The sequence below is a fragment of the Balaenoptera borealis genome, assembly GCF_965194805.1.
Source record: "Balaenoptera borealis genome assembly, chromosome: 14".
Taxonomy (NCBI): domain Eukaryota; kingdom Metazoa; phylum Chordata; class Mammalia; order Artiodactyla; family Balaenopteridae; genus Balaenoptera; species Balaenoptera borealis.
The window spans coordinates 79,147,020-79,618,566 of NC_138875.1; the positions used below are offsets into that span (position 1 = coordinate 79,147,020).

At 45.6% G+C, this 471,547-nt stretch overlaps 4 protein-coding genes and 1 long non-coding RNA gene across 53 annotated transcripts in view; 2 read left to right on the forward strand and 3 right to left on the reverse strand.

The window, feature by feature from the left end:
* Window positions 1-22,369, reverse strand: part of MED13L (mediator complex subunit 13L) — a 291,782-nt gene extending 269,413 nt beyond the window's left edge. For all 4 annotated transcript variants that reach the window (XM_082355688.1, XM_082355690.1, XM_082355687.1 and 1 more), the window contains exon 1: window positions 22,238-22,369. In XM_082355688.1, coding sequence (XP_082211814.1) covers window positions 22,238-22,309 — 72 coding nt within the window. In that variant the 5' untranslated portion in view covers window positions 22,310-22,369. The remainder of the gene's footprint in view (window positions 1-22,237) is intronic.
* Window positions 22,370-47,455: 25,086 nt separating this feature from the next.
* Window positions 47,456-367,416, reverse strand: SPRING1 (SREBF pathway regulator in golgi 1). 44 transcript variants are annotated; one of them, XR_014234478.1, is made up of 9 exons: window positions 367,142-367,405; window positions 358,128-358,284; window positions 353,790-353,941; window positions 353,277-353,390; window positions 145,513-145,817; window positions 113,861-114,044; window positions 107,050-107,164; window positions 56,335-56,383; window positions 47,456-52,903 (listed from the first exon to the last, which is right to left on the reverse strand). XR_014234478.1 is itself a non-coding variant. In XM_082355781.1 (7 exons), exons 1-7 carry the CDS (start codon window positions 367,250-367,252, stop codon window positions 137,214-137,216), a joined length of 789 nt encoding a protein of 262 aa, XP_082211907.1. In that variant the 5' UTR covers window positions 367,253-367,405; the 3' UTR covers window positions 137,199-137,213. The 44 variants fall into 44 exon arrangements, 36 of the variants coding, with proteins under 36 accessions (XP_082211907.1, XP_082211880.1, XP_082211892.1 ...); XR_014234479.1 differs by lacking the exons at window positions 56,335-56,383; window positions 113,861-114,044; window positions 145,513-145,817 and adding exons at window positions 56,247-56,310; window positions 240,469-240,526; window positions 268,795-268,860 and having other exon boundaries at window positions 47,456-55,602; XR_014234480.1 differs by lacking the exons at window positions 113,861-114,044; window positions 145,513-145,817 and adding exons at window positions 240,469-240,526; window positions 268,795-268,860 and having other exon boundaries at window positions 47,456-55,602.
* Window positions 367,417-367,502: 86 nt separating this feature from the next.
* RNFT2 (ring finger protein, transmembrane 2) lies at window positions 367,503-430,186 on the forward strand. 3 transcript variants are annotated; one of them, XM_082355733.1, is made up of 11 exons: window positions 367,504-367,696; window positions 369,335-369,505; window positions 370,023-370,081; window positions 375,169-375,647; window positions 377,676-377,752; window positions 381,152-381,252; window positions 384,430-384,583; window positions 419,080-419,229; window positions 420,547-420,612; window positions 420,749-420,850; window positions 427,223-430,186. In XM_082355733.1, exons 3-11 carry the CDS (start codon window positions 370,035-370,037, stop codon window positions 427,355-427,357), a joined length of 1,311 nt encoding a protein of 436 aa, XP_082211859.1. In that variant the 5' UTR covers window positions 367,504-367,696; window positions 369,335-369,505; window positions 370,023-370,034; the 3' UTR covers window positions 427,358-430,186. The 3 variants fall into 3 exon arrangements, with proteins under 3 accessions (XP_082211861.1, XP_082211859.1, XP_082211860.1); XM_082355735.1 differs by lacking the exon at window positions 420,749-420,850 and having other exon boundaries at window positions 367,503-367,696; XM_082355734.1 differs by lacking the exon at window positions 369,335-369,505.
* On the forward strand, window positions 384,603-404,663 carry LOC309611395. The gene is made up of 2 exons (XR_014234507.1): window positions 384,603-386,924; window positions 388,768-404,663. It is a non-coding gene; the product is annotated as an uncharacterized lncRNA (long non-coding RNA).
* Window positions 430,187-433,840: 3,654 nt separating the features above from the next.
* Window positions 433,841-451,666, reverse strand: HRK (harakiri, BCL2 interacting protein). The gene is made up of 2 exons (XM_082355791.1): window positions 451,221-451,666; window positions 433,841-436,568 (listed from the first exon to the last, which is right to left on the reverse strand). The coding sequence occupies exon 1, from the start codon at window positions 451,550-451,552 to the stop codon at window positions 451,277-451,279; it is 276 nt and encodes a 91-aa protein (XP_082211917.1). The 5' UTR covers window positions 451,553-451,666; the 3' UTR covers window positions 433,841-436,568; window positions 451,221-451,276.
* Window positions 451,667-471,547: the final 19,881 nt, after the last annotated feature.

Below are 471,547 nucleotides of genomic sequence, written 5' to 3' on the forward strand. Positions count from 1 at the left end.
AAAACAAGTAGACAGAAAATCAATAAGAATATAGAAAAACGTGAACACTATCAACCAACAAAGCCAAACTGACATTTATAAAACATTATAACTCAACAAAAAATACATTTTTTTTTCAAATGCACATGGAACATTCACCAAGAGAAACCATATGCTGGGCCATAAAATAAATACCAAAATATTTTTAATTTTTTTCTTCATTTTTTATTTATTTTTGGCTGTGTTGGGTCTTTGTTGCTGCACGTGGGCTTTCTCTAGTTGCGGTGAGTGGGGGCTACTGTTCATTGCGGTGTGCGGGCTTCTCATTGTGGTGGCTTCTCTTGTTGCAGAGCACGGGCTCTAGGTGCGCGGGCTTCAGCAGTTGCAGCACTTGGGCTCAGTAGCTGCAGCACTCGGGCCCTAGAGCATGCGGGCTTCAGCAGTTGTGGCACACAGGCTCGGTAGTTGTGGCGCACAGGCTTAGTTGCTCCTCGGCATGTGGAATCTTCCCGGACCAGGGATTGAACCCATGTCCCCTGCATTGGCAGGTGGATTCCAGGGAAGTCCCCTATCAATATATTTTTACAAGTTGAAACTTCTGAATAGAATTAAGTTAGAAATTAACAAAATACCTCTAATGCTCCCCTCTCCCACAAAATCTGTAAATAAATAATACTTATAAATAATGCATAGAACCACCCCCCAAAAAATCACAAGGGAAACTAGAAAATATTTTGAACGGAATATGAAAAAATATATATACCAAAATAGGAGGGGTACAAGTCAAACAGTGCTCAAAGAGAAATCTGTAGCTTTAAATATTTACATTAGAAAGGAAGAAAGATATAAAATTGCTCTAAGCTTCTTCCTTTGGAAGCTAGAAAAGGTGTCAATTAAGCCAAATGTAGATTGATAGAAATGATGAAGAAAAGAAATAAATGAAATATAAAACAGACTAACAATAGAGAAAACCAATAAAATGAAAAGCTGGTTATTTTAAAAGATCAATAAAATTGACAAACTTCTCACTAGGTTAATCAAGAGAGGGAAAAAAAGACAAATTACCAACATCAGGAATGAGAGATGAGAAATTACTTCACATCATAATGACACTGTAAAGATAATGAAATTACTATAAACAACAGTATGTCAATAATTAAAACTATTTAGATTAAATGGACTAGTCCTTTGCAACAATTACCAAAGTAACACACACACAAAGATCTGAACAGCCCTGTATCTATTAAAGAAATGGAATTCATAAACTAAAATCTTCCCTCAAAGAATTCTCCAACGCAAGATGGCTTCACTAGTAAATTCTATCAAACATCTACGGAAGAAATACCACCAGTTCTACACAAACTTTCAAAAAACAGAGGGACTACTTCCCAAATCATTTTTAAGAGACCAACATTACTAAGACCAAAAACATTACAAGAAAAGAAATCTACATGCCAATATCCTTCGTGAACACAGATTTAAAAATCAGTAAAAAAAATTAGCAAATCAAATCCAGCAATATATAAAAATGATAACATACCCTCCACATGGAGTTTATCTTGGGAATTTAAGCTCAGTTGCATTAGTTTGAAAGCCCATCAATGTAATTTGAATCAAGCTTAGTTCAAAAACCCATCAATAAAATTCCCCATTATAACAAAACAAAACCTGTGATCGTATCAACAGAGAAAACATTTAACAAAATTCAACACCTAGGGCTTCCCTGGTGGCACAGTGGTTAAGAATCCGCCTGCCAATGCAGGGGACATGGGTTCGAGCCCTGGACCAAGAAGATCCCACATGCCGCGAGCAACTAAACCCGTGCACCACAACTACTGAGCCTGCGCTCTAGAACCTGTGAGCCACAGCTACCGAAACCCGCACGCCTAGAGCCCGTGCTCCACAACGAGAAGCCACCGCAATGAGAAGCCCGTGCACCGCAACGAAGAGTAGCCCCCGCTCACCACAACTAGAGAAAGCCCGCGCGCAGCAACGAAGACCCAACACAGCCAAAAATAAATAAATTAAATAAATAAATAAATAAAATTCAACACCTATTCATGGTAAAAAGACTTAGCAAACTAGGAATTAAAGGGAACTTACTCAGCCTGATTAAGGGGATATTCAAAAACCTACAGCTAATATCACAATTAATGATGAAAAATTGACCACTTTCCACCTAAGATCAGGAACAAAGCAAGGATGCACATTCTTAACACACTTCTATTCAACTTTGTACTGTAGGTCCTAATCAATGCAATAAAGCAAGAAATAAAAGATTGGAAAGGAAGATAATAATAACATAATCTTTATTCACAGACAACATCATCATGTACATTTACAAAAATTAAAGGACTTCAGAAGATCTACTAAAACTAATACAGTTGACCTTCCACAACACAGGTTTGAACTGTGCAGGTCTACTTATATGCAGATTTTTAAAAATACTACAGTACTATATGATCCGTGGTTAGTTCAATCTGTGGAGGCAGAACTGTGGGTATGTAGGGCTGACTATAAGTTATACTTGGATTTTCAACTGTGGGGAGGGTTGGTTCCCATAACCTCCATATTGTTCAAGGGTTAACTGTAATTGAGTTTAGGGAATTTACATAGTATGTAAAATAAATATACAAAAGTTAATTATATTCTACATATTAACAGTGAACAATTTAAAAATAATATTTAAAAGCAATGCCACTTATAAGAGCATTGAAAAACATGGACTACTCAGGGATAAATCTGATAACACATGTTGCAGACCTGTACACCAAAAACTATAAACAATGTTCAGAGAAATTTAAAGACTTAAAGAAACGGAGAGCCAGAACATGTTTACGGCTTAGAATACCTAAAATTGTTAACCTATCAATTCTCCGCAAATTGATCTATGGATTCAACAAGACCACAATCAAATCCCTGCAGGTTGTTTTCTTTTGTTTGTTTTTTGTTTTTTTTAACAAATTGACAGGTTGACTCTAAAACTTATATTGAAATGCAAAGTACCCAGGAGAGCAAAAACAATTTTGAAAAAGAACAAAGTTGGGAATTTACCCTGACTTTAAGATATACTGTAAGGTTTCAGTAATCATGACAGTGTGGTAGTGGCAGAAGAGGCATGTAGATCAAAGGAACAGAATACAGGGAATTTCCTGGCAGAATTTCCTGGCGGAGTGGTTAGGACTCTGCACTTTCATTACGGAGGGCCCAGGTTCGATCCCTGGTAGAGGAACTAAGATCCCACAAGCCGCACTGCACACATACATTCAATACATTCAATTGATTTTTGACAGTGATAGGAAAAACATAGTCTTTTCAACAAATGATGCAGGAATAACTAGATATCCTACATGCAAAAAGAACTTCAACCCTTACCTCACACCACACAAAAAAAAACTCAAAATGGATCACTTAATCACAGACCTAAACCTAATAATGAACACTGTGATACTTCTGGAAGAAATCATAAAAGGAAATCTTTGCTACCCTGGAATAGCAATTAGAACTCATATATAGCTGGCTGGAATGTAAAACGGTACAATCATCTTTTTAAAGTTGAGCAGTACTTTACAAAGTGAAATCTGTGTTTCCCACATGATTCAGCAAGGGCACTCCTGGTTGCTTACAGAAATAAAAACATATGCCCCACATAAAAACCAGTACATGAAAGTTCATAATCATTAATAAATGAATGGATAAGCAAACTGTGGTTTATCAATACAAGGGACTACAACTTAGCACTAAAAAGGAATTACCTACATGAAGCCAGACAAAGAAGACTATATACTATATGATTCCATTTATAAAATATTCTAGAAAAGGCAAAATGAGTCTACAGTAACAGCAGATCAGTGGTTGCCTGGAGGTGGGAGGTGGTTTCGCAGACTACACATTAGTCAAAACTCATAAAACTGCACTTGCTTAAACTGGGTAACATTTTATTGTATGTAAACTATACCTCAATAAAGATCATCAAAAATTTATGTATTAATGGAAGAATCCATGGGAAAAAAAAAAATCTCTCAAAGAAAAAAATCTATTTTTAATATAGCCAAAGTAACCATCTTCTGTATCTCCAAGGTAACTGTGAATCTCTCTTAGAAAGATATTTTCGAAAAAATTATTTTCATGCCTAACTACATCATAACACTGGTTAATGATTTATATTTATTAACCTTAACTAAAAGAGAACTCGTGAAATTTCTGGGAACTGAACTATTTAATGAAGTTCATTAGTGAAGTTGGGATGATTTCTTACCCAACTGCAATAACAGACTATAAACACAAATTTATATTACTTTCTCAGTATAGCAGACATTGTTGGCTGCCGACCCAAACATGAACGGCTCCTTCCTCCACAGTAACATACACTCTACACTGCTGGGGATAACAATGTGCTCACTTGAAGAACTACATTTCCCAGCTTCCCTGAGGTTAAGCATGGCCAGATGTGTTGTAAGGAACTTCCGAGAAGTTTCCTTTAAAAGGAGGGGTGTGGCCTTCCTACATTTCCTCCGCCTTCTATCTAGAATGCCACCATGATGATTATAGAGTTTGAGCAGCCATCTTGGACAATATGCTACTTGTGATAAACTAGAGATAATGGAATAATCAAGAATGAACCTGGGTCCCTTGATTACTGAGAAGTAACCAAACCAGTTCTGAAATGCTGCCTCCAGCTTGCATGTATGCAAAAAAGAAATTTCTATCTTTTTTAAGCTATTTGTCTACTTTTTAATAAGCACATGATTATGTTACCATAATAAATCATTTCTGATGAGCATTTCAGCAACTGGCTTTTTATTTTTCAAAAACGAAAAGACTTTTAGTGAGGTGATGAATTTTTCTGAGACTATTACCGAGGTTTTTATCTTGCCCAGTCATTGATCAAAATAAACTATCTTAATTTTTCATTTTCCATCTGGTTTCTCTATTTGGAATAAAGTAGTCTAGGAGAGAAAAATCTGCCTATCCGTGGGAAGAAATTTTAAGCTGCCGTATTACTCCATTAATCTGATGAAACTTTTTAAAAATGTAAACTGTATTATCACTCCATTAATCTCAGGCAAATCTATATGCTCCAGTGATTTCTACCTTCATGCTTATGCTAAATTATATGGTCTACACTGTTAATTTTTAAAAGGCTCAGAAAAGAAAGAGACCGATAATGTTTGGAATAGTTAGGAGGAGCTTCACAGAAGCTCTAAAGGATTCAGACAAGAAAAGAAAGAAGAGAACACTATACAATGCACTGGTTAAGCGTTCGGGCGCTGAAGTCAGTGACTGGGCCCCATCACTGGCTGGCTGTGTGACCCAGGGCAAGTACTTTAAACTCTTGCTTCAGTTTTCTTATCTGAAAAATGGGAACAGTAGTACCTATCTCATCAGGATCTTGATGAGAAAATTTATGTAGCTGGCAAGCAGTTAAGCAATTACAGGCATTCAGTAAGTACTCTTAGAAAGAGCAAAATCTCTGAGATGAGAATGTGTATAACATGTAAAGATCTGACTTGAAATAAAGACTCTTGCTAGTGAATGGTTGGAAATTTTAAATAGAAAAAGAAAACAAAAGGCTTTTTAGAGATCAAATGCTTTTGAAAAATAAAACTCACAAAATATGTATGTCCGTTTGTATGAAAAGATGCTCATAACCTCATTAGGAATAAAGAAACTGAAAATTTTAATACTGAGATTTTCTTTGCTCAGAGTATGAACAATTAAAATGAGTAAGTTTCACAATAGGCAAGGATAGAAGAATTGGGCATTTATATATTGCCCACAGAAATGTAAACTGACACATCTTTTTAAGGAATTTATGGTTATAACTATCAAAATGCGTAACTGTACTGTTACAGAAAAAAAATGAATCTTAATGTTTCTCACAGTTGATGGTTAAATAAACAATAGTACATCCCGTCCTGTGAAACAGGATACAACTGTTTAAAAATAATAATAATAAAAAAGAGTGAAGTATATCTAAATTTACTGACTTAAAAATATTTTGAGACTGATTTTATGACTAATAGTTTTAAATGCTAAGCAGAAAAAGCATGTTGCAGGAAACGTTGGAGAATTAGCCCCTACCTGTAATTTTTTTAACTACAAATATGTCCATCATCAATATGCATATGCAATATGCATAAACTGTGGTGTAAGAGTGAAGTATATAATTGCACATTGTTGGAACATAATAATTAAAAAAGCAAGCTGCAGAGGAATATAGTTCATTTATAAAAAGTTCCAAAAACCAAAATTATATATATATGTATATATATACATACACACACTAAATACACGTGATTAAAACCTTTTTTAAAAAATAGAAGATGATATACATAAAATCCAGAATAGTTACCTCGGAAAGGAGAGGAAAGAGAATGGAAAGGAAAGATATCATAAGGACTTCACAAATGCTAAAATGTTCTTTTTCTTACTCTGAGTATTAGGTACATGGGTGTTCACTGTATCATGATTGTTTCTACCTTATGTATGATTTATACACACTATTATCTAATGAAAACAATTTTGAAACTGCATTGTATAGGCACACAAACATATTAAAAAAAAAACAAATCTGGAATGATAAAAATTAAACTACCGGTAGTTACCTCTATATGGGGGAGGAGAACCTTCATGTTTTATGTCAGATCCTCCAATATTAACAATATTGGATTATTAAATTATAAATTATAAAATTAATTAAATTTATAAAGTACTTTTCTCTTAAAAATTATAATTATGAAAATGGTGACCACATGGAAAATATGTTAGGCATACAGCTGAATAAAGAACTATATTTACCCTGTGACTATATCTACTTACCAAAAAATGTGCACATTAACAGGAAGAGCTGGAATTTATATGATCTAATGGAGTGCCTGGATTATGTGTAATTTTTTTATATGTAGTTTTAATTTCTTGGAAGTTTTATTTCTTGGAAATATTTTGTTTTTCATTACTATGACCTCACTTGGAGAGAAATTAAAGAAAAATGACAACTGCAAGAAAGCCAACTCTCCACCTTCAGGGTAGCCAAGTGAAAAATCTACCCACATGGGAAGGCTGAATGAATTACAGCCAACTGACAATGGATAGCACATGCTGTGCCAGTAAGTGCACTCAAAACAACTGGAGAGGATCCCCACCACAGCAAGAAGATTACATCAAAAGGTTCTGAAGTGCATATGTACATTTTAGCTCTTAACTGAGAACTGGTGCTGCCAAGTAAAAGTGCAGCAGGGTAGGGAAAGCTCCAGAGCACAGGGAGTCCAGGAATGTGCTGAAAAAGGAAAGGGGTATGGAAGGATGGGCAGAGAGGGAGAGAGGAAGGGAAAAGTTTTCCCAATATGCGAGGCAGAAATCTGATACGGCATAACAATTACACTCTCAGTATCTATAAAAATATTGTCCAATCAGAAAGCTAAGTGCTGAGGGAACAGAGAATAGAATGATAGGAATGAAAATTTAAAGGAACCCAGAATGAGAATGAAGAAGAGCACCAAAGATACACAGTTTTGTGGTCTTTACAAATGTCCTCTCTATTCTATCCACTATGCCAATTCCTAAAAACCGGCAATTTCCACAAAGGCAAGAAGAAAAATAGGGGTAAAAGTCTATTTCATCCTCCTACCAAAAATATCACTAATATGAAATTGATAGAAAAAAAACCTTTAAATAAAAAACTAAGTGAGGGCTTCCCTGGTGGCGCAGTGGTTGAGAATCTGCCTGCCAATGCAGGGGACACAGGTTCGAGCCCTGGTCTGGGAAGATCCCACGTGCCACGGAGCAACTAGGCCCGTGAGCCACAACTACTGAGCCTGCGCGTCTGGAGCCTGTGCTCCGCAGCAAGAGAGGCCGCGATAGTGAGAGAGGCCCGCGCACCGCGATGAAGAGTGGCCCCCGCTTGCCGCAACTAGAGAAAGCCCTCGCACAGAAACGAAGACCCAACAAAGCCAAAAATACATAAATTAATGAATTTAATTAAATTAAAAAAAAAACTAAGTGAAAATAACTCAAAGCAGATTTACAGAGGGAGAATGCAATCTGCTTTCTGAGTTTACCACTTTTTTTTTTTTTTTTGGTTTAATTCAACGTCTTTATTATTACAAGGGAATATACAGTGGAGAGTTGTTCTGACCTCTACTGCATTCCTTATGAGCCGGTAGTCAGCTGTTGGTCTCTACATTGTGTTTCTGAGGCTCATCCATGATGTTTTGAGCTTACCACTATTAAAAGCAGAGGCTCTATGGAACAAACGCTGATAGAGCCAATTGCTGTTAGGGCACTCCCCCCTCTATTTTCTTTCTTTCTATCAGAGTTTCTCCATGCCCATTTCTGATAATCAGAAATTCAAGGGCTCTTCCCCTACCAAAATATTCTTGATTCCCACCTACAACCACCACCACTCACAACCCACACCTCTGCACCTACCCCACCAGTCTTGCCTTCTCCTTTCTTCCCCAACTTTTTAATCCACCCCTCCTTTCTCATAAATCTTATTCTCAATTTAGGAATAAAATCTTGTTCCCACTGCCTCAAACCTTTTCTGAAAATAGGCAGATTACATAGGCTAATGTTTGTTTTTACTTTCTTTTCACTATCTCTTGTGTTTCTGCCCCCAGCTCTTGTCCGTAGTTAATTTTAAAACTTTTGAGTTCCACAAGGCTTAATTTAATAGCAAGAACCCAGGCTCAGTGAATACTTTCATATATGCCTGTGATCAAAGTGTAGGTCTTCTGCTAACAACTATAGCTCATGGATGTTGTCAACAGTTCTTCTTTGTTTTGTATAAACGAGAAAGCAAATGTTATAAAACCAAGAATATCTGTTTGCCATTTGATTCCTCTCCTATGACATACAATATTGGTCACCAAGTCCTGTCAAATTCTACCTCCAAAATACTACTTGAACCCATTTCTTTCTCTCTATTCCTACTGGCCCTGCATAATTTCTCAGATCTAGACTATTCTAAGAGCCTTCTCTCTGCCTTTGGTTTCTCCACTATTACAACCAACACTACACAGAGCCCACGTCGGTTTTCTCTCTGAAACATAAATCTTATCAGGTCATTATCCTCCTCAAAAGCCTCCAGGTATTCATTCCCCTGTGCATACAGAATAAACTTCCAGCTCCTTCATGTCATCCAATCTGGCGTCAAACATCACCTTTCAGGCTTGTCTCCTGTCTATTAAAGACTAAGCATTAAATAAAAATAAGTAAATTTAATACAAGAATAATTTCCAAGGATATCTAGAAATATTGTACGAGTTATTAATGTATTATTTATGTAATTATTTAGGTAACTGATAAATTTATTCATCTCAACCATATACTATTACCTCCAAACTCAAACTTCTACAAAACAGCTAAATAAAGTTCTATCCACCTAATGTATTAAAACTGGATTGAGCTGTTTCTATTTTCAATTCTAATATTAAAATGTAAGGTAGATCACAAGGATTTTAAATCAATAGTTATTTTCTAAAATGAATGTTAACATATATTGCCAAATTTCTCACAGTTTTCTGGAAGTTGTTAAAGTCAGCTCTTGGAGTTCTTAACAGTGTATCACATCTACCATATGAGAAAGTTTGACAACAAAATCAAAGTTACTGTAGGAGATAAGCACCTACCTTAGTGAATCCCATTTGTTTTCCATCTAGACTATTCTTTGAGTTTACCATATAAACTACCAAACCAGACTACTCATCCTAACACAGTCATTAGAAAAGTTTCCTAAGAACAAGTAAATACTTCTTTTTCAAATCAAATTTACAAAATTTACTAAAGAAGACAGTTTATTAGCTTACACATATCTAAGTATGGGTTCTCATGAGAATCATTCTGTTTAATTAAATGTTATAGGATCTTGCAGACAGACTCAAGAATAGCACCATCTGTCTGAGTTACAAAGCTCAGTTTCACCATGATAGCACCAAACAGCAACAAAATATTATTTTCATACATATCTCAAGTTAATTTATAGACAACTAAAGAATTTAGTCATTTGGGATCACGACACTTGATTCAATCCATGCAGATGATTACACTCTGTACACTCTGTATGTAAACGAATATACTTTGAAAAATGTTTTTAGTAACTTAGACTTTAGGATTTATATTTCAGAAGGTAAATATTTATGGTCTTTAGTAGCTATGATGTAGATTTATGCTCTGGTATAAATTCTAAATGTTAGACTGTTCAGGTGTTAAATAAATCTGTACAATTTAAAAGTGCCTATTATTTACTTAGCATAATTATCATTTAAGTAAATTTTCCTAAAATATCTATAGCTCTAGGATTATATTGCCACACTTTCTGACAGGATTTCAATTCCCATTTTTTAATGTGAAAAAGTATTTTAAGAAGAAAAGGAATTATAAATAAAATCATCTATGTAACATGAAAACCATTATTGAGAAAAACCTCATTGAATTCAAAAGCAGAAAATCATACTTGCCATTGCAACTCAATCTAAATAATATAGGCATGCCTGCTATAGGTAAAACATCCTCTGCACCTCCCCTAACACTGAATATTAAGGCAGACCATGAGAAATTAAAATCCTGAACACATATGAGTGCTAATCTTCGCCTGTGGAAGAAGCTGCTGAAGGAACATGTATGGGACACTGGATGACTTCCTAGGCAGTCTCAAATGAGTAAAGCAACGCTAAGTGGGAAAAGGTAAGTACTTTGGTCTCACAGACCAAACTTTCTGTTAAAACCTTAAGAAATTATCTCAATTTATTTATCCCAAGGCTCTTCTTTTTAATTACTTCAGTCTAGCCAAAAATGAACCTCAGGAGGATATCTAACGTTTGCTAGACAGACACAGACAGGGCACAACTTACAATTCTATTCCTCCTCTTATGATAATTTGCTTTGATCCCCAGAAAGCAAAAATGCCACCCCCACTTAATCTGTCCCAATATCTAGTCTTACCAATCAATGGGCCACTAAATCTACCTCCACTGAAACTGTACTGAAACAAAGCACACTGAAGCACTAGACAAAGAACCTGGGAGGCAACCGTACAAGCAAGGCTGGAACTCTTGGCACACATGCATAATGTATACATGCCAACAGAGTTGGCGCTTGAACTGCCCACCCCGCAGAGTTGAAAATCCACATGTAACTTTACAGTCAGCCCTCCTTATCCACGAACTCAATCAACTGCAGATCGCATAGTACTGTAGTATTTATTTATTGAAATAAACCCGAGTATAAATGGACCCATGCAGTTTAAACCCATGTTGTTCAAGGGTCAACTGTATATCCAAAAGTAGAGTTCTTCCCAGGATTTTTGCTCATCACCCGTAAGACCCCTATCAGAAGGCACTAAATTGCTGACTTAAGCAACAATTTAGAGCAGAAAGCAGAACTAAGAGAAGAGAGAAGAAAAGACACTGACCAAAGAAGTATACTTTAAAATTTATAAGACTTTCTGGGGTGGCTGACTAAACTGTCTCTAAAAGAAATTCCATAGGAAAAGGACCAAAAAAATATTACAGACAATGGCATCAATATCTGATTCATTTCAAGGGGGCTTATTTTGAAAAAGGCTTCTCATTTGGGCAGATGTGTACCTGTTCTGGTGTGACTAGCTCAAAATCAGTTTCATAACTGTGAAGTGTACAACCGAAGGAGGTGACATTTGACCTACTTCAAACAACCATTAAAGGAAAATAAAAACAAAAATGGTTAATAGTAACAAGCACATCAAGTAAAATGCACATTTTTTAGCTAAAAAATTTTTTAAATGTTTATTCAGGCTCAAGCTCAATATCTTTAATCTGTGAATTTAACAAGCACTCAAGCTACAACTGAGATTGTCCACACTTATTCATTTCTTATATGCTCACACCTTATTTCTCACAGGTGTCTTGCTCTTTTCCAGTGCTAACCCCATCACCTGGGTTCCTAATACCATTTCCAGCCAGATTGTTTCATCAATTATCAACTTTTCTTATATCTTTCATCTTTCTTTCCATCTCTCCACTACTGTTGCTACTAATGTATAAACACAAATGAGGCTCTTGCCTTCTGAAAAATTTCCTTCATCTACCTTTCAATCTCTTACCTTCCCCACTCCCACATGACTGCTTGCCTCACATCAACCTCCTTCAACTGAAAAGTGTACCATTCATTCATTCTGCAAGCCACTGTAATCCAGATTCTACCCTCAACAGTCATATGTAATGATTTCAACTAAGTACCAAGCTGCCCAAACAGCAAACTTCCTCATCTTTCACTCCTAACCTCTCCCCTTCAAGGTCCACCACAGTTGTCTTTGAAAATTATGATTATTATTTTTTTTTAATTTTTAAGTCAGATAAAGCAAATTATATTGCCTACTGAAAGCACATTAACATATATATTCATGACTTAAATGTCTAGGCTTCATGAGAAGTAATTCTGGATCAAAATCTAATTTGTTTTAAATGAACGAAATATTTTAAATGATAGGTTACACAGTTCAACAATTCCAATTTGTCTATGTAAGAGAGCAATCCTAGAAGAGCTTTTAAACATATTAGTAAATATAATACCATTTAACACACTTGTTTTTCCTCAATTCATTTCTCATAATAGTTTCTATATTGTCTTGGATTATCTCCCGCTTTTAGTTTCATATCCCATCTGCTCATTTAAGATTCACGTCTGTCCAGTTTCTGAAATATTTGTCACTTTAGTCATTAGCATTTTGTGTAATATAGCACTGTTTTTTTTAAAGTTCAGAACCGAATTATTTTAGAAAACTGATTATTTTAACATCACCATTTCTTAACCTAAATCAGCCTGCCCACACTTGAAATTTTCCACCTAACAAAAACCAGATTTCAATAAGTTTCTGTACTGTTTTTTAAAAGGAAACCAAGAAGCAAGACCATAAATTAGAAGTGCTCTCCTATATACCACTTCAGGAAATATTCTCAAGGACAGACCCAGAGCTGTCAACTGAGCTTCCAAAGAATATCCTTTGCATTCCCCTCTAGCAAGCCATATCCATCCATTCCTTCAAGATCCAGTTTAAAACTCCTCTTCTGAGTTTTTCTGGCTGAGTTACTATGCTATCTGTCCATGCTGCTTTCCCTCTGCACTTACCATCTACAATCTTAAAAACTAAATAGTATATGTAGGTCTTTATCCTACATATCAGACCCTTAGCCCTTTTGTAAGCCCAAGCCCGATTTCAATCATTTCTCATGTATGTACATGACTGGAAAATGAATATATATTGTCCTAAATTTCTCAAGCATAACATACAAAAAATTAATGCCTAAATACTAATTTATTGGTTACACCATCCAGTCTCACCCCCAATTCCCTTTTCACTTCACTGAGGCTCGTTAAGTCCTCATTTACCACACAAAATAGCAAGTAGAAAGTTTTTCTCTAGGGGTGAGTGAAAGAGGAAAGGGAAGAGCTAAAGGGCAAAGAAATACAAAATCTTTTCCTGATGACATCACAGAACCTATCACTATTCCCTACATTTTAATAAAAGTATATCAGTAAAGAGGAAGCAGCAGAGCAGCGGATACCTTCAGGTAGGGATGGGAAAATCGGCTTCAATCCTTGCTCCAAAATTGCTGTTCTTCCCATTGGGAAGGAACCGCCCTCACCTCTCAACACCCTCTTCAAGCCTCTCTTTCAGACAGCAGTCCTCTCCTAGGCCTTGAAGTGGGCCTAGAGTCTGGGTCATCCTCACTCCCACTGCCTGCAGCATCTAAGACGGGTTTTAGGGAGTGCCTACTCTGATTGCCAGCAAACTACTCAGAGGAAAGGTACTCCTAATATCCTAAGCTTTCCCATAAAAATGCTCCCATAAATAGCATTCAAGTTCTATAACACAAGTAATTAAGCACAATACAATAGGCAAACCATCATTTGTAGCAACAGAATTAAGGGTAGGTTTTTATGTGAAAGCAAACTTACATACAAATTAACTTTTTCTGATATTTAGAATGCTGAAACCCACCTACATGTAAAATTCTACACTTTGGATAAAAACTTAGGACACTATTCATATTCGACATGACTAAGACAAAAACTACAGATGGGGGAGGGACCTTCCTTCCTTCAACAAAGTCTAAACAATATTTTTAGATGTTGCCACATTATTAAATGGAAAATAGAAACTGGCTGGTAGCTGAGGATATATACTTTGTTCAAAACAAAGTAAGGGTTGTGACATGTGTGTCAAACTAAAACATGATTTAGTCTTTAAAAAGAAAAAGATATTTATTAAGTACTATTTCTGACATTCCCTGAGACAACTCTCAAAATGTTAATAGCACTGCTATTTAAAGTTCAAAGAGCACTCCAGAGCTGCCAAGGAATTAATAGCTTAAACTACTAAATAAGAGCCACGGTTCAATCTCCAGTCTCAGCCAGTCAGAGCTCAGGGCTGGTACAGCAGAATCACCTAGCTTATTAAAGACACCACACAACTGAGAATCGTATAAACAAGTGAAAAGTTGTTAACATCTAAAGATGGCTTATTTACGAAGAAAAACAGAAGAACAATTTAATCTTCTGCTCACGCCAAAAAAGCACAAATACAATATAGCTGCCATACTTAAAATAAGTAATTTTGCCATTCCAACTTCCTGGTTAACTGCCTAGGGCTACTCTATAATTTCAGTTGTAATTTGCCAGAAGTCTCTTCCTATTAACAAACATTATCTAGTCATCCAAAATACTTTTCTTAAAAGATACTCAAAATGATTTTTCACACCTCCTGACCTCCATATTTCCTTCAAGTTTATAGGAGGAACTGAGGCACAAAACCATTATGCAAGCAAGGAGATCTAGTCACTAGTAAAAAAAAAAAAAAAGTTTGAATACCACTCAACTTTCCCTATTACCAACCGGTTTACTACCCATTTTACTGAGCTCATGCAAAGTAATCTTATAACTGAAGGTTGACCAAAAGCCCTCTTATATGGCTTAGAGAATGGAAATGAAGGAATTCTGGATCAAGCCCCAAACAAAATCTCCAACAGGTTCCAAAATCTATAGGTTGCCTACCACATTAGACAAAACCTAAATACTAACTGAATTCCTATTCCTTTGAGGTATAAGCGTGTCTCCCTTGATCAGCTGGAATTCTTAATAAAGATTTTCTAGAACTCATCTAAAATATTACCAAGCCACAGTACATACAGCCTAGATAATGTATATTCAGAACACAGAGCTAAACAGCTAAATAAATGTTTAAAATAATAATAAATAACATACTGTGATCAGGACCTAAATGGGCAATGAGAAATCCCTTAGGGAACAAGGTGGTGAAGATAATAGTTGTCCAGTCATTCGTTCATTTAACAAAGAGTTAATTAGCACTTAACTGTGAAGAGAATGGAAAGATGACTTAGGGTCATAGCCCTACAGAAGCTCATATGATTATCAGAGGTAGACAGAAGGAGGTACACGGAAGGAACAAGAGTCACAAGTTCTATCTGTGGGAGTCTAGGAAATCTTCACAGCGGAGGTGACATTTGACCTCCTTAAAAGATGAGTAGGATTATGCCAGACATATACACGTGCAAAAAAACTAGGAGCTGGTTCCTGAGTTGGATATATGTATGTTCTTCCTTATTTCTCTTTAGGACATTAACATTCAATCATGAGAATTACCAACACAAAATGTTTTTTCACACCAATTATACTTTTGAATACCTTATTACCTCTCAAATTAAGCGCTGATGGACAGTGGAACTATATGAGGAAGCTTTAATGTGTCTTATGCAAAAATACTTCCTCAGAAATGTATCAATGATCTTGGGGGGGAGGGGGACCACAGTTTTCATGCAATTTAATACCTTTTACATGATCAATCTTTAAAATTTCCACTCAATATCATAAAGAATTCTATGCACAATTACATATTTTATTTGAAACGAATCACTTCCTCAAATTTAATTTTAATATCAAATGTCTTAAATATATCCAATTAATGTGGTGACTTAATACAAATTAAGAATTAATTATTACAGTAAAGAAATCTAGTCAAGACTGAGAAAAAATATTTACCTGCAAACCTACCTAATTCTCTTTATCTTCCCCTTTTCATTTTTTTAAGTTACAAATCTAAACAATGTAAAATAAAGGCACAAATGAAATTTTAAAATAATCAAGTCAGGAGGTTCCTTTAACAGTAATGGAATTTCACTGTACTGGAAAAAGTACAAAATGCAGAAAGCTGTCAACCAGGGCTCTGTGCTGTTTCACAGTAGTAGAAATACGGTTTTAATAAGTTTCTACCACAATTCATCTGGAATGAGAAAATAAACACTCAGAAATATACATAATAAACTATAGAGTATGAAAATGCCAGTGACATAAACATTCTCACTTGGACACCATTGATTCTTCTAATTCTCACCTAGAAATTAACGGAAAAACTTCATCTTTCTTGACTAGAATCCAAATGCACTCTAAAAGACATTTTATCAGCTTAAAAAAGGAAAGCAACTCTACTCCAACAAACATAACTAAAACATGCTAATATAAATGCAAGTAAAACAGAAGTTCCTAAAAGAAGACTATGATAGCCAATTTATGAGGACAGAATCCAACGATTTCAAAAATTAAGTAACAAAACACTGTAGTAGGATGGGGAGCTACCTCTGAAATAAACACCAACCATAACATTTTAAAAGCATTTAAAACTATTTTTGTATCAGCTAAAGCAAAGATAGAAAACTATACTGATGTACATAAGTGACTTTATACTAAACAAAAATTGGGCAAGCATATATATATTTCATTCATGCAAATGAACGTGAATTTACAATTCCTCATTTATGTTAATATTTACCAAGATTAATGGAAAATCATCTCCCCTATGTAATGAAGTGAATTCCCCCAACAGAACAAAGCTAACACCTTCAAATCTTTCGAATAAACAATGAAAGCTTATACTATAAAAGGAAATTATCTGAACAGGATCAGAAAGTTGTTAAATGATTCAAGTGGGAAGAAAAGTCTGAAATTCCAACACACACTACAAATATTGATTCATTGACTCCAAATCTCTAAGCAAGTCCTATGAAATAAATGTGAGTGCAAATTTTTTTTTTTTAACTATTCCCACAGCACATTTTTAGGCTATCTACCTAATTACCTCACTTTGCAATGCATCAAATGTAATTTCTCGAAATAGCAATGTTTATACAATGACAAAATAGGAATTCTGGTGGCTACAACACACACGGTTTGTAAAGCAGATTAGCACACAATACATTTTAAATAAGTGACACTAAAAGAAATGTCACAGAAATCCTTTTTCTCCATTTCTAATAAACGGCTGCAATGCACAGCTCAGTAACAATACCTAATATTCAACCATATTACTAATTCTTATAAACTTTTGTCTAATCTCTCTCACTAGCTAACTTCTGTGAAATTAATACATCACCCTCTTTCAGAAAAAACAACAACAAATCAGTACCTTCTACTACTATTTCAGAGGAGGAGATTATTATTTTCTTCTACTGAAAATAAGTGAAACCATTCAGAAAAATATCTAGCCTGCGAATTCCCTGGCAGTCCAGTGGTAAGGACTCTCTGCCAGGGCACGGGTTCGACCCCTGTTCAGGGAACTAAGATCCCGCAAGCCAGGCGGCATGGCCAAAAAAAAGAAAAATATCTAGTCTACCTTTGAATCAAACTTTGAGGAAGAGCTGAATTAACTGTTCATTAAAAAAAAATCCACATAAACAATCTTATTACTATTTACACTGAATTTCACCTCAATTTTAAATAATTTAACAAATATAACTATAGAATATGCCTATCTTTTGCAAATATATGATAAAGAGAATATAATATAAACTGGTGACAGTATCTTTCTTATTAATCTCAAGAGCAGAGGAGACCTTTGAAAGTGTTTGATGAATACAATTAACTCACAATTAACTAGGCTAAATTAGCCAGTGAACAAAAAAGATGAATCAATCTTTCCAAACCTAATTAATATAATCCACTACTATAACTTAATGTTAATTAAAAGAATGCCTTAAGAGATTTTTTTCTCCAAATACCTAACACAATCATGAAAAAAAAATGCCAAAATATTCCAAAGAAAGTGCTAAACTACATAAGCACCTGGCATAAACTCAACACTCATTGTCCTAAGGCACCCCTCCCCTGCCTTTATTCTCACAAAGAAACAGCCCCAACCTAACTTCCTCTCAATGAGCACTTCAAGCAATAACACAGACATATTTTGCAGCATACAAGTCTTAGGTACATTATTTTCTCTTTAAAATTATGAACTCATCACACGTACAAATGGCTCTTTAAAACGGTCCAGTAAACTGCTACACTATGCCTTAAATTGCTGTCTATTATGTACTTAAAAATATTTACTAGCAATTGGAGGTTAATATGGCAATTATTACTGGGTAGCTATTATTGCTATTAAAAATATATAAATACTGCAACACCATGTGCTACTAACAACAAAACACTGAACAGAAAACATACATTAGCAAATTATAAACATTTTCATTAAACAAAATGAACCATCATGAAAAAAAGATGCTTTACGTGTAAATACTAAAATTGGAAATTGGGATGAAAAAATACCCTGTATATTTACTGGCACTTGAGAAGATTAATCATTCCTTCTTCCTCATTTTCAATTGATAGTCCTCCCCATCTGGTTCTAACTCAAAAGAATAGATCTCAAAGTTTCTATATTTACAACTATCTTCCTTCTCTGCAAAAAATATAATAAATCTCCTCAGAAAAAAGAAAGCAGGTCAACAACAGATTACCTTAAAATCTTCAAATATAGAATGAGTGGTCCTTAATAGGAATTATGTACTAATGTGTGTTTCAATTGAGGAAGGAAGAATGATACCATCCCCCAACTACCCCATAGTCCGGAAGATGCTAAGCAAATAAAACAACATGAATGTGGAGCACACACAACTAAGAATTAGACTGCTGTGTGTCAAAGAATATATACTTAAATCTAGTTAAAGGACACAAAATCACTTTTCTCCATATCACCTCGACTGAGAAACAAAAGTAAAGAAACAAAACTAAAGATATACGTACATCTGGAAATTATAATATGTCTTTCCACAAGGGTGAGTTGACATACCATAGGGTGCACTGGTACACTTTCCAAAAGGGCAGATTTAACACACTTAACGGAATTATAACTGTGTGAATATATAACAAGAGTCTCCCGGAAATGTGATGGACAGCATGAGAAAACAGTTTTGAGTCACAAAGGCACAGCCAGGCATGCATTTAATGCAGTAGCTACAAATTTCACAACTGTAAGAATAAGAAACACATACAATGACCCATATCATATATACACAATGGCATCTTTCACATGTTAGGAAAAGGGGGCAGGGGGTGACAAAGAATTTAGGAAATGTGATGCCATGCAGCAGAAATATCAGAAAGCAAAATAAGTAAAGGACTGACAAAAACCTTAAGGCATCTGACTGTACAAATCAACTTTTGCTAAGCCATATGAACACCTCAAGGTAACAGAAAGTGGGTGGGTCATTACTGTGTTACAGAACTTTATAATCTCTAGCTTACATTTCAATCTACATTAATATGAGTATCTAGGTAAATTCTCTATAAGCAATACTTTTCTCTGCTCAAAAAAACTGCAGGCCAAAAAGAAAAATACATGCCATTATAAAGCACCAAGGGTTCTTATAATACATGCTTTATTTTGAACGGGTAATGATTTTATCTCCTTTGGAATTATTCTATACAATGTACTTCAGGCAACATATTTTTGATATTCCAGGTTGCTACTATATCTAATTTACAAGAAAATGCTCAATTTGGAATGAGAAAAATTTACAATATCAGCAGTTCTTTAACCCATTCGTAATTTTTTTAATTAGCACCAATCCACCCTCCACCTAAAAGAGAATGTAGACATTCTATAGTCCTTTAAAAAAATCAACCCATGCATTTCTGCATTTCAAAGTTGCTACCTAAAGAGCAATTCTGTTTAAAAAAGAAAAAAAAGTATATTCAAAAATCAATTCCTGGTTTAAAGAGGTTTAGGAGAGAAATACCCAAAGCACAAACCTTTAGTCAGTCATAAAGCACAGAGTCCGCTCCCACAAATTGTTTCTACAAAAGAATCTTAAACATCTTTATCTCTATCAACATTATCATCCTTACTTAAGCTTTAAAAAAAAAAAAAAAGAAAGAAAAAGAAAAAAGGTAGAAGAAATGATATATACTAAAGACTGGCTACACATGGATTTTCATTTGTCTACAAAACATACTGTATATAAATTAGCCACATATATACAAGCCATTACCAGTCAGCATGATATATGGTAACTTGGGGGATCTCTCCTCACTAATATTGGTCTACTTGGTTATTTTAATTCCCTGATAAAGTGTCAACGTGGTCACCAGCCGCCAAACAAAAACCTTTTAAATACCCCTTAATCAATATGTTTGCTAATCTATGGAAGTCCCTGAATCTGACTAATACTAAATGATAGACTGAGAGAAGAAAACAGGAGACAAAATGAGTTTTATTCCCATATATCAAAAGATCAAGGGAAAATTATCACAGTACGGAGAGTAAGAATCGCAACTTATAATTGAATTTTAAGATTAAATATCCGAATAAAAATGTTGGAAAAAAAAAATGACCTGATCCTTGTACACAAAGCACAGATACTATGTCACTCGGTCTTTGTAGGTAAAAATCACGTTTTGACTTTTTTTATCTGCATAATGAAATATATTTAATAAAATAAAGCTTCCATTTGAAAAGTTGGCAAGAATTTGTATTTCTCCACTAGTCGCAAAGAAAAAAAAAAATCTATGCTACCCATAATTAAATGTAACTAATTACAATTTGAACACTAAATTATTTATCCAGTGTAAACAAGGATTAAGAGGAAATAAAGCTCTATCTACAGCAGAAGTTACAGAAAACATTTCCAAAATGCATGTTCCCCAAAGCCAGTCCCCCCAAAAGGGTACACAACTTAAACTAAGTTGGGTTTTTTCAAGCCTAAATTAAACCGTTCAGCCAATTTTCCAATTATATTCTACGCTTGAAACATAATTGCCCTACATCTGTTTACAAATCTTTGCTCAATATTTAAACAAATTCGTAGTCTCCCGGGCACATAGCTCTACATACAGTAACTCATGCACAAAGCACATATTTAAAGACCACGCACTGCAATTATTAGCCTAAACGCCAGGTTTAACAACGTGAATGTTTTCAGAGCTAGGTAATACGACCCAATAAAAAGCAAAGATGGCATTTACCACCAAATGTCACTGCCACCGCCAGGAAAGAGTTGCTGGAGCCCTATGCATTTCTAATTTCGATGAACCTAGACGGCGTCGTCGGGTGCCAGGCTTCCAGAAGAACAATTGACACCCTAACTGCTTCAAGATTAAGGCAGGCGATTCAAATCCGAAGGAAAAGTTGTCAATTATCAGAGAGACAGCGCGAGAGAGGCGAAGGCAGATAAAAGCGATGTTATCAAACCGCCCAGCTTGTTGCTTTTGTGTGTGTGTGTGGATTCGTTGTTAGGAGAGAGAAAACAGTTTTTAAAAGACACAGGAGGAGAGAAAGAAGAAAAAGCTTTCTCCACCTTCCGTCGGCTCGGTGCAATGGCTTTACGGCTCTCCAGCGTAGTAAGCCCCGAGAGGCAGACGGCTGTCGATGTTTACAATCCCGGGAGCTTCGGGTGCAAGAGTCCTTTACTGACACAATCGCATTCAATCAACTGTTTTCGGGCGAAATTGCAGGTGTCATTATGGAATTTTTTTAAAATTCAAAAGGCGGGCGGGCGGGCAGCCGATCCGACACAAGGGGGAAAAAGCTGCTTATCGCAGGCGCGGGCATCACAAGGCAAAGCCTTCCACATTTAGGGAAGAAAAGGGGGGAAATGGGAGGGGAAGGGGAGTGCGATTGCAACAGAGGGTGGGCGTTCGAAGTGCGACCCAGAATCCGCAGCTTTGAGACTTCCACATGCAAATTCCACGCCGAGCGCCGCGCTCACAAATGATTTTTAAAGAGCCAAATAAACACTGGATGGGATCCAAGGCGAGGGAGAGACGATCCAAAAGGGGGAGAATCGGCGAGAGGCGAACGGCGGGGAGAGGCGAGGGAGGGGCGAAGTCCCGGCGGCGGGAGGAGAAAGTTGGTCGGCGGCGGAGGTCGGCGGCAGAGGTCGGGGACCCCCCCCCGACACAACCCCCTCCCCGCAGCCCGACTACTCACCAGCGAGAAGAGGTTGGAGTGACAATCCTCCAGGCTCGCCCCGTTCGCCACCCAGTTCGCTGCCGCAGTCATGATCCTCCGCGAGCCCGGCCGCCAGAGCGGGGCATGTCGGAGCGAGGCGTCCGAGGCGAGGCCGGGACGGGCGGCGGCGCCTCGCCGGGGAGCGCGGGGCGGCCGGGCCGCCGCCGCCGCCGGTGGAGGGCGCGAGGGCCGGCGGGCGGGCGGGAGGCGCCGCGGCGACGCCGCGCTGGGGGCGGCGGGCCCGGGCCGGCGGGGGGGTCCGCGGCGACCGCGCGGCTCCTTCCTGCTCGGGCGGCGGCGGCGGCTCCCGCGGCTCCAGCGGCGGCGGGGGGCGCTGTCCGCGCGGCCCGGCGCCCTCCCCGCCTCTCAGGGCCGCCGCTGCCTCCCGGGCCGGCGCTGCGGGCCGGCCGCCGCCTCCGCCTTCCCTGTTCCTCAGCCGCCGCCGCCGCCGCCGCCGCCTTGTTTATCTCCAGCCACCGACTCCCCCTCGGCCCCCGCCGGCGCGTGAGGGGAGGCGAGCCCCGGAGTCGCCGCCGCCGCCTCGGAGCCGCCGCCGCCGCGGAGCGCGAACTCGCGAAGGGGGGGGTGCGGACGAAGCCAGCGGGCGACCCCGGCAGCCGAGCGACGTCCCCTCCTTCCTCTTCCTCCCCCACCCCCCCCTCCTCCCCAGTCAGCCTCGCTTCTCCTCCCTCCCGGGGCTCTCTCGCTCTGACAGCAATGGCGGCCGCCGACCGCGGCTCGGCCCGCCATTGGCTGGCGCTGCGTCACGTGACGGGCGCCGGCCGCGCGGGGGGGGGGGACGAAGGGGGCGGGGGAGGGGCCGAAGCGGCGGCCGCCGCGGCTCGCGGGAGGCGCTGCTGAGCCAAGTGGGGCCGGATTCTCCGGCTGAGAGAGGGAGGGAGACGGAGACCGAGACGAAGAGGGAGAGAAAGAAGTGCAGGCGGCGCGGCTCTGGGGCGGGCGCGCGGGCAGCGGCCGGGCCGGCGGCCCCGCGCCCCGCCCCCTCGGGTGCACAGACCTCCGCTGGGCGCGACTGCGAGCCCCGGGAATGCCCGTGGAGGTGGCTGCGGAGGGCTCGGGGCCCCTTGCCTGTGCCCCGGACCGCCCCGGCCGGCTGGGTGGCAAGGGCTCGCCGTGGGCCAAGCAGAAGATCCAAGTGCTTCGGGGGTGTCTCCTCGAGGTCTCACTCCGTCCTCCGCGTTTTGCAGATGAGAAAACTGAAGCACAAAGAGATTAAGTCACTTGCCCGAGGTTGCACAGCTGGGAAGAGGAGGAGGTGGGATTCGAACCCCTGCACCCAGGCACAGCGCAGCTAAGGTCTTGCGTTAAGGTTTATAAGCCTCACCCAGGGAGCGCTTACTGTGAATACAGAAATGCCTTTCGAGCCCTTACTCCTAAGCACTGTGTGTATGCATTCATTCTTTGCATAAATGCTTCCTGATCTCTTGCTTTGTGCCAGAATATATATATATATATATATATTTTTTTTTTTTTTTTTAAACTACCAGACACTGTACTAGGGCTGGTTGGGAGCAGACCTTCCCTCCTGGCTCCATTCAGTCAATAACCAACATTTCTTGAGCATACGGCATGGGAGTCCGAAGGAATGCCAGTATAAGGAGGCTCTTTCCCAGCCCTCAAGGCGTGTGCTCCCTGGAAAGGTGGGGAGGAGATAACTTCATTAATAAGCCCCCAAACGTGGAAGAGCCATGTAGATTGGATTAAAAAAAAGGAAGAGTGGGAAAACAGCAGAAAGATGGAGTGTAATAAAAGGAAAGAAGTCTTAGACATGCGAATTGAGCTTTGGAACTACCACAAGTAACTGCTAAAGCAAAACCCAGGAGCAGCATGTTATAAAGTGTAGTATTATCATGGCTGACACTATGTTATAACCCACCGACACTGTTATAACGAATGTACCTACGTTATTTCACATAGTCCTCAGAACAGCCACATAAAGAAGATACTGTTATTATCCTTAGACTGTAAGTCAAGGCTCAGAAGTGCAGTGACACCTCCAAACTCTCCAGTTAGTGAGTGGCTCAAACCCAGGTGTATGTGGCTCAGAGCCCAAACCTGAATCCAGAAGGCTCTGTGAGCAGAGGCCTGTAGATGACTTTGGCACCCCCTGTTGTGTTACCTTGACCACCATGGTTCAACTCTCTGACCCTCATTTCTCAATCTGTCAAAAAGGGGTCCCAATTGCTGACCCACTGACCTCAGGCCAATTTTGTGCATTTCTATTAAGATTTGTTGATGAAAATGTTTAGGAAAAAACAGTCAAACCACTTTATCAACATGCATGGTGTTACTTCGGCCTGAGCAATCAGACAGTGTGATGGTCCATCATATCCAGGTGTGTTTATATCCCAGGATATCATCTTACACACCTGGTCACCAAATTCTCATTCTTCAGTAAGTTTTTTAAAAGTCTCCCAAAGCAACCTAATATTAGAAAAATGAGAACAGGACATGGACAGTTTACAGAGTAGGAAAGACATATGGCTTTCAAATATATAAAAAGATGTTCAACCTCACTTGTTGCAATGGACGGAATGTTGGTGTCCCCCTAAAATTAATACGCTGTAACTTTCCCATTGTGATGGTATTTGGAGATAGAGCCTTTGGCAGGTAATTAGGTCACAAGGGTATAGCCTTCATGATTGGATTAGTGCCCTTGTATGAAGAGACAGGAAAGATTTCCAGCCTTCAAACACTCTCCCTCCCTCCCTCCTAACCTCCCTCCATCTCACTCTCTCCCCACCTTGCCCCACCCCCCAACCCCCCTGCCCTGTGAAGACAGAACCAGGAAAAGGGTTCTTACCAGGAACCATATTGGCTGGCACCTTGATCTTAGACTTCCCAACCTCCAGAACTGTGAAGAATAAATTTCTCTTGTTTAAGCCACCCGGTCTATGGTAACTTGTTAGAGCAGCCCAACAAGCAGACTAAGACACTCATCATAAGAAAAACAGCAATTAAAACCATAATAAGGGACTTCCTTGACAGTCCAGTCATTAAGACTCTGAGCTTCCACTGCAGGGGGCGTGGGTTCAATCCCTGGTTGGGGAACTAAGATCCCGCATGCCATGTGGTGCAGCCAAAAAACAAAAAAAAAGCATAATAAATATTGACAATATTTTAAAAGCTTAGGCAACTGTGAAGGGAAGCAGAACTCTGTCAGTGGGAATATAAATTAGCACCACAGCTTTGGGTGTCAATTTGGAAAATATCAAAATTTATAATGGACATTCCCTTTGACCGAGCAATTCTACTTCTAGGAGGTTATCCTACAGAGATATTTGCACAGATGTATAAAGACCTGTAGTGCAAGGACGTGAACTATAGTACTGCTTGTAGAAATCAACTTACATGCCCGTTATTTGAGGAGTAGTTAACAGTATAATTTAATCCCATGCAGCCATTAAAAATAATGAGTTAGCACTATGTGTACTGAGAGTGCTAACTATCATTAGCACAAAAAGAGATTATTAATTGAGATATCCACGGAAGGTTGCACCAGAGACAATGGTAATATCAGTTGCCTCTGGGGATACAGAGTCACAGTGGGAAGAGAAATTACTTTTCACTGTACTCTTTACATTTTTTTAGCCAAATGTATATATTACCTATTCAATACAATAAGTTTTAAACAACACAAATCAATCAATAAAATTGAAAACAGAATAATCAATCAAAAAAGCAAATAAACAATGCAAAAGGGATAAAAACTTCATCTGGGGAGATTTCCTTGACTGTCAAAGCCAAGGCCCTGGAGTAGAAGAGAAAAGGTCAGAAGTGCAGTGTGCAATTGCCCTGGCAACATAAGTACAGAATGAGGACCCAAGGGAACCAGGTTCTAGTCTCAGATGTGCCACTGAGCGGCCCTGTTATCTTAGACGAGCCTCCCAACTGTTCTGGGCCTCAGTTTCCTCCTGTGTGAAAAGGCAACCTGGGTGATCCTCCATGCTAGGTCATTTCTAGCAAAGAAACCCTTGACTCTGCACTGTGGAGATGACTGATAAATATCTGCAGAGTCTTTAATAGAGAAAGCAATGGGAGGTGATGGAGAGCCTCAGGAGATAAGATCAAAACCAACCCAAACCCATACTGGTGACTAGGAAGCAGCAAGACACCAGGTACTTCTGAGTCCAGTTCCCCATGTGGGGGGCTCGTCAGAAGCATCCTTGTTCATGACCAAGTTTCCCCATTTGTGAAAACGCCTAACTGCCCAGGCAGGAAATAGACCGTGCCCCTCTGCACAAGTCTCAGGTCTTATTCTGAGAATGACAGTTTAGTTCCCTTTCATGGTTACCAAATGTAATGGCAGAGAGAAAATGGAAGCAAAAATATAACCAGAGGAGGAACCACCCTATTAGAAAGACCACAGGAAGTCGCCACAGCTGCAGGGTGGGAGTATTTTGTAGGAGTTAAGAATACAGCTTCAGAGTAAGACAGACCTGGGTTCCCATCTCTGCTCTGTGGTGCACTAGCTGTGCAGCCTTGAGCAGGTCACTTAAGCCCTGTGACCCCCATTTCTCCCGGTGGGTTGACCTCCCAGAGTGACCGCACAGGGCGAGGTCTTAGCACATTGCACAGCCCCATCGGCAGTGATCAATAAATTATAACAAGCACAGTCACTTGGCCATCCTCGAACAATGGAAAGTGGCACCCAATCACATCACCTGGGGTTTTTTTCCCTTTAACCTCAGCTTTATTAGATTTATCTTATTGTAAATAACAAAAGTTACAAAATGCTAGCTGTAACAAGTTAAACAACACAGGAGTATGCCAAGGAAAAAGGAACACTCTTTTCTCTACCACTGAGTTAACCAAACTCAACCAAATTGTTATGAATCCTTACTCTGCTTCCTACAAGCTCATACCAAATCATGCAATGTAAACACACACTCGTAAGGGAATTTTTTTTTTTTACTTTTTATGAAAAAGGGATCATGTCACATATATTACTTTGCAAGCTGCTTTTTTTTTCACTTAATTTATCACAAATATACTTCTAGGCCTATATATCTAGATCCAACTCCATCTTTTATTCGTTGTATAGTGTTTCATAGAACACCTGTGCCATAATTTATCCAATTATTCCCCTATTTCTGAACCTTCGGGTGGTTTCCAGTTTTTTCCTACTATAAATAAGGGTTCAGTAAATATCCTTATCCATATATCCTTATGTACTGACACTTTTATTTCTGTAGAATAAAGTCCCCAAAATAGGATTGCTTTTTTATTGTTAATAAATGTGTATTTTTACTGTTAAGAAATACAACCAGAAGTCTGTCCCCAAACATTGTAGCAATTCACACTCCCTCAAGCAATACCGGAAGAGAGGATACTTCCTCACCACCTTGCCAGCATTTGGATGTTGCCAATCTTGTTTTAATTTTTGCCAACCTGATGGTGAAAAATGGTGTCATTGCTGTTTGAATTTGCTTTCCCAAACTCCAGTGAGGTAGATCTTCTCTTAGGTCTCTTGACCATTTGCATTTCCTCTTGAGGTATTTTTTTTTTGCTATTCAAGTCAGCAGCTGAGAACAAAAAGAGAAACAAAGGCAGTCCCAGTGAGATCAGTCAGGGGTTTGGCACAATGACAAACACTGGTCTTGGGTCCCTCTCACATGGTGTGGACAAGGCCATTCATTCCATAATTCCATAAAGACACTTATAGACGCTTCCACGAAGCAGGCCTATCCTTTTCATTCCTTCATTTTCATAATTCAGTTTTTAAGTTGAGGTTTTACGTTCCCTCTGAGAGAATGGTCTTATACCAGTCAAGCTGTGGTGCCTTGGGCAATAACAGCTCTGCTCATAACCATCAAGGATTTCCTAACTGTTCCAACCCCTCCCCTAAGGCGGTGCAGAGGATGAAGTAAAAACAATAGCAGTTGTTGCTGGCTCAGAGCGCAGCTTGAGGTCTGGCGAAGGGCAAGAACTTTAGGGCTGGAGGACACCTGGTCCAGATCCCAGCCTTGCCACTGACTATTTTTTTTTTTTTTTTTTTTTAGTTGTTTCATTTCCCCAACTCAATAGTTTGGGTTATTTTACTTTTTTTTTTTTTTTTAATTTTATTTATTTATTTATTTATTTATGGCTGTGTTGGGTCTTCGTTTCTGCGCGAGCGCTTTCTCTAGTTGCGGCAAGTGGGCGCCACTCTCCATCGCGGTGCGCGGGCCTCTCACTATCGCGGCCTCTCTTGCTGCGGAGCACAGGCTCCAGACGCGCAGGCTCAGCAATTGTGGCTCACGGGCCCAGTTGCTCCGCGGCATGTGGGATCTTCCCAGACCAGGGCTCGAACCCGTGTCCCCTGCATTGGCAGGCAGATTCTCAACCACTGCGCCACCAGGGAAGCCCGCCACTGAATTTTTGACCTCTTGGACGGTGATTTAAACTTTCTGTGCCTCAGTTTCCTCATCCCTAAAGCAGGGTCATTCTTGTATCTGCCTCTTACAGCCAATGTGAGTATTCAATGAGTTACTGCACACAAAGCACTCAGCACCCACCCAACACATAATAGGTGTTCAATAAATGCCAGTGACTCTTCAGACCCAGAGCTTTTTATAAAATGTAGGCAGAGATGGAACTCCAAGAAACACCACCAAAGAGATCATTTAAGCCATGATTTGAGTTTTTAAAAATCCCAATGAGCTTAAATTAACTGTACTCAGTGGCATTTTACCTACACTTACATACAAAGGACTCTTGCTTCCGGTAGTGCTGATTTTTGAATGAATTTAGCAGCCCACGATAAATTGCTTTCTAATAGCCAATAATAAAGAAGTGTGTGAATGTCCCCTGAAATTTTTCTTTGACTACGCTGCCACTTGACCAAAAACAAGTGACCACATTCATAAATCTTCGGCCTCCACTAAGTTTACATATTGCACGCTCTGGCCGTGGCAGGTGGTGAAATGTATCACATGAAACTAAATTCTGCTCCTCTGGATGGACACACATACACACACACACACTCTCTTGGAATCTGAACGGCCTCACTTACGACAGCCAACTCTGGTTTTAGGGTGAACAAAATCACCTCTAAGAGAAGAGGGTGTTCACGAGGTGGATTCCATAACTTTTCCTCTCCAGGGCTGTGCAAGTGCGAATTCAATGCTCACGAAAGAAACGGCCTGCCCGGGTGGCCCAGAGCCAGACTGTGCACTGGGAGGGGAGATGCCAACTTCTCTGGCAACTGTGCCAGCCTATCTCACCCTTTCTGCTTTCTGTGCTCCTGGCCAGACCCAAGTGTCCAGGGGTTTTGTAAGGAAGAAAAGGTCTTTTCACTGGTGGCCTAAATCAGGGACTTCAGCTGAGGTCTGGATAGGTGAGAAGGCAACTGATGGGGCCACCCCACCCGTGTGATACTGCTCTTTGAGAAGTGACATCCAGGTCCTGGCATATTAGACAAAGGCCACCATCCTCCAGGGACCAGACCAGTTCCCTCCAAACTATCTGGCACTTTAACTTCCCAGCCTGAGAGGACACTTTTCCTGCTCCCTGGCACAGGGGTGCCAGCTCCTTGCTGGCTGGGTCCCTGCCTGGGGGCCAGATCTTGCTTTTCTGCAACAGATCATTTTATTTAAAAGCAAACCTTGGAAAGAGCACACTCCTTTGCTCAGGCAGCACTTTGGAGGCAGGAAAAATGCCACATGTGAAACTTGAGTCATCATTTTCTTGAGGTCTTCACGTGGCCTCAGTGACAGGTTCACTGGGCTCCTCCGGTCACCTGGGTTATAGGTTCTCAGCAAGGATGAGGCAAGCAACTCATATCTCCCGCTTGAGTCTCAGTTTTTCCTTTTTAAAATGGGTTGCCAACCTCTCAGGACGCTGGTGAGTTATAATCCATTGGTGTTTTTTTTAAATTGCGTACACAATTTCTCCATTTTCAAATGTGCTGACTGCAATAGTTGGTTGAGGACGGAAATGGAGTATATCTACAGAGTCACTCTGTTGCTATTGTCGGTACAGATCCCTTCCCCAAGGACATAAATTACATTTCATTCTCTATATATTGTTTACTTTATAGTCTCTTGATCTTACTTTGCTGACTTCTTGTAGATTTTCTGGTAGCTTGGTTCCCACTTAATCACAACAGCTTCTGTAAATGTTAGCGAGCTGTGTTATGGGGATTTGCTACCGGCATTTCACAACGGTTACTGAACATAGAAGCCCCTTCTTTATTCTACCAAAAATACCTCGGTAAATATTCCCCTCACTTAAAAAAAATAATAGACCCTTAAAACGATTTTCCAGTGAGCAGACTTTATTTCATGTTAACCATGCCATAACTCAAACCACACTTTGCGTTGTTCTATATTTGTGGCTTTATGACGAGGTCACTGTTTACACAGCACGTGCACCCCAATGCGCCTGTTCATTATAATCTAATCAGCCACTTCTCAAAATCCCAGCAGAAGATGGGCTTTCTTCTCCCAGGCACTGCCGTGTGGTGCAACCAGAAGGAGGCCAGTAAAGACATGCCACCAACCATATACCCAGTTACACTCCTACTTACTGTACCATCTTTTCAGGAGGGGGCTGTCTTCTGAATGTGCTTACGGAGCTCATTTTATGCCAGGTATCTACTTGTCAGAACTATCTTATGAGGTAGATCCTATCCCTATCCTAGGATCCTATCCTACCTGAAGCTTGGCCACTGCTGCCATCTGTACTAAGATGAGGTTAGAGGGCTCCCCCATGCTTAGACACCCTCTGCCCCTTATTTGGGCTTCCTGTCTTCTTCATAGGCCCACTGTGCCTCCCCACAAATGTTCCACAGGGGTCTGGAGCAATGCAGCTCTGCCACTTACCAGCCATCTGCTCTTGGAGAAGCAGCCTCACCCCTCTGAGCCTCAGTCTTCTCATCCAAAATGTGGGCATAATTATCCTGGCTTCATGGGAACATTGGTAATAATAATAACAAGCACGGGCATATTTATTGAGCACTTCCCATGTGCCAGGCCCAGGCCCAGGTACTTTAATACCATGAGCTTGTTTAATCCTCCTGTGAGGGAGATACTATTATCATCCCATTTTGCAGATTGGGAAAGTGAAGGCTGAGATGGAAATATCCAGAATGTGCCACCTCCAAGCCTAAGCCACTGGCCCCTCTGTTGCTCCCACCCCAACTATGTTCTCTTTTCCACACAGCAGTCAGAGGGAGCCTAATCAAACCTAAGTCAGATCATGTCGCTCCTCTGCTCTAAACCCTTCCAAGACTCCCACCTCATTCAAGGTAAAAGCCAAACACTCCATCAGCGCCTGCAGGGCCCTGTGTGACTTGGCCTCTTGCTCTCTTGCCAGAGTCCCCCATGCATACTCTGCTGCAGGCCCGTGACCTCCCTGGAGCTCTTCTCACAGACTCAGCCTCAGGGCCCTGGGCCTTGCAGGCCTCTCCTCCCCTTGGCTTAGATGGCCCCCACAGTGGAAAGACCCTCTCGGACCACTGTACCTAAGACAGTGTGCCCCATCCCTCCTTCTTACACCCCTCACTCTGTTTAGTTTTCTCTTAGCATCTAAAATCCCCTGACATATATTCGTTTTTATATATTTTTGCTGTCTCCCCCTCCTCCTATTAGAATATCAGGGTGATAGAATATAAGGTTGTTTTTTTTTTCTCCTCTTTGTTCACTACTGTATCCTCAGTGCCTAGAACATTGTTGGTGTTTAACAAATGTTTGTTAAACGAAGGAATTACAAACTGATACTAAGTAGTAAGTCCTTGGCCAGTGCCTGGCGCAGAGCAAGTGTCAATAAACATTGTCTGTTATTATCAGAGGTGTTAAACCACCTTGGGCCACAGACAGCTCTTCTCCATGGCAGGAGGACGGGGGCAGCGCCAGCCCTGAGCCTCACTCCACCTCTGTCCAGAAAAATCAGTCCCATGGGAGCTACCAAAGGGCTGGCTCCCCCCAGGAGCAGCTTAGAGGGGACAGCAGCCCTTCCTTGCCTGGAGGCGGGGCAGGGGTCCCAAGCCAAAGAGGAGGGCGTCTCCCAAGGCTTCTCAGGGGTCTGCAAAGTCACAGTGTATCTTTAATAGCCCGAGCAGACAGTTGCCCTCCAGAGCCAGAATCAGAGTCACATGATGTAGCCTGAGCATCTCAGGTGAGTTCTGTGCCTCACCACAACAGACTGGCCTGCACGGACGATTAAATTTTGTATCGTAATTCGATTTTCCCTGTAATTCTGAAAGTAACACATGCCCTATAAAATATTCAAGCATCAAAGAAATGTGTAATTTAGAAAATGAAACACGCCTTCCCCCAACCCAGGTCACTTACTGTTAACAATTCAGCGTACTGGATATTCATCTAGATTTTTTTCCCCCTAAGCATATTCTAACATTTGCTATTATTCTTATTACTTACAAAAATGGGATCATACTGTATACAGCTTTTGCACTTTGCTTTTTTCCCTTAATGGGGTTTATTGAGGTATGATCTACATATAGTAAAATCCACTGGCCTTAGTGTAGAGTTCTACAAGTTTTGACAAAACATCTAGGGTTGTGTAAGCATCACCACAATAGAGATTTAGTACAGTTCCAATATCCTCCCAATTGCCCCTTTGTAATCAACCCCTTCCTTCACCCCAAGCTCCTGGCAATGACTAAGCTGTTCTCTGTCCTTATGTTTTACCTTTGCCAGAATGTCTTATAAATGAAATTACAGAGTACGTGGCCTTCCACTCAACATAATGTATTTGAGGTTCCTCCATTTTGTTGCATGAATTAGTGGCTCCTTCCTTTTTGTTGGTGTATAATATTCCATTGTATGGATGTACCATATTTTGTTTACCGATTCATCAGTTGAATGACATTAGGGTTGTTTCCATTTTGAGGGTGATTACAAATAGTCACTATAAACATTCACACACAAGTTTTGGGGGTGAATATAAGTTTTCATTTCTCTTGGGTAAATACTCACGAGTGGGATGGTTGGACCATATGGTAAATATATATTTAACTTTATATGAAACTGCCAAACTGTGTTCCAAAGGGGCTTTTCCACGCTCCTTGCTTTTACTTTTGACTTAGCAGATATGTTATTACCTGATAATACGTATTTATTTGTTTGTGAAAAACGTTCCCATCAGAACGTAAGCTCCATGAGGGCAAGGACATTGTCTCCTTTCTTCACTCCTGCATCCTCTGCCTAGAACAGTGCTTGGAACATAGTATGTGCTCAAGAAACTTGAGTAGGATGAATGAGTCCTGAGCCCACAGACCTCCCTCCGTGTGAGGAAACATAGAACCATGTAATTAACCCACCAGCGCCAGCGCTGTGGATGTTGCTGTCTGGCTGTGTCTCACTTGTCTCCACTAGTTCCCTTGCTGTGAGTCCTTGGTACCCTCCAGTTTTTCACTTCAAGACAAGGCTAAATTGATGGGCTTGCACATTTGTTTGCAAACCTGTGTGAGTTTTTCATTAAAACAAATTCCTGGAAGTAGAACTGCTGAGTCAAAGGATACAAAAGATTGCAACTTTCATAGATTCTGCAAAAAGGTTACACCAATTTACACTTCTGCCAAGAGTGGAGGACATAGCCTGCTGCAAGAGATTACCTGCTTTGCCACAGCCTTACCTACAGTGAGGATGGCCAGTCGGGATAAGTGTTAAATCTTTGCTGCTGGAGGTGTCAGAGTCATCAAGACCAGGGCTTCCTGGATTTTTGGATTTCATACTCTCCAGAAAGAATGGTGGAGACTGACACAAGACAGCTAGCTTCTTGTTTTGCTAAGAAAAGACCAAAAAAAAAAAAGCATCAAGACTAAAATAAATCTATCTATAAAACATAGTACCTCCTATGGTCTTATAAATAAAAGGGTATTTCGCTCCATTGAAAAATTGGAAAGGCAAACTCTGAGAATAAAATCAGTCTAATTGTCATCCAGTTGGACTTGGTTTTTCCGTTTCACCGTGAATTGGGGAAAAGAATGGAAAAGAATGCAGCCGGGTCTTGCAGATGAGTTTGGATGGGAGCCTGGTTAATACCAGCAGGGCTGCATAGGTGACCCTGCAAGGCCTTTACCTGAGAACAACAAAAGGTAGTTGGAAAAAAAATGAAACTGAACGAGGGAAGAAATGAAAATGTTACAATTAGCTAATTGGACTCAGTTCTTCTGGATGTAGCTTTATCTCCCCCACTGTGCCTGGAGTTCTTCTCCACATCAAAGACCACTGAACGCCTGGAGAATTGGAACCAATGTTTATGGAGTGCTTTGAAGATGTAAAGTACTGTTTAAATGCTAAATATTATTATTATTATTACTTTAAATCTTAAATACCTTTTTTTGTGTGCTGGTGGGAATTTTTCATATATTTGCCATTTTTATTTTATGCTGAAAGGGAGCCTGTCTGTTAAATCACACCTCTATTCAGGCTGGGGTGGGGTAAGCAATCCAACATACCTTTGGAATACCGAACCAAATTCACTACTCTGTCCTTGTAAATTGTGTTCTCTGGGAAGATGAACACTGTCAATCCGATGCTGTCAGTTTATGTAAGAACATGTCTCAAGATCTAATTGAAATACAGTATCTTTCCAGGCAGGGTTGATAGAGTTATCACATTACAGATTTTATTTGACTCTGCATCTCAATTCATTCCTTTGTATAGTTTCCAGATTTCTTCATAAAACAGAAATTAGACACAGTCTTGACATTAGAATTTCACGAAGAAGCAATCAAATCCAAATTACTTCTAAGAAGGAAAGGACTATAAAAGTGATTAAACAAAATGAAAGGAAAAAACCTTCTGGAGGGCCTTAGTTCATGAATTAATTTTCTGATTTGGTCCTTGGGACAAATCCAACTTAATTTAGGAGGTTTCCCGACTTAAAACACAAGTAAAGACTTTTGCATCTGTGGCTACTAAGAGCTTAAAGGTAAATATTGTAAAGTTTGAAAGTTTTGTTTACTTTTCATCCTTTTTTTTTTTTTTTTTTGGCATAGAACTCAGACAATGAACTCGACTGGTCAGTATCCCTCTCATGTGTTCACCGTGTGCTAATAGATTTTTTTTCTTTTTTTGAGCATTAATGGGGAATTTTTTAAATTAAAAAATCATCAAAGCTTAAATGAATCACCCGACATGAAACTTGGATCCAGAATGAAACACAGTCATTGGGCCTTCGCAATTTCCTATGGTAACCAAAGACCAAACTGTGTTTTAAAAACTCTTCTAGTAATGAGATTCGCAAGAGGTCTCAAGTTACTAAGTGGCTTTGAGCCTCTTTTGAAACCAAGTAAAGGAAAATCTCATTAATTTGAACTGTGCTAATAATGGAATTTGTTATAAGTCAGCCTGGCCTAAGTTGCAGTTTACCTTTGCTCCACCTGTGAAGAAAACTTTATCGGCATAACCATGTAAAGATTGTGTAAGGAGCGTTTCATGTCTTTAAAAGAATAAACTGTTTTAAGGCTTTTAGCACCTCATCTTACCCAAAGAAATTCCTGCCAAATCCAGATGAGTTTTAAATGTTGATTAGAGCAGCCAGGAAGTAATACTACTTGGGAACTCTTTCTTTGTCAAATTCTGCTCTGTACCAAAAGAAAGAAAGGTTCATTTTGTTTAAGGATTCTAAACAGGTCTTTTAATGCAGACGGATCTCTTAACCTGCCCTTCATACATACTGTCATGAATGAATGAGGTTTTATTTAAGCAGTAGCAAAGATCTGTAATTACAACCACCAACAAAGGAAGGAACTCAATATAATGTTCTTTACCATGACACTTATGTGTGTCAGGCTGCGTGCTAAGCACTTTCTGATTTCTTCATGCTGTGCCTGGTAACTAATAGGTTCTTACTAGATGGTCATATTTACTATTAAAGTAACCTGTGTCTTCTTCCAGCTACAGGAGGACATTGACATCTATTGACCTCATGGGTATCAGTGGACAGATAAAGGATGGTCAAAGGAAAAGGAAGAAAATATACATAAATAAAGAAATGATAGATGATAGATAGGGATGGATGGATGGATTGATGGATGTGTGGGTGCATAGATGATAGATGGATGAATGGACGGATAGATAGATATTCACAAAGCAAAGAAACAAGGAGAGGTGGCACTTTGGACATGCTAGCCAGGTGTCAGTGAATGGTTTTATCTCCATCCAATCAAGAACTGTGGCAGGGCACAGTAGAAAGTTAGCCATGAACCAAGAATTACACAGCCCTCCTGGCAACTGCAGCAAGCTGGCTTAGGATTCTGTATTTGGCTCTCCTCTGACGAGGTTCCAAGGCCTTATTAAACTTTATTTAATCATTTCCCTATGGGCAGACATGTAGGTTGTTATAAGTGCTTTTGCTATTAAATATAAATGCTGTGATGAACATCCTTACAAATAGGCTCAATTCTAAAGGAAGTGAATAGATAGGTGGACGAAGGATAGATGATAGGTAGGTAGATAAATAGATAGACAGGAGGGAAGAAGGAAGGAAGGAAGGAAATAAACAGAGAAACAAATAAACAAGTAAATTGTGGTATGTCCGTACAATAGAATACCACTCAGCAGTGAAAAGGAATGAAGTACTGATATACACAACAACATGGATGAATCTAAAATTAATTATGCTGAGTGAAAGAAGCCAGACTTCTGTGTATATATATATATATATATATATATATATATATATATATATTCTTCCATTTATATAATATCTGAGATAGAAAGCAGATCAACAGTGGCCTGGGCGTTGGGATGTGAGGCAGACAGGAGGGATGACAAAGGCAGTCGAGGAAGCTTTCTGAGTGGTAATATATTCATCATCTTGATTGTGGCGATATTTTCACAGGTATATACATATGTCAAAATGTATCAAATTACAAAGTTTAAATGCAAGCAGATTATTGCATGTCAGTTATAATTGAATAAAGCTATACAATAGATGGTGATAGACAGACATTTGGGGGGTGGTACATTTTAAGGTCAACAAGAGAAAAGAGATCCGGCAGAGACCGGTTTAGTTTGTTGGGCTGGGGACTGGGGAAAAAGGCAGAGTCGAGTATAATATGGACTGCACTGGGACACCACAGTGTGGAGAGGTGTTTTGGGGGTAGCCTTGAATAGTAGGGCTTCTAGGGATGAGGAGATGGGCAAGGCAAATGGCCTCATATCTGAGCCCCAAACCACAGTATTTTCCGTCCACGGGATGGACCTGTTCTTGGCCCCTCAGCCCCAACACAGGTGGCCCCAGAGCCAAGCACTGTGCCTGGCACACAGTGGGCACTCAGTAAATGTTCGTCAATATGAACAGTCCCCATCGGAGCCCCATGCAGTCAGCACTATCACACAGGTGTCCCAAGGGACCCAGCCCTCCTCCTGGCAAAGGCCTGGACCACCTTCCCACTCCTGGCCTGGCCCTGCCTCTGTTCCCACAGTCCCCCAGCCTCTGGCTCTGCCTTCCAGCTTCCACTCCAGCTTGTCTCTTGGACATGATGAATGAATCCACTTCTCCAGCCCTACCCTGGGAGGTCCTCTTGGAACATGGATTCATTCTCTCTTCTGGCTTCCACTGATCCCCACGGTTTCTGTGGAAAGCAGGTTACCTAAGCTGGAGAGAAGGCTGGGGTAGCCCTGAGTTCATGCCTCAGCTCTGCCTCTCTTTAACTTTGTGTCCATGGGCAGATGAATTTCCCTTTCTGAGCCTCAGTTTTCTCATCTGTGAAACGGAGATAGTAAGCATTAATAGTATTGTCCATAGAGTGCCTGCGAAACGAAGGCATGAGGGGCTTAGCACACTGTATGGCACACAATAGGCACCGAATAAAAGCTTATTTCATTTTATTTTTTACAAAGTAGTTAGGAGGTTAAGAGCATGGGCTCTGGAGTCAGGCTGATCCAAATTCAAATCCCAGATAATTGCCCCTGGGCAAGTGACTTAATTTCTCCAAGCTTCAGTCTCCTCCTCTATAAACCAGAGATGATGCAAATGCACTGGTCAGCAGCCTGGCAGGAAACAGAGGGCGCACTGAAGTCAGGTAATCTGAGGGGAGTTTAATAGAGAGATTATTTGCACAGGTGTGGGCAGTGCTGGGAGAGATCAAGGCAGAGTGCAGTACCTGGGGCTAGCAGAGGGAGGCGCTGTTCCTGCCCTGGGTCCGCAGGAGCAAGGAGAAGGGTTAATTCCAGAACCTGGAAAGGGGAGCCGTATGGAGAGAATCACTCAACAGGAGCTGTGGCTTTTGGAAGAGGCACAGCCAGCCCATAGCCACACAGCAAGGAGGAATCTGGGGGATGAACGGCCCCAACTCATTGGCTTCCTTCCTCTGATCTCCTGCCAGCGCCTCTTCTCTTCTTGGGCAAACCCAACCAGAGGCCAGAATGCATGGGAGCCCAGTGGTGCCATTCACACAGGTCAGCCTCCTGGGCTCAGAGCAAGAGGTGAAAGGGGCCAGAAGACCTAGAGGAGCAAAGCGATGAAATCTAATATACAAAGGTCCCACCTCAGAGGATCAATGGGGTTAACTGAGTTCATATCCATACGGCATTTAGCACATAATAAGGCTTCGCTAAGTGGCAGCCCATGGTTACCTCAGAACCCACCCTAGCCTGGGTTCTTGAGGTTGGTATCAGGCCAGGCTTGACCCAACCTCCAGTGCTGGGAATGGAACTGAGCTGATCTCCTGCTACATTCTGTGTTTACTTAGAGAAAAGTTGGCAGCTGAGGTTGACTGTGGTTTTCTGCAACAGCTGGGGGGTGGAGGGGAGGCGGAGAGAGGGGAGCTGGAATCTATTAGGACTCCTGAAAGCCAAGAGACCCCAGAGCCCAGGAATCTGAGAAGAGTCCACGTCAAGGGCCGAGTTTGCCTGCATTCTCTTTGCCAAAGGGGCTGTGGATTTGGGGGCTGAGTGGTGAGCCCTGGGACCTCGTCCCCAGGAGGCCAGGCCACCGGGCAGCCCCCGGTGCTGGCCATGTGGAATGTGCCACTCTTGGAACCGAGGCTTTTGCTTTTTAAAATTGGCTTGTAAATCTCTGTATAGTTTTCAGGGTTTGGGAATTTTATTTTATCTGGATTAAAGTCATGTTCTGCTTTGGCATCGGAAGGCGTTTATGACTGTTAAAACAAGAAATGAAAAATATAGGCCTGGAATCAGCAAGGCTGCCTCCTGCCAGACTCCTAGGGATTTGTCTTGGGGGCCAGGCTGAAGGTTTTCTGCCCCTTCTCCCCTGACTGCTCTGGTCTTTCTCAGTCAAGCTGGAGCTGACTGAATCCAAGCAGCAAATACAATGGCTTAGGAGGGAGGGTCGTTAGGAAGAAAACCTCTATCATTCCTTAGATGAACTTTACCACTTTCCCCTCATTCTGTTTCCCCGCTCACAGCACACCCTTTAGGTCATTGTTTAAAGGACTTTCTCTCTGTCACTGTCACTTGGCTTCACTTGGTCTAGCGGGCAGATGGCTTAAGACTTTTGCTTCATCATTTTGAGATAACTTTGAACTCCCCAAATTGCAATTGTGGGCAAGATTTAAATAACTGCAATTCCAGCTTCTTTGGCCTACTTTGCCATCTTCTCTATTCCCTCTGGCTTTTAAAGCACACACACACACACACACACACACACACACACACACACACACTCACACACTTCTTTCCTAATGGCAAAATTTATACATGCTTCACGAAGAACATTGGAAGGCAAAGAAAAGCACCAAGGGGGAGAAAAAAGCAAAAAATCACGAGAGAAAATCACTCAAGCTTTTGGCAAAGATTGTTCTAGTAGTTTTCCTCCTATCCATCTATCATTTACCTATTTTTAATAGTACCACAGACTATGTGCAATCTTGTTGCCTGTATTTTCGCTTATATGTTGGGAGCATCTTTGTATTCCTGCAGATAAAGTGTTGTATTTTATGACAATAACAATAATGATTGCCATTTATTAAGCACGTGGTTAAGAATTCAGCCTTTGTAGACAGATTTGGGTTCCTATCTCGGCTCAGTCAATTTCTAGCTATACCTTTGGGCAAGTTACTTAATCTTGCTGGGACTGAGTTTCCTCGTCTGTAAAATGGGGATAAAGGGTTATCTACCTCAGAGGAAAGGTGGCTGGGAGGATCAAATAAAATTCTGACAAAGAAGTAAAAGCCTGGAGAATGAGTAGGTATATAGTAACTGTTCAATAACTTCTAGTTCATATTCCTACTGCTATGTTCAGCAGTGATCCATGTAAGACATTTGTATTTTTCTCTTCATGAGAGTGTTACATGCAGCATTCTAAATCAGAACTTTGTGTTCCACAGCATTTGTTTCATGGTAAGCAGCTAGATGATTTTAAACTTCTATCTTCCCCCAAGAACACGCGACAAAATTGGCAGTCTGTACTATGCAAAAATTCACCCAGAAATGGGAGAGAGGGACATTTGCACAAGCTGGGTTGTGTCTACAGAATTAGAAGGCACAGTTGGACTAATTTTAGTGCCTAAAAATTGGAAACATTGGAATCACGCTTCATAGGAAAGGCAAGTTCTCGAAAGTGGCAAAAGGAACCATCAGGATGGGTTGAATTGGGAACCGTTCCCTCAAGGTTTGGGCACCATCCCAATCTGTACACAGACTCAATGTGGCTGGAAGTTAAAAGGTTCAGGTGGGAAAGGGTTAAACGTCCTTCCAGTCTTCAGGTTAGAAGTGACTGGGGCGGTGCCCCTTCATTGTCTTGGTTTTCCCAGCTATCTGCTGTCCATTGTCTGGCCAGAGATAATTTTGATCCTGTGACGGGGCAGTTGCTGTGTTGAGGGCTTGCTGGTATTTTGTCCTTTGGGATTTCTGAGAGGCACAGGCCCCTGTGATTGGCCTCATGTGGGCAAAAACTGCACACAACTCACTTTGTATCTGAGGAGCAGAGCGGGGGCCTAGCTCCTTTTTGTCGCAGCCAATCAGGCCGGGGCTGAGAATTTATGAGATGAAGGGGAACCACTTTGAAGAAAGGCGCCCTTGTCTGCGGCCTGGCCATTGCTCGGTGGTACGCGTGGGGCGGTGGGGAGGGGTGGGCATGGCCAGAGGGCCAGCAACCCTGGGGATGGATAGGGAAAGAAAAGAATCCGAGAAACCAGGGTCAAAAGTCTTTCTGGGAAGAGGAAAGAAAACTGAGCAGGCCGCCTTGCTCCTTGCAGGTGTGTTCTCACCGTGCGGAGCCGTGGCCCTCCCCAAGGGTCAGGGAGGAAGGGGAGCATCAAGGCCCCTGCCTGCATTTGCCCGCAGCCCCCATCCCTCCAAGAGAGCGGAAGCAGAGAGGGTGAGATTGAATCACTTCTAGAAGCAATCACGGCAGCCAATACTCTAGAAGCAGTAATATCTCCACCAAGGCAGAGAGGCGCAGCTCCCCATCGTGCTAGCGTTACACCCTTTGGCCTCCGATCTCTGACCTTCAGCGCCCTCATCACTAAAAAGAGGTGGTTAATAATAGTCCCTTGCCCACGGGGCTGTTGGGAGAAATGTGTGCAACGCATTTAGCACGGCGCCTGGTATGTAGTAAGTGCTGAATAAGTAGAAGCTATTATTAATGGCAATATATTTGGTTTCAGAAGAGGTAGTCTGTTTTCATTAAAGCCAAAATTAAAGTCCATTCATTCACTTGTTCTTTCATTCATTTGTTCAGGCAATCAGTAAACAGTGATCAGGGCCTACTATGTGCTGGTTATTTTACTGGAGGCGATGATAATAGCCGCTATCACTTGCTTGGGGCGTACTCTGAGTTAAGCTCTGTTGCAAGCCCTTCACATATATTAACTTATACAAGCTTCACAAGCACACTGTGGGGTGGGTACATTTTCCCCCGCTGTCTGAAAGTACAGCGTTCCTATGACACCTTTGCAAGCCAAAACGGCTTAAAGCAAAGAAGCAATTACCTTAGGACACATCTTGCTAACGGTTGCACAAAATAAATCGAGATAAAGCACAGACGCTCACACAGTCCAGCGCTATGGTGACTTGATGCCGAGATGCCAAGCGTAGCTCCCGGGGAAGGAGACTGGCGGCACCACTCTTGCTGCTTGGGACACCTGTTGCCTCTATAAACAACCAAACAGCAAAACGAACACTGAACCCTATTTTGGCTTTTAGCCTTTTTTTCCGTAAAAGTGAAAATCCTCTTCAGATTTCTTTCAGTTAGCAAAACAGGTACTGATGTAGGTCTTCGGTAAAAGTGAAGTGGTGTTAAGCAAACTTCTGATAAGCAGGGGACACCTGTATTGAGAAGATGAACTTGGCCAAGATCACACAGCTAGTAAGATTAGGAGCTGAGATTTGAACTAGGGTCTGCCCACCTCTCAAGTCTATGTCTTAAACACTCTGCTAGCTCTAAACTAATAAATAACACATGATTCCTGCCCCACCTCCTCAGGGCAGTTCTGTCCACTAGAACTTTCTGCAATGACAGAAATATTTGCTCTCTGTGCTGTCCAATACAGTGGCTACTGAGGATTTGAAATGTGGCTAATGCCACCGAGGAACTGGATTTTAAAGTTTATTTAATTTGTATTAATTTCAATGTAGATTTAAATAGCCACAGTTGGCTGGTGGCTCTTGCATTAACTAGTACAGTTCTAGGAACTCAGAGTCTAGATGAAGAAATTCACATTAATCAAGGCAGTAGGTGTTATGCTATGGCTCTGCCCAAGTTCCAAGGGCATAGAGAAGAGAAGACAGCCTTGGCGTGGGGTGTGGCCTGGGACAAGGTCACAGGAGGCTTCCCAGAGAAAGTCATCTCTGAGCCAAGTCTGGAGGAAGGAGAAGTTGGCGGGAGGGGAGGTATTCTTAAATATACCCAAATATGCTGGATTTCACAACAGGGATGGTGCTTCGTCAGTACTTTGGTGGAGATTAAAACCTGTAATCAAGACCCAGGGTCTTCTTTGAGCTACGAGATAACCAGAGCTCACCCTCGAAGGATGAAAGAATACTGGATTCAGGCAAGTGTTCACTGTTTTTGTTTGTTTGGTTTTTTCTTTTCAGTTTACAGTATCAGCTTGTGTTTGGCATCTAACTATCACCTCTCTGAGGATGTGAAAACACCTGGAAAACAAATTTGAAAAATTCACCGGCTCATCAGAATGCTTTGTCAATATCTCGTGAAGCTAAATGTCCAAGAATCATGAGCCAGCTCTAGGCAGACAAAAGAGTAGTAATAATAATGAGGATAATGATGATAATAATGAAAAACAGTTACCACTTATTAAGACACTTACTTTGTGCCAGACCCAATGTTAAGTGCTTTCGTGTATTGATTGTCCCACACAGTCTTACAATCCATTCTCTACATGGCAGCAAAGTGGCCTTTTTAAGACATAAACTCTAAATCAGATCATGCTAGTCTATGGCTAAAAACCTTTAAGTGGCTTCCCATTATATTTAGAATGAAATCAAAGTTTCTTGCCCTGGCCTGCCAGGCTCGCCCCCTGTCTACTTCTCCCTAACTGCTCCACTCCCCACCTACGCACTAAACTCCAGACACATAAGATCCCTCTCTGATATAAAGTGCCAAGCTATTGTCTGTCCCAGGACATTTGCTTTTGTTGCTCCCCCAATACTCAACTCATCTCCCCACCCTAACCCTCCACTAGAATGAATGAGCTGGAGAACAGGGACCTTATTTCTTTGATCACTGTTGCATCTTTAGCTCCTACGACAGTAAGAACTCAATAAAAATATGTTATGTAATTGAAAGAAGTTCAACCGAATGTACTAGGTGTTATTATTCTCATGTAACAGATGAAGAAACTGAAGGTCAGAGTGGTTAATTTGCTCAAAGCCACACGGCTTGTGAGTTTCCAACTCCACAGCTGGAGGATTCTGTCCATTTTCTCCTTGTCAGCCAGCTGTGCTGAGGCTGCACAGCTACTTCTGGAGGACGAGCATCCTTCGAGATGCGGTTTTCATCCTTTCACTCTGCAAACAGCCCTGGTTTGCCTCACTTAGTCCTTTATTGCCAGGATCTGTCTATATAATAAGAAATCCTAGCCTGCAAAACTACCCAGTCTTCCTCTGGCTTTTACTTTATGTTTTTCTTTGATCATAAAAATGAGTATTGTAGACAGACTAGAAAGAATAGAAAAAATATATAAAGAAGCTGGGGGGAAGAAACCACTCATGACTTCACGACCCAGAGGCAAATGGGTTAATGCTTTGGTTTCTTGACTGCCAATCTTTTCCATGGTCTTTATAACAAAGTTGATCTCATCTCTGCATGTAATTTTGTGCCCTGCTTCTATCCCTTAATGCTCTATCTTCAGAGGGTTCTCAAGGCATTAAAAATTTTTCATAAGCATTAAAGCTAATGGTTGCATAATATTCCTTCACTTGTGTACACCCAGTTTACTGAACGAGATTTCTTTTATTTGAGGGGGAATTCCCTTTTCTCATCTTGCAAGTCAGTAAGCCCAAAACAGGGCTTAAATGTAAGGAGGCACACATTACAATTATGACTTAAATATAAAGAGATGCTTGGACAATTATGTTTCCCTTTTGAGATCAGAAAAAGGCATGTTTGTACTCCATCAGAATAATTATTGCTATTATTATAATAATATAATATTATTGTTATTATTATTATTATATTATAATAATTATTTTACTATTTCCTGAGATTTCATAGTATACAAAACCTGTGGATGCTCCAGAGAAAATCCTTAATTATACCTAAACGTCTTCACCCAAAACAAATGTTTTGGGCTGTGTTGACTCCCAGCAAATCCCCTATTTGTCACCAGTACCTTCTCAGCCACCAACTCTTCCTGCCATACAGCAGCTGCCACTGCAACCAGGAGGTAGAGTAAAAAAGGGCCAGGAATCTGGAGGCTGGAAACCAGGGCTCAAGGTCCAGCTTCAGGGCCTAACTGCATGCCCTTGGTCATGTCACTTCTCCTCTTTCCCGGAGAATGAGGACCATAGTCCTTGCTTCAGAGAACTGTGAAGGTCAAACGAGGGATCAGATGGGGAGGGTGTGTAGTAAACTCAAAAGAGCCATAAAGTTATTTGGAATGCTTATGATCCAGTGAGTTACGACCACAGTGTCTATTTAAAAAGACTTAAAGGTCAGCAGAGCCAATGTTCTCCAGCCCAAATCTTTAAAAGGCTGGCTCTTGTTAAAGACGATATATCAATATATAAACTGGATTAGCGGGTCCTCTGCTTGTGATAAATTCATGGGGATTTGAAAGAGTGGGTGTAGCAGGCTTTGCTGGTTGTCTACCCAGTATCCGTGTCCTACTTTGCTCTGTCCTAACAAAAGCTCTGTTTGGGTCAGGCATTTGCCAAGTAAGTCCCCATTCAGCACGTGACTGAGGGTAAACTGACTCCACCCCCAGCTGCAGGGGTGGGCCTGATTGGTCAAAGAATAATCCCTCCTCTTACCAGTGATTGGTTCTGCAGAGGCCATGTGACCCCACGCTGGTGACTGAGACAGTGGGCACGTGTGAGACATGTGAGGAAAGATCTCCTTGCTCCTAACAAAGTGTCACAGGAAAGGAGAGTCTTTCTTTTCCCTCTGGATGCCCCACCTTGAACTCTGGCCACCATCTTGCTATCAGGCTGGGGGATGAAGGCAACATGAAGAGGTGGAAGAGTGGCCAGAGGATGATGGTGGATGTGGTAATAATAACAACAATAATAGCAGCAAACATTTATTGAGCATTTAGGGCTTGCCAGGTACTATTCTAAATGTATTATGTGCTTTAGCTTAGAGGGGTGGTCATACCTATTTTGGTGGCCCGTGAACTAAGAATGGTGTTTACATTTTGTAATGGTTAAAGAAAAATAAAAGCAACAGTATTTCACAACACATGAAAATTATATAAAATTCAACTTTTAGTGTCCATAAATAAAATTTCATTGGAACAAAGCCATGCCCACTCATTTATCTGGTGTCTACGGCTGCTTTCATGCTACAAGAGCAGAGCTGAGTGGTTGGACAGAAACTACCAACTACCTTGCCAAGAGCAAAGCCTAAAATATTTACTACCTGGTCCTTTATGAAGTTTGCCTGCCCTTGCTTTAGCAGAGACAACAGCCCTATGAGTTGGTGTACTATTACTATCCTGTTTTTAACAGATGAGAAAACTGAGGCTCAGAGAGGTTAAGTAACTTGTCCAAGGTCACACAGCTATTACGAGGTAGACTTGAGATTCACTACCAAAAAGTCTGGCTCCAGAGTCAGTGTTCTTAAGCACTTTGGGAAGAACCTGGATTTCCAGTGAGATTGTTGAGATGCTGAGTCAACCAACCCCAAACCTGTCTGTTTCTGTTCTTTGCAGGTGAAAACCTCCTAGCTAATGCCATGAGAAAGCACCTTAAAGAGGTAAGAGCAGAAAGGGAAGGTAGGCTATCAGCTTCTTGGACCAACTGCTTTCTTTCCTCAGTCAAGAGAATAAAAGCTTTCTTTCTCCAGACGCTTCAAGTCTCCTCAAGTTCTTCCCTTTAAAAGGGATTATGAAGGAAATCCTATTTTAGAATTGCTGCTGCTTTTGGCAATCTGCAATATTAGCCTGATGAGGAATTACACTCGCTAATAAAGTATCTCAAGTTGGGTTGAGTCTAATTGTTGCAAGTGTTGGTTGTAATAGCCTGTCGCAGGGACTTCTGTGCCAGTGCATCCCTCCCTTGGCTACAGCCCATGTGGAAAATCAATTTCCTCTAAATGTTTGAAGAATGGCACAGAAGGACCTGATTTCTTTTCCCTCTGCTGGAATCAATCTGAAGACAGTGAGCCTATAAAATGAATGAAAATAGCTACAGTTGCAAAATGCAGGGTAGAACGCGGAGCTGAGCAAAGCCTGATCACAAGCTCTAAGTTCTAGACTTTTTGTCCTAAGGCCACAGACAGTACACATTTGTGTCCCAAACTGACGTGATCTTGAAAAGTCACAGAACAGAAAGGATCTGACTTCAACCCAGCAATTTCACTTCTAGGAATCTCTCCCACTGAAAAACTCCCACGAGTAAGCAAGAATACATGAACAGGGTGTTCCTCACAACCTGGTTTGTGAGGGTGAAAGATAATTTGTCCAACAAGAGGAGACTGGTTAAATAAATGCTGTTATTTCCAGGCTACGTAGCCATTAAGAAGAAACAGATAAATCTGTATGTATTCATGTGGAAAGATTTTTGTGATATGATATTGAGTGAAAAAAAGCAAACTGCAGACCAATACGTAGAGTATAAGTTTGTTTTTGTTAAAAAAAAAAAAAAAAAAGCCTATTCAACGACGTGCACATTTGTATGTAGATGATTCTACCTGAGTAGAGAAAGGTCTAAAAGGATATACACATGGTTGTAGATGGTGGTGGCTAAACCCAGAAGTGGGAATAGTGCAGATGAGAGGGAACACATCCCTTCTATAGATTTAGATTTTTTACAACAGGGTATATGACTTTGGCAATGGTAAAGGAAATGAAGAATTGGCTTTCCGGCATGTCTGAATAGCACTGTACTCACCACCATTTCTGAGGGTGCAGAGAATCAGGCCTCTATTCCACAGTGCTTACCATCCAATCAAGCCACAGATGCAAGGCTGTTACACAGCCTAATCTGACAGGTTGTAGCTCTTCTTAGTCTAGAGTTGTCACGAAGAGACTTCAACCTTAGCTATCTGCGTACCAAATCAGAACCAAACCAAAATGTCCTGCTACCAAGGCCAGGATTTAAAGATCTACTTCAAAAATTTGTGGCAAAAAAATATGTAACATAAAATGTACCATTTTAACCATTTTCAAGTGTACAATTCAGTGGCATTGTGTACTTTCACAGTGTTAAGCAACCACCAGCACTGTGTGGTTCTAGAATTTTCTCATCACTCCAAAAGAAATCCTCATACACATTAACAGTCACTCTTCATTCCCCTCTCCCCAGCCCCTCTTAAACCACTAACCTGCTTTCTGTCACTATGGATTTGCCTATTCCAGACACTTCATACACATGGAATCATACCACACGTGGCCTTTTTGACTGGCTTCTTTGGCATAACATAATGTTTTCAAGGTTCATCCATGTTGTAGCATGTATCAGTACTTCATTCTTTTTTATGGCTAATATTCCATTGTATGGATAGACCGCAATTCATGTATTCATCAGTTGATCGACATTTTGGATGATTTTATCTTTTAGATATTATGGATAACGCTGCTATGAACATTCCCATACATATTTTTGTTGAGCACCTGTTTTCTACTCTTTTGGGTATATACGTAGGAATGGAATTGTGGGGTGATATGTTTAACCTTATCAAGATTTGCTTTTAAAATCTCAGAAGGCTGGTCTCCTGACCATAGAGGACATAGCTTGAGTGGGAAAAACTTCCCCTAAGTTTCTCTATCACGTCCCCCGAGTCTAGGCGGGTAAGTACATAGATGAAGATAATTACTATGTAATTACCTTATCTATGCTTTAAACTCCATCTGCTAAGATCTCACTTTTAGAATATTCCAACTATCACTATCACATGAGCAACTGGGGAACTGTTATTCAAAGTACACTAATCAAACGGTTAACCCAGGATTTCTCATGTAAGTTTCACTTTCTGTTACACTTGTGGAAATTTAACATTTCTGACTATGACTAAGCACAATCGCACTAACCTTGAATTGTCCAAATACCAGACCAGGTGAGCAGGGTCTTGAAATGGGCTTTTGCTGAATGGTAGCTTGCAATAATCAGCGTATCTTAAGGTGGGCTTAACTTGGGATCAGTAAAGCCGTAGTAGTTAAATTGCTTTGGGACAGTAGGACCTGGGTTCAAGTCCCAACTCTGCCGTCAACTAACTTACCTTGGGAAAGTCACTTAACCCCTCTGAGTCCCCCAGTTCCATCCTCTGTAATATGGTTATAGGACATACTTCATGGCTCATTTGACAAACATTTATTATATCACTACACCTACTGTGCAACACATACTGTTAACCAGCACTGACTAAAACAGAAAGAGGTCCCTGGCCTTGTGGGGAGAGACAAAAAGTAAACATAACAATAAGTAATTATGAAGTAGTTAGATGGTGATACATTTTATGAGGAAAAAAGTAGACCAGGAGAGCTGAGGGAAGGTCTGCATTTTAAATGGTGTGATCAGCATAAGCCCCACTAAGAAGGTGACATTTGAACAGAGACTTGAAGAAAGAAAGAGGATAAGTCATGTGGCTATCGGGGAGGAAGAGGAACAGGTCGTGCAAAGGCCCTGAGGCACGAGTGTTCTGCCACGCTCACAGAAAGCAGAGGAAACTGGTGTGCCGGGCCTAGCGTGCATTTGGGGGAGAACGGAAGGAGCTGATTTTGTGGGCCATGCTGAGGACTTTCGATTTTACTCTGAGAGAGATAACGAGCCCTTGTAGGTTTTTGACCTGAGCTGACTTCTATCTCAAAGGCATTATTTAATCTGCTATGTTGAAAGTAGACCACAGACAGACAGGGGCAGCAGCGGGCAGACCAGTTAGGCACATACTGCAGTCATGCAGGTGAGAGAAGTTGGGGGCTTGGACCAGGGTGCTGGCACGGAGGTGGTGAGAAATGCCAGGTTCAGAATACATTCTGAAGGCAGAGCCAACACAATTTCCTATTGGGAGGATTAAATAAGATAATGCAGGCAAAATTCTCATCATAGAGCCTGCATGTAGTTCATACAAAATAATGGTAGCCACCATTGTTATCAAGGTGGGCAAGAGAGAACGTATTCAGTTTCCTGTGTGATTTGCAGTGAGTCATAAGGCCACCAAAGGTAACAAGACTTTAACATGATGAAGACAAGGGCTTCTGCACCTTCCAGAGAACTGGGAAGCCCAAAGCAGCAAAACCACATCATTTAGGCCAAAATAGAGATTTTAGGGGCAAGCTTTTCAGATAATTGCAAAAGCTTCCTTCTCATAGTGTGTGGAAGGCAACATCAGTTGGGAAAAATGTTTGTTTCGAGATTCCCTGGCTTTGGAAATATTTACTTGCAATATCATTGCAGCCCAGGTATTTATTTTGGGGTTTTCGATTGAATGCCTAACTCCAGAATTCCTTTTAAGAAGAAGAAGCAATCGCCAAGAGTCAACTGGATTCCTTGCCACTCACCTTCTCTTCATTCCAAATTCCAGAGACGAGACAAGAGTTCGTTTCTGAGGCTGATCAGATGGATTTTTCCAAGGGGGATGCCAGCATCACTCCTTGAGCCTCTGGTAATTATGCCTCCTGGAAGCCCTCTGCCAGCCTCTTCCCATCAGACATCTGGCCCCAGCAGGGAGAAACGGGGACCAAGGCACTTACTTTGGTTTTGACATCAGCAAAGGAAGGCTGATTAAATTCATCATGAGAGCAAATAAAACCTACCAAACCGTATCTCTCTTCGTTGTATCACCTGCATTTCTAGAGCTGGCAAAGGTCTCATTTCCCTTTTTTTTTTTCATTTTGCTCTGGATTAAGGTGTGATTTTTTTTTTTTTTTTACAGTTGTTTAGAAGATAATAATGCCAGTGAGATTATTGTTAATTATTTGTATCTCTACTTAATACTTATAAGTGTGCTCAGTTCTTGCGAGCTAATATTTGGCTTGTCAGATGTGTTAGTCATTGTAATTAATTGAGTCCATGTACATTTACTGGTGCCGTGGGGAGAGTTATAGGAACAGTAGCAGATATGAAAAGTCTCCACCACCTTGCGCTTATGCCTAGAAAGAGAACTCTGGGGGATTGGATCCTTCGGGTGACATTCATTCTTCACCTGACCTCTTTCCTTACTCCTCCTGAGATGGTCTTCTCTGTAAGACCCTCTATATCCTCTCTCTCGTGGCTCACTGTTAATTTCTATTGTACCACCAGGCCCACCTGCATTGTTTGCGGGGTCTGGTGCAAAATAAAAACATGGATCCCCTTGGTTAAAAATTATGTGGGATTTCAAGATGGTGACAGCAGAGTATTAAATCCAACGTGGGGCCCCGTGACTGCTTAGGTCACCTGCCGGTGAAGCCAGTTCTGCATACCACGATCGCCTTTTGCCTTTTCCCCAAAGGCATCTCCCCACCAGAAAGCATCCCATCCCTCTTCTCTACAGCTGGAACAGTGTGCGGCATCCAAGAGGGGCTCAAGAAATGAGCAAAAGAATTTTCCAAATGCAAGCCTGAAAAATGCAGAGCGTCATCATGGAGCTCCCCTGTCCTCCTGTGGACGGGACAGAGGGAACCTTCTGGAGGAACAGAAATGTTCTATATCGATGTAGGGGTGGTGGTCACGGGGCATAAACACTTGTCAAAACGCATCAAACTAGACTTCAGAGGATTGCATTACACCGAGTATCATTACACATCAAATAAGAAATAGCGTGCCTAAGAAACCCCCAATAGCTCCACATTAACCTCAAGATAAAGTCTGTTTTTGTTCTATGTCACACAAGGTCCTTCCCCAGGGGGCCATTCGTAGCTTTCCAGTCTCACCTCCAGCACTTCTGTGGCTCCCTATCTTTTAGCTGTGCTGGTTGCATCGTGCCCCACCTCTGTGCCTTCTTACTCAACTGCTTCCTGGCCACCCAGGGGTAAAAACTCAAATCCTAATAACCGGTAGGGCATCAGCACTACCTGCAAAGGACTAAGGAGCTGGACTGGAGTCCTGGAGCTTCCTGCTGTACTGGGTGTTAACCCTTCCATTTCCACATTACGGGGAAGCGGATGGAGTCCCAGGGGAGAGAGGGTGGGGAGAGAGGCACGTGGTGGGCTGCAGGCACTGGCTATTTACCAATCAATACAGAGGTAATCAAACACGTGACCTGGCAGAGCCAGATTCGTATGTGCCTCCTGATCTTCAACTCACCGCCTAAAATGCGGGCCAGTCCTTCCTTCTCTGGCTGACACTTTCCTCCTCCTCCTTCAAATCTCAGCTTAAGGGTCTTCTCCTCCACGAAGCCTTCCCTGACCCCATCTTCTCTCTTGATCTCTCCTTCCATATCTCCATAATAGCATCTAGCACGCTGTCCTAGATGAACTGACATCTGTTTTCTCCACTTCTTTAAGGCTGAGCTGGTGTCTTCCTATTCCCAAAGTCCAGCAAGGTGCCAGACCCACAGAGACCAGGGTGCACACATGAGTGAAAGGGTTTTCTTTTGGCTTTCCTGGCACATGGTGCAGACACAGATACACACGTGTGAATGGATGTGTGAACGAATGAATGAGTGAAATGTCCTCTTTACCTTATCTATAGTTCCTTTAATCGAGGCAGTGGGGAGACTTGGTACATGGGTTTGGTGAGAGGGTATCGCAGCAGCTAAGATCTCAGACTCTGGACTCAGGCAACCTGGAGAGATCCTAGCACTTGCTGGTTGGCATGCTCAGGCAAAGACTCGACCTCCCTGAGCATCAGACCAGGTCAGTATTGAACTGGCTTCACAGGGTTGTTGAGAAGCCCAAAGGAGACAATATCTGCAAAACACTTAGCCATCAGTAGCTCTGACTGAAAGAGAAGTTGGATCTTGTTCACCAGGGAGCCTGAATCGGTAGATGTGGTCACTGGATGATAGGAAAAGAAGTCGTCTGCCATTCGCAGCCATCCTCAAATAGGCAGCTCTGCCTTTTGTCTTCCATGGTCTACCTCATCTGCGTCAGATGATTGCACAACAAAAGTGAAAATTTCTCTGCAATAAGAATATAACTATTGGCAGATGTCACTGAACCGAAATCTGGAAGACAATAAAAATGGGCATTTCCTCGTTGGCCTCCACCTTCTTGTTTCTCTGTAGGAAGACTCCAATTTCAGCCCAGAGAGAGAAGACAGTGGTCCTCAATCACAAAAATAAAGAGAGAAACCAATGCACTGATTGCCTTCCCAATCAAACGCCTTGTTTTCTGCCTTTATGGATATTCTGTCCAAGAATAATTCTTGGCTAAACATGGCATAAATTGTCCCATTGCCCCCATACTTCCACCTCTTTCCAAACCACGGTCTCCCAACCAAGTCCTGAATTTCCAAGAAAAGGCAGTTTTGTATCCCGCCTGAGAACTCAGACTACAGAATCAGATTGGAGTTCCAATCCTACCCTTACCAGTTCCTGGCTGTGAGATCTTGGACAAGGCTCTTAACCTGTCACAGTTTTATTTTCCTATGCTGTCCGGCAAGGAAAGAACAATGTCTATATGGTAGAGTTTCTGTGAGGACTAAGTGACACTAAGTGGCAGAACTTGGTGAGATTTCATGAAGCGTTGGTTGTTATTATACTCATTGTTTTAAAAAAAGAGGATATGGGGGATCTTCCCTGGTGGTCCAGTGGTAAAGAATCTGCCTTACAATGCAGGGGATGAGGGTTCGATCCCTGGTCAGGGAACTAAGATCCCACATGCCGCTGGGCAACTAAGCCCACTCGCCACAACTACTAAGCTCGTGCGCCTCAACTAGAGCCCACGTGCCACAAACTACAGAGCCCACACACTCTAGAACCCGCAGGCCACAACTAGAGAGCCCACGTGCCCTGGAGCCTGCGCGCCACAACTGGAGAGAGAAAACCTGCACGCCACAACTAGAGAGGAGTCCGCGTGCCCCAAGTAAGAGCCCACACGCCACAACGAAAGATCCCACGTGCCACGACTAAGACCCAATGCAGCCAAAAATAAAGAAAATAAATAAATAAATAATAAATAAATCTTTTTTTAAAAAAGGATATGGGATGGCAAAAGTACTTAAAAATTTTATAATATACCCTGCAGACCTGCAAAATCAGGAAGACCCTCACTGAATAAATCATCTCCCAACGTGGTAGACTGAAAAATGCCCCCTCATGCCCCCGCCAAGATTTAGAATCAAATCCCTGGAACCTGGGAATGTGATCTTACTGGAAAAAGGATCTTTGCAGATGTAATTAAGTTAAGCGTCTTGGGATAAGAAGGGGCGCTAAGTCCAATTCAAGTGTCCTTAGAAGAGAAGAGAAAGGGAGGAGACACATATGAAGGCCACGTGAAGACAGAGGCAGAGATTGGAGTGATGGAGCCACAAGCCAAAGAATGCCAGCAACCACTCAAAGACAAGGAAGGATCCTCTCCCAGAGCCTTCAGAGGGAGCATGGCCCTGCCAACACCTTCACTTCTGGCCTCCCTCCAGAATTGCAAGCAAATATACTTCTGTTGTTTTAAGCATGCAGTTTGTGATCATTTGTTACAGCCGCCCCAGAAAACTAACACATCCTATGGCATCCTTAATGGGGAATGCAATACCTTGCCTCACAGGGCGGTTCTGAGGATGAAGAAGGGTGATTCTGCAGGTTTCCTGCCTTGAGCTGTTTGGGTAGAAGCTAGCATGGGGCCCTTACAGCCTGATCATTGAGAACAGACAGACTTGGGTTCAAATTCCAGCTTCCCTTTTAACCACTGTGCGATCTTGGACAGGTGACTCAACCTCTCTGAACTTTAGTTTCTTCATATATAAAATAGGAGTAGCAATATCCTTATCTCATGAGGTAATGGGATGATTCAGAAAATACATCTGATGTGCCTAGTATGCAGAAAATGCGATGATGACTCTTGGGGGGAAATCCACCTACTTCCATCTAGGCAAGATGCTAATGTGGTTATGGGGTGACTGTGGCCATGGGGTGTGCACAAAGCTAAATGGCATGAGCGGGTTGACCCTGTGGCCGTTCCTGGTTAGCATGGCTAGAAGGAAGGGCCTGACTGTCTCGAGGTGCCTCGTGAGGTAGCCCACACTCAGGCCTACTGCTTTATTGTTCCTGCTGAAATCAAAGGGGACAGAAAGCCTTGCAAGTCAGCCTTGTGCTTCCAAAGTGTCACCCTGTGTCTGCCAGGAACCTTCTAAAGGCAGTGACTTCTAAACAAGCAATATTGACTCCACAGCCATTCCTGCTCCTGCTTCCTGAGTAGGTCTGTGTTCAGAAGGCCCCGCCATCCATGACCCTCCTACTTACTGCCTAGAAGGGGCACATCCTTTCCACTCAGTTAAAAGGCCATTTTTCCAGTGAGAGCAGGTCATATTTCAAACTGCATTGCCAAGGTATCGGGAGCCAGTAAAAGGGGGCATTTAACACCGTATTTATTTTGACTGGCAAAACAGGTCATGGCTGTAAAAGAAACAGCTCTTGAGAATGAGGCAGCCTCGCCGGCTCTGGGCTCACTCTTTCTACCCACACACACGCTGTTTAAAGCATTCCGGCGCTGCTGCCAACTTTCCTGGCAGAGCTCTTATTTCTTTACATGTATGTTGCATTCCATCTGTTTAATGTGCTCTCTGTGCCATTCGTGGATTTTGGCAAAGGGCTGGCGAGGTGGTATGGCATGCTGAGGCTTGTTCTAAGCAAAACAGGGCGTGAGGCAGAGGGAGGCTGGAGGCCGATGAAAGGGTCCTATTTCCCCTTTGGTCCAGGGGGGCCCGGAGCTGCAAAGACAGAAGGGGAATCGCGAGCGGTTTTTCTCCAGATGTGGTTGAATCATGTGTGTGCCACTCCTGCAGCTCACCCTTCGGGGGATTTGGGGGTGTACTTTTACAGTTTGTGATACATGGACAGAAACATTCAAGTGATAGAGAAAGGTAACAGGGGGGAAATCGACTCATACTCATGAATCTGGGGTTTCCCTAGAAACCTTCTAAGGCAAAGGCCAGAAAATGCCAACACCTGGATCCGATAGGCCCAAGGCCTAAAGAAAACTGGACCCAATCTTTGCATTATTCTCAAGAACCATTAAGTACTTGGTTGGAGAAGCTGAGGCGACATGCTGTGATTTGGATCCTATTTCATCTACTCGGAAGACAGGAAAGCCAGGTTTATGCACCGCCAAAACATCTGGCGAATTCAGTTAAAAAGAAAACGCGCCACTCCAGTTGGGGGCTGGGGGGTGGAGGTGGGGACAAAACCCTTTAGAAACAGTTGTTGGGTATTGGGTGACCAAAACCATTCTGCTGATTGACTCAAATATTCACTTTTCCATCGGTTCCTGTTGAAGAGTTGAGCTCTTCAGAATGGGGAAACAAAGGCTCTGCCACAAAGATTCTAGGGTTAAAAGACACAGAAAGGTTCTCACCTTATGAAAAAGTTCGAGTGCACATGTTTTTTTGAGTCCAGCCAGGAGTGTGAACAGAATCCCCCTGTTAAGAAATGGAATTACTCACCTGAATCGGGAGAGATGACATGGTACAGGAAAAAATAAGATACAGCCTCCTAATAAGAAACAGCCACATGTGGAATAAAATTAGTGCGAGTTGTGTAATCCCAGTTGGCCAGTTGTAAGAACAGGGAGGAGAAAGGAGCATGGGGAACATGTTTCAGATGTGATTCAACAGGTCCTGGAGCCCGTCCTGACCCTCTGGGTTGGAATTTCTGACTCCCTTCTCTGCCTTGACTCAGAATAGAAAACCGTATCCTGACCGCGCGTTTCTTTTTATAGAATTAAACTTTCTTGCCAACTTCCTCCAGAGCACAAGATCATCCCTCGTCGGCTCTAAACAATACGCCAATCATCAGATGGAAGTGAGGGGGAGCATTGACCTGTTTGCACCAAACATAACCCAGGCCCCGAGCAGAAGACAAACAACGGGAACAGAGCTTGGCTTTCGTAGCCGGCCTGGTAAATACAACACGTCCTTACAGGTTGGAAAACCGTCTGGCTCATCTTTGTACTTTCTCTTCTTTCTCCCACTTCTTCTAACTTGGATCTCATCATTCGGCTTTGACGTGGGCCAAGTTCACATTTGCCAGATACCGAGTGGATAATGGATGGTTTGTAAGATTAGTAATAGGCTAGGGATGAGGAGTCAAGCAGCCAAGGGTATACTGTCTGTGCGTATTGAAATTACTTCTCTTGATCCCGATTTCCCACCCAGCCCTGGGAGGCTGGCCACGCGCTGATGGGAATCAGGGGGGATGGGAACAGAATGCTTTAGTTCCCATCCATTTGTTGCCATATTTGCACTGGCAGCAAGGTCCCCAGGATACCCGCTTGCTCTGGCAAATCAGTTAGCAGGGGTCATTTCATTTCTTGGGTGTAAGATATACTGGGGCTTGGAAGTCCAAAGGGGACGTTAGTAGAATGCAAAGTATTTAGTAGTCCCTCATTAAAAATTGATTTTGTTTTCAACGCTTTGAGGACGGAACAGTGAAGTTGGAAACTGTGCTTGTAATTGGGAGCAGGTCTCCTGCCAGATTCTAACAGCTTCAAGGGATATCCAGTTTTAGGTTTACAATACTACATTCTGGCTCATTGAAATTGCATCTAAACGTTGCCAGAATGTGTCATAAACTACAAAATCTGTACTGAGATGTATCGACATAATGGCTCTGTAGCCTTAAGTCAGAGGGCTTGGGGAGCAGCATTTGTTCTCAGCAGGATCATTCTTGCTTTGTCTCACAGAAGACTTGGGGCACCTGGGACAATTCTCATTCATGGGATTCCAACCCTGGTCTGACCAGTTCGCTCAGCTACTTAGGACACCACGCTAAAGGACTCTAGACACAAAGCATCTTCTTTCAGATCCTCCATTGACCAAGCTCTCTCCTGCCTCTGAGCCTTTGCACGTGATATTCCCCCTGCCAGGAACCCTATTCTCCTGGCTGATTCCTAATCTATCCCTCAATTTACAGGCTGATTTTTCATGGAAGCCTTCCCTGACCCCTCAGACTGGGTTCCTTTGTAGCTGTTTTAGTCCATTTGGGCTGCTGTAACAAAAATGCCATAGACTGGGTGTCTTAAACAACAGACATTAATTTCACACAGTTCTGGAGGCTGGGAAATCCAAAATCAAGGCAGAGTCAGTGTCTGATGAGGGCTCACTTCCTGGTTCATAGATGGCTGTCTTCTTGCCATGTCCTCACATGATGGAAGGCAAGAGGGAGCTTTCTGAGGTCTCTCTTGCAAGGGCACTAATCCCATTCGTAAGGACTCTGCCTTCATGACCTAATTGCCTCCTAAAGACCCCACCTCCTGATACCTTCACATTGGCGGTTAGGATTTCAGCATATGAATTTGAGGAGGACACAAACGTTCAGTCCATGGCACTAGCACTTATCAAAATTGTAACTTAAAACTTCTGTTTCATGTTTGATTAGAGCTGTAACTTCTCAAACTATAACGTGCACACGAATCATCTGAGATTGTGTTAACGTGCAGATTCTGATCCAGCTGACCTGGGGTGGGGTCTGCGAGTGTGCACTTCTAACAAGCTCCTGGGTGACACTGATGCTGCTGGTCTATGGACCATGCCCTGAGAGCAATGGTACCAACCTCGCTCAATCACAGTTCGGTGAGAGAAGAAAGCCTGACAGAAGATGAGTTGAGCTACTATCTTCTCAGTTCTCCTAAGGATGGTGCTTAACTAGAAGCACTGACTAGAAGTTAGTTCCTTAAACATCTTGTATGCCTCAAGGCAAGGTTTTTCAACAGCCGTACTGTTGACATTCAGGGTTGGATAACTCTTTGTGGTGAGGGGCTGTGTATTGTGGGATGTTTAGCAGCATCCCTGGCCTCTGCCCACTAGATGCCAGTAGCACCATCCCCCAATTGTGACATCCAAAAAGATCTCCAGAAATTGCCCAAGGTCCCCTGGGAGGCAACATTGCCCCTACAAGAACTACTGCCTTAGGACATTAGGGCATCATCCTCTGGCGTGCCCAGCTGAGAAGAGTGGGAAGTCAAGGAAAGTGTTTTGCCCATGGCTATAGTCCCATTGTCTAGCACAGCGCTCTGTATATGGCGGACCCTAAATATGCATTTGTTGACTGACTGACTGAATGAATGAATGAAAATAAATGAATGAAAATGAACTCCCAAATCCTGCTTGGCTGGTGGGTGAACAGAACTGCCTTCACACAGTCTCCAACCTCCGCCCCTCTCTACCCCTCAAAAAACAGTGAAACTTAGTGGGCCAGTTGTCATCCAAGGCACAATTTTTCTAAACGTAGCATTTTCCAAAGTAAATATCCTTTTGAAAAAAAAAATGAAGCTTCTCGCTTGAGATCTTTTTTTAAAAGTCTCCAGTGACTAAAATCCTCTTACAGTAAGTACCCAGAGAGTTGCATTTGCTTAAAGAAAAAAAAAAATGCCATTTTTAGTCTCAAGTGTAGAAAGTACTTGAAAATCATATACTTTTTTTCTTTTTGCATCTGACTGGGCAAATTATAAGATGGCAGAATTAATTTTGGTTCTAGATTGATACTAAAACTCCACCTCAGACTGAGGCCTCATGGATAAAGTAACATCAGGAACTTATTTGAAAAAAAAAAAAAAAATCCCTGTAGTAAAAACATCATGAATTTGAGGAAAAAACAGTAGTTGTAGGGTTTGGGAGGGGGGAGGGGTAATCTTATATGATTTCAAGAGGAAAATTGCAAATAAATAAAGATAAATCTGCACCTTGCTCAAAAGCTATGGACTGGGGTTCTATTAAGAAAAAAAGTGAATTCATTCAATTTGCTTGTTTCTACACACTCAGAGACTTGGAGACAAGTTTTCAAACCAAATTGCTATGTAGAAAGCAAAGCTGACCTCTCCCCCTTCTCTTTCAAACCTTTGGGCAACTGGGATTTGGAGCACTGAAGAGGTTTCTGGAAAAGGATACAGTGGTGGTGACATTCCAATGCTCTTCTAAGTATTATTCTTCTTTACTTAGTAGAGGCAGAAGATCTTCTTTATCTTGTGTGCTTACTCTGCAATCAACTGGTAGTGGCTGTATGTGTGGTTTTTGGAAAACAGTGCTATGATCAATTGGTGATGTCTGCCATAGGCAGAGTAGTGGAGAGTTGTGGTGAAATAGCTGAGTATTTGCCATTTCTGGATACTCATATGGTCTTCTCTATCATAGGTGTTTTAGGAAAAGGAGAACATCAGGAGAAGGTGCTGCACATCTGAGCATGATGTGTCTCACTCCATGTCACAGAGACACACCAAGACAATCTTTCAATTCAAGAAAGTTCCCAAGACAGACGTGACATAGAAACGCACTTCTGGGGGACATTTCCCTTCCTCCTCTGGACATGTTGGAAGATGATACCATATGTGTGACCCCCCCGTCTCAGGGTCAGTATGGCCAGGACATGCCGTTTCCCCCCATCCGGTTACCCTACATTCGACTCTGTCACCGTGACACCATATGCTGCCAAAACAACACATCCTCCTTCCTTGGAATAAAAAGGTCTTTTCATAAGACTTATTAAGTCTGAATATTAATCATATTCATCATTATTCAGTCTGCTTGCTGTCCACAATATTTAAATGAAGGGAAATGAAAAAATGGAAAAAGACAAGTTTAGGATTTTCAAGACACTGATGAGTAAGTAATGATGGGGAAGAAAGCAACAGTGACCATAAAAAAAGAAACACCTTAGAGTGAAAAAAAAGAATCCACAAATAGACTCAACTTTCAATATTAGTCTTTATTTCAAAAATAAGGGGAAGGATGATTAAAGAGATGAATTCACATTTGAATAGAGTCCAAATGACTTAAGAATTATTTGGATTCAAGTATTTCAGTTGGACAAGGAATATTAGAGTTATGTGATACATTAGGGGCTACAGTGAAATGGAAATATCTCTTTCATTTAAAAGCAATTTTCTGGCCTTTGTGGTCCTTGAGAATTTCCTAGGTTGTGAGTGCCAACCACCATCCCCCAGCTTTGCTTTGGACACATGGACTCCTATTTCAGACCCATTCTGTTTGGGGGGAAAATGGAGTTTGTATTCGTGAGAGCTCCTTTTTAAAATCATGTGGCTGTGAGGGAAGGCTTTCCACGGAGAGGTGAGAGGTCATTAATTTTGAATCCAAATTAGAAAATTTGGGTAATAATGATATAGCAGAATCACATCTGAATTTGGTGCTGGCTTCAGAACCTCCCCCTCATGGAAGATACCCACATGAGGTCCATCACTGATTAGTGGGGCAAAAGTGGAAGTGCCAGCTTGGGAAGACAGGAAGCAGGTGGCCCAGCATTTCTCCACCACATCTCAAAAACTGAGTGTATGTGATGGGACCCATCAAGCAATATTTAACTATAAACCCAGCAAATATTTATTAAGCACCTACTTTGTGCCAGGCCCCGTACTAAGGACCCTTACATATGGCATCTCATTAATCTCCCCACCCCACCTCAACCTCCAGCCTTGACAAGCAGAACCATCCAAGCAGACTCCTTCATCTCTCATTCCTAAATGTGGATTTGATAGTTACCTTACAGCAGGGTTTCTCAACCTCAGCACTACTGGCATTTTAGGCTGGATAATTCTTTGTTTTGGGAGATTGTCCTGTGCATTGTAGGATATTTAGCAGTGTCCCTGGCCACTACCCACTAGATGCCAATAGCATACCCCGTCTTAGTTATGACAACCAAAAATGCCTTCTAGACATTGCCAAACGTACTCTGGGAGAGCAAAATTGCCCCCAGTTGAGACCCTCTTCCTTAGAGACAGAATGATTTGAATCCTCAGGCAGCAGTAGATAAACATTCCTTTTATTCCCTCCTATGGTCTGACTCAGTGGTTTTCAAACCTTAGTGGTTTATACACAATACCATATATACCCAACTTTATGGGCAGGACATTTTCAAGGCTAACTTGACTGCATCCTTTTTTGCCTTATGTGCTGACATGAGAACCTAAAACCTCCTTTAAATTTAACACCACTGGTCTCCTGAAGAGCCCTGCAGTGATCACAAAGATCTTTCCAGCACAGAATCTCTCTCATGCCCAGGCCTTTCCCATGAAGCCAAAGGTGACAGCTGCCATTATTGAACACTTCCCCTGGTGTCCCACCATCTCACTAAATCCTCACGTCGACACCGTGAGGTAGGTACTTTTTCTGCCGCATTTCAAGAGGAGACACTGAGGCTCACACCGGTTAAATAACTTGTCACAAATTACACAGCTAGTAGACGGTGGAACCCATCTGATGCCAAACTGTATGGCTTTTCAGAAGAAAATATGCACAGCATACACTCAATAACTATTAGTGACTGTTTACTAGTGGGAAACAAATCTGTCTAATTTGATCACGAGCAGTTATTCAAAATTCTTTCCCTGAACAGAAGAAGCCTGATTGGATTGCGCAATCCTCCTAACCTCATGGCTAGCAAGGGCAGGGATATTCAGGATATATACGTATATACACCCCAAACTGTGTTTCTCTTCTAAAACACAAAACAGAAGCTACCGAAACATGCATTAACTAACTGTCAAAATAAAATAGATCATTTCCTTTGGAACTACGGAAAGACTGGAGTATTGGCAGGTACTATAAAATAATCACCATCTGAGATATCATCTCACACCGGTCAGAATGGCCATCATCAAAAAATCTAGAAACAATAAATGCTGGAGAGGGTGTGGAGGAAAGGGAACTCTCTTGCACTGTTGGTGGGAATGTAAATTGATACAGCCACTATGGAGAACAGTATGGAGGTTCCTTAAAAAACTACAAATAGAACTACCATACGATCCAGCAATCCCACTACTGGGCATATACCCTGAGAAAACCATAGGTCAAAAAGAGTCTTGTACCAAAATGTTCATTGCAGCTCTATTTACAATAGCCAGGACATGGAAGCAACCTAAATGTCCATCGACAGATGAATGGATAAAGAAGATGTGGCACATATATACAATGGAATATTACTCAGCCATAAAAAAATAATCACCATCATACTTGCCACATCGTAGTATCATTACACATTTGCTACTACATTTTCCCACATGGCTGAGTGCTTTTTGAGGTCAGGGACCAACTTACTCATCATCACTAGACCCTGGTCCCATACTACAATTGTTGAGTTAGTGAATAATACATGAATACACTTTTTAACCTAACACGCATACTTTATCTCCATTCTCTCATTAAATGTGGGTGGCATATATTTTCAAGAGCCTCTTTTTCATAGGAAGAGATAGAAGTTGAGAAAGATAAAGTGACCAGTAACAAGGTCACCCTGTGGAAAACTGTGGACTCAAGTCTCAGGCTTTGAACCCCAGATCTCATGCTTTTTTACAATAAGGGCTTCCAAGGTAAAGGTGGGTTGGAAACCCCAGGTGCTAGCATTGGCCCTGATGTCTAACGTTTCTGAACTGTCTTACTATGAAGCAAATTAAACATAGGGAAATTGCTTCCTACAAGCCTTTAATGTTCATGGATTCAGCCACACATGCTTGTGGAGAGAGAGAGAGAACAATGTAACAAGTACAGGTAGTTCTCATAGCAAGCTATGGGATGTGGGCATGTCCGTGGTGCCTTTTGGGTGGGGCACGAGGATGGCTGATCCCTTGATTCCCAATCTGAGGAATTATCGGCCTCTTCTCATATGTGTCCTTTGGCTGCCCTGAGTGGGAGTCCAGTGTTTATAAATGCTTTTAAAGTATTTAAGGGTCATCATTTCTCATCCAATCTGACCCCTAAATACAAGGATATTGCTTCATCTGGTACTAAACCAAAGAATAATGTGGGATAAACTGGCTGGGCAGAACTTACTGTATTGAGAGATTGTCTGTGGATGACCAACGTGGCTGCTTCCTAAGGGATTTTTGAGGGATGTGTGTGACTATCACCAAATATGCCGATTTCTGATCCCAAGATATACCTGAGAATTATTGGGAAAACATCAAAACCAGACCTTATGCAAGAGATCTATGAAGACATAAAACAAGAAAGAAAGACAACTTTGATATTTTTTTGAGAGCTAGGCATTGTTCTATGAAGTTCATATATACTAACTCATTTAATCATCAAACAAACATGCCTATTTGGTAGGTACTATCATTATTATCCCCATTTCACAGATGAAAAAACCGAGGTATAGAGAGATTCCATAATTTGCCCAAGAACTTAGCTAGGAAGTGACAGAACCAGTATTTGAACCCCAAGAGACTGGGCCATCTACACTAAACCACATTCCCTTCTCCCCAGCTAGGCAGTGATCCGCAGGAGACTTAGATTAGAGTTCCTCATCATTGTTTCCCCCAAACCTGACCCTAGGAATTCAATAAAGCTTGTTTTCACGTGAATCAACCTCTTAGATTGTTGACAAGGCAAAAAGAACAATTACACAGGAGCTCAACATTTCAAGCAATCTATAGCTTGGTAAACACACCAAAAGGAGTGGAAACAGGGTGATGAAATGAAATATAAATAGCCTTACCATTATCTGCAGAGCACATTATAATGCATAACAGTGGCTGGTCTGCTCTCTATAGAAAACACAACCTCTTTGCAATGTTTTGTTTGTGTTACTGTTTCTGTTAGTGTGAAAGGATTACAAATAAAGAGTTAAATATTTTAGTGAGAATTCTATTAATTGGGCCAGGAGTTGAATGTGGGCCTATATTTGTCCTAACTCTGAAAAATGCATTGCGAAGCCCAATCGTGTATGCAAGGTAGCAGGGAAAAGGCTTAGCCTGCTCAAGACAACTGTTTTCAAGCAAGTTGACAACCACTTTGCCAGGGTTCCTTTAATGAGCTAATTGCAAAGGGCTCTTAGGTGTTCACTGCAGCCAGTCCTGGAGGAGCTCTACTTAAGAGACACTGAATGAGTCATTAGCACCTGAAATACTATAAACACTATAGACTCTTAGAACTTAAAATGAAATGAATGTATCTGCCACTTCAGACTGATCTTCTGGAGCGGTCAGGACTTTTTCAATTGCAAGCAGCAGAAAACCAACTCAAATTGGCTTAAACAGAAAGGAATGTTTGTTAGCATTAGGCAGGGCTGAATCCCTGTGCTTAAAGGATGTCAGCAGGAATCTGACTTTGTCGTTTCCTGGCTTTTCTTCCTTTGTGTTTGCTCCATTCTCAAGCAGGCTTCCCTTAAATGATGTTAAAGCCATTCCTGGCAGTTTCAGCTTTACATTCTACCAGCTTAGCATCCCAGTGGAAAGAGAGCACTCTTGTTATCAATACTTCCACCAAAAAAAAAATCACAGGGCTAAGATTCTTTGGCTCTTATTGGCCCAGCTTGGGTCACATGTCCATCCCTGAGCCAATCCCAGTGGCCAGAACAACACTGTACTCTTATTAGTCAGGACTGGATCATGCCTACCTCTAAAGCCAAGACATGGGCAGGCCCACTTGGAGCCACAAGGATCAAGGGGGACAGGAGCATTTTCCCAGAGAAGTATCCAAATTCTGATTCCAGACAATGGGGGCAGGGGTACAGAGGGGGTGAATGCTGGGCAGGCAAAACCAATGAATGTCCTTGGAACCGTCTCTCTAAATTATCTCCAACAAGCAAGGTGTTATCAAGCAGAGAAACTTTACAAGCATAATTTAGATATTTGCTTAGATATCTGAGGTTTAAAATGTGACCTGTATTGGCTGCAACATTTTGGAAATGGTTTTCTGCAAATTGCACTCACCCACATGGCTTGAAGTTTGGGGGGTTTTCTTTCTATCTTTCTTTTTTTTGTTTTTTGTTTTTTCTAATTCTTGGAACTAGTCCTTAAAAAAAGAGGAACAGAAATGCCACAGAAGGATTCAAAACAGACAACTCTGAGAGCAGACAGAGATGGCAAATTAACACACTGTTGACATTCCTCTGGTCCTGATGACATTTCTTATGTTGAATAATATTCTCAGGGTTCCTTTCTGCCTCTCCATTTTTATGTTATCGACTTTGCTCCTAATTACAAAAGCAATATCGACCTAATTCAGAAAGAATTGAACACATCCAGAAAGCACCACAGTGAGCACATACACACATATACACCATTTTAGTTAGAAATACCATCATCCACCATTTTAGTTAGAAATATCTATTTAATGAGTACCTTGCCCTAGGTATAGTCCAGGAACCATCCTAGCCCCATTTCACAGATGAGGAAACTGAGGCTTACAGCATTCCAGCTGATAAGTGGTAGAACTGGAAACTGAATCTGATCTCCAAGCCTTCATCCTTACCCCCTCTATTACTCCTCCACTCTATCCTATTACCCAAAGATTTCCAAAATTAACCTTACAAAAAGGACATATTGTTCATAATGTTTTATGGCCTGCTTTTTCATATACCACATTTCCCCATGTTATTTAATATGCTTCTATGCAATTTTTTTGGACTGATTGAATCTGTCATATGGATGTGCCATAATTTACTCAACTAATTGCTGATTATTGGACATTTAGGTTACTTCTAATTTTTCAGGATTATATTAAATGCTACAGTGAGCCACCTTGGAGGAACATTTTCAAATACATCTCTGATTACGTCCTTAGGATAAATTCCTAGAATTGCTGGATCAAAGGGATTGGGTATTTTTAGTGTTTTAGTGTATTGCCAAGTTGCTCTTTAGGAAGGCAGGCCCAGTGTACAATCCCACAGCAACATATGAGTTTCTGCTTTTGCACTCTGTCCCATTATGTCTCTTCCTCAGAGATTACTGGTCCTTAGCTAACTGTGCCTCCCACCCCCTGTAATGGGGAATGGGGACCTTTTCAAAGTATAAATTGTTTAATAGTATTCAAATGGTTTAATGAAAATGCAGCGGTAAAAATCTGTCAGTAACAATTTGCACCCCTTTCATCATTACTGCTTGCGCTGGGAGAGTTCATAACCTGTTTTCCCCCAGCCTGTGGGACTGGATCCACAGTCTTGGCACAGGACTCTGGCCAGTACCATTAAGGTAACTCTGGTTACGAGTCAGGAGTTATGCACTGGCTTCAGTAAAGGAGGATATGAGGCTGACCTGCTATAATGATCCTAGCTTATGGCTGTGAGTGTTACGCTGACATGGCGCCCATCCACCCAACTTCCCTTTGTATGGAAACAGCCATGCTTTGAGGAGCCACTGTCGGTTATTTTGTGTCCCATGGTGGGTCCTGTAATGTAGTTGGACTCAAATCACAAGAGAATCAGACATCTTTGGGGGATTTGAACTTGAAGAAGTGAAACAACTGAAGGCAAGTGGAGAGAGCTGAGTCCATTGGTGGGAAGGGAAGAGTCTGTAGCCCAAGATTCCATGGCTCTATGTCAAGCCCAGGCTTGCAACATCAGAGTAGGGGCTCAGTATGTGTTTGTTGTTGAATGAATGAATGGATTTGCTTACAACGGATCTCTTTTTATACTGTGTTCAGTACTCCTTCCTCCTTTTTCTGGTAGCAGCACCCCCAATGGGTAATTCTAAAATGTAGTTTTAGCAGGAGGAAGGCAGATTCCACTTTGTATGAGTTGGTGCTGTCCCCTAGACCCACCTGAACTGAGAGGTAAAGTATAAACCCTTCAGCCCTTAGGGCCTCTCCATGGTGTGAGGCCAACATTCTTTTCCTTCTTCTACACACTCCTCCTTGGCTTCTTCCCATTTCCAGGATGTGCCCTGTACTTTCTGTCCTTTGTGCGTTTACTCTATTTCTCAAGTCCAGCATGTTCCTCCCTCTGTCTCTCCCTATGGAAATCCTACAAGCCCGTCACGAAGGCCACCTTTTCCAGGAACCTTTTCCTGATCTGCCTTCTTTTATTTTCTTCAAAGCACTGGTCAGGACCTAAGGCTCCCTTACTTGTTTATGTGATTATGATCTGTCTTCCCTACCATGAGGCTCCTGGGGTGAGATCTTGTCTGTCTTGTTCACAGCTGCATCCCCAGCTCCTAGAACAGAGCCTCAGATACTGTAGGGGCTCAAAAAACCTGTCTCAACTGACCCAGTCTTGGGGATGTCATGTAAGCAAGGCCAGTGAAAGATTTCACCCAGGAGTTGGGTACCTGCCCAGTCATCTGGTGGTCATTGGTCATGGCTGAGGGCTGCAGGTCTGCTTTGGTCCACCCTCTTCCTGGGACCCAGGGGCTCATCTCTTCTTTAATTCCAGAACTACCCTACAACCTTCTAATCAATTCTTTCTTTGTCCATGTGACTGTTTCTGCTCCTCCATCACAGAACCCTAACCATATACTGATCTTCATAACTAAGGCTCATTTGCTCATTTGCAGAGGAGGAAACTGAGGCATGGGTTTGCCCCACATCCCAGAGCCAGCATCACCTGTGGGCTTTGAGGAGCTTTTCCTGAGTTCCTGTTGAGTTTGGCTGGTCAATAGCCAACTCAGAACAAGACGCAGCCCTTTTACTCTGTTTTCCAAGTGCCCACCCTTTTGTTGGCAGCCTGACCTCCACCTGGTAATGAGGAAGCGAGTGTAATCCTCGGGAAGCAAAGGGCCAGGTAGGAGGTGCTGTATGCCATCTGGAAAGGTGAGGACTGAATTTGTTCCTTGGTGGCTTCCATAACTGAAGGAGACACAAAACCAAGCCCCTCTCTTCTTGGGCTTGGGTTCCTCCTGGCTCCTACACCTATTACGGTCCATCTGATGTTCTGGGCCCACATGCCCTTAGCCCCTTTCCACACTCCTGTCAACTCTCACTGGACTCTACAGAATCTATGACATAATGTTGGGATGATTTCTTGACCTGCCATCTGTCAAGACTCATGTCTTAGCATCATTCATTTATCAAATATTTATTGAGCACCTACTATGCATGGCCCTGTTCTGGAAAGTTGGGATATATCAGATCCCTGCCCTTGTCAAGCTTACAGCAGGAGGAATAAATAATAAGTAACAGATCATAATAAATGAGCAAATAATCTAGTATATTAAAAGGTTATAAATCCTCTAGGAGAAAAAGTCAGACAAGGTAAGGAGATTAGGAAGAAGTAGAGGGGCAGGTTACAGTTTTAAACAGATTATAGGCATTCCTTGAGATGTTGTGGGTTCAGTTCCAGCCCACCACAATAAAGCAAATATTGCAATAAAGCGAGTCACATGAATTTTTTGGTTTCCCAGTGCATATAAAAGTTATGTTTACACTATACTGTAGTCTATTAAGTATTCAATAGCATGATGTCAAAAAACGATGCACATTCCTTAATTTAAGAATACTTTATTGCTAAAAAATGATGACAATCATTTGAGCCTTCCGTGAGTTGGGATCTTTTTGCCAGAGTCACATAAAAGATCTCTGGTCACAGATCACCATCACACACACAGTGATGAAAATGTCTGAAATATTGTGAGAATTATCCAAATGTGACACAGAGACACGAAGTGAGCCAATGCTATTGGGAAAAATGGGGCCTATAGACTTGCTTGATGCAGAGTTGCCATAAACCTTGAATTTGTTTTAAAAAAAAAAAATTGCAGTATCTGTGCAGCACAATAAAGCAAAGCACAGTAAATGAGGTCTACCTGTACTCAGCCAGCGGTGGCCTCACTAAGGAGAAATTGGAGGAAAGAACAGCTGCTGCGTCACACAGGTGCCTGGAATAAGGGTGTTGCAGGCCCATAAGTGCAATGTCCCTAAGTGAAGAGCTTTAGAATCCAGCAGATCGGGGTTCCAATTGCTAATGCTCTACTTTCTGTCTGTGTGAGCTTGGGAAAGTTAATTAACCTCTCTGAGCCTCAGTTTCCTTATATGGGAAATGGATAAAAATTAGATAATACCCACAAAGCAGGTGGAACAGAGCTAATACTCAGTAAGTGTTAAAAACAGGCCCTGCCCAATCCCAGAGATTTGGGAAATAACTACAGGAAAGTCCGAGGTAGCAGTGGGCAGTAAAGCGTGATGATTAAGAGCATCAGCTGTCATTTAGTAGCCCTGTGACCTTGGGCTAGTTTATGTAACCTCAGTCTCCTCGCTTTTAAGTGGGATAATAATAGCAACGACATCAGACAGTCATTGTGAGGAATCAGTGAGCGAATCCTGGAACGTGCTCAGGAGGTGGGCTTGGCTCTGAAGAAGCACTCAATGAATGGCAGCTATTTTTTGGCCAAAACCATGGGGAGAGAGGCTTTCTTTTCTCCGTAGGATTGCTAAACTGGTAGGATGTGAGCCGGGAGCTGCTGGGGGCCATCTGTGGGAGGTCCCGCCTGCAAAGGAAGCCAAACCAGAGAAGGCAGAGCTGAGAGGTGGACAGAAAGTGACGACTTTTTAAAAAATGTAACTTTAAAAACTACCCCCCCCCCCCAAATTAACCCAAAAAACTGACTACCAGGGGCTTGCACCATACACACATTTAACTTATGCAAATCCAATTCTACATGCTCGCCTTGGTGATGAGGAAGTGAGTGCAGTCCTCAGGAAGCAAAGGGCCAGGTACATGGTGCTGGGTGCCCGCTGGAAAGGTGAGGACTGAATCTGTCCCTCAGTGGCGTCCATAGCCAAGGGAGGCTCCAAGCCAAGCCCCTCCCTTCTCCCCTCTGGTTCCCAACCATCCCAATGTTCAGCACCTTCGGATGCCCTTTTTAAAACCTCTCAAAATCTCACCAACCTGCTCATGAAACAGTTGCTTGAAAGAAGGCATAACAACAAAAAGCCACTATGAATTATTCTCTGCTTTTAAAGGAATTTTTTTTTCATTTCACTAGCGCTGAAAATCTAGTCATATGTCTTTGTGTGGGAGGTATTGTTTATTCATTCTATGGACAACTCCAGCTGCACTTTGGACGTGCAGGCCCTCGCTGTGACTCTGGAGCCCACCCACCCCAGACGTCTGCCGCCTGGAGGTCACAATGGAGCCGTTCTCAGTTTGTGGCCTGCAGCCCACTGAGAGGGTCTGCCGCTCCCTCCTGAAGGCCGTGACCTGGTCCCGAAAGGCCATCTCTTCTTCTAGTTCTTCCGAGAACGTAACAAGTACATCCATGGATTTCCAGCTTTATGCATGACTAAGTGCCACTTTCTAGGAAACTACTAACTGAGTTACTACAATTTACTACTCATAACTAAAATTAGTACGTTACTAGGCTTTACTAAGAACTCAGCTGCAGTGTTCTTCTTGGAAGTCTGGCTCCTGCTCCATGTTTGCCAACATTGTAAAACTCCTACTGCACAAATCAGAAAGTGGGAACTGGTGATGGAGACGGGATGGAGGGTCTTTGGCCATGCCTAAGTGAGCCAAAGGTCAAGAGAACTTGAGAACCACTCTTCTAGGATCTGGAAATTCAGAAATCCCCTCTCTGGGGTGCTTTAGTGCTCCCACAACACATTTCAGTAGCCCTGACATTGCCAGCTGCTCCTACATCATACTGACTCCACACATTTAAACCATGAGTTACCCACACAACACGTTTTAGACAACAAGTATCCGTAAATAACATTAAAATTCCAGTTCTGACCTCCAGATGCCTAAGACCTCCTTCATACATTTAATAAATATTCATTAAGACTTTAAAATGTATAAGGCATGTGTTAGTTCTGGGGCATTACAGTGATAATTGTCTGTCACATTCCCTGTCTGCATTAAGCTTACAGTCTGGTGTCAGAAAAAGACATGACACAAGTGAACAGCAAAGCAGTTATACAATTCTAGGGGCTTAAAATACTAAACAAGGTATTGAAGTAGAGAATAGCAGGGGAGGCCCTATTTAAACACCGCGTGTCAACGAAGGTGTTATCAGCCAGGTTTCTGTGGTTGCAAGCAACAGAAAATGATGCTGGAATTTGGTTGGAAGGATGTGAGGTGGCTCACAGAAGCAATGGAAAAACTAGACAAGGTGCAGGAAGAACAGGAACCAGGGAAATGCTGGGGATCTAGGGTGCAAGAGGAATGGAGTGTCTTAAATGTCTCATAGACAGGATTTATCAGGGCTGACCATTTCCCATTCCTGGTTCATTTGAGTCAAGGGCCCCTCCCTTGCTGGAGAAGTAGTGAAAGGGCAGGACACCTTGACTGACAGTTGTTCCAAGACCACATGGAACAGGGGGAGGGAAATAGGGGTTCTATGGCAGATCCCCTTGGCTGGCCAGACCAATATACGTCTCCACCTCCTTCCCTTCTGCGTGTTTCCATTGTCAACGCTAATGCAAGCTACTTCCTTGCCTTCCCAGCTTCCCTTGCAGGAAGGGGTGGCCATATGACACAGGTCTGGCCAATGAAACAAGCAGCTGGGGGTCAGGCAGAGGGTTCTGGAAAAGCTTTTGTTTCTGAATAAAAAGGGACAGAAGTTGCCAGTACCACCACTTCCCACTTCTTCCTGGTTTGAATGTGGAAAAAAAGCTTGGAATGGCAGCCATTAGCCTTCTTAACAACCATGAGAGAAAGCCCAAGAGAATTACAGAGATACTGGTCTGGATATTGCTGTGTTGCCAAACAAACTCTGGAATCACCTGAGACCTTTTTACGTGAGAAAAATAAACCACTTTTTTTAAGCTATTGTTTGTCAGGCATTCTCCTGTTACTTGCAGCCAACCATATTTTCAGCAAATTGTGGTAGATTGTATCACTGTTCCCAACCATTTGCTCCCTTCCCTATAGCAAGATTATACATCCCTGTCCACTGCCACATGAATTGCAGTCCCTCCCAGAGGTGTTCTATCCTTCCCCATCCTGACAGACTTGGACATGTGACTTATTTTGGCCAATGGAATGTCAGCAGATATGACTGTCTTTCACATGCCAAGTCCAAACTAAAAGCTTTAAGAGAGATTATGCATTTCAGTTGTTACCTGCTGTTTCTGTCAACCGCAAGGCAACTTGTCCCAAATGCAGGCTGCTCCTTCAGCCTGTGTCCCAGAATGAGAGATGCATGGAGCTGAGCTGCAGCAGCTGAAATGGGCCAAATCCGAAATAAATCTTTGTTGTTGTAAGCCACAAAATTTGGGGCTGTTTGTTACTGCAACAAAACTGACCAATACACTGAAAATGATGCTGGTACCCCAAAATTGGTATGGATGTTGGGCAGGCAAAATTAATGGGTGTCAACTATTGAAAACCTTGCTGAGAAAGTGACCAAAAAATGCTGAGGCCTAAAGCTTGCAAAGTAATCAGGCAGTCAAAGAATCAGGTGAAGTGTTCTAGGTCAGAGAATCACATGCTCAAAGATCTGAAGTCGGAAAGCACCTGGCATTTTTTAGGAATTGAAAGAAGGTCAGCATGGCTTGAACATCCTCAATCTGTTTCCATTTTCTCTATTTTCAAGCCTTTAGCTTGGACTCATGTTTCTGGTGCCACTCTCATGTCCTTGGACTTGCTGACCCAACTCAGATTCACTCTCCTTGACCATCCAGTTCTCTAAGGACTCAGCTTTCAGTTGTCTCTGGCTCATCCCACTCTTAGTTATTTGGAGTACCATACTTGCCCATTCCAGTTCTGACCCCATGAACAAAACCCCAGCCTGAACCCAGTGGAGACCCTCTGAAAACACAAGGCCAGGCATCAGACAAGGTGGGCTTTCTCCCCATCCCACTAGCCAGGCTCATTTTGTGGAGCTCCAATTCAGCACCAGGGAAGGAGAAATCCTTCCACATATCTCTTAATTAGTGGCCACACACAGCTCGTTAAGCTTAATTAATGAGCCTTTATCAACTTATTTCTGATGCCTTGGTGTAAAGTTGAATTCTACGTGCAGGCTGGGAAAACAGATGGGTGGGTGTGTCTGCGTGGTTCTCAGCCGTAAGTTGAATTCCTGGTGGGCACTCATTGGATCTTCAGTTTAAAACAGTCAAAATCCCAAGCTTATTAAACTGAATGAAAAATCTGCTCCTAAATCCTATGAAACTGATTCGTTTTAAGACACCTGCCTGCCCAGAGGTCCTATTGCTGAGGTCCTGCCTCCACCCTGCCCTGGAATGCTTCCCAGTGGCTTTCTGTTTCTCAGGAGGCTTCTCAGTTCTTTATTGATTCCCGAGAGAATTGTGTCTTTACAATAAATCTTGTATTGCTCGGGGGAGACTGAGTGGGTCTCTGTTTCTTACGTTCAGACTAGACCACCCGCTTTCAATTTTGCCCTCAGTTGTGTTATCCAGTAGAGCCCAGAGTGTCATTATCTGGAGAAGTACTGTCTCCCCACCCTAAGCTGATCCTTTGGGAGAGTGTTCAACTAGAAGGTTTGGCTTTTTATCATAGTGGAGTCAAGGTGAGCCTAGTAGAGAAGAGCTGAGGAAGGATAGGGAAGTGGAGACATGAAATGGAAACATGACAATGGAGGCTGCTGGATGGATGGAAGAGGCTGGCAGTGCTTCTAGAATTCAGAAACTGGGGTGACTGGGGGCCCAACTTCAGCCTTGCAAACATGTTTGTTTGGGCTGGAACTATGATTTTCAAACATTTGAGTGTAAATGCTTTGGGGTAGGAAAGCACTTTTGTTCACCATAGTCCTCACCACTCCCTATTATCTTCCATCCAATGCTTCCTTCCCTTGTCTGGCTTCTGCAGCCAACTGAGATTACCATCTGTGCTTTATGTAAAAAAAAAAACCTGGTAAGAAAGGGTTAGAAGGACTCTATCATTAAGTTCAACCCTGACTTCACAGTTGAAATCTTTCTACCAGAGTCCCTCCCACCTTATCAGCCTCTGTTCATCATTTTCATGCATCTAACTTGCTAAAGAGTTAGGTGCAAACCTGCATTGAAAGCAAAAGGAGCATCTCACATTGTTTTGGACTCAATCACAGATGGAGAACTAATACTTCTCACCAGTTGCTGAAGCTTGAGGAGGAAAATAACCTCGGGTGTTCCCCTTTGGAAGGGAGTAGGTTCTCAGTGGGAATCATTTCTGCCTCTGGGACCACCTGACTTCTCATGGGAGGAAAAGCCAAAAAATGCCTCTCTAAAGAGCGGGAAAAAGAAAATACACTTTGGGACTGCCATGATGGGGAAGCCTGGTCCAGGGACAGCGCCGAGGGCCGGGGGCAATGCGTCCAAGGCTGGTAAGAGACTCTTCAGCTGCATTCCCCAGCTCAGCCTGAACTTTCGACCCCATTGTCTACTCTAATTACTGGAACCAGCAGGATTAATTCCTCGACCTACTTTCCAGTCCTTTTTGCTGCCACAGAGGGATAAGGCCTCACTGGGTTTCTCTCTGTCATTTTAATGCAGCAGAACTCACTGAGAAGTTACATGCAAACTCAAATTTGAACCAAAGGAGCATCTCATTTCTTGAACTGAAGAAAGGGGCTCGGGATAGCTCCTTTTTAGCTGATTCTAACGTTCGGCTTCTCTAAAGTTACTCAACAAAGAGCAATCAAACACATGAAAAAAATCCCCTACTTTGAGAACAATTGGATATGGAGATAAAAACAAGGTGTCATTTTATATCTACTAAATTAGCATAAGATTTAACCTGATAATAACAAGTTTTGGTGAGGTTGTAAGAAACCTATATGTTCACAAGTTGCTGGTTGGCACAGTTTTATAGTACGGCAATATATAACAGGGGCCTTTAAAAACAGTGCTGTCCATTGATCCAGTAATCTCATTCCTGGGAAGTTATCCAAAGGAAGTGGTTCAAAAGAAGGAAAAAGCTGTATACATAGAGACCTTCCCGGCAGCATAGAGACAGGGGTGGCAAAATAACCTGTAGGCTGGCAAATCTTTGGACAAAGTTCAGCCTGAGACCTGTTTTTATATGGCCAACAAGCTAAAAAAAAAATTTTTTTTAAAGCATTCTGAAAAGATTGTTAAAACAAGCAAGCAAACAAAGGATATGTGAAGTGCAGACCCTGGAGGAAGAGAACACTGGATGAAGACCGTAAAACAACATGGGGAAATGTTTATAATAAGCTTTGCAAAATATGAATGGAGTGCTTGCTATGATATCAGCCATGTAAAAATATGTCATGCCATACAGAGAGGAAGAGAAGGCAGAAAATGAAACCTGTTGTTTGGGAGTAATTTTAAATGATTTATTTTTCTTAAAAGAATTCCTTCTTATTGGAAACAGCCCAGATGCTCAAGGGTAGGGAGTTTATTGTGTAAATGCTGTGTCCTTATGACGGAGTACTATGCAGCCATCAAGAATGGATGCTGTGGGTCTGTACTTACTGAGATGGAAAGATACTCATGACATATGTCAAGTGAAAAGGCACGTTATACAGCAGTATGTGCAGTGTGATCTCATTTAAATACAGGCACACCTCGTTTTATTGCACTTTGGTTTACTGTGCTTTGCAGATGTTACATTTTTTACAAATTCGAGGTTTGTAGCAACAGTGCCATTTTTCCAATAGCATTAGCTCACTTTGTGTCTCTGTGTCACAGGTTGGTAATTCTAGCAATATTTTCAGCTTTTTTGTTATTATATTTGTTGTGGTGACCAGTGAACTCTGATGTCACTGTTGCAAAAAGATTGACTTGCTGAAGCCTCAGATGGTGGTTAGCATTTTTTAGAAACAAAGTATTCTGCCACACACCCCACCCCCTCCTCACCACACCACAGGGCACCGCATGCATGCGGGATCTTAGTTCCCTGACCAGGGATGGAACCTGTGCCCCTTGCAGTGGAGGCGCGGAGTCTTAACCGCTGGACCGCCAGGGAAGTCCCAATAAAGTATTCTTAAATTAAGGTATGTACATTATTTTTTTAGACATCATGCTATTGCACACTTAATAGACTACAGTATAGTATAAACATAACTTTTATTTGCACTGGGAAACCAAAAATTGTGTGTGATTCGCTTTATGGCGATATTCGCTTTAGCACAGTGATCTTAGAACTGAACCCAAAGTATCTCGCCTTTACATTGAATACGGATCCATCTCTATGTATAAGGGTGGAGAACAATCTGGAAGGAGAGACATCGAATATGTTTACAGCAGGTATCTCTGGGTGATGGGATTTGGGGTGAATTCTTTTCTTTTTGCTATTTGAAGATTTAGGGGTTTTTTTTGCAAGGACCATTTATTATTTTTAGAATCAGAAAGTATTCTCATAAAAACTTCTTTTAATGTTGTTAAAATGTTTTTACAGTAAAAAATAAAAATGTGCCATTTACAACGCAGCCAAAGTCACAGGAATCTGAGTAAAAATGTCCCCTCCCAGCTGCTGGCCGCCTTGTAACACTGCCTCCACCTTAAATGCTACATCCTCCAGCCTGAGGCTCTCTGACACAGGCTTGAGGTCAGGAGGGGACTGAGGCTCTTGCTTTGGGTTCAAAATTTAAGGTGACACCAAAAAACTCAGTGGTCACGATAAATATTTTAATACTGCATTTTTCAAAAATTAAAATTAATGGGAAAAATTCATAATGAACGAAATATTAACATTTTAAATAAAGACAGGATCAGTATGACTGATTTTTCCTTTTGCCTCAGGGCACAATATGGCTTGGCACTGCACTGTGACTCTCCTTATTTAAAATGCTGATATTGGGGAGGGGGAAGGGGAAGCTGGGACGAAGTGAGAGAGTGGCATGGACTTATGTACACTACCAAATGTAAAATAGATAGCTAGTGGGAAGCAGCCGCATAGCACAGGGAGATCAGCTCGGTGCTTAGTGACCACCTAGAGGGGTGGGATAGGGAGGGTGGGAGGGAGATGCAAGAGGGAGGGGATATGGAGATATATGTATATGTAGAGCTGATTCACTTTGTTATAAAGCAGAAACTAACACACCATTGTAAAGCCATTATACTCCAATAAAGATGTTTAAAAATAAATAAATAAATAAAATGCTGATGTTTTATTCATTATAGATTTGGGAGCATCGATTTTTATTTTTTAAAAATATCATATTAAAATATTACTTACCTTGATCCCAATTTTTTTGGCACCCCCTTAATTGTATTGAAAAGCATTGAAATGTGCACTTTCAAAAGACCTTTAAAATATAAAAATTATATCTCAGTGGAGCTGTTTAAAAACTATTTGTGGCTGAAATTTGAATTTTATGTGATTTTCACATATCACAAAAGTATTCTTCTTTTGATTTCACTCCTCCAATTTATAGGTGTATAAACATTCTTAGCTCATGGGTGATACAAAATGGATGACAGTCCCAATTTGGTCCACGGGTCATAATTTGCTGACTCCTGAGTTAAAACATGGGAAACGCTTGACACAAAACCTGACGAGCAATGGTTTAAGCTTAAAGGAGCCCACTGGCCTCTCTGAGGCTGTTTCCTTGAACAGATGATGGGCTACCTGCCCATACCTATCGTATTAATACCTATAATACTTGGGGATAAGTTGGGGGAATACGGGCTATGCACCTAGAACAGAATTTCCCTTTGGGGTGTCAAGATTGAGTTTCCCCACATCATCAGGAGCAGGGGTGCTGAGCCAGGCCCCAGGCAGCTCGCTCTGGAGGCCCAGGGACTGCTGGACCAGCTCTGATCACTACTTCTGTTCTCATCACCCCTTTGTCTTATTCTGCCATCCATAATCCCCACTTCTCACTCATATTTCTCAGCAGGGTTTGTAATGACTGTCCAAGCAGCCGCCACCTAGCAGCTTATCTGCTTCATTACTGTGTGACAGGGCCATAAAACTGCAGATAACTCTGGCTCTCTGGGCGGGAGGGAGGCTGCCTTATCAGACACTGGCTACAATAATTAACCACGTGGGGAAATAAAAACAAATATTAGACAGCGGATGCCTCATATGTGACCGAAAGCCCCTGACTCAACAGAGCCTGTGGGTTCTGCTGTTTCCTTATCGCTCTGCCTCTGTTCTCACTGCAGTTTTCCTGAAATTTTCACCACCCAACCTCCTGTATCACCCACCTGTGCCCTTTGAGTAGAACACCCCATGTCTTAACCTTCCAGTTTTATTCAGCTTCACCTAGTTTTTCATGCCCTCCAATTCTTCCACTTCAATCTGTCACAGCAGACCACCAAAAAGTAAAATGGATTAATGATGCCTCCATCATAGGCTTTTTGGGTGGATTAAATGAGGCAAAGTACATGAAGGGCCTGGCTTGGTGCCTGGCCCACGGTGGGGCTTGGTGGACAGCTGTTAGTATCATTTCAGTAGATGTGTTAAATAGCAGTGCCTACGATTTGCAGGCTTGTCCCTATTCCCAGGGGTATGGACTGTCTATTGGTCAAACTTCATCACCCCAAATGCAATCAATATCTTGCCGTACCAAAATGGTTCATAATCAATTTCTTTCATTCATTCATTCATTCATTCATTCAACAGTGAGGGGCTTCCGTACCATGTTAAGTAATTTGGACTCTTCTATAGGCACTAGAGACACTGACGTTTTTTAAAAGTAAAAAAAAGAAAAAGAAAAAAAATAGACTTAGCAAAACTGTGTCACTGAACATCTAAGCGACGAAGCACTGTTCTAGACAAGAGTGACGTGTCAAGGAGCTGAAAGTTGAGAGAGGCGGCCAGGCACACAGTGCAGGGGGCTCGCCGGAAAGAGGAATCGGTTCACCCTAAAGGTTCAGCCCAAGGGGCTTCTTAGAGGGGGAAGAGTGTGAGTTGCCCTTGAAGGATAAATGCGGGGTGGCCCAGATGTGAAGGGGGCTCAGGCATCCAAATGCCAGCGCAAGGGAAAAGTAGAGACGGTCCTTGTGATTCTGGCATATTGTTACACCGGTAGCTCCTTCTTGAATGTAGTTTGAAAGGCTTGCTAGGTCCCCGCCTTTTTTTTGGTTAGACCCACAATGTCTGACGCTTGGCTGCTGTGGGAGGGCTGGCGAGATGCTGAAGCTTTTCTGTGCTTCAGTTTCCACATCTAAACGGTGGAGGTGATGAGAGAGCTCCGCAGGGTTGTCATCGGGATAAAATGTAACGACGCAGCAAAACATTTAGGGGCTAGTAAAAGCTAGATATTGTTATGTATATTTATCTTTACCAACTGCTCCCTCCTGCCTACTCCCCACCCACAGTCAAGAGAAGGGGGGATGGATGCTAGACGGTTACTAAATGATACTGACAGTTATCATTTATTAATGACTATGTCTCGGAGAGGAATCTGACTCCTGCCTTTTAGCAGCTTTGACAGTTGTGTAGAGCCTGTTAGTTGTTTACCCAATATCCATTCCCTCATTCTCCCTTGTTAACAGAATACAATTTTGTTTGGGTTAGCAATGTGCCAGCCTCTGAGGTTGGGTGGTGATGGGTCTAAGCCAGTCTGGCCATGTGACCCAGTTTTGGCCAATGAGACCAAAGCAGAAGGCTTTTGCTTTCTTGACAAATGAGGTCCCAGCTGGCATTGCCTCTGCCATCGTCTTCCTGAATTGAATTGGGAAAGTGATGGCTGGAGCTGTGGCAGCCTCAATGTGGTCATGAGCAAGTGGTCAAGAGACTCTCAGAGACTAGTCCTGACATGACTGAGCCACTCAACCAACACCACAATTTTTTGGCGAAAAGATAGACCCTCATGTGTTCAGCCATTGTAATGGTTTTGGTTACAGTCAGTGCCAAAGGTGATCCTGACTGGTTGAGCAGGGTTGCTCATGGACAGGCTTTCTGTTCAGAGCCAAGAGCACCAAACCAAAGCACCAAGTCATGGGAGTCTGGGGCCTAGAGCCAGGTTACCAGGCAAGCTCAGCAACTTAGAACTCCGGTCCTGGCAGTAGGGCCAAGACTGGAACACAGAGAAGCTGACTGCCCCTTTCCTAAGCCAGAAACTCGGCAGCAGATTAATTGGAGGAGGAAGAAGTGCCTCCATCCAACCTGGCAGGTTGGGGCATGTCGAGGTCAGAAGAATGGGTCTCCAGCTGGGACAAGAGGGGCTCAAACACCCTGACACCTGACTGGATCTGAGGTTCCCACTCTACCACATGCCCTGTTTCCTCAATAGACCTGGCATTTTGTTTCTCTGATTGCCTCTCATGAGGTCTTATTTTTACAACCTTCTCCCTTTATTCACTTGCTGCTCAGAATAAGGTAGAAAGATGGTAGGGCAGCAGGCTTAAAACTCCAAGGGGCTGTAGTTCCTTCTCCCCACTGCCCCCACCCCATGCATAAACATTTGCTGAGTGAGTGACTGAATGCATGAAGGAGCAGGTCCTGCAGATTCCATCCTGCTACTGTCTGTGCTAATCTGTAATAATTTCTATTTGACTTTGGAGGGCATTATATAATTTGAATTCTGCAAATTTACCTTCTTAATTAGGTTCTTCTTTGGCTAACACAGAACTTACTTTGCACAGATTGAGTGATGGCGGAGGGAAGTTTGCTAGGTGTTGGGATCGTTAGGTAGATAATCCATATATTGGCAGTCAAGAGCTGTCTATATCAGGAAGGTCAACTAGACTGATATTTGAAGCATGGGGAGTGTGTGTGCATATGTGTGTGTCTGTGTGTGCCTGGTATCCTCTTTCTGCATTAGCCAATCCATGGAAACTGGATCTACTTAAAACCCTACCTTCCAGCTCAGTCTTGGTCTAGACTTTCTGACCTATCCTGTCACTGTTCTGAGAGTTACAAGATAGTCTACAGCTTCAAAGATCCAGAAAGGAGTGTGATTACACCTGGTCCTGCTCAGACTTCAGGACCTCAATGCCACGGACTAGGTTCCCAGGTTAGTATACCAGATACAGGGATACTGCATTATCCTCCTGCTTGCCCAATACATAAAAGAATGAGTGAATGAATGAATGAATGAATGGTTGGATGGATGGATGGGTGGGTGGATGAACTCTATACAATATGTCCCGACAGGGAGATCAGCTCGGTGCTTTGTGACCACCTAGAGGGGTGGGATAGGGAGGGTGAGAGGGAGGGAGATGCAAGAGGGAAGAGATATGGGGACATATGTATATGTATAACTGATTCACTTTGTTATAAAGCAGAAACTAACACACCATTGTAAAGCAATTATATTCCAATAAAGATGTTAAAAAAAAAATGTCCCGAGTCTCAAATCTTGGTTCTTCAGAGATAATTGCTGATGTATTGACTTCATCCACCTGGATCTCCACTGACTGACCCTTCTGTTTGGGCTGGGACCGGGTTCACTTGGATCTTGATTAATAGGCTCTACTTTCCCCTGGAAAGAATCCCAAGTGCCCAACTCAGCTGGGGATTCTTGGCCCTGTGTGCCTGGGTCTAGGATGCCTGGTTCCTGGGCTTGTTTCAACGTTTAGACATTTGATGGGGCCTGGCCTGGCCATGTGCCTTTAAGCTGGCAGGTCTCACCCTAGCCACATGGCTAGCATTCAATCCAGATGAACCACTGACACTGTCAACTCATTCACAGCCTTTGTCATGGATCATTCACCTTGACCTGGTTAGCTTGGCTTTTGTTCCTAATATCCTCTAGGTATCTTGGCTCCAGCCCCTATATTAACCCCCAGATTGATTTATGTTTCCATATTGGCAGTGATCTCATAGTTCCCTCCGGGACAATGGGTCACACTTGACTTCCTACACCAAAACTGTGTCACTGAGCTCTGCCTTCTCTCCTCAATGAAGGTGCATGCCAATCCCTTTGATTACATCACCCTTGGCAGCTTTGGGTTAACATTCAGCCAAATCCAGGACCCTACACCCATAGCATCTTGTAGCCTTCTCTCTCCTGGGTCCATCTGGCCTTAGGAATGAGAGGAGGATGTCTACACCTGTGGATCTGCTTAGGTCCCCAACACCAGCCTTTCCTGATCTCTCTTGGCAGCGTTCCTTCATCAAACATTTATCAAATACCTACTATGTGTCAGGCACTGTACCAGGCCTGAGGGATTTAATTGCAGCCTGGACATATACAGTCATTACATGAAAACCTCTCAAAGAGACAGATATGTAAACAGGCAACTGCAATGCAGCTTGTTAAGAGCCAAAACAGAAGGATGAGAGCTCTGTGAACCATCACAGCACCTCCCAACAAGGAGAAGTCAGAACTAGAATAAAGGAGATGAAAATGGTGCCAGACGCCAAATGGGTTCCAAATGGAAACCCCAGGGAATTACTGCCCCAGAGTTCCCTGCCCTGGAAACCAGAGCCACTTCCTCCTCTGGGGGGGAAGTACTGATGGTCCAAGAATGGCAACCACCAAGGCCACGTGAGCTGGTCTGATAAACAGACTCTGGAGGGCCAACCAGGCACTGTCTGCACAGAGGGAGACTTTATCGAGCCCCCCCTCTCCAAAGAAATATTGCTCTAAAGCAAACATGGTGTTTCTGCCTAAAAGGAAAGAGTTGGAGAAATTACTGAAAACACAATGATGTTAAATTCTGCCCTGAGATAATGGGGACAGCGCTTTGAAAGAGCTCCTTGATTCTAAGAAAAAAATTAGAAGGAAGCTGAGCTCTTGTCTCCATGAGATGAGAAACCAAGAGACAATGCAGTATGGAAGTCCTGGGGTCCGACCAAGTTAAAGAAAAGAGCAAAATAAATGCCATAAAAGTAAGGTTTGTTCCCCTCTCCCACATGCCTATTCTTAGCTAATACTCACAGCATGGCACCTGGAAATCTGAACTCACTAATATGACCTGTGTGAGGAGAGAAAGTCTAAACGAGTAAGTAGTTCAAATGCTAGAATTTATTTGGAAAGAAACGATTTAATTACCTGGAAGAAAGTATAGTTGCCAAAGAAGGAATGTCAGGAAGTGGGGGAGGGGTCTCCTCAAATGAATGTAGGAAGCTTATTTGGTAATAGAACATAATTGTGTTCATGAAATGATGCCTGAAGTCCTCAGGAAAGTGCTTGCCCTTCCTCTTCCTGTCTGGATGGGCTTCCCCTACATCATATGGTCTGCTTTCTTGAGATGACATTCACTCTGCTCTTCCTCTTAGAACATAAGGTAGACAAGGTGCAGGGGGAGAAGCTTCTCAATAAAGGAAGGTCCAAAAATGCCATCCCTGTTATACTTGTTACACAATTTCTTTGTCAGAACCTTGCCGGATTTAAAGCAGAAGGATTTTATTAGGGGGAAGGTCCGTGTGAGAAAAAACAGGGAGGGAGCCAGGGAAGTTAGGAGGACCATCAGACCCCCAGTGAAGAGGAGAGGGAAGAAAGGTCTTGTGGGAAGCATCCTGGACCACCGTGCAGTCTGAGGAAGGTGCGGCAAGGCCCACGGAGCACAGCTGCTGTGCTCAATCATTGGCTGGGAGCAGCAGTGGGAACTTCAGGGCCAGCCCTGGGGCCCTTGATCAGTTACAAGCCCTGCGGCAAGAGGTCCTCAAGGCACATTGTCATGGTTGCTCCACCTCTCTTCATAGTTAGGGTGGCTCCAGTTTCCACTTCAGATCTGTGAAGGTCTGGATTAGGGGTTTCTGCATAGCTTTTGGGTATGAGAGGCAACTGAAGAGATAAAGACTGCATGCAAAAATATTTCAGTTGCTGAGATATTTCAATAGTTTCTGAAGACCATTGGGGTAAATATTTAAAAAAATCAAGGCAGAGCTTCTCAAGGGTAGTCCTCTTCTGGCAGAAAACACTTGGGACATCTGTTTAAATGTCTTTATTTCTGCCCAGACCTGTTGAATTAAAACCTTGGGGGGTTGAGAACCAGAGCTCTAGTAGATGCCATATTTATTGATTGTACAAAGTAAAGAAAAGCTTGTTTGAGTTTATTTACACCAGACCCAAATTAAATGATACCTATGTGAAATCTGACTATATTTTAATATCAGTCTTCCTGCTTTTTTCCCTTGCCACTGGTAGCTACATACACCCTTCTGTTTCAAATTCCTTGTTTTCCAAGCCCTCCTTTCAGACAGCTGGAAAAAAAAAAAAAGTTACAACATTCTCAGAAAACTGGGCTTCTGCGAAAGCAGTAAGATTACAATTGTTTCCCTCTTGTTAATTTGAGGATCTTAAATTATGCATGTTGTTGTGCTCACATTTGCATGTGTTCAATTCACATGCCTGAGCTACCAGTCAGCAAGATAAAATCAAGCATAATAATTTAAGTAACCTGTGTCTGACTTCTCCTCACCCAAATTTCAGGACTGACCGCCCTTGGGCCAAAGAATAGATAATTAAATCACTTGGGAAATGTAGGGGGAGTGCTGGTAGGGTCAAGAAAATAAAGACGGGTTCACCGAGCCAACTCCTGCCTCCAACCCTTCTGGATTGCCAACACTTTCTCCTTCCACGCCCCGCTGGATTTCATAACCACGAGGCCCCTTTCCCAGAAGCGACTGACTGCCTTGATTCCGATCCTTAAATCTAACCAGGCAGGAAGGCCAGAAGCGGAGTTTCTCTTCTGCCTGACGTGGGTAACCTTGAACATAAAGAAACCACCACAATACAGATGGTCCTGAAATTTGAACCAATGCGAGGCAATATGCAGATTAGGAAGTCGGAGCCACCTGTCCATTGGCTGATTGCTAGTGTGACGTCACAAAGGCCCAGCCCAAACGTGGTCAGAATTGCCCTGGGCAAGTTTCTGGATAAGTTGAAAAGCTTTATTATTATTATTATTATTATTATTATTATTATTATTATTAATGTGTGAGCCCCTTAAAAAAAATCAGCTGGTGCTGGTTTCCTGAATTTCCTGTTAGGGGAAAAGAAAAGTGCTCTTGTACAGCCAGAGCTGAAAGACGCAGGGCTGAAGAGCATTTTGTTCTCTGTGTGGCGGCTCTATCCCTTTACTTAGGGTTGACTGGTGTTTTGAACAAAAACGACATGAGGGAAAGCGGTGAATTCCAAATGAGCCATGGGGACTTCACGAACCTCTGCAGCTTAGTGGTTTCTGAGAAGCCCCAGCCTGACCCAAACTCTGTGAGCCAGCTAGCTAGTAGAAGTCTTTGGCTGTGATCTTGACTCCAAAGCAAAAGAAATGCAAGCATAGGAGGTTGGGGCCTCCCTGGCTTTTCCCTACCTCTCTTTGCCAGGTTCAAGGCAAAGAGAGAATCAAGTTCCCTGACTTGTGAGCTTCTGGCAATTGGCCCCTCAGTGTGAAGTTCCCAATTTCAATACCTCTGAAGAGTTGAAATCTATTAGAAACTAGAGAGAAAGCTTATGTAGAGGTAACAAAATAGATAACTTCAAGCTTCACACACCCTAAAAGCTTGTCCTTCTCAAACAATTGCCCTTGAAATGTCTGGCAGCTCCTATGACACTGCCTATTTGGTCTCCTAAAGCCACTAGGAATTTTTCCAACATCTCTCACCACAGGGAACCCCTCCTCCCCAAACTGGCACAGGCAGAGATGTGACACAGCTGAAATATTTCATGGGAATTGGGGGCAGGGGGACACTCTACGTTGTTTGTTTGGTTTGGCCAGATACCATTTTATCTCCTGGGAATAGCATCCATTTTTTTTCCTTTGGGGAATCATCCTGTCATCACTGTCAGTCTTTGTTTGAATGGAGGGGGAGCCCCCCACCAACTCTAGAGATGGGTATGTGTCCCATGCCTGGCGATTGGCATGTCCCATTCTCCTGGCTACACAGTGACCGATCAGGACTGGGCATGTCATGCATGTGTGGTCCAGTGAGGGTCAATCCTGGGACACTGATGGGAACTCTGTGAGAATAGGTGCTCTCTTTCTCACTGAGATTGCTAAACTGATAGAAAGCAGCCATGGAGCTGATGGTGACCATCTTTGCCCCTATAAAGAAGCTGCAGCAATCCCACTACTGGGCATATACCCTGAGAAAACCATAATTCAAGAAGAGTCATGTACCACAATGTTCATTGCGGCTTTATTTACAATAGCCAGGACATGGAAGCAACCTAAGTGTCCATCGACAGATGAATGGATAAAGAAGATGTGGCACATATATACAATGGAATATTACTCAGCCATAAAAAGAAAGGAAATTGAGTTATTTGTAGTGAGGTGGATGGCCCTAGAGTCTTTCATACAGAGTGAAGTAAGTCAGAAAGAGAAAACAAATACCGTATGCTAACACATATATATGGAATCTAAAAAGAAAAAAAAAAGGTTCTGAAGAACCTCGGTGCAGGACAGGAATAAAGACGCAGATGTAGAGAATGGACTTCAGGACATGGGGAGGCGGAAGGGTAAGCTGAGACGAAGTAAGAGAGTGGCATGGACATATATACACTACCAAATGTAAAATAGATAGCTAGTGGGAAGCAGCTGCATAGCACAGGGAGATCAGCTCAGTGCTTTGTGACCACCTAGAGGGGTGGGATAGGGAGGATGGGAGGGAGATGCAAGAGGGAGGAGATATGGGGATATATTTTATGTATAGCTGATTCACTTGGTTATAAAGCAGAAACTAATACAGCATTGTAAAGCAATTATACTTCAGTAAAGATGTTAAAAAAAAAAAAGCATCCTCAAAAAGTTAAACAGAATTACCATATAACCCAACCGTTCTGAAAATAAGAGTAGATGAATAGATAAAATGTGAGATGATAGATAGATAGGTAGACAGACAGGCGGGAATGTATAGATATGTCTGTATGTATTATTCAGCCATAAAAAGGAATGAAGTTCTGATATGTGCTATAACATGAATGGACTTGAAACATACTAAGTGAAATACACCAGACACAAAAAGACAAAAAGAAAGAGAGAAAGAAGCTATTCAACAATGAAGTCAATACTAAAAAAAAAGAGAGAGACAGATTTCTGATAATGTTGTTGGAGCACCTGGATCCAGCTGTGCCCTGCACATTTTAGTCAATGGAGCCAATATGTTTTCATTTTGGTGTAAGTCAGATCAGGCTGAGTATCTGTTAACTTGGTAAAAAGAGTCGTCTCTTATATATCCAACCACCAGGCAAGGCTTACTCTTACTCTCAAGGATGGATTTAAGGCTACATTAGACCCTTCCTGTGTGGTTTCTTACTGGTTCCTTCTGCTTAGTTGGTGGAGGGAGGGAAGTGTTGGTGTGATGGCATATAGGTGACAGATAGAGGAGACCGGTTCTTCTGGAGTGGTAGAGCACAAGGATCAAACGAAGGGTACTGGGGTTAGATAGGGCTGGGCAACTAACATCACTTCTCTGAGCCTCACTTCTCTCATCTGTAACACGGGAAGAATGAAAGTCTCTCCCCATTGTATGGATGTTTTATGCTCAGTGTCTGGTGCATAGTAAATGCTCAAGAAATAGCAGCCATTAGCTAATTCTAGACAACCCACCGTAGAAGAGATGGGTTCTCTTCCCCGGCCTCCGGTGCGATGTGGGGATAATGGAGGGGAGGGCTCTGAAAGCCTTCACTGTGGTTCTAACCAACAATTCTGAGCCTCTGTTGACACTGCCAGCCACAAGCTCCTGCTAAGCAGGCAGCGTGCACCTGCCACCTGCCACTCCAAGAAGGGATTTCAATCCAGCCAGAGCAGGCGGCCTCCATCCTAGGCCAGATCCTGGCTGTGTGCTGAGTACGTGAGCCCACCCACCTGTTCTGAAACCCCAGCTGGGCTCCGTTCTTTGCCTGTCCCACCTCCCACCCCCAGCTTCCTTCCTTGATCCCACACCTTCCACGCCATAGGCACTATGCTAGATCCACAGGGGGTACAAGGAAAGAAATCTGCATTAGTAAAGCACCTACCACCTGCCACACAATTGCCTTTGCTTATATGCTGGCCTCAGGAACCCTGAGAGCTGTGTTAAACACACCCATTTTACAGAGGCGCAAACTGAGCACTGCCCACCGTGGGTGATGGAGTCAAGATCTGAATCCTGGTGTGTTTCTTCAAAGTCCATATTCTTCCCTCTCCTCTCACATGCTGTTTACCACAATAGAGAGTATATAGTGGAATGATGTCACATGAAAAAACGTAGTGCACAGTCACACTTATGGGCCTTTATCCCAGAGAAATAAAAAGCAATGTTCACACAAAAACCTGTACATGAATGTCTACTGTGGCTTTATTCATAATTACCCAAAACTAGAAACAACCTAAATGTCCCTCAATTAGAGGATGGATAAAAAATCTGTGGTACATCCATACAATGGAATATTATTCAGTAATGGAAAAGAATGAGCTATTGATACAATGACTCAGATGTATCTCCAGTGAGTGAAAAAAGCCAATCTCAAAAGTTTGCATACTGTATGATTTCATTTATGTAACATTTTCAAAATAACAAAATGGAGAATAGATTAATGGTTGTCAGGGACTGGGGGAGGGGAATAGTAGCTATAAAAGGTAGTATGAGGGAGCTTTGTGGTGATGGAACAGTCTGTATCTTGATTGTGCTGATGTTTACACAGATCTGCATGTGTTAAAACTGCATAGAAATGTCCACATACACACAAACGAGTACACCTGAAGCTGGCAAAATCTGAATAATTGGTCAATTGTATCAATGCCAATTCCTGGTTTGGATATTATACTATAGTTATGCAAGACGTTCTCATTGGGGGAAACTGGGGGAAGGGTACATGGGACCTCCCTGTCCTTTTTTTTGAAACTTTCCTGTGAATCTATAATTATTTTAAATTTTTTTCTTAAGTTTAAAAAAAAAAAAAAAAGCATAGTTTCTAGCACAGAACGAGTGCTCAGTAAATAGCTGCTATAAATCCTACCAGGATTCCAGCTCTTATGTAGCCACGTACATGGAGGAGAGAGACAGATATATTAATAACTGACAGAAAATAGAAAGAAATACAGAAAATAGAAAGCAGAGATGTGAAGTAGAAATATACTCAGAGCCACATATATAATTAAAATTTTTCTAGTAGCCACATCCAAAAGGTAAAATGGAACAGATGCAATTATATTTTTTCAGATGAAATATTTTAATAAGATATTTTATCTAAGCTGATATACCCCATGTAATCAATATAAAAATTAATGAGATATTTTACGTTCTTTTTTTTTTTTGGTACTACGTCTTTGAAATCTGTGTGTAAATATAACACATCTCAATTCAGATGTTAAATTTTCCTTGAAAATACTTGATCTGTATTTAGATTATATAATTTATGGTTGAAAAGCTAGATTTGCATACCCAAGTTGTTCCAAACATACTTAAAGTTTTCCAATAACTGAATGCAATATTAGTTTTTTTAACTTAAATTTAAATTAATTAAAATTAAGTCATTTTAATTAAAATTCCATTATTCAGTTGCACTAGCCACATTTCATTGCTCAGTGGCTGCTACTGTGTTGAGCAATGCAGGTAGAAAGGGATGTGTGCTAGATAGAGGATTCCAGGTAAGACTTTAAGGAAGTGATGCATTTGAGCCAAACCTCAAAGGATCAGTATGATTTTAACGGGGAGAGAATGTGTCAAGTACACAAACCACCATGGACAAAAAGAGACGAAGTCTGCTGGTTGCCCACGCAATATCTATATCCCCCTTCTTTAGCAATCTAACTTTGATTTTGTTAAGTGGCAACAGACCAACTAAAAAAACTACATTTCCCAGCTTCCTTTGCAGATACACAAGCCATTTCCAATCAATAGTATGTGGAAAGTAATTGGGTGGAGCTTTCAGGAAAGCTTCCTAAAGATGGGTTGACTCAGCCACTGCACCCTTTTGCTTTTCTCTCTTCCTCTTTCTGCGTGCCTGGAATGAAGACATGATGGCTGGAGCTGCAGTAGCGATTTTGTGACCTTGATAATGGAAACCATGCACCAAGGATAATGGAAAAAAAAATGAACATGGGACATTGATGATTTTGAGGACATAGTATGCCAGGCCTGGACTTCTTTCTAAGTGAGAAGAAAATAAACCCCTATCTTGTTTAAACCACTGTTATTTTAGGTCTCTGTTACCAGCAGCCAGGCACAATTCCTAACCAATACAAGGTGTGAAAGTGACAGGAGAAAAGCAAATAGTTTGGTATGATTGGTGTTTCATAAAAGCATCCTGGGAAAATTATTTATTTATTGAGTACTACTCACAGGGCTTAAAAAGTACAATTTATGTAATCGTTGCTGCAATACAATTTTGTAGATGAAGAATGTGAGACACAGGGAGATTAAGCAACTTAGTCAAGGTTGCAGAGCTAACAGATAATGAATCTGGGCTTTAAGTCCAGGCAGTTTGACCAAAGGGCTGCCGTCTTGGATGAAAGTAAAGGAATTATGGCTGAATAATGTGAAGGAACTCAAACTGGGTTCAGAGACATGCACCTTGGCCTAGATGTTCAGGCCTCACTTGCTTTGGGGGCTTCAGGCCCCTGTGGGTCTCTGAACACCAACCTCAGCTCCTCTACTTGGATTTGCCAGGCCATGTCCCTCCACCTGACTGCACCCAGACTCTGGGCCATGCTTCTGGGATTTGCCTCCTACTTCAAACTGTGCTAAGTGGCCTCAGGGAGATGACCTCTTGTCTGGATATCATATTCTCTACACCCTGGTGCTGGGGCCAGCTCTCTGGTCTTCTCCCAAACTGTCTAACCCGGCAGGGAGCTTCCTCATTTTCACCCCAAGTGCACTGGCTTCCCCAGGGGCCCCACGGCATCATGGGTTGCAGTCAGCCTCATGGGAGCTGATGTTCATAGGTATGCCATGCCAGGTCTGCAAAGCTGATGTCTCTTCTGATTGGCCAGTGGTCATGCTGTGCCAGTTATTAAAGACTTGTAACATTACCCCTGCTTCGGTTATAAACTCTGTGTCTTCACAGTTATGGGATCTTGTACAAGTCACTTCACCTCTGAGTTTTAACGTGCTCATTTATAAAGAGGGACTATAGAATACCTCCTGTGATTCCTGAGACTGCAAAATCAGATTATGTCTGTAAAGAACTTAGAAGCACACCTAGCTCCTTGACAGTGCTTGGTAACTGGTAGTTACTAGTATCCTGCTGGCGATGTCACAGCTCAAGAGTGGGCAGGTCAGCGTTATTACTCCCTGGGTCTTGAACGCGAAGGAGGGAGCATCCTTGATAGTGAACAACTACAACCTCCCGGCTCTGAACCTCAGTCTGGTATAATGGAAGGAACGCTGGTCTTGGATTTAGATGATCTGGGGTCTGATTCCAGCTCAGCTCTGATGTGGGACAGGCTGTCACTGCCATCTCTGAGCAGCCTTCAGTGAGGGGAGTGTAGACAAAGGCCCGCGGGGGGCCAAGTGGGCTGTACAGATGGAAGAAGCGGGGGTGGAGGTGGGGGGAGGCTTGGGATTCAGATACGAGGAGAGGGGCAAAGGTAGCAGGTATGAGGCATGGGGGTGGAGAGGGTCCTGTCTTAAAGGAGGCCAATCCTAGGAGCCTGGGGTGTCTCCTAGCAACCTCGTGAAGGGTAGGGAGGTAGAAGTGAACATCTATTAAGCTCCAACTATGTACCAAACTCTCTCTATATATTATCTTATGTAATTTTAGTAACAGTTCAAGGAAGGCATTTTAATCCCCATTTTATAAAGACAGAGATTAATGCCAAGAGAGGGAGGTGACTTGCCCGAGGGTCATACAGCTGGAGGCAGCTGAACTGAAATTCAAACCCAGGCCTGACTGTCCAGAGGGGTGTCTTTTTCGGTTCCTTGAAAAATGTCAACTAAAGAATGCCATCTTGGGGTTTTCTCCTGCAGGTGCCTCTCCTCCGGGTGAACCCTCCCCAGCCCCCATCTGCTTTCCACATTGGCTCCTTCTTGCCCTGCAGGCTTCAGTTTAAACATCGCCCTTTGGGGAGGCCTTTCCTGACCACCCCCATCCCCCAAGCCCTGAACAGGCCACACCTGTCCACGTTATCCTCTCTCACTGAGCTGCTCACTGCGTCACAAGCACAATCACTTATTAACTTTTTGTTTGCTTCCTTTATCTAGACAAAGGCTTTACTTCCAAGGAGCTCACATTTACATGGAGAAGAAAGACACAGAACCCAGAAACCAATAGTTATCCAGGATGGTGATAAGTGTTGAGGAGAAAATAAAACTAGGCAACGGACTGGAAAGTGCCAGAGAGAGAAAGGGAAATTTAGATGTGGGTGGTTAGGGAAGGCTTCTTGGGGAGGTGATGTTTTTGATGAGATCTGAGAAGTGAGAAGGAGAAAGTCATATGAAAATCCAGGAAAGCATGCTCCAAGCAGAAGGAAAAGCACGTGCCAAGGCCCTGGGGTGGGAATGAGTTTGGTGTGTTCAAGAAGTAAAAGAAAGCCAAGTGGCTAGAGCTTGGCAGTCCAGGGGAGGGTGACAGGAGATGAGACAAGGCCGGGGCCAGATCATAAAAGGCCTTAGAGGCTGAGATAAGGAGTTGGTTCATTGTTTGTGGTTTGTCTCCCACCTAGACTGTGAGCTCCATGAGAGCAGGGCCCTTGTCCGTCTTGTTCACCACTGTAACCCTAGCCTCTAGCCCAGTGCTCGGCACATGGCAGGTACTCAGTAAATATTGGCTGAATCCATGGACGAATGTGTTCCCACACTGCCTCCTACATTCTTGACACGTTCCCTGTACGTATTTTAGCATCTCTTTCCCCCCCACCCCCGAGGCTTCCTGTCTTCCCTTTGGTGTCCCATGCATCCCAAACCCTAGCTTTGAGAATGTCCCTCAACCGTGTGAGATTATTTACCCACAAAGGCTCAGGGGCCCCCTTTTCAAGGAGACCTGCATTTGCATAGTGCATTTCAGAAAGCTCCCCACAAGCTTAATGACATCAAATGGTGGGATTTCAGGCCCGTATGTTCCTGTGCTCACATGCACGTGTGTATACCTCGAGGTCCTCAGTTCCCCCCTCAGATCAGTGCAAGAAGGCGACCCCAACCCACCAGCTACTAGGAAACTCGGTCACATCAATAATTCCTATGCCTTGCTCTACACCGGTGACTGGGGGAGTGGGAAGTTAATTAGCTTTGCTAGAAAGGGCCTGTGAAATGTTTGGAACTCTGCAGCCGGAGAACCCTGCACACTCAAGGTGCAATTCTGCATTCCAGCCCCAGCCTGGGCTCACTCAGCCGGATCTTACACCTGTTCACAGCTCTGGGTGGTATTTACAGACAGTAGACACTCGTGGGTCAGCAGGAGGACAGGAATGGGGACACCCCCGTGCTGCGTCTGAGTTGTCGCAGAGTTAACTTAATGATGAAACAATCACCATTCATTCTCCCTTCTCCTGGGAGTGCAAATGGCTTTATAAACACCAGGCCTAGGGCGAGCGCGAGGGAGGTGGGGTAAACGGCTTACCTTGGGTCGGGAGCGAGCCTTCAGTCCATTAAGGGGAGTCTGAGAGCAGAAGTTAATGGTCCCTCCAGGCCTGGTAGTTAATTCGGCCTTGAAAATAGTTCTCAAAATCCACTTGCTGACCACTTCGGCCCACACTGATCTCCACACCCTGCCCATGCCTCCCTGGAACATCTCCATTCACTGTTCCTTGGTCTGATTTACTCCAAGGCACCGGCCCAGGAAGTCACTGACCTTGGACTGGGTTTCTCAAAGTGGGGAGCACGTTCCTTCTGTATGCAACACAGGTGACATAACGCAAGTGAGGCACTCGCCTCTGGTCCAAAACTTAACGGGTTGACAAAAAACTCAGTCATCAAGATAAAATAAATACAGGCAATATAAAAAAAAATAAGATTAATGAAAAAATCCCTGATGAACATAATAACAAAATTTATAATAAAGACAGGGGTCTTATCCTTACTCAGTCTACTTGGACCCTCACTCAAATGACCTTGACCCTCATTGACATGACCTTGACACTCACATGGCCTTGACCCTCACTTGCACGTTCTTGACCCTCACTCATCTCTCTATATTTCCAGCCTTAATGCAAGATGATTTTAAGTGGTTCACATGCGAACATTTAAAATTTTAATACTTATGTATTTTTTTTTTAAATTATGGCAAGCGATCCCAGCTTTCTATTCGTGGTAGAGATATACCATTTTTCTTTTTAAAATACATTAATTTCAATAAATAATTTAAAGAAATTTATTTAGTGAATAATAGCGCCAGTGGTCTGTGGATGGTGCCAAGATCCTGGTGGGGGGATACTTGGGCAAAGGCTCCACCTGTGACCCCTCCGAAGGCAGGGCCAAGCTAACCTTCTCTTCTATTCCTTGTTGTATGAAGGTGACTTCTGATTTAAAGCAGGAGCTTAAGAAGAAGAGAACAGGGCTTATCAGTAGTGTGGCCTTGACAGTCACCAAACCTCTCTGAGTCCCAAACTCTTTACCTCTAGAATGGGGCTCACACTATTTGCCACCGTGGGCTGTGAGGTTTACAGGAGATGATTATAATGTGCTCAGTGGGACTCAACAGGGCCACATCTTGATTTTTGTGGGCTCCTTTCCCCGTTAAAAATACTAAAAATTATTTTTTATCCCTGCATAGTTATAAAGATGAATGCAATCTGCTTCAATTATATTCACCTTTATACCAATGCAGTCAAGGTATGCATCTTGCTTATTTCAAGAAGTAAAGTATTTTGGGGGGGGGGGGGTCCTGAAAGTACCATGGCCGCAGCACTGTGCTTGCTGTGCCGGATGGAGAGGTCAGTGCTGGGCACTACAGGCAAGCACTTAATCTTTTAATCTTCACAATGCCACAAGGCAGACATTATTAGCTCCATTTTATAGATGATGAAAAGAAGGCCCAGAGAGGCTGAGCAACTTGCTCAAGGTCACACAGCCACTGAGTAGCAGGGCAGAGATTTGAATCCAGATCCCCTGATTCTGGAGTCTGCCTTGCTGTCATGCCCCAGGAAGTGAGATAATCTGGAGGGCTGCCAACCCTGAGTGATTGTGTCCCTCGGTTATGGAAACTATGATTATATTCAGGGCCAGCTCCTGCGAGGCCCATAATGTGGAAGCAACCTGCAGGAGGACCCCAGTGTCCTGGCCTCTTGGTTGCCTGCTAATTTGGGTGGGGGCTGGGTGACGTGCTCAAGTTGGTTGTTTGAGAGTCTCTGGGCGTTTAAGCTGCCACCCCCAAGCAGCAAGATGTCCTCAGGGCCTCTGAGACACCGAGTACCAAACTCCAGCAGACCGGGTTGCTATTTGCTTCATGCTTCTGTGTTCTTCAAAAGGACAAAGAAAAAGAGAGAAAAAGAACTCTGGATGCAGACCAAAGCCACTCAGGTTTTCCGCTGTGTGTCCTCTTGCGGGCTCCTCAAGGAGGAGGTCCTGACAAGTGTCACCTGAACGAGGGGTCAGAGCCATTCCCTTCCACGCACGCGACACTGCAATTTTAAACAATTGTGGCTTGAGACAAAGATCCTCCCGGGGAAGGAAAATCTAACCGAGTTTGCAGTTTCCAGCTTTGGCGCTTCTTGAATTATACATGGGCAAAACCCCCTTGAAGGCTGCTTTTTAAGCCGTGAGGGGAAGGCATATAATTTTGGTCTCTGGCATTCTGCTAGAACACTTGCTGAAAATGGGGCCCCTCCCCAGCCAAGTGGCGTTTGCCTCGAAACCAAATGGGGAACGTTTGACGCCTCAAATAGCTTCAAGCTGCCAGCAGAAAGGATGCTGAGAGGATTGGTTCTTTTTCTCTTTGCCACAGTCTTGTCTCTGTAGGGCTTCTGTCCCTCGGAGGCCCTTCCCTTGCGGTAGCAGCTGTGACACAGACCACAGACATTCTCCTCCTTCCTGGCTGGGAAGAGGGAAGAGTGCTATATCCTTCCAGAAGGGGAGGCAGGGGACTGGGTCGGGGCTCAGTAGGGTCCAGCCAGGCCCATCTCAGCCTCCTCTGGGAGATGGCAGCTCCGGGTCCAGACTGCCCCAACCCCATGCTGGGTCCAGAAAGGTCGGCGCCATTCCTGGCCCCTGTAATTGGGCAAACTGTCTCCAGTGGCCTGGAGCTGCAAAATGCTACCCAGAAGCAGGGGCTCCCCGGCACTCTTCTCCCACTGGGATTTGCCCCAGGACAGTGGTCAAGGGCATTTGAAGGATCTGAGTCGGCTGGGGTCATTTGGGTCATTGGTGGCTTAAGAGTGTGGGCCCTGGTGACAGTCATGGGGGTTGGGATGGTGTTTAGTAACTTATTAGCTGTGTGAACCTGAGAAGGTCACTGCACCTCTGGGACCCTCAGTTTCCCTGTCTGTAGAATGGGCTGATTATCTACTTCAAAGTGTTGCTATAAAAATGAAACGAATGCTGAGTGCCTTTAGCACAGTAACTGGGCCGAAGCGCTCCAGAAATGGTGGCTATCATGATTATTTGCATGTTGAAGATAAGGAAATGACAAGTGGTATTAGTTCCCGTTGGTAACTCAGGGTGTTTGTGTGTGTTTGTGTGTGCGTGCGCATGTGTGTTCCAGTGCACGTATGCATGTGTGCCTGTGCCCGTGAGTGTGAATATGTGTGTCTGTGCACTCGCGCACAGGCTCCAGCCAAAGGTCAGGGGAAGAGCGTTCTTGTTCCTAGACACAGAAACTTGAGAAGGGCAAATACTTCATTATTTAGATTCAAAAGCTACTCATTAGGCGAGACTCGGGCACTTAGAAAGAAAAGCTGACCTACAAGTGTAAAATGTTATTATAAGTAATGACAATGATTATAGGATGAGGGTTGAGCAGAGAGAGGGAGCCGGAGAGGTTAATGTCCATTAACTACCACGAATTAGGAGATGGCGCTTCTGCAGACACTTCTGGGCGAAACCTAACGGTCTGTTTATTTACCTCACGGGGAGCTCTTAGCACATCAAAAAGGTATTTAAAACACAACCCCCCAACAATTAGCTTTAGGAAGAAGAGTAAATATGGACGCAATTTATCACTCCAAGAGAGCCCTGCTATCAGAGACAGATGCTGTCAGTTAAATAAAACAGACACTAAGACCCACCGGAAAGATCAACCCAGAAGCAATTCGCTAATTTGCTGATCAGCAGTGGACAGTAGAATTTTGGTGGCACACCAAAAATTCATGTCTTTCTGCTAGTTTTTATAACCTGAGTTACGCGTTCCTTTTTGCATCCAGCGGGGGAAAGATGACTCAGGAATGGGTTGAGGTGATTTCACTGGCTTTGTCCATCTTTGATTTAAAAAGGTAATAGAAGAGCCAGTGGCATTGGGACTTGACTGTAGGGGGACCAGTCATCCCGGTTTGCCTGGGACTGAGGGGTTTCAGTGCTAGAGCTGGGACAGTCCCGGGCAAACAGGGGTAGTTGGTCACCCTGCTTATGTCCCCTCCCCCAGGCCCCAAGTATGAGTATCAGTCAATCCTGGTCAGGGTAATAGTGGGCAGAAGCTGGCTTGTGGCTTCCCCGTTAGAAATTCTACCTCCCCCCATATGGCAAAACAGACTGTGAACCCATTAGCAGCAGGAATGTGGGATCACGTGGGACTAGTGCAGGAGAGCTGCACACACCGAGGTAAACGTCCAGGGAGACCTCTGATAGGCAAAGGCGCGGGGGTCCGAAAGCTGATCTTGTACAGACTGCTTTTAACTTCCCAGAGAACTCTTGTTGGAAAATTGCAGAGCCCGGTGACACTCTGCAGAGTCCAGAATCTCTGCACCCCACTCCGCAATATGTACCTGATCGTGTTATATAAGCCGGGGCAAGAACGCACACTATATACTCGAAACGCACATCATTCTACCATTTCAGCTGTTTCCACTGCTTCTGAGATTTCGTATATAAATATCTCTGTGTGTGCGTTTGTGTGTACATTTCTTGACATATTTACGAAGTCCCAGTTTGCCAACCTTCGGGGCATAATGCAAGAACTATTTTTCTTCCTAATCTGCTGTAATGACATGTTTTATTATACTATTTCAGCTGTTTCCATTGCTTTTGCTGTTTCATGTTTTATGTATTTTAACTTATGCTTTAATTTTACGACGTTGTGCCCTTTGGTGATTTCACAAAAGTTCACTTTGGAAAATCAACAGGGATTCACAGTGGCGGCCGTTGGAGGCTCTACCCACACACAGCACGGCACAGAGGAAAGAGGGTCTGAATACAGGTCAGGAAGCAGACACACTTGAAGGCAGACTGGGGAGGCCAATGGCTTACGGGCCTGGTGTCCATAACACCAAGATGTAGGGGGAACCTGTGTTCGCCTAGAGCTTCTGCTCCGTTTAGCCCTGAAAGTCTGGCACCCGGGAACCCCCTCAGTTCCGGACAAAGCAGGATGGTTGGTCACCCTACCAAGACGGCAGGTTTGATGCTTGAATAGGCTGGTTCTTAGCAGGTGGGGGAGCTCTTGGTGTGACATAGAAAGAGCCCAGAGTTTGGAATGCCCTCTTCTTAGTTTCAAACCCCAGCTCTGCCAATGCTATAATAGTCATTTAAATCTGAGGAAGTCACTTAAGCCCTCACTAAACCTCAGTTTCCTCATCTGGAAAATGGGGCTGAGAAAGTATATTGCGCAGAAGTGCTGTAATTGATGGAGGAAGCGATGTGTGTTCTACACCTACTACATAGTCTCCTGGTTCCCTGAACTAACAATGAGGGAGTCCCACCGGATGCTTTTGAAGTGCTCAAAATCCATGTCCTGTGGCAGAGTGAAGGGCTGAGGCCACCACCCAGACCTCCCAGTCTTGGGCACCAACGTGTCCCCATGCTCATTTAGACCCTTTGGCAGTGGGGGCTGAGGAGCACAAGAGGTGTAATAATAATAATGGTAATATATTATAATTATAAAGCAGTATATTTACATTGTAAAATATTTTATAATTATAAAATATTATAGTAATAATGGTAATACTAATAATGGCTTCTGTTTATTAAGTGCTTACTATGTGCCAGGAAAGCACTGTCCTTCCTCATCCCATGTAACCCCCCAGCAGGACACCTGCTGGGTAAGTGAGATCATAGCCCCTATTTTGCAGATGAGGAAATGGAGACCCGGAGAGGTGAAGACATTTACCAAAGGCTACACAGCAAGCAAATGTTCAATGGGACATTTGAAACGCCATCAGTGTTACCCCAATGTCCATGCTTTTTAGCACAATGCCCTGTAGCCTCCTTGGCTGGAAGGAGTGGAGCGTCACTTGGGGCTGTAAGGCATTACAGAAGAAATGGAGAGGGAAGGTCAGTGGGCAGAGCTGAGAAGCCCTCTGTTTGTCAGGCCTCGAACACTGGCTCCAGCCTGGAACAATCCCATGGTAGGGCATGGGGAGGGGCCTGATATTTGACACCTGCCTTTCTCCCTCCCCTTTCTCTCCCACACCCACTGCCCACCCTGGACCCTCCTGCCTCTGTGTCTATGCATGCATGTATGTTCCCTACTCAAGGGAACATAGTGACCTTCCCTTTACACCCTACATCCTCTCTCTCTGAAAACTCCTATTCACCCTGCAAAGCCCAGCTCCTTAATGTCCAGGCCCTTGTCCCTTTAGACTCCCATTAGTGGCTTCTTTACTGACTTAATCATAGCATCTGCCCGTGCCTGCCATGAAATGATGGAAAGTTGGTGGAAAGTTTGTTGGTCAGAGAAGTCTCAGCTGTCTTGCTCCCCCCATCTGGATGACAATCAGCCCTCGTGTTTCAGACCCTGACAATGTGCTATCACACTGTGTTTAATTAATGGAGCCCCAGAAGCATCATCATTTCCATTTTCTAGATTATGGGAAAGCAAACTACACCCTGTGGGCCAGCTGCCTGTTTTTGTAAGTAAAGTTGTGTTGGACACAGCTATGCTTGTTCATTTTTGTATGTCCACGGCTGCTTTCATGCTACAGAGACAGAGTTGAATAGTTGCCACAGAAACTACATGGCCTGCAAAGATATTTACTATCTGATCCTTTGTAGAAAAAGTATGCTGGCCTCTGTAAATCAAAGTAAAGACCTGAAGTTCAGAGAGGCTTAGCAACTTGCCCCGGTTAACTCAGCCAGCCAAGGACAGCCTTGGGGTTCAAACCTGGAACCCCAGGCGTCAAAGTGGTGCCCTTTCTATGCTCCAAATGCCATCCTGGCTTTCTTCCAAGTCCCCTTCCACAGATGTTCCCCAGTGCTCGGCATCAAGCCACACAGAGGAGGCTCCCTCCCACCTGGCTTGGGGGCCAAGTGCAGTAGCTGACAACAGGGCCACCTGGACTCAGGTGTGAGCATTTGAGGCGCACTGAGGCCCAGAAAAAAAGGGAGTGGGCTGGAGAAGATTTTTGGTTTTTACAGAATGAAAATGCATTTGATAAAGAATCTCACCTAGCCTGCCGATCTCATCTTCCAAGCACTTTACAGATAAACCCGTGGTGTAAAGTGAATCAATCCTTGCTTAGCTGCTCTGCTGTTTGCAGTTTCAGAGGGGCCAGACCCAGCACGGCTTGCAAGGGGCAGGGCCTTCCTTGGGTCTGGAGACCGCCCCTCAATGCAGGAGACAAAACTTCCCACATCCCACAGCCAAGCTCCTCTGGTGTCCCCCGCCCCTGCCCCCCACCCCTGCCCCCCACCAGCACCCACCTTCCCCATTTCAACCCTGCAGCCTCCCCCTCCCCAGCGTCTCCAGGGGTCTGCTTCCCCACCCAGCCCTGGGAGCTCTATTTCAATCTGAGATACAATTACAGATCATGTTCCTTTTCTTCCCCCCTTTTTCTATTTCATAAAGCCGTTTTGTGTCTCCACCGCTTCCCCCTTCCTGCATTCCTCCCATCTTAGTCTTCCCTCTCCCCCTCCTGTAGGAAATGTCTTGGATTCTCTCACTGGGGTGTAATGGTTAAATTGCTACCAGCTGATTAAACAGCAGAAGTTGAAGCTGTAATCCTCGGCGTTCAGGAACCCGGGGAGGCAGAGACGAGGGCCCTGACCCCTGACGAGGGCTTAGCCCCCGTTGACCCCCCTGCGGTGTGTCCGCCCTAGCTTCGCTCTCTTCATTTGTCCCAGGCTGCCCGACAGAATCCTCGGGGAATGGGCCAGGGGAGGAAAAGGAGAGGAGAGGTGGAGAGAGGGGAGGGAGGGGGGAGGTGGGTACCTCCCCAGCCCTGGCCCAACCTCCCAGGAATGTCCGTTCCCACCCTTGTCCCTTCCCTTCCCCCCACCCAAGCCACCCACACCCACACACACACACCCACACACACACACACACACACACACATTCACACACGGAGACATTCTCACATACACACTCAGGCTCACACACACCCAGACCCCCAGTCACACACATTCACACACTCACACATCCAGGCGCTTTCTCGCTCTCTGCAGAAAGCAGACCAGATGAAGGAGTGGGCCCACCTGCCCCGCCCCCTCCTCAGGGAGCCCTTCCTCCCTCACCTGCCCCACCCGGGGAAGGATCAGGAAGATAGAGAAGTGTGAGCTGGGAAGGGGGTCGGGGAGAGGGAGGAGGAGAGCTCTGGGGATGGGCGGACTCAGGCTGGACCCTGGCTCTGACAGCTGCGGGAGCCCGGAGTCAGGAGAGCCCTTCTTCGAGCCTCTCTGAGCCCTGTTCGCAGACGGAGGGTGACAGCCACCTCGCAAGGCGGCTATGAGGATGAAGCAGGTGAACGCAAATCATCGTGCCCAGCCCGGCACAAAGCGTGTCTCATCTCAAGCGGCCTGGGCTCAGGGCTGGGGTGGAGTGCAATTGTCGTAACTTTCAAACCACCCCCCGCACCCCGGAAATAGAAGCTGTGTGCCCCTGGGCTCCTTACTGGACTCCCGACCCTCAGCTCTTCCCCTGCAAACTGCCATCGTCATGCTTCCCCGACGGGCCTGTGACAACTGGATGTGACACTCCACAAGCCGGGACCTCGCGAGGGTGTCTCTCCTGTTCTGACTGACATGGTTGTCAACTCAGCCTCTGGGCGAAGAATAGCGGGGGGCAGTGGCCTCCTTGGGAAAGTTCATTTCCATGGAAAGTACAGTTCAGATGAGGGGAGGATCTGGCCTGGATTCACCCTCCTCCACACTTACTCAGAAGCCAGAGAGGAAAGCTGGGATGAGGCGGGAACTGGCTACCCGCACAGGGAACGTCTGCCACCCGTCCAAGTACAGGGCTCTTGGAAGCATCCTTTCTCTTTCCACAGGGGAAAGAAAAGCCTCTGTCTTAGGGTTCTCCAGAGAAACAAACAGAACTATCCATATGGAGACATGCGTGTCTCTAGAATTGTATCCATATAGATACTCTGTATGTAGAGATATAGATATAGATATGAGGCAGAAACCCTACATGTAGGATAGATACGATATAGATAAATCCACATATAGATTTAGATGTACAGCCGGCCCTCCTTATCCGTGGACTTCTCATCCGCGGATACAGGGGGCTGCCTGTATTCTCTGTGCTATGCCATTTTATGTAAGGGACTTGAGCATCTTTTTTTTGTTGTTTCTTCTGTTTTTTTTTTTTTTAATTAATTTATTTGTTTATATTTGGCTGTGTTGGGTCTTCGTTGCTGCGCGCGGGCTTTCTCTAGTTGCGGTGAGCGGGGGCTACTCTTCGTTGCGGTGCGCGGGCTTCTCACTGCGGTGGCTTCTCTTGTTGCGGAGCACGGGCTCTAGGCACGCGGACTTCAGTAGTTGTGGCACGTGGGCTCAGTAGCTGTGGCTCGCGGACTCTAGAGCGCAGGTTCAGTAGTTGTGGCGCACGGGCTTAGTTGCTCCACGGCATGTGGGATCTTCCCGGACCGGGGCTCGAACCCGTGTTCCCTGCATTGGCAGGCGGATTCTTAACCACTGCGCCACCAGGGAAGCCCTGTTTGTTTTTTTTGGCCGCACCGCACAGCTTGTGGGATCTCAGTTCCCCAAACAGGGATTGAACCAGGGCCACGGCATTGAAAGCACAGAGTCCTAACCACTAGGCCACCAGGAAACTCACATCTTTGAATTTTGGCATCTGCTGGGGCTCTGCAACCAATCGCCCACGAATACCAAGGGACAACTGTAAATATATATATGATACAGATGTCACATATACCTATACATCTATCTATATCTATATCTACCTATCTGTCTATCTACCTATCTATTGAGAGGGAGAGGGAGAGAAAGAGATTTTATTATAAGAAATTGGCTTGCACAATTATAGAGGCTGAGAAGTCCCACAGTCTGCTGTCTGTAAGCTGGAGACCCGGGAGAGCCAGTGGTGTAAGTTCCAGTCTGAGGGCAGGAAAAGACTGCCTCCCAGCTCAAAAATCATCAGGCAGAGAGTGAATTCTCTTTTTCTCCACCTTTTTGTTCTATTCAGGCCCTCAAGGGATTGGATGTGGGAGGGCCATCTGCTTTACTCAGTCTACCCATCCAGATGCTAATCGCATCCTTAAACACCCTCGTAGACATACCCAGAAAATGTTTAACCAAATAACTGGGCACCCTGGGGCTTCATCAAGTTGACACAGGAAATTGAACATCACAGCCTCCAACTGGGGTAGGAGAGAGCAGAGGAGGGGGCTGCTTGAGGGCTGAGCGTCAGGCCCATTTCTGTGCAGGGGGGTTGACTAGTGTCCCCCCCAAATCCATTTCTACCCAGAACCTCAGAATGTGACCTTCATTGGAAATAGGGTCTTTGCAGACACAGTTAAGCTAGAATTGAGATGAGACCATAGTGGATTAGGTTGGGCCCTATATCCAATGAGAATATCCTTATAAGAGAAGAAAAGGACAGACACAAGGAAGAAGGCCCTGTGAAGACAGAGGCGGAGACTGGAGTGATGCTCCACAAGCCAAAGAACGCCTGGGGCCACAAGAAGGTGGAAGAAGCAAGGAAGGATCCTCCCCTAGAGCCTTGAGAGGGAGTGCGGCCCTGCTCAGACCTTGATTTTCAGCTTCTGGCCTCCAGAACTGTGAGACAGTAAAAATTGCTGTTTTCACCCACCCAGTTGGTGGTAATTTGTTACAGCAGCCACAGGAAACTAATACACCCTGCATCACTGGTCCTATTTTACAGATGGGGAAATCGAAGCACAGAGAGGGGAAAGTCCTTTGTCCAAAATCACACAAGCTGGTTGGAAGTGAAGGCAGGATTCAAACCCAGGTCTAACTCTGGTCCCCGGAGCCTGTTCTGCTGAGTTCACCCAGGAGGGACATTTCTGCAGGGGTCAGATGTTGTGAAAGATGGAAGGGAAGGCAAGCGCTGGCTTCCTTTGCCCCCAGCTAAGAGGCTGTCAAGGTAGCTGTGCTGAGGGGTCTGACAGATGGGATCTCAGGGATCCTTTCCTAGGCTGAGAGTCCCTGGGCGGGGGCGGGGCCAGGGGTGGGGGTGGGGTCTGAAAATTCCACCAGTGTAATTGTGAGAGAAAGAAATTCTGGTCACAGCTGGTCTTCCTGTCTAGGAGCTGCCCTGACCTTGCTACTAAACCTGGGTATTTACCTAGAGGCAGGGCTGGGGCAGGTGCCCAGGACCTAGAATTCAAGGAGGCACTTGCTCTCGGGGTCATGCCAGGGCCCAGTCCCGGGTGGCATGAACCTGAGAGTGAGTGCCTCCTTATATTTTGCTTGCCTCACCCCAGTCCTGGCCTGCCCTGGGGGTAACTTATCAGAGGAACAGAGGGCATTCTGGGCTACTGGCAGCAAGTGGGCTGTGGAGCCACACAGATCTGGGTGTAAATCCTGGCTTTAGCCGCTTACTAGCTGGATGACCGTGGATGGGTCTGTTCTCTTATTTGAACTCAGTTTTCTCATCTGTAAAATGGGGATAATAGATTAAAACCTACCTCATCGGTTGTGGTGGGGATTAAATGAGTTGACACAAGAAATGCCTGGCACTTGGTTAAAGCTATTGTTACCATATTTGCAGCTCGGAAAGAGGAAGTTGGGGGGCAGCAACGTGAGTAATGGCTGCATCTGTTGGCAGATCAGAGGTGGCCAGCCAAGTGGACGAGCCGGTTGGGTGTAGCTTCAGAGTGAACGATAACTGGTAATTTCTTGTTTAAGAAAAACCCAGGCGCAGACTGGAAGGGCGAGGCAGCTGATGCACACAGCTCTTTAGGAATCTTCACAGCCCTTTGCAGGGAGGCACACTTGCCAGCCAATTCCTCCTGTCTGGACGGGAGCCATGAAGTTCCTGTGGGCACCGCCCGGACCATCTCCAGGTAGGGGAGCGCTGGAGAGAGAGTCCCAGGTACCCCAGTTTCAGCTCTGAGGATGTGAGCTGGTCACCTCCCAGTGTCCTGGCGTTTCTGTCTGAGCCAGAGGGGACATCGGGCTGGGTCCCTGGCGACAAGGACAGGTTGGGTTGAGCAACCCAATTTGTTCCTTATCCGAGCGACAGATCTCTTCTAAAGTTCAGCTCTGGCTGATGCCCTGCCCGTGGTGGAGGTTCCTGTCCTCACCACCATGAGTTCACAATTCTCCGGGCTGACGGCAGTGGGCTGCCAGGCCCCACAACTGCCGCCCACCCGGTGAGGAAGGAAGACAGGGCCTCACATCGTTTACCTGCTCTTACTTTTTAAGCTCATTGATTTGCCCTCCTGACCCAGACAGAGAACATCCAAAGCAAGGGGCAGGCTCCAGGTTCCTATTTGGGTATTTTTTTCTCTTAAGGGTGTGGATGCCCAATAGCCCAAGGCAACCGCCTCCCAATCTTCCAGCTCAAACCACAGCCCCCGCCTGCTTGCTCACGCCTGGCTTGAACCCAGCTCCTTAATCTGTCCCTCTGCCAGGCTCCCGATGTGAAGTTCACACTTCTCCATTAGCACAATTATCGCATTCTTAATGAGCGCGTCTATCGTTTATTGAGCTGTTACTATGTGCCAGGCACTGTGCTAAAAGCTTTCCTACGTTACCTCATTTAGACCTGGCAGTAACCCCAAGAGAAGAGGATTATTTTACAGATGAGCGTAAAATAATTATTCTATGCTAGAGGATTATTTTACAGAGAGAATGAGCTACTTGACAAAGCTCACCCACCCAGGGAGGCAGGGTTTGAAAACAATTCTGTCCGACTTCACATTCTGGGTCCTAAATTTCCCAATAAGCCATCCTGTACTTCAGTTACCTGCAGACTTCTCCCGCTCTCTCAACCTTGGGTCCGCATGTCCCCTAGGGTATAGACTCTGAGAGAGCAGAGAAGCACAGCTATCATTTTTTAAAAGAAATTATATAAATTTACAATTAAATAAATTCTATTAAAAACAAAGGAAATAAGTATTCAAAACTCCTCACTTAATCAATTGACTGCATTATTCTATTATCTATGCTCTTGAGATTTTTTATGTCTATTATGTCTGTATGGTGAAAATACTATATGGTATTTGCTATTGTACATCTGCATATCTTTTCCCAACTCTGTATTCAGTGACTTCATTTTGGTAGCTTGAAACTGGCCATGGCGGGAGTATTTACATCATTGTAATTGGCAAATGCTGCAAATCAGGGGTTTCCTCTGGGAAGTCAGTTATCAAAATTTTACCTGCATACCACCGATCACAACCTTTGTCGTAGGTATTAATCATCCCCTTTGAACAGAAGAAGCAGTTGAGGCTCAGAGATGCTAAGTGATTTGCCCAAGGTCAACTGCTAGAAAGTGATGGGGCTGGGATAAGATCCCAGTTCATGCCATTTCCACTGCACTGATACACCTTCATGTCTACTGAAGACAGGAAAAAAACCCAGAAGCTCACTCCTTTCCAACCTACCCCAACCTCCAGGTGCTGCCTTGTGTTTGGTGAGTAAAATCTGAAGGTGGTTGGAGACGCCAGTCATGCAAAAGGCCTCTGATTCAGAGAGAAGAGTGGTAGGTAAATCCTTGGCCTGGAAAGGAGGGAGAAAAAGAGACAAAAAGAGACAAGGTCAAGTTTTCAACAGACTGAAATCGCATTCCACTCACCTGAGCCTTCAAGAGCTAGTGCTAAGTTGGCCAGTTAAAGGTAATTTCATCTCTAGCGTCTCTTTGAAGGTTACTTAAAGAAGCCTTAAAAATTAATCTTTCATTTATCCCAAGAACAAAACAAAATTCCCACCCACTGTTTTCAAATGATGAGGTGCGGTGTTAAATTAACGTTATTAATCGCAGACTGCAACTACAGTTCTTCTGAACTCTGTGGACCCGGCATGGTTTGTTGCTTCTTTCAGTTACACATGTATTTTTATGTAGATTCAAGGTCCCTCTTGTGAAAGAATCATGAGCTCAGCAAATATCAGAAAAGCCTGAAACTCATCGGTTGGTAAATATCGTTTGTTCTGTGTCTAGGAGGGCAGAGACCTTGGCCTGGGTGCCCTTGGAGAGACCAGATGCTTGCTCCTGGGAATTTTATAATCTTGTTGGGGACTCGAAGGCAACCCTATACTAAATGGTTGAAGAAAAGTGAGAGAGGAGATGCAGATATTTAAAAAATCTGGAGGGCAATTCAACAACTATTATTCAAGAGAGGCAACCTCAAACAACACTTGGAAATCATTTGTATAGACTTTTTCTTTTTTAAGATTTTTTCTTTTGATGCGGACCATTTTTAAAGTCTTTATTGAATTTGTTACAATATTGCTTCTGTTTTATGTTTTGGTTTTTTGGCCGCAAGGCATGTGGGATCTTAGCTCCCCAACCAGGGATCGAACCCACACCCCTTGCATTGGAACGTGAAGTCTTAACCACTGGACCACCAGTGAAGTCCCTAGACTTTCAAGCTAGCAAAGTTAAGGGGAAAAAAAAACCCCAATGGTGGTCAATGCTGGTGAGGATTTGGTGAGCCAGTCAGTTTTCATTCAGGGTAAACGGTACAACCTTTCAGAAACAAGCCAGGTAGATAACGCTTATCCTGATCTTGGTGTTCACCACAAATGTCCTCAGTTGCTTTGCAGAGGCCTTTGCTGTTTTGTCCATCTTGGACCCCTTCTCCCTTCTTCTGGTAAAAGCATCCCAATATTCCTTGCGGGGATTACTCCCTCCACTCTCCATCCACCATAGTTCAGGAGGAACTGCTTTCACCTCTGGCTTGTACAGGTGTGTGGTAGACAGACTTCCAAGATCCCCCCTTGTCCCCCAACCCCATGATCCCTGTCTCTTGGTGTTTACACCTTTGTATAATCCCCTCCTCCTGAGTGTGGGATGAACCTAATGATTGGCTTCTAATCAATAGAATACAGCAAAAGTAATGGATGTCATGTCTGTGATTAAGTTACAAACGGTGGTGATTTCTGTGATGCTAGCAGGCAACCTCTAGTTCCCTCTCAGATTGCATGCTTTGATGAATAAGCCACCATGTGGTGAGGAACTAAGGGCAACCTCCAGCCAAGGCAGCAGTCAGTGAGAGTCTGAGGGCCTCAGTCCAACATCCTGTAAAAGACTGAGCCCTGCCAACAACCACTGAGTAAGTTTGGAAGCGGATCCTTTCCCAGTCGAGCCTTCAGATGAGACTGTGGACTCAGGGCTAACACCTTCATAGCAGCCTTGTGAGAAAATGTGAAGCAGAGGACCCAGCTGAGCTGTGCCCGGGTTCCTGACCCATGGAAACTATGAGATAATAAATGTGAGCTGTTTTAAATTGCTAGGTTTGGGGATAATTTGTTATGTAGTAATAGATAACTAAGACAGGGTAGACGTGCTCTAATCAACCAGAGCATTGCATTCCCCCAGCTACAATGATTAGTTCGGGGCTGTCCATGTGATTTAGTGTTAGCGTTAGGGTTAGGACTAATCCTGGCACTATTATAAGATCAGAGAGGGAAGAGATGCTCTGTCCATTGGTCTTGGAGTTGGGAGCTGCCAAAGACTACCTTGTGAAGAGGATCTACTTGAGAATGAAATAATATAGCACCATGAGATAGAGATTCCAGGCCTTGATGACACTGTGTGAGCCCCTAGATCCAGCCTTGCCTGAAACTTTCCCTATGGAAATTTTAGTTGTATAATCTAATAAATACTGTGTACTACTTAAGTCATTTTGTATTGGGTTTCTGTTATTTATTAAAGCCTCTTTTAGTCATTCATTTGATAGGTATTCACTGAGTTTTTACATGTGCTATTCTTAGGCAATTCTTTTTCTTTTGGGAAAGAAAATCTTTTCAAGACCACTCCCACAGAAGACTTCTTGTTATATCTATTTGGGCAGAACTAGGTCACCTGCCTACCTCTAAACAAATTACTGGCAAAGAGAAACAACACTGCCTTTTTTTGTTTGTTTCTAATTTAGACATGACCCATTACTGGGCCTGGACAGACTGCTATCCTGAAAAACATCAGGGGAATTTATCAAGAAAGAAAAAAGAAGGGGTCATTGGGCAAGTGACCAAGAGTGTCCACGACCATAATGATGATTATCTTAGGTCACATTTTTGGGGGACACTTACAACCCACCAGCCTCTGGGCTAAGCACTGCACAGGCATTATGTCATTCACTCTTTGCAGCCACCCTATGAGATATGTTCTACCTAGTACCCATTTTTTATGGGTTGAATTATGTCCTTCCCAAATTCATATGTTGAAGTCCTACTCCCCCCCCGCCCCCCTGCCAAGTACCTCAGAATGTGATCTTATTTGGGTCATTGCAGATGTAGTTAGGACTTCCCTGGTGGCACAGTGGTTAAGAATCCACCTGCCAATTCAGGGGGACGTGGCTTCGAGCCCTGGTCCAGGAAGATCCCACATGCCGCAGAGCAACTAAGCCTTTGCACCACAACTACTGAGCCTGCACTCTAGAGCCCGCGAGCCACAACTACTGAGCCCGCATGCCACAACTACTGAAGCCCGTGTGCCTAGAGCCTGTGCTCTACAACAAGAGAAGCCACCACAATGAGAAGTCCGCATACCGCAACAAAGAGCAGCCCCTGCTCGCTGCAACTAGAGAAAAGCCTGCGTGCAACAATGAAGACCCAACGCAGCCAAAAACACATAAGTTAATTAATTTAAAACATGTAATTAGATAAGATGATGTAATTAGATAAGATGATGTAATTAGGGTGGGACCTTATCCAATGTGACTGGTGTCCTTATAAAAAGGGGAAATTTGGACACACATAGAAGGAAGGTAGTGGGAAGAGATACAAGGAGGAGATGGCCAACTACACACTAGGGAGAGAGGCCTGGGACAGATCCTTCCTTGGGACAGATCCTTCCTTCCACAGCCCGCAGAAGGAAGTAACGCTGCCATCACTTTGATTTCCAACTTCTAGCTTCCAGAACTGTGAGACAATGCATTTCTGTTGTTTAAGCCACCCAGTTTGTGGTACTTTGTTATGGCAGACCTAGCAAAAGAAGACACCAGTTTACAGAGTAATGGCTGGGAAAGTTGAGTGAATTTCCCAAGCACTGATTCCAACCCAGGTCTCTCTGACCCCAAAGCCCATGGTCTTAACCATAAGTCTAAAATGGATTGTATACTGCAGGCAGCTGGGAGCTGGAGAAAGTTTGCATGGCCCGTCCGAGCCACGTTTCAGGTGGAATGTCATCATTGCAGAGATCAAAAAGTTCCTTTTTGTGTCTGTCGTCAGTCTCTTTTATCCTAGGCTCACTGCCCCTGGCCTGGTTTCTAGGAGACAGGCAGAACCCCTCCTAGAGGCCTCCTCATAAACCCCCCCTTGGACGAGAAGCAGGTAATTAAGTCCCTTCTTTTCTAGGACCTGTGGTCTCAGTCTTTGATCTTTCCTCCCTCTGCCCTAAAGCTTCCCCAGCCACTGAAGGAGGCGTGAGCAGGGTGTGAGAATAGCAGGGTGTGAGAATGGCTGGGCAAGGGCAAGTGTCCGAGGAGACCCAGGACTCACCCAGAGCCACTGGGATAAGGAAGGAGCACTGGCTGGAGGCCTGTCCTGGCCACACACGATGTAGCCATGGTGATCCCTGGACCCTCACCCACCCAGCGAGGGGTTGACGATGCTGTATCTAAGCCCCCTTCTTTGCTCCTGAGATCCAAAGCCACTCGATAGCTTGGAGCCTCTTCGTCCCCCACTTCAAAAGTTTAAACGTACACATTTATATATTGATAATATGTTTTTGGTTAAAAAGGAAGAGAGAGGGAGAGCGAGAGAACGAGAAGCTGCTTCTTCTATCTTGAGTCATCACCAAGCTCCTCTTCCCATCCCACCCTCAGCCCTGTGGCCTCCCCCCTCTCCATTCTCTATTCGGTTTGCAAGGCTGTATTCCTGCCAAATGAGTCATTGATGTGGGAAAGTTAATTTATTTTGGCAGACTTCACCATTGCTCTGAGAAATGGAGACTGTGCACCTACTGCCGCAGAAGACAGGTTATTGTGGTGATTCATTCATTCCTCCTTGCATTCATTCATTTATTCCCAGAGCACGTAATCATCTCTCACAGACACACGTGGGCAGACTCACTGATTGTTTTCTATCTCAGGGAGTAGATGTGAGGCTTAAATGAGGTAATATATGTAAAAAGGCTTAAATAATAACAATAATGACAATAATAATGATAATAGCTAATCCTCATTGAGCACTTATTATGTGTCAAGCTGATGCTAAGCTTTTTTTAAAATAAATAAGGCAATAAATTAAGCAGGCTTTATTCAAGGCCTTTAATCCTGACGCTGCTTTCTGGGGCAGGGATGATTATTATCTTTGTTTTGGAGATTCAGAGACTGAAGCTCAAAGGGGTCAAGGTGACCTGGCCACAGGCATTACACGTCTCATAAGTGGCAGAGGGAAGTCAAGCCCAGCTTCCTCTTATCATGACCCATATTTATAAGGTGTTGACCACGTGGCAGGCACTGGACTTACAACCTGCTTCTCCACTCCCAGCCCACTTGGTTCTTCACAGGAACCTGTGACGTCGGGACTGCAATCAGCATCTGTTTTCCAGCTGAGCAAACTACGTTTTGGAGAAGCAGGGCAACTTGCCCAAGGAGGCATGGCTATTACCCAGAAGAGCTGGGTGGAGAGCAGGCACTCTGGGCTCAGAAGACGCTCTGTCCTCGTTGTGAGCAGAGAGCCTGGCACTTAGCGTGTGTGTCCCGTTCTTGTTGGCCACACTCACCATCAGCACCATGGACACTCCTTCTGGGACCCTTACATTGTCGCGGGCACATAGATCCTGTGACAGAGACAGTGCCGTGTGCTCACCAAACCCCATGTCCTCATTCTCTAAGACACCCAGATGGACCCTGGCAGTTAGGCAGGTTCATGCCACTGAATTCTGACCAATGGAATGTGGGGTAAGTGATGAGGGTCACTTCCAAGCCTGGCTCTGAAAACAGCCCATGAGCCTCTACCTGCTGCTTAGATGCAGAGGATCCCATGGAAGATTCGGAGACCCTAGGGGAGGGTGGAACCACTGAACTGGAAGATGCCTGGGTCCCTGAGTGACTGTCTGGACACAAGCTCTTCCAATGAGCCATACTGGACTTTAATGTGCACCTCAACCTTTATTGGGGTACCCACTGAGATGGGGGTTTGTTACAGCAGCTAGACTACCCTCACTCATGCAGATATTACTGGAAGGGTTTTTGATACAATGAGATTCTGGTCTAGGGTTTCCTTGGGAAAGGACTCACCTACACCAGAACTCAAGCTTCATAAAAATAGAGTCCCCTGTGTCAAGTGCAGGGCTTGGCACACAGTAGGTCTTCAGGAAATATTTGTGGAAGTGACCAAATGCACCTCCCATCTCAGAGGTCCTTGGACCACTGGGAAGCTTCCTGGATGGTGATGCAGGAAGGAGGTCTTAATCATGCCACCTAATCCTCCATCCTTTCCCAATACTCATGCTAACTAACCTCATCTACCTCCCTGCATGTCCCCAGTACGGTGCTGGGGAGACAACCCCAGCAGTAACATCTAGAACCTGCTTGTCAAGGCTGACGTCATTCTACAAATATCAAGCTGACTTCATTCCATCCTAACTGGCCGTCAAATCTGGGAAAAGCCAAGCAGACTGGGCTCCAGGCTGCACACACTACATTCAGATGTTTACAGAAAACCAGTGCACGAGGATTTGCTCGAAAGCTAAATTTCCTCTTAGCCAAAGCCCAGAAATACCTTTTAAACCCTGAGCAAATAAGCCAGAGAAGAAGGCATTTTCCCTCTGACAGAGTCCTTAGAGCCTGGGAGATCTTCAACTTTGCAAGGAAGCAAGCTTGCTGCAAAAGGTGTGCTGCACCGCGGAGCCCCTCACCACTCACAGCCAGCCCCTTTGAGAACCTTCCCTTTAGTCCCAGAGCACAGGGGCACAGACAGCCACAAGCACCAACCCTGACTTCAGGCTGTGAACAGAAACCCTGAAATGCACATCTAGGTGCACTCGGAGAGATAATGTTGGCTCGGAATAAAATTAAAAGGAGCCATTGTTTTTTAAAAATTAACCAACCAAACAAAACCATTTCCCCACAGAGTGCTGAACTGAGTAAAATGTATGCTGACCAAAAGTTTGCTAGAGCCATCACTGACATTGAGAATACTATCTGACATTTATCAAGTACTTCCTAGGTGCCAATCGATGGCTTTCTACAGAAACCTCGTTTAATCCTCACAACACACTTCTGAGACAGAAATGACCATTATTACCTCTTGTACACATGCAGAGATGGAGGAGCAGAGACGTTCAGTAACAGGTTTGATTTCACAGAACCAGCAAGCAGCTGTGCCAGGATGCTCACCCAGCATGTCTGGAATTAGCCAGGTCCCAGTTCAAAGCCCAGCTCAGCTTGGCTGTATGATCTTGGGCAACTTATTTAACTTCTCTGAGCATCTGAAGACAAGAAGAGTAATAGTACCTAGTTTATAAATTTAAGTGAGATGATATATGTGAACATAGCTAAATGATCATTTGCTCTTATTGCATTTCATCTTGCATGTTGTTTTAATTGTAAGGCATTATTCGGGCTGCTGGCAGCTGGAAGCAGAGGTCTGCTCCCGTGTCTGGGTGTGTCAGAGACTCTGGGGTGCCGAGGCCAGGAAGCAGCCGATCAGAAGGGGCCTGAGAGCGTTGGCAGGGGTTGGAGGAAGTAGGAAGCAGCCATAGAAGGGTGAAGAGAGCTTGGCGGGATGAGCGATGAGACCTCCAAATCCACCAGCACAACCAGTGAAAGTGGTCCCCTAGATCACGTGTGATGTGGCCCCACTGGGTATAGCCACAAAGGCACCACTCCTTTCTACTTGCAGCGGGGAAGATGATTTGGCTGAGCAGGAGGGAAACTGAGCAGAGAGGAAAGGCTGTGGACTTCTGGGACGGTGCGGGCAGTGCCTGGGAGAAGGAGGGGCCAGCTGAGCAGGAAGAAACGGGCAGTGTATGAGTTTCCAGTGGCTGCTGTAACAAATGACCACAAACTAGTCTCTGTCTTAACATGGCCTTCTCCTCTATGTGCGTCTCCCCGCCTTCTCTTTTCTCCTCTTATAAGGACACTTGTCTTCAGATTTAGGGACACCCCCCCCAATCCAGGATAATCTCATCTTGAGATCCTTAACTTTATTACATCTATAAAGACCTGTTTTTCAAATAAGGTCACATCCACAAGTGGAAATATCTTTTGGGGGCCACCATTCAACTTGCTACAGGCTTAGGAAATAGAAGGGTTCATTTGCCCCCTAAAACTTATAATCATTAATGCTTCTAAACATTAAAAAGTACAGAACATAAAATAACAGACATCCATCTATCCAGAACCCCAATTTAATAGATGTTAACATTTTCCCGTAATTGCTCTGATCTCTGTCTCGGAAAACAAAACAAAAAAAAAAGATATAAAACATAACAAACACATCCCTTCCCTTCCTTCTCTCCTTAGAGAGAACCACAGTCCTGAATTTGGTCTTTCACTCTCGAGCATGTTGTTATACTTTCACTGCATGTGTATGTAACTTTAAACAATTGACAGTTCCTGTATGTTTTTAAAATTTTACATAAATGGTCTCACATGGTATTTATCCCTTTTTAAATCTGCAGCTTTATAAAGATATAATTCACACATCATAAAACTCATCCTTTTAAAGTGTACAATTCAGTGGCTTTTAGTATATTGACAGAATTGTAAAACCATCACCAGTATCTAATTCCAGACCATCTTCATTACCCCAGAAAGAAGCCCATACCTATTAACAATCACACCCCTGCTCCCACCTTTCCTTTCCCTCCTACCTCTGGCAAGCACTAGTCTACTTCCTGTCTCTATGGATTTGTCTATTCGGGACACTCCATATAAATGAAATATATGTGGTCATTGGGGATCTTTAGTTTAGCATAATGTTTTCAAGGTTCACCTATGTTGTAGCGTGCATGTATCAATATTTCATTCCTTTTTATGGCTGAATTATATTCCATTGTATGGATAGACCACATTTTGTTTATCCTATCATCAGCTGGTGGACATTTGGGTTGTTTCCACTTTTTGGTTATTATGAATAATGCTGCTGTGAACATTTGTGTACACGTTTTTGTGTGGACATGTGTTTCAATTCTCTTCAGTATATACTTAGGAGTGGAATTACTAGGTCACATGGTAACTCTATGTTTAACTTTTTGAGGAACTGCTGAACTGTTTTCCAAAGTGTCTGCATCATTTTACTTTGCTACCAGCAATGATAAGGGTTCCAATTTCTCCCCATCCTTGCCAATACTTGTTACTGGCTATCTTTTTGATTTTAGCCATCCTAGTGCATGTGAAGTGGTATCTCATTGACGTTTAGATTTTTCATATTTCTGTTGGTTAATGATATTGAGCACCTTTTCATGTGTTTATTGGCCATTTGTGTATATTTTCATTTGAGACATATTTATTCAAATCCTTTTGCCTATTTAAAAAATTGGGTTATTTTTCTTTTTATTATTGAGTGGTAAGAATTTTTAAAAATATATTCTGTAAAGATGCAGACGTAGGGCTTCCCTGGTGGCGCAGTGGTTGAGAATCTGCCTGCCAATGCAGGGGACGCGGGTTCAAGCCCTGGTCTGGGAAGATCCCACATGTCACGGAGCAACTGGGCCCGTGAGCCACAACTACTGAGCCTGCGCATCTGGAGCCTGTGCTCCACAACAAGAGAGGCCGCAACAATGAGAGGCCCACGCACAGCGATGAAGAGTGGCCCCCGCTTGCCGCAACTAGAGAAAGCCCTCACATAGAAACGAAGACCCAACACAGCCAAAAATAAATAAATAAATTTATAAAAAAAAAAAAAAGATGCAGACGTAGAGGATGGACTTGAGGACACGGGGGAGAAGGGGAAGCTGGGACAAAGTGAGACAGTGGCACTGACATATATACACTACCAAATGTAAAATAGATAGCTAGTGGGAAGCTGCTGCATAGCACAGGGAGATCAGTTCGATGCTTTGTGATGACCTAGAGCAGTGGGATAGGGAGGGTGGGAGGGATGCTCAAGAGGGAGGGGATATGGAGATATATGTATACATATAGCGGATTCACTTTGTTGTACAGCAGAAACTAACACAACACTGTAAAGCAATTATACTCCAATAAAGACATTAAAAAATTCTTTTAATTAAAAAAATAAAATATATTTCCTAATTAAAAATAAATAAAAATATATTCTGGATACAGGTCCTTTGTCAGATATATGAATTGCAAATATTTTCTCCCTTTCTGGGGAAGAGTGCACAAAAGTTTTAAATATTGATAATGTCCAATTTATTTTTTCCATCTGTCACTTTAGCTTTTACTTTCATGTCATTTCTAAGAAACCACCGCCGAGTCCAGGGTCATGAAGATTTATGCTTATGGTTTCTTCTAAGAATTTTACAGTTTTAGCTCTTATGTTGAGACCTTTGATCCATTTTGAGTTAATTTTTGTAGATGGTATAAAGTAGGGTTCCAGCTTCATTCTTACACATGTGGACATCATTCTTACACGTGTCCCAGCACAATTTGTGGAAAAGATTGTTCTTTGTCCACTGAATTGTCTTGGCACCCTTGTTGAAAATCAATTGAACAAAATGTAAAGGTTAATTTCTGGACTCTTAATTCTATTTCATTGATCTGTATGTCTGTTCTTATACTAGTGCCACACTGTCTTGATTATTTTAGCTTTGCAGTAAGTTTTGAAATCAGGAAATGTAAGTCCTCCAACTTTGTTCTTCTTTTTCTTTTGGCCGTGCCGCACAGCATGTGGGATCTTAGTTCCCCGACCAGGGATCAAACCCAAGCCCCCTGCAGTGGAAGTGCGGAGTCTTAACCACTGGACTGCCAGGGAAGTCCCCTGTTCTTCTTTTTCAAGAGTTTTGGCTCTTCTAGATCTCTTGCATTTCCATCTAAATAGTAACATCAGCTTGTCAATTTCTATGGAAAAGGCAGCTGGAATTTTGATAGAGATTGTATTGAATATGTAGATTAATTTGGGTGGTATTGCCATCGTAATAATATTATGTCTTTCAGCTTATAATCATGGGATTTCTTTCAATTTACTTAGGTCTTTAATTTTTCAATGGCATTTTATAGTTTTTAATATTCAAGTCTTGTACTTCTTTTGTTATATGTATCCCTAAGTATTTTATCCTTTTTTTGCCATTGTAAGTGGAATTGTTTTCTTAATTTTATTTCCAGACTGTTTATTGCTAATGTATAGAAATACAATTGATTATTGTATATTGATCTTGTATCCTACAACCTTGCTTAACTCGTTTTAAAGTTCTAATAGTTTTTTGTCTTTGCTTTTTGCATTTGTGGATTCCTTAGGATTTTCTATGTACAAGATCATGCCATCTGCAGAGATAGTTTTACATCTTCCTTTCTAATCTGGTTTCCTCTTATTTCTTCCTCTTGCTTAATTGCCCCAGCTAAAACCTCCAGTACAATGTTGAATAGAAGTGGTGACAGTGGATATCCTTGTCTTGCTTCTGATCTTAGAGAGAAATTATTCAGTCTTTCATCATTAAGTATGAGGTTAGCTGTGGGGTTTTTCATAGACACCCTTTATCAGATTGAAGAAGTTCCCTTCTATTCCTAGTTTTTGAGTGTTTTTTTTAATCATGAAAGGATGTTGGACTTTGTCAAATACTCTTTCTGCACCTATTGAAATGATTGTGTGGATTTTCCCCTTTATTCTATTAATATGGCACATTACATTGATTAGTTTTTTAATATGTTAAACCAATCTTGCATTCCTGGAATAAATCCCACTTGGTCATGGTGTATAATCCATTTTATATGTTGCTGGATTTGGTTTGCTTTGTTGAGAAGCTCTGCATCCATATTCACAAGAGATATTGGTCTATACTTTTCTTTTGATGTCTTTGGTTTGGGTATCTTGGTAATACTGGCCACATAGAATGATTTGGGAAGTATTCTCTCTTCTTCTATTTTTTGGGAGAGTGTATGAAGGATCAGTGTTAATTATTCTTTAAATGTTAGGTAGAGGGCTTCCCTGGTGGCGCAGTGGTTGAGAGTCTGCCTGCTAATGCAGGGGACACGGGTTTGAGCCCTGGTCCGGGAAGATCCCACATGCCGCGGAGCAACTGGGCCTGTGAGCCACAACTACTGAGCCTGCGCGTCTGGAGCCTGTGCTCTGCAACAAGAGAGGCGACGATAGTGGGAAGCCCGCACACCGTGATGAAGAGTGACCCCCGCTTGCCGCAACTGGAGAAAGCCCTCACACAGAAACGAAGACGCAACACAGCCAAAAAAAAAAAAAAAATGTTAGGTAGAATTCACCAGTGAAGCCACCTGTGCCTGGGCTTTTCTTCATAGGAAGTTTATTTAGTTACATATCAAATCCCTTAAAATTTAATGAGAATTTGTCAAAGGCCTAGCATATGGTCTAGCCTAGAGAATGTTCCATGTGCACTTGAGAAGAATGGTTTCTGATGTTTTGGGGTGAAGTGTTCTAGACATCTAAGAGGCCTGGTTGGTTTATAGTACTGTTCAAGTCTTCTATTTCTCTGTTAATCTTCTCCCTTTTGGATAGTACAGTACTGACGGCTCCAGCTTTTATTACTGAGTAGTCTAGTTCTCCTCGCATTTCTGTCAGTTTTTGCTTCATGCATTTCAGGGCTCTGTTGCCTCCGTGATTGATTATCATTATGAAATGTCCTTCTTTGCTTCAAGTACAGTTTTTTTTCTTAATGTCCATTTTGCCTGATATTTGTATAGCCATTCCAGTTCCCTTTTGGCTACTGTTTGCATGGTATATCTTTTTCTATCCTTTTACTTTCAATCTACTTGTATCTTTGCATCTAAACTGTTTGTCTATGTAGATAGCATGTAGTTGGATTTTTAAAATTCACCCTGCTCATTTCTGCCTTTTGAGTGGCATGTTTAGTTCACTTACATTTAATATAATTACCGACAAGGTAGAGTTTAATGTAATTACAGATGAGGTGTCTGTAATTTGTCTATTTGTTTTCTATGAGTCTATGTCCTTTTTTCTTACCTCTTTTTCTCTATTACAGCCTCCTTTTGTGTTAAATAGATATTTTCTAGTATACCATTTTAATTCCCTTGTTATTTCTTTTACTATATTTTTTGAGTTATTTTTTTAGTGGTTGCCCTGGGGATTACATATAACACCTTCATTTAAAACAATCTAGTTCAGGGCTTCCCTGGTGGTGCAGTGGTTAAGAATCCACCTGCCAATGCAGGGGCCATGTGTTCGAGCCCTGGTCCGGGAAGATCCCACATGCCGCGGAGCAACTAAGCCCGTGAGCCACAACTACTGAGCCTGAGCTCTAGAGCCCACGAGCCACACTACTGAAGCCTGTATGCCTACAGCCCATGCTCCACAACAAGAGAAGCCACCACAATGAGAAGCAGGTGCACTGCAATGAAGAGTATCCCCCGCTAGCTGCAACTAGAGAGAGCCCATGTGCAGCAATGAAGACCCAACACAGCCAAAAATAAATAAATAAAATAAATAAATTTATAAAAAAAAAACTTTATTTCAATATAGCTTGTTCTTTACTCCCTCCTTTGTGCATTGCTGTCTCAGAACACAATGCACAGAAAAATTACATCTTTCACATTATAAGCCCATTAACACAAGTTAGTACTTATGACTTTATGTAGTTGTCTTTTATTAATAATAATAAATAAATAAATTTATTTATTTTATTTATTTTTGGCTGCGTTGGGTCTTCATTGCTGCGCACAGGCTCTCTCTAGTTGTGGCGAGCGGGGGCTACTCTTCCTTGTGGTGCGCGGGCTTCTTATTGCAGTGGCTTCTCTTGTTGCGGAGCACAGGCTCTAGGCACGTGGGCTTCAGTAGTTGTGGCATGTGGGCTCAGTAGTTGTGGCTCGTGGGCTCTAGAGCGCAAGCTCAGTAGTTGTGGTGCACGGGCTTAGTTGCCCTGCAGCATGTGGGATCTTCCTGCACCAGGGCGCGAACCCATGTCCCCTGCATTGGCAGGAGGATACTTAACTGCTGAGCCACCAGGGAAGCCCTGCAGTTGTCTTTTAAATAAGAAAGGAAAAGAAAAATACATTTATGCATTATTTTATATTTACCTATGTAATTACCTGTACATGTGCTCTTAATTTCTTTCTGTGGATTCAAGCTAATGCCTAGGTTCCTTTCATTTTTAACCGGAATGATTAATGCTAAAGTATTTCTTGTAGGGCAGGTCTCCTAGCAATAAATATTCTTTGTTTTTGTTTATTTGTCAATGTCTTAATTTCATCTTCATTTTTGAAGGATAGATATACTGTGTATGGAATCCTTTGTTGGCAGTCTTCCTTTCGGTATCCTGAATATGTCATCCCACTGCTTCCCAAACTTCATGATTTCTGATGAGAAATCCACTGTGAATCTTACTGAGGTGATGGCCCACTTTTCTCTGCTTTCGAGATTTTCTCTTGGTCTTCCCTTTTGACAGTTTGACTATCTGCAACATATCTGTGTCTAGATATGGATTCTTTGAGTTTACCCTACTTGGAGTTTGTTAAGCTTCTTGGATGTGAGATTAGTTTGTTTTAAATCAAATTTGTGATATTATTATTATTCAGATATTCCTTCTGCCCCTTTCTCTCTTTTCCTTTTGGGACTCCCATTATGCATAGTTAGTACGTTTGATGGTATACCACAGGTCTCTGAGGCTCTGTTCATTTATCTTCATTTTTCTTTCTGTTGCTCAAACTGGATACTCTCAACTCACCTGTCTTCAAGTTTGCTAATTCTTTCTTCTGCCAACTCAGATCTGCTCTTGAGTCCCTCCACTGAATTTTTCATTCTAATTATGGCACTGCAATTTTCAACACAAGAATATCTATGTGGGTCTTTAAAAAATAATTTCTATCCCTTTATTGATATCTCTATTTGGCAATACCTCATCTCATACTTTCCTTTTATGCTTTAGACATAGTTTATTTTAGTTCTTTGAACAAATTTAAAACAGCTGATTTAAAATCTTTGTCTAGTAAGTCCCATGTCTTGGTTTTCCAAGGGACTAACTCCTGTGTATGAACCATATATTCCTGGTTTTTTGAATGTCTTATATTTTTTATAGAAAACTGGACATTTTTAGTAATATAATATGGCAACTCTAGAAATCAGACTTCCTCCCCCAGGGCTTTTGCTTTTGCTGTTTGTTGTTGTTACTGTTTGTTTAGTGACTTTCCTGTACTTATTCTGTGAAGTCTTTGATTTTTGTTGTGCATGGTCACTGAAATCTCTACTTGGCTAGCTTAGTGGTCAGTTTTTTATTGAACAGAGATTTTCTTAAATGCCTTGAACCAGTTAGTCTCCCAATCTTTGCTGAAGGCTTATGTGTGTTGGGGTATATGTTCCATGCTGTGGCAGGCAGTTTTTATAAATACCTTAAATACCTTCACTTCTGCTTGTAAAGCTCCTCAAGGTCAGCTAGAGTTGAGACATAAGGGCCTTCTAACGTATTTCTTGAGCATACACATAGTCTTGCATGCGTGCATGGCCTTCTAGATTCCCAGGTTTATATCAGAGCTTTTCAAAGCCCCCTACAGACAGCTGATAGCTCTGTTTTTTTGGTTGTTTTTTTTTTTTTTTTCTTTTTCAGTTGTTTGGTCAGCCTCTTTTTTTTTAATGCCATTTAAAAAATATATATGTATTTTTAATATTTCTTTATTTGGCTACATCGGGTTTTTTTAGTTGCGGCACACGGGATCTTCATTGTAGCATGTGGGATCTTCATTGCGGCACGCAGGATCTTTTGTTGTGGCATGTGGGATCCTTCATTGCGGCGCACAGGCTATCTAGTTGTGGCACATGGGCTTAGTTGCCCCATGGCATGTGGGATCTTAGTTCCCCAACCAGGGATTGAACCCACGTCCCCTGCATTGGAAGGTGGATTCTTAACCACTGGACCACCAGGGAAGTCCCTGGTCAGCCTCTTTTAACCCTAAATGGTAAATCTGCCTTGGGTGACTGTGATGTTAAAAAATTGCCACTGACTGTTTTTGACAAATGCCATGGCTATAGAACTGGGTGAGTTCTGAGTCAGGTCAGATAAAGAAAAGCCCTAAGAATGGAGCTTTCCAGTAAGCCACCAGACTGGTTAAATGATGACAGTTCTCTGGGAATGGGACTTCTGGGGAGCTCTAAACTCATCTGATCCCTCCAGCAGCTGCTAGGGGGAGGAGGATGGAATTAGGGTAAGTTAAAACATTGCGAAGCTCACTGTTGTCGCTGAAATTCAGCCATTAAAAAAATCATCTTTAGGTTGTTGTAAGCCTTTAGTTAATTTCCAGAGTCCTCAAAAAGTTGATTTTGACAAATTTTTTTATAGTGTTCTCATTGCTTTTATGGAGAGGCAGGATTTCAGAGGTCCTTTCCCATTCTGGAAGTGCTCCCATACATGTATAAAATTTAACAGTCCACTTGTTCTCTTATGGTTTCCTTTTTATATGTATGTTGAGACCAAATTTATTTATGTTAACTGCTGAATAGTATTTAATTTGTAAATAAACCACCATTTATTAATCTACCCTCTTAGTAAGAGACAGTTATTGTTTACTAATTTTTTGTTCTTATCAATAACACTATAATAAACATCTTTGCGTGTGTCTGTGTATGCATGTGAGAGCTTCTCTAGGACATACATGTAGAAATGTATTTGCTGAGGCATAGGGTATATGTATCTTTAGTTTTGCTTGATATTTCCAAATTTCTAATCCACTAGCAACTGCCAACCCACCAGCAACAAATAAGAATTCTAATTTCATCACATTCTTGCCAACACTTGAAATCATAAGATTTTGTTCATTTTTGAGAATCTAATGGGTGTAAAATGGTATCTCATTGTTTCTTAATTTGCATTTGGTGGAGGATATTTTGTAATGTAAGTTAAGGCTACGAAGAAGATAGATACTCTTCCAGCTTGGTAAGTTGTAGAAAAGCCAATGGGGGTTAGTATTCCCAGCGATAAAGGTATCTTTTAGCTATTCCCTCTGAGGCAAGACCCTAATGGGTGCCTTTGCCCCTCTCCTTCCACAGCTGCAGCTTCAGATGAGATCACAGCCCCAGCTGACCTCTTGACTGTAGTAAGGGATGTTAAGCAGAGGGCCAAGATAAACCTTGCCTGGACTCCAGATCCACAAAAACTGTGAGATAATAGATATGTGTTGTTTGAAGCCTCTAAGCCATGGGAATATTTTTAGGCAGCTATAGATAACTAAAAGAAAAGGACAGATTGCCAAACTTTGGGATTCTATGAGTCTCCTTTACTGGGTTTGGACTCCACCCCATGAGAGAGCAGGAGGGCCTTCATCCCAAAGACCATCATCTGTTTACTTTCTGTCCCCTGCAGGCAGGCACCATATCTATAATCTCAGTGCCCTGCATATTGCATGGCATAGCATGACTGATCCATCATTATGTGTCAAATTTTAAACTGATGAGTGAGCGCCAAGGCCCCCAGAGGATCAGGGAAACCCAGCTGCAAAGCACAAAGAGTCAGACCTGAAGACCCTCAGGCACAAGGTCAGAGTCTGGGGCTGAAATAGCCTGTTTTTCTCCTTTTATGAGGACCAACAAGGGAGCCCCATTGGAAGTGTGAGCATTACCCAGACCATGACGGTGTGACCATGGGTCCTGAGGGAGGCTTAGGCATTAGGAGCAGTGCAGGGCAGTGGTTAGTGCAAGTGCTCTGGAGTCCATCAGATTTGGCCCAAAATCCTGACTCAGCCCCTTCCTGGTTCCCTTTCATTGCTAAGCCTCAGTTTCTCATCTGTAAAATGGGGTTAACAATGGTGCTCATCTTGCAGGTTTGTTGTGAGGATTCATGAACACATGTAAAATTCTTAGCACATAGTAAATGCTCAGCTAATGCATCTCTCGAGAAACGTATTGGAATAGATCACCCAGTTGTGAGCTGGCAAACCCCAGGCACCTAAATTCGTGTAGACTGGAGCCCAGCTTTCCTTTCTGGGGCCACAGGAAGCTGGCTCCACCCAACATATGCCAAGCAGAGAAGGAAGCTTGGAGGGGTGCCCTGGGAAGTGGGGTGGGATGATGCTATCTATGAATTCACTAGTTCCTCTTTCTCCCTCTTAGGGAAGAACTGCTGCCCAGACCCAGAGAGGTATTGGAGACAAGACTAGTCTGACGTGTAAACAGAGTAGTAGTTGTGCCATGGAGATGATTGAAGGGGCACAGGGGAATCCCCCCTCCGACCCCCCCACCCCCAAATCACCAACAGGCCAGTCACTGCACCTGAGATTTCCACCATTCAGTCTGCTCCTAAAGGTCTCAGGAAATGTGATCTGTCAACTTACTCTCATCCAATATCTCTTTAGTGCCTATTGCGTACAGACCATTGTGGGAGAAAGATCCACTCACGTTTGGTAATTTTAAATGGTATTTGAGTAGCTAATTTGATCATCATAACAATGCTATAAAGCAGGTATTTATGATTCTCCCCATTTTGCAGAGGAGAAAACTGAGGCCCCATGAGGTTAAGGGTTAAGGGGCTTATTGCAATTCAAGCATGTAGTAAGTAGCAGAGCGAGCAGGCAAATTGGGTCTGGCTCCAATTTCTTGCTGTTTTTTTGTTTTGTTTTTTCATCCCTGCTGCTCTCAGGAAGTTTACAGAAAACAAGACAAGTCAGCCAATTGAGAAAATGGTCGAGGGCTTTTCAAACTTGGTGCCCTAGGGGTCCCCTGGGTACTGGGAGGTGGGAGAGGGTTGACAGGTGGGTGGCACTAGTCCTCGGGCTCCCCAGACATGGCGACAAGATCTACTCCCCTTTCTTCTATCTCTGGAGGTGCAAGCTGTTCGATTTTCCAGGAGAGATAATACAACAGGAAAACCAAACAAGAATTTCTTGAATACCTATTGTGCATTGCGCCTGGAGTGGCAGGGAGAGCCACTTCAGGGAGTGTAAGGGAAGCTTACAAAACAACCCACTTGTGAAAACTTGAAGAACAATAAAAAATTAAATAACGGCTCGATTTAGCAACAGATGAGTTGTCCCGCGGCTGCATCTGGTTCCCTAATTAATTGCTTCAGCAGTGACTTGGGTGGTCAAGGGGGAGCAAGGATCTGTTTAGCTGAGTAACCCAGCACCGCCCATGGTCAGCACAGGGAGCAGGAGCCTGGAGCCATGAAACCTGGGCCGGGCGGGCAGGTTTGGACGGGAGGAGACACAAGGGAAGGGACTCAGCGGGAGGTGGTAAGGACTGGCGAGGTGCAGTGTTACAGCAAGAAGCCTCTCTGAGCAAAAAGGGCAGTACCAAAGGCTGGTATAGCTCCACAATCACTGCAGGTCTGCACCCCGTGGATGAGGACCCACCCTTTAGAAAGCACTCCCCCGCCCCTCCCGCACCCCGTTGCCTCCCCCTGCCACTTGCTGGCATGCCGGACCCTGCTGGACAGGGCTCATACACTGGTGGGTCCTGCAGGCTGGGTGGAAACCCCAGCCCTGCCTCTCTGGAACTTAAATACATAGATGGTAACAACACCCACCTTACGGGGCTGCTTGGATGGTGAACTGGATAATGCACATAGAGGACCTGGCACCATGAGTTGCTGGCACATGGCAAGTTCTCAGTAAATGTTACTGGCTACTCTCTGCAGCTACATTTAACATGGGCAGCTGGGGAACAAGCTCGTCTTGGTTTTTATTCACTCATTTAACAAGCATTTAATGGGCACCTACTCTGTGCCAGGCACTGCTCTGGAAGCAGAGGCCAGAGCTTGAAAAGTTCATTTTCCTAAAGTAGCTCCCAGTGCACTGGGGAGATGGAGAGCAGACAATTCCAGTTCGGTGTAAGTGCTGGAACGTCTGCTTGGTAACAAGGAGGCGAGTTCACATTTATTGAGTACTTGCCGTGTGCCAGTTATGATGCACTTTACATGTATTATTATCTCATTTGATCTTTATGAGGTAGGACTTGATCCTTCCTTTTACAGATGGGGACGCTGAGGCTCTGAAAGGCTCTGAAAGGCCATGTCTTTGGCCCAAGGGCTCGTGACTCATAGGTGGCATGAAGTCTTGGCTATTATTTATTATTACAGCAGTCCTTGCTTTTGCATGGTTGTGATATGCATGAACTTCAGTTACCAAGTTTAAAAAAATAGCACTGGCCGCCCCCCCCACCATATGGTTCAAATTTCACTGACCACAGCATATTAAGTGTGAGTGATTGCACAAAGTACAAACTTTGCTGCTAGCTCTTCAGTTCCCAGATCACTATGTAAATCACTGATGTGCGTCACGGTCAGTGACCCGTCACGTCACTTCTTTCCAAGTCTGTTGGTGACTGGTCACTGAGCATCTGCCATTCAGTCGACATACGGACAGCTGAGCGTGTAGCTGTGTTCCCTCCCTGTCTCTCAGACATTTTACACAAATAGATAATAAAAAGAAAGAATTGGCCAACAAAGATGAAAGTGCAGTGCAGCAAAGAAATGAAGAAGTGAAGCTGGAAATGAGATTTGAATCAAGCTTCAATGGGGTTTGTCATTGGGGAACATCAGGGGTTGGGCTTCTCCAGAGAAACAGGAATAATAGATGATATATGAGGTATATATGTATACATATGAGATCTATGTATATATACACATATATATCAGTTATGCACAGATATGATATACTCTCCATAGATAGATAGATAGATAGATAGATAGATAGATAGATAGATAGATAGATAGATAGACAGATAAAGGGGGTTAGTAAGTACAAAATCTCCAGGGTAGGCTGGCCGATTAGAGAGACAGTTCATGCTGCAGCTTAAGTCTAAAAGCCATCTGCTGGCAGAATTCTCTCTTCCTTGGGGGAGGTCAGTCTTCTTCTGTTAAGACCTTCAACTGATTGGATGAGGCCCACCCATATTAAGGAGGGTAATCTGCTTTACTCAAAGTCTGCCAATTTAAATGTTAATTGCATCTGAAAAATACCTTCACAGAAGTATCCAGAATAATGTTTGACCAAATATCTGGGTACCGGGGCCCAGCCAAATTGATATAAAATTAACCATGAGAGGATTACAGGCTTATAGAAGAAATAGATCGTCATGGGAATGTTGACACTGTATCCATTTAAGAGCCTCTAGACCTGCTGCCAGAGGAAGACAGATTTACTGACATGAATGAGGGAAGTGGCTGTGACAGAAAGGATGAAGATATCCCAGAGGAAGTGAGGCCGGCAGGAACTCTGAGATATTTCACAACATTGAAAGTACAAAGGATAAAATGTTGGAAACGGAGCCAGTCTTAGAAAGGAAGATGACAATTTGCCAAGGCATATAAAAGATGCTCCCCCTGTATTATTAGTTAAACAACCAGAAGAAGAAGGCAACTGCTGTTCCAACTATTCTTGATAATTTTTATACAAGGAAATACCACACTTAGTTCTAAACGTTTGCAATGTTCTAAATTGAAGTATACTAAATACATGTTAGTTTTACTAGTTTTTCATTTCCTTAAACGTTTATAACCGACAGTAAGAGAGTTTTCAATGTTTTGACAAAAAATGTTAAAGGTCACAGAATAATCTTATTTTATCGCATTGATTTTTAAGATCGTTTTGAACAATTTCAGCTGCATGTTCTTACGGTCTGCATGACTGTGTAAAGCAAGGACTATCTGCTTTATTTGTAACATCACCATGATCATCATCATCATCTCCTCCACCAGACAGGTCTGGCAGACACCCAGGATGCCAGGCCAGGCGTCAAGTTCCTTTTGACACCTTTTTCTGACTCTGGACAGGGGACCTCCTGCAAAATCCCAGGCCAGCTCTGGCCAACCCCATCCTCCCTCGGCAGGGGTTTCAGGATTCTCTACAGCCTCAGGAAGTTCCCAAGGAGGAGAGCTCGGTTTACACACCAATAAAAATAACTCAGGGGTGATAAACAGCTCTGTGTCTCCAGGGCAAGCCACCCTTATGCAACCTGCCTTGATTTCAAAAGCCCCACATGGCACCAGGAGGCAACTTGGATTGCGATGTACACCCTGGCTGACGGCACAGGGAGGGAACCCCCGTGGCCACAAGGTCTGGGGACAAGTGCCTCTGGCTGTGACATGGGGTGGTTCATTCACAACAGAAGGCGCACAGAAATAGCACATCGATTGATTGGCTTCAATACTGATATTTCTTTTTTACTTTCTATTTTCGGTAAGGTATGTAAGTAGTGGATGGTCTTAGTAGAAAACTCAAAACACACATAGGCCAAAAGGAAAAAAATTAAAACCACCTATGGTCCAATCACCAGAGAGCACTGCTCTTGCCTTTACCCTTTCAGAGTTTTCTAGAAGCTATGTACCAAGTGCGTATGGTGCAGAGCTTCAGACCACAGGCTCTGGAGCCACTTTGTAAGTCTGTTGCACGGATAGAGGGTTTCTGTTTTCTCTCCACTGAGAAAGACAGCAAGAGAAAGCCCCTTATGGTTAAGTCTTTGGGTACATCCTTAATTGTTTCTTCAGGATAAATTATTGGGAGTGCAACTGCAGTGTCAAAGAGGATGCACATTTTGATGGATTTGTTCATTCCTTCCCCACTCAGGAACTGTTTAAAATGGGCTACGTGGGATTTCTGCTGAAGTAGGAGTTGGCAGCCTAACCAACCATCAGAGAGGAGAGGCCCAGAAGGGCTGAGACTCCCATCTAGGGCACACAAAAATCATCACCATTGGAATGTCAGCTCCACGAGGGTGGGGATTGTGTCTGCCCTGCTCACTGCTGTGCCCCTGCTCCCTGACCAAATCAACTCAGAAGAAGAACCAGAATTTTCTGGAACCAAGTGGAGCCCTGAGGTCTCCACATGGTACTGCTAACCACTGTCTTAGAGATACCACGCTGGATTCTTTCACCATGCAGCCTTTGTTAAATTCTATAATGAATAAAATATTAGCCAACGCACTTCAAAGAGAAAAGGAGGGCGCGAGAAACCCCCAAGAAGGAGAACGTGGGAACAAAGCAAGTCTGCTGCGAGAGGCGAAAATAAATAAATGCATCATTTGTATTGTCATTTGATTGACACGTCTTGAATCATTTATGGCGAGCTCCACCTCTTTCTAATAATATGGAAATCGGGAACATGTTGCTTTCAGTCATGATTATGAGTGAGTTTCAGAGAATGTTCACAGGCGAGGGAGACAGACGTAGGTGGCGGCACAGCCGTTAAGGTATGCGGTGATTTATGGGTTTCAGTGGGCGGCCGCCGTGGGCTTCCTGCACTGTGGTGGCCTCTGACAGTGATCAGACAGGGAAATGTCACCTGTCCTTGTAAAAACGATCACCCAGTCATCAAATATTTATCAAGCACCCACTATGCACCAGGCACTGTGCTGAATGCCAGGACTTTGCAGAACCCATCTTTCGCTTCCCTGGGACAAAATGCTGCACGAACACCTACTGTGTGCTGGGTCCCATGTTGGACGCTGTGCCAACAGAAAGGCAACAGAAGAGTCTGGAGAGCAAGAGGGATGCACAAAAAAGTAGCCACCTCTCCCACCTGAGCGGGGCTTATTCTTTTAAAATCATGTTTCCTGTGCATCAAGTACTTTGATTCTCCCAGAAGTCTTAGTGGCCACAGGCTTGAGGAGTCTTCTAGACTCAGACTGACCCAGCTTGGGCTCCTGGATCTGCCACTTACTGGGGAAAGTGACTCACCCTTCCCAAGCTCCTTTTCCTCCTCTGTAAAAGGGGTGCTGCCAGATAAAACACAAGCTGCCTTGTTAGTATAAGTATATCCCAACTGCTGCATGGGATACGCTTATACTAAAAATATTGTTCCTCTGGAACGCCAAACGAACTGGGTGCCAGGTGTTTTTGTCTTTCACTAAATCTGGCAGTCCTAGAAGGGGAGACTGTGATGGTGTCTGACGGATGCCTCTCAAGGACAGTCAACACTCCCAGTTCCTCCCAGAGTCGGGGGTGGGGGGCGGTGCACATCACCACTCTAAAGGGATTTTAAGCAAGGCACCAAGAGTATCCTTGAACAACTTCTCACTCTCCATCCCCAAACCTTCACATCAGGCAGACACCCAGGTCCAGCAAAGTTGCAGGTAGACAATCAAGTTTGCAGCTAAGAATCACAGACTGTCAGCTGAAAAGACCCTTAACGATCCCCTAATCCACCTTCTGATTTTGCTGAGGAGGCCTGGAGAGGTTCGGTCATTTATCTAAGGCTGGGGTCACAAAATCCAATGCCACAGGGGTCAGCCAGGAGCAACCAACACTGTCCAAGATGATGAGGAGTGGTGGGAACTGTGGCAAACTGGAGAGAAGGGCCCCTCTTAACGGGGCAGCAGCAGCGGCCTGTTTCCCACAGCCATGAGGGAAGGGGGCCCAGAGTGGTGAGCGTCTCTAAAATTCTCCTGAGAAGCTGGAAATATGCGGGTGTGTTTCATGTGAAATCCCTCGGTTTTGAAATGTTGGCACCTAACTGGAAATTCTTAAGAACGCTGTACAGGCCAAGGAAAATATATCAGCAGGCCAGATTGGGCCCTGGGGTCACCACGTGCAATCTCTGGCCTGTGCCCCACAGGACATCGGAAGCACAGCCAGGATTCCTCGGCCAAGGTAATTTCTATCACGCCAGGAAAAGGCCACGACATGGGAGGAGGGAGGTGGGAGTGGAAGTATGGGGGGAACGGCCAGAGGCTCCTACCCAGAGCCTCCAGCGTGAGTTAGAGAGGGAAATCACAGGCACCAGTGTTATTTTGTCTTAATTGAGATGGAATTCACAGAACATAACATTAACATTCACAAGGTCGTACAACCATCCTGATCTAGTTCCAAAACACTTTCATCACCCCCAAAAGGAAACTCCGTACCTGTTAAGTGGTCACTCCCTGTCCCCCCAACCCAGCCCCCGGCAACCACTACTCTGCTTTCTATCTCTATGGATTTACCTATTCTGGACCTTTCAGATAGATGGAATCCTACCATACGTGGCCTTTTGTGACTGGCTCCTTTCACTTAGCGTCATGTCTTCAAAGATCTTCCATGCTGTAGCATCCGTCATTATTTCATTGCTTTTCATGGCTGAGTAATATTCCATTGGATGGACCACATTTTGTTTATCCATCCGTTGATGGATATCTGGGTATTTTCACCTTTCAGCTATGGTGAACAGTCCCAAGGCTCACTTTTTAAGGGGAAGTAACCCCACCCTGGTGTTTAGGGACACAGGGCCCCGACGGACCTGTTATGTAGAGCAGCACAGTGCCTAGGGCCCAGGAAAATGTCTTCATTTCTTTGAAAATCAGAAGTAAAAAAACCTGACTTCCAGAGTCAAAGAAAATGTTTTAATTTTGAATTTGGCCTAGATTATATTTGTCTTTATACCAAAGAAGCCATAAAATGTAATTATGGAGGAAGGGATCCACAAAGGCAAAAGTGAGTAAGGCACACCAAAGTGGCCCTGCAGGGACATAGAAAAATTAAGGACCTGGAGTTACAGAAACCAGAGGGCGGCTCCTTGTTCTCCGACTCACTGGTCTTGGAGCGTGCGCACAGGGGCCAGGTTCTTTGTCCTGTTCAACGTGGCACCCTCCACTGCCAGAACAGGGCCTGGCACACAGTAGGTACTCAAGAAATACGTTTTGAAAGAATTAATTAACCTAACATGAATCACCGAGCTTCTCTGTGCCTTGACTTCCTCAACCAAGACATGGGAAAAATAATCTCAATCTCTGAGGGTGGATGGGAGGGAGAGAAGCCTGTGCCCGGTGCCAGGAAGGGAGAAGGTCTTCAAGAATCCACTTCCTTCCCTTTGTTTTTTTTCGGCAGTGTGGGGGCAGGGTGAAGTTGATAGCAGACTTACGAGAAGCAAATTTCCATCAAACCCGAGTTGCATTTGCTCTTGTCTTTCTGAGCAAATACATCAGGTATTTCGACATATTGGCTGAAGATCCCAGGGTCTGGGGAGAGGGAGTGATTAGCAGGCAAAACCACAGAGAAAACGGCAAGGAAAATGATGCCACAGAGAAACAAGTACTAACAGGGAAGGGTCAGGGAGGCAATGAGTGTGTGTGTGTGTGTGTGTGTGTGTGTGTGTGTGTGTGAATGTCTATAAGTGTGTTGTATGTGTCCGTGTGAGAACTATGTGTGTTTGTGAGTGCACGCACGTGCGTGTATATGTGAGGACGTGTGTGCACACATGGTGGGTAGGGCAGTGGGAGGGAAGGGGGGAAGGGAGAGAAAAGCAGCCCTCTGATCACAGACATGGGAATTCTGCTTTGACTTAAGTCAAGTCGAGGCTGCACATTCCTAGGGGCAGGCAGCGGGTGGGGTCTGAAAGCGGGAAAGGACCATATCTGGGTTTTGTCTTTACAAGAGGAAATTCTTTGCCCGAGGCAACAGTCCCCCCTGGGGTATGCCCTCCTCTGTGGGTGACTGGGAACTCCAGAGAGCCTGGGATCCTCTTCAAACCCAATTTGCATTAGAAATCAATGTGGGTTTTTTTTTTTTTTTTCTTTTTCTTCAGGCCCTGAGATGCCAAGACCCTCAAGCGAGTAATAATGATGCTTTTCAGACCAGGACTTCAAACTGCTTAGCTGTGATTAGTTTCCTTTTAAACACAGGAAAACTGGGCTGATTTGAAGGAATCCACTGACAGGTCAAAGGGAGGCTCAAGGAAACCTTGGCCCCATGCTGGGTCCCACTTACCTGGGGGCCACGGCACAAGGAGGCCCTGCTGGTTTCTGGACAGAAGTAAATTGAGTCTCTTATTGATGTCTCCAGGGCAAAACTCTGCAGGCCAAGGAGGCAGGCTACTGTTAGATCATTCCGGAAGACCCTTCTGTGGTCAGCTCTGTCCAGAGGCATCCGTGTGTCATCGAATAAGAGGCAGCTTATTGGTTGGAATAAGGTTTGAATCCTGTGAGAGTGACCTCAGTGTTCTCGTCTGTGAAATGGGGATAGTGTCCTTTGGCACAGGATTCACTGAGGACTAAGTAGATGTGGAAGAGTTTAGCACAGTGTATGGCGCAGACCTAAGAAGTCGTAATCGTTAGTGTCATAATATCATCATCATCATCATCTCCCCATGAAAAGACTACTTCCCTAGCAATGGAGATCCTGAGAAACTCAAAGCTCAATGATCTGAGGGGGCTAAGAAAACTCACCCCACACTCCTGGACCCTCCAGGTCACTTTTGCTGAGGGATGAGATCAACTCCATAAAAATAGCGACAAGATTTCCTGGTAAGAGGTCGCCGTCCCCCAGTTTCCCAGGGAATTTTGTGGGCTGAAGAGTTTCTGAGAAACCCCGTATCAAGAATGTTTGACTTCAAGATGGAACTTTTAAAAATTTACTCTCTGAAAGATCTGGACTAAGGCTGTGTGTCCACAGACCCCAAATAGGTGACTGGCTTGAGGGGAGTAGGTGTCCTGGAAAGGGATTGGGTTTGGAGGGAACCCCAGAGTTCTACAGACCTGGCTTCAAATCCTGCCTCTGTTGCATCTCAGCTGTGTGGGCCTGAGCAAACAATGCCATAGTAATACAGTCTCTTGGGATGACAAATATCAGACTGCAGGCCCATAGTAGGAGGTCCAAAATGGCAGCTCTGTTGGTTGGATCAATTCAATCAGTGAATGGACTGGTTTGAGACAATCAAAATGATTATGGTGAGTTGGGGGTTTGTTCAGTCCACACATGTTTACAAAGAAACTGTTATGTGCCCGATCTGGGGAACTCAATGGGAAATGAGACTGGGCCACCGTCTAGGAGAGAAGGATGCCATTGAATGGTGGTAACATATGTAGTCTGCTCGCCATGCCTCTCCTGAGAGACATTTGCTCAAGCAGAGGGTGGCACGCTCCTTTCCAGTGCTTCCCTGGCAGACGGGCCCACTGGGAGGGTGGACCCAATCACAGAGTCTTGGAACTGCTGTGGTGGTCTCCAGAGACACAGGGTGACAGCAGAGGGCTTTCCAATCCCAGACAAACAAACAAGAACAGAAGAAGAAAAACATTGCCGAACTGTCACTTGGGAGGGCATCCCTGCCTGTGGAACCTGTTTTTGGAAGGCTGAGGTGCAGCTCGGTTCCTCAGGAACCTCTCTGAGGTAAAATGACTCGCCCAGCATCACACCAAATTGACACGAGGCCCTCCAGGCCACGAGCTACCAGTCAAGAAGCCCCCAGAGGGCTGTTTACTGATGGAAGTGGGTCTCCCTCCCCCACAACGCCTCCACCTTACATCAAACCTGCAGCTGCAGAGGCCCACAGGGTTGGTTGAGGAGGGTTCCTGAGGAAAAGGAAAGGGAAGGGGAAGGGGCTAGTCATTGGGCCTTGGGTCTTCGGGCCCAGTGAGAGTTCTCTTGGGTTTCTCTCTGGTCAGGGGCCGGGAAGCAGCCCGGTCCTACAGCTTCCCAGGTGTGGTCCTGGCAGAGAGGAGATGAGCACAGATGAAGTCAGGACAGAAGAGGGCAGGGCGCGTGAGCAGTCTCCCCTGCCTCTCCCAGGCCCCCTGGCATGAAAGCCCATCCTGCCAAAGTAGCTGTTTTAGTCTCCTAGGGCTGCCGTAACAGAGTACCACAAACTGAATGGTTGAAGACACTAGAAATTTGTTCTCACAGTTGTGGAAGCCAGGATTCTAAAAGCAAGGCGTCAGCAGGGCCGTGCTCCCACCGAAGTCTCTAGGGGAGGATCCTTCTTTGATCTTTCTAGCTTCTGGCGGTTGCTTGCCATCCTTAGTGTTCCTTGGAGACACATCACCCCAGTCTCAACCCCTCCATCTTCCCATCACTGCCTTCCCTGTGGTCTCTGTGTCCAAATCTCCCTCTTCTCACAAGGACACCACCCTACTCCAGCCTGAACTCATCTTAACTAATCACAAACTATTTCCAACTAAGGTCACATTCACAGGTTCAGGGTGGACATGAACTGGGGGGACACTGTTCAACCCTGTTCAACATCTAAGCACTGGAATCGTACAGTCCTGGGTTCTGATCCTGCCTTTGCACTTACAGATTGTGGACTTGGGTATACTTCTTAATCTCGCCAGGCCTCTGTTTCAACATCAGAAAAATGGGGGTATAGTGCATGCCCAGCAGGGCCGTTGTAAAGATTTGAACTCATGTATGTAGAGCACGTAGTACGTCTCACAAAACAGAAGAGGCCTTTATCTTTATTGCTGCAGGACTCTTGTCTTGGAGGTGCCCACCCCCTGCAGCTGGTGTAAAGCTCTGGCTCCAGGTGTTTCCAGCCTGACCCACAGGCACCTGCCGGGAGCAGCAGAACGCAGGCATGGGGTCACGCGCAGTCTCCTGTCCTCACCTCCAGCACCCCTGTGCACCTGCCCGTCTTCTGGGCAGAGGTCAGGATGTGGCATTCTTCTCAATAGGCAAGCACGTGTCCAGGGGAAGCCAAAGGGACAAGGTGGTGTGATTCCATCAGGGAAACGTCCACAGGATTCCTTCTGTTGTTCCCAAGTTCCAGACTCCAGGCTGAGCCGGCACGAGTGAAGATGCATCTTCAGACCGGAAGCTGCCCAGGACATGGTATCTGGCTAGAGCTGTGCTCCAACAGCTGTGTGGGCATTATAAATCTCTCCCCTGGAGATGAGCACCGAGGCTCTCTATGTCTCCTGCTAATGGTAAATCTGTCAGCGCCCACAGTGCAAGACCTGGACTCTGAGAGCATCAAGGTGAGAGTGTCTGCTTCCCTCAAGCCTGTTCGTTGCACCTGCTATCTACTCCTCTCCAAATGTGGAAGGCTGTCTCCTTCTTCATTGAGAGCATCAAGGGAGTTTTAACTGCAAAGCAGACTGCGCTTCAGATCCAATTGAAATGCCTCTGAACCCAGGCTCTCACCTGAAAACTTTCTGCCATGAGGGAACCCTCTTCTGCAAGACCCTTGGTGATTTGGATGAGTTTAGGCCAGACAGTGTCCCTTGGGTATTGTGGAGGTTCGTGTGGTTTTTGTTGTTTGTTTTTTGGTGCAGTCTATCTTTAAATCTTCACTTTCAAAAAAAAAGTGGTCATTAGCCTTATTTTGATTTAGAGGATGGGAAATCAGAAGTTCAGGTCCCTGATTTATCACCTCATAGACGTATGACGTTGAACAATCCCTTCATCTCCCTTGGATTGCTCATTGTAGAAAGATGATCATAAAATCTTATTGGCGGGGGACTTCCCTGGTGGCACAGTGGTTAAGACTCCACGCTCCCAATGCAGGGGGCCCGGGTTCGATCCCTGGTCAGGGAACTAGATCCCACATGCAAGCTGTAACTAAGACTTCGCATCCCACAACTAAGGAGCCCATGTGCCACAACTAAGAAGCCAGTAAGTCACAACTAAGGAGCCCGCCTGCCGCAGCTAAGGAGCCCGCCTGCCGCAGCTAAGGAGCCGGCGAGCCACAACTAAGACCCAGTGCAACCAAATAAACAAATAAATAAATATATATATTTTTAAAAAATCTTATTGGAGGGATACAAGGATGAAATGAGATACTCCATGGCTATCAATCAGAGCTTTAGTTGGAAAGATCCTGTGGTGCTGCTGATAAATCAACTCCTTGAAAAACAAAAAGCTCTGATTTGTAGCACTTGCCAATTTCTATGGTGTAAATACTCCCATCGCTGCCAATTTTAAGCTACCGACATGACATTGCTGAATGAAGAGTTGGGAAGAGGAGTGAACCACTGGGTCTTCTGAGCTGAGATGAGTGAGCCCGCGTGAGTACAGCCCTGAAGACAACAGACACAAACTCTGGTTAATTTTATCACAAAAGAAAATGCACCCAGATGATATGGGGTAGCTTGCAGAATTTCCAGCTGGTAAATTAAACTTGGAGTTTGTGCAGCCAGGAGTTATACCCTAAATCACTGGAGAAGCAGTCTAATAGTGAAGATGCTGCTACTGTCCCCTCCGGCACAGCTACAGTAACATGTCTGTCATCACCAACAGTTCTGAACACTGGTCAATGCCGCTAAAACTGCAGCCACTGATATCTCTGAAAACACCACAGAGCTGCTCCTAATGCCATTCTCGCCAGCATAGAGAAGGCACGGGACAGGTGTGGTCCCTGCTTCCTCTCATCATTAGCTTCCATTTAACCTAGGAAGGTGCATCTGATTGGTAGATTTGAGTCACATGTCTGTGCCTCACTGCAAGGGGAGCTGGGAAAGTGAGCATATTAGTTTTCTGTGGCTGCTGTAACAAATAACCACCAATGAGGTGGTTTGAAACCACAGAAGTTTATTCTCTCACAGTTCTGCAGGCCTGAAGTCCAAATTCCAGGTGTTGGCAGAGCTGCCCTTCCTCTGGAGGTTCCAGGGAAGAATCCTTCCCTGCCTCTTCTGACTCTGGCGGCTGTCACTATTCCTTGTGGCTATGCCACTCCATTCTGTGCTTCTGTCTTCACATGGCCTTCTCCTCTTCTCTCTCTGTGTCTCTCCTCTGTGTGTCTCTTATAAGGATATCTGCCATTGGATTTAGGGCCCACTTGGATAATCCAGGAAGATCTCACCTCCAGACCCTTAACTTAATTGCTTCTGCAAAGACCCTTTTACCAAATAAGGTCACATTCACAGGTTCCGGGGTTTAGGATGTGGACATATCTTTTGGGGCCGCTATTCAACCCACTGCAGTGAGTATCTGTGTTTTCAGGTTCTAAAGTAGGCAGTGAGCCCCACCTCACTAGATGGGAGATTCCTTAATTATAAGAAGGGGGTTCAGAGGCTGGGCAGTCAGAAAAACATCCAATGTCTTCTAGAACTGGGGTCACAATATTTTTTTAAAGACTTCTTTTTTGGGCTTCCCTGGTGGCGCAGTGGTTAAGAATCTGCCTGCCAATGCAGGGGACACGGGTTCGAGCCCTGGTCTGGGAAGATCCCACATGCCGCGGAGCAACTAAGCCCGTGCGCCACAACTACTGAGCTTGCGCGTCTGGAGCTTGTGCTCCGCAACGGGAGAGGCCGCGACAGTGAGAGGCCCGCGCACCGCGATGAAGAGAGGCCCCCGCTCTCCGCAACTGGAGAAAGCCCTCGCACAGAAACGAAGACCCAACACAGCCAAATATAAATAAATAAATAAATAAATAAATTTATAAAAAAAAAAAAAAGACTTCTTTTTTAAAAATACTTATTTATTTATTTATTTATTTTGGCTGCACTGGGTCTTGGCTGTGGCACTCGGGATCTTCGTGCGGCATGCAGGATCCTTTGTTGTGCCATGCGGGATCCTTTGTTGTGGCGTGTGGGATCTTTAGTTGCAGCATGCATGCGGGATCTAGTTCCCCGACGAGGGATCGAACCTGGGCCCCCTGCATTGGGAGCTCGGAACCTTACCCACTGGACCACCAGAGAAGTCCCAGTCACAATATTTTTTCAGTAAAGAGTCAGAGGGTAAATATTTTCAGCCTTGAGAGTCATACAGTTAACTATTCAACTCTGCCCTTGTAGCATGGAAAGCCATAGACATTCTGTAAACAAATGGGGGGTGCCTGCGTTCCAATGAAACTTTATTTACAAAAACAGGTGTCTGTCTAGATTTGGCCCAAGGGCTACAGATCACTGACCCCTGATCTAGAACATGGAGAAGTGCTTAGTAAGTGTTGATTGAGTCTTCAATCCTCAGTGTGTTTGAAATGTATTGAACACAGAGGATGGACTCAGGACAGAAATTAATAAACAACTAAAACTCATCACTAATGCTCTGTGACCCACACTCTTGAATATGCAAGGGTGAAGAATTGTGGTATCTAACCGCAAAAAAAAATCCAGTTTGTGAGTTTTACCTGTTTTAGAGCCTAGTGCTAAATGTGGCCCACATTTTGAGCCTGGTTTCATATCTAGTGACAGCACCCCTGTCCCAGCCGGAGATCTGGGCGCCCATGATCACAAGGAGGACGAGGGACGAGTGTGGAGTGATTTACACAAATGAACCTCATCAGAGGAGCACTGGGGACAGGAGCCCGGCACGTCCTGCTGGCAACGGAGAGGAGCCATCGATGCCTCACGAGTGGCGAATCACATGAAATCCAGATTTCTACCTCCCGGACGGTAAAACAGCACAGGAAACAGTGTCTGAAGGGTAAAAGGGCAATGCTGGTGCTTATAGTAAAACAAAACAACAACAACAAAAAACATTGGTTTTGAAGGCAGACAGATCCGGGTCCAAGTCTCAGCTCCCCAGTGACCCAGTACAGCACCTGGGAAGGTCTCTTTACCTCTCCAAGCCTCAATTTCCTCATCTGTCAAATGGGGAGAGTTAGATCCATCCCACCCAATGGTTACAAAGATTAAAGGAGACAATTTTCATAAAAATTGTAGCACCCAGTGAATGCTCAGTAACTAACACTCAGTTAGTTCCTGACAAGGCTGTGAAATTAAAAGTGAATTTTTGAAGTCTGCACACCAGAACATACATGGCGAAGTAAGCATGCTCCTTCAAAGGAGGTCCCTGGGAAGCCCGACTCCTGGCCAGTCAGGCTGCCCGGACACAGCAGCCCTGGCACAGTATTTCGGGATCTGGCTGCTGACTAGTCTTCGGCACCTCAGCAGTTTGTCCTGACGTTTCCTCAGAGACAGGCAGGTCCTTGCTCTTGGAGAGTGGACTTGCTTTCTGGATGGAGCCCAAAGTTAAATGGAGCCCGGTCTGATGAACAAGGTAGGAGATGAAGCTGGCTGGAATCGCTCTGGGTGAGAAAAGATCCGTGATTGCAAAATAACGAGCAGGGGTGACTTGCGTGGCTTGGAGCCTGGCTCTGAAGGAAATCCCCAGAGAGGAGTTCCAAAAGGGCTTTAAGCATTGAGAGCTTTCCTGGAATAAGAGAGTAAGTCCCTGGAGAGATGACTATGGCAGGGGAAACACTTGTTTGGAAGGGCAAGTACTGGGACGTTTGTGGTCTCTGTACATTAGAGTTGTATCTTGTAAGATTCATTCATTCATCTATTCATTCATTCATTCATTCAACATTTGTTAAGCAGTAGGCCCTGTACTAGGCACTGGGTGTGGTGCCTATCACGACTTCATCCTTACCCTCAGATTTACAGCCACAAACAGACATTATTACAACCCATATAAAGGAACATCTAGACAATACCACTGTGATCTTTGCAAATGCTGCCTCTAGAGCTGTGCAGTGCACAACCTGTACAAAGGTACATGGAAGCCTTGCTTGAATGGGAGAAAAAATAAGGGTGTGAGTTATATGTGTAGGGTCAGGGAGACACTTGATCTGGATCATTAAGGAGGTAAAGGAGTTTTCAAGGCAAAAGGGTGGGGAAAGGGAAAACCAGACTCAGGAACAGTGTGTACCAAAGCACCGCGAGGAGTACAAGGTGGGTTCTGAGAATGCTGAGACATCTGGTGGATTTGGGGAAGAGGCAGGCTGGGGGCTGAGGGGACTGACTTCCTACACATGAGTCAAGATCCCCCAGGAGCTTCTAGGGGAGTCAGAGAGGCCCATGAATGTCAGACATTCCATTCCTCTGAGTTGGCCTCATGGCCTCTGCCTGAGGGAAAGATGCAAGAAAGCACACTGGCCTTGGTGTGGCACAGATCAGGTCTGGATCCCGGCTTTGCAGCTTGTAGGCTGTGTGTTCTCCAACCAGTCACTTAACCTCTCTGAGCAGGAGTTTCCTAATCTGCAAAGTGGAGGTCATACTGCTGGGAGTTGGGGATTCGGCAAGATTCAAAGTCAGAGATGAAATAGGTGTCGTAAAAGTTATTTTCTTTCCTCTCCAAGTTCTGGTCTCTGCCAACTTTTGTTTAGGGGACAGAAACCAATACTTAGGGTGCTGACAGCACCAGCCCTCTGTAGGTTGAGCAGGTAGGAGATTATTCTCTTTAGGAAAGTCTCCCTAGATAGCTGGCCCATTAGCATTAGCGAGCACTTTCTCTGTGTTTAGCACTGCCCTCGCTCCTCAGTGGTTTCTTAAAATGCAAATCTGCCCCTTTGAGTCCCCAGTGCTTGGGGGTAAAAGACGTTTACCAGCGTGTTCCATCTACCCCTGAGTGGAAGGGTGGGGCACAGAGAAACGTGGGTTGCACATCTCACCAGAAAGGGAGGAGCTGGGGATTGCTTTCCCTCCTGCCCCCAGAGATAGCAAGGAAGCTCCTGGGATTGCAGTTTGAAGGCAGAAGGAAAAGATCCCCGAGGGCATATGGAACCCCCCCTCCCAGCTCCCTTCACCGTATTGTGTGGGGTGCATTGTGTGGAGTCCAGCAGACATCCCGCATTCCCTGGGTCGGCTCTGTGCTCTGGGCTGGGACTGTAAACACCAGTGAGCCCTCAGGGACTCACAGTCCAGCTGGGAAACCAAAGTAAACAGATAAGCAAGGCACAGAGGCCAAGGTGATGTTGTAACGGTAAGCGTGATGGCTACCTGTTACTGCGCATTTACTGAGTCTGGCCCTGTGCGAAGAACCATGCTACCTATTATCTCCACCTTCAGGTGGCTATTAGTAACCACTTTTTGTAGATGAGGAAACTGAGGCTCAGAGGGGTGAAAAATGCCTTGCCCAAGGTCAGAAAGCTAGCAGGTGGCAGAGACTACAAAACCCAAGTTCTCCACTGCTATGTTATTTGGCCGGAACAGGAAAATTGGCCCACATGTCTGAGTTCAAGTGAGGTATTTTCCTCTGTTACCTTTCATTGCCTTTCACTGTAGCATCTTGGAAACAAAACACTCCGAGCCTCTATTGTCTCATTCATGAAGAGGGAGGCACCAGGCACCTATCTTAACCATAGGATTCTTCCCAAGACACCCGCCCTACTGCAATGTCTTCCCTTCTATGTGAGTGAGGGTCTAACATGGGAGAGAGAGAATATGAAATAAGAAATACTGCAACATAAAAATATGTATGAAATAAAGCCTCCCTTTAGGTGCAAAATGCGGAATCAAGCAAATCTTCCCAGTTTAAAAAAAAGGCATCAGTAATTGCATCATTTCAAAACCGAATGGCTTGAGTGAAATTTAACTGGTGGTGCGTAGCGGCCATGTGTTAGAGACATTTTAATGGATATAAACAGACAGGCTCGCCACCCCTTTCAGGGCTATGCTTGAATTAGTTGAGGTTTTAATTATGTAAAGATTTTCAAGAATACATTCCTTTTAAAACTGTGACCTCCCTCATGACTGTTGGTGCATGTATATAAAAATATGTAACCCATATAAATTATGGCTTCCCATATGGCTCCTTCTATGACTTAGTTGCATGCAAAGAACTGCCGTCTAGCTATCAAATAGTAATCAAATCCTTACTGTATGGAGTCCAAACCCCGCAGCAACACCGAATGCAAGTTGTCCCCTCCTTTCCCCTATTCCAAACTCCTAAACTCCCAGACTGCATTTGCTCTCTCATTTTCCCAGCTCTTAGTTATGTAGATGAAAGAAGTTTCTCTACAAAGTCTTTTCCCCCTTCCTCACTTGTCCCATCCCATGTCTGTATTGAATGGAGATTCTACTGAGTCTACAGGGTTAAGGACTTAGACCTGGGCTGGCAAACACTCTGATGGAAGAAAGGGAAGGAGGTAGAAACACCAGCATTGGAGGTTGTAGACTCTAGTCCGTGATCACCCGTTAGTCTTATCTCTTTGCATTCTCCCCTGGGCCCCACTATACCTTGCTGACAGCCATTCCTGGGTAGGGGTAATTCCCCAACACGCCCACCGCCCACCCTAGGCTGCCCCCTCTGCCTGGCCTGCCCATCTGCTCCTTCTTCACGAGTCAGCTCTTGCATGGTCTCGTCTATGTCCCTTCCCCAGTGCCCCCAGCCACACTTAGCCCCTCCTTCCTCTGGGGTCCACCCTCCACACACCCACATTCTTGACAACCACCTGCAAAGGTTTGTTTATAGTTCAGTTTTATCTCTAGGTGATGAGCTCCCAGAGATCAAGGACTAACTCAGTTTCATGCCTCGATCCTCAGCGCTGAGCCCTGCATACATAGTAGGTGCTCAATACATATCGCTACATAACAGATGCCCAAGAAAGGCTTTTGGAATTGCACAGAATTGAAAAGGAGAGTGAAAACGAAACATTCCAAGCGTAGGGACTGATAGTCCCCTGGGAAAGGCATAGCCAAGGCTGACTGCCCAGTTCCTCATTTGTAGCTCTCTTGTACATTCTGGGTGAGTAAGCAGGCACACCCTTGGTGTGCTCTATCTCCAAAGATGGCTGAGCAAACAAATCCCATCTCACATGCTCTTTTGCAGTCAGCGTTGCCCCTGCTCCCATCCAAAGGCAGGGTTATCTCCCCTCTGATTGAATCAGGGCTGGCCTCAGAATAGAACACAGCAGAAGTCAGGCTGGTCAGCTTCCAGACCTCAGCCTTCAGAGGCCTTGCAGCTTCTATTCTCACCATGTCAAGAAGCCCAAGCTATCCTGCTGGAAAGCCACACGGAGGAAAACCAAGCACCCCAGCTGACAGCCAACACCAACTACCAGACAGATGAGGGAGGACATCTTGGATCTTTTAGCCCCAGCCAAGATCCCAGCAGAGTGCAGCCACATAAGATGAAGAACTGGGCCCCATCTGAATTCCTGATCCACAGAATCATAAGCAATAAAATAGCTGTTATTTTAAGCCACTGTGTTGTGGGATGGTTTCTTATGCAGCAATAGATAACTGATACGTTAAGTTTTTTCTGAGTAAGCAAACAAATTGGTGGTGGGGGTTTTTGTGGCTTCTGAGCTGGGAGTTAGAGAGGGTATGACTAGAATTCAAGCTTTTCTATTTGTTTTTAGCTTTAAAATATAGAGGCATCCCTTAACCCGTGATCACAGTTAACCCCATCACCAGAATGGGGCAAATTGTTAAGGAGGCATTGAGAAGAATGCAGGACATTTCTGTGATCATCCAGCTGAAAGTGTATAACCTGAAAGTAATCATGAAGAAATATCTGACAAACCAAAACTGAGGGGCATTCTACAACTAACTGACCACTTCTCTTAAAAATCGTCAATGTCTTGAAAGACAAAGAAAAACTAAGGAACTCTTCTAGATTGAAAGAGGCTGAGAGATATGACAACCGAATGCCATATGGGGTCCAGAGTTTCCTTTTGTTATAAAGGACATTGTAGGGACAAATGGCAAGACCTGAATAAAGTTTGTAGATTAGATTATAATGCTGTCTCAGTGTTAATTACCTGATTTTGGTAATTACATTGTAAGATATCATATTGTAAGAGGATGTCATTTGTTTTTAGGAAATACACACTGAAGTATTTAGAGGTAAAAGAGGGGTTCTGTCTGCAGCTTACTGTGAAACGGTTCTGAAAAAAAATACATCTTTCTCTCCTATATATCTGTCTAGAGAGAAACAGAAAAGAATAAAGCAAATGTGATAAAGCGTTTACATTTGGAGAATCCAGGTGAAGGGTATATGGGAATTCTTTGTACTGCTCTTGCAACTTTTTTGTAAGTCCAAAAGTATATTCAAATGAAAAGTAATAAAGAAAAAGAAAGAAGCAAATTGTGGTGGGCACATGGTTGCCCCCAAAGAGGAAACAGTGATCCCTTCTGGGGGCAGAACTGCCCCTGGAAACGCCCGGCTCCGAGCTGACTTCTGCCCCTTTCCCGTCTCCCTCTCATGGCACACAGGGGAGCCACCGGCCAGCCTGGGCTACCGCTAAACTCACCCCTCCACCCTCACTCACGCCCAGGGTTCTCTGAAGGCAAGGCTGGGTTTTGGACTGTTCCCAGCGAGAATCCAAAGGCTCTGAGGGGACTGCTAGGGAAAGCTTTCCCTGGGAGCTCCCGGGAGCCCACGGTCATGGAGTCACAGCTCCGCCTTCCTTGCCCATCTGGATTCGGAGGATTCCAATCAGAGCCACAAAGGAGAGGATAATGGAGGTGAGGGGCTAGAGCAGCCGCCCTCTGTCAGGAAGCGTTATTGAGAGCCCTACCTGGGGTGGTCTCGCTGTTTTACCTGCCAGGGTCAGGCAGGGGTGAGAGGAGAGGATCTTTATGGCCCAGAAGAAGGGCAGCGTGGGTGGCATTGGGATCCGGGCCAACCGAGGTTCCCAGGCTGAGCAATGCCAACCGGGCATGTTTCTGGGCAGAACTTCCTTCCGGAGGGGAGCTGGCTGAGCAGGAAAGAGCCAGGAGTTTGGAATCCGAGAGCGCCGGGAGGGCAGTCTCTGACTCGCCCCTTCCTGGCTGGGTGACACTGGCCAGGAGACATCTCATAGCGCTGGGTGAAGGCCCCCATCTGCAAGGGAAATGATCAAACACACACTGAGATGTGAATGAAGTGTTAAGACAGTGCCTGGCACAAAGGAGGATCAATGCTTCAATTCCACCCACGCTTACAGAGCACAGACTCAGAGCCAGGCATAGTGGGGTCCTTGAGGGGGTGTGCTCTGCCCCTCTGACCCCCGAGAGGGGACGCCCCTCTTGCTCCTTCACCCTGATCTTCCCCCTCTTCCATGCCAACATCACCACCAAAGCCCAGGTGCTAGAGCGTTTCTGGGTTCAAATATGAGCCTCTCCTCTGAGTGACTGAGGTTAAGTTATCTAACCTGTATGTGCCTCGGTTTCCCCACTTGGAACCGGGCACAGTAATAGCATACACCTTTTAGATTCTTCTGGATATCAGCTGAATCCATCCTTGCAAACTAAATAATAGCAGTGACTGCTCGTATAGCAGTTACTACGTGCCAGACACAGATCCACACTTTTTATTAGTATCACCCCCATTTCAGAGATGAGGAAGGTGAGGCACTGAGATACTGTATAATTTGTCCACGATCACAGAGAGAAGAGACAGAGCTGGGATCTGTGTTCCTAACCCCTGCTGTCTCCTGCCATGGGCATACAGTAAGTGCTCAATTCACGCTTGCTGTTACTAATGCTCTGAGCTGGGGCCAGCTTCACTGATGCACCACCTGCACAGTTCCACAGGGCCTGGCACTTAGAAGGGTGACGCTTGTTAATGCTCTGTCGCTGTCTTGAAATTCTCAATAACTTTAACAAGGGGCCCCACATCTTCATTTTGCACTGGGCCCCGAAAATTCCATAGCTGGTCTTGCTCAGAATCTTATAGGAGGTGACCACCTCCTCCTCTTTCTTCCTCCCCCACCTAGACCGTGAGGTACCTTATCTCTCCATCCACCCTACTCCATGTCTGGCAGGTAGCAGGTGCTCCCCTTCTGGCCGAGAGGGACAGAGGTGGCCAAAGTCACAGCTGTTGTCCCCGCCCCTACTTCCTCTCAACACCCCAAAAATAGCTTCCAGCCCAGGGAACCTCAGGAACTGTCAGGGAAGAAACTTTTCTTGAAGCGTGCAGGGACTCTGGCCAGTGGCCACCAAAACCAGGTCTTTCCTGAATGGCAGGGGGAGGGAGGTGCAGCCAGAAGACATTGTAGCTCACTGCAACTGGGGAATCCCAGCCGGGCCCGAAAGACCCTAATAAACAGTTAATTATGATGCTGGCTCTGTAAACAGTGGCAGTGAGACCCAGCATAATGTGTAATTATGCCGGTTGGAGCTGGAGCTGGGCAGCGCTTTCTCCAGCAATACTGGAGGGAATGCAGATCTCAGGGCAGGCTTGTGGTCAGGGCACAAAGGTAAACAAGACCTTCCCTAAAGGCAGACAGGACTCAGTCCAAATGTTCAAGTACGGCAATGACGGTGGTTAAAAGAATTTTTTTCCTTTTTATATAGGGAGCAGGTAGTGGGGAGGGGGAGGGGAGGAACAGACATTTGTTCAGCACCTACTATGTGTCAGACTTGGTTTGGGGCCAGGCAGGAGGGGGCTTGGGCATTTCTGGGACCGGATGTCATGCCTCTCCCCTCCCTGCCTGCCTGCCCTCCCCTCCTCCACACACATTTCTAATAACTGATATTTTAAAAATTGAGGTGAAATTCACATAACACAAAATTAACCATGTTAAAAGTGTACAGTTTGGCGGCCTTTAGTACATGCACAACTTTTTTTTCTCTAAATTGAAACTAACACAGTTTAGTTAGTTTCAGATGTACAGCAAAGTGATTCAGTTATACATATATATATTTTTTCCTATTCTTTTCCATTATAGGTTATTACAAGACATTGAATATAGTTCCCTGTACTATACAGTAAGTCCTCATTTTTTATTTTATATACAGTAGTGTAGTACATTCACAATCTTCTGCAACCATTATCTCTATCAAGTTCCAGAACATTTTCATCACCTCAAAAGGAAACCCTGTACCTGTTACTCACTTACCCCCTGGCAACCACTAATTTGCTTTCTGTCCCTATGGATTTGCCTATTCTGGACATTTTATATAAACGGAATCATATCACACGTGACCTTTTGGGACTGGCTTCTTTCAGATTGCCTCATGCTTTCAAGGTTCATCCACATGGTAGCATGCATCAATGCTTTATTACTTTTTATGGCCAAATAATATTCCATTGTCTGGATATGCCACATTTTGTTTATCCATTGGTAGACATTGGGTTGTTTCTACTTTTTGGCTTTTATAAATAATGCTATGAACATTTGTGGACAAGTTTTTGTATGGTCATGTTTTCAGTTCCCTTGGGTGTATGTATGTATGTATGTATATATATATATATCTCAATACCTAGGAGTGGGATTGCTGGGTCATAGTGTTACTCTATACTGAGCTTTTTGCTGCTTTCTATGGCACCTGTACCATTTTTCATTCCCATAAGTAATGCACAAGGGTTCCGATACCTCCATACCCTTGCCAACACTTTTCTTTCTTTCATTTTTAAAATAATCACTGATTTCTCATGGGGGCTGAGGTAAGCTCCTGTCTGCCACTGGGGCTGAAACACAGAGCCATGTCTTCTGGAATTACTGGAAAGCCCTATAAAGGCCAGAGTGCAGGAGGAACAATTTGGGTCCCCCTAGAAACAATTCATCACACAGAAAGAGACAGACAAAAACAGCAGCTCCAAGCTACACCAGTCCTACGGGGCCTGGTGATGATTTCAACATGGCAAGCTGCCCCCAGGTGCCATGTGGGTGCCATGGGGGGAAACGGCTGTGTGTGACTTGAGAGATAGCATAGACCCTTGGAGCCCAGCCAGCTTTGCCACGGACACCTCTGCCTGAGTGCCACTGAGGGAGGCGATGTTTTGCCAGCTCTGCCAGAGCACTGATGGCCTGAGGGACCTGGCGCAGGGCAACGCTGACAAAATGAGGGGCCACTCGGGTACTGGGAGGTGGTGGGAAGAGGGCCAGCTTGTGTGCATAGTCACATGGTTTCTCCCACCCGCGAAGGAACCAAGAACAGCCGTGCCTTGCTTCATTGCGCGTCGCAGATACCGCATTTTTAAACAAATAGAAGGTTTGTGGCAACCCTGTGTCAAGCAAGTCTATCGGCGCCATTTTTCCCACAGCACTTGCTCACTTCCTGTCTCTGTCACATTTTGGTAATTCTCGCTATATTTCAAACCTTGTTATTATTATATATCTATTATGGTGATCTATGATCAGTGATCTTTGATGTGACTAAAGGGAAAAGATTACAACTCACTGAAGGCTCAGATGATGATTAGCATTTTTTAACAGTAAAGTATTTTTTAGTTAAGGTATGCACATTGCACACTTAATAGACTACAGTGTAGTGTAAATGTAATTTTTATATACACTGGGAAACCAAAAAATTTATGTGACTCGCTTTATTTCAATATTCACCTTATTGTGGTGCTCTGGAACAAAACCCACAATACCTCAGAGGTCTGTACTACTGCATTACGCTTGCAAGGGAAGAGAACCAGAAACATTTGGCAAACAGTGCTAGTGACTCCCATGTATAACTGACTGCAAATAATGTATTGTTTATAACGTATTGATATGTAAGTAATAATTACAGTGGCATTTATGAGTGCTTCCTATGTACCATGGACTGAGCTAAATGCATCCTTTCATGAATTCTCACGGCAATCCTGGGGTGTAGGCATTATGATCGCTAATGATTCTCGTCTGTTATTTAGGATGCTTTAGGCTGCAAGTTACAGACAACACAACTTAGGCTCAAATGGCCTTAAACACTAAAAGTCATTATTTCACATAATAAGAAATCCGAGGAAGGGCACACGCTGGGTGTGATGCTGGTGGCTGCATGATATCCTCAAGGTCACCATTTCTTCCCACCTCAGACTTGACATCCTCAGGGTTGACTTCGTCTCAGGCTGCAGGATTTGCAATGTCACATTCAGACACCATGACTGGCCAGCATCACCTTCTTATGAGGGAGGAGGAGTTTTCCCAGAAGCCCCAGCAGACTTTCCCGCGTGTCTCCTTGGCTGTCATTGGATCACATAACCACTGGGGAACCAATCACAGCAAGAGAAATGGGAGCCCCATGCCTGACATCCTCACTTGGGTAGAACAGGTTTTGGGGAGGTGGGAGGGGTGGGGTTAAGCACGGTGAACAGATCCAGGGTTTGAACCCGGAGCTGCCTTCCTCTTGACCTCCTGGATATTCAGGAAAGCAGCCCTGGCAAGGGTGGTCCTGCAACCGCTAGCCCAGGCACTCTCCACTCCTGATTTCCTTTTTAGCCATGGTTTCCAGCACCTGGGCACCATCCTCCTTCAATCCCCCCTGCCCCCCACCCCGCAGCGTCCAGCCAACCAGTGACCCCGCACGTCCATTCCAATCAGCCAGCCCAGCTCAGAGCCAGCCAGAGAACTTTCTGTTCTGCTCTTGATCATGTGTCCACCCGCATCAGCCTTTCCTGACTGCCCGCAGGGCTGAGGCCTCTCAGAACTGCTCCTGTGCAGTCAGACATATCTGGCTGATCAGCAGTTCTGGGCGGAGGCCAGCAGGGGCAAGGGCCTTTTGGATCCCGTCTGTCCATATGCATCAGCTGTTCCGGGCCGGCGGCTCCAGCACCGTCGGGCAACACGGCTGGGCCTGGCCCCATCAGTGGAGGGGGCCATGAGATTAGCACCCTGCCTCTCTTGTTTGGGAGGCTGAAGCCTGAGATTGGGCTTGCGCGAAGGCGATGGACAATGGCGGTAAGGGTTTGGGAGAAGTGAGAGGAAGGATGTCAGAGGAAGAAAAAAAAAGAAGAGAGAGAGAGAAACACCAGGAGATTCTAAGACAGCAGAGACCTCATCTTGGTCCTGTTTGCATCCACAACACCTAGCAGAGCACCTGGTACCAAGCAGGGGAGAGTTGGTCCAACTGGCCTGCAAAACAGAAGAGAGAGACAAGATGCTGAGCGCGAGGAGGGGAGGGACGGGGAAAGAGACACAGAGAATAGAGCAGGGCAGGAAGGGGTGAGTACAACCCGTCTTGTTTGTCTTTCCATCCTTTCACTCTCACAGCCCCCGGTTTACTGTAGCTGCTCCACAAATGTTTATCTTGCTGAACCAAGCGAAGAGGAGGAGAGGGGACCCAGAGTCGGAGAGGAAAGAAGACAGAAGGAAGAAAAGCCTGGGGTAGGGGGCTCCGCGGGGAGAGACATTGAGAGAGGGAAAGGGGAGGGGAGGTTAGTAATCAGGAAAGAGAACAGGCAGGACCAGCCCAGCAAAGGAATTGGAAGCGAAGAGGTGAGGCAGGCGATGGGAGCTGGAGCAGCCTCAGCCCTTTGATGAAAATGCACATTAGCAAACGTGCTGGGATCTGACAAGTGCCAACAGGTCCATCGCAGAGTTAAAAAAGTGCCACATCTGTCAGGGTTTCAATTTTTAAGTCAGCACTTTCCTTCTCCTTCTCATGCTGGGATTCTGCATCTGTGGTCTTTCCCGCGCGTCTCCTGCAAGCATGTGGGGTTGTCGTGGAGCCCTCCGACTTCCAGGGAGGTTGGGAGGGTGGGGTGAGCATGCCCGGAGGCTCCATGTGTCTGGGGGGAGGGGGGGTGTGGTTGCCCCGATGGCAGCTGTTGCAGGGGTGTCCTGCGGAGGGAGGGCACGGGAATGCAGGTAAGGTTTTCAGCAGACACTGGGAGGACCCAAGGCAATGAACCTCTGTATGTACTGGGTTGAATAGGGTCCCCCCAAATTCATGTCCATTGGTAACCTCAGAGTGTGACCTTAGTTGGAAATATGGTCAAAGACCTGGAGATGAAATCATCCTGGGTTTATGTTGGGCCCTAAATCTGATGACTGGTGTCTTATAAGAAGAAGAGAGGATGCAGAGACAAAAAGAGAGGAAGGTGATGGGAAGACAGAGGCAGAGATCGGAGTGATGCAACCACAAGCCAAGGAATGCCAAGGATTGCCTGGAGCCACCAGAAGCTAAGACAGAGGCAGGGAACCGACTCTCCCCTAAAGCCTCCAAAAGGAACCAAAGCCTGCTGACACCCTGATTTTGGACTTCTGGCCTCCAGAACCATGAGAGAATCCTTTCTGTTGTTTTACACCACTGAGTTCCTGGTAACTTGTCACAGCAGCCCCAGGAGACTAATACAACCTCCTGGCCTTGGGGGACCCATTTTGCCTGCTCTTGGGTCTGACGGGATGATGGCACAACTGTTACAGATAAGGGAGGGTTCCCGGCCCTCAAACCTGGTCTTGTCCAATCTCCAGAGCTGGAGAGTGACTTGTTTTCTCACCACCTGGGAATCATGTTTATTCTCTCCTCTCCAAAACTCAGGTTCCTGCTCTGGCAGCTGAAGGATCTGTCTCTGTTGGCTGGGGCGGGGTGGGGGGCACTTTCATCCAGCTGTGTATGCAGGGGCTAAGGGAGGCTAAGGGAACCACCAGACCCCAGAGGACCCGGGTGCCGGAGAGGGGCTACCTCTGGGTGCTCTTTAAGCAAAAGCTATGACCTCTGATCATCCTGAGCTCCTATCCTGCGACTTCCAAGGTATGTGAGCTTACCTTGGTCTTGCCTTCAACTCTGGCCTTTGAAAACAACCTCATCTGTAAAACGAGAAAGAAAATCCCTACTTCGTGCGGTCATTGGGAGAATTAAAGAAGAAAACGTATAAGAAGAGCTTAGACAAGGCCTTAGTAAATGGTGATGAGAAAGATGAAGATCTTTCCAAGCCTGTTTCTGTCTGGGCCTGAATGGTTATAGTGGGCCATAAAGAAAGATGGCCCCTGCCCTTTAGTAATATTGGAAGACTGCCACAAATGTGTGAAATTATTAGAAAGCCATTAAAATACACAACAGTAGCAAGTGACTGGGATTTAGTGCAGCCTGGCTGGGATCAGGTCTGACAGGGGGTCACAGAGGCGGTAGGTAGAGGAGGATGACTAACTCATCCAAGTTTGCCTGGGACTTGCCCGGGTGAAGCACTGGATGTTCCACATCCTGGGCCAATGGGGACGGCTGGTCACTCTGTGTGGAGGAGGTAACTTCACACAGGCCTTGAAGGAATCATTCATTCATTCATTCATTCTCTGAACATTTGCTGAGACTCACCATAGGCCAGGCTCTTTGAGGCACTGGGCACACTGGACACAGCCCCTGCCTCCAGAGCACTCGCATACGCATACTTGCACGCACACACCTGTCATTCAAGAAAGCATCTCCTGAGTACCTACTGGGTGCCAGGCAATCAGGTGCAGTAACAGCAAAGATAAGTGATGTCGTTTCTGATCTCAAGATGCTCACATCTACTTGGGGAGAGGGTGGCAGGTAATTCCCTCCAGTGCGGGAAGGGCTGCTGCAGAATTTGGTGGCTGGAGAGGTCTCAGGAGAGAAAAGGGACTCCCAACCCTATTAGGGCAGTGTGGGGGGGTTTCAAGGAATCTTCTGGAAAGAGGTGGCGCTGAGAAGCGGCAGGAGCTGGTCAGAGGAATAGGGAAGGGTGTTGGGGCAAAAGGATCGGCCAGAACACAGGTAGCCAGGCAGAGGCCCACAGGAAGCACAAGTATGGTGCTTTGGTGCCGAGAGGAGGCTCGGGCCTGCAGCAAGGGGGTGTCAAGATGAAGATGGGCAAGGAAAGGGCAGGGGAAGGAGGGCGTCTGTTTTGCAAAGGCACAGAGCATGGAGCTCTCAGGACATGTGGACGGGTCTTGACTGAAGGGAGGTGTTTAGGGCCTGTACCCACTCTGGCTGGGGACGGGGCAGCTGCCCTGGCTGCTGGCGCAGAGCACTGTGGGAAGGTGCAGGGGAGGGAGGACATGCATGCTTGGCTTCAGGACCAACAACTGCTGCGAGAAACAAGCAGAAGAAAGAAAAGTCAGGACAGACTGGACACCATCCTATGCTTGGGCCCCAGTTTGGGGGATTGGACGGTGGCACTGCGTCTTCCTTGGAGTTTGGGTCAGAGATGCACATTGCCCCTACTTGTCCTATAATTGTTTCTGCCCAATGAATAAACCCGTGTTGAGCATCTTGGAGCTGGGCCTCATTACTGAGAAGACAAAACTGGATATTGCGAGGGAGAGCGAACTGAGGGTCTCACATTGGGGCTCGAGGGGGCGTGGGTGGCCAGGGAAGGTCTCCCTGAGCTGACCCCCAGTGATCCAGAAGTGCTAGTCTTGGGAAGATGCAGGGAGAGGAGGAGTCTTCCAGGCAGAGCGAACAACAAGTACAAATGCTCAGAGGTGGGAGCAAGCAGCAATATGCAAGGAACAGAGAAGCCAGGATGGATGGAGTGGGAGACTGGGGGACGTGGGAGGTGATGCAGGTACAGAAGTGGGCCAGGGTCAGATCAAGGCTGGCAGAAGTGAAAGATGAGTGAAAAGGCTCTCATTCTCATTGGACACTGAGGCCCAGACAAACAAGCTACCTCTTGTGACACAGCAGATTAGCATCAGAGCTGAGGTTAGGACCCAGGACCCCGACTTTCTGATTTCCTCTTGATCTGACCCTGTTTCCCCCTCTGGGGAGGTGAAGACAGTGACTCAGCTGGCGGTGTTGGAGGAGACCTTTCAAGGCTCTGCTGCCACCCGCAAAAAGGCTTGGCTCGTCAGGGCAGTGGGGCAGTGCCCCCAGAGCCCAAGAGCCAGCCTGTGCACTCTGCTGCACAGCCTTTATGTCTGCCCCTTAATCTCCAGGCCTTTCAATTTCCCGATCTCAGATAATTTTACAGACGTGGTGTGTGTGGCTGGCTGTAATAACCGTCTGTTGAATAAATGACCCCTTCTGTCTTGACTCACAGGTAGTTAAACCTCATGCTGAGAGCAAAGGTGAAGTAGCTGGGGCTGGGGGCTGGGGGTGGTTTGCTTTGCCAGTGACCTGCAGGCTGTCTTCACTCCTGGGGGCTTCAATTCGTCATTGATAGAACATGACTAACAATGTTTATTTAACTCCTTTGGTGTTTTGGAACTACTTAAGCAAAAATATTTGGCGTAAGAAACACTTCCTGAATTCTGTTGCTGGGTCCCCCTGGTCCAGCTCCCCACTTTTCCTCTGCGGAGCCACCTCTCCCCTGCCACCCCTATGCACAGTCCCTGGGCTTCAGGGATCATGTGACTCTGGACTGGCCAATCAGAACCCTGCATTTCCCGGACAAAGGGAGTGAATCAGAAATGGGCATGTGGCCCAATCAGAACCAATAGGACACAATGATTTTTGTTACAGCCTTTGGAAAAGGCTACTCACTCTCCTCTTCTGGACTCGAACCTGGGAAAATGTGACAGGAGCTGCTGGCAGCCATTTCATGGAAATTGAGAGTGGAAGCAATATGGAGTTCTGGTGACATTTGTACTCCTAGATCCAACAGTGCCTGAAGCGCACCTCTCCTCTAGGCTTTTCAGTTGTGTGCATCAAGAAATTCCTCATTTTGCTTAAATCAGCTTGAGTTGGGTTATTGCCTACTTGAAATCTAAAGAGTCCTGATATGATCATCATGTAGATTGGGGTCAGCAAACCATGGCTCATGGGCCAATTCCAATTTGCTGCCTACTTCCCCCCCTCCATTAAGGACTTTAGTGAGATATAATTTACATAAATTAATTCACCCATTTTAAATGTAAAGTTTGATATATTTTTGTGAATATACACAGTCATGCAACTGGCACCAAAATCAATTTTTGGAACATTTCTATCCACTCCCAAGATTTCCCTCTTGCCCCCTCTTTTTTTGACTTTATCAGTAAATGAAATTATTATTTTTTTTTTTTGGGCTACGCCGGGCGGGTCTTAGTTGCAGCACGCGGGATCTTTAGTTGCGGCATGCAAACTCTTAGTTGCAGCATGAATGTGGGATCTAGTTCCCTGACCAGGGATCAAACCTGGCCCCCCGCATTGGGAGCACAGAGTCTTGCCCACTGGACCACCAGGGAAGTCCCAGTAAATGAAATTTTTAATAGCAGCTTTACTGAGATATGATACACATACCATAAACGTCGCTCATTTAAAGTGTACAATTCAAAGGCTTTTAGTACAGTCACAGATAGGTGCAACCATCACCACAGTCAATTTTAGAATATTTTCATCACTTCAAAAAGAAACCCCATATCTTTTAGCCATCAGCATCCCCCCCTCCCCCGCCCCCAGCCCCTTGATTCTCCCCACTCCAGTCCTAAGCAACTACTAATCTACTTTCTGTCTCTATGGATTTACCCATTCCTGACACTTCAAATAAAAGGAATCATACAATAGGAGCATTTTGTGTCTGGCTTCTTTCACTTAGCATAATTCAAGGTTCATCTGTGTTGTAGCATGTATCAGATGTACTACATTGCTTTTTATAACCAAATAATATTCCACTGTATGGACAGGCCACATTTTGTTTATCTAGTCATCAGTTGATGGACATTTGGGTTGTTTCCACTTTTTGACTATTATGACTATTATTTCCTGACTATTTTGCTGCTGTGAACATTAGTGTATAAGTTTTTGTATAAACATATGTTTTCAGTTCTCTTGGGTATATACCTAGGAGTTGGATTGCTGAGTCATGTGATAACTCTATGTTTGACCCTTGAGGTACCATGTTTCCCAAAGTGCTATACCATTTGACATTCCCACCAGCAGTGTATGAGGATTCTGATTTCTCCACATCCTCAACAACTTTTCAATTATAGTCATCCTAGTGGGTGTAACGTGTTGTCACCTGTTTTTGTAAATAGCGTTTTATTGGAACACAGCCATGCTCATCTGTCATTTCCACATTGTCTATGGCTGATTTTATGCCACAAGGGCAGAATTGAACAGTTGAAAAAAGATGATGTGTCCTGCAAAGCGTAAAATATTTACTATCTCGCCTTTTACAGAAAAAGTTCACCAACCCCTGATTAAGACCCATCCTTCCACTTTTCTGTAACAGGAAACTTAGGCCCAGAGAAATTATATCTCTACCCTGGGGCACACAGCCAGGACTGGAATCTTTCTGGGCCTCAGTCCCTACATTTATAAATCGGGAAACAATATCGCAAGATGCGGTGAGAATTAAATAAAGCAAGGTCAGTAAAGTGCTTAGCCCAGGGGTAGATATTCATTAAATGTGACACTTCCCTAGAAGCTGAGGTGCCCGACACCTAGTCTAATGGTCCACCCACCCCCTAATTTCCCAAATAGATGCTTTTTCAACTGGTTAGCTGGACCCAGCTGAGTTACTAGTGTGTGAACTGACACTTCCTTACCCTGATCTGGAGAAGCCTAAATGTGCATCGGACATAAAAATTAGATTCATGCTTCTGGTAATATCACTCAGCATGAAGAATGGAGTCCTCTTTCCTCTCCCACATCCTTTCTTCTCTGCTGTCCCGTGGGTGTCTGGCACACCATTGCTCTTGCTGGCCTGCAAGCCGGCTCTCACAGCTCTGCAGCCTTCACTCCTTCCTAGCTCTGTGTCAGAAGGTCAGCCCTCTCTGGTCGCCATCGCCACCTCCTGCCTGCATGCAGCTATGTACCATGGAACAGGCCACCCTTCCGTGGTCGAGAACGTGGGCTCCATCTGAAGTCAGTCAGGTCAGGGGTGGGATCTGGCCCCAGGACCTCGGATGCTATTCAACCTCTCTTGGCCTCAGTTTCCTTATCTGCATAATGGGGACAGCTGTGTCCACCTCTTAGGGCTTCCCTGAATATTAAAAGAGCTGAATGTATGAGAAGTCCAAAGTACAGTGCCTGACAGGGTTTAATAAATGTGTTCTTGGAAAAGTAGGGGTAGAAAACAGCAACTATGTTGCAGCTATGCAAAGCCCTTTCTGTACGTTCTTCCCATTTCACAGTGGGGATGGGGGCTCAGAGACATGAAGTGTGCTCCCCAAGTTTACAAAACAAGTGAGGGGCAGAGTTCTGTCCCTAACTTCCTGTGCCACCTCAGGCCAGGCCTTTCCCCTTTCTGGGCCTCATGTCCCCATCTGTCCCCATCATTGGACTGATGATCTAGAAGTCCTCATCCCGTTCTAGGTCTAGGGTCCTAGCTCCCTCAGGGTCCATCTCCTGGGAGGGAGGAATGGCTTACCCCTCTGTTGCTCATCTGGCCTCCTGACCAGCAGGCAGTGCCCACATCTGTCCCACTTGCTGCCCTCCCTTCCCCTGCCCCTCCTTCTCTCGTTTCTGCGGCTTAAGAGCATCACCTGACTCAGCCAGGGAGAGCGGGTTTGGGGTCCTACAGGTGTTTCTACTCCTGGCTAATTTGTTTTCACCAAGTGCCAGTCTGACAGGTCTGCAAACCTCTCTTTGAGTTGGAAATGGGGGTTTACTGGCACTGCTGCAGCAGGGTCCAGAAAGAATCTTTACTCAACTCAGATTCACGAAATGACTCCTCTTTACCAGCCCTCTCATGCGAGTCAGCTGTCCAGGATGCTGTAAAATATGTAGGAAGAGACCCCTGATGGGAACTTCAATCTTGACAGTCACTCTCCCTGGAGCTGCTGTCTCTGCCCACTTCCTGCCACCTGTTCCCACTCTTCACGGCTGACTCTTTCTCCTCCTTCAGGTCTTGTCTAAAATGTCACCTCCTCAGAGAGGTCCTCCCAGATTGCTGGTCTAAGTAGCCTCCTCCCTCCATTCCTCTCATCCTCATTTCCTGTTTGCTTCCTTCGGCACACTTAATCCAAGACAATTTTACACATTCCTGTTGATTTATCTGCATACTTGTTGAGTATTCCAGGTTCTGGGAGGGGGGGGGTGGAGGGGGCAGCAGGGCCCGTATCTGGGTTTTTCATCAATCTATAATAACCCAGCTCTGTCAGTGCCTAGCACATAGTAGGCGCTCAATGCCTTTTGGGTGAATGAATGAAAACCTTGTTTGGAGCAGTGAGGGAAGCCCGGGAAGCTGCTCTTTGGCAGTGAGAACATGCTGAGCCAGAGGGTCCTCCTGCAGGGGGCTGACTTCATCGCCAAACTTGTCCAGAGGCTACAGGGCTGCACGGAGGGTACTGTGTGTACAACTATTTTCACAGCTTTTCAGACTTCCGAACACGCTGCCTTCCCAAGAAAACACATTACACAGAGCCTCCCCACCCCCTCCTGCTCAGCCAGCCAGTGTCCCAAGGATCAGCCCTTTGTTTATGATAATAAAGCAGGGCCATGGCAACGCACTGTGATGTCATGGGAGTGTGAGGTCATAAATCCTTCCAGAGGAAGAACAGGATGGAGTGGACACAATGGATTCCGAGCCTCCCCTGGCCTGGCTGGGGCTGTTGCTAGATACGTTTTTCTTATACCGAGTGGCTCATTTCTTTTTCTTTTTTCTGTTTTTTTTCTTTCTCTCTCTTTTTTTTTAATCCCCCCCCAAATTAAAATAAATAAATAAAGTTTTAAAAGACTCTGAGTGGAAAGATTTGTCCCAGGAATTTCCTGTTGGCTAATGTCCAGTTAGCAGGGAACACCAGCAGTAATGTGAACAATGCTTGCTCCTCCGGGAAAACTTCCCCAATTCCCCAGTTTCATGGCTGAAACAGGGCAGAGCCTTGGAGAGTTACTGGGCTCAGGACCACGGGGTTTGCAAGGAAATCTTTCTCTTGCTCACTTTCTCCATCTTCCCTTCCACTCAATCCTTCTCTCTCTGGCTCCTTCTCGGTCTGTTTCTCTTTTCGCTAACCTCAATCTGTCCTACCTTCTCTTAGTCTGGTTTCCTCTCTCTCTGTTTCCCCCACGACTCTCAGTATGTCTCCCTCCATCTCAGTCTCCATCTCTCAGTCTCGGTCTGTGTTTTTCTTTCTTGGGGGTTCTTTCTCCTGCTGAGTTTGTCTCTCCCAGTCTCTCTTGGTCAGCCTCACTGTTTTGCTTTTTTGTTTTTTTGACCGCACCACGCGGCATGTGGGGTCTTAGTTCCCCGACCAGGGATCGAACCTGCGCCCCCTGCATTGGAAGTGTGGAGTCTTAGCCACTGGACTGCCAGGGAAGTCCCCCAGCCTCACTGTTTTTGACTCGCTGTCGATGTCTCTCTCTCTTGCTCACTTTCCTCTTGTCCTTCTCCTGTGCTCATGTTACTATAACAAATCAACATTTCTGACTCAGAGGACTGAAGGGGAGGCCCGCTGCCCAGGCTTTGTGATCTGCAAGCTGAGCGGCGAGGGGTCCAGGTTTCTGGCAGGGGGCTCCAAGTGGCAAGAGGCGCATGGATGCGGGACATCTGCACCCACTCAAGGAATTTGTTGGGCCTGTGACTTGGGAGCTGCACGCGCAACTGGAGAGAGCGTAGCCCGCAGTCTGCCAGGGCCTGTAGGCCTTTTGGCGACATACACCTCCCCCAGCCAGCCCCTTCTCTGATGCTCATTTGGTGAGGGAGGGAGAGGATGCGAGGCAGCAGGGAGACTCTTCCAGTCGCTGGCCACCCCAGGGCCCTTGTCCTGCCCAGAGCCTCCTTCTGACAACCCATACTGTGTGCTGCAACAGCCCCCATCATATTTCACCTAAACTCAGGTTTTTCCACCTCAAACCTATTGACATGTGGGCTGGATAATTCTTTGGTGAGGGCTGTCCTATGCACTGTAGGATATTTAACGGCATCCCTGGCCTCTACCCACTAGATGCCAGTAGCACCCCTCCTCCCAAATTGTGACAACCAAAAATGTCACCAGACATGGCCAAATGTCCCCTGGGGTGGGGTAAATAAATCACCCCGGTTGAGACTCGCGGTTCTAAACCATCTCTGCGCCTTTCCTTCTACCCGAATTCCTCACTCTCATCTTTTCCCTTGCTAAAATCATCCACGGCGCCCTATTATAATTATTATTACTATTACTATTTACTATTACTACCATAGCAAACATCTATCTGGGACTGTCTACGTGGCCAGGAACTGGGCTAAGTGCTTCGTATATGTATGAACTAACTCCCCAGCACCTATCTCACAGGGCTGGTGAGGTTGGTCATGATAAAGCAACGCCCCTTAGCCCAGGGCTAAGCCAGTAGTTATCGTCATTATTGCTACTGCATGTGGGTCTTAGTTTCCCTAAGCCCTTTCATGCCTCTGTGCTTTTGCACCTGCCCTTCCCTCTACTTGCACGGACCTCGCCCCCTTTCTCCACCTGGCACTCTCCCCCTCTTCCCCCAGGACCTGGTTCTGATCTGATTGGTTCTCTAAAGACTTTCCTCAGGGCCTGGAGCACCCTTGGGCTCCTCCATTGGAGGCTCTTATCTCTTTTTCAGCAGTTCCCATAGTGGACCCCTGCCCCCCCTCCCCCGCAAGCTGGGAGCTGGGGGTTGGGGCAGAGGCGATGGCTTACTCATCTCTGTGTGCTGGTGGCAGATGAGGTTGGGGCTTGGCGACCACTGAAAGTTCTGACGAGAGTAGGTCAAGTACCTTGGGTGGGAAGCCTATGATAGGGGCAGAAAAAAGAGGAGCCGGCCCAGCTCCAATTCTCCTCTCCCCATCTTGCTCCACACGGTCCAGCCGCCCTCTCTTACTGACTCCAGAGGCGGCCACGTGAACCAGGCCTGCCCAATTAGGGGACGTCCCGCCCCCCAGCCACAATAATTGGCTCATGGATGGGCACATGACTCAACTTGGTCCAATGACATTTTTTGGAACAAAGAAGACTTAAAGGCAAACCTGAGGGTCCCTGCAGCCTTCATGGCACCTGGAGGGGAATCCAAACTGAGAGAGACAGGACTGAAAGATGGAGCGAGAGCCCGGATGTCACTATTTGAAGCCCTGGGGCAGGTGATGCCTGAAGTTTCCACCTTGAACTCCCCACTTCCGGGACTAAAAATTTGCCTATTTCCTTGAAGCTGTTTGGAGTGAACTGTCTGTCCCTTTATGTCACACCCCCTGACTTCCAAACCAGTGCCCTCTGGGCTTCAGTGCCTCCTACAGTGCTCTTCCAAGTCCTCCTTGCTAGAGAGCCCTTCATGCTTATGATCTCAAACCCAAGAGCTCCAAAATTGATGAGGGACACCTGGGGGTCCCCTTAGCTGTGCACGCTTTTTGCTGCCTGCCCTCCCTCAGCAAACTCAAGGGGTTACTTAGATCAGGAACTGAAAACACATCCGCGGGTCCCCAGGGAGGAAGAGGGGACTGCCGAGTGGCTCTCACCTTGAGGTCTGTCTGCTCAGTGTCAGATCAAGACATGAGGCCTCCCCACAGAACAACGGCAGGCCGGGCGCGGGGGCGAGCTCACCTGGCCCACAGCTGCACGCCTCCCCGTGAGAGATGCACAGGGCGCTCCGACTTCCGCCACAGCCCCACCGTCTCCATGCACAGCCCTGGCTCCCCAACCCCACCCCCCACCCCTAGAGCTTGGGCAAAGGCAACTCACTGAGAAGTGAGCCGTGGAGGACGGGTGGGGGGGGCAGGGCCCCAAAGTCACTGATGTGGATGCAACTGCACCTTCCAAAATGAACCACAGATGGGCAAGTGTGCTCATGTGTGTGCGAGCCCAGTGCGTGAACTACCGTGCATAGCATGCCGCAGATCGCACGTTCATACTAACAGCATGGTTTGGACGCGCTAGAGACATGCCCGCATGCGCACGTGCACACATGCCTCTTGTGTTAAGCGCTTTCAAGCACCGCTCCACGCAGGATTCTGAAATCCTAAACCGGGAACAGACATGGGGCATGGTGCTGTTGGGCAGTGAGTGTAGGTAAAAACCAACAGACAGCCCTTCACGGTACCCAAGGTGTCCTCCACGCTGTCCAAATGTAACCATCCCCCGGTATCTGGGGTTCTGGAAAGCACCCCAAACTCAGTTGCTTTCCTACCACTTCCCACCCTCAGGCCCAGATGGTGCCCGCAATACAATCGAGGTATAACCCCCCTCAAGGCTGCGAGCCATGGAATAAATTTCGAGCCATGCTATAAACTGTGCTTTTGGATGTCATTGAGCGCTCCCGTGCCAATGACATCACTGTTTCCATGGCAACTAATGTAATTAACATGAGAGAAAGTGCAAGGAGAAAGAGAAAGGAAAGAGGGAAAACACCAAGTCTAACCCCAAACAGAGCAAATTACACGGTGCGGGAGAGGGAGGGGGAGTGAGGGGTCTATAAAATGTTTTACTGCCACTTGTTAGAAAGGCCCGACATAACTCTGTTCATGGCTGCAGGGGTAATGAGATCATGTGCAAACTGTATCTCTCGCAAAATACAGAAAGGGCTTTGTCGCCTTCACAGTTTATGGAGTTGAAACAGAGGGGCCTGCTCCAGGTGAAGCAGGAACACCTCCACCTCCCTCCCTGTTCAAGGTTCTTATTAAGCCAGAGTCTACTCCACCCAGGGCCCAGAGGGACTTAAACAGACGGCGGGTTTGGCCCTCTGGGCATTCACATCCTCAAACAAGCGGCAGGGACACATTGAAATATATCCAAGTGTGAAGCAGAAATGGGCAAAATGATGCAGCAAACACTTACACTTGGCTGTATATGGTGACGACACCTCATATCCAAGTCACACTTTCCCGCACCTAAGAGACCCGCGTGCATTATCTTGATCAAGCTTAGTCCTAGGCACCTCATGTTTTATACCCATTCTACAGATGAGCACATCAAGGCTCAGAGAGGAAAGCACACTTGGCTGAGTTGGCTGAGTCTAGAACCCAGCTCTGTCCAACTCCTGGCACAGCAATCTCTCTACCATCTCAGGGTCTTCCCAACCGTTCCACAGCTGTCAGCCAACTCTGGGTGGGGCTGGAAGAAACCCCTAGTCCAACCCTGGCTTTCATGCTGTGTGCAGAATAAGTAAAGTCATTCTTCCTCACTGCGCCTCAGTTCCTCCAGTTATCCATTACTTGGTGACATTGGGCCTTGCATGGCCCAGAAGGGCTGTGCCCTCTGGGTCCGTGGCCGGCCTCAGGTCAGAGTCAGCTGGGCCCACAAAAATGCCACCTGCAGGGCTCCATCCCATGGAGAGGTGGGGTTCCTCAGAAAGATTTGGGGTACAGTGCGGGGTGGGGACACTAAGGACAGTGAGGGCAGGACTGGCTATGTGTGGAGCCCAGTGCAAACTGAAAATGTGGGGCTCTTGTTCAAAAGAGAGGAACAGGGCTGTTAAAAAGCTTTTTCCTTCTCTCTTGACCTGAGTGTTTTTATTAGATATTCAATGTTGTGCTCTCTCGGGCATGGAGATACTTGGGGGCGAGTGCAGACCCGGGTGCCCAGGGCCCTGCCATGACTTGGCATGCACGCATGCGTGGCCCACTGGCTGCTGGATCCCCTCCCACCAGCCACCGGTCTAACTTGCTGTTCCCTGGGTAGGGTGGGGAAACTGACCAGGACATTTTCCCTTCCCACAGGCCCGTCACCCCAGTCCTGGTGGGCAGGTGACCCCACAGGTATTGCAGTCTCCGTGCCAGACACTGCTTAGCACCTGAACAGGAGTGTGCAATAGGCTTGCCCCCTCTGAGTTGCCTGCTGAATGCACCATGGCGCTGCCAGTCTAGGGTAGAGTTGGTTGCCACTCTGTCCCCGCTCTGAGATGCCACAGGACACCCACGCCCAACCCCCAACTCTGCCTGTACTGCCCATAGTCCTGCCAGGGACAGGGTGGCAGCAGTCACTGGGTGGGGCTGGGGAGCAGGCAGAGAGAATCCATTCTGGGGAGATGGGAAGGCAGCAGGATCAAGACCCCAAGGTCAAGGCTCTAAGCCCTCTGTGCATGTTGCATTGTCCCATCAACTTCCACTTACAAAAGAAATCCAAAGATAAATGTATTAAGAATTTCAAGATGGTGACAGCACAGCCTCAATCCCCAAGTGCGTGCCCTGTGGGATGGCACCTGTCGCCTGCCCATGCAGCCGGCCCCAACCATGAGTCTTGTCAGCTGTGATTATAAGTAAGATTTCATATGGTGGAAACAAAGAAAGATTCCCTAGCTAGAAAGAATGTGAATTGTAAATGATAAAAAGATAACCCCCAGGAGGAAAAAGAGTAACTTTACAGGACAGAAACCTGACAAACACTACCTCAGCCAGGTGATCAAGGTCAACATCAAGTGTAAATCAAGTTGATAGTGTGTACTCTTTATGTGATGTGAGAAGCATGGCACTTTACCTCTGTGGTCTTCCTCCCTAATACCTATGACCCCGGTCTAATCAAGAGAAAAACATCAGACAAATTTTAATGGGGGGGCGGGGCATCCAGCAAAATCCCTGACCAGTGCTCCTCAAAACTGCCACAGTCATCAGAAACAAGGAAAGTCTGAGAAACTGCCACAGACCAGAGGAGGCTAAGGAAACACAATGACTAAATGTAATGTAGTATCCCGGATGGGATCCTGGGACAGAGAGTGGACCTTAGGGAAAAGCTAAGGAAATCTGAATAATAAAGTATGGGTTTTAATTAATAATAATGTATTAATATTCATTCATTCATTGTGACAAATGTACCAGACTAATGTAAGATATTAATTATAGGGGAAACTGGGTATAGGGTATACAGGAACTCTTGGTATTATCTTCATAATTCTTCCAAAAATATAAGCTGTTCTAAAAAATGAAGTCTATTAAAAAAAGATACTCCCCCAAACCCCTTCCCCAAATCCCCCTGACCTATTTCAAGGCCTTCCTGGTATAGATGAAGGCAGTACAGTGAAGTGGTCACAATCATGGGCTCTGGAGGCAGGAAATCTGGGTTCAAATTCTGGCTCTGCCACTCTGCTGTGTGACCTGGGCAACTGACTTCACCTCTCTGAGCCTTAGTTTCCTCGTGTGTCAAAAGAGAGTGAGAGTAACAGGGATCAAAGTGGGAACTTCAGGTGAAGCTCAAAGTATGAAACCTGGCCAGGCTAGTGGTGCTGCACCCAGGGGTGGGGACCCATCTATGGATACGAACTAGCCAAGTCTTTTCCATCCACATTGGAGCAACCCTGGGACAGAACATGTCTTCTGAACATATCCACATACAGAAACGGCTTGATTTACCTGATGGCCCTATTGAGTCAAGGTGACTCTTAACTGGAAATGCCAGTTTACACCTGGTCACTGGGTTGTATCACTGGACTTCAGAAAAGATGGTATGATTGCAATCTCTCTCTATGATGAAGCCACATTCAAAGAGGAAGGTGGGTAAATCCAGCCCGAGGGACTGAAGTATTGAGGGGAGTTCCTCTCCTCCCCTCCCCATCTATGAACTCTTGACGATAATGTTGCTCACACTCAAGGTTGTCGTGAGGACTAAATGAGACAGTGCATATAGACAGCAGAGACCAGAGGCCTGGCAGAGGGCAAGCACTCAGCTGATATGAACTATTATTTACTGGCCTCCAACTAGGAGCTATGCCAGACTTGATGTTATTATCCCCATTTCACAGATGAGGAGACTGAGGCTCAGGGAGGATAAAGGACTTAGTCAAGGTCAAATAGGGGGTGGGTGGGGGACTCAGTGGTGTCCTTTTGAAGGATGGGCATCCTTTCCTAATTCCCACAGTGGTGATGGATGGACCAGCAGCAGCTCTGTGAGCAGAGAGGGGATTCAAACTCACACTTACGTTTCTCCAGAGACTGAACTCTGAGCTGGATTATTCTGTAGTAAGGGAGCAGCTCTACCTTCTGTATTTTCTATGTCCTCGGAACAATTTACTAAATCATATCCTTGGAGCTGCCCAGGGAAGAGGAGCTATTCAAATCCAAGGTGATAATTTTCCTTTGCATGCACAGTACAAGGTCTGCTGTTTGGGGCATTTGTACAAGGTGTGCAAACACTGCCGGCTGTAAATATTAATGTTGAGAATCATAGCTGGGCCATTATCAGCAAGTTGACTCACAGGTGGCCATCTGAAGGATGCAAAAGGCACCACTTGGCCCCAGCCGTCTCTGCCGCTGCCTTCCCTCTGGCTGGCCTGCCGTGGCCTGAACTTCCTATATTTGACCTTCATGGGCTCCGAGGCAGCCTGTTTCTGACTCCTGCAGGCTGCTGTGAAAATACGTTTCCTAGGAAGGACTCCGGCGCCAACCTTGCAGGCAGCTGGGATTGTTTTAAAAAGTTGCCCCGCCCACATTCCAAATTTGGAACCCAAAGGCTGGCAAGCTCCAGGCTTGGCCAGAGTGTTGTACTTCCCTTGCCCTCCACCGGAAAGTACTTTGTGCAATTATAGAACCCCAGAGGAAGAGAAGGAATTGTTACTCCGTTTGTGTTGGTTGGTGCTGCCTCCTTGATCACGTGTCTCAACTTCCCTGCCCCCCACCCCATAGCATCTGCCTCATAAACATTTTCAAGTCACCATGGGAATAGCGCCCATCCATTTCTCAGAGGCTCTTCCTGCACCCCCCTTTCCCATACATTTCCCCCAGCGCCCGGGTCAGATCTCTGGCCCCTGGAAGACCTCGGTGACAAGTGCACTTCGCTAGGGCACACTGGGGATGGGGACAGGGAGGGAACTTTGGTGGTTGTGGGGCCGCCAGATAACTTTGAAGGATGGAGGGGGGCATAAAGTTAGGGGCACATCCCCATTGAATCTTGGCCAGGATGGTTTTTCCCAGGGCTGCCTTTATTGACTTCTATAACATAGCAGGACCTCTACTGGGCACTGTATGTGCCATACGTTTCTTGGTAATATGGGAGGATTAAATAACGATGCATGGAAAGCATTAGCACCTTGCCTGGTACATGTTGCTGTTGTTGTTGTTTTGGTTAAAAATGTATGCACTAATTTATGCCAGAATGTGTCCTTTCCTCTCAATGCTCACCATCACCCACAAACATTTACAAAGCCCCCATCTGGTACAAACCTATCATGTACCAGATGCAGCGGGTAACACACATCTGTGGATGGGAACTTACTGACTGCTTACGTAGGTACCAGGCACTTTACCTGCGTTGCTTTGCTTAACTCCCCAAGAACCCTAACAGGGAGACAGAATGACCCCTACTTTATAGATTCGGAAACTGAGGTGCAGAGATGTTAATGTTTCTTGCCTAAAGGCAGAGCTGTGAGACCAGAGCCCACGGGCTTTCCTCTGTGGCACAGCGTCCTCGTGCAGAAACACAGTCCCTGCCTTCATGAAGCCATGGTCTGCGGTGGAGCAGAGAAATGAACATGTGGAAAAAGAATCACAGGTCGGAGTCAGTGGCCCAAGTGAGCACCTGTACGGGCCACGTGAGCCCAGCAGAGGCAGACTTCACTGGGAACAGAAGGCTTTCAGGAGGCACTGCCAAGCAGACGCGGGAGGATTTTGGTAGAAGCGAGTAGACAGGACACAAAGAAAAAACTGGGAGAATTCAGGTTATCAGTTGGGCTTGGGGGTAAGAGGTGAGAGAGAGAGGTAACTCTGATGGAGGACCAATTGCAAAGCCCTTACTAACTAAACGAACAAGCTCAGACTTTGTTCTGCAGGCAATGGGAAACCTTGTTTGTTTTTAAGGAAGACAGTGATTAAACAAACAAACAAACAAACAAAAAAACAGTGCCTTGGGAAAATCTATCCAGTTGTACATCATCACGGTATGTACAAATACTTCTACTACTACCTTTCATCAGTGCATTTCTTTCTTTATCAGTCACGCACTGTGCTAAGCCTGTTAATGACTTATTTTACTGTCCAAATGGCACTTTGTGAGAGGTTTTATAATCACCCCCATTTTCCAGTGTCCATCCCTCCATTTCCAGATGTTGGGGTAGGGTGAAAGTATTCTGCATTGTGGGATAGATGTGAATTGTGCGAGTCCAGAGTGCGTAGTGGGTTTAATAGTGTCCCCCCCCAAATTCATGTCTACCTGGCATCTCAGAATGTGACCTTATTTGGAAATAGAATCTTTGCAGATGTAATTAGTTAAGGATCTCAAGATTAAATCATCCTAGGTTTACGGCGGGCCCTAAATCCAATGAGTGGCGTCTTATAAAAGAGGAGAGGACACAGAGACAAAAGGAGAGGAAGGCGATGTGACTATGGAGGCAGACTGGAGTGACGTGGTGACAAGACAGGGAGCGCCAAGGACTGCTGGCAGCCACCAGAAGCTACGAGAGAGATGTGGAACAGATTCTCCCTCAGAGCCTCCAGAAGGAACCCATCCTACTGACACCTTGATTTCAGACTTCTGGCCTCCAGAACTATGAGAGAATACATTTCTATTGTTTTAAGCCACCCAACTTGTGGCAGTTTGTTATGGGAGCTCTAGGAAAGTAATACATATTTTGTTATGAGTGAGAAGACCTGGCTTTCTCTGCTTTGGTCTGACAGAGCGGAAGAGGGGACGGTGGACTGGACCCCAGTTAGAAAGCCTGCTGTGGTTGAGAGTGGCAAACAGGGCTTCGTCCACAGGAATATGTGCTCAGGGCTGTGCACGGTGCCCGGCACACAGAAGGGGCTGCAGGTATGCCTGCAAGAATGGGAACTGTCCGCCCTACTAGGTGCTGATCTATGAATGGGCATGTGACCACCTTGGAGACGGATTGAGTGAAAGGAGGGAAGTGAGAGAAGATAAGGGGTCTGGGTCAAGGTTTGGGGGCCAGAAGAAAAGCAGAGACTGCCCCTCTTCTATTTCCTTCAGCCATCAGACAGGGCTTGGCTAATTTGGAGGCTACGACCTCCATCACACATTTCAGAGGAATTTAAACCCGCCTCTTTCTCCAGCCCAGAGAACTAAGATAATCGGATTCCCAAACCCTCATCATTCACCAGAAGCATCCACACAACTCTCACAGCAAAGAGTCCTAAATGGTCCCTGTGACTCTGAAAGGCCAGAAAGCATATTTGACTTTTTTTTTTTTTTATAATTCTCATCTCTCAGCATAAGGAGAGATAGCAGATAGTTTTCAGATAGGCTGATTTTTTTTAATCAAAAGGAAATTAGAGAATAGGGAATGATGTCTATTTCTTATGGGGATAGTGGGAGCCTTATTCCTTGCTTGCCTTAAAATAGCCCGACAGAACGCAGCATTTGCATTATGCTCAGGGTCAGCTGCTCTGGGGACCACGGCCCAGCCTTGCCTGGAGTAGGGAGCAAGGGGCGAGTTTCGAGATTTACTGCATTAATGCTTCTCCAGTTTCTGTGGAGTAGCCACTGGAGAGAGGCTTGGCTGCGGATGTAGTGAAAGAAACACATGCAGAAACACAGTATCAATAACTAAATATAACTCACATCTGAAATGCCTTTCACTGCACCCAGAGTGCTTTTCAGATATATTATCTCATTAAATCCATACAAAAGTGGAGGGAGGTGGGGTCCTCTCTCCCTCCTCTTATGGAGGGATGGAGATTCAAAGCCCAGGCCTTGTGACTGCATGTGGTGTTTCCTTTCATCTATACCTGTGGTTTTCCACATGGCTTCACAGAGGACCAAGAGTCCATGGAGGTGCCCTGGGGGCAAACAGCAGGGATGGGCTAAGGCAATGCCAGCTGCTGTAACAAACTGACACCCACCCCCTCAAAAAAAACTATGACTTAACACAACAGACATTTATCTTTTACTATGTGAAATCCCAGATGGATGCTGCTGATTGGCAGGCAGCTTTCCACACGATCCTTTGGGGACCCCAGTTCCTTCCAGCTTTTGGCTCTGCCCATCTCTCAGCCTCAGAATCCTCTGCATTTAGCCTACAGATGGGGCAGTGTTTTACGGGCCAGGCCTGGATATGCCCCATCACTTCCACTCCCATTCATTGGCTAGAGCTCACCTACTCACAAAGGAGGCTGGGAAATGTAGTCAGTTCTGTCACATGGCTACACCTACCTGTAAAGGGGGCTGGGAAATGCAGTCTGGCTCTGATACAGGAGGAAGAGGATTGAGTGTGGTGAAGAGCCAGCCAGTCTGTTTCATGGGACCCTCCATTCCCACTCCCTGCTCCAAGCAGGGCAATTCCGATTTTATCTATTTTATATACAGCATTCTGCATAAGATTTAGTTTGGAATAAGGACCCCAGGACATAAAAAAATATGTCAAGGCTCTAGATAACAGGGTCGCTAGATTAGGGCCACTCAATTATCTGGACCACTAGGGGAGGTTATGAAAAACACAGATTCCTGGGCTGCTCCCTTGGCGATTCTGATTCAGTAAATACAGGGTCCAGTGCAGGTACAGCCAGTGTATATGCTGGGCTCCTCCACTTGCCTTTGAAAATTTATGAACAGATTGGTGAAGGATAAAGATGGCAGATGATCATGGTGAAGAAAGGATAGGAGATAGTAAAAAAAAATGCTGGTGAGGACATGGAGGAACAGGAGCTCTTGCACAACCACTTATCTAGTAAAGTTGAAATGCACACAGTCTATGACCCAGCAATTCCACTCCAAGTTTATGTTCTAGAAAAACTCTTAACCGTGTGCACTCATAGAGACATGTAACAATGCATCATTGTCATGATTGCCAAAAACTGGAAATGACTCAAATGTCCATCAGCGGTAGAAGGGATGGTCTACTGCACATTCGTACAATGGAGTACAACAAAGCAGTGAAAACGAATGAACTACCGCTATGGACAAGAGTATGTCTGAATCTCCCATTTTGTTGAGCACGAAGAAGCAAGGGAAAAAAAGAATTTATGAGCATGATTCTATTTATATAAAGTTCTAAATCAAGCAAAACAAAACGAAATAGTTTAGGGATGTAAACGTATGTGGCAAAACAATTAAAAATAAATATCTAAAGATTTTAGATGGTGGATACCTCTGGGAGAGACACACAGGGGTCCCTGAGACACTGGCTGTGTTCTATTTCTTTGCTTAGGTGGTTGATATATGAGTATTTATAATTGTATTTATAATTAATAAGTATTTTTATACTGACATATATGTTTCACGCCCTTTTCCATATGTAGGTCATCTCTCAGTAAAAGAAAATGCAGGGAGGGAAGGGGGGCATCTGTTGGTCCATATGGCTCAGGCAGTGCAGCACAGGATCAAGAGAACAGAAAGTCTCAAGATTCAGAAAGTCCCAAGTTCAAACCCTAGCTCTGTCCCCACTACCCGATTGCTTAGCCTTTGAGTCTCTTGGCTTCCTCATCTCTGTAATGGAGATGAAAAGCCTTCCTCATAGGAGAAAATGTACAATGTGTTTAGTCTTCTCCTTGGGAAAAAAATATAGAACGTGTTTAGCACAGGAATCAATACAGAGTAGGTGCTTAATAAATTGTAGCCTGCCTAGGCAAACAACACCTAACATGTTTGAGCCGACAGGTGGCTGGCTCCGAGACAGCAAATGCCAAGGACACTATGGTCATCATCATTGTACCAGCCTCATTCCTGTCTCATTTTCTGTCTCCATCTCTGTCTGTCCCGCCTTCCCCCATTCATCTCCTTCCAGTTAACGTCACTTGGCTGAATTTTTCAGCTGCCTTAGATGGTCGTGGAAGGAGGCGTGTAGACATACAGACACTAGACATCCCTGCTGCCATATTGCCTTGGTGTAGGTGACATTTGGTTCCTTTCATGCCATCAATGCCCATCTGGCATGATCTCAAGGAGCATTTCAGAGGCTCCTCACTTGAGTCCTAAGCTTGCGTACCGCTCCTGGGGGGCAACATCACTCCTTGTTTTCTTGGCTTCATCTTCATTCCCTACTTGGGATCCTCCTCAGTTCAACCCAACACTGTCCCCAAGGTCACACTCCCATTGATTTCAGCAGCAGGCAACAATTCTGCCCCAGTTTAAAAATGGTTGGAAAATACTGACATATGCCAATGGTGAAACTGTATCTGACCTGGCACGGGCAAGGGCATTCTTAAGGTCTGGGGGCCTTCAGTTTCAGAGACCTAGGGCATTTGTGAAACGTGGGAAAGATTCCCCAGAAGCTGTCTTGCTATCCTGATCACCAAGCCCATCCTCCAATGATGGCCTCTGCTTCCTTTATCCCTGACTACAGGTCCTCTCTGCAAAAGTTTTTGGGACAACAGAGACCATTTAAATATCTCAAACACAGAATTACCAGAAGGGCATCCAGGGGGTGTTAAGGAATATGTGCAAGATTCTGCGGTCAAATAAGTTTTGGAACTATCTGGTTAATAACAATTAAAGAGATGCCTTTACTGCAGGGCTTCTCAGAGTCTTTAATATGCTAATGTACATAAGAAAATCCAATGAAAGACTAGAAATGAGCATTTTCCAAGCTCCCCACAGAATTTCTTCTGAGACTAGTGTTCCCCAAAACACTACTTTTCCCCCAAAACACTTTGGGGAAATTCTGCTGTAGCTGGAATTTCAGATTGACGGCATAGAAATATGATTCCTGCTTTCATTGAGCCCACTGGACAAGTCTCCCCGCTGAGGCAAGGTGAGCCAGGCCCCTGGTGTTTCTTTGCCTCACTCTAACCAGCAGCCAAATGGGTACAGGGCCATTAACACCAAGGCTGTCAGAAGAGTTTATTACATTTTGTTACATGACCCTGGAAGGAGACATTATTATTATCAAGGGTACATAATAGTGGGCAGCTTTACAGCATCATGTAATTTCTGGATGACAAAAATGTTTCCCATTAGATCATCTAATTGGTTCCTTTGGTCAGAACAGGAAGATCCTGGCTGATCTAATCACACCCTTGGCTTTCCAGGCACACCTTCCTCCAAGGAGCTCAAAGGGCTTAGCTTTTATTAGGGTCAAAAGTCTTTCTGGAGGTGAAGGAGGAGGGTAAGGGGTGGTTTCCTCAACTGCAAAAAAAAAAAAAAAAAAAAATTCTTTTAAGTTACAAAAGAAGAATCATTCCCAGACGCCAAATGACAACTCTACTGGTGTAAACAGCTAACACAACCCTACAGCGGAAATTATTCCAACAACACTCAGAATCTTGGGTTTGGATGCCCATAGCTCAGGATATCCCAACCCCTGCCCCCTTGAAGACAAAAGCAAGGAGCCACGGAGGCTGCATTTTTTACTTTTCACCTATTTGATTTAGAATCACAAAGGCAGAAATGTCAATCAGTAAACAAGAGCTGGTTACAGATATTTTCTTTACCCACTGGTGCACGCTTTTTATTGAAAAGCACTACAACTTAGGGTCAAATGCCCTCGCCATTTACTAACTGTGTAATGTGGGGCAAGTTATTTAAGCTTTGTGAGCCTCAGTGTCTCCTCTGTGAAATGGGACAGTAATAGTGCCTACCTCACAGAGTCAGCGTGAGGATGCAGTGGGATGGACCGACGCCATGGGAGATGTTCAATAATGGCAGTTGTCATCATTGACCTCACAGAAGAAGCCTGGGTGTGAGAGAGATTCTGTGCTGGAAAGACCTTTGTGACCACTGCAGGGCTCTTCAGGAGACTGGTGGTGTTAAATTTGGTGTTAAGTCAATTTATCCTTGAAGATTCCCCGCCCATAAAGTAGGGTATATATGGTATTGTATATAAACCACTCAGGTTTGAGAACCACTGAGTCAGACCATAGGAGGGAATAAAAGGAATATTTGTCTAGAGCTGCCTGGGCATTGAAATCATTCTGTCTCTAAATAAGTGGGTCTCAACTGGGGGTGACTTTTCCCCACCAGGGGACATTTGGCCATGTCTGGTTAAGGACACTCTCATGAACTTCTGGTGGGAAAGCAGACCTGCCAGCCAGCTGTTCTGGGGAGCACTTTGGCAATAAGTAGCAATAGCCTTAAAATATGTGTGTCCCTTGACCAGCAATTCCACTCCTAGGGATTCATCCCAAGGAAATCAGAGAGTGTTCAATGTGTCACTTAGCTGTAATGATATTCACCACAGTTTTGGCAAAAACAGCAAAAGATGGGGACCTACTTGAATGCCCAACAATAAAGAACTGATTGAAAAGTGTGGTACTGACGCATGTAGGCACTACGAATGATGCAAAAGTGCGTGTGCTGACATAGAAAGATGTCCTTCCTGTACCGTGCAGAAAAAAGGCAGATTACAAGGAAGCAATGTAATACATCTAAAAAGTGTATATGGCTGCATATGTACAGAAAGAAGGCTGATGGCCAATAAACGTATGAAAAGATGCCTAGCTTCATAGTAATCAGGGAAATGCACATGAAGATGATGTGTTTACCCAGGAAATTGACCAAAAAAGAAAAAAAGACTGATAATTTCCAGTGGTGCCAAGGGCATGGGGGATCAAACTTTCTCATGCACCGTAAGGAGAGGTATAATTTGGGACAGTCATTTTGGAAAGGCACTTGATAATGTCTACCAACATTTAAATCAAGTGATCTATAATTTCATTTCTATGACTCTTTCCCACAAAAAAATGCTTGCACATGTGGACAAAGACATACACTTTGCATTAGTGACAAATTGGAAGCACCTAAGTGCCCATCAGGAGGGGAGTGGGTCTATAAATCACAGTTTGTTAATGCAATGGCATGTTATCCAGTTGTCAAAGAGAATAAGGAAGATCTGAATGAGTGGGTACAGAAAGCTCTCCAAGACACATTGTCAGGTGACAAAAAAAGCAAATCAGAGAAACATACACATAGCACGATCCTGTGTATGTTTTAAAAAATATTACGTATCTATCTATACATACATGCATGTCTACAAAAAACAAGACAGTGGACAAGTTCACACCAAACAGTTAATAGCAGTGACCTCTGTGGGGAGGGACTGGGGAAGAAGGAAAAGGGGTATTTTTTATATCCTAACTCGTCTTGAATAGTTTGCATGCATTCATGCAATTGGCTGAACTTGAAAAACAAACAAAGAACCATGGAAAGATGTTAACACTGGGTCTTTCTGGGTATAGGGGTTATGGGTGATTGTTTTTGTCTCTTGTGGCTTGTCAGGATTTTTCTGATTTTTCTACAATGAATATGGGTTATCTGTGCAATTTTAAAACTTTTTTTTAATTGTAAGAGGAATGATATTGTTTGAATACCTTCCAAAGGCATTTTAGTAAAGAAGCTACTGCAACTCAATAACAAAAAAATGAACAACCCAATCCAAAAATGGGCAGAAGACCTAAATAGACATTTCTCCAAAGAAGATATACAGATGGCCTACAGACACATGAAAGAATGCTCAACATCATTAATCATTAGAGAAATGCAAATCAAAACTACAATGAGATATCATCTCACACCGGTCAGAATGGCCATCATCAAAAAATCTAGAAACAATAAATGCTGGAGAGGGTGTGGAGGAAAGGGAACACTCTTGCACTGTTGGTGGGAATGTAAATTGATACAGCCACTATGGAGAACAGTATGGAGGTTCCTTAAAAAACTACAAATAGAACTACCATACGACCCAGCAATCCCAATACTGGGCATATACCCTGAGAAAACCATAGGTCAAAAAGAGTCATGTACCAAAATGTTCATTGCAGCTCTATTTACAATAGCCAGGACATGGAAGCAACCTAAATGTCCATCGACAGATGAATGGATAAAGAAGATGTGGCACATATATACATTGGAATATTACTCAGCCATAAAAAGAAATGAAATGGAGGTACCTGTAATGAGGTGGATGGAGTTAGAGTCTGTCATACAGAGTGAAGTAAGTCAGAAAGAGAAAAACAAATACAGTATGCTAACACATATATACGGAATCTAAGGAAAAAAAAAAAAAAGGCCATGAAGAACCTAGTGGCAAGACGGGAATAAAGACACAGACCTACTAGAGAATGGACTTGAGGATATGGGGAGGGGGTGGGGTGAGATGTGACAGGGTAAGAGAGTGTCATGGACATATATACACTACCAAATGTAAAATAGATAACTAGTGGGAAGCAGCCGCATAGCACAGGGAGATCAGCTCGGTGCTTTGTGACCACCTAGAGGGGTGGGATGGGGAGGGTGGGAGGGAGGGAGATGCATGAGGGAAGAGAAATGGGAACATATTGTATATGTATAACTGATTCACTTTGTTATAAAGCAGAAGCTAACACACCATTGTAAGGCAATTATACTTCAATAAAGATGTTTAAAAAAAAAAAAAAAGAAGCTACTGCAAGGTAGGATCTAGTTGGGACTCTCTTTCTCTTTCTCTACACACACACACACACACACACACACACACACACACCCCTCCACACACACACACACGACAAGACAGAACAGAGGCAGTTAGCTCTTCTAGAGGTCAAAGGACACCAAGAATGGTCTGCAGTGATGTGGCAGGGAGGGTGTCCTGGGGGCTCTGGTAGTTAAACACTGCCTTGTAGAAACAGGAGGGCTTTAATAGACAAGAAACCCTCCAGTAATTGAAATTCTATTATCTGTGCTGGTGGCATCCTGCTCTGGGGATTAATGACCCTTGTTATCAATTAATTCTTCCTGGATTCCAAGCTAGATATCGGCTGCTACGACTTAAGCGGCTTTCTTTTGCTTCTGTCCTTCGTGGACACAGAGACCTTTCTGTACATCTCAACAGGAAAAAAAGCTGTGTGTCCCATACATCTCTTAGATTAAGACCACAAACAAAGGAGAGGAAACTCTCCCTGATGTGGAAACATACCATCCACCACTGCCACCCCTGGTTGGTCTTCTCTAGTAAAGAAATGTGCTCTATGAATCCTTTTCCTCTGCTAGGTTTGCTCGCCTGCTGTCTAATGCATGTCTTTATCGTGAGCAAACTGCTCAGGGTGCATCACCTCTGTCCTCTAAGTAACCCTGGGAGGTAGCTGTGATGATTGCCATTACACAGATGGGAAAACTGAGATTCTCAGAGTCAGCTGACTCTGTGAGCCACAGAGATCGGGTTTGAGACCTGGAGACAGGGTACCTTATCTGCATCATCCCTGCCTTAAACTGATGAGGTCAAGGATGTGGGTGACATGCTCTGAGCTAATGAGCTTCCAGCCTTCTTTGTGGTGACTACAGCCCACTGTACCTAACCCGGGCCAGACACACGGGCTTTCAATCTCTGCGGATCAGATTGACAGAGACATTCACCGACATGCACTTTTCCATCCCAACAAAAGCTAAGCATGAACGCAGGGGCTGGGGTTAAAGACCTCTGCTCCTAAGGGATCACAGGCAGGTGCGGGAGACAGACTCTTAAACACACAACTTCAGTACAAGGTGGGACACGCTGTGGGGGAGGAGAAATGTCCAGGATTTGGGAGAGGTTGAGAGGGGCTTCTTGGAGGAGCTGATGGGCGAGCTGAATCTTGAAGAACAAACACAGTTTGCTGGCCAACAGAAGGGGGAGAAAGGTGATGCCAGGAATACGGAACTAAACAAAGCAGGGCATACTAGCACCAGCCAGCGTTTATTACGTGCTGGCTGTGCAGCTGTTTTCGTGGATCACCTCATTTGACAGTCACCCAATCCTACAAGAGAGGAACCATTTTGTCTTCATTTAAGGTGACTTGCCCAGTGCTGTGTAGCTCGGAGGGCAAAGGGGTGGATCCAGGCCTGTCTGGCTTGAGAGCAGGTGGTCCTGGCCTTCTGTATATGCCTACAGAGCAGTGATTCTCAGCGGGGGGTGCTCGGGCCCCCTGGGAAATCTGGCAATATCTGGAGACATCTCTGGTTGCCACAACTGGGGTGGAGGGTGCTACTGGCATTTAGTAGGTGCAGGCCAGGGATGCAGCTCAGCATCTGACAGTGCACAGGATGGCTCCCACCACAAAGCACAGAGGAGGCAGGGTGTCTGCTGCATGCTGCGCACTTGGTGCGTAGCTGGGGAAGATGACGCAGGCGATGACGCCATGGCGGTGGGCTGGGTAAGGTCCAAGTGGGGCATGGAGACAGGAAGGGTTTGAAGTAGGGGCAGATTTGCACCTTAGGACCATCCCCGTAGCACTGCAGGGGAGGACATCTCAGAGGAGAGAGTGACAGCCGTGTGGCAGGTTGGGGCAACAGACCAGGGTCCAGTTGAGATTCGTGGGCAGAGGTGGAGGGAAAGGGGTGGAGGAGACAGAAAAGCAGCTCCTTTGAGCGGCTGATGGGCTGACACTGCGTGTCCCACTATGAACGACGGTACATTAAACCCTCTAAATGAGAGTAGCGACCTGATTACAGATGGAGTCTACGGGCTCCCCCATCGGGATGCGCACAGATTAACACGGTTATTCAAGCAGCCGGGCGCTCCGAGCCGAGGGAGAAAGTGCTCAGCCCGCAGTCACATCCGGCCCGTGGGCGCTAACGCTCCCCTCATCTGCCCTTAGTCTTCCGGGGTCTCCCTGCGCACCCCCCACCCCACGTGCCCCAGTTCACCTGTCCTGTTCATTCCCCATCCCTTGCACCTGCCGATCTCCTCCCGCCTGCCCCAGGGGTGAGGCAGGGGCTGGCGGAAGTGCACAGACCCAGGCCTCCTCCAGGTGAGGACTCATTGTCTGGTCCCGCCCCAGGGGGGACCAGATTGGGGGCCCAATTCCTGGGGTTGGGGGTTGAGGTGGAATTTATTGGTGCTGCGGGTCCAGATGGAGCTGTTTGGTCTGAGTTTAATCTTTTTGCCTGATTCTGAAGATAGGACGTCCTGGAAATGGATCCCTGAGGACTCCCCACCCTGGGTTAGGCTATTGGTTGCTTCCTTCAAAAAGGCTTGAGTATCTGAGCCCTGGGACTTGAGCTGCTGTTGCTGCTGGGGTGTGTGTGTGTGTGTGTGTGTGTGTGTGTGTGTAAAGACTTTTGGGCATAAGCACAGCCTCATTGCCTCTTAAATCATTAGCCCCCGGCTCAAAAGCCATGGTCACCCAAGGACCCCCATGATCCTATCCTTCCAGCACTCTGACCCCACCTACTATTTTTCTCCTGTAATGACCCTGCTGCTCCAGCCAGAACAGGTTCTTCAACATCCCCCAAATGTACCCTGGTAACTCCCAGACCCAAACCCTTCCTGGGATGGGCTCCCAGTGCTCCTCCCCCAAGGCCCCACCCCCTGCCCTCTCCCTCTCAGGGGACTATGTTACCTTTCCTTCAGTCCCGCCTCCTCTCCAAGGCTTCCTCCATACTCTCAGCCCACACTCCTCCAGTACCTCCTATGACACTCACAAGTTTGGGGACATGCATTTCTACTCAATGGTTGTTTCTGGGGGCAAGTGTCTTGGTAGATGGGAGAGGGTGATGGACATGCAAAGTCAATATTTATCATTATTATTGTTGCTGTTGTTGTTATTTTAACTCTCCAATCTCCAAGCCCGCTTCCCTGCCTTCATCTCTAAGTAACCACTGATCTACTTTCTGTCTCTATAGATTTCGCTATTCTGGACTTTTGTGTGAACAAAATCATACAATCCAGGATATTTTGGGACTGGCTTCTTTCACTTAGCATAATGTTTTCAAGGTTAATATTTGTGGTGGTGTGAATTGGTCCTTCCTTCCTTTTTATGGTTGAATAATATTCCATTGTATGGATAGACCACATCTGGTTTATCCAATCGTCCACTGATGGCCATTTGGGTTGTTTCCACCTTTTGGCTATTGTGAATAGTGCTGCTATGAACATTCGGGTACAAATTCTAATTGTGGACATTTATTTTCATCTCTTAGAGTGTGTATTGTTTTAATTGTTTTCTTTTTTTCCTGGCCATGTTTCATTTATTTTGAAATTCCAAGTAACATTAAAACATGGAATGGTTGAGTGTGCGAAGAGAGAAGGCACGGGTTTAAATAAAGTGTCTTCCCGATGTCCCTCGAATAGTAACCCTCTCGAAGGGCAGCAATCCCATCTTATCTTTCTTTTGGATCCAAGAAATTGCTCAACAAACTCTTGTTAAGTGATGTGTGTGAATGACAACAACCCCTTGCTGAGTGATGTGAATGACTAAATCCAGTTCTACAAACATTCACGGCACCAAGTCCCTTTACACGCCTGCTGGGTGTAGGATACTGTAGAATGCAAATATCATGCCCATTTTACAGATGAGGAAACTGAGTGAGGGGCGACTGCCACAGCCCTGTGATCTGTGAGGAGTTCTAAAGACAGCTGGAGGTGTCGCCATTCGCCTTTTATTCTACCGGCCTTCCCTGTGGGAATGAGATGATGGGGGCTCTGCTTTAAACAGGAAAATCTGGATTGTCCCCACAAACACGTGAGCTGGTATTACTCGTTTTAGAAAAGGATCCTTTATTGTACCAAAGAACTGAGGATCCCATTCTTGGCTGGGTCCCTGGGGGCCTGTGCTCTTTGCGGTGCCACAGAATGCATCATTTTACACACCAGCTGGGCTTCTAAAGGAGTTGTAAGTCAAAGTTTTATAAATTGGATATTTTAGAGAATAGATAAAAGAATAAGACTGAGAATCCTTGGGAAGAACCTGTGCGTGAGGTGATAATCAGAACCAGATTTATGATTTCTGTGAAGACAAGAATCCGAGATAAATGTCAACAATGCCTGGAATTCTGTGATGATTAATTAAGAGCCTCCTCGGGTAATAGACACTGTCCTAGCTTTAAAGATGTCTTCTCATTTAAATCTAGCAAAAAAAGAAAAAGAAAACAAAAAACTTTTGAGTTAGGTGTTATTTATCTCCAGTTTAAGAGGTGGGGAAACAGAGGCTTGGTGATATTAAGTAACTTGCCCGATGTCACAGGGCTCACAGGTAGAGCTGGGATTCCAACCAGGCCCACCCTTTTGTGAAAGCTCCGGTTCTTTCCAGGAGGCAGTGCAGGGGTTGCTTGTGGACACTGAGGTCATTCTGCCCTGATGGAATCCCAGCCGCTTACCTTCCTCACTGTGCATCTGTTTCCTGGACTGTAAAATGGCCTGCAGAGACCCTCCCTCAACAGGCTGCTGTGAAATTTCTATGAGGTAATTTATTTAAAGCATCCGGCACACAGCTAGCGCTCCGTCAGTGATAGCAATCATCATGCTGAACTGCGCCGTCATGGAGCCATCAAGCCCAGCACCGGCATGCGTCAAGCACCTACGGTGTCCCGTACAGCCCGAAGCCCCCTAAGCACCAGTGCTGTGATTGGATCATCCGTGTTCCATACCCGCCCTGCCACTCACTCACGTGGGACTCAGCAAACTGCTTAACCTCTCTGGGCTTCAGACTTGGGGCCACAGATAGCACCACCGCAGAGGGTAACTGTGAGGAATAAATGAGCCACATAAAGTGCCTTAAACCAGGAATCACTCAAATGGTAGCTGTCGTTATTATTATAGGCTAGGAGATTTACAGATGCTATTTCAAGTTGTCCACGATCCTGAGTGTTTTTTTACAGAGGAGCCGGCTGAGACCAGAGAGGTTAGTAACGCTTCAGGTCCCACACGAGCAGTCCAAGCGGGGCCGGGGTCTGTGCTCATCTGATACCGTGCACGCCCGGCGGGCTACCTACCCCACAGCCATTCCTCTTTCCTGACTTGGTTTGTGTGTACACCACTTCATGTGTAGGGAATGAAGCCTATTTCTAGACCCAGGGGGCTATGTGGCAATTTGAGTCCCCTGGGAAGCAGACGTCAAGACAACAGACTGGCTCGAGAGATGTATTAGGGAGCCACCTGTGAAGGACAGAGGGAGGGAGCAGGAGGAGGCAGGGAGCTTTCAGATCACAGCGCTGGTCTGACACATGGGAAAGGATAGGGGGAAGGAAGGAAGGATTGGTGAAGAGAAGCCTCAGATTGCAGTGCGGCTCTGAGGGAGTCTCAGCCGGGCTGATGTGGAGTTAGAGTCCCATATGGGACAGAAACTTCCCAGCTCTAGGACCCCCACCAAATACAGTTACTATTCTGGAACAGCCTGGGGAGAGCAGGGTATCTGCATGAATGCTGCAGCAGATCTGAAGGTGCAGCACCTGCAGGCTGTCAGATAACTACCCTCATTGCATTAGGGAGATCTGAGTAGCATGCCTCCATGGCCACCACTGGTGCTTGGCTTTAGCCCAAGCCATTCAAAGTGATTCCACTCCCCTTGGCAGTGCCTGGTTTGGGCAGGAGTATGTGATGTGCCTGGACCAATAAGACATATGGAGAAATCTATTGGCACACTTGTGGGAAAAGTGTTTTTACCTCTTTCACTCAGTGCAGTTCTATAGGGATGTGGTGTCTGGAGCTGTGGCAGCCACTTTGAGATCATGAAGAGACAAACTTGAAGACAAAAACCAGCACGTTCAAGATGGTAGAGTGAGGAGTTTTAAAAAATGTGGGTCATTGATGGTATCAATGTATCACTGAATTAACCACTCTGGAATATTCTCCCTCAAGAGGCTTGCTATGTGAGATAATAAATCCCTTATCACTTATCTATTGCTATTTAACAAATTACCACTAAATGTATCAGCTTAAAACAACACACATTTATTATCTCACACAGTGTGGAGAGTCAGGAATCTAGGAGCAGCTTAGCTGGGAGGTTCTGGCTCAGGGTCTTTCATGAGTGCAGTTAAGAGGCTGCCCTGGGCTGCAGTCATCTGAAGGTTCAACTGGGGCTGGAGGATCCTTCCCCAAGATGGTTCACTCACTTGGCTATTGGCAGGAGGTCTCAGCTCCTCACCACATGGGCCTTTCCATAGGACAGCTTGAGTGTCCTTGCAATATGGTGGCTGGCTTTCCCCAAGATTGGTGATCAAAAGAGAGAGAAAGGAAAAAGCCACAATGCTTTTTATGACCAAGTCTCTAAAATAACCCATTGTCACTTCTACCTTTTTCCATTCACTAGTTGCAAGTCATGTACACCAGCTTACACTCAACAGGAGAGAAATTAAGCTCCAGTTCTTAAAGGGAGGAGTAGCAAAGAATTTTTGGATTTAAAGCCACTACAGTTACTTGTAGTTGGGTGTTCTTTACTTACAAAGATCCCAAAGACAATATTCTTTATACCCCTATGACATTAACATCTTGGGTGGCGGAAACTGTGTGCTGGGATGGAGACCCAAACCCTCAGAAGATTTTCCAACCTGGAAACTCTCCAGTTCCATAAGATTCCCATAGAGTGGGCCTTCCGAGTGCCACAACTAAGACCCAGCGCAGACTAAAGAAAGAAAGAAAGAAATTAAAAAAAAAAAAGATAGGCATACCTCTAAAATATGTCCTACCTAAAAATAAATGTAAAAATAATACATTATGAGGAAATATGAAAAATATATTACAAAGTATAAAGAATAATTCAAAATTCCCATGAACAGCACCTAGCTTAAGAAATAAAACAACACCCATGTAATGGAAGGCCCATATGTTCACACACCTGATCGAATTGGTCTCCTCACCCCCAGTGCGAAGCATTATCCACATTTCAGTGTTTTCCATGCCCATCACTTTCTTTGTATTTTAACTGCACATAGTGTAGCTCTGCGTAATCTATGGTATTATTTTGTATGTTTCTAAACTTTGTAGAAATGGGGTCATACTGAACAGATTCTTCTGAAACTTGTTTTTTTCTCTACATTATGTCTGTCAGATTCAACCATGTGAGGGTGTGAAGAAACTGGAACCCTCAGACATTGCTGGTAGGAATGTAAAATAGTGCGGCCACTTTGGAAAACAATCTGGCAGTTTCTCAAAAAGTTAAACGAGGAATTGCCTTATGACCTAGCAATTCCACTCCTAGGTATATACTCAAGATTATTAAAATAGGGACTTCCCTGGTGGTCCAGTGGGTAAGATTCTGCACTCCCAATGCAGGGGGCCTGGGTTCGATCCCTGGTCAGGGAACTAGATCCCTCCTGCATGCCGCAACTATGAGTCCACATGCCACAAATAATAAGTCCACATCCTGCAACTAAGACCCAGAGCAGCCAAAATAAATAATAAATATTTTTTAAAAAGATTATTAAAACAAATGTCTACACAAAAACTTGCATGTGAATGTTCTTAGCAGCCTTACTCATAAGAGTGAAAATGTAGAAACAACCCAAATGTCCATCAACTGATGGATAAACAAAAGTGATCTATCCGTACAACGGAATATTATTCAGCCATAAAAAGGAATGAAATACTGTTATGTGATACAAAGTGGACAAACCTTGAAAACATTATGCTAAATGAAAAAAGCCAGTCCCAAAAGACCATATGTTGTATGATTCCATTTATATGAGATGTCCAGAATAGGCAAATCCATAGAGGCAGGAAGCAGATTAGGGGTGGCCTGGGGTTACAGGTGGGGAGGAATGGGGAGTGGCTGTTAATGGGTATGGGGTTTCTTTGGAGGTAATGAAAATATTCTGGACTTAGTGGTGATGGTTGCCCAATGTTGTGAATATCCTAAACACCACTGCATTGATGTGTGAATTACATCTCAATAAAAAAGACTCAACCGTAATACACAGCCCTGGTCATTCATTTTCACTCCTGTATCATAGTAATCCATTAGTAGGAATATTCTAAATCCACCCATCCTCCCGTTAGGGACATTTGTGTGGTTTCTCTCTTTGTTGCTGTCGCAAGCGGTGCTGCCGGAGCATTCCCTGCATATTTCTTTGTGCACGTGTGAGGGTTTCTTGGAGGTACATACCAAGGAGTGTGGTCGCTGCGAGGTAGGGTATAGTCATCTTTAACTCCACACCACCCCTCTCTAAAACTCCTTGTGAGTCTGGGGAGAGGAGGCAAGGAAGCCAGCTCTGCCTCCACCCTTGGCCCCTGCAAACCACCTGAGGTCTCAGAAAATAGGGCAATCGAAATGGAAAACAAGTAACAGCAATCAAATGGTGGGCGGCTTCCCTGCCATGGTTCCAAGACCCGCCGGACAGGCAGCAGGGCCTCCCCCACCAGAAAATATTAACAGCATTTAATGAATATTCACAAGGATTCATTAAACATTTCCCCATGTGGCTGAACAAAACAGTGTTCAAACCCCCAAGCCATTAACAAAAAAGGAAGAAGAAATATTACAGGGATGATGTGCACAAGCTAGAAACGCCACAGGCAAGAAACAGCTGCTACTTTTTTTTTTTTTAACTCAACCTCATCTTCTTAATCTCACTGGTGTTTAAAATGTGCCCAGTGTCCTAAGCCTCTGTGACTTCTTTGAATAGGACAGTCCTGATTAATCGGACGATGGTTACATTTTTCTATTTCACATACACAGAAAGCTGCCTTTGTCACAGCAATAGTATTTAAATGAGACATTCCTGTTGGAAAGGGCTTTTCTTTGAACAACCTCGTTGGACCCTCATAGCTACCTGATGGGTGGTCTAAGTCCTACTATCATCTGTCATTTGACAGACAAGGAAACAGGTCCATGTTCATTAGTAGACTCACCCAAGGGCACTACCAAGACCATTATGTCCTTGGTGCTTTGGGCATCTTCTGAGAAAAGTTGGCCTTGTGACCTCATGGCCTCGCTACCCTGACCACAGCCCCCTGGACCAGGCGTGGGCTTGATCCGAAGACTGAGGCTCAGACGTGGTCTTGGGTGAGAGCGCTGCCCAACGGAGGTGGCTTCCACTGCACAGCAGCGAGAGAGCCAGGGAGACCTTCTCTCTGGGGGAATCTGAGGTCAAGACGTAGAACAGGCGGACAGATCCGCAGCACACAGCATGACCTAGTCTTGGAAGTCACACACTGTCACTTAGCCACATTCCATTCCTTCCAAGTGAGTCATTAAGTCTGGCTCACACTCAAGGGGAGAGGAATCAGGCTCCACCTTTGGACAGGGGGAGTATCAAAGAATTGGTGGGTATTTAAAACCACCCCAAGGCCCAAGTCATATTAAAAGGAAATGGTGAAAGTGGGATTTATCAATCCATTCGTTTTGCAAATATGGGGATTTTGATATCTTTGCTTTCCAATATGGTAGCCGTTAGCCACATGGGCGATGGAGCACTTGAAATATGGCTAGTGTGCCTGAGGCACTGTATTTTTAATTTTATTTAATTTTACTTTATTTAAATTTAAAGTTAAAAGCTGTTCAATCCACGACTGGAAAACTTTTATGTATGTTCGGCACAACTTGGGTAAGTGAATGGACTCTCTCCATAAATTTGATAAAATCCAAATAAGATTATTTCCCATGAAAATTTAGCATCCTAACTGAGATGTGCTGTAATATAAAATATACACTGGAATTTGACTGCTTAGTATGAGAAAAAAATATAAAATATCTCATTAACAGTCTTTGTATTGACCACATGTTGAAATAATATTCTGGATTGTTGGGTTAAAGAAAATATATTATTAAAATTTGTTTTGCCTTTATCTTTTTTTGCTTACTGAATGTGGCTCTTAGGAAATTTTAAATTACATATGTGGCCCACATTATATTTCTATTGACAGCACTGTAAGACGTACTAAACGTTATGGATTCCTTGTTCCTGCCTTCCTGGAGCTTACAGTCAAAAGCGAAAGACAGATAGATATTAAGTGATTAATGCAAAGAATAATGAGTGTTACCAGGCAGAAATCAGGGAGCCATGCGAGTTTCACAGGGGACCTGATCCAGATTGGTCTGTCTCCAAAGCAAGCCTGTGATTTGAGGGAAGGAGAGAGTTACAAAGCCCAGGGCTGGGAGCCGTGGGTGCCAGGTGAGGGGTAGAGGCTCTGTGCTGGGGGGCGCAGTGCCAGCCCTGTGGGTTTGGGGCCAGAGGAAGCGGATGTGCCAGGAGCGTTGCCACTTTGATGTGCAGGTGGTGAGGCGGCAGGGAGGGGCTGGGCTGCCATCAGCTGTCAGGTTGGCACTTGCTGGCTCTGCCCACACACTAGCCGGGCTCCGGAGGCCCCCGGGCCTCTCTGGGTGTGGCTTCATGTGGCTGTGCTGGAAAGCACCTGGGAAAGCCAGAGCACTGAGCAGGGGGCTGGTGCCGGCTCTGATTCAGAGTGTACCCTGAGCTCCGGCTCCCGGGCTCCTTCCCAAGCATAGGCCAGGAGGTAACTTTGACAACTACGCTAGGACTGGACTTGAACAACTAGGACTCGTTGGTCTTTGCTTCTGGCCAAAGTGATGTTCACGGCAGTCTCAGATGATTCAAATTCCATTGCCACCTACCTGGTCCCTTGCCACATCTTTCCTTCCCCAAACCTGCCCTTTGCATTGTCACCCAAATTCTTACTGTTCCTAAAGCATGCAAGCATGTTGCTGCCTCAGGGCCTTTGCACTTGCTATATCCTTGTCCTAGAATACTTCCTCTCAGAATTTACATAGTTGGTGTCTTCTCATCACTTAAGTCTTAGCTCAAAGGTCACTTCTGTCCCTGACCACCCTTTCTAATATTACCTCCATGCCATGCCTCTCTGTCTCATTTCCCTATTGGATTTCTGTTCATATCATACTCCTCACAATCAGAAATTATCTTCTTTGTTTATCAGTTTGTTGTTGTCTGTCCTCTCAACCAGAAAATAAGCTCCAGGAGAACAGGGGCCTTGTCCAGTGCCTAGAACAGTTCCTGGCATGTGCTCAAAAAATATTTGTTGAATGAATTCATTCATCTTCCTAAAACTTGGATCTGAAAACAATTATGGAGACCTCATAGGAATGTGAACAAATGTTTGTGATGAAATGCTAAGTTAAAAAAGGAATAGAAAATGATACTCTCTGATAGTGTATATGTAAAATATATAAGTGCAGGGACAAAGAAGGAAATGTACAAGTGGGAAATAGCTGTATTTTGGGGGTGTAGGACTAGAGGGGATTTCTATTTTTCAAACTTTTATTTAATATGGTTATATTGTTTTTTTAATAACAGCTTTACTAAAATATAATTCATACACCATAAAGTTCACCCTTTAAAATCAGACAATTCAGTGATTTTATTTCTTTCAGTACATTCTCAAAGTTGTGCATAGATCTAATTTCAGAGTATATCATCCCAAAAAGAGACCCTACACTCATTAGACCCTACACTCATTAGTCTCATTCCCTCCACCTACCCAGCCAGCTCCAGGCAACTGGTAATCTATTTTCTGTCTCTATGAATTTACCTATTCTGGACATTTCATGTAAGTGAAATGATATAGTACATGGCCTTTCATGCCTGACTTCTTTCACTTAGCATCATGTTTTCAAGGTCCATCCATGTGTTAGTACTCCATTCCTTTTAATGGCTGAATACCATTCCATCGTACAATCTCCAGTGTGGATATACCACATTTTGTTTATCTGTGCAGCAGTTGATAGACATTCGGGGTGTCTGCATTATATTGTTTTTACCGCGACCACCCCTGCTCCTGCACCAAAAACAAAAAGTGAAGTGGGATCTTCTCTCTGTAGCTCTATGAACATGACCTTGTCATTCTCCTTCAAAATTTTTGCAGGATAACCATGTAGCCTCCTTTGCTTACACCTGGCTACCTTTCCAGCATCTTCTTAAACTCCTTTCCCTGGATCCCTCTGCACTTTTTGACACACTAGTCATGCCCCCTCTGCCACTAATGCCTTGGCCAATGCCATCCCCTCTTCCACTTCCTGGGAAAAGAATCATCCCCCTCTGCTCAGCCGTTACTTCCTTTGCAAAGACACCCCTCCTCATGGTCCTCTGTCTACAACTCGCTCCACTCCTAAAGGACTCGGTATTTTGTTTCTGCCTGTCGTGGCCTGTGCTAGGAGTGCTCTCGGACGTCCATTCATCTTTGCCTCCCTGGTATCTGACTTGGTCCCTGGGACCCATCGGGTACTCACCCAAGTCTGACTGAATGTATGAATGGGGCTGTGAGCTGCCGTGATGTACTGAATAGACATCCGATGATATCACCCTCAGGCAAACAAGACATCAAAACGTCGAGGTTGGGACTTCCCTGGTAGCGAAGAGGTTAAGAATCCGCCTGCTAATGCCGGGGACATGGGTTCGATACCTGGTCCGGGACGATCTCACATGCTGCAGAGCAACTAAGCCCACTTGCCACAACTACTGAGCCTGCGTGCTGCAACTACTGAACCCCATGTGCCTAGAGCCCGTGCTCCGCAACAAGAGAAGCCACCGCAATAAGAAGCCTGCGCACCGCAACGAAGAGTAGACCCCGCTCGCCACAACTAGAGAAAGCACCCGCACAGCAACGAAGACCCAACGCAGCTAAAAATAGATGTTTAAAAAATTAAAATATATATATTAAAAAACAAAAACAAAAAAAAAACGTCGAGGTTAAGAGAACAGGCTTTGGGGTCGGACAGACTCAGTTGGAATCCTGACTCAGCTACTTGCTAGTTGGGTGGCCGCTCGGAGATGACTTCCTCCTCTTTAAAATGGGGATAATTTCTCCCACCTAAAGAGTTGTGCAGATTAAGTGCAGGTACAACATTTAGCATAAAGCAGTTGCTCAATAAGTTTTGTTTTAAATTTAGATAGACATGACATAAAATGTATCATTTTAACTGTTTTTAAGCGTATAGTTAGGTGGCATTAAGTACCTTCACATTATTGTGTCAATAAGTGTTTTGATGACGATGATGTCAGAAGACTTAATGGTGTTTATTTTGCTCAAGACTAGACATGCTTTTCTGAATTAGTCATGTACTCTAAGTCTCTGCTTTAACTAAATCATTTCACCTTCCCAAGAAGGTGGGAAATTTTATCGTGCCCATTTATAGTGGAGGCTCTGAGTGCTCTAATGACGCGTCCAAGGGCACTCAGCAGGCAGGTGGCAGAGCTGGGACAGCCCCCCAGACCCACTACCTCCCCACTACCTATCTACAGCCACCTGCTGCGTTATGATGACCTCCTTTTTCACAAGCCACTTAAATTGCTTCTCAGAGGTTTTGACTTTGGCAGTGAGAGGGCTGTAGCTGAATGGGAAAAGAGGTGATGCCATTCCAGGGCCGGGTAAGTGAGGCCAGGGGCGTGTGGCATCCTCAGCTGGGACCATGCATTCCATATGTGGCGACAGGGCAGGGACTCAGCCCCGACGAGCTGCTGATGTCTTCCTGCAGCTGGGATGGACTCTGCCGTGGCAGGCCCAGTGTGCACCGCCCCGGTGACAGATGATAAAGATCTCATTCGGCCTATGAGATCCACTCGAGGAACTGAATGGAGACAATTGAAAAGCCCTGCACACCAGCCACCGAAGCTGAAAGCTCGCAGATTCTGCTGATTTAAGGTCTTCTGTGCGGATTTGCTGATCCTGGAGAATCTCAGCTATTTGGGATTTTTAATAGAGTCTCCGGGCCTCCTTGCAGGGAACCGGAGTGCCAGAACGCAAGGAGGACCTGTCTGGTTGAGTCTGCGGCACCGAGAAAGGATGAGCGTCTGACATTTGGCCCATCGTGTTTCATTTTGAAGACTAATTATGATTGCTTTTTAATTCCTCACTGCCTCCCGGGAAACTCTTAAAGGGGCCCCTCTCCCCTATTCCCTTTGCCACAGGGACAGATATTTGCCCTTGCAATTGCAATGCTTCCTCCTGCCATCATTGCTATATTTCAGCAACTCCTGAGAGCCCAACAAATGCTAGTTAACCAGCTAATTGCAGCTACAACTGACCCCTTGAGTGTGTGAATGAACGTGACAAGTGGCTGGTGACATGCTCAAGTCACTCATTTGTGTCGCAGAGTTTATCATTTGACTGTGCTCTTTAAGTAAAAGGGTCTCACACCAGGTGATTCCAATTCATAGCGCCTTTGGAAACAATCATGAAATTGGCTAAAAGATTTAATAGTCATGGCATTTACAGGGAGAGGATGCTGGATAAAACCCTGTAGAGATCTGACCCACTGCCTTCTAGGTGCTTACGCTCCGGCCACACCAGATCAGCAATATTCTAATCTCTCTTATAAAAAGCATTTTAAAATGACTGGGACTGGGCAAGTAAATCATGGTTCGTGCATAGAGTGGGATGGCCTTTGGGCATTGAAAAGGGAGAGGCACATCTCCCACACCTGGCACCACTCACCTGACTTCCCACCTGCACACCTTTGCATATGGTGTTCCCTCCATTTAAATACTTTTCCATCTTTCCCAATCCCCTAGCACACATGTGTATGGCATTCAGTAGATGTCCAACAAAGGAGTGGACTTTTATGGCTTTTCCCTCCTCAGGGGTTCACAAAGTGAAGCACACAAGGGGTGGGTCTTGGGAGCGGCTGGGAGCGGAGGGAGGTTGATCTTGTTGTGTTAGAAAGGTCTACAATGTATAGCGAAGTGGGAAAAAGTAGGCTACAAGCAGTGTCTTATGACCCACTTTTTTTGTAAAAAGAAAACTCCATATTTACATGTTTGTTTCACGCACAGAAAAGTCTGGAATGGTATACAGTGCATTTACAGTGATTACTTCTAGGGAGTTAGGGGTGGCGGAGTAGAGAGTATGAACAGGAACTTTTTGCTTTTCATTTTCTTCTTTCTAAAGTTTATTTTTTTCCAAAAGGCATTGTATTAATTTTATAACTAAAAATCTAATAAAGATTTTTTAACGTGCTTGGGGAATAGCTATGCTTCCAAAATATTTGCAATTGGCCTTTGTCACAGATGTACCAAGCTGTTTTATCATGTTGAGTGCATGTGTTTTAATTATCCACCCAGTCTCTGAGCTCTACAATGGCAGGGACCAGGTCTAACAGCAGTGCAGATAACAGAAATTCAGATACTAACTCCACCATTCCTCAGGCTAAATGTGCTACATACATCACCTAGTTAATTTCATTTACTTTTAAGTCTTCAGAGCCCCTTACTGCCCTGGGCAGGCATAACGGCCCAATAAATATTTTTTTTTTTTTATAAATTTTATTTATTTATGTATATATGTATGTATGTATTGGCTGCGTCGGGTCTTCCTTGCTGCGCGCGGGCTTTCTCTAGTTGTGGCGAGCGGGGGCTACTCTTCATTGTGGTGCGCAGGCTTCTCATTGCGGTGGCTTCTTTTGTTGCGGAGCACGCGCTCTAGGCGCACAGGCTTCAGTAGTTGTGGCGCGTGGGCTCAGTAGTTGTGGCTCGTGGGCTCTAGAGTGCAGGCTCGGTAGTTGTGGCGCACGGGCTTAGTTGCTCCGCGGCATGTGGGATCTTCCCGGACCAGGGCTCGAACCCGTGTCTCCTGCATTGGCAGGCGGATTCTTAACCACTGCGCCATCAGGGAAGCCCCCAATAAATATTTTTGATTGAGGAGTGTGATTGGCAACACTTTGGGGAAATATACAGTCGGGGCTCCTTGTTCAACTGTGAACACTTTTCTGAGTGAGACTTTAAAACATCTCTCCTAACAAAAGGAGACAGTAGGTAGCAACGAAGAGGGCAAGCTCTACCCCCAATCAGGGACAGAATTCTAAAGGCGTGAGTTCCAGAACACACTAGGTCATGTTTCCCAGAGTAGGTTCTGTGGAACCCCAGTCCTGCACAATACTCTGTGAAAAAGAGTGTCCACGATTTGGGAAATGCTTCTTACAATGGACTCTCTTGGCGATCGCGTGCCTGAGTGTGCTAAAGGCTCTGAAAAGTCCTGCAGTAAAGAAGCAGGTTGAACTTTGCTCAACCCCAAATTTCCCCAGATCATTTGATCACAGAGCCTGTTGTCTCATGAACAATTCTGGACATGTTCCATATAATATACTTTGGAAAATGCTGTCCTAGAATGTTCTCAATCAGCTGCCACCAAGAAATGTTTGATCCCCCTTGGAGGCAGATCAAGGCTCCAGCCCAGGCTTGAAAAAAGGTCAGTACTGGGTTCTCTAAGTTTCCTCCAATCTGGTCCCCCCAAAAAAAAATTTAAAAAAAATCTGGCAAAGGCTTCTTGGTGTGGAGGGAAGCAAATCATCCACCTCCCAACTGCTAGAAGGGCACAGCACACCAATTCTTGGTGCTTTTGGAACAGATGATCTCAAGACCGTGACATCTGGGGTCAGACAGTTCTGGGACAGTTCCACCATGGACTCACTGCGTGGCCTTGGGTAAGTCACTGTACTTCTCTGAACCTGTTTCCGCATTTAAAAATGAGGATTAAAGTGCCTCCCTTCAAGAACTTTTTGAGGAATGGACATACTATACAGAGGATGCTTGAGGAGGGAGAGTTGCTCTTGGTATTTCCCTAAAGTTATTCATTCCACCGTTGCTCTGCTCACCTGTGGAACTGCTGGGATCTCTCTTTGCTTCTCTCGGTTTCTATCCCCCAAACACTAGGAGTGCTCTTTGGCACAGACCTACAGGGCCTGAAGAGGGTTAAGACTTCCAAGGACACTACAGGGAAATATGGCGGATATAAAATAAAATTCCTCAGATATAGTGAAAACCCAAATTGAAAAACCTTAAAAAGAAACGTCACCTTACAAAACCAACACATCATCAGTCTAAGGAGAATCTTGTAAGTGCTTTTAAAGATAGATAAAAAAGAAATTTAACTACATGTACTCTTCCTGGCAGAAACAGATACAAGCATAGCCTCCGTTGTCGCCCTGTCTTGGGATGGAGGGTCAGTTACAAGGTGTCCTCACTGGATAACCCCGGGTAAGCAACTAAACCCCTCTGTGCTCCCGATTCCTCATGGGTATAATGGAGAGAAAGAGGATTACCAAACCTCATAGAAGTCACGATGTAAAACAGCAAAACGTGCCGGCAGAGGACCTGGCCCAGGGTCAGCGCCCAATATCACTCATATTACGACTACTATTAATAATTACGCGCTGGGTTCTCGGTTTCTTTTGCTGATAAATCTTTTCCCTCTCCTGTCCCTTCCCCACGGCCATCTCCCCCACACCCTTTTATCTCTTCCATCAACACAAAGGCCAGCTGTGGACGCTGCTCAGGCATTTTCTAGGAGCCGGGTCAACGTCAGGGGTGGGTGCTCAGTGTGGCTGCCCCAGCGCCGGGTCCCCTGCCCCGCAGCCCGCCGGTATTCGCGCGTTCCCAGGCCATGCCCGGGTCCTCCGGGGGCGGGGCGGGCGCGCGGGCTGCACGGGCGGGAGGGTGGGCGCCGCCGGCGGAGGGGTCCCCGCGAGCCTGGGGCCTCCCGCCGGCGGGACGCCGCGTCCCCAGGGCTGCTGCGCTGCTCAGCCCCAGCGGGACCGCCGCGCCGCCGCCGCTCTCACTGCCGCGTGCATGCCAATTAGGCCCTAATTTGATTTCTGTTCTATCTCTGCGAACCCCATTAAAACCCAATTCTGCTTATTACCAAGAGCTTTCTTGCATCGCAATGCCTCGCCCTCCCAGGGTTGCTCCGGGGCGGTAAGGATCGGGGCTCCGCGCGCCCGGCGGGCGGGGACACCCCTCCCCGGGGCCGCGCCGGCCCCTCCGCCCGCTGATGCGCCGGGGACTCTGCGTCCCTCACCCCGGTTATCCAGGCCGAGGCAGGGGCCCAGGCCCGGCGCCGCCGCCGAGCCACGGGACCGTTTCTTCGGAAACAATGGGATCGTAGAAAGCTGGAATTGGGCGTTGTTGGGAACTCGGAGGTCATCAAGTCCCGCCTCCCACGCCCAGCAGGAATTCCCTACAAGCCGGGCGGTCCTCAGTCCTCCGCCTGTGCCTGGGCTGTTCCCAGTACGGGGAGCTCACTCCCTCTCTCGAGGAAACCTGGCTGGGTTCAAGTTTCCGCCCCTCCGCTGTGTGACCTTAATCAGAGCTCTGGACCTCTCTGGTCCGAAGTAGCCTCATCTGTAAAACAGGCGCTATGATAATACTTGCCTCCTAAGACGGTTGAGAGGATAAAATGAGACACAGGCAAAGCACGATTATAGTGCCAGAGTGAGCACTCAATAAAAGGCAGCTGTGAGAAGCAGGACTACAGGTCCCCATCTAGGTACAAAATTTAAGTGCGGGCCAAAACTCAGTAATCAAGATTAATATTTTAAAACAATATTTTTAAGAAAAGTAATGCTAGAAAATCAATGATGAACAAATTATGAAAATTTTAAATAAAGACAGGACTGGGGTTAGGGTGTTGTCAGATGAGGTCCTGCGAGTTCAGGGTGGAATCTTTCTTTAAAATTATGATGTTTCGTTCATTGTGGAGTTTTTGGCACTCATTTTGAGTTTAAAAAAAAAATTCCATTAAAATAATATCATCTTGATCAGTGAAGTTTTTGGTGCCCTTTTAACTTCTGCAGCCAATAGCCCCAGCCCCCAGCAGCAGACACGATAAAAACCTCTCAGAGCCTCAGGTTTATCTGCAAAATGGGGCTAAGAATGACTATCTATAGGGGTGTTTTGAGAATTAAAAGGCAGGCAGCATAATTAAGAGCATCTGTTCTAGAATCTGGCAAGTTCAAACCCCTCTGCCACTTACTAGCTGGAAGAAGTCACAGCCTCTCTGTGCCTCTGTATACGCATCTGGATGATGGGGGTACTGGTAGTGTTTAGCCTGGAGACGTTGCTGGAGGTTTAACCCCAATAATGCTCACAAAGCACCCAGCACATGCATGGCAAGTGACAAGAGATAATTCGTGTTCCTGCAATTATTAGTGGAAGTATATACTTGAACTTGATTGTCCCTGGCAACATAAGCCCTCAATAAGTGTGGGTAGTGGGGATTATTTCACATTATTTTTGTAAAGGGCCTGGCACATAGTAGGTGCTCAACTGACTGAAAGTGCCAGGAGGGCAGAGATGACTTCTGACTTGTTCCCTACCTCAGCCCCTAAAGGCTCTGCACGTAATGGGTTTGCAAAAATATTTGCGGAATGAATTAATGGTTAAGTGATGTAAGTCCATTCCATCTTTGGTTTCTGCAACTACTGGAAAACTTTGTCCTTTCATGGACCAAACATCCTCATCCCTGTATAACAGCAACAGTGCTGATGACCAGGTGGAAGGGGCTTGTCCAACTTCAATTCTCAAAAAACACACGGAAGGACCCTGGAAACTTTCATGTTTGGCCCCTTGGCCTCATGGAGAAAAATAAAGAAGGATAGAAATGCACTCCTTCTACGGCACCTGCAGCCAATCTCCTGACATAACCCTGGGCCAGTAGCCCTCCCACCACAAAAATACTCTTTTTTGATGCTATAAGAATTATAGAAATGGCTTTTGGAAGTGTGTTAAGGCTGTCCCAGTATTAGGCTGGGGACAGCTGCTTTAGCTGCCCGGCTCCTGTGAGTATTTGGGTTGATAACCTCTGGTCCATCTGGAACCTCCTCTGCCTAAACCCTGGATCTGGCTTTGTCTTCTTGCCTGCTGGCTCCAGGCCCTTGACTTTCAGCAGGGTGCACAGACAGTGGGGTCCACAGCCTGGACATGGCTTTGTCTTCTTGCCTGCTGGCTCCAGACCCTTGACTTTCAGCAGGGTGCACAGACAGTGGGGTCCACAGCCTGGACTTGGCTTCTGATTTTTCTTTGACCTTGGTAACTTGCAGGCATGGGTCTGACCAATCTGTTCACTGGTCTGGGTTCCAGAGCTCTCCCCAGACCCTTTTCAGTGCTCTTGTGGGAACAGGTGATATCTCTGAGGCTACTCTCCAGGCATGGAAGAATGATGTACACAGACCGGTTCACCCTCGCTTGTCTTCCGTGCACCTAAGGCATGCAATTTCAAGATGACTAACTGGGATTAAATAGCCGAGATACACAGGTTCAAAGCCAGCCTTTTATTCTCTTGGCACTGAGGTCTAGTCAGCGATGATAGTCAAAATATGTGACACTCAGGACAGCAGGGACCAGTCAGAACAGATCCTGGTTGTAGCACAGAAGCAGGATCCTGGAGGGGTCCACTGTACCGAGGTACCATTCTCCCCCTACTGCTGGATGGTGAAGAGGTCCATGGGGACCTGCAAGGAGAGGGGCTGGCACAGCCGAGGTGGCAGGTGGCACTTAGGGGTTCAGATCAACAGCTCATTACCAACTGCTCCAGACAGAAGTGTTCCACCATTTCAACAAACAGCGTTGCTGTATCAGTACATCCCAGTGAATGTCAGCGCTGCCTCTAAGCACGGGGGCTGACATCACTGCTTTCCCACCAGATTCTGAGCCCCATGGGGATGGGGATGGGGCTGTGTGGTACCCTCTTCAGAGCCTGGCACAGGGCCTCCCACAGAGCGCGCGCGCGCACACACACGTTCCGGGTTTGTGGGAGAGGGAGGGATGGAGGCATTCTTGGACATTAATGAATAAACCTGGGGCTGATGACACCCTTCCCATGAAGGTGCCTGGAGCAACTTGACTTCCTGTCTCTGTCTAATTACCCTGCTGACTTGTCGGCTGCCTTCTTTTAACAGCTGGGAGTTCGGGGGTGGAGGATTCCGCTGCATTTGTTTCAGCGACTTCCATGAAGAACTTGCCTGGTTGTTCTGACGGGGCATGAGAGGGTCTGCTCCAGTGAATTTTAATGTGTGCTACCAGGGTCATCTTGCAACCAACACTTCTTTTTTTCCCTTCATTCTCAAAATTATCCCCTTTCAGGATATATTCTTTTCCTGGGGCAGCCATAACAAGTGACCACAAACTGGTAATCACTGACTTAAAACAACAGAAATTGATTCTCTCACAGTTCTGGAGGCCAGAGCTCCCAAATCAAGGTGTCGGCAGGGCCACGCTCCCTCCAAAAGCTCCTGGGGAGGATGCTTCATGGTCTCTTCCAACGTCTCACGCTCCAGGCGTTCCTTGGCTTGTGGCTGCATCTCTCCAATGTCTGCCTCTGTCCTCACGTGGATGTCTCAAATCTCTCTTTGCCTTTCTCTTATGAGGACACTTGTCATTGGATTGAGGGATCCAGGATGATCTTATCTTGAGATCCTTAACTTAATTATATCTGCAAAGACCTTATTTCTAAAAAAGGTCACATTCACAGGTATGCGGATTCAGAGGTGGACGTACCTCTTGTGGGGGGGGGGTTGAGTCACCATTCACCCCACTGCTTATCTACTCATTCACCTCTGTGCCCCACACTAGCACAGCACCAGGCACATAGTAGGCCCTCGAGGACTACTACGTGTTGAACGAGTGAACAATCTAGACAGAACTCCCATAGCAAGGAGACTGGTCATCTTTAGGATGCAGGCCTGTCCCTGAGCGCTCCACGTTTCCGCTCTAGCACTCTGTGCTCAAAACCTGACAAGCCTGAAGGCCTGGGCACCAGAGGAGGCAGCAGACGAAGGCAAGCCAGAGGCCCAGTACCGCCTACTGGCTGTGTGATCCCGACTGAGTCCCTGAAACTCTCCAATCCTCAGTCTTCTCAGCAAAACATGAGTGATAATAACCACCCCCACAGGATTGCCATTCCAGTAAAACGACACAACACCTGCACACGCTGTTCAGCGAGATACTGGATACGTGGGGAGTGGATTGTGGTAGGGGCGGATACCAACAAGGGTGGCTTTTCTGTCCAGGAAGCAACTGCAGTTGACCAGCTATGGCCACTGTCACCTCCCAGCAGTGCCCAGCAGCCCTTGAAAGGAGCAGCTGTCCCCAGGGTCTGGGTGGTGCAAGACAAATTCACCTGCTATACCTCGTGTTAAATATGCAGAATGCACACAGGCACTCAACTACCCATGTGCAGTATTCATTTGGGGCTCCAGGATTGCTACGAAAAAGCAGAGCTTCCTATTTTCAATTCCCTGGCTTGACAGTTAACAGCCAGAATACCTGAAGGAATGTTTACACCTTCAGCCCCTCTCACTAAAGTTCCTATCCAGATGCAGCCTGGCATAGAAGGAAAAGCTTGAATTCTATGACAGGAAACCAGGATTCAGGTCCTTGGACTGTCTTTGAAACACCACGTGCCTTGGACAAGCCTCAGTTTCCTCATCTGAAAAATGGGGATGATAATAATATCATATTGCTACCTGCCATGCCATCTCGCACCCGATGGTATAAATGACAACTTACAAAGTTAAAAATTCGAAAGCACATCCCAAACATTTCGTATGACTGAAGTTGTAGTGTAGAATGGTGCTTAAGAGCTCAGCTGCCTGAGTTGGAATCCTAGCTCAGTTCCTTAAAACCTGTGTGAGCTTGACCAAGTTCACTGACTTTCTCTGCCTTGGTCTCCTCGTCTTGTAATACATTATTCCTGGTTACTCATAACATTTTACAATGGAATAATTTTATAGAGTTGCTAACAAGGATTTAAATGAGGTGACTGATTTAAAATCAGCATACAATAAATTGTTGTTACGATTATTTTTACTTCCCATCCAATAGAGGGGAAACAGCAATGGTGTTACAGGACAGTGAACTTTGAGATATCATGGGGGTGACGCTGCACAAAGGAAGCTTCTATCACCAGGAGAAAGGGAAACCAGGTGTGCACAGACCAGTGGGTCTCAAAGGGGGGTGATTTTGCCCTTCAGGGATATGTGGGCAATGTCTGGAGACATTTCTGGTTGTCACGACAGCGTGGAGGGTGCCGCTGGCCAAGGACACTGCTAAATACCCTACAGTACACAGGAGAGACCCCACAGAATGGGGTCCCAAAAAATGCCTGGTCCCAGAGGTTGATCGTGCCTTGGTTCAGAGCCCCTGGGGTAGACAGACCCCTCCTGCTTCCATGTGGACCCCCAGCATGGCACACAGCCGGCACACCCTGCAGAAAGCTGGGGACTGATGGGTGTGCCCATCAGCGAGGGGAAGCCCCTAGTGCAGCCCCGACAATGTGAGGTGTCATCAGCGCTCAGCTAAGACTCCAAAAAGGAAAGACTCCTTCCATCCAAAGCCTGCTCTGCTCCCCGATCCCACTGTGGCCACTCCTCTGTGAAACCCTGGGAACTAGAACCAGAAAATGCCAGAACTTCAGCAGGAATTTCCCTCATCAGCGATTGGCTAACTGGGAAACTAGAAGTCAAGGCACTGGTTTCTGTCAGTGCTGTGAAAATCTGCTCCGGGTCAGAAATTAATCTTTGGAGTTCTCTGAACATGAGAATATTCTCATGGGGAGAAGACTCACTCAGCGCTGAGGGCCTTCCTTGCCAGATGGCAGGCAAGAACTGAACACAAACCACTGTCCCTCTGACACACCAAAAATCAGATCCAAGTACCCATCCTCCAAAAACACGTGGAGCTCTGCGCTGCACTGGGAGGCCCAGGAGCACGGGATCCAGCTCAGGGCATGGAGGACACAGAGTTCTGCATCTCCAGGCATCTCATTTGTAGCTAAGACCTATTCCTCTTCTTGCAAAGGACACTGCTAGTCAGCTGGCTTGGTCTCGGGGGTATTTTGTGGGTTCCAGCATCAGCTGGTTCATGAGATGCATTTCCTGCATGTGCAGTGGCCTCCTCTGCCCTCTTTCTGTGCTACCGAAAGGAGCTGGTCTCGGCGGCTGTTGCTGTCTTCCCTTGACCCTGAGCTTTGGAGATGGCTCTCTGGGTAACATATGGCTTCATTCCTCACCTCTCAAAGAGGCCAGGAGGGATGTGACATGACACATGCTGGATGCAGAGCCAGGACACCTGGTTCTACCATCAATAAAAGGTGGGAGTTTGCCCAACTCATGTATTAGTTTCCCAGGGCTGCTGTCAAAAACTTCCACAAACTTGGGTGGCTTAAAACAACAGAAATTTATTCTCTCACAGTTCTGGAGGCTGTTAAGTCCAAAATCAAGGTGTCAGCAGGGCCATGTCCTCCCTCCCTCCCAAGGCTCTAGAGGAGGATCCTTCCTGATTCTTCCAGCTTCTGGTGGCTCCAGGTATTTCTTGGCTTGTGGCCGCATCACTCTTATCTCTGCCTCCATAGTCACAAGGCCTTCTCTTCTCTCTGCATGTCTAATTTATAAAGGTACATGTGATAACATTTAGGGCCTACCTGGATGATCCAGGATTATCTCATCTCAAGATCATTAACTTAATCACATCTGCAAAGACTTTTTTCCAAATAAGATCACATTCAGAGGTTCCAAGGATCTGATGGGACTATCTTTGTGGCAGGGGGGCATTTTTCACATTACTACACTCACTTCCCATCTTTGGTCTCTTCTGGGAAAAGGACGGGCTGGTGAGCCTCAAGTTCCCCGCTGGCTCCAAAAATCTGTAGGTGATCCTCAGAGAACAGACTGCATCTGTCCTGATGTCCACGGCAGCAGCATCTCAACAGAATGTCTAGTTTTTTCAAAGCACTTTCACATCTGTCTGGCTTTGTGCTGCCAACCTCCTGACGAGGCACACAGGATGGCTAATATTAGACCCATTTAACTGATGAAGCAACCGAGGTCTGGAAACTTCCGACTCGTTCTCTCCTTGGGTTATTCAGATAATTAGAGTCAGGAGCAGGCCTCTCGGTTTCCCTGAGCCATGCTGCTTCCCAGGGTATAGCCTCTCAGCACTGTGGGCTTTGTTCTGGAAGTGGAGGGAGGTGTGTACCGTGGAGATCCAAGCCCACTGAGGATCTCTAACTCACACTCTCTGGGGTGTGTTGGAGGGCCTTCATCTGAATTCGAGGTGGTCCACACGGCAGCAGCGTCCTGGTCCAGTGTCTGGCTGCATCACACTGTGCGGGACCTTTTCTTCCCTGTGGGGATCTTCCTAAGCAAGGGGTTTTCTCAAACCTCAGGAACTGAGAGACTATTAGGGACGTTAGCAGAATTAGAAAGATCTGCTTTGCTTCCAGGCAAAAAAAGATTTTGGGAGTCTTAGATCAAATTCGGGGATGGGGACATGGGGGGCAGGTCCTTCTTCCTAGTTCCCCCTGCCTGTGACTTGCAGATCTGGGCAAAGTCCCTGTCCTAGGCCTCAGTTCCTTGAAATAACATCGATTTGGTGGGAGGGCATAGGGGTGGGTAGAATACCCCACCCCTGCCTTTTAAACCTAACTCAGAAATGAGGATGAAGAGCTAATAACAGTCAAGTGTTTGGAGTTCTTGAGAAGAAAGATGCAACATCTACACAGAGTATCATTAACTTTATTACTTCTCAGGAAGAGGTGGGAGAACCAGTTAGGAATCGGCTAGATGAGAGGTGAGGGTACTGCGTTAAGATCCCCGGAGGGTGTGGTGGGTAGATGGGCTGGAAATGACCATTATTTATTTATTGCTTTTGTTAAGTGCCTGTAATGTGCTGGGCACTATGCGGGATGTGTGTGGAACACAGACATATACAAACCACCCAGGGTCAACCTTCTGTGGGGGGTGGAAGTTAAAGCTCTCACATCTCCTCTTCTCACAAACGGGACCATCTTCCTCCTGGGCGGAACCTGGTGCCAGAAATCCCTGCCATTAGCTACCGCTCCTTGGGGGCAGCCTGCAGAGAATGTGTATCTGGGTTAAGGCATCTTATTACCTGGGAGGAGTAAGGCAATGCCTGGCTCAGGAATAGCACACTGATTTAGCTCATTTCACCCACTCTTGGCCACTGACGCAGCTGGGACCTGAGCCTCCTGTGTGCACAGTGGGGAGGGATTGGCCCTGGGCTGATGGATCGCTGCTGGGCGGGTCCGTGGGAAGTCAGGGGTTAGCATGACTGCAAGGTGGGGAGGGGAGGGTCAGTGCAGGCAGCCGCTTGCCAGCAATCGGCTTACAGCCTCCAGAGGAAACAAGACATCAACAAGCTAATGTTTAACTAGATCTCAGAGCAAGAGAACAACTTCAAGGGCCAGTAGCAGTCCCAACTGCCAGGTGTATAATAGCATTTACCCTATGGTGGATCACGGGACTCTGAGAAACCGGAGGAGAGCGTTTTGGATCCTCTCCTTTGAAAAATGCACTGACCTTTGTATGCAGATGTACACACGATACACACTTTCTATGCAATTTCAGGGGGTCCACTGATCCTTGAAGCTCATTCTAGGACCCCAGTTAGTTACCCTTCTTTACCAAGTTCAAATACTGTGCTTTCACTGCCCTAGCCTGAAAATTCTCAACAACCCCGGGAGGTAGGTGTGGCATCATCCTCTTTCATGAAACCGAGGCCCAGAGGGAGCACGAAACTTGCCCCGGGTCGTGCAGCTAGTGAGTGTCCAAGCTGGGACCAGGACTTCGTGCTGCCCAAATCTAGGAGTCACTATTTCATCCAATTCGATGCTGTGCTCCAGGAATGTATTTACAGAGAACACAATGAGAATGGTACCTTCTTGGAGTCAGCCAGTGCAGCTGCCCTGGTAAACCCATGCCTGGGTCTTCCCATAACCATGTCTTTAGAGCTCATTTATAGGCATATATGCAAATGGACCAACTGAATGATAGACAAATGAGTCCTGGGGGAAATTCTGATAGGGATGCAGTTGCTGAAGACTTTTGATGCCTAAGCCTCCAAATGGAAGGATATTTCTAAATCATCCATTTATCCAACAGATTCATATGTGGAGCATCTCCCACGTGAATTTCAGTCCCCAACCAGCTTGAATAAAATCCAAACTCTTTACAATGGTCTCCACGGCCCCTTGCCTTTCTCTCTCCTCACCTCTTGCAACTCTCTTCCTTATACTCCAGCAACCCTGACCTTCTGTCAATTCCTAGCTCTTGCCAAGCTTTTCCCACCCCAGGGCCTTTGCACTTGCTGTTCCTCCTGCCTTGGAATATTCTTGCCCTGGCTCTTCCCATGCCTGGCTCAGTCTCATCCCTCAGGTCTCAGCTTGAATGTCACTTCCTCCGAGAGATCTTCTTTGACTTTATCTAAGAATATCCCTCCACTATACTCCAGCCATCTGTTTCTGTCTTCTTAGCACTTTTAACAATCTGTAACTGTTTTATGTCTTTATTTGCTTATGTCCTCATTATCGCTCTCTCTCCCTTGACCATATAAATATAGCTCCATGGAAGTGGGAGCTGTGCTATCTTGTTCACCATTACATCCCCGGCCCCTAGCACATAATAAGGGTCCAACGGTTGAAGAATGAACAGCTGAAAAGTATGTTTGGAAGCAGGAGCACTCCTCAGCCACCACTTTACCCTACTTCGTGCAGCAATACAATCAAATTTGGCTCCGGAGTGTGACGGTGCCCTCATCTTGAGCTAGTGGGTGTGTGACTCTCCAAGATGGTGGCCTCTGGGGCCAAGCCAGAAGCCAAGTTGAAAAGATAAAGGTCCTATGACTTCAGCTTGGAGAAGCAAGAACAAATGCAGTGTAAGGGGAGGGCCGGGATGCTCCTAACTTAAGAAAGATGAGACAGTGATGCTGGCTTAAAAAAAAAATGTCTCGCTAACCGGATCCATCATCAAAGGAAACCACCCTATGGACAGTTTTATGACATAGTCAGAAGCACAGGAAATGGGCTGCACTGGAGTGTTAGGGGACTTTTAGAAGTTGTATTGCTTTCTTAGGAAAATGCTGTTGGCTTCTGGAACTGCAGTTTAATTAAATTCAGTTGGCTGGATACCTTCAAAGGCTGTTCCAGGTTCTTACCAGCCCTTGCAGACACAGACATCTTCCAAGCAAATGTGTGAGCATGAGAGTGGCAAGATAAGGTAGGCGTTCTCCAATCACGGATCATGCCACCCAGGCGTGTGATGGGGCAGGAGGCCAAGGGACCTGACTGTCCAGTCCTGCCTCACCTCCCCCACCCTGCCTCCTCGTGCGACAATGGAGGCGAGACAGTGCTTTCTCCATGGAGGTGTGCGGGGCGTCCAGGCTATCAGAGAGGCACCGAAAGGGACAGACAGACCCACATCAACTGATTTATCTGCCTTGAGCTCTGATGCAGACCCTCCATGGTGACTCACCTCCACCCCAGGGGTGGAGCCTGTTGGGCAGGTTTCTCAAAGTTGATCTCCCACAGAAGAGAGCTTTGGGGGCCACAGGGGCTGCTGTCATTCTGAACTGACCCTTAGGATGAGCCCAGAACCAAGCTAGGTGCATGCACACCCTTCATCTCATTGGACTGTGTCAACAACGTTGAGAAAAAGGTTTTGCTAAGGCCCTCTTCCAAATGAGGAAATCAAGACAGAAAGGTCATCATCACTGGCCCGAGATCACTCAGCTTGTAAGCAGCGTAGGTTGAGAGGCTGAGCTTGTGCATTTGGCACTATTTGTTAATGACCTATCACAACTGATTATCAGGCACTGTTTTGGGTGCTATGGATAGAAGAATATATAGATACTTTGCCCCACCCCTCAAGAGCATGTTTTTTAAAAAATGCAGTGCTTGCCCTCAAAGAGTTTACTCTTTTCTTTTACACTTAAGGTTGCATCTTAAATATTGATACGTGTATCTGTCTCATTCTCCAATTAGGCTGCATACTTTTTAAGAACAGGAGCTTCATCTCAGCTTCCCAGGCATGGGCCATGGATGCGTCCCTTGGGCAGTTTGGTGAAGGCCAGGGACCCCTTTTCAGAATCAGGCTACATAAAATAAAGCACATAGGATTGCAAAGGAAACCAATTATACTACAATACAGATATCAAAATATGAAAACCCGAGTTTGTGAAACGGTACTATACGAGCTTCTTTATTATGCCTTAAGTATCAAGATCTAGATGCTGGTCTGTCTACTACTGCAATTTTTAAGTTGTGAGGAGCACAAACAATATTTTGATATCTTTGCAACAACTGTTACTGATAGGAAAGTCTCTGTGATTTGCATGTGTGCTGAAGTCACAGGAACTGCTGATGCTACAGTGCTCTGTCACCTTCATTCCTCATAGAAGGAAATGCTGCCTTTCTACTAGAGGTTAGTGAAAGTAGAGATGTCATTTTTTTCCCCAGCTAAACTCATGGACCCCTGAATTCCACCCATGCACCTGCAAAGGGTCTGAGGATGCCAGGTTTCGAACCCCTGTTAATCCAGTGGCATTTCCACACACTGTGCTACTTTCCATAAGCAGCCAGGGCTACTGAGAACCTCAGTAACCAAGCCGGGAAGACGCCGCCCGGGGTCACTGTCCTATCTTGTCCTGTGATTGAGTGCACGCCTGTTCAGTTTTTCCATGTCATCCGAGAAGGTACGGTGATGACACGTGGCGATGAAGCAACAAATAAAGGCAGGAGGGCAGCGTGGTCAAGAGCATGACTGGGGGTGGGGCTGTCATAGGGCATCAGATTCACAATTGGATGCCCCCCACTCATTAGCTGTGTGTCCTTGGGCGGGTCAGTGATGGATCAGGACTCAGCTCTCTCACCTGTGCAGTGGGACTGAAACATACGCCCTGGTGGAGTGGCTGTGAGGACCCAATGAGACAAGGGATGGAAAGTTCTGGTACAATGCTGGTGCATGGAAAGCACTCAATAAAAGACAACTGTTTGAGAGCCACCTTGCACTTTCATTGTTTATCGAGTGCCTCTCTCCAAAGTCCTCTCTCCAAAGTCCGTAGAGTTCAACGGATAGCATTTGAATCACAATGTTCCAGATGCTGCTTCACTCTGTCTCACCCAGGATCCCACTCTAGGAAGTGGCGGTTCACAGTTGGGAGAGGCTCCCCGTGGGAGGCTCAGAAAGTTTCTCTCTTCCTCCCAGCCCGGTCCAAGCTGATGAGTTTGGGGAGTGCATATCTAACCATTGGTTGCATGGTTTTTCTTTTCTTTCTTCTTTCTTTCTTTTTGTTAAAAAATTGTCCACCAAAGCTGAGTTGCTGAGTGAATCGTTAAGGGAGCGAATTCCAAGAGCGTGAGCTTCTCTTGTTTCCCAGGACAGGTTTGGGCCAAGACAAACCTCGGTGATGCCAACAGCAGTTGCTTAAACAGTGGAGCTCAGAGCTGGCTTCCCGGCCTGGCTTGCGGGGCTCTGTTTGAACTTTCTCCTCTCTCCTTCCACCCAGTGATTAAAGGAACCACATGGAACTTTCTCCTTATGCCTCTTTCCCCTTCCTTCCCCATGCACCCCCTTGGAAAGGCTCCGCAAAGTTCCCATTTCTCAAAGATCCGGGAGCTGTGGCCCCTTGATTTATGTTCACTTGGCAATGTGAGGTTGCAATGGCCTGAGAAGCCTGAATAACTGGAAAAGGGAAATGGAGGAGGGTGGGGCTGATGGGAGGGTCTGATTGTGGCATGAGCTTGGCCCTCCCTCCATCAGACCAGAGCCAAGGACCCCAGGACCAGTAACCAAAGGAAAATCAGACCAAGTGGCTGGAGGGTGAAAAAGAAGTCAAAGTTGTTCAAAGAAACAAACAACATCTGTCCTTTCTGGACGCTTGGTGATCCCTTGGTTTTTCAATTTCTGCAGATTACTTCCTCCTGGCCATTTTGGGTTTCATGTGTAAACATGGGGAAACAGGGACAATCTTAATCCCCGTCCCATTATAGGTGCTCCATAAATGCTATTTGAATTAAGTCCTCTTATAAAAGAAGAGGAAGTCGACTCTTTTTGGTTTGGTTCTGTTATGTATCTTGCCTGGGGCTGCAGTACATGAGTTCACATCTCCGTGAAAGCATGGCTTTCACCCCGCACATAAGGTTCTGTTTCCTGAATTAGATCTTGTGTGACTTGAGGGCAGGAACTATTCTTTCCTTCTCTCCTTCCCTCCTTCCCTTCCACAAATATTTATTGAGCACCTACTATGTGCCATCATCATCTCCTCTCTATCCTCACCCTAACACTTAGCATGTCTGTCTCCTAATAGGTGCTTAATAAGTGTTGGATGGATGGATGGACAGATGAATGAATGAACAGATGGAGGTTTAGGTGGGACTCCAGAAAGTAAGCCAGGGTCTTTGATTCTCCTAGGAAGTTGTACACATGGTTAACATCTCAGAATTGGGATCCCAGGCAGCAAAGAGGTGGGCTGGGACTGGAGCTGGGAATAAGGACCCCTAGTTGCCAGTCCCAACTTGGCCACCATCTTGCTGTGGATCTGGGAACAATTTATTTAACTCTTTGGGCTGACGTTGTCATATCTGTAAAATGAAAACAATCTCAAGACTTCCTTAGAGTTTCGCTATTCTTCAAAACGCTTTACCTCCAAACCAATGAAATCAGATCCTTCCATAAAAGATTTATGAGACCACCAGATTCACTCCCAGCTCATTCATTTCTTTGACTATCTCTTCTTGGTCTGACTTGGAATTGCCCATGTCTTTTCTTGTTCAAGAATCTACAGTGGCTCCCAAGTGCCTGTCCCATGCAGTGTACTTTCCTTTCCTTGGCTTTCAAAAGATTCACAGTCTGTCCACAACCCACAAACCCACCGCATTTCTCAGCATTCAGCATTTGGAATCTCCCACTGCAGTTCGGCTGCTTCCTCCCTGACACTGATTTGCCTCTGGACCTTTACTTATGTCCCTTCCTGTTCCATTTATGACTTCTAAATCTTAGTGATTTCATAAAATGTCCAGTAGAGTCAACCAAATTTGAATAGATTACCCAAAAATAAGAGCTTACTACAGGAAAGGGAAAAATGACCCATATTTCCACACCCAAAGACAAGCTCTGTGGACATCTGGGTTTATTTCCTTCTAGTCTTTTTTTCTTTTTAAATCTGAGCAGGGTTTTAGGGGATGAACCATATGATTTACTTATCAATCACCTATAGTTGGTTGGCTATGGAGGCTGCTTGTAATATTTTGCCATAGTCTATGTGTTGTGAGAAACATCCTGTCACTAAGTCTTTTTACACGTCTTTAATTATTTCTTTGGGCTAAATTCCTAACAGTAGAATCACTGGGATTAAAGGCTTTTTGATGATGGTGGCGGGGGTGGTGGGGTGGCGGCTGGGTAGTGCATGGCGGGGGTGGGGGAGGTGGGGGGGTAGTGCATGGCGGGGGAAGAGGAACCACGCTGAGATCCAAATCCTTCTGTGAGTCCAGGGAGCACACTGAGTGAGAAATGGCCATCCCCATCTTTTCTTTGGGAACTGGCCAATTTGACAGGCACCCTGGCACCCTTGCTTCCCTGCCTACTCATGTTCTGGCCCAACAGCAAGCTTCTGAGACCTCTAGGAGGTTCTTTAAAGGCAATATGCTAAAGAGAAAACCACCAGTGTATCTTTAGCTGGGACTGAGGATTCAGAGCTAAGTCTCTCCTGGGTCTTCCCCCACCCCCATCCTCGGTTGATGGAACTGTGCATTTGGACATGTGTGATTGACTGTGGTATTAAGAAAATATGTATGACACAATGTTTTTAAGCTTTTTCCAGCGATATTTATATCACACAAATGGCATGTTGGGTTTTTTTCCCCTCTCAACCACCAAGAATGAATAAATCAGTTGTCTTAATCAAGCTAATGGAGAGGGCATGGGCTAGAAAGATGGGTGAGAGGGGGCTCTTTGCCTGAGCCTGTGGCTCCCGTATCAGGGGGGGCCCTGGCAAAGTCGCTTCACATCTCTGGGCCTCTGTTTCCCTGTCTTCAAGACGGGCATGGTGATATCCGAAGGCTGATGACTTCGCGGGATAAAGATCGTATTCTAAGCATTTGGAATTCCTTGGAAGAGAGTAGCTGCATGAATTTTTAATCCTCTATTTTCAGCTCTTTGGACCTGCGTGTAGGAGCAGAGCTGTAAACACAGAGAACTCACCACTACAGTCTAGTTTATAAGGTTTTTGTCTCATACCATCCCATAGTTCTGACCTTAAGAATGACTCAGAATGTGGGGGAAATGCAGTTTGTTGTGGTGGCTGTTATTACTTAAAAATTAATGGCTTGGCAAACACAGGGATCACCCTGTCATGCCGAGGTCATGTTTACACCAAGCATATATATTTCAAGCTCCTAAACCTTCAGCAGCACTGAAGGGCAGAATCGGCACAATTCGCACGCAAGACTCAGAATCCTGGGCCAGAATCACCATGGCTCTAAAGGGAGATGTCAGTGAGTATGAATTCTGCAACCAGAACCTCATCAGCCTCCACATACCTTATGGATGGAGCAGGCTTTTCAGGTTCTAATTTATGGAGACCTACCAACTCCACTGAGAAGTGAAAAAAAGAAAAGAGAAATTCATAAGGATGCAGGACCCAAACTTGGATCTCATTCATTGTTCATCCATCCATCCAACAAGTATTTATTGAGCACCAAGAATCTACCTGGGACTGTGCTAAGTGCTGGGGATACAGAGGATGGCAAAAGCAGAATTGTCCGTGCCTGGGGGGAGGCTGTAGTCAAGTCAAGAAGATGGATGCTAATCAGTAATCACACAGGAAATGTAAATTCATAACCAAGTTGGGACCGATGAAAGGAAGGCTATGGCACTTAGATGCATCATCACTGGGGAATCTGATCTAGCTTTGGAGACGAGGAAAGGCAGAAGTCACTGTATTTACAAGCCCCCTTTTACGAGAGAGTGGTATATTTGAGGATGTGAAAGGCAAGAGAAGTAAAAGTGAGGGGAAGAGAACTAAAAGATGGAGCTAGACACACCCATTGGGATGGTCATTAAAAAAAAAAAAGGAAAATAATAAATGTTGGCAAGGATGTGGAAAAATTGGAAGCCTTGTACTCTGCTAGTGAGAATGTAAAATGGTGCAGTCACTGTGGAATAGAGTTTTGGTGGTTACTCAACAAGTTAAACATAGAATTACCATATGACCCAGCAAATCCACTCTTAAGTATATACCCAAAAGAACTGAAAACAGATGTCCAAACAAAACCTTGTACACAAGTATTCACAGAAGCACTATTCACAATAGCCAGAATTGGAAACAACCCAAATGTTCATCAATGAATAAACAAAAGGTGGTCTATCCATACAGTGAAATATTATTCAACCATCAAAAGGAATGAAATTGCTACAACATGGATGGACATTGAAAACCTTATGCTAAGTGAAAGAAGTTATAAAAGACCACATACTGTAGGATTTCATTTATATAAAATTTCCAGAGTAGGGAAACCCGTAGAGATAGAAAGCAGATTGGTGGTTGTCAGAGGCTGAGGGAGGGCGGAATAAGAAGTGACCTCTAATGGGTAAGAGGTTTCTGTTTGGGTGATGAAAAAGTTCTGGACTAGATAGTAGCGATGGCTGCATAGCAGTGTGAATCCACTTAATGTCACTGAGTCGCACACTTTAAAATCATTAAAACAGCAGATTTTATGTTATGTGTATTTTATAATAATAATAATTATTATTATAATGATAATAATAATAATAAAAGATGGAGCTAGGGAGGTAGGCTGAGCCAGCTGGTGAAAGACCTGGATGGTGTTTTCATGCTCATATCATCCTGACTGCAGGTGGAAAACGGATGGGAGTGGGCAACAGTGTTAGGATGGGGACCCCTGAGGAGGTGGGAGCATGGTCTAGGAGCAAGATGGCTTGGACCAGGGGGCACAGTGGTGGTGGAGAGAAGGGGGCAAATTTGAGTGATACGTAGCAGGAGGGCTTGGCCATCCCAAACAGACCTAACTCTTCTCCCTCACATACATGTGTGCACTTATCATTCATGGGGCTTGAAGGGAGAAAGTATGTGTCCTCATAGGGAGTCTGGAAAGCATGCTGGAAGAAGACCCTTGGATTCAATTTTTTATTCTTTTTGCTGCCAGATCTTAAGCAAGTAACTTCATTTCTTTGTGTCTCCATTTCTTTCCCTGTAAAAATAGGGACCCTAAGATCCATTTCATAAATTGTTATGTGGAGATGGGAAGAAATAAGCGTATTGAGAAAACGGCACCTGCCCTAGCTTTCTTCCCGGATTCTTGGGAGACCCAAAGGAGCTGTTAATCTTTCAGAGACCACATAGATCACCCAGGGAAGGCAGCCCACACCGCTGGGGCTGATGTCACAGCTTTCAGAAGGCAGGTCTCTTGAACAGATTTTCCAAAAGCGGCGACTCTATAATAATCCCCAAAGTAACAGATTACAGTTGTTAAAGCTAGGGTAAAAAGACAGAGGACTGTAGGAAGCAGTGGGAGATGAGAAGCAAAGTCGCCGATCACGTTACTGTCTTTCTTCTGTACTCACCCCGCCCCCTCCAGCGCGGGCTCCGCCCCTGGCTAAGCCCCACCCAGTCTCCGCCCCCTATTTTAGCGCGGGCCACGCCCCCTCAACTCCCAGCTCCCAGGGTTGGAGGCTCCCACCTGGGCTAAGCATTTGGTACTCGAGAGGATATGAGAGGGCATTTGACGGGTGAGGATGGGAGGGCTAGAAATTGACAGGGTGAGAATTGGGGAGAGGAATCCCTCCCTGTCCCCTGTCTTCACTCACTCCCTTGTTGAGGGCCTTGGCTTTTGCATAATGTAAGTACTTATTTAATGCGTGCGCTGGCTCGAGAGCTCTGCATTTGTCTTTCTGTCCTTCATATGCCAGTGTGCTTCCGCCTCGGGTCTTGGTTGAAGCTCCTGGAAAGGAGGGTGCTGCCCAACAGGTCCTGTCCGACCCCAGCCCCGGGCCAAGGGCAGAGAGAGGCTGGGGCTGGGGCGGGGTTGGGGGACGAGGGGGGAGGAGTGAGAGCCCCACATGACAGGCTTCTGGAACCAGATCCGGTGCCAACTTGGATTCTGTTTTTTCCTTCAATAAAAGGAACTTTTCACTTTTTTTTTCAAACACAATTTAAATTTTTTTATTAAGAAAAAACGGGTTCCTATCCATCTGATTGGAGGCATCACAGAGCAAAAGGCGAAGCTGAGTCCCGCACACACTCGCGCCACACACACACACACACACACACACACACACACACACGCACGTACCCTCCCGAGGTTTTCCCGATATCTACTCCGGTTACAACTAGACGCGGCCCCTCCCCCCACATCGCCTTTCCCCTTCCTCTCCTCAATCTTGGGAGGAACATTTTCTGTGTCTTCCCAAGTCCCCGAGGGGGACCTCCTGTGTTGGAGTGGGATGGGGGGAGGGTCACATAACGAAGACCAGAAAGAACAAATTAGATAATCAAAAGAATTATAGTAATTGCTTTCACTTTCCCCGAGCCCGCTCTGAGGATTCTCTCCCCCGCCCCTTCCCAGGCTTTCTGTCTGTCGGGAATACTCCGTCTTTCCGACCCTCTCCCCTCCCCCAGGCTCCTCCTTCTCCTCTGCCTTCGCTCGCGCGTTCCCTCTCTTCCTCCGTTTTCTGGTGTGCTGGAACGTTCAGCGGAATATGATGAATGATCACCTGTCACGGCTTGTTTATTATAATGCAGGCAATCAATTACACATCCCCAACGCTGGCCGGCCCGCAGGAAATTTATATGCTCAGCACAAACCAATGTGAAAATGGAATCTCATTTGCCAAATGTCTTTCTCCCCGTACAGCACGATGATTACAGTCTGTGTTTGTTTCAACAGTCGTGTACAACTGACAGTGCCATCATTTACTGCCTGGCTCAGGTCACGTTTCTCTAAGGGTTTATTTATTGTGTTACGAAGGCCAGCACAGGAAAAGGACAAGGGTGTCTGTCAGGGATGCCACTGTGTTAAAAAGTGGGCGGGCTAGGCTGCATTCCTGGGTAGCACTGCAGCCTCAACCCCTGGGCCCTGCCTCCGCAGGCCACCTCCTCCAGCATCCTGTTGCCAGGACTCCTAGGCCCCCAGAGGGATGCAGCTCTGGGTATCAGAAGCTCTACAGGTCCCAGTATCAGAGGGACCACAGTTTACATTCTGGTTCTGCTACTGTCTAGTTGTGTGTGGTCAGGGTTTCAACCTCCTCATCTGGACAATAGGAGTTTTAATATGCTCCTCGCAGGAATCCTGTGATGTCTGGGATATCAGAGGGGTCGCTAAGTGTTAGTTCTGGTGACTTCAGATCACGCTCTGGCCACACTAAAACCCACTCATCCGGAGGCAAAGAGGAGAGGTCCCGTTCCAAGAGATGTGAGTTGGAATTCATGTCCTGTGTTATAATCTTTCTCAGTCTCTACTTTCTGAGACTCACCTGTCTCAGGATCTGTTCTCTTTCCAGGTAGAATTTTGCACTTATGTTCCCTCTGCTCTGACACATAGGGCGTCTTAGTGTGACTTTGGGAAAATAAAATGGCCACCTTGCTCTGCTTCTGCTTCTGTCATTGTAAAAATAGGCGTAGCATTCCTGGCCTTTCTAGCCGTGTGACCTCAGGCAGGCCAGTCCCTTTATCTCTCCAGGCCTCGGATTCCTCCCATGGGAAGTGGAGGGAATAACTCCTTAACAAGCCAGCCCAGTCTTGCTGGCAGGATCCAGAGTGCCCATGGTGTAAAAAGTGCCATGTAAACTGCAAAGTGCCACTGTCACCGCGGTCCAGCCTCTTTCTGTCAGGAGTTCTGGTTGGTCTTTGGGGTTTGCTGCACAGGCATTGATTCAAATTTGTGGCCCTCACAGCATGTGGCATAGAGTGGGAGATCAGTAAAAGAGGAGCACGAAGATTCTCATGGGTATTTGATTGTTCTTTATTGTATTGTATATTTCTTTATTATTCTATGTAGGTATTTGTTTAATGGCTGTCTGCCCCACTGGGATGGAAACTTTAAGAGGAAAGGCACCAGGTTGACTTTGGTCATCTCTGTGTCCCCAGCATATAGCCTCAAATTGGCACATCCTAAAGAAATCAGTAAACATCCGTGGCTTCAATGGACGAGTGAATGAATGGCTACATGAATGAATTCATTACTAGGGTAACCTCTGTGGTGCAGAGGGTGGGCCCTGGTAAATGGGTGTTTACAGGTATCTTCACTATCCCTGACCCTCACAGAATCAGCTTTGTGGGTGCCCAGGGTTATGCATACTATGTGTACTCAGTGCCAGCTGGTGAGAGATCACAGACGTGTCTGCCTGGCTTCCTACCCCCCCCTCAGACCAACATCCCCTGGATGAACTTCCCATTTATCACTCTCCACCCCATGTTGCCTTGAAATCTCTACACCTCCTTATGGTATTTGGGTCCCCCAAATGTCCAGCACACTGCCTGTCTAAAACAGATGTTTTCAACCAATAAAGATGGTCTTTTCTAAGCACTGATGTATGGAATACAACTTAGAATTCCATTAAAGCATGCTGGGTCAGGGAAAAAAATGATTCAAGTTCATATTTTAAAAGCAAAAAATTAACAGCTGCATTGTATATTTTGGTCAAGTGCTTTGGATTTGTGGAAGAGATTTCTTTCCATAAATATAATTATTAGTCGCCATGATTATACTAATAACCAGGGGGATGGCACAGAGCTGGGCTGGGTAGGGCCGGGTATTCCCTGTGCTGACTTGCTTCACTAGTTGACTAACAGACCTTATTCCCTGGCCGAGCCCATCATATCCTGCCAACGCCAGCTTCCCGATGTGGAGGGGGAGCAAGAGCAAGCGCCGTGAGCGGGGTCCTGAGGGAAAAGCAGCCTGTGTTTGCTGCTGCTTTGACAGTTGAGGCTCGGAGAGGGGCTGGCAAACAATGGGAAATGAAACATTTGAGTGGTTGCAAAAAATTCCATGGGAAATCCCCCCTGGTTGTATTTATGTGTGCCAGCAGTGACAAGGGGAGCTCGGGGCTTTCAATTTCAAAGGTTCCTGAGCAGACCACAATAGCGTTCTGAGCTGGCAGTCCCCAGAAACAGCTCTTATGGGCCACAAAAGGCTAGCCTGAGTCTGTCAGGGAAGGTTTGGCCACGTGCATGGTGTTGGCCATGAGCTGCAGTGGCTTGTTGGGAGCTCATCCACAGTCATAGAGCTCAGGCCTCTGAACCCTCTGCTCTAAGACAAATCCCTCTCAACTCTTCCTCTAGATTTTCCCTGGCCTCCAGAGCCTGGGCGGGGCGGGGCTGGGGGAGGTCTCCGTGGGGCTCAGCCCTACCTGCATATACTGGTGGGGTCTCCCTGGGGCTCAGCCCTACCTGCATAATTGTAGGAGCCTTAGTCCCCTGCAGACCTCTTCCCCACCATCTAATTGAAAAAATCCAAAATTGAGGACTCACATGCATTCCCCTGGCATTTTCCCCTTAATATGGGGTCTGCTCCTGCTTTCTCTGTTCCCGTTTATAATGGACATTTATTTGTCTTTTGCTCCCCCCACCCCCTTTAGAGAACAAAGTGAACTGATATTAACCAACTCTTGTTTTGCTTTCCTTAGAACTAATAAATATTCAAAATACTTAACCACTCTTGCTAATGCCTTGCTACTGCTGCTGTGATAAAATACATGTGTTTATAGATCCCATTAAAGATGAGGTTTATGGATTTTTAGAGACACTTAGTAGGTGAGAAAACTGAAACTTAAGGGGGGTGAAAAACTTGCCCATTGTAGTAGTCGAGAGGTTTCAGTTGCAAAATGACAAACTCCTAACTTGAATGGACTTAGACAGATCAAAAATGTATTGAAGTTTTTAACCGAGAAGCAAGGGCCATATTAACTTCAGGCATTGCAGGATCTAGGCTTTCCTTTAAGTCTTCAGGAATCTGCCTCTCCCCATCTCTTCAGCTCTGCTTTTCCCTGTTTTGGTTTCATTTTGAGATTGGCTCTCTCCACCTGTTTTACATCGTCGCAGAGTCAAATCAAGGCTTTCTCTTGCTTGCCTCTGTAAAAGTCCGAGGGTCAGGTCTGGTGGGTTCTGATAGGTTCAGCTGCCCATTGCTAAACCAATGACCAGGGCAAGGGGGCTGGAATGATCTGATCGCCCAGGGCCCAGTCAATTTAAGCCTAGCTAAGCCACAGGGGCGGAGTGAGAGTGAATGGTTCCCCCAAAGAATATCAGGGTGCTCCTACAAGGAGGAACGGATGATGGGCGGGCAGAAAGCCATGGTGTCCTATACTCCCATGTCATGCTGCCAAGTGTGACATGGGCAGGCAAGCCTGCACATAGATCTGCCCTCCACCTCCTTCATGCTGCTGGAGACCACCTCGGGGACCACCTCACGCTGTATCCAGCCCTGGGACTCCAGCCCTGCCCCTACCCCATGAATTTATTCCAGTTGGCAGTTTTCAAAATACGCATCTTGGGCACTGCTGGAGGGAGGAAGACAGCAGAGGGAAGCAAGGAGGATGGGTGACGGAAGCTCAGCGTCTGGGACTATATAGGACCCCCGCCCCTATTCCAACCATGTGGCAACTCTTGTGTCCATTTGTAGATTCAGTTCCCTTGAACACTTTTATTTTATCGAACAGCTCCTCATATTTTTACAGCTTGAAAATCAGTGATTCTTCTACAACCCTTGCCCTCTCCCACATTCATAAATGAGGAACAATAGCCAGAAAGAGGCAGGAGCCTGACCAAGGCCAGGCGGGCAGCAGCAACAAAATGCATAGTCTGAGAAATCACACCTTGGGATTCCCATGTCCTGCCCTTCCCACGTGCAGCCTTGCGGGTGGATTAGAGATCCGGGAAAGAGATTACCACATGCACCTCTGCCGTACTTCACTGACTGGTTAGCCAAGAATGCAGAATGGAGCAGCTTCCCAGAGGAGAGCAGAAAGAGGGAAACTTTGTGTGGCTTTGTCTCTGCTCTCCGGGTACAGGCAGCCGCTGGGGACTCTCTCTGTAGGTAAAATCCTACCAGAATGGAGAAAAACAGCCAGATTCTGCTACTCCTGCCTCGTATTGGGAGCTTACATCACATCCCAGAAGAACTTACATGAGTGAGCCATGTGCTTCTGTTTAAGATGTTTACAAACAACTTCTCTGCTCATCCTCCCGTGTCACCAGCCCTGCCACGTACTTCAAACCCACCTCTCTACAACGCTGGTCACTGCTAATCATCATAGCTAACCTTTCTGAGTGCTTACAGTGTTCCCGAAAGTGTATGCTAAGTGCTTGACAGGTATTGCTTCATCGAATCCTCCCAAGAACCCCATACAGTAGGTACTATTATTAGCCTCATTTTACAGGCGAGGAGACAAAGGTGCAGAGAGATGAATTAATTTCTCCAAGGTGCTCAGCCAGCTTCCAACTCAGGCAGTCAGAGTCAAGAGCATGAGCTGACGGTTAGGTAGCTACGTGAGGTGCGTGACGAGTGTGGGGACAAGGAAGAGGTAGCTGTAGCCGCACCTGTACACAGACAGAAAGTTCTCCACATCCCCTTACCTCCTCTCCTCTACTCTCTCGCCTGGTGTCTCCAGCAAACACACACAGGGGATTTCAGGAAGAGAAGGCTCCTAAGGTGCGGGCGCAACACCGGTAAGTTGGGTAAGGAAAGGCGCGTGGGCTCATTACTTAGACTACCTTGCAGCCGCTTATTGAATTAGTGTGATTCTTAACATCTTCAACTTGGATCTCCTCCAGGCCAGCCAGCTGGTGCATTCAGTACGACGCAGCTCGCCTTAACTCAATTAACTAAGCCAGGCTGCGCTGAACTCAACAAGTATTTCTTAAGCACTGAGCTGGCTGCGGGGGAAAATAAAACAAAGGAGGGCAAGACTCAGACTCTGCCAGACTTGGCCCTTAAGGTGATGCCTTGGGCTTTTAACGCATAACACGGTGCCATATTTTCTAAGTACCACCTTCACTCTCCCCCTGTGCTATGATTTACTTCATATTTTTCTTTAAATAAATTAATTTTTAAGGAAATTAATTTCCTTCTCTAAACTTAAATAAGTTAATTTTTAAGTTATTGAGGTGAAATTGATGTAACATAAAAGCAACCATTTTAAAGTGAACAATTCAATAGCATTTAGTACATTCGCAGTGTTGTGTAACCACTATCTCCGTCTAGTTCCAAAACATTTCCATCACTCCAACATAAAACCCCATACCCACCTCCCCTAAACCCCCTCACAACCACTAATCTGCTTTCTGTTCCTATGGATTTGCCAGTTCTGGACATTTCACGTAAATAGAATCATATCATACGTGATCTATTGCGTCTGGCTCCTTTCACTTGGCATCGTGTCTTTGAGGTTCATCCATGTTGTAGCACGTGTCAGTGCTTCATTCCTTCTTATGGCCAAATAATATTCTGTTGTCTACATCCACCACAGTTTGTCTATTCTTTCATCTACTGATGGATATTTGAGCTCTTTCTACCTTTAGGCTATTGGGAATAGTGCTGCTAAATAAGTTTACTTCATTTGTTCATTCATTCATTTAGATATAATTGACATATAATATTGTAAAAACATGATAACACTTCACATATTTGCATGTCATCCTTTCGCAGGGGCTGTTTAATCTTTTCTGTATGTTCCAATTTTTTGGATACGTGGTGCCGCAGTGAACACTGAATGTTTATTTTAAAAGGAAAATTTAATCACTACTATAAATAGAAAACCTGTATTTTTCTAATAGGAAATTGAATAGATATATAACTATTATAAGTAAAAATTTCACCTGGGTAGCACATAAAATCACCCAGTGTACTCTCAGATGCAGTAGTAAAAAGCCTGGACTCTGGATGTGGTCGGCCTTGACTTTGAATCCTGGTTTTGTCATCTGAACCTGGCCAATGTCCTGTCCTCCCCCAGCCCCCCTGAATATCGCACAGGTTAGCAGCACGGACCCCTGCGCAGTCAAAAAATCCGAATATAACTTTACAGGCGGCCCTCATAGCCATGGTTCCGCATGGAGGATTCAACCAACTACAGGTTGTGTAGTACCGTAGTATTTACTGAAAAAAAATGGTTGTGTAAGTGGACCCGCATTGTTCAAGGGTCAACAGGACTTGTAATTGCTTCCTCCTGAAGTTGTTGTGAGAATTAAAAACATGTAAGGTGCTCAGTGCTGTCAGGCACATAGTAAGCGCTCAGTGTGTGAAAGCTGGTAGGTAGGATCACAGGTCATAAACAGGAACAGTAACAGTACTAGTAGCTAACAAAGCAAGTATCTACCATGTGCCATGAACTTGTGGAGCGCCTGCGTGTGCATTATCTCACGTAATCCCCACAAAGTTCAAATTATTATTACCCCCATTTTGTAGGTCAGAAAACAGGCTAAGAGAGGTGGAGCCAGTAGTTGAAGGTCACACAGCAGAGACTTGAGCTCTGGGAAGGTTAAATGACAGTATGAGAAGTAACCCCAAGTCCACTGGAATGTCAGGCTGACCCTGGGCACAAATGATTAATTGCAAAAGGGCTGCCTGGGCCCTTGAGGTCCCAGACCTGGCAACTCACTGCAGACCCAGCCTGGAGGCACCTCCCAGCTGTGTCTTTTCATTGAGTCACTCTGTCTCGGGTCTGCCAACAAGAGGCTCCACACATCTTTTCTAGTTGACTTACCTCTCATAGTTCATGGGATTCACCTGCCCTCCCTGTACCCCATCATCCCTCAGTGTCCCTAAAACTGCCCCTTTCCTCTGCAATCTCTCTTCTTCCACGTTGCACGGAGCCCTCAAGACTGTCACGCAGCCTCTAACTAATTATCCACCGTTGGTGCAGAAGTTAGCAGGTCTCGAGTTCACATGTATCCATTACACCTTCATCAACAGGGATGTATCTGATTCACAGTTTCAGGCTGTGTGGGAATCCTGTCCCACCCAAGGGTGAGACTAGCATCGACTTGTATTAATTTCCTGGGGCTGCCATCATGAATCAATACAAACTTGGTGGCTCAAAACAACAGAAATTTATTCTCCCACAGATCTGGAGGCCAGAAGTCTGAAGTCAAGGTGGCAGCAGGGCCACGTCACACTCCCTCCAAAGGTTCTAGGGGAGGATCCTTCCTCACCTCTTCCATTTTCTGGTGGTTCCTGGCGTTCGTTGGCTTGTGGCCACATCACTTCAATTTCTGCCTCTGTCTTCACATGGCCTTCTCCCTGTGTGCCTCTTTTCCATCTCTTCTTTTTTTTAATTAATTAATTAATTTATTTATTTATGGCTGTGTTGGGTCTTCGTTTCTGTGCAAGGGTTTTCTCTAGTTGCGGCAAGCGGGGGCCACTCTTCATCGCGGTGCGCGGGCCTCTCACTATCGCAGCCTTTCTTGTTGCGGAGCACAGGCTCCAGACGCGCAGGCTCAGTAGTTGTGGCTCACGGGCCTAGTTGCTCCGCGGCATGTGGGATCTTCCCAGACCAGGGCTCGAACCCGTGTCCCCTGCATTGGCAGGCAGATTCTCAACCACTGCGCCACCAGGGAAGCCCTCCATCACTTATAAGGACACTCGTTGTTGGATTTAGGGCCCACCCTGATCTGGTATGATCTAGTATGATCACCTTAATTACCTCTGCAAAGACCTTATTTCCTAATAGGGTCACATTTCAAGACTCCAAGTAGACATGAATTTTGGTGGGATGCTACTCAACCCTATTCTTTATAATAGGTTATTGAACCCAATGGGTACAAACAGAAAAGGGTTGTATTCTCCTTCAAAGACAGTTTTAGCCATATTCTTACAAATCTCCCTTTCCCAGCCCTTAGTGGCATCCTGGGCATATCCTACAGCTTTCTGGCCAGTTTCCAATATTAACAAGTCCCATCCAGGTCTGGCCAGTATAAAACATCCAGTTTAGTCTCCCACCCTCCAACTCAATTTTGCCCCAGGGCCTGAGAAACCCAGGGTGGGCCTGGCCACCTCTTGCCCTGCTCCTCCCCTATGCTTCTGGTTGCCAGAGTGCACCAAATAGGGTGATTCCATGGGCAACCAAATTTGGCCAATGCTGCATTAAACCAAGTTACCCAGATGTCTTTACTTTAGACTCAGTTGACGTGTGAATACACATCCAGAAGCAGGTAGTTTCCAACCGTATTCCGCCCAGGAAACTCTTGTTCCACAGAACACCCCGCCACCCTGGTGTTCCCCAGACCATGCTTTGGGAAATGCCACACTATATAAAATACTGCAAAATGCAAAGTACATTCACAACTATTATGTGTGCATAGCAAGAGAAGATGAGCTTTTGGGTAAATATACCAACTCTGGAGCATTTTTGTGATTTATTCAGAAAATTGGCTTCTGGATCACTGTGGACAAGACCCAACTTGGCTGGAAGACTGTAATCCCTCGGCAGAGCCACACGGACAGCTAAGCCGGCCAAATTTATTCTGAGAAAGGATAACTCTTATAGTGAAAGGCAAGAACTTTTAAGAAAAATTTATACTATAGTCTAGTCCTACAATGTATGCAATTGTGTTCTGTACATTCATTCAACAACAGGGACTCAGCAGAATAGTAATAATAACAATAATATGATAACAAGAGAAAAGATAGAATAAATACATGTAAGTACCAGGCAAGGTTCACCTGCCTTTCTTCTCTGGGGTCCATGCAGTAGTCTCAGCTCCAAGCACCTCTCAGCCATTAGCATGAGTCCAGTGCTTAAATATCTGCTGTTTTCATCTAATACAGCCTCTAAAATTTGGCCAGCTTCATCTGGTGCTCAACTGAGCAATCAACAACCTTCTCCAATGCCGTAGAAACACAGCTATGCTGGACTGACTGCAAGAAACCACGACAGTCTCCAATTTAATGTCTCTCCAAGGGCTTTCAAGGTTAATTTCTGATCATGGTCTGAATTCTATTAACTGTAGAGCTGTACTATCACCTCCCATGTGACTCCCATGTAATCGCAAAGATGAATAGAAACTGGTTTTGTCTGTATTGTCAAGGCAAATATTTTCTGAAAGCCAGGACCAACCTTACAACTGGGTTCAGTAGGGGCCATCAAGGCAATAAGATTTGAAGAAAGTCAGTCACCATCACTCCATGCCCCATTTCCCATTCCCTCCCCACCCCAAACTAAAAACGCCTAGAGAAAAAAAAACTTTTAAAATCTGATGATGTTGGGAATTCCCTGGTGGTCCGGTGGCTAGGACTCCCCACTTCCACTGCCCAGGGCCCGGGTTCAATCACTGATCAGGGAACTAAGATCCCGCAAGCTGCGTGGCTCAGCCAAAAAAAAAAAAAAAGTTAAAATCTGATGGTGTCACCTTAATGGGAAACTCTTTAATCCTCAGTAGTCTAGCAAGTTTATCAGTCTATCCAGTTAGCCACCAGCTGCTAAAGGTCAGAGGGGGCAGGGATTCACAGCGGCCTGAGGAACATAGAGCCAGTTCTCACTCTCTCTCAATTTCGTCCCCTGCGTAAAATCTCCTACTGCCCACAGAATGATGTCCAAACTCAAGGACCTTCGTCTGCTGGACCCTGCCCACCTCATGAGCTGAGCACCCCAGGGCAGGGTCTGGTTCTCATTTACCTGCAGGTCTGCCCAGCACCTAGCACAGATTTTGGCAGATAAGCCAGAGCACAGGGAATAAAGAAATGTCAAACGAGTGAAAAAGTATCCTGTATAAAACACAGGTAACACATAAGCAAGTCTCGTCATGATGTCATGTAAAAATTTTTTCTTAAAAAAAAAAAAACTTAACTGGAGAGCAATTTAAATCTTTACCAAATTTCTCAGGGAACACCCAAAAAATCCTATTTATAATGTAAAGCAAAACTTCTCCTCCACAGCACCTGGCCCCCACATCTCTCTCAAATTCTCCCCAACTCTCTTTCAGATCTAACTTTTCTCATTTCCCCTCCCATCTCCCTTTCCAAATACAGCTCCCACTCTTTTCCAGAAGTATAGGGTAGCTGGCTAAAAGCATGAGCTCTGGGGCTCACCTTGCCGGGTACAAACTCAGTTCTGTCACTCTAATTTGAGCGGGAACCTGGCATGTAAGTGCCATAAATGCAACTTGTTATTTAAATCCTATTGGCTTCTCCATTATTCTTTTTTTTTTTTTTTTTTTAACTTGGCCCGCTTTTCCATTAATGCAGTAAGAAATGTGTATGAGTTTCCTAGGGCTGCCAAAACAAATCACCATAAACTTCATGGCTTAAAACAATAGAATTTATTCTCTCACAGTTCTGGAGGCTAGAAGTCCAAAATCAAGGTGGCAGTAAGGCTGTGCTCCCTCCAGAGGCTCCAGGGAAAATTTTTGCTCCTTGCTTCTTCCAGTTCCTGGTGGCTGTTAGCATTCCTGCGCTTGTGGCCACACAACTCCACTTCCTACCTCTGTCTTCACATGGCCTTTGCCTGTGGGTCTGTCCTCTGTGTGTCTCGTGAGAACATTTGTCATTGGATTTAGGGCCAGCCCAGATAAATCCGGGATTATCTCATTTCAAGATCCTTAATTTAATTACATCTGCAAAGACACTTTTTCTAAATAAAGTCACGTTCACAGGTTCTGGGGGGTCAGGATATGGACATGCCTTTTGCAGGGGGCCAGCATTCACCCACTACAAAATGACACTGGGTCCTTCCTTTTGTGGGTGGTGGACGGGGACAAGGCTGCACACTCCTGTTATTTTTTTCTTTTTTTTCTTAACTTTTAAATTCTTGTAATGATGAATATATCAAGTCAGCAGCCAGCATCAGGTACTTGGCAATGCAGAAGGAAAGAGGCAGATGGCAGAAAGGCACCGTCAACTTTTCCTTTTCACTGACGTTCATCAACTCTTTCAACGATGCAAGTTTGCAGCCATTGCACACCTAATTGCAAGAGCTGCTGCATCTTGCAATTAGGTGTGCAATGCAGGGGGTGAATTGGGCGCAAGAAACAGTGAGTTTCAGCCACATGGTCAGAACCTCAAGCAGCATCTCGGCTTTCCCACAGTGGGTGGTGAGCTGCACGCGCTGCTGGCCGCAGGGGGTGGGAGGAGGTGCGGTTCAGGTTAGTTATTTATTGATATTCTGTGTTAAGATTCCTGCCTCGGCTGCACTGGAGGGATCTGGGAGGCAGTGACTTCACACGACTCAAACTGCAATCAGACAGCCTTTTGGCTCAATGTGTTTATCTACCCAGAACTATTTTTGGTATGTGTTCATAGACAGCACACACTAAAGTATTTGGGATCTGAGATGCAAGCGTTAAAGAAGATTAAAGTTAGCTGCTAATGAGCATGCCCAGAATAGATATACTCTGTGTGTGTTTGTGTGTGTGCGTGCTCCATGTGTGTGCTCTGTTGTGTGTCTGCAAAGCAGATGTCTACAAGCCTGCCCTTAAGTGGCCTCACCAATGTCCCAGATCAGCTAAGATGTCCATGGATGGAAGATGGAAATGGATGAAAACTGGACTGTCTCAAAATACTGCCTTACCAGACACTCCAATCCCCTCAACTCTATTCTGCCTGTCCTTCAAAGCCTAGCCCATCCCACCTTATCAAAGAGCCTCGCTTGACCACTCTCTGAACTCCCAGACCACAGATAACAAATAGGTTTCATCTCCAGTACCAACCTGGAGCAGACAGGCAGGGAACGCCCAGAGCAGCATGTTGAGTGGGATGCTGAGAACATTCAGACCACACCATGGCTTAAAGTTTCTAAATGTCCCTGCTGTCTAGCCCAGGATCTAGATGGAGCAGGCACTTCATCCATACTTGTTCAGTAATTAATTTTCATTGTTTGGACTCTGAAATTAGCTCAGAAGAAAGGTCTCTCTCTGAAGCACAATTCCCTAAGGACTTCTGAGAGTAAACTTGGATGCCCACTAAAGGGCTGAGTGCCTGGGCTTGCTGGCCTGCCCTCTGTCTTCCCAGCCCTCCCCCCAATTCTGCACATGTCGTCGACCAAATCCTACGTGTGTACTGGGGAGTCCCCATCTAAGAGGTTGGCCCTGTAATTGTTCAGCGAGATAATAACATCAGGCTCATCCATCAAGCCTGCTTCTAATAGTTTGGTTTTCCTAATGGAATGTAGTGTCCTTAAGAAGAAGAGAAGCACCATAATGTGAGGTTTTATGCAGGCTGGTTTCTAGCTGTGAGCTATGGACCTGAAATGATAGTTAAATCGATGAAGAGGCACTAAGCTATTGCCTCTGTATCTGCGTGTCCGTAAAACCCAAGTATTGACAGCCCTGAGTGGATGTGTTGCAGGCCGGCTCTTCCAGCCTTGACTGGGGCTCCCTTTCTCTCTCTCTCTCTCTCTGGACAGTAGCAGCCCAAGAGAAATGGAAATATGACGGCTCGCTGATAGTTTTCACAGTCTGCACGACAGACCACCCCCGCGACAAGACTCCAGGTCAAGTGCTCTTCTCCATTCTGTGGATCTAGTGGGGAGAAATTAGCTCTCAGTGGTATTCCTACTAATGGAGAGAAGCAATTCCTCCCTGGTCTGGCTGTAATGGGTCTGGCAATGGACCAAGAGGCAGGAAGCCTGTCTTCTTCCCCAACCTCTTTCCCCGTCTCGCGGCGTGACCTTAGCAGGTAACTTAACCTCTCAACTCCTTCGCTGCCTCATCTGTAATGATCCACCTTTATCACTTCATAGTCCTGCTCTAGGATAAATGAGACAAGCCTCTAAAAGCCATATTTTAGTCCCCAAGAAAGACCAGAACCAGGTAAATGCTAAGGGTAGCCATTTCCTTTGTTTTTGCTTTGTTCGTTACTAACTTGTGGGATTTTTAAAATAATGGCAAAAATGAATGGATTTATGCAATTGTTTTGTCTTTTCCTACGTGCCTTGAGGCATTTCTGGAGTACTGTTTTATTGTTCACCTCTTTTATGGAGTGGATATTGTTAAGCCCATTTCTTAGTCAGCAAACTGAGGGAGCTGGCTTTGAAGTGAGCCACGTGGACGGGCTGGAAGTAATTCCTGCTCCTAATCTACTGTGGGGCTTTTCCCTGCCAATGCACAAGTCCCTAGGGGACACTCAGGGATACTGGCTCAGCCAATTGTTAAGCCACATCTCAGGCATTTTCCCACCCTCCCTCCACTCCAGCTATGCTGACCTTCTTTTACTTCTTTACAAGCACCAAATGCTTTCCAATCTCAAACTATGCACACCTGTTCTCTGTGTGGGAGGCCCTTCCTGCCCATGTTTCCTCTGGCCAATCCCTACCCATCCTTCAGGCCTCAGCTTCAATGTCACCTTTGCAGTGAAGTCTTCCATGACCCCCAGGCTTTGCCAAGTCCCCCCATTCTCTGCTCTCACAGGCACTATATTTGTCCTTTACAGAGCTTATCACACCTGTATCTAAATAATTGTTAGTTTAATGTCTGTCTTCCCCACTAATGATGAGTTCCATGAGGGCAAAGAACTGTTTGTCTTGTTCGTTACTGTGAATCCAGAACTGAGAAGGCACCCAATAAAAATCTGTGGTATGAGAGGATGGATGGATGATGGATAGACGGATGGATGAAGGGAGGGAGGGATGGATGGATGAATAATAGATAAATAGGTGGATGAATGGATGACAGATAGATGTATAGATAATGGATGGATGGATGGATAGATGGATGGAGAAATAAATGGATGGATGGATTAATGGACAGATGATGGATGATGTACAGATAGTGGATGGATGGATGAATGGATGGATATAGTGTGTTTGTAAATGAGAGTGATCCAAATTACCAGTATTCATCATCAAGAGAAAGTTCTAAGTTCCAAATGTTCAGAGAAGCTTATGAATGCAGACCTAGGCTGTATGTCAGCAGGGTCACGCTCCCACTGACACTCTGGGTAGAATCCTTCTTTGCCTCGTCCTAGTTTCTGACGATGGCTGCCAATCCTTGGCGCTCCTTGGCTTGCAGCTACATTACTTGAATTCCTGCCTTTGTCTTCTCACATTGTTTTCCCTCTTCTTATAAGGACACCAGTCATACTGGATTAAGGGTCCAGCCTACTCCAATATTACCTCATCTTAACTAATTACACCTGCAGCAACCTTGTTTCCAAACAAGGTCACATCCTGAGGTACCCTTGGTTAGGATTTCAAACGTACCTTTGCGGGGGGTACTCAGTTCAACCCATAACAATCTATGAAACAGCAGTGCCTCTCCCAGGTGTGTATCCTAGAGACACCCCTGCCTAGGATGACAAGGAGACATGCGTGAGGATGTTGGTGGAGGCCAGGTTTGTCACAGCAAGGAGCCAGAGGTGACCTACCTGTCCATGACAGGCGAAATAGATAAACCACATCCGATAAATGCAGATCATGGAATAATACGCATCAGGCAGAAATAATACACTGGATTTGCATATATCACCATGGATAGATCTTAAAAACATAGCGTGAGATGAAAAAAGTAGGAACTAGACTGAGATTTATGATACAACCCCACCGACATAAATTTAAAACACACACACCCAAAGAACAACATTATGCATGTTTCATAAGCACTGGAAAGTGGGTTGGAAAGTTTATGTTGTGTACATTGGACTCGCTGCCCGCGGGAAGCAGGGAGAGTGGCAGCCCTGGATGAAGGCAGGCACGAGACAGGTCTGGGATGGACAAGTGCTGGGCCTGTGGCCTAAACCGGGACGTGTGATTCTATGCATGTGTGCATCGGGGTCCACATTTTACAAAGAGGGAAGAAATCCTGTAAGGGATAGATGAGTGATAATTGTGCTGAGGACCTGGGGGGAGTCCAGGGTCTTGCAAGGACACACAGCAGAGATACTTGATGTGCTCTGGAGCAGCAGGGAAGACTCTGTGGACAAAACAGCGCTTACGCTAAGACCTGGAGAAGGACCAGAGTTGTGCTGGGTGGGGAAGAGCAGGACAGAAAGTTCCAGGCAGAAGGATCACATGCGTATGAGCCCAGGAAGGCCCAGGCTGGCCTGGGTGCGTCAGCCTGGGAGAAGGGCACGGTCCCCACGCCATCGCTCTGCCCTCCCCACCACCCCTAAGGAAGGACAGCGGACAGAGCTAGCTGTGGGTGTGTCACCCGCTCAGATGCCCACAGGGACCAGGTGGCAGAAATGAGTAAATGACGCAGGCGCATATGAAACACTTCCACAGAGAATTGCGGGTCTTCCTGTACTTCAAAACCACAGGGCTCTCCAAGTCTCTTTTTCCTCACTTTTGATGGAGACATGGGTGCCTGTTTCTTCTTTAAGAAAAAGAGCGGTGGAGTGTGATGAGAAGCAGCAGCTGACTCAGAGTTGGGGGAACGCTAGGGCGGGCTGGGGCCTGTGGAGGACCCGGAAGGGACACCCCAGCTGAAGGGGCAGCTGCCACTGAGCTTCAGACAATGCCTGCCTTCTCCCGAATGCAGTCCCAGTGTTGACAGCTCTTTCCTTTTTCAAGAGAAGCTGTTGCTCTGGATTTGCATGTGAAATCTTTTCCTTTTACCTGCTACTATCTAATCTAACCATAATGAAGCACCACATCACACCAACTAGGATGCTATCATAAAAGAAATAAAATGGGAAGTAACAAGTGTTGGGGAGGATGTGGAGAAATTGGAACACTCACACTTTGGTGGTGGGAATAAAAAGTGGCCCAGACACTGTGGAAAACAAAGTGGTGGTTTCTCAGAAAGTTAAACATAGAATTACCATGTGACCCAGCAATTCCACTCCTCGTTATGTGCCCAAAAGAACTGGAAGCAGGTGCTCAAACTAGCTCATCTACAAGCCTGTTCATAGCAGCATTATTCGCAAATAGCCAAAAGGTAGAAACAACCCAAAGTCCATGAATGGCTAAGTGCATAAACAAAATGTGGTCTATCCGTACAATGGAATATTATTTGGCCATAAAAAGGAATGAGGTACTGACAGAGGCTACAACATGGATGAACCTCAAGAACATGATGCTAAATGAAAGAAGCCAGATACAAATGGTCACATAGTGTATGATTCCATTTATATATAGTGTCCAACATAGGCAAATCTCTAGAGACAGAAAGCAGATTACTGGTTGCCAGGGGCTGGGGGGAGAGGGGAATGGGGACGAATGAATAATGGGTATGGGACTTCCTTTTGGGTGATGAAAGTTTTTTAGAACTAAATCAAGGCGGCAGTTGCACAAGATTGTGACTGTACTGAATGCCACCGAATTGTTCACTTTAAAATGGATAATTTCATATTATGTAAATTGCCCCTCAATTAAAAATACTAGAAAATATGTAATTCAAATATTTAAGAGAAAATATATAGGCCAAAAAAAACAAGCCCACAGACTGAATCTCAGGTCTGTGGTGCCCAGGTGTAAGTCTGGTGCACTTAAGTAAGCCCCGACAGACGATCTCGTGAAGAGCTGGGGTTAGGATCCCTGTTTTAACTGGGAGGAAACTGATGCTCCAAGAGATAAAGGGACTGGATGAGGGTCAAGGGCAGGAGCTGGGGCTGGGGGCCAGAGTGTGGTCTCCAAGCAAACTGATCCCATGTTCCGTGTGCTGGGGCTGAGGGCTGGGAAAAGCACAAGAGGGGCGACAGCTACTGAAGCAGGTGGTGGTGAGAGGCCCTGTCAGAGCTGCAATTCAGACAAGAACCATGCGTGTCGAGACTCCCTTGGAACTGTCACCTCTCCCCACAAGGCTGGGGGCTCTCGTTCCAAATTTAAGGCAGTTCAGAAGACCCATGCTGAACACTTACTGTGCACAAGGTTTGTGCTACGTGTGAAAATCATACAAGTACCAAGTCTGACGCCTAAGGGTTCGCTCTGTGCAAAGCCCATTCTACACAGGGGCCTCTCGGATGTTCGCAGCAACTCTGTGAGGCAGGAGCAGGACTGGCACACCCTGCGAGCATTGACTTACACCAGTTCAGCCATACACCGTTGCCCAAAAAGAAGAGAGAGAAATGCTCATTGAAAGGGTGTGGACAATGCCCCCTGTCTTGTCCGCATGTGGACTTGCCACACAGGAAGCACGGAAATGGAATATATGGACCTGCTCATCTGCAGTCTCCAATCCTGGGAGCCTTTCCTGTGATGAACAGCTGTCTGCGCTAAGTGTGATTCTAGAACAAGGTTTCTCAACCCTTCTGGGGGAGGGCAGTCTATCAGATTTTCAGGTATGTTTTTGCCTTCACCCTGGCTTTAGAATCTAGTACCCATACACACTGCAACTCACAAGTAGTAGTATTATCCCATTCCACAGGTGAGAAGACAGAGGATCACAGGGAATAAGTTACTTGCCCAAGGTCTCTGAGCTAGTAAATGATGAAGAAGAGATTTGAGCTCAATCTGTTTTACCCTAAAACTCCTTCCTTTTTTCTACACTATATTGCCTCCCTATCTGCAAGAGAGGCCCAAAGGAAATCAGCATGCCAGAACATAGAGACTCTTCAGAGACTCTCACTCCTGGAGGTGGCAGTGAGCAGTCATCTGCATACCTCTTGGTTCTGGATGAGGCCACAAGTAAATTCAAATACAAAAAGATATGTCCTGAGCTGTGTAATACTTAGGATTCATCTGATTGCAAGAGATAGAACCTAACTCAGACTGGCTTAAATCAAAAAAGGAATGTATTGACTCATATAACTGGAAAGATCATGGGATGATGGCTTCAGGCATGGCTGAATCAAGGGCCTCAAATGGTCAGAACACAGTCTGTTTGTTGGTTTGTTTGCTTTCTTCTGTGTTGGCTTTATTCTCAGGGAGATTCTTCCTTCCTTTACATAAAGAGATCCACCAGCATCACCATGTTTAAAATTTGACAACTTAGAAACCCAGCAGAAAGATTTTCTCCATCCCAATAATTCCACCAACATCCCTGAAGTTGGCTCTGATGATCTCAGCTTGGGTCCCGTTAACATCCAGGAACTAATCTCTATGGCCAGGGGTGTGTGAGATTCTCCATGATCAGTCCTGGGCCACGAACTCACCTCCAGAGTTTGAGAGTAAGGTGAGCCCAAAATCTTTACAGAAAAGAGTCGGATGCTGTGGCCAGAAGGCAAGGGATCAGGCTTAGGCAGATGAAGCAGACGGACTAAGTGCCATCCTGGAACACCAAGAACTGGGCTGGGCATGTTCAATACATGATGTCATGTCACGACAACCCTGTATCATTACTGCTGTTTCACGAGGCTCAGAGAGGCTCAACATCATGGCCAACACCTCACTTCCAGGTGAGGAGACAGCCCTCCCTGCCCAGAGGCATTCTGCTCTTAGGTAGCGGAGCTAGGACTTGAACCCAGATCTGTCTGACTCGAGGTCCACAGTTTGCTCCTGTCCCAGAGGAACCCCTCCAAGCTGGTGAGCCCCATAAAACCTTTTCAGCGCTTCGTTCCAGTCCCTTAACTTGCAAACCCGGTCAGCGAGTTCTTTATTTCCACACATGGTGCTATTAAACTAATGGCTCTGGGAACTACAAGCTGGCCTCTGAGCAGTCAAGCCTTCCCCACGTTCTGCCTTGCAAAGAAATACATTAGAAAGTCCAGTAGCCGAGGCCCAGGTGGAAACATTTACCGGCCGCCATTTTGTTTCAGGATGGCAAAAGGCACCTCACACCCTGAACTTGAGCTCCTTGTACAGCCTCTAGTCGAGAGCTAAAGGCGGCGGGGGTCAGTCACCTCCTAGAAAGGCCCCTTGTAAAGGGCGGTGGCAGACCTCATCAGGCAAAAAAGCGGAGAAGCCAGGGTTGAAATAGAGGCCTCTTTCTGTTTGGTCAATAAGCAGCTGTGAAGGATGCGTAGGACGGAGCTAAATTTATTTGTTCCTTTCTTTCTCGGAACAGCAGCAACGAGGCTCAGAATGCAGCTGTCTCGCTCTCCCGTGAGCCTTCTGCAGGCACCAGCATGCACAGACGTTGGCTCTCCAGGACGCAAATTTTTTTTTTTCCCGGTTGGTTCCCTTCCTGCTGCAGGCAGGACTTCCAGGGCCTCTCTCCAGGGGGTAAAACTTTGGAGCGGCCTCCCAGGCCCAGGGTGAAATCATTACCTTTTAAAAAGAGACGGGCTGCTGAATGTAGATACCCTGGCCCTTGTGGCCACACCCTGGAAAACCACAGAAGTCCCGCCCGCCTCTGCTTTCACTGCTCAGACCTGTGGGAAACTTGTAAGACACAGCCGTGTGGGGAGGGGGTGTGGGCATCTTGGGAGGGGCCTCCCACATACAAAGCCAGGCTGGTTTGCCAGAGTCCTTTCTGGAATCCATCTGCCTTCGGAAAGCCTAGCTGAGGGCCACCTTCAGCCAGGCCTTGAGCATACTGGTCGAAGCAGGAGTTTTTTAAGAAGTGCTTTGTTGAGACTTTCGAAAGGTCCCCGCGGGTGGGGAAGTGAAAGGAGGAGGGGACATGGGGGAAGAAACTGCTCCTTTATTTCTAGCCTTGCTTGAACGGCTTCTTGACGGTTACTGCTACGGTTCTGCTGAGTCAGAAGCATCCCCAGCTGCTCGCCGGAAACACAGCTGTTAGGCGAAAATAACCACAGAGCCCAGCACTGAGCATCGTGCACCTTCCAGAAAAGAGGGCAGAAAACCTCAAAACAGAAGAGAAAAGTACAAAACAATAAAAGAGGCTCTGTCAAAAACCCACCACGGCTCACTCACTCAGCCAAGCCTGCGGCTCTCTCCACATCGGTCACAGCTCAGAGATGGAACACAGTTTGGCAGCTTTTCCATAGTAGTAGATTAAGTAGTGCCCCCCTTCCCCCCAAAAGGGAGATGTCTGTATCCTAACCACTGGAACCTGTGTATGTGACCTTACTTGGAAAAGGAGTCTTTTCAGATGTAACAAACTTAAGGATCTCAAGATGAGGTCATCCTGGATTACCTGGGTGGGCCCTACATTCAATGACAGGTGTCCTTAGGAGAGTGAGGCAAAGGGAGATTAGACACTCAGAAGAGAACATACACACAGACACACAGAGGGGAAGGCCAGGTGAAGACAGGGGAAGATTGGACTTTATGCAGCTCCAAGCCAAGGAACACCAAGGATTTGGTATGGCAGCCACAGGAAACTAACAAAGCCACCATGGCTTCCATTTGCCAGGTCTTCTCCCCACCACCCCTTTCCCCTTGTCCAGACTGAAAACATTCATAGTATCTTGGTTGCAAGGTGTCTTACATAAACATTGAGGTTCCCTTTCCTGTGGACTTAGTAATTATCAGGAAGTAGGATGGTGCCTCAAGGACTCCAGGGTCTAGGGAGGAGCTGGGATCCCTAGGTCTAGGTAAGACTCTGCCACAGACAGAGACGCAGGTGTGTGACCTCATAACCAGCCACCATTCACTGATGTAGCAGAGCATGGTGCGTTAGAAAACGGGCTCTGGGTTTGAATACTGGTTCTGCCACTTACTAGCTGTGTGACCTGGGGTAAGCTACTTAACTTCTCTGGGCCTCAGTTTCCTCACTGATACAATGTGGAGATGACCCATTATACATTGGGGATCCATCTGTACAATGGAGAGGTGAGCTGAAAACCATCCTGCTATTAAACATATAGAGAGATGTTGAAAAGAATAATTACTGTTAAATGCATAACAAAGTTTCTAAGGAAATCGGGGTAATTCCCAGGGGCCAAAAAAAAAAGAAGGAAAGAAAGCCCAAAGTTGATAGTGCAGTACCTGAAGTGACTGGGGACAGGAGGCACCACCTTGGGTCACACAAGGCTGGGAGCTCAAACTAGAAAACCATCATAAAGCTGGGTCCTTCATGAGCTTCCATCCTGATACAGTTGTAAGGATTAAGTGAGTTGGTACATGCAAAGTTGTACTTGGATGAGGCTGTACTCAACAGCTCTTATTGTTTAGTGCTTTATACAAGTGTAGTAACTGTCTATTTTTTTTGGCAGTTCAGCATCTATGACACCATATTTTGGTAACAGCGTCCCAACTTATCTTTGGGAGAGCATCTCTCTTCCACCCCCCTGGAAGGAGGATATACAACTCAGACCTGGCCAGTCAGAGTCAGGAATTACTCAGGGATGGGTGTGTGATCCTAAATGGGTTAATCAGACTGAATAATGGTTGAAATATGGGGAAAGAGAAATTCACTTTCTCTTGGGTCTGCATCTGAGTGGGATATGAGCCTGGAGCTGCTGGACGCTATCTCTGCCACTATCTGGGGACACCCTGCCTGAGGATGAGGCCAAAACCAAGGAAAGCAAAGATGAGAGATACAGAGATTCCCAATGACATTGTCTGAGTTCCTGGATCCAGCAGAGCCTGAAACCAACAGTACCTCCAAACTTCTGCCCTCCTTCCATACTGAGACTCCAATTACATGTAGGGTCAGCCATCTAATATTGTTTCAGAGTCTCTGATGCTGTGGTCATTTTTCTCCTAGTCTTTTTTCTCCCTGTGCTACAGTTTAAGTAACTTCTATTATTGTGTCAACATGTGTACTAATTTTTTCTTATGCAACTTGTAATGTGCTGTTGTTTAATATGCTAAGAATATGTTTAATATGCTGTTTAATATGTAAACCTATCCAGTGAATTTTACATTTTAGATATTGTATATTTCCTTTCTAGAAATTTCATTTGGTTCTTTAAAATTTTTTTCTTCCACTTCTCATTATGTTCATGTTTTCCTTTAAATCTTTGAACACATTTCTAATAGCTATTTTAAAGTCCTTGTCTGTTAATTACACCATCTTTATCATTTTGAATCTGTTTATAGTGACTGATATTTCTCTTGGTAATGGTTCACATTTCTATGCTTCTTCCTTAGATGTCTAGTAATTTTTTATTAGATGCTAGATATTATTAATGTTATGAATTGAATGTCTAGATTTTGCTGTTGATTTTGGAGGGAAGTTAAGTTATTTACTGGTCAGCTTGATTTTTTGAGGCTTTTTGAAAAGCTTTGTTGGGGTGGATCTAGAGGAGCCTTTCTTCTAAGGCTAGTTTAGCCCTACTACTAAGGTCTGACCTCACTGTGGTCTCTAATGAATGCACTGGATGTTCAATAGGTTATTCCCATCCTGGCTTGCTGAAATTTGAATGTCCCCCAATCCCATAAGAGCTCTGCGAATTATTCAGTGTATACTTCCACAGTAGTTGTTCTTTGCCATCTTTGTAGCATTTTATCCAAAGCCTGAGCAACTTAGTATTCAGCCAATGACTCAACGGGCTCCTTATACAGATTTCTGGCACTGTTCATCTATGTAGTACCTTCTTCTCTGGAACTCTGCCTCACAAATTCCAGCCTCATCAGCCTCTGCATATGATCATCTATGTCTCCTCAACTCAAAGAGGCCACTGTGCTCTGCTTAGAATCATCCTTCCTGCGCTGCAATATAAAAAGTGCTTCCAGGCAGAAAGGTGATCACGGGCCCACTCATTTGCGTCCTTTCTTTCAGGCTCACAGTTCTGCACAGCCTGTTGCCCAATGTCTGAAACCAGTTGTTTCATATATTTTGTTCAGTTTTCTAGTTGTGTACAGCTGGAAAACAAGTCTGGTGCCAGTTACTTCATTATGGCCAGAGGCAGAAGGTTACTCTAACTAACGAGAGAAAAAAAAGTATGCATTGGAAGGGCCTAGGGAGATTCACAGAATAGATGTAACAGACAAAGAACAGTCCTTAGAAGACCAGAGCAGCTCTAGAGACCCAGGGGAACTAAGAGACAGTCTCTTCTGGGCACAGACACCTGGATGAATGATCTCCAACCCCGTGGAGTCCTTCAAGACTCAAATTTCTGGGAGAATATATCTGGACAAGCCACAGTCATGGGCTTATATCTTGGCCAGAGGAGAGTAAGGCACTCTGATTAATGACACTACCAAGACAACATCCAGGACTTCTCTGGTGGCGCAATGGTTAAGAATCAGCCTGCCAGTGCAGGGGACACAGGCTCGAGCCCTGGTCCGGGAAGATCCCACATGCCGCGGAGCAACTAAGCCCATGCACCACAACTACTGATCCTGCACTCTAGAGCCCGCGAGCCACAACTACTGAGTCCATGTGCCACAACTACTGAAGCCCGCGCACCTAGAGCCCGTGCTCTACAACAGGAGAAGCCACCGCAATGAGAAGCCCACACATCACAACAAAGAATAGCCCCCGCTCACTGCAACTAGAGAAAGCCCGCATGCAGCAACGAAGACCCAACGCAGCCATAAATAAATAAATAATCTGTACAATTGATTGTATTTAAACAAACAAACAAACAAAAAGACGACATCCAATGGGGGAGGATGGATCACCAAAACAAAGCTGGGTTGCTCTTTCCAGAAGAAAGGAGAATGGCTGATAGGCAAGCAAAAACGATAGACACAGTACCCAATGTCCACTAGAGAACATCTTTAAGAACGGTTGACTTTTAAACTCAGAGCCTTGGCGTTTCTTTTTGCTGTTTCCACACTAGACTGCATAGCTGTCCTTCCCCTGAAATCCCTACCTTCCCCTGCAACACAGAAAGACTTTCCCAGCGACAACTGCACTTTATGGGCAACATATAGACAATATGAACTTCACATGAGGCGAGAAACACCAGTTTAGGGCTCATTGGTAACAGATTCTCTGAGTCTGCCAAGGTTCAGGGAAGACTTCCAGAGAATAAAACTCATGGGATGGGGGTGGGGGAGGCAAGCTTGAACCTGTGTCCTGGGAACAGAGCAAGGAACAGAACGTGTCCATTCCCCTTCCCCTACTCATAACCAGCCAGAGCTGGAAGCTCTGTACCTGAAAGAGAATGTTTTGTGTTTCAAGAGTGAGTATGAGGTGGCTGCAGGCTGGTTTATCCAGCGACATAATTCAACCAAACATATAGACAAATGCATCAACAGGTAAGGGAACCAGATGTTGTCTGCTGAGATTGTTCTGAGGAAATTCTGCCACCCCCACTCTGCCTACAGGTTAATCAGATACTCTGTGTGTGTGTGTGTGTGTGTGTGTGTGTGTATTTGTGAAAGTTCTACAAAACTCATCACCTGAGGTTCTTAAAATTTCCACAGACATTATTCTCTTGTATAATTATACCCATCTCGGAGACGGAAAATCAGAGGTACAGTATGTGGAACGGTGAGTCAGTGATAAAACCAAGAATCAAGTTCACGACTGCAGCATAAAGTTCTCCTGATGCCTTGAAAACAATTTTGAAAGCATGGGCAGGGGGGAGCAGGGAGGTAAGAGAGAGGGGAGAGAGAAAGATAAAGAGGAAAACAAGTCTTCACAGGTGCTGGGTTTTCAGAGTGTTGAGAGATGCTGTTTGTATACAATCAAGATTCAAATTGAAATCATAGTCAAGTAAAAGCACATCGAATCACGTGGCTACGTTTTTTTTTTCTCCAGCTTTCTTTATTAACTGCATCCATTGTCTGGTTCAACTTAGAAAGAAGTCTTTTCATTCCTTGTTGGGGCTTTTTCTTTCCCAAGAAAGAAATCATGGTACGTTCCCGGTGACTAAGCTCGCCTCCCAGGTCATTGGGAAAAAGATATGGGGATTAGGATAGCCTTCTGGGGAGGTTTCTGGAGCCTGTGAGGTCTGTAGAGGGACAAAAGATCATGTTCACTGTTGTATTTCTGAGCCAAGCACAATGCCCGATCCATGGTAGGTGTTCAGGAAATTATTTGTCAAACGAAAGAACGATGGAGTGAATGTGAATCTTCAGTCACTCCTACCCTACATATTCGCCAAAACAGACCCCAGGGCTTCCAGGGCTTCGCACATTTTTTCCATTCTTTGTTGTCCTGGCGATTGTCTCCTCACCCTTTTAAGGCAATGGATCTTAACCTTTTGTGGGTCATGAACTCTTCTGAGAATCTGATGAGAGCAGTGGAGCCTCTTCTCAAAAAATGCACAGACTCAGACACACGAATTTGCAGATCCTGTCCAGCTGTGAGCAAGCACCCTGAACCTCACCCACAGTCTCAGCCAAACAATCCCAACCTTCCTCTCCTTCTTCCCCACAAAGTTATTTGCTCCTTCTCTGGGTTCCCACAGCACTTTCTTTTTAGTTCGAAACAACAATAGTTTATTTTGGGACTTCCCTGGAGGCGCAGTGGTTAAGAATCCGCCTGCCAGTGCAGGGGACACGGCTTCGAGCCCTGGTCTGGGAAGATCCCACATGCTGCGGAGCAACTAAGCCCGTGGGCCACAACTACTGAGCCTGCGCTCTAGAGCCCGCAAGCCACAACTACTGAGCCCATGCCCCGCAACTACTGAATCCCACGTGCCTAGAGTCTGTGCTCTGCAACAAAAGAAGCCACCGCGTGAGAAGCCCACTCACCGCAACGAAGAGTAGCCCCTGCTGGCCGCAACTAGAGAAAGCCCACGTGCAGCAATGAAGACCCAATGCAGCCAAAAAAAACCCACAATAGTTTACTTTGCTCACACATCTGTCATTTGGGCAGGGCTCAGAGGTACCCTCCACTCTGTTAGCTGGGGTGGCTTGAGACTGCAGCTGGAATCATCCAAAGACTCTCTCACCTACCTGTACCTGGAGGTTGATGCTGGAAAGGCCTAGACAGCCAGGAGCAGTAGCCAGGGTCCTGGGGCAGCTCTGCCTGTCTCTCTCTCTCTACTCAGTCTCTCTGGAACGTCCAGAGCACTTTACACCTACTTCTTTTACAATTTAACACACAATACTGTAGTGATTATTTATGCCTGTTGATGGTGGTAATTTACTTAGTCTGTTTCACCTACAACAGCACTGTACGTCCACCGGGGACGACAACCACAGCGTGTTCATCTCTATTTCCCCAGGGCCCTAATGGGTACCTTGCATATGGTAAGCATGTAATATACACTAGTGGGATTACATATGTAGGTATGTGCTTATCTTATTATTATGCTCCACTACATTTCAGAAATAGGATTAGAAGGTAGCCTATTTACATACATCAATACAACATAATAAAAAATTTTAAACAAGGAAATGGGGACTCAGTGAAAAGGTAGGAAAATGTGTTGAAATAAAGGATAAGATCGGTACCCAAAATATATACCACAGATTTCTATACCATTATTGGCAGTGACCCAAAAATCTGGTTTGAGCATCCTGGCAGTATGGGCAAAGAGGGAAACAAAACTGATGGTGTTGGATATAAGCAAACTGATTGCTTAGGAAAGCACACCTTCTACTAGTAAAACTGCAACCACCTGGCATTAAAAATGATAGCAAGTTTATGCTCAGTGCAGGTTAAGGGAAGTTCAATACAAGCCAACCTATAAGTGGCCAAAACAAAGGAATAAAAGGCTGCAATCCTCTGAGACTCTGGTTTTACCCATGGAAAAATGTAAGGCTATCTAGTCCAGCTTTTCCTAAAGGACATATGATGGAATACCAGTCCTGGAGAAGCTCTGCCCACAAAGGGTTCTGCAGTCAAGGAAAGGTGGGAAACCCCCCATGGCTTCCTCTTGGGACCTCACAGTGAACACTAGCATTTTAAAGGCTTTGAGAAGTCCTGCAGTAAAGAAATCCAGCACTTCCCAAGCTCCTTTGCCCACTGTTGTGCAAGAACCTAGGGACAGTCTCCAAACGGGACCTAGGTCCATTGATCCTACTTGTAAAGAGTTTTTCTTTCTCACAAGAACAGGTAAGATGAACAGACTGCCATTCTTAAGCAAGGTATGCCAGTATGTCTTTCCTTTGTCCCTTCTTAAAAGGACCTAGGAAGGAAACAAAGTAGTATGTTCAAATCTCTTCCTTAAAGCACCTTTATTTAAACTCCTCTTTGCTCTTTTTTTCTAGGCATGACTTCAAATAAATAAAAGATTTTTGGAAAAGAAATTGGTCACTCAAATTCCAAATAAGGCAGAAGAAAGGTGTGATGGACCGTCACTAAGAGCCCACAATTTCTGCCCCTGAGAAACTAAAAAGGGGTCAGCATACCCCTTTTCCTTGCTGGTCACCTCTGTAGATGTCAGATAAGACTCCTCAGTTACCCATAACCATAGCCATGTCCTTGGCTACCCATAACTGAGTGCTAAATGAGCAGTACTTACTCAGACCAGTCAGAAAACAAGAGTCGCACCTTTGGCTGATGGCGGGGAGCAGCAAGGGCAATAACTGTCTGTTTGTTTTGGCATCGCCTATGAAAAGAAATTAAGGGTGTGTGTTACCCTTTGTCCAGTTTCTGTCTCTTGGTACACTAGCATTTCCATCTCAAAAGAATCCAAGTGTGAGCTAGTTCGAAAAGGGAAAGCATGCCTGATTTTGGCAGGCCATGGAACAATCTCAGAGTCCTTTCTTCACAAAGCACTTGTTAATATCCTACTTAATATTCTACGGAACACACCGTAGAAAACTAATGAAATGAATGGAGGGACTGCAGAGCCTTTAAGATTGATTCTCAAACTAGGTTCCATGGAGCACCAGAGGTTCCCCCAGTGTCTCAGGGGCTGCTGGAAGAGAGGGGAAGAGGCCCCTCTCAGGCAGAGATCTGAGCCTCCAGACCCAATTCAACCACATCAGTTTCTCTTTTTTCAACCCAAGGACGTATTTGGAAAAAAAAGTGGGGGGAGGGGGGTTCGGTTACTTAAATTAGAAAATGTTTGAGAACCACTGCTTAAATAAAGCTCCACATATATTATTTCTCAGAGCTGAGATTCTGATAAGAATTGAAAAGTTAACAGTTTTAGTTATATTCTTAGCAAGAACCTAGTGGGCAGAAATTTAATTTTTTTTTAATCAAAAGCAGAGCCATGGCAAAACATATGATAAACAAAGAAAATATTTGCAGCCGTATAATTAATAAAGAGCTAATATGCTTAGGTTATAAAATGATCCTGCAAATTAATAAGGAAAAGACCAATAACCCAGTAGAAACATGGGCCAAGGCTACAGAAATTGACAGAAGCAGAAATGCAAATATTCAATAAACATATGAAAAGATGCTCAGGCTCACTTGTCAGGGAAATGCAAATGAGAACAATAAGATACTATTTTTTACCCATCAGATTGGCAAAAATGGAAAATATGTGTAACATCCAGAGCTGGCGAGGGTGTAAGGAATCTAGTTCTCTCAAACACCATTGGGGGAGGACTGTAAATTATTATAAAGTGGTGGAAAATCAACTGTTGGTATTTTTGAAAATTTAAACTGTACCCGGCACTCCCACTTCTGGGAATATATCCACCAGAAATGAAAATGCCGGTGTATAAAGACATAAATATATGAAGAAGAATATCACAGCATCATTTGTAATAGTTAAAAAAAAAAAAAATACCTGGAAGCAATCTGAATGCACATTAATAGGAAAATGGTTGAAAAAAATCAGGATGTATTTATTAAGGAACACAGTACAGATATCAAAAATTATAAAATAAAATTGTACACATTGACTGGGAGATATGCCTGCAACACCTTGTTAAATAGAATAAAAGCAAATGTGATCCTATTTTTATTAAAAAAAAAAAAAAAAAGACCAAAATAAGTCACACCCAGTAAGTGGGTTTCTATATGTTTTTACAAATAAAGAAAACAGTAGGGAAACATTTATACTTAATAGCTAACACTGATTGCATCAGGGAGCTGGACTGGAGAGGAATGGTGAGACTATTAATTTTATTTTAGATACTTTATTATTTGAAATGTTACAAAAGATATGTATTACTTTTGTAATTCAAATGACCAGAATTTTTAAAAACAGAATTAGGACAGGAAATTCAAAGCAAATCAAATTACTTTGACAATCACTGGAAGGCAGAGTGGGGCTGGCCTTCTGGTATGGGGTCTTAAAGCACTAAACCCAAGGAGATATACAGCTAATAGAAGGCACCCCAACTATGCAAGGGAGTAGACTGAAGGAGAGCCTTTTAATAGGGCTGACATTTTCCTTGAAAAACAGTCCTGACTCTTCTCTAATATAAGCAGAAGGATTGAATGAGACCCCAAAGTGATAGGCTATAGAAAAGGAGTCAGCAAATTTTTTTCTGTAAAAGACCAAATAGTACATATGTTAGGGTTTGTGGCCCATTTGGTCTCTGTCACAACTACTGAACTCTGTCATTGTAGCACATCAACAGCCATAGACAGTATGCAAATGAAATGGGCATGGCTGTGTCTCAATAAAACTTTGTTTATAGGGACTTCCCTGGTGGTCCAGTGGGTAAGACTCCACGCTCCCAATGCAGGGGGCTTTGGTTCGATCTCTGGTCATGGAACTAGATCCCACACGCATGCCACAGCTAAGAGTCTGCATGCCACAACTAAGAGTCCGCATGCCACAATTAAGAAGTTTGCACGCCGCAACTAAAGATCCCACATGCCGCAACTAAGACCCAGTGCAACCACAATAAATAAATAAATAAATATTTTTAAAAAAACCTTTATTTATAAAACAGGTAATGGGTGGATTTGACCCAGGGGCTACAGTTTGCTGACCTCTGCTACAGAACATGGACATAATTATTTTTTAAAGGCAAACTATTTCATTGAAGTATACTTCAAGATATACTTAAAGTGATGAAAGAGAAAAACCTACAACCAAGACTACTCTACCCAGCAAGGATCTCATTCAGATTTGACAGAGAAATCAAAAGCTTTTGAGACAAGCAAAAGCTAAGAGAATTCAGCACCACTAAATCAGCTTTACAACAAATGCTAAAGAAACTTCTCTAGGCGGGAAGCACAAGAGAAGAAAAATACCCACAAAAACAAACCCCAAACAATTAAGAAAATGGTAATAGGAACATACATATTGATAATAACCTTGAACATAAATGGACTAAATGCCCCAACCAAAAGACACAGACTGGCTGAATGGCTACAAAAACAAGACCCATATATATGCTGTCTACAAGAAACCCACTTCAGACCTAGGGACACATACAGACTGAAAGTGAAGGAATGGAAAAAGATATTCCATGCAAATGGAAATCAAAAGAAAGCTGGAGTAGCAATACCCGTATCAGATAAAATAGACTTTAAAGACTGTTACAAGAGATAAAGAAGGACACTACATAACAGTCAAGGAATCAATCCAAGAAGAAGATATAACAATTATGAATCTTTATGCACCCAACATTGGAGCACCTCAATACATAAGGCAAATGCTAACAACCATGAAAAGGGAAATCGACAGTAACACAATAATAGTAGGGGACTTTAACACTCCACTTACACCAATGGACAGATCATCCAAACAGAAAATAAATAAAGAAACACAAGCTTTAAATGACACAATAGACCAGATAGATTTAAATGATATTTATAGAACATTCCACCCAAAAGTGGCAGAATACACTTTCTTCTCAAGTGCACATGGAACATCCTCCAGGATAGATCACATCTTGCTTGGGTCACAAATCAAGCCTCGGAAAATTTAAGAAAATTGAAATGATATCAAGCATTTTTTCTGACCAAAACGCTATGAGATTGGAAATCAATTATAGGAAAAAAACTGTAAAAACCACAAATACATGGAGGCTAAACAGTGCACTACTAAATAACCAACAGATCACTGAAGAAATCAAAGAAGAAATAAAAAAATACATAGAGACAAATGACAACAAAAACACAATGGCCCAAAACCTATGGGACGCAGCAAAAGCAGTTCTAAGAGGAAAGCTTATGGCAATTCAATCTCATCTCAAGAAACAAGAAAAATCTCAAATAAATAATTTAACCCTACACCTAAACCAACTAGAGAAAGAAGAACAAAGAAAACCCAAAGTCAGCAGAGGGAAAGAAATCATAAAGATCAGAGCAGAAATAAATGAAATAGAAATGAAGAAAACAATAGCAAAGATCAATAAAACTAAAAGCTGGTTCTTTGAGAAGATAAAAAAAATTGATAAACCCTTAACCAGACTCATCAAGAAAGAAAGGGAGAGGACACAAATCGATAAAATTAGAAATGAAAAAGGAGAAATCACAACTGACGCTGCAGAAATACAAAGGATTATAAGAGACTACTACAAACAACTATATGCCAATAAAATGGACAACCACGAAGAAACAGACAAATTCTTGGAAGGGTACAATTTCCAAGACTGAATCAGGAAGAATTAGAAAATATAAACAGACCTATCACAAATAATGAAATTGAAACTGTAATTAAAAATCTTCCAACAAACAAAAGTCCAGGACCAGATGGCTTCACAGGCGAATTCTATCAAACATTTAGAGAAGAGCTAACACTGATCCTTCTCAAACTCTTCCAAAAAACTGCAGAGGGAGGAACACTCCCAAATTCATTCTAGAAAGCCACCATCACCCTGATATCAAAACCAGAAAAAGATATCACAAAAAAAGAAAATTATAGACCAGTATCACTGATGAACATAGATGCAAAAATCCTGAACAAAATACTAGCAAACAGAATCCAACAACATATTAAAAGGATCATGCACCATGATCAAGTGGGATTTATCCCAGGGATGCAAGGATTCTTCAGTATACGCAAATCAACCAGTGTGATACACCATATTAACAAATTAAGGAATAAAAACCATATGACCATCTCAATAGATGCAGAAAAAGCTTCTGACAAAATTCAACACCCATTTATGATAAAAACTCTCCAGAAAATGGGCATAGAGGGAACCTACCTCAACATAATAAAGGCCATATATGACAAACCCACAGCAAACATCATACTCAATGGTGAAAAACTGAAACCATTTGCTCTAAAATCAGGAACAAGACAAGGATGCCCACTCTCGCCACTCTTATTCAACATAGTTCTGGAAGTCCTAGCCACGGCAATCAGAGAAGAAAAAGAAATAAAAGGAATACAAATTGGAAAAGAAGAAGTAAAACTGTCACTGTTTGCAGATGACATGATACTATACACAGAAAATCCTAAAGATGCCACCAGAAAACTACTAGAACTAATCAATCAATTTGGTAATGTTGCAGGATACAAAAGTAATGCACAGAAATCTCTGGCATTCCTATACACTAACAATGAAAAATCAGAAAGAGAAAATAAGGAAACAATCCCATTTACCGTTGCAACAAAAAGAATAAATAGGAATAAACCTACCTAAGGAGGCAAAAGACTTGTACTCAGAAAACTATAAAACAGTGATGAAAGAAATCAAAGATGACATAAACAGATGGAGAAATATACCATGTTCTTGGATTGGAAGAATCAATATTGTGAAAATGACTAAACTACCCAAAGCAATCTACAGATTCAATACAATCCCTATCAAACTACCAGTGGCATTTTTCACAGAATTAGAACAAAAAATTTTACAATTCATATAAACACAAAAGACCCTGAATAGCCAAAGCAATGTTGAGAAAGAAAAATGGAGCTGGAGGAATCAGCTTCCATGACTTCAAACTATACTACAAAGCTACAGTAATCAAGGGGCTTTCATGGTGGTGCAGTGGTTAAGAATCTGCCTGCCAATGCAGGGGACACGGGTTTGAACCCTGGTCTCGGAAGATCCCATATGTCGTGGAACAATTAAGCCCGTGTGCCACAACTACTGAGCCTGCGCTCTAGAGCCTGCAATCCACAACTACTGAGCCCTCGTGCCACAACTACTGAAGCACGTGTGCCTAGAGCCCATGCTCTGCAACAAGAGAAGCCACTGCAATAAAAAGCCTGCACACCGCAATGAAGAGTAGCCCCCGCTCGCTGCAACTAGAGAAAGCCTGCGCGCAGCAACGAAGACCCAACGCAGCCAAAAATAAATTAATTAATTAAAAAAAAAAAGCTACAGTAATCAAGACAGTATGGTACTGGTACAAAAACAGAAATATAGATCAACGGTACAGGATAGAAAACCCAGAGATAAACCCACGCACCTATGGTCGCCTAATTTACAACAAAGGAGGCAAGAACATACAATGGAGAAAAGACAGCCTCTTCAATAAGTGGTGCTGGGAAAACTGGACAGCTACATGTAAAAGAATGAAATTAGAACACTACCTAACACCATACACAAAAATAAACTCCAAATGGTTTAAAGACCTAAATGTAAGACCAGACACTATAAAACTCTTAGAGGAAAACATAGGAAAAACATTCTTTGACATAAACCACAGCAAGATCTTTTTTAACCTACCTCCTAGAGTAATGGAAATAAAAATAAAAATAAACAAATAGGACCTAATTAAACTTAAAAGCTTTTGCACTTCAGCTTCCCTGGTGATGCAGTGGTTGAGAATCCGCCTGCTAATGCAGGGGACATGGGTTCAAGCCCTGGTCCAGGAAGATCCCACATACCATGGAGCAACTGGGCCCGCGTGCTACAACTACTGAGCCCGTGTGCCACAACTACTGAAGCCCGCATGCCTAGAGCCTGTGCTCCGCAACAAGAGAAGCCACAACAACGAGAAGCCAGCACACTGCAACAAAGAGTAGCCCCCACTCACCGCAACTAGAGAAAGCCCGCATGCAGCAACGAGGACCCAACACAGCCATAGATAAATAAATAAATAAATAAATAAATTTATTTATTTTAAAAAAGCTTTTGCACAGCAAAGGAAACCATAAACAGACAAAAAGACAACCCTCAGAATGGGAGAAAATATTTGCAAATGAAACAACGGACAAAGGATTAATCTCCAAAATATACAAACAGCACATGGAGCTCAATATCAAAAAAACAAACAATTCAATTAAAAAATGGGTGGGAGACCTAAATAGATATTTCACCAAAGAAGACATACAGGTGTCCAAGAAGCACGTGAAAAGATGCTCAACATCACTAATTATTCGAGAAACGCAAATCAAAACTACAATGAGGTATCACCTCACACTGGTCAGAATGGCCATTATCAAAAAATCCAGAAACAATAAATGCTGGAAAGGGTGTGGTGAAAAGGGAACCCTCCTGCACTGTTGGTGGGAATGTAAATTGATACAGCCACTATGGAGAACAGTATGGAGGTTCCTTAAAAAACTAAAAATAGAACTACCATATGACACAGCAACCCCACTACTGGGCATATACCCTGAGAAAACCATAATTCAAAAAGAGACATGTACCCCAATGTTCATTGCAGCACTATTTACAATAGCCAGGACATGGAACCAACCTACATGTCTATCAACAGATGAATGGATAAAGAAGATGTGGCACATATATACAATGGAATATTACTCAGCCATAAAAAGAAATGAGGGCTTCCCTGGTGGCGCAGTGGTTGAGAGTCTGCCTGCCGGTGCAGGGGACACGGGTTCGAGCCCTGGTCTGGGAAGATCCCACATGCTGCGGAGCGACTGGGCCCGTGAGCCACAATTACTGAGCCTGCGCGTCTGGAGCCTGTGCTCCACAACAAGAAAGGCCGCGATAGTGAGAGGCCTGCGCACCGTGATGAAGAGTGGCCCCCACTTGCCGCAACTAGAGAAAGCCCTCGCACAGAAACGAAGACCCAACACAGCCATAAATAAATAAATAAAAATCAAAAAAAAAAAAAAAAGAAATGAAACTGAGTTATTTGTAGTGAGGTGGATGGACCTAGAGTTTGTCATACAGAGTGAAGTAAGTCAGAAAGAGAAAAACAAATACTGTATACTAACATATATATATGGAATTAAAAAAAATGGTACTGATGAACCTAGTGGCAGGGCAGGAATAACGATGTAGACATAGAGAATGGACTTGAGGACACAGCGGGGGGAGGGTGAAGCTGGGGCGAAGTGAGAGTAGCACTGACATATATACACTACCGAATGTAAAATAGTTAGCTAGTGGGAAGCAGCAGCATAGCACAGGGAGATCAGCTCGGTGCTTTGCGATGACCTAGAGAGGTGGGATAGGGAGGATGGGAGGGAGGCTCAGGAGGGAGGGGATATGGGGATATACGTATGCATATGGCTGATTCACTTTGTTGAATCAACAACAGAAACTAACACAGTATTGTGAAGCAATTATACTCCAATAAAGATCTATTAAACAAAAAAAGCAAACTATTTCATTGAAGTATACGTAATATACATATGATAAAAGTACACCAATCTGATGAATTTTTACAAAGTGAACATATCTTTCTAACTACCACCCAGGTTAAGATGTAGAACATTACCAACACCCCAAAAGTGTTCCTTGTGCTCCTCCCAGTTATCCCCACCCCCCCACCACCAAAGATAGCCACTAATTTTACTTCTGTCCTTATCATTTGTTTTGCTTGGTTGTAAGCTTTAGGTAAATTGAATCATACAGCACGTTCTTTCACTCAGTGATATGTGAGAGAGATCCCTCCATGCTATTGTGTGGGTTTGTCCAATTTCATTGCTATACAGTATTCTATACACAGTGTTGCAATTATCACATTGTAAGAATATGTCACACTTTATATATCTGTTCTGCTATTGATGATACTTGGGTTGTCTCCAGTTTGGGGCTTGCTATAGACTGAATGTTTGTGTCCCTCTAAAATTCTTATGTTGAAACCTAATCCCCACTGTGATGGTATTAAGGGGTGGGGTTTGGGGGAGGTAATTAGGTCATAAGGGTAGAGCCCTCATGAATGGAATTAGTGTCCTTATAAAACAGACCTAGAGAGATCTCTGTCCCTTCCACCATGTGAGGACACTGTGAGAAGATGGCCATCTATGAATGTGGTCCCTCACTGGACACTAACTTGGCTGAAACTTTGATCTTGGACTTCCCAGCCTCCAGAACTGTGAGAAATAAATGTCTGTTGTTTATAAGACACTCAGTCTATGATATTCTGTTATAGCCGCCTGAATGGACTAAGACAGGGCTAATACAAATAATGCCACTATGAATATTCTTAGCCATGTCTTTTGGTACACACATTTACTTATTGCTATTGAGCATATTCCTAGAGTACATGTGCTGCAACCGGTTTTTGTAAATACTGAATAAGTAACTTTCCAAAGCGGGTGTCCTAATCTGCCTTCCTATCTTAAGTATATGAGTGTTCCAGCAGCTCCCAGCATTGCCAACACTTGGTATTGACAGATTTCTTTCTTTGTAATTTTAGCCATTCTTGTATGTGTACGTGTAAAATTTATATACAGTAAAGCTAAAAAATGTTAGGTGTCCAGCTAAAAGCTTTTACTCATATAAAAATTCTTTGCGGTTTGAATCATATTCCCTTAATTACTAATGATGTTGACTCTTTGACAGGTTTATTGGCCCTTTGGATTCCTCTTTTATGAAAATCATATTCATATGTTTTGCTCATTTAAAAAAGAATGGATTGTTTTTCTTTTCCTTATTGATTTACGGGAGTTCTTGAAATACTCTGAATATGAGTCCTCCATTGATATCTTTATTCCAACTATCTTCTCCCACTCTGTGGTTTGCATTTTCATTGTCTTAATGGAGTCTTTTGATGAACAGAAGTTCTTAATTTTAATGAACAACTGATCAATTGTTTTTTCTGGTTCGTTGTGTGTGTGCCCTGTTTCAGAAATATTTGTTAAAGGAAAACTGTTTCTATACTCACAACACTTCTGAACCAAATGTGTTGGATTTTTTTCCCCCAAACCAACCAATTTTCCAATTTTGGGACACAAACTGGGTGTCCTATAATTTAATTCAATTCTGACACCAACTACACGCATTTAGCATCAAACTCCACAGGTTAAGGGCTCAGTCCTACAAGACTATCCCCAGTCAGACACCTGTCACAAGTAACGGTTGCCCCAGGTACCCATAATTCTGTCTGACTTGGCTAAAAAGTCAGGAGTTCCCACAACACCCACTCCCCACATTTGATAATTTGCTGGAACAGCTCACAAAATTCAGGGAAACATTTACTTATAAAGGATATAGATGAATAACCAGATGAAGAGGTACATAGGGTGAGATCTAGAAGGGTCACAATCACAGAAGCTTCTATCCCCATGGAGTAGGGATGCCCCACTCCCTGAAATATGATGTGTTCATCCACTCAGAAGCTCTCCAGAACCCACAGTTTAGGGATTTTTATGGAGGCTTCATCATATAGCATGATTGGCTTTAAACTCAGTCTCCAGCCCCTCCCCTCTCCCCAGAGGATGTACAGTGGGTTTGAAAGTTCCAAGCCTCTAATCATGGCTTGATCTTTTTGATGACCAGCCCCCATCCTGAAGCTAACCAGGAGACCACGAAGAGTTACTTCATTAGAACAAAAGAACCTCCTATCACTCAGGAAATTCCAAGGGATTTAGGAGCTGTGTGTCAGGAAACAGACACAGAGTCCAGTACATATGTCTTATTATGTCACATTTGCCTATCCTAAAGTCATGAAGACGTTCTCCTATGTTATCTCCTAGAAATGTTCTTGTTTTACCTTGCACATCTGAGTCTACAACCATCCTAATAATCTCAACCAGGAATGTTCAGGAGTAAACATTACCCACTGCAATATTTTCAGTCCCTTGTGTTCTTCCAGAATCTTGCCATTTGCCATCAAGAGGTAGAGTCTCTTTTCCCTTCTTTTCAACCTGGGCTGGCCCCTCTGACCGCCTCAACCAACAGAAGGCAGAAGTGACAGCATGACTTCCAAGGATAGGTCACAGAAAGTGATATGGTTTCCACCTGGTTCTCTCTGTCTCAGGACATCTGCTTTGGGTCACCATGGCCACCATGTAAGATATCCAGCTGCCCTAAAGCCACCATGCTGGAGAGACCACATTGATATATAATATACACCCAAGGAGCCCAGCTGTTCCAGCCCCCAGCTGTACAAGTCTTCCCAATTCAGATGCCAGACATGAGCATGAAAACTTCTAGGTGACCCCCACCCTAGCCATAGGAGATACCCTGAGCTAGAACCGCCCAGTCAAGGGACCCATCTTTCCAGGCTCTAGCTTAGCACTAGTTTTACTGGGAGAACTAACCTGTGGACCGGAGTAGGCTGGTTTCCACCCCTGCTGTTTATTTCAGGGGTGTGTTTTCAAACCCCAAAGACAAAGGAAGCTTTGATTTTCCTTTTTCAAACCTCATTTCAATCTACTTAGTGTCTATGCAAATGGAAGAGCCCATTCATGAAAGGAGAAAGACTCCTGGAGATCAAACAGATGGGAAAGATGAGATAAGACATCCCCCTTGGATACTCTTGAAGGGTAGTGAAGTCTTGGTGTTCATCCAGAGAGATTAGCTGGGGATCACTTCACAAGCTTTGTTCAGAAAGATAAGACCCAAAGCAGGGCTGGGGGAACCCCTACCCCATCCAAAACTGGAATATGGCCGACTTCACAAAGAGATCTCCTTGCTCCAGAGTCCCTGTCACTCAGCTTCTGTTTCCAGCCCTCTAGCAGCTCACGTTAAAGAAAAAGCTCCTTCCAACTAGTACCCAGGGATTAACCAGGCCTCTGGGATCCAGTCCAAGGGAAACGGCCGGTTCTACTTCCTGGAGGTTTAAGTGGAGCAGGCAAATCAGCGTGATTGATTAATTAGCAGAACTGCATTTTTCACTTTTTAAACACACGTCTGACTTGCTAATAATGGCAATAACACCTACCTCTATGCACAATCATATTACTTACTTGTTTATTCCCCACCCCCACCCCACCATACAAGTTACAGGAGATCAGAGAGCTGAGTCATCTGCTTCTCGCCACAGCCCCTGCACCCAGCCCAGCGGGCTCCAAGACTACTTCCTGAATGAATGGGTGAATGAACGAGTGAATGATAAATGATAATAGCAACCCTTCAGGGGCACCTGCTCCAGGCAGGCACTGTCCATTATTTCACGTCCTCCTTCGGCTTCCCTTGAGGGAAGGGTGGTTGTTTTGGTTTTATAGAGGTTAGGAGATTTGCCCAAAATTTCAGACTCACTAAGGGGCGGGATCCAGTTTCGAACCCAGCCCCTCTGACTCACACGCCATCCTCTTTAATACTAAGCACAATCTTGGCCACAGAGGGGCCTGGGAAAGACCGCCCACCCTTTTTCTCTTTCTTGGGTTAAGAGTGTTTTCACAAGGGCCTTGGAGACCAGAGTCTAAAACTCTAACCTGCTCTGCTGAGCCCAGACCCGGCCCCACAGCCCCGCCCGGAGCCTCTGGCTTAGGCCAGGGTTCCTGTCCCACTTCGGTGGCCTGGGAACTCAGGGGAAAGGGCAATTAAATTAACGGGGTCACGGAAAGAGGAGGAGGGTGAGAAGCTGGTGGCCAAATCCAGAAAGGGCAGATTTCAATTTGCATAATAATTTTGTTAGCAACAATAGGCATCCAGGACATCTATTTAAAGGCTGTAATGTTAATTTAATGGGAAAAAAACTAATACAATTCCCCCAGAATTTTTCCATAAATTAATGTGATGGGCTTTAATGGATAGCTTAAGTAGAGAGCGCGAATAGGAGAAATATTGCATAAATTATACATACATTTATATATATGCTACCCATACATATAATCTCTCTGCTCTGAGGTTTTGACATATGAGAGGCCCTATGCTTAAATCTGGTAACCAGTTATAACTCTATTGCAAGTACAGTGACCCTTTTTTCATCCAAAGAAGGGGAGGGCTCCTCCCTGTGGGGTTTCTGCAAACCTCTTCCCTTCAACAACACACCAGGAGACTCGGGTCTTAAAGAAACAGAGGACTCAACGAACGATAGGCCACGATAACACATACGTGCACAAAAAGTCAATGATATGAGAAATCTAGCAATGCAAAATCCTCTTCCGTGATCCCTGTTCCCTAAAGACATCTAACGGGACAGTAAATAAAATGGACTAGGTTTCAAGAACCACTTTACTTTCTCAAGCATGAGTTCATTCACACGTCTCATTCAGTGAGTGTTTATTGAATAGCCACTAAATGCTGGACACAGTTGTAGGAGCTTCCAGGAATGTTATAGTGAACAATCAGACGTGACCCCTGACTCACAAAAAAATCCAGGATGTGTTCGGGTAAGCTCTTCATGCTTCCATTTTGTCACTTGTAAAATAAAGAGGATGACTGCAGAAGCCACAGGTCGGTGTCCAAGATGGTCCCCAATAATCTCACCACCTGGTTTTCACACCTTTGTGTGGGACTCTCCCGCAATGAATAGTGGAACCAGTAGGATATTGCAGAAATGGAGTGAGACTGCTAAGCCAAGGTCATAAAGACATCGCAGGCTTCTCTTTCTTCTCTCTCTCTCTCCCTCTCTCAGCTCATTTGCTCTGAGGGAAGCCAGCCACCATGTTGTGAGGATGCTCAAGCAGCCCTAGGGGGACATCAATGTGGAGAGGAACTGAGGCCTCCTGCCATTGGCCAGCATCATCTTGCCAACAGCCATGTGAGTGAGTCACTTGGAGCAGGTCCTCCAGCCCCAGCCAAGCCTTCAGATGAGACTGCAGCCCCAGCTCTCACCCACTCCCTCTTGAGAGAGCAGGAGTCAGAACCACCTCGCTAACCATCTTCAGATTTCTGACCCACAGAAACTGTATGCGATGATAAATGTTTATTGTTGCTTTAAGCTTCTAAGTGTCAGAATAATCTGTAATGCACCAATAAATAGCTGACACAATATTCTCCCTTTTCAGCTGGCCTTGGGTGAAATCATGATGGAGGCAAAGTCGGTCCTCTTTTCAGGGTCTGCACCTGCTTCCCATTCACCTTTGTGCATCGTGTGCCCTTTCCTAAGGCCACACTCTCTGCTCCTTTGCTTAAGCTCTAAGCTGATGCACAGCCTCAAACCTTGACTGACCATTCTCATAAGTATTTTCATTTTAATTAAAGTCTTTCGAAAATCAAAAAGGATTTCAGACCCTAAGAAACGAAGGTCTCCAGGTGAAATCTCAGGAAACCAAGGAGCTGTTAGGTGATGGGAGCTCTTAGGGATCCTCACATCACTTCTCCCAGGGTCCCATGCTTTTTACTCAATTTTGGCAGCCAAAACAGAAAGGGCACACAAGTGCCTAACACTGACTCACTTCCAGTTTTTAGCATCAATCTTTGTTTCCGTGGGCAACTTGTCTCCCTCACAGGCTATGATGCTTCATGAATTGCTGATACAAAAGATAAATAGCTAAGTGAGGTTTCCGTTGATTCAACTCCAAAATGGACCAGCAGTGAGCATCATTGAAGTTCTGGCCACACCAGTCCACAGAGGTGGCTGTGAACTTGCAGGGAGCCCCAGATTGAGTCTTGGCTCGTGCATGAACACAAGTGAGTCCATGCATCTCTCTGAGCCCATTTTCTCTTTCGTAAAGTGGGGATATTAATAGCTGTCTCACGCGGGTAGGAGGGAGCCTGGCACGTAGGAGGAGCTGAACGCACACTGCTCTTGTACAGCGCCCCGTGGAGAGCGTGGCAGAGGCAGCGGGAAAGAGCCTTTCCGCTCAGCATCCAGCAAACTATCTCACTGAACCTCACAAGAGCTGACACCTAAGTGAGACGGTGGGTCTGCTGTGCTTGATGGTGAGCACTCTCTGACTGGCAAGCTGGACTGCAGAGGGCTGCCCAGCTACCAACAGCTCTGCTGCCCGCCAGTGCAGGTGGTCCCTCTGGGCTGTTTCCCAAGAGGGTTTCCCTCTGAGACTGACTGCTGAGTTGGCCCCTTTCCCGGGAGGCATGAGGGCAAGAGCAAGGGGAGTAGGGAAGCCAGAGTTCCACAGGGCAGAGTGCTATGCTCTCCCCGTTGGGATCGACTCCATCGGAAGTGGAGGCAGGCTGAGTCTCCATCGGGCGGCACATTTAGGAAAGTCATGGCAGGGCTGTCTCCAGAGCATCAGACCCAGGATGCCTGGGTCCTTCTCCTGGTTTGTACAAGCCAGGGTAAGAGAGCTGCCACTCGACAGAGCCGGAAGGATGTGATTTGAGGATTACTCCAGCCATCTCCACTACCGTATGGATAAAGTCTGTCTACAGGAAGAGAGAGGGGGGCACACAGCTCCGACTTCTTAACCGTTTCCTTCTCGTTTTGAGCAGGCAGCTGGGTCCTTGTCCTCTGCAGCACGGTTCATTACTGTCCGTGATGATCAACAGTAGAATCAGGATGAAATTCACTAGGCAAATGAGCACTAACACCTTGTCTTGTAAATGAAAGTGACCAGGTTGTGTTACAGAAATCAGACAGGTAGCCAGACAATGAAAGGATCAGTGAGTTTTTTGCCCTTGATAGGAGTTGCTCTTTGCAGTGGAGGCTGTGACAGAGTGATGATCATGATAGCACCTGTCAACTCACCTCTCCATCCATGCATCCATACATCAACTTGTTCACCTATCCATTCATCCATTCACGCATCCACCCATGCATCAATGCATCAGTCAATTGATCCATCCAGCCAGCCAGCCAGCCAGCCACCCATCTATTCATCTATCCACCACCTATTCATGTGTCTATCCATCCATTTATCCATGTGTCCATCCACCTATGCATCCATCCATCCATCCTCACATCCATCGATCCATCCACACAACCATACAATCATTCACTAATTCATTCAGCAAAATTTTATGGAGTACCTAGGACATCCGTGGACCTATGAGAGATTCCCAATTCAACGTGCATTTACTGAGAGCCTACTCTGTGCCTGCTGTACTACCTACTGATTTGCAAAGGGGAATAAACCAGGGCCCTTCAAGGAGTTTACAGTCTGGTTATGGGTGGGGGATAGAAAAGTAAACACCCATTAGAGTGAAAAGAGTCTAGAGAAACACAGAGGAGACCACAGGGCCCATGGTTCAAATTGGCCCGCAGCAGTGGGAATGGGGCTGCCCAGAGCCTTTTAGTCTCCACCCAATCACCACTGTAAGTAACTGTGTATTTGCTGAATAGTCAGCAAAGGGGCAGCAGAGATAACCCACCACTGTGTTTCACCTGACTAGCACCTTTGAGAAGAATGAGTACACTCCCATTCTCAGACATCGTGGTTCAGGTGGAGCTGACCCCACTCACCTGCTCCAGGTCTGGCCAAGCAGAGAACCAAATACTCTTGGCTATAGGAATAGGTTCTGGGGTGTGGGCAGCAAGCCCTCCTCGGGACCTTGGTGGGGGCCTGGGGAAAGGGAAGACTGTCCTTTCAGCGCTGGTGAGTCTGGAGCTGCCAGAACCCATGCTTCCCACCACGGAGCAAGTGTGTCTGAAAATGATGCCAACACAAGGGAAGAAGGACCGAGAGGAGGAGAGAGGGAGGACGAGGACGGCGTTGTTTGGCCTCCTGGATCCAGCTGTGTCTCCTCTGATACATGAGCCAATAAATTCTTCTTATGGCTTCAATAGTCTACGGTGGTTTCTATCACATACAACCTAGAGTCCCAGAGAACACACTTGGGAACATTCAGAAATAAGACCCGTGTCCATAGGAGTAGGAACTGCTCCATCAGGTAGCTTTGCTTGCATGTTGGGAGATAAAGCAGTGGAATGGTAGGTGGGTGGATGGGTGGGTGGATGAGTTGATGAATTGATGAATGCTGTCTTGATCACCAGTCAGTCGCAGCCTCATATATAAAGAGCAGCTCCTATCGAGGACAGACAGGGTTCATTGACTCTCTTCTCCAGGAGAGCGGTGACCTAGATTTTCGTTTTAGCCCTGCCCCTAATCTGCTGTGTGATCTTGAGCTAGTGACTGTCCCTCTCTGGGCCTCAGATGCCTCAACTGCAAAGTGAAGGAACTATATGAGATCCACGTTTCTTGAAACATAATCAGAAGAACAGTAGTCTTTTGAAATGAAATGGAAAAAGTATTTACATATATGTATGCTTAGGAACTGTGATGAGTTAAATTGTGTCCCCACCCCCACCCCCCAGCCAAAGAAACACTGAAGTCTTAATCTGCAGACTTTCAGAGTGTTCCCTTATTTGGAAATAGAGTAATTGTAATTAGCTAAAATAAAATCACAGTGGAGTAGGGGAGGCCCCTAGTCCAGTATGACTGGGGTCCTTATAAGACGACAGCCATGTGAAGACAGACACACAGAAAGGCCTTATGGTGATAAAGGCAGAGATCACAGGGATGTAGCTGCAGGCGAAGGAATACCAAAGATTGCCAGAGACTGCCGGAAGCTACGAAGAAGCAAGGAAGGGTCTGTCCCTAGAGACTTCATGGCTCTGCTGCCATCCTGATTTCAATCTCCTAGCCTCCAGAACTGTAAGACAACAAACTTCTGTTGTTTTAAGCCCCCCAGTTCATGGTGCTTTGTTATGGCCGCCCTAGGGCCCTGCTAAAGGAGTCAGGACATCTGCTAATTCTGTACGGCGCACCCCCTCAGAGACCACCAGTCATAATCTTGCATTAAAATCTCTAAGAAGGGGCTTCCCTGGTGGCGCAGTGGTTGGGAATCTGCCTGCGAGTGCAGGGGACACAGGTTCCAGCCCTGGTCCGGGAAGATCCCACATGTCACGGAGCAACTAAGCCCGTGCGCCACAACTACTGAGCCTGCGCTCTAGAGCCCGCGAGCCACAGCTGATCCCATGCGCCACAACTACTGAAGCCTGCGTGCCTGGAGCCTGTGCTCCACAACAGGAGAAGCCACCGCAATGAGAAGCCCGCTCACTGCAATGAAGAGTAGCCCCCGCTTGCCGCAACTAGAGAAAGCCGGCGCGCAGCAACGAAGACCCAACGCAGCCAAAAATAAATAAATAAATAAATAAAAATTTTAAAAGAAAAAAAAAAGCTCTAAGAAGTCCTCCAGAAAAGACTCACTTAAACGCATCTAATCCAGCATTTCCACGACCTCTTTGATTACTGCTAAGATTTGATGATCTCTAAGATCTGTTCCAACTGTGACTTTGAGGGATTGCTCTTAAGTTAATCATCTCAAAAGGAGAAGACGTGGGTAGGAAGGGGTCAGACAGGGAATGTGGATAGGTCGAGTCAAACTTTCATCCTTTCTATATTTTAATTTTTTAAAGAATCCATGTATGTGGTTTAAAAATATTCAAACAGTAAAAAAAAAAAAGCTGTACAACGAAAATAAATCTCTCTTCCGCCCCTCTCCCCCAGGCCTTCACAAGACACGGCTCCCCACTCTCTTATTTATTCATCCGGAGATAATTCTATGCATGTATAAGCACATATATAGATATGCTCCTTGTTTTGCACAAATGGTAGTCTACTATATTGATTGTTTTCCACAGTGGTTTTTTTTTAACTTAACGTATCCTACAGATTTCTGCATCAGCAGATACAGAGCAGGGTTTCTCAGTCATGGCACCACTGGTACTGTGGGCTGCGTAACTCTTCACTGTGGGGCCTGTGCCATGCATTGTAGGACGTGTAGCAGCAGCCCTGGCCTCCACCCCTTACATGCCAGTAGTGCTGCCCCTCCCCCTTCAGTTGTGACAACCAAAAATGTCTCCAGACTTGGACAAATGTCCTCCGGGGGGTAAAGCTGAACAGAGTGAGAACTACTGATATAAATCTACCTCATTCTTCCAATTGCCATCCAGTCTTCTGCTGCATAATTTACTCACCCAGTCCCTTTCTGGAGGCCACTTAGGTTGTTTCTGGTCTTTGGTTAGTATAAACAACGTTATAATGAATATTCTTGCACATGTGTCTTTGGCCCAAAAACACAAGTTTAACTGTTGGCTAAATCTGTAAGACGTTGTCTTGTTCACCACTCAGTAAATATTGGTTAAGTAAACATATGACTAGAAGGAGAAGAATGGGAACTGGGAGCTTCCAATTCCCATCTTTTCCACTAAGTGGGGTAAATGCTGCCTATGGTTGGAGGAAATGAGGCCAAGGCAGAGAGAGAAAGAGCACCAAGACAGGGAGTTCTCATCTAAGCCCCTTGATCCAGTCATGCCTGAAGCCAGATCCTCCTGGATTTGCCCATTCTGTGAGTTAATGTATTTTCTTTATGGCTTAAGCCTGTTTGAGTTGGGGTTTTGTACCCTGTAACTAAAAGACTCCTGGGTGTCAACAGAAGCAACAGGAGTACCTCCAAGAATCCTGTCCTGACCCAACCCTCTTCTCTGGGCTCCTACAGACCCTGTGCTGTGTGCACTCAGTCAAGTACTTCCTCTGTGAGAATCACTGTCCCCTCACGGGTCTCCTCCCTCCTCTGTCCACAGCCCTTGCCCAGACTGGCTGCTCAGAAGGCTCTGCTGGACGAGTGAGTGTGAGCACATATGACTTGCACCCTCAACACCTCCGTTAAGTGAGGGCTCAATAAATCCATGCAAGGAGCCTTCTGGCAGCAGAAGAATCCTCTTAACTCGATTCTGGAAGCTCTGCCAAGGGAGCAAAACAATACCCGCTCCAGGGCACGAGGCTGTGCAGGGAGGAAGGGGTACCTAGGGGTGAGGGGCTGCCTTCCAGGAATCTTCGCTGTCCTGAACCACTCACTGGACGTCACTGGGCAAATGGCCCAATGGCCCCTGAGGTCTCTGACTGCGCTTAAACTTTCCACTCACTTCCAGAACAGGTTTGGCTTCACTGGGAACCATCCTGCTTCGGCAAATCATGCCCCACCTGCTGCAAACAAAGTACACCATTTATGTCATCAATGTTTATAAAGTGCTCTGAGTGTCTTGGACAAGAGCCTCCACACAAGCACAAAGCTTTACAGGCCAGCAGAAAGGACTAGAATCTCCTTCAACAGCTTCCAATCTGTAAAGTGGCCCAAACCCATGCCAGTTCATGCAAGAGGATCCCAAAAGATCAAAAGACCAAGGAGGGAGGAAAGCAACAAGCATGAGTGCTAAGTGCTAGGCGCGTTCACACACATTCCATATTGTTAAATGAGCACCTACTGTGTGCCAGGCACTGGTCTAAGCGTTGGTCTAGGTGTTCAGCAGTGAACAAAAGCATTCATTCTAGTGGGGGTGGGGCAGGCAAAGAAAGAAAGGAGTCATTTCAACTACAATTAAATGTTATAAAGAAAAGAGAACAGGGACTTTCCTGGAGGTCCAGTGGTTAAGACGCCTTGCTTCCACTGCAGGGGTCATGGGTTCAATCCCTGGTCAGGGAACTAAGATTGCACAAGCTGTGTGGCATGGCCAAAAAAAAAGAGAGAGAGAACAGTGAGGATGGGATAAAGAAGGTCTCTGGAGAGGTGCTCCTTGAGGCTGGGAAATCACTTCTGTCACCTGCTCGATCCCCACAAGCACTGGACATCACTGTCCCCATTTTATGAAAGAGGAGGCTGCAGGTAAGACAGCACAGTGGCCTGCCACAGTCAAACAGACCGTCAGAGCACGCTGTATTAAGGGTACCTGGGATTCGTTTTTCAGCAGGTTTGATAAGACACTCAGACACAGAAATGACTGTCATGAAGTAAGAAGTGTATTGTACTCATAGATCCCTAGAAACAGGAGGCAGGGCCCAACATGCAGGGTCACATGGGGAAGCACCAGGGTCAGTCAGGAGGCAGAGGCAGTAAGGGAAAAATACAGGCAAGAACTTTTATTGTGGTTTCTCCTGGAAGGAACGGGTGAGGCAGGGTAAACAGGCTCAAGAGGAGCTAGTTTGAATAATCTTAGCGAGATCTTGGGCATGGGGGCTGTGCCCAAGTTGTGTGTCCTGCGGTGATTAGGGCAGGTAGACAGTGGCTCAGAGGGTGAGAGCCCCATAAAGAAGAGGGTTGGAGATGTGAGCTTTGGATTGGTTGGTCTGCATTTGAAAGGCGTGCTTCCTGGCTAGTTGTTCACTATCTCTAGGAACTGGCTAAACCCAGGAGGAGCGGTCCCTCCCTGGGTAGCAAGGTTCCAAGATGTTCAAAGCATCAGAATATAGAAAATAAGACACAGTTAATACACAGACTCAGCCTGGGGCTCAAGCTGCCCCCTTGGCTGCCCACAGGCACTGCAGGGACCAAGACCCTACTAAAAGGGACTCTCCACCTGTGGGAAGGATGCAACAGGTTGGGTTCAGCTACATATGGAAAGAGCAGTGTTGCTCTCGTGTCACTTAGACACTATCTTGGCATGGGCTCATTAATCCTCATAATCCTGCAGGCAGAAGGGTAAAACGAGATAGAGAGAGGCCCTTAAATTGTGAAGCTGATGAAAAGGAAAATGAGTTTGTGCTGGGATGCCCAAGAATTGTTTTATTTTCTTATAAATTCTGCCCCATTTCAATTCAGAGCTTTTTGTCAAGAGCAAAAGGACAGAGGAGGTGGTGTCCTTGATTAAAACAACACAAATACTGTTTTCAAAAATGTAGCTGGCTGGTGCCCATGTTGTTTTAATTTGCTGGGACCAGATTGTCCAGCCCTCGTGGATTTGATCCCAGGCAGGCTCGTTTGACTTATTCAGAGAAAAACTCTATTTTCAGCCACAAACTGTACCCCTCACCCTGGCCAAGTATGTTGCAATCCTTGCTAACAGTTCTTGTCCAGGAATCCCAAGCCCACCTTCTGGATCCCATCTCCAGATGCTACTCGCATGTCCTCCACATGCCACTGACCCCACAGCTGGTCTAGGTTTACCCTCAGAGTAAAAACAGGAAAAGGTACGAGCATACGGTAGGTACTCCATAATTGTTTGCTGAGTGAATGAGTGAGCAGTTGGATGGATGGATGGATGAACAGGTGGATGGATGGATGGATGAACAGGTGGATGGATGGATGGATGGATGGATGAGTGGTGGATGGATGGATTCATGGATGGATGGATACATGGATGGGTAGATAGATGGATGGATGAATGAGTGGATGGATGGGTGGACGCATGCATGCATTTTCTTTAGCCATTCATTCATTGATGGCTTTGGGCTTTAGGCTTGGTTCAAGTTCTACCAGGCTGGTAAAAAGAATTTTCTCTCTCTTTTCCAGTGAAATGTTTCTCCCCATATTGACTAGAACAGCTCTCTCTCTTTTTTAAAGGGGCTACCTCCTTCTTCAAGAAAATAAAAATAGAACTACCATATGACCCAGCAATCTCACTGCTGGTTATAAATCCAAAGGAAATGAAATCAGAATCTTGAAGAGATATCTGAACTTCCATGGTCACTGAAGCATTATTCACAACAGCCATATCATGTTCCATGATATGGAAACAACCTAAGTGTTCACTGACAGATCAATATCTAAAGAAAACGTGGCATATTTACACAAAGGAATATTATTAGGTCATAAAAAAGGAGATCCTGCCATTTGCAACAACAAGAAGACATTATGCTAAGTGAAATAAGACAGACACAGAAGCACAAATATTGCATGGTATCACTTATGTGTGGAATCTAACAACGTCGCTCTTGCAGAAGCACAGAGTAGAACGGTGGCTGCCGGGGCAGGCTGGGGAGTACAAGAAACGGGGACGTGTTGGTCAAAGGGTACTAACTTACAGTTTGAAGATGAGTAAGTTCTGGGAATCTATTTAATAATACTGCTGGTTAATAGTACTGAATTGCATACTTGAAATTTGCTAAGAATGTAGATCTTAAGTGTTCTCACCACACACACAAAATCGTTAACTATGGAAAATAAAAATAGAAGAATCCACCTCTGTTTCTTTCATTTTATTCTTTTCTCTTACTTTATGCCTTCAAACAAGCCTGGCGGCACGGAGAACACAGGGAGCTCATGAGGACAGTCTCTCCTTTAAAAATGACCATGATCTCACTCCTCCTCCCACCCCCGTGGAAACTGGAGCACGGCTCAAGGAGACCTGCTGTCACAGGATCCTGCTTATGGGCACAAAAGCTGGGAAATTTCAGAGCCAGTCTGGGCCAGGGGAGGCCAGAGCTCGTGAGCTGGGCTTAAATGATTCTTCCAGACTGCAGAGAAGAGAGTGGCCTGCCCGCAGGCCAGCCTGCCCAGCAGCAAACAGGAAATCCCAGAATTTATAGATGACCCCGTTACAAGGCAAATGTTTTGGAACAAATTGTTCTTCTTTTTAAATCCTTGTTTTCCACAAGTTTTTCTTTCTGGATTCCCCCCTCCTTTCCACCTTCCCGCTGTCCTTGTTAAACCGGGGCCACAGCGCCACCTGCTGCCTGACATGGGCAGCAGGACTCCACTGGGTCCGGCTCTGGGTCCTGTCCCCAGCTCCCCTGCCCTACAATGAATGGGTGGGAGAGTGGCTTTCTGGCTCCTGTCCCGAGAGTTTGTGCTTAAGATCACGTACCAAGTGCAAGAGAACTGTTCCTGTGGTTCCTATGTGACCTGAAGACTTGCAGCAAACTCTCCCCACCGCACGTCCTTTGGGAGAGCCAAGACTGGCGGAAAAAGCAAGTCATGTGGCATCACCGTCCAAGGCCAGGTCTCCACTCCCCGCACACCAGCTGTGCCAGCTTTGGCCAATCACGTCAACCCAAGGAGCCTTGATTTCTTCTGGACTCAACTGCAGCTACTTCGCCAGGTGGTGTGGGAAACATAGGTGCACATGCCTGGCCCACAGAAGATGCTTCATTAACATTGGTCTCCTATTTGGAGTGTTGCTCATTGGGAGGGAACAGCCTGGAGAGTCTTAGAGGAAAAGGCTGGACCTCAGAAAATTGGCATGTCTCTCTCCTTACAAGACTGAGAGCTCCACACAAGCACACCACACCAGGGAACACGATGAGCCTCAGCAGAGCCCCCACTTGTGAGCTGAGTGACCCTGGATGGGTTGCTTTTCCCTCTTCAGTCTCAGTTTCCTCCCCTGTATCTGGGACAGTAGTTGTACCCATACCACAAAGCTTGCTCTGAGCATTGAAATGAAGGCACATCCAGAATTTAGCAGAGGGACCTGCAGGTAGTAAAATCCCCCACGACCCTAGCTATAATCGTCATTATGAGACGAACACGGTGCCTGACACATACTAAGCATTCAGTAAATGAATGAATGAAAACATCAGAGGATGGAAGGCAGAAGACTTTGATTAGTTATAGACCAGGCACCAACGTGCAATGAGACACTAAACGTCACTGTGCCTGATCCTCTTAATCCAGAAATGTTTCTTTATTGAGTATAGGACCCTCTGCCCGGGACCTCAGTTTTTCCACCTGTCAGATGGGCATGACATCCATCCTCCCTTTTTCTCAGAGATACAAAGGGGATCTGTCCAGGGGTGTGTGTGAAACTGCTTTGAAAAGTTTAAAGAGTGCAGGAAGGAAGGAAGGCTTTATTTTCATTTAGAGTGGTTTCATGTGCCTGGTGGCTTCACCCTCATCCTCCAAGGATTCCTGGGGTTCTCTGGGGTATGTGGGATTTCTCTTGACACAAAGTGGTAGCCATATCCCTAAGCCCTGACTCACTGCGGGGGCGGGGGGGGTTTCAGATGAGTTTTATACTATTTACAAAGGCTGGGCTAAGTAACTCTTTTGCTACTGACACAAGTTGAATACACTCCAAGAAGTGAGTTCCCTCTCTAGGAAAGCTCTTCCTCTAACCCAGAGAGAGAGAATAATACACAGCACGTCTCCAATATGGCGACTAGTTGGAGTGATTCCTGGCAGGTGGATCAGGTGACATCAGGAAGCAAGGCTGGGGACACCTTGAGCACCACGATGGAGAGTCCCAAGCTAGTTTGGAGGGCCCTAGGGAGCCACAGAGGATTCATAGGCAAGGGAGGAACATGTCCAGAAAGAGAATTCAGGCAGCTGCATGAGGGATAAATTACAGCAAGGACTACACAGTTCCTTCCATGCCATGTGGCCTAGAGGTAGGATAATCAACCATCCTGGATCACCCAGAACAGAGGGAGTTCCTGGGACATGGGATCTTCAGTTTTAAAACTAGGAAAGTCCCTGGGACTTCCCCGTGGTCCAGTGATTAAGACTCTGCACTTCCAATGCAGGGGGCACGGGTTTGATCCCTGGTCCAGGAACTAAGGTCCCACATGCCATGCAGCACAGCCAAAAAATAATAAATAAATAAAATTAGTAAGTAAACATTAAAAAAAAAAAAACTAGGGAAGTCCCGGGACAAGTTGGTCACCCTAATTCAGTGCAAATAGCATCTCCTGGAGTTGTGCAATACTGATTCCAACTCCTGCCCTATAAGGCATGCTTTCCCCCACCTCCTCACCTGCTCTCACAGATAACCTGTCTCCTGTCCCTCAGTTCTATTCTGCCGAGCAACGACTAGTTTATTGAATTAATACATAGGGATGGATTGCATGCTTATCCCTTCTAGGTAATCTCTGTGCATTTAAACAAAGGCCTCCTGGAGACAGTGTTTAATCCAGTGGAGTGACTCTAACCATAAACATTTTTAACCCAGGCGAGGTGGGGAAGACTTGGGGGCAGTAAGAGGGGGGTTGCCTGCATCACATCCCCCACATCCTGTCAGCCGCTATCTAGTTTACCTTGCACAGAGCCAGCTCTGTCGTCCTGGCTTTCCATTCACCCTCCTCCCCTGCCAAGCAAGCCTGCAGGAGCCTGGCCTGCTTAAATATTCTGTAAATAATGCTGACTACAGAACTTTATAGATAGACTCACAGAATCATAGCAATAGGATCACAGAATGTCAGAGTAGAAACAGATGCTAGACACCATAGAGTCCAGGGTCAGAAAATACACTGCACTCATGCTGCCACTTCCCCCTGCCAAGCCCATGGCAGACATCGCTAATCAATCATGACACTGTCTAGCTGAGCTTGTTTGTAGCCTTAGAATCCTTCGAGGCATTCCAGGAAGCAACTACCAATTAACTCAGATCTACTAATAATAGCTAAGGTTTATTGAATACATTTACTGTATTCCTTTTCCCACACCCTTTCTCACTAGTACCACTTGAATCACTAATTGTTTGCCAGGCCCTCTATATCAGGGTTTCTCAATCACAGCACAGCTGATATTTGGGCTGGATAATTCTTGGTTGTGGGGGGCTGCCCCATGCATCCCTGGCCTCTATGCACTAGATGCCGGTAGCACTGCCCCCCGCCCCAGTCATGACAACCAAAACTGTCTCCAGGCATTGCCAAACGTCCCGGGGTGGGGGGGGATGGGGGACAAAGTCGTTTCTGGTTGATAACTATTTGTTTATAGATTTTCTCTGATCTTCATAACTCCTCTGGATTTTTATTTTACAGATGAAGAAACCAAGGCCAAGAAAGGGCCCAAGACTAGTTGGTGACAAAAGCAGGATGCAGGGCCCAAATTCTCCTCCAAGGGCTCTTCCTCCTCCAGCCATTCGGGAAATTCCGTTCAGCTCATTGTCTTTGGCTGCAAATTCCCGGGGGAAGGAATGGAACCTGCAAGGCTGAGAAAAACCAGATGCCTAATCGATGCTCCTGCATTTGACAAGGGGCTGGAGGTGGACGGGGCCTGATGCCGCATGGTAAACATCTCAGGCTCTTCTCCCCTGAAAATGGCTCTGGGTGCAGAGGCAGCCCCGGGGAGAGGCTATCTGGGAGCCTGTGATGCTTGAAGTGGCACGGAGGCTGTTCGAGAAGAGGCAGCACTATTACTAATAATACCCTCCTTCCCGTGAACGTTGACAGGGCTCTCCCCACTCCATGGGAAGCACAAGAAATCTGGCTTTGCCCCCAGAGATTTGGGATTGAAATCCTGACAGTTTGGACATACAGCCCGTGGGCAATGTTTCCCTTCTCCGGGGCCTGTGTCTGTGCCAAGAATTCCTAACAAAGGGGGGGCAATTAATTAATTTTAAAAACCCTTAAAAAAAAGGCGCATGCAACTGACTGGTAAGAAACTGTCCATTTTTCTCCTTGGTAGCGATCAAAATGTCGCGAGTTTCTACACACGTATTTCACAGACGTTCCATAAATCCTCTCACTGTGCTTCTTCCCTATAAGTAAGGTCCCCTGGGAGGTCATTGAGTTTCTTCACTACATATATTCAAGAGAAAATTGGATGTAACACTTAGAGAAGGCAGCGGTCAGGGGAGGAGGGGGGGAGTGGGGTTGGGTGGTGGAGGGTGTCTGAGGAGAGAGTATAGACTGAAAGTTCAGGGCCAAGGACAGCGACACCCCTTGTCTTGGAAATTCCTGACATTTCCAAACCATCTTTGGCTTCTAGTGCACAAACAATCTCTTTGTGCTATCTTTTTATCCCTTTTACGTATCTATTTCTGACTACAAAAGTAATACTTTTTTTGCACAAAATCTGAAAGGGGAGAGGAAAGTAGAAAGAAAAAAAACAGGACTCCCCCCCCCCCAAAAAAAAAACCCACCTCGGATCCCAAGGTTTCTTGCTTTGTTCTGTTTTGTTTTGAAGATTTTCCTGGGCAGTTTGATAGCATCATTTCAGCCACGGGGGTCCCACTTTCAGTGTGTGTGACAGTCACCCAGGGAGCTTGTTAAAACTGCAGAATCCCCAAGCCTGTACTCCCAAGGGTGGAGGGTTGTAGGTCAGGGGTGGGTCCCACAGATCTGCGTTTTAATAAAACCCTTGCTTGACTCTGATGTGGGCGGACATTGGACCACACTTTGAGAAATAATGAGTTTCAGGTTTTTCAGACCCTCGGCAAATCAGAGATGCGAAAATCCAGATTTTAAACAAAAATCGGTGTGGGGGGGCGAGGATTTGTTTTCTGGAAGGGCTTGGCTTAAATAGGCATTTCCCTTAGTGCCGTTAACATATGATTCCGTTCACACTCGGTGATTCAGCGACGCAGCCAGGACTTCATCTGCGGCACTCTGGGCCAATACGGCAAAACGCCACCTTTTTACAGAGCAGCGGTGACACCCATCTGCTCAAATAAATTAACGTTTCCATCTCAAATAACTCATTTGGCTGGATCATCAAGGTTACACGCCAACTCAGAGAGGGGAGGAGGTGATGCAGGGGATGGGTGGCGGGCAGGAGAGGCATTTTGCAATGTATAAATTGCAACACCGCTGCATTTTTATAGCCAAAGGGTGGGGGGGAGGTGAACACAGTTATAGTGTAAATCACAGGCACCCGGTTACTGTCTCCTTCCATAATTCCCACTGATGCCTTGGGGTAGGTCATAGCCAGGGCTGTATCAGCTGATGGGTACAGAGAGCTGGGGCCGATGTTCCTGTGCAAGATACTGTGTGGAATATGCGTGAGCATGTGTGTGTGCACACGTGCATGTGTGTGCATGTGTGTGTGTTTTGGGGGGACAGTATCAAGAAGTGGGGATTGTTCTAGACAATAAGATCAAGAAGTTCAGTGAAGGGCACAGAGTACGTAGTGGAAAGGTATTTCTTTTCTTTTTTTTTAACTTTGTACTTTGAAATAAATTTAGAGTTGAAGAAAAGATTCAAAAATAGTACAGAGATTTCCCGTATATGCTTCACCCAGCTTTCTCTACTGTTAACATCTTACACAACTATTGCACAATGAGCCAAACCAGGAAACTAACATTGGCACATCACAGTTAATTAACCTACAGGTCCTATTCCCATTTCACTAGTTTTTCCACTCATGTCTTTTTTCTGGTGAGCGGGTACTTTCAAGTCAGAGGGATTTGGGTATGAATCCCAGCTCTGTCACCGTGAAACTGCCCAAGCCCTACCAGCTCTCGGAGCCCTGGTTTCTTCCCCATAAAATGGGAGATGACCATCTCCACCTAATAGCATCCTGGTGACGACTGCACGCAAAACTGTGTGTCCAAAGCTCGGCGCGGAAGTAGGCACCAATGTTCGTTTTCTTTTCCCAACCTCTTTCAGTGGAGCACACTCCATCCTCAAGGACAAACCTGGACATTTGCATAAATTCCTGTTGGACCAGCTTGACTTAATCTCAGCTGCTGGATCAAGTGGCTCTGTTTTGGAAAAAAAAAGAAAAGACAGGAGGCGAGGAAATTAATTAGGAAGCCATTGGAATAACTCGTGTAAGCTAAGCCTGCACAGTGGCAGCAGAGAGGGAAGGAGAGGAAAAGTTTAATAAACATTTCAAATGCAGAATAAAGAGGAGCTGATGACGGTTTGGATGTGGAGAGGGGAAGTGGGAGGAGCCAACGATGAACAGATTATACTTCTGAATGACTGCTAATCTCTTTCACTGAGATGAGCAAGAGGGAACCAGCTCAAGGGAGGAGAGAGGCCAGAAGCAATAATAACCCTAACCAGCACTTGTTGAGTGCCTGCTGTATGCCTGCCAGGCACTGCACTTAGCGCTTTCCGAGAGCGATGTCACTGAATTCTCTTAATAACCCAAGAAAATTGTGACACAGAGAAATTAAGTCACTTGCCCACATACTTTTTGGGGGAAGTATTAAAACAAAGTACCTGCAGGCAGGACCGGCTACGTAATTTGCCAGGCTCACTGCAAAATATAAATGAGAACACCTTGTTCAAAACGTATCAAGAACTTCAGGACGGTGAGAGCCAAACATTAAACCAAGCACGGAGTCCTTCTGAGAGTGGGGCCCGGTGTGACCGCACAGGTCTCAGGCCCTGCTGCAGGAAATCTATATGAAGGCAGGCAAGAAGAAAGACTTTGAGACAAGAAAAAAGCTAAGAAAAAAAAAAAAAAAGGAAGAAGAAAGCTAAGGAAGAGCACAGACGGCCACACTCACTGCAAGCCGCAAGAGAAACTCACAAGGAGTAGCCGGCAAGTAGAAGCAGGAAGAGGAAGACGCAGTCAGAGCCACCGGGGTTGAAGGAGCCCCTCTGTTTGCCAACTGGGACACTGCTGTTGGCTTCGGAAGCCCAGCTTCTCGGGAGGCGGGGAGGCAGAAGCCGACTGCATCACACAGTGGGCTGAATGGAAGTGCGGAGTCGCCGGGCAGCCCTGGTATTCTTATCTCAAGAGGTTCTCCCCTTGCCAAGATCAGAGGGCAAGTTTGTGGCACCACAAAAGTGATTTTAAAAAAAACAAAATCAAACTGCTGAAAGACTGCTTCTCATTTGGGTCCCCTGGGCGCTAAGAAATGCCTTCCTCCTGCTCTTTCTCCCCCCCGCTTAGCCTCACAAATGTTTGGCTGACTCCATCCTTAAATTGTGGCCGGGGACTGGAGCTGAAACGCCTTTGAGGATTCTCGCACAGCAACCACTAAAATCTCTTTCTGGGGACTCAAGTGCTGCCAAGGCTTCAGTGTGGCCAGGGGGGCTTAGATCCGGGAACGGGCTACCTTCCTTTGTTTGGACAATTGTAACCAGGAGGGACAAATCATCATGGGCTGTTTATTTATAGATATTGGCCGGGCTGTTGGTCTCATTCCGAATAAAGATACTAAAAGGAAAAGAGGCAGCTCGTAGCTCCTAGACTCAGCCTCACAAAAAGAAACTTGCCTTCCATTTCAAAGCCTCCTGTTTTCAGTGTTATCCTCCTGAATGTCTTCACTCCCCTTTTCCTTCCTAAGCCGTAGAGTCCCCAGACTATTGGAAGCTCCCCCAAATGACTGGCCTTCCACCCAAGGATGTAGATCACCACTGACATTGGCACTGAACCCCTAGACTTCCCATGACTGGTTAATTCCTGAGCCTAATAATAATCGGTGTTTTCAGGAATTTGTATGTTTCTAAAGTCACAGGACTTGTCCGTACCACAGCGAAAGTTTAACTTTTTAAAAAACAGACTTCATTTTTGGAGCAGTTTTAGGTTCACAGCACAACTGAGTGGACAGTATAGAGAGTTCCCATGTGCCCCGCCCCACCAACACACACAGCCTCCCCACTATCCACGCCTCCCGTCCCAGTGGGGTATTTCTTACAGTCGATGAACCTACACTGACTCACCATCACTGCCCAAGTCCATAGGTGACATGAGGGTCCTCCCTTGGTGTCGTACACTCTATGGGTTTGGACAAATGTATAATGACATGTATCCACCATTACAGGATCATACAGACTATTTTCATTGCCCTGAAAAGTGCTTTGTGCTCCACCTATTTATCCCTCTCAACCCAACTGCTGGCAACCACTCATCTTTTTACTTTCTCCATAGTTCTGCCTTTTCCAGAATGTCATATAGTTGGAATCGTATAATATGTAGCCTTTTCAGAGAAAAGTTTAATTTTAACTTTTAAAATGCATGCTTAATGTGGAAAAACCCAACTGCACAGAAGTAGATGCCATTTCTGGTGTGAACTAGTCTGTGCTATGCTATGTTGCAGCCCCAAAATCTCAGTCACTCCTAACGAGTCCATTTCTCAATTATACAAAGTCTGATGCAGGACAATGGGGACTCCCCCAACCTCAGCACATGGAATCAGAGTCACTGCAGCAAAGGGGAGAGTAAAGTAAAAAACTCCCATCTGCTTCTAAATACCTCCACCCAGAAGGGACACACAGACACACTCACTCCAGTGGCCAGATTAGTCACTCAGCCCCTATCAAACCACATGGAGACGAGGAAACGGATGTGAACACAGGGCTATGCAGTGAGCATGACTGTCTCTGCCACAAACTGAAAGTTATCTCCAAGCCCCGATCCTGCTCTGCAGAGGTAACTAGCTCCTGGTAACAGCTGGGTCGGTATCCTTCCAGATCGTCCTCTAATATATGCGTATTTATGTACGTTGTCCATAACCTGGTCTACTACACAGTCACGTGTCATACGTAAAACTTCTTCTTTTACATAAATGGGACTGTACTTTGCCTGCATTCTTGCAATATACTTTGTTTTCACTTGACAGTGTATCTTGGGCATCCACTGCAGTAGAGATGAGTTTAAATGTGATTTAACAATAAAACAGTGACAGTAAACTGTTCTCTCTGGTGCTCTCTGCTCTGGTTGTGAGTTCCCGGGCCACAGGGATAGCATCTCATCACTGGTGCCATTAACTGGGGCTTTCCTGTTTACTAGGCGTGGTGCTAAGTGACTTACCCACTCCCAACAATGCCAGAAGGTCGATGCCATTATCAACTCCCTCCAGTGTTCAGACGATGTACCTGTAGCTCAGAGAGGTAAAGAAATGTCCTGTCCAAGTTCACACGGCTGGTGAGTGGCAGGAGGCAACCTATTGGACTCCAGAACTTGGGTTTTCTCCTCCTCCTTGCCTGTGGTGCATCTTCGAAGCCTCAGTGCCTACCCTGGTCTTAGTACTTGATAGGTGCTAAGTAGTATTTATTGAATAAATGGCTAAGAGGTGCGCAAAGACTGAATGGAATCCCCAAAACTATTTGCAAATGGCTGTAGGCACCTATAGACTTACTGTCACTATCAGTCTCCAGACTCTTAAATATAATGTGTACTTGTATTCGTATTCTGATGATACTACAAATTCCTAAGGACCTAAACCATGTGTTTCCTGCTAAGTACCTCCAACTCCCACCAGCACAGGGTGAGAGCATCTCACCGTCCTGATGGGAACCCCCAGGCTCCCTCGCACTTACACTGAAACCCCCAGTCCCACCAGGCAGTGCGCCTCCCCTCTGCTCACAGATTTCCTTCACTCCTCTGTGTCTCTGCTCAAATGTCCCTCTCCAGAGGCCTTCCCGCACCCCTACCTTGAAGAACACACTCTGTCTTCTCCAAGCTAGGAGTCCTCAGCCTCAGCACTAATGACGTTTGGGGCCAGGCGATTCTTTGTGGTGGGGGCTGTCTTGTGCATTGTAGCATGTTGAGCAGCACCCCTGGTCTCTCCCCACTAGATACCAGTAACATCCCCCATCACCCCACCACCAGTTGTGACAACCAAAAATGTCTCCAGACATTGCCGACTGTCCCCTGGGGGCAAAGCCACCCCCACCGAGAACTCCTGTTCTAAGTGATTAGCATGTACACAGCAAGCTCTCACTCAGAAAAGGTCAAAAAGATGAACCTATTCTAAGAGGCTAGCACAGCCCCTCTAAAGAGGCATTTCTCTGTGTCCTTCTGGAAATGACCCAGACCACTAACCATGGCAGCCCTAGAAGGAGCCTAGGACTCGTCTTCTGTTAAACAGAATTAGACCTTCTAAGCAAAGATCTTCTGTGAAAAGACTTTCTGGGATGTACAGTGGGGAAATGCTCAGGTTTTCTCTTTGCTTCCTAACTAGCCACAGAAGGGGAAATGAATAAGGGAAGTACGTTCATTCTTCATTACAGCATCCAAGAATTCCTGCCTGGACTTCTCACTCAGAAACCAGGTAGGGGCTGCTGACAGGAGCAGCTGGGCTGATAGGCAGGGAGCCAAGGGCTGGCTTAAAACTCTTTCCAGGTCTACTCCAGAATAAAGTTGTCTCTCTCTATATAACTAACCCAATTCCATGGTTAATAACACAAGTTCGGAGTGAGCCTGAGAAATTCATGCTGTAAATGAACAGCTGAAGCAAAAGCAATAAAATGTATTCATTTGGGACACCCTCTCCCTGGGGTTTCTGGCTTCGAAGGGACAATCCAAACCTGTGCTTCAGACCTTGCCATTTTCCTGCGGGTCTGACCTCCAAGGCAGGGCATGCCCTAAACCAACCAGGAAGCTCCTATGTGTGCCCCCAGGAAGCTCAGTTGGAGGCTGGCTGCTTTAAGAAGTACCTTCAGCCCCAAGCAGGGAAAAGTGATAACTGTTTTGCTTCTTGGAATGATTTTCAGGTTCATTCATTCAAACATTCTGCAAATGCTGATTGGGCCCTAACCACGTTCCTCGTGGTCTATGAACAAGTGGTTAAGAGTGCTGCTGGCTCTGAAAACAGATAGCTCACTTAAATGCCAGCTCTGCCACTTACTGTGTGACCACAGGAAAGTTACTTAACTTCTCTGAGCCTAATTTTACTCATACGTAAAACAGGGAAAAAAAAACATCTACCCCTGGGGCAGTGATGATTAAATGAGATAATGCATGTAAAGTGCTTAGCAGAGTAGCAACAAATGGGAAGCAGATATTGGTATTATTATTACTAATATTATTACTCTACATTCAGAAAAATGTAAATAGCTTTGTAATCCCTGGACACAGAGTGCAAAGGGACAGTGATGGACAACAAGGCTGGCTGGTAGATAGAAAAGCATTGTTTCTGACTGGCAGAGGATATGGAAGCATACAATCTTAGAACAGAAAGGCGTATTCTTGATTATTCAGTTCAACACAATTTACAAGTAAGGAAGTAAAGTTGAAGTACACGGATTTGGGGTGAAGTGACTTGTCCAAGGTCACAGAGAAAGTTAAGGGCAGGCCTGGGCCGGACGTAGCTCAGGCTTCCTGACGCCCAGAGGCTTTTCCATTGCTTTATCTATCACTGATGCGTGGACGAAAGGGAAGTACCTCCTCCCTCAATGTAAACCAAGTCCATGGTCACAGACAGATGTTCCAAAGACGTTGCTGGTGGAAAATTCAAGTTGACATATAGTGTTTTTAAGGAATGTTTCCATAGAGATGCACAAATAATTAGAACAATAATCCCTTATACAGATAGAAAAGAACCATTCATTCGAACAGGATGGGTAGAGGGGGTGGGGGTGTTGTGCTTGTTCTCCCGGAACGGTGGACAGAAAGGCCAGGCTGAACTCCAGAAATCAACATTCCAGATGGGGGTAGGGGGTGGGGGGTGGACTGAAACCTTTTGACAGTCCTGCTCATGGATAACACCCAGCCTGCACATCTGCATTGAACAGCATGTTTTTCTGTAAGCAGGGCCCTGGCTGAGGTGCTGACCACAGAATGTCAGCTCCTCTCTTGAAAAGCATTTCTGCCTTATGAGTTTCCTCTTGCTACTATAACACATGGCCACAAACCTAGTGGCTTATAGCAACACAAATTTATGTTCTGGATGCCTGAAGTCTGAAATCAAGGTGTCAGCAGGGCTGGTTCCTTCTGGAGGCTTCAGGGGAGATGGGTCTCCTTGCCTTTTTCCACTTCTGGAGGCTGCCCACGTTCCTTGGCTTGTGGCGCACTCCTTGCATCCTTCCAATCTCTTGTTTCCAACATCACATCTCCTACTGCTGATGACAGCGCAGGTGCGGGTGTGTACTAGTTGAGGGGTATTTGGAAAGGTACTTAACTCCTCTGAGCCCCAGTTTCCTCTTCAGAAAGACAGAGGTGATGGGAACATGTTGAATGAGGTATGTGTGAATGTTCAGCACCCGGCCTGGCACACAGTAAGGACTCAAGAAAGGCCGCAGTTTTTACGACAACGATGATTATTATTACAGCCACCGTCATCATCCAACACTCTCATTTCGATGACAGAGCTCAGGGGACACAGATGGAGAGGTGTGCCATCTGCCAGGGGTCTCAGGAAAGACTTCAGAAGAGTTGAGCCCAGAGCTGGCCTGATCAGAAAACTGTGAAGGAATCTGGCCAACAGACAAAAGGGAGAAGGGGCGTTCTGGACAGAGGAACCTGCACAGTGAAAGGCACAGGTGTTGGAAAGTATGTGGGGCATTTATAGAATCTGGAGGGCTCGGGTGGACAGAGTAGAGGGTCAGGGGTCAGTGTCAGGAGGCAGGATGGATGGCAAAGAGCTCAAGAGTTAGGTCTTTGGAATCAGGGGGGCCTGGGCTCAAGCCCCAAGGCTCCACTTAAGAGCTCTATAACCTGGGGCATCTTTCTCTCTCCCCATCCTCCTTTGTAAAAAGTGGGTGGTGACAGCACCTACCTCCCAGGGTTGTTGCAATCAATGATTTGGGAGCGCTGGGGGGTCCCTTGGAAAGGGCTTTGCAGACCTGGCTGAGGAGCCACTTTCTCTCCTCTCATTTACCCTTCACTCTATGCCCTCTGTCCCTTCTCCTCCGCCAACAGGAAGTCTGAGCACTGACCTTCCTAAACTCATGTTTCTGTCACTGGCCTTCTGAACTTAAAAATAATAGTTTTTTCACAGGTGGAAAAGATGTTACGAGACCTTTGCTCGCCTATAAAACGTGGGTAATGATAGCATCAGCCTCCTATGGTTGCTTTGAGGATTCGCAGAGACCGTGCGGAAGGTGTTTGATATCGTATTGTGGGAGGTTAATGGCGTAGGCTCTGGAGTCGGATGGATTGAGCCCAGATTCTGGCTGTGTCAGTTACCAGCTCTGTGACTGGGCAAACCTCCTTCAGTCACAATCCCTAGCCTGCAAAATAAGGATGATAATGTCAGTCACAGAGGACCTCTGAGAGGGGAGTACTAAGAGAGTGACTAGGATATACTCATTAACTATTATTATGATGATGCTCTTTTCTTTTACATATGAGGAAAATTATTCTCAGAGAGGGGAAGTGCCTTGCCCAAGGTCACACAGCAACTTGGTGGCGATCCATCACACAGGAGGCAGCTTCCTGTAGGATCAGAGGTCCAGGCGAGTTCTTGGCACAAGTTCCAGTGCCTGGAACCTGAGACTATGCAGAGCGCTCCCTCTTCGTAGGCTGTTTTCCTGTGTGAAGGGCAAGGTGGTATCCCCCAACCCGCAGCCGACAAATCCGCTTCGGTGGCCACTGCATCCCAGGGCTGTGCAGCTCCGCCTGCTGAGGAATCAGATGGCACCAGCAGACGGTCTCTCCATGCTACTGGAGCCTGAATCGCTCCCATCATTTATTTTGGACAGGACACAAGATGGGATATCAAAGGAATCAGCTGCTGGTCAGAGGAAACGGCTAAGGGGCCAGACCTCCTCCTGGGGCTTCCAGGAGCAGAGTAAACACTCTGTGCGAGTGGGAATCTGGCTCCCCCATTTTAATCTGACTTTATAAATTGAAACTTAATCCATTCAAAGATATAAGAGGCAAACTTTCCTGGTATAAAGGTTTTTACTACGAAAAAAAAAAAAGTTAGTTTTATATACTTTTTTTAAAACTGGAAGTATTTATATTTATAGAGTTCAAGTTAAGATTGAAGAGTTTCAAGCAACAGTTGGGGCGAATGAAAGGAAAGGGTTAGGACTCCTGGTTCCCCACATTCAAACAAGCCAAAGGATGACCTTTGGCTCAGGGTTGCATTTTTCCATCGTGCTCTGCTGAATAAGTGAGCTTTTCAGACTTCTTGGGAGCAGATGCTGGTGTGAGTAATGCCTTCCTTTGCTTAAGGCACAACATAAACACCCCCTAATGCCCAGTCAGCGTGCACACAAGATTTCAACTACCATCCAGGCCAACAGGCACCACTGCCATTAAGAGGCGATTGCCACCGTCTGGCTTCAACAGCAAGAATGCTTGAGGAAGAGGTTCTGGGGAGGGAGGCTCATGGGGGCCACAGACGCTAGTGTTTGCGGCTTCCATTCTGAGTGTGGGCAACCAGGTCATGGATGGGGTGATGCTGACATTTTCCTTGGCAGGTAGGGCATGGTGGAAAGGACAACGACCTCAAGGTCAGCAGATCTGGAGTCAGATGCCCACTGCATGCCCAAGTCTACCCTCAGCTTTCCCATGTATAAACTGGAAATCTCCAGGAGACATACTCTAAGTTTTTTTTGTGTGTTGTTTTTAATAGACTTTAATTTTTGGAGCAGTTTTAGGTTCACAGCAATGTTGAACAGAAAGTACAGAGAGTTCCCATATACCTCCCACATATCCACACATGTGCAGCCTCCCTCATTCTCAACATCCCCCAGCAGAGGGGTACATCTGTTAAGTACAATCGATGAACCTACACTGACACGTCATAATCACTCAAAGTCATAGTTTACATTCAGGTTCAGTCTTGGTGTTGTACATTCTATGGGTTCTGACTAATGTATAATGACATGCATCAGCCATACATGTATCAAACAGAACAGTGTCACTGCCCTAAAAATCGTCTGCATTCTGCCTATTCTTCCCTGCTCCCACCCAACCGCTGGCAACCACTATCTTTTCACCGTCTCCTCAGCTTTGCCTTTTCCAGAATGTCATATAGTTGGAATCATATAGTATGTAGCCTTTTCAGGTTGGCTTCTTTCACTTACTAATATGCATTTAATTTTCCTCCATGCCTTTTCATGGTTTGATAGCTCATTTCTTTTTAGTGCTAATAATAGACCACTGTCTGGATGGACCACAGTTTATTTATCCATTCACCTAGTGAAGGGCATCTTGGTTGCTTCCAACTTTTGGCAATTATGAATGAAGCTGCTATAAACATCTGTGTGCAGGATTTTGTGTGGACATAAGTTTTTAACTCCCAAAGTCTGAAAACCAAACCAGCTGTGTCTCGGATATACAGCATCCTTTTGATAGTTTGCAGTCTAGAAGTAAGCCCAAAGGAATTTACTCTGCTGTGTCAGTCACACCAGCCACTAGAATCTGAAAAACTATAGCTAAGAATACCAGGGAAATGGCTGAAGTGGAGATCAGAAGCTATGAATTATCTTTATACCCATGGGAATAACAACCTTTTGTTCAACCAGTTTTTCATAGCAGAATCAAAAGGTTATGAAGGAAATACTCCCTCCACCTCCGCCCGGGCCCCGCCAATCAATTAAAGGCATACCTAATTTTATTATGCTTTGCAGATATTGCATTTTTTACAAATGGAAGGTTTGTGGCAACCCTGCGTCAAGCAAGTCTATCGGCACCATTTTTTCAACAGCATTTGCTCACCTCCTGTCTCTGTGTCACATTTTGGTAATGCTCGAAATATTTCAGACTTTTTCATTATTATTATATTTGTTACGGTGATCTGTGATCAATGACCTTTGATGAAGGCTCAGATGATGGTTAGCATTTTTGAGTAATAAAGGATTTTTAACTTAAGGTATGTACATTGTTTTGAGACATAATGCTAGTATACACTTAACAGACCACAGTATAGTGTAAACATAACTTTTATATGCACTGGGAAACCAAAAAATTCATGTGATTTGCTTTATTGCGGTGGTCTGGAACCAAACCCGCAATATCTCTGGGGTCTGCCTGTACTATTGTTAGGATGAACAACAATAGAATTGCCCTCCACTTCAGCCTGTCTAGGATTCAAAAGTGCTTTGGGAATGCTAATTCATTCATCTTCACAGTAACCCTGGGAGTGTTCCACTAAATAAAAACTGTATTATTTTTACCACTACAAAATACATAGTGCCGTTCTCTTGATGGAAAACATACGCTAGCTATGATCTGAAAGGAATAACGGTGAGAAAATGCTCTGGGTGGTCTGAGCTCACACGGACAGTCTGAATAACTCCCAGACGTAAGCACTGCACCCCGACCTCTGCACTGGTTAGGAAGCGTTGCTTCTGAAGGGTCAGGGCCGGGAAACACCTTCTGATGACCTGAGCACCACGGGGCCCTGGGAAGCTCTTAGGTTCACTGAGTTTGAGTCTCCTGAAATAATATTATTTATTTTTCTTGGCTCTGCAGCTCACTTACTGGGTGACTTTAGGGAATCACGTAACCTCTCCAACTTTACTCACTTGTAAATGGGTTCATTGTTTTTGCCCACCTCGTGGAGGTGTTATGCCCATAAAACAATTGAGGGCGTACCAGTAAGGCCCTTTAATCATTTGGTGGGCTGCCTCAGAAATCCTAACTGTGCACAGTGAAAGAGCTTACAGAGATGATTGAGGTCCTGGCCAGCGATCACCAACTGGGGACAGACTTTGCAATCAGCAAACTAGTGCCCAGGCTGTGGGGACCTGGGGCAGTGCAGGTCTGGGGTAAATGCATGGGTTTCTGAGTCGGAAAGACCTGGGCTCAAATCCCAGCTCTGCCACTTGCTGGTTGTGTGACCTTGGGTAAGTCAACTAACATCTGAGCCTCCATTTCCTGTTCCATGAACTGAGAAAACCCAGTCTCTTAGGGTTGCTATACGGATTAAATGAAGCATCTGACATTTAGTAGGTGCTTAATAAAGGGCAATGGTTATAAGGGTCTGTCATTTTCCATGAGGTCTTATGAATGTAATGCAGTGTTTCCAAAATGTGCAGTATTTTTACCACTTATGGGAAACAAGGAGAGGGTTTTAGGTGGGACACGGAAATTCTTAGATATGTGGAATTAGGAACAAATAGGGCACATCAGACTGTTACTGATTAGAATGGGGATACATTTTTAGAAAACGAGTCAATTTTAAAATGATAGTAAAGAAGTGATTATAGGGCTTCCCTGGTGGCACAGTGGTTGAGAATCTGCCTGCCAATGCAGGGGACACGGGTTTGAGCCCTGGTCTGGGAGGATCCCACATGCCACGGAGCAACTATGCCCGTGAGCCACAATTACTGAGCCTGTGCGTCTGGAGCCTCTGCTCCGCAACAGGAGAGGTCGCGATAGTGAGAGGCCCGCGCACCGCAATGAAGAGTGGCCCCCACTTGCCGCAACTAGAGAAAGCCCTCGCACAGAAACGAAGACTCAACACAGCCATAAATAAATAAATAAATAAATAAATAAAATTAAAAAAAAAAAAAAAGAAGTGATTATATAGTTGGACTTGGGGGTAACAAAATTTGAAGGTGGTATACAAAAGCCTTAAACCACAAATGGCTGATGGCATAGCACAAAGGCGCTGGGGCTAAGAGCAGGTTCTGAACTTAGATTTATACCCATCAGTCATATGGCTGAGGCCAGGCTCCTAAGTCTCTGTGAGCCTCAGTTTCCTCACCTATAAAATGGGATGATAGTATCTAGGAAGGTAAAAATGAGGTAATAAAAATAAAAGCTCTTGGAAAACTGCAATAGCACCATCCAGCATAAGAGAAACCTTTTTTGTTTTTTTTTGTTTTTGTTTGTTTTTTTGTTTTGTTTTTTGTTTGTTATCCCTAATGTGTGCTTTGACAGAGAAATAATCTACGCTTAGCTGCCAGCTGATAAGACTGCAACATAGATAAAGTTCAAAGTCAAGGATGGTTTCAATCCCCACCCTGCCATTTACCATCCCGCAGCCTTGAGCAAGCTGTTTAAAGTTTCTATGCTTCAACCTCCTCACCTGTAAAAAGGGGTTAATAATAACAATACCATTTGCAATTCAACTCAAAGGCCAAAAAGGCCAACAACCCAAAGGAAGATGGGCAAAAGATGTGACAAGACAGAGGACCAAAGGTGAAATACAATGGCTCTTCAACATGTAAACGTATTCTCTATCTCACTCATAAGATACATGCTAATTAAAACCACAATGGGTATGACTTTTTATCATCACGTTTACAAAGATCAGTTTGAGAAAGCTGTGCTGGTAAGGTATAAGAAATAGTTTTGCCTTTATAGTGATGGTGAGGAGGTAAATTGTTACCACGTTTATGGAGAGCAATTTACAATTTGTCAAGAGTATAAAAGTACAGACCCTTTGAGGCTGAATGCTAGGGTCCACATTGTAATCCCCAGAATGTGTGTTACCTTATGTGGCAAAAAGGATTTAAGATTAAGTTAGGAATTCCGAGATGGGGAAATTATTCTAGGTTATCCAGGTGGGTTTGATGTAATCATAGGGGTCCTTATAAGAGGGAGGCAGGAGATCAGAGAGGAGGAGGCGATGTGCTGACGGAGCAGAGATTAGTGTCCTTTGGAAATGGAGGAAGGGGCCACAAGCCAAGGAAGACAGGTGGCCACCAGAAGCTGAAAAAGGCAAGGAAATGATTTTTCTGGAGCCTGCAGAAGGAATCTGACCTGCCAACACCTTGATTTTAGCCTGATGAAATTGATTTTGGACTTCTGACCCCCATAACTGTGAGAGAATACATTCTGTGTTGTCCTGAGCCACTCGTTTGTGGCTAAGCAGCCATAGGAAACTAACACACATTCTGCCACTCAACAACCCCACTTCTAGGACTTCATCCTGTAGACACACCTGAGTAGGTACAAAATGATGACGCACGAGGTTATGCACTGATCTCTGCAGGTCAGCTGTTCTGTCCACGAACAGGTTCAGGCTGTGATTTCATGCTGTCTGTAGGGCTCAGTCACACCCAGGTACGTTTCATCTTTCCCATTACACTGAAACTGGCAAAGCGACACCTCTCTGCCAACCCCGCGTCCAGTGTTGAAATTGCAGGAAGATCACCATTGCTGCAAGTTTCCAGCTCACACTCCCAGGGTCAAGTGCTAAGGAAGCCCCTCATTATTTAGTCCCGAGAAGCCTGCGGGTGAGCCCAAACGGAGCTCTCCTCTCTCTACAAACACCATACACCACTCTTTGTCTTCACTGCAGAGCGAGTCTTTTTCCTGACATGCGAGAAATACTCCTGCGTGAGTATTTCTCAAAGAGGGAGAAAGAGGAAAGCAAAATAAATGTATTTCCATGACTTCGAGTACAAATCCCTGTGTGGGGCCTCGTGCCATCCTCAGAGCTGGGCTAGAGCTATTTTAAAACTAATGTCGTGCATGAGACGAACCTACTCGATTGAAAAATCTTCTGTTACAGGATAGAGATGGGCAAGAAATCAGCGCTGGGTCTCTCCGAGTGCTTGATTGTGGCTGCATCAGCAAACCTGCTCCGAGTTGACCGTAAACCTTTCGCGGGGGACTTGGGAGGCAGGGCTGACAAGGCAAGTTGAAAACCTGAGCCCCTCTGACTAGCAGTCCTCCCAGGCTGCTAAAAATACCCAGCGATCTGCTCGAAGCAGGGGCAGGCCAGGCAAGACTTTCTCCCCCACTCCTCCCCCACCTCCCTGTGTCGGGGAAGAAAAGGGGCCAGTTAAGGAGGTGGAGATGGTGGGGCAGGAGAATTCACCAAATACAAGGTAAAGCAACTCTTTTTTTTTTTTTCAAAATACAGTTATTTTTCAAAAAAGGTAAAGCAACTCTTGCCAGACCTGGTGCTGTGTGCCAGGGACGCAGAGGTGTCTCCCTAGACTAAAAGAGCTTAGATGGAGGTGAGGGCAAAGCACGGACTTCAGAGCCAGAGAGATCTGGGCTCGAATCACAGCTCTGCCATTTATACTTGTTTGTACGGTCCTGTGCCCAAAGCATGTGGTTTTATAAGCCTCAGTTTTCCCATCTGCAAAGTGCAGCTAATAATCCGAACTTGTGGACTCCAAGTTTTAGGGATAATGTATGGCAAGTGCCTGGCACAGAGTGGGTTCTTTACAAATGGTAGCTGCTATTATTGCTCTGACAGTCTAGGGAAGAAAGATCTTTAAAAGCAAGGGGAAATCAAACAAGGAGGAAAATTGCATACAATCCCAGGGTTGTATGGTTTGGGTAGCAAGTATCAGAAAAATTCTCAGGAAGGAAAGGTTCTTGCTAAGACCTCACCCAATCTCTAGTCATAGAAATCTCTCCCAAGCTTCTGAAGACAATAAATGCTGCATTTCTTCCAGCCTGCCCCGATCTGCCAAGGCTTTGTCCTTTTTTTGGAGCGCCATTGCAATATTCACCCATTTAGTGTTTGTAGCACTGATTGGCATCATTCCTTCTCTGACACCCAGAGAACTGGAAAATGACAAGTGTGCGATAAAAGAGTAGATCAGAGGGTTTGGGTGGATAGCAAAGAGTACCCTGGGTAGAGGAGGCAGGGAGCACTAGCAGACGAGGCACGTGTATCTCTCAGAGGCCAATCAGAAAACCTGGGCCACTAGACACACCTGCCCCCACTTCAGACACCAGCCCCAAGTGGGGTCCCCAGGCCGCCTGCACGTCTGGCCACAAAACCAAGGGGTTCCCATGACCCATTTTGGTTTGATTATTCCCTAGAACAACTCACAGAACTCAGGAAAGTGCTATACTTATGATTACGGTTCTGTTGTAAAGGACACAGATCAGGACCAGCCAAAGGAAGAGACACATAGGGTGAGGTTTGGGAGGGTCCCGAACATGGAGCCTCCCTGTCCTCTCCCCGGGAATCAGGGCATCATCTATGTGTTCCATCATCAACGTGAATCCTGGCACAGCTATGTTTTCACCAACCAGGAAGCTCTACCAGGCTTTTTTGTGCAGAGATTTGGGATTTCATCACATAGGCATGATTGATTGAATCACCGGGAACATACAGGGATGGGGATTCTGGGAAACATGGGTGAGCCCAGTCAAGGTGATGTGGTAAAGCCACCATGTACATGAGACTGGTGAGAAGCCAACCCCAAAGCAAGCCCAACCCTCATGGTGGGGGGCAGGGGAGGAGACACCCATCTCCACGGTGTGAATTAATGGGTGGTAACAAAGATGTTTCTAGAACAACCTTGGAGCCCCAGGACTCCGGGACTACACTGACTGTTCCTTTGGTCTTTTTAAGACTGCAGACACCCTGGGAGGAGAAGTCATCAAGACACAAGCCTAGACTCACTAGAATCTAGGGGATTTCTGGTCCTTTCTCTGCATCTAACTTGTTTTCTCATCCTTGACTGACTCAAACCTCCAATGCAGCAAAGCAGATTTTGTTTACCCATGGTGTGTAGGACTGAGTTACTCTTTGGACTGTGTTTCTATATGAGCCAAAGGCAGACCCAGGAGCCCTCAGGCTGATGGCTTTGCATGTCCCTCACCAAATCCATGCACCGTCATCCCCATTAAGGGCTATGTACAAAGGACCTGACACGGACCACAGGCTGGGTGAGCCTGTGAGTCCCACTTCCTGCAGGAAGGACGGGGTCTCTCCTGCCACCTCCTTCAGCCTGCCTCTCAACTGTTTCACAGCCTGTTAGCACTTCTGTCACAGAGGAGCTGAAACTCAAATCAGTCCATTTCACCACCTGGAAGCCCATTTAGAGGAGACAATGGAGGGGAGTGGGGAGCTCAAGAGCTAACATGATGACCCAGGTTATCAGTTCCTTCCAGATACTCATTCACAAGGTATCTGGGGATAATTGAGACATACAAAGAAAGTAGATGCAGAAGAATATTCTGGATAACAGATCCACTTCTGAGGAACAGGCAGATAGATCTGATAATGTCCTCAGTTTCCCAGGAATTGTTTAATTTCAAAACCCCGTCTTGTTGCTGGGTGAGGTATCTTTATTTTTCCATAGAAAAATATGGTCAAAATATCTATAGACTAGAGACCAGCACCTCAGCATTCATCCTTGATTTTTCCCTCCCTCTTCCCCCACATCCAAGCCATTAACAAGTCCTACAGCTGTGACCTCCAAATCACTTCTCAAGACCACCTGCTGCTCCTTGCCTAGCTCCAGGCACTGAGCTAGTCCCAACTCCGTTGGCTCTTGCCCTTGTGACTGTAACCGCTTCCCAACCGGATCCAAGTATCCTGCCCTGCCAACATGGGCTGCTGTCGTGTTCTGGTAATATGACGTATTCTTGGCTGCCCTCTTGGAATAAAGAATTGCCCTCACGTGAGTCCCACCTGCTCAATGTTTTAGAATACAGAACGCAAATTCCCAGGCCCCCCTGTGGGCGTGTGACCCAGAACCCATGCACCGGCCGCTCCTCACGCACTGAGTCCCAAAGCTCTGGGTTTGCTGGTGTAGATGGCAGAGACCCCCGACTGCCTGTGGCCAGAACAGCAGCAGCAGTGGCCCAGAGGCTGCCAGTCGAGCTGGGACCCTAGTGGCAAGCTGTGCTCGGAGCATGTGGTGCTCAGCGTCAGCTGCACAGGGATTTAAGCATCAGGCCCCTTTGCAGGCATCATTTTGGGGGCTGCTCTTGGAAGCTTAGTTTCAAGTCTGGTCCTCTCCAATAACTTTGAGAGTGACCTCACATCATTTTTAAAAATCTCTTTTCTGCTTAAACCAGAGTGGATTCTGTTGTTTACCCTAAGAACTGCCTGATAGACCCCTCTGCAGTCTGTTCTCCAGGCGACAGCAAAAATGAGCTTTTTAAAAGCTGAAATCAAATTGCACCCCTTGCCTCCTCAAGAGCCCCTGTGTGACGGGATCTCGCTCAGCTCTCCAACCTCATCCGACCCCACACTCATCCTCTTGCCCGTTCTGCTCCAGCTGCACTGGCTCTGACACAAGTACCTTCCCAGCTCCCGACTCTGCACCAGTGATTCCCTCTGCCAGGCAAGTTTTCCCTTCGGCCCTTCCCATGCTTGACCCGTGGATCGCAGGTCAATGTCACCTCTTCAAAAAGGCTTGCCTGCACCATGCAGTAGCTGAAGAGCACACCTCCCTCATTGTTCTCCATCTGACCACACTGTTGATTCCTTCAGAGGCTCTACCCCAATTTGTAATTATTTCACCTGTTTACTTGTTTATTGTCATGTCATTGTTTATTGTATTACTTGTATTGTTTATTGGCTACCTCTAGATGGTAGACTCTATGAGGGCAGAGATCAGTTTTCTCATTAATGCAAGGCCCCCAGACCTAGCACACTCCCTGCTCCATTGTAATAACTCAGTAGGTCTTAGGTGAACGAATGAATTAGCATTGACTGAGCTAGAATTGTTATAGAACCTGTGCTATACATACATATTAACCCACTGAATCCTCACACTAACCCTATGATGTAGGTACTATTATTCTCCCTATTTTACACATGAGAAAATTGAGTATAGAAAGGTTAGGTCATTTGCCCAAGGGCACACAGCTAGTAAATGGAAAGTGTAGTTTATACCTAGATAGACTAGCTTGGGAATCCATAGTCTCAACTAGAGCTGCCTTGAAGGAAGGAAGGAAGGAAGGAAGAGAGGAAGGGAGGAAGGGAAAGTAATGAGTGAAAAAATGAGTGAAAAGGATATAAGTCCAATATTTCCAGAAGCAGGGCAATCTTTAAGGATTCCTTCGAGTCCTAGGACTCTATTATTTGAATAGAAGCTGACTAGGGCTGCTGTACATAATGAGCATTTGCACTCACAGAGCACGTGGGTATTTTACCAATCCCCCTGCCAGACACCAGTAAATATTACATCCACATCTCGCAAGGGAATTGGGGTTTCAAACTCAGAGTCACAGATCTTTTACTGTGTGCTGATTCATAGACCCTCCTGTGAAACTCAGAGATCCCCAGGAAGAGAAGAGTTTGAGCTTCCCAATTTAAACCCTGCAGGAATAACTGGGCTGGTCAATAGGTTTAGATATTAGCCAAGGTGAGCCCTCCAAGACATCTCATTTCACACCCTGAGCACAGTCAAATTCACACATTCAGGTAATGATTCTCTTAGCTGCCCCACCCCCAACCCCAAACACTTTTTGGACTGAATTCTGAACAAGTCAAAGTGCATTTTTCATTAGCAATGGTAGAAAATACCATTTTGTCATGATTATGATGATATTTACCATTAACTGTTCTGTTATGATGTTATAATATACCGTTACAGATGATGTTATGAACAATAGAATCTCCATATCTGGGTCTCTTCTGAGTATCTAGAATAATCACGATGGAGATACAGTGGAAACCACAGTCATATTTTCCCCAGGCCATTAAAAAGTGAATGAATTAAATAGGATATGACCAGAAGATTTGAGACTTCCTTGTTTTAAAGATTAATAAACAGGTCTGTACAAAGATACCGATGGTGTTTCCCCCAAGAGCTGAGATTCAAGTGAGCTCTGTTTTGCTCTATTTATAGTCTCTGTATATTTATATTCTCTTTATTTTTTTCTGCATTTTTCTGAGTTTGTTGGTATTCTTTTTTTAATTAATTAATTAATTTTAAATCGAAGGATAGTTGATTTACAATGTTACGTCAGTTTCAGGTATACAACAAAGTGATTCAGTTATACATATACATATATAATATATATACATATTTTTTTCAGATTCTTTTCCATTATAGGTTATTACAAGGTATTGAATATAGTTCCCTGTGCTATACAGTCGGTCTTAGTTGTTTATCTCTTTTATATATAGTGATGTGTATCTGCTAATCCCAAACTCCTAATTTATCCCTTCCCCACCCCGGGTATTCTTTGTTGGTAAGGATGTTTTAGTTGTTTTTATAATTAAATAAAAATAATAATAAACCTATTTTTGAACAAGTAGCCAAAAGAATGCATTTGATAAGTCACTCTGGACATCCATCAATGCGGCAACCTTGTCATTCTATAAGTTCTACAGGGCAATGTGGCTAAAGGATGGGGTGTGGGGGGATGGAGAGCACAGCCAAAGAGGTTTGAGGGGAGACCGGCAGATGCCTGGAGCCCAAAGGAGGCAGGAAATGGAAAGAATCGATCTAGAGGGTTTAGGGCTCAGATAGGGCACGAGGCTGTTCCATCTTTAGCGCTGAAAATCCTGTGTCCCAGGAAACCCTCAGTCCCGGGCACAAGGGGACAGTTGGTCAGCCTACTGGGGAGTGAGGTAGTTCTGTAAAGAGACAGCAAACTTAGAAGGCAGCTGTTACCACCTTATGACTTTATCTGTCACCTCCATGAACATTCAGAATCCTTTAATAAAATGGCTTGTCCAAGAGGTCTGCTCTTTCTCAGTCCCCAAGAGGCCCCCTTCATTTCCTGAGAGATGACTTTATTCTCTATTTGTTTTCACAGTGGTCTCTTTAAAGTCTCAGCTGTTCCAGGGAGAGTAAATAGGTTTTAAAATTAATTATCAATTAAAGGGAGGTTAATCGGCACTGGGCTGGCCATCTATTTTGTCTGTAACTGAGGCAGCCCCCCTGCCCCCGCTCCAGAATCCAAAGACCTACACGAAGGCCAGTAAACCCTGGCAGCAGAGGCTGTTCATATGTGATCTGTGGACTGATGAAAACAATCCTCAATGTTTACCTTTCCCCTGTTGGAAGGTGAATTCTGTGGTCATTTTGATTTTCCAGCTCATCAGTATGTATGCCAGCCTTCCAGGTGGGCTTACCAAATTAAAAAAAAAAAAAGTAGCTTACAAATATTTTATTGGCATAAAGATTTTTCACCAACCCCCGCTGCACTTAGGGAAATTGCCACGATAGAGGAAATGAGGGCAGCAAGGCCTAGAAGAACAGCGCATTTGTCACCGGGCGTGTATTTTCCCCTGTAATTAACATCTGGCACATCTTCTCATGTCCTGATTTCATTTAAACTCAGTCTGATTTCTTCTAAGCTCTTGACATGTGATCCTGTGTCTCCCTTGCTCCTACTGGAAGGCCCAGGGTCCCTTCAGGTGGGGAGAAGGCTGTGGTTTGTGTCAATAATGATCCTTTGCTGAATTCCACAGCTTCATCTGACCTCATCATTAATGAATATTTATAGGGAGCTGATAGGGAGCATTTGCAAATTCGGCTCAGGCCAGACAGGTGAGCACTTGCAACCAAGACGATTACATCACCTGGTGTTATGACGGGCACACATATGGAAATACACCAAATTACAAACAGGACCCGAGAGGATGGGGCAGGCTCTCCTCTGCATTCTGTCACTAACCTAGAATGCCTTAAAATGAAGAAAACAGGACTTGCAAAAGCCATGCATCATCTGGGTATTCTGGGAATGTCAATTGATGATCTGAAACCCAGGGAGTCTCTTGGGAGTCAGTCAGTGGAGTGTGAGAGTCCATCGGTAGCATTAGGCGAAGACGCATGTGGGAACTGCCCTGTGACCACAGTCATGCTTTCTCCCTACTTTCTCAGCTCCTGACCCTCTGTTAGGCTCAGAAGGGTCAAACCTACGAACCTACGCTGGTGGGTGACATGGGGGCCATCACAGGCCCCGGAGGTCAAGCATGTTCAACCCCTGGTAGTACCTTGCGAAGTCACTCTCAGTCACTCTGTCAGGCACAGGGGGCTGGCGTTAGCCCCACTAAGCAGAGGAAGATACTGAGGCAGAGAAAAAAAGGGACTCAGTGATTAGGGAAGGGGACCAGGCTTACTGGAGAGGCGGGAAGAAAAGCCCAGTTCGTTTTCCGACTCCCAGGCTGTAGTTCTGGCTCTGGCTCCCTGCGGTAAATGTGTCCACTCCTGTTTCTTCCTCTCCATCCTCCCTTCTCCGGGTCAACATCCATTTCTTTTCCTTCCTCTTCCTTCTTCCTTGTATCTCTTAAACTGGGGTTTCTCAATCTCGGCACTATTGACAGGGCCAGGTAATTCTTGGTCTTTGGGGGCTGGGCTGTGCCCTGTAGGATGTTTAACAGCACCCCTGGCCTCTACCTACCAGATGCCCATAGCACCCCAACCAAGTTGTGACAACAAAACATGTCAAATTCACAGAGACAGAAAGTGGAATGGTGGTTACTGGGGCTGGAGGGTGTAGGGAAGGAGAGTTAGTATTTAACGGGTATGGGGTTTCAGTTTTGCAAAATGAAAAGAGGTCTGTGAATGGTTGGTGGTGATGGTTGCACAATAATGTGAATGTACTTAATGTCATTGAACTGTACACTTAAAAGTGGTTAGGAGGGTAAATTTTATGTATGTATATCTACCACAGGTAAAAATAATAGTAAAATAAATGATTTAAAGAAAAAAGGAACTAGAGCTGAGTTCAATAGGGAAATGCCAGGGATGTGGCAAAAGCACTGGAGTTGGATATTTGAATTCTTGTCTCTGTCATGAGTTTTGTTCTCCCCCAGCAGAGAGGAAGGAGAGCATATGGACACAGCTGCACTTGTCCTAAGAGAGAAGCTACGCTGCCCGAGGCTCGAGAGACCCAGTTATCGGCGAGAATCTTGGAGAGCGTTCTCTGTTTCTCAAATCCTACTGCTCTCCCCTTGCCCCCCGTCCCACGTTAAAGAAAAAACAAACCCACTCATCATCTTAACCCAAGCAGCTAACAGAAATAGCAACAACCTCCTTGTGTGTCTCTGTGTAACATCCCTGCGATCTCTTGTTTGCAACGATTTTCTTGAGACACTATTTTAAAAGCCCCTATTGGCAAAAAGGGAGACTGCATCTTCTCCACTGGCAGCCTGCCCGCTCCACCCTGCTCAACCCATTGACTCCCCCAAATATGAAAAACCGAGGACAATTTGTTCCGATCTGCCACCGTGAGTGACGAAGGGAGAGGCTCCGCTGTCACCGTCTCAGTGGGCTTTCTGCAAAGCGCTCCCTCTGGGACTGTGCAGTTCACTGGTCAGACCGGCTCCCACCCGGCCTCTGAGCGGAATTTGCTGTGAATGGGGTTAATCTATACGGTCCAAAAGGTGACCACCAGAGGACTCAAAAGCAAAAGGGTGCAAGGTTGGAAAACCTTGCCGCTCCAGTCGGCGAGAGGCGAAGCTGACCCAGGTCAGTGATTAGGAGTTGCTTTGAAGCAGCCTGAGGGGCAGCATGGAATGGGTTATGCGGTGTGTACACAGTGTGTACAGGATCATTTAACAGGGTGGAAAGGTGGCGAGTTTTCCAGATTGCTTTAGCACTCTTTATTTACCCTACAGAAGGAGGTATGAGTGAACTGGACAGCTGACGATTCTAAACAGGAAGTCTATGGTGCGTGTGCGTGTGCGTGTGTGTGCGTGTGTGTGTGTATGGTTGGGGTCTAGAGTCAATCTAAGATTTCAGGCAGAAGTGAGATGCCCTGTTGCTCTCTCTGCTGAGCCATGAAAGTCTGTCTCAAACAGCCGAAAGTCAGAGCTGGTGAGTCTGGGGGACAAATATTGGCATAGCTTTTATTTTGAGCAGTCAGGCTATTTCAGCTTCCACTGTGCTCCTTGGGAAAATATTTTCCAGGAGCCGAACTGCGTCCAGACACAAAACAAAACCTTTTCATGCCGTTGGGAGTTAAATATGCAGGGAAATAGAGTTTAGCATGTTTCTGTAAATATTCATTGATTCAGCAAAATGATGTTAGCACGGGCAAGGCACTGTGCTCTCTAGGTCTGTGGATATCAAGATAAGAGCATTTTTAAATGACATATGTTTAAGTAAAAATACCTTGTGCTTAAACACCAATGTATCTTCCTCAATTTAGGACAGAGATCAGGTAGAGGCCCAGTGTGGCAAACAGGGGACATCCCTTTCCCTGGATGATGGGAACAGCCTTCTTGTTTCACGTTACTTCTGCTAACTACGCTTCTCAGAGTGAAGGTAAACATGAAGGCCAAGGGAGTTTCACAAATATTTGCTCTTTGGTTAATATTAATGTATGTTCATGTTTGCTCGAATTTTCAAGTATACCCTGAATTGGTACCAACTGGCCATAAATGAACTAGTAGCAAAACTGGTAAGAGCAACAGGGGAACAGGTGCTAGTTTCTTCGTAACTATTTTCAGAGCCCTTAAATGGTGTCCTGGCATTTTTTTTTCCTGTTTTTCATCTTTATCACCAGTATTAAGCCCTGATATTGAGGAAGAAGAGAAGTTAACATTTTTCTAAGCACCCCTATGAAAGTGCTTTAAATTGTCCAGTTTCACGAACTTAGTCCTCATCTAGCCTCTGAGAGTGAGTTACCATCCCCATTTTACAGACTGAGGAAACAGGCACAGAAATAGTCATCTGCCAAAAGTCAAATGATTTGAGCCTGAGTCTGTCTGGCTGTAGGCTTTCTATAACTATGCAAATAAATGAAAAATACGCTCCCCTCGTAGCACAGAAGTATGGAAAATAAATGAAATCAGAATTTGTTTTCCCTAGTGCATTATAAAAGCTTGTTTTTCAGATCATTAATCACTTGACAGAGAATAGGGAAGGGATGGGGAAACTGAGAACTCAAACATATACCCCAAACCACTGGTGGTTGCAGATGAAGCATCACTGAAATCATAATGCTGATCAGTGGGAAAATACAACTCGATTTGAAATGTTTGATCTACACTCAGCTTTTAGCAAGCTCATTTATAGCATAAATTAAACTAGATCAGCAACAAGGGCAGAGAAGCAGGGGGGTGTATTGAGAAGAGGAGGGGCTTTGGAGTCAGACCATCCTGGACCCCAAATCTGAATGCCCTCTGCTACTTCTAAGCTGTGTGACCTTAGGCAAACTGCTTAAGCTCTCTGAGTTTCAGTGTCCTCATTTATGAACTGAAGGTAATAACACTTACTTCAGCAGGGTTATGGTGACGTTTAAGTAGGACAAAGTATACAAAGCACCCACCCCACTGGGGATAATCAATAAATATTCATTTCCTTCTCTTCTCCATTCACTAGATATAAAATTGTAACAAGTGTCTGAGGCGACTTCTAAGGCTAGATTGAGAATAGTATTAATAGACTATTAAGGAATTAGGAAATAATTATACTGGGAAATTTCTTTGAGGCAGAAAAAATTGCTATCTATCTTTATGATCCAAATGTGTGCATCTATGGCCCATATACATGTACTTGTGACACAAATGTGGAGACGTGTCCATTTCTGGGTTGGTGCCACAAAGATGCTAACACACATAGTCCTGCTTTCCAAGTCAGAGAATTTGTTCAACACAATCCTTCCCAAAGCATGTTCCTTAAAGCTCCAGTCTCATAATTATTTCCTAAATGGAAAACCAAAATAAGCATTCAACCTCTAAGTTTGGAAATCACAACATACTGTATCTCTCCCTCAGAAATTTTAATACACTTTAATGGCAAACCTATTTGACCACAGAACCCTTTTTCACTTAACATCTATTATTCATCTGATGAAACTAGTGTCCCAATAACACATGCTGGAAAATGCTGTTTTTAGACTAGTTGAAACCTACTGCATTTCAACAGTATTAAAAGAATTTCTAGTCACTTCTGACTTGACCTCTGTTCCCACTGGCTTTCTCTTTCAAAGTCATTTCTGCTTTCACATGTGCTCACTGTGGTTTATTTACTTAATATAATAAGAGGCAATTTTTTCCCGTTTCAGAATGTGAGAGGTAGACTCTCATACGGGGGGGGAAATGACATTGCTGAGAATGAGGAGCGTTTCCTAAATCCAATGTCCACCGTAAGGAATAAACATAAAGTGGTACTTGCATCAATATGGGCCAATACTAATTTTTTGTGCTTAAAATTCCTTAAAAGTTCAACTGTCCATATTTGGCACATCAAAGAGGATTTTATGGGGCACATCAGAAGGGTATTCCTTTCAAAAGAGCCACAGAATCAAACAAGGACATAAAGTGCAATTTATCACTTTGTCAAGGTTCAGCAAGGTCCCAGTCCACATGTTAAGAGTCCCTGAAGCCAACAGGAGCCATCAATTCAACATCAAGCCATCAGTAATCAACAACAAGAGTCAGTAGAGACAATATCAACGAATTTGCAGAATACTGTCATACTTTAAATGGTTGTTGGCCAATACCCTCTGTAAAGCTGGAACTTCTTGCATGGCTGGTGCATTAAAACATTTTGAAGCCGTGGTCAACAAAAGACCTATTTTAGTGTTTGTGTCAAAAGTCTTGTGGGAAGCAGAATTCTAAAATGGTCCCCAAGATGCCCAGCTCTTGCTGTATATACACCTTTCCCAGTTCTTCAAACACTAATCTAGGTACTGCTAAGAAGGAATTCTGCAGAAGTCATTAAGGTTGCAAATCAGTTGACCTTAAGAGACACAGATTTTCCAGGTGTGCCTCACCTACTCACATGAGCCCTATAAAGCTGAATCTAAATGTCAGAGACAGAAAAGTCGGAGATTTGAAGAATGAGGATTCTATACGCCATTGTTGGCTTAATGATGGAGGGGGCCACGTGCCAAGGAATGTGGAGAGCCTCTAGGAGCTAAGAGTGGCTCCCAGCTGAGAGTCAGCAAATTCTAGAATCATGAGAAACTGAATTCCACCACCAACCAGAACAATCTTGGAAATGGAATTTTCCCCAGAGCCTCCAGATGAGAACTCAGCCCAGATGACACCTGATTTCAGCCTGGTGATACCCTGAGCAGAGACCCCAGCTCCCCCATGCTGGACCTCCACCCTTGCAGAACTGTGAGATGGTAACACTTTGGGTGTTATTTTAAGCCACTGAGCTTGTGGTAACTTGTTAGACAGCAACAGAAAAACTAATAAAAGATTCAATCAACTGAGGGGTAGTCTGCAGAGCACGAGGAGATGATTCTAAGTAAGGGCAGAATGCAAATGCTGTTAGGATCCCCTATTGCTTTTCTTGGTCCGGTTTCTCAGCTGAAAGTCAGCCATCAGAATTAAGATAAAAAACAGAAGTGGTGGAAATCAAAACCACCAAGTCAAAACCACAATGAGATATCCCTTCACACTCAATAGGATGGCTACTAAAAAAAGAAAAAGGACAATAACAAGTGTTGGTGACGATGTGGGGAAACTGGAGCCCTCATACACTGCTGGTGGCAATGTCAAATGGTGCAGCGCTTTGGAAGACAATCTGGCAGGTCCTCAAAAGGTAAAATATAGAGTTATCATATGACCCAGCAATTATGCTCCTAGGTATATATCCAAGAGAATTAAAGACGTATGTCCAGGGCTTCCCTGGTGGCGCAGTGGTTGAGAATCTGCCTGCCAGTGCAGGGGACACGGGTTCAAGCCCTGGTCTGGGAAGATCCCACATGCCGCGGAGCAACTGGGTCCGTGAGCCACAACTACTGAGCCTGCGCATCTGGAGCCTGTGCTCCGCAACAAGAGAGGCCGCGACAGTGAGAGGCCCACACATCACGATGAAGAGTGGCCCCTGCTTGCCACAACTAGAGAAAGCCCTCGCACAGAAACGAAGACCCAACACAGCCATAAATGAATAAATTAAAAAAAAGAAGTCACCACCAATAACATTAGTTTAAAAAAAAACAAAAACAAACAAAAAAAAGACGTATGTCCACACAAAAACTTGAACATTCACAGTAGCATCATTCATAATGGCCAAAAAGTAGAATCGATCCCAATTTCCATCAATGGATGAATGGGTAAATAAAATATATATCCATACAATGGAATATTATCCAGACAAAAAAATGTGGATGAACCTTGGAAACATTATGCTAAGTGAAAGAAGCCAGACACAAAGGGCCATATACTGTATCAATCCATTTATATGAAATGTCCAGAATAGGCAAATCAGTTGAGACAGAAAGTAGTATATTAGTGGTTGCCAGGGGATAGGGGAGGGGAAAATAGAGACTAATTGCTCGTAAGTATGGGGTTCCTCTTTGGAGTGATGGAAATGTTCTGGAATTAGATCGTGGTAATTATCGTATAACATAGCAAATACACAGAAAAAACCCACTGAAATATATACTTTAAAGGGGTGAATTTTATGTTATGTGTTAATTATATTTCAATAAAAATTTAAAAAATAAAAACAGAAGTGACAAAAAGCTCATAAAAGAAGAGGGTTTTTTTTCCAAATACATCTTTCTCTGTATTATATTCCATCCCCAACTTTTTATTGTGAAAAGTTCCAAACATAAAGTTGAAAGAATGAATTCCTGAATATCTTCCACCCACATTCAACAACTGCCAACATCTTGTCATATTTGCTTCAATGCCCTCTCACTTTCTTTCCACACATGCACACACGGTTTGGTTTTTGTTTTTCCTTAACTGGATCACACCATAAGTTTTTTGAGGGTAAACAACACCTTCTGCATTCCCAAAGCCATCTAACAATAAACACTGGAGAATAAATGCAGAGCAATGTCTCACTCATCTCCAGAAACACTACTCTCTAGAGCAGTAATCTTCAAATACTGTGTGAGCAACAGAACCCTTCCTTTGATTGATATCATAGTCAGATGAGCTTTGGTTACCTAGAAAACACTTGTGAGGATTAAATGTAGCATGCTTGGTACACAGTGAGTGATGAGTAGCTGGTATTATTGGGTTGCAAGGAAACCAGGTTTTACTAAAATAGTAAACGAGCAGCTTAAGCTTGGGTATAAACAGGTTAAAGACTCTTCTGAATTAGGGAAGTTAATGCAGTAAAATTTGTGTCCTAGGCTTATCATCTAGTACAGAGGCAATAGCTAGGGTTCACTGACTGGTAGGGGCCTCCTGGAACGCTGGTTTGCTGTGATTGATTAGCACTGTCTGCCCTGGCACCGGACGTGCTCTATTCTGAGGCGACATGTTTTCCACGTCTGATCTAGATTTATAAATACAGCATGAATGCAGAGTAGAGGTCTGACCAGTCAAAGATCAATTTTGATAAAGACGTCTAGGTTCTTACTAAATGTTCTTCACCGTGCCTGACTTTTTCTTTCGGGTGTCATTTTACTGCTTACCTATGCAACCTCCCACCCACACTTTTCTCCCACCATCCTTTCTCTATTACCCAGATGACAGAACCACAGAGAGTTAACAGACAAACACAGCATGTGGTACGATTGCAACCAAATTCTAACACACGGGTTTATGAATGCCTGGAAGCATGAAGAGACAAATAAGCGTCAGAAGGGGTAAAACTTCCTTTCCCTTCCCCCCTCAACTTGAAATAATTCAGCATTTCTTCCTGTCCTTCTCCAGGTATAATTCCTCAAACAGGGAAGATTTTTAAATGTATCTACATCAGAACCTTATTCACTATCTTAAGTAAAGACTCAGCACTCCAAGCCAGGGTGATGATAACTATGAATGTTTTGGCATTTCATTCATGGTACTCAGTTAAGTCATCTCTTTCCTCTTATATGAAGACTTTCTTTTGACCCACTCTAGATAATAATAACCCCTTGCATCTATATAACATAATATTTTTCAAAGAATTTTCCCCCCAAAATTATCTAATTGATTCTCATTTTACAGATGATAATTCAGATACTAAAGTATCTGAGGAACTAAGTGAACTCCCTGAAGTCACATAACATGGTATAGCATGATCCAGTATCTCTCCCATGAACATTCTTTGGGGGTAGCGGGAAGAGGCTGGCCCACTTACCAGCTGCATGACAAATACTGGCAAGACAGTAAACCTCACTGAGCCTTGATTTCCTCATCTGTAAAACTTCAAAAGTTATAGCTACCTTTTAGGCTTGATATGAGAAGTAAAGATGTATAAAGTGCCTATCCCCTTGTGGTATGCTGAAAAATGGCCCTCCAAAGATACATATTTACTTCCTAATTCCCAGAACCTGTGAATATTAACTCACATGGCAAAAGATGCGATTAAGTTGAGTATATTGAGATGGGAAGATCATCCTGGATTAACCTGGACAAGCCCTAAATACAATCACATGTATGTAGAAGAGACAGGCAGGGGGAGGTTTGACACTGAAACAGAGGAGAGAACGCGAAGTGAAGGCAGAGGCAGAGATTGGAGTGATGTGGACACAAGCCAAGGAAAGCCAGCAGCCACTAGAAGCTGGAAGAGGCTTAGTGGATTCCCCTTAGAACCTCCGGAGGGAATGTGGTCCTGCCGACACCTTGATTCTGGGCCCACACTTATGCACACATACATACTGTATAAATATGCACGCGCACGTGCGTGCACACACACACACACAAAGTAAGGTAATGATGGTGCCTGTCTAGTAGTGTCACTGGGAGGATGAAATGGGATGACGTCTGTTCCAGGTCTGGCACAGTTCCTGGCACATCACTCACACAGCCGTTGTGAGATATTATCTCAATAAGGAAAAGCCGTCGTCTCAAAGTAAAACTCAAACTGAAGGTAGAAATCTAGATGAGTTTCCTGGTGCTGCTGTAGCAAATTACCACAGACTGAATGGCTTAAAACACCAATTATCGTCTCACCATCCTGGAGGTCAGAAGTCTGAAATGCGTCGTGAGGGCTGCCTTCCTTCTGGAGAATCTGCTTCCTTGCCTTTTCCGGCTTCTAGAGGCCACTTGTGTTCCATGACTCTTGGCCCTGCCTCACTCCCACCTCCACTTCCATGGTCACATCATCTGTCACTCTGACCCTCCTGCCTCCCTCTGATAAGAACCCTTATGATTACATAGAGCCCACCTGGATAATCCACGCGAATCCCCCCATCTCCAGATTCTTAACCACATCTGCGAAATCCCCTTTGCCACACAATGCAGCATATTCACAGGGTCCTGGGATTAGGCTGTAGACATTTTGGGGGGGCCATTATTCTGCCTCCCAAGGAAACCCTCAGTGCTCTGCTTCACCCATTAGAGGGGGAAGAAGTCCTCTAAATGGACCTGTTATTTTCTTTTTCTTTTTTACTGAACATAGTGGAAAAAAATGGAAATCTGCATTCCAATACAATATTTATACTCAGACACGTTTACATGTTCAGGAGCCTATTAAATTAGGAGATTTAGAATCCAAAAGGCAGATCACTTACCTCATACACATAACAATGGGGGATGGAAAGAGGATCTTGGATAATGTTCGTCACTTTCTTTTAAAATGTTGCACACGGATCACACAGCAGCATTTCTGCTGCAGCTCCTCAGCAGCTCATGTAATCAATGGCAACATTCATTCCAACAATATTCCCAGCCACCTAATTTCCATGACATCACTGTTTCTTTCGATAGAAAAGAACTCTGCACTTTCCCAAAGGAATACGTTTTGGCTCTCTATTTATTTCTCTGCATCTTCTATTGGGTTGGCCAAAAAGTTCGTTTGGTTTTAAGTTAAAATAAATGACATTTTTCAGAACTTTATTGAACAATGTATTCACTAACCGAACGAACTTTTTGGCCAACCCAATACTTTTTCCTACGAATCTTCTAAGCCAGACAGTCCCAGTTTCATATATATCTGCTGCCTCTGTGCCCCAGAGTGTCTGTCCCCTCCTTCCTTCTTCTCTCTGACAACCCTTCCTCTCTCTCATTCTCTGCTTAGAAAAATCTTCTCACTAACTCGGATGTTCAAACCTGACATGCAAAGGGGAGGGAGGGTGTCTAATGCTCAGAGTATTTAAGACTCAGTCTGAGAAAGGAGAGAAGCGGCTGCCTAGGGTGGGGTGGGGGAGCGAGGGGCACGGGAAGTGACTGCCAATGGGTATGCAATTCTTATCGTGAGAGCTGCGCAACTTCGTGAATATACTAAAAACCACGGATCTGCACGCTTTACATGGGTAAATTATATCTCGATAAAGCTATTTTTTTAAAAAAAAGATTCAATCTAACTGGCTCAATAAATAAGAGTAGGTCTTCTTTCCTTAGGAAGTGTGCCTATTTTCAGTACAGGTAGTAGGCTACGTGTCCACTAGAGGAGACCACCAGATTAACAGACTGTGACACAATGACAAGATGAGAGCTGTGACAGAGAGAAGCAGAGAGAGCTTCAGGAACACAACAGGAACCAGCAGACCTGGGATGCATTTAGCCCATCCGTCCCATCAAAGCCAGAAAACCACCCCTAGTAAAACTGTCCCTGACCCCCCAACACCTTTCACAATGCCCCCTTGCCTCACTGCACCATACCCTCCACCGGCCTACTAGTTCATCAGTGCCTGGGTTCCTGGGTCCATTCCTGGTCTCTGCCTGGCTACTCTGCCTAAGCTGGCAAGGTATGCTGGGCTAGGGAACTCTTCCCAGCAAAGGCGACACTCCATCCCAGCCTTGAAGGACGCTTAAGAGGTACCCAGGTGGAGAAGGTAAAGAAGATGCGTTCCAAGCCAAGGATGTGCCTGTACAAAGACACAGGAGTTGGAAGCATATTTAGTCAAACTCCAGGAATCATAAGTAGTTCATGTGGCCAGGCCATAAGGAGGGTGCACGCCAGGAAAGGGGAATAAAAGGGGCTTCACAATGGGTGTCATGCTGAGGAGTTAGGACATTATGCTAAGGGTTATGGGCACTCTTCAAATGCCTGTGAGAGACATGACTACTCACAGCAGCACTATGCACAATAGCCAAAAGGGAAAGCAACCCAAATGTCCATCAACAGCTGAATGGATAAACAAAATGTGGTGTGTCCTTGCAATGGGGTATTTATCCAGCCACAAAAAGGAATAAAGCACTAACACATGCTACAATGTGGATGAACTTTGAAGACATTATGCTAAGTGAAAGAAGCCAGAAGCAGCAAACAAATATTGTACCATTCCATTTGTATGAATTATCTTGACTAGGCAAATTCACAGAGATGGAAAGTACATTAGTGATTACCAGAGGCTAGGGTTGAGGTGGGGGGTTAGGGAGTTACTGCTTCCTGGGTAAGGGGTCTCCTTTAGGGTTGATGGAAAAGGTTGGGAAGCAGCTTATGGTGATGGTTGCACAACATTATGAACATAATTAGTACCCCTGAACTGTACACTTTAAAATGGTTAAAACAGCATATTTTATGTATGTATATTTTACCACAATTTCAAAAACAATTTGGGACTTCCCTGGTGGCGCAGTGGTTAAGAATCTGCCTGCCAATGCAGGGGACACAGGTTCGAGCCCTGGTTGGGGAAGATCCCACATGCCGCGGAGCAACTAAGCCCGCGCACCACAACTACTGAGCCTGTGCGCTAGAGCCCATAAGCCACAACTACTGAGCCCACGTGCCACAAATACTGAAGGCTGCGCACCTAGAGCCCATGCTCCGCAACAAGAGAAGCCACCGCAAAGAGAAGCCCTAGCACCACAACGAAGAGTAGCCCCCGCTCACCACAACTAGAGAAAGCCTGGGTGCAGCAAAGAAGACCCAACACAGCCAAAAATAAATAAAATTTTAAAAAAATAATAATAAAAAATTTTTTTAATTTAAGTATGAAAAACACAAATGTTCACATAGCATTATTCACAATAGCCAAAATGTGGAAGCAACCCAAATGTCCATCAGTAGATGGGTAGATAAACAAAATGTGGCATATCTATACAATGGAATATTATTCAGCCATTAAAAGGAATGAAGGGCTGACACCTGCTACAACATAGATGAACCTCCAAAACATACGTTAGGTGTAAGAAGCCAGATACAAAAAGTCACATACTGTATGATTTCATTTATATGAAATGTCCAGAATAGGCAAATCCATAGAGACAGAAAGTAGATTCATACCTGTAAGGCTGGGGAAGGAGGAATGGGGAGTTATTGCCTAATGGGTATGAAGTGTCCTTTGGGGGCGATGAAAATATTTTGGAACTAGATAGAGGTGATGGTTGTACAACACTGTGAATGTACTAAATATAAGTGAAATATATACTCTAAAAAATGGTTAATTTTATGTTACGTGAATTTTACCTCATTTTTTTTTTAAAAGCATGAGAGGAACAGCTTTCTCGTTTAGTAAAAATCTGTCCCACAATTTGAAGGGTTTATATTACTGAGCAGAGCCCCACACCCAAGGCGGGGTCTCCACTCTCATGAAACATTCTCCTAATTCCTCGGGAACACCTGCCAGCCAGTCAAAAGGGGGGGGGCCTTCGCACCCCACCCTGCAATGCAGCAGTTTCCAAACTGAAACCAAAGTGTTGAGAAAAGTGGGCAGATTCAAGGTCATTTCCGAACAGTAAGCCCTGCCCTCTCCCTCTGAACCACAAAACAGAACTTACACTTAAAAGGGTCACGATCTGGCCTGCCTGGGAATGAGGGCGGCCAGGTCTGTGTTTGGAAACCGCTGCAGGAAATACCTCTAGTTCTGGACAGCTCGGGGCCACTGACAGAATTCTTTTCCCAGTCCTCCTGTCCACGTATACACTATTTTTTAAAATTTCCTCCAGATGATTTCCACCCCTGGTTTTTGGTCTTTCTTCTAAAACCACAATCTTACTCCTTCTAGTTCAACAAGTTGAGGAGGAACTCAGCGAGTGCTTTAGAAGATTCTGAGGTGAGAGTGAAGTTGACGGGGTTTGGCACGCCGGGGCACTGGCTTGGTTCCTTATGTTCCTTCGAGTCCTTGAGTCTTTATGATAAGCAGGGGCATTAATTTTTCCCTCTGTGTGAATGAGGCCACTCATGGGCTCCAGATGTACAGAGGCAGCAGCAAGGGAAAGCCGAGCCATGCAATTTACTCACAACACCAGTGGCCTCAGTGCAGAGCAGCTTTACAGGCCGAGGAGAGTATTAACAAGAAAGCAGAATGATGAGAAATTTGCCTTATGATTCTCTACAGTGGCTCTCAACTGGGGGATTCTTGGCTATGTGACATTTGTGGTTGTCACAACTAGGAAAGAAGGTGCTACTGGCATCTATTAGATAGAGGTTGGGATGCTGCTCAACATCCTACAATGCACAGGACAGCCCCCTACAGTAAAGAATAATCCAACCCAGAATATCAATAGTGCCAAGGTTGAGAAACTCAGTTATATTGCATTTACATTACAAGACTATTTTTATTTTATATTTTGAACATACAGTAGTCAATAAGAAAAGGGAATTTTACATATGAAGACATATAAATAGGACCTCAAATGTTTATCCAGAGTATTTCCCAATGATATAATTCCTAAAATAAAAAATTAAATAACACAGAATTTTGAAAGCTTCCTCATTTTTCTTCCTTAATCTACAAATCTACAGACTAGGGATTGTTTGAACATGCGCCTGAAATGCCCACATTAGGAACAGCTATGCCATAGAGGAAGTCTAAATGGGATTCTGGGACTTGGAGCCTTGGAGCTCTATTTCCAGATGAATAAGATGGCTTCTGTTCCCAGGTGGCACACAATGTGAGAAATTTTCTAATAGTCATTCAAAAATGCTTATAAAGATAGGCAAAGAGGCGATTCACTTCTCCTGGGGTATTCAGGAAAAAATAACCAAGAAAGTGGATTTTGAACTAGGTCCTCTAGTAATTCTTCAAGAGAATAAAATGAGGAAGAACATTTGAGACAAAAAGAGCTGAGACATTGTTATGTATTGAACTGTATTCTCCCAAAGGAGATGTTCAAGTCCTAATCTCCATATCTGAGAATGTAACCTTATTTGGAAATAGGGTCATTACAGATGTAATAATTAGGTCGTACTGGAGTATGCAGACCCTTAATCCAATATGACTGGTGTCTTTATAAGAAGAGAAGAAGAAACACAGTCACATAGAGGGAGAATGCCATGTGAAGATGGAAGTGGAAATTGAGGTATGCAGTTGCAAGCCAGGTAATGCCAAGGACTGCTGAGAACCACCAGAAGCTGGAAGAGGCAAGGAAGGAGTCTCCCCTACAGATGTCAGAGGGAGTATAGCCCTGCCAACTCCTTGATTTTAGACTGCAGCCTCCAGAACGGTGAGAAAATAAATTTCTGTTGGTTTAAGCCACTCAGTTTGTGGTACCTTGTTACAGCACCCCAAGGAAATTAACACAGGCATACAAGAATTAAATAACATAAAATTCCTTCATTTTGAACAATTGGATAATTGTTTCAATCAATGTGGTGGTGAGTAACGGAAGAGTCAATGCTGAAAAGATACCAGAGAACCTGTCACATTTTTCTTGAAGGCTATATGGAGGAGGTGTGACTGTGGGAGCTGTGAAAAAGAATGAAAGTGATAGAAGGGAGATGGTTTGATAAGCTGAGAATCATGCTAAGAAAAGCTGTAAATTCTAAGATGAGAGGCAAGATGTAGGGTAGCATCAATGCCAATTTTTAACTAAACCATCAACTGGGAAACTTTCGAACCCTGGATATCAGTAGTGTCAATGATAAGAAGATATATTTAAGGCTTTAATGTCAGGTTAGAATCAAAAAGGAAGAGATAACTGAAAACGAAGAAGGAAGGAGAGGAGGAGCAGGTAATGAACAAATGGAAACAAAGAAATACAATTCCATATTTATAACACCAAAAAAATGAAATAAATGTAAAAAAGTATGTACACAACCTGTACAATGAAAACTACAAAACATTGCTGAAAGAAATTTTAAAAGACTAAAATAAATGGAATGATATACCATGTTCATGGATGGGTAGAGTCAAATTGTTAAGATGCTGATTCTTCCCAAATAGATTCAACATGACTCCGACCAAAATTCCAGCAGTGTTTAATAGAAACAAGCCTATCCTAAAATTTATGTGGAAATGCAAATGACCTAGAATAGACAGAGCAACTTTTTAAAAAGCTAAACAACATTGGAGTACTAACCTGACTATGTGGTATTGGTTGAAAAGATAGACATATAGATCAATGGAACAGAACAGAGAGTTCAGAAATATACCCACAGGTATATGGCCAATTGATTTTTGATACAGACATCAAGGTAATTCAGTGAGAAAAAAAAGTTTTACAACAAATGGTGAAGGGACAACTGAATATCTGCATGGAAAAAATAAAATTCAAATCCTACTACATATGGATCATAAATGTAAGTGTTAAAGCTAAAACTATAAAACTTCTAGAAGAAAACACAGGAGAGGGCTTCCCTGGTGGCGCAGTGGTTGAGAATCTGCCTGCTAATGCAGGGGACACGGGTTCGAGCCCTGGTCTGGGAAGATCCCACATGCCGCGGAGCAACTAGGCCCGTGAGCCACAACTACTGAGCCTGCGCGTCTGGAGCCTGTGCTCTGCAACGAGACAGGCCGCGATAGTGAGAGGCCCGCGCACCGCGATGAGGAGTGGCCCCCGCTTGCCGCAGCTGGAGGAAGCCCTCGCACAGAAACGAAGACCCAACACAGCCAAATAAATAAATAAATAAATAATAATTAAAGGTCCTAATAATTAAAAAAAAAAACACAGGAGAAAAACTTTGTGATCTTGGGATGGGCAAAGATTTCTAAGATAAGACACAAAAAACAAAGACCATAAGAAAACCGATGAATTAAACTTTGTCAAAATTTAAAACTTGGCTCTGCGAAAGACAGTCAAGAAAATGAAAGAAAAAAAAATGCCAAGCAACAGACTGGGAGAAAATATATATATTTGACAAAGGACTTGTAGAGAGAATCTAAAAAGAATGCTTACAATTTATTCATAATTCAAACAATCTCATTTTTTTATGTTTATTTATTTAATTATTGATTTATTATTTTTGGCTGCGTCGGGTCTTAGTTGTGGCACGCGGGCTTTTCATTGCAGCGCACAGGCTTCTCTCTAGTTGTGGCATGTGGGTTTTCTCTCTCCAGTTGCAGCACACAGGCTCCAGAGCACATGGGCTCTGTAGTTTGTGGCACGCGGGCTCTCTAGTTGAGGCGCTTGGGCTCAGTAGTTGTGGCATGCAGGCATAGTTGCCCTGCAGCATGTAGGATCTTAGTTCCCCGACCAGGGATCAAACCCGCTTCCCCTGCATTGGAAGGCAGATTCTTTACCACTGGACCACCAGGGAAGTCCCAATCTCATTTTTTTTAATGAACAAAAGATTTAAAAAGACAGTCCTAAAAGAAGGTATATAATGTCCAATAAACACATAAAAAAGTGCCCGACACTAGTCATCAAGGAAATGCAAACAATAACCACAATGAGACACCACCACACCCATTAGAATGAATAACATTAAAAAGACTGACAAAAAAAAAAAAAAAAAAGACTGACAATATCAATTGTTGGTGAGGATGTGGAGCACCTGGAACTCAGATATTGTTGGTAAGAATGTGAAAATGGCACATCTACCTTGGATAAAAGGTCTGGCAGTTTCTTAAGAAGTAAATATATACCTACTATACAACCCAGCTACTCTTAGGTATTTATCTTATCCAAGAGAAATGAAAACGTATGTCCACACAATCTTATACACAAATGTTTGTAAGACCTTTATTCATAATATCCCAAACCTGGAAACAACCCAAATGCCCATCAACCAGGTAAATCTATAAACAAATTGTGAAATGCTACTCAACAGTAAAAGGAAATGAACTACTGATATATGTAACAATGTGGCTGAATCTCATAAACCAGTAAAAGAAGCCAGACACAAGAGTACATACTGTCTGATTCCATTACATGAAATTATACAAATTGTAAAAGTGGAGTGACAGAGAGCAGATCAGTAGTTGCCTGAGGGCAGAGGTGGAAGGGGGACTGACTTCTAAGAGGCTGGAAGGAATCTGCAGGGATGGTGGTTGTTGGAAATATTCTATACTTCGATTGAAGTGATGGTTATCCGGGTGTAGACATTTGTCAAAACATCAACCCATACACTTAAAATGGGTTTATTGTGTGTAAATTATACCTCAAAAAAGTTGATTAAAAGAATAATGAAGGCAGCGCGAAGATCTCTTTGATACTTTGGGAACCTAAGGAGGCTTGGCTGGGTTGTGGTTTGATTCTGCTTTGTGTTGCAGCAGGCGATGTTATTCAGGCGTTCTGTTGACATGCAGCTAGAGACCAGGCCTCTTGGGTTTTTCTCTGCTGACTTATGTGTGTGTCTTTCCAGTACTCAGTAAATGAGGACAGTACAAGTTTTGAGTCAATTCTCATCTTGTGTGCCCTGTGGCAGGGAACTCTGATTGTGATTCGCAACGTTCCCTGTCAGCTCCTCTTTGAAAACGCAGAGAGAGTGAAAACTGTGTCCTTTACTTGAAAGACGGAGGCCAGTTTGGGTAAGCACCAGCCTGAATCAAAAGCCACTTAGCACAGGCTCTGATTGGGAAGAGTTGTGACCCTCGGCTCCTTCTTGCCCATCTGCAAACCAGGAGCCCTGGTGGGGTCTCCTGGACCCCTATGAGGAGTCTGACCTATTGGAGGTGGCAGTCTCATTGATTCCCTACCACCTAAGCTCATGTTGCAGACTTGTAGGGCCCATCAGCACCGAGAGAATGCCTGAAAGGTTCACCCCGTTCTCAGGTCTGATGTTACCTAAGCCATCCTGGACAGGTGAGAGGGTAGTTTGCCCTACACCTTGGATAACCAACTGCTGTGTTGACAGCGAGAGACTGTGTGAGATGTTAAAGGAGAAAGGGACGATCTGAGGCCCAAGATGTGGACAATCCAAGGGTCAGTGTCAATCCACCTAACATTCTGGGGTGCAGGCGGCCACCACATGAGGGCCTAGATGACCAGGGAGAATCCAGGAGGTGCCACAGGACCGGTTAATAAGGTAAGGAGTTAGTCTACCCGGTGCTGCTGGCAGGGAAGCAAAGGACGAGGAAGCAGTGTGGACTTCTGTCTCGGCTGCCCAGGTGTTCTGTCCACCTCCCCCCCGCAATCCCACTCCACTCAATACCTACCCAAGAGGCAGAACAACATCTTTAAGATGAACTGCATCATTTTTCTTTTCCAAATCCTTCAGTGGCCTCCCTTTTCATTTGGGATAAAATCCAGAAAACTTTCCTGTGGACCATGAACCCCTGTGCATAGAACAATGTCCCAGGGCACTTGCTTATAAAGCAGATTCCAGATTGCTTGTCCAGAGATGCTGATTCCAGAAGTCTGAGATGGTCCCAAGCATCTCAATTGGCAGCAAGTCCCTGAGGAAATCCTGATGTGGGTGACCCATGGATTCCCCTTCAGAAATTCTGTTCTCCAGATCTGGCCTCCCCAACCTCTCCTCTCATTCCGTGTTGCTCGCTCTCCCAGGCTAATGATCCCCAAGTGCACGAGTCCCCTTCCTTTCCTCTGAAGGCAGCGAGTCCTTTCCCAGTGGCAGGGTCCAGGAGGGCCCTTGTCTAGGCAGGCTTTAGCCATGGGCGCCGATCTCCATCAGCTCCTCCCACATGCATTCTTTGATTTAGACAATTCTCATTGCCTCAAAGGCATGTTAAGTGCTATTTCTTTGAGTTAAATGTCTAGCTCCCTACAAGTCTGAAAGCCCTCTGAGGGCAAGAGCTTTATCTCTCTTCTTTGTTGTACACCAGAGCTGAGCACACTGCCTGGTATATAATCAATACTCAGTGGCCTGCCCCCCACCATATTCCCTGCTGGGGGGCAGTGTCAAGTCCTCCCCATGCTATTTGGGGAAGCAAGCACCTTGGGTACCAGCAGCAGAGAGGGGCTCAGTCCTTAATACCAATTAACACTTGCAAATGGCCCCAGGACTCTTCCCAACCTTTTAAATCCTATGCCAGCTGTCATAGCTCAGTTCTGACTCAGGAACCACCTGCATCAGTGGGACCCTGGGCGCCCTTGCTCACCCCACTCCCCAGGGACAGCAGTGACACAACCTCAGAGTCCCATGACCTTCACCAGCCTCACCCCACCTCCGAGCCCTCGGAGACCAGATTCAACTCACTTGAAATCAAAGTTTCCTTACGTGTCTTTGCAGGGGTGGGGCAGAATCCTAAAGGAGATGCTCTAATGAAATTATTTTCCTTCATTTAAGGGTAGGGAGGCTTTAGGTCATTTTAAAGATTCCTTCTCCATTTTACTAAAGCTTTGTTTATTTGTTTGTTTGTTTTCCCAGCAGGTCTACTATGATATTAACCAAGATCCCTAGACTCCTCATGGGAGGGGCATGGTTTTAGTAGGTCATGTACCCCTTGTGGATATTCATGGCTTTTGATCCTTTTTTAAAAGATTGAAAATCATTGATACAGAAGAAGCAGCAGCATCTTTGTAAGCAAAATGCTTGTGTTCAAATCCCAGCTCCACACCTTCAAAATGAAGTGACTCTGGGCAGACCATTGCCATGTATAAGTTCTGCAGAGGGCTGTCAAGGGGTCTTTCTACATGGAAGCCCTCCTGGGCTACCAGGTCAGAGGGCACGCGTGTTCTCTGAGAACCCCAGCCAGGCACCCTTAGGCAACGACATCCGCTTTTTTCACCCACACCGTGCAGGTGATTCCCGTCCTACAGACGAGGAAACAGGCCAAGGGAGGTTACTGAAGGTCCCTGATAATGACTGAAAGGAGCTGAATCTTGCAAGCAGAAGGGAAGAGAAAAAGAAAAAAAGAAAAAAACCCAAACCCAAAACCAAAATCATGCTTCTTTGTTCGCCTTCTGGAACTCAGACTCCCGACTTGCCAGAACGAGCATTACGTTGAGTCCTGGAATGTTTTTCAAGACGAAGATAGCTTTCCCATCCTGTCGTGTTTTTCACTCTCCCCTGATTCCCACCTGCTTGTTGCTGTCTGCTGGTGTCACACCTTCTGCACACTGGGAGCTCAGAGCAGAGTCGGGCTGGGTGAAACCGGGGCTCCATCTGCCCGCGTGCCTGCTGGGGGGTGTCTGAAGGTAACTTTGTGCCGGCACCCTTTGCCAGGAGGCTGAGAAGCCTTCTGCAGTGCCACCCGGCTCCCATCCACTCTCGGCAGAAGAAGCCGGTACCAAATCCAGCCGCTGGTGCCACTCAGCCAGATGGCAGGGGAAGCAAAACAAAAGTGACCTTGTTAGCAGACTGTGTCTTCCCCGGGAGAAGCTATTTTTGTTGTGGTTGTGAACTGAAGTTGTCTCGGCTGAGTTCTCCTTCCCTGCGAGGGCTGTGGAATGTTAATTTGTTCCAAAGTTCAGTATTTTGATTAGAACCAGGAGTGCCAGATTTTGTCAGAAACATTTTGGAATGGGGTAGGCTCATGCGCACTTACTCTTGCTGGCTCGCCTGCGCTCTCTCTCTCTCTCTCTCTCTCTCTCACTCTCTCTTGGCTGCTGTACAAAGTAAATGTTGCTGCAGCAGCTGCTCTGGGGGAACAGCCCATCACAAATCGAAGCTGAGGGGTAAACCGGTTCCTCCCTGTATGTGGCCATGACCTCATCGCCACAGAGGCACCCAGACTGGGGACGGACGTGAGACAGTACCACCAGGACACACCCTGGGTTTGCGTGGCAACAGCTGAGAGCCCAACCCAGAGCCTGGAACACAGGGGTCCTCAGTAAATAAAGGTGTGCTGAGAAAAGCACGAGCTCCCCCAAGGCTCAAAGCCATCAGAGTTTCTGCAGCCAAGAGGTCACATTCAAAGGCAGTTCTAGATTCTGAAAACCCTCCATCTATCTTTGGCTCTTGTCTCCTGACCATCTTCACTTCTCTCTCTCTCTAAGGAGTTATGAACCCAAGCCATGTGCAACTATATTCTGCATTGCAAAATAAATACAGATAAGATGAAAGTGCCCACCAACCTCAAGCCCCAATCCTAGTCCTCCAGGCCTTCCTGGACGTAATTAGGTGCAGGCCCTTCACCACTGCCTCATCGCGACTGATTGTATCAAACCTATTACTTGTCGTCAGTCTGGTGGGTGAAAAATGGCTTTTGGTCTTTGGTTTGTTTTTGTTTGTTTGTTTTGTAGCATAGAACAGTGGTTAAAAACATGGACTTTACACCCAGCTTCCCTGCAATCTGATGCTGGCCCAGTAGTAGTAGTAGTAGCAGCAGCTGTGTGGACGGGTTAATCCTGGCTGAGAGTCCATTTCCTCATGTGTGGAATAGGAAAGGTTTTGGGGGTTAGTTCCACGGTGGTTGGGGGCATTGAATGAACTTACACGTGCAGAGTGTTCAGATCAGGCTGGCCCGTGCAGGTGCGCTGAGGGGGGCTTTTATCATCTCCCCGGTCGCTCATAATGTTGGACACACATACCCCTGCCCCATCCCTTCCCTTTCAATTTGGTGTAGATGATTTCCCACATTTCCCAGGTTCCACACCACACAGAACTCGGGAGCAGGGATTTCTGGGCTTCTGTTCCAGCTGCCGTGCAAAGAGAGAACAAATACTTGGGGTGGAGTAACTTTCCTGTTTCTTCCAGCTGGGACAATTAAGGTCTCCAGGGTGTAGGGACTCCTCCAGAGGCACAGAGGCCACTGAGGCACAACCAGGATCAGTACCCTACAAGACAGGTCTCCCTCTCCCTCTCCCTCTCCAGGGCCAATGCCAACTGGCCAGTGGTAGCTTCCTGAAGAGCTGTGTTGAGGAGGATTCTGAAGTACAGTAGAGATGCTGATGGGGAAGCTATGCTTTGCTGTGAACACAGAGTGGTGGTGCCTGCTTTTCCCTGCTGCCCCCACTCATCTCCTGCCCATTCCACCTCCCACCCACCACCGGGTTGCCTGCCGGAGAATAATGCCTTCACTGAGAGTAAGGGATATAAGCCCTGCTGCACCCAGGCTGCTCAGGCTTTGTTTCTGGACTTCTTTCTTCCTCCGCCTGATCTAAAGTTACAGGGTTCTGAAGGGCTGAGCAGCCTGTGAATGGCCTTCTCCAGCAGGAAAAGCTAGATGCCCTGGGCCGCTCCCTCATCCACTTAGTGGCCAAAGTAGAGGTGTTCAGAAATGCAGCAGCACAGCCTCTGGGCTACAATCGTTTAGAAGCACTAGTAAGCCTGCAGCTAAGACTTGGCTCTCTGAGATGCCTGTGTACTCCTGGCCTTGGATCGATACTCGGAGGGGTGGAGCAGACGTGCATGCTACATACACGGAGGTGGGCGTTGCCGCTCCGGGCTGCAGCTCGAGAGGGGCCTGGCTGGCCTCCCCTCCCTCTCATTTCCCCTTGCGGGGACAGGGGTCCAAGGAGGGCTCTGCTGCAGGCTGCCATCTGCTGCTGCAAACACCTGTGCTCGCTGCCTTCCATGCAGACGAACTGTCTGTCCTTCTTCCCCTCTTCCCTCCAGCTGCTCCTCCTTCCCTTTCTCCCAAGAAGACCTTTCATACGCATGTGCAGACTGCAGGCAGATGCTCGGGGTGCTTCCCGGACTGTCCAGGTACAGGGCAGCCAGCACTTCTTCCTCAGTACCTGGGCAGCCAGATCCACGAGCCTCTGGAGAGCTCACAGGTGCACCCTGCTTTGAGAAAACCCAGCAGGAACAAAGTCCACATTTGCGAAGCAGACTCCTATGGGGCAAAGTGTCTCTACCCTGCACAGAGACCCTTCTGGCCGATTTAATGATTTCTTTTCTCCGTTGCTTCTAGGCTCTTAACCAGAAGAAGACGGGCACATGTACTGGATCACCTGGAGATTTTTCAACATTCACCTGGCCAGTCCCCATGCTTCCCACTCCCAGGCAAAGTGGGGAGGGGAGTTAGTTGAAAGATGTCCCTAGGGCCCAGGTAATGCTAATAGACCCTCTTCTACCACTGCCACTGCTATCCTGGTCCATTAAAGCTCTGATTTAAAAATCAGCAGTTACTGACACAGTGGGCGAAAGGACAGTCTCTTCAACAAATGGTGTTGGGAAAACGGGATATCCACATGCAAAAGAACGAAGCTGTACCCTTAGCTTACACCAGACACAAAAACTAACTCAAAATGGATTAAAGACCTAAATGTAAGACCTTAAACTATAGAACTTCTAGAAGAAAACATAGGGGAAGAGCTCCAGGACACTGGAGTTGGCGATGATTTCATGGATATGACACCAAAAGCATAGATGACAAATGCAAATATAGAGAAATGAGACTATATCAAATGTAAGAACTTCTGTGCTTCAAGGGAGACAATCAACAGAGTGAAAAGGAAATCTACAGAATGAGAGAAAATATTTACAAACCATATATCTGATAAGGGTTTAATATCCAGTGTGCCTAAGGAACTTCTCCAACTCAACAACAAAAAGACACATAACCTAATTAAAAAATGGGCAAAGGACTTGAATAGACAATTCCTCAAAGAAGATACACAAATGGGCAACAAGCATATGAAAAGATGCTCAACATCACAAGAAATGCAAATAAAAACCACAGTGAAATATTACCTCACACCTGTCAGGATGCTACTATCAAAAGAACAGAAAGTAACAAGTGTTGGTGAGGATATGGAGGAGTTGGACTCCTTGTGTGCTGTTGGTGGGAATGTAAAATGGTGCAGCCATTACGGCAAACGGTATGGAAGTTCCTCAAAAATTTAAAAATAGAACTACCATATGATCTGGCAATCCCACTTGTGGGCATATATCCAAAAGAATTCAAAGCAGGATCTTGAAGAGATATTTGCACATCCATGTTCATTGCAGCATTACTCGCCATAGCCAAGAGGTGGAAGCAACCCAAGTATCCATCGACACATGAATGGATAAAGGAAATGTGCTATATCCATACAATGGAATATTATGCAGCCTTAAAAAAGAAGGAAATCCTGTCACATGCTTTGACATGGATGAGTGTGGATGACATTAGGCTTAGTGAAATAAGCCAGACACAAAAGGGCAAATAATGTATGACTTCACTCATATGAAGTATCTATCTAAAATAGTCAAAATCAAAGAAAGAGAAAGGAGAAAGGTGGTTACCAAGGGCTGGGGGGAAGGGGGCAAGAGGAATAAGTGTTTAGTGAGTACAGAGTTTCCATTTTGCAGGGTCAAAAATTCTAGAGAGGGCTTCCCTGGTGGCGCAGTGGTTAAGAATCCGTATGCCAATGCAGGGGACACGGGTTCGAGCCCTGGTCCGGGAAGATCCCACATGCTGCAGGGCAACTAAGCCCATGCGCCACAACTACTGAACCTGCGCTCTAGAGGCCGCAAGCCACAACTACTGAGCCTGCATGCCACACTTACTGAAGCCTGTGTGCCTAGAGCCCATGCTCTGCAACAAGAGAAGCCACTGCAGTGAGAAGCATGCACACTGCAACGAGAAGTAGCCCCCGCTTGCGGCAACTAGAGAAAAGCCTGTGCGCAGCAGCGAAGACCCAACGCAGCCAAAAATAAATAAATAAATAAATTTATTAAAAAAAAAATTCTAGAGATTTGTTGCACACAATGTAAATATAGTTAACACTACGTACACTTAAAAATGGTTAAGATGGTAAATTTAATGTTATGTGTTTTTGTTTTACCACAATAAAAAAAAATTAGCAATTACCTATGGTGGAGGAGGGTAGACTTCAATACTGAACTGTTCCCGTATCACTGTGATCATTAGCTCAATTAGAAATGAGGTTTAAACATCTCAGAAAGAAAATGTACATTTATTAGATAATGGGATTATACTTTTAACAAATTGTTATTTATACAAATTAAATCCAGAACACATTGTTTATATAAAATGAGCATCTGAGGCACACTCTTGCCTTCACAAAAATCATCGTATTCCATAGAACAATCTATTTGTGAGCAGGAAGGGATCGTTAAAGATTCCAACAGTCTCCTTTAATTGAAGGATAAGGACTCTGGGGGGAAGGCCTGCTTCTCCCAATACCTGTTGGGAGGCACAGTTCATTTCTTTATGTCCACATCCGCTGCTCAGGGACTATGTCTGCTTTGCTCGCTATTACATTCCCAGCGGCCAGAGTAGTGCCTGTCCCAAAATGGGCTTTCATTAAGTGTCTGTTGAATGAATAAACGAGCATGGGAACGGATATACCAGTGAATGTTGCGTCATGGGGATCCATGAGAATGCATCACTACGCACATCTGTGTCATTTCAATACGTTCACTTCTGTGCATGTCTGCATTGCTAATGTGTGTTTCTGTGGACTGACCATTTATTCTTAGAAATGACCTAAACAGACAATCAGGGGCTGCCAGTGAAGATAATTCTATTGAGGCATCAGGCATTGTATTATTGTATTCTATAAATAAGGATACCAGGTGTACAAATTAACCTCTTAAGTTATGGAAGACTAGTTGTGGGAGATTCTCTAAGAACAAGAGATCCAGGGTCAAATGAGTTTGGGAAATTTGGGATTAAACGGAGCTAAGGAGGTGTCTAAATGTGGGATGTCTCTGAGGCTTTAAATGCCAAAGTGCACGGTCAGTCTTGAAATATGGAAAGAGGAGGCAGCAGTGCTCAAACACATTTGATGCTGGGCCCCTTCTGGATCCCTCCTTTGAGGAGGATTTTGCAATATATGCTGGTAGACGCTGAATCAGAAGATTTTGCTTGGAGTCAGAAGAATTCATCCTGGCTGGGATTAGAGCAAGCTGGAGGCAGGCAGAGGCATGCAGAGTTAAAGAGGTTCCTCCTTTTCATTCATTCATTCATTCACTCACTCACTCAGCACACATTGTTAAATGTGCACTAAGAGCTGGGCTTTGTGATAGACACTGAAGATATGAAGATGGATGAGAAATGGGCCCCCTTCACCCTCACACAGTCCAGGAAAATCTGAATATCAGGGCTCCCTGCTGCCCCACCAAACAGACTTAGGCCAAAAAGTGGAAGTTAGGGCTTCCCAGGTGGCGCAGTGGTTGAGAATCTGCCTGCCAATGCGGGGGACACGGGTTTGAGCCCTGGTCTGGGAAGATCCCACATGCCGCGGAGCGACTGGGCCCGTGAGCCACAATTGCTGAGCCTGCGTGTCTGGAGCCTGTGCTCCGCAACAAGAAAGGCCGCGACAGTGAGAGGCCCGCGCACCGCGATGAAGAGTGGCCCCCACTTGCCGCAAATGGAGAGAGCCCTCGCACAGAAACGAAGACCCAACACAGCCATAAATATAAAAATAAATTAATTAATTAATTTAAAAAAAAAAGTGGAAGTTATAGGCTCAAATATTTGAACCATCCAGAGAATGGGGGAGGGCAGGGAGGTGAAATAAGAAATTATTATAAAGGCCCAAGAAACAGAGGTGGCAGAGGGAGGGTGGGATCCAAGAAAGAGTCCACCTGTGGAATACTAGACTTGTCCCATCAACCAACAGGTGACCCTAGAAGGCTGTTTTATTCCAGGCACTTCAGGGATACAGGAAAATAAACACAAGACATGATCCTGAGCCTGCAGGAGTTTATATCTAATTGATCCACTAACTATCCATTAACTATTCTCAACAAGGCTAATAGACTTTGTCAGAAGAAAACACATCCCAGGACTAAAGGGACAGAAATGAAAACGGCACTCAGACCCAGGCGCACAGAACGCAGAAAGGGAACAGAAAGACTGGCCAGCTCCTTCAGCGCCAGTTGTTACAGATGTGCTGCCTTTGAGGACCCAGACAACCACTGGGTGACAGATGGAAACGCTGTACCTTTTTCCTTCCACGAGAACCAGAATAATTCCAGAGTAAGAGAGGAAGGAAATCGAACAGAACAAGAACAAGGGTGGGGTGCAAGTGAACAAGCTAAATGGGACAACAAATGACAAGGCACAGTAGCAGCCGCCAAGTTGCGCTGTGCCGGAAGCAGAGAACCGGCCCAGGGTCAGGTGTGACTGCAGACACTCAGAAGGGCCGATGACTTCTGCAACACGTTTTGGGAGCTGCGGCTCCCTAAAATGGCCTTCTGCCCCCTCCCAATCACTTCCTGACCCCTAAATCAAACAGCAGCCGACAATGATGTGAACTACAAGTGCAGGTTGAGGGGCACACGCACCTGTAGAGGAAAGAGGTCGAGACAGGGGTGAAATTCAAGGTTGATGTTCTATTAGTTTCTTCTGCAATCTGTGGGTCTTAGGGTCACCAACCCAGACCAAATGTTCCCTCGGAGCCTTCTGGGCTGTGTACTGGTTATCTGCACTTGCTTGTGTGGGGCTGGGGAGAGGAGGCTGCCGGAGAGACTGTGTCTTTTCATCTGTAAGCGCTCGGAGGCCTCCTGTAGGCAGCTTTGGAAACCCAGTCCCACGGACTGCAGCCTATGTTAGGACACTCACAAGGGCTGCTAACGCACAGGAGTGTGAAAGGGTGAGAAGTGAAGGCAGGGGAGGGAGGGAGGTGGGGAGAGTGGATTGCTGATCCCTCCAGAAAGAGAAACAGGAAAGGAAATCATCTGGTTTGGGTTTGGGCCCCAAGTGACTTTCACGCTGAGGAAAACTCCCCCAAAATCCTCAACCAACCATGACACTGTTTCCCCCTTGTACACTTTTAGGATGTCACCAGGTTCCTTATCAGACACACTCACCTTCTTTCGACTCATGCATGGCTTGGGCCTGAGGGGCGGTACTGATGGCAAAATGCACCTACGGTACTCAATATTCTGAATGTGATTCACGACTGCTTTAACAGAGTCTGCCCCCGCCCCCAGCCCCACCTGACCACAATCTCGGGAGCTTGGGTTTCAGAGTTACTCTTATTTTACTGACAAGAAAGCTGAAAGTAGAAGGGAAAAGTCCCCTGTCAACCAGCCTACAGCTGACAATTCAAACACCAAAGATTCCAACTCCTGTACCTCCTAAATCCCTCTAGGCCAGGGGTTGTCAAACTACAGCCCGCAGGCCAAACCTGGTCCAAGGCCTGCAAGCTAAGAATGGTTTTCACACTTTTAAATGGTTGGGGAAAAAAGCAAAAGAAGAATATTTTGTGAGACATGAAAATCATATGAAATTTAAAATTTCTGTCCATAAAGTTTTATTGGCCAACAGCCATGCCAACTCATGACGTAGCGTCTATGGTTGCTTTTGTGCCTTAACCGCAGAGCTGAGTAGTTGCAACAGAGATTGTATGGCCCAAAAAGCTGAAAATATTTACTATCAGGCCCTTTATAGAAAAAGTGCATTCCCCAGGGGCCAGTGGTGTTGGCTCCTGGACATTGAGACCCTCCACGGGAACTGCCCTCAGAGCTGCTCGCCCAAGATTCTCCGCCACCCCTGTGGCAGCCCTCATCCGGCAGTTGCAAAGGCCCTGCTCCCTGGCCTCCACTGGTGATGTTTCTCCAGGGAACTCCATGGGAATGCCTGACACATCTGCTGCATCTGCTCGGTCCTGCCCTCACTTCCTTACAGATGCTTTTCCCCAGAGCACACCCCCATAAATCTACACGCAATCTCTGTCTCAGAATCTATTTCCTGAGGACCCGATCCAGGATGGGGGAGCATAACAAAATTTGGGGGCAAATATTGTCTTTTCTTCTCCATTAACCACAGACCAGCAGCCATGTCTCAATTTCTTCTTGACATGAGTATCACTGATGCCTGACCAATTCCAGACCGGTTCTCATTCTGTTGATTAGATTTAATAGAGAGAATTTGGGGGTGGGGAGCATTATGGTTTTCTAGTCAGCTTTTCCTATTGATATCTTCAGAAGTCATTCAAACCCCCCGCTTGAAACTTTTTTTAAAAACATTTATTTATTTATTTGGCTGCACCGGGTCTTAGTTGCAGCACGTGGGATCTTCCTTGAGGCATGCAAGATCTTCATTGCAGCATACGGGATCTTTAGTTGCGGCATGTGAGATCTTTTTTTAGTTGTGGCATGAGGGATCTTTTTTCAGTTATGGCATGCCAGGGATCGAACCCGGGCCCCCTGCATTGGGAGCTCGGAGTCTTAACCACTGGACCACCAGGGAAGTTCCCCCCTGCTTGAAACTTATCGATGATTTCCCACTGTCCTGGGGTAAAGATCACAATGACATTCACGGCCCACATGGTCCTGCCTTCTCTCTAGCTTCACTTTATCCCTGCGTCCCCTTGTCCTCTGCACTACACGTCACTGACACTCTCCAAGGGTTAGTTCCTCAGCCACAGGGCCTTTGCATATGCTGTCTCCATTGCCTGGTTCACTGAATTAACTCCTGTTTATTCCTCGGATCTCAATTCAGTTGTCTCTTCCTCAGGGCAGCTTTTCCTGGGCTGATTTCTCCATCAGACACAGCTGAGAACCCACAATACCTTTAGGGGCCCATGAGAAAAATGCTTAATTTCTTTTAAAATCAGAAGAACAAAGTGATTATAATAACAACTATATATTGATGAATCTAGCCTGGGTTTATACTAACTCTGTTGTAAAATGTAATTTTTTTAATGAGAACGGGGTCCACCAAGGCCTGAATAATGCAGCGTGGGCCTTTTCTGACCTCCTCAACTTCCCAGCACCACTAGGTCAGGTCTCCCCATTAACTGCTTGCAAGGTGCCCTGAACTCTTCCATCAGAGCACTTACTGCAGTTCTCATCTTGTATCTGTCCCCTAAACTGCAAGCTTGACGAGGGCAGGAACGACATCAGACATGCTCCGACAGCATCGTGTCTGACATGGCACCTGGCTCATCTTATAAGTTCAGGAGACACACGCTGCAGGTGTGAGGGAAGGCAATCCACCTGCACAACTCAGACTACCTTTCAAGCAAGAACACTCACTCGATTTGCTTTTAACTGCCCGCCTCGCTGGCGGGTCCGAGGGGAGGGGACAGGATGGAAACCAAGAGGAAAGACTCACAATGGACCTGGGGGAATGGACCTTGCCAAACTTCTCCCCTTGGGGGGGTTGCAGGGAGGGATGACAGAGATGGAGTGTAAACAAACATTTCCTTGTCTGGTAGGTCATTTTGTAATTATGTGCAGGTCAAGCACTTAGACTCCCGGAAGTCAGACAATATCTGCTTCCAGAGGCCATTAATGCTTAAGGGCCCCCCGGAGTGAAGGGGGACTTTCATTAGCAGGTCTTGGCCTATTCGGGCAGGAAGCGTGCTAAGTGACAGTCCGGAGTGAAACACCGGAGCAAGCAAAAAAGCAATAGGAAGGGGCACTGACCTCACAGTTCACAGAAGAGGAGGGGAACAACACAAATATATTATGAACTCGGGGAACTGGCCAAGCCAGCTTGAATCACTGGGCAAGGTGCTCTGGGGGAAAGTGGTGAGACTTGGCAAGAGGACTGGAGAGTGGTGCCTGGACCCCTGGGACGGTCTGCATGGCCACTGGTGCTCTCTGCTGATGGGAAATGCGTGGAGCCGGTTGGAGGACAACAGGAGACCGTTAAGAGAAAGCAGATGAGGCTGCTGCCAGATGTGGCACTTGGTTCTCACCACCTGGCTGCCCTCATTCATTTCCACTCAGCAAAGGTGGAGGGAACTGTCCAGTTCACCTTCACTGGTGGGGTTACATGGATGGGGTTGGAGAGTGAAGAGGATAAAGGGGAGGCCTGACTGGCAGCCCAAAGGAAAACATAACCACACCCCCACACACACACACACAACCCCCAAGTGGTAGCAAACAGGATGGATCGGTGGCCACAAGCCAAGACCTCTGGGTTCACACTTGACTCTGGATTGGTGGCAAAGCAGTCAGGCTTCCCTTTGCCGGAACGAGGCAGATTATGGGAAGAGGCACCAGCATTCTTAAAATTCCCCTGTCCTCACAGACCTAAAATTAGCAAGACTGTTTACACTGCTGGATATGGATTCTGAACTTAATATTAGTAAATAATATAATAATGATCCAGTGCTCTGATGTCTGAACTGCAGTTATCTTTGCCTATGGCAACTGACTGCCAATGCATTTAATAGACTGTAATTATTACTAATTATGTCACTGTCCTTTGTATTCAGGGATAACTGATATTGTACCTGTACCTGGCAAAGAGCACCAAAGAATGAATCATATAATCTTTTTCTTTAAACAACTTTTTGAGATATCATTCGCATACCATACAACTCACTGGTTTTTGGTACATTCACAGGGTTGTGCAACCATCACCACAATCTAATTTTAAAACATTTTTGTCTCCCCTAAAAGAAACCCTGTACCAATAGCAGTTAGTCCTGAGTTCCCCTTCCCTCCACCCCCTGGAAACCACGAATCTCCTTTCTGTTTCTACAGCTTGCTTATTCTATACCTTTCATATAAATAGAATCATACAATGTTATCTTTGGGGACTGGCTTTCACTTAGCATCATATTTTCAAGGTTCATCCATGTTGGAGCATCTACCTGTGCCACGTCATTCATTTTCATTGCCAAATATTATTCCATTGTATGGATATGTCGCATTTTGTTTATTGATTCATCAGCTGATGGACATTTGAGCTGTTTCCACCTTTGAGCTATTATGAGTAATGCTGCTGTGAATGTTGGCACGCTCAACCAAGTAACATCTAAAATTGCAATTGCACTGACTATCCCACAACTTCAAACCCTGCATATCTTTCTTCTAATCTAACAGTGTATGAAAACACACTATGCTTTCCATCTTATCTTTTCCTAAAAGGTAGTCTTGTGTGAAGGGATCATGGCAGCCTATGAGTTGGAATAGTGGAATTTGTGAAGAGACAACACCTGAATGATTTGGAAAAACAAAATTGCTTAGCTAGGCAATGCTTCTTATCTGACTACTTTGCGATGTGCGTGAATTTGCTTATTTGCTTATCTGTACGCTTATGAGACAGGCCATTTGCAAAAGGTGCAAACCTGGGGCCCAGAGGCCAAATTCATCCCCACAGGCATGCTGTGTTGGATAAAATTATTGTATCCAACATTTAAAAAATATGATAAAAATCTTGATTTCTGCTTTCTCTTGAAAATGTAGGAGCTCTAGCCTCACAAGTACTTGCCCTTTCAGATGGGGTCACCCTATTGCAGTTGCCAAGACCCCACGGTTCCCTTTCATCTCCCTGGCTCTGAGGCCAGGCTCAGCTGTCATGGATCATTTACAGGCACTGTTGTTTTCATGGTGCTAGAGAACCATCTCTCTGCAGCCAGGCCTCCACCAAACATGAGAAAATCTAGCTGAGCAAACTTCAAGACAAATGGAGAAAGCATATTTCTTTATGGAGAAAAAGATTATTCCTTTGTGATTTAATATGCACAATCATATATGTATGATTTATATAGATAGTATGTATCACTCCTGTCTGATGCCTGTCTGTCCTCTATAGGCACTAGAGTCTGCAACCCTAAGCCTGCAGTCTTTTTTTTTTTTTTTAATTTATTTTTCACTGTGCTGGGTCTTCGTTGCTGCACGCGGGCTTTCTCTAGTTGCGGTGAGCAGGGGCTACTCTTCGTTGCAGTGTGCAGGCTTCTCATTGCGGTGGCTTCTCTTGTTGCAGAGCACGGGCTCTAGGCACACGGGCTTCAGTAGTTGTGGCACACGGGCTCAGCCGTTGTGGCTCACGGGCTCTAGAGCGCAGGCTCAGTAGTTGTGGCGCACGGGCTTAGCTGCTCCGTGGCATGTGGGATCTTCCCGGACCAGGGCTTGATCCCTTGTCCCCTGCATTGGCCAGCGGATTCTTAACCACTGCGCCACCAGGGAAGTCCCAAGCCTACAGTCTTTTCATATGTGTTTGTGGCATCTCTCCTATCTGAGCGTATCACCTAGGTTCTCTGAGGACCATCCCTCTAATTTCTTTTTGTATCCACCGCCCCTGAGACTATCAACCTCCTATGGGACTATCAACCAAAGATGACTTGATATATAACAGGCTGCCAATTCCAATGAAATCTTTGAAGATGATAATAGGTGCATCCATTAAGCACTTGCTGCATGCCTGGCTCTGTTCTAAGCTCCTTAGGTACTCAGGTACTCAGGTTTTCACCTACCCCATGACAAACAGGTAAGTGAGTTGTGCAAAGTCACCCAGTAAATGGTGGAGCTGGGATTTGAAGTTAGGCGGTCAGATTCTGGAACCTACCCTCTTGACTACTAGTCTAGATGGCTATTCTAGATTGATTTTTCTTGGGTGTGAGGTCTCTTTTTTAACCAAGTGAGAGAAACTGAAGCACGGAAGTGGCCCAAGTCTCACCCAGGATCAAATCAAGCCTGAGTGCCCAGGACTTTCTTCCATGTGAACCATAAGTGAATTCCCTGGTCTGTTCCTTGTAGGTACCTGATTCTGCTTTATACAGACCTTCCCATTCTGAGCCCATCTTTACTTTCTCAAATGTCAGAGGTTTGGGGATAGTGGTAGACAACATTTTTGGCAGGTATAAGAACGCATTCAGAAAAAAAAAAGGTAAGAAGCTGCCTTTTCCCATTAAGAGTTAAAAAATAAAAAAGCCATGTCCCACAAGGAGATGAATTGTAATTCTTACAACTTCAACTGATTACAGGCTGAGACATATGAATAGCAGCAGAGAGTGGCTGAGAGTTTCAACTTTCCATCCGCAGAGCTCGTTGGGGTTCGTCAAGTGCAATCACACCCATTTCTCCCTTTACTCTAGAAACCTCTTGAAATAGCTCCTGGGTTAAGTATTGTGATCACCCACCTTCTCTTCACAGATGGGGACAGTGTGGCTCAGAGACGTGGAGGGATGTACTCAACAACCCAAGGTCACAATGCACCAAATGAGCAGCAGCTTGGGGGTCAGAATTAGTTGATTCCATACAACGTGACAATTACCAAGCTTGTGCCAGGGCCTGAGAGCAGCACTGAGAATACGCGGAGACAGATAAGATGGACTTCTCTCCCTGTGACGATAAGCCCTCTGTGTTTGGTTCAGATATGCACCCCAGAGGAGTCCCTGTTCCTCCAGGTGCCCAGAGGGCTGGCCACTCGGGGTTTCTGGCAGCCCCTGGGGGCTGAGGCCCCACCGTGCTGTGGCGCTGGCCCGCCCTTTGGAAATTCTCCCACCAGTTCCAGCCTTCTGCTAGTGGTCCCCCCCTAATCCGGTGAAGCCTGGTCACCAAGGAGTCCAAACAGGTTCCCCTCAAAGCCAAAAATTGAGCCAGACCCCTATATCACTCCTTACACCAAAATAAATTCCAAACACACTAGCGTTCAATTTAAAAATTAAAGCCATAAAAAGGCTAAGGAGAAAAAAATTGGTCATTAAAATATATATAATTGTGGAGAGGAAAAGGCAAACACAAAACCCAACAGCCATAAAGAAAAGATTAATATATCTAACTACATAAAAATTAAAATCTCCTCCATGGTGAAAAAAAAATACAAATGCAAACAATAAACTAGAAAAATATTCGTAACACATTTCTTTAGTATTCAAAGAGCTCTTATATATCTCTATAAAAAAAGACAAAGCCAAAACACAAAATGTGCAAAGGACACGGAAAACCAGTTCATAAAAGAAATATAAATGGCCAAATAAACACATGAAAAAATGCGCTCATAATGCATGCACGTTAAAATGAGCCAATTTTTCGGCAGGAAGACTGTCAAAGATGAAACAGGTTGATAATGCCCAGGAAGGGTGAGGATGTGGGGCTGGTACTTTCACACATTCTTGGGGAGGGTAAACTGGTGCAGATATTTGGAGCACAATTTAACAATATCTCTGAAATGTAAAGTGTGCATACCTGGTGACTAGCAAGCCCACTTTAGTTATTTATTCTACAGTACATTGGCTCTAGCACTGCAAGGTGTACATACAAGGATGTTCCAGCAGCAGCACTATTTGTAGGCGAACATTAAACAAAACCCAAACATCTATCAACAGGCAAATGATGAAGTAACTGAAGTTAAGTATCCAGCCATGTAAAAGAATTAAGTCTATATGTGTTGATCTGGAAAGATCTCCAAGGTATGCTGATATCCCCAAAAAAGCAAGACTCAAACACCTTCAGACTGGCCCTGACTACCAGTGGTATCTCCTCTCTTGCATTATTTCAATTCCAGCCTAACAGTCAGGGCTAATTTACTAACTGAATGACCCTGGGTGAGTCACTCAATCTCTCTGTGCCCCAGGTTCCTCCAAGTGAATGGGGACTGTACGCACTTGCCCCTGTCAAAGGATTCAGTGGGATAATACAAGAAGCACTTAGGTGAATCTGGGGCAGTTGGTAAGCACTATCTAAATATTGGAATTTTTTAAATGACCATGAAGTGAAAGAGCAAGAGATAGAACGGTGTAGATAGCACTCTTCGTAGCTTTTGTACTTACGGGAAAAATAGACATCACATGTGCAAAGTATGAGCTTGCACATGCTTAAACACAAGAAGATGGTGACACTGGAAGAAAACAGAGAAACTGGGGACAGCAGTGGGAGAGGGACTTTCCACAGTAAAACCCTTTTTAATGTTGAACCATGTACATGTATTAGCTGTTCCGAGATAGACAAAATTAAAAATTAAAAAAGAAGGTTACACATAAATGCATATCCTTATACCTGAATAGAAAATTTCAGGAAAGCTGTACAAGAAATTGTTAATAGTGCTTACATCTGGGGAATGAGATGAGCTGGAAGACGACTTTTACTTTCGTTTCTCTTTTTATACCACATTATTATATTTTTTAATCTCAGATGCCTATGTGAGCTTTATAGCAAAGAACAAAAAGGCATACCCAAGCCAAAAAAAGATAAAGAACAGAAAAAGGCTCTCTTTTCACATCACTTATGAGATTCATCCTCCCTAATGGTCTAGTTCTTTCAGCTGAGCAGCCAGCCATCCCGGAGGCTGGGCAAGAAGCTGGATGGGCAGGACTTGAATCTGACGGCCGGTCAAGGTTCTGGGCACAGTCTGGCATAGGGTATTTCTCCCATCCCATCTCCCATTGGTAACGGAATCAATATCCACTTAAAAACCCGTGCTGGCTTCCCACTGCCTACAGGAAAAAGTCCAAACTCTATAACACAGCATGAAAAGTCCTTTGCAATCTGTCCCCCTAACCTCTCCAGCTTCATCTTCCACGTTCGAGTCATACCACGCAGTGCGGCACTGGGGGAAAGCATGGCGGGCACGAGGGACAGACAGGGCTGGGGAGAAATCTTAGTTCTCCACACATTAGCCTTAACCTCTGCTGAGCAATACAGTCTCCCCCCAGCATCATCTGAAAAACAGGGATAATACCACCTACTCCGTGCAGGACGTTGGAGGATTTAATGAGAAAGCAGTTAGCATACTGTTCGGTATATAATCGAATGATGCTATTTGACAGCCTTAGCACTTTTTTTGTTACCTCTTCTGGTTTTGGTAGAAGCTCTTCCTTCTATCCCCTGATCTCCTTCCTCCTCTTCTGCCTGGCAAACTTCTCATGAAGCCTTTCCTGACTCCCTCTCTGACTTCCCTTAGTATTAATTCACTTGCCCATGGTGATACTCACCACTTTGTATTATAATTATGTTACCTAGGGCATGAGCGGTGTCTTAGGTATCACTTAGTACAGATCTGGGCAGAGTAGGTGCTCAGTAAATATTTTCTGAACGAATACATTTCATCACCTACCCTCAGTGAACCTCTGGATACCACCTTTACCATGTTCATCTTAAGAAGGGGATTAACTGAGAAAAGGAAAATAGGCTTCCAATTCAAGAAAGCAGACAGGGGCTTCCCTGGTGGCGCAGTGGTTGAGAATCTGCCTGCTAATGCAGGGGACATGGGTTCGAGCCCTGGTCTGGGAAGATCCCACATGCCACGGAGCAGCTGGGCCCGTGAGCCACAACTACTGAGCCTGCGCGTCTGGAGCCTGTGCCCCGCAACGGGAGGGGCCGCGATAGTAAAAGGCCCGCGCACCGCGATGAAGAGTGGCCCCCACTTGCCGCAACTAGAGAAAGCCCTCGCGCGAACCGAAGACCCAGCACAGCCAAAAATAAATAAATAAATAAAAATAAAAGTAGCTATAAAAAAAAATTAAAAAAAAAAAAAAAAAAAAGAAAGCAGACAAGGGCTGCAGTCATCTCCCCATAGCCGGTCTTTCGTCTCAAAGAAAGTTGCACAGACCTTTGCCATGGGTTTCTTAATGCTTTGTCATTTCTCACTTCTCAGACTTCCCTTTAATGTTTACCTGTTTGCATACAATGTGACCCCTGGGCACCATAACACTGCCTTCTCTTTCAAATGAAATGTTTATGACAAATGGAGAAGCAACCCAACCATTTTGCTTTCCAATTACAGATGCACTAGGGCACCAGCACCTGAGAAATATCAACCTTGTTCTCTTCCTGTCTTCGACCCCGGAAAATGTCAGAACAGATGTTTCTAAACTGTGTATAAAAATAAACAAAGCCACAATGAAGGGGTCCCTGGCTGGCTCCCACATGCCCAGCGTCAGCCTGGAGTGCGGTTCAATGGCTGTGGTAGAAATGCAAGAAAGGAAAAGAGAGCTGGGTGGAGAGAAGGGGGTCTCAGCGCCCTGAGCTGAGGGGTGGGCACTCTCTGATGCCTGCCTGGGGGGGCGGGGGGGCGGGGGGGAGTGGACGAAGGAGGGTGCAGGTGAGGACAAAGAAGCTGCATTTATCCAGCAGCTCCTAAGTGCCGTGCTGGGGACGTTTGTATATACGATCTCATTTCATCCTGATGTCCCTTCTGGGAGATGGGCATTCCCATTCTTCAGATAAGGAAACTGAGTCCAGAGAGGGGGCACTCAGTCAGAATTCCACCCAGCTCCATGGGGCTCCAATCCCAGCCCTTGTTCCACTACCCCCAGCAACAGACTGGGGCAGGCCCTTGCCCTCTACAAGGAGGGAGCACTTGCCCTTTGGGTGCCCATGAGCTTTAGCTGGTGGAAGCCAGTGACTCCCTCTTTCTCTCCTCTGCCCAGGCAGCCCTGGCCTTCCTTGAGGCAAGAGGAAAGCCGCCTAGAGAAGCCACACCCTAGGGTAGGGAAGAAGGCTGTACTGCCCTCTAGCATTCGACGGACCACACACACCTCCGCATCTCTTATGGCAGCTCTTTCCCTTTAAAGCTGCCCCAGATATCCATTTTAATCAGATTTTGACTTAATAATAATGGAGAAGCACCCTTGTCATTCACCCTGTCACCCATCCAGAATTGTAGGGGTGGCCCTGGCCCAGCAGTGATAATGCACATAAAGAGGTCACGTGTGGAGACACCCAGGGAAGTCCTTAACGGCCCTGGGCACTCAGAGTTATTGGAATTAGATTCCAGGGCTCTCTTTCTTTTAAAAGGCACATCCATCAACTTTAGTACAGCAGAGGCTCTGATCCCAAGCACATCTTTGCTGAAACACAGTGTTCTGAGCAGGTAAACACTGCCCCTAACCCGTCTTTAAAGACACAATGACTCACCCACAAAAGCTGGGCAGGAATTCCATGTGTGCTTGGTGGGGGTGGGGGGGGGGATGGAGGAAGGGGAGTCCTCTGATGGAGAAAAACCAAGGTTTATGCATAATTGGTGCAAGATGTCATTTTCTGGATCAGATGAAAGATTTTCTGGTCTCTATCCTGCTTAAGAGAATTTATAAATTTCTTTTTATCGAGTAAGTGCTCAGCAATCAGAAAAGAATCCAATTCCAGATAAGCCCATACTTTAAAACAGAATCTTAGGCACCCCCTCTCCCCCCACCCCAACAAGGGAGGGATCCCAGTTTCAGAACACTCATATTGGCTCTGCAACTTTCTGGAAATTTCCCTGACCCTTGTTTGCCTCGGCTTCTCCTACTGTAAAATGGAGCCATGCGTTAGTGAAGAGGTTCGAGATATAAGGCTCTTAAATAAAGGTTTCAAGTATCCTGGGCTTGGAATTCTCATTACAAAAGCTCGTTTCACCTTCAAAGCACTAGAGCATTAACTAGATCTGCCTAATTACATTGCAGAGAAATGCCTTGCATTTATTTCGCCTGAATGTGACAGAAATTGGGGTGGTCACCTGTCAAAAATGTTCCTGTGCCCGAGTGATAGATACATAAACTTTCAATCTTATCTGATTATCAATGAAGGTTTTGTGTGGGTTTTTTTTTTTAAGGCCTAAATACTGGGTGCATGATAAAAGAACAGTTCCTTTTTGCAATATGCCAGCTGTCAAGGGTTTCCAGGCAAGATATTATTTCTTATAAATAGATATGGACAATAGATAATGTCTCTATTAATATCACTGAAATGTGGTCCTCTCCTGCAGCTCACCCGAGACGGGACAACAGTGTATAAAGAGGCAGATGCCAGACGAGAGACTTTTTTCTTGTGACAGTTTGAGCTCCTGTGCCGCAATTAACTTTTTCTCCCCTTCCCTCTCTTCCTTCATCTCATGCAATGCGGTTCAGCAAAAGAGGGCCTGTATTTTCCTCTTGCTGATGGAAGTTGATTAGCAGTCAGGTGGAGTGATGCTCAGGGGACAACACAGCGGATTAATTAAATCACTTCTACTGGCTAAGTGGTGACACTTTGATTTATAGCAGAGCTCACTCAACCAGACAGCAGCTTTTCTTGCATGCCGAAGGAGAGAAGGGCCACACTGGCCACTGGTTGGAGGCCGAGGGCTTTGCAAACTTTAAAGACAAGCATCCTAGTCATTAAAGCAGAGGACCCCCGCTGGGCTCTTTTCTCCAGGGCAGGGGGACCTGCAGGCTCAGGAGAGGAGCTGGAAAGAATGGAGCTGCCGAGGCAGGCCAGCAATCTAACAAAAAGCCAGGGGATCCGTTTTAGAACACGAAGAACTCTATCACAACCCTGCAGAAAGCAGGTTTGAAATGGCTCAGTGCAGTTTTCTCTAGGTTTGTCTCTACCAGAAGGGTTCGTTAGCATCGCACCTCGGTTTGCCCTAAAGACATAGCCCTAGGACAGTCCTGTCAAACTGATTCAGGGGCGTTTGTGACTATTTTCCATCACAGCACGGGGTCTTCTCAGTGAGGAGACCTCAGATCAAATGCACACAATAGCTGTGCTCCTGGTGGTATGTTTTATGTTATGAGCTGGATACATCTTGTGGCTAATCTTGTTTCACTCCTTGCTTGGGCTGCTAGCAAGCTCAGAGGTGACCATGCAGCCCAAACTGCAGGCCCTCACACATGCCCCTGTGTATGAATGCCTTATGGACTGCATGCAGAAGTCTCTCCCAACTCTCCCTTTACGCAGAACACTTCTGTTTATCTTAAAATGTTTGGGGGAAAGCTGCCTCCAATTCCCTTAGTAACAAGGTCATATAGGATAGTTGTCAAAACCCTAGACTGCACACATATTAAGCAGACTCTAGTTCTCTGATAACCTGTATTGGAGAAGGGTGCTTGTTAAGACACAAACTCCTGGGTCCTACTGCAGACTTTCGGAACTGGAATAGGTCAAGACAGGGCCCAGGAACCTCCTAAGCAATCCTGGAATGTTTGAGAACTATAGTTTTAGAGTGAGACATTCCCAAAGCCAAATCTCAGCCCCACCAATTAACAGCAAGTCACCTCAAGCAAGCCCCTTCATCTCTCCAGGCTCCCTTTCCTCAACTATAAAATGGCATTGGTGAGAATTAAATTCAATGTCTGTAGGTAGGCAAACACCTCACGTGGCCAGCTGGAAACTGTAAGATTCAATAAATGGGAAGCGACCCAAGTGGCCGTCAACTGATGAATGGATAAGCAAATGTAGTATATACAGAAATGAAATATTATTCAGTTATGAAAAGAAAGTTCTGATACCTGCCACAACAGGGATGAATCTTGAGGACATTATGCTCAGTGAAAGAAATCAGACACTAAGGAATAAATATTACATGATTCCACTTACATGAGGTACCTAGAGAAGTCAAAGCCATAGAGACAGAAAGTAGAAAGGTGGTTGCCAAGGGCTGGGGGGGAGGGGAGTGAGTGTTTAATGGGTACAGTTTCAGTTTGGGAAAATGAAAAGAGTTCGGGAGCTGGATGGTGGTGAAGACTGCACAACGATATGAATGTACTTCATGACACTGAACTGTGCACTGAGAAATGGTTAAAATGGTAAATTCTATATTAGGTACATTTTATCACAATAAAAAAATAAAATAAATGATAGATATTGTTACCACTCCCACCACAAACAAAGCAAATTTATTTTGGACCCCCCCCCCCATTTCCTGCCTTGCTCCCTCGGATCGTCTACAATCAATTTAGCAACAAAGCATCTGGTTGAGGGGTGGAAGGAGAGCCAATGAGGAATGGGAAAGAAATGACAGTATCCGGCCTCTCATTGCTTTTTCTTTAACCCAGGAGTCCCAAAAGTCTCCAAGATGCCAGAGAATGCTTATCCCAACTGTGAAGGAAGCTGATGCAACATCAAATATTAAAAGGGTAGAGGAACTGGCATAGCTTTCCATATAAATGAATCTACTAACATATATGAAGATTGCTTTTAAAATTCAAATATAATTATTTTTTAAAAGGCATCCTGTGAGCTCTGTCTCTCTCCCAACACTGACACTTCTGGGCCCCTGTCATGCTCCAGTGAGGCGCCTGTTGGCAGCCATCCCAAAGCACTTTGTAACATGCCCTCCAGATCCTAAGTGAAAACTGATCAAAGAATTGGCACCGGCAAAGACAAGACTGAAATCAGCTCTCAAAGGGGTGGGGCTGAGCTATTGTCCCTCTTTGTGGGAACAGCTGCTTAACGGGGAACTGGAGCGGCGTGATTATAATATGCAGACGGGCCGCTCTGTTAACAGAAGCCGGCTTAAAGTACTCCGGGGGCCTCCACCTTGCGTTTTGGCAAAGGGCTCTGCGAGGATGCTGTGTCAAACCTTTTTGAAAATGTCTCCTTGACACGGAGGGTGAGTGAGGGCGCCGGTGAATCTCATTACAGCCCCACGCCTCCCTCTGCTGTTCCCCTGCTCCCTTTTCTTGGCTGCTGCCGAGGGGGAGCTGCACGGCGGGGGCGGGGGGAGTCATCCTGGCTCCAGTTTTAATCAGGACAGAGGAAATGCGGGAAAGGAGAGGACCTAGGAGCCCAGCTCCTGAGTCCTGTGAGGGAGGGTATTTGTCAGTCTGTGGATTTGCAGATTCCCCGGGGCGGGGCCGGGGGGGCAGGAAGATGGAGTTTCACCCAAGTTCTTATAAATGATAATACGTCACTGAGAAATCCATCTTCCTCGTGCTCAGCACTATCCCAACACTGGGGACCTCAAGGAGCCCCGTGGACACCCCTGACCTCTGGTTTCGCAGGCCAGGGGAGGGGAGGGAAACGATCCTTGAGGCATTAGGTTCTTCCATCTGACATAATCCTCCCCTTCACCAGAGAAGGAAACTGCACTTCAGGAAGGTTAAACCAATTTTACAGAGGTCTCCTAGGAGAAAGTGGCAAGGCTAGGACACACCCCCAGTCTGTTTCACTCTAAGGCATTTTGTTTGTGGGTTGGTTTTGTTTTTAATTGCACCCGCCCTAAAAAAACAAATGCATTTCTTTTCTAGGGGGAAAAGTTGGCTGCTCCCAAAATCCTGCCTGCCCCAGTTCGGAAGGATTTCACTGCCTCCTCCACCCATTGGCAGCTAAAAGGCCCCCTGGCCTCTGTCTCTGCAGTGACTGAGGAGATGTGGAGGGAGTGGGGTGGGGGGAGCCGGGGAACAGTTTTAAAATGAATACATGCATGTGTCTCTCCTGCTAATCACTGGAATGCATTTTCAGGAGAGGTGAGCAGAGGGATTAGCTGCAGGACTCCCATTAATGTTAACTTTATTTCAGTAATGAGGTGCCAAGGCATGGAACAATCACGGTGGCTAATACGGTGTAATCACAGTGATGAGATACGCATGCTGGGAAGGGAGGGAGAGAGGGTGAGAGTCAGGAGGGGGAAGCTGCTTGCTAGTGGGGACGATGACACCAAAGAGGCAACAGGAGCCAAATTCGAGAGGAAAAGGGAAGAGGCAGGTGAACCCTGCTGAGGGCTGAGCTGGCTGAAGGAAGGCGCCGCCGGTAGGCAGGAAATAACAACAGCAACTCCTCAGTGAGGACTTACATTGGCCAGGCCAGGTGAGGAACCCTGCTCATTTCATGGCATGCTCAGGAGGAAACGGAGAGCTGGGTATTATCCCCATTGTAGAGATGGGCAAACCAAGTTTTTAAAAAGTTAAGTCATTTGCCAAAGTCACGTGGCCAGTGGAAGAGTCTCAGTTTGAAGTCAGATTTCTCATAATTGCTACACTTTACAGTATGTCCCCTCCGCTATGAATAGAGGATGGGAGAAATAACATGCAAACACCAGAAGCTAGAAGAGTAGCACCAGAAGGAGGAAGAAGTGGCTTTGCACATGGCCAAACCCCCCCCCCCATGACGCTGGTGCATGGCTGTGTTCGTAGGGCTCACCACACCCAACCAGGGCCATCCATCTGGATGTCTTGGTGATGCTGAGAGAGGGGGATGAAGGAAAGGAGGAGAATCGCCCTCATCAGCCAAGTTCCAGGTACCACCTGTAGCCAGGAAAGAAATCCTCAATGCACCCACGAACAGAAGCTAGAATGTTCGCTGGCTCTCCAGACCACACAAACCCTTCAGTTCGAGAAATGTCTGCTGGCCAGAGACCATTTACTCTCAACAGAGCCTAGTGTCTCTTCAAGTGTGGTCTGCAGGCTCATCTGGGCGCCCCTGGAAAATGCACCTTATCCCCGGAATAAACACTTCCAGGGAGGGGCTCTGTAGCTGCCCTTCCACCAGAGCCCTGGCTTAGGGTTCCCAAAGATTTCTCTGTGCTTTAAAGAGCTTGCAGGTGTCCAAGGCATAGCATTTCGATGTCTATAACCAGTAAGACACACTCTGCCGGTCAGTCCTGCCCCGATCCATGACCCCATCACCTCACGGGTTGCTTAGAATCATGAAGTTCATAACATTCAACATAATTACGGAGCACCTACTATGTCCCAAGCTCTATTCTATGCCCTGAGAATATAGCAGGGGAAAAATCTAAGTCCTGCCTTCCTAGAGCCTGCATTCCAGTGAAGAAGACAAACAGGATGTCCTGTCGGAGAGCGCCGTGAAGAAAAACACTTGCAGGACAGCAGTGATTCTCAACCAGGGCGATGCTGCCTCTCAGGGGACAGTGGGCAATGTCTGGAGACATTGTTGGTTGTCACAACTGGGTGGGGGTGGGGGTCCACTGTCGTCTGGTGGGGAAGGGAGAGGGATGCTGTTCAACATCTTATAATGCCCACGACAGCCCCCACTGCAAAAAATCGTCTGGCCCCAAATGTCACTAGTGCCGAGGCTGAGGATCCCTGGCGCAGAGAAGACAGAGGTGTGCTCTTCAGGGTAGGGGTGCGGGAAGGCCCCTGGAGAGGGACATTTGAGCAGAGACCCAGGGGAGTGAAGGACGTCTATGGGCAGAGGGGAGGCGCACACAGGGCACAGCACCTGGTTGGACTGGGGATTTCAGTGTAAGTGCGAGGGAGCCTGGGGGTTCCTGGCAAGATGGTGAGATGCTCTCGCTTACCTTTCCGGAGAGTCCCTCTGCCTATGGGGAGCAAAGGGGAGCAGGAGGACCAGCTGGGAGGCTGCTAGCATCATCTAGACCAGAAACGTAGGGGCTTGAACAAGAGCAGGAGAGGCGGGGTGGCAAGAAGTGGTCTGGTGCAGAACATGCCGTCAAGGTAGAGCCTTTGGGACTTGCTCATGGATTAGATGAGGGTGTGACAAAGGAGTCAAGAGTGATGCTTGGAGCCCACTTTCCACTAGGTCCCTGGTCCAAGTGCATCCCTGAAAAACGTGACTCCATGCCCCCCTCCTCCCCTTAACCCAGTGTTTCTCAACTAGGACGACTGTCCCCTCCAGGGAACATTAAAAGGCCGTGTCTGGAGACATTGTGGGTTGTCACCACTGGGAATGAGGGCTGCTACTGGCACCTAGTGGGTAGAGACCAGGGATGCTACTCAACGTCCTACAGTGCACAGCAGAGCCTCCCCCTCTCCCACCTCAAAGAATCATCTGGCCCCAAATGTCAACAGTGGTGAGGCTGAGGAATCCCTCCCCACCCCTGCCCCCTGCCACATCCTCTCACACAGGGCCCGGCCCTACCAATTTAGGAGGACTTCATCAGAGCCTGGAGATTCCGAATCAATGCACGTCAGTGGCTAAGGTCCATATTAACTACATCTCACTTGCTTCTGATGGTGACACAGATCAGATGCTGCTGCTGTCGCCACTGCCGCCACATGAAACAAGAGTGTTGGAGAGCAAATTCATTATCCAGCTGTTAAGAGCGACAGCATATACACGTCTCTCTCAGACTGGGGGACCTGGGAGCCAGCCCTGCTGTATGACTAAGTGGCTGCCAGCCTCCTCCTCCCTGTAACCTTGACACGCCGGGGCAGGGCCTCCAACGCACAAGCTAAAAATCCAAAAGGCAACATCGGCGGCAACAAATGGATGGGTTAATTTGTTTCATGCCCCTGTCGCTAGCAGACTTTCATGGTTTAATATCCCAGCTGCCAGGAATCAGATTCCGCAGAAGGAAGAAAATGTGACTTCGATGTAGAGATCCGATTGTATTCAGTTGTGTTTGCTTAAAAACCGGTTTTGGGTCCGCAGGTTATTCTGGCTGGCTTGGACCTCTAGCAACAAGCTATCACACTTCCAGGTGGTATCTTTAAGGAAAGCTAATTAGGATTCTTGGCACTTGTAGCACGAAACGTTTTACAATTTTCGTCAAAGCAATTTGCCAACATTAGCTAATTAAAACACCCAGCCTTCCGTTGAGGGACAATGGGAAGAAAGTAGAATCTTCATTTCTGAGCATCTGCTGGAGGGTAAAAGCTCCGAATTCCTGTTGCTTCCACTTGGTGGAGGTCTTTCTCTGAAGGTGGCCTTGCATGGTTGTTAGCAACCTTCTAGGGATCACTGAAAAGACTCCATCTTTTCTAGCACTTTGTCTCTAAAATAAAGGACAACACTAAGAAGGGAGTTTGACCAATTAAGATTGGTTCGCTAAGCCAGAGGTCAGTACACTATAGCCTGCAGGCTGAATCCAGCCCCAGACCTGTGTAAATAAAGTTTTATTGTAACACAGCCAAGCCCATTTGTGTACATAGTGTCTTTGGTCGCACTCAAGCTACTCAAGCTACGACAGCGAAGTTAAACATTTAAAACAGAGCCCGTATAACTTCAAAACTGGAAATACTTACCTTCAGGCCCTTTACAGAGAAAGTTTGTTGACTCCTGCACTTCACATTTGCCTTGACCGTGATCTTCCACCTGGGAGGGTCAAACTGCCCCTGGCCCTGACCAGGCTTATCTCATGCATCCATCTCCAGGTGTCTATGTCATCAGTAGGGCTTCTGAGATTCTGCACTCTAGGCCGAAACAAGAACCAGCACACCCACGTGGGGAGAAAACCTTCTTCGTACAGGACAAGGGGCTCAGCCTAGACATGTGCATGCTGTTGGCAGAAGGGCAGAGAGGGCCCGGGAAAGAGCACAGATGGCCTTCATTTCAAGTCACTTCTTGCCTAAGGCCATTGCATCGCATCAAAATGCAGGGCTGGGTCTGAGCCCCACTTCCTGGCTCCTCGGGCCTGGTAAGCCGCATCCCCTCTCATGGATCGTTTCCTCCTGTGTAAAGTGGGAAACATTCCTGCTTTGCAGGGATGCTGTGCTGTGTTTCACTACGTCTTTCGAGACTCCATTGTCAATGCTGCCACACAACGCTCCCTCTACCGAGGGCCAGAAGGGAGGACCGACCCCCGTTAACCGGTGTTCCCCCTATTCAAACCCCCCATTCCGGTCCTGGCCCCGCAGCTCTCCTCCCAGAGTCTCATTACGGTTATTAGCACAAGACCCCAAATGAAGGCTTTTGAATAAGTGTCCTTGGACAGGAGAAGGGTTATGTAATTTTAAAAAGAGGGGAATTTGAATTTACTCCGCCAGTGTAAAAGTGACAATTAGGAAATGTCAAAACCCAATAGACTCTCCTTTTTATTTCATTTTCATAAGAATCGCAGGGCCAGCCTTCCCCTGCAATTCATCCCCAACATCCCTCCCTCCCCAGGCCCCACCACGCAATCTGAAAATTCCGTGTTCGGAATTCACTCCCCTGTGTTGAGTACCGCCCACTGGGTAAGGCCTCTAGTTCAAGGAAGAGCACAGGGATGGAGCTCGCCAGGTCCCAGGGTTGCCTAGGATTGTTGGGAGGGGTCAGGGGTCACCAATAGAGTCAATTCCTCTGGTCCCGAGGTGTCCGACAGCAGGACTGATGTGACTTGTCGGCTTGGGGGTGGCAGAGACATTCTAGACACCCCCTTCCATTTTTCGCCCAGCCTCACTGGTACATGCTTATCTGCCTTTGTTTGTGTGGAGTAGCTTGAAGGGTCCTTATTCATCCAGGACAAAACTGCTTTACGAGGGTAAAGAAAAACTCTACTGTTGGAAACATTCCCAGCATCCCCCTTATAACAAGGCCCCTCTGCCAATCGGCCCCTTGAAGAAGGAACTGGGGAGGCAGAGCTGGGGGTGACCGGCAGATAGGAGAAGGGCCCTGCCTACAGATGCTGCACAGGCCTTTCAGAATCAGAGGACAATGCGTGTGTGTCCCACAGACTCGCAAACCGCCATGGGCAGGACTGGGGTCCTGCAGCGTAGACCACAGAGGGCTCAAGCAGACCACTAACTTAGGGCATCTGAACAAGGAAACCATAGACTGCTGCCAAGTGGCCAGTCTTTTAGCTTAGTCCAAACCCCTCATTTCACATTTTGGATCCACTCAGCTGCACTGCCCACTAGAAGCTTCTGAAGGTAAAGGGGCTTAACAGCTTGTTCACCAGCCTGAAAGTCACAGAATCATAGCAACTCAGGGTTGGAAGATGGAAATGAATATTTGCTGAACGTGGCATGTGCAAGAAACTTTACATAATCTATTTAAGCCAAAAAGAGCCTGTGAGGAGGGTACTGTCACGCCTGTCTTACAAATATGAAAACCAAGCTCCAGAGCAACTAAGTATTAGGGTAAAATGACGCTACTCGTCAGGGGCAGAATTGGAGATTAAGCTCAGGTCTTTCTGGCTGAGCCTGGCTCTCCACTCTGGCTTCCACTTCCTCCGTGGGGATCCCAAGCACAACACCTCTCCCCAACACACACACCAGCCCTTTGCAAAGCTTCTTGTACACATTTTAAAAACAGCTTTATTGGGACATAATATAAATATAAAATGCACACCTATTTCAAGTGTATTCTTAGTATATTTCTTAGTATATTCAGAGTTGTGCAGCCACCCCAACATGTGTTGTAATGGAATTATACAACATGTGGTCTTTGGGGACTGGCTTCTTTCACTCAGCATCATGTTTTCAAGGGTCGTCCATGCTGTAGGCCTGTGTCAGTACCTCATTCCTTTCTATGGCTGAACCATATTCCGTCGTATGGATAGTCCACATTTTTGTTTACCCATTCATCTTTTGACAGGCATTTGGACTGTTTCCACTTTTTGGCTGTTGTGAACAACACTGGTATGAATATCTGTGTAAGTGTTTTTCTGCACATTTTTTTAAAAATCACATTTTTACTCCTTTTATTAAAGGTTGAAAGTTATAAACACCTGTTCTCTCATTGAACAACACTGCAAATATTTGTTGAAATGACGAGGCATTTATGACAGGAGAAGCAGCTGGATGTGGTGAAAAGAAAGTAGGTCAGGAGCCAGGGCACAGAATTTATTTTTTTCATTCATTCAATAAAGACCTATTAAAATACACTATAAGGCATTATACTGGGTTCTAATGATTTTACATCCTGACTATTCTATCATTCATTAAAAGAAAAGTTTTTGCCCATTCTGTCCTAGAAAACAAAGGTCAGTCATTTATCTTTCCAAGGCCTCACTCTCATCAGCAAAGTGGGGACAATACATACACCTGGGTATAGCTGGGAGGGCTGGGAGAAGAAGGTATAATGATACACCTGACAGTCCTAGACTATCAGGGACTCAACAAATATGATAATATGACCCATATGACAAGAGAAATGACTTGCATTCATTTTCCTTTCCTCACCTAAGGTAAAGTATTGCTTTCTACTCAATGATGAAATGTTTCACACACCAGGAACTGCCTGTAGAATGAGAAACACACAAGCTTCCCTGCCTTATAGAAAACAGATTTGGTTTTCATAAGTGGTTGAATCTTTAAATGCTACCTCCAAAGGTGGAAAAACCTTTTAAAGCAACAGAAGTAGGTCAGAATGAAAACAATTAGTTGGTACCTGACAATCTACCACGGAGAAGGGAAAAAAGGAAAAGACCTTCCACAGAACGTTCAAGTTCCTGGCATTGCACTTTCCCATCTTTGCCAGAAGATGGCGACGTGGTCCCACAAGGTTGCATTAGTGCAACGTTGGCAATGGAATCACAGGGACAAAGGGCACCTGAAGTTGTGCTGCTTGGAAACTTGTTCACCTTGTCAATTGCACTGCAGAGGTCTGGGCATCACTAAGCACATTCCACGGGAGAAAAAGAGACATGAGGAACAATGATGTGTTTACAAAGGCTACAGGGATCTGACGAAATTTGCAAATGGCTTGAGGTCTAACTCCAGATATCACCAGAATAAAGTTATTGGGGGTAGAGTTAGGGATAAGGGCATTAAAACATTGTGCAAGTTAGTATCAAATAATTATCCCTTTATGTTACATCTATTCCAAGGAATATTATCATTCATTAAAAATCAAGTGGTGGGCTTCCCTGGTGGCGCAGTGGTTGAGAATCTGCCTGCCAATGCAGGGGACACGGGTTCGAGCCCTGGTCTGGGAAGATCCCACATGCCGCGGAGCAACTCGGCCCGTGAGCCACAATTACTGAGCCTGCGCGTCTGGAGCCTGTGCTCCGCAACAAGAGAGGCCGCGATAAGGAGAGGCCCGCGCGCTGCGATGAAGAGTGGCCCCCACTTGCCGCAACTAGAGAAGGCCCTCACACAGAAATTAAGACCCAACACAGCCATAAATAAATAAAATAAATAAATAAAGATACATGAAATCGCTAAAATTAAAAAAAAAGGGACATGCTCACCATCCATCCTTTAAAAAAAAAAAAATCAAGTGGTATTAGATATGACACCACAAGCACAAGCAACCAAAGAAAAATTAGTTAAATTGAACTTCATCAAAATTACAACTTTTATGCTTTAAAGAACACCATCAAGAAAGTGAAATGTCAACCCACAGAATGGGAGAAATGTTTGCAAATCATGAACCCGATAAGGGGCTCATATCCAAAATATATAAAGAACTCGAACAATTCAAGAATAAAAAGACAACCCAATTTTAAAATGGGCAAAGAATTAGGATAGACATCTCTCTAAAGAAGATGTCCACGTGGCCACTAAGCACATGAAGAGACGTTCAACATCATTAGCCATCAGGGATATGCTAAGTCAAAAGCCACAATGAGATACCACTTCATCAGCACTAGGATGGCTGCAATCAAAAGGACAGACAATGACAAGTCTTAGCAAGGACGTGGAGTAATTAGAATCCTCATACACTGCTGGTGGGAATGTGAAATGGTACAATTGCTTTGAAAAACAGTCTGGCAGTTCCTCAAAAGATGAAACAGAGTTACCATATAACCCAGTAATTCCACTTCTAGGTATATGCCTAGAACAGAAAGTGTATGTCCGCACAAAACTTATACACAAATGTTCACAGCAACATTATCCACAATAACCAAAAAGTGGAAACAACCCAAATGCCCATCAACTGATGAATGGATAAGCAAATGTGGTCTATTCATATGATGGTATACTATTTAGCCATAAAAAGGAATGAAGTACTGAGACATGTTACAACATGAGTGAACTTTGAAAACATGCTAAGTGAAAGAAGTTAGTAACAAGAGACTACATACTGTATGATTCTATTTATATGAAATATCCATTAATAGGTCAATCCATAGAGACAGAAGGTAAATTAATTGTTGCCACAGGCTGGCAGGGAGGAAGAAAGAGGAGTGACTGCCAACAAGTATGGGGTTTCTTTTGGGGAGATGAAAATGTTCTGGAATTAGTGGTAGTGTCTGCATAACCTTGTGAATAGGAAAAATTACTGAACTGTATACTTAAAAAGGGTGAACTGTATGGTGTATGAGTATTTCAACTAAAAAATAAATTTTTAAAAAAGAACAAAGTACTGATACATGCTATAATTGGACAAACCATGAAAACATGGTGCTTTCATGTTTGTGAAAGGAACCAGTCACAAAAGATCACATACTGTATGATTACATTTATATGAAATGTCCAGAATAGGCAAATCTACAGACAGAAAGTAGATTAGTGGTCATCTAGGGCTGGAAGGATTGGGGGGAAATGGGAGGGCAATAGCTAACGGGTATGGGACTTCCTTCTGGGGTGATGAAAATGTTCTAAAATTGACTGTGGTGATGGTTGCACAATTCTGTGAATATACTAAAATCACTGAATTGTACACTTTAAATGGGTGAACTGCATGGTAAGTGAATTGTATCTCAACAAAGCTGCTACAAAAAATAGAGTTCCAGGGCTGCTGGGTCACACAATGGGGAAGGGGCAAGGGGTGGCGTGGAACACACCATTCTCTTTGTTACCAAATGAATGATGCCCCCTGGAGTTGTGAAATGAAATGTGGGCCTTCACCCACCTCCCTGAATCAATGCATTCTTGGTGGGCAGTGACCTTGGTTCCGTAACTCCACAGCCAGCCTGGCATGCAGGCCACTTTCTCTGCCTTGTGATCCCCAAATCAGATGTCAAAGCCCCATTCGAGGGCCATTCATTTGGTTACAAAATGGTAAAATAGGATCACAATTTTCTTTTTTGTTAAATATATTAATATATGTGCATGTGTATGAAAAGAGATACACACCAAATAATGGTTATCTACAAATGGAAGGATTATGAAGGCTTCTATTCTCTTTACTTCTCTAATTTTCTATAATGCAATATGTCACTTTATAATTAGGAAAAATTAGAAAAATGCATATATGTGTATATGCATTAACTGTGTTGCTGTCTCACAACTGCATGTCGGCATTCTATTTTAAACTGGTTCTAATTTAATTTGTTTTACTAATCAGTACTACATACAAATACACAGAGTTTCCTCAAATCCTTTTTGCAAAGAAACAAGCTATACTAGTGTAGGTCTATGAATGAGGTGGAACTAAATAAATGGTTCCTGGATGTCCAAGCATAAAAGACTTTCTCTGGAAACCCAAAGTGACAGTTTATCCTAAGGGGGACGGTAGCATTGACACCTAAGAATGTTTAGGTACTATGTTCCCAAAACCAGAGGCTCAGGATCAACTCGATTTTAAATTCCAGAAGACTGTCTTCCAGTTCTCTGTACTCCCTAGCACAGAGCTAAGCACACAGTAAATGCCAAGTAAATACGTGCTGAATGAATGACTGGGGCTGGCAATTCCCCGTCATCACCATTCAAGGGGCAACGAAGTTTAACCCAGGGTTTCTCCACCTCAACACTGTGGACAGTGGGGGCTGTGCCTCAATTAGAGGCCAACAGTACTTCTACACACACACTTCGTGACAATCAAAACTGTCTTCACACATTGGCTTATGTCCCCCGGGGGGCAAAATCTCCCTGCACTTAAACACCACAGGTTCAAAGCAGCACTTTTCAGGTCTTGAAGCTACCAACTAGAATCCTGGAATGCCAGGGCTGGAAGGACCCTCATACGTGCTCCCATGTACACTTTCACAGATGGGCAAACAGGCCCAGAAAAAAAGAGACACACTGGAGCCAAGATGACTCCAGCAATACAGCTCAGTGTTGCTCCCTACCCCGTGCTGTCCTTCGGGTTTGCGTAGTAACTCAGCATCATTTCCTTCAAGGATTTTATCAGTCAGTGAGGGCCGTCGTAACAAAATACCACAGACTGGGGAGCTAAAACGGCAGGAATTTATTCTCTCGCGGTTCTGGAGGCTGGAAGTCCGAGATCAAGGTGTCAGTAGGTTTGTTTCTCCTGAGGCCCTCCTTGGCTTGCAGACAGCTGCCTTCTTAAAGCCCTGGTGTCTCTCCCTCTTCTTAGAAGGACACAGTCCTATTAGATTAGAAGCCACCCTCACAGCTTCACTTTAACTTAATCACCTCTTCAAAGGCCTTTTCTCTAAATAGGTTACATTCTGATGCACTGGGGTTGGGAATTCAGCATACGGATTTTGGGAGGAGACAATTCAGCCCATTATAAGGACTCTGCTCAGTGGGAAAAAGAATGTTAAGATAGAGCCCTCTCACCTGGGTTGTGCTGAAAGGCTAAGATCCCCTTTCAATGCATTATTCAAAAACCCTTCCTGGCAGGACTAGCAGCGAGGTGAAACATTCTGCTTAAATCAAGGATGATCCAAACCCAAGGTCAAACAGCAAGCTTCAGAGCAAATAACCCCTCCTCCATCTAGGACCTCCTTCTCAGCGCTCAGAGCCCAGTATGGCACTTACTACATCACAGGGGCTAAAAGTCCAGGTCCAAGAGCAAAAAAAGATCTGGGTCCCGTCACTATCCTGGTTTAAACCACTAAGACAGTGTTCCCCTACACGAAGAAATTAATCTGAGTTTGTTTTTTTAGAATGAGGATAAAAAGACCTACTACCTCATAAGCGTGGTTGTTAGGATTAAATAAGAGGTGTTTAGCGCCAGAAATGATAGGAAGACAGTCGCTGCTATCAGAGTGTGCCTAGGCTGGGCCCACGTGCACCTTCCAGGGCTCTGAAGTTGGCATCTAACGGTATAACCTGGAGCAAAATTTAACCTGAGCATCAGAGCCTTGCTCTTAAAATGAAGATGAGAAAGAATACCGGCCTCAGAAGACAGTGCCATGTGAAAGTGATGGTGCAAATGTTTTTTGTCTGGGTAGGAATGGTCAAGAGACTATTCTACATTTTGCCTCGGTGAACGGGAGAGGAGGAAGAAGGGGGCAGTCACGGGCACTGAGTTAAGCCTGGGGTCTTCGAGGGCACCAGCAGCAGATCTATTTCCTTCTCCTTGCAATGGATACTCTCCTGAGTCCCTGTGCACAAAATCGACAAGCCCCGGGAAAGAGTCTTGGTTTGTCATCACTACCAGATGGTCCTTCATTGTCTTAGGGAGAGGGAATCCACTCAGGCACAGGTCCCACAGTCTCCCGACAAGGACTATGCTGAGGACAGAAAACCTAAGGAATTGGTGCCGCCAAGTGGCACAGAGAGCAACTGCTCTTTGTGCCCCTGGCACCTCCTTCTTCTCTCCTCTCCCCTTCCTCTTCCTCCCATCTATCTCTCTTCCCCCTTCTTTCCTTGAAAGAGTGCCCACGACCATCGTTTAATTCAGTGGCCATCCTTGAGGGTCTGAAAAGGCTGTGGTGAAAAGACAGGGCTTTAAGATCATATTGGACCTGACTCCGTAGTTCCTCCCTGCGCTAAATCAGGTCAATGAGCTTATTTGTGTCAAATAAATGAGCCCGGCTGACGGCTAAGCAGCTGCAAGACTATTTATCTCAGGCCTCCAAGCTGGCACTCAGCAGGCTGCAGGCAAAGCTCAGGAGGGGCACGGGTGTCAGGGCCTGAGCTCTCGGAGCACGCCCTGGATTGCTGCCCAGACAAAAACCTCCTGAGAGAAACTGAGTCCAGCACGTGTGTTGGGGGGTGGGGGAGAGATGGGGCGAGACTCTAGGCCTCTGAAACTATGGAGGTGAGCAGAGAGGATTCCAGCTCCAAATAGCAGCCCACGGAGCATCTGGGAACATCTTTAGAAAATGACATCCCTCCTGCCCTCAAAAACCATCATATGGGCCACAAACTTGACAAAGCAGAGCTGGCTTCTGGGGAAACCTGGCTGCTTTGAGCTCAGCTCATCCTTTCCCCAAACCAGACATCCAGAAAGACGGTACCCATGTGTCCTTCCCAGCCATTTTATATACTTTTTTATTTTTTTAATTCTGCAGTTAGTGATTCACTGAAATGAATGACATACTTCAGAGATTTGGAGTGGGGCTCCCCCCATCTTTTTCTCTTAGCTCTCTCAGGAAAGTGACATTCTGCCGTGACAGGCTTTGACCTCAGCACATTTCCTGCAGGTCAACTCTGGCTGAAATAGAATGTCTGTAACTTATTTGTGAAGAACACAAAGACTTGTCTCCCCACTGTGTAAAAATCAGACAGAAAAGGGATGCAGAAATGCAATGACAAACTTGTATGCATTTCTAAAAGGGCTTTCAATCCTACCCTGGCTTTATTTTAGAGGCCAGATGACACAATTAAAATGTGTACTTTAAAAAAAATAAATAAATAAAAATAAAAAAATTAAAAATAAATAAAATGTGTACTTTTCCCGCTCTGTAAATTAATTAGCTATAGTTGGGTTAAGCCAACACAACAAGAACTGTTTTAAAATATTATGTACAGCAGGATTCTACCTTTATTTATGTACTAACACAAAATACACATTCATGTACGAAAAAAAGATAACTTTACATAAAAACTTTAATTAGTGGTTATCTTTGGGGGCTGGGGATCTGACTATTGTGGTACAATTTAGTATCTTTGTAATTTTCTATTATTTTAAAATGTAATTCCCTACATTTTCAGGTTTCTGCCTAGTAATCACGAAAGAAATGAAAGGGAAACCTTTCACTGAGCGATGACTACAGAAGCCCTTAATAGGACTTCCAAGATGCTCTGAGCATCTCAGGTTAAGCATGCCTAAATAATTTAGCACTGTATTAAGGTATAGCTACAGAGCACATTCTGGGCTTCCCTGCCAAAAGACAGCTGTTTTTATGATGGAAAACACAGCAGCTGTCTTCACAGGTGCAGAGCAGCAATACATAATAAGTTGGTCCCAGCAGAGAAGAATATGGTCTCTATTTAAAATCCGAGGAGAAAAAGGCAAAAAATGGTGAGCCCCAGTTGAAATCTTCAAGAGAAAAGGGGAAGCCCTGATTTGAAGAAAACAGGCTCCAGATGGCTGGTTTCCACTTACCCAGTGAAAATCAAAGCCAAGGACCAAGTCGCTGGGCTCTGGTCTTGCTTTAACACGCGGCAGGATCTTTGGCACAAAAATCAGAATTTTGGATCTGCAAGATACCTTAGCAATCACCCTCCTTTGACAAATGAGGAAACCAAAGCCAGAAGAGGTTAATGTACTCAAGGCCATTAATGCCTGTGCTCTCATCAGTAAAATTAGGATGCTACTCACAGACTTCATTCTGCTGTTACACTTATAAACACACACACTCCTCCTCAGTAATAGTGACATGTGACCAACACAGTCTGAAATCTTGAATTTAACTGATAGCCAACACCACTTTTTCTCATTTAGCAAACACTTCTGATTTTGATAATCCGGATGTAAGCTGACCAGAGCTTGCCTACTCTATGCTGCATAAAAAAATGTATGAATTTAGAAAGTCCAAAGACCTGAGGAACTACTGACCCTACCAAAAACTTGTAAAGTACCCACTTAGAAATAAAATGCATTTCTAGCAGTGATATGTTTTGGTTCCTCCGAGCCCACAGACTGTGCAGTCCTGAGAAACAATACAGCTGGACCCCTGTCCAAACATTTGACTGACTGCAGGGCCCGCTGGTTGTAACTGGCCAGTTGCTCTGTTTAATATTAAAGGCTGTACTTCTATTTTTAAAAAGTCCAGCAGTTCAGCTCTAACAGCAGACATGAATCGAGTTGTACGCTTGAAGGTACGTGGCGAGGGGCTGCCGGGACACGGAGTCGGCCACACAAACACAACCCCTGTTGTTCCCCACTCAGGCCCTCGGGGGCCACCTGTTCCTCTTCGTGTCTGTGTAAGCTGACTGGACGCTGAATGTTGCAGACGTGTGACTGAGCGAAAACGGGGATCCCGGTACCCAAAACTGTCCTCACACCATGACAACACACTATGCAACAAGAGTCCACACAGGCAAAGGGCCCGGAAGGCAATGCACTGATGCCACAGAGTCAGGAAAAGTGCTGTGTAGGAAAGAACTCTCACAATCCCACTGGCTTCTTTTTTCTTTTAATTATTTCTACTTACTTATGTGGTACCTTTTTAGAGTAGAATGACCAGTTTTCCAAATGGAATCTGTAGTGACTCATTTCCCCTCGCCCCACCCCCAAAGGCCCTCCTTGCAAAGAGCTACTGTAGGGGGATGGGGAGGGCAGATCTGCCAGGAGGGGAGGGGGCTCTCTCTAAACCCGGTCATTCTGCCCACGGGAGGGTGTCTGCACTTGGATTTTGTCAGCGCGCGAGGGACGCTGCCGCAGAGTAACAGTGCCATTCCTGGAGGCAGCACTGGGCTGGTAGAGACCAGGGAGGAAGCAGCACGTCCTGTGGGATTCCAGGGTAATTTAATCAGCAGCACTTGCGCACGGCAGAAGGCAAGGGCAGCGAAATAATCAAGACGGCTCTCAGCTCCTGGTAGTTTTTCTGTTTAACCGAAGGGGGTAAAATGTGACCCGAGAGTAGGGCCTCTGCCTCGGCCGGCACTGCTGATGCGTGGAGCTGGATGACTCTGTGTCGTGGGGGCAGTGGTGGGCTCCACCCACTACACATACCGCCTGCCCTCAGTTGTGATAAGAATGTCTCAGACATTGCCAACTGTTCCCTGGGGGCAAAACTGCCCCCATTTGCTGCCCTAGATCAACTGGAAAAGTTAGTTAACAAGTGAGCCACTTGATTCTGAGTAATGCAGGGTTGAAAAAAACAAGAAAAGGGGTTTAAGGCCTCCTTCAGTGAAGAACGCTCTGTAAGAAAAAGACCAACAAAAGAAAAACTGGCCAAGGTCAAGAAGAGCAGTTTACCACATGTGAAAGATAAACACCCAATCAAAATATGGGAAGAAATTAAATATCAATTAGAACACAGAGATCCATTAGCAAAAAGAGTTAAAAAATGATACCAAGGGGTTCTTAGGTATATGACAAAAGACACTCCCCACATACTTTATTTATTTTGTTTATTTTTGGCTGTGTCAGGTCTTAGTTGTGGCACACGGGGTCTTTCGTTGAGGTGCGCGGGCTTCTCCCTAGTAGTGGCGTGCAGGTTTTCTCTTCTCTAGTTGTGGCGCGCAGGCTCCAGGGCGTGTGGGCTCTGTAGTTTGCGGCACGCAGGCTCTTTAGTTGAGGCTTGCGAGCTTAGTAGTTGTGGCGCGCGGTCTTAGTTGCCCCACGGCATGTGGGATCTTAGTTCCCTGACCAGGGATCAAGCCTGCGTCCCCTGCATTGTAAGGCGGATCCTTTACCACTGGACCACCGGGGAAGTCCCACTCCCCACATAATTTAGGTGGGAGTATAAATTGGTGAAAATCATTCACAAATAAACATACAAACGTGTATGTGAAAGCATATCATCAGTGCATTATTTGTAGCAGCCAAAAAATAAAAAAAAAAAAACAGTAATAAGCTAAATGACCTCAGCAGGGATTAATAACATTACGGTATATCCATGAAACCGACACCAGGTGGTCACTAAAAATTATTAGATAGGCCTATATGTCACATAGAAGGATGTCCATCAGAGGATTGCTTTCAAGAAGAAAAAGTATTCTCATATCTGCCTAGAAAGTCATGAGGGAAGAGAAAAAAAACGGGCTGATCTCTAGGTTGCATGATTTTAGGTCATTATTACTTTCATCTTGACACATTTCTGAATTACCTGCATTTTAAAAATTATCTTTAGCATGAGTTCTTCTAAAAATAGTTGTAAAAATAATACCTAGAACTCTGTAGTTGCCACCCTTCCACCCAAGGGGCCCACCCATCCCCACCTTGCCAACTACGTGATGTCAGACCCCCACTGGACTGCAGATGTGGACTTCATGCCCAGCACTGGGCCTTTACTCACTCCAACACCTCACAACAACCCCACGAGGAGCAGATGCGATCCCATATCACAGAGCAGGGCCTGGGACTCAGAAGAGGAAAGACTACCCAAGGCCATGCCTTAATAAGTAGGAGTTACTGACTGCGAGGCCGAATTCTCTCCAGCCTGTGAAGAGTAGACTAAATAACAGTAGAAATTAACACAACAGAGTAAAGTAACTATACTCTTATAACCATTAAAAAAAAAAAAAAAAAAAAGAGTAGACTAAATAAGCAACATCTCCGTTCATTTACAATCTACCTGCAAATCCCAACTATGGGAACAGCTTGCTCGGAACCTTGCACACAGCTCCCACAGCGCCTTTGCAGCCTCACCAACTGAGGCACTCCCTGGACAGCCTCCAAGTCAGCTCCGGGAGCAGGCCAAAAACTGAAAACCCTGCTCTAAAATCCTATCCCCCGCTTTTCCAAGAGCTGCTGAGCTCGCCCTCCGATGCCAGCCCCAGCGTCGCCAGGTCCAGGGCCACCCCAAGTCCCAGGCCCTGTGGAGGCAGCGCCTTTTTCTACAGAATGCTTCTTTCCCTGTTAGAACATATCTTATCTTTATTGCTCCAGCAACGAGCATGGCAATTAAGATTCAGAACTGAGGGAAATGCTTTGAATTACCCAACTACCTTTCACCCCAAACATAACAATTTAAAAAATTTTCTTCTAAACTAAAGGTGTTTTCATTCCTTCTCTGATCTTTTCTTAAAATCCGATGTGTATCATGCACTTTGCTAAGCTCTGGGCATACAAAACTACGACAAGGGCCCTAATTCTGGAAATCTTCAGTCAAAGGAGCCAGAAACAAACCAGAGAGGGGAGCAGGGAGGGGTCCAGGCTAGAAGCCTGGGGAGGCCCGTGACGTTCCACGTCCTTGGGTGGCTTCGTTACAGAGTCTGCAGTACCATGACTTTCCAAAACAGCGAACGTGCCTCTTAGGAGTACAGAAAAACATACTCTAGGGCTGAATGAAAATGACCTTTGGATTACTGACCCAATTTGGCTACTTATACCACCTCTCCCCTCCGCTGGCCTGGACAACCGAGATCTATATGCTCTCAGAGGAGTGTTTACAGATGAGTCAGTGTTGGAGCTGGCGAGGGGTGGTGGGAAGGACAGTGGACCCGGCGCCGGAGATGAAGGTCGTGTTTTGGTTCCGTCATGGGGCCCAGGGAAGTCACTTCACTCCATTTCTTCATCTATGAGGTGGGAACAAACGAGCTTAATTCTCTACCTAAGTTGCAGAGGCTGTGAAAGCAGTGAAAATGCAAAACGTGCTTGCCAATATTCAAATACAGAATAAACAGGTATGGCTGACCTTTGATATAAACTGTTTTCACAGTAAATCTACGTTATTGCCCAAGGGTTCAAATAAGCTCAAAGGAGAGGCTGGTCAGTGACAACTACCAGGAGACAGACGGAGTTACCAAAAGCAATGAGCTGGTGAAACATGCAGACGTGTCCATTACTTTCACACACAGTCTGATTTAGCACCAGTGAACACACACAGAATCTGAAAAACCTGATGCAAACTGAATAGATTTCCTGGGATCTAACATTAAAAACAACTGCCAGACAGTTCACCCTCTAAGAAAGTTGACTTAGGGGGACAAACTACTTTGGGAAGATAAGTGTAAGTAACAGGAGGGAGTTAAGGGAAACTATTCCATTGAATGGACTGCAGAAACATACAGGAAGGCAAACGTGGCCCAAGGAAAAAGCTCCACTGAAATAAAAATGCTGAAAGCGGGCTGTAAAGCTCGTGCTCTGCTCTGAGGGCAACCGCTGAACAACCGAAAAAGAACAAGGAAGACCCTGCCCAATACCAGGGTTAGTGAGGGGCTCTGGGAAAGAACAGTGTGCGGTAATGGACTCCGGAGAGCAAAGAGGGGCACGACGTCTTGATCTGAGGACCAAATACTCTCAGCCTTGACCAGAGAGGGTTAGTGTCATATTAGAAACACAGGACGCCTCCAGCATGTGGACCAGCAGCCTGCACATCCAATGTCCACGGAGGGTAGATGTGAGTCTCTTAGGGCACCCTGACAGAAACTTGAGTTTTGTTCTTCTTTGTAAATCATAGGGAAACCAAATGTCTGTACCCATCACATCTCCCGAAGCTGAAAGCGATAAAGGACGACCACTTACAGTCAGTTGCGAGATGTATCTCCACTGAGGAATCGCCTTAAGATGGGGTTTCCATGACAGAAGAGGAGGAGGCCGCCCAGCAGATGACTTTCCTGAGGCTCCCACTGTCCCACGGCTGAGCAGACCAGTCATTTCAACAGGGGCAGAGGAAACAAGAACAGAACCCTCCAGGACAACAAGGCAGAATTTCTGGTTAAAACGGTGCATGCACATAGGTAAACAAGCATATCCAAATACCACTAGGAAAAAACCTGAGAGCACATGGTGCCAGCTGCTAGAAAGTTGGCACAGGATGAGAAGGGAACAGCATCTGAGTTTCTAGACAATTTTAGATGTCAGGACACGGTGTTCAGGGCCCACTCTTGAAGATGCTGTTAAAACAAAACCAAGAACAAACCACTTCGAGAGAACATGCTTGTTCTAAGAGACCAAACATTTTATCTGGGTGAAGGGTCGATCTCACTCTTGAAACTCAAGAACACAAGAAAACAACAAGAACAATCTCCTTGAATATACTCAACTATCAAGGAATTTTCCTATAGGAAACACGAGAATTTTCCCACTACTCTAAAGAAGTCCAATAAATAACTTTACAGTGAAGGGCCCGAGGAGAACACACACAGATGCCCACAGGTCCCCGAGCAGCCGCAGAGCAGAGGCGTTCAGAGTGCTGATGCCTTCACCAGGTCGCCCACAGTCTTGTCTTTCTTGAATGTAACCCGCCGGCTGGCATTTCCAACTGCTTTACGGAACAAGTCCATCTGGTAAGCCCGGGGGCGAGTGAGGCCAAAGAGCACAGCACAAGAAGTGGTCAAGGTCAAGTCTTCTCCTGAAGACCAGAGAAGGGCTTCAGGCTACAAGTTCTTCAGCAGCGCATCCTCCCAGTGGGTTGAGTCTCCCTCACCGTCACGCGGGGAAGAGCTCGGGAGGGCTCTCTCCGTAGCAGTACTTTGCTATGGGATCCCTATAGGTGTTCTCATGCTGCACGCTCTGTTGGCAAAAGGGAAGAGAAGATCGCCGTGAGACAGAGCAGGATGGCGGCCGGCAGACGCTCCCTGCAGAAGCCCGGGTGAGTCCATCTCCAAATGTCACCAAAAGGGTCCAGGGCACTTTCTGGAGCAAAGGCAGATGCTCAGCACAGAATGCCAATGAAGGGCATGAAAATGGACATAGTGTCACCGCAGGACTGCTTCTTTTATGCACACTAGTGAGTTTTTTTTAACAACCTAGCTGTGACTAGGATAACTTGAGACAAAAAACTTTTCTCAAAGTATTTTAAGTCAGATTAAGATCCAATGGGTGTTTTGCACGTGACCCCGTGCTTCAAAGGAATTCAGTCCCCGGCACTGAACCCTGCAGAGATGAAGGAGATGCACTTCAAATTGCTTTCGTCAAGTTTTATGTACCTAAGGGCTGGTACACACGCTGAATCCCACAGTACTACACACGCTTCATCTGGCCAAGCAAAGTGCGATTTAACACAGACAATCATCCTTGGTGGCTAATTTTTCAGCAATTTGTTTTCATACAAGCAACTTGAGTTTCTGGCTAGTCTAGAATTCATTAATTAGCCTAAAACCAAGGCTAAACATCTAAATTGTAAGTATTAATCCAATTTACAGACATGCAGCCAAATCTTTTCTTTCTTGGGACACTTATAAAGGCAAATTGCCAACTGGTAAATTTCTCTTTACAATGAAAATGCAAAGTCTGAAATTTTAGCATCTTCACTCAAGTTTGGAAATAACTCCTGGGTTTTATCAGTTAAAGAAAGAAAATACTTGGCCTTTTCTAGCATTTCTCAGAATGAGAGTATGAATCAAAGTAAGTCATGGGTTCAGCCATCCTCCACATTTCCTTTAAAGACCATTCAAATGGAAAGCTCTTCCAACAAAACAAGGACATCAGGAATTTCTTCATTTTTCAAATGCTCATTATAATCCCTGAAACATTTACCCAGTGATGCTGAATGCTCTAAGAGCAGACCAGAGACATGAAGAGTGGTGTAAAACCCAAAGGCAGACTACAGAAATCTGGCAAAGGGTACAAGAGTTCCAGAGAATGACAAATGAGTCATTTATCTCAGACGGAGCCAGGACAATCTTGCAGACACCATGAATGGAAGCCAGAGGAAGAGCGCCCGTATGACAAACACGTCTGGTGATTTTACAAAGACAGCTCCAACAACCGCCAGATCACAAAGGCTGAGAGCAGAGGATGCGCGGAATGATGGAAAGGCAAAGACGTTCAGACGCTTTCAGCAGCTGGTGCCGTGTTTAGTGCCCAAGAGCAAAGCATTTAATGACAACATGCTGAAAAGTACTGAGAGCTTGGCAACCTACAGATTTACCTGTGTATTTTTCAACACCCACCTGCCCCATCCCCTTGAATCCTAAAATAAACCACAACTTTGTCCCAGAGTAAATTAGTACCCACTCTAACCGAGTGGTTGCTGGAAAGCCTTAAATTTCAGTCAAAGACAGAGGAGAGAACTTCTCTCAGGAATTGGACTATTAGGACTCCACCCAGACTTAAAAATAATTTTAAGCTTCCACTTAAAATACAGACAAGATAATCAGATAGGGAAGATGCAAGTTAGTCGGACCTTGATTTGATATAAATATTTTACATCCCTAACTTGTATAAATCTCATGTTCACATTCTAAATACAGTCAGCCCTCCATACCATGGGTTCCGCATCCGTGGATTCAACCAACCACGGGTCAAAAGTATTTGAAAAAACTCCAAGAAGTTCCAAAAAGCAAAACATGGTATTTACATTGTATTAGTTATTGTAAGTAATCTAGAGATGATTTAAAGCATACGGGAAGATGTAAGTAGGTAATAGGCAAATATTATGCCATTTTATATGAACATTTAGGGATTTGGGGTCCTGGAACCAATCACCCTCGGATACCAAGGGATGATGTACTATCAATCCACCAAAGCTCCACACAACTTCGTTTAAATCTCTTCTCCATTATCACCCCACCAAAAGCCCCCAGTGCATATTTTTGAGTTTTCCTGCAGACCCTGACTCCCCCCAGCAAATACCCCAGCTAGAGGCATCACAGCTTCTGACCTGGGATGAGGTCCTGCATTTAGCCAAACACAATTCAAAGTGATCTTCGACTGCCATGAAGAGGTTCTGGAATGCCACAGCTGCCCGGTTGAGGAAGCGCTCCAGGAGAAGTTGCTATGAAAACAAAAGTTAGTACCTGTAATAAATTCCTAACTCAGAAGCACAAGGTAACCTTGGAAATTTCTCCTAAACTAACGGACTGCTGATACGGGGAAGAGGAGGGGAAGGAGAGAGGGAGGGGAGCTCAAGTGAGCAGGAGGGCTGATGTTTTATTCTTCAGATATCTGATTAGGAATACAATGGCCTATTCTGCCAAAGAACCACTGGAGGAATTGGGAACCACCTCCTTTCCTTGTAGACAAAGGCTACCTCACAGCAGCCATTTCCGACACCGACAAGGTTCCCTTCTAAGTTCTATTTCCAAAAGAATCTCACAAGAAAATTCTAATGCTCCTCATGAAATGCAGGCGGAAAGAATAAAGGAGATGTAGCACAAGGAGCAACTCTCCATACCTTGTTGGGCTGCAGGCAGCAGGAGACACAGTACTCATAGGCGCTGCAGCAGCCATTGGACAAGCAGCCATCACAGCAGTACTGCTTTGTGCCAGGGACGTTGACGTTACAGCAGCCATTTACCAGCAAATCTTTCCTCTCACAAACGTAACCTGAAAGTCAGAGACTAACCTGAGTATAAACCCAGCAGTCCCCCCACCTGCCCACCAGGGGCGATCACGAGGCAGCAATGAAAGTCCTGCATGCAAAGAACATAAAGATGGAGTCTGGAGTCAGGGGCATCCTAAGGACCACAGAACCTGGAATCAGACAGTGTCTAATGAGAGCTTGCTTCCTGCATGCGGCAGTTTACAGGAAACATGGACTCCCATTTTATAAGTAGGCTATATATGTCCTAATCTACCTAAAATTACCTTTTAGTCTGCTGTCACATATTTGATGCAATCATCACATCGCCTATGTTTTCCTGTGCTAACCTATGCAAGCCAATTTTTCATCTATGCCTGGGGAAAAATGTCATTCTTTTTCAAAGAAAAATCTGAAAAGAGGAAAAAACCAAGGTTTTCACTCCTGAAAGTGAGATCCTTCTAGATTTAAAACAAACAAAAAACCTCCACATATACTTTTTACATTTAAATACCTTTTAAATACTTACCATTTATTTAGTAGTTTGAAGGATTTTTTAAAATAGTAGTCACACCTAACCTTTATAAACTGATTTAGGCTCCTTTTAATTATACATTGCAGGGATTCAACTACCCCTCAGCATTAGGGAATGAGAGTACTCTAATACCCAAGGAAGAAAAATCCTCCCAATTCCCTCCATTTATCATCTAAACACACCCCCTCCAACCTAGTTCATTCATTCATACTCAACTTTAAGAAAAGAATCTCCTCACAAAAGCTAATTTATTGTTCATAGCTGCTAAATACACATTTCTCTATATCCTTCTGGGAGTGGGACAGAAAAATGTAAGAATAAGTTCATTAGGGACACCACGTGGCCCATGGGAAACTCCCAGGTGCAGGCCCAGGCCCACAGGTACACACATGGGCCCACGGGTGCACACAGGTGCAGAGCAGCTGTTCCTCACATCATTCCATTATAAATGCCCCAGCTTCTTAATCCTCAGAGAATGAGACGTCGTGAAGCATGAGTTTGTTTTCAGAAACTACTCTAGAAAACAAGGTCTGTGCAAAAGCAGGAGGAACCATTAAAATAACAATGGAAGGGACCAGAAGGGCCCTCGTGTCACACTGGGGAACCTGAGGCCTACGAGAACCAGATCGCTGCTGTTGTGGTTTTAACTATGCCTTTTGTCTTCTAAATTAAGACAGGATGATTCTAATGCCACATAAAATGTTTCTGGGATTCTTCCTAACTATTCTTACTTTCTTCAGAAGGGTTATAAATTAAAAATCCGAATAAGCCAGCATGTTCCTCAAAATTCTGCCCCAAATGATAAATACAGAGCATCTTATCACATGATCTCTGTGTGAGAAAGATGTAAAGCATTACACTTGTTGAAATGATCTTTCTGCCCTCTTCTCTTTTCCATGTTATAAGTGCTAGCATCTCAGGCCTTCTGCTTTTCCCCAGTACAAACTGCAAGTATTTAGCTTTGAAACCAGGCAGGTCTTTCTAACTTCTGGTGAAAGTCCATCAAGATTTTTCCTTTTGCATCAGAAATGTACTCCTGCAAACATTATTTCCAACGAGGAGTCCTGTGAGATCACAACCTCAGAGTGTGCTGCTACTGACTGGGAAACCAACTTCTAACCTTTGAAAAATTTGTAACTCTGTTGGTTGTCTTATTGAATAAGGTGTCACCCTGGCAACACTCGTGGGGGTGGCACCTGCTTGCTAAAAGGCAAAAATTCCTGCAAGTTTTCTTTATTACACTGCTTATCTCCTCTCCTGCATTCATGGAGGTAAAATAAAACCTATGGTTCTTGGATTTTTTTTGATTGGTTCTTGGAACTTAAGAAATCTGAGAGTCTTTGTCTCACTTGAATTAAGCAGAGGGAAATCATTCTTTTGCTAGCTATGACAAAAGAAAAGGACAAACTGTCATTCATAACTAATATTAAATATTAAAGTCAAGTCATAAGATTTCATGCTTTCTCACTGAGTATCATACAAACAAAAGCCTATAAGAAAACAGCACTGAACTCCAAGTTCAGTCCTGGTCTTAGTCCTAGGTCTGCCCCTGACTGACTAGCTGGGTCATCTTATGGAAGTAACTTCCCTTCGCTAAACTTTACTCTGTTAAAACAAAGCAAAACAAATGTTACTTGCAATTTAATCTGCTTTTTCAATGTGATCTTAAAAACAGAGCTGGGCACTGTTGAGTCATCAGTGCATTTTTGTGCAAAATTTTCCAGCTCTTCTAATCTAGGTGGGAGGTTTTCCTGATTCCTTCCTTCAATCCCAAATAATCTCATCTGCTCTGATTCCTTTGAGATCTTTTTGGAAAAGTTTTTTCTTTTTTAATTATTTTGCTGGGGTTGCAAACTTTAAATATAGATATATAAAAAGCACTATAGTTTCATTTTGAAGACAGTACGTGTCTTCATTTTGTTGGGCTTCATCAGGTATCGATGAAGATTCTAATTCAAGGTTACCTGTATCAATTTCAGTATTGTCACATTCATAACCCATTTGTTCTATGACTCTCTAAGAGAGAGCAAATTTTACTCTTGCAAACTAACCAGATTATTGCGAACCACCAGGTGAAAAGAGAATAAACAATCTGTAAACCAATCGGGGAACTCTGACCACTGTCTGGATAGCTGACATTAAGGAAAAGTGGTACTCTCTTGGAGTGATAATGGTATCCCGTTTATGGTTTATAAAAGAGCCCCTGCCACCTTGGGCAGGTTCCTGAACCGCTTGGTGCCTGTGTCTTCAACTACAAAGTGAAGACAGCAATACCTACACCTCACAGGACTGCTACAACAATCAAATGAGATGTTGTTCAAGGAGAGCTTTTAGCCTAGTGCCCAGCATGTATTAAGGGTTAAATTAATGCAGGCAGAGCATTACCAGGAGTCTCTCCTTGGGGAACTGGGCCAGGCTTAGAGTGGTTAGAGCTCTAGTGGCTGTCTAATCCAAACGCCTCGCCAGCACAGGAATCGCCTTTCTTATAGACTAAAACTCTGGGAGAAGGCACCAAAACAGACAGATTGTATTTTTTAATTGAGGTATCGCTGATTTACAATATTACATAAGTTTCAGGTGACAACTTAGTGATTCACAATTTTTAAAAGTTATACTCCGTTTATAGTTATTATAAAATATTGGCTATATTCCCTGTGCTGTTTGATATACCTCGGTAGCTTATATTTTATACACAGTAGTTTGTACCTCTTAATCCCCTAGCCCTATCTTGCCGCTATAAAAAGAATGAAATTTTGCCATTCGCAACAACATGGATGGATTTGGAGGGTATTACACTTAGTGCAGTAAGTCAGACAAAGGAAGACAAATACTATGATATTGTATGATATCACTTATATGTGGAATCTAAAAATAAAACTAGTGAATATAACAAAAAAGAAACAGACTGATGTTTTAATAGTAACAGTAAAACATTTTGAAGTGTTTATAATTCATTTGAGATTATGCAGTCAACAAGTCCATTCATTCTCTTCCTAAATGCCAACACTATGTGGATACGATTCAGGTCACCAAGAAGAAAAACTGTTTATCTTGTAGAGTTCACCATCAAAGTGAGAAAAAAAAGACTGTTAAGATCTGAAGGTACTGGGGCTGGGAAGAGACTGGCAGGAAGTAGTCAGGGGACTGACGCATGATAAAATTCTAACTCTGGAGAGTGTCTCTTATCAAACCAAGCTTCTCTGATGTTGAGGGGAACCTTGAATGATGAGTCAGATATAAAAGACAAAGACGTGGGCTTCCCTGGTGGCGCAGTGGTTGAGAATCTGCCTGCCAATGCAGGGGACGCAGGTTCGAGCCCTGGTCTGGGAAGATCCCACATGCCGCGGAGCAACTAGGCCCGTGAGCCACAATTGCTGAGCCTGTGCGTCTGGAGCCTGTGCTCCGCAACAAGAGAGGCCGCGATAGTGAGAGGCCCGCGCACCGCGATGAAGAGTGGCCCCCACTTGCCACAACTAGAGAAGGCCCTAGCACAGAAACGAAGACCCAACACAGCCATAAATAAATTAATTAATTAATTAAAAAAAAAAAAAAAAAAAAGACAAAGACGTGAGAAGTGTTGGAAATGGGCAAGAGGGGGAAAGACAGCATATAAAATCCCTATTTAAAAACCTACGAATGGCCCAGGGACTGCAGGACAGGAAGGGAGCCTGACTAACCAAGTTCATCCGTGATGAGGTGCTTCCCTTGAATGGAGTTCCGGCACTGGTTGCTGGGCCGACTGCTGTTGCCCAAGTTAAACTGCACTTTCCATGGGATGGGCTGATCGTGGTCTTGAACCTGGAGGAGATTCCGATCTCTCACTGCCCTCTCCTCCTACAAAGACACCATAAATGAGAAGGTTAAAGTATCACTTCTTGCATTTTCATCAATTTTTTCATATAAACTACAGTAATAGGAAAGAAACAATACAAAACAGCTTGCACAACAGGAATCTGCACTCCCCTGCTATGAGCAAAGTCTGAGCCAAAGTCATGAAAAAAAATGCAGGGCTTCCCTGGTGGCACAGTGGTTAAGAATCTGCCTGCCAATGCAGGGGACATGGGTTCAAGCCCTGGTCCGGGATGATCCCGTATGCCGTGGAGCAACTAAGCCCATGTGCCACAACTACTGAGCCTGCGCTCTAGAGCCTGTGAGCCACAACTACTGAGCCTGCATGCCACAACTACTGGAGCCCACGCGCCTAGAGCCCGTGCTCAGCAACAAGAGAAGCCACTGCAATGAGAAGCCCGTGCACTGCAACAAAGAGTAGCCCCCACTCGCCACAACTAGAGAAAGCCCACGCGCAGCAACGAAGACCCAACGCAGCCAAGAATAAATAAATAAATAAATAATTTATTATTTTTTTTTAAATGCAAAATAAACCTGTAGGAAGAAGTAATAAATTAGGGCTATGCTTCAAAACTGGCAGACTTACATAAATGCCCCTGGACTATATGCACATTATAAATGTGTACAAAAGCATTAATTTTGTCAAAAAATTTTGGAGGGAAAAAGTTTTGAACTTTTTCTGATGGCAAATCATTTAAAATATTTTTTATATTAAAACAAATACATTGTGGAATAGAATGTAAAATCTGAATACACTTTTAAAATAGAAGAGGAAACTTCAAAGAAACTTTCCAACTGTCATTTCAGACAATACCTGGACAGGTCTAGGGCACAAGGTTACTTTCATTTGCAGTGAGGAGTTTAGTGGTAAACTAAGGGGAACGCTGAATTGGGAGGTTGATTTCAGGGGCAAGAAGAAGCATGTCAACTTGCAAATTTCTTCTATGAAAAAATACTGAGCATGTGACCCTTAGAACATACCTTTCTTTATAAAAGACACCCATGCCAGCCAGCCCTTTACGTAGACATGCAAAGTGAGGAGTTGCTCTAGAGGCAAGAGTTTAGATCTTTTCTCCTAGCCCCCAAGGCACGGTCGGGCTTTCCAAATTGCCTTTGTTATACTATTAAAGAAACTAAGTAAGGTGCCTGAGTGCCAAAAAACAAGCCATACAAGAAACAGCCATCTTCTGGATTCGTCAACCTATCTGTCACCAGAAAACAAAACAATGATAAGACTCCCTCCAAGAGGCTTTTTATACATAATAGTTTAACCATTCTACCATTTTAATAGAGCTCTGTGGCTTTTGCCGTTAAGAATGATCTGTCATGTGTCACTGTTTGAGAAAAAGCAACTAACCTTGAAAGTTGATGGCAAAGGTTATACTTTAAGACAATGGGAAAGAGCTATACAGTTACTAAGATATTCCTAGGAAAGCTATGTGGGAAGAGCTATTAATATTTAAAACATGCATATCCACATGTACTTTGGCACAGCAAACACGTTTTGAGGCCTAGCCTCTGGAAAGTACAGACGTGTAAGGGTGCACTAGGATGTCTACTACAGCACCGTTTATGTGGTAGAAAAAAACCTGGAACCCCAACCACAGAGAAATGAGTGAATAAACACTGGATAGCTATAGCTATTACCTAAAAATTACATATGACTGATGTGTATTTATCTAGAGCAGGAGTCCTTAAACCTGACTTGCTCATCAGATTATGTAAGGACTTCAAATTCTGATTCCTGAGCCCAACTCCAGACTGAGTAAAAAGCTCTGTGGATGGGACCTGGGAATCAATATTTTTAAAGCACTCGGATGATCTTAATACAGAGGACTGCAGATCCCTGGTGGATGTCCATAGTATATTAAGGAAAAAAACAAGTTACAAAATAATGTGCATATTATCACACATTGTATTATAATTGTATTAATACATACACATGGGTTTGTAAGAGCTGAGATAAAGGCATGCAAAGATACTACAGACTATTAACATGGAAGGGACATAGGTGATTATTAACATTTTTCATCATCGTTGGAATAGTTTCATTTTTAATTTAAAATAAAATGATAAAAAATTATTAAAAACATGATGATCATTAACAACAGGAGACACTAAATGAGGAATCTACAGGAACTCTGTACTATCCTTGAAACTTTTCTGTAAATCCATAATTACTCCAAAATTAAAAGTTTATTTTAAAAAAATGACTGCCAACATGAAAGACATAAATTGCCCACAATCCCATCACTTGAATAAAGCTGTATCTATTTCTGCATATTAACTTCTAGCCTTTGACCCCAGCATTTATACTACAAATTAGGATGCTTCGCATTCAGCTCCTCTTGACACTAATTGGATGGTAAACCATTCAAGTACCTACATTATCTTGATAATCACATTTTCAAGGCTATATAATAATCCATCACGCTGATGTGCTGTAATTTAGTAAAAACATCCTCTACAGATCAACGTTTAAGCCCACCCCAGGTGTTTGGTATCATAAATAGCACTGCAATAAAAATGTAGACCTTTTGCTTATTCTCGAGTAATTTGTGGTAGGAATTATTATTAGTAGAGTCAATGCTAAATAGTGCCAAATATTGATAATTTCCCGAAAGTTATATATGCCATTTGTAACATTACCAGCATTTAAATAAGTGTGCCACTCCACTATTGAATTTTGTTCCTTAATTTACTAAAGGTAAAACAGTCCTTCAAGGTGACTTTCATTTCTATTCTGCCCCCTCTCTTTTGTTTCTTTTATAGGAAAGAACTGGCACTAGCAGGAACAGGATGGGTTATAGCGATACAAAAACAACATCTGTATTCCTTGGTTGGGGCAAGAAGAGGACTTAAATGCAGAAGTCTTGGGAATATGGGACAAATCACTTAGGTGCACAATGCTTAACCACCTGTAAATTCATGAGTTCTGCTGGGACCGTGTCAGTTAACGGCATAATCAAGCTATGTGCAAACTAAAGTGCACTTCAAATGCTACCCTAGATAAATTAATAGCCATAAAGACTTAAGAAGCTGGTCAAAGTACAGTAAACTGGATCTCACAACAAGGTTGAAAGTGCTCTTGACATCACTCTCAAACTTTCCTGTTATTCCTTCTGAAAGAAAATGAGAGTTCACGGACAAGGGCATCCCAGAAGGACCTCTTTCACATTACTATGTTCCTGGTAAACAGGATGGCAATTCTCCCAGCACTTGCACTTGTTTTCAAACATGAATATTCAAGACCTTTCCAAAAGAACTGGTAAGAGTTGTACAACCAGAAAAGACCGTACAAGAGATTGTGTAAGACATAATGGCAAATGTAATGAATTAGCACATGGTCACTTTCCTGAAGGTCCGGTCTTGCAAGGGTGTGGTGAAGGGGCACTGAGGGGATTCCTTCGTTGGACAGTTGGCTTTAAACCTTTCCCAAACTACCCTACTAGGCTGTCTCAATTTTAAGCACCCCCCCAGTGTGTGTGTGTGTGTGTGTGTGTGTGTGTGTGTGTGTGTGTGTGTGTGTGTGTGTGTGTGTGTGTGTGTGTGTGTGTGTGTGTATTTTTTCATTCAAGATTCATTCAAAGGTATCAAGTTCTTACAATGTGTTAAAGATACAGAGACAAAGATAGGCAGGTTCTCTATTCTCAAAGAGTCTCCAGGGCCTTCCCTGGTGGCGCAGTGGTTTAGAATCCAGCTGCCAATGAGGGAGACAAGGGTTTGAGCCCTGGTCCGGGAAGATCCCACATGCTGGCAGAGCAACTAAGCCCATGCGCCACAACTACTGAGCCTGCACTCTAGAGTCTGCAAGCCACAACTACTGAGCCCGCGTGCCACAGCTACTTTAGTCCATGCGCCTAGAGCCCGTGCTCTGCAACAAAAGAAGTCACCACACTGAGGAGCCGGCGCACCACAACAGAGAGTAGCTCCCCCCCCCCCCCCGCCCCCGCTCACAGCAACCAGAGGAAGCCCGCACGCAGCAACGAAGACCCAGTGCAGCCATAAATAAATAAATAAATTTATTTAAAAAAAAAAAAAAAAGGAGCCTCCAGAATTTTCTTCATAAACTACAAGGAGCTAGAGAAATGTTTTTATTACTAACGTATATTACTTACCCTCTGATTTAAAAAGGGGTATTTTAATAACTGTCCTGTCTTTTTTTCGGGGGTTATCATAAGGGTCAAATGAGATGTGTCCCATGTAAGCAGTAAAGCACTTAAACATAAGGCACTGTCATTAAAAGAATCGCTTATGATTCTCAAAAGTAAAAGAAAAAAGGAGATAAAGGCCAGAGGGAATCCCAATGTCTAATATTTGGGGAATAGCTAACAAATATAGCCTGATCATGGAAATTTTTAGTTATAAAAACTTACACCTAGAAAGAGCTTTTAAAGATGGGGAAAATGCATCTATGTTAAGTGAAGAAACAGTAGGCCCTAATTATATTTTTAAAATATGAAGAAAGAAAATATGCCCAAATATCATCAGTGAATCCCTCTGGTTGGTGAGATTAAAGATAATTGCTTTCCTCCTCTACCCTGTGCAGCACTTTACAGACTCTGAAAGGTATGTGTACCCTGGTGATAAGGTGAAAGAGCAGAAAAACAGATTAGCAACTCTCTCTTATGATTTATTACACTTTATACAGTGTCTAACTTGAAACCAATTTACATACCTAATTACGTTAAAGCTAAAGATGTTCATATATTTTCAAGGAGTTATGCAAATAGCCCTGACACTTTCTGGAACTGCACCACTTGAACAACTACAAGAACAGTTATTTACATGAGAGGACCTCTAAGGACCCTTCTGACTCCAAGACTGGGATTTCTCTAATCTCAGCTCAAATGCCCCATAGAGTTAGGCCCACCTTGCCGCTCTATCACAGTACCTTGTTTTGTATTCTTTGTATCACAAATTATTATCTGAAATAATTCTGCTCATTTGCCATTTCTACCCCTCACCCCCTACAGAATATAGGCTCTGGGAGAGTAAGACTGTATCTGCTTTGCCCCCCACTGTATCTCTATCATCTAGTAGACAGTGCCTGGTGCAGCTGGTGTTCACTAAACATTTGTTATATCAATGTGCCCAAGTCACCTAGCACCCAGTCCTCACCCACAATGGCATCCCCACCAAGGTCACTAATTTCTCCTGTGCTCCCATCCCTACAATTTAAACTATCCCCCCAAGCATTAATTAACATGAAAATCAAAACAGGAATTCAAAGCTGTAGAGAATAATCAACTATTCTCTAGGCAAAAAGTGGCCACATCTGCTCCACGAGTTCACAGTCTCACTGAAGCAGAGCTAAGGATCGTATGAAAAACTCCAAAGCTTTGGAGTATTTCACAGCATCTTCTCAATTAATTCTAACCACACCCACCCCGCCTTCCCATCCAATAGACAGATAGCTGTGCCATAGCACAGCTCTCCTTACAGACGGAGCCTGAGGCTAGGCAAAATGGAGCAGACTCCCTCAAGCCACAGAGCTCAGGAGTGCTGGAAGACCAAAGCTGCAGCAGAGAAGAGAGCAGGAGGAGCAAACTCACAGGCATGTAGGAGGAGCATCGGTCAGAATAGGCTCCAAGGATCCTCTACAGTTTTAAAAATTACTGAGGACTTCAGTATGTGAGTTAATGAGGGTTATGGCTATTGATATTTATCATACTGGAAATTAAAACAAATTCTTAAAACATTTATTTTAAATAAGTTATTTATTCGTTTAAAAATAACAATAATGAGCCCATTACATGTCAACAGTTTTTCATGTGTGTGGGGGGAAAAATGTTCTTCAAAACAAAAAAATATATTTGGTGAGATGAGAAAATGTTTTTACATTTCTGCAAATGTTTTTAATGTCTGGCTTGATGGAAAACAGCTGGATTCTCACAACTCCCTCCACATCCAATTTATTGCAATACATTGTTCAGGCTGAAGCTTATGAAGAAAATCTACCTCACACAAATGTGTAGTTGGAAATAGAAGGAGTATTTTAATGGCTCTTCCAGATAATTATGGATAATCTTCTTTGATACTACTTCAAAACTTGACAAGTATAGTTTCTTAAAAGTTCACTGCAAATGGTGCAGCCACTTTGGAAAACAGCCTGGCAGTTCCTCAAAAAGTTAAACACAGAGTTACCAAGTGACCCATCAATTCCACTGCTAGGACCATACTCAAGAGAACTGAAAACATATTTCCAAACAAAACCTTGTACACCAATGTCCATGGCAGCCCTAGTCATAACAGCCAAAAGGCAGATACAAGCCAAGTCTCCATCAAATGATGATGGCTAAACAAAATGTGTTAGATGCCTACAACGGCATATTATTCAGACATAAAAATGAAGTACTAATACATGCTACAACATGGATGAGACTTGAAAACTGGCTTTTAACTGAAAGAAGACAGACACAGAAGACCACATAGTGTATGTTTCCATTTATATGAAATGTCCAGAATACATAAATCCATGGAGACAGAAAAGTTGACTAGTGGTTGCCAGGGGCTTGATGGGCAGGGATAGAGAGGTTATATCTAACGCGTTTCTTAGGTAGTGGGGGAATCAGATCCAGAAAAATCTGCAAAACAAAACTGTTGCCAGAAGTTTCAGGGGATTCATGATCACCCACACACACACACACATACACACACCCCTAGGACTGTAGTCACAGATCACAAGTTAAAAAAAAAAAAAAAAAAAAAGACACACGAGGAAAAAAAAAAAGAACAAGGTACACCAGAGTACTTAAAAGGCATTTGTAGGAGGAATTCCCTGGTGGTCAAGTGGTTAGGACTCTGCACTTTCACTGCTGAGGGTCCGGGGGTTCGATCCCTGGTCAGGGAACTAAGACCCCACAAGCCCCACGGTGCAGCCAAAAAAACCAAAGTGGTTGTAGGGAAAGTCACAGTGTAGACAGCATCTGAGTCAGACAGGAAAAATTAGTAGGAGTGTGCCAGGCTGGGAAGAAAAGTCACCCCAATTAAAAAGATTTGATTGATTGTTCAACCAATATCTGAATACCTATGAAGTGCCTGGCAGTATTCTAGGGACTGGGATTCTATGAACAACAAAGACAAGGTCCCTGGTCTCCAAAAAATTACGTTCTAGAAGGGAGAGTGAGGGGAGACAGATAAACAAGTAAATGACCCAGAAATGCTCAGTAAGTGATGCTTACCGCAAAGAAAATAAAGCAGGACTATGGGCAAGGAACTGAAGTCACTGAGATTGTGTCACCTGGTGTGAGCTGGGGCAATAATAGTTAGCCTCACCTGAAGTGACAAAAAAACAAAAAAACAAAAACCACTCACAATGCAGAGATCCTGCAACGGGAGTCTGGAGTTCTATCTGAGTGCAACAGGAACCCAAAGAAGAACTAACTATACACAAGGGAGTGCTGGGATTTTTTTTTTTTTCTTTTCAGATTATCACTCCTCCTGCTGGGTAGAGAATAGACTGTAGGATAAGAAAGGAAGCAGAGACCTGTTGGTGGGCTACTGCAGCGGTCCAGACAGGGAAAAGCAGAAGGTATCTGTGGCTGGGGAATGGTAATGCCACTCAGTGAGGCTGGGAAGACTGGAGAGGAAGTGGTGGTGGAGAATCAGGAGTTCTGTTATGGCCAAGTATGAGGAGCCGACAACGCACTCAAAAAGGGACGTCAAGCAAGCAACGGGATGTAAGAACCTTGGGGTTTCTGGATAGGTCTAGGCTAGAGTTAGAAATCAGGGCAGCAACAGCATACAGCCGGTATTTAAACCAATGGTGCTAGAGATGAGCTGGGTCAGCTGCGAGGAAGGCAGAGGGCTGAGTCCGGGGTCACTACAGCACCCACCTGACAGAGAAGGAACAACACGTGACCATGAGCAGGCGTCTGCGAAGTTGTGAAAACACAAGTGCAAGCACTTAGTCTGCATGAATGTCACCAAGGCATCCCAATCACCAGAAGAGGCTTATAACACTCAGCCTGTCAGCCTGAGGTGAGAGGTGGGATACGGTTCCCTAACTTTCCGTTTTACAATCTCCTAAAACTAAGGTGACCGTATCATTTAGTATTTCTTTTCTATTCATTGACAAATTTTATACGAATATGACCCTTGAGAATGAAAAGAGGAGCTTTTCTAACTCCATCAGCGCAAGAGCATAAACCAGGGCTGTCCCGGGTACACCCTGGCATATGCTCACCCTTTCTAAAACCCTAAACGCCTGAACTGGACCTCTAAACGAAAGGACAATGTTCTGGGTAACATTTCCCACCAAAGCATCCTGCTTTTTCTCCCACAAATTCGCACAGAGAAGAAAAACTAAGCGGATGGGAAGGTGAAAAGAAAATTCCACCCAACCACGTTATTCACAGAAAGAGCACCTCGTGGGTCCTGAGGCGTCTCCCTGCCGGACAACCGAGCCCCTAAATTAAATGAAAACCAGGCACACCAGCGCTGGCTTCGTAGCTCAGCTGGGCATCTTACTGGCCCAGGCATCTCCACCTTTCCCAGTCTCGAGTTCCCCCGCTGGAACCCGGGGACACCGCCCCCCAGAACGGCCGCGAGGAGAAGGGAGAAATGCTCGCCCCCGCTCAGCACTCGGCCTGGCAGGTAGGAGGCAAGGAGACGGCCCTCAGGGTGATAACAAGCACAGCGTAAGGGCCCACAGCACCGGGTTCGAGTCCCAGCTCTGCCCCTGGCCTACCAACGAAATGAACGGGTCCCTTCGCCCGTCCTCAGCCCCAGGACACGAACGCCCACCTCTACGGACCAGGCGGCCTGGCGCACCGGACACTCGGGCAGCGCGGCTGCAGAGGCAGCTTCCCTCACCCGGGGAGGGAGGGCGGCCACTGACCTGCTTGAAGGTGCTGGTGAGGAAGTAGACGAGCGAGAGCCCGAAGACCAGGGCGAGCACCCACCTCTTCCGCAGGAGCCGCCGCCACACCATGGCCGCCAGGTTCACCATCCCGGCGCGAAGCGGGGCAGGCCCGGGGCCCGGGCGGCATGGCCCCTACGCGGCCGGCAGCCCCATGGCTCGCGGCGGGCGCCGGCCCCGCGGCCCTCAGCCCAGCCAGCTCCCGTCAACCACCCCGCGCCTCCCCACGTGACCTCGCCCCACGCACTGCCTCCACACCTCTCGCGTCACCCGCCTGCCTCGTTCGGCCTCCTCCTCATTGGTCCCTGCAGAGAGGCGGCTTCCTATTGGCTGAATCCCGGGAAGGGGGCGGGCAATCGTGTGCGTGCTGCCGGTGGAGCTGTGCCCGGGTCTCAGCGCGGGGCGCCGCGACCTGAGAAAGAACCTGGGGAGAGGCCGGAAGCACTCGGAAGTCAGGTGCTCCCCGGGCCGCGCGAGTGATTGGCTTGGAAGCACAAGAATGATGCCGCTGTGATTGCCGAATCGTCTGGGCAGGTAAAAAGAGAACGTTATTTTTTCCCCCCGGTATGGTCAGCGTAATCTCCTGCCCTTGCAGTCTTGGGGCGTTTCGCGGTAAACTTTGGTTGCAGGAATGAAAAACGCTTGCAGCATTGTATACGGAGCGCACCTGCCTGCTTCCAATGCAAGTGATGCAGGAGATGCTGTCTTGCGTGCATTTCGGTGCAGTCATATAACGGCTCGGGGGTGCAACTTAAAACCTCTCATACATTGAAAAGTCAGGTGAAATCCTTCTTAGGGATGGAGCGCGGTGTATGGAGCAGAGGGTAAAAAGGCATTTCATTCAGTCATTCAGATGCATCCCACGTGCAAACGTTTTATTACAGAATTCGATATTGGAATAATTAGGTACGGCCTGCTGCCAGCACAGGACCTGAAGCCCCTTCGAAAGCAAGCATCTGAAAGTGGAATCTTGGGTATTTTACTTAGGAGGCTGTGTCAAATTTATGGATGGAAACGAGATTCTGTATTTTATTTTCCCCAAGGATTTGCAGGCGATGAGGAATCATTGCGGGGGGAGGGGGCATTAAGGCGAGATGGCAAGTTCTTGAAACAGATTTAGGGGATGAGCTTTCCTTCATATATGAAGATGGTGCTACTGACCCGTTTTTTGGCTGATTTTCCAAAAGAGAAAGGAGGCTTAGCTGGTGGGTTGTCTCGCTAATCAGTGGCCCTGGTAACACCAATGCTGTCCCCTGAAGAAGGCTGATCAGGATCAGGAAGTCACTCAACAACCCGTTATGGGACCCTGAACTAAGAGCGCCATCTTTGGTCCTGGTACAAAAAAAATATTCAAGGAAGCTAAACCAACTCATGGGAGGTCTCTGGCCTTTATTTCTTCTCTAGAGTGAGACGTCAGGGAGGGAGCAAGGGATGTAGAAAAAGGTAAGTGAGAGACCCATTGATGTTTTGCTCATTGAATAAATACTTGTTGAGTGCTACTCTGTGCCAGGCAGTGTTCTAGATGTGGAAGCAGAAGGGCAAACCAGGCAGACCGATCCTTGCTTTTGTGGCATTCACACTCTAATGGAAGACAGGTCATAAATAAATATGCAAACATGTAAATAAATGATAAGTGCTATGAAGAAGGTAAAACGGGGCAATGTATGTTGGGTCAGGAGGGTGAGAGGAGAAGGCCTCTGGAAGGAGGTGACATTTGTCCTGAAGGAGCTAGCCAGAAGGAAAAGCATTCTAGGGAGAAGGAACAGCAAGTAAAAAGGCCCGGAGGCAGGGACAAGCTGGCACATTTGAAAAACGAAAAGGCCGGTGTGGTTGGAGGAGAGTGGGGGCAAATGAGACTGGGAACAGGTGAGGCCTGCAGGCCAGGAACAGAGCTTGAATTTTTTTCTGATTGCAGTGGGTAGCCTGCGGAGGGCCTTAAATATATTTTCTGTATTCCCCAATCATGACTCAGAGTTTGACAATAGGACAAGATATTAATACATTCAGATCATAACGGTCCTCAGGAGTCCCAACAAGGTATCAATGGAAGGCTAACAAGGGACAAGGAGGCAACAGAACCATCTGCTTATAACTACCCATGAAGCCCTAAGACTTATTCTCAGGTTCAAGGCATCCCGTGGACTACTCACTTAAGTGTTCTATTCCATCCAGGGTTTGGAGCCTCTGGTAAGCTCCTGTGACCCGTGCATCCCTTTGGAGAGGAAGAGGAGGGAGAGGCCTGCTTTCTCTGGAATCCAGTGGTCACATCCCCACCTGAATGCCCACCTCAGGTGTCGTCAACATGGAGTTCTGAAGTCCCTGTGGTTCCTCACAGTGAACCAGGTGACGTGTCTCCATGAGAATTCAGATCTTCTTTACCACTGTATTAAATGTAAGGGCTGGAAGGAAGCTTTGAGTTCAGACACTTCACCCCTCTCCCATTTAACCTATGGGGAGTCTGAGGCCACAGAGAGGTTACTGATTTGTCCAGGGTCACACAGCAAATTAGGGGTGGCATCAGTCCAGGGTCCATGTTTCCTAACTGTCAATCTGCTGCTCACTTGACCTCCTCCAGCACCTCTTTGCTTTACAGTTCACTTCTTTCTCCTCTGACATGAGAACTTCCTCCAGCTCCGGTCTCATCCTTCTCATCCATGAAATGGGCTGATGACACTTTCTTCATGGGACGGGATGTTGATTTGAGGGTTGAATGGCATAACAGACCGACACACAGTTTGCAAAATGTCAGAGAGCTCTAGGGAAGTAAGATACAAGTAGTACTTGTTTATGGTTACCATGGTGATCTGACAGGCACTGAGGATATTGGGAGACTCTGGCTCATGCATGTGTTGACTTTTAGGTCTTAAGGAAGATGCAGAGACGCCACAGCAGCAACACGGATAACGTTCCACCTGAAAGGTAGGCATCCCCTCATTCCATCTGAGGCTCCGAGCTTCAGGTGGTCAAGGGCAACCCAAAACTGGATGAGTAATACCTGCCCCTCAGGGCTACTTGTTAGAAGAGCAGAGGAAATCTGATTGGAAACTGCTTTGCACAGCGATGGCCTCATATCCTCAACACGTGACAGCTTGCTGTTGCTCTTATGGTAATTCTCAAAGCCTGTGCAAACAGTGATCCACTTGACTCATTGTATCAATGATTGTACCCAGGGGATTTTAATTTATAGAGGTGTCTGAGTGGCAACATGGAGAGGCTGATGACATTGAAAGAAGATTTTTATTACTTGCATTTTCCAAGAGAAGGGAGCATGTTGCCCTATGCAGGGCCACATGGGGAAGCACCACCGGGGTCAGCCAGGAGGCAGAAAGGAGCAAAGGGAAAGCATAGGTCACAGCTTTTATTGTGTTTTCCACACAGAGTAAGGTAGGGGAGGGGAAACAGGTTAGGATTGACTAGTTTGAATAATGTTGGTGGGCTCTAGGCTATAGGAGTGGTCTCTAGTTGTCTGTACCTGGCCCTGAGTGATTTGGGGCAGAGGAAATATTGGCTGAGAATGTGAATTAGATAAAGGAGGTGGTTGGAGATGTGAGCTCTGGACCACAGGGGAGCTGTAAACAACTTTGGCCACTAGTTTGACCCTGTAATGTGTAGATGCCAAATAGACAAGTACAGAATCTAAGAAAACGCAGTTAAAACACTAATAAGCTAGAACTTCTATCTACTTAAGCCAAAGAGAGTACAGACCATGGGGACCTGTTCTCAGGTTGTGACAGTCTCCCAGCTGCAACCCCCTCACCCTGCTGGACCGTACATCCAAGGAACAGGCAGCCAAGCTTTTCCTCCCTCACAGCCCATTTCAAGTCCCCTGCAATTCTTTAGATTGGCCGCACAATCACAAAGTACCCACCAGTCCAGTATTGAGTTTTCCGTCAAGCCTGCCTGTTCTGCAGAGAAGGGCACTGGCCTTAAGTCAGACAACCCTTGTCCAATATCCCAGCTCAGCCACTTCCCCCTTTGCTGCTTTTGGCAAGCACCTTCACCTCTAGGCCTCAGTTTCCCCATCCATAAATGGCAGAAAACTCAGGTTTGTTTATGAATGAGTGAATGAGTGAAGATACACAAACACAGAACCCGCCACCTAATAAGCATGGCTGTTGGAGCTTTTCCAGCCTCTGAAGACAGAATTACTCTTTGCTCTCAAATGAACGGTGAGGTCTCTGGGGACAGAGACCATGCTGGAGAAATAATGGCCACTGTGTATTGTGTGCTTATTTGTGTCACCCTCACATTAGCCTATGGAAGTGAGGACTATTTTTATCACCATTTTATCGATGAGGAAACTGGGGCTCAGAGAGGGTAAGTTACCTGAAGTCACAAAACCAGGAAGTGGCAGGACTGAGATTCAGGCCCTGATCCATTTGACCCCTGCAAAGTCTGTGCTTTGAGATACCACATTTCTTCTGTCTCCTATCTGGATGGATTCACTCTTCTCCCGGGCTACCTCACGTTCTAGCCTTTAAGTGGTTAAGTTGGAAGCTCAGCCTCTGCCCCCCAAGGAATATTCTTTCCCGTTTAGGCCCAGAGAAAGGAGGCCAGCTATAAGAAGGTCCTTGGTGGGTTGAGTCTTCCCTGGTTGTTCTACTGGAGGCCCCCTGAGCCCAGTGGACTCAGAGTGCTGGCAAGCTCAAGGCAGACAGGAGGCTTTCCAGGTCCCTGTGGGACGGTGGGGGAGAGAGGGCGGCCACTGTGGGCACCTGCCAGGACTCCTGCTTTCTGAGCGCAGCTTCTTGAAGTGCAGAAAAAGCTCAGGTCCCCTTGAGGATCATAGCCATGGTGTTAGTTGTTGTTGTCATTATTAATACTATCTTTATTATTATCCCAAACCCAAGAGAATAGGACCACACGTTCCCTGGGCTTTTGGAGCCAGGAGGGATGGGCCATGGGAGGTGGGGGAGTGGGTAACCATCTTCAAGTTCCCCCCCTTGCTGGGGTGTAAACCTGGTGGTTTATGATAACTTACCCCCGGGTCAAGTTTGTAAGGCCAGAGAAGCCAACCCCAAGATTTCTCCAGACCGGCATCTCCCCTGCTGGGTTTCACAGGTGTTCTACAAGATTGAATAGGTTTTCCATGGTCAAATAAGTTTGAGAAACACTAGGTTTAACAAAGTTAATTTTTTCAGTTGCAGGCCTTCTCAGAGCCTTTAGTATGCTTATTCATTCATTCTTTCAAATAATATTTATTGAGCATGTTCTGTGCACGAGGTGCATTTTGCTGGGTAGTGGTAATCCAATGGGGAGCAAACAGTCATGGTCTTTGACCTTATGGAGCAGGGCCCAGTCTCAAGTGCCGTTCTCAGTGCTGACTGCATGTTAGAATCACCCGGAAAGCTCCGAAGAAATAGGGGTGCTGAGGCCCAACCCCAAAGATTTTGATTCAGTTGGTCAACATCGGGTCCAGGGCACCTGTGTTTTTCAAAAGCTCCCTCGAGTTATTATCATGTACATCCAGGGTTGAGAGTCACAGGTAAGGAGTAAAACAATAAATATGATCAGTCCTGTGCAGGGGAGGCTAGAGTGCAGTGAGGACAGAGAGCAAGGAGACGGGCATTGTCCAGCAGGCAGGCACGGCTCCACCGAGCAAGAGAGATTTCTAGCCAGAATCTGAGGGATGAGCATACGTTACCTAGGTGGCACAGGGTGGGGCTGGGGGACAGCCCATGAAGGGGACGGCCTGGGCAAAGGCCCTGCCCTGGGAAGCCCTTGGGCAGTGAGAAAAGGGCACATGGTGAGATTGGAGTTCAGGGCAAGATAATCCAAGATATCTGGCAAGTTCATCTCTCTAAGCCTCGGTTTCTTTATCTGTAAAATGGAAATGATATTAGTCCCTATCTATAGGGTTTATCTGAGACTGCAGGAAGGAGTTGAGAATGGGAAGCCCTTTTAGTGGGTTAGTGAAATAATCAGATATATGGCTTTTTTGTTTTTTTGTTTTAGTGCACCCTTGTCTCTGAGTGGAGAGTAGATTACATAAGAGCAAGTGTGAAAGCAGTGTAAAACCTCCCCTGCAGCCTCCCTCTGGGGCCATTTTGTGCCTGGATGATGACTAGCATACTTTTTCTTTATTATTATTAATTTATTTATTTATGGCTGCGTTGCGTCTTCATTGCTGCGTGCAGGGTTTCTTTAGTTGTGGAGAGCAGGGGCTACTGTTCGTTGCGGTGCGGAGGGCTACTCTTTGTTGGGGTGCGCGAGCTTCTCATTGCAGTGGCTTCTCTTGTTGCGGAGCACTGGCTCTGGGCACACAGGCTTCAGTAGTTGTGGCACGCAGGCTTCAGTAGTTGTGGCACGCAGGCTCTAGAGCGCAGGCTCAGTAGTTGTGGCACGTGGGCTTAGTTGCTGTGCGGCATGTGGGATCTTCCCAGACCAGGTCTCGAACCCATGTCCCCTGCATTGGCAGGCGGATTCTAAACCACTGCCCCGATAACTAGCATACTTTTATTAAGCACCTGGGTTGTATGCCCTGGGTTGTGGGGTCCACAGGATGAGTGGAACTCAGCACTCACTTTCAGTAAACTCAGGATGTATTTAGAGTACCATAGGGGTCTGTGGAGGTTCCTTGGGAACCCTACTCTGGGGTGAGATAAGGAAGGGAGGGTGGCTCTTTGCCCCTCCCACTGACACAGCACATTGAGCTAATCAGCTCCACCTGTTGTGTAGACTGATTCCATTCGAAAAGGACAAGCCCAAGAGAAGACACATGACATCCAGAACTCCGGGGCATGGTGTTCATGGGAAAGTGCACCCAGTTTGGGGCTCACCATTCTTGGAAGGGTAACTCTAGGCTCTCTGCTCCTCCAGCAATGGCTCTGAAAGAGCATCAGCATCCTTTACCTGATTCCAATACAGTAGGCCTGTGCTTGGAACTAGAAATGGCAGTTGGCCCTGGAGGTTTTCCATAGGGATTAGAGATAATAGTTCCCATTTACTAAGTGCCAGGTACACTGAAAGGGGTACTCTAAATTTGATGCCTAGGAATTCTATGCATGAATGGTGTTTATACCCATTTTCCAGGTGAGAAAACTGAGCGCAGGATTGTTAAGACCCCTGGGAAGGGTGGAGCTAGGATTCAAATGTGGGCTTCTCCAATTAAATCTTCTTCCCATTACTTTCTGCTGCCCTCCAAATACCAGTTGTGACCAAGGTGGATCCTCTTGGGAACTGGGAATCATTGAACTTGGAGATTACAGAACCAGGGGTACCTGAGTTTCTGAGGTTATTCTAGAATCAGAGGACTCTGCGCTCCCTTTTCAGTAAAGTATAGTGGTTAAGAAAGCAGGCTCCAGAGGTAGCCTTCCTGGGTTTGACTCTTCCCTGTTCCATACCTTACCAGCTGTGTGATCCTGGACAAGTTACTTTTTTCTGTGCCTCAGTTTCTTGATCTGTAAGATGGTATTATTAGTACCTAGTTCACAGGGTTGATAGGAAGATTTAATGAGTTAATTAATGGAAAGCACTTAGAAAAGTATCTGGCACATAGTAAAATTTCAGTAAAGATTATGACCCTATTGCTATTATTACTTATATTAGTTTGCTAGAGCTGCAGGGTGACAAGGTATCACAGTCTAGGTGGCTTAAACTACAGAAATTTATTTTCTACAATTCGGGAGGCTGGAGGTCCAAGATCAAAGCATCGGCAGGGTTGGTTTCTTCTGAGGCCTCTCTTCTTGGCTTACAGATGGGCACCTTCTCTCTGTGTCTTCACATCGTCTTCCCTCCAGCGTGTCTGTGTCCAAATTTCCTCCTCTTATAAGGACACCAGTCATATTGGATTAAGGCTGGCCCTAATGATCTCATTTTCACTTACCTCTGCAAAAGCCCTGTCTTCAAAAACTGTCACAGGCTGAGGAGTGGGGGTTAGGGTCTCAACATATGATTTTCCTGGGGCAGGGGCCCCAATTCGGCCCATAACATCATTGATAGGGTCATTTGCCCCCCATCCTCCACTGCCTGACTTGGTGGGGGCTTTCTCCTCCCTTCCGGCCCAGAAATCGCAGTCAAGCGCTCAGCTCTGAGGCGAGTGTGGACGAAGGCGGAGTCTTTGAGAGTCTGAAGGCAGAAGCGGCCTCCCCGCCAGCGCTCTTCTCCGGCTTATCGGGCCTCCCGACAGGCAGCCTCCCCGCCACCCCTTTCCCGTCCAGCCTGGTGTTGGGGGCCGCGGCGGGCGGCGGGGACGTGTTCCTCCAGATGCCCACATCCAGGGAGGAAGGCGGGGGCCGCGGTGAGGGGGGCGCCTACCACCACCGCCAGCCCCACCACCACTTCCACCATGGCGGCCACCGCGGGGGCTCCCTGCTGCAGCACGTGGGCGGGGACCACCGCGCGCACTCCGACGAGGCAGGCGACGAGCAGCCCGGGACGCCTGCCCCGGCCCTGTCCGAGCTGAAGGCCGTGATCTGCTGGCTCCAGAAAGGGCTGCCCTTCATCCTCATCCTCCTGGCCAAAGTGTGCTTCCAGCATAAGCTTGGTGAGTGTGGAGGGGTGCAGGGCTCAAAGACTGCCGCCTCACCCGTTGGGTAGGGGGGTGGGGTCTCCATCCCAAGTGCCAAAGGAAGGCAGTAGAGGTCCTTATGGTGCAAAGTCCTTAGGAGTCCAGGATTCTGAGTCAGACCTGGGTTCAAATCCTGGCCGACTAGCTGTGTGACTTGGGGCAAGCCACTCACATTCTTCGAGTCTCAGATTCGTCACCTCTCCAGCGGGGTTGTGGTAGAAACTTCCATAGCTGGTTGGGTGATGTGAAGGAATAGAGTGTACTACCCAGGAGTTCAGACTGCTTGGGTCTGAACCTGGGCTCTGCCCCCTTCCTAGCTGTGTGACGCTGGGTACATTATTTAACCTCTCTGTGCCTCAGTCCAATCATCCATAAAATGGGGGTTAAAATAGTATATGTACTATTACAAATACTATTACATATGTATTATAGCTATACATAGACTATAATAGTATGTTACAGATACTATTATAGTATATGAACAGCATCTGCCTTCGTGAGATTGAGTGAGGTTAAATGAGTAAACATATGTAAAGCACTGAGGACAGTGCCTGGCAGAGAGTAAGTGCTATGCAAGTGTAGATTATTATTTTTATTATATTCATTATTAATACATGTAAGATACTTAACATAGAACCCTGCACATAGCAAGTGCTCAGTAAATACTACCTGTTATTATTATTAGGAAGTAAGATAATGATTCATGCAGTGCTTAGCCTAGCACCTGACACACACTTAACATTCAATTAATGTGGTTTCTGGTCCACTGTTGTTATTATCTGTTACGTACTGTTATTAGATCATGATGTTGCCGTGCCCTGGAGAGCTTAGGCTATTGTTTTTATCTTATGGTAGAAATTACAGTACTAATTACTGTCTCATGGCTTATTACATCCCACAAGAAATATCTAGAGGAGTTTAGGCCATCGTTTGTGTCTCATTTGCCCCTTTCTGGTGGGTTCCAGCTGACTCAGATCACTCCTTCCTTTTTGGGGTGCTACCATGTCAGTCCCTCCCTTTTTATTCCTAGAAATGGAACCTGGCATGTTCTCCCTTACCCTGAATTCCAGCAAACTCACCACTAATTTTTATTCTCAAGTTTGGTCATTTTGTTTCTCAGTTGGCAGGTTTTTTTGTTTGATCAAAGAGAAGAGTACAAGAAGAGATTGTGGGGTTACTGGTTTTGATTTTATATGTTTTTAATGAAGAAACACATCTTTTACAAAGTAGATCTGGAAGAATGCCTGGAACACACATACTATTTAAAAAGTAAAAGTGAACTCCAAGTGTGGGAACTCTGCATGTCATGTGAAAGCAGAATCCTTTCCACAGGGAACAAAAAGTAGGATTCGAAAATCCCTATTTAGGGAGAATTCCACGATGGTAGCTTGCTGAATTGTGGAATAAAATTCAGTTCTTTTTCCCTACTCTGCAAGGGTCATATTTTCCTGGTCAGCTAGGAATTCTTTCCCCTTTAACATGAAACTTCAATTTCTTATGGTGTTGTGGTCTTTTTCTACATATGCTTTTATTACAAATAACGTGCCTCAGATTCTTTTTGAAAGTAGAAATAATAATAGGCACCACTTACTAACTGGTAGAGATTGTACACTGTAAGCAGTACCCCTCCTTGAGTTAAGTACTGTTATTATTCTGTCTGTTTTACAGAGGAGGAAACTGGGGCTCAGAGAGGTGCAGTGATTAGTCCCAGCCGAGATTTGAACACAGGTCTTACCAGACTGCACAGCCGATGCTTCTAACTGGTTCTATAAAATACGCCCACCGTGGCCTCAATCCCATCCCTAAGTCAGAGGCCTCTTCTCAGAGTGGCTTGGGGTTCCCAGTGATACACATGGCAGCTCAAATGCCCCAGACGTGGGATTTTTCTCTCTCCTCTGTGGTTAGCGTATCAACCCCGAGGGGACCAGGGATGTGTCCCTAGTAAGCCCGGGCCAGGCCTGACGAGTCTAAATGGGTGTTCTCGGCCCCTCCTCTGTCCTGCAGGCATTGCCGTGTGCATTGGGATGGCCAGCACCTTCGCCTATGCCAACTCCACGCTCCGGGAACAGGTCTCTCTAAAGGTGAGTCACCTGGTAAATTACTCTCCTGGGGCTGCTGTAACAAATGACCACAAACTCGGTGGCTTAAAATAACACAAAAGGATTACTCACAGTTCTGTAGATCAAAAGCCTGAAGTGGGTCCCTCTAGCCTAAGTTCAAAGTGTCAACAGGACTATGTTCCTTCTGAAGGGTTCAGAGGACCCTTGTCTTTTCCAGGTTCTAGAAGTCACCCACATTCGTTGGCTCATGGCCCCTTCCTCCTCCTTCGAGCCAGCAACATTGCATCTCTGTGACCATCCCTCCATAGACACATCTCCCTCTGACTCTCCTCTTCTGTCTCCCTCTTCCACTTTTACAGACCCTTGTGATTACATTGGACCCCCCCCGGGTAATCCAGGAGACTGTCCCCCACACAGGGTCAGCTGATTAGCAAACTTAATTCCACCTGCAACCTTTATTGCCCTTTGCCATGTAACCTAACATATTCACAGGTTGCAGGGATTAGGACAGGAACACCTTTGGGAGGCCATTCTTCTGCCGCCCACCCTGGGCAGATCCCTGGATGTGCCATCCTTCTCCCTTCCAACAGCAGCCTCTCCCCATGGGCCCCTGGCCCATTCCCCTTATCCTCCCGGCATTCAATCAGTTAGCTCACTTCCAACCCACGCTCATGGTTAAGGCCGCCCCACGGGCACTGCTGGGTGGCCCTACGGCTTCACCACCATCATCCCGAATGCCCTCTGATATCTGCCGAGCACTAACCGTGTCCAGCACGGTGCTGGACCCATTACACAGCTCCTCTTGCAGATTCATCCCAGCAACCTGGGAGGGAGGCAAAATCATTCTGAACTCATTTTCCCAATGAGGAAACAGTGGCCCAGAATTTCTTGGCTAAGCCGTAAGTTTCTTGCCTAAGGCCACACAGCCAGCGTGAAGGGTGTCATCAGGATATGAACCCAGGCATTGAACCCAGAGCCTGTACTCCCCCCCAGATTCAAATTCCAGCTCCTCCACCCTCCTGCAAGCCCTTGGATGGGTTACCTCGCTGATCTCAGCCTCAGGTGCCACCTCTGGAAAAGGAACTGCCACACCAACTTCATACACCCATCGAGAGGATTAAAGGAGATGGTTCATGGAAGGTGTTTAGTGCAGTGCCTGGCTCATAGGAACAACTTAATTGAGCTATTTTTAACAAGCCTATGTTTTCTGCTGCACATGTGATCCTATAATAGCCACCATCCTCTCTGACCCTGCTTTGGGGTCATCTGCTTTCTCAGAAGCACCTAGGCGTCCATGAGGCACAGATGCCAGCTCAGTCTTTATTTGATACATGAGCACATTGAAGTCTGGAGTTGGGCATGGAGCCAGAGGTTCTTCTTGACCTTTAGTCTCATCTTCTTCATGCAGACCCCTTTCTGCTGCTATTAGAACAGAAGGTTGCTCAATGTCATAGTGGAGGCTATTGGGGCTGGCTCTTTCTCAGATGCAGTAACATCCGCGTGGTGCCTTGACTTTAATTTTAGGGGCAAGGGGATGCCTGTATCCATGGACAGGCTTCTAGGGGTCTTTGAACCCTATGAAGACACAGGTGATGATTTGCCTGTCTGTGTATATTTCAGTGGAAGGGAGTCTGCATGACTCTTAGTCAGTTTAGGAATCTCAACTTACTACTGGAGAAGTACCCCATTTGTCCTTCAGAGTCTGGCTTCTCGGGGCATTGCTAATTCCCTTTCTCTTCCACTTTTGGTTTGGATTTACAGGGGATTAAACCGGAATCTATTATTTATTGGCATAAAAAGGGCTGCCGAGTGGATTAATCACATTGATAAGAGCAGTTGGTTGGTTGGAGGTGGTTTCTCAGGCCGTTAACCTTGACCACTCCTGGAATAATGGGTGGATGGAGATGCATTTATTTCGTCTGCGCTATGGAAATGTGTGTTGTAACAGTGTGTTGAGCTCTGAGCTGTGTCTGGAGACAGTGGAGCATTTACCGAAACCACAGGGAAGGTTACACTGGGAAAGTTATGACCTCATCTTATTCCAGCAATGCAGCCGCCCTGGTCCAGGAAAAGACAAGCTTTTCAGCTTGTCAGCAGCACGGCGGTCTGATTATGTATCCCAGGGTACACAGGCAGGAATGCCCTGCTCTACGCCTCCTCTAGAAATTTCCTCAGGTTGCTGTCAGGCTGAGAGACTGCTGAGAAACAGCAAAATGAGAAGGTTTCCCAGCTTGTCTTCCTGGGGACTAATCAGAAACAAGGCTGGAGAAAGAGAAACGGGGCTAGATTGCAAAGGGCTTTGACATCCATGTGTACGAGTTTGAATTTAATCCTATAAATGTGGCCCTATGTTGAATGGTCAGTCCAGGGCAGTAGCCCAAAGGTCCATGCCAGAAAAAGTTAGAACAGAAGTTTCCAACCTGTCGATCTGAATCTACTGCTGGGTTGTAAAGTCAAAACAACAAGTCCTGCCATTTAGTGAGCCTGAAATGTGAGCCTGTACCAGACTGAATGTTTACATTTATCAAGTTTACTTAATCCTTAACAAAACCTCATTTAAAAAAAAAATTTTTTTTTTATTTATTTATTTTCGGCTGCGTTGGGTCTTCGTTGCTGCGCGTGGGCTTTCTCTAGTTGTGGCGAGCGGGGGTACTCTTCGTTGTGGTGCGCGGGCTTCTCATTGCGGTGGCTTCTCTTGTTGTGGAGCATGGGCTCTGGCGCATGGGCTTCAGTAGTTGTGGCGCACAGGCTTAGTTGCTCCACAGCATGTGGGGTCTTCCCGGACCAGGGCTCAAACCCATGTCCCTTGCATTGGCAGGCGGATTCTTAACCACTGCGCCACCAGGGAAGTCCCAAAACCTCATTTTTTAATGAGGGCACCGGAGCTTAAAACATGTGCCCTTGAGCCAGAGTTACTTAATTTCTCTGTGCCTCAGTTCCTAACAGCAAATGTAAACTAACATTTCTTACATGCCAGGCACTGTTCTAAGCAGTTCATGTGCATTAATTCTCAGACTCTATAAGAGAGATACAATGTATACCCATTTTACAGACAAGTAAAGAGAAATGTAGAGAGTTTAAGTAATTGCCCAGGGTTGGACAACCTCCAGATAATAGACCAAGGATTTGAACCCAGGCCACCCAGCTCCAGAATCTGTTTTGCTAACCATGGTGCCCTCCTGACTCTCTGGATAGTTCTCCAAGCAGGTTCACACATTTCTGTTACCTTCTCTGTAACCATCCCTTAGGTTCCAGTGGGATGGAAAGATGCCAGTGCCCTTCCTTTCACCATTAGCCCTGCTTCCTCCAAACCTTTGAGAAAGGGAAAAGTTGCCCCTTGTCGGGGAACATTCTGGAATATTCTGCCAGGTGCACCTTTGGCGTTTCAGCATCCCCACAGATCTCTTGCTTTGTCTCTAGGAGAAGAGGTCGGTGCTGGTCATTTTGTGGATCTTAGCCTTTCTGGCGGGAAACACCCTGTATGTGCTCTACACGTTCAGTTCCCAGCAGCTGTATAACAGGTGAGCAGGGGAGTCTGACCCCCAGTGAGAAAGTGGGGGGCTTTGTTGGACTCGGGACCCACAGCCCCTTCATTTGAGAACAATGCAGTAGCTCTAGGTCATGTTGTAACTTTCCAATCCCACCCTGTTGTCATGTACACGTGCCTAGAGCATAATTCTTTATAGAAATATAATGCAAGCCACATGTGTAATTTTGCATTTTCTAGTAGCCACATAGTGTGTGGTCGGGGAGGACTGGCCAGTAATGGTCTCTAGCACAGGGTGGAAACTCAAGCCAAGCTTTCAGATCATGTCCATCTGTTTTAAAAATGGACTTTGAGGAGTGACCCGTTTCACCACTTTCTGGGGCCACCCGAAGTTGCATGAAAGCAATTTGGGAAGTTAGTTCCAAGGCATCAACATGCATCCCACACACTGCATTAGTTGCCTGGCCCAGAATATCAAGGTCCTGGTGGAGGGCAAAGGAGATGGAGTTTCCCAGAACCGTGGAGGAATTTCCAGCTTATGCCATTCTCTGGGCATGATCACATTTACAGGCTCAGACCTCTGTGCCCTCATCAAACTGGTGCTGAGTCAAACTGGCAGCACACAACGAGAAAGAGAGTGACCTAGGAGAAAAGCAACAGAGCTGAGCCTCCCTCCTTATTGATGTCAGTGGTCTAGAGTGTGTTTGTAAATGATACCAATAGCCGTTATCTTATTTTGCCCTCCCACTCAGCAGGGTATTGCTGTCCCTATTGTACAGGTGAGGAAACTTTGGCTTAATGAAACCCTTTCTAATAAGCCTTAGTCCCAGTAGGTAACAGAGAGTTTGAATCATCCCAGGATTTGAAGTCTGATGACCAGTGTCAGAGGTTCTTAGTCTTGCCACATACCAGCTTTGTGCCCTTTGGCAAATAGTGGAACCTCTTTGAACCTCGCCTAGTTTCTGCATTTGTGAAACCGGGAGCAAGTTAATTTCTGCCTTACCCACCTGAAGGTCATTACCCACCCATAGGCTAATTATTAGAGAGGCCAAATGTTAATAATATGTGAAAAGTACTGGGCAAACTGTGAAACATTTGATATGTCATAATCATATCATAATATTATTCTTTTATGATAAATTACTTTATCTATTGGGGGTGATGGCTAATGGGGCAGAAAACTGACAATAAAATGTATCCATCCATTAAAGTTCATAGTGTACGTTAGAAATAAGTGGACTTAGTGATCAATCTGCGGAAAAACACTTGGGCATCTTTCTGGCTCCAAAAGCCAAAACAGAAAAAACTCTAAGACAATGAACTAAAACCTATCTGGGTGAATTTAGCAGATTGGTGTCTCTGAGATAAAATGGAAAGTTGAGGACAGATCTTCATTTCTTTTGAGATCAGAGATGCATAATAGAGAAGCAGGGCATGGAGGTCAACCAGCCAGCCTGGGTTATGCCCAGGGAGGGACAAGAGCAGAGACAAAAAGGGGAGCTCAGGGCTGCCAGCCTCTCCCCATATCGTAACTCGGATGCCACTCAGACTTGGAGACGAGGCATCCCACAGAGACAGGGCTCAGATGTGGAAGGACACCAAAGGTATCATGAGACATTGCAAAAATAGATTATTTTCATTGATTTAACCCTACTCTCGCTCTTCAAAGATACTTTATTCTAAATAGAAATTGACTTTTAAAAATAAAAGTACAAAAATAGACCACTTCATTCCTAGGATGCTCTCCTCGGGGGGCCTCAGTTTGCGCCGTTTTCCACCAGCCCAGCAGAGTATGTGGGAAGTGTTTGGAAAGCATTCACTCTGGGCTGTGTGCACTGTCCCCTGCTTTTTGGTGGACAGGCAGGACTCGGAGTGGCCTTTGCCTGGAGCCTCTAATCTGGCGGGAAGAAAAGCAAGGGGACCAGCACAGTTTGGGTGCTGGTTCCAATCCTAGCTCCACGTTCTAGCTGAGATGCCGTGGGCGGTGACTCCACGTCGAAGCACTCCAGATTCCCCAGCTCAAGATGCGATAATCATAGTGCCTACCACATAGAGCCTTTGGGAAGATGAAATGACTTGAGACATGTAAAGCATGTAGAGCAGGGCCAGCATGATGTAGAGAGCCAAGATATTAATACAAATAACATCATCATCCACAGAGGTGATGGAGAGCAGTGCTACTCAGCATGTGGTCTATGAATCAGTGCCAGTTCGAGAATGACTTGTTGTCTGTCCCCAGTGAGGGAAGTACAGAAATTGAGTGTGAGGTTGACTTACCTGGTCACGGATGGGTAAAATGGGTGTACACACTCTGAGTAGCACTGCTGTGGAATAAGGATTGAGAGCAGTAACTGTAGTCGGGACACCTGGGTTCGAATCCACCACCGTTCCATCATATTTGTAGGACCTTGTGCATGTTCATTTACCTTTCTGTGCCTCTTTTTTCTCATCTGCAAAATGGGTAGATAACAGTGCCTGCCTCGTAGAGATGTTGTTATCATTGTCACTGCTGCATGGCAGAGTCTGTAGTATACCTATTATCTCATTGAATCCCACCAGTAACACTGAGGGAGGGAACGATTCCCATTTTATTGATGAGAACATTGAGGCTTACAGAGAGAACGTTATCTGCCTAGGGTCCAATAATGGAGAGGCCTGGATTCAAATTCAAGTCTGTCTGATACTGATGCCCATATGCTTATCATGCAGTGTGACCTTGGGCAACTTAACTTCACGTTTCCAAGCTTCAGTGCCTCATTTATAAAGTGGGGATGAGCAGTGCTCACTCTGTAGGACAATGAGATACAGTGAGTAAATTGCTTAGCACAGCGTCTGCACATCAAATCCCTCCTCCCTCCTTCTCTCTCTCTCTCCCTCCTTCATGTTATTGGTCGGCCTTCCTTCCTTCCTTTTGTTTCCTCTTGTGAAGCCTGTTGTGGCCCATAAAACTGGAGGGGACCTTAACTAATGATGCTCTAGGCCAATCTCATCATTTAACTCTCAGGGGAACTGAGGCTCAGAGAGGTTAAGATACCCACCTGAGGTCACACAGCAAGTTAATAGCAGATTCAGGAACAGGGCACAGATATCTGACTCCCAGTTTAGTGCTCTTTCTACAGGTAATATTTACAAGGCTCCCAGAATGAGTAGAAAGGCCCCTAAGGGCCAGTGACCCTAAGTAAGCATCCTGACTCTCTGACTCATCCCCCAGCCTCATATTCCTGAAGCCCAACCTGGAGACGCTGGACTTCTTTGACCTGCTGTGGATCGTGGGCATCGCAGACTTTGTGCTCAAGTACATCACCATCGCCCTCAAGTGCCTTGTCGTGGCCCTGCCCAAGATCATCCTGGCTGTCAAGTCCAAGGTAGGCCCATCACGCCAATCATGCAGGGGTTTCAGGACGCCTTCTGGAGAAGGAAAGGTTGGACTTGGGCAGAGCTAATGTCAGTGCATCAAATGAACAGAGCCTGAGCTAGTGGATCCTGTCTCCCACCTCTCGTCATCCCTTGAAGCTGAGCATCATTCTTTATTGTCACCACCTTCTTGTTACGCCTCTGCTCTCCAAGTGCATTTCCTAAGTTTTGTTGTTCAAAGCTGACCTTGATGCAATTTTCATCTAAATTTCACCCAAGAAAGGGAAAAAAGCACATTGACATGCCCTGGGTCCTGCTTCTCCCGGGGAAGGATGGCTCGCAAAGGTTTTTGACTCTTTGTGGCTTCTGGGGCACGTTATACAGAGGGTACCGAGGCTCAGAAGAAAAGGACTCTGTGCCCATGAGTGATGCCTGCCATGGACACAGGAAGCAGACTGGTGGCAATGATTCTTTGGAGTGTACCTTAGGGAGAGGCCTGCAGGAGGTGTTGGGATGAAGAGGTCTTGGGGGATAATCATTGTAATTCAGAGGACTGAGCAATGTGAGGAAAAGACATCACAGTTATGTCAGAAAGCTCAGAATTTGTCCCAAGCGTTGGTTGGCAGAAGAGCAGATTGGAATTGACCATCTGTCTTGAGTGACAACTGATCAAATCACTGGCCAGGTGTATAGGAAAAACACACTCCTGTGTTTCTTCTGTACACACACACACTCAATACCTCTGACACCAGATGTGTGGGTTTTCCACACATCGTGTAATTCTCTGACACTGGCTGGGTATCCTTCAGTTTAACACAGTTCTGACACTATCCACCTCGAGATAGTGTCAGATCCCACAGGATAAGGGCTCAGTCCCGCAAGACTGCCCCTGTCACTTCAGATGCCAGTCACCAGCCCCAAGTTGTCACCTGTACTTCTGACCAACCGGCTACAAATCAGGGTTCCCATGAGCCCCTCCTTGGGTTCAGTGCCCCTTGGGTTCTAGATGCCCTGAACCTTTTCCTTCATAGCAGTTGTGGCACTTTGTTGAAGGCAGGAGACGTGAATCCAGGCATGCGAGGAAGCTGGCTCCGCACTGACTGCCTGGAATAATAATGGCTCGCAGTTATTGAGCACCGACTGTGTACCTGAGACTGTACTAAGAGCACTTCATGTATGAATTACCTTACATAGCCTCTTGCTATTCCTCTCAGGGAGGTACAGTTACTGTCATTGATGAGGAGGAGACGGAAGGTTGAGCAGGCAGACAGCTATTAAGTGGTAGAGTTGGGACTCCAGCCCAGGGCTTCAGCTTCGGGGCCCAAGCTGTACCTCAAAGTGGGTATGGGAGAAGGATAAGGAAAACAGACAGAGAATGGTTACTCATTGCCTAGTGCATTCTGGTTCTTGCTAGATTCCTTCCCATGTCTTGACTCATATAAGGCTCTCAACACCCCTCTGAGTGAGAGAGAGATTATTATCACCTCTTTCTAGATGAAAAGCTGAGTACAGTCATCCCTCAGTATCTGCGAGGGATTGGTTCCAAGATCTTCCTCGGATACCAAAATCCGTGGATGCTCAAGTCCCTTACATTTGGTCCTCCGTATCTGCGGTTCCGCATCCTCGGATTTTCTATGTGAGACTGGTTGAATCCACAGACGAGGAACCTACGGATACAGAGGGCCCACTGTATTCATTTCCTGTGGCTGCTATAATAAATAATCACATGCCTGGGCCTGAAAACAATAGAAATTTGTTCTCTCACAGTCCTGGAGGTCAGAAGTCCAAAATCAGTGTCACTGAAATGAAATCTAGGTGTCAGAGGTGTGGGGGCAGTGCTGGATGTTAGGGGAGGACCCTTCCTTGCGTCTTCCAGCGTCTGGTAGCTGGCAGCATTCCTTAGCTCATGGCAGCATCACTCCAGTCTCTGCCTCTGCGGTCACCTGGCCTCTGCTGTGTATGACGTCTCCTTCTATCTGTCTCATACAGATACATGTGACTGCATTTGGGCCCCACCCAGACAATCCAGGATACTCTCCCCGTGCCAAGAGCCTTAACTTAATTGTGTCTTCAAATACCCTTTTTCCAGATGAGGTCACATTCACAGCTTCCAGGGATTGGGACCTGGTATCTTTGGGTGGCCATTTTTTCACTTACCCTGTACTGTGGCTGAAAGAGGGGTGAGATATTTTGTCCAAAAAACACCCAGCTGGTCAGTTATAGAATCAGAATTCACATCTTCCAACTCCCAAGGCCATGGCCATGTCAGGAGATCATCTGCCCAGCACTGAATGGATGTCGGAATTCCTGGGCCATTCCTGACCCTGCCACTTTCCAGCCACGGGGCCTTGGGTGAGTCACTACATGTGCCTGAACATGTTTCTTCCTTTAGAAAATAGAGATGTTTACAAAACCCCGTTTGAGATGCTGCAAACATAAAAAGACTTTATGTATGTGGGTGAAATGAGGGGTGGGTTGTCATTGCCTGGAGAGGAAGCAGGTGAGGCTTTGCAGCCCACCTGCCTATCCAGCATCCTTACTCTTCCTCTCACTCTCTCCTGCCCCTCTTCCCTCTGTTCCCTGTGCTTCAGCCAGACACTTCTTCTTTCATTTCCTTCCATACACCAACTATTCCCAATCTGACATGCGGTAGATGTTCTAACCCCATTTTCCAGATAAGAAAACTGAGGCACTGAGACTGAGTAACTAACCCTTACAGCTTCCAGAGTCAGCTATGTGCTGCCCTTCTACCTCAAAGACCCTTTTCCTTTCTTGTGTCTTAACCAACTCCCGCTCCTCCTGCAGATCACAGCCTCTTAGAAACCTCCCCTGCCCCTTCAGGTGAGGTATGGTGCCCCTACTGGGGACTCTCACAGCACCCTGTACTTCCCCTCTTCCAGCACTCACCACCCTGACTATAATTGATTGTTTAATTGTCTGCCTGCTCTGCTCGACTGTAACCTCTGTGACAGCAGGAAATGAATGCATCTGGTTTCTTTGTTGATGCATCACCAGCATCTGATATGCACTCTGAAGCATTCATTGTATGTATGCATATATGTTTGGGTGGGTAGATGGATGGGTGAATGGATATATAGGTAGATGGATGAATTGGATGGCTAGATGGGAAAGTTGGTGGATATGTGGACAGATGGATAGCCCAGTGATTGTGTGGATAGTTGGATGGGTAGATGGATGGATGGATATTTAGATAGATGATGGATGGGTACTTGGATGGATGGATGGATGGATGGATGGATGGATGGATGGATATTTAGATGGGTAGATGGATATTCAGATGGATATTTAGAAGGATGGACAGACAGGTTGGTAGATGGATGGGTGAGTGGATGAGTTGATAGTCTAGACAACTACACTAACTCTCATCACCTCCTCTTGTAACCGCAGTGAGAGCGTAGACTCCATTGTCAGCTCAGCTCAAACCTCTCGTATATGGTAGGTGTCCAGACACGTCTGTCATGAAGACACCAAAATCTATAAGGCAAAGTAGTACTCACTTCCCTGTGCTAGAAAGGAACATGCAGCAAACCTTCAAAGAAATGCAGCAACCAGACCAATAGTAATAAATGCAAGTAAACATTGCTGAACAATTACCAGGAGTCAGGCAGTGTGTTAAGCACTGCCATTTGTTCAAGAAATAGTTGCTAAATGCCAGCGGTGTGCCAGGCACTGTTCTAGGCACAGGGATACATCAGTATCAAAGTACAAAGTAGACAAAAATCCACATACTCATGGAGTTTATAGTCTACTGAAGACATCGTCTTGTTTAATCTTAGCAATCCTGGGAGGTGGATACTGTTGATATCTCTCTGCACAGAGCAGAAACTGAGTTAAATAACCTGCCAGAGATTGCAAACCTCAGAGTAACAACGCTGATGGCGATAGGAACAGCTAATGTGGAGTCAGCCCTTCATGTGGGCCAGGCCCTGCTCTAACCCTTTTCCCTCTGACATCTGTCTCACAAGGCAAGTGCTGTTGTTTTGTGGGTTTTTTAAAAATTGAGGTAAAATTCACATAACATAAAATTAACCAGCAATCGTTTTATTTTATTTTATTTTATTTTTATAAATTAGAGAGAACTGACATTTATTTATTTGTTTGTTTATTTTGGCTTCAGTGGGTCTTCAAGAACTGACATTTATTTATTTATTTGTCTGTTTGTTTATTTATTTAGGCTGTGCTGGGTCTTCATTGTGGCCTGTGGGCTTCTCTAGTTGTGATGCACGGGCTTAGTTGCGGTATGTGGGATCTTAGTTCCCCGACCAGGGGTCGAACCCGGGCCTCCAGCATTGGGAGCGCGGAGTCTTCCACCGGACCACCAGGGAAGTCCCAGCAATCATTTTAAAGTATACAATTCGGGCTTCCCTGGTGGTGCAGTGGTTGAGAATCTGCCTGCCGATGCAGGGGACACGGGTTCGAGCCCTGGTCTGGGAAGATCCCACATGCCGCGGAGCAACTAGGCCCGTGAGCCACAACTACTGAGCCTGCGCGTCTGGAGCCTGTGCTCCGCAACAAGAGAGGCCGTGACAGTGAGAGGCCCGCGCACCGTGATGAAGAGTGGCCCGCACTTGCCACAACTAGAGAAAGCCCTCGCAGAGAAACGAAGTCCCAACACAGCCATAAATAAAATAAATAAATTAATTTAAAAAAAAATTAAAGTATACAATTCAGTGCCATTCAGTACATTTATGGTGCTGTGCAACCATCACCTCTATCTAGTCCTAAGAGATTTTCATCACCCCCAAAGGAAACCCTGTACCCATTCAGTCACTCCCCCTTCCCTCTGGCCACCACCAATCTGCTTTCCACCTCTATGGATTTACCTATTCTGGGCATTTCATATAAATGGAATCATACATTATGTGACCTTTTGTGTCTGGCTTATTTCACTTAGCATCATATTTTCAAGATTTATCCACATTGTAGCAGAAATCAGCACTTCATTCCATTTTAATGGCTGAATAATATTCCATTGTGTGGATAGACCACCCTTTGTTTATCCATTCATCCATTGATGGACATTTGGATTGCTTCCACTGTTTAGCTATTGGGAATAGCAGTGCTTTGAACATTTGTGTAGAAGTATCTGTTTGAACACAGTTTTTCTGGGTAAATACTTAGGAGTGGAATGGCTGGGTCATATGGTAATTCTATGTTTAACTTTTTGAGGAACCACCAAACTGTTTCCCACAGCAGCTACACCACTTTACACTCCCAGCAGTTGCTGGTTTTATCCCTGTTTTCCAGAGGAAAACACAAACGCAGTGAGAGGTTAAGAAGTAGCCCAAGGTCACACAGTGTATAAGTGGCTGAGTGGGGATTTGAACTCAGACAGTCTGATTCCAGAACCCCTGCTCTGGGAGGGAGTTACTAGACCACACTCCCTCCCATGGAAGTTCTCTGGATTTGCTCGGAAAATTCCTCAGAGTTGACTGAGGAGCGATGTCCCCATACACCATCTCTATAAAATTCCCCCAAGTTCAGGCAATGGCTACCTCACTTCCTTCCCCTTCGACGGGCACCTCTGGGGGCCAGGGGGCGGGGATGGGAGGTGGCACCCCGTCCCTGCACCTCCAAGGTGTGGGCGACAGTTATTAATGCCTCCCTGGCAACTGTCCAGCTCCCTTTTTCTGATTATTATTATTTTATTCGGCGAGATTAATGTGCCAGGTCAGAGCATAATCCAGCCTGTAAAAAGTGATGTGAATAGTCTCCTCAAGATAAATTGCAGGCTTGGAAAAGGTTCACAGCCTTTCCTTGCCTGTCTGAGTGCTCTCCCAAATCCTCATCAATCCTTGTCTGGGCAGAAGAAAAGGACGGGTCTTCATTTGCAGCTGATGGGGGGAGGGGGGAGAGGAGCACATCTGTCAGGGACCCCTAATGGCTCACAGCACAGATGCTCTTTCCTGCACCTCCACACCGTCCACTGAGAGGGTGGGTTGGTTTTTAATATTATAATTGTATTGGAAGGGCTTCTGGTATTTGGGTTTGCTTGATGGCCCCACGGTCCCTGATGTGTGAGGCTGGGTGAGCCACTGATTCCCACGTGCCTCCGGACACCAGAGGGTCTGTCCAGGATCTTCTCATACCTGGGCCTCCCAGGACAGCCATGCTCATTGGCCGGCCAAGAAGGAGGTGGGTTAACAATGACGTCCACCGATCTGTAACCTCGGCCCCAAACCATTACACTGTCCGGGTGTCTAGAGCAGCCACTTGTCATCATAAATCCAGATAACTTATACAGTTCATACATCTTGGCCCTGCCTGATCAGGCTCCTACCCACTTCTCCGACCTCATCACCCAGGACCTTGTCCTCTCCCTTGGCTCACCCTGGACCAGCCAGCACCTTCCTTCTCAGGCCCTTTGCACTTACCGCTCCCTCTGCCTGGGGAGGTTTTTCTCTATGTTCCCACGGCTGTCCCCTTCCCATCATTCAAGTGTCACTTCTTCTGAGACTCTGTCGCCTCCCTGACCACCCTGTTCAGAGTGGTGGTCCCCAGTTTGCATTACCCCATCACCATTTTATTTCCCTCCTCGCGTGTGCCAGTATCTGAAATGATTGGATTGTCTTGTGTTTATTTTCTGTCCCCACTATTCAAGTATAGACTCATGAGAACAAGGACCATTAGGTCTGTCGACACATGGATATTATGGGCTGAATGAAGAGCCTCGTGTTAATTTCCTGTTAAGGGGTGAAAACTAGGCCTGCTGCTACCCCACCACGTAGAGTTCTTCTCAGCCACATCCCCTTTCTCTCCTCAATCCAATGGACATTATTTGGGACTTATTTGCTTACAAAGGCAATGCTAGGCCCTGAGAATATAAAAACGAGTAAGACGCCCTCCTCACCTTCGTGTACTCCCTGATTCTCTGCAAGTGAAACTTTTGTTTTAAACTAACCCGAACCTAGTTAAGAAAGCAAATTTTCTTGTCCTGGAAAATTTTCTTGACACTCCAACTCCTAGTATTAATAGTAGTAATAATTTAAAACTTGACTTGTCCACATTGCTCCTTCCTTTTGTTAAAATGAAATCCTCTTGGCTTAAGATTCTAGAAATGCACTGTCCAGTATGACAGCCACAAGCCACAGGTGACTATTTACATTTAAATTAATTAAATTTAAAATTCAGTCTCTCAGTTGCACTGCTCGATAGCCAGTGTTGAGCAAAGCAGATGTAGTACATTCCAGTGGACAGCATTCTTCTAGAACATTCTTAGGGCAGGGTTCATTCAACCTCTCACTAGCATAGGTAGCAGGCAGCTGCCATTCTGCCCATTTTTCAGATGGAGAAATATAAAAGCAGGTACTTCTCTAAAAACTCTCAGTAGCGGGTGTGTCATGAGTAAACACTGCACAGCAGGAAGAAAACTGGCCTTGAGTCAGCAAAACTGGGTTCAAATCCTGGTTCTTGGACTTACTACCTATGTGACCTTGGACAGGTGACCTCACTCTTTGGAGCCCTCGGCTTCCTCATCTCTTAAATGGTTGTTTTTATCCCATTAAGGTTATCAGAAGGTAGAAGGCCGGGTATCCAGTTGCTGGGTGGATACTAGGACTAGCTGTATCAGAAACAAGGAAACGTTTAGCTGACCTGTTTCTCCAAAAAACACAGCATGTGACCAACTTCCTGTCTTTTCCCATAAGAACAGGAAGGAGGAAGCCCTTCCCATGTCTGAAATCATCTTAACTGACCCCTAGTGCAGCCTGCACAGCCAGCCCCTGGATGAGAGGTTTCCACAGGACGCAATTCCACGAGCTTTCAGCCCCCGTGGTTCGTCTCTTAAGTACAGGGGAAGGCAGACAAGAGCAAGAAAGGTGGTTTTCTTGGATGTGAGAGCCAAGAGGATTCATGAGGCTTTTTGTGCCATTAAAATCCCTCTCTTTTCTGGGCCCTGAACCCAGCACTTTTGCTCTCAAAGTGGTTTCCCATTGATTGAGTCATGTTCTCTCCTGGGGGTCAGTCATTCCTCTCTCTCTCCCCTCCCCTCCTGAGCAGACGCAGGTCTCCACCAGGGCAGGTCTGAGTTTGCTAGGTCTCAGCTGTGGTTCTCACAGTACGTCATTCTGTGTATAAAAGTGCAGAACTTCTGGAAGAGCCAGTTGTACTTGCTGCAGCTTCGCACACAGCAGGGCTAGAAGGGGTTAAAGCAGTGGTTCCCAACTAGGGGGACATTTTTGATTGTCATCATGGGATGGGGGGTGGTACTGGTATTTAGTGGGTAGAGACCAGTGATGCTGCTGAACATCCTACAGTGCACAGGACAGCCCCCTGAGACCCAGAATTATCCAGTCCCAGGTGTCAGTAGCGCCAAGGTTGAGAAACCCTGGATTAAATGTTCATTTTATGGGCTGAACTGTGTCCCCCGCAAAAATTCATATGTTGAAGGCCTAACCCCATAGTGCATCAGAATGCGGCTGTATTTGGAGAAAGAGTCTTTAAACAGGTAATTAAGTTAAAGTGAAGTCATTAGGGTGGGACCTAATCTAATATGACTGGTGTCCTTATAAAAAGAAAATTAGGACACAGTCACACCACACAGGGAAGACCACGTAAAGACACAGGGAGATGACAGTCATCTGTAAGCCAAGGAGAGAGGCGTGGAGCAGATATTTCCCTTACAGCTCCCAGAAGGGACTTACACCCTGTTCTCAGACTGCTAGTCTCCAGAACTATAAGAAAATTAATTTCTGTTGTATAAACCCCCCAGTCTGTGGTACTTTGTTATGGCAGCCCTAGCAAATTAATATACCTACAAACCAGTTTACCTACAGTACTGGGCCCTTTTGAGAGTGTTTTTTCACCTATTCATATGTCTCCCAAGTATTCCCCATTCCTCTCATTATTGAGGATACTTCATTTTTTTAATGCGTTATACAATCACAGGGTTCAGAAGTCAAAACACCAAAAATAATATATGGTGAAAAGTCTTCTTCCCTGTCCTGGCCCCAGACACCCATTTCCCCCCCTGGGAAATAATCATATCATCCTTGAATCTTTTCATAGCTACCATGGACATATACAAGCAGACCCATGTATATATTCTTCCTACTCATCTTTATATAATCAAACAGTAATATTCTATACACAGCTCCCGCCTTGCTTTTTTTTTTAACTTAACCATCTATGTTGGAGATTGTTGCAGACAAATACATATGTAAAACACAGCGTAACAGTAAAAAGCCAGACTGCCTGGGTTCAACTCCTGTTTGAGAAACCCTTTACCATTTAGCAGCTGTGTCACCCTGCAGGTTCCTTCACCTCTGCGGGCTTTCACTTCCTCGTCTATAAAATGAGATCACAATAGTACGGACCCGTGTTAGTTTTCAATTGCTGCCTATCAAATTACCACCAACTCAGTGGCTGAAAAACACACCCGTTTATTAGTTCACAGTTCTGTAGGTCAAAAGCCAGGTGGGCTTGCCCGTGTTCTCTGTGTAGGGTCACATAAGGTCAAAATCAAAGTGTCAGCTAGGCTGGGCTCCTGTTGGAGGTTCTTGAGGAGAACTGACTTTCAGGCTTATTCAGGTTGTTGGCAGAATTCAGTTCTGTGTGGTTGTAGGACTGAGATCCCCGTTTTCTTGCTGGCTGTTGGCCAGGGGTCACTGTCACCTCCCGGAAACCACATTCTGGTCTGTTCACGTGGCCTCCTCTATCTTCAAGCCTGAATGTGCTTCACATCTCCCTGACTTCCCCTTCTGCTTTTAAAGGGCTCATGTGATTACATTAGACCCATAAGATATTCACCCTCTTAGACCCTGATTAACCTCACTGAGCCTCAGAATCCCCATCTTTAAAATGGGAATATTAGGACTTACAACATTGTTGTGAGGATTAAGATAACACAAGTCAAATGATGACTGGTTAGTTATTCTTTTTTTTTTTTAAGTATAATTGATTTACAGTATTGTGTTAGTTTCAGGTGTACAGCAAAGTGATTTGGTTATACATATACATGTATATATCCATTTTTCATTCTTTTCCATTATAGTTTATTACAAGATATTGAATATAGTTCCCTGTGCTATGCAGTAAATCCTTGTTGTTTATTACTGTTATTCTAAAGAAAGTAGAGAGCATTTGCAGTTATCCACTTATAGTTCAAGGTGAGCAAGAAAGTCAGAATCTAACCAAAATCAGATGGAAGAAAATACCATTTACTAAACTGTGATTCTGGGGCCTTGGGGAGATGTTGATAGGCATTTTGTTAAAAGGTGTTCCATGGTCGAGGACTTTGGGAAATGCTTTAAACTTTATCTTCCACTTGCACACAGTAAAGGCTCTGAGAAGTCCTGCAGCCAAGAAAATTGTTTCACTTTGTTTTCCCTGACATTTTCTCAACTTATTAACCATGGAACCTTGTATTAAGGAGCACAATATGCTGCAGAACCTAGTTCAGAGATAGACTACAACTTATGGACCCAGTGCTTGTTTTTATAAATAAAGATTTATTGGAACATAGTCATGCTCATTCATGTATTGTCTGTGGCTGCTTTCATGCTACAATGGCAGGGTTGAGTAGTGGTGACAATCTCTGTGGCCCACAAAGCCTAATATATTTACCTTCTGGCCCTTTAAGAAAGATTTTGCTAACCCTGGTCAGGAGTTTGAATTCATTTGCATTCCTAATTCCTTCTAGTTTGGCCTTTGCAAGAAAGTTTTGTCTGAGTGGGGGACTCAGTATTCTGCAGCACACAGATACTTTGAGAAATAGAAGACCCCAAGGAGTGAAATGTGGCCAGGAGTCTGTGCTGGAAGCCATCAGAAGTGAATTTGGCCAACTTAACTCTTTGAAATCACGAGGCTAATTTTAGTTTTACCCCAAGGCATCAGATGTTCACAGTCAACCCTAGGATTTGTTCTTTGTTTGCTCTGCTTGACGTTTGTAGCCCAGGTGCCCACTAATCCCTAGAGCAGCGCTGAATCCAGAGATGGCAAACACCCTAGGAGCTACCATTTGCCAACCTGTGCTTGTGTCAGGAATCACTAAACAATCATGACCCTGCTTTACCCAGATTCAGCTTTCTCAGTGCAGCAATCCAGACAGCCTCTACCAATCAATGTCAGCACAAAAGATGAAGCCTAAGCCTTTACCTTCAGTTCTTCCTTGTTAAAGAAAGTGGAACATTCTGACCTCTGCAGAGCTCTGTGGCTTCTCAGCTGTTTGGATGAGGCCCACCAAGATTATTGAGGAGAATCTTCTTTACTTAAAGTCAGCTGATTGTAGATGTTTCTCAGACTTACAAAATACCTTCACAGCAACACCTAGATCAGTGTTTGATTGCATAACTAGATACCATAGCCTAAATTGAAACATAAAACTAACCATCACAATCCCCCATAAAACAAGATATAGGCTTTGGGAATGAGGCCAATGCTTTATTGTGTCAAGGAATTATCCATAAAGTCCAGTTTATTAAAATTTTGAAAGTAAAAAATGATTGTTGAATTTGATCAAAAATCATTTGATTTTTCTCCTTAGATCTGTTAATATGAAGAATGGCATTAGTAGATTTCCTATTAAGCCCTGTATTCTTAGAACAAACCCCACATGGTCATAATATATTATCTTTTTTATACGCTTCTGGATTCTGCATGCTACCATTTTACGTGGGGTTTTTGCATCAGCTGTCATTAGTGTTCCTCTCCCTTCATTGGTGAGCATTTCCAATTTCTGGAAATTGCTCCTGTCACTTTCACTTACATCTCATTGGCCACCACTCAGGCACAATCACTGCATGGGAGCTGGGGAGCATCTTCTTGCAGCTGGGTGCCAGTAGACTTAAGCAAAAATCAGGATTCTTATTTTGAAGGAGGAAGGGAAGAATGGACCTTGGGAGGCACCAGCACTCTCTGTCCCAGGATGATTATTCCTGGTTTGTAGATGAGGAACCCAAGACTCAGCAAGGTGTGTTCACTTACCCAGGGTCATACAGCAGGTCTGTGGGGGCAGAGCTATGGCTTATGGCTAGGTCTTCAGATGCCAAGGGAGATGCCCCCAGGGACCAACAGTAATAACATAATCAATATTCTATGATAATAAGATATAGCAGTAACAAATAACCAGTGTGCTTAGTGCTATTCTAAATGCTTCATAGACATGAACTAATTTAATCATCACAACAACCCTATGAGGTAGATATTTATTACTCCCAATTTGCAGATGTGGAAACGGAGGCACAGAGAGGGTAAGTGACTTGCCAAGGGCACATAGCTGATAAGTGGCAGGGCTAGGATTTGAACTCAGGCAGTCTAGTTCCAGAACCCCCACTCTTAACCGCTCCCCAGTCCTCTCCTCTCTGCCCATCTTTCCCCACCCCTGCCCTCCTGACTCACTTACCCCAGCACGGATGGCCGCAGCAGCCTTGCTTTGTGCAGCTGAGGGACAGCCAGAATCGCTCCCCACCGTCCAGGTGCCAGAGTCCCCCCTCTCCCAGCCCCTCTGGTCCATAATCTCCTCCCTTAGCCAGCCTGACCCCCCTTCTGTCTCAGAGGCCTGCGTATCATTTTTTGTTCTTGTCTTGTTTGTTTCCCTTCCCTCCGTTCCCTGGGAGACTCTCAAGGGCTACATTCTGCCTCCAAGGGACACAGTAGGGACAGGGCCCAAGCGGGCATCCAGGATTTCCTGCACCCCAGCCTTCGCCCCTGAGAGGGAGGGGGGTCTTATGCGTTATTTATTTATCTGTCTAGCCCTGCTCGGCTCCACACCCCCCAAGCTGGTGCTCCCCACTGGGGAAGATGAAAAACGGCTTTCAGACAGTGGGGGACAAGGCTTGTCGCATGGCCCACGCCGTTTAATTTCCTTTAATTCATTTTCTATTGAACCAAATGATACTGTCTGTTTTTAATGGCAAACACTCAACATGGAGGAGGGGCGGCCAGGCCTCCTCCTGGGGAAATTAGGAACACAGCTGCTATTTAAACTCTCCTCCACCTGCCCCCTAGCACTGGGCCTTTGGAAATCACTTTCCAGGTTGAAAGATGATACCTTTCACCAGCTCAGATGGTCACTGTGTACGTAGGGAGCTGGTGCGGCTCCCCCAGCTGTAGTCAACCTGTCTTAGGGTGGCCGGCCCACCCCTAGGCCCACGCTTCTCTGGGAATAACTGGATACTTGGGAACAGGGCTGGGGCCGAGGCTGTTGGCGCCTCTACTGCCTGGCCCGCCACTGGAAATTTGGGGCAGGCACCTGGCCCAAGCAGGACCCATCCAGTGCCCTCTTCCAGGGAAAGAGGAACACAGAGGTTGAGTACATTCATTCATTCAACACTTGGGAGCAGCGTCATGCGTCAGTCTGTGTTTTAACCAGATCCCCAGGTAATTCGTGTGCGTGGGAAACTTGGAAAAACACCGGTCAAGAAGAGAGGTTTTTCCACTTTGGCTGTGAGGTGGCCTGGTGATCCCGCACTCCCTTGAAGCCTGAGAGAACCCAGAATCCTTCCAGAGTCCCTTTTGGTTTTGGTGGGTCAGAGTCAGTTTCAGTTCCTTGCAGGCAGAGAGAACTTAAACATATACACCAGTTCCCTTGGCAGAGGCTGGAGGGATTCAGAGGCTTTGGCCTGCTTGTGGCTTTGGCAGGGGCCAAACCACCATGATTAATGCCCAGTTTGGACATTCCAGAGGCCCCCCCCAATCCCTCAGAGGCTGGGCTATACTCCTGCCTTCTTGTTCACAGACTGTTAGACCCAGGAAGACCTTCTTATTCTGCACATGAGGAAACCAAGGCCCAAAAGTTTACTGCTTCCAGATCACATGATTTACCCTCTCATATATTCATTCTACAAATATTTATTAGACATCAACAGAGTGCCAGGCGCCCTACTAGGCACGGGAGCTACCCAGACCTGGCACTTTCAGCCTCAAAGCTCACAGTCTGATGGGGTGATGGGCAGGGAAGCAGAGCCCTCTTGGAAAACAGAGATGGTACCTAAACCAGCCCCCAGCAAAGTCTTTTTTGACAAGGTGACCTTGGAACTGAGTTTTAAAGGATGGGTAGTAGTTAGCCAGGCAAAACCAAACCAAAAGGGCAGGCCAGGGAGAGGAGACAGCCAGAGCCACAGTACCAAAGTGGAAAGCAGTTTGGCGTATGCATTTTTCCAGATAACTGTTGAATATCTCCTCCCTACCAGACTCTAAGCTCCAGGAGGGCAGGGGTGACGTCTGCCATGCTCGTGATTAGGCGACGTGTGGTAGGTGTGCAGTGACTCTCAAATGAACAGATGAGTGATGTAAATGGCTGGTGTGAATGTGCATTCAGGGCGAGCAGGGAGGCCCTGATGCCTGGCTCTCAGGCCCACCATGTACCTTTCTACACCACATTATGGCTGTGCAGTAGCAACCCCTACTCTGGGGTGCTGCGGGGATTAATTAGCCAGCTAAGTGGTGATTATTTTGCTCTTCTCAAGCTAAATGATTAGGGAAGCAGCCAGACTCCCTGAGGTGGCCTCGGAGGCGTCCCCTTCACCTCCTCCCTCCCTCCGGGTGGGGGCCTGGAGTTGCGCTGGGGGGCCGCCGCTCTGCTGGTTTTCTGGGGTTGGCTTCCACTGCTGTGGGTAGGGCTGCCCTGCTCTCACATCTCCTCCAGGTACCCCAGGGGCAAGAAAGGGGGTTAGAGCTGAGATTTGGTCCGAGGAGCCCACCACTTAAACTTCTCAACTTTCAGCTTGTCCAGAAATATTCCAGAGTCATTTGGAAAGACCTTGGGCTCTGGAGGGAGGTGGATCCCAGTTTGAACCCTAGTTCTGCCATTTCCATCAGTATCACCTCTGGCCAGTCACCTCCCTGCTCCGTGCCTGAGTTTCCCCATCTGTAAAAGAGATAATGCTGTTTCCCTCAAGATTTTAGGGGAGATTTGAGATAAGCTAAAAAATAAATTGAGACAACGCAGGTGGAGGTGCTTTCAGCAACTCCCGACACGTAGTAGGTGCTCAATACGTGTGTATATGTTTCTCTTTTTGTGCGTTCTCCCCCGTGGCACCCGCGGGTCAGGACTCTGCTGGAGCTTAGAGATTGGAGGTAAACACCAGGCCTACTGCTCAGCGGCTGAGAGCCCACTAAGGCTTGACGGACCCCTGCCTCTTCTCCTCGGGGCTTAGGAGTGCCAAGGTCAGACCTTGAATGGGCCAAAGAAGGAAAGAAATGTTATACTTCCTACCCTGGGTCTTGGAACAGCTTGGCTTTGAATCTGGCTTTGCCACTAGCTGTGTATCCTCAGGGCTTTGAGCTTGCACTGCCTCCTCTGTGTGTGGGGCTAATAGACGATATTACCCATGTCAAAGAGGAGCCCAGTGAGGAGAGAATGAGCTCATGGATTTAGAAGGCTTTAGCACAGAGTTTTCAGTGCCTGCAAAATCTTTGCTGTGAGGATAAGACCTGGTCCTGCCTTCAAGGGGCCGACAGAGAGGGGGAGGGAGATACACACAGAAGAACAAGGACAGGGCAGAGGGAGAGGAACCCGGATCACGGAGACTTATTCTCTGCCGTGTCCTTGTTCAAGGTCCCTGGCACGTTTCGCCCCTACATAAATACATGCTGAGTGATGGCAGCAGGGGCAGCGGGGTGGCTGAGGCGGGGAGGGGCGCGAGCTCTGTTCCTTGGTGAACTTGACCGGGCGGCTGCAGGCCTGTGGGGCTCGGTGTTACCCAGAGCAGACTTGTCCCCACGCTAGGTGAGGCGGAGGCTTCCCTGTAGCCAGCTTCTGTGTCCAGGGCTGTTCTCATTTTCAAGAGGGGGAACCATCATCATCCCCACGGTTTCAGCGCGCTCTCAGTAACCTAGAAGCCGACCCAGGAGTCCTTTTCAACACCTGCCTGTTCCTTGCCTCTCTCTCCAGCCTGACATCCCATCTGTCACCTGCCAGATGTTTTGAACTTCTCTTGGTCCTTCCCCCCACCCCCATCATTGCTCCTGTTCTCTCACCTCCAGGCCTTTGCAGTGGCTGTTCCCTCTGCTGGGAGAACTGTCTCCCTGCACCCAGGTGGGGCTGGACCACTCACCTTTGTGCTCCCACGTATTCATCGTGTGCCGTTGTGACTGCTGGCTTGTCTCCCCAACAAGACTGCAAGCTTCGTGAGACCAGAGACCAGGTCTCCCGTATGTTTCATTTTATCCCTAGCATGGTGTCTGGCATGTAGTAGGCTCTCAAAAACACAGACATTGAACTAAGTAATTAGTTAATGAGAACGCTGCAAAGGCAAACTGAGTGCGCAGTGAGTTGAGTGGGTCTCCTGGACTTGGAATCAAACAAGCAGGCTCCATCTCGGCTGCTCCACTTATTAGCCATGGGACCCTGGGTGAGTCAGTGGACGTCTCTGAGCCTCAGTTTCCTCATCTGTAAAATGAGGATGGTAATCGTACTGATGTGAAGAGTAAACAAGATTATGCCTATGAATGAAGCCGTCTAATCACTGCAGCTCAGTAATTTACTATTTATTATCACAATATACTATTTACTGAAAATACAAGGTAAGCAGAGGAAAGGGGGCCCTGGAAGGCGTGACACCACCCCTACCCCTGTTATTACCTAGGAATAAATGAGGATAAGAATTGTCATTGCAGAAGCCAATCACAGCACACGTACTACGTGCCAAGCACCATCCTAGTCTCTTTACATCCATCCATCCACCCATTCATTCATTGAACCAGTATTTTGTTGAGCACCTACTCTGTGCCAGGCCCTATACCAGGTCCTAGGTATATAGCAGTGAATAAACACAGTATCTGCTTTCAAGGGACTTACGTAAACAAAAGGCTGAAATAGATAAGCAGTATATCGGGTAGAGGAAAGTAAAACAAGGAGTGTCGTGGTGGCGGATGCTCTTTTAGATAGGGTAGCTAGGGAGGCCTCACTGGGAAGGTGACATTCGTGCAAAGACTTGAAAGAAGCAAGAGAATATGCCATGCAGCTATCTGGGGAAGGGTATTCTAGGCAAGGGAAATAGCATGTGCAAAAGCCCTGCGGTGGAAGAATGCTTAGCAAGTTCGAGGAGCAGCAGGTCGGCACGGGTGGAGCAGAGTGCAGGGCGGGGCCGGATTCATGGCTGTGCAACCTGTGCGGAGGGGCCCCGCGCTTGCTTTGATGATCTGCTGTCACCGTCTCGAAATTCTGAACTTTTTTTTAGACAAGAGGCCCTGCATTTTCATCTTCCACCGAGCATTGCAAATTAGGTAGCCAGTCCTGGTCATAGGAGATACAGTCAGAGAGGCGGTAGGGGACCACAGCACCAGACGCCACTCCCAGCCCCAAGCGTGATTCCTGGCCTCCTCCCATCCTGCCCTAGAGCCAGCCCTTCAGGGAGAGGCCTTAAACTAAGATTCTCTGACCATTTGGTCCTGACACTAGCCTCATGACAGTGGGAACTAATACAGGGTGTGTTCGTTTCCTCTTGCTACTGTAACAATGACCACAAACTCAGTGGCTTAACACAACACAATTTATTCTCTTACAGTTCTGGAGGTTAGAAGTCCGAACTCAGTCTCATGGGGCTAAAGTCAAAGTGTCAGTAGGGCTGGTTACGTCTGGAGGCTCTAGGGGAGAATCTGTTCCTTTGCCTCTTCCAGCTTCTGGAAGCTGCCTGTGATCCTTGGCTTGTGGCCCCTTCCTCTGTCTTCAAAGAACATCTCTCCAACCTCTGCTTCCTTCACTCTGACCCGCCATCCTCCCAGATAAGGACCTTTGTAATGGCATTGCCCCCACCCCACCCCTGATAATCCAAGATAACCTCCCCTTCTCAAAATCCTTAAAACTTAATCACATCTGCACATGCACAAAATTTCTTTTGCCATGCAAGGTAACATTCACAGGTTCTAGGGATTAGGATGTGGGCATATCGGGGGAGCCATTACTCAGCCTGTACCACCTCCTGCACTTTGCAGAAAACTGAGGCCCAGAGAGGTGCTGTAACTTGGCCAAAATCAACCTCCCAGGAAAGGGACAGACCTGCAGTTGGGGCCCATGTCTGTCTAGTTCCTGTCATGATCTCTAGACCACCAGGAAGGAGGCACCTTCTGCCCATCGTGGCCTCCCTCTCCTCATGCACCCAACCCCCCGTGCTTTAGGAGGTAGACAGGCTTGGGAAGTTGTGGCCCAGAGCATTTGTGCCTAAGATTGTAGCTGACATGGGGACAGATAAGCACATCCATCCACCTGGGACTGGGACAGAGGGAAGAGGCCGCCTTTCTGCAGCTAACAGGGTCCCAGGCCACTTCGGGCTTAATCATCAACACCTTATAATTAGGCCTCTCCTGGGTCCCAAGGAGCAGGGCCCTGTTTGTAAGGAAGCTCCTGATATGCATGTTGCTGGGACACGTGGCCTGGGCCCTTCCTGTTCATGGGGCGGAGGCTTTTAAATCAGGCGAACCACAGCCAATGAAGTTGGGCGCCTGACTGCTGCTGTTGAGGGGCAGATTTCTCCTCACAGCCTAGAGACTCCTATGCGGCCTCAGCCCAGCCCCAAGGGCTCTCTGTCACCTGGCCCCTGGGGCCACAGCACAGAGGCCAATCCCAGCCATTGGCATGGAAGCCAGAAGAGCAGAGAGAGGACCAATGTAGGAAATTGGAGGTCGGAGGGAGAAGGTAGCAGGTGTTCTCACCGGCTCTGGTCTTTAATAACAAGTCTCTAGGTATCAGAAGGTAGGATGTAGTGGTGGGTAAGAGCATCCATGATGACATCAGACAGACCTGGATTCAAATCCCACCTCTGCCACTTATTAGCTCTGTGACCTTAGGCAAAATGACGACCTTCTCTGACACCGAGCCTCAGTTTCTCCCAAGATTTGGTGGTTCAGGCTAGTGGGCAAACCCAGGTTCATTTGAGCATAAAGCTGGCGTTTATTTTGTACCTTCTAGGAAATTGGGGGTACTAATTTGCCCCCTGCCTTATGGGGTTGTTGTAGTCAGTTTAAAAAGCAAGCAAATGTTCTGCTTGTGGTTTTTTTTAAGATAACATGTGTAAGGTGTATACACACATACACACACACACAACTTCTTTTGTCTAGCTAATGAGAGACACACACATTTACTAAGTGGGAAACAAGCCTTTCCATGCAGTCTGAAAGGGTTTCACTCTTATTTGGGCTTTGAACACAGTTTCACACAGCTTTCAGTTAAACTTTGGAAAAAGTAGGTTTGCAGGTTTTTCAGACATTTCACTGGCTACTCCAAATCCTGGGTACAAGTTCCATACATTGAAAGAACAATCTGTACAAAACTTCGTTCATCTAGCTTGTAAGAAACATATACATTTTCTGTATGGGAAACAAGCTTCCTTCCTACTCTGTGAATGGCCTTCATCTTACTCACCTTTAGAACACAGAGATTCATGCAGCTTAAAGTACCTTAGATTCTAAGGCTTAGAAGAGCAGTATTACAGATCTCTTAAACAATATACTACATGCATCACACTTCAAATATCTCTTCCATTCTATGAAAGAACACGGTGCATAGTATTTCTTTCTTATAACAAGAAACAATGTGTTCTGTATGTCTGTAAACAATAAGTACTCATGTATCCAGCTTAAAAAGCAGAAAAGTAATTGTGGCTTAGAAACTCCCTGTGCCTACCCCCTGGGTTCCATCCATCTCCTTTCCTCCCTTTGTGCATAAGAAACCACAGAGTTTTGTGGTTCCCACTCCCTCATTTTCCTTGTGTCTGCTTTTCTGTAGTTTTTATGTCTCCTTCCTTGCTGAGCTATTAGTAAAGATCCGAGCAGGCATAAGCATGTATAACTTCCTCCCTCCCACACCTAATTTCCTACCAACTTCCTCCTCCTGCCCTCTCCTCTCTGTTACCAAGCAAGGACACTGCTGGTTGGGAAACCAGAACATCAAGCTTGTCAGTACCGTGAGTAAACTTAGAATTAATAGGCTGTGAGTGAGCACCAAAGGGACTTTGCTGTGAATAAAGCACATGTACAAAGAGGCTTGGACTTCCTAGAAAGTACAAAATAAGCCCAAGCTTTATGCTCAAATGAGCCTTGGTTTGAATATCAGCACTGCCCACCAGTCTGAGCTAACAATTCTTTGCACCCACTCTAAAAACATTTCTTGAGTGTCTGTTGTATGACAGGCACTACATAGGTGTGGGGATGCAGTGGTGGATGAAACAGACAGGGTCCCTGCTTTCATTGAGTTGGGGAAGTCACCACTAAACAAACACACAAACATAAAGCTACAAATTGTAATAGGCACTAAGAATAAAATAAACACAGAATTCATGGAGGACTCATTTAGGAAGATGGGAAGGCCTGTCTCTGTGGAAATGATATTGGAGCTGAAACTCGTACTTCCTTGCCATCTGACTTTAGTTAAAATAAATTCAGGGGAATTCCCTGGCGGTCCAGTGGTTAGGAGTTTGCGCTTGCACTGCAGGGGCCACAGGTTCGATCCCCGGCTGGGGAACTAAGATCCTGCAAGCAGTGCGGCACGGCCAAAAAATAATGGTAAAATAAATCTTCATTCAAAAAACAAATAAATTCAGTTTTCTCATCTGCAGAATGAAGCTGGAAATGACCCTCTCGCAGCTCTGCTCTTGGTAATGGCCGTGACTCAGTGCCTGGCGCAGCCACTCAGTAAACGTCATCCCCCTCCCTCCCTGTTGGCCTGGGCAGTGAATATTGCTGGAGATTGAATGCAGAGCTGTGTTAGTGAGCAGTAGGTGATGGAAAGCCTGCTGCTGACGAGGGAGTTGGGACGCCCTCTAAGAGGGTCTCACGGGCCCCTCTTTGACTTCCTTTGATGGCTGACCCCGGTGGGGAGGGAGAGAGGTGAGAGGGTATATTGTCCACTGTCAACAGGAAAGCTTCATCTTTTGCTGGGGAAGGGGGTGTAGAGTAATACAAAGACTGTGCTGTGGACTCAAACCCTGGCTCTGCCACAAGCCACTTCACCCCTCTGACTGAGCGTTCTGGTTCTCCTCACAAACTAGTCCATAAGGGACCTCTCCTGTGGGTTTGGCATGTGGAACAGTGACTTTTAATATAAAGTGCCCAGCACATCGTGGGCACCCAGCAAGCGTGGCCGTGATCACTGTTCCCACCAGAGCAAGGAGGAACTGGGGCAAAGGAGCGGAGGTTTGGGGTGCAGCGAGGGAGAAGAAAGGGAGAGCCACCCTTTCCTAGCTGGGTAACCTGGGGCAGGGCCTTTACCCCTCTGAGCCTCAGTTTCTTAGACTGTCAGACAGCTAAGAATAGAACTTCTTTCACTGGGCGGCTGTGAAATCATGCGTGCAAGTCGCCTCGCACTGCGCCTGACCTCAAGTCCTGGAGAGCTGGTGCGGTCACTCCCTGATAGACACGTGGCCTGAGGGGTGAAATATTCAAATAAAGTGGGCGGGGAAAGATGCAGCAAAAGAGTGGAGAGGGCAGCTTTGCCCTTCGCAAACAGCCACCTCCTTTGTCCCTGAAGGCTGAAGAGCCGGGGGCTGGGGTCTTGCTTGGTACTGATGCTAGGCGCCCAGAGGTCCCGGCCCGGAGCCGGTGCGCAGACCCCGGCGGCCCGGGTCGCGGGGCTGTGACCTCATCGGCCGGCGCCGTCCCGCGGGACCATGAGATCATGAGATGCTGGCGCTCGCCGAGGAGTCGATTTGTTGGTAGCGCGGGGACAGCCGGCCGCCCGTTGCGGTGATCTCATCCGGGCCTGGGGGAGGAGGAGGCAGGAGGCCCGGCCTGCCCGCGCCACCCGGAGGGGGACTGACGGCCGCCGCCGGTGACGTCACCTGCAGCGCCCGTTGCCGGGTAACGTGCGGCCGCCTGCCTCTGGCCCCGCCCCCCACCTGCCGCGCTCTCAGCCTGTACCCAACCTGGCTCACTCTTCTCTTTACTTTTTTACTTACTGAGGCATAAATTGCATATTGTAAAGTGATCTAATTATAAGTATACAAGCTCGATGAGTTTTTACATATGTATGTATCCATATGTAAAATATGTACATGTATATCCATATGTGTCAAGATATCACCAGCGCTCTCCAACAGAAATATAATACGAGCCACATAAGCAATTTACAATTTTCAAGTAGTCACATTAAGCAAGCAAAAAGGAACAAGTAACATTAATTCTAATAATATATTTTATTTATCCCAGAATGTCCAAACTATTATCATTTAAACATGTAATCAATATAAAAAATTTTAATGAGCTACTTTACCTTTTTGTTGTTTTTCTAAGACTTTGAAATTTCCTGTGTATTTCATACTTTCAGTACATCTCAGTGCAGATTTAACCACATTTAAAGCGCTCAATAGACATGTGACTATTACAATACTATCTGTACTGTATTGGGCAGCACAGATATAAAACATTTCCAGCACCCGAAAGGCTCCTTCGTTTACCCTCTGGTCAGTACCCCTGCCAAGGTGCCCATTATCCTGAATCTTATCCTCCCTCTTCAGTTCTCCACCCTCCCACACACCTTGTATCTTTTCTTTCTCTCTCCCCACATCTCACTTTAACTCCTGCTAGAGTCTCCCTTTCTTCGCTCCTCATAGCACTCAAAGCACGAAATGGCACAAGATAGGAAGTCAGACTGGATTTAAACCTGGCTCTACCCCTGTCTAGCACTTGGACAACCTCTTAGAGCCTCTGTTTTCTCACCCGTTAACTGGCCCTAGTTCTTCTCTTTTGCTGCTAGTTTCTTGTCTCTTTCCCCTTGTACTTATCTCATTAGCTCAGTCTCCCACGATTTATTCCTGCCTCCCGTGCCTATGTTGAGCTTTCTCATCTGAGAAATGGGACTGGGTCATAACTAACCCACCAGGGGAGCATTTGATGCACAATTCCTGGCCCATGGTAGGTGCTTAATAATGAGATTACTTTCTCCTCCTTGGCCCCCTCTTTGCCTGGTCTCTCACTCCTGGGTGCCCTTTTTCTTCTGTCCTCTAGCTCTGTCATTTCTCCCCTCTCTTCGTTTGCCCACATCTCCTAGTTCCTCTCCTGTATCCCTCACCTCCCCCACCCCCTGCATTTCTCTCTAGCCTTTCTTCTAATCCCAGTGCCCTCAACACCTCTTGCCCCCAGCACTCCTGGCCAGGTTGTTTTGAAGTCAGTTACTAAGCTCTTCCCCACCCGCCAAGCCTTCTCAAGTCTGAGAAGTCCTAGATGGGCCCGCCTGCTCCTCAGCGGGTCGATGTTGCGGCTGTTCTGTTCTGAAGGGCTCTTTCAGCCGCGGTCCCCCGTGCAGCCTGCAATCATAACAGACCTGCAGGCCGCCTTCCCAAGAAAACAAGTATTTGTTTTCAGCTCTTTGCGCGGGCCCAGCCCGCCCATTTCGGAAGCATGGCCCTGTCCCCTGTGGCGGCTGGGAGCTAACCAGCCGTCCAGGGCAAGAAAAGCAAATGAGGGAAAGCACCCGGGAGGCTGGACGCAGTTCCTGCTTATTTTCCCCACTTTAGAGGAGGGCTCTGCAATGAGGAGTCCCTTTGGCCCAGTGCTAGCCTTAACTCAGAGAAGCTCTCCGGCCTCCTTTTCCCGACACCCTTCTCTGTGGGGAACCGCCTCTCCCTCTCCCTGTGGTCCTGATGCAGCTGTCAGTCACGGCGCCCCACCCACCCCCTGCCCCATCTGACCAATCCATCCAAGGCTCGCTGTCCGGGTTGGCAAATGGGCCCCCTGGGAGAAACTAGGCCCCTCTCTCTCTGTTGGAGTTAAGCTGTGAGAGTGTTGGCTTGGGGCTACTAGTGGCCATCTTTCCTACCAGGTAGAGGTGTCCAGAACTTTCTATTAGCTGTGTCCCCTGGGGCTATCCTCTCCTTCTCACTTTCCTTATCTGTAAAATGGGAGCATTAATAGCACCTACCTCACAGTGTTGTGCAGAGAGTAGGTGCTTAGCACATAGTAAGAGCCAAATCATCGTCCTTTCTTCTACACTGCATGCCTTTCTCATGGTGCTCTGTGCTGAACCCAGCAGTCACTGGACAGCCCCTTTTCCTCTCTCCTAGCCTCATCTTTTTTATAAATCCTTCCTTATACACTGACCCTTGCTTCCTAGCACCTTTGGCATCAGGGTTCTCTATGAGCCACACCTGTGGAAAACCTAGCTATTTGAACTACAAGGTCATTTAGCCCTCCTGTTCATTTGTTCATTCATTCACTCAAAAAACATTTTTTGATCACCTACTCAGTGCCAAATCCTTTGTATTAGTTAGAATTGGGATAAGCCAATAACAGCAAAAATAATAATAATAGCTTAAACTTAAGAAGGGTTTATTTCTTCCCATGTAAAGTCCAAAGGTAAGCAGTCCAAACCTGGTAGTGTGACACCTTCCAGGTTACTACTTCACCAATCCTAGGGTGTGGGACTCCTCCTCATGGTCCAATATGGCAGCTAGAGCACTAGCCATCACATCTAAGTTCCAGATAGCAGGAAGGAGGACGGGGGGGAAGAATAAGGTGAAAGTTTCTCTGAAGTTGTCACATGACACTTCTACTATAGCTTAGTGCCACTGAAGTGCCACTAAAATGGCACCTGGTTGCAAGAGAAGCTGGGAGATGTAGTCTTTGTTTAAGATATCATCCAGCTAAAATATTGAGGACTCTAGTGCTAAGGAAGAAGGAGAGAAAGAATGTAAGGTGACAGCAACTAGGGACACACCCTGACTAAGCATAGGGGAAAGATGGTGAACAGGATATGGTTCTCTGCATTCATGAAGCTCACAGCCTATCAAAGAAATAGATAATAATAATAATATAAAATAGATAACCAACAAGGACCTACTGAGTAGCACAGGAACACTGCTCAATATTCTGTAATAACCTAAATGGGAAAAGAATTTGAAAAAAAATAGATAACATATATATGTATAACTGAATCACTTTACTGTACACCTGAAACTATACACCTGAAACTAACACAACATTGTTAATCAACTATGCTTCAACACAAAATAAAAATTTTTAAAAATAAAAATAAATTTTTAAAAATAAAAAAATGCTTTCTTAAAAATAATAATAGTCAAAGTTATTGAATACTTACTCTATTCCACATGCTACTCAGGGATTCTCAAACATTTTAGACTTAGGGCCTCTTTACACTTTTAGAAAGTATTGAAGACCCTAAAGAGCTTGCTTACATGGGTTATTGCTATGACCCATGTAACCATAATAGAAATTCAAATCAATTCACCACAATTGAAATTAAAACCAAGAACTTTTTACAGTACTTACTAATTAACTTAAAATAATAATCAACCCCTTATGTGTTAAAATAAATAACATATTTTAAAGAGACATAACTATTTTTTTAATTAATGAGAAAAGGGACTTGTTTTTACATTTTTATAAATTAATAGCTGGCTTGATAGAAGATACTTGCATTCTCATTTGTTGCAAATCATGTCATATAGCCTCAGGAAAAACTCAACTGTATACTTGTTAGAGAATAAAAATGTCAGTTAATGTCTGAGAATTATGGTGAAAATAGTTTTGACTTCACAGACCTTCTGGAAGGGTTTTGGGGACCCTCAGGGTCCTGGACCACACTTTGAGAAATGCTGATTTAGTTGGATGCTTACAGTATCCCTGTGTAGTAGTCACGATCAAGGTTACAAGTTTTCCCCGGAATGTGGCACATGCATGGAGCCTCCACAGTGCCCTATGGCTCCACTGTAAACGGCCAGGTCCAGAGGGCTTGGTAAGTAGTTTAGCCTTTGTCCTGGGGGTAGTGGCAAGCCAGGGAGGGTTATAAGCAGGGGTCCGCAATGATCAGATTTGTGTTCTTCAAAGAACATTCTAGAAAGAAGCACAGGCATCGCTCTCCTCGTGGCAGTGTGGCTGGCTTTTTGGCACAGGGTCTTGGAGTGCTAACCCAACAAGCCAGCCTTAAGAAGCACTGGCAAACATCACCAGCCATCCACACGTCAGACCCACCCAAGAGACTTGGCTTATGGGACAGTCAGCACCCAGGATGGCTATGACTTATCTCTCCTTAGCCCTTAGTCCAAAATGAGCTTCCTTTAACAGGCAGCAAGTAGTAGTGATAATAATAATAGCCAACATTTAATATTATGGTATGTCACACCTTGGTTTTTTTCTTTTTTTTCTCCTTTTATTTATTTTTTATTTATTTATTTTTTTAATATCTTTATTGGAGTATAATTGCTTTACATTGTTGTGTTAGTTTCTGCTGTATAACAAAGTGAATCAGCTATATGTATACATATATCCACATATCCCCTCCCTATTGCGTCTCCCTCCCACCTTCCCTATCCCACCCCTGTAGGTGGTCACAGAGCACTGAGCTGGTCTCCCTGTGCTATGCGGCTGCTTCCCACTAGCTATCTGTTTTACATTTGGTAGTGTATATATGTGCATGCCACTCTCTCACTTCATCCCAGCTTACCCTTCCCCCTCCCCATGTCCTCAAGTCCATTCTCTACATCTGCATCTTTATTCCTGTCCTGCCCCTAGGTTCTTCAGAACCATTTTTTTGTTTTGTTGTGCTTTTTTAGATTCCATATATATGTGTTAGCATACGGTATTTGTTTTTCTCTTTCTGACTTACTTCACTCTGTATGGCAGACTCTAGATCCATCCACCTCACTACAAATAACTCAATTTCGTTTCTTTTTATGGCTGAGTAATATTCCATTGTATATATGTGCCACATCTCCTTTATCCATTCATCTGTCGACAGACACTTAGGTTGCTTCCATGTCCTGGCTGTTGTAAATAGTGCTGCAATGAACATTGTCACACCTTGTTTTAAGATCTTTACACGTTATTTCTCTAATGAGAGAGGATTTATAACGTGGCCTCTGGAACCAGCCTGCCTGGATTCAAATTCTATCTCTGCCACCTACCAGCTGTGTGACTTTGAGCAAGTGACTTAACCTCCCTGTGCCTCAGTTTACTCTTCTGTAAAATGGGGATGATGATAGCTCCTATCTCATAGGTTGTTGTGAGAGTTAAATTAATACAAAGTGCTTAGAACAGCACTTGGCAAGTAATAAGCCTTCAGTGTATGTATTTGCTGTTATTAACATCAAAACTCTTTGAGGGACGTACTATTATTACCTGCAGTCTATAGATGAAGACACTGAGGCCCACTTATTCATTCGACTGAGCACCCTGTTTGATGCTCCTCTAGATTCTGCAAACAGAAATGGTAATGCCAAAAAGACACAGAGCCCCTGTATTTCAGGAGCATAACAAAGAAATATAGTCCATGTTGGGGGTGAGTGCAAAAAAGAAAAATGAAAGCTGAATACAGAGGATGGGGAGGATGGGGGGAAGTAGGAAGTGCAGGGGTGCTATTTTATGTACATTGTTCAGTGATCCTTCCTGATGAGATGACATGTGTGCCAAGACCCAAGGGAAGTGAGGGAGCCAGCTGGCAGACATCAGGAGGAAGAGTGCTCCAGGAAGTGGGAAGAGCAAGTGCAAAGACCCTGAGGTAGAACTGTGCTTGCTTTTTGTTTTTTGTTTTTTGTTTTTGAGAATCAGGCACATCAGACATGTGGGCAGGGGGCAGATCTTATAGGATCTGGAAGATAGGGTGAGAGTTTCAGATGTCACTCTGAGGGAGATAGAAGACATTGGCAGTTTTGAGCCCTGGGATGATTTGTTCTGCCTTGTATTTTGAGAAGCTCATTTTGGATACCGTGTGAGGAATAAATCATAGGGGGACAACGACAGAAGTTGTTAGGGAGCTGTTTCCAGCAGAATTTGTAGATGAATTGGATGTTGGTTCTGAGAGAAAGAGTCAAGAATGATTGCAGGGGTTTGGGAGAGAGAGAGACAGACAGACAGACAGACATGGAAGGAGGGAGGATGCTCTCATGTCTCTTCTTATAAGGGCACTAATCCCATTCATGAGGGCTCCACCCTCATAACCTGATTACCTCCCAAAGGCCCCCTGGCCTACGGTTATAAGCAGGGGTCCGCAATGATCAGATTTGTGTTCTTCAAAGAACATTCTAGAAAGAAGCACAGGTATCACTCTCCTCGTGGCAGTGTGGCTGGCTTTTTGGCACAGGGCCTTGGAGTGCTAACCCAACAAGCCAGCCTTAAGAAGCACTGGCAAACATCACCATCACCTCCTTAGATGAGTACTTTAGTTCATTTTTCTCTTTTTTTCTTTCTTTTGGCTTAAAACAACCACCATTTTATTATTTCCCATGATTCTGTGGGTCAGGAGTTCAGCCAGGGTACACTGGGGACAGCTGGTCTCCATGTGATGTCCGCTGAGACTGGACCATCCACAATGGCTTTTTTACTCACAGGTCTAATGCCTCAGCTGACATGGGTGGGATGACTTGCTCAGGTCCTATATCTGGGCCCTCGGTTCTCCCTGTTGGCTGGGTTCCTTGCTTCTCCCCTGTGTAGTGTCGCTCAGAACCTCTCCCTCTGCACCTGGCCTCTGCACGTGGTCTCCCCTTGTCCCTTGGGTTTCTCACAACCCGAGAAAGGAGGAAGGAAGGGGAGGAAGGGCAAGCAAGGGGGAGGCAGTGACAGCTGCCAGGTCTCATGCAGCCTGGGCCTGGGAGTCCCAGATAGCACCTCTGCCTCATTCTCGTTCATTCCTTAGTTCTTTTGAACCTGAGGTGTCCTATCTCTAAAAGAACGTGAGTGACAGTAATAATGCCCACATCCCCAGATCATCATGAGGTTCTTTACTAGCTCTTATGCACTGGGCCCTTCCTGGGTACCTATGTTTTAGGTGCATTTGCTCATTCAATCCTCACAATCACCTTGGCCTGTTGGAGCAAGTTTGCGTGGGCTTGTGAAAGCCAATGGTTACCTTTTCAGGAAATTTGCAAGCAGTCGTTAAACCCTAGGAAGCTTGAAATTGGCCCTGTGGGAGTACTTACACCACAGAAATTGGAAGCACACATATCAGGGCCTTTTTGTTTTTTGGTTGTTTTCCGGAGAACTGATTTGCCAGCACACCACTGTGTGTGTGTGTGTGTGTGTGTGTGTGTGTGTGTCTGTGTTTTCAACCCCATTTACAGATGAGGAAACTGAGACTCAGAGAAGTTAAATTATTGTCCAAAATCAACCTAATTTAGTAGGTAGCGGATTTGATTTTGGAGGCCCAATTCCCATGCCCTTAACTGCTGTGCTGTCCTACTTCCGTAGGTGAGAAAATGTGTATGAAAGAGATTTATAAACAGGTAAAGCCGTATAAGTATTCATTATTAATTTTGATGCATAAAAAACCTTTTTTCCCTGTTAATCCATTCTTTATATCTTTGTACATTTGCACTGCTAACAACTCTGATTATGTCTCCCTCCCCTTCCTCTTCATCCCCACGATCCTTCACATCCCCTTTCCCAGGTAGGTGCGTTCTCCGAAAGTCTCCTAACCTGTTCCTTTCTCCGGCTTCTCAGCATCCTGCTCGCCATCATTTCCCACTCCCTTCCAGTCAGCCCTCTGTCATTTCCTCGCTTCCCACTTCACTTTTGGTCCCTCCCCCATCCTCACAGTAAAAGTCAGAACAGAACCTGCCTTCCCTTCCTTGACTGCTCCTGCCCCCTTTATCAGAATCCCAGCAGCGAGTTCTCTGTGCCTAAGTTCTGCAGCAATTGCTACTGTTCCCCCTTTACGGGTGGCAGGGAGGGCAGACGGGTCATAATCTGATCACTTTCCTTGTTGTCTGACACCCCGGAGAAACCACACGGTCCATCTGGTGGTCGTCAGAAATAACATGCTTAAGCAACCTGGAATTATAAAACTGCTTAATTAGAGAGAGATGGTTTCACTGGGATGTGCCCAGTTTTCCCCGGTGGTTTTATCTCCTCTCCAAGTGGCCGGCCCCCCCAGCAGCTAACTGCTACCTTTAGCACTCTCTCCCTTTATTTTATTTTCTGTGACATCAGGGCTTGCCTATGAAGAGAAGTACTCTCTTCCATGTTCCAACTCTCCTTCTCCATCAGCAAACTCTAGATGTTGACCTGAGTAATAAGGGTGGAAAATCTTACACTTCAGAGGTCTCTAGCTCTTAAATAAGCACCTGCTATGTGCTGCGTGCTAGGAATATGACCAGGAGCCAAATTATCTTCATGCTTATGGGGCTTACGGTCCAGTGGGAGAGAGAGAGATACTGAAGTAATTTTTTTTAATATTGTGAGAAGTGCTCTAAAGTGATTTAAAGGGTGTAACAGGAGCACTTAATTTAATTAAGGAGTTGGGGAAGGCTTCTTATAGGAGGTGACAGTTAGCTGAGACCCAGAAGATGAACAGGTGTTAGCTCGGCAAAGAGTAGGGGACTACTGGTCCATCTACAGAGGAAGAGCTTGGTCTACATAGCAGAGCACCTAAAAGAAGGGCCAAGAAGCTGGTCCCTGAGCCTTCTCTGAAATTCTGGGGATGTGTTGGAGTCCCCATCATGACTTGACTTATCTAGGTTCTGATGTTATAGACCAGGGGTTGTTAAACCACAAGCTGCAGATCAAATATGCCTCGCAACATCTGTGTTTGTAAGTAAAGTTTTACTGGAACACAGCCATGCCTATTTGTTTACCTGTTGTCGATAGCTGAGGGGAATAGTGGTGACAGAGACTGTATGACCTCAGAGCCAAAGTATTCACTATCTGGTCCTTTGCAGAAAAAGATTGCTGACCTCTGTTCCAGACCCACGTGTTAGGTGAGTGGGAAGCTTGGGGTCTGGACCAGGGGACCAGCCCGCAGCTAGTGGAGCCTGAGAACTGGGGGATCCAAAGACAGTGACCAAGGATCAGTAATAGCAAGGTGGTTGGCAACAGGATCTGACCCCAGGCTGTCTGGTTCCCGAGCTACACTCTTAACCACCAAGCCAGGCTGGTTGTGCAAGATTAGCCTGAGAGGGGACAGCAGGGTCTGTCTCCAGAGTCAACCAGATGCCAGCATGCAGGGGTTCCCAGAGACACAGGGACATAGGACCTTTCATGAGGTGGTCATGTCCTCAACCATCATGAGGCCAGGAGGACAAAGCAGGAGGCTGCCCAGCAAGATGGCCAAAGATTGACCATCCTTTCCATCACCTCTGGGCTTCTGGAATACCTTTCTTTCCTCATCCTGCCAATATTACTTCACTGCCCTTGTTCCACTTATCCATTGAAATAGTGCTTCTCAAACTTGAACGTGCACACATATCACCTGGGAACCTTGTTAAATTGCAGATTCTGATTCAGCAGGTCTGGGGTGAGGTTCCGATTCTGCAAGGTCAGACATTGGAGTGAGCGGATGACTGGATGCCTTTCCTTGGTCCTTAGCAGATGTGGGTACATCTGCTTCAAGGAGTCCTCTTCCAAGCGACCTGTGCTCAGCCCATCAAGACAGAATATAATGGGGTAGATATAAAGTCTCTGTCCACATTCTGTACATCATCCGTTTGATGGATACACAACACATTTTTTATTTTTTATAAATTTATTTATTTGGTTTTTTTTTTTGGCTGTGTTGGGTCTCCGTTGCTGCGTGTGGGCTCTCTCCAGTTGCGGCAAGCAGGGGCCACTCTTCACTGCGGTGCGTGGGCTCCTCATTGCGGCGGCCTCTCCTGCTGCGGAGCACGGGCTCCAGGCACGCAGGCCTCAGTAGCTGTGGCACGCGGGCTCAGTAGTTGTGGCTTGCGGGCTCTTGAGCGCAGGCTTAGTAGTTGTGGTGCACGGGCCCAGTTGCTCCACAGCATGTGGGACCTTCCCGGGCCAGGGCTCGAACCCGCGTCTCCTGCATTGGCAGGCAGACTCCCAACCACTGCGCCACCAGGGAAGCCCCACAATGCATTTTTATAACTTTTTTCTCCCTCTAGTTTAAGCACTATGCTCAGTACAAAAAAAAGGAAAAGGCAGAAAACCACAATGAAAATGAGTAGTTTCTGCATTCTGTATCTTTTCCACTTGGAACTATATTATGAGCATTTCCCTAAATCAATAGATATCCTTCGCCAGGATGATTTCTTTTCTAACTTTTTCTTTTGAAATAATTTTAGACTTAGAGAAAAGTTGCAAAAATAATACAGAGAATTCCCATATATCCGTCACCCAGCTTCCCCTAATATTAACATCTAATATAACCATAGTACAATTAGCAAAGCCAGGAAATTCACATTGGTACCATTATTATTAACTAAACTACAGACCTTATCACATTTTGCCAGTTGTTGTACAAACGTCTTTTTCCTGGTCTAGGATCGAATCTAAGATCCCACGTTGCATTTATTTGTCATGTCTCCTTAGTCCTCTCTGATCTAACAATTCCTTGGTCTTTTCTTTGTCTTTCATGACCTTCACACTTTTGAAGAATGCTGGACAGTTATTTTGTAGAATGTTCCTCAGTTTGGCTTTGTCTCGTTTTCTTATGATTCAATTGAGCTTGTAAGTTTTTGGCCAGAATACACAGGATGATACTGTATTTTTCTCAGGGCATCTTATCAGGGGTTTAGGCTTCAATATGACTTATTACTGGGGACGTTAACCTTGATCACTTGGTTAAGGCGGTATGTAGTGGATTTCTTCACTGCAAAGTCACTCCTTTTCAGGATGGTATTTGATTGGCTGTATGGCTTTGCATTATCGATCCCTACCATAACCAGACCCTCTTTTTGCACATTTAGTTTGTTACCTGTTTTTTGTTTGTACTGTTTCAAAGAATGCTGCAGTGGCCATTCCTACTGGCACATCTATTAGCACATATCCCTGATTATTAGGATAAATTCCTAGAAGTAGAATTGCTGGAGCCAAGATTATTCACATCTTTAAGGCTATGTATGCTTGGAGCGGGATTATTTGTTTCTATGTTTGTTTATTTGTTTCAATCAACTTTATTGAGGTGTGTAACATTGTATATCTGTACAAGAAAATGCATAGATTTGAAGCACACGTTTCAGTGAGTTTTGGCAAATGTATACCCACGTGTAACCACCACCCCCATCACTATATAAAATATAAAATTTACATATACAATCTACAATTTCTTTCATTCCTCAAAATTCCTTGACGCCCCCTTGCAGTCATTCCTCCCCCAGCTCACCCCAGGCAACCACTGATCTTATTTCCATCAGTGCAGTTTATTTTTTTTAACTTTATTTTTTATTTTTGGCTTCGTTGGGTCTTCATTGCTGCACGTGGGCTTTCTGTAGTTGCGGCGAGCGGGGGCTACTCTTCGTTGCGGTGCACAGGTTTCTCATTGCTGTGGCTTCTCTTGTTGCGGAGCACGGGCTCTAGGCGCGCAGGCTTCAGTAGTTGTGGCATGCAGGCCCAGTAGTTGTGGCTCATGGGCTCTAGAGCGCAGGCTCAGTAGTTGTGGTGCACGGCTTAGTTGCTCCGCGGCATGTGGGATCTTCCCAGACCAGGGATCGAACCCGTGTCCCCTGCATGGGCAGGCAGATTCTTAACCACTGCGCCACCAGGGAAGTCTTCAGTGCAGTTTTATGTTACCTATTCTAGGACTTCATATAAATCAGAATTACACACTATGTACTCTTTTGTATCTGTCTCCTTTGATAGGAGAGAATGTTTGAGATTCATTCATGTTGCTTTGTATTGCAAACATTTGTTCCTTTTTTATTGCTGAGTAATGTCCTATTGTATAAATATACCACAATTTGTTTATCCATTCTTCTATTGACGGACATTTGGGCTGTTTCCAGTTTGAAGATATTATGAATAAAGCTGCTATGAACATTTGCCTACAGATGGATATATGTTTTCATTTCTCTCAGGTGCACACCTGGGAGTGGAATTACTGGGTCCTAAGCAGGTGTCTGTTTAACTTTATTAGACACGACAGGGTGGGTTATTTTCTTGTCCATTTTATAGCACAGGCTCCAGAAAGCTTGAGGGACTTGAATAAAAGCCAAAAGAGGAAGAGAAAGAGAACGCTAGATGCTTTTCCTGTTTATTTCCTTTAATCTTCAGAGCCACCCTAGAAGGTAGCAGTTGTGATTCCCATTCTGTAGATGAGCACAGTGAGGCTCACGACATGCAGCAAGATAAGGTTCTGAGTCCCCCAGGTCTGAGAACCCAAGTCCATGTTCTTTCACCAGATATGATCCTGCCTCCTTGGAGGGGCAGCTGGGAACGAGAACACGTCATTCCCCCTCTCCTCTTCTCTGCCTGTCCTTCCTGCATCCTGTGGCCCGCCCTGCCCACGCCACTGAGGGCAGTCACCCTCGATGCCTGGGTCAGCCCCCTAGAGGTGAGAGTGATCTGAGTGCAGGGCCAGGGACTGTGCCCCCATGATTGGCTTTGAGCCCTCAAAGCCACAGCAGGCACCAGGGAGTGACCCACACTCCAACCCTCGGCCGAAGGTGTCCAGCTTCTCCCTCCCTGAAACGCGATCCTCAGAGTGGTGGTCTTCTGGGCTGGTGGGCAGCGGGCGAGGGCAGCAGGCAGGGGCCGTGTCTCCCCGGCCACATTGCAGGCCCATTAGGAGCAGGCCTGAGTGCTTTACAGAGCTGATTAATGGGCTGCCTGTGACCTGGAATGTCATTACTCCCTGGGCTGGGGGGCCCCCCAGCTGGGTCCTTTGGGTCTTTACTGCTAATAATAATTGATGCTTTCTGTGTGGTTGCAGGGAAAGTTCTATCTGGTCATCGAGGAGTTGAGCCAGCTGTTCCGCTCACTCGTTCCCATCCAGCTGTGGTATAAATACATCATGGGTGACGATGCCTCCAACAGCTACTTCCTCGGAGGGGTCCTGATCGTTCTCTACAGCCTCTGCAAGGTGAGGTGTCCTGGGGGAGGCTGGAGGGCTGGCCTGAGGAAGACCCATTCACTAGCTGGGCCTGGCAGCGAGGGCAAGTGGGGAGCCTGGAATAACACCCTAATCTCTTTGTTTAATTGAAAAATTAAATTCACACAACACAACATTAACCACTAACCATTTTATAGTGAACAATTCAGTGGCATTTAGCAGATTCTCAGTGTTGTGCCACTACCACCTCTGTCTAGTTCCAAGACACGTTCATCACCCCAAAAAGAAACCCTGTACCCATGAAGCAATCGCTCTTCATTCCTCCACAAGCGCCTGGCCACCACTAGTCTTCTTTCTGAAGACGCTATGGATTTACCTTTTCTGGACATTTCGTATAAATGGAATCATACACCATGTAACCTTTGGTGTCTGGCTTCTTTCACTTAGCGTCATTTCCAAGGTTCCTCCACATTATAGCATATATCAGTACTTCACTCCTTTTTATGGTTACAGCCATCCTAATTTCTTGCCCATAAACCTCACCATATGCCATCATTTCGTGTCGTCCTCTTCACAGCAACCCTTCAAAATACATACCGTTATCACTCCTATATTATGGGCGAGGGTACTGAGGCTCAGAGAGAAGTAACTTGCCCAGCATCGCTCAGCTAGTGATCACAGAACAAGCGTCAAAGTCTGGAGCTCTCAACCCACCGACAGCACTGCTACAGAATTTGTTTCCTGTTCCTCTTAAATCGCATACCCTCAGCTCTGCAAATCAGTATGCAGTGCTTCTCTTTTCATCATAGTACAAATCAGGTTTTCCCCCTAACAATAAACACATCCTCCTCTTTCTTTTCCCTTATCTATTTAAGGCTTTAGAGATTCTGGAGGAATGCGTGTGTTCCCTCTCCTTCCTCCAAGCTGGGCTAGCCAGGCAACCCATGCAGTGTTGGCCACTGGGGCTTATTTTGCCTACTGATTCTGATCTGCTGGCAGTGGCTGACTGGAGTGCTGGACAGAGAAGAATGATTATGCCCTGACTCAGAAGAAGAGTGCTGGGATCAATTAGCAATGCCTGCCCGGGGCTTGGGAGGGGGAAAAGACAGTACGCATGCCATATATTTGCTATCCTGGCCCCACTAGCAGGGGAGACTGCTGATGGAAGGCAGCAAGGCAAAAGCCAAGCAAAACTGATGGGAATGAGGAGTTTCAAATGGGAGGATGTGCCCTGAAAATGTCTGGAGTCAAAGATGAGGAGGGTCCATGGTGGTTGTTCAGGAATGGCGAAAGAGATCCCGAACAATCCTTGGATACTTTTCAGCCATCACCTCGCTCTCCTTTCAGTCTTTCGACATTTGTGGCCGCGTGGGTGGAGTTAGGAAAGCCCTGAAGCTTCTCTGCACCTCTCAGGTGAGTTGGCTTCTGATGGTCCTGACCGAGGTCACAGGAACCAGGAGCCGGAAACAGACCTTGCTGTGCTTCTGAGGGTGTCTCTCCAGCGAGGGACCACAGCTGTGTCTGTGTCTCTCTCCCTTCCATCAAACAGAATTATGGAGTCCGGGCCACTGGGCAGCAGTGCACAGAAGCTGGTGATATCTGTGCTATCTGCCAGGCTGAGTTCCGAGAGCCTCTGATCCTTATGTGCCAGGTGAGCAGGGCTGGGCGGGGCCGTTGGAGATGGAGGTTGGGGGACCGCAGGGCCCTGCCCCATGCAGAAGTCCCAAGTGCCTGCATGGGACACTTGACCAAAACCAAATGACCAAACCTTGGGGCTCTGGGATGGGTCTTTGGGAACAGTGTAATCAAGCCTAGAGTCCTTCAGACCCAAGGTCAAATCTCAGTTCTGCCTTTTACTAGCTGGCTGCCCTTGGGCAGGTTTACGTCACCTCTCTGAGCTTTGATTTCAGTGGTAAAACGTAGAAAATGAAAATTTCAGTAGGGTATAGTGTCAGAATATCCTGAGTTTGAATCTCAGCAGCAATGTGGACCCCGAGTGGCTCAGTCCATCTCCCTGAGCCTTGGTCGTTTTCATTTATAAAATGGGTATCATAATAATGCCTACTTTATAGAGTTATTATTATGATTAAATGAGATCATCTCTGGAAGGAGCTAAATTTTAATTATTCAGCCCTAAAACTTACAATTATTACAGTTTTAGTATCATTATAATTATTATTACCATTTGTTTTCGTTATTAGTTGTGGGTCACCAACCCATAGTAGTAAGTACTGGTCAGTTATTTTTAACTGCCTAAATTTATCCCTTGGCCTCCTCCCCGCGCTCCTTCTCTTCCTTCTCCCCCTCCTCCTCCTCCTGACATCAGGGGCTAAGATGTCAATTCAGCAAATGTGTATGAGTCAAAGCATCCTATCAGATACCGGGGAGGGGAGGCAGAGGGCACATAGACCCTGTCCCCTTCTCTAGAACACACGGTCTCCTTGGGGAAACAGACGCATACATAAATAACTATGAAACAAGGCAGGCAGTGATAAGTGCTGTGTAAGAGAGAGTGTCATGCAGCGTCCCAGGGGACCAGGCCAGAGAGCGATGAGTTGGAGGCTGAGAAGACTTTGGGGGAGGCGTAGCCTGCAGACTAGAAGGAATGGGAGAGCATATGGCTCCCACGCCCACCTTCCAGGGGTAGGAGGACAGGAGGTGGGGTCCTTTTTTGGCATCAGCAGAATTTTTTTGGTTCTGCTGTTTGGGTATGTTTAGGAGGTTCGTTTTTAATCTTTAACTGTACTTATTTTTAAATTGAGAATAAATTTGCGTGACTCAGAAATTCAAAAGGGAGATGAAGAAGTCATGATGACTAAATGCAGTGTGGGACCTGGAACAGAGAGAGAACAGGAGAGAAAAACTAGCCTCATGAAATTTGAAGAAAGTCTGGAGTTTAGTCCATGGTCATGCATCTATGTGGATTTCTTAGCTTTGACAAATGTACCACGATGATGCAAGAGGATAGTACTAGGGGAGACTGAAACTGGGTGAGGGGTAATACAAGAACTGTCTGTATTACCTTTGCAACTTTTCTGTAAGTCTAAAATTATTCCAAAATAAAAAGTTCATTAAAAAAATATTTTAAAGATACAAAAAGGGAAGTGGTGACAGGGTTCCTACCCTTATCCCCAGCTCGCTAGGCCCCTAAATACCCACACAGGCAACCGGGCCAGTTTCCTTTATATCTTCCCAGAGATGCTTTGCAGAATTTAAATATATATACACACACATATACACAAACATATCTTTTCCAAAAAGACATAAGTTGCGGCACATTCTACCCAAACTGCATTCTGCATCGTTTCTTTTTGACTTGAAACTCTGCCTGAAGAGATTGTTCCTTATTTGTGTAACATCCCATTTTATGGATAGACCATAATTTGTTTAACCATTCTCCTATTGATGGGCATTTAGCTGTTCAGTCTTGTGTTATGACAAATATGGCTGTTATGAGAGATCAGGAATAGGGAGATCTATAGCACCTACCTGGACTCATCGTGTTGATTAAATGAGTTAATTCAGGTGAACCATTTAGAACCATGCCTGGTGCGTGGTCAGGTTCCATAAATATTAGCTCTCGTTGGCACGTACTCCATCTCACATGTGTGCAAGCTCTTGGTAGGATAGATTCCTAGTGGTGGAATTACTGGGTCAGAGGGTATGCAGTTCTGACAGATGTTGCTAAATCGCCCTCCGTAAAGAGCGTATCCGTTTGCAACCCCAGTGCGGAGCATGACGCGCCCTCTTGCTCTCCTCCCTCACCAACATACCGTGTTATCAAGCCTTTTTGGAGCGTCGCCAATCTGACAGGTGACAAACACTATCTTGGTGCAGTTTTCATTTGCATTTGCCTAATTATGAGAGCAGACGAGCATCTTCTCATATGCTTCAGAGCGTCTGTATTTCCTTCTTGGTAGCAGCAATTCTTTGAACAGGATGTCAGGGTGAAAGTTTTTCTTCTTCCTTGCTGGCAGTCTCTCCAAGCCTTAGTCTGTTTGCCTCTCTCCCGTTCTTCTCCCGGTACCACTACGTCTTCCCACAGCTGGATTAGAATTAGTGGGAGGGGTTGGACAAGACACCGTCACCCCAGATCCAGGAGCAGGGGCCACACCTGGTGGTGGTTGAAGCCCACATACGTGGCCAGGCCTGGCACACGTCTCAGTCTTCCTCTGCTGCTGTGAGCCGGGCTTAGGAGGGCAGAGATGACGTCCACAGGTGAAATGGCCCTGTTAATTCCTAAATGCACTGAATGAATGAACAAATGAATGAATGAGTCAGTAATGAGCCTTTACATCCTCAGTAAAGGCTTCTCTGATTCTGTTTCTCCAGTCTCATCAGTGCCCCCAGCTATGTGTCCTCGCAGATCCTGTGTTTTTCCTTCATAGCACTTATCTCAGATGTCAGCTAGATGATTAATTGGGCAACTGGTTGTGTAAGGTCTGTCTCCTCTTTGCCAAATTATAAGCCACTTGAGAGTGGTGACCGTGTCTGTCTTTCTTAGTAGTGGAATCACAGTACTGACTCAGTAAACATTGGATGGATGGATGGAATGGGATGGATGGATAGAATGGCACGGATATATGGATGGATGGTTGGATGGATGGGATAGAGGAGATGGATGGATGGTTGGGATGGAGATGGATGGTAGCCAAGTGGAGGGGTGGGTGGGTGAGTGCAAAGGTGGGTGGATAAAGATAAATGTGTGGGTGACTGGGTGGATGGGCAAATGGATTGACAGATGGGTGGGTGAATAGATGGGTAGATGGGGGAATGGATGGGTGGATGAATGGATAGTTGGATTGATGAATAGAAGGGCAGATGCATGCATGGATAGATGAAGAACCCACTGGGCTAAAGGAACATCCTGTCTCCCCTTCAAAGGGCCATCAAATTAAGCTCAGTGGGTCACTTACACCCACCACCTACCACCGCCTCCCAGAGCTGGGGCCTGAGAAGCAGATTGTCAGTTGGAGCTAGTCAGGCAGACACCGAGCATGTCCAGAGGTTAGAACTTTCCGCTCAGACAGAGCACGCTCGCCTGGTTGGTCACTCCAAAGTATTTATGGCATGCCTCCTGCCAGCCTACAGGGGGTCAGGGAAAGGGCATTTTGAACACAAAGTCAGAAATCTGCCGTATTTAAAGCCCTCCTTGCCAAAGAGAAGAGTCAGAGTATGTTACAGAACAAACTGCCCTCCGGTTCTTGGTCACTACCAGGAGTTTGGTTTCAGAGGGCTGGTGATACAAAGGAAAGAGGGCAAGAGTATAACAACCCCCACTGATTTTTTGCTTACACGTGCCTCACACTTGATGCTTTATGATAGGCTTTACCTGTTTGCATCCTTACAGATACCTTGTGGGGGAAATAGTAACCCTGTTTTACAGAGAAGGAGACAGGCTCAGAGAGCCTGCTCTTAATCTCTGAGCAAGACATGGGGAGTCTGGATAGAACTTGGGATCAGGGTGGGGTAGCCTGTCCCACCCTAGGGACACCTCTCCCAACTCCGTGCTCCAGGAGACACAGCAGGGAACTGTTAACAACCCAGCACCACCTGCATTCCCCACTGACCACAAACCCACCCAACCCTACACTTCCCAGCTTGGAAGGACCCCTCCTCCCCTTCCCTCTGTAGGGGCTCATTCCTTTCTCCAAATGCTAGAGGCAGTCCTGGGTCATGAACTCCTCCAGCCCAGCCCCTGGGTGGTCCTGTGTTCTTTGAATCTCTTAATTTGGCCCCAGATTTGGTCATGCCTGATTATCTGAGAAGGAAACTGTGAGCTCCTGGAGGCCAGGGACCAGGTCTTCATCATCCTAGTATCTCCAGAATCTCCCACCTAACCTGCCTGGAAAGGCATTGTTTGTCAGAACCCCTACTCTGTGCAGGCTCAGGGCTGGGCAGTGGGAAGACAACAGCAGCAGTCACTGCCCTCATGGGGCCCGCTGGGTCTGCTGACCCCTTGGTCCTGCCCTTCAGCCCATGGTGAGAATTTGGGCATGGGCGTCCAGACTCTGTGTGGCCTGCTCACCTCCTCTCCCCCACTCCCCTGCACCCACCTCACTGTAGCCACATTGGCCATCCTTGAGAGCCTGAAACGCTTTCCCATCTCGGGAGCTTTGCACATCTGTTCCCTTCAGCCTGGAATGCTCTAGCCCCCGCCCCCTCTCTTCACCTAGTTAACTCCCAAACATCCTTCAGGCTTCAACACAAGTGTCACACCTTCAAGAAGCCTTCCTCGACTACCCCCTAGATCAGACTAGTCCCCCTGTAACATACTCCTGTAGCATCATGGAGCTCTTCTTTAGAACACTTTCTACAATTAGGCACCTACTGCATACTGTGCCAGAACGGGTTTATAAGAAGCTTACAGTCTGCCATGGAGAGACACATAATAAACAATAAACAGATATAATGTAATAATAACTATTACTGTACAATAGCCAACACTTACAGAAAACTTATTTGCCAGGCATTCATTGGTCTAAGTGCCTTTTTTTAAACTTTTTTAAAAAACATTTTGTTTGGATTTTTATATTATCAATTTTATTAAAAAAAATCTCCAACCTACAGAAAAGTTGAAGGATAGTAGAATGAACACCCTTTTATCCTTTATCTAGATTCACGAATTGTGAACGTTTTACCACATTGCCTTTTCTTAGTATAGATTTTTCCCCCTAAACCTGTTGAGAGTAAGTGGCTGACATTTTGATTCTATCATCCCTAAATATTTCAGCAGACATTTCCCAAGAACAAGGACATTCTCTCCCATAGCCACAATTCTACTATCACAGTATCAAATTTTTAATTGATATAAAATACTAATATTCAAATATATATTCAAATTTCTCTAATCGTCTTCAACATCCTTCATAGCTAGGGTTTTTCCCCACATCCAGGATCCAATCAAGAATCATATAGTGCGTTTGATTGTCGTGTGAAAGTACTTTAATGTTCGTTAATCTTCCTATGAGGGCAGTAGTAGTATCCCCATTTTACAGATGAGGAAAAAGAGGCACGGGGAGGTTAAATCACTTGTCCAAGTTATACAGCCAGAGGGTGGTGGAACCCATTAATGTTTCCAGTCTCCCCATGTTTCTCTTGACCCTTGTAGTCTGTTCTCAACCCAGCTGCCAAAGGGATCTTTTTAAAATACAAATGAGGGCTTCCCTGGTGGCTCAGTGGTTGAGAATCTGCCTGCCAATGCAGGGGACACGGGTTCGAGCCCTGGTCTGGGAAGATCCCACATGCCGCAGAGCAACTAAGCCCGTGCAGCACAACTACTGAGCCTGCGCGTCTGGAGCCTGTGCTCCGCAACAAGAGAGGCCACGATAGTGAGAGGCCCGCGCATCGCGATGAAGAGTGGCCCCCACTTGCCGCAACTAGAGAAAGCCCTCGCACAGAAACGAAGACCCAACACAGCCAAAAATAAATAATAAATAAATAAATTAATTAAAATACAAATCATATCAAGTCAGCCCTCTGCTCAAAACCCTGCCATGGCTCCCTGCTTCTCTCAGAATAAAAGCCAAAGCCCTCCCAAGGCCCTACACAACTCTCTGACCTCATCCCGCCCTCCACCCCCAGGCTCAGCCCTACTCTCCTTGCTGTTCCTCCAGCACACCAGGCACACTCCTGCCTCCGGGCCTTTGCACGTGCTATTCCCTCTGCCTGGAGCACTCTTTTCCCAGATATCACCAGGGCTCACTCCTCACCCTTCATTCAAGTTTTACCTAAATATCAGTATCTCAGGGACATCCTTCCAGGCCACCCCATTCACCATCACAGGCCTCCCAAGCCCTCTTATCTCCGCTTCCCTGCTTTTCCATCTTAGCACTTACCACTGGCAGACTCTGCCTCTTAGAGATTCCTCTTGCTGGTTGTCTCCCCAGCTAGAATACAAGTTCCACGAGGGCAGGAATTGTCTGTTTTGTTCACTGCTGGGTCCCAGCTCCTAGGACCAAGGCGGGCACAGGGTGGATGCTTGGGAAAGTGACCCCAGTGGTCCTGATTGCTGTCCCCGCAGCACGTGTTCTGTGAGGAGTGCCTCTGCCTCTGGCTGGACCGGGAGCGCACCTGCCCGCTCTGCCGCTCGGTTGCCGTGGATACCCTGCGCTGCTGGAAGGACGGGGCCACTTCGGCACACTTCCAGGTGTACTAGGGCTGAAGACGGCAGCACCGCTGCTCCCAGGCGCACCGGGGAGATGACGGAGGGTCAGCGGTGTTGGGTCCAACTCCGGGGGCTTCCTGGGGAAAAGTCCTCAAGCACTGACTGTCCTCCTTCCTGCCTCTCTCCATCTCTTCCTCTAAAGCCAGGCCCCTGTCGCCTTCCCCACCTTCACCTTCCTCTCTTGTTCTGATCGTGGTGTGTGCAATCCTACCCCTGCACACGGGGACGCCTTCTCACTCAGACTTGGTCTCCACCTACGTAGGCCTCCCACTTCCCTCCAAGTCAAGGAACTGGTAATGGACCAAGTCCCACCTGTTGATTATTTTAACTCGTGGTGACCTAATACCTGATGCTGCAAACTAGAGAGAGGCCTGGAGATACTGTCTCCCCCTAAATGGCCCAAGTCCGCAGATGAGAATCACTGTGAAGTATTTTCCAAATACAAATGCTGGGCCCCACCTTATCCCTACAGGAACTACGTGTACCAGACACTTAGTGTGAGCCAGGCACAGCGCTGAGCCTCCTGCCCGGACGACCTCCTGTAATCCTCACAAGAGCCCTATGGCGGAGGTACTGTTGTTTCCTTCGTTTCACAGATGAGGAAAGTGAGGCATAGAGCTCCATGTGGAAACTTTCCCAGGGTCACCCAGTGAGCAATGTTGGACCAAGTTTCCAACCCGGGCCTGTCTGGCTTCGGAGCCTGACTTAACCACATGCTGACCCACTGCTCAGACGCTTCAGGTGTGGGGCCTCCCAGACATGTTTCTTTAAAAGCATAAGAGGTGATTCTGACGCCCTTCAGTGGCTCAGGTGCATAGCACGTTCGATTTGGACTGCATTGAGAATGCTAATAGTGAACACTAGCTCCTGAAATCTAGTCGTGGTTGGGTCCATGGAAAGACTTGGTCCTTAAAAGTGCTGTTTAGCTGGACTCTGGTGGGGATGCTCAATCGTGATTGGCTATCAGGAAAGGCCAGCTCTGGTGCAGATGCAGATGTCATGGGGTGTCCACTCCCATCTTTACTTCTCTCCTCCTCCTTTTGTCCTGTCCCTCACTTAAGACTCAGGCTTGTCAACAGCTCCTGTGGCCATTGCCTTCTCCCCTGGTAGCCTTCAGAGCAAAAGGCATGATCCATGTTATGGATTTTTCCACAAGCCAGGGTGGTGGTATAGAGCACAGCAGTGATCAGTGTTTCTGGAATCTCTATACCAGAGCTACTAATCTCTGTAACACAACAAGTTCTCCACCCATGAGACCCTCCCTGCTCTGAAATCTGGGAGGAGAAGGCACAGGTGATCCCTTAGAAGCCACTGGAATCTTGTCTGCCCTACCCGCCTCCCAACTCTATTCTCTCATTGTCAACCTGAGCACAACAGGCTAGCGCCAACGGCATTACAGAGAAAGCAATCTGTGTGGCTACTGAGCAGATTAGCAAGAAAGCCCCAGGAGAAATGGTGGGAGCCTTGCTGCCGCCTCACGCTCAGCCAGTATTCACATGCCCATCCTGTCCCCAAGAGATTCAGAACATTCACCCCTGTGTGCTGTCAAGCCAGGACCTTTTCCTTTGCCTGACATCTCTGGCTATCTCCTGATACCCAGCAAGACATTCCTTCCAGGGCAGCGTGGCATCTTTCAAGCTCTGTTACTATGGCAATGGCCGCGATGTTACAATCCCACTTGCCTGGATAATCAACTCGGAAGGGGAAGTGGAGGGAAATGGGGCCAGGCAGATTCGGCTACTCTGTACCCGCTGCCTTGAGGAAGAACTGAAGGGAAGCAACAGGAGCTTCTGCAACTGGTTTTTATCAGAAAGATCGCCCTGTCTGCAGATGCCATCAAAGAAGCATGAGAAATTGCAGCTGGAGAAGACTTACTTATTAAAGTGCCAGCGTGTGACAGAGCAGATAGATCAGTCTGTTGGGAGTGAGGCCTGGAATTCTGATTCCAAACTCTGCATGACTTTGAGAAGTCACTTCACCTCCCTGTAGCCATCTCCAGGGTGACAAAGCCTAGTGTATTATCTACTGGAACCAGGGAAACTAACAATGTAGATTACTGGTGAATACCCCAACGGTTTTGTCAATTACACTCATGCCACCAAAAAAAACCTCTAACATTCCACAAATAATGAGCCATGTCTCTGACACTATAAAGAGTGTCACATGTGGGGAACACTCAGGGGCAGGTGGGATGATTTAGTTTAGGATTTTATTTATTCATTCCCTACCCTCTGAGGGGAAAGTCATGTCTGGAGGTGTTCTTTTGGGTGGGAGGATTTAACTTCTGCTTTAGGGAGAAACAGTGGCCAGGGCAGAGGTTTCCAAACATAAAGCAGCATGTTTTCCCTAGCACGAGTTTTTAGTAGAAGCAGCCAAGAGCCACCGTTGGAAAGGAAGAACAATGCCACGCTCTTTTACCTGTCTCGGCTCTGCAACTCATTTGTTAGAAGCAGGATTAATCGAGTGTCAGGTCGGAGAATCCTGTTCTTAATATTTTATGACTCACTGACTCAAGTTCCACGAAGTCTTTGGAAATGGCCCTCCTAACTTAAAAGGTCTTGACCGTAATAAATATGAGATGAAAAAAGCAAGCTCTGGACCTGGATGTAATAAGTTCATTACCTTCCTAAGGGGAGCATGTGAGAGGCATTGGGAGGCTTCCAGACTGCCAAGACTTGGGGTTGGAAAGAGAAAATGTAAAAAGCGAGTCCTGGAATCTTTTAGTACTTTTGCTCTGGGCCAAACAGAGCTGTCTTTGGTGTTTTTAATGTCCCCTTAAGTTCCATTCTGCCAATAAATATGATCTGTCGTTGAAAGTTACATCCACGGTCTTGAGTCTCTGTTTGCCCCTTAAAGCCAGGTGGACCTGTTTTAGGACAAATTCGAAGACACACTTCATGCGGGGGTGGTCATCTGATGGCAGTTTTTCCCCAAAGTAGATCCCATTGAGTTGGCGCTTGATTTATTAAGGAAGTGCTCCCAGGAGAAACTAGTAAGGGAATGAGTGAAACAGGAGAAGGAGGGGATGAAGCCCAACAAGAGGGCGACTCTCAGGGAAGTCCCAGCTCAGCTTGGTCCTGCCGGGAGTTCCGGAGCATCAGCTGCATCTCAGAGTTTGTCCCACCCTGAGGTTTCTGTGCTCCCAGCTGTGGGCCAGGGTTGGGGGTGGGAGACCTCTCAGGCACTCCATTGAGGAGGCCCAGGCCTCTGAAGGTGTCGGGTGCCACAAAGCACACAAAGGTGCAGGATGGCACCCAGAACTGGTAGAAGGGATCTTGGGGTGGTAGCTACAGAGCCCACTATGGCCATTAACTATAGGTTGATTGGACCCCAGATGCATGGGCTGACTCAAGAAGGGTTTTCTCAGATGCCAGATGACGATGGATATTTAAAATGTAAACAGCATTAGGTGACAATTGGTGCCTCTCAGGTCAACATTATGAAGCCAGCCACAAAAGCATCATCAAGCAGAACTTTTTGGTTGAAATTATTTGTAAACCAAGCCAAATACAGCTTAAGTAAAAGAAGGACTTTATTTGGTTCATGTAACAGTATGGGCTTTAGGTACAGCTGGATTCAAGGGCTCCAGGGATGATAGTAGAATCATGTCTTTCCATCCCTCAATTGTTTTCCTTTGAGATGGTTTAGTCTTCAGGCAGTCAGATCCCATGTGGTGGGAAGAGAGCCTCCAGAAGCTCTTTGCTTATGTTCTACCAGCTTCACAACCCCAGCAAAGAGAGCCCCTGCTTCCCCAAAGCTCCAGCAGGAGTTTTGAGGTTGATTCTCATTAGTTTGCCCCCAAACCAATCACTTTAGCCTTGGGGACTCAGAGTGCTGGACAAGCTTCAGTCGGCTGTTGAGCTCTGGACATGGGAACAGAGGTGGGTGGGAGGTGAAGTCCATCCCTCCAAGTCACATGGACTGAGAGTGGGGAAGGGGTGGGTCCCCAAAGAAGAAAAGAGGATCTATTATCTAGAAAAACCACCTGTCCTCAACCTACCATTCTTAGGAATAAACTAGAACTTGGTCTCTTGGTACAACTCAGACCAGGTAAATGCAGGTGAAAGTACCCCACCCTGAGCGGTCCATTCACCCATAGTTGGAGACATCAGTCTGCAGGCTCACTTGCTTATCTGCGTCATGTCATGCATAAACGATGCTTTTGTGCACTGACCTTGAACTGTTGGACCAGTTCCCCCAACCTGTTGCTCAACCCAAGGGTACTGCTTAGGCCAACCCTCCCCTTGGGGTGTTCCCAGGAACACAACAGGGACAGGAGATGAGCGTGTGGCCTTCTGTCCCAGGGAAGGTTGGCGTGTGCAGCCAGATCCTCCCGTAGTCTTTGGGGACCAACCTTCCAAAAGGAAATGAAAACGCAGAGGCCTTTGGCTAGAAGCACACAACTAGTTTTGTTTTGTTTTGTTTTTAATAAAGTCATTACAAATATGTACAAAGCGTCTCCAAGGTATGAAATTCCTCTTACAAAAGAGCACAGCGAACCAGCAAGGGTAGAAACCAGAACGGAATGTCCCCAAGCGTATCGCCTCTCCAGCTGAGTCAGAGGGTTCACCGAGGTTCCAGACAGCCCCACAGCCATCTCCACCGCGCACAGGCGTTCCTGAGCGCTTAGAGTGCAGAAGACCTTGAGGGGAGGAAACGGGGGTTCGAGTGGGGGAGGGGACAGGAAGGAGATGAGAAAGACTTCCCATGTCCTAGGAAGTAGGTCAAACAGGCCTTGTTTGCAAATGAGATGCTTGTCCCAGGGACCTTACAGAAGTCAGGAACACAAAGGGCAGGGAACAAATACATAAAATCTCCAACTGAACCATCCAGGCTGTCCTGGAGTGTCCCCGAATGCAACCTAAGTTAGGCTCCCCTGCTCCTTGCTGGGCCCCGGGCACGTGCTTGCCCTTGAACTAGCAATGCCAGTGGGACCAGCTCAGGAAGGAACCCGGTGGAGCAGGAAGCTTAGCTCGGGGCTTGGAGGGAAGTGGGGCCGGGGTGGGGGTGGGGTCCACACACACCTGAGTCCACGTCTCGGCTCAGCCACTTCACTCTTCGCGTGCAACTTTGGCCAAGTTGCATAACCTCGCTGAGCCTCAGCTTCCTCAACCGTAAAATGGGAATAATAACAGCACTGTCTTCCAGAGTGGGTGTGAGGAATAGCTAAGGGGGAAACATGTAAAGCTCTTAGCACAGTGCTTCTTTACTGTGTGAAGCAGCAAGAACCAGCCTTTTCGTGCTGGGGATGGGTTGAGGTCGTCGGCTTTTGAATTGCCTTCATGATAGTGTAGATCTCAGTACATATAAATTCTATAGAACAATCTGCCAGCAAGGCTTGGGGTCACAGTGTTGACCTGACAAACCTGTGAACCGTAATGGAAAGGTACATTGAGCATCGTCTGGTTCCAAGCAGGTCTACCCCTCCATGATCAGTACATAAGTCTCTTCCCAGAGGAGATTCTACAACCTGGAACATTGTAGGTGCTCAATAAGTAGGTGCTGAATGAATTAATTAAACTTTTAAAAATAAGCTTTCGATTTATACTTCAAAATGACACTTTTGATATCAACTTCCTCCATCAGCTCCCGTGGGACTAGGCCTGCCCCTTCACCCCCCAAACCAGCTTCTGACCCTGTGATGGGCCCAGGTGGACTTAAGGGGACATTCAGAAAAGGAATTGGTATCCACACGGAAGAACAAAACCTGTATTCTGGTCACTGCAACTTCTAATACCAGGTGGACACTCAACAAGTCCACAATGGCAAGCCAGTGTCCCCAAAAGACACTTGTGTAGCATCAGAGGAGGACTCCCTCAATTTCCCAAGCAAGGGGAAGTGATATTTTGTCACTGTCAGAAACATGATAATAAAGCTAGGAGTACATGAGATCAGATATGTAAATTGTGAAACCAAAGTCACAGCTCCATGGTACTGTGACTGTATTGTTTAAATCACCCTTTTCCCCTCATCAAAATAGAAAAGAATTTAAAAATGAGATCACTGGAAGAAGTGGAAGAAAAGTCTCCAGGATCCCAGTGAAAGAGGAACAAAATGGGAATTGGGATCTAGGAGACGTACAGCCCAGGACCATGGACAGCAGCCAGAGAGGTGCAGGGCTCCTCCAAAGAAACTGTTAATCAAGCTGTGCTCAAGGGAATATGAAATGGAACCCAAAATTGAAAAGGGGAAAAGAGATCTTGTTTGCTCGTGGGCACTGGGGTAAGGGAGAAAAGCTTCCAGAAGGGAATGGATCTAATTTGGAATGTTGAGGTCCCAAGAGCTTCCAATCCCTGTGGCTCCTGGACCCTCACCCTCTGAGAGCAACCAGAAAGAAGGAGGCCCTTCTGATTGCTCCTCACCTCATTTTGCAGCAAGCTACCTAAACGATGATCTCAGAGGCCTCCCTCTGCTTTGCGCACACACACACACACACACACACACACACACACTGCTGTCTGCTGAAACCTGATATGAGGTCTTTTTTAAAATTTATTTCAAAGCCTCCCTCCCTCTCTCTGTCTCTCTTCACAGACGCTCTGCAGTGAAGCTAATCAAAATCAATGACTCCTTGGCAGCCAGAGAAAAGCCGGCGGGTGGGGGGGGGGGGATGGTGCCAGCACTTTGCACACTGTGGAAATATTTTTTTTAAAAAAAACCACCACCCCACTATCTCATGCAATCCAAGTAATGCAACAGGAGAGACAGTGGAGACAATATATACATATATATCATGCTTCAATTTCCTAATACAAATGTCCATCAAGAAGTCAAATCTCATATAAAAACAAGCATTAAAAACAACCCCTTGTCAAAAATCGGGGCATTTGAGAAATGCACTCAAATTAATGATGTGCAAGAAAAAGCTGGGGTTAGATAAATACACAGTTTCTAATAATATAAGAGAATATGTACAAGGGACTTGGCTGTAAAGCTCCATGAGGAGGGTCCTGGGTGCCCAGTTCTCTCAAGCGATGTGGCTTCATTGAAATCAAAATTGCCTGAAACCCCAGCATTTGGAGTTTGGATCCTCCAGCGGGAATGTCATAAGCTAGTCAGGGTCGAAAAAAGGATCCTCTGACCTTTAACCTGTGTCTAGGTGGTCAGCACATCCCCACTGTGGTCTTGAAGGTGCAGCCTTAAAAGCAGCAGAGAGCTATGATCGCGTACAACTACAGTAATGAAAACCCCCTCCCCAGAAAATGGGGTCAGCTGGAAAGTCTAGCGTCTGGCTAGGAAAGTGACTAAATAAAAGCAGAGACTGTATTTCGTATCATTCTAATGAATTTGCCTTCTCTGAGTTCACGGCTTGGCGGGGATGTCACCTGCTGCTCCCTGACGACCTTGCCTACACACTCATCCCCTGTAAACATAACTGCAGGAAGGGCTCCAGCCATGAAGGGAAACAAATTCTTTATAAACAAGCTTTCCTTTTGGCTTTGCCGAGTTCCAAGCTGTCGGGGGGCGGCCGGGGGGAGGGGGTGGGTGGGAAGCTGCCCTCACATTCAGCAGTTCTGGGTTGCATTTTTCTTTAAAGGGCTATTTAGGAAAACATAAGGCATGGATTTTTTTTTTCTTTTTAAACAAAGAGACAGCTCTCAGCTTGCAGCAGCCCTGAAAGCTCCTGCATTCTAAAGGACCTGGTAATTTTCAGCAACGCCCATGGGAAAGAATTGCCGTTTCAGAGCCATGTCAACCTGAAAACAGCTGGTCCCTCTGCTGGTTTCTTAGAACTGGAAGAGTGTCTGCAAACCAGCCCAGCAGACCCCCTCTCCACAGGTACCGCGTGGTGACCTGCAAATCCAGCCTTGTAGAATGACTGTCTGAACCTGCAGCCTCGTGCCTCACCATCTCAGCTTTGAAAACGGCAGTGTGAGCCCTGCACAGAGGAATAATACCTGTTGTTGGATATTTTTTTTAATGAAAGCAAAAAATAATCATCACTCCCTGAAGAGTCTTTGCAGCCAAGTCTCAGTCCAGCACACATCTTTTTTTAGCCCTTCTAGAAACTTCTGAAAATAGTAGCTTATCCTGGGGGGGGAAAAAAAATCAGACCCTCAGAAAGTGAGATGCTGGTGCATTTCATTGAAATGACCCTCTCCCTCCCCCAACGTCCCTGGCTTATAAATCACCCTTGACCAGAAGGTAGCCATTTCTTGGCTCTTCAATCCATAAAACCTAAGCCCTGAAATGCCCTTGGGGAGTCAGGGAGGCTGTGGTCTGAACTCGAAGGGTACTTGCGGGCGGAGGAGGCAGCAAACAAGTCACACGTGAGGTCAGTTTTCCACCCCGTAACCAGCAAGCCACTCAGTGCCATCACCCCCCCTTTGTCCCTCCCAAAGCCCAAGGTTTGCTCCAAAACACCTCCGTATATTCATCCCCGTGTAGAGAAAGAGAAAAGACTCTCAAGTGGCACTTTTGTGACTGATTCCTTTAAAATAAGAATCTGAAACAGCAAAATAGAAACCTCTCTCGTCCCCTGGCCTTGCAGGTCTGGCAACAGCATACCATGACAGCACCAGCAAGAACACACTTAGCACCAGCAAAATTTAAGCGAAGCACCAGAGACACCAGATTGGTAGGGGGGAAAAAATGCCATTTGTCTTGATGACAGTGGGACTAGCCATCTATCTAGGTAGGCAGAGAGAGAGAGGCTAGGACTTGTCAAGACTTAGAAATGGAGGTATCCCAGATTGCCCCTACAAAATTGGCCCTGAGTCCTCACTTTTTTTTTCTATTTTGCTTTTTGCACTTTCACCTCCTCCTCCACCGGCATCCCTTCCCAGGCAGTTGGTCGCCTCTGAGGCTAATTCCCACCGGTCTTTGCAAAATTTCTAGGTACACAGTAAGCATCTCTCTTCCAGTGCCCCAGACATGAAAGAGCATCAAAGTTCACATCGGAAGGTGCAGAAAAGGGAGGGGACCACGTCCTCGACAAGGCATGCACTGAAGAGTAATATTCATATTTTCTTTTTCTATATATATAGAGCTGTATGTAAATAGCGTTGGGGGTGTCTGTTTCTGCAGCTGGATATCAAAGAGGGCTTCCCCAGTCCCATTCCGCGTTGCTACTATTGCCCCAGGCGCCGTCTTTATTCTCCACTTCCTTCTCGAAGTGCCGACTGCGGCCTTTCAAGCTCTGGGCTCCCCCCTCAGGAAAATGGGAACCGGCTTTCTCCAAGGACACAGGGTTTTCACCAACCTGCAGAAATAAAGATTTGTATTTCAGTCAGTAGGCACGTGCAGACAGCCACTGGGGATGACGTCAGCGCCTTGGGCCGCTGCACAGCCAGCTCCACTTGTCGGGAGGGGGAGGGGGATAGGCGAGAGCTGCTAGATACCAAAGCTCTGATTTGGAAGGAAAGGTTCCCCCAAAGCTAGTCTTGGTGCTGCCCCTCCCCCCCCCCAAAGCTCTGTCCACATAGCAGCCTTCCTTAAACATATATGTGCACGTGCAAACACACACACATACACACACCCCTCTTGTTTTCAGACCTAAATGTTTACATAGGCATCTTCTGTGATTTAAAAAGACGACGTAGAGACACACTACTTTTTTGCTCCTCCATGTCAGGAACGGGACCATCATCTATTCATTTCATAGATCCATATTCAAGGCAGACTTGTAGGACAGTCTCTGCTGTCATCCATCCACCCACCCATCCATCCATTCACTCATTCATTGACGAACACGCCAAGCACCATACTAGGTGTTACAGATCCAATGACACAGTTCTTACCCTTAAGGGGCTCACAAGACAACAAAGGGAGATGAGATGAAATCAATAATGACAGTGTCATGGGAAGAGCCTGCAATCTGGGTAGACATGGGCTATGGGAGCCCACAGGAGAGGCAGCTCATGAGGGAGGAGGGGAAGTCAGAGAAAGAGGAAGACCCCTGCTGAGTACTGAAAGATGCCAGTGAATTAGCCAGGATAAGGTGAGGTATTCCGGGCAGGGCAGAGAAAAACAGTGCATACCCAAGAGAATGGAAACTATATATCCACGCAAAAGCTTGTACACAAATGTTCAGAGCAGCATTATCTATAATGGCCCCAAAGTGGAAACAACCCAAATGCCCATCACCTGATGAATGCATAAATAAGTAGGGTATTTCCATACAATGGAATATTATTGGGCCATAAAAAGGAATGAATCACTGACACATGCTACAACACGGATGAACCTTGAAGACATGCTGCTAAATGAAAGAAGCCAGACACGAAAGGGACAAATGTATGATTCCATTTACAGGAAATGTCTAGAAGAAGCAAATCTATAAAGAAAGCAAGCAGATTTGTGGTTGCCCAGGGCTGGGGAGGAATGTAAGCAACTGGGGACTAAATGCTAATGGGTACGAGGCTTCTGTTGGGGGACTGAAAATGCTCTAAAATTGATTGTGGGGATGGCTGCACAACTCTGGAAATATAATAAATACCATTGACTTGTGTGCTTTAAAAGGATGTGAAGTATATCAGGAGGAGGAGAGGAAGAGGGAGAGGAGGAGAGGGAGGGAGAGGAGGAGAGGGAGGGAGAGGAGGAGAGGGAGGGAGTACAGGAAGGGGATGAAGAGAGGAGGGGAGGAAGGGAGAAGAAACAGGACACAGAGGAAGGACACACCATGACTAGGTCAGGGAGCTCGATGAGCCTCAAGCAAAGACTGGGCCCTGGGGCCAGCGGGGAGATGAGGCTGGAGAGTCAGCAGAGGAGATAAACACAATTTGTACATTACTCTAAAGCAGGTGGTGGGAAAACTGCCGTGTGCGTGATACAAACCACGTGGTGTAGGAGAGAGATGACTTTATGACCTTCAAGTGGACAAAAGTCCGGGATATTGACTTGTATGAACTGCACCAACAGACTCCCTTGGCCTCTGGCATCCTCCGGGGTCTAGTTCACAGAAGGCAGCAATGGCATGGAGAGACAGGGCCACAGGTCGGCCGGAGTACCTGCCAGGAAGCTCTCTGGCGCAGCTCCGGGCCCCTCTCCAGGCTCTGGGTCCTGTCCCCTCGCCTCGCCTTTAGGCCAGGGGGGCTGCCAGCCTCGGGGGGGCTGCAGGATACCTCACTGATTTCCTAAACCCTGCCCACACTTTGCCATCGAACCTTTACTAAATTCTCCTCTGATTACTCAGTTTGGGGGTGCTCTCTGCCTCTTACTTGGACCCTGACCGATACATACAACTGCGTCCATAATCACATGGGCCCCACAATCTACATTAGCTGCTGGTCACAAGGATCTGAATCAGCAACTTCAAACCTTTTGCTTTTGACCTGCTCAGGTGAAGGGAGAAGACCCCTGCAGCCCACCAACCACCACCCCCCACCCCGTTCCCCTCCTGTCCCATCAGGACACAAGCGCAGAAGGCATTCTGCTTTACTGTGTAGCTGCTGTATGTTTTCATGGAATACTGACTCAGAGTCACCGTCAACTCAACTGAGAAGCACACTCAATTTACTTCATGGAAACCAGCTTCTGTAACCCCTAAAAATCTCACTTTGTTGGTGTCTAGTCATACTGACCTATAGAGTGAAAGTCAGTGGAACCCTGCAGCATTAGCCTGAGGTGATTATGCTGCCTTAAGCATGGGTACAAAAAAGAAACGATGGAAGGAGAGAAAGGAACCACGTTTATTAAGCACCTACTGTGTGTTATGGAGTGTGCTGACTTCGTGCAAAGCATTGTTCTCTGCACAAGATAAAGTTCAGTGCCTGCCCTCAATTGGCCTCCAGTCTTACTGGGGAAGACATGAAATGCCAGAGGCCAGGACTGTAAAAGACCATTGTCTGCAGACAATGTTTGTGCAGACACATTGGTCTGGGTGTGTTTAGAGCCCAGAAGTCGGGATGCGGTTACACTCACCAGGAAAGCTTCAGAGAGGAAGCAGGATTTGAACTGGGCCTTGAAGATACACAGACAATGTTTTTGCCATATTTGGAAGAAGGCAGGATCGTTTAGGTGGGGAAAGGGCCTAAGCAAGGCGCAAGGGCAGTGACAAGTATGGCTCAAACAGGGGACCCTGACGAGCAGGGAACTGCATCTGAAAGTTGTGACAATTGAGGCTGTGTCGATACCTGAGTTGAATGGAGATGATGAAGGGAAAATAACAGTGGCATCAGGCGAGAAACTGTATTGTTTCCTTGCAAAACTAGGACCAGCAACTGATTTTCACTTTTCCTACCTGTAAATCATTGGGCCTATAATGAGTCTTTCTAAGGGTTTCCCAGGGCTGCTAAATGGACAAATTCCTGTGCCCGTTTGTGTACTGATTACTGGTTGGCGTCCACAGTGAAGGTTGAACATTAGAAGCACACCTTTGCACGGCATCAACCAGCCAGTGGACACACGTTCCACAATCAGAGGGTGGGCCTATGTATACACTTCTGGAGGATTTTGTTTGTTTTTTAGTTACCATTTTTTTCACTTCAGGATATGTTATGTCAGTAAGTATAACTCTTTTTTTTTTGTTTGTTTCTTCTGGGGGACTTTAAATTGGACACCCTCCACTAGCCCACAGAAGCAGTCAGATAAATGTGCTCAAGGATGTTCCCTCCAGCTTTATTTGTAATAAATTTGGAATTATTACAAATCTGGAGTTTGGAAACAACACATGTGTTTATTGATAGGAGACTGGATTAACAAATTAAGCCACCTGCCTATTAGAAAGAGGTAAATCTAAATGTACTGAGACAGAAAGATGGCTATGATTTTTAATTGAAAAGAGCAAATGCCCCAGATCTTTTTTTCCTTTAATGAATATGTGTGTGTGTGCATACACAGAGAGTTATATCTATCTATATATCCATATAAAAAGTATGGCAGAGAGGCAAAATAGTATAATGGTTAAGAGCCCAGACTCTGGAGCTCGACACCTGAGTTGGAATCCTGATTCAGACACTTAAAAGCTGTGTGACCTTGGGCCAGTTATTAACCTCTCTGGGTCTCAGTTTCCTTATATGGAAAAGGTGGGGGAGTATATCGAATCTTACTGTGTTGATGTAAGGACTGAAAGTATTAACATATGTGAGGACTTAGAAGTCCAGCACATAGTAAGGTCTGCATTTGTTGTTATTATTATTGTTATCGTTGTTATATACTCCAGACTGAAAGTTACCCCAGGGGATGGCTTTGGGGGTGGAGTAAAAGAACAATTACAGCGTTCTACTTTATATACTTTACTTCTGTATTGTTTATGTTATTTTTTTCTTTTCTTTTTTTGAAAGGAGTAAGGAGTCATTGTACAATTTTAAACTAGTTTAAAAACATAAAGTCCACAGCTCCCTATGAACCACTTGAACTGCCTCTGGGATGTTTTTCCTCAAACTTGGCTCATAAAGCACTTTCTCAAATGCTGACTCACAACCAAAGCTCACAGCTGAAGAGATTCATGAAACGCCTGTTCTTAAATGTCCCTATTTCCACTTTGCACCCACAGAGTGGAGGGGCGGGGGACAGAGGGGGAGAACAGGAAGCCTCGAGAGACCGGCTGCCTGGGCTGGGGCGCTGCAGGTGGAGAGCTGTGAGCTGTGAATCCCGCTGCAGCGTTACAGCAGGAGCCTTAACCCCTCTTCCCTACATCTGAGAAGAGTTAGGACTCTTGGGTTCCCTCCTAAGAGGTCCCAATTTTTAATTTAAAAAAATATCTTTTTTGCTCTTGCCGTTTGCATATGTGATAAGTTAGAAGTTCAAATAGCAGAGAAGGATATAGAAATAAAAGGAAAGCTGCCTTCACTCCACCCCTAAGCCTCCCAGAATACTTTCTGTGCATTTACACACACCTTGTCTCTCCCCTTGACCCACCATTTCATCCTCAGGGCTCAGCACCATGCCCTGCACAGAGCAGGTGTTCAGTTCAACCTGTTGAGTGACAGTGGCTAAGTGAGCACGTGAATAATGGTGGTAACTTCCGCACTCTTCCATCTTTGTTTTTTTAAATTAATTTTTATTAGAGTATAGTTGATTTACAATGTTGCGTTAGCTTCTGCTGTACGGCAAAGTGAATCAGTTACACATATACATATATCCACTCTTTTTTATTCTATTCCCATATAGGTCATTACAGAGTATTGAGTAGAGTTTCCTGTGCTATACAGTAGGTTCTTATTACCCACTCTTCCATCTTTGGTTTCAGCGGGTTGATTTTGACCATGGAGTTCAAATGGTACCAGTGGTCGGTCCTGATGTCTAAGAATCATGGGTACAAAGCTCTCCATGTGGAACCCTCCTAGAGGGAAGGTGCTCTGGGCCATGTTGTCATTTAAATCTCTGTCCATGTAGCTCATGCTGGCCAGTTAGGACACTGGGCTCTGAGGAGACGGTGGCTGAGGGGGCTAAAAGAGCAGAAGACTAGGTGTGGGGTGTACGAGAAAGGAAGAGGCCATTTGGCAGCTCCTGGAAGATGTGTTTCCTTCTCTCTGCCTATCTATCTATTGCCCCTGTTATCTGTGAATAGTTATCAATGCTATCAGTGAACAGTTATTGATTATATGAAGTCTGTGGAGAGAGCCCAGAGACCTCAAAGCTCTGCCCACTATGAAGTTCTGGCAGGTGGGCCTTGAATGCCAAACTAACTTGATGTCCAAAAGAATAAGCACTGAGAAGTTGGGGGTAGCACAGCACAGAATCAACACCAAACCAAACGGACAGACCCTTCTTAAAGCAATCTCGCCTTATGCATCACATGTTACAACACACACATTCTTTCACCCAACAAGTTCACCTCTAGGAACTTCAGTTTTTTGTGTTTTGTTTTCAAAGCTGTCCAAACAAGAATGTTCACTAAACCTCACTTACGAACTATCAGAAAATGGGGAACAGCGTAAATGTCCCTGGGGATGTGACCAAATAAGGAAATCGTGGTCCATCCAAGCAACGGAACACCATGCAGCCATAAAAAAAGATGATGAAAACCTCTGTTGACATGGGAACATCTCAGCAACCTATTTTTATTGGGGAAAAAACAGATTACAAAACAGCATGAACAGTATGATCTCATTTCTTTAAAATAGGATACACGTGCGGGTGTGTCTACGCATCAAGGGAAGTCTGGCAGGGTGGTCTCCGAAACCAGAGATCATAAATTTAAATGCATTGGCCCCAGTAACGTGTGCCCAGGAGGGGCCAGGGTCACTGGAGAGTTTGTGTCCCATCTAAAGAGGTTTCTGACACTCATCTCCAGCCTTTTGCTGCCACATGGGACTTGGTATTGTCAGATCTTTCCGTTTTTTCAATAAAAACTGGAAACCTGGGCTTCAATATGAAAGTGCCTGATTTTTAAGCGTGTGGGGGAAGACATGCAAGTCAAATAAAGCTAAATGGCAGGCCAATTACAACCAGGAAACCACCAGGTTTCGACCTCTGCCTAGACGCTAAGACATTCTTCGACAGAGACAGCTGGTATGTAAGCCCACCTCATTTTCACCTTCAGAAGCCATCTCTGTGCCTTGGTTTCCCCATCTATAAGGTGAGGGAGTTGCGTTAGGTGGTTTCTAAAGTCCTGTCTATTTCTGGCTGTGTTTCTAGAACGGTGATCTCTTTGGGTCACAGATCTTTTGAGGTCAAAGCCATGATTTCTCTCTGAAGTTGGGGGGCGGGGGCGGCGAATAGAGGAGTATGAAGTCAGCCAGTTTTATGTCTCATTTCTGGGGGGGGGGTCCCCAATTCCCTGAGCCTCTCCCAAATTCATTCATTCATTTACTCATTCATCCATCCATTCATTCAGTAGTTAGTGAATGCCCATTCTGCACTGGTCACCATGCCAGGTGCTGGGATACAGTGATGGACAAAAAGCCAGGACGGGGGCCCTCACGGGACCTGGAGGCTAGTGTCCCCCAGGTTGGGGAGTCCTGTCCTGGAGGTTCCCCCAGCCCCGGTGCAGTGGCTTAAGAAGGCTGTTGCTGATCCGCAGAGCTGGGGGCGGGGGCAGGATGAGCAACTGCTTTGTGCAAAAAGCTCAGAAAAGTCCCCTAAGAGTTCCCACCACACTCTGAATATGGGCCCGTGGACTGAAATTTACACCAAATAAGAACAACACATATCCTGCACTATCATTTACCCTTTTCTGAACATCAGTGATATGCCTTATACTGCTCAGAAGGTAGAGGGACATGCCTAAGGTCCCATAACTGGGAAATGGCAGATCAGGACCGGATCTGAAAGTCAGCCTGACTCCAAAGTTCATGTCACTTTCCATCAAGCTGTCGTACCTCGGCATAAAATCTGGGTGAATTAGATAAACAGTTACCAGCAGTTAAATTTTGTGAATCAAGAATGAGGCCCCATGGTGTGCCAACAGGCTGAAACATTATAAATCTGGGCAGTCTTTGAAAATGCTACCTCTTCTTAAATCTATCCCATGGCCCTTGACACATTCCCACCCTCTGAAGACCCCTCCAAAATCACTTTGTCTAAGTTTCCCCACCATCAATATGTTAGCATCCTACAGTATTTATTAAGTACCATGTGCCAGATCCAAGTACAGCCAGGAAGGCAGAGAAGCTCTTCAAACTCTTAGTGACACTGCTACGACTTGCAGCCTTTCCCTGAAGTTGGAATGGGCATGTCAGCAGTCATCTCACTCATGCACTCCAACAATGGCTAGAGATGCGGTCCATGAAGAATATGCCATAAAAAGATAACACAGATTTAGCTGGGGGTGGTAACAGCCTGCTCCAGAGCCAAGCCGATAACCACATTATGGATAGTGGCCAGTGACGTAAATGAGAAAAGGGAACAAGCGGCAGAGTTTATCTAGAAACTACAAGATTTTATACTCTTTTAGACAACCTTTATAATAAAAGAATGTTTACCTACACTTTTGATATCAAAGTTCCACTTGTGGGCATTCTTAAGAAAATCATCTGTGATGTACGCAAAGAGTTACACCCAAGGATGTTCTGCGTCACAGTGGAAACTGTCTAAATGTCCAATAATAGCTTCATGAGAAGGTAAATGGTGGAAGAGCCAAACAGAGAAGTACTAAGCAACCTCTAAGAAGCATGTCGTAGAAAATACTATAAAGCATGGAGAAATGTCCATGATATAATGACGAAGTCAGATTACAGAGAATGTATTTAGAGGGATTCTATTTGTTAAAGTACCTCTCAGTGCATTTTTCTGAAAAATGGAAAGAAACCTCTCAAAATGTTAACAATGGATAGTGAGATAAAAACAATCGATTAAATTTTTCTTTTATTCAGTATCTTCCAAGTATTTGATAACGTGCTTGTAATATTTTTTGTAATCAAGAAAAAGCTATTTTTTCTTAAAAAAAGGAATATTACATAAAGTTTCCCAAAACAATTTAATTCCATCTTGCCCAAGTCCATGGCCTGTGGAGCAAAAGTTCAAAGATGGCAACACTCTGTGGGGCAGCCAATTTTCTCTCCACAGGGCAGGGAAAGGAGCTTTCTCTTTTCCTGGGTATCCAGCAGTACTAAAAGGACACATCTCACTGATGTGGCCTAAAACAGAGATCCCTCACCCAACTGCAGGGGCACCAGTTTAAAGCAGGAAGGAGGGAGGGGAGACAATACGGAATTGAACGGAAATCCAGCCAGTATCCACAACCTTCTGAGGGCACTGAGGGTTGGGCATCAGTGAGCTGGCACAGGGAGCAGAATCTCTCAGACCTTGGTGGGAGGTCTCCTCCAGTGACAGGAGGCTGGGGTGGGGGTCAGAGCCGGGGTCTCCTGCCCCTGAGGTCTAGGAGCATCTGAGGCCAGGTTCTGGGACTTACTACTCATCTCTGCATCCCTACGTCCTGGTGCCTAGCCCTGAGCTGGTGCTCAATTCATATCTGCAAATGCATGAGGATGAGTAGTTTATTGCATCACATCTAATTCTCCTCTTATAAAGCACCTCTTCATGTACTGTCAGCACTTGTGAATCCCTTGATTCAACTCAACCTCCCTACCATGGCCTGATCTAGCCCCTGCCTGCCCTCTGACTTCCTCTCCCCCCAAGTTCATGTGGTCTTAGCCCACTGCTCGTTTTCCTCTTCCTCAAACACACGGTGCAAAGTCTCACCTCCCCAGAACACCTTTCTTCCAGGTACTCACGTGGTTGGCTCCTTTTCGTCACTCATGTCATTGGTTCCTTGGTTCCTCCTCAAAGTGGCCATCTCCAACCACTGCAGGTTAGGAGTTACCCAGGCTCTCGCTATGAAAGGCATACCTCAGAGATATTTGCATTTTTTACAAATTGAAGGTTTGTGGCAACCCTGTGTCGAGCAAGTCTATTGATGCCATTTTTCCAACAGCATTTGCTCACTTCATGTCTCTGTGTCACATTTGGATAATTCTCGCAATATTTCAAATCTTTCATCATTATTATATTTGTTACGGTGACCTGTAATCTGTGATCTTTGATGTGATTATTGCAAAAAGATTATGACTAATGGAAGGTTTAGATGATGGTTAGCATTTTTTAGCAATAAAGTATTTTTTAATTGAGGTGTGTACATTGTTTTTAAAGACATAATACTACTGCACACTTAATAGACTACAGTATAATGTAAACATAACTTTTATATGCACTGGGAAACCAAAAAATTTTTGACTCGCCTTATTGCAGTGGTCTGGAACCAAACCCACAATGTCTCCGAGGTATGCCTGTATGTTATCTTCGTGTGTTACCTTCAGAGTCCTGAACACTTTCTGAAATTCTGTGTTAGACTGCATAATCCAAAGATGGCCACAATAATATCTTCTCTCCCATTTGCTATTCTAGAACCTTGCCACTCCCCCATGGGGTAGTGTCTAATTTCACTCCCCTTAAATCTGGGCTGGCTTGTGATTTGCTTTTAACCAAAGTGATTTCTGAAGCTGGGTCAAAAAAGGCAAAGCAGCTTCCATTTGACCCTCTGAGACATTTGCCTTTGGAGCTCTAAGATACCAGGTCAGAATCCATCTACCGTGAGGCTGCCATGTTGTGGGGAAGCCCAAGCCACAAGAGACTGAGTGTAGATGCTCTGATTGGCAGTCCCAGCTGGCACCCAGCATCAACAGCCAGGCCTATAAGTGAAGATCCCATCACCATGACTCCAGCCCCCAGTCAGCATGGAACTGAGACAAGTCACCCCTGCTATGCTTTGTCTGAATTTCTAACCCACAGAATGTATGACCCTAATTGAATAGTAGTTTTAAGCCACTAAGTTTTGGAGTAATTGGTTACAATTACAATTGTTGTAACCAGAACAATCTTTACTGATTTATCATCTGTCTCTTCCCACTAAAATGTAGGCTCCATGAGAGCAGGGGCTTCTATGTCTCGGTCCTTCCTGTGTCCACCATGCCCTGCACACAGTAGGAACTCAATAATTAATAGGTGAAAAAGTGAAAGAAGCTGAATTTAGGAAACACTAATGCTCATCGTGCACAGTTTCTGAATGATTCATGTATTCATCATAGTTATTTTGTATCTACTATGTGACAAGCAAGTTGCCATGGGCTAGGGACAGTGTGGGGCAGCTCACTGTTACCATGAAATCCTGTCACACACAGTGATGACCAGAAGGGAGACAGAAGCCCCCACTCCACTCCTCCCCACCCCCAATGTAGGTCTGAAAAGCTTACTTTTCAAAAACCAGAGGTGCGGTTGCCAAATCCACCCAGCCCACATCTGGGGGTGTATTTAATTATTCCCGGGTGCGGCTGTTTTTACATCCACAACTCAGTCAGTTGTGTCCTGGCCTCTCAGTAGGCAAGAGAGTGACTCCAGACAGCGACCATGTGGCAGGAAGGCTGCCACCGTCCGGCACATCTGGCCCCTTCCCCAGGGTGGGGGGGGGGGCGGGGGTTTCCTCCCCATCAGCTGTCTCCTTCTCCTCCACTCACTCCTTTCCTTCCTTGCCTAGGCTTTCAAGCTCTAAAAGTAATCCTGGCAGGGGTGCAGCAGTCTGGGAGAGAGGCCTGAGGGATGGCCTCCAGATTTAACCACTTAATCCCCAAAATACCTGCCAAGAACCAGTTAGCATGTCTGGGGGGCAGGCCAGACCATCATTAATTCATTAAAGCAGGCTCCTGCTGGCCCATTATCTTCCTTGCCGCTGACCAGTCGCCTCTTGGGTGCGCAGAGTCCCCCTTTCAACCCTCTCCTTAGTCCTAAGGCAAGGTTCTGCCCACCCCAGCCCAAATCCTCCTCCTTCTCTTTCCCTCTCCCCCACCCAAAGGCAAGTGACATTTCTCCTCCCTCCCACGCTTCCACCAACCAGCGCTCACCATAAAGCATCTTTTGTTCCCTCTCTTGTATCTCGGAGCAGTGACTGGTTAAATCACACCCATTCTCCTCCCGGCCTCCCCAGCCTCCAAGGAGCTTCCCCCGAGGCTCCCTCAGAAAGCGAATCTCTCTAGTGCAGGAATTCGAGGCTCACCACCCCTTCTGCTTGCCACCCTGGTATCTTCTCCTCCCCTGCATCCCACAAGTCATCTGACGGGCTGCATGCTGCAGGCCCTCAAAGGCAGAAACTCCAATGCCAGTTATGACTTTGCCATTGATCGATCCTTTGGGACGACTCAGGTGGACTCTCTCTGCCTCAGTTTCCCCTTTGAAACAATAAGGATGGCACTAACCATTTCATAGCATCCTCTGACAACTGAACTAAGTGCCAGGCACTGCACGGGGCACTTGAAACAGATGCTCTCCTATCAACCTCCCAACAATCCTGATAGAGATACAGCTCCGGTTTACAGATAAAGGCTCAGAGAGGTTACGGTTCTTACCCAAGGTCACACTGCCAGAAAGTTCTTGGGCTGGGACTTAAATCCAGTTTCATCTGATCCCTAAACCCATGCTCTTAACCCCTATACTATCCTGGCCCATGTGGCCTTGATTCCCCCAAATGGCAAGTAAGAATAGTGTGGAATCACCAGCAATGACAATAGCAAAGTGTTGTCTACTTTCGGAAAGAAAGATATTAAATGCACAATCATAGTCATGATGGCTCACATTTATATTCACTTCTTATGTGCCAGGCACTGTTCTAGAGCTCTCTGTAAATGACTTCATTTTACCCTCTTGACAACAACCTGTGCATTTAAGTACTACTATTGTCCCCATTTTACATATGGGAAAACTGAGTCTCAGAGGGGAGGTTGGATTTTTGTTTGTTTGTTTAATGATGACTTCTGAGAAAACTATTGCTGGCTCACAGTAGAGGCTCAAAACAAGTTTGTTGAAACTGCCGTCGTGCATATAGCTAAGCTCACCTTTAACCTAAGAGAATGGTCTGCCCTAGATGGCTGATTCAGGCCTCCCTGAAACCAATAAGGCACCCTGTGAGCATTCCCATTTCTCTTTTGGGGTAGGAAATGTGGAGAGGACCACACACAGAACTCAACAAACTGTCTTTCTCCAGGGGATTTCCTTTCACGTCTTGCTAACTTACCCAAGGCTGGGGAAAGATGGGTTTCCCCCGGTTAAGCCAAAAGCACAAGAAAGGCCCGAGTTGGAGGTAGCAGCGAGAGAAGCCAAGTCCTTGTGATAGGGGCCGAGCCTGGGAGACCCAGCAAGGCGAACCCCGGGATGGTAGCGGTATCCCTTCTGTTCAATACCATTCTACCGGCGATCCGAGGGAGTGAGGTGCAGCGCGGCAGGAAAGCCGTGCCGGGCACCCTGGGGTCCGGGCACCCGAGGCGGGAGGACCCTAGAAGGGTGGGGCTGCTGGGGACGCCCGGACGGGACACAGCAGGATGGAGGAGAAGCCAGGGGTATGCTGAGGAGGTGGCCTGGAGTCGGGACGTAGCACGGGGCCCTGGGGCAGAAGCAGAGTCAGGAAGGGGAAATAAACTCTGCGACGACAATTATCCGCTGACGCCGCGGATAATTCCGAAAACTCCTCCCCGTCCCCCTTCCTTGTCGCGTGGGTCCTTCCCCGCGCCCGAGCTCAGAGAGGCGCGCTGCGTTCTCCCCGCGCGCCCTCGCGGAGGTTTCGGGCCACCTGCAGGGCGGCAGCCTCCTCCTGAGGGCCCCGGGAGCACCCCCGGCCCCGACGCGCGCCAGTCGGGCTCTGGCTGGGCGCTCGCCGCCCCCTGGGTGGGACGCCCAGCATCCTGCACCGTCTAGTCTTGAGAAGGCAGCGCTTCCCCAGCCTCGCCTGGTCTCCAAGACTGCAGGAAGCGGTGTCCTAGCCCTCCTCCCCATTTCTACTGGATTCCTCTCGCTTCCCATCTTTCTAATCCACGTTCCCACTATCTTGTTCTCCAGGAACTCTCTCTCTTTTTCTCCAGCTCCCCCGCCTTTCTTTCCTCGTCTCGCCGCCCGTTTTTTCTTTGCCTCCTTTCCTACCTTCATTCCGCCTTTCCCTAAATTACACACTTTGGGCTTCGCGTCTCTTGCTTGGCTCCCTTTTTCTGCCCCACATCCCCGTGCCCCATCCAAAATTTTGTTCCTGCCTCTAGGATCCGGCGGCCCCAGCCTGGGCTTCTGCGGCCGAGGGCAGCCCCGGGCCTCTCTTCCGGGAGGAGGAGAATCGGATGGGACCTCCGAGCTGGGCAGAGAGCGTCCCGAAGCGCGCACCTCTCTTCGCCAGCGCCCGGGCTGCACCGGCCCACGAGACATCTGTCGCCCGCGCTCCCGGCTCACACCCCGCGCACCCCCGCATCTCCCCGGGCGCTGCCACCCCCCACGCTCCGGCTGCCGCCTCTCCCTGCGGGCGCCGCGCCAGCTTCCCAGGGTGTTGGCGCACCGCGGGGCTCAGCCGCGACCCGAGCGCTCGGTTTCTGTGGGCCATGGCATCCCGGGGCTGGCTTTCTCACCTTCGACCTTCACCTTCCGGCCCTAGACCCACCTTTGGTGGGCTCAGCCTGACTCTCTCCACCGCCACTCACTGCAGCTCTCCTCTCTATTCCAGAATCTGAAAAGACGGTCCTTACACGTTTGCTCCCCTAAAGCGCCTAGCACAGTGCCAGGCGCACAGCTGGTGCTCAGTAATTCCCCAATCCCAAGGGCCTAGCGCACAGTAGGTGCTCAGTACCTTTCTCCTACTGGTACCAGACACACTAAGCGCTCCATACTCACCCCCCACCCCCGCCGCGCAGTGCCTAGCATACTGCAGGCTCTCAAACATCCCCCTCAACAAGGCCTAGCACCCAGAAAGAGCTCAATTGATGCTGTTTCATTAAGGCTTCCCCTTGGAGTTTCCCTGAGAGCCTCCGACCCCAGCTCACTTGGGGCATCTCCTTCATCTCAGTTCCTCCGTTTGGTGAAGAGGAGGCCAAGCTCCTCAAACGGGACACCTCGCTGGAGGGGAGAAGTTGCCAGAGCGGAGGAAAACTGCAAAGTTTTAGGTAGGGAGAAAGACGGAGCCGGCCAGAAACCAGGAGGGGGAGGAAGTCGCGAGAAGTGCTCGGGGCGCCGGGAGACGGGCAACAGAAACTGGAGAAGGGACACTTAAGGAGAAGGGGGTTTGGAGCGGCGGTGATGGAAACGGTGGCGACTCAGGAGTGGCAGGCGGCTGAAAGAGGACTCGTCTTGAAACCGCGATAGATTATATCTTTGGCTTGGCCTATAACTGTTCTCAGAGCAAGCCCAGTTTTCACTTGCACTGTGTGTTTGCTTGAGCGGCTGGTGGGGCTTACGGAGGCTGAAGTCCTCCCAAAGCCACCCCGATGGGGAGAGTGGCAAGATGCGCTTAAGGACTCGGAGAGAAGGGGCAGAAACGGTGGACCCGGTACTTGGAGGGAGAGCTGGGGACTGCCTAGGAGGGGGACCGAGATCCTTGCGAGAGAAAGGAGCAGAGGAAGAAGGAGATGGGAAGAGAAGAACGCCAAACTTGAGGCTCTCCCGCTCCCAAGCCAGCCGCAAGTCTCCAGTCCCCAGACACCGCGCGCTGGCGCTCGCTCGCTCTCTCGCGTACCTGTTGCTCGCTCCGGCTGGGTCTCGGCTTCGGCCCCACCAAGAAGCCCCGCGTTCCTACAAGTTCCGCCTACCGAGCAGCCAGGCCGCCAGCGCCGCCACCTGCGCGGCCGCGCACAGCCAGGGCCAGTAGGTGGGGAGCGCGCTGGGCGCCGGCGCCCTCCGGCTCCGCGCGCGGCGCCGCCACATGGTGCGCTGGTGCAGCTCGTCGCCGAGCGCCTTGAGCCGGGCGGCCGTGAGCTGCGCGGCGGACGAGCGCAGACCCAGGCGGCCCGCGCTGCAGGCGCACACCGCCGGCGGGCCGCGGCCGCGGTGCAGGGGGCACGGGCACATGACCGCTCGCCTCGCTCCCTCCCCGCGTCGGGCCGCCCCTCGCCTCCTCTGCCTCGGCCTCTGCGCCTGCCTCCGCCGCGCTCCAGTCGCCGGGGGCCTCCCCTGGACACCAAGTTTCTCCTTGTGTTGTGCGTTTGTTGTGCTGACGGCGCTATTATTAATTAAAGTGTCACATGGTGGAGGGGGCGGGGAGGGCGCGGGGAGGGGGGTTACATCATCCGGCCCCGGGGGGGGGGGGCTGCAGGCAGAAGAAACCGAGAGGTAACTTTTAACCCTAGTGGCGCCGGCAGTGAGGGGGCGCGCGGGTTGGGAGAAGGGGAGCGTGGGGCGCTGGGACGCCTGAAGGCGACCGGCCGCTTGGGCCTCTGGCTTCAGGGGTCGCAGGAGACTCTCGCGGAGGCGTGGAGCGCCGGGGGAGGTTTTCTCCTTCTCTTTTTCCTGAATTCAGCTCCAATTCCGATTTGGCGAGGGGGGGCAGGCTTGTTTGCCGTTTTGGATGAAGCCGATATCGAATTCGGCTGCATTATTCAAAAAATGTTCCGAAGCTATTGTTTGGTCTGGGGGAGGTGGGTCGATTCAACATCTAATGAGAGGGCCGGATTCAACCCAACTTGCCTACTTTCAGGTCTGACTCCGCACCTGTAGGCTGCGGATAGGAGCACACCCGACGCACAACCCCACCCCCATCTGAGATAGGCTGCCAGACCCTTAAGCGCCCGCAGCGCCGCTAGAAACCTTGATGGAGGCGGGGAGAGGGTTAGGGGGTCGGCCCTTAGCCTCGGCTGTTCCCGGCACACCGCGCCTCCGCCCGAAAGACCCTCACAAGGGGTTTTCCAGAAGGAAACTTATTTTTGTCTGCTTGCTTTGTCACTATTACTTTCCTGCAGGGGTTAGTTTCTAGCAGTGATCCCGATTTAACGCGCAATGGCGACTCTAAGGGGTCGGCGGGGTCGGGGATGGGGGCCGCCGGCAGGGAATTTTAGCTCCTTTTTTTTTTTTTTCCAATCCGAGAACTGCCCCTATGACCCTCCAGACTAGAAAATCTGGAACTGCCCATGCTGGTGAAGGTACAGATGGGTGAAGGGACTCTCAGGATTCTTTGGAGGAGAATGAGACCTTCACCCATCTTGAATCCATGGGGATTCAGAAAACAGGGGGAGCCTGGAGGTGGCTCCAAGCCAGCCTTCTAGGTCCTGATGAGGCAGCTCTGATCCTCTTCTTCCCACGGGCGGGGTGTTGCCAAGGCCTGAGGAGTCCTTTGGTCACTTGGAAAAGATTCTTCAAGACTATGAACTTAGTTTGGGTCTGGATTTATCATAGAGAGATTTCCCCTTGACCTGCAGCATGGTCAGGGCTCAGATCCCAGCTGTGCTCTGTGATCTTGGTGGCTCTCTAGATCCACCCAGCCCCAATTCTCCTATTTAATAATGGTCAACACTTACTGAGTGCCTTCTGTGTAGGTTACTGGGCTAAGGCCCCTGTCTACACTGCCTAAAGTGAGTTTCCACGTTCTAGGGTGGTGAGAGTGTGCTGTTACTATCCTGTTTTACAGATGAGGAAACTGAGGCACAGGGAGGTAAGCTCTCTTGCCGGGAGATCACAGAGTTAATGAGGAATAAACCTGGATCTAAATTAGGGCAGTCTGCCGCAGGCTTTAAACTCTTAACCATGGTTTTATACTGCCCCCTGTAATCTGGGAATAATAATACCTCCCTCCTAGGATCGGGGCAGAGATTAAATGAGAGAAATGTGTGCCAAGCACCTGGCAAGCAGCGGGCCCTGGATAAACCTTGGTTCCCTTTGCTTCTGGCCAGAACCACTTCCCCATTCTCCTGGGACTCACCTCCTTAATCCCCCCTAGTCTTTGCAGAGGGGACCTGATCCATTGCCCAGTATAGTGTTCCAAGAATGAAGATACAGTGTCTATTTAAAAAGCCCTTTGGATTTAAAATGAACAATTCCCTCACCCCCCCCCCCCCGTTTTAATCTGCACGCTTTTAACGGCTCACTTCATGGACATTAATTTTAATGGGACGATTATTACCCTGTTTGGAAGCCTGCCCCTCAAAATGCTGGGCTCGTGAGGTGCCGCTGGGTCGGGTCCCGGCAGCTTGGACGTTTTCTGTAGCAGAGAGAGTGCAGCCTTGGCCGTGGGGACTGGGGACGTGTCATTCAGCAGAGGGAGAGGAGGGGGTGATGGAAAAGTGGGGGAGAAGAGAAGACCTCCTTCTCTCCCCCCAACACTGCAGGTGACAGTCAGTCCCTAAATTGGCTCACCTTAGAGTGGGCCCACCAAGTTCCCCATTCACTAACTGGGGAACTTGGCCTTGAGATGAGGCTTTTTGGAGCCTCCATTTCCTCGACTGTAAATTGGGAATAATAGTACCTACTTCAATAGTACCTACCTCATAAATAAGATCATACCAGGAAGCCCTGAGCACGGTGCCCAGCACACCGTGAGCATTTAATAAATGTTGGCTACTGTTACTATTTTATAGTAGATCATGCACTCGCTAAACAGCGTGCTTTGAAGAATGTTGGAAGGCCCGCACCCTCAAATATATATGGTTCCCCTATTGTGAACTGGCGATTCTGTCACTGATGTTGAGTATTGTCTAGAAAAAGCAAATTCTTTGGGAGAGTGACATGTAACACTCTCCTAACACTTTAGTAAAAATGCATTTTTGATTTTCACGTTTAATAAACACTTAATGGTGCTTACCCTGTGCCAGGCACTGTTCTAAGTGCCTTAGATGTATCAACTCATTTAACAACCCTATGTAATAGGACAGGTATGATTATTAGTCCTTTATTTTGGATGAGCAAACTGAGGCAGAGCATTTCAATAATTTGACCAAGGTCATACAGCTGTCTGGCCCCAGAGTTAATGCTCTTTAGCATTATGTCACCACTGGGGACTTAGGAAGAGGGGGGGAGGGAGGCTGTTATGGGCTGAACTGTGTCCCCCTAAAATTCCTGTGCGGAAGTCCTAAGCCCCAGGACCTCAGAATGTGACTGTATTTGGAGACAAGGCCTTTAAGGAGGTAATTAAGTTAAAATGAGGTCATTAGAGCTGGGCCCAAATCCAATATGTCTGGTCTTAGAAGAAGAGGGAGAGACACCATGGGTACATGGCCATCTGCAAGCCAAGAAGAGAGGCCTCAGATAAAACCCACCCTGCTGACACCTTGATCTTGGACTTCTGGCCTCCAGAACTGTGAGAAAATAACTTTCTGATGTTTAGGCCCCCCAGTCTGTAGTGCTTTGTTATGGCAGCCCTAATACAGAGGGAGTGAGAGGGAAAAAAATGCCCTAAAAGGGAAGCTAGAAGCAGATATTCACCAGACTATGGCCACATTTTTTTTTTTTCTTTTCTTTTTCCTCCCCATTATTTTTTTCTCTTTTAGCTTGCTTTATTTGCTTTTAGGCCTTACTGATTCTGAAACTGTGCACCTCAGATTGGGACTTGAACCCACGTGCCAGGACTCAAACCCGGCCAAAACCCACGGTTTTCCAACTGGGATCACACACCTGGTTTCAGGACTTAATGAAGCTCATGTTCTTGATGTCTCATCGCAGAAAGAATTCAGTGAGAAACAAAGTGATAGGTAAGAAGTGAATTTATTTAGAGAGAAACACGCTCCCCAGACAGAGTGTGGGCCATCTCAGAAGGTGAGAAAGGCCTATGGCCACTTTTACTGCCGAGCACGTGCCTGGATATTTTTCTAGGACTGTTCATCTGTTTCCCTTCCTCCTCCTTCATGTTCTGTTGGAGATCTTTAAGGGAGGAGGAGTTTAAGGGGATTATTTTGAGAAATAGTTCATGAAATCCAGTTGATACATTTATTCAGAGAAAACTTTCCATACCAATTGCAAGGATGTGCAGCCTCTCTCTTATAAAGAAATAAAATAGATTTTTCTAGTCCATGAAGACTTCCTATGGTACCCCAGTGCTTAAAACTGGGCTTAGCACACGGCAAGTGTTCGGTAAATATTTGTCAAAAGGAAGAAAGAAAGAAAGCAAGGAAGAAAGGAAGGGAGGAAGAAAGGAAGAAAGAAAGAGGGAGGGAAGGAAAGAAGGAAAGACTGAGTGAATGGTAAGCATCCTGATTTGTCTTTCCCACTTTCAGACATGCATGGTGATGTACATAGAATTGTTATCAATAACATTAAAAAAATTTTGCCGCAAATCATTCCTTTAGCTTCTACAGAAATCAAAACTCAAGTGTTTCTAGCAGGAAGTGTATGTGTATTGGGGGTGGATGGGTGGTATTTCTTTTCTTTAATTAAATCAATAATAACCTATCCTGGTGTTGGAGACCAACTGAGCCTTACCTTACGGTGTTTTAATTCGTGTGGCTTGGTGAAGTGATAAATGAATGAACAGCTGTTGCCTCCTCCAAACAGCTGTGTTTCCTGAAGCCATGTATTAATGCCAGGGCCAGATTTGATGCCAGGAGTTGGCCTGGTGAACAACAGAGTTCTTGAATCTAAATCAGAGTTATAGCACAGTGGTTTGACACCCTGTGCCAGAGAAACCTGGGTTGGAACTCTAGCCCCATCATGCAATGTTGGGCCCTGTCTTGGGCATAATTTTCATCTCTCTGAGCCCCCACTTTCCCATCTGTAAAATGGGAATAATAATCAAAACACCTACCTCATTGGGTTGTTGTGAGGATTAAAAGAAAGAATGTTGGGCTTCCCTGGTGGCGCAGTGGTTAAGAGTCTGCCTGCCAGTGCAGGGGACACGGGTTCGAGCCCTGGTCTGGGAAGATCCCACATGCTACGGAGCAACTAAGCCCGTGAGCCACAACTACTGAGCCTGCACGTCTGGAGCCTGTGCTCCGCAACGGGAGAGGCCGCAACAGTAAGAGGCCCGCGCACCGCAATGAAGAGTGGCCCCCGCTCGCCGCAAGTGGAGAAAGCCGTCACACAGAAACGAAGACCCAACACAGCCAAAAATAAATAAATTAATTAATTTAAAAAAAAAAAAGAAAGAATGTATCAAGCGTTCAGCAAAGTGCTTGGCACTCAATAAATATTTGTTATGGCCCTTGTTTATGTATCAGGATTATTAAGCATCCACTTAAGAAACAGAACAGGGACCATGACCCAAACCCACTGGGAAAACAAGAGGATTAATATTTCAGTGAGTCCAATATTCAATTACATCACAGTTATTCCTAGGAAAGTCCCTTGCATTCAATAGAGCCAGAGTAGCACGGTGTTCATCTCTCACATTTATCCTATTTAACCCTCTGATACCTGGAAAGACGGGGTAATTCCTCCAGGGCTCTCCTAATTATTTATTTGCTACTTCTCCCTTAAGGATATTTTTGTTGTAAGTAAAGAGAAAACAGCAGACGAATGTCCACAGCAGGAGAGAAAAGATTAACCAGCCCATAATTATAGTCTCATCAATACTTTAAGTGTAAAGGGTAAAGCTCACTTAAATAAAACCTAATTCCTTGATTACTGGAGTCACAGGAGATAGGGCTGATTAAACGTGTACTCCCATGGGGCTTCCCTGGTGGCGCAGTAGTTAAGAATCTGCCTGCCAATGCAGGGGACACGGGTTCGAGCCCTGGTCCAGGAAGACCCCACATGCGGCGGAGCAGCTAAGCCCGTGCACCACAACCGCTGAGCCTGCGCTCTAGAGCCCACGAGCCGCAACTGTTGAGCCTGCGGGCTACAGCTACTGAAGCCCACATGCCTAGATCCCATGCTCCGCAACAAAGAGAAGCCACCGCAATGAGAAGCCCGCGCACCGCAACAAAGAGTAGGCCCCGCTCGCCGCAACTAGAGAAAGCCCACGCGCAGCAACGAAGACCCAACGCAGGCAAAAAATAAATAAAATAAATAAATTTAAACTTGTACTCCTGCTGTGAAAATTCAGACATATTGTCCTTTGCTCAGGCAATAATCACTTTATTGTAGGCAACTGAGCTTAGTTTAAACAAGTGAATCACTAGACTTGAAATTATACTGATAAGAGGATATATACTAGAGAATAATTTGGCAGACCTGGAAAAATTGGAAATTCATATGCCCTATGACCTGGTGATTACATTTCTAGCTATTTACTCTAGATCAGTGGTTCTCAACTAAGGACAGTTTTGCTCCCCAGGAGATATTTGGCAAAGTCTGGAGATGTTTTCTGGTTGTCAAAACTGAAGGGTGCTACTAGCATCTAATGGGTAGAAGCTTGGGATGCCACTTAACAGTCTACAATGCACAGACAGCAAAGAATTATCTAGCCCAAAACGTCAATAGTGCCAAGTGTGGGAAACCCTGTCCTAGCTATAGCAGGTGGTATACATTTGGTAGAGACGTAAATCATAAGAGTTTTTATTATTTACTTGACAATGAGTCCAGAGCAGAAATTGGCAAACTATGGTATGTGAGCCAATCGGTCTGCTGCCTGTTTTTGTAATAATTTTATTGGAATACAGTCATGCTCATTCATTTACATATTATTTCTGGCTGCATTTCTGTTGCAACAGCAGAGTTGAATAGTTGCAACAGAAATCATATGGCCTGCAAATGGTAAAATATTACTATCTTGCCCTTTACAGAAAAAGTATGTCAACCCCTGGTCTGGAGGAAGACAAACTCAGGGTTGGGTTTGTGGTACAATTATTTCATTAAGAATCAGGTCATGTCTTTGCTTCTGCTCCACAGTCCTCAGTATTTTGGTTTTGGTCCTCAGGCTTATTGCCTCATGGCTGCAAGATGGCTGCCACAGCTCCAGATATCACATGTGTACTGGGTTGAATAGTGTCCTCCAAAGTTTGTCTCCATCTGGAAGCTGTGAATGTGACCTTATTTGAAGATAGAGTCTTTGCACATGTAAACAAGTTAAGACAAGGTCACACAGGATTAGGGTGTGTCCAAATCCAATGACTGCTGTCCTCATAAGAGGAGGAAAATTTGGACACAGACATAAACAGAGGGAAAATGACTAAGGTACAGAGCTGTCTGTCATGGGGACCACATCATAGTTCAACTTCTCCCTGTGCACAGTCCTGCTTCTTTCTCCTCCCTTCCCTAGGTGGCAATCCCAAGGGTGTCCCTAACAAACCTCTGTATGCTAATCTCCATCTCAGATTGGCTTCCTGGGAAACCCTACAATAACCATGTTAAATCTTCCACCTTTGTTGAAATGAAAGTCCTGACACATAGTAAAGACAACTATACTATGGATGGCTGAACGGGTAAACAAAATGTGGTCTATCCATACAAGGAAATATTATTCAGCCTTGAAGAGGAAGGAAATTCTGATACACGCCACAGAGTGAATGAGTCTTGAAGACATGCTAAGTGAAATAAGCCATACACAAAAGGACAAATACAGTATGATTCCACTTATATGAGGTTTCTAGAGTAGTCAAACCCACAGAGACAGACAGTAGAATTGTGGTTGCCAGGGGCTGGGGGGAGGGGAGGTGGGTGTTTAGTGTTTCATGGATACAGAGTTTCATTTGGGGGTTGATGAAAAAGTTCTGAAGATGGATGGTGGTCATGGTTACAACAGTGTGAATGTACTTAATGCCACTAAATTGTACACTTAAAAATGGTTAAGATGGGGGAATTCCCTGGCGGTCCAGTGGTTAGGACTCGGCACTCTCACTGCTGGGGCCTGGGGTCCCTGGTCAGGGAATTAAGGTCCCGCAAGCCACGTGGCTCAGCCAAAAAAAAATGGTTAAGATGGTAAATTTTATGTTATATATATATATATATATATATATATATATTTTTTTTTTTTTTTTTGCTGCTTTGGGTCTTCGTTGCTGCACGCAGGCTTTATCTACTTGCCGCGAGCTGGGGCTATTCTTCGTTGTGGTGCATGGGCTTCTCATTGCGGTGGCTTCTCTTGTTGTGGAGCATGGGCTCTAGGCGCACAGACTTCAGTAGTTGCAGCATTCAGGCTCAGTAGTTGTGGCGCCCAGGCTTAGATGTTCCTCGGCATGTGGGATCTTCCTGGACCAGGGATCGAACCCGTGTCCCCTGCATTGGCAGGCGGATTCTTAACCACTGCGCCACCAGGGAAGTCCCAATGTTATATATATTTTAGCACAGTAAAAAAAAAATCAAATCAACAGCAACAAAACACCCTCATACAATCATGATTCCAAATCTAAAAACTTTTTATCGTTTTTAATCTTTTCCTTTGCTTATCCCCACAGCTTTTAGATCCATAGAATCTCAGATTTGAAAAGTCCCCAGAAATCATCTCAAAGTGTGTGTCCCTGGCCCAGCAGCAATAGGATCGTCTGAAAATTTATTGGCAGTGCAAATTCTCCAGCTTTAACCAGACCAGTCAGTCAGGCACTGTGGCGTAGGGTCCCACCCACTGTGTTTCTGATGCTCGTTAAAGTGTGAAAACTGATGGCCTGGATTATTTTTTATATTTTGCTGATGAGGAAAGTGGGAATGATAGAGGTCAAGTGACTTGCCCAAGATCACAGAGCTAGCTCCTGGATGTGTTAGAACAGCAGCCAAAGTCTTTGGGCTTCCTCTTTCCTCAACACGCTGCCTACCAGTTGTCCCCAGATTCTGTACTAGATGGAGTCAGGGATTGTAGTACATGTGTTAAGTTAATTCTCTTTCCTTTATGCCACCTAATGTTCCAGGAATGCTTATCCCCAACTGCAGTAGAAGAAAGTGAGGCCAACAGAGAAAAAGAGGAGAGAGAAGGAGGAAGAGAGAGAGAGAAGGAGGAGGAGGAGGAAGAGAGAGAGAGAAGGAGGAAGGCGGGGGAGAACCAACAGTAAGAGAGATCTGAAGCCTGAGTTTACTTTACCCTTGAACTTCCCAGAGCAAAAATAGATTCTCTTTTTACCTAAAGTCATTTTAAATTGGGTTTCTGTTTCTGTCAACCTAAGAATCTTCCAGTATGATGAAAAGGAGTGGTAAGAGGGGATATCTTTGCCTTGTTCCTAATCTTAGTTGGAAAGCTAGTTTCTCACCATTAAGTATGATGTTAGCTATAGGGTTTTTTGGTAGATATTCTTTATCAACTTGAGGAAGTTCCCCTCTTTTCTTATTCTACTGAGAGGTTTTATCATGAATGGGTGCTAGATTTTGTCAAATGCTTTTTCTGCATCTATTGACATAATCATTAGATTTTTCTTTTTTAGCCTGCTGATGTGATGAATTGCCTTAATTGATTTTTGAGTATTGAACCAGGCTTGCATAGCTGGGATGAATCCTACTTGGTCATTCTTTTGGGTTCCTGGATCCAGTTCTAACATTGGTGGGGAGGGTTCCCCCCACCAACAAGCAATTATCCAGACACCAGCAGGGTGTCCTGCGATTCAAGTCAACTCTGATGCTCTCTACCTGGAGAGAGCATCAGAGTCTACAGGTTAAGGGTTCAGTCCTACAAGACTGCCCCCCACCTTAGTTCAGATGCCAGTCGAAAGCCTGGGTTGTTACCTGTACTTCTGACCCACTGGGCTTTAAATCAGAGGTTCCCACGACCTACTCCTCAGGTTTGATTAATTTGCTAGAGTGGCTCACAGAACTCAGAAACGTGTTACTGGTTTATTACGAAAGGATATAACTCAGGACCAGCCAGATGGAAGAGATGCATAGGGCAAGGTATGAGGGGAGAGAGTGTGCCCTCTCCAGGCTCATCACTCTCCCCACATCTCCACATGTTCACCAATCCAGAAGCTCTCCAAACCCCATCCTTTTGGATTTTTATGGAGGCTTGATTGCATAGTCATGATTGGTGAAATCATTGGCCATTGGTGATCGAATCAAATCTCCAGACCGTCTCCCTAACCTAGAGGTCGGGGGGTAGGACTGAAAGTTCCAACCCTCTAATCACATGGTTGGTTCTATGGGCAACCAGCCCATCCTTAGGTGCTTTCCAAAAGTCACCTCATTAGCATAACAAAAGATAACTTGACCATTCTCAAAACTTAGGAAATTCCAAAGGTTTTGGGAGCTGTGAGCCACGAACCAAAGAGAAAAACCAAATACGTGTGAGAAATATATTTGGTCATCCGAATGACCAATTATATTGATATGTCTTTCTTAAAAGTCACAATATCACAGTCATGGTATATAATTCTTTTTATTCATTGGTGGATTTGATTTGCTAATATTTTGCTGAGACTATTTGCATCTATGTTCATCTATCTTCATGAGCGATATTAGTCTGTAGTTTTCTGATAATGTCTTTGTTAGGGTATTAGGGTAATGCAGGCCTCATAGAATGAGTTAGGAAGTATTCCCTCTGCTTCTATCCTCTGAAATAGATTGTGGAGAATTTGTATAATTTATTCCTTAAATGCTTGATAGAAGTCACTAGTGAGCCCATCTGGGCCTGGTGCTTTCTGTTTTAGAAGGTTATTAACTACTGATTCAATTTCTTCAGTAGATGTAAGCCTATTCAGATCATCTATTTCTTCTTGTGTGGGTTCTCATCCAAGTTATCAAATTTGTGGGCATAGAGTTGTTTATAATATTCTTTTATTATCCTTTTAATGTCCACGGGATCTGTAGTGCTAGCCCCTCTTTCATTTCTGATATTAGTAATTTACATCCTTTCTCTTTTTTTTCCCTTCTCCCATGTGGAGGCTGGAGCTGACTGGATTTGGACATTTCCCTTCCTCCAAGTCAGTTAGGTTCTGAAAATACCCTAGCAGGTTACCCTCTGGTTAACTAGTTTCTCCTAAGGGCAGACCTGGTTAAGAAGAACAGAATACTCTGGTGTATTTCAAAATGGTTCATTTCCTGTCTCCCTGCTGGAACTATGAGGGGACTTTTCTCTGATATTTACTGTGAGAACTTGGTGGAGCTTCTGGAGGAAAACCTCAGAAAAGTGTGGAGCCCCACTGTGACTGGGTCCCCTGGAGCTTTTAACTCTCAGACTTGTGCACACTGAACCTCAGGCAATTCATCAACTACAGCTCCGATTTTCCTACCCCAGCACTGTTCTGCTTGTGAGCCTCTGCTTCAGTAAACTGGACTCCCTGTATTCACCTGTTTCACCAGTCTTGTGGGCAGTGGTTTGCTCTATCTTCACCTCTCTTATGGATCCGAGAAGAGTTCATGATTTTTCAGTCTGTTCACCTTTTCACTTGTTGTTAGGACAGAGTGGAGACTTCAAAGCTTTTTACCTGCAGAATCAGAAGTCAACCTAAGAATCTTAACTAATACAGAATCTAACCCAGCCTGGAGAAGGAAAAAGGAAAGGAAGGTTTCTTGGAGGAGGTGACCTCTAAAATGAAACCTGGTAGGAGTTAGGCAGATGCAGGTGAGAGGGGATAGGAGCATGATGGGGCAGAAAGCTCTAAGAGATTGAGATGATTAGAGCTTAGAGACTGAGGGACAGTGTGGAGAAATCAGACTACAGAGGTGAGCTAGAGTCAGACTTCAGAAAGTCTTACGTGGCATTGACCTTGGAGAAATATTATGAAAATGGACATTAAGATTCACAGCACTGACATGTCACCAAGGAACTCAGGCACATTTTAGACATTCTCGACTTCATTCTCACAACAGCTCCTGTGATGTCCATCTGCAAAGTGCTTTGAGGAAATTCTGAGTGGCTTAGGGCATTTTGCTGCTATTAAGTGCCCATATAAATTGCAACTTATTGGCTCAATTGTTTGATTTCCTATTTTTCTTTCCATTTGTGTGTCACCTGTAATTAGAGTTCCAAAGTGCTCAGAGTGATTTTTCTATAAAACAGAAAGGAGAGGAGATGCATGTCTTCAGCAGATTGCAAAGTGGAACAGACCAAGCAACTCTTTCTTTCTCCTATATGAGCACTCGTGTTGAGATTTATGACTTTCAATGACATCCCTCACTTCTTTCTTAAAGGAGTGAATTCATCTTTCTCTTACGTTTTGTGTGTGTGTGTGTGTGTGTGTGTGTGTGTGTGTGTAGTTGTGCATATTTTTATTACTTGCAGCCTCATCAGTAACACAAATATTTATTGAGCATCTACTATGTGTGGTCACAAACCTCAGAAACACCTTCTGCCTTCTCTTAGCTTCATCATCCATGGATTCATTCGTTTGGTCATTCGTTCATTCAATCATTCATCCAACCAACCAACCAACCAACTAACTAACAATTATCTAGCACATCCTAGGAACCAAGCTGAGAACACAAGGATGAACAAGATAGAGATGGTCCCACCCTCAGGGAGGCTACATTCTAATGGGGGAGACACACAAACAAGTAAATAATAATGAAAACAAGTTAACTGTTAAGGTAAGGGTCAGTTTCAGTGATGGAGAAAATTGTGTGTGGATGCATTACTTAGATGAGGCACTTAGGGATGGCTTGTCTGAGGAGGTCCCACGTAAGCTGAGAACTAAAGGGTGGATGGGGTCAGCTGCACTGAGGACTGACGTAGGAAGAGTATTTTAGGACAACAGAAGTGTGTGCAAAGGCCCCCCAAGGTAGAAAACGGCTTGCTTCTTCAGACCACAGATAGGTTTGAATGGGAAGGTGTAAAATATACATTGAACCCTCATACACTGCTGGTGGGGATTTAAAGTGACACAGCCAATTTGAAAAAATCGTGTGGCAGTTCCTCAAATGATTCAGCATGATTAAAAATGATGTAATCCAGCAATTCCACTCTTCAGTATATACCCCAGAGAAATAAAAGCACAACTACATAAAAACCTGTACATGAATGTTCATAACAGTGTTATTTGTAAGAGCCAAAAGGTGGAAACAACCCAGATGCCCATCAGTGGATGAATGGATAATCAAAATGTGTTCCATTCATACAATGGAATGTTATTCAGCCATAAAAACGAATGAGTACTGACACATGCTACAACATGAATGAACCTTGAAAACACTATGCTAAGTGAAAGAAGCCAGTCACATAAGACCATATATCATATGATTCCATTTCTATGAACTGTGCAGAATAGAGAAATCTATACAGAAAATAGAATTGTGGTTGCCCAGGAGAGGATTAGGGGTGATGGTTAAAGGGAGTGGGGTATTTTTTTTGGGTGGTGTTGTTCTAAAATGTGGTGATGGTTACGTGTATCTGTGAATATTCTAAAAGCCATTGAATTGTGCACTTTATTTTATTTTATTATTATTTTTTGGCCGTGCTGCTCAGCTTGTGGGATCTTAGTTCCCTGATCAGAGACTGAACCTGGGCCCCATCAGTGAAAGCACCGAGTCCTAACCATTGGACCGCCAGGGAATTCCCGAATTGTGCATTTTAAATGGGTGAATTGCACAGTATGTGAATTTTATCTCAATAAACCTGTTTTTAAAAATGTATTTGTTATTTCAAGAACAGGTGAGGCACCTTGAGGTGTTTTCAACAGGGGAGTGTGCTGATCTGATTCACTTTTTCTTTTTCTTTTTTTTTTGGCCTCGCTGCAGGGCATGGGGGATCTTAGTTCTCCAACCAGGTATCGAACCCACGCCCCCTGCATTGGAAGTACGGAGTCTTAAGCACTGGACCGCCAGGGAAGTCCATGATTCACCTTTTCAAAAGCTCTCTGTCGGTTTTTATTCATTGCCAGGAGCCAGAGTGGAGGTAGAGAGACCAGTGAGGAGATACTCCAGGTGTGATGATGGTGCCTTGGACTTTGGGCTGTCAGATTTAACAAATAAAAACAAAAGGCACCTAGTTAAATTGGAATTTCAGATAAGCAAATAATTTTTTTTAAATATAAGTATGTCCCACAGATTGCATAGGACATATTTATACTAAAAAGTTATTCTTTGCTTATCTGAAATTCAAATTTTGCATAGGCATACTTATACTAAAAAAATAAATAAATCATTGTCTATCTGAAATTCCAATTTAACTGGGCATCAGTAATTTTGGACCAGGATGGTGGCAGGGGAGGTGGAGAGAAGCAGACAGACTCAAGATATATTGTGAAGGTAGAACTGTCAGGACTTGCTGATGTGAGAGGAAGGGGAGAGGGACAACCAGCTTCTTGGCTGCAGCGTCAGGGTAGTGGCGTCATTTGCTGAGATCGGAAACACTTGGTCGGGGTTGCAAAGAAACAAGTTGGGAGGGAGGATTCAGAATTGAAGAAACGATGTCAGCATTCTTGTCTTAACGGAGTCAGGGTCAAAGTCATGCTAACAAGAATCTGTTCCTGTGAACCCAGACTGGAACGGCTCCAGGAAAAACCCAAGCTTGCCTTGGTGTGTTGCTTCTTAAGTAGGCAGGCAAGGAAATCAGCTCTTGGAGTCTCAGAGTCTAAGCTGGAGTGAGAGCCCCAAAACCATGGCCACCTCCATTAACAGAGCGTCTCTGATGAGCCTCAGGTGGGGCTGAATTTTCAAGACAAATAAAAGGGACCCAGGGATAGAACCCTGGGGAGAGTAACACCTACGGAGGGAGGGGCTTTGGAACCGGGCTGGGGAGATGAAAGGGGTGAGGGCTTCAATAAAAACAAGAGGAGACTGAGGAGAGAGAAACAGATACGGGGACTGGTGTCCATATGGGACAACCTCCTTTTAAGTGATTAAGTCTGTAACTGGCAGCTGACACTGAATTCCGTCTGTGCAACATTTTAAAAAATGGAATTATTGATGGGAGAATTCTCAAGAACAAGCAAATTGTTTCTTGCTATAGATAGTTTTTCTTTAAGACCACAGTTGCTCCCCAAGGAATTTTATATTTTGCTATTTATGAAGGCATAAAACAGCAACAAAGGGCAATAATGCCTATAGCGATGAATACACCATATTCGTTGATATGCAAAATGGCTGCTTGTAAAATTCTGATGTTAATGTTTCTAAACACTATACTTTGTAGCACTTTTTTTTTTTTTAATTTATTTATTTATGGCTGTGTTGGGTCTTCGTTTCTGTGCGAGGGCTTTCTCTAGTTGCAGCAAGTGGGGGCCACTCTTCATCGCGGTGTGCGGGCCTCTCACTATCGCGGCCTCTCTTGTTGCGGAGCACAGGCTCCAGACGCGCAGGCTCAGTAATTGTGGCTCACGGGCCCAGTTGCTCCGCGGCATGTGGGATCTTCCCAGACCAGGGCTGGAACCTGTGTCCCCTGCATTGGCAGACAGATTCCCAACCACTGCGCCACCAGGGAAGCCCCAAACACTATACTTTGAAGTCACAATTATTTCTATTAGTTTCATGTGAGTCTCCTGGTGTTCTTCACTCATTAGTGGCCCCAAATGAGGTGTCATTCCTCAAGCTGCTCACAAGAGCTAAAGAGGTATCTTAATGGTAAGTGGAAGGGAGCTTTGTCCTAATTGATGGATTGCTCGAGAATGAACTACCGTTGGGGTTTGGAGGCTACTGAATGCAATTTACACTTTTAATAAAAATCTTTATTCTTTAAAAATCAGAATTTGTTGCTAGTCATTAAAAATCAAGATACTGGGTTTTAGAAGATTTGGATTAAGATCCAACGGTGTCTAGAGCAGAGTTTCGGTTTCCCCTCTAGATGGGCGTCCACACTCCATTTGCCGCTGTCCATACCTGCTCTACTTGCCTCATTTTGATTTCATGGAGTCACCTAAAGGCATTTGAGTCTATGGTCACTGAAGGCCTCCTGTGGTAGGCTGAACAATGGCCCCCAAAGATAGCCAGGTCCTAATCTCTGGCACCTTGGAATGCTACCTTAGATGGCAAAAAGGTTTTTACTGATATGACTAAATTAAGGATCTTGAGGGACTTCCCTGGCGGGCCAATGGTTAAGACTCTTCGCTTCCACTGCAGGGGGCACAGGTTCCATCCCTGGTTGGGGAACTAAGATCCTGCATGCTGCGCAGTGGCCAAAAAAAAAAAAAAAAAAAAGAGTAAATTAAGGATCTTGAGATGGGGAGAGGAGCCTGGATTCCCCAGGTGGGCCTTATGTAATCACAGGAATCCTTACAAGAGGGAGGCAGAGGGAGATCTGAACACAGAGGTGGAAGGTAGCGCGACGGCGGAAGGAAGACGCTACCCTGCTGGCTTTGAAGATGGAGGAAGAAGCCACGAGCCAAGGAACGCAAGGAGTGCACGTTCTAGAAGCTGGAAAAGGTAAGAAAACAGATTCTCCTCTCAAGCCTCTGAGAAAGCAGGGCCCTGCCAGCACCTTGATTTCAGCCCCGTGCAATGGATCTTGGACGTCTGGCTTCTAGAACTGTAAAAGAATAATTGCGTGTTGTTTTTAAGTCACTTAGTTTGTTTGTGTGTTATTAATTTGTTACAGCAGCCATGGGAACTGATAAAACCTCTTACTTTGTACATGAGAGCAAGTTAATGATCTTTGCGCCTGTCCCCCACTGTAACTACTTTTTTGAGACCTCCCTGACTCTGCAGTGAAGAAGTTCTTGAACCCCTGTAGTCCAGCATATGAGTGGTCTGAGGAGGAGCAGTGAGGCAGGAGGTACTTGGGGAAGGGTGATGGCCATTTTTCAGCCATCTTTCTGGGGCTCCGGCAGAGCTGGGGTTTGGAGGGGAGCGTACAACATCTTGACCATGGGCAGAGGAGGTGTGCAGGCATGGGAAGCATTAAGACTGACTTCCCAGAGCCTCCTTCCTATGACAGCCTTGCAGATGTTTTAGCCGGGTCCAGTATCCCTTCCCCCTTCTGCTGTTTTGGGGAACTCTGCTGCCTCACTTCATACGGTCCTGGAAATCCAGCCCACTGTAGTCCCTGCTCCTTAGTCAGGGCCTGGAATGTGACCCAAACTAGGCCACTCCAGTGATCCTCTGGGATGGCGGTTCTCAAACTGGATTGTGTATCAGAGTCACCTGGAGGGACTGTTAAAGCACAGGTTGCTAGGGTTGCATCAGAGTATCTTATTCAGTAGTCTGGCCTGAGGGTTTGCATTCCTAAGGAGTCCCCAGGTGATGCTGGTCCAAGGGTCACACTCTGAGAGCTCCTGCTCTGGGATTTTGAATCCCAGAACACGGAAGACAGGTGGTGAGTGCAACCAAAACGGATGGTTCAGGATTTCCTATAATGACATCTCTGAATCTGATCTAGTTCTGGGCATTCCAAGGGTCTAGTCATTCCTCTTTTCCTTTATTTCTCCGAGTTCGATTACTTTACGCTTGAGGTATCAAGATTTGATATCTGTTGCTTGCAACCAAAGATCTCTAATGGATTGGACTTGCAAGGAACACTCTTGATAGGGGAAAAGGTGGGGCTCATAGAACACTAGACGTACAGAGGATAGGTTAGGCATAATCTCTAACTGCCAAGACCATGTTAATGTGGATCATAACGATCATTCATAGAATGCCTGCTATGTGCCTTACGGATGCTAGCATATGGTGCATCTTTTGGCATCTTACAGGCCTTACTCTGAAGGGGAGATAACTTTACCTTTATTTTTTAAATAAATTTATTTATTTTATTTATTTTTGGCTGCGTTGGGTCTTCGTTGCTGCGCGTGGGCTTTCTCTACTTGCGGCGAGCAGGGGCTACTCTTCGTTGTGGTGCGTGGGCTTCTCATTGCGGTGGCTTCTCTTGTTGCGGAGCACGGGCTCTAGGCTCGCGGGCTTCAGTAGTTGTGGCATGCGGGTTCAGTAGTTGTCGGTCGCGGGCTCTAGAGCGCAGGCTCAGTAGTTGTGGCTCACGGGCTTAGTTGCTCCGCGGCATGTGGGATCTTCCCGGACCAGGGCTCCAACCCGTGTCCCCTGCATTGGCAGGCGGATTCTTAACCACTGCGCCACCAGGGAAGCCCTTTACCTTTATTTTTCATTTGAGGATATGGAGGCCCAGGAATTTGCTATTTTATTGGGAAGATATAAAATCAACATAATATTCTTAGTGAATGGTAGGCAATACTGAGAAAAGGACAGAATTTCCCTTCCTCTTAGCATTTTTCTCCCCTCTTTTTTCATTTTCCCTGGGTGACTAATGGCCCCAATAGCCTGCCCCCTCTGCCCCTTAAAATTCTTTTAAAGGGGCAAGAGGAAACTGACTTTTTGACCATCAAAATTAGGCATTTAAAACTTTTTCTAGTTTGCTTTTCAAGTATTAGATGCTACATAAGTCCTAGAGATATAAAAAGAGCCTTATTTGCCTTCTGACCCACAAGCAGATAAATAAAAACAAGTTTGATCTTTGGAATTCATATGGAAAGCATCTAGAATGAAGTGGGATGTTAGCTGAGTGTTTGGGGGGAAAATAGCTCATTTTATCTTTATAACTAAAAATACTTACTGGGCACTTCTAATGCCCTACACTACATCCTCTTGATTTGCCATTTACTTTAGCCCTGGCTGTAGCGACTGACTTGTGCCTGACAGTCCCTCCTGTTAGTTGTGTAGAGTATCTCTTGCTTTTTGCCCCAGCGTCTCTTCACTGCCTTGGTGTGGGACATCCATGGGAATCTGTTTACTTATCTTCAACCTGGAAGTGAAAGATTATGAAAAAACCCATTGTTTAACCTTTCTCTAACGGAGGATGAGCCAATGGATAAATGTTCCCTTCCAGCTCTTATTTCTTGGGAGGACAATCTTCAAGGCTCCTTAGAAGGTCCCATTGAGATTGAGTGTAAGTTGCCCAGAACAGGACCAACTCAAGAATGCTCTTTGGATTAGCTGTTCCTCCTTCCCTGTTTCAGTTTTCTCGGTCCCCCACGCTTCTTCTCTGGAATCACTCCTACAAATAACTAGCTGCCTGCAAGCCTAGGTCTCAGGCTCTGCTTTCTGGAGGAACTCAGGCTGGGACAACATTTATTGTAGCAAATTATAATATACAGATAAAGATAAAGAACACTAAATCACCCATAATTTTGTTCTCTCTAGAGATCTCTTTTGGTAAGATTTGGGTGTATATTCTTCTTAATGCATATACTCTCTTTAAGAGACATCACTGGGATCATGCCATACATACAGTTATGTATCCTGACTTTGCTATATTGTGAATAATTTTCACATAGTTAAGTTTTCTTCTCCAATGTAATTTAATAGCTGCACAGTTTTTCATTTACTCATTCATTATTTGTAGTACTATGTGCCAGACACTGTTTTGAGCACTGAAGACATAGCAAAGAACAAACAGATCAGGTCTCTGCTCTCATGAAGCTGACAAGCCAGTTAGGATCTTTCTTACATTCTAATGGAGCATAACTTAGTTAACCAATGCCCTATTGTCAACTACTTAGATTGCTTCTGATATTTAGCACTATAAACAATGCTTCAGTGAACCTCCTTGAAGGTATTCTTTGAACTCCTCAATTTTCTTCTCTTGGATAAATTCCTAGAAGCGGAATTGCTGGAAGAAAGAGGATGTGAGTAAATGAAGGTGCTGGGATTCCCACCTAGATCCAACTCTGGCACCCAGGCTGTCAACAACCATGCTGGTGATACCACTGAATTTGAAAACAGACACACACACACACACACACACACACACACACACACAGTAACCAGAGGTGCCGCCAAATGGTTCCTAGCTGGTTTAGATGTGTGGGCTCTATGATTCTGATAATTAATAGGTCAGGTATGGAGTAAGAAAGAGGATTGGAATCCTGGGTCTGCAAATTACCAGCTGTGTGACTTGTGGCTATTTATCTGTAAAGTGGAGACAGTAGTTCTCACTTTAAGGGTTGTTATTAAGTAAATATTTATTGAGCTCCTATTAATCACTGGCCTCCAAGCTAAGAACTGACAGTCCAGTAGGGAAGGGAGATGTTAGTAAGACATCACACAGATATAAAATTACAAATTGTGTTCTGTGCTATAAGTATGGGATGCAGTTAAGAATGAATAGCAGGGAGACCTGATTTGCGGGGGTGGGGTTTGGGAGGAGAACTGAGATATGAAAGATGTGTAAGAGTTAACCAGGTCAAGGTGGGGATAAAAGTCCCTGAGGAGCGAACAACAGATACAAAGCCCTTAGAAGTTGGTATGCTATTGTATGCCTCTTTCTTTCCAATCTCATAGCCCTCTCACTTGCAGTTCCTTCTGGAAAGATCTCTTCTGAGATCTGATCTTCCCATGGCTGGTTTCTCTCCTCATTTAGCTTTTAGTTCACATGACATATCAGACAGTCCATTCTCTGACCATCCTTCT

What these genes read in the sequence shown, in the direction of transcription:
- HRK (XM_082355791.1), bottom strand. Translation starts at nt 451,552, where the DNA reads ATGTGCCCGTGCCCCCTGCACCGCGGCCGCGGCCCGCCGGCGGTGTGC.
- SPRING1 (XM_082355747.1), bottom strand. Translation starts at nt 367,252, where the DNA reads ATGGTGAACCTGGCGGCCATGGTGTGGCGGCGGCTCCTGCGGAAGAGG. An exon ending in CCTCATCACGGATGAACTTG is followed by an intron (nt 353,942 to 358,127) that starts GTTAGTCAGGCT and finishes TCTGACTTTCAG; the next exon opens with GTTACGTTTGTGAGAGGAAA. An exon ending in GATACATCTCGCAACTGACT is followed by an intron (nt 314,945 to 350,194) that starts GTAAGTGGTCGT and finishes GCCTGCCTCCAG; the next exon opens with CTTGCTCTAATCCCAGCCAG.
- RNFT2 (XM_082355733.1), top strand. Translation starts at nt 370,035, where the DNA reads ATGCAGAGACGCCACAGCAGCAACACGGATAACGTTCCACCTGAAAG. An exon ending in GATAACGTTCCACCTGAAAG is followed by an intron (nt 370,082 to 375,168) that starts GTAGGCATCCCC and finishes CTTCCGGCCCAG; the next exon opens with AAATCGCAGTCAAGCGCTCA. An exon ending in TCCCAGCAGCTGTATAACAG is followed by an intron (nt 381,253 to 384,429) that starts GTGAGCAGGGGA and finishes CTCATCCCCCAG; the next exon opens with CCTCATATTCCTGAAGCCCA.